Source organism: Lithobates pipiens, unplaced genomic scaffold (assembly GCF_037356315.1).
Source record: "Lithobates pipiens isolate NorthernLeopardFrog02 unplaced genomic scaffold, aLitPip1_a1.2 Scaffold_8, whole genome shotgun sequence".
Lineage (NCBI taxonomy): Eukaryota > Metazoa > Chordata > Amphibia > Anura > Ranidae > Lithobates > Lithobates pipiens.
Genome location: NW_027507903.1, coordinates 494,001,521 through 494,537,204, shown reverse-complemented (window position 1 = coordinate 494,537,204; position 535,684 = coordinate 494,001,521). Strand labels below are relative to the sequence as shown.

Genomic DNA, 535,684 nt, shown 5'->3' with positions numbered 1-535,684 from the left:
CTTCTTTAATGGGATAATAATGAAGCTGTTTTTCTGGTGATACTGATGTAGTTATGCCAAACGTATTTTAAAAGGCATTTGTTTTGTACGATCTGAAAATTGTGAATCAACGCTCATCAAACTTCTACTAACATGAAATTAGCACAAGGGGCCCAAAGGGTGGCGCTTGAGAAATGAACTTCCTCTTTATACTCTCATAGAACGTCACTACGTTCGTGTTTGTCAAACGACAATTTGCAGATGGTTAGTATGCTAGACAAAATTCTGCATGCACGCTTTTGACAAAAATCAGACGCTCAGTCGTCCAACAATCAAAATTGTGTGTACAAGGCCTAATTATAGGCTTATCTGTAGTAAAAAGTTAATCGTAAGGGTTTACAACCACTTTAAGGCTGCTTTCACACTGGGGCGGGAGCGGCGTCGGCGGTAAAGTGCCGCTATTTTTAGCGGCGCTCTACCGTCGTTTTAGCGGCGCTCTGCAGGCGCTAGCGGGGTGGTTTTAACCCCCGCTAGCGGCCGAAAATAGGTTAAACCCGCCCGCAAAGCGCCGCTGCAGCGGCGCTTTGCCGGCGGTATTGCCGCGGTGTCCCATTGATTTCAATGGGTAGGAGCGGTTTAGGTGCGGTGAATACACCGCTCCTTCACCGCTCCAAAGATGCGACTAGCAGGACTTTTTTCACCGTCCTGCCAGCGCATCGCTCCAGTGTGAAAGCCCTCCGGCTTTCACACTGGAGTGAAAGGGGCCGGTTTTTTTCAGGCGCTACACAGGCGCTATTTTTAGCGCTGTAACGCCTGAATACCGCCCCAGTGTGAAAGCAGCCTAATGATCTACACCTCTGTACAAATGTGTGGGGGGAAATTATTTCCAGTTAAACCCACAGCTGGGACACCCGTCTATGCCCAATTAAGAACTATTAGTCCTCTAGTCTATAAGCAGCATATATTAAAAGGAGGAAAAACTCCTCAAGAGACTCATCAATGAGGAACTGAAATCCCTGCATGGTAGTTAGAGCATATAAGGCAAGTCAGGTGGCCGTAGTCTGGATCAAAGCATCACACCCTCTGTGAGGATAATGTCACGCTAATTGTGACATTATCATCACAGAGGGTGTGATGTTTTGATCCAGACTACGGCCACCTGACTTGCATTATATGCTCTAACTAAGCTCAGCGAAGCTGGGGCCCCCTACAATCAGCACAAGAACAGAAAATTAAACAGTACAAACGTAGCACTAAAGAAACAAACTTGAGTTTTTATTTGTGCTGATTGTGGGGGGGGGGGGCAGCTTCGCTGAGCTCTCTAACTACCAAGCAAGGATTTCAGCTGGCATGACAGGAGTGTGCACTGATAATTAGTGTCCTGATTATCAGTGCAACCCAATCAGTGATGCCTATCAGTGCCCATCAGTGATACCTGTAAGTGCCCGTAAGTGTCTCCTCATCAATGCTGCCTATCAGTGTCGCCCAGGGGCGGACTGACAACTCATGGGGCCCCCGGGCAATAGGAAATTATGGGGCCCCGGGCAACAGGAGATTATGGGGCCCCCAGGCAATAGATTATGGGGCCACACAGTATACACACACACAGTATACACACACACAGACACACAATATACAGACACACAGAATACACATACACACACTGAAAAGGTACTGGAGAGGCGAGGCAGTCTTAGGATTTAAAAAAAAAAACTGATTTTTACATACTGTCCCTGGTTTTATTGAGGCTGGCAACCCTGATGGGGCCCCTTAGTGGCATGGGGCCCTCGGCAGTGCCCGAGTGCCCGAATGGTCAATCCACCCCTGGTGTTGCCTAGCAGTGCCCATAAGTGCTGCCTAGCAGTGCCCATCAGTGCTGCCTAACAGTGTCCATCAGTGCTGCCTAGCAGTGCCCATAAGTTCTGTCTATCAGTGCCACCTATCAGTGCTGCATATCAGTGCCCATCAGAGCTTCCTCATCAGTGCCTCCTCAGCAGTGTCCATCAGTGCCGCCTATCAGTGCAGCCCCATTAGCGCACATCATTAAAGGAGAAATGTATATGTGTTACACGAAGACCGCGCAATGCGGTGGCAATAGGAGTTGGTGTAGTTGATGGCGTTTACATCGCAATCCGACATGCAGAAGAAAGCCCTTCTCATGCATGTGCTTGCAAATGTGCAGTACAAGCGGTTGGAGTTTTTGACAGGTTGGAGATTATGACAGAACACGGCTTCTGATGACATTTCGGATGACAAAACGTGTAAGGACGAGCTACAGCATCATTGCATCACATGCGGTTTCAGTCCGTGGAACACATCGCGTCCCAGACTTCCTTGTTCACCCAGAAAATGCTGCAATCTATTTGTGTTCATGTATTCATGTCACATTGTGTGTGTGTGTGTATATATATATATATATATATATATATATATATATATATATATGTGTATATTTTTTTATACTGTGATATATTTAGCACACTTTTCACTAGCAGCGCCACATCCACTTCTCGCCTTTCTTTTTTCTAATTTAGACATCTATTTTGGTAAGAGTTTTTAGTGGAGGCAGCAGCTATAATTGATATATCATAGTCCATATCGCAGAACCAATTAATATTTCTCATACCTTACCAGAGCCACCTGCACTCCTGCACTGTGTCCCGCAAGCCCTTCAGGCCTCTGAAGATCCTCTCTATGCCGAGTCACCACAGAGAGCCTCCACAGCCACAGTACGGAGCAGACGAAGCTTCGGAAAATCTCCGAAGCTGAACGGCGCCAGCGCCGTGAGTGGAGGTGGTAGCCCTACCATCCAAGCGGACATAGGGTTGTGAATATTAGAGGACCCCTCGCGGACGAGCTTCGCTCGCCACGCTTCGGGCTCGGCCTCGCTGTGCTCGGCTCTTTTTTTATTCCTACTTTATGTCCACTTGGATAGTGGGGATAGAACCTGGACTCACGGCGCAGGCGCCGTTCATCCTCGGCAATTTTCGGAATCTGTGTTCCTGTGTACTGCGCATGTGCAGTACACAGCGGACACTATCCGATGGAGGACGTTATTTGACAAGACACCGGCAGCTACAAAAAAATGGCAGAAACTCCCAAACACTGCAGGCCGCTGTTAGAACTCTAGAGGCGGATCACCAACGCTTTCCAGAATATGAGGTGGTCGCAGCCACAACTCAAAGCAGCCCCATGGACCCCAATAGGCCAATTCGGCCCTGACTTAATTACCTGCCCCCTACCGAGAGGAAGCTCTGCTGACTTCCATCATCCAAGCCTATTCAAGAAAATATGATTTTTTTTATTTTCCCTGCATGTGATTGGGTATTCTTTGTAAAGTGAAGCTTCACCTCATTTATTAAGCTCTGGAGCAGCTGCACTTGCAGAGTTCACAGTCTATTTGCATTGGAAGGATGCTTTGGGGGTCTGTGACCCCTCAAAGCACCATGTCCCCATGTTGATGGGGACAAGGGCCTCATCCCCACAACCCTGGCCTGTGGTTGTGGGGGTCTGCGGGCGGGGGGCTTATCAGAATCTGGAAACCCCCTTTAACAAGGGGACCCCCAGATCCCGCCCCCCCTGTTTGAAATGGTAAGGGGGTACAAAAGTACCCCTACCATTTCACAAAGAAAGTGTAAAAATGGTTAAATAAGACAAACACACTTTTGAAAAATTCCTTTATTAAAAATAAAAAAAATAAAAAAAAAAGTTTCCAGCGGTGCTAATCCACTCTTGCTATCCAGCGACGGATGATCATCTCTCCGGTGTCCAGCGATGGCTGATCTGATCCAGCGACGGGGGATCTCTCAGTCCAGCGCTGTCCATACATGCATCCGTCTTCTGTCTCCACTGCGGAGACACTGCGGGGATCCCAGCGCTGACGTTTCTTATATTAGGAGGACGGGGCCACCCGTCACTTGTCCCCGCCCCCTCTGACGCTGGTGAGGGAAGCCATGGGGTTCCCCAGTGACGTATGGGTGATCCCACCCCCCTCTGATGTAACGCAGATTTCTGGGAGCAATAGTCTGCAGACGTTACGCAGAGGAGTTACGCAGAGGAGGAGCAATAATCGGCATGGAGATGCAGGGAAAAGACTGTAGATGTTATTCATGTACATCATTTCTTCAAGGCTCAACCAACGTTCTAATTGATAAATATGATGGTAAAGTAATTTGATCTATGGGCATCCCATATACCCCTTTCCCCAACCAAGTTATATCCCCCAATAAACAAAAACAAAACAAAGAAAATGACTGTATATTGTCTCTGAGGTGATATATGAAGGGCTGGCAGCGGGATGATTTGGTGGATTTTAGTAACTAGCAGCAACACAACGCTACAAAAACATTGCCAGAAGTTCAAAATCCTTCCCCTCTCTACTAATAAATGTGTTTTTTGTTTTTGGCTTCATTGGAACGACTTGCCTTTACTTTCTGGACTTTTGAGCAGTTTACAGACAGACTTTTCATTCTGTCCATTACTCTAGTTGTATAAACTCCAGCGAATGACTCCTAGCCTTAATGTGCATATAGAATTATTTTATGCACGCTTCTGTAAAGAGGTCATTAACCACTTGACCACCGGGCACCAGAGCTGGACTGAGACAAAAATTTGGCCCTGGACTTCATCCAGACCAGCCCACTTTAATTTTGCAAACAAGCACAAAAACAGTATATAAAACTATACGTAATTGTGCAAAAAAAACATAAGTAGCATAACATAAGGAGTCCTCACTAACCTCTTTTATTATTTCACGTATTCTTCTCTGTATTTTTTTCCATCTTTCTCACATCACTGCGTGAAGTTGAGGGCGAGCCGCGCAGCCATTACTTTGTCACTGAAACCGGCCCACTGAGCCATCGGCCCACCGGGAAACTCCCTGTAGTCCCAATAGCCAGTACATGCCTGCTGGGCACTTAAACACCCTTAATAACCAGACCAATTTTCAGCTTTCGGTGCTCTCACATTTTGAATGACAATTACAACACTGTACCCATATGAAATTTTTGGCCTTTTTTTTCACACAAATAAAGCTTTCTTTTGGTGGTATTTAATCACCGTTTTTAATTTTTTGCGCTACAAAAGAAAAAATACTGAAAACTCTGTAAAAAATGAATTTTTCTTTGTTTCTGTTATACAATTTTAGCAAATTTGTAATTTTTCTTGATAAATTTTGGCCAAAATTTATACTGCTGCATATCTTTGGTAAAAATAAGTACAAATTGGTGGATATTATTTGGTCTTTGTGAAAGTTATAGAGTCCACAAGCTGTGGTACCAATATCTGAAAATTGATCACACCTGAAGTACTAACAGCCTCTCATTTCTTGAGACCCTAACATGCCAGAAAAGTACAAATACCCCCCCCCCCCCCCCAAATTACCCCTTTTTGGAAAGAAGACATTCCAAGGTATTTAGTAGGAGGCATGGTGAGTTTTGTGAAGTTGTAACTTTTTCCCACAATTCTTTGCAAAATCAAGATTTTTTTTCCACAAAATTTTCATATTAGCAGGTTATTTCTCACACACAGCATATGCATACCACAAATTACACCCCAAAACACATTCTGCTATTATTCCCGAGTATGGCGATACCGCATGTGTGAGACTTTTACACAGCATGGCCACATACAGAGGCCCAACATGTTGGGAGCACCTGCAGGCGTTCTGGATCACCCAGGCCCATTCTGACATTTCTCTCCTACATGTAAAAATTATCATTTATTTGCTAGAAAATTACATAGAACCCCAAAACATTATATATGTTTTTTTAGCAAAGACTAGAGAATACAATGGCGGTAGTTGCAACTTTTTATCCCGCACGGTACTTGCGCAGCAATTTTTTGAACGCTTTTTTTTTTGAAAAAAAAAAAATTTTTTGTGCTTTACAAAAAACAAAACAGTAAATTTAGCCCAATGTTTTTGCCTAATGTGAAAGATGAAGTTATGCCGAGTAAATAGATACCTAACATGTCACCCTTCAAAATTGCACATGTGGAATGGCGCCAAACCTCGCTACTTAAAAATTCCCATAGGCGACACTTTACTGTTTTTTACATTACTGTTTTTTTACTGGTTATATGTTTTGAGTTACAGAGGAGGTCTAGGGACAAAATTATTGTTCTCGCCCTAACGTTCACAGTGATACCTCACATGTATGGTTTGAACACCGTTTTCATATGTGGCCGGGACCTACATATGCGTTCGCTTCTGCATGCGAGCACGCGGGGACATGGACGCTTTAAAAAAAAAAAATGATTGTTCATTTTACTTTATTTATTTTAGTTTGACACTTTTTTCCCAAAAATATTTTTTTTATCACTTTTATTCCTATATAGCATGACAGGTCCTCTTTACTGTGAGATATGGGGTCAATAGGACCCCACATCTCGCCTCTAGGCTGGAAAGCCTGAAATAAAAAAGAAAAGAAACGATCCTGGCTTTGATCGTAGCGGTGAGTCGGTAGAAGCACCAGAGGGCGGCGGGATGTCCCCTCTCGCCTCATGTAAGAATGATCAAGCAGCCATTATGATCATTCTTATGGTGTAGGGAATCGCCTGCTGAAAAAAATGATATCTGAATGGTGCCTCTAGCTGCAGGCATCATTCAGATATCCCCCTAAAAATTCAAGGACGTCATATGACAGCTGGCAGACGGGAAGTGGTTAAAACGCATTTTTTTTGTTTTATTTGTACATTTATACAATATTTCTAACACATAGCATGTACATACCAAAAAATACACCCCAAAATAGATTCTCCTACTCCTCTTGAGTACTGCGATACCACATGTGTGAGACTTCCACAGTCTGGCCACATACAGAGGCCGAGTACACCCGAGTATGGCCGAGTATGGCTGAGCATGGCTGGGTATGGCTGGGTATCACTGAGTATTGCAGAGTATGGCTGAGTATTGCAGGGTATTGCATGGCATCGTAGAGTATTGCAGGGTATCGCAGGGTATTGCAGAGTATCGCAGGGTATCGCAGAATATTGCAGGGTATGGCAGGGTATTGCAGAATATCGCAGGGTATTGCAGGGTATGGCAGAGTATTGCTGGGTATTGCAGAGTATTGCAAGGTATTGCAGGGTATTGCTGGGTATTGCAGACTATTTCTGGGTATTGCAGGATATTGCAGAGTATTGCAGGGTATTGCAGGGTATAACAGGGTATTTCTGGGTATTGCAGAGTATTGCAGGGCATTGCAGAGTATTTATGGGTATTGCAGAGTATTGCTGGGTATTGCAGAGTATTGCAGGATATTGCAGAGTATTGCTAGGTATTACAGGGTATTTCTGGGTATTGCAGAGTATTGCCGGGTATTGCAGAGTATTGCAGAGTATGGAGGAATGGCTGAGCATGGATGGATGGATCAGTGGTGACTGCACAGAGCAGCGATGTGGGACAGCAGAACTGTACTGGATCTGGGCAGTGTATGAGAGTGTCACAGCCACTCGGCTTAGTCAACTACAGTTAGCCCTCCAGACAGTTGGCGTTGACCGTGGTGATTAGGATGAGCCTAGACACACCTGGCCCATGCGCAAGCCCATGCACTCAGCAATTGTGGTACTCGCTTACTTGAAGCCACAGTCCAATCTGAATAATATTTCCAGGTTTCAGGCACTCTGAAACACGGACACATGATACAAAAAACTGTCTGGGTGAATCCCGGACAGATGGCAACCCTAGGTTGAGAACCACTGGTCTACACCATATACGAGGCAGCATGGAGGTGGGATTAAAGACTGCGCTGCCACACATTTGTACAGCTGATACCAGTATTTGTTATTTTGCAGATAATGCCATTTAAACATTTTTTAAAAAAAACTATTAATATTTTTATGTTGCATATTGTAGTTCAAAGTAAGAGATGCAGCCTGTTGACTTCAGTTGTCACCTTGACTCTCTCTCCTTATGCAAAAGGGTTGTTATCAAGTGACCCTTATTTGACCACCATGATTAGCCGGTGCGCATAAAATCTGTAGCCATGCTAATTGTTCCCCATCATAGTAACTGTCAGTGATTATAGATAGAGCTGTCTATTACACACCTCCAAACAATGTATATAGACAGGATATACAGATAATCGGTGCTATTGGTGCTTATTCATGCTTTAAAGTGGCTGCAAACCCCGCTTGTTACGCTTACACATAAGCCTAAAATAAGGCTTACCTGTTGGTAAAATGAATATACTCGCTGCGCATGCGCAACGCCGCCATATGCGTTCCAACACTGTTGTAAGACACCACTTTGCCACAGTGTCCCACGATTTGGCACTGCGTCGCTTTAACTCAGAATTACGCGGTCGTGCGACGTGGCTCCCAAACAAAATTGGCGTCCTTTTTGTCCCACAAATAGAGCTTTCTTTTGGTGGTATTTGATCACCTTTGTGGTTTTTATTTTTTGCGCTATAAACAAAAATAGAGCAACAATTTTGAAAAAAATGCAAATATTTAACTTTTTGCTATAATAAATATCCCCATTCTTCTACATATTTTTGGTAAAAAAAAAAAATCGCAATAAGCGTTTATTGATTGGTTTGCACAAAAGTTATAGCGTCTACAAAATAGGGGATAGTTTTATGGCATTTTTTTTTATATTTTTTTTTTACTATTAATGGTGGCGATCAGCGATTTTTATTGTGACTATGACATTATGGCGGACACGTCAGACAATTTTGACACATTTTTGGGACCATTGGCATTAATACAGTGATCAGTGCGATTAAAAATGCATTGATTACTGTAAAAATGTCACTGGCAGTGAAGGGGTTAAGTGTGACCTAATGTGTGTTTCTTACTGTAGGGGGAGCGTGGCTTGGCGTGTCTTCCTATAAACCCCTGGGTTAGATAACATTATGTGCCCTATTGTATGTTATTTATAAAAAGTATGTAGCTGTATTTCACTGTGCCGCTTGGCGCTCACTTGACTGCCCACCGCTTTCTTCCCTGATCCGACAACTACAGCGGGAGGGGCTGAGAATCCTCTGCTGATGTCAGCCGGGATGAGAGGAGGAGAGCAGTGGGCTGCCACGTGAGCGCCGAGTGCTGAGCTTTGAAATAAAGTATACAGCTACATATTTTTTCATAAAGAACATACACTGGAACACTTAATGTAATCTAACACAGGGGATTATAGTAACAAAACAGATCGGTATTGACACTAGCTGACAAGCGGGGGGGAGGACAGAGGTATGATTACGGTATCAGGGGCTCAGCAGCCATGATAAACTGTGCTCAGTTTACAAAGGGGAGGGCAGCACCAAGCAGGATCAGCCAGGTATTTTAGGTGATAGAAAGGGCCAAATTAGACAGCACAATACCTGTGCTGTTATTCATGCTTTAAAGCGGTTGAAAACCCCGCTTGGTCATTTTTACTTACAGGTAAGCTTAAAATTAGGCTTACCTGTAGGTAAAATGAATATCCCCTAAGCGTGCACCGTCTAAGAGATATTCACCCTGCATGCAGCCAGTGACATCACTGGAGCATGCGCTCTGAAGGTCTGGCATACCTTTGTGCCGGAACCGAGGGCTCCCGCACACATGTGCGAGAGTGACGTCATTGTGGCTCCAGCCAATCACATAGTGGCTCCAGCAAACCCAGAAGAAAGACAGAGGGAACATGTCAGCCATCTTAGTGGTGACATTACAGTGCTGGAAGGCTTTGTTCCAAGGTGAATATTTCATAATGTTCTAGTATGTATGCAATGCATACTACCACATTATGCCATTGCCTTGAAGGTTTTTTTTTTTTTTTTCAACATCCGTGGTTGCACCTACATCCAATCAAATGCAGGCACAGTTTGGGTATTTTGGCAACAGTTGTCAAAATACAATAGCAGCAGTGGGAAATTCCTCATCGATGCTTTTCAGCACCGATGGAGGAATCCACTTAAGAGAAAATAATCTATATGTGTACAGTCAACTTTATAGTACTATAGAGTACTATAACTTACGCTCCTTGCACAAGGGCACCTCCATGAAGCCTAAGGAATATATCTCCCATCCGTCTGTTTTTGGTGGACAGGATTGGATTGGATGGCGGTGGATGTCAGTGACATCCACCACTCCATAGAAGAGACTGGAGGGTCTGATCAGGTCCACCTAAAAAACTAACAGGCAGACCTGATTGGAAACCATGCGAAAGGGCCCAATGGCAATATTTTTTTAGTTATGGATAGAATGCAGTATGATTAGAACACCTGTCAGTTTGTATTGCTGTCTGTGCCCCTATTAAGGGGGCACATTATTAATGAAAGTGAACATTTTGGGTTGTCCCCAGAAAAGTAATAGATGGGCAATCTTCCAATGGGGACACTAGTTCTGGTGACACGAGGGTCCCCAGGAAAGTCCTTTAACTTGCAGGGATTTTCTCTCACTTCCCATTTGGCTATGGGACAGGATGTGGTGGGGAATAAATAGGACACAGATGGCGGAAAAAAATTCTGACAGGGCTTATAACTCTCTTGCTCTATCCAAAAAAAAAAAAAAAAGTTTTGCCTAAAGCTCTACTTTAACCGTTTGCCGACCAGCCACTGTCATTATACTGTGGCAGGTTGGCATGGCTGCGCTAAATGCCCTAGGTGTATGTCGGGCGCTTTAAGAGCTCTAGGGGGCACACGTGGCGCCGGAGCCGATGCACATGGTCACTAGCCGCGATGTCCGCCCGCGACCTGCGATCGCTCCTCAGAGAGCCAGAACAGGGATCGGTCAATGTAAACAGACAGATCCCCGTTCTGTCAGGGCAGTAGAGAGAAATCCACTGTTCTTAGTGATCAGGAACAGCTATCCCTCTATACTCCCTGTCAGTACACTCCCCCCCCCCCACAGTTAGAAACACCTTCCTAAGGAACACTTAACCCCTTGATCGCCCACTAGTGTTAACCCCTTCCCTGCCAGGGACATTTATACAGTAATCAGTGGCTATTTTTAGCTCTGATCGCTATATGAATGTCAGCGGTGCCAAAAAAGTGTCAAACGTGTCCTATCTGTCCGCTGCAATGTCATAGTTCCGCTAAAAATCACTGATCACCACCATTACTAGTAAAAAAAAAAAAGTTAATAATAAATAAAAATGCCATAAATATATCCCCATGTTTTGTAGACGCTATAACTTTTGCCTGAACCAATCAATATACGCTTAGTGAGATTTTCTTTTTTCTTTTTTTTTTTACCAAAAATATGTAGAAGAATACATATTGGCCTAAACTGATGAAGACATTTTTGTGGATATTTATTATAGCTAAAAGTAAAAAATATTGTTTTCTTTCAAAATTGTCGCTCTTTTTTTTGTTTATAGCACAAGGACATAAATTTTGTTTATGTACAACGTCACATGACCGCAGAATTGTCAGGGACGCAGTGCCGTATAGCAAAAAATGGCCTGGTCATTAAGGGGGTAAATCCTTCCGGGCCTTAAGTGGTTAAAGAGTAACTACACTTTTGTTGAGAAAAAAACATTCCCCTCTGGTTGATCTATGCACTTTACTGGGATTTTAACAAACTTTTTGCAGATTCCTACCTTTTGTTTTCTGAAGAGATCTTTTTGTGATTGATCTTTTTGTGATTGTCTGTGTCCATTTGGTAAGTGAATTTAATGGGAATGGGTTCATGATCATCAACCAGCTGCTGCACCTGCAGGGCTCTAATGAAGAAAATTACAGGGTCTGCATCCCGTTAGATGTGATTACCTATAGAGAGTAGGGATGAGCTTCGTGTTCGAGTCGAACATACGTTCGATTCGAACATCGGCTGTTCGCCCGTTCGGCGAATTCCGAACGTTATGGGCCGTTCGCGTCAAATTCGTGTGGCGCTCACGGCCCACAATGCACTGCGCCATTGCAGTGCATTGCTGGCTCATGATTGGCCAAGCATGCACTATGACCCCGCATGCTTGGCCAATCACAGCGCCGGCAGCGAGGAGAGCCATGATTGACCACAGACAGGATGCCTGTGGCCAATTATAGCTCAGGCTCTGTAGTACACGCCCCACACTACATAAGGCCGCCAGCGCGGCGGCCTTGTGTAGTGTGTTGGCGTCTGTAGGAGTTAGTGGGTGTTCTGTGTACCTTCAACACAGTATACACCGATCTTTATTGGCCGATTTTTCGTTCTTGCTCTTCTGTAGTGGTTGTTGTCTGCGTGCCCTGACCGCAGTATACACCGCTATATTCACCTACTGTATATAGCTAGCTATATTTCTTTTTTTTTAATAGAGCTTGCAGTCAGTTGTAGGAGATTGTGCGTGCTCTGAACCCAGTATACACCGCTATATCCACCTATATAGCTAACTATCTTGCTCTTTTTAGATAGAGCTTGCAGTCAGTGGTAGGAGATTGTGCATGCTGTCTGTGTGCTCTGAACCCAGTATACACCGCTATATCCACCTACATAGCTCTTCTCTAATTGAGCCATCTGCCATCTGCAGGAGTTAGTGGATGTTGTGTGTGCCTCCAGCACAATATACAAACAATTGCTGGTTTTCCCAAATCCCTTCAGGCCATTACCATGTCTGGAAGGCCAGCAAGGAGAGGCAGACAGGCGCGAGCCGATAAAAGAGGGCAAGCAGGCTCTGTGTCTAGAGACAACAGTGCTGGTCGTGGACGCGGTGCATCGTCATCATCAGCACGTGGCCATGGGACACACTTGTCCTTCTTTTCAGCAGCTGGACATGTTGAGCCGCAACATGCCAACGACTTGGTAGAGTGTATGACCAAGCCCTCTTCATCCTCCTCATCCTCTCTCACCCAGGTTCAGGGTACTAGCAAAGCAGCTGCCAACGCATCGTCTTCCCTCCTCTTAATGTCATCATCAGTGACTCCTTCCCTAGACCCACCACGTCCTCCTGAGGAGTCTCCTGAATTCTTTGAGCACAGTGTTGGGTACATGCTCCAGGAGGATGCCCAGTGTTTTGTAGGCTCTGATGATGATACTCAGCTAGAGGAAGGCAGTAGCGTGAATGCAGAAAGAGGGGACGCTCAAGAAGGACAACAATCTGGCAGTCATGTTCCACAAGCCGCAGCATACTGCCAGGTTTGCTCCAGCGATGAAGAGGGAGGGGATGATGAGGGCACTGACTTCACGTGGGTGCCTGGTAGGAGGGAGGAGGAGGAGGCACATGTCCAACGAGGCAGGATGCCCTCCGGGGGCCAGCTTAGGGGCAGCACACCCACTGAATCACACCGCAGAGCTCGCTGCCTCTGCGCGTTATTCTAAAAGTTCTTTGGTGTGGGCCTTTTTTGAGACGAGTGCATCAGATCGCACCGCTGCTATTTGCAACATATGTCTCAAGCGTATCTCGCGTGGCCAAAACATCAGCCGCTTGGGCACCACATGCTTGGCCAGACATATGTTGACCTGCCATGCAGCTCGTTGGCAAGCGTACCTCAAAGACCCACACCAAAGAACAAAGCGGACCTCTCCTTGCTCCTCATCAGCTGGGATCTCCAACTCCACTAGACCTTCAGTCCTCTCTGAAACCTGCTCTGAGAGGAATGAAGGTGTAGAATTAGGTGTGTCACAGCCAAGTGCTTACGGGCACTCTGCTAGCAGTACACCCACGTCCGATTATAGCAGGCAAATGTCCCTGCCCCAGCTGCTGGACTGGCAAAAGAAGTTCACTCCCAGCCATCCACATGCCCAGCGTTTGAATGCTAGCTTGGCTAAATTGCTAGCACTTCAACTGCTGCCTTTTCAGTTGGTAGACTCGGCCCCCTTCCGTGAGTTTGTACAATGTGCGGTTCCTCAGTGGCAGGTCCCCAAATGCCACTTTTTCTCACAGAAGGCGATTCCGGCTCTCTACCGGCATGTGGAAGGCAATGTCCTTGCCTCGCTGGACAGGGCGGTCAGCGGTAAGGTGCATATTACCACTGACTCATGGTCCAGCAGGCATGGACAGGGACGTTACCTGTCTTTCACGGCCCATTGGGTCACTCTTCTGGCAGCTGGGAAGGATGCAGGACAAGGTGCAGTAGTGTTGGAGGTTGTTCCGCCACCACGCCTCCAAAATGCTACTATTGGTTGTGACACACCTCTCTCCTCCACCCCCTCCTCTTCTTCTTCCTCCATGGCCTCTTCCAGTGCTCTGTCCTCAGAACCAGCGGTGCTCCATAGGCGTTCCAGGGGCTACGCAAGTACGCAGGCAAAATGATGCCATGCCGTGCTTGCGCTGGTTTGTTTGGGGGACAGGAGCCACACTGGGGCGGATGTTTTGTCAGCTCTGCAGGGGCAGGCCGAGAGGTGGTTGACGCCACGCCAGCTTAAGCCAGGAATGGTGGTTTGCGACAACGGCACCAACCTCCTCTCCACCCTCCGACAGGGACAACTGACCCATGTGCCCTGTGTGGCTCACGTCATTAAACTGGTGGTGCAGCGGTTCTTGGGCAGGTACCCGGGCTTACAGGATGTCCAGAAGCAGGCCAGGAAAGTCTGTGTGCATTTCCGCTGATCATTTAATGCCTGTGCTCGGCTGGCTGAGCTCCAAAAGGAGTTGAACCTGCCCAAGAACCGCCTTATATGTGACATGCCCACCAGGTGGAACTCAACGTTGACCATGCTGCAGTGGCTGCACACGCAGCAGAGGGCCATCAATGAGTACCTGTGTGACTACGGCACCAGGACAGGGTCAGGGGAGCTCGGTTTTTTCTCACCACGCTAGTTGGGCATGATCAGGGATGCATGCACTGTCCTGTCACCGTTTGAGGAGGCTACAAGGATGGTGAGCAGTGACAGTGCATGCATCAGTGACACTGTACCTCTTGTCCACCTCTTGGAGCATACGCTGCGTGGAATAATGGACAGGGCACTTGAGGCAGAACAGAGGCAGGAAGAGGAGGACTTCCTTGCCTCTCAAGGCCCCCTTTATCCAGACAGTGTTCCTGCTGTGCCACCCATCACACAGGAAGAGGATGAGGAGGAGGAGGATGATCGTGTCAGCATGGAGGTGGAGGCTGGCACTCAGCATCAGTGGCAGCAGCAGTCTTGTAGGGATGATTTACAGTCCCAAGAAACCCGTGGACTTGTACGTGGCTGGGAGGAGGCAGCTGCGGATCATGTTGTCCTTAGTGACCCAGAGGACTCCTGACCGAATGCCTCAGCTAACCTACGCTGCATGGCCTCCCTGATCCTGCAAAGCCTGCGGAAGGATCCTCGTATTTTTCGGATCAAGGAGAGGGACCATTACTGGCTGGCCACTCTCCTTGATCCACGGTACAAGGGTAAGGTTGCCGACCTTATCTTGCCGTCGCAGAGGGAGCAGAGGATGAGACATCTCCGGGAGGCCTTGCAGAAATGTCTGTGCAACGCGTTCCCAGAGACTGGGAGGTTCCAAACTCCTGGTCCTGGACAACGTGTTGCTGAGGCATCGGTCAGAAGGAGCGGTGGAGAAGGTGGCCGTCTGACCGATGCTTTCAGACAATTTTTTAGTCCGCAGCCCCAAGGTATGATCGGTTCCAGCAACCATCGCCAGCGCCTGATTTACATGGTGCAGGAATACCTAGGGGCAAGGTCAGACTTGGACACCTTTCCCACCGAAAATCCTCTGGCTTACTGGGTCTTGAGTATGGATCACTGGCCAGAGCTTGCACAGTATGCAATTGAGCTACTGGCCTGTCCTGCATCCAGCGTTCTTTCGGAACGCACCTTCAGTGCTGCTGGGGGCTTTGTTACCAATCACAGGGTGCGACTGTCCACCGAATCAGTTGATCGACTGACCTTCATCAAGATGAATCAGTCTTGGATCACCCACAGCTACCAAGCACCTGCAGCTGATGTAACCGAATAATTTTTTCTTTAAATATCACATCCCTTCAAGACTGCCTATGCTGATGCTGAGTGACTGTCCTGTTATGTTGATTGTCTATCCTCTTCCTCCTCCGCTGATAGGTTGGAAGAATATTTTTGGTTCTGGGTGATGCCACCAGCCCAATTTTTCTGCCCCTGTTTAACAGGGGCGTTTAATTACAATTTTTGATGCAATACTTTGCAGCAGGGCTTATTCATGCACTACAACTAGAGTATATGGGAGAGGTTGCAGTGTCGTGGCACCAGCACCAGTGCCTAAGGCCCAATTTTTCAGCCCCTGTTTAACAGGGGCATGTAATTACAATTCTTGATATAATATTTCACAGGAGGGCCAGGTTCCTGTGCCCACCCAGAGTAACTGTGAGGACTTATAGTGTTGTGGCACCAGCACCACAACCACCAAAGGTCAATTTTTCTACCACTGTTCAACAATGGCATGTAATTACAATTCTTGATATAATCATTCACAGCAGGGCGCTCCAGCGCCCACCAAGAGTCACTTTGAGGGCTTACAATGTTGTGGCATAACCAACACCTTGTTCCGCCATTTCTGCAGAGCATATAGGGCAGGCCCCTACTTTCAAACATCCAACTTACAAACATCTCCTACTTGCAAATGGAAGGAGAAAACAGCAAGTGAGATGAAAAAAGACGGATGGCAAAACAAATTATACAGGGGTGATAACCCTTCCCTATGTTTTCCAAAAAGCTTAAAAATAGATTTTTTGACTGGAGCTACACTTTAAAAATGTACCAGTTGAAAATTACAAACAGATTCAACTTAACACAACAAATCTACACAGTCCCTGTCTTATTTGCACCGCCTGTATACTGCTGTTCTGAGTATATAGGGCCTGGGGGCCACACATATTTCCTTTTTTTAATATGGGTACGAGGTTCCCCTTAATATCCGTACAAGACCCAAAGGGGCTGGTAATGGGCAGGGAGGGCTACCCATACCATTTTTCTCAATGATTTTCAACCATATTGCAGGAACCAGATATAACATTAAAACCGCAAGCAGTTTTAAATGACGTTATTTCCGTTAAATGTCATTTTGTGCAGGGACTGTTCTAAACACGGGAAACACATAGCACTTCACAGGCATACTATAGACAGACCCCAGGCATGATATTTAAAGGAATATTTCACTTTTTTTTCACTTTAATCGTCATTAAAATCAGTGCTCCCGCCAAAACGGCCATTTTTAAAAACATTTTAGGCATTGACCCATGTCCCCTGGAGCAGGAGCCAGGTCCCCAAACCCTTTTTAGGACAGTATCTTGCATATTAGCAGTTAAAATTAGCACTTTTAATTTCGAACGTTCGAGTCCCATAGACTTCAATGGGGTTCTAACATTCGTACGAATTTGGGGTCCGTTCGAAAGTTCTGGTGCGAACCGAACCAGGGGGTGTTCGGCTCATCCCTAATAGAGAGTAATAACATTCAATTACAATATGACTTGGGTCGCAATTGTGTACGCTATATTATTTTTTTTCATTTATTTGCTGTTTTTTCCCATGAAAGTTGAGTTACCCTTTTAACCTCATTATTGGACAGCAAAGCTTTCCATCGCATTATATGGTAAATGTGGAGGATGAAGAAGCTGGGGCCACAGCAAACCTTCAGAAAATTACACTTTTTAAAACTTAAGGGGCTTTTAATTTACTGATCATCAGTTTTGAATGTAACCTTATGTAATTTTCCTTTTTTTATGATAAGCTAAGTTTGAATTGCCAAGATTTGTCACGAGTTAATTTTCTGCAGTTTCGCCTCAGGCATATTTCAGTGAATAAATAACACAGTGTCATACAGTATTTATCATTTATGCCAAACCTGGCAAAGCCTAATATTAAAACTGGTGTTGCAACATACACAGACTCAGCATTGTGGAAAATTATACTGTTCAGTTTTGCTATTAGACATACAAAAATGTATTAGATGCAGTGCTAAATGTTTTTAGTGGTAAAGAGTTATACTGTATACTGTAGAAGTAACATACAGTGCCTTGCGAAAGTATTCGGCCCCCTTGAACTTTTCAACATTTCAGGCTTCAAACATAAAGATATAAAATTTTTATTTTTTGTGAAGAATAACCAACAAATGGGACACAATTGTGAAGTGAAACGAAATCTATTTTTTTAAACTTTTTTAACTAATAAAAAAATGAAAAGTGGGGCGTGCAAAATTATTCGGCCCCCTTGCGTTAATACTTTGTAGAGCCACCTTTTGCTGCGATTACAGCTGCAAGTCACTTGGGGTATCTCTCTATCAGTTTTGCACATCGAGAGACTGAAATTCTTGCCCATTCTTCCTTGCAAAACAGCTCAAGCTCAGTGAGGTTGGATGGAGAGCGTTTGTGAACAGCAGTTTTCAGCTCTTTCCACAGATTCTCAATTGGATTCAGGTCTGGACTTTGACTTGGCCATTCTAACACCTGGATATGTTTATTTGTGAACCATTCCTTTGTAGATTTTGCTGTATGTTTGGGATCATTGTCTTGTTGGAAGATAAATCTCCGTCCCAGTTTCAGGTCTTTTGCAGACTCCAACAGGTTTTCATCCAGAATGGTCCTGTATTTGGCTGCATCCATCTTCCCCTCAATTTTAACCATCTTCCCTGTCCCTGCTGAAGAAAAGCAGGCCCAAACCATGATGCTGCCACCACCATGTTTGACAGTGGGGATGGTGTGTTGAGGGTGATGAGCTGTGTTGCTTTTACGCCAAACATATCGTTTTTGCATTGTGGGCAAAAAGTTCGATTTTGGTTTCATCTGACCAGAGCACCTTCTTCCACATGCTTGGTGTGTCTCCCAGGTGGCTTGTGGCAAACTTTAGACGAGACTTTTTATGGATATCTTTGAGAAATGGCTTTCTTCTTGCCACTCTTCCATAAAGGCCAGATTTGTGCAGTGTACAACTGATTGTTGTCCTATGGACAGACTCTCCCACCTCAGCTGTAGTTCTCTGCAGTTCATTCAGAGTGATCATGGGCCTCTTGGCTGCATCTCTGATCAGTTTTCTCCTTGTCTGAGCTGAAAGTTTAGAGGGACGGCCAGGTCTTGGTAGATTTGCAGTGGTCTGATACTCCTTCCATTTCAAAATGATCGCTTGCACAGTGCTCCTTGGGATGTTTAAAGCTTGGGAAATCTTTTTATATCCAAATCCGGCTTTAAACTTCTCCACAACAGTATTACGGACCTGCCTGGTGTGTTCCTTGGTCTTCATGATGCTCTCTGCGCTTTCAACAGAACCCTGAGACTATCACAGAGCAGGTGCATTTATACAGAGACTTGATTACACACAGTCATTTAGGACAAAATTTAATCATTCAGAGATCCTCGCTGAACTTCTGGAGTGAGTTTGCTGCACTGAAAGTAAAGGGGCCGAATAATTTTGTACGCACCACTTTTCAGTTTTTTATTTGCTAAAAAAGTTTAAAATATCCAATAGATTTCGTTCCACTTCACAATTGTATCCCACTTGTTGGTGATTCTTCACAAAAATTTAAAATTTTATATCTTTATGTTTGAAGCCTGAAATGTGGCAAAAGGTTGAAAAGTTCAAGGGGGCCGAATACTTTCGCAAGGCACTGTATCAATGTTATAAAGTGATTTTAAATCTTCGATTGCTTTTTTAATAACACACTGATAGGGAAAAACCCATAACTTAAGGGCTTTTGGTAACGTTGACTGCTGAAGCCGAATTCAAGATGATGTGTTTTAATATACAAGCCTATGGTTTTAGCCATAGGCAGGGAGAACAACTTTGTATCAGTACGTGGTATACATTCAAATATATTGTTCTACCTAAAGCTGGGAGCCTGACTACATTTATACACTCTAAAAGGGGGTGGAGGTCTTGTGAGTCTTTTTAAAGGTCTAATCAAGTTGTAATTGTATTTATATTCACAAAGGCAGGGCTCGACAAACCCCAGGCGCCAGGTCGCCAATGTGACCAGAAATCGTGAACTGGCACCTAAGCTGCCACTAGCCGACTCACTATCGATGCCCCAGACATGCAGCAGCATTAACACTGACTGCCCCTCCTCCCTCCTCCACACTCTGCAGCACCGCGCTGTGTGTGAAACTGACACGCAATGGAGAGAGGAGGATCTGTCAGCCTGATGTCGGGGTAGACGGGACCCGGCCGGGGTGGGGGCGGGACCCAGCAAGCTCTCAAACACCAGCCAATGGGATCTGGGCGGGCCGCTACGTGTATGTGGCCCGCCCCTTTTCTTAAGCAGCCCAATCGTTGGCTGGTGTTTGATAGCTGCTGAGTCCCGCCCACCCCGGCCGGGTCCCGCCCACCCCGACATCAGGCTGAAATCTGACATATCCACCTCTCTGTTACTTGTCAGTTTCACCCCCCGGCAGGGTCCCGCCAGCTCCTCTGTTACATTTCAGTAACAGAGTGCTCCGTGTGAAACCTGCCAGTGCCAACCAGTGCCACCTCCAATCAATACTACCTGCAACCAACCAGTTCCACCTGCCAGCGCCAACCAGTGCCACCTGCCAGCGCCAACCAATACCACCTGCCACCACCAACCAGTGCCACCTGCCACCAACCAGTGCCACCTGCCACCACCAATCAGTGCCAGTGCCAACCAGTGGCACCTGCCAGTGCCACCACCATTCAGTGCCACCTGCCAGAGGCAACCAGTGCCATCTGCCACCGCCAATCAGTGCCACCTGCCACCACAAATCAGTGCCACCTGCTAGTGCCAACCAGTGCCACCGCCAATCAATACCACCTGCAACCATCACCCAGTGCCACCTGCCACCACCCAGTGCCAGTGCCAATCAGTGCCACCTACCAGTGCCACCTGTCAGTGCCACCTGCCAGTGCCGAGTGCCACCGCCAGTCAGTGCCACCTGACACCGCCAATCAGTGCCACCTACCAGTGCCACCTGCCACCACCTACCAATGCCACCACCAACCAGTGCCACCTGCCACCGCCAATCAGTGCCACCTGCCAACACCAACCAGTGCCACCGCCAATCAGTGCCATCTGCCAGTGACAACTAGTGCCATCGCCAACCAGGGCCACCTGCCATCACCAACCAGGGCCACCTGCCAGTGCCAATAGTGCCAATAGTGCCACTTGCCAGTTTCAAACCAGTGTCACCTGCCAGTTCCAAACCAGTGTCACCTGCCAATGCCAACTAGTGTCACCTGCCAATGCCACCTGGCAGTTCCACGTGCCTTCCAGTGGCAACCAGTGCCACCTGCCAGTGCCAGCCAGTTCCATCTGTTGCCAGCCTTACTCTTTCTGGTCAGCCCATACCCCTGATGTAACAGCGTTTCAATGGAGTTATTGACTGGGTGCTCCATTGTGAGTTAGGGATAGGGGGTGAAAATGAGTGGCCTTACCCCGGGAGCTGAAAAAAAAACTGGCTCCTAACTTTTTTAACTGGCTCCTAAATTCAAAGCAAATTTGTCAACTCCTGCACAAAGGGATGGTCACTTCGCACCTAGGTGTCACTTCCAGATTCTCTGGGAAAATGCCCATTCACAGCTGGAGGTGTGAATGGCATTTGGATACTATCAAGACAGTTATAAACACAGCCTGTGTATTTGAAACAAATACACTTGCTTAATCAGAATACATGTTTTTGATAATCATGACAAAATTGTTTATAAATAAATGGCGATTCCATTTACCCGCTCAATACCTTTACTTACCTGCTCTGTGCAATGGTTTTGCACAGAGAAGCCCTGATCCTCTTCTTTTGGGGTCCCCTACTGGTGTTCCAAGCTCCTCCTTTCATTGGGTGCCCCATGAAATGCCGCTTTCCATGGGGGCACCCGTGCTGGCTCGCTCCTGCGTCCCGCTGCTGCGTCCATTGACACAGTAGAAAGGTACATTGCTCAGCCGCAAAAGCTGATCACACACAAAGACATTTGTTTAAAAATTTTAATCCTAAGAACATTTGTTTGGTTTTCTAATGGTTAGTGGGGTCCAAGCGATGTTTCTTTTGGACCACAGTGATAAAAAAGTTTGAAGGAGCAAGATGGAATTTCTTTTTCCAATTAACAAATTTCTAACAGGCAATGTGGTTTTCATTCTGGAAAGTCTATTCATTCCAAAATCAAATATTAAAGGCAAACTTCTTTAAAAGTACTTTTGGACTGTTATGGATTGTTTAATACTTTGATTAAATGACTATTTCTATTATGTCAAGATATATGCTGAATCTCCTTACACAAAATGCTTCACCTAGAGACCCCCCTCCCATCGGAGAGAGTCCAGGAGTCCACAAGCCATCAGCAGAAAACCTGGATGAAACTGGCCAGGACCCCTTAGATAAGGGTCCTCAAATCTCTGCTTGACAGCACAGAATACACCTGAGATGATGCTTTGCAAACAATGAGTCATCTTCTACTATAAAGGAAGAATGCCCAGAACAATAAAGGAAGCTTTTTCACTGAACAGTGTGTGTCAGCGTACTCCTTCTAAACATGCATGCATGGACATTTGAATTAGACCAGGTGCAGATAACTCGGCCAGACATTTGTGTGGGATCCAAAACAGGACGACATTCATCAAATCATCAAATGTACTGGCAAATTTTTGACTTTTAGCTCAGTCATACGGAAAGGTGTGTTCCTTGGCTTCAATATTAGGCCGGGTTCACACCACAGCGATGCGGGAACGCCGCGAATCCGCGGCGTTTTCCCGCATCGCACACCTCCCGCCGGCAGTTCACACTGCCCTATGCGGACGGCTGGGAGTGTCAATGATATGTTAATGACACCCCCAGATCCGTCCGCATATCGCAGTGCGATCTGCAGACTCGCACAGGAATCGGATCGCATGGTGTGAACCCCCATGCGATCCGATTCTGTTGCGGACCAAAAAAAGGGTCCTGTGCGAGTTTGCTGCGGGAGCGATGCGAATTCAGCCATACTATCTGTATGGCTGAACTCGCATCGCTACGGAGATCGGATGTGATTTGCACTGCAGTGCGGGTGCGAATCACATCCGGATCTCCCCCCGCAGCAGTGTGAACCCAGCCTTAAGGAGCAGGTGCAGGGAGGAAGATCCTAAATACCCAAGGCGATGCGAAAAGTTAAAGACAGGTCTATGACATTCCAAGAGAGTATCAGTTTCTTTCTCATTTCTGGTCCTCATTTCCTCTCTTCTACCTTTGAACCAGTTCCTTAACCACTTCAACACCGGTGTATAGTCATATGACGCCTGCAGATGGGATCTCCCATCCTGGGCAGGCCTCATATGACGTCCTATCATTCCCGGCCGTTGAGGGGGCACGCAAGCACCCGCGGCATCGCTCGGGAGCCGGTGCGCATGCCCGGTGGCCGCGATGTCCGCCAGGATACCCGCAATTGCCCGGGAACACAGCAGGACCATGGATCTGTGTATGTAAACACACAGATCCATGTCCTGTCAGTGGAGAGGAGACTGATGGTGTGTTCTCAGTACAGAGAAACACTGATCGGTCTCCTCCCCTTGTGAGTCCCCTCCCCTCTCCTCACAGTTAGAATCACTCCCAGGGAACATAATTAACCCCTGCAGCGCCCCCCAGTGTTAACCCCTTCCCCACCAGTCACATTTACACAGTAATTAGTGCAATTTTATAGCACGATCCCTGTGTAAATGTGAATGGTCCCAAAAATGTGTCAAAAGTGTCCGATAAGTCCGCTATAATGTCACAGTCATGAAAACAAAATAGTAGATCGCCGTCATTACTAGTAAAAAAAAGCAATGAATGTATCCCGTATTTTGTAGATGCTATAGCTTTTGCACAAACCGATCAATATACGCTTATTGTGATTTTTTTTTTACCAAAAATATGTAGAAGAATACGAAAAAATTTTTTATTTTTTTTTAATTGGATATTTATTATAGCAAAAAGTAAAAAATATTGTGTTTTTTTCAAAATTGTCGCAGGGGTGATCAAATACCACCAAAATAAAGCTCTATTTGTGGGAAAAAAAGAATGTCAATTTTGTTTGGGTACAACGTCGCACGACCACGCAATTGTCAGTTAAATCGACGCAGTGCCAAATGGCAAAAAGTGCTCTGGTAAGGAAGGGGGTAAAATCCTCCGGGGCTGAAGCGGTTAATGATCCCCTGCTGAGTCAGGTCAGAATGGAAATGGATGGCACATATGTCACATAAGTGTCCCTTCTGATTCTGATTCACAACATGGAGGAAAAATAAATCTTTGTAATCCCTAGGTGCAGCTGGATGTAAACAGATGTGAGTCCATTTCTGTTTCTTTCTATTCAGGTCGGCAAAAAAGAATCTGGATGCAAATTTATTGCATTCCGATCAAGCAACCTGAACAGACCCAGATGTAAATAGATGTACGTTTGTTTACATTCAGCCAATCCTAGGTATACATTGCCATAAGTTTTTGATCTGAATCATGGCTCAAAAATTGCCATGCAGGTGGCCATAGTCTCCTCATATGAAACTTTAACCAATCTTATTTATAGGGGCTCCCTTAAAGGAGTTGTAAAGGCAGAAGTTTTTTTATTTTATCTTAATGCATTCTATGTATTGAGATAAAAAACCTTCTGTGTGTAGCAGCCTCCCCAGCACCCCCCAATTACCTACCTGACCTCCTTCTCTCTCCAGAAATGTCCACGATCCCCTCAACCATCCAGTACACTCCTCCTGATTGGCTGAGACAGAGCAACGGTGCTATTGGCTCCTGCGACATGGTAAGGGTTAGGTGGGGCAACTGGTGGCGAGTAACGCTTGTGACCTGGCAAGTAGCTCAGGACTTGAAATTTTGAGCCCTGCTCTATGGTATAATCCAAGACTACCCCATTTTCTCCATTCCTGTTGGTCTATGGTGGGCAAGACGAGGAACGATGTATTTATACCAACTGCATGATGTAGGGACTGTTAAGACCTTTTCACAGTTGTGCCAAGAGTTACAGATCTTTTCCCTTTGGCACTTTTTTATATTTGCAACTCAGACATGCTGTAGAGGTGCAATTTGGACTTTGTAATATTCAGTTTATTCATTCCAAAAAATTAGCAAAATCACTCTATTCCCAAATCTGTGAAAATGAAATGAAAACAATGCATTCTTAGTTGCCTCTAAAGTCTGGGCAAATATTCTCCTTTTTGTCTTAGTGCTCATGCACACGGACGTTTTACAAAACTGGCTGCAAAGCTAGCTCCGATGCCTGGAAAAAATCGGCGTTAAAAACCGCGTTTTGCATTGGCGTTTTTGCGAGTTTTTGTGCGTTTTTTAGCGTTAGTGTTAAGTAGCATTTTTAAAGAAACACATCTCTTGGCTATAGCACTCAGAAAACAAAGAAAATATGTTGCGCGTTTGTGCGCGTTTTTCCGAGATTCGTGTTTTTACAGCTCTAGCTCCGCGCCACGGAACGCACTGGTCCTGGGTTTTTTTTACAGCTTAAAAACGCCTATGCTATTTGCAGCTCAAAAACGCCTAGGTGGGCATGAAGCCATAGACTAACATGGACAAGCCTTTTTAAGCTGCAAAAAACGCTCAAAAAAGCGGCTGTAAAAACGTCCGTGTGCATGAGGCCTTACTCTTTCCAAACTTGAGCAGGCCCTCCTCCCTCCAGACCATACACGCCTTATCTCCACATATTACTCCATGCTCATGGAGAAACAATCCCATCCCCCACTGGCTCATTAAAATGCAATTACACTGGCTAATTGATATACCTGATCTCTCTACAGAAAACTGCCAGGAGTTGTTCAATTCCCAATCGGTGATCTCAGCTAAAGACAGGCTCATTCAATTACGATACTTACACAGGGTTTACTACAACCCACAATGTCTGTTCCAAATGCACAGGAGGGCTTCCCTACTTGTTATAAGTGTAAGATAGAAACAGGTAACTTCTTGCACATGGTTTGAAACTGTGACAAAATTAGGTCCTTTTAGTCACAAATTAAGGTATTTCATTCTGTCCTATGTTTGTAGCTAGAGGCATAACTAGAACCTTCATGGCCCCAGTGCAAAAAAACATAAAGGGCTGGCCGGGGCCCTTCCCTCCAAGCCCAGGAGCAGAACGCCCGGGCCCGGTCACAGGTGCAATGTGGTAGCTACGCCACTGGTGTCAGTAGTTATTTTTATTTTGTTATATATTTTATACCATTTTATTAAATTTTTTTTTTTTTTTTACAATTTCATTTTTTATAATTTTTTAGGAGCCCTTTTGGGGGCTTTGGTGAAATATTGGGGGTCCAAACAGACCTCTGATGTTTCACTTTTGGGACAGAAAAAGGAGATTGAAAACATAGCCCTCAAACTCCATCTCTGTACCGTCAGCTGCAAAGAATGAATGGACAGAAATAGGTCTGTACAAAGCTTCCCATTCATTCACAAATGGAAACATAGTTTACTACTATAGTTTACTATGCTTCAGTAATGAATGGACAGTCAGTGATCGGTACCAATCACTGACTGTCCATGCAGACAAGGAAGTGGACGGTAAATTACATATTTACCTGCCCCTTCCCCGCTCTCTATCCTGACACATCCTCTGCAGCAGCTGGCAAGAGAGGGGGGGTGGGAACCCGGCAGCACTGCAGGGGGATGAGGGGGGGGGGCAGGAAAGCACACAAGACCTAGATGGGAGGTGCAGCGGGGTAGGCATGTAGAGGAATCAATCTCCTCCCTTTGTACATTTTCTGTTTTGCAGATACACACTACAGGAAATTTGCTGCGCTGAAAAACTTATATAATATCAAATAAAGTGATTTAAACTGAGAAAAATTCTCCAAGTGGCTCAATAGCACAGCTGATAATAATACCACAGTGATAAATAAAACATGAAATCAATATTAGAGAACTAATAATGAAAATGTCCAATTAGTTCCAAAGTACCAATAATTGAATATTCCACAAGATGGTTCAATATGCAAATGCACTGATTCCTGTGTAAATGACACTGGCAGTGAAGGGGTTAAGCACTACATGGCAGTGTAGGGGTTAAGTGTGTCCTAGGGGTGTGTTGCTAACTGTGGGGGGTGTGGCTGTGTTTTACACATCCCTGATCTCTGCTCCAATAACAGGGAGCTGAGATCCGTGACACCGTTGCTAGGCAGAACGGGGAGATGCTTGTTTACTTTAGCATCTCCCTGTTCTTTCTCTCCGTGAGGTGATTGCGATTATCCCAGCGGAGATCGACCCGACTCAGGGAGCTTCCCGTGGGCAAGTGCGCCTCTTAAAGGGCAACGTACAGGTATGTGATTCTGCCTGTATGTGCGGTTAATAAGAGATTTATACATCTGGTAAGCGGCAGCATTTTCGCTGGTGGAGGACCTTTTCTGTCATACCCTGCCACTACTTCTTGGGTGATATAATGTTATGTCACTAATGAATAGAGCGCTAAGGACCCTTAATTTGAATACCGTTTGATATTTAACAATCTTGTGGAACATTCAATTGTTGGTACCTTGGAACTAATTGGACATTTTAATTGTTAGTTCTCTAATATTAATTTCATGTTTTATTTATCGCTGTGGTATTATTATCAGCTTTGCTATTGAGCCACTTGGAGAATTTTTCTCAGTTTAAATCACTTTATTTGATATTATATAAGTTTTTCAGCACAGCTAATTTTTTTCCAGTCTTGTATATTTTGTATGTTTCACATTTTTGGTTGCAGCAGGTTTACTTTTTGTTTTGTTTATTGACACGTTAAGAGTGATATTAGGACAGCGCAGTAATATACACTTTTTAAAGATAAACACTACAGTCCATTTAACATGGTTTCCTATGGTACACACTCACATCTATGCGTTTTTCAGCCGGTGCGTTTTTGGAAAGAGTTGCTGACTTTTTTCTGCAGCAGATTGCGTTTTGCGTGTAATAGACTTCAGCGGAGTCACACCAGAAACGCAAGTGTTGCATTTTTGATGCAATTTTTTAACCCCGCTTTAACCACTTAATAACCGCCCTATAGCCGAATGACGGCTTTAGGGCGGTTTCTTAACTGTGGGAGGCCGTCATATGACGTCCTCCCAGAATTCCGCTCTTGCGCGCCCCCTGGGGCGCCCACTCGAGAGCATCCGTGACCGCCGGGTCCACAGGACCCGGCGCATCACGGATCACGGTAAAAGGCCGCTCGTCGCGGCCGTTTACCACGTGATCGCTCCGTCAAATGACGGAGTGATCACTTGTAAACAAACCGGCGTCATGTTATGACGCCGGTTCCTCCCTCCCCCTCTCTGTACCGATCGGAACAGCGGAGGGGGAGGAGATCGGTGTCAGCAGCGATGTGGGCTGCATCTGCAGTGCCCACATCGCTGCTCACCGAAAATTAACCCCTCAATTCCCTGCAAATACTCTGCAATACCCTGCCATTACTCTGCAATACCCTGCATTACCCTGCATTACCCTGCATTACCCTGCATTACTCTGCAATACTCTGCAATACCCTGCCATTACTCTGCATTACCCTGCATTACCCTGCATTACCCTGCAATACCCTGCAATACTCTGCAATGCTCTGCAACACTCTGCAATGCTCTGCAACACCCACCAATACCCTGCAACACCCGCCAATACCGTGCAACACTCTGCAATGCTCTGCAACACCCTCCAATATCCTGCAATGCTCTGCAACGCTCTGCAACACCCGCCAATACCCTGCAACACTCTGCAATGCTCTGCAACACTCTACAATGCTCTGCAACACCCACCAATACCCTGCAACACTCTGCAATGCTCTGCAACACCCGCCAATACCGTGCAACACTCTGCAATGCTCTGCAACACCCTCCAATATCCTGCAATGCTCTGCAACGCAATACTCTGCAACGCCATACTCTGAGATACCCAGCCATACTCTGATATACCCAGCCATACCCAGCCATAGTCGGTGATACCCTGCAATACCCAGCCATAGACACCCCCCCCCCCTCCCGCCGCCCTCCGGTGCTTCTACCGACTCGCCAATACTATCAAATCCAGAATCTTTTTTTTTTTTTTTCAGACTTCCCAGCTTAGAGGTGAGATGCGGGGTCTTATTGACCCCACATCTCACTGTAAAGAGGACCTGTCATGCCATATTCCTATTACAAGGGTTACATTCCTTGTAATAGGAATAAAAGTGATCAAAAAATTTATTTTTGGGGAAAAAAATGTCAAACTAAAATAAATAAAGTAAAATGAACAATAAAATTTTTTATTTTTTTTTAAAGCGCCCCTGTCCCCATGTGCTCGCATGCAGAAGCGAACGCATACGTAAGTCCCGCCCACATATGAAAACGGTGTTCAAACCACACATGTGAGGTATCGCTGCGTACGTTGGAGCGAGAGCAATAATTCTAGCCCTAGACCTCCTCTGTAACTCAAAACATATAACCAGTAAAAAAAAAATTAAATCATCGCCTATGGGGATTTTTAAGTAGCGACGTTTGGCGCCATTCCACGAGCCTGTGCAATTCTGAAGAGTGACATTTTAGGTATCGATTTACTCGGTGTAACTTCATCTTTCACATTATGCAAAAATTGGGCTAACTTCACTGTGTTTTTTTTTTTTTTAAGCACAAAACTGTTTTTTTTCCAAAAAAAAACATTCAAAAAATTGCTGCGCAAATACCGTGCGAGATAAAAAGTTGCAATGACCACCATTGTATTCTCCAGGGTGTTTGCTAAAAAAACATATATAATGTTTTGGGATTCGATGTCATTTTCTAGCAAATAAATGATGATTTTTACATGTAGGAGAGAAATGTCAGAATTGTCCTGGGTGCTCCAGAACGCCTGATGGCGCTCCCTGCATGTTGGGCCTCTGTATGTGGCCGCACTGTGTAAAAGTCTCACACATGTGGTATCGCCGTACACGGGAGTAATAGCAGAATGTGTTTTGGGGTGTAATTTGTGGTATGCATATGCTGTGTGAGAAATAAACTGATAATATGACAATTTTGTGAAAAAAAAAAAAAAAGTAAAAGAAATCTTGATTTTGCAAAGAATTGTGGGAAAAAATGACAACTTCAAAAAACTCATCATGCCTCTTACTAAATACCTTGGAATGTCTTCTTTCCAAAAAGGGGTCATTTGGGGGGTATTTGTACTTTTCTGGCATGTTAGGGTCTCAAGAATTTAAATAGGCCGTCAGTACTTCAGGTGTGATCAATTTTCAGATATTGGCACCATAGCTTGTGGACTCTATAACTTTCACAAAGACCAAATAATATCCACCAATTTGTACTTATTTTTACCAAAGATATGTAGTGGTATAAATTTTGGCCAAAATTTATGAAGAAAAAATTACTAATCTGCTAAATTTTATAACAGAAATGAAGAAAAATTCATTTTTTACAGAATTTTCTGTATTTTTTCTTTTATAGCACAAAAAATAAAAAACCCAGCGGTGATTAAATACCACCAAAAGAAAGCTCCATTTGTGTGAAAAAAAGGACAAAAATTTCATATAGGTCCAGTGTTGCATGACTAATTGTCATTCAAAATGTGAGAGCACCGAAAGCTGAAAATTGGTCTGGTTATTAAAGCGGAGGTCCACCCTAAAATGGACCTCCGCTCATCTGATCCCTCCCCCCCTCCGGCGCCACAATCGGCACCTTTCAGGGGGGAGGGGGGTGCAGTTACCTGGATAATCCAGGTAACTGCACCCACTTCCGGGCTAGCTGTCTGCGGAACGAGCGTAGGTTACGCCCCCGTTCCGCAATGCCCCGCCCCCTTCAGCAAGTGCCCCGCTGCCTGCTGGGAAACACACAGCTCCCAGAGGCAGCGGGGACCGTCCGGATTGCGCCGCGCGGCTCGCGCATGCGCAGTAGGGAACCGGGAAATGAAGCCGAAAGGCTCCATTTCCTGATTCCCATACCCAAGATGGCGGCGGGACCCGGCAGCCGAGCGAGCGATCGGCTTCGGGTGCCGACATCGCGGGCGCGCTGGACAGGTAAGTGTCACTATTTAAAAGTCAGCAGCTGCAGTATTTGTAGCTGCTGGCTTTTAAAAAAAAAAAAAACGCGGAGTCCCGGTGGACTCCCGCTTTAAGGGTGTTTAAGTGCCCAGTGGTCAAGTGGTTAAAAACACTGTATATAGCTGGCTTCTGAGGAGCGGGCCGGGAAGCTGGCCACCATGTCCTTAACAACCGATGAGTCATCAGCTGTCAGCAGGGTTCCCCTCCAAAAAAAAAGAATTGATGGATAAAAAAAATCAGAAAAAAATGGCGTGCACCCCCCCCCCCCCCCCAAATGCATACCAGGCCCTTATCCGAGCATGCAGCCCGGCAGGTCAGAAAAGGCAGGAGACGAGTGTGCTAAACGACACCAGGCTGCTTTCCCTCAACATGAAGGGGTGCTTTGGGGCATATTGATGGAGACAAGGGCCTCTTCCCCACAACCCTGTGGGGGACTGCGGGCAGGGGGCTTATTGGAATCTGGAAGCCCCCTTTAAGAAAAAAGTAGTGTAGAGTTACAAAAAACAAGAGACGGTTTTTGACAAGCCCTTCATCAAAAATTAGGAATGTTTTCATTGTAGCTCCAATGTCAATAATTATGGGGTTGATTTACTAAAACTGTGCATAATCTGTTGCAGCTGTGCATGAGAACCAATCGGCTTCTAACTTTAGCTTTTTCAATTAAGCTTTGACAATAAAACCTGGAAGCTGATTGGTATGGGGTGTGGTCATGAGGTGACATCACCCTGATATCCAGGCCCTCTTGTGACACCATGGGCCCATCATGTCCAGGTTTGTGATGTCATAAGGGGGCCTGGGTCTCAGGGTGACATCAAAACTTTCAGCGGGGTGGTTGCAGCAGCGGAAGAGGAAGACATCAGCGGAAAATAAGTAATCGGTGGATGTAGCAGAGAACAAAAAGCAACCCTCCCAAAGGCACCCCCCCAATGTTAATGTGGCCTGCCAGTCTGCATGCAAGGATAAGGGTCTGTTATGAATTTGGGGGAGACCCCGTGCCATTTTGTTCTTGCTGACAGCTGATGACTCTTCAGTTGTTAAAGATGAGGTGGCTGGCTTCCGACCAGTTGCTTAGCAAACAGCTATTTACAGTGTTTTTAAAGTAAAACAAAAAAATGCACACACACAAGATGCATGCAAAAACGCGGGTTTAAAAACACAAAACGCACCACAAAACATGCTTGAAAAATGCATCAACTGCAACCGTATAGAGGTGAATCTAGATTGACTAACCACTAGTTGATTTTACCTGTTAGGGTTGTTTTTTTATAGCAGCTCAGCATACTTATGTAGCAAGGTCCCCTACTTCTGGTTGACTACAAGGCCCCAGTCCCAACCCTACACTGCTCTCCCTCTCCTGGAAAGGCCCTCAGGCAGCATAGCAGCTAAACATCCCCTGGATAGGCCTCAGGCTTCCGGCCTAGCAGCCTGGGGCAGCACATCACATGTCCACCCAGACAGCCATCCAGGTGGCACAGAACCCCGATCACCTGGCTCCACCCAAATAAATAGACTCTCCCAGCAGGCCAAGGGACCAAAGAACATCCCTGTCCATTGGCTGAGACACCCCATCCATTCATGTCCGAGCTTGCAAAGCCCCTGTCTTATCTAATGTCACTAGCAACAAGTCCAGATTGAGAGAGGAATCAATTTTCTCTCTTAAGAATTGGCCAGGGCAACTATCGCCTGGCAACTAAATTTGATAGCAACCCTGTCTAAACATCAGGGTGCTACATTTAAATCTGACACATCTGTTTTATTGTGAATTAAATGTGCATTATTTACAGCTCAAGGGAGCTTTGGCAGGGATAATGTCCCCAGCCGGGTTATACCTTTGCTGAAGAATTTATTTTGCAAAAGAATGAGGACATTAATCAGGATTGGAACTAACAGCACCTAATTAAAAATGTTGGTTAATAGAATCAAACCGAGTCAGCGCAGGAACAAGGACTTGAGCCAAGCAAGGTTTGTCGGCAAGAAAAAAAATCTGAACTTTGGCAGCCGTTCAGTGCAGGAGCTTATCATTACACACCCACAAAAAGATAAGATATGACTATGCATTTTAGGTAAAGCTCAGATAGCCAATAATAACGTTTACTGATTCTACATCACGCTTTATATTTCAAATTAGTATGGAGTGTATTTACCAAGAAGGAAATCATTGATCTGATGATAGTTCACCTCTTTAGAAGATTGGACACATTTGTAAAGCACATTTGCAGTCAAGATTTCCTCTTCTGATCACATGAAGTAGATTTATCTCTAACCGGATGAAATGTAGCTTGCTAAAGCACTGTGTATGAAAAAAAAAAAGCCTGTTTTTCCATAAAACACTGACACAGTGCTGCTGATCTCCCACAGCCACTTTCAGCCACTTCCTGTCTATATGCACCCACTCAAGCTTTAGCTGCATATTATTTCTCTGGATTGGTTTTATGATAGTGTCAATGGCGGACTGTGCCTGCGCAATGCGTATCACCATGGCTGCTTGTAGTCTCCAACAGTGGCACATGGGTGGCACAGTGGTGTAGTGGTTAGCACTGTCACCTAGCAGTAAGAAGGGTCGCTGGTTCGAATTCCAACCATGACACTACCTGCCTGGAGTTTGCATGTTCTCCCTGTGCCTGCATTGGTTTCCTCCGGGTACTCCGGTTTCCTCCCACAATCCAAAGACATGCAGGTAGGTTAATTGGCTTCTGTCCAAAATTGGCCCTAGTATATGAATGGGGACCTTGGATTGTGGGCTCATTGAGGGTAGGGACCAATGTGAGTGGGCAATGTACTGGGATAGAGACAATTGTAGACACTCAGGTTGAACTGGATGGACTGGTGTCTTTATTCAACCTTACTAAACTATGAAACTATGTGATAGGATGACAATGCAGAGATAGTTGTTACCCTATAACAGGAAGTGCTTGAACAAGGCCCTTCATGGCAGGATCACCAGTTATTATGTTATTGAACATGGCAGAATGAAAAAGATTAAAAACAACTTGTGAATTTTCAGAAACATGTTAAATGCTCTCAGGTGTGAATGGGGAGCAGGTGTGTTAAATTTGGTGTTATCGCTCTTACTCTCTCATACTGGTCACTGGAAGGTCAACATGGCACCTCATGGCAAAGAACTCTCTGAGGATCTTCAAAAAAGACTTGCTGCTCTACATAAAGATGGCCTAGGCTATAAGAAGATTGCCAAGACCCTGAAACTGAGCTGCAGCATGGTGGTCAAGACCATACAGCGTTTGAACAGGTCAGGTTGCACTCAGAACAGGCGTCGCCATGGTCGACCAAAAAAGTTGAGTGCACGTGCTCAGCGTCATATTCAGAGGTTGTCTTTGGGAATTAGACGTATGAGTGTTGCCAGCATTTCTACCGAGGTTGAAGGTGTGGGGGGGATCAGCCTGTCAGTGCTCAGACCATATACCACACACTGCATCAAACTGGTCTGCATGGCTGTCATCCCAAAAGAAGGCCTCTTCTAAAGATGATGCACAAGAAAGCCCCAAACAGTTTTGCTGAAGACAAGCAGACAAAGGTCATGGATTACTGGAAACATATCCTGTGGTCTGATGAGACCAAAATAAACATATTTAGTTCAGATGGTGTCAAGCGTGTGTGTCGGAAACCAGGAGGAGTACAAAGACAAGTGTGTCTTGCCTGCAGTCTAGCATGGTGGTGGAAGTGTCATGGTCCGGGGCTGCATGAGGGCTGCCAGCACTGGGAAGCTACAGTTCATTAAGGGAACCATGACTGCCAACATGTACTGTGACATACTGAATCAGAGCATGATCCCCTCCCTTCAGAGACTGGACCGCTGGACAATATTCCAACATGATAACGACCCCAAACACAAGTCCAAGACAACCACTGCCTTGCTAAAGAAGCTGAGGGTAAAGGTGATGGACTGGCCAAGCATGTCTCCAGACCTAAAGCTTGAGCATCTGTGGGGCATCCTCAAATGGAAGGTGGAAGGACTGCAAGGTCTCTAACTTCCACCAGCTCCATGGTGTCATCGTGGAGGAGTGGAAGAGGACTTCAGTGGCCACCTGTGACACTCCTGTGAACTCCATGCCCAAGAAGGTTAGGACAGTGTTGGAAAATAATGGTGGTCACCCAAAATATTGACACTTTGGGTACAATTTGGACATTTTAACTTAGTGGTGTACTCACTTTTGTTGCCAGCAGTTTAGACATTAATGGCTGTGTGTTGAGTTATTTTGAAGGGACAGCAAATTTACACAAGCTGTACACTCACTAATTTACATTGTAACAAAGTGTCATTTCTTCAGTGTTATCACATGAACAGATTGTGAGGGGTGTATTCACTTTTTTGAGATACCGTGTATATCTACATACATATCTATATATTTTTTTTTTACACAGAGCCAGTGTGTGAATTATAAAAGCTTGCAATCAGTTGAATGACTTTCCTAATCAATTGTTACATGGCATTTCAAGGATAGGCCCGCACTGAACTCTGCTCCCCGCCAACTGCCTGAAAGTGTATGTAAACCCTAAGGCCCACTTAGCTTTCCAGTCCCTAGAGAGAAGTTGCCAATGAAAGGATAGAAAACATAAGGAGGACACCTGCTTTGTATAAAGGTTAGGAGCACACCTTGCTGCCTAAAATGCTGGAAAATTTGAGTCACCAGTAATGCCACGTACACACGGTCGGACTTTCCGACAGCAAATGTGCGATCGGAGGTTGTTGTCGGAAATTCCGACCATGTGTAGGCTCCATCGGACAGTTTCAATCGGAATTTCCGTTGCACAAAATTTGAGATCTGGTTCTTAAATTTTCCGACAACAAAATCTGTTTGCGTAAATTCCGATCGTGTGTACACAATACCGACGTACAAAGTGCCACGCATGCTCAGAATAAATGACGAGACAGAAGCGCTCGGACTGGTAAAACTAGTGTTCATAATGGAGATAGCAAATTTTGAAATCTTTTAATGCAGCGCAGTCTCTTCTTCTTTATAATGCTTGAAGAATGAAGTTGTTTTGCTGCTCATATTCACACAGAGCTCTCACAAACTGATTTCTTTATTATTTCTCGTGATCTCATGAATAATATTATTTTTTCGTCAGATCTCCATAATAATGTTTTTTTTTTTTAATCAATATCTGCATTTTTTTTTCTAGTGCTCTCCATAATATTATTTCTCGTTTTGTGTGTCAAGTTACCACAACATCATTATTATCATGTATTTTTTAACCTCTAGAATGTTAACCTTGTATTTTTGAAATGTACCTGCCTACTCACAAACTGTCCTTTTTGAACTAAAACACATAGCCAAGTATTTGCGAAAAAGAAATAGCCATTTATTCTGGGTCATAACAAAATAAAGAGGAAGGCAACGCTGGAAAAACAGGTGAAGTTTGTGAAGCCTTTGTACCCCAGGGCACACAATTATTTTACAGTCAAAATTGGTGGCCTGAGGAGTCCATATAATAGTGAGCACAATCCGGTCTAGGATTACAAGAGATCAGGAACAGCAACAGATGACATATCTGTCCCCAGGCTGTGGTCATACAACAGCCTGCATCTTTTATCAGACCAGACTGAACCCAGGCCATCAATCTCTGGTCTTCCTTACACACTTCCTTCCAGGCTGTGGCTCTGATGTTGGAAGTGTGGCAGGAGGAGGAGGAGGAGGACCATGGTTGAACTCGCAAACTTGGTTTTGGTTTGTGAGTTCACCCCTCAACCCCTTATTTACGGCTTGCAAGATCACTTCCTCACATAAGAGGCGTTGGCCCTCCTCCATTTCCAGCATTTTGCATGCTGTCATGTAGGCATAGCCCTCTTGAACACTGGGGGGTTTCTGAGGGTCGCAGTAGCCTTCAGAAATATGCCAATTGCTGCCTCCTTCAGGTTATTGCTCTTCCTGGCACTTTTATGTGGAAGGCCGAGGGGAGGGACCTGGGATTCAGGCAGGCTACTGGGACTGGCCACCTCCTGGCTGCCATTTACCCCCCACCACCTCCTGGCTGAGACTTTGCTGTGTATGAAAAAGGGACATCATTTTAGTTTTTGGTTCATCAATCACACACAATTTTCAGCTCATGACTGTTGCAAATTGAATGTTAATAAACCCCAGCATTTTTCATTCTTGTACCAAACATTTGTGGCCACTACTGTCTATTGATATGTAAAATACTTTGAAATCAGAAATTCGTTATCAAAACTAACATATATTTAACATCATTAATTTGACAAACAGAAATATTTTGAAGAATGCTGTACCTGACTCCAGCTGGGCTCCGCCACATGTTGCTGCCTGGAAAGCCCAGGTGGGTCGTCGGAAGCCTCAGCTGAGGTGGAAGGAAACCTTGAAGGAAGATTGGAGAGTGCTGACCTGGGTTCAGTCTGGCCTGGGAGAAAAAGCAGTATGTCATAGTACCACAGCCTGGGGACATAAATGTCATCTGCTGCAGCTCCTGATCTCAGGGAATTCTGGACCTTCTTGTGCTCCCTATTATAAAAATTATTATATTATATTATACCCCCATCAAATCATTCTCTGCAGCTATTACCTTTTGTACCACCACCCCCTCCCTTTAGAATGTAAGCTCTATGAGCAGGTCCCTCCTGTACCTTTTGTATTGTACTGTAACTGTGTTGTTCCCCCTATACATTGTAAAGCGCTGCGTAAACTGTTGGCACTATATAAATCGTGAATAATAATAAGTGCTCCTCATGCCACCAATTAGGGCCTTTAATTAGGGGATGTCTGCCGTGGGAATCACCGGCTTCACAAATTCCAGCAATTGATCCAGCGTTGCCTTCCTCTTTGGTTTATTGTTATAAAAGGTTTACCTGCCACAGACAGGGCAGCTCCCTGTACATATCATTGGATATGGGGATAAAGTCCTCATAATTGAATAGATAAATTTTTGCTGCTAGACACAACACAAGACAAACCCTAATGTCAGGCGAAACTCTCCTAATCTTGACCCAATATAGGCCTCAATCTATAAGCAGTATAGGCCACTGATGCACCAACTTACAATTGTACCTTTGTTATAACAATTGTCGCTTCCGTTACTTTGTCCTCCACTAAGAGATCGTACGTACGACGCACGTGTGTTCCGCTTTATATACACTGCGCATGCGTGAAACTTCGCCCGCCCTGATGTTTTTTCTAGTCTATTCCCTGCCCCTTCTCTTTCGGTGCAGTGGGAGAGCACATGGTGGAGAGACAACAGGTGCAAAGACAAAGAACGGAGCCCCGAACCTCCCGATCCCAGAGGAGATTGATGGCCTTTATAGAGATGGTGGAGACGGTGGACATCTTGAAGAGGGCCGACTATGACGGGAAGCATGGACCATACCCAAACCCAAGTGTGAGAAAGGCCAAGGTCATGCCTAAAGTTGCGAAGAGTCTGCACAGGAATTTTGGGGTACAGCGATCCAAAGATCAACTGAGGAAACGATGGTCAGACCTCAAATTGAGGGAGCAGGATCAGTATAGAAGAATCAAGAGAGTGCTGTAAAAATGTAAGTATTTTCTTGTGTGTTCCTATTCTTCTTCTTAACGTTTATGCTGCTCCATGTGCTTTTCTTTACTGTTGTACATTTTAAAAAGGCAACTTTCATGTTCATGGGCACAGTAATCGGTCGTAGGAAACATTGTTTGTTCCACTTACAAGATATTTTAGGCAGATACAGGTTAACTACATTTTTTCATGCCTATTTGTATTAAAATATGTTTGTTGTCTAGATGGGCTTGTAACTAGAATGAAATGCAAACTTGATTCAGTATAAGGAGAGGACACTCAGCAGCTGTTTACACATCTGGACGCAGGAGCACTAGTGTGGGACACCAGAATCAAACTTTTTAGGGTGTTCCACACGGTACTCAGGTGCTCCAATCGATACTATAGGAGTGTGATACTTTTAACAAAAAAGGTATATATTCCAGCTTTAGAAAGTTTGGAATTGTACGACAGTTTGGAATTGTACGACACTTCTAAGCAATGTTTCATATTCCTATTTCTGCCCTCCGATATCTGTGTGCTGAGTATACCTATTTTTTATTCACATAGGGGAGAAAATACTTGGGACATCTGAGGACACCAGGGACCCCCCCCCCCCCGTCCCACCTCCTAATGAAGGGGAAATCCCCATACCAAAAGCAGAGGATGATGAGGGAGACGTTTATGAAGTGGGCAAAATTGTCACCACAACAGGTGAGTGTCTGAGACCACAGGTAAGATATCTGTTCCTGCATATTTCTAATACATAGTGTGTTTTTTTATTTTAGGTGATGAGGATGTTGTGAAAGTGCCCAGATCCTCATCAGGAAGAGAATGGGGTGCAATTGTGATTTAGAAAATATAAAGGAAAACATCAATGATGTTCAACAAAAAGTAAGAACATCATTGATGTTTTAAGCAGAATCTAAAACACACAAAAATTGGACATTTCTCTTTTATTTTTGAATTTAAAAAAAACTTTTAAAGTATTTTAAAAGCCAAATTTTGAAGATGCACACAGTGTGTCAACACGTGCTATCTGCCATCACGTGATATTGATGTATGCGTTTTGTGGGTGCAACCTCTTCCTTCCAACTCAGTTAGGTGAGAGGAAGGGGTTGCACCCCTAAAACACGTCCATTGATCCCCCATAATGGGTACTAGCACATGTTGACATTAGGCTTGTGATTAGGAGGAGGGAAATCCCCAGTTTGAATCCCAATTGTATGCATCTTCAAAATTTGGCTTTTACAGGGGTGAAATCACCCCATCTGATGAAGGCAATATCAACACAGTTTGGACATACTCATGTCTGATATTATATTCACTTTGTCAAAGTTGAACTTTGTAAGTTCCTGAGTTGTGTATGTTATGCTTTGAAACATGCCTGGAAAAAAAAATACACCAAAGATGTTTGTTCCAAAACCCTTTTCTAACGTACATGTGAATGTGCTTTGAGTAAAATGTTTTCTACTCAACAATGTGCGGCTTCTTCTTTCAATGCTCAATAGCAATTTTTGTAGTAAGTTGGCGTTTATAGTGACAATGGGGGTTATTTACTAAAGGCAAATCCACTTTGCATTACAAGTGCAGTTTCACGTGCACTTGGAGTGCAAAGTGGAATTTCCTTTAGTAAAAAACTCCCACAGTGCTTTATAATTTGCCACAATCACGCAATTTTCATTACTCCACAAAATTCATTCATGGTGCTGAAAATTATGAATATTTTTGACAGCAATGCATGAGTGCGCCCGTGGGTCCTGGGAACTCGATGTTCCCGGGTGGCCCGCAACTGCGATCAGGAGAGGAAGAACGGGGAGATGCCGATGTAAACACTGCGTTTCCCTGTTCTTCCTAGTGACAGGACAGTTATCTCTGCTCCCTATGATCGTGAGCAGAGATCACTGATGTGGCCCTCAAAGCCACGCCCCCTCACAGTTAGAACCACTCCCTAGGACACACTTAACCCCTTCAGCGCCCTCTAATGGTTAACCCCTTCCCTGCCAGTGTCATTTTCACGGTAATCAGTGCATTTTTATAGCACTGATCACTGTATAAATGACAATGGTCACAAAAATGTGTCAAAAGTTTCCGATGTGTCCGTAATAAAGTCGCAGTCAAATAAAAATCGCAGATCATTACTAGTAAAAAAAAAATATATAAAAATGCCATAAAACTACCCCCTATTTTGTCGAGGTTATAACTTTTGTGCAAACCAATCATTATCCGCTTATTGTGATTTTTTTTACCAAAAATTTGTAGAAGAATACATATCCGCCTAAGCTGAGAAATTGTTTTTTTTTTTTAATTGGGATATTTATTATAGCAAAAAGTAAAAGATATATTGTGTTTTTATTTTTCAAAATTGTCACTCTTCTTTTGTTTATAGCGCAAAAAAAAAAAATTGCAGAGATGATCAAATACCAAAAAAAAAAACAGTTTCTGGCATATCAATGGCCCCCCCCACCCGCAAAGTACTCAACATACTTCTGTCTTACTTCGCGGGCTCTTTGGGGGGGGGGGCAAGCCAGAACGGCCAGCTTCAAGCGTCGTCAGGGTTTCTTGTTGAAGTCCGGCCTCAGGCCCAACTGAGGCCACATAGTTCATTGAATTTCTCCTTAAAGAGTTGTGTAGAATGCAGCATGCAAAGATTAAATGGTTAGGTTTATATTCTGCCATGTTGATTGGCGTAAGGAATAGGCAGAACCGGCTGGCCTTTATCCCGAAAGCGTTCTCCACCACTCTTCTGGCTCTGGCCAGATGGTAGTTATAAACCCTCTGGTCCAGGGTGAGAGTCCTCATGACTTCAAAACGGTCGGCTGGTTAGAACGAACTAACAGAAAGCACTGAAAAACAGAAAGGCTGGAGTTGAAAATCCGATACGAGTGGAAAAGAATGCACTGAAAATCAAATATGTAATAGAAATATGAACCCACAAGCACAAACTGGGAAGGCACGCAGTGACGTCACCACGCTACTCGAGAGGAGGACGGGCTCCTGAATTTGCCAGTCGGCTTTGTTTTTATGCGATCTGATCTTATTTTATATCTAAGTGCAATACTTTATTTTTTTATTAAATATACAAACGTTATTACACTATGGGCAGTTTCTCTTTTCTTTGAGCCTGTGCATTACCATCTAAGTAAGGTACGATCCTGTGAAACATCAAGGTGGCTTCCCCTGTTATGGGGTTCCGTTCCTGTATGGTTTAAGGGTCCTCGGTATAAGCTAAAAGCCGCGGCTTGGTCATAGCCAAACGCTCCTTGCACTTTGCCATCTGGTAAGCGCATTCTTATCTCAGTGGTCGGGCACTTTTTTGTGTGGAGTCACCAAGGTGTCAATAGAAGATTAACCAGTGTGGACTTAGTTATACACATTTTTCTGCCAAGGACTTTTTTATATAGTTAAATTTTTTCTACCAGTGTTTATGTGATTATTTGGTGCAGCTTCATGTATGCTCTACAAACTGAAGAGCAGTAAGGATCGTAAAAGCAGGAGTCTGAAAAGCGCGAATCGTCTGTCAACAAACTTCTACTAACACGAGATTAGCGGAAGAAGCCCAAAAGGTGGCGCACTTGGTATTGAACTTCCTCTTTCTAGTGCCGTCGTATGTGTTTTATGTCACCGCGTTCTTGACGTTCGGAAATTCTGACAACTTTGTGTGACCATGTGTAGGCAAGACAAGTTTGAGTCAACATCCGTCGGAAAAAATCCCATGGATTTTGTTATCGGAATCTGCAATTGTGTGCGGCATTAGACAGCAATGTTTATCACCTTCAGCCTGCCAGCTCCATAAGCAGCACATAGAAGCAGATGAGTGTTTTCACTCCCTGCTGTGTCCTCTAAAATTATCCTTCCACTGGCACGTTCTTGCCAGAGACAGGATTGTAGTAACATGGCCCTAACAAAAATCTCAGCTCCACTTTATTCTTCTCCTTTATCTTGTAGCACTCCAATTGATTCCTCCTCCTTGAGTTGTATGGCTCTGATTAGATAACAGTCTTTGTTAGATAAGCAAGCACCACTTACAGGCTGGGAATTCACAGCCCCTTTAGAAAGTAGAACAATGTGTTGTGAACTGCATCCTGGAGTACCTCCACTCCCCTGTAGACACTGGTCGCAGCAATACCACAGCAGGAAATGCTAGCACACCTGGCTGCCTCTGCCCCAGCCCACCTGGCTGCTTCTTTTTACCAGTCTGCCCGAATGACACTCTGGAGATCTCCTAGGGCAAGGTAGCGAAGCTGTAAGCATGCTGCTATCTTCCAGAGAGACCTGCTACATGTGTCAGTCTCTCCCCTTATAAGTCCCTGCACCGTGCTATAGTACTCACACTGTTCTCTCAGGAAAGCCTCCTTCCAACTTCTCCTGTGGTAGAATCCTTCCAGGCCAGCACCTGAAACCCCGGCCCAGGGTAGAGCCAATCCCCGGCAGGGGTCCCTCGGGGGCCACCATCAGCCTCCTCAGCACTGCATCTCCATCTTCCAACCGACAGCCCCAATGGCTCACTTAGTCACTTAGTCCCCTGCCAGGCTGTCTGCATGAGTCATACTACCTTGAACTCTAATAACCAGGCCCAGACTAGCCATAGGACACATCGGGCATTTGCCTGGTGGGCCGCGGACCGCCAGGCCGCATATGTCATTATCTCCCCACTGTGCAGCTGCTGGGCCGGCCCTGCAACAAGCTCCGCGGCCGACTCCGCGGAGACGGCCGCATTGATTTCTGGCACAGTCCCTATCAAGGCAGCGGGCTGGGCTGCTCCTTATGCCAGTGCCGCTCACCATAGCCGTCTCCACAGCCACCTATGCAGCCGTCTGGCCAGCCTTTCACCTTAGGAGGAAATGAAGAGGTAGGGACAGGCCATGTGACCGAAGGGGGAGGAGTTGGAGGAGACCTCATCTGCCTAGTGTCGTAAAAGGACCTGCAACTACTAAAAAGGTAAGTGACACTATTGCCGGCCTGCATATATATGTATATTTTTTATACATCTTGGCTGATAATGTGTTTTTTTTGTTTTGTTTTTTTCATGCCTGCCAATGTGTTTTTTTTTTAATCATGCCTGCCAATGTGTTTGTGTTTTTTTTTTTTCTTGCCTGCCAATGTGTTGGTTTTTTTTTTTTCATGCCTGCCAATGTGTTTTTTTTTTTCATGCCTGCCAATGCGTTTTTTTTTTTTTAATGCCTGCCAATGTGTTTTTTTTTTTTTTTTTTTATCATGCTTGCCAATGTGTTTTTTGTATCTTGGCTGATAATGTATTTTTTTTAGGGCAGTGGATATTGTCAGTAGGTCAGTGGATATTGTCAGTAGGTCAGTGGATGTGTTCAATAGGGCAGTGGATGTGGTCAGTAGGGCAGTGGATGTGGTCAATAGGGCAGTGGACGTGGTCAGAAGGGCATTGGACATGGTCAGTAGGACAGTAGACGTGTTCAGTAGGGCAGTGGACGGGATCAGTCATTTTTATTTTTTGTTATTTAATTTTTTATTTTTTACCATTATATTTTATTTTACAATTTTATTTTTTATAGTTTTATTTATTTTTTTACAATTGGAGGGGGTGGCAGGGGAGGGCACTCAGGGCAGTATGATGGAAGGGGTGGCAGTATAATGGGGTGGAGGGCAGTATGATGGGTGGGGTGACAGTGAAGGGCAATATGATGGTGTGGAGGGCAGTATAATGGAAGGGGAGGCCATGAGGGCAGTATGATGGGAGGGGGTAGTGGAGGGCAGTATGATGGGAGGGGGATGTAGTGGAGGGCAGTATGATGGGAGAGGGTAGTGGAGGGCAGTATGATGGGGTAGTGGAGGGCAGTATGATGGGAGGGGATAGTGGAGGGCAGTATGATGGGAGGGGTGGTAGTGGAGGGTAGTATGATGGGAGCTGTGGGGGGTAATGGAGGGCAGTATGATGGGAGGGGTGTAGTGGAGAGCAGTATGCTGGGAAGGGGGATAGTGGAGGGCAGTATGAGGACTGTACAGCATGACTGGAGGGCAGGGCAGGACTTACCATTGGGCTTGACTGGGCTCCACCAAGATACATAGCCGAGTGTACCTGGCTCGGCTCCGCTCACAGTTCATGGGAGTGACTGTGAGCCGAGTACACTCGACTAATCTCGGCTCTGTTCGGGACTGCGAGAGGACCCGAGAGCCGCCGAGATACATAGGACTCTGTATCTCGGCAGCGCCATTTTTAAACTTCAAGACTGCAATGACAAGCCTGCAAATGACAAGACTGCAATGACACTGGGCAAGGCTGCATTGATGGGCATTTACATTTTTTTTCTTTAAACTTCCCTCCTAAAAGTTTTTTCCTTAAAATTCCATCCTAAACTTGGGGCGCGTGTTATACACCGATAAATATGGTAATGTATAGAAGGTAGGGCCCGAAAGTGACTCAAGTCCAGGGGCCCCCACCACCCTAAGTCCTGCCCTGCTGGAGGGGGGCAATGTATGGGAGGGAGCAGAGTGACCATGAGTGTCCTCAGGGCAGGTAGCATTTCTCCTACCTTTCTTCTAGCAGCAGGAACAGCCTTTAGGCAAGACCCAGAGAACCAGGGGCGGAGTCAAGGGTGGAGCTTAGGAGGAAGAAGTTAAATTCTCTTCTGGCTTGTTCGGAATGCTTGGGCTCTGCTCTTATCCTTGTCATGATGTCACTGGTTGCTAGACACCAGGCGCATCTAGCAACCAGTTGTTTGTGCAGTGACCCAGGCAGCACCTGGGGGTTAATAATAAAGTGCTGTGGGTCTCGGCCAGCAGTACACCAGGCAGTGAGGAACAGCGACGATGCCGTGGCATTTTTAGGGGGCATTAAATTGGCCCAGGAGGCAATTCTGAGATATTGTATTGTCCTGGAATGAAGGTGCCCGGGACGCGGAACAGACCTCCCCAGGGGGGATTTTCACAGGCAATCCAGGGCGGTTGAAAGGTATGATCATTAGGCCTTTAGAGGTCAGGGCCAGAGCTACATAAAAAAGTGAAGTTGTAAAGGTTTGTGTTTTTTTACCTCAATGCAGTCCCTTGAGGGAGTTAGCTATTGTGGGGAGGAGCCGAGAGAGCCGCCGTGGGGCCCCAGAACTGGAGGATCAGGGCCAATCTGTGCAGTGGAGGAAAGTATAACATGTTTGTTATTTAAAAAAAAAAAAAATTAACCTTTACAACACCTTTAAAGTATTCTGATTCTGAATCCTGGAGCCGTGTGCAAGTTACTTGCCTAATGGGGCGCACCAGCATGGGCATCCAGGACAACGGTCCCCCCTGCCCTCTGTGGTAGCCAGCGTGTCTCCCTGCCAACTGCCTGCAGAGTGTACACAGACAGGAGGAGGAACATTGAACTGGAAGAGCTACACTCATGATCTGAGGCATGTGTTTGGTGATGTATACAGAGAACAGGGACAAAGTAAATGGGAAGAGGGGCATTGGCAGGTAATAAGAATATACACCTAGAGGCGTGATGGGGGTGGTAATTGGATATGTGCTGGGAGGGGCATTGGGAGGGGAGAGAACTTCTGCTATTCTCTTAACCCCCCCCCACCAATCAAAGAGATGCCACCTGCCACAGAGGGGGCAATAGCAGTGTCTGGGACCCCTGGCAGCCTGTAAAAGATGCAAGTGCCCCAGATGCCCCTGTCAGACAAGTTACTGGAGCCAAGTGCTAGTAATTGTTCTGGAACTAGCCTGCAGCGCTCAGTCCATATTCACAGAACACCAGGATTTTGTTCAAATATTGAGAAGGTCCTGCCAAAACTGGTACAGTTATGAGATAGGAGATATGGATTTGTATTAGAAGGGGGAGAAGATTTTTGATTGGGAGGAAAGGAGTTTGTACTGGGAGAGGGTGTTGGGTGGGAGGATTTGTGATAGAACTGTGTAGAGGACTTGTGCTGGTGGGGGCATTTGAGGGAAGAGGGATTTGTGCTGGAGAAGATGGAGGGAAGGGGGGATTTGTGCTGGGATGGAGGAGTGTTGTGCTGAGAAGTGGGATTTAGGGGTTAAGAGAATTTGTGCAGGAGAGGAGTTAAGAGGATTTGTTCCAGGATGGAGGGGACAGGGGCGAGTGTACAGAGGTCACAATTGAGGCATATAAAGGAGGGGCGGTGGAGTGATAAATAAAGGAACCAAGCCCCTCCTTTTCTTCAAAATGGAGGGGATCGGTTATTCTACATGCTGCCCTCGCCCCCCCCCTTGCTGTCCCCGGGCCCCTGAGTACTCCCCTGGCCCTCGCTCTGTCAGGATGAAAAGAGGGTAAGTATGTAATGTGAAAAGTAGGTATGTGTAATTTACCACCCCCTTCCTTGTCTTAATGAATAGAGACAATGATCCGTACTGTTTACTATGCTTCAGTTTATGAATAGAGAAGAAGCTCTGTATAGAGCTATTCCTGTCCATTCATTCTCTGCAGCTGAGGCTGCAGAGAATGAGATTGAGGGCTCTGTCCTCAGTCTCCTTTTTCTGTCTCAAAAATGAAAAATTCTGAGGTCTGTTTAGACCCCTGATATGTCACCAAAGCCCTCCAATGGAGCTCCTAAAACATTGTAAGAAATAATAAAAACTAAAATTGGAAATAAATAGATATAACAAAATGGTAAAAATTTCTAAAAATAAAATATATATAAAAAAAACAGAAAACAGCTGACAGCAGTGGTGAAACTACCAGGGTTCCAAAGGTCACACTTGCGACAAGGCCTTGGTGTTCAGCTACCACGGGGGGCCCCCAGCAGAGGGTTTAGAAGGGCCCTTTATGGTTTCTTGCACTGGGGCCCGGAAGTTTTTAGTAACACCTCTGTCCCTGGAAAGGCAAAGATGTGCAACAAAGGGAGAGAAAAAGAGGAGAGAAACAGAAAGAGGAAAAAAAAGGTGTGTGGAAGACAAACAAAAAAATCATATTTATCAGGGACGTGCAGTCAGGGGAGGCAGGTGAGGCAGAGTTTCAAGGGTCGTACCTCGGCGAGGTATTATTTTTTTACTAGTAATGGCGATCTATGATTTTTAGTGGGTCTGCGACATTGCAGCAGACAGATCGGACACTTTTGACCCTTTTTTGTCACCATTGACACTTATACAGAGATAGAGCTAAAAATAGCTGCTGATTACTGTAGAAATGTCACTGGCAGGGAAGGGGTTAACACTAGGGGGCGATCAATAGGTTAAGTGTGTCCTAGGGAGTTGTTTCTAACTGTGGGGGCAGTGTAGTGACTGAGAGTTGAGAGACATTGCTGTTGCTGATCTCTAGAAACAGATATCTCTCCTCTTCCTGACAGAAGAGGGGATCTGTCTGTTTACATTGACATTGTGGGTGCCATGCACATGCCTCGGCTCCTACGTCTTGCAGCGGGGGCGTGCACATGCTTGCTGAGTCAATTTAAAGGACTGGCATACAGCTAGGTTGATTTGCCCAGGTGAGCCAACCTGCCACAGTATAACGATGGCAGCAGGTTGGCTAGTGGTAAAAAAACAATATATAATAATTATTTGTATATTACTTTCTTATGGTAATTAACCCCTTGCAACCCATGCTAATTCTGACACGTCTCTCCTACATGTAAAAGTAATAATTTTTTTATGGAAAATTACTCAGAACCCCCAAACATTATATATATTGTTTTAGCAGACACCCTAGGGAATAAAATGGTGGTTGTTGCAACTTTTTATATCACACTGTATTTGGGCAGCAATTTTTTTTATTTTGGAATGAAACTTTTCATGAAAATAACAAATATAAAAAAACACTAAAGTTAGCCAGATTTTTTTGTAATGTGAAAGATGTTACACTGAGTAAATAGATACCTAACATGTCACAATTTAAAATTGTGCACACTTGTGGAATGGCGCCAAACTTCAGTACTTAAAAATCTCCATAGATGACACTTTAAACAGTTTTGCAGGTTAAATGTTTAGAGTTACAGAGGAGGTATAGTGCTAGAATTATTGCTCTCACTCTAACGTTTGCGGCGTATGTAACCTGTGTGTATCTGGCTCTGATACTAGCCAGTGCCTCACCAGCCACTGACCTCACCGCATGTCCCTGATATTTATATAGGTGCATGTGATCTACCCACCTGATCCACAGGAATTAGAAAAGCCTGTCAACTTCCACTCAAAGCAACTATTTATAATTTTTGATCCAACTTACATTTTACATCTTTACCCGAAAAGACACAGTACATTGGTAATTATGTATTATGCCAATTGTATGCAAAGTTTTACAGCTCATTCAGTTTTTATTCACCTTAGGACCCTCGCTGGGATCTCCCGCAGCTAATTGCAAATGTCCCCATTCGCAAGTGTGCATTTTTTTTTTTTTAACCAATGTATTTTACAATTATATATAATGTATACCAAATGTATTTGATGAGAATGCTTTAGTTGTATGGGCAAGAAACTTGCTTTTCCAGTTTCCTGTAAAGCTGACATTGTATGCTCCATCAAAGCTATAGTCTCTCTCAAGGAAAACAATCTCTAACAGTGAAGGACAATTAAGGTCAAATAAGCCAGTTCTGCTGAGTAACTGTGACTGGCAAAGTCGAGATTACACCAACCAACAGGCTAAGGTCTTTGCTAGTTTCCATGGTGGTGGAAATGGTGTATCCAGGGGATGATCAGTGTGGTGAAAAATCTGAACATAAAGCAGATGTCTAAGGACTAAATAGTCACGTGAGATTCAGCCCATGTGTTGTGCTTAGCTTAGCGTGACACAGCTGCATAATTGCATCCAATGCATGTAATTTTTTTATTTTGTCCATAGTCACAATTTAAATAACATGGGCCACAGAGGGTGAGTTTGTCTGCATTGTACATAATTTTCAAAGATCTAACAAAAAAAGAGATTCGCCCTTGGGACTTTAAATGAGGTGGGCACCATTCGGCCAAAAGTCATCATGACAGTAATTGAAGTATAAAGCATATGTGTTTATTCAAGTACAAATCATGCATACATTAGTATCATCAGCAATGGGCAATTGTAGAATAACATACATATGAATTGAACAATAGGTAGATAAATGAGTAACAGACATGTAATACATAAGCATCTAATATACCCTAGGAGTAAAAAAATTTGATACTCGACGGGTTTCGCGAGACTCAGCTCTCTCTTCAGGGGTTGATGCGTGTATGGATATACCTAAGATGGAAGAATATAAATGGGCAGATGGTATAATATTGATAAAGTCGTTTCAGGGAGTGGGAGCCATGATGTAGGAACCCATACTCACCACACACAGCCCATAGCGTGGGCGGTAAAACACCGCTATTTCAGCCGCTAGCAGGGCGCTTTTACCCCCCGCTAGCGGCCGAGAAAGGGTTAAAACCGCCGGCAATACACCACAATATCTGCGTTTTGCCAGCGGTATTACAGCGCTGCCCCATTGATTTCAATGGGGAGCAGCGGTGGAGGAGCGGTAAACACACCGCTCCTTCTCCGCTCCAAAGAAGCTGCTGGCAGGACTTTTCCCTGACGTCCTGCCAGCGCACCGCTGTAGTGTAAAAGCCCTTGGGCTTTCACACTACAAACAATGGTGCAGCTTTTTTAGGGCCGATTGCAGGCGCTATTTCTAACGCTATAGCGCCTGCAAAATGCCCTGGTGTGAAAGGGGTCTAAATGAGGCCAAAACGGCAGGTGTGCTCTTCCCAGAGGCAACAGCAAGTGTCTTACTGGGGAGCTGAGGAGGCGGGGACAAATGGGACCCCAGTGGGGCAAACCAGAGGACAGGTCTGGTGAGTCTGGAAGGTGAGTCAACAGGTGTGTGTCCTCTGTGATGCAAAAACTGAAATGCACACCATGTCAGCCCTCCAATAAATACCCCCAAAAAATCCAGCAGGATTCCGCCCCCAACGCAATTAATGGATGGCTGACACATGAGCGCAGGAAGCGCCCAGCGTCATAGGGGGGCGTGCATCCAGATGGCCTAATGCTTCCAGCCGCAATGACATCGCAGACGCCACGCAGTCAGCACACATGAATGGCGTCGAGGTGTACATGTCCCCACCCATGCCAATGTTGGAACTTGCAACCTGAACATTAATTAACAAGTCAATTATATAAACCAGATAAAAAGTTTTATAACAACCAGAATTACAAGTATTTATAATACAGTAGAAGAGGAGGTCCCCTCTCCTGCTCATATTACTCTAACAATACAACTGTAGCCAGAAACAGAATTAACATGAGCTAATTATCTAAAACACTGTACTCCTTCATACAATTACAGGATTAATTAGCACAAACAACAATAGGTGAAATACTCTGTGTTAAGCCAGACTAGACTCATTTACATTATAGAAGACAACAGACAGGTGGCTGGAGTTGATGATATTAGCATCTAACAGTTTGTGTCCCAACAGTATGATTCAGTCACTGTTGCTAATATGGCATATACATATCCAGAGTCTGTGTGTCTTGGGGGGGGGGGGGGGGACATGAACCTGAATCCAAGGTAACACCACCTCTGGGGTCCCCATGCATACAGCTCACAAAGAGTACTGTTCTCTCAAATGCCAGGGACCATAATCTCAAGGGGCTGGCATTCAGTTCTCTCCAAAATCCTCTGTCCTGGGTGAGTCTGTCACATTTCTCCCCCATCAAAAGTTGACTAACAAGGTCCCAGACCTCCACCTGGTCTTGACATGCTTTAGTCGGGCAGAGTGAACTTACATAGTCAGTCCGGATGATCTCCAATCTTGGCTGCAAGGAATAGTTGACCTCAGTAGGTGTGAGGCAGAGGCCATTGTCCGGCTGTCAGCACTTCTGCTGGGTGGTTTTTACCATTCCATGGCTTGGCCTGTTACTGGGCAGAGGGGCCCATTGCCCCAGTTCCCTGAAGGTGAGAAGAAACTGTAGGTGCTAGGCAGAGGCCAGCATTGCTCTGCCCTGTTGCCAGCGATTCAGCTGGGAGTAGTAGCTTCACTACATCAGCTTGTCGCCAGAGAGAGGGGTAGACTGCCCCGGCTCCCTGGATCTCAACAGTTGTTGCCGGTGATGGGCATAGGTTGGTAGAACTTTTCCCTGTTGCCAGCACTTCTGCTGGGGTCTCCACATCCTCTGCTCCGGCTAACCGTTGGGGCAGGAGGCTGGAATCCTTCACTCCCAAACTGGGTAGCTGCCATTGGGGAGGTGAGATGGCTACTTCCTTTTCCGTTCCCTCATCTGGCTGCTGGGACGACATGTCTTTGGTACTGTCTCCCAGGTGCACAAATCTTTGCTGGGGGGGGAAAGACCACTTCCTCCACCCTGGCCAACTGTTGGGGAGGGACGACAAACACCTCCTCTCCCTTCTCCCCCTGTATCTGCTGCTGGGAAATGATTGTCACCTTCTCACCTGAGCCTCCGAAACTGCTACAGGTGTGGGGCAGAGGTCTTGGACCCACTGTCCGGTGACCTTGTAACTCCACAGATACTGCTGTTGGTGCTGGACAGAGCACAGTGAAATTTGGCTCTAATACCAGCTCTTCTGCTGGGGGTTTACCAGATTGTTCTTCCTCAGCAGAAAAGTCTATCAAATGTCGTCTCTGCAACTGGTGTGTGGGGATAGAGGTTCACCATTTCCTGTCCATGGAACCCAGAAGATGCTGTCAGTGCTGGGCAGAGGTTAGCAGAGCTCTGCCCTCTTCTCAGCACTTCAGCTTTGGGGATGGCAATCTCCAGATTTTCTACTGCCGATTCTCTGGCATGCTGCTGGATAGGCACTCTCCTCCATCCAAGATCATCCCATGCAGAAACAGGATCATCAAGGTCAGTCAGCACTTGCTGCATCCGCCAGAAGACCTCCACATCCATAGCTGCGGGAGCAGGTTGGCAAAGCACACTGTTGCTCTGCCACATTGCTGACTCTTCAGCCAGGATTTCAGTTGTCAACTGGTATTTCCTGATAGTCCCAGGCAAAGGGAGCCCAGCCCTGACACTGAGCAGAGTCTAGCAGCCATCTGTAGGCGATCTCCAGCTCCCATTCCTGAACGGCCAGAAACTCTATATCTTCCAGTGACCAGTGCACTTCTGAGATGTTCAATAGCTCTTCTCTGAATACTATATATATATATATATATATATATATATATATATATATAGTATATCATGGATACATGTAATGGCCGGGGTGACCACAGACCAGGTTTGGGCCTTTGGGTGTCTTTCGCCCAGGTTAAATATAAAAAAATAAGAAAAGGACACCAGTAACCCACCTCCCTCCCTGTAATAGTGAGTCTCGCGCAACGCATCGGGTACCGTAGAGGATCGTGTATCACATGTTTTTTACTCCTAGGGTACAATAAATGCCCATGTATTACATGTCTGTTACTCATTTATATACCTATTGTTCAATTCATATATATGTTATAATACAATTGGCCATTGCTGATGATACTAATGTATGCATGATTTTTACTTGAATAAACGCAGATACTTTATACTTCAATTATGGTTATGAGGCTTTTTGTCCAAATGGTGCCCATCTCATTTAAAATCCCAAGGGCGAATCTCTTTTTTGTTGCATAATACAGGGATGGATGTGGGTTACCTGTGACACCAGACCTTTTCTTATTTTAAAATTTTTAATCATAAATTGTGGGCATGGCCAGGAAGGAGTGGGGGGCTGGGGGGGAGTAAAGAATCAAAAATGCAAAATAAAATAAATGGAACACATCTGTAAAAGAGAAAAAGACATGTGAGGAAGAATACTGTAACTATAAATTTATGCTTTACTATTTAATTACTGATAAGATCCAAAAACAATTACTCTGTCTAATATATTCAGGAAGAGGCAACCCCATCTAGGCAGCTTTGGTAGGGCAGCCATCAGAAATTTGGGGGCCCCTTACACAGCTTTAGGCCTGGGCTCCCCCAGTCCAGACAACCAACATTCCCCAGGGCCCGCCCACTGGCCATCCTGCCGAGTCTTTCAGTGCATCCACTTTTATTTCAAAGAAAACCTTCTGTGTGTAGCAGCCTCCCCAGCAACCCCCTAATTACTTACCTGATGTCCACAAGTGTCTGGGACTCTCCTTCTGATTGGCTGAGAAACAGCCAATCAGCGAAGAGAGGGGGCGGGGCCGGGATGGGGCTCCATGTCTGAATGGACACATGGAGCTGTGACTTGGCTCGGATGCCCCCATAGCAAGCTGCTTCCTGTGGGGGCACTCGACTGGAGGGAGGGGCAAGGAGCAGCAAAGAGGCACCCAAGAAGAGGGTGGTCCGGGCTGCTCCATGCAAAGCCAATTGCATAGAGCAGGTGAGTATAGCATGATTGTTATTTAACCACTTAGCAACCGGCCCATAGCCGAATGACAGCTACAGGGCGGTTGCTTAACTCTGGGAGGGCGTACTATGATGTCCTCCCAGAATTCTTCTCTCACACGCCCCCTGGGGAGCGCACCCGAGAACTTCCATGACCTGGACCCGGCGCATCACAGATCATGGTGAATGGCCACTGATCGCGGGCGTTTACCACGTGATTGCTCCGTCAAATTACGGAGCGATCACATGTAAACAAACCGGCGTGATTTCCGGTTCCTCCGGATCGGTGGCAGCAGCGCTGTGGGCTACATGTGTAGTGCCCACAGCGCTGCTCTGTGACAGATCCATCCATCCATGCTCACCCATCCATACTCTGCATACTCTGCATAACCAGCCATACTCTGCATACCCAGCCATACTCTGCATACCCATCCACACCCAACCATACTCTGCATACCTAGCCATACTCTGCATACCTAGCCATACTCTGCATACCTAGCCATACTCTGCATATCCATTCATACTCTGCATATCCATTCATACTCTGCATATCCATTCATACTCTGCATACCCATTCATACTCTGCATACCCATTCATACTCTGCATACCCATCCATACTCTGCATACCCATCCATACTCAGCATACCCATCCATACTCTGCATACCCATCCATACTCTACATAACCATCCATACCCATCCATACTCTGCATACCCATCCATACTCTGCATACCCATCCATACTCAGCATACCCATCCATACTCTGCATACCCATCCATACTCTACATAACCATCCATACCCATCCATACTCTGCATACCCATCCATACTCTGCATACCCATCCATACTCAGCATACCCATCCATACTCTGCATACCCATCCATACTCTACATAACCATCCATACCCATTCATACTCTGCATACCCATCCATACTCTGCATACCCATCCATACTCAGCATAGCCATCCATACCCATCCATACTCTGCATACCCATCCATACTCTGCATACCCATCCATACTCTGCATACCCATCCATACTCTGCATACCCATCCATACCCATCCATACTCTGCATACCCATCCATACTCTGCATACCCATTCATACATATTCTGCATACCCATCCATCCATCCATGCTCACCCATCCATACTCAGCATACTCATCAATCCATCCTCAGCAATACTAATCCATTCATCCATCCATGCTCAGCCATCCCATACTCAGCCGGACCCAGCCGTACTCAGCCATACCCAGCCATACTCAATCGTACTCAGTTGTACCCAGCTGTACTCAGTCATACCCATCCATACCCAGCTGTACCCAACCGGACCCAGTCATACCCAGCCTTCCTCAGCCATACCCAGCCATACTCAATCATACCCAGCCATAGTCAGTCGTACCCAGCCATCCCATCTATACCCAGCCATACTCAGCCGTTCCCATCCGTACTCAGCCATACTCATTCATGCTCAGCCATCCCCATCCATGGCTCATCAAACCCCATTAATGCTCATCCATGCATCATCCATACGACTACATTGCCTCACAAAAGTGTAATTTATGCTCCAAGAACGCCTGATGGTGCTCCCTGCATGTTGGGCCTCTGTATGTGGACACGCTGTGTAAAAGTCTCACACATGTGGTATCGCCATACTCAGGAGGAATAGTAGAATGTGTTTTGAGGTGTAATTTGTGCTATGCATATGCTGTGTGTGAGCAATAACCTGCTAATATAACAATTTTGTGAAAAAAAAAAAGAAAATCTTGATTTTGCAAAGAATTGTGGGGAAAAAATTACAACTTCAAAAAACTCACCATGCCTCTTACTAAATACCTTGAAATGTCTACTTCATTTGGGGGGTATTTGTACATTCCTGGCTTGTTAGGGTCTCAAGAATTGAGATAGGCCGTCAGTACTTCAGGTGTGATCAATTTTCAGAGATTGGCACCATAGCTTGTGGACTCTATAACTTTCACAAAGACCAAATAATATACACTGATTTGGGTTATTTTTCCCAAAGATATGTAGTGGTATAAATTTTGGCCAAAATATATGAAGAAAAATGACAGAATTTTTTCTTTTTTTTCTTTTATAGCGAAAAAGAAAAACAGCGGTGATTAAATACCACCAAAAGAAAGCTCTATATGTGTGAAAAAAAGGACACACATTTCAAATAGGTACAGTGTTGCATGACTGAGCAATTGTCATTCAAAATGTGAGAGCACCGAAAGCTGAAAACTGGTCTGATTATTAAGGGGGTTTAAGTGCCCAGTGGTCAAGTGGTTAAAAAAAAAAAAAAGACTTTACTATCACGTTAACATTCTTACAACATATATGAAAATGAAAAGTGTATTCCAAGTCATCGGTGCTTTCAAGATTTAACAGTAAGGAATTATATTTTTGCCCAAAAATATGAAGCTTGCCGACACGACAAGGTAGACTCCCTTAACAGATATAAGAAAACAAAAAAACCCTCTAAAACAAAAAAAACACATATATTCAGCAAAGAGACATCCAAATCCTGTAAAGAGACAGACCAATCCCGCAGCTGTACACACCAGCCCCTCAAACACTTATTTCTGCAGAAATTGGATGAACTGGAGATATGGGGTATTGGAACCCCAAATTTCCCATATGATGGATACTTACCAGTCAAGTTGACTTTTGACCCCTCAGTGACCGAACCAACAGAAATGTTTGATACCTTAGCCATTGTATGCCCTTGCCCATCAGGAGCCAACAAGAGTTCTCTGATAATAGGAACAAACACCGACCTTGTCAGAAGGCTGCTCACTCCTCTTTTATTGAAGTCTGACACCCCAACCAATGGAATACACCCTATGCTGAGACAAGCATATCAGCTGCTAGTCGAAGAACAGAGAGCCCCACCTGAAGTAGTGGAGAAGATTTGGCAATTGGACAGAAGTGAGAAGATACTACAACCTGGAATCGTGGGTTGTCTACAAGCTTCAGTCAAGCTCAATATGAAACAACTGGCCCCTTTGTTGTCCTTGAAACTGACCACCAGGGAGAGGACACGGGGGTGGAGGTAATCCCAGAAGTCATATCAATTAGGGCTCTGCAACTGAGTCGTGGGAAGATCCCTGACAGCATCTGGAATGTTAAGGCCTCGCCGTTGAAACTGCGAGCCAGAATGCTGTTAGGACAAGTAATTCCAGCCACCCTAGTCTCACCATCTGATTTTGGGAAGGGAGAGAAGAAGGGTGGACTCTCCACAGAACAGTTTTACCTCCCAAAATACCACACTATCACCTGAGTGGAAAGAAAAGGTCAAAGCCCAGCTCCTGAGATGGCAGAATATGTTCTTCAAAGATGAGTTTGATGTGGGGTGTGCGAAAAGTGCCCAGCATGAGATTCGCCTTCAGAAAGACAAACCATTCAGGGAAAGAGTCAGATGGATCCCTTTGGGGGACCTAGAAGATTTATGCTGGCAGAATTGAAGAGATCAGGCATCATCAGGGAGTCTAGGAGCCCTTATGCCTCCCCCATAGTGGTGATGCAGAAGGAAAATGGGTCCCTGAGGCTGTGCATCGATTATTGGATGCTCAACAGGAGGGCCATCCTTGATCACCACTCCAAGGATAGAAGATGCCCTACAGAGCCTATCGGGGGCGAAGTGGTTCAGCCTGCTGGACATGAAAAGTGGGTACTATCAAATCCCCATGCATTCTGAAGACAGGGAAAAACAGCTTTTATCACCCCAGTAGGGTTCTTCAAGTTTGATAGGATGCCTTAAGGTCTGTCCTGTGCCCCAGCAATGTTTCAGAGACTGATGGAGAAGACAGTAGGGGACATTAACCTAATCAAAGTGTTCGTGTATCTGGACAATATCATTGTCATCTGCAAAACTCTCAAAGAACATGAAGAGCGTCTGGAGAAGGTTCTCAGGAGACTCCATGATAATGGATTGAAACTGTCCCTGGAAAAATTTCAGTTTTACCAGCCTTCAGTTAATTACTTTGACCATGTTGTCTCCACTAAAGGAATAGCTGCTGACCCCCAGAAAGTAGAATCTGTCACCTCTTGGCCAATGCATACCAATGTAACTGAGCTTAGGTCATTCCTGTGATTTTGCTCATACTACAGGAGATTCATTGAGGGATGTGCTATAATAGCCTGCCCCCTTAATGAGTTACTGAAGAACGAGGATGAGAATGATGACCCAGACCTAATGAAGCCAGTCAAACAACATGGAGGTCCCAGGAAGCCTCGGGAGTCAATCCAAGAAGAGTGGACTGACCCGTGTGAGCAAGCCTTTTGCCAGCTGAAGTGGAGTCTAACAACTGCTCCTGTTCTGGCCTATACCAATCTAGCCAAGCCATATTAGCTGCATGTTGATGCCAGTTGAGATGGGGTGGGTGGGGTACTGTATCAGGAACATGATGGACACCTGCGGCCTGTTGCTTATGTGAGCCAAAACCTTGCACTTGCTGAGAAAAACTATCCTACTCACAAGTTGGAATTCTTGGCTCTGAAGGGAGCAGTGGTGGACAAGTTGAAAGACTGCTTGTATGATGCAGACTTCATGGTTCATACTGACAACAACCCACTCACGTACATACTCACCACAGTAAAACTGGATGCCACTGGGCACAGTTGGTTGGCCGCCCTATCAGGGTTCCACTTCAGCCTAAAATACTGCCCAGGAATCGGGAACAGACATGCTGATGCCCTGTCAAGGAGACCCTATGACTTGGGAATTTCCTCTGAAGAGTGGGATAACGGCCTACCTACGTTTACAGATGGGGACTTAAGAAAGGACCAGATAGCAGATCCCCTTTGTAGTTCAACGCTGAAGGCCCTGGAAGGCCAATGCCCAAATCTACTCCTAACAGACTCTCCAACAGGAGCACGGATAGTACACAAGGAATGGGATCGACTGCAGTTACGTAATGGGGTGGTCTAACGAAGGGGCCCCTCAGATGATCCTGAAGATAAATGGCAGCTATTCTTGTGGAGAATGCATAGAGACTGTGCTGACTGCCTTGCATAACAATCATGACAAGACCGGTTCTATTGGCCCTGTATGTGGGCTGAAGTTGAGGGATATTGTCTCTCGTGCATATGGTGTATACAGAGGAAGACTTTACCCACAGAGATGCCCCAATGGCCATCTTTAAAGTCAAGGACCACTGGAATTGGTGTGTATTGATTTTCTGTGTTTGGAGGCTGACTTGAGTGGACAGGGAAATGTTCTGGTGATGACCGACCACGTCACCCAGTATGCCCAGGCATTCCCAACTAAGGACCAGCAAGCATCTACGGTGGCCAAAATTTTGGTAGAGAAGTTCTTTGTCCACTACGGCCTACCTCAGCATATTCATGCTGACTGGGGGGAGACTTTGAGAGTAGACTCATTGAAAGACCATTAGTCCTGTTAGGTGTTCAGAAGTCAAGGATCACCCCCTACCGCCATCAAGAAGATCCCCAGCCAGAATGCTTTAATCGCACCCTCCTGGAAATGCTTGGGATTCTAATGCCCCATACACATGGTCAGAAATTCTGCCAGCAAAAGTCAGATGTGAGCTTTTGGTCAGAAATTCCGACCGTGTGTATGCTCCATCTGACTTTTGCTGGCAGAATTCCAGCCAGCAAAAGATTGAGAACAGGTTCTCTATTTTTTGGTTGGAAAAAGTTTCTATTCGAAAATGCGTTAGTCTGTATGCAATTCGGACACGCAAAAAATCACGCATGCTCGGAAACAATTCGATGCATGCTCAGAAGCATTGAACTTAATTTTCTCGGCTCATCGTAGTGTTGTACGTCACCGCGTTCTTGACAGTCGAAAGTTCAGAGAACTTTTGTGTGACTGTGTGTATGCAAGGCAAGCTTGAGCAGAATTCCGTTGGAAAAAACATCCAAGTTTTTCTGACGGAATTTCTGATCGTGTGTATGGGGCATTATGGCTGAAAAGAAACAGCATTGGAGCAGGCACATTGCAGCTATTGTACATGCCTATAATAGCAGTGAAAACAATGCCACGGGCTATTCCCCATATAGGCTGGTGTTTGGTAGGGAAGAGTGACTGCTGGTGGACTTAGCATTTGGCACCTTTTTAGATCATACTTCGATGGTGTCACACAGAAGATATATGAACCATCTGAGGAAGAGTCTGAAGACAGCATATGAGAAAGCCCAGACTGCCTCAGACACCCAGGGCCAGCAATAAAAGCGAAACTTTGACCTAAAGGTGAAAGTACATGATTTGCAGCCTGGTGACAGAGTGTTACTGAGGAACTTGGGCATCCCTGGGAAACACAAACTGGCTGATTGGTGGAAGTCACAGCCCTACATCATCTGCAAGCAGTTGCCAGGACTGCCAGTATACCAGATTCACTCAGAAGGAAGCACAGGCCCACTAAAGACCTAGCACTGGAATCGTCTGCTACCTTTATCAGAAGCAGTTCGTATACCTCATCAACCAAATCAACAGCCTATTCAAACCATCACTCTGGAATCACCTCCAGTAACCAGGTCCCAATCCTTGCAACCAAAATGGATGCAGAAGACAATGAGGATGAAGAAATGGGCATGGATTGGCTGTGGTGGTCTACCCTGCTAGAGACTGCCACTCCCCTTTCTCCCAGAGAAGCAAATGTGGGAACTCAGGCATGAGGCTTTGGAGTTCATCCCACAGAGACAACCCTTGGCAAGCCAAGGAGACTTTCTGAGTTCCCCAACTGTAGAGGAAGCTCCTCAACCATCTGCAGCATCAGAGGAAGAGGCTACTATACCCAAACACCTGAGCCCAAAGAGCAGAGAGGAAAGTGAACAATTCACCCACCAAAAAGGCTGAGGTACAATACTTTAGGTGAAAGTTCCGAAGAAGCGATCCTCACATGTCAGAGAACACACAGCCTGATGGCCCTTCCCACTACAGATTTAGTGAAGGGTGAATCCAACTCACCCCCTGGCACATCTAGGTGGGCCATCCCAATATCGGTGGATGGGTGGGTAGAACAACCTTCCCTCTTATAACAAATGGTGGGAGGTTCCTCTGTCAGATTCATATGTGCATGCAAATTGTTTGTTTTCATTGTTTGTCTCCCGTTATATTTTGAAAGCATGTAACAGGTTGTGGACATTATATGTTGATAGACTCTGTCCTTCCTTTGGGGACCAAAAGTTCTTTGGTGGGGGGCGGGGGGGGGAGTATGTAGCAGGCATGTTGTAATGCAATTTCTCCTTTGGCCACAAGATGGAGACAGAGAGATGCTGACTTGTCCTTCCAGAAAACTCAGAGACACAAAGGGGAAAAAGGGGACTTTCAGGAAGTACTGAGGAGACTGAAGAGAGAGGGAAGTACTGAGGTAAAAGAGAGTAAGTGGTGACAGGAGACAGAGGAGAGGAGATTGCTTAAAAGAGAGGGAGATACCAAGGCTCAAAAAGTCCTTTGCTGAGATACAGTGACACTTAACAGCAGTGGCGGCTGGTGAAGTTTTAAGATGGGGGGGCGCTAGACCACGCCCACCCTTTTGACCCATCCCACTTCTCATAAGCCCCACCGATTATAGAATCCACCAACTCCGTCCCCTGTAGTACATCATGTACAAGGCTCTACATTATACACAGGGCTCTATACTTCATATACCAGGCTCTACATTATAGACAGGGCTCTGTACATCATATACCAGGCTCTACATTATACACCAGGTTCTAATGACACATCAATATGTCTGACAGCCCAGCCACACTCCTGGTTCACCAGAGAAAAAAACACAGGAAACACAAAAAAGGTGCTCGGGAAACAGCAATAGGCAGAGGTCACTGCAGACAATGAAGTACAAGAAAGCCTAATAAAATAAAACAAATACAGTCATCACATTTAGTGACTGCAATAATGCAATATCTTACATGTTTGCCTTTGGTGGTGGGATCAGAGGGATGGTGATGATCAGAGACAGAGGGATGGAGGTGGGGTGGGGAGTTGGATCAGTGGTGGGTGGGATGGTGGGTGGGATGGATCATGGACAGAGGTATGGGTGGGTGGGATGGATCAGGGACAGAGGGATGGGTGGATGGATCAGGGACAGAAGGATGGTGGGATGGATCAGGGACAGAGGGATGGGTGGGATGGATCAGGGACAGAGGGATGGATGGGTGGGATGGATCGGGGACAGAGGGATGGATGGGTGGGATGGATCAGGGACAGAAGGATGGTGGGATGGATCAGGGACAGGGAGATGTTGGGTGGGATGGATCAGGGACAGAGATATGGTTGGTGGGATGGATCAGGGACAGAGAGATGGTGGGTGGGATGGACCAGGGACAGAGAGATGGTAGGTGGGATGGATCAGGGACAGAAGGATGGTGGGATGGATCAGGGACAGAGAGATGGTGGGTGGGATGGATCAGGGACAGAGATATGGTTGGTGGGATGGATCAGGGACAGAGAGATGGTGGGTGGGATGGACCAGGGACAGAGAGATGGTAGGTGGGATGGATCAGGGACAGAAGGATGGTGGGATGGATCAGGGACAGAGAGATGGTAGGTGGGATGGATCAGGGACAGAAGGATGGTGGGTGGGTGGGATGGATCAGGGACAGAGAGATGGTGGGTGGGATGGATCAGGGACAGAAGGATGGTGGGTGGGTGGGATGGATCAGGGATCAGGGACAGAGAGCTGGTGGGTGGGATGAATCAGGGACAGAGGGATGGGTGGATGGATCAGGGACAGAAGGATGGTGGGATGGATCAGGGACAGAGGGATGGGTGGGTGGGATGGATCAGGGACAGAGGGATGGATGGGTGGGATGGATCGGGGACAGAGGGATGGATGGGTGGGATGGATCAGGGACAGAAGGATGGTGGGATGGATCAGGGACAGAGATATGGTTGGTGGGATGGACCAGGGACAGAGAGATGGTGGGTGGGATGGATCAGGGACAGAGAGATGGTGGGTGGGATGGATCAGGGACAGAGAGATGGTGGGTGGGATGGACCAGGGACAGAGAGATGGTAGGTGGGATGGATCAGGGACAGAAGGATGGTGGGATGGATCAGGGACAGAGAGATGGTAGGTGGGATGGATCAGGGACAGAAGGATGGTGGGTGGGTGGGATGGATCAGGGACAGAGAGATGGTGGGTGGGATGGGTTTAGGGACAGAAGGATGGTGGGTGGGTGGGATGGATCAGGGATCAGGGACAGAGAGCTGGTGGGTGGGATGAATCAGGGACAGAGAGATGGTGGGTGGGTGGGATGGATCAGGGACAGAGAGATGGTGGGTGGGATGAATCAGGGACAGAGGGATGGGTGGGTGGGGGGAGGCTTCATATGGGCTGTGTGTTTCACAAGAGCCTCCACTGACACTGCCAAACCGAGACACAGCAACACCAGTGGAGATAATAGAAGCACTGACGATCAGCACTTGATAAACACACAGCCCCTGTGAAACCTCCCCCTCCATCCATCCTGTAGAAATAAGGAGACCAGCCTTGTGTGATCGTCAGTGATTCTAATATCTCCACTGGTGTTGCTGTGCCTTGTTTGGCTGTCAGTGGAATCATTGAGCTCTGCCCCCCTCCTGTGGATTTCCAGCATCTACCTTGTTGTTGAGTTTCATAGCGGCAAGTGCAGGAGTTCACTCCTCCGCTCCTCTGCTCCTCCACTCGGCGCACTGGTCTGACACAGGGGAAAACCGGAAGTGACAGACTAACTAGTCTGTCACTCAAAGCACATAGCATAGTAAACCTATGGGCGCCGGGCGGATGCAGATCGGCACTTTTCATGGCGCCACAACACCGCAAATGAAGCGCCGCATCTGCAATCTTGTGATTGCGTTGACGTGGCGCTTCACATAGTGCACTGTGTCCAGCGCTGCACTGTGTCCGGCGCTCGTACACAGTGCACTTAAGGACTTTTTTTCAATTTTTTTTTTAAAGGGCCATTTCAAAAAAAATATTTTTTTTTCACATTTTTTTTGTGACTGCCTGGAGGGGGGGGGGGGGGGCGGCGCCCAGGCGCCCCCTATGGGCGAGCCGCCACTGCTTAACAGTGAGGAGAAGAGGAGTGTGTGAGGGGAAGGAACTGAGGTACCAGAGTGAGGAGAGAGACACACGCTGACACCAGGGACTGTGTGCCACAACAGAGCAGGAGGGATATCCTGAAGCCCGGAAAAAAAGTCTGTGAGGAGAATTAGGAGAGCGGTCTGAGGAGAGAGAGAGGGAGAGAGAGAGTGTGGTGAGGTGACAGGTGTGAAGAAAACCACTGAGACTGAGGAGACTGAGAGAGAGACTCTTGCAGCATCAGAGGGGGAGAAAGCCAAGCCAGAGACTACCAGGAGAGTGGTGCCTGGAGCTGGAGGAGAGAGGATGTCTGAGGGGAGTCAGGAGCAGAGACAGCCACATGGTCCACTACTATTTAGTCCAGGAACCCTACTCAGCAGCCCAGCACCACTGAAGCTCGGTGGAGACTACCCACGCCTTTCAGGGATCGAGATACACATTAGGTCAGCTGCTGCCTGTTCACCTTGCACGTTACGCTACCTGTCATCTTGATTGGCCATCAGCAAGAGATCCAGTGCCTTACAACATCGCCAGGAGCATCAGGAGCCTGAACCAGCACCTGGGACTATCATTGTGTCATCGCACAGAGGACTTGTGAGCAGGTGTAAACCCAACATCCTTCTTGACACCATACTGACACTGCATGCAGACACCATTTTACTTTTTTAGTGTCACAGGATGCTTTTTTGGAGATGCAATCTCTAGTAGTTTGCCCTTTTATATCTCTACCTAATGGAACATTCTAGAGGATTACTGCTCCATGCAAGCTTGTTTAAACCTACTCTTAAAAAAGGGCCCCACCGTTTGCTAGCAGAAAACACTAGTATTCTTCACCTCAGGACCTGCAACATTACAGAACTGTGCTTACTGTACTTGTTTAACCCATTTCTTTTCGTTGTGTGTTTGCCTCTCAAAAGGTGTTTGCGGCCCAGAAGGAGCTGAGAAGTTGACAAGTCTTCTCTCCTCCCTCTCAGCGCCTGTGTTAAGGGCATATAGATTGCTGCCTTTTCTATACTTACAGTTGCTAAGCATTGAAAGTTATCTTTTCTAATATATGAATTCTTTGCAGCAAGGTTTAAACGTGTTGTAACTTTTCTATATGCTTTAAACCGTGATAATATATTCAGCTTATTTATCACTATCAGTTGTGTATGTCTGTTTCTGATATCAATCCACAGCCAAGATATTGGCACTTTTTTCACTTGCATTCTTGAAAATGTTTGCAGAAATTGTATAACTAACCAGGTGTGCTAGAGGGGCTGAGGCTATTCTTGGAGTCTAGGCAGAGAACCCAAAAATCACCAAGCGGCTCCTTCGGAGGTGGTGCTATAGTAACATTAAGGTTAATATTATAAACATTATAAAAAGAAATCAGAATATTTATGACATGTCTACACAGTATAAAAATATAACCTAATTCATTGGTATACTCCAGTAAGGGCCGGTTCACACTGCGGGCGATGCGAGGCGACACGACTCGCCTCGCCTCAATCTGACAAGTCGCCCCCGTTCTGTACAATGGAACCGTTCTGAGAGGAGCGACTCGAGTCGCTCCGACTCAGAAAAAAGGTTCCTGTACTACTTTCGGGCGACCTCGGGGCGACTTGCATTGACTTCTATACAGAAGTCATCTGCAAGTTGCCGCTGAGGTCGCGGCAGGTCGCGGCGAGGCAAGTCGGTGTCGCCTCGCATCGCCTGCAGTGTGAACCGGCCCTAAGGCATAATCGGTAACATGTTGGTAACAGTCTTGGGATATAAGAAGGGGCATCTAATAGCTTGACGTGTTTCATGGCTTCTGCCACTCATCAGGAGCAGATGTAAGGTAGGTGTCTAACAAAAAATGTATGAAAAATGCTAGAAGTAAAAATTGTTAATAGTGTTTATCTATAGGAAGAGGAGCAAAATACAAAACAAAAATGGAAACAAATTGTACCTAATACTACTTACAAATACACTTGTGAATCTGGGCGCAAGTGTGGAGAGGTGGAAGCCGGCCGCAACGGTCATCAGCCAGGGGAGCTGAGGCGGTACACCCATGGCACAATGACAGAAGTCACCAGCAGGAGACGATCCCCCAGAATAGTCGCTCATTAGAGTTCAAAAGTAAAGGGAATCATATCAACATATAAAAAAAGTGTAAAATAAATATATATAGAAACGTAGGAATATGTGATATGATGGCTAATGTATTAAATAAAGTGTAGGGGTTCTGGGGCCAAACCGCAGTGATAATAATTGAATCAATCAATGACCCAATAGGGCAAAGACTATAGAAAAGAACACGGTGCGTCCCAACCAAAGAAAAAGAGGGGGGGAGAAGGAAAAGAGGGGTTGGGGAAGGGGAGGAGATGAAGGAAAGTAGGGTAGAAGACCAACGTCAGAACAAGATTGTGAAAATGAAGCCAATAAAGGAAAAGAAAGAAGGAGGGGGGGAGAGGGGAAACAGAAGCTGTGAAAATGTACCTAAAATTCCTATGTGGCCAGTGGAGATCCAGTGGCGATCCAAGGTGCATCAACCACAGGAAGTGTCTGAAATGGCTGGGAGAAGTACATATGCTCCAGTGTAATCATGGGTAACTTCCAACCACACGCTGGCAGCCAATAAGAGGAAAAGCGCCACCAGTTGAGCAGTGAATGCTATTTCATTTCATTACCTCACAGATGATGCTAAGATAACATCACAGAGCCAGCACACTAACGCCACTGGTGATGGCGCAGCATGCACGGCGCTGGAAGCGTGATGTGCCAACAGGGCGCCCACCCAAACTTCCACCCCACACGAGAGAGAGAGGGGGAAGACCCCCTGAGCGCATCGCAGCTCCCAGGACTGGGCATGAACAACCGAGCCTAACAGCCCAGCACACTGCAACTTTAAAGTCAAAAGCCATTTACACTCATCTATACCTATTTTAAATAATTGCCCAAAGTTGAAAAAGTAAAAAATAAAGATAAAAATATATATGACACCTAAATTAATGCCGACAATGGATAGTATCAACATTATAATAAAATAAACTTAAATGTGGGCGCATACTTCCAGGGCCGTCTTTAATATTGATTGGACCCTGGGCAGACATTTTCTTGGGCTCCCCTCTATGCAATTTCGCTCTCCACCTGCTCTGAGACATACAATAAATATCAGCTAGACTCAAAATCAGTTTACTGATACAGATCAGGTAGAGATTGAGATTAGTTGCCAGAGGTTACAGTGCATTATTACTGCACAATGACTGGCTGCTAGAGGTTACAGAACACATTATGGCTTACTGATTATTTGCTGGAGGTTACAGCACATGACTTCTGCTTGTTGATTGGTTACTGTAGATTACTGTACATCAACAATGCTGATTGATTGGTTGCTAAAAGTTACTAGACATTCTTACCACTCACTAATTGGTTGCAAGAGGTTTCTCCACATTATTACTGCTCACTGATTGGTTGCTAGAGGTTACTACATATCCTTACCGCTCAATGATTAGTTGCAAGAGGTTAGTGCACATCATTACTGCTCACTGATTGGTTTCTAAAGGTTATAGCTGCCAGAAACCATGAAATCAGACTGAGACAGAAGTACTGTTAAATCACACTTATTTAATAATAAAAGTAAAAAAACAAACGTAGTCAAAACATAGCCAAAGTTCAGTAACCGGAATGGATAGTCAGCCAAGCCAGAAGTCAGGGATCAATGTAGTGAAACAGCAAGCAGGATCTGGAGCCAGACGGGATGTCAGCAAAGCAAGTCTTTAAACAGGAATGCAGGACATAGTCTCTGTGATGTTGACCAAGGCGAAGGCAGAGATCCACTGGGCTGAAGGGCTTAAGAAGGCAGAACTGACGAGCAGGATATCATCAACAGCTGAGTAACTGTGGAGAGATAGGAGCTGGCAATTAACCGACAGCTGAACGCCAGCTCTGAGAAGGAAGGGCTGAGCCCAGCCCTGACAATAGCACATCATCTCCTCACTGCCTGCACACCATGGACTGGGGAAGTGAGGGGATCCATTAATAGACAGAAAACTCCTAGGGATCCTAGGATCAATAGCAATGCTGGGGGGGGGGGGTGACCAGAGGCAATGCTGGAGGGGTTAATGGGATCAGTGGCAGTACAGTGCACTGTGGAAAATTCTGAATCATTTAGAGCAAAGCTGGAAATCTTTGACAAGTATATAATGGGGGATTCTACACTGACCACCAATGTAATGGGAAATTTACAATGACCACCAATGTGACAGGCGATTTATATTGACCACCAATGTGAGGGGGGATTTGCATTGATCACCGTGTAATGGGGAATTTTAACTGAGACAATTAGCCTGCGTTCACATTTGTGTGTCGAGAATGCATGCAAAATTGCTTTCCTGACACCACAAAAATGTGCTGCCCTTTAGCAGATACACAGCAGTGCCATTAATTGTTAATGTCATGTTTGCTGCGCTTAGGATTGATCAAATTCATGTAAAACATGCAGAACACGTAAAAAAAAATTGCATAACACACAAAGGGTTAATAAAGTCCCATTAGGTGATGAAATAAAGTGCTCGTGCTTAAATTGAAATCTCCTGTGCAATGGTATTCAGATTGGGTGCCCCACATAGATTTAAACTTACGCTGTATGGTCTAATAGGCATGTGGGGCTACCCCTAGAGAGCCTGTTGAAATGACATCTCTTGCAAGAGTGCACCTCATAAATATAGATGGAAATTACAAAGGAAAACCTTCATTTCGCAATGCCGTAAAACCAGGTTTATTGAATACACAGATTAAAATTGTTCCACTCACATTTAAAAGTGCCCTATAGTTCTGGCACCCGGCATGTGTAGCAGGTGATTGTTAAGGGTAATTGGCCCTGATAAGGAAAGCCGCTGTTTGCTGCGTTCTGTTAGATTTCCAGGTAGTTTTGTATGGGCGAAAGAGATGCATTGACGTGATGTAACCTTCGATGTTTTGGCCTATCACAAAGCCATTATCAGGAAGTGGTCAATCCGCCATGGTTGTGGTGGGCATTTATACATACCTTACTACAAATGTGATTGGTTGGTTCAATGTAATCTCAGGGAGCGTACAATCTTTATTAAATAATGTATAGAGAACTGGGCTAACATTGATATCTACAAACAAAGATTTTATAAATATGTACTTCCATATGGAGAAAAAATTCAAAATAAAATTAAATAAAAGGTGAAAGTGAAGATAGGACGAGTGGGATATTGAAAAAATACTGAAAAAATACAAGGCCCTCTGCTGGTCATGGGCAGTAAATGAGCTCTTGCTCGACCACATTTAAAAAGGCCATCTAGTGGAGTGATATAATATTACATTAGACATGAAAGTGAAAAAATAAAGGTAGATAAAATTTATTTCATACAAAAAATATAGTAACATGATTGTATAACAGCATAGTAACATATTGGTTAATATTATAAACATTATAAAAAAAACAGAATCATTATGACGTGTCTCCACAGTATAAAAACATAACCTTAACCACTTTCAGACCGGACCAATTTGCTGGTCAAAGACCAGACCACTTTTTGCGATTCGGCACTGCGTCGCTTTAACTGACAATTGCGCAGTCGTGCGACGTGGCTCCCAAACAAAATTAACATCCTTTTTTTCCCACAAATAGAGCTTTCTTTTGGTGGTATTTGATCACCCCTGCGGTTTTTATTTTTTGCGCTATAAACAAAAATAGAGCGATAATTTTGAAAAAAACGCATTATTTTTTACTTTTTGTAATAATAAATATCCCCCAAAAATATATAAAAAAACATTTTTTTCCCTCAGTTTAGGCCCATACGTATTCTTCTACATATTTTTGGTAAAAAAAATCGCAATAAGCGATTATTGATTGGTTTGCGCAAAAGTTATAGCGTTTACAAAATAGGGATAGTTTTATAGCATTTTTATTAATAATTTTTTATTATTTTTTTTTTTACTAGTAATGGCGGCGATCTGCGATTTTTATTGTGACTGCGACATTGTGGGGGACCCATCGGACATTTTTGACACATTTTTGGGACCATTGTCATTTATACAGTAATCACTGCTATATAAATGCAGTGATTCCTGTGTAAATGAGACTGGCAGTGAAAGGGTTAACCAGTGGGTGGCAGTGTAGGGGTTAAGTGTTCCTAGGGGTGTGTTACTAACGGTGGAGGGGTTGGGCTTTCATTTAGTGTACACTGATCTCTGCTCCAATCACATGGAGCAGAGATCAGCGTCACTAGTTGCTAGGCAGAATGGAAAAATGTTGTTTATACAGCATTTCCTCCATTCGGCCGCTCCGTGAGACGATCGCGGGGATGCCCGCGGCGATCGAGTCCGCGGGTCCCGCGACCGGACTCACGGGGGTCCCAACCAGCGCGGGAGCGCGCCGCCGGCGGCGCGCTCCCGATGGCACGGCGGCAACGAATATTGGACGTACATGTACGCCAATATGCCTGCCCGTGCCATTCTGTCGACGTACATCGTCGTGCGCTGGTCGGGAAGTGGTTAATTTGTTGGTATACTCCAGTAATTGGTAACATGTTGGTAACAGTCTTGGGATATAAGAAGGGGTCAGCTAATAGCTTGACGTGTTTCGTGGCTGCTGCCACTCATCAGGAGCATATGTAAGATAGGTCTCTAAGAAAAATATTATAAAAAATGCTAGAAGTAAAAATTGTTAATAGGGTCTATCTATAGGAAGAGGAGGATACACTTGTGAATCTGGGCACAAGTGTGGAGAGCTGAAAGACGGCCACAAAGGTCATCAGCCCGGGCAACTGAGGCGCTACACCCATGATACAATGACAGGAGACACCAGCAGGAGACAACGATCCCCAGGAATAGTCCATGAGTGTTCAAAACTAACGTGAATCATATCAACATAGCAATCTATGAAATGTTGCTCAGCTGGTGGTGCTTTTCCTCTTATTGCCCGCCATAGTGTCGTTGGTGGTTACCCATGATTATACTGGAGCATATATACTTCTCCCAGCCATTTCAGATGCTTCCTGTGGTTGATGCCCCTTGGATATCTGGAGCTCCACTGACCACATCGGATTTTTAGGTACATTCTGACAGCTTCTTTGTTTTCCCTCTCCTTCCCTCCGTGTATCTTTTCCTTTATTGGCTTGGTCTCCTACCCTACTTTTCTTCATCTCCTCCACCCCCCCCTTCCCCCTCCATTCTGTCCTTTGTTTGGGGTGCACCATGTTCTTTTCTATCACCCTATATCTTTGCCCTTTCAATCATTTTCACTACGGTTTGGTCCCAGAACCCAAACACTTTCTTTCGTACATTAGCCATCATATCACGTATTCCTACGTTTCTATATATATTTATTGTACACTTTTTTTTTATAGATGGCTATGTTGATATGATTCACTTTACTTTTTAACACTCTTGAGGGACTATTCCCGGGGATAGTTGTCTCCTGTCGTTGTGTCATAAGTGTACCGCTTCAGCTCCCGGGGCTGATGACCTTTGCGGCCAGCTTCCAGCTCTCCACGCTTGTGCCCAGATTCACAAGTGTTTCTGTAAGTAGTAATAGGTACAATTTGTACATTTTCTTTTTGTTTTTTCCTCCTCTTCCTATAGATAGACCCAATTAACAATTTTTTACGTCTAGAATTTTTTTATAGTATTTTTCTTAGACAGCTACCTTACATCTGCTCCTGATGAGTGGCAGCAGGCACAAAATGCGTCAAGCTATTAGACACCCCCTTCTTATATCCCAAGACTGTTACCAACATGTTACCGATTATTATGCCTTACTGGATTATACCAATGAATTAAGGTTATGTTTTTATGCTATGGAGACACGTTCTAATGATTATGTTTTTTTTTAATGTTTATAATATGAACCAATATGTTACTACACTGTTATACAATCATAGTACTATATTTTCTGTATGAAATAAATTGTATCTACCAATTTTTTTTGTCATACATTATATTTCTATGTAACGTATATGGTTCTTATGTGCAATGTACCTGCCAGACAAATTATTTTCATGTTATCTCCCTGGCTGCATGCTTCCTACAAAGTCCCAATTTGTTTCCCCATTTTATTCAATAATTAAGTATGGAGGCACTCGGTCTACATTGCACCATGCCTCATATAAAGTCCTAACCCCTGTTCTCTCCCCACAGGCCTGTGTCGTACCCTGGAAAGGAAAACCCTTGGAGCTCCCAGGTTCTCTTGGTTTCAGAGGGAGGTGCAGAGTAGAACTGCTCTGGAGTGGGGTTTGGACTTCCCTTATGTGCTGAAAGATGGACATTTGCACGCACCTAAAGCCCCTCACAACAAAGATGCTTGGGACAGGTTCTTGGATATCTGGAGAAGATGGAGCCTGGGAAGAGCCATCTATCGGGACTGAGTAGTAATTGTGAAAGCTGGATGGCCCAGCAGAAGCTACTCTATTGCCAAGAGGGGTTCCAGCGGAGAAGTTGTCAGACTGTCAAATCCAGAGATGTACTGGTGAACAAAAAGGGCTGACACTGGATTCCAGCTTGAAGCAAGGCAGCTGACATGTTAGGGGAACTTTCCCCCTGTTGAAAGGAGTGGCCGGATTCTATCACCAGTGGCGGTCGGTGCTCAAAATTTTGTGGGGGGCGCAAACAAACTGAAAAGTTCTGAAAAAAAACTGCAATTGCATTTGCAGCCTCACTGTGCCCATCAAATGCAGCCACTGTGCCATCAAATGCAGCCACCATGCCCATCAATTGCAGCACCTGTGCCCATCAATTGCAGCCACTATGCCATCAAATGCAGCCACTGTGCCCATCAATCATTTGCAATTGCAGCCACTGTGCCATCAAATGCAGCCACTGTGCCCATCAATTGCAGCCACTGTGCCCATCACATGCAGCCACTGTGCTCATCACATGCAGCCACTGTGCTCATCACATGCAGCCACTGTGCCCATCACATGCAGCCACTGTGTCCATCAAATGCAGCCGTTGTGCCATTAAATGCTGCCACTGTGCGCATCAATTGCAGCCACTGTGCCTATCAAATGCTCCCACTGTGCCCATCAAATGCTGCCACTGTACCCATCAAATGCTGCCACTGTACCCATCAAATGCTGCCACTGTGTCCCATCAAATACCGCCACTGTGTCCCATCAAATACCGCCACTGTGCCCATCAAATACCACCACTGTACCCATCAAATACCACCACTGTACCCATCAAATGCCGCCACTGTGCCCATCAAATCTCGCCACTGTGCCCATCAAATCTCGCCCCTGTGCCCATCAAATGCCACCACTGTGCCCATCAAATGTTGACACTGTGACCCCCCAGCCTGCTCACCGTCTGCCTGCCACTTACCCTATCAAGGTGGGGAAGCTGGTGACGGCGGCGAGCTGTGTCCTCCATGCATCTCCTCTGCTCCTCTCCTCCTGATAGGCGTCCAATCACAGCGCCTGTTGTTTCAGCCAATCAGGTGATGGGTAACACACCTGGGTTCCTGATGGTGGAGATGTGGTTTAGTGCTATGTGCTTTTATGACACACCTGGGGGAACTGCGAGTGAAATGCTTTGTCCTTGTAGTTCACCTTTTTTGAAGCCTATTAAAGCCTATGGCTCGAATCAGGTGCTTCAAAAATACACCCCTGCAGCTGTAATTCAAGCACCTGGTGTCCAAAAAAGAGCCGGACGCCTGAATAGGGGATGGCGGCGACGGCCATGGATAGAATCATGTTTTGCATGAATCTATTATGCATATGGGGGGTGGCTGGAGAGAGGGGGCGGTGCCTTTGCGCCTTTAATGGATGCCGCTGTCTACCACCTACCCTTTCCAGATGTGGACCTGTTGTAGAAGACACAGTGGTAAGGTCAAGGGTGCTACTTTAAAAAGAATCACTATGTGGAGTGCTTCTCCTTTCAGATACTTTGAAAAAAAATGTAAATATGTTTATGATTGCTAGCTGCAGGGATCTGTAGTTCGGCTGTACATGCTTGCTGTGTATATATTTTGAAAACATTTGTACATTTTTAATACGCTAATTTATTTGTACATATCCCAAGTTTGTTCCCTTTCCCCCTTCCCCTTTTTCTTATGGGATGCCCTTGCGCAGAAGCCATTTTTTTCCAGTCGATGGGGACACAGCTGCTTTTAGAGGGAGATGGGTGTAGCACCCTCTAGTGCAGGGATACTGAATTCAAATTCAAGGAGGTTGGTAACATTTTCTTTCTGCAGAGGTCTGAATCTCATTTTTCTTTTATGACTCTATGAATTTCACATCACAGTCCCCTTTACATTAGTATTTTCAGTTCCTTTTTTCCCAACACAGCCCCCCTTACATCACAACCCCCTTTCACATCAGAGCCCCCCAACAATGACAGACCCCTCCCTCACATCACAGTCCCCCTTGTAATCTTAACCCCCCCCCCCCCACATCACAGCTCTCTCCCTCCTGACATCACAGCCCTCCTCCACACATCACAAACCCTTCATATAACAGTCACCCTCTCACATCACAACCCCCCATATCATAGGTTCCCCCCACATCAGAGTCCCCCATATAACAGCTCTCCCATATCACAGCCCCCCTCTCACATCACAGCATGCTATATCACAGCTCCCCTTTTCACATAACAGCCCCCCCCTTCTCACATCACAGCCACCCACATCACAGCTCCTCTTTCTTACAACATATCCCCCTCCCTCATATCACAGCCCCCTTGCAATAACAGACCCCTCCCTCACATCACAGGCCATCTTCCAGGCACAACCCCTCTACATCACAGCTCACCTCCTCCTGACATCACAGCCCTCCTCCTCACATCACAAACCCTTCATATCACAGCCCTCCTCTCACATTACAGCCCCCCTATATCATAGCTCCCTCCTCACATCACTGCCCCCATATCATAGCCCCCCTCTTACAGCTCCCTCGTAACATCACAGCCCCCCCATATCACATCACAGCCCCCGATATCACATCACAGCCCCTCATATCACATCACAGCCCCACATATCACAGCTCCCCCTTCTCGGATCACAGCCCCCCAGTATTACAGTCCCCCTTGCATTTCCCTGCTCTGCGCCCCCCACCCCAATGCACCTTGCCCCCATGTTGATGGGGACAAGGGCCTCTTCCCGACAACCCTTGCCTGGTGGTTGTCGGGGTCTGCCGGCGGAGGGCTTATCTGAATCTGGAAGCCCCCTTTAAGAAGGGATCCTGGCCTCCCCCCATGTGAATGAGTTTGGGGTACATTGTATCCCTACCCATTCACCTGGAAAAAAAAGTAATGTAGTGTTAAAAAATACAGTAGACAGTTTTTGACAAGTCTTTTATTAAAAATCTTCTTCATCTTCTTCTCCGCTTCTTCCTCCATCTTCTCCTGCATCTTCATCCTCCGGTGTTCTCCGGAGAGTGCAGAGAAGAGAGTGGAGAAGTCGTAAGAGACCCCCAGAGCTGCATAATAAAAGACTTGTCAAAAACGGTCTACTGTATTTTTTAACACTACACTATTTTTTTCCCCAGGTGAATGGGTAGGGGTACAATGTACCCCATACTCATTCACATAGGGGGGCCGGGATCTGGGGGCCCCCTTGTTAAAGGGGGCTTCCAGATTCCAATAAGCCCCCCGCCCGCAGACCCCGACAACCACCGGGCAAGGGTTGTCAGGAAGAGGCCCTTGTCCCCATCAACATGGGGGCAAGGTGCTTTGGGGTGGGGGCATAGATCCCCCCCTGCCCCAAAGCACCCACCCCCCCATGTTGAGGGCATGCGGCCTGGTATGGTTCAGGAGGAGGGGTGCTTGCTCGTCCCCTCCCTTTCCTGGCCTTCTGGGCTGCATGCTCGGATAAGGGTCTGGTGTGCATTTTGGGGGGACCCCCACACCATTTTTTTTTATATTTTGGCATGGGGTCCCCGTCCAAATCTATACTAGACTCAAGGGCAAATCACGGCAAAATCTCAGTAAAAACCTGTGTCCAAAAATACGGAAAGCACCGCAAAAAGTACTACAGAAACACTCAAAAGCAACATGCATAGATGTGAATCTAGCCTAAAATTTCTCCACAACTTTATCCCTGACCTTTCTGGTGTTTTCCTTGGCCTTCACGATGCTGTTTGTTCACTAAGGTTCTCTAAGGCCGCGTACACACGGGCGGACTGTTCGCCCAACCTTGTCCGCTGAACAGTGTTTGGGCGGACAGTCCGCTCGTGTGTGGGCTTTTAGCGGACAGTTTCAGCGGACAGTTGGACGGACAAAGTCTTTCGGAAATTCCGAAAAACTGTCCGCTGAAACTGTGTTTGAGCGAACAGTCCGCCCGTGTGTGGGCCTGTCCGCTGTACTTTCGAAATGAGCGGACTGTTCCCGCTCGGAAAGTCCGCCCATTTCGAGCGCGTGTACAGGTAGGCGGGGCCCGCGAAGGAGACGTCGCGGGCTCCGCCGCCTGGAATGGGCTTAAAGGGGAACCCCAACGCCGAAAAAAATCGGCGTGGGGGTTCCCCCAAAGTCCACACCAGACCCTTGTCCGAGCACGCTACCCGGCCGGCCAGGAAAGGGGGGCGAGCGAGCGCGCCCCCCCTCCTGAGCCGTACCAGGCCGCGTGCCCTCAACATGGGGGGGTGCCTTGGGGAAGGGGGGGCCGCGCGGCCCCCCCACCCCAAAGCACCTTGTCCCCATGTTGATGAGGACAAGGGCCTCTTCCCGACAACCCTGGCCGTTGGTTGTCGGGGTCTGCGGGCGGGGGGCTTATCGGAATCCGGGAGCCCCCTTTAAGAAGGGGGCCCCCGGATACCGGCCCCCCACCCTATGTGAATGAGTATGGGGTACAATGTACCCCTACCCATTCACCTGTGAAATAAAGTACAAAAAAAAAACACAACACAGGGGAAAAAATATTTTATTGCACAGCTCCGGGGGTCTTCCGTCTTCGGGGGTCTTCTCGCCGGACTCCTCCGCTATCTGTGTGTAGCTCTTTTACTAGCGGAGGAGTCCGGCTTTCTTCCTCCCCGCCGCCGGCCTCTTCTCCCGACTTCGGGGGTCTTGTCCCCCTCTTCGGTTCTTCTGCCGGGCCACCGCGCCTTCTTGTAGCTCTTTTGCAGGCGGTGGCCCGGTCTTCTGTCGCCGCTGCCTTCCGTTCTTCTGTCGCCGCCTTCGGTTCTTCTGCCGGGCCACCGCGCCTTCTTGTAGCTCTTTTACAGGCGGTGGCCCGGTCTTCTGTCGCCGCTGTCGCCGCCGACTTCCGTTCGTGTTCTTCTTCTTGTTCTTCTTGTTCTTCTCCAGGAGATGTTGACACGTCGCTCCCTCCGGCCGGAATGCCAGAGCCGCGCTGTGCGGTCACTTATATAGTGACAATGGGGCGGGGTCACATGGTATATGTCACATGGGTTGGTCACATGGTGACCCCGCCCCCTTACGATGTCATAGTCCCCATGTGACATCAACCCATGTGACCAACCCATGTGACATATACCATGTGACCCCGCCCCATTGTCACTATATAAGTGACCGCACAGCGCGGCTCTGGCATTCCGGCCGGAGGGAGCGACGTGTCAACATCTCCTGGAGAAGAACAAGAAGAACAAGAAGAAGAACACGAACGGAAGTCGGCGGCGACAGCGGCGACAGAAGACCGGGCCACCGCCTGTAAAAGAGCTACAAGAAGGCGCGGTGGCCCGGCAGAAGAACCGAAGGCGGCGACAGAAGAACGGAAGGCAGCGGCGACAGAAGACCGTGCCACCGCCTGCAAAAGAGCTACAAGAAGGCGCGGTGGCCCGGCAGAAGAACCGAAGAGGGGGACAAGACCCCCGAAGTCGGGAGAAGAGGCCGGCGGCGGGGAGGAAGAAAGCCGGACTCCTCCGCTAGTAAAAGAGCTACACACAGATAGCGGAGGAGTCCGGCGAGAAGACCCCCGAAGACGGAAGACCCCCGGAGCTGTGCAATAAAATATTTTTTCCCCTGTGTTGTGTTTTTTTTTTTGTACTTTATTTCACAGGTGAATGGGTAGGGGTACATTGTACCCCATACTCATTCACATAGGGTGGGGGGCCGGTATCCGGGGGCCCCCTTCTTAAAGGGGGCTCCCGGATTCCGATAAGCCCCCCGCCCGCAGACCCCGACAACCAACGGCCAGGGTTGTCGGGAAGAGGCCCTTGTCCTCATCAACATGGGGACAAGGTGCTTTGGGGTGGGGGGGCCGCGCGGCCCCCCCTTCCCCAAGGCACCCCCCCATGTTGAGGGCACGCGGCCTGGTACGGCTCAGGAGGGGGGGCGCGCTCGCTCGCCCCCCTTTCCTGGCCGGCCGGGTAGCGTGCTCGGACAAGGGTCTGGCGTGGACTTTGGGGGAACCCCCACGCCGATTTTTTTCGGCGTTGGGGTTCCCCTTTAAGCCCATTCCAGGCGGCGGAGCCCGCGACGTCTCCTTCGCGGGCCCCGCCTACCTGTACACGCGCTCGAAATGGGCGGATTTGCCTCCTCCTTACGTGGGCGAGTCCGTTCATTTTAAAAGTTGAGCCAACTGTTTGGCAAACAGTTCGCTGAAACAGTCCGCTCGTGTGTGGGCAAGTCCGCTCATGCAAATTTTGAGCGGACTGTTTGCCGAAACTGTTTGCCGAACAAGGTTGGGCGAACAGTCCGCGCGTGTGTACGCGGCCTAAGCCCTTGTACACACGGTCGGACATTCCGACGGAAAATGTCCGATTGGACCATGCTGTCGGATAATCCGACCATGTGTGGGCTCCATCGGACTGTTTCCATCAGAATATCCGACCAACAAAGTTTTAGAGCTGGGCTATAACATTTTCCGTCAACATGATCCGATCGGACTTTGTCCGATCGTTTGTAGAGAATTCCGATCGGACAAAGTGCCACGCATGCTCAGATCAAATTCCTAGACCAAAGCTATTGGCTACTAGCCTGAACGTAGTCTCGTTGTAATGGAATAAAGTCATTACGTTCCGTACGATCGGATTTTCCGACAACATTGTCCGACCGTGGGTATGCAACACCAGTTTCGGACAAAATGGATTTTGTCCGACGGATTTTGTTGTTTTGAATGTCCGACCATGTGTACAAGGGCTAACAAACTTCTGAGGGCTTCACAGAACAGCTGTATTTTTACTAAGATTAAATTACACACAGATGGACTCTATTTACTAATTATGTGACTTCTGAACACAATTGGTCCCACTAGATTTTAGGAGTATCAGAGTAAATGGGGCTGAATACAAATGCATGCCACACTTTTTAGATATTTATTTGTAAAAAAAAATGTTGAAAACCATTTATCATTTTTCTGCCACTGCACAATTATGTGGCACTTTGTGTTGGTCTATCACAAAAAAATCCCAATAAAATACATTTATGTTTTTGTTTGTATAATGACAAAAAGTGGAAAGGGATATGAATACGTTTTCAACGCACTATACAGCCCATTATTGTAGTTACACCTGACAATTCTGGTCTAGAATTCAAGAGCTAGATTTTAGCTTAGGGCTCAATAACCAGCATAGGCTGGAGCCCAGTTAAAATGCTCTAAATTCAAGTGCCGCACAACAGTTTCTGCTGATGAGACGCTGCATTCCAGGCTGGTTATACAACGGTTGGAGGAGCACACCATCACCACTGATTTCCAACACCAGGGTGGACACTGCAATCATCCTCAGGGGTCCCTGCAACTGAACTTTGCAACATTCTTCTGTAGGTATCTTTATTAATAGAAATAACCAAAACAGTGATGCTCTATTAGATCCCTTTCACACTGAGGCAGTTTTCTGGCATTTTAGCACTTGAAATTGAGTCTGTAAAGCGCCTGAAAACTGCCTCCCATTCATTGCAATGGGTGCTTTCACACCCAGGTGGTGCGCTTGCAGGAAGTTAGAAAAAGTCCTGCAAGCAGCATCTTTGAAGCGGTTTGGAATCGTTGTATACAGCGCTCCCAAAACGCCCCTGCCCATTGCAATGAATGGGTAGCGCTTCCAAAGCACCTGAAAATCGATTCGGAAGCGCTGCAACACAAGAGTTTTTAATCACTTTTTTGGGCTCATTTCAGCGCTGCTAAAACGAGCGGTGCTTTACTGCAAACGCACGGGCGGTCCCAGTGTGAAAGGGGTCTTATTGCTAAAAAAACATCAATAGTGAAACTTCTGAGTACCCAATCATATAATAAAACATAATTAATAATCCATAAGAGAAATTAGTGATGTAAAGTGTAAGTAAAGTTCATATATTATATCCAGTGACTGATTGAAGTGAATTCAGAAACATCAATAAATTAATAGTACAAAAAATCCAAAGTGCTTGTGCTCTCCTCCACCAGTCTCACAGGCTGCTCACTTCCCATCTGAGTTAAATCAGCGGTGTTCCCCTCTGGGGATAATAGAGAAAGCTAGCACACCTTCTTCCTCTAAGATACCTGCTCCCATGGGAGATGAACCCCGATCGTCTCGCCAAATAGGATGAGTATGCAAATGAAAAAAGGCAAAATCTAGTGCTCTCCGTTTAAAATATTTATTTGTATAAAAAAAGATAGGTATACAACTCACAAGAATGCCACTATAAGCTGTGCAAGCTGGAAACACACTCAGACACATTAAGTCTCGAGATGGCCGCGATGAGATGTCAATACGCAAGCTCTGCTCCTGTCGTTAGAGGGTTGACTCCTTGTACAGATGACTTCGTACCACAATGTGTTAAGTGACCTGAGCTGTGGACTATATGTGACGGCTACTTACATTGTACCCCTTAGTAACCTCAGACAAGGCAAAGTTTCAGAAATGACAATTGACAGTCCAAGATAAAATGCAAACATTCCCTAACATTCCTAGTCCCGAACTACAGGCTTGTGGCTGCTCCAGCATACCTGTTCTAGCAAATGTCCAATATTGGTTGAGTCCAGGGGTCAAGAACTGGGGAAAAAAGCATGGGAACTCCCACCCAAGATCCACTCCCCCACCAACAAAAAAAAAAAATGATACGCTCATATGCACAAATGCTTCAAAAGTGGTATTTTTCATTAAATTTTTCGTATTGTGTGTATGAAGCTTAACTGTTAGTACATAAAAAAAAAATTGTCTGAATAATCAGCATTCATTCAATTGTGCTTCCATGCAAATGTGAACATCATGTTCTGATCTTTATTGGGGAATTTTATTTTGTATATAGAGTGTTTATGAGGTGAGTTTACACTTTTCATTGAACAGAGTTTGGATAAGACAGGGATAAATGAAAAGGTCATAAATTAACTGCACATTATCTGGACAGAATGCTTGGGGAGATAGTGATGTGTTCCTGCTTAGGAGATGTATTTTAGCTTGGGGGGCTGCAAACTCTGCAGGGCTCCAACACTCACTCACTGCTATTCCGACCCTTCACATATTTCCACATAAACTTCCCTCCTGGTATTAAACTTTGCCAGGTATTGTGCTCAGCTTACCACCCCAAACTGATGTTCCTCCCTCAGCTCACCTCTCTCCCTGCATGTCCTGTGGGCAGAATAGCTGATATACCCATCAGCTAGACCTAGACCTGATCTACCCATCAGCTAAATGTAATTGACAGGTAGATCGAAGCGGAATCTGTCATGGGGCCCCCTACTGGCAATGCCTAAATGGTCAGGTGTGTGGCACTTACTATTGCGTGCTGTGTCGGCAGCTGCTGGTGTAGCACCTGCCACACAGCTCGCATACTTCAAAGTCTTGCAGGACACGGCTGCTAATGGGAACTGTGTTCCTGTTAAGGAAAAAGTACAGGAACTCCGTTCCCATGCGTTCCCGCATGACTTGAGTCCTGGTTGAGTCCACGTCTAGAATTTAGCGCCAGCTTAAGCAGGACACAAGCTGAATCTAGACTCAGGCAACAGCATCAGCAGAGCACCCATCTCTGAGTGTGTAAGTCCCTCCAGAAACCGGGCCCTCGTCCCTTTTGACACACACAGGATCAGATGGTTAGACCCAAGATAAACCTGCCAAGAAAAACCCAGGAGTGGAATTAACCCCTAACCTCCCACTGGGAGTTCCCACTACCCCACTACCTGCCTACATATGCAAAGCCCAGAGCAGCCTAAAGAAAAGACATGCTGCTGATTACAGGAGAGCCACAGAACTAAATGTGCTTATCCTCACTAGCATGGTGGGATCTAGGGGGTGCAGGGGTGGGCTGTGCCCTCCCAAATTTTAAGTTGTGTTGCGCCCCCCCAGGCAATCCCCTCCAGGGACATTGTACCTGGGCAGGAGGAAGCTGGCCATACATTTAGGGGTGGCTGGCTGTAGCTGTAAAGGCTGATATAAAAATATTTTTTTTCCCTCAGTTTAGGCCAATACGTATATTCTTCGACATATTTTTGGTAAAAAATTGCAATAAGCAATTATTGATTGGTTTGCGCAAAAGTTATAGCGTCTACAAAATAGGGGATAGTTTTATGGCATTTTTATAAAAAAAATTTTTATTAGTAATGGCGGCAATCAGCGATTTTTATCGAGACTGCAACATTTTATCGGACACATCAGACAATTTTGACATATTTTTGGGACCATTGGCATTAATACAGAGATCAATGCTATAAAATTGCATTGATTACTGTAAAAATGTCACTGGCAGTGAAGGGGTTAACCACTAGGTGGCAGTGTATGGGGTTAAGTGTTCCTAGGGGCATGTTTCTAACTGTATGAGGGCGTGGCTGTGTGTGACACCACACTGATCGTTGCTCCTGATGACAGGGAGCAGACGATCAGTGTGCTGTCATTAGGCAGAACGGGGAGATGCTGTTTACATACATCGGCATCTCCCTGTTCTTGAGCTCCGTGACACGATCGCGGGTATCCCCACAGCGATCAAGTCTGCGGGACCTGCGACCACGATCACGGAGCTCTCGGCATGTGCGCGCGCGTGCCGCCGCCGGCGAGCAATTCAAAATAACGCACGGGTACGTTACTTTGCCCAGTCGTGCCATTCTACCGATGTATATTTACAGGAGTCGGTCGGGAACCGGTTAATGTTAGGACTTTTTTTATGGCAACCAGAGATTCTACATACCGTAAATTATATAAAAGTATACATTCATTTGGTAGACCAGTAAAAAAATAATTGACGGTGGACAGGAGGCAATCGGTTAAAAAAAGAAGGAAAACCTTTGTAAGGCTCCAATTTGTTAAAAACAAACATGGATCATACCATATTATGGCACAACATTGTTAACAACAATGATACTCAATACCATATACTGTTATATAAAGCTATAATAACATCCAACACGTTTCTTCCTCAGGGATGTTTAACGCCACCCTGAAGTGTAAAAAGAACTGCCAGTAAATTACATACATCAAACTATTGAGCATTAAGGATAATTACCCATGTAAAAGATTGCCCCAGAAAAGACTTCCACCTCCTGGAAATCATAGAACACCACACCAAAATAATTTTTTTTTTTTTTTTAATTAAAAATACCAAAATATAGGAATACATTTGAAAAAATATAAAACAGCACTGGTGGCAAAAAAAAGGATAGGGAAAAGTAAGAATGAATAATAAATATATTGCAAATGGGTACTCCCAGGTTGGCACGGTCAATTTTGTTTGTAAGTACATGGGTAATCAGTAGTTTGATGTATGTAATTTCAATTTACTGGCAATTCTTTTTACATTTCAGGGTGGCTTTAAACATCCCTGAGGAAGATATGATGAAACATGTTGGATGTCCCTTTCCATACTCAACTGTTACAGTAGATGGTATTGGGTATCACCACCTTGTTAACAATGTTGTGCCATAATATTGTATGATCCATGTTTGTTTTTAACAAATTGGAGCCTCATGGAGATTTTCCTTCTTTTTTTAACCGCTTGCCTCCCGCCCAACGTCAAATTACGGAGGGACAGTACGGCTCTTTTTCTGGGTAAATGTCATAAGACGTTGCCCCAAAATGGGCACTCTCGAGCACCAGCTGGGGGTGCGCAGCCCAGTGATCGTGACCTTGCCGTGTTGCTAGGACATGGCGCAATCCCAATCTCTGCAAAGAGCCGATGATGCGGCTCTTTAACCATGGGATTGGCTGTGTCCGGGTGGCACAGAACACAGATAACCTGACCTCACATGAATATTTCAATCCCCAGCAGGCCAAGGGATTGAAGAAAACCCCTGCCCATTGGCCGGGACACCCACATACCCATAACCTGACCTTTGGTTGCCCTTCTCATATCTAATACCACCAAGTGCCCAGCCATGTAGTGGTAGAAGAGAAAAGTACAACAAGACCAAACTTAGAGAGAAATCAATGGATCGCTAACAATTTAACTATGGTAGCTACCCCTGCTAAGGAGTTTGGTGAGGAGCTCCCTGACTAAACCCCAGGGCGCTACACACACTATCATGCCAGACAGGTATATAACAGGAAACAGCCTCTATTAAGCAAAGACCAGGCCATTGCAAAAAAAAGCCTTTCTTGGATCCAGAGATCTTCGTCAACTACAGGCCAGTGTCAAACCTCCAGTCTAAAAGTAAGCAGATTCAGATTGCAATTGCTAACAGACTGGAAGCCTGGCTGTCAAATAACAGAATCTTTGATGAAAATGAATCTTGTTCTGCCTATTAAATTACTTATTAATGGTTACAGCCAAAGATGAATGCTTATCCTTCTTGATATTTGTGCAGCATTTGACACTGTGGACTATAACATTCTGGATCAATTAAAGTTGCTTGCTCTGTGTTCTAGAACCACACCTCCCAATTTTTTGAGATGAGAACAAGGGAAGCTTATTAGCAAAATTATGTAGGCATAAGACACACCCCTTGACATGCCCCCTTAAAGGAGAATTATTTGTATAAAATAAGATTAATTAAACCCACAAGTGCTTTTTGTTTTTTTATCATTACTATTCCTTTATAATTAGCTAATTTTGGGTATTGTTTGTATTTCATACTTTATATTTCTTTATTAAAAACTCTTATGCATGATTATTTAATATATTTGCCTTAGGCTTATAATGTAGAATTTAAAGGCTGTCTGTACTATGTCAATATTGTTTATGTGTTTATCATCGTCTTTTCTCTCTGATATCTATGGGCTCTGATATGCTGTATGATTTATGGGCTTGCCGCCTGGGCTATGGGCATTCGATTTTAATGCATGGCTGCCTGGTTTGAGCAACCAATTTTACATGTGCATTACCACTTTGTGGTCTCCCTTTCCCACCCTGTCATCCATTGCTCTCGTTTGAATGAATTACAAATTCCCTCCCCTCTTTTTCTTATGGTTTGGTGTCCCTGCATCTTGGCTTGCTGGGTTGCTTTCCTGTGGATGGCTTCCCCAGGCTTGGGGTGGGTCTGGATGGCTCTGGTGTGCACATGTTTTGGGTGGTCGCTCATTTTCTTATGCAGTATGTTATCATAGCCCTTTAATAAATTTTAATATAATTACAATATTTTCTTTCCCCTTTTTTGTAAAATCGTTTTTTCTCTTTAGTGGTAACATTTTATTTCCCCTGAGGAAGCCATTTTTATGGTGAAACATGTAGGGAAGAATTGATCGGACAGCACATTAAGGCCATTACCACTCTGGCCCAACATATTACAAATTGTGTGCTCCCTGGAGAAAGGAGAGAGTAAAATCACTCTGATATTATTTTAATTTATGTATTTGTAACATTTTGTGGTATCTGTTCATGAATTAATAAACTTTGTACAATGAACTTGTTTTTCAAATTAAATTGATTGTCAACTTTTTTTGAGGCACCGTGATAATCCCTTCCTCTTTCCAAATTATTGCTTTTGTTGTATCCTTTATACTGGTATAGCGGCGACACTTTGGACAAGGTGTCCGTTAAGTACAAATTTAGTTTTTGGCTCAGAACAGTAAAGTGGTTCTGAGGGTTAATTGTGTAGGTTTAACTTTGGCATCAGTTTAACTGGGCTGTGTTAGCCCTTGTACACACGGTCAGAGATTCCGACGGAATGTGTCCTATCGGACCGTTTTGTCGTGTGTGTGGTCTCCATCGGACTGTTTCCATCAGAATATCCGACGGACCAACTTTTCCAACTTGCCGGTAAAATTTTCCGACAAAATGCTCCGATCGGACATACTCCGATCATGTGTAGCCTACTCCGACGGACAAAGTGCCACGCATGCTCGGATCAAATTCCTAGACCAAAGCTATTGGCTACTAGCCTGAACGTAGTCCCGTCGTAACGAAATAACATCATCACGTTATATACAATCGGATTTTCCGACAACTTAGTCCGACCGTGTGTATGCAACAGTTTCGGACAAAATCCGTTGGACAAAATCCGTTGGACAAAATCCAACGCATTTGGTTGTCAGAATGTCCGACCGTGTGTACAAGGGCTTAGAGTTCTGCCTGGTCATGTGTACAGTGGGTGCACATGACAGGCTTAGAGCCAGGCCTGGTTGGATGCTTTAAGTATCGGCGTTTCCAGGAACCAATCAGTGGGTGCGTCTGGCCCCGCTAAGGCGTCTGGGGAAGGGTACTTAAGATGTTGAAGTCACGTGTTCTGGGTTCGTTCAGAGGCCAGAGCAGTCTGTTCCTGTAGCTGGACCAGGGTAGCCCTGCGAGGGGTCCCGGTCACGGGAGTGTAGGCCGCCCCACAACATGGTCAGTTTGGCTAGCCCCATTTGACCCGCATGGTCTGGGGCAGGGATCCATCTGTTCCCGAGTCTTGAAACCGGCTGGTCAGAGGCGCAGTAACTGAGTGAGGATTCAAAGCGTGTGTGCTTTCAACTTGGAGGGGCACCGCAGCTCGTGTAAGCGACCGGGGGAGGACTCTTCGGAGGAGGGCCAACAAGCTGGCATTCCAAGAAGTGCCTGGTTGCTTGGTTGTCAAGGACACTAGCTGTGACGGAACGTCCCCCACACTCCGTTTGAGTGTTTCCGTCAGTAATACCGCTTCCTAAGTCCTGGAACACGAGTCCAATGGATCTGGCTATAGGAACCAAGAACTAGACAACACCAGCCTTGGAGTACATCAGGAATTATTTATTGGACCGAATACAGCCTTTTTTATACACATTTTACACAAGGGGGTAGATAAGGTAGGGCTGCTCATGGATACTCCCCCCTCCCCTATAGCAACAACTTAAAAGATAATTACACAATTAACATGTTAATTAACCCAGCACCTAAGGCAGCCTAGGTGACCAGACAGTCTGTCTCTGGAGCTCAATGTAATCAGCTCTTTCAAGGATTGTGTATTGTTCAGAATTAACAACCTAAGAATAGTCTTTACATATATCCTGGGAGATACTGTGGATAAATATTACTTACATTTTAAGTAATCCAAGATATATTTTCTCACTCACCCTGTACCAGGATGGCACAGGGTGACTTAGACATAAGAGTTGTATGGGGAGCTGAAACATGGGTTTCCCAACCTTTCCAAGGGATTCTGGGTTCCATGTGCCCTCCCGTCACACTAGCAGATCCACGTTTTCCAGTAATGCCAAAGAGACAGAGAACGTTCCAGTAACTGAGAAAAGGTTCCTGTTCACTTTCGGTTGCAAACTTATTCAAGGTTAGAGACTTTGCAAGTTCCAGATTAAAGTGCTGACTGCCATAATCTCTGGCTAGAGATTTGTTCAGCTTTGAAGGGCCCAGCTGCGAGTGGCTACTCTCTGGGCTGCACTGGAGACTTTCTGATTACTAGCAGTTCAAGGTGCCTGAGCTTCTTCACCTTTGCCCTCTGTTCCCATATGAGACTGTGTTTGTTGGATGTTATCCCTGCAAATAAAAACCTTTCTAAAGGACTTTTATGATGTCAGCGTCCAAAGTTGTTGGGTACTAACCCTGGGAACCCCTAGACGTGGAAGAACAAGCCAAGCGGAGGTAACCGGTAAGCCCAAAAGTCAAGGGTGAGGGTGAGGGTTATGGCCGCTACACTGGATTTTGAATTTAGAATTTGTATGAATGGATTATCACTAGGAAACACTTTTTTAAAGATAAATAGTGAATTTTATGTACAACTTTGTACTGTAGATCAGATCAAAATGAGGGACAAAGGAGGAGGAACGAGAGACAGAGGGACTTTGTTCCAAATCAGGGACAGTCTCTCAAAATCAGGGACAGTTGGGAGCTACGTTAGAAAAGAAGTTGCCAAAGTGGTCTGTGGAGCACTGATAGTCTGCAAGAAAATTTTTGTGGTCTCCAGGGTTTCAGGCGTGCAAATCAACATTGTGGCAGATGTATACCACCCAATGTTGTTTCCAGTATTATCCTCAATGCATGCTGACAGCCAATCATGGATACCTGATGCCTCCTCTGTATTTCCGGCTCCTATGAACTCAGAGGGGTGTGCCGGGAGTAGTGCAGAGAGTGGGAGGTGAAGGAGTGGACTTCCAGTGGCATCACTGATCACAGACTGTGAGAGGGAGCACGGAGCTCAAGCACATGGCTGGATAAGGAGGTGAGATCCACTGCCAGAGCATTGTGTGTATAATGCCGCATACACACGACCGAATTGGCCGGCGGACTTAGTCCGCCGGACCGCATTACGCCGGACAATTCGATCGTGTGTGGGCTCCAGTGGACTTTTTCATCGTAAAGTCAGGTGGACTTAGAAAGTAGTTTTGCATAAAAATTTGTCTGCCGGACTTGGCTTTCAGTGGACAATACGTTCGTCGGTGTGCTAGTCCGGCGGACTAAGAATGACGCATGCTCAGAAGCAAGTACAAGAAGGAAGCTATTGGCTACTGGCTATTAAACTTCCTTTTTCTAGTCCCGTCGTACATGCTGTACGTCATTGCGTTAGAAATCGCTGGACTTTCGGAGTGTCCCTGTGTGGCCAAGTCCGTTCGTTAGAAAGTCCGGTGGATTGTTTGCTGGACTAAGTCTGCCAGACAATTCGATTTTGTGTACGCGGCATAAGGCAGCAGTGTGATCCAGGGGGAGGGGGCAGATAGCTAGAGCATTGTGTGTATAGGGCATGTAAAATTCATGTTAGTGGTCCACGGAATTAAAAATTGTGAGTTTAGTGGTCTGAAAGGTTGGCGGCCACTGGTCTAGAGCAGTCTTTCTCAACCTTTTTTCAGCACCTTTTAACATTCACACACAAACGACACCCAACAACCCGATCATAGTGCTGACTGAGAGGGGCAGGGGAGGGACAAACAATGATGCTGTGCTGGTGCCTGATATCTTCCCTATTAACCAATGACACCATCAGTTAGGATTCCAACGACTGTCCCGCACAGTTGTAATACTGCACAATGAAAACCTGTGGCTTTGTGTAACAAAAAATGCAGCCTTGATCCATCCATTTATTTCTACACAATTTTTTTGGCAATTTGGGGACATTTTTAGGCATTTTCTCATGATGCCACTGAATAATGCAGACAGCCCCCTGGTTGAAAAAGGCTGGTTTAGAAGTTACAGTGCTCAGCTGGTTCAAATCCTTCTCCTCAGGAAGAACACAAAGGGTCACAGCAGAATAAATTTATCTTTTTTACCTCTTAAAGTTTAGCTTATATTGGAAGTCCATGCAAAAACTAAAATCCCTGCATCTATAGGCTCCACTGATCTAACACTAACCTCTCTAACCCTGTAAAGAAAAAATGAGTATACATACCTTTTTGGAAGCCGATCTAACCTACTCCGACTGGATCCCATGCTGAGCTGTCATCTGTGGCTTCACTGCAGAGGTGGGTGCAGAGGAGACGGACAACAAGGAAAGCCTCATAGTAAGTCTATGGGTGACGCCACTTCCCTGTCATTTCACAGCCAGTGTTGGCCGTGTCCTCTGCAGAGCTTATGCCGCTGGAGATCAGGTCGGAGCGAGTCAGATTGGCTTCCAAAAAGGTATGCATACTCATTTTTTTCTTTACAGGGATAGAGAAGTTAATATTAGATCCATGGTGTCTATAGATGCAGGGATTTTAGATTTTGCATGGACTTCCACTTTAAAAGTTTTTGTTAGCTCTACTTCTCCTATGGATCACAGGAGTGCAGTTTGTTCTGTTGTCAGCTGATGTCACTCAGCTGGTTCAGGCTGGGGAAAGACCTCAACTTTACAATCGGGATGCACCCAGATTCCTTGACCGCAAGCTGGCTCAGCCTCTCAGCTGCACTGCTGGGAGACTTAGCCAGCTGCTCCCTCCCCAGCCCAGTGCTCCAGTGAGCGCTAGAGGGACAGAGCAGAGAGCTGGTGACTGACAGTTATGGCTCTCTGCACAGAGCAGAGAGGGAGAACTGAGAGATCAGCGGTGTTTGATTGCTCAGTTCTCAGTGCAGAGGCGGCGGGGGACAGATGCAACATCGGATCGATCCTGTATCCACCAAGGTGAGTATAAGGATTTTTTTCAAAATTACCCCATACTTCTCTTTTAACATTACAGGTTGCCATAGTGCTCCACTTTGTCATCAGTGTTATTTGCTGTCTACATGATCCAAGAAGGAAAGATCATCCAACATCACAATCTTAGCTACATTGATGTGCAGATGACACCCAGCTCTACCTGTCCTGCAAACCAGACATCAGTGACCCTGTGACGGTATTTTACAGGTGTGAATGAACTGTAACTTCGTTGAAACTAAAAACAGGCAAGACAAGACTGAAGGGCACAGGCAAACATCAAAAAGGCAGCAAAAATATCTAGCTGGTTCGAACCTTGAGACTACAACTTATGTGATCTTAAACCATGTGTGCTGCTTGGGCTTGATCCTGAACACTTATTTATTGATTAATAGGGATGGCCGAACTGTTCGCCCGGCGGTCGGTTCGCGGCGAATTTGGCATGTTTGCAATTCGCCCGATCGGCGGACTATTGCTGCTGTTCGCCCGGCGGACATATGTGTTTACAGTGTGAAAGAACTTTGACCCATGATGACACATCCATCATGGGGTACAGGACAGCCAATTGAGACATTTCAGCACATGGACAATTGGACATTCCCCCTATCTTATAAATAGACCTGATCTGGCAGCCATTTTACATTCTGTCTTATATCAGTTTAGGGACAGGATGCTGTGTGGAGCAGGAAGAGACTGTAGTGACACAAATCGCTAGCTATTAGGTCCACAAAAGTCCTTTTAAGGACTGGTATAGGTGTAGTACTGTATATAGGGTTCAGTGCACTGCTGTGCTGGTGATTGCAGCAGCCTGTCTTTTGTCAGTGTAGGGAGGGACAGGACGCTGTGTGCAGCAGGGACAGTCAGTTTAATCACTAGCTAGCTATTACTATTAGGTCCACAAAGGTCCTTTTAAGGACTGGTATAGGTGTACAGTATATAGGGTTCTGGTGCACTGCTGTGCTGGTGATTGCTGAGTGCACTGCTGACTGATTTTGCAGCTGTCTTTTGTCAGTGTAGGGACAGAACGCTGTGTGGAGCAGGGACAGTCAGTTTAATCAGTAGCTATTACTATTAGGTCCACAAAGGTCCTTTTAAGGACTGATATAGGTGTACAGTATATAGGGTTGTACACGTATAATATACTTTCTTCCAAATATAGAAAGAATATTACACTTGACTGCTGCCTGATTCTGCAGCTGTCTTTTATCAGTGTTGGGACTGAGGGGCAGTCTGCAAATCACTAGCTACTAGGTCCACAAAGGTTCTTGTAAGGACTGGTATAGGTGTACAATATATAGGGTGCTGGTGCAGGGCTGTGCTGCAGATTACTGCTGGTTTCTGCAGCAGTCTTTTATCAGCATAGGGACTGAGGTACAGTCTGCAAATCACTAGCTACTAGGTCCACAAAGGTCCTTGTAAGGACTGGTATAGGTGTACAATATATAGGGTGCTGGTGCACTGCTGCTGACTGCTGCCCTATTCTTCAGCAGTCTTTTATCAGTGTAGGGACTGAGGGCCAGTCTGCAAATCACTAGCTACTAGGTCCACAAAGGTCCTTGTAAGGACTGGTATAGGTGTACAATATATAGGGTGCTGGTGCAGGGCTGTGCTGCAGATTACTGCCCTCATCTGCAGCAGTCCTTTATCAGTGTAGTGACTGAGGGGCAGTCTGAAAATCACTAGCTACTAGGTCCACAAAGGCCCTTGTAAGGACTGGTATAGGTGTACAATATATAGGGTTGTGGTGCACTGCTGCTGACTGCTGCCCAATTCTGCAGCAGTCTTTTATCAGTGTAGGGACTGAGGGACAGTCTGCAAATCACTAGCTACTAGGTCCACAAAGGTCCTTGTAAGGACTGGTATAGGTGTACAATATATAGGGTGCAGGGCTGTGCTGCAGATTACTGCCCTATTCTGCAGCAGTCCTTTATCAGTGTAGTGACTGAGGGACAGTCTGAAAGTCACTAGCTACTAGGTCCACAAAGGTCCTTTTAAGGACTGGTATAGGTATACTATTTGGTGTGCAGTATATAAGTGTGTAATACACGTATAAAATACTTGTACATATAGAAAGCATAGTATAGTGCGTTTCCACTGTGCAGCATTGTGACTGCTGAGCGGTTCTGCAGCGATATTACAAAGAGTGACAAGCGCAATAAGAAAAAAAAGTATTATAACTGGTGTGATAGACCAGTGGCCCCCAAAAACGACAGATTAAAGCGGGGTATTATATACCTTCTTCCACATACATACTGCACTTCTCAAGAGACTTTTGTCACAGGGTCATTTAAAAAAATGACAGGTAGAGGAAGAGGCAGGCCCTTCCGCAGGGGTGGTAGGGGTAGGGCAGGAGCAACAGGCTTGAGCCAAAGTGACAAATTGCAGAAGGTGCGTGCGATTACATCAAAGGACGCACCAGACTTGGCTGAGTGGCTCACTCAGCCTTACTCTTCTGCACCCTCCTCATCCTCTCGATCTGCACCCTCTTCTTCACTCTCTGCTGTGTGCACCCCCAAAGCCACTACCACCAACACCACCACCACCACCATATACCTTTCCGCTTGAGTCACAGGAATTATTTTCCGATCCATATCAAGACATTTCCGATGTGCAGCCACTCTTGGCATTGGATCAGGAAGAGGAGGTAGCAACAACCTCCACTCAACAGTCTGACGACAGTACCCAGATCAGCCCAAGGAGGAGGTTGGTCCCCGCTGTTGCTGCCTACTCCGAGATCTCTAATTATAGCGGTGGGGAAGGTGATGTCGATGATGACGTGTCTAGTGATGTCACGTGGGTGCCCACAAGAGAGGAAGAGGAGGGGAGTTCAGAGGGATATATGGACCAGCAGATAGGGAGGAGAAGCAGGAAGAACTTAGATTGCACAGAAGGGACAAAGCAGACTGCGAATGTATCAGGAGCGAGGCATCAACCATGTACGGTCACATCTGGCGCTCCCAGGATGCCGGCACATGGCTCCGCAGTGTGGGCTTTTTTTAACGTGTCCGCTGCTGACAATAGTGTTGCTATCTGCAATCTTTGCAGTCAATCCATAAGTCGCGGTAAGCCCAACACTCACCTAGGGACGACCGCCTTAAGAAGGCACATGAGCTGCCATCACCGAGTCCAGTGAGAGCAACGGAACACACAAAGCCACACTCCAGGCTCTCACCGTCCAGCCTCGTCTTCTACTTCTCCTTCTCTCTCCTCACAATTGTCCTCCACTCCACCTTCCATCACGCCATCCTCAGGTTTTTCTGCAAAAAGGCAGGCTTCCGTGGGCCGAATGTTCGAGCGTAAAAAAATGATGACGCCGGATAACCCTCTTGCCCAACGGTTGACGGCTGGCTTGTCAGAACTGATAGCCCGCCAACTACTGCCATATAAACTGGTGGACTCGGAGGCCTTTAGAAAATTTGTGGCCATTGGAACACCACAATGGAAGGTCCCAGGAAGGAAGTATTTCTCACAGAAGGGCATCCCAAATCAATATGGCCATGTTCAGTGGCAAGTGAATGTATCTCTGGCACACAGTGTTGGTGCCAAGTAGGGATGAGCCGAACACCCCCCTACTTCCTCAGTTTATGCCGATATGTATTCTTCTACATATTTTTGGTAATAAAAATCACAAAAAGCGTATATTGATTGCTTTGCACTAGGGATGAGCCGAACACCCCCCGGTTCGGTTCGCACCAGAACTTTCGAACGGACCCCAAATTCGTATGAACTTTAGAACCCCATTGAAGTCTATGGGACTCGAACGTTCGAAATTAAAAGTGATAATTTTAACAGCTAATATGCAAGATACTGTCCTAAAAATGGTTTGGGGACCTGGCTCCTGCCCCAGGACACATGGGTCAATGCCTAAAATGTTTTTAAAAATGTCCGTTTTGGCGGGAGCACTGATTTTAATGACGATTAAAGTGAAAAAAAAAAAGTGAAATATTCCTTTAAATATTGTGCCTGGGGGGTGTCTGTAGTATGCCTGTGAAGTGCCACGTGTTTAGAACAGTCCCTGCACAAAATTACATTAAACGGAAATAACATCATTTAAAACTGCTTGCGGTTTTAATGTTATATCTGGTTCCTGCAATATGGTTGAAAATCATTGAGAAAAATGGCATGGGTAGCCCTCCCTGCCCATTACCAGCCCCTTTGGGTCTTGTACGCATATTAAGGGGAACCCCGTACCCATATTAAAAAAAGGAAATGTGTGTCGCCCCCAGGCCCTATATACTCAGAACAGCAGTATACAGGCGGTGCAAAAAAGACAGGGACTGTGTAGGTTTGTTGTGTTAAGTTGAATCTGTTTGTAATTTTCAACTGGTACATTTTTAAAGTGTAGCTCCAGTCAAAAAAACTATTTTTAAGCTTTTTGGAAAACATAGGGAAGGGTTATCACCCCTGTATAATTTGTTTTGTTGTACATCTTTTTTCATCTCACTTGCTGTTGTCTCCTTCCGTTTGCAAGTAGGAGATGTTTGCAAGTTGGATGTTTGAAAGTAGGGGCCTGCCCTATATGCTCTGCAGAAATGGCGGAACAAGGTGTTGGTTTTGCCACAACATTGTAAGCCCTCAAAGTGACTCTTGGTGGGCGCTGGAGCGCCTTGCTGTGAATGATTATATCAAGAATTGTAATTACATGCCATTGTTGAACAGTGGTAGAAAAATTGACCTTTGGTGGTTGTGGTGCTGGTGCCACAACACTATAAGTCCTCACAATTACTCTGGGTGGGCACAGGAACGGGCCCTCCTGTGAAATATTATATCAAAAATTGTAATTAAATGCCCCTGTTAAACAGGGGCAGAAAAATTGGGCCTTAGGCACTGGTGCTGGTGCCACGACACTGCAACCTCTCCCATATACTCTAGTTTTATTGCAGAAATTAGCCCCGCTGCAAAGCATTGCATCAAAAATTGTAATTAAACGCCCCTGTTAAACAGGGGCAGAAAAATTGGGCCTTAGGAACTGGTGCTGGTGCCACCACACTGCAACCTCTCCCATATACTCTAGTTTTATTGCAGAAATTAGCCCTGCTGCAAAGCATTGCATCAAAAATTGTAATTAAACGCCCCTGTTAAACAGGGGCAGAAAAATTGGGCCTTAGGCACTGGTGCTGGTGCCACCACACTGCAACCTCTCCCATATACTCTAGTTTTATTGCAGGAATTAGCCCTGCTGCAAAGCATTGCATCAAAAATTGTAATTGAACGCCCCTGTTAAACAGGGGCAGAAAAATTGGGCTGATGGCATCACCCAGAACCAGAAATGTTCTTCCAACATATCAGCGGAGGAGGAAGAGGATAGACAATCAACATAACAGGACAGTCACTCAGCATCAGCATAGGCAGTCTTGAAGGGATGTGATATTTAAAAAAAAATTATTCGGTTACATCAGCTTCAGGTGCTTGGTAGCTGTGGGTTATCCAAGACTGATTCATCTTGATGAAGGTCAGTCGATCAACTGATTCGGTGGACAGGCGCACCCTGTGATCGGTAACAAAGCCACCAGCAGCACTGAAGGTGCGTTCCGAAAGAACGCTGGATGCAGGACAGGCCAGTAGCTCAATTGCATACTGTGCAAGCTCTGGCCAGTGATCCATCCTCAAGACCCAGTAAGCCAGAGGATTTTCGGTGGGAAAGGTGTCCAAGTCTGACCTTGCCCCTAGGTATTCCTGCACCATGTAAATCAGACGCTGGCGATGGTTGCTGGAACCGATCATACCTTGGGGCTGCGGACTAAAAAATTGTCTGAAAGCATCAGTCAGACGGCCACCTTCTCCACCGCTCCTTCTGACCGATGCCTCAGCAACACGTTGTCCAGGACAAGGAGTTTGTAACCTCCCATTCTCTGGGAACGCGTTGCACAGACCTTTCTGCAAGGCCTCCCGGAGATGTCTCATCCTCTGCTCCCTCTGCGATGGCATGATAAGGTCGGCAACCTTACCCTTGTACCGTGGATCAAGGAAAGTGGCCAGCCAGTAATGGTCCCTCTCCTTGATCCGAAGAATACGAGGATCCTTCCGCAGGCTTTGCAGGATCAGGGAGGCCATGCAGCGTAGGTTAGCTGAGGCATTTGGTCCGGAGTCCTCTGGGTCACTAAGGACAACATGATCCGCAGCTACCTCCTCCCAGCCACGTACAAGTCCACGGGTTTCTTGGGCCTGTAAATCATCCCTACAAGACTGCTGCTGATGCTGAGTGCCAGCCTCCACCTCCATGCTGACACAATCATCCTCCTCCTCCTCCTCCTCATCCTCTTCCTGTGTGATGGGTGGCACAGCAGGAACACTGTCTGGATAAAGGGGGCCTTGAGAGGCAAGGAAGTCCTCCTCTTCCTGCCTCTGTTCTGCCTCAAGTGCCCTGTCCATTATTCCACGCAGCGTATGCTCCAAGAGGTGGACAAGAGGTACAGTGTCACTGATGCATGCACTGTCACTGCTCACCATCCTTGTGGCCTCCTCAAACTGTGACAGGACAGTGCATGCATCCCTGATCATGCCCCACTGGCGTGGTGAGAAAAAACCAAGCTCCCCTGACCCTGTCCTGGTGCCGTAGTCGCACAGGTACTCATTGATGGCCCTCTGCTGCGTGTGCAGCCGCTGCAGCATGGCCAACGTTGAGTTCCACCTGGTGGGCATGTCACATATAAGGCGGTTCTTGGGCAGGTTCAACTCCTTTTGGAGCTCAGCCAGCCGAGCACAGGCATTAAATGATCGGCGGAAATGCACACAGACTTTCCTGGCCTGCTTCAGGACATCCTGTAAGCCCGGGTACCTGCCCAAGAACCGCTGCACCACCAGGTTAAGGACGTGAGCTACACAGGGCACATGGGTCAGTTGTCCCTGTCGGAGGGCGGAGAGGAGGTTGGTGCCATTGTCGCAAACCACCATTCCTGGCTTAAGCTGGCGTGGCATCAACCACCTCTTGGCCTGCCCCTGCAGAGCTGACAAAACATCCGCCCCAGTGTGGCTCCTGTCCCCCAAACAAACCAGCGCAAGCACGACATGGCATCGTTTTGCCTGCGTACTTGCGTAGCCCCTGGAACGCCTACGGAGCACCGCTGGCTCTGAGGACAGAGCACTGGAAGAGGCCATGGAGGAAGAAGAAGAGGAGGGGGTGGAGGAGAGAGGTGTGTCACAACCAATAGTAGCATTTTGGAGGCGTGGTGGCGGAACAACCTCCAACACTACTGCACCTTGTCCTGCATCCTTCCCAGCTGCCAGAAGAGTGACCCAATGGGCCGTGAAAGACAGGTAACGTCCCTGTCCATGCCTGCTGGACCATGAGTCAGCAGTAATATGCACCTTACCGCTGACCGCCCTGTCCAGCGAGGCAAGGACATTGCCTTCCACATGCCGGTAGAGAGCCGGAATCGCCTTCCGTGAGAAAAAGTGGCGTTTGGGGACCTGCCACTGAGGAACCGCACATTGTACAAATTCATGGAAGGGGGCCGAGTCTACCAACTGAAAAGGCAGCAGTTGAAGTGCAAGCAATTTAGCCAAGCTAGCATTCAACCGCTGGGCATGTGGATGGCTGGGAGTGAACTTCTTTCACCGGTCCAGCAGCTAGGGCAGGGACATTTGCCTGCTATAATCGGACATGGGTGTACTGCTAGCAGAGTGCCCGGAAGCACTTGGCTGTGACACACCTAATTCTACACCTTCATTCCTCTGAGAGCAGGTTTCAGAGAGGACTGAAGGTCTAGTGGGGTTGGAGATGCCAGCTGATGAGGAGCAAGGAGAGGTCCGCTTTGTTCTTTGGTGTGGGTCTTTGAGGTACGCTTGCCAACGAGCTGCATGGCAGGTCAACATATGTCTGGCCAAGCATGTGGTGCCCAAGCGGCTGATGTTTTGGCCACGCGAGATACCCTTGAGACATATGTTGCAAATAGCAGCGGTGCGATCTGATGCACTCATCTCAAAAAAGGCCCACGCCAAAGAACTTTTAGAATAACGCGCAGAGGCAGCGCCCTACACAGGCGGAGCTCTGCGGTGTGATTCAGTCGGTGTGCTGCCCCTAAGCTGGCCCCCCGGAGGGCATCCTGCCTCGTTGGACATGTGCCTCCTCCTCTCTCCTACCAGGCACCCACGTGGAGTCAGTGCCCTCATCATCCCCTCCCTCTTCATCGCTGTAGCAAACCTGGCAGTATGCTGCAGCTTGTGGAACATGACTGCCAGATTGCTGTCCATCTTGAGCATCCCCTCTCTCTGCATTCACGCTACTGCCTTCCTCTAGCTGAGTGTCATCATCAGAGCCTACAAAACACTGGGCATCCTCCTGGAGCATGTACCCAACACTGTGCTCAAAGAGTTCAGGAGACTCCTCAGGAAGACGTGGTGGGTCTAGGGAAGGAGTCACTGATGATGACATTGAGGCGAGGGAAGACGATGCATTGGCAGCTGCTTTGCTAGTACCCTGAGACTGGGTGAGAGAGGATGAGGAGGATGAAGAGGGCTTGGTCATCCACTCTACCAAGTCGTTGGTATGTTGCGGTTCAACATGTCCAGCTGCCGAAAAGAAGGACAAGCGTGTCCCATGGCCACGTGCTGATGACGATGCACCGCGTCCACGACCAGCACTGTTGTCTCTAGACACAGAGCCTGCTTGCCCTCTTTTATCGGCTCGTGCCTGTCTGCCTCTCCTTGCTGGCCTTCCAGACATGGTAATGGCCTGAAGGGAGTTGGGTAAAACAGCAATTGGGTAGTGTATATTGTGCTGGAGGCACACAACACCCACTAACTTCTGCAGATGCTTTTATTATAGAACACCAGCAATAAAGGGTAGATAAAGGGGTATACTGTACTGGAGGCACACAACACCCACTAAGCCCTGCAGATGGCTCTATTAGAGAACAGCAATAAAGGGTAGATACAGGTGTATATTGTGATGGAGGCACACAACACCCACTAACTCCTGCAGATGCCTTTATTATAGAACACCAGCAATAAAGGGTAGATAAAGGGGTATACTGTACTGGAGGCACACAACACCCACTAAGCCCTGCAGATGGCTCTATTAGAGAACAGCAATAAAGGGTAAATACAGATGTATACTGTGCTGTGCTGGAGGCACACACAACTTCCAATAACTCTGCAGATGGCAGATGGCTCAAATAGAGAAGAGCTATATAGGTGGATATAGCGGTGTGTACTTGGTACAGAGCACGCAGACAGCACGCACAAGCTCCTAACACTGACTGCAAGCTCTATTATAAAAGATAGATATATCGCTAGCTATATAGGTGAGGTGAATGTAGCGGTGTATACTGCAGTCAGGGCACGCAGACAACAACCACTACAGAAGAGCAAGATCGAAAAATCGGCCGATAACGATCAGTGTATACTGTGTTGAAGGTACACAGAACACCCACTAACTGCTTTAGACGCCAGCACACTACACAAGGCCGCCGCGTTGGCGGCCTTATATAGTATGGGGCGTGTACTACACAGCCTGAGCTATGATTGGCCACAGGCATCCTGCCTGTGGCCAATCATGGCTCTCCTCGCTGCCGGTGCTGTGATTGGCCAAGCATGCGGGGTCACAGTGCATACTTGGCCAATCATGAGCCAGCAATGCACTGCGCCATTGCAGTGCATTGTGGGCCGTGAGCGCCACACGAATTTGGCGCCAACGGCCCATAATGTTCGGAATTCACCGAACAGGCGAACAGCCACGGATTGCATGCAGGCATGCCTCTTCTTCTCCTCCTCCTACTCCATCCTCCTCCCTCTCCTCCTCAGCTTACTCCTCCTTTTCCACTGCTAGCGTCTCTTCCGCTGTGCCGCCCAAGCTCCCCAGAACCTATTCGACATGCCAGGTGAGACGTTGCCATGCTGTGCTGCGCCTGTTGTGCCTGGAAGCACTCCTTTTAGCTTTGCGTTCACAGGCAGATCAGTGGCTAACACCGCTCAATTTGACAGTTGGAAAAGTGGTGTGACAATGGTGCCAATCTGCTTAGAGCATTGAAACAGGGCAAAATTACGCACGTGCCATGTATGGCACACGTCTTAAACTTGGTCACGCAGTGATTTGTTGTCAAATACCCTGGGGTCCAGGACATCTTGCGGCAGGCAAGGAAAATCTCGGCCCATTTCAGAAGATCTTACACGGCCATGGCTTGCCTTGCTGACATTCAGCAGAGACACAATCTGCCAGTCAGACGTCTTATTTGCGTTTGCCCGACGCGATGGTACTCAACCTTCTATATGCTTGATAGGCTGCTCCAGCAGAAACGTGCAGTTAACGTCTACCTGTACGAACTCTGTGGCAGAACAGGTTCTGGGGAGCGTTTTTTTTTTTCACCGCACCAGTGGCTGCTCATGCACGATGCATGTAGACTTCTGCGGCCATTTCATGAGATCACCAAACTGGTCAGTCGCAGCCATGGCGCCATCAGTGACATGGTACCTTATGCCTTCTTTATGGAGTGTGCATTGCGACGTGTCATTAATCAAGCCACGGAGGAGCAGGAGCGGGAAGATGAGGAAGTCGCAATGCTGGAAGAATTCCCAGGGGGGGCTACTCTATCTGAGACAAGTCAACAACAGGAGTCTGAAGAGGAGTCAGAGGAGGATGGTGCCGGGGCAGATGAGGAGGAGCAAGAAGAGTATGCTTTAAACCTTTCTGGGATCCCTGTTGTTGTGCGTGCATGGGGAGAGGAGAAAGAGGAGGACGACATTATCCTGGATGATGAGCAGGAGCCGGGCCACCACACCGCTTCCAGTTTAGTGCAAATGGGGGCCTTCATGCTCCAGTGTTTTAACAGGGACCCCCGTATAAAAAGCATATGGGTCAAGGACCAGTACTGGGTGGCTACATATTTAGACCCCCGGTACAAACACAAAATGGCGGAAATGTTACCACTGTCACAGAAGGCTGTAAGAATGGAGCACTTCCAGGCCTTGCTTCGAGAAATGCTGCATTCTGCTTTTGCGTGCACTGGCAGAGGAGGAATTCCCACTCCCAGAGAAAGAGTTGCGGGTACCAATCCAACAGCGCCTGCAAGAAGAGGGCGGTTTGAAGATGTGTTGGTGACTTCTGATATGAGGTCATTCTTTCAGCCGACCCATCGACAGGTCTCATGCGGATCCAGCATCAGGGAACGCCTAGCCCGACAGGTGTCTGACTACATTGGGTTAACGGCCGGTATGGACACTCTGAGGAGTGATAAACTACTGGGTGGGCAGGCTTGACCTCTGGCCAGAGCTTGCCCAATTTGCAATGGAACTGTTGGCTTGCCCCTCATCCAGTGTCAGGGGCGGGCTGGACCGGGGGGCAGGGTGGAAATTTCCCCCCAGGCCGCCTACCTTGACATTAAAAACGGCCGCGGCGGTGTTCTGTCATAAATTCCAAGTTATCAAATTATGAACCTTATGACAGAACAGCGGCCGCCGATTGGCTGTATGGCATCTTCTGCACTGCACTCTGGGAGTTGTAGTCTGGCCGCGCTCGAGTTCCTGGTGGTGGGAGGAACTCGGCAATGCAGCAAACTACAACTCCCACCTCCCAGGAGTCTCAGAGGCAGTCGTCAGGGCATATGACATGCCAGGGGAGAAGGTGCGTCACGTCACACGTGACCTGATCGGTTATGGACTGGGGCCGAGCTCTGGATTGAGGAGTAGCAGAGAACAGGTGACATATTCTTCACCCCACCTCGAAGAGACTGTGCAAGGCAAGGACCTGGCTGTGAGATAGACCCAGACACACCCCCAGCTGACCCCCCCCCCCCACATTCCATGGGCACTGATGATGGGCACTGCACTGTTGAGGCTGAATTGATGGGCACTTATCAGACTGCACTGATGATGGGCATTTAAATTGCACTGATGATGGGCACTTATCAAACTGCACTGATGATGGGCATTTAAACTGCACTGTTGATGGGCATTTAAACTGCACTGATGATGGGCACTTATCAAACTGCACTGATGATGGGCATTTAAATTGCACTGATGATGGGCACTTATCAAACTGCACTGATGATGGGCATTTAAACTGCACTGATGATGGGCACTGCACTGCTGATCCTGCTTTGATGGGCACTGATTCTGCCGCACTGATGCCTGGGCGCTGTCTGCACTGGTGAGGCTGCATTGATCAAGCTGCACTGATGATGGGCACTTCACTGGTGAGGCTGCATTGATCAGCACTGATCAGCCTGCACTGGTGCCTGGGCACTGTCTGCACTGATGAGGCGGCAATGATCAGGCTGCACTAATATGTACAGTCTGCAGCGGTGAGGCTACACTGATCAGGATGCACTGATGCCTGGTCACTGTCTGCACTGGTGAGGCTGCATTGATGGGCACTGATCAGGTTGCACTGATGCCTGGGCACTGTAAGCACTGGTGAGATAGCACTGATCAGGCTGTACTGACAGGCACAGTCCAGGCTGCACTGATGGGTACTAATCAAGCTGCACTGATGATGGGCACTGCACTGGTTAGGCTGCATTGATGGACACTGATCAAGCTGCACTAATGCCTGGGCACTGTCTGCACTGGTGAGTTAGCACTGATCAGGCTGCACTGATGCCTGGTCACTGTCTGCACTGGTGAGGTAGCACTGATGGGCACTGATCAGGCTGCACTGATGGGCACTGTCTTCACTGGTGAGGCTGCTTTGATTGGCACTGATTAGGCTGCACTGATGCCTGGGCACTGTCTGCACTGGTGAGACGGCACTGATCAGGCTTCACTGATGGGCACTGTCTGCACTGGTGAGATAGCACTGATCAGGCTGCACTGATGCCTGGTCACTGTCTGCACTGGTGAGGTAGCACTGATGGGCACTGATTGGGCTGCACTGATGGGCACTGTCTTCACTGGTGAGGCTGCATTGATTGGCACTGATCAGGCTGCACTGATGCCTGGGCACTGTCTGCACTGGTGAGACGGCACTGATCAGGCTTCACTGATGGGCACTGTCTGCACTGGTGAGATAGCACTGATCAGGCTGCACTGGTGAAACTGAATTGATGGGCACTGGTGATGGTGAGCTGATTCTGTGGTTTAACCACTTCAGCCCCTGAAGGATTTAGTAACTTCCCGACCAGGCCATTTTTTGCAATACAGCACTGCATCGCTTTAACTAACAATTGTGCGGTGGTGTGACACTGTACCCAAATAAAATGTATGCCTTTTTCCCCCACAAATAGAGCTTTCTTTTGTTGGTATTTGATCACCTCTGCGGTCTTTATTTTTTGTGCTATAAACAAAAAAAGAGCGACAATTTTGAAAAATAAATGTTTTTTTTATTACTTTTTGCTATAATAAATATCCCCAAAAAATAAATTTCTTCATCAGTTTTCTACTCACACTGACCGCCGTCCGGCCCCCCCTAATCCTGAAGGACAGTAAACTGGCCCTTTGTATGAAAAGTTTTGAGACTCCTGTTTAGGCCAATATGTATTCTACACGTTTTTGGTAAAAAAATAAATTGCAATACGCATATATTGATTTATTTTCGAAAAAACTTATAGCATCTACAAAATAGGGGATATATTTATGGCATTTTTTTTCTAGTAATGGCTGTGATCAGCGGTATTTAGTGGGCAGATCGGACACTTTTGACACTTTTTTTTGGGACCATTGACATTTATACAGTGATCAGTGCTAAAAATAGCCACTGACTACTGTATAAATATAACTAGACGGGAAAGGGTTAACACTAGGGGGCGATCAAGGGGTCAATTGTGTTCCCTGGGAGGTGTTTCTAACTGTGGGGGGTGTACTGATTGGGAGTAGAGAGAGATCGCTGTTCCTGATCACTAGGAACAGCAGATCTCTCTCTAACTCCCCTGTCAGAACGGGGATCTGTCTGTTTACATTGACTGGCTCTCTCAGGAGCAATCACGAGTTGCCGGCGGATATCGCAGCCACATGCATCAGCTCCGGCATTGCCACGTAGCAGGGGAGCCAATCTGCCGCCGTATAAACGACAGCGGCTGGTTGGCAAGGTGTCAATGGGCCACTTGACTGGACTTGCCCCCCAAGCCTAGGGCTGCCAGCCCTCCCCTGTCCAGTGTCCTGTCCGAAAGGACGTTCGGTGCAGCAGGGGGGATCATGACCGATAAGCGCACTCGCCTAGCTCACGACAGTGTTGACTACCTCACATTTATAAAAATGAATGAGGCATGGATTCAACACATGTGACCAGTAGACCATGTATATCTCTATAAACGATTTATTTAATTGAGCACACAGACCTTTTTTCTACATTTGGCTCACTTCCTTGTACAAAAAAAGTACACCGTACTATATGCCCGTACCCTCCTGTTTGAAGAGGTTGAGCGGTGTCATATTTTTGGGGCCCAGCAGCGAGTTGCTGGTATCAGTGCTGGTGTCAGTGCTCTCTATCTCGGTGCTGGTGTCAGTGCTCCCTATCAGGGTGCTGGTGTCAGTGCACTCTATCACGGTGCTGGTGTCAGTGCTCTCTATCACGGTGCTGGTGTCAGTGCTCTATATCACGGTGCTGGTGTCAGTGCACTCTATCACGGTGCTGGTGTCAGTGCACTCTATCACGGTGCTGGTGTCAGTGCACTCTATCACGGTGCTGGTGTCAGTGCTCTATATCACGGTGCTGGTGTCAGTGTACTCTATCACGGTGCTGGTGTTAGTGCACTCTAGCACGGTGCTGGTGTCAGTGCACTCTATCACGGTGCTGGTGTCAGTGCTCTATATCACGGTGCTGGTGTCAGTGCACTCTGTCACGGTGCTGGTGTCCGTGCTCTATATCACGGTGCTGGTGTCAGTGCTCTATATCACAGTGCTGGTGTCAGTGCACTCTATCATGATGCTGGTGTCAGTGCACTCTATCGCGGTGCTGGTGTCAGTGCACTCTATCGCGGTGCTGGTGTCAGTGCTCTATATCACGGTGCTGGTGTCAGTGCACTCTGTCATGGTGCTGGTGTCAGTGCTCTCGCGGTGCTGGTGTCAGTGCACTCTATCACGGTGCTGGTGTCAGTGCACTCTATCTCGGTGCTGGTGTCAGTGCACTCTATCACGGTGCTGGTGTCAGTGCTCTATATCACGGTGCTGGTGATCATCTCCTGCACCCTCTTCATAGCCTACCCTGACCTTTCCTCTTATCCATTGCCTTCATGCGTCCTGAATTGTCAAAATTTCACAGATAAAAAAATAATGCTTGTAGTTTTCGATCCCAGATTCACTTCATACATGTGTTATGTCAGTGGCCATGTGGTGGGACTATGTGTGCACAGCTAGTAAGTATTTTGTGGCTGGAAATATGACCTGTAGGTTTTTAAAGTTCGCCTGCCATTGAAGTCAATGGGGCCCGCCGCAAACTTTGCGGTTCGCAAACTTTTGGCCGCGTTCGCAGTTCGCGTTCGCAAAACGTCCCGTCGGAAGTTCGTCCATCTCTATTGATTAAGCAACAGGTATCAGCTGATTACAGGCCATTCTATTTTGGAATAGATGTTAAAATGTGAACAGATTGAAACAAGCTGCTACTGCTTCTCTTCGGTGCAGCCATCTACCAGCATTGGTTTGAAAGTGATCTGGATGGCTGTTTAGCCACCCAGTTCTTTTAAAGTGCTAGTGGTTGCTACCCTTCACCCCATTCTGCAACACAATCCTTTTTAGTGGTTCCTAGGCTTTCCCGCTTTTTTTCCCAATTAGGTGGTGACAGTGCCAGAGAGACTTTCTAGGATCCCATACTGCCATCTTGCAGAGACTCAACCTTTATTTACCATATAGGTGCAAGCTATTTAAAGAGGGATTCCACCTACAAAAACAATATTAAAAGCCAGCAGCTATAAATACTACAGCTGCTGACTTTTTTTTTTTTTTCAAATAACGTTTTATTCACTATCAGTGATAGCATGGGTACATAAACAGTACAGAAGTGCAATGAAAGGCAAACATTTATAGGGCTATTCAAGAGTAAATATAGATATGTGACAGGCAGCACCAAAGCACAGGCATGTGCAATAGAATCCAGTAGTTCGGGCGACAGAGTGTCAGGGGGCGGAGGACACCAAAAGTCAGCCGTCCACCCCATAACCCCCACGACCCAGTGCGAGCTGCCATGTGGTCCATGCAAGACACAAAATGCATAGCAGATGAGAACCGCTATAAAAACAGGAGAGGTGAGAAAGAAAAAGAGAGAAAGGAGAAAGAAAAGAAAGAGAAGAAAGTGCCAGAGATCCAGGTCGTCATACCTTAACCATTTCGCCCCTAGTCTTCCCGCAGCCGCCATCTGTCCCATACTCGGTCAAATTCCTCCATCCTGTCCCTCATTCTGGCCGTCATCTTCTCCATTAATTCCACATCCTTAATCATGGAGTAGAGGGCCTCCATAGATGGGGCCTGTCGACTCTTCCAGTTAAGGGCTATTAGACAACGGGCTGCGTTGAATATGCCGCAGGAGTTGCCGGGACGGCTTAGCCATCCGCGGTTGGGACAGGCTAAATAGAAAGAACTTGGGCGCAAACGGGACAGGCACCTCAAATACCCGGCCAAGGAGCTGTTGGATTGATGTCCAGAACGGGGCTATCAAAGGGCAAGTCCAGTATATATGGAATAAGGTACCCCTGTCCTGTAGACAGCGCCAGCATCGATGAGAGGCGGAGGGATAAATTTTGTGGAGCACAGCTGGGGTCTGGTACCAGTGGTAGAGAATTTTATAAAAGTTTTCCTTATAAAGGGTACACAGGGAGGATTTGGCCGCCTGCCTCCATATCCCCTGCCAAGCGTCCAGAGGAAGTTCCTCACCCAATTCTCTTTCCCATCGCAGCATATACTTGTGCTTGCCCTTTGCGTGAAAGTGGTGCGAGTTAAGGATGCGGTAGATGTCTGATATCATTCCTCTGCGGTTCCGTCCCTCGAGTATAATCAGTTCAAAGGGAGTGGGCGGGGAGAATTGGAGTCTCGGAGCTATTGCTTGCGCAAAATGTCTGATCTGTAGGTAACTGTAGAACGTCCGCTGGGGGAGGTCGTGTTTAGTCTGTAGCTCCGAGAAAGACAGCAGTTTTCTCGATCTGGGGTCCACTAGGTGTCCCAGATGAAATAAACCCCGGGACGCCCAGGGCCAAGACATCTGGTGGGTAAGGCCATCCGGGAGTTTAGGGTTACAGAGAAACGAGGTTAGCAAGGATGCCTCCGAGTGGAGCCTGTGTTCCCGGGAGATTTTTCTCCAGAGCTGATTAAGCTGAGCCATCGACCCCAGTAATCGGTTCGTATCAATCTGTGTTTCCGTGCCCCAGAGCAGGCTATTCGGGTGCATCGGAGCCAACCATAGCCTCTCTATCTCTGACCACTTGTTGTACGACCGCTGCGTGTACCATGAGACTATAGGCAGTCATAACGGAGGCAGGAACCCAATGTTTTTTATAGTTCCATAGGAACTTCAGCAAGTCCCTCTGGAGCAAACGGAGGTGCGCGTAAGGGATCGGGATCGGGAGCGTCTGGAACAAGTAAACGAGTTTGGGGAGAATTACCATTTTAATAGACGCGAGCCGCCCTAAGAGCGATATTTGGTGAGCCTTCCATTTATGGATAAGTGCCCTGATCTCCCCATAGAGGGGGGGGAAGTTGGCCTGGTAGAGGGTATGGAAGGACGGGGTAATGAGAACCCCCAAGTATTTAAGAGAGGATTTCTCCCATCTGTAGGGAAACACCGAACGTAAGTGAGTTTCCTCCGCCACTGGCATATTAATCGGGATATACATATCTGGTTTCGGGATGACAGAGATAAAGGAGGCCAGCATCCCAGTCGGGGCCGGGGTACGTGTGAGGAAGGAGTTGAACAGCTTGGTCATGTAGGGACTCAGAAGAGGTAGAAATGTCTTATAATACTCGTACGGGAATCCGTCAGGTCCCGGGGATTTGTGAGCCGGGAGTGCTTTCACAGTCTCTAGCAGTTCCTCATCTGTAATTTGGGCGTTAAGGTCGTGAAGGTCCGAGTCCTTCAGTCGGGGCAGTGTCATGTTTTCCAGGTACCTATTAATGTGGGCAGTCAATGCGGGGGATGGTGGATTGTGGGGTATATCCTGCTTGTTATAGAGATCAGTGTAAAAGGCCGCAAACGTGTCCGCGATGGCCTGCGGGTGAGACAAAAGGTCTCCTTTATTGGTTTTGATTTGGGAAGGCGTAGAAGCTTGTGTTTGATCAGCCAGTTTCCGAGCCAACAGGGTCTGCGCTTTATTCCCCTTATCATAATAGAGCTGTCGCAGACGGATAAGCGCCTTCTCCACTGATCCCAGAGCAAGATCCCTTAGAGTCATTCTCGTCTGTACAATTTCCTTAATCAGTGTCAGGGAAGGGGCTCCTTGGAGCCTAGCCTCGAGGGTCTTCAATCGTCCCTCAGCCAGCAGCCTGGCGGCCTGTGCGTCTCTCTTCAGTGCCGAAGAGAGGGCAAGGCAGCGGCCCCGTATGACGGCTTTGTGGGCAGCCCACAAGGTGGGGAGAGTAACGTCTGGAGTATCGTTTTCAGCGAAATACAGTTGGAGCGAAGACTCCAGCTCCGCTTTGGACGGGAGATGCTGCAATAGGTAGCTATTCAGTCGCCAGTTACAGGGCTTGCGAAGTGGGACCCCAATGTCTAGCGTCATGGTTATCGGGGCGTGGTCAGACCAGGAGATAGGCAGAATGTGTGCGGAGCGGACAGCCCTCAACGTGTTATTGTTTACAAAAAAGTGATCAATGCGCGAGTGAGTGCGGTGGGGGGCCAAGTAGAACGTATATTGGCGATCCTGGGGGTGCAGGGTTCGCCAAACGTCAAATAAAGCCCGTCTTCTGGTGATCTGGCGGAACAACTTAGAGTCCCTCAGGACTCTGGGCTGGGGCGCCTGCGGATTCCCCACATGGCGATCCTGTGGGACTGACGGAGCAAGGTTGAAGTCCCCCCCTATCACCAGAAGCTCGGAGGGTGTTCTAAAAAGGCAGGACAAGACGCTGGACAGGAAGCGGTGCTGGCGTGCGTTAGGGGCATAAAGGGCACAAAGGGTGAGGGCCTGCGTGTGCCAGGTACCTCGGAGTATGACATAGTGGCCCTGCGGATCTAGGTATGTCGATGTGCACGTAAAGGGGGAACCCTTCCGGACAAGTATAGCCACCCCCGCCCGCTTGCGTGTGCTGAAGGCCTGAAAAGCCTGGGGGAAATGTTTAGAGGCAAACTTAAAGGAATCACCCCGGTTAAAGTGAGTTTCCTGGACCATCACTATGTCCGCCCCGGATTGCCGAAATTCCCGAAGCGCAAGATGGCGTTTTTTGTTGGAGTTTAGACCATGGACATTGAGCGACAGTATCTTAGCCATAGTCGGGGGGATGGTCGGGGGTAGTCATACTTAACTGAAACCGATGGAGAGAAGCGTGTCCCGGGGAGAGAGGCGACCGTCGGGGAAGGACTGGCGACCAAGACGACCTCTTAGCGATATCCACCCAGAGGGCGGGGTAGAGAGAGGATCTAGAAAAGAGAGAAAAGAGAGAAACAGACAAAAAACATAACTAGCATTAACTGTAGCATACGCTAGGTCCGGATGCCCTATAGGGACACCGAGCCCAAACGGTTCCGGTAGGTCTCCTGGCCCAGGAAAAAAAAAAAAAAGCCGGGCAGGTAGACACCAACAGTTTATAGTCTCTGAAGGAACCAAGGGGTGGAATGAACCACGGGGGGGGGGTCAGTAACCTGGGAGTCGATCTGTCCTCGGACTCTGCCTAGGTCAGCCCTAGGTAAAAGACAGTTCCAAGTAGAAACCTTGTAAAGCTCAGGCCCTCGGGGGAGGGAAGGGGGAGCAAACCCCAGGTGGGGAAAAAAAAGTGAGAGAGAGCACTCCGGGGAGAGCAAAAAAGAAAAAAGGAGGAAACCGGGTCAAAAATAAACTGCAGGGAGTTCCCCCGGTGGGGGAATCCGTGTCATTTGTGCGTAGGCGGTCTGCGATCCGGATCCGGTCCTCTGTGTCTCTTGGCCGAGGGTACTTTCTGCCAGAGCACCGGCGGAGGTGGCGGGGAGGCTATCAAGTCCCAGGCGGGGAGTTTAGGGACAGGTATGCCCAGGGTGTCACAAAAGGAGTCGAGGTCCTCCGGGTAGCGAAGGGAGGCCGATTTCCCCTGATGTCTGGCCGTGAGGCAGAAGGGGAAACCCCATCGGTAGGGCATATTTCTGTCCTGTAGAGTGCGGAGGAGAGGCTGCAGCATCCGACGTTTTTGGAGGGTTATCCAGGAAAGGTCCGGATACACCTGGACCGGGGCGTTATCAAACATGAGGTTGCGAATAGAACGGGATTTAGTCATAATATCTTCTTTAAGGGGGAAGGAGTGTATCCTGCAAACAACGTCCCTTGGTTTGGAAGCAGGGCCTTTAGGACGGAGGGCCCGGTGTGCTCTGTCCATCTCAATATGTTTGGCCGGGTCCTCTCCCAGCATTTCGTTAAATAGCGCTTGCAGTGAAGCCTGTAGGTCCTCGGGTCCATCCGTCTCCGGGAGGCCCCGAACACGAATGTTGTTCCTCCGACCTCTATTATCAAGGTCCTCTACATGGCGCTGCATGTCCCGCAGAAGGAGGCGGTGATCCGAGTTCTCCAGTTGAGTGCGGTGTACAGCCAGTTTAGTCTCCTGAATCTCCTCCTCCGCCATCTCGACCCTTTCAGCTAGGTGTTTGAGGCCAGCATGCAGAGTCTGGATTTCAGCTCGGCAGGTGGCCTTCACATCCTCCACCAGTTGTTTAAAGTCATCCTTAGTTGGGATAGCGGTCAGGTATGCGTGCCAAGGGGGGTGACCATCCCCATGTTGCTCCGTGGGGGAGTGGGGATGCGAAGGACGTTGGGGGGAGCCTCCCTGCGGGGGTCCCGTGGCCTTGGAGGGGGGCCAAAAGGACTCGGGGTTCCCGTGGTCCGGCCAAGACGTGACATGGGGAGAGTGGGTCAAAGGGTCCGGAGAGGCCCCCTGGGATCGCGGGGAGCGAGGGTGGGCTACCTGGGCATAGGAGAGACGGCCGGCCTCCTGTCCTCTGGAAGTGCTGGGTTCCCGGGAGCGGGGCTGTCTCTGGGCCTTGGGGGGTGCAAGTGGTCTCCAGGCATCTTGGGCCCTCATATCAGATAGGGGTGGATCTGGTCCCTCCGCTCGGCTGGGGAGGCCCCGGGGATCCCCTGGAGTGCCTAACAAGATGGGGATAGGGGACCCTCCTATCGCCGGGTCCGAGGCCGTCCGCAGCAAGCGGGGAAATGCGTCCGAGCATTGCGTGGAGGGCAGATGGGGCCGCAGAGTGGTGGTCTGAGTCCCTGGAAAGATGGGAGGCGAGGCGGGGGGGGGGGGGACTGGTCACTCACCCCCCGTGCTGATCCGGCATGCAGATGCTCATGTTGGGATCTCCGGCCATCCCAGGATTCCGAGTGGCCAGTGAAGTGCAGCGGCTCCGTGTGCCTGCACTGGGCCTCCAGGCCTGCAGGCTCCATGCTGTCCATGCGGCCTAGGCCGGGTCGCGGCCCGCGCCCACCCGCGGCCTGGCCGCGTCCGGAATCATGCGGCTCACATGGGGGGCTTCCTAAATCCTCCACCTCCAGGAGGGGGTCCACGGCGGACGGGTGTGGGTACCCCGCTCGGCGGTCGCTCATCAGCTGCGGTGGCGGAGGGAGGTCCCGCGGCAACGCGGGCGGACTGTCCGGTGCCATCTTGCGGCCTTCGCCCGGCGGGAGCACGGGCGGCTGGAAATAAGTTTTAAGCGAGGAGGATGAGCCCGATGGTGGCTGAGATGATCCCCGGGCGGATGAGGACCTGGTGGCTCATGATCTCCCCATCGTGCGGTGCTTTAAACCCCCGAATCAGGCCGTTGTAGTGCTGGGCTGGAGGAGAGCTCTCACTCACAGCGTCCTTCCAGCTCGGCTGCCGGTCACGCCCCCCCACAGCTGCTGACTTTTAATAAATAGACACTGACCTGTCCCAGAATGTCGGCATCCGAGACCGTTCGATCGCTCGGGTCTCCGCTGCTGTCACCACCATTCTAGGTGAGGGAATCAGGAAGTGAAGCATTGCAGCTTCACTTCCCGGTTCCCTACTGCGCATGCGCGAGTCGCGCAGTGCACTAGGAATGGTCCGCGCTTTCTCTGGGACCTATGTGTGTCCCAGCAGACAGCGCGCCGGGACAGGAAAAGGCATAGACTCCCGTGGGGGTCTATGCCCAGAAGTGGGTGCAAATACCTGTCTTAGACAGGTATCTGCACCCCCTCCCCCCTGATAGGTACCAAATGTGACACCGGGGGGAGGGTTACGATGAGCGGAAGTTCCACTTTAGGGTGGAACCCCCTCTTTAAGTAGCCTGAAGCCAGACACATCCAAAGTGTTTAACAGTGCAACTCCTTCTACAATGGGTTATCTGAGAAAGAAGTACATCATTCTGCAACTGCTAGAGAATGCAGCAGCCAGGCTACTCACCCACCCAGGGTAGCCATCAGAGGGGCCCCTTACATAGCTTAAGGACTGGGCCCCCTGGCCTGACTTTACAGCTTACCAATACTTAGATGTGGTGGGTGCATTCTTTTTTTTAGGCTTTTTATTTTCTGTTTTCCCCTGGTGATCTGGTCAGTAACACACCTCCTGTATTAGAGTATCCCTCACTCTGGATGGAGGAGCAAAAGACACACCTTTGGACAGCAGTCTGAGGGGCAGGGAGGTGGGGGGTGTTAGATGTACTAGAAGATTTAGGTAAACTAAACAAATTGTAGCCATTCTCCAGCTCACACATTATAATCCGTAACAGCAAAAAATGTTTTTCCCTTTTGAGATAAAGGTGTTTTATGAATAAATGGAAACTGATCATTGTAAGCACGTCTGCCAGTGTTAAATGGTGTGTCTCCAAGACAGCTATGTCTATTGAAAAACAGCAGACTTACTAACAGGATCACTAGGTGAAAAAAGAAAGAAATCGAACTGCACTCCACAAACTCCACTGCATTTCATAATTGGTAAGCTGCACTATAATAAATGTTTGCTTTCGGGTTTAATACCACTTTGAGTGGATTAAGTTAATAAAGTAATTCTGTTATACATCACATCTATGGGTAGATGATGGGAGTTAAACAGACTGGGGTAAAGCTATTTCCAGTGCCGGCAGGGAGAGGGAGGGGGGTCAGGGAGAGAATATTATTTGCTGGCAGGGAGAGGGAGGGTGGTCAGGGAGAGAGCATTATTTGCTGGCAACCGTTCAAGAGTATACCCTTTATCGCAAGGATAGAGAGGGTAAAAAAGGGGGAGGGGTATGCCTATATATCAAGAATAATGTACAAGTGAATGTGAGAGATGACATCACTAAGGGAGCTAGGGAGGAGGTGGAATCCTTATGGGTAGAGCTCCAAAGGATGAAGCTAAGGGGAAAATAATACTGGTTGTATGCTATAGTCTCCCTAACCCGAGGAAGGAAGGGGAGACAGATCTCCTACCACAATTTGGATTAGCAGCAAGGATGGGAAGTGTTATCATAATGGGGGATTTTAACTATCCAGACATAGACTTGGCAGAGGGAACCACAAATTCATCTAAGGCTCACCAGTTCCTAAATGTCTTGCAGGACAATTTTATGGTCAGATGGTAGACACACCAACTAGAAATAAAGTGTTACTGGATCTACTGATTACCAACAATACAGACCTGATCACGGATGTGGAAATATGGGGCAATTTAGATAACAACGATCACAGGTCAATTGGGTTCGGTATAAATCACACAAATAGGAAACATAAGGGGAATACAAAAACACAGAATTTCAAAAGAGCTAACTTCCCTAAAATACGAGCCTTGCTAGAAGGCATAAATTTGAATACAATCTTAGGAACAAAGAACACGGAGGAGAGATGGGTTTGCTTTTAGAGCATATTAAATAAGGCCATTAGCCAATGCATCCCAATGGGTAATACATTTAAAAGAGCAAACAAAAGACCTGGATGGCTTAACTCCAATGTAAAAATGCATATAAAAGCAAAGGAGAAGGCCTTCAAAAAATTTGTGGGATCATCATCAGCATTCAGACTTTATAAAGAATGCAACAAGAAATGTAAGGGTGCAATAAAGACGGCTAAGATAGAACACAAAACACACATAGCGGAGGAGTGCAAAAAAAATCCCAAGAAATTCTTTAAGTATGTAAACAATAAAAAAGGAGGACAGACCATATTGGCCCCATAAAGAATGAAGAAGGACATCTGATTACAAAGGATGGGGAGATGGCGAAGGCATTGAATTTATTCTTCTCCTCAGTCTTCACGAGGGAATCGGGGGGGCTTCAGTAACCAAAACTGCAGTGTTTATCCTCATGATATATCACAGGAAGCACCTCCATGGTTAACAGAGGACAGAATTAAAATTAGACGTGGGAAACTAATAAATCACCGGGACCAGATGGCTCTCATCCAAGGGTAATTGCCAGACCATTGTTCCTAATTTTTACTGACAGTCTACTGACTGGCATGGTACCAGCTGATTGGAGAAAAGCCAATGAAGCACCAATATTTAAAAAGAATTACAGACCAGTTAGCCTAACATTAATAGTATGTAAACTCTTGTAGGGGATGATAAGGTACTATATACAAGATTTTAGTAATGAGAACGGTATCATTAGCAGTAATCAGCATGGATTGACGAAGAATGGTTCTTGCCAAACCAATCTATTAATCTTCTATGAGGAGGTGAGTTGCCATCTAGATAAAGGAAGGCCCGTGGACATGGTGTATCTGGATTTTGCAAAAGCATTTGACACAGTTCTTCATAAACGTTTACTGTACAAAATAAGGTCTGTTGGCATGGACCATAGGGTGAGTACATGGATTGAAAACTGGCTACAGAGGGCGAGTTCAGAGGGTGGTGATAAATGGGGAGTACTCTGAATGGTCAGGGGTGGGTAGTGGTGTCCCCCAGCGTTCTGTGCTGGGACCAATCCTATTCAATTTGTTCATAAACGACCTGGAGGATGGGGTAAACAGTTTAATCTCTGTATTTGCAGATGATACTAAGCTAAGCAGGGCAATAACTTCTCCGCAGGATGTGGAAACCTTGCAAAAAGATCTGACCAAATGAATGGGGTGGGCAACTACATGGCAAATGAGTTTCAATGTAGAAAAATGTAAAATAATGCATTTGGGTGGCAAAAATATGAATGCAATCTATAAACTGAGGGGAGAACCTCTGGGGGAATCTAAGATAGAAAAGGACCTGGGGGTCCTAGTAGATGATAAGCTCAGCAATGGCATGCAATGCCAAGCTGCTGCAAACAAAGCAAACAGAATATTGGCATGCATTAAAAAGGGGATCAACTCCAGAGATAAAACGATAATTCTCCCACTCTACAAGACTCTGGTCTGGTCGTACCATACAAAAGTAGACGTAACGTATAAAATGAACAATTTTGCTAGCAAAAAATTAAATAAAATGAACGAATGCTGTAGCACAAAGGGTGAGCGTAGTTACGCTCACCCTTTGTGCTACAGTTACGTCTACTTTTGTATGGCTCGGTGGAGTCATTTGTAGCGCTTAACATTATTCGGTTGAATAATAAACTCTACGTGTTTAAACTTTATTACACGATTGGGCGCACTTTTTTTATCTTTGTTTTTATGGTGATACGATATCCCGAGACTTCTGAAAGGACCGGAACGGACCTGGGAACTACGAAACACTCGAAGGTGTGGGCTGACTTTTGGCTTCCTACATCGAAAACTCTACGCGGCTGTGCAGATCGTCCTGTGAGAGGTCTCGAACAGATTCGGTGATTGTGGAACGTCTGAGGCCGCGTACACACGCGCGGACTGTTCGCCCAACTTTGTCCGTCCAACAGTTTCGGCAAACAGTCCGCTCAAACTTAGCATGGACGGACATGGCCACACACGACGGACGAACAGTTTGCTGAAACCGTGCGCGATGACGTGAACGGCACGTACGACGGGACGAAAAATACGACGTCCTATACACTGCATTATAGCTTTCGGCGTGAAAATCCTTTCTGAGCATGCGCGAGACTTAGTTGGCCGAACAAGCCTACACACGAGCGAACAGTCCGCTGAAACCTTGTTTCAGCGGACAGTTTTTCGGAATTTCCGTAAGACCTTGTTCGTCCAACTGTCCGCTGAAACTGTCCGCTGAAGCCCCACACACGAGCGGACTGTCCGCCCAAACACTGTTCAGCGGACAAGGTTGGGCGAACAGTCCGCGCGTGTGTACGCGGCCTGAGAGATTGGGTCGTTTTCCGGCTGTCCGTTTCGAATCGTTTGGGTATTCGTATTTGTGTATACTAATTGGTGATCTGGTAAGCCTCCATTTCTTACTGATTTGTAGCTGTGAAGGGTCCACGTGGTCAAGCACTTTTTTCTGAACAAACAGGATTAATTAAATTTTTTTGTTCACTTATATAGGACACTATTATACACTTTTGAGAGATTTTTTTCACATGTTTAAATGCACTGGATTTTTGAGTTTTAGATGATTGTTGTTTTTTTTATTTTTTTATTTTGATAACTAATTTTTTGAAAACACTTTGCACTATTGATTTTCAATATATTTGGATTCACTAACATGTAGTTTTTTACGAAAGTTTATTCATTTATACTTAGTTATATGAGAATTCACCTAGTGGTAAGCGCTGCACTTTTACTTCTTTCTATCTTGTTGTGCCCAGTATCCTGGTTATTGTGTTCAGCTGCTGTTTTTTAATTAAATTTTTTTTACTAAGCGCAGATCTTTTTTAATTTTTCTCGTACCTAGAGTATGCTGTCCAGCGTGAACGTAGTCCCGTCCTAACGAAGTAACGTCATCACGTTATGTACAATCGGATTTTCCGACAACTTAGTCCGACCGTGTGTATGCAACATCACTTCCGGACCTCTTCCGGAATTAATCCGTCGGAATTACTCCAACGGATTTGGTTGTCGGAATCTCCGACCGTGTGTACAAGGGCTTAAAGATTGTTGCCATTGGAGACAGCATTTCTACACATGCAGATGTGGCATCTTGCTGTAGGCCTTTCCCTGCATGGCAGTCCTCTTATTGAAGTCTCTGAGTCTGCCAAATAATCTTGCAACTACCTAAGGATGTCCTGGCCCTAACCCTCTCTCCCCCACAAAAGTTTGTCAAGAGAAATAAACTTTCTTTTGCATTCAAGAAGTGTCTGGCACCCAATAACTTTAACCATTCTACACCGACCATGCCTCACAACCCACTACATACAGAAGGATGTCAGCTATCCCTGGCCCTGAAGGTTCTCATTAGATCAAAGGAGGCCTGGGACCTTGCTACAGAAATATTATTAATATTATTTTTTTCTAATTCATGTGGTGTTTGGTTTTTAGGGTTGTATTTTCCAGGGAACAATCCAGTTTGGTCTGGATGAACAAGTTTTGTAATAACCTGGATTCAGAGAAAGAGATAGAACCGTTGATAAAAAATTAGAGTCTGATTGTCTGTCTATTCAATGACACTCACCTGTTTACCTTAAAGTGTATGTAAACCAGATTCATGAAATTTGGGCTGTGCACATATATCTGTAGTGTTTTCTTATCTTTTGCCAAAGCCCTAAGTCCCATGGCTTTCTCCTGCTCCGTTCTTCTGTTATCAGCATGATAACTTCTGACAAGTTCTCTGATACGTGATAAAACCAGCCTGAAATTTGTGTCAGGGTGGGTGCTATAAATAGATTAGCAGACACCTGGTTAATTGACAGCACAGCTCTGCCAGTCTCTGCCTACGAGAAGAGGAGGCGTGTGCCTTTCCGCCAATCAGCTGTCTCACAGTGTACGGCAACACTCCCCTCCTCCTGCTGGAACAGGAAGAGAAAATTCGAACAGAACGTGCACTTTCTAAACAATATATATCTGAAGACAGCAGATATCATGTAAAACTTATGTAAGGAGATTTGTTTCATCTCTGTGTATCATCTGAGGCTGTTCACTTCACTGGGTATATGTGAGGGTTTACATCCACTTTAATACCTTTGCTGTATCTTGATAGAAAGCACATTTGTGTTTGTGGATTATTGTAATTTTATGTTAGATGTCAATTTTCAATTGTGTTTTAAACAGCTTTGAACAATAAAAAATGTAGTTAAGCGGAAGCCTCCAAGATGGCTGCATAAGCCGGGAGCTCCACACTGCCTCGGCCAGCGAGCCACCCTAACGATCGTGACCAGTGGGATACCCGCAAACAGTGGGAACCGGTCGGGGAACCCTCCAGCAGCACCCACACCCACATTCCTCTTAATGCATGAGATCTCAAGCTATCCGAGCTGTTTGACAGAGGCCTTACTCACACAGCTAACAACATCACCAATGACATTTGCTCTGAAGTCCAAAACCTGGGCTCCAGGATGGAAGCGATCGAACACAAGCTTGACATCACAGTATCCAGGGCTAACCAAAATACTGACCATATACAGGTTATACAGGAGCAATTTGATACGGCTCTGGCCAGGATCGAGGATCTGGAAAATCGCTTGAGGAGGGATAATTTCGGAATTAGAGGCATACCATAGTCCATCACTGACATCCCCAAAGCAGTTCAGGAGCTCATTAAAACCCTCATCCCATCCATAGCACCACACAAACTGGAGCTGGTTAGAGCTTATAGATCATTGGGACCCCTTAGGAAAGACAGAGCCCCTTGAGACGTGGTGGTTAAGCCTCACTATTACGAGGTAAAAGAGGACAGTGAATATCTCATGCCAACAATCGCACATAGCCTTTCAAGGGAACAACATTCAGATTTTCTGAGACATTTCCCCTGTGACTATTCAATGACGCAGGACCCTTAAACCACTGCTAACGATCCAAAAGGAAACCAAGTACTGCTGTGCCTTCCCCTTTGCCTTGAAATTTTCCTATAAAGGTAAAACCCATTCCTTCACGAGTTTCCCAGAAGGTGAACGTGTGCTCCTGAACCTGAGATTCCTCACCCAGGACTAGGGATGGGCGAACGGTTCGGCCCGAGCATAAGTTTGGGCCGAACTTTGGTTGTTCGGGTGTTCTGCAGAACACCGAACAATATGCGGTGTTCAGGGCAAATTCAAAAGCTGTCTATGAGACATTAACATGAAAAATCAGAAGTGTTAATTTTAAAGGCTTATATGCAAGATATTGTCATAAAAAAAAGTAAAAAAAAAGGCCATTTTAATAATGCTTAAAGTGAAACAATGAAAGTGAAATATTCCTTTAAATTTCATACCTGGGTGGTGTCTATAATATGCCTGTAAAGTGACACATATTTCCTGTGTTTAGAACAGTCCCTGCACAAATGACATTTCTAAAGAAAAAAAGTAATTTAAAAGTACTCGCAAATTATTGTTTCACTTTATGCATTATTAAAATCACTGCTCCCAAAAAAACTGCAGTTTTTAAAACTTTTTTTTTGCATTGATACATGTCCCCTGGGGCAGAACCCAAGTCCCCAAACACGTTTTATGACAACAACTTGCATATAAGCCTTTAAAATTAGCTCTTTTGATTTTTCATGTTCGTGTCCCATAGACTTTAACGGTGTTCGTGTGTTCTGCAAAATTTTTTGCCTGTTCGGTATGTTCTGGTGCAAATTGAACCGGGGGGTGTTCGGCCCATCCCTACCCAGGACTCAGCAATGGACACCTCAAACCTCCAACCAGGGACTGCCAAACACCCCACACCTACGAGCCCAATCTCCCCAATGTTGAAATCTACCAAAAACAGGCGAGTGAAAGAAGCCATGCCCACTTTACAACAAAGGGAATATCCTTTCACCACCTTATAAAGCTCGGCTATGCCTAGCAAATTGTTACGGGGATCCCCTCCCAGAAATAGGTGGTCCCCGGGAACCTCATCTGAAATTCTATCCATTCATTACCCCACGTTATTTGTTTCTGTTTTCCTTTTGGAACCCCTATTGGATCCTAACACATCGAGGCCCATCCTGAGGGACATATAATATCCAGGCAATCAAGAGACATTCAAGCACTTTGACACCACCTAACAGGGATCTCCTTCCAAGAACACTTCAAAACTCTTCAAACAACAGCGGGAAGGATAACCCCCCCCCGAACGCTTCCCAAGTGGTATATGGGAAGGTATCCGACCAACTCAACCTAACGAGCTTCAATCCATATAACACTTTTGAAATGGAACCTCAATCTTCCGCAATCTTCCATTTGCTATGACTTGGATCACCTCGATATCCCCACACTCCCCCACAGCTATGATCCTATCCACCTACCCACCTACCCTTCCTCTATCCTCCCTCCTATCCCCCCCTCCCCTCTCCCCCTTTATTTTTCCCAAATATGGCCTAGTGGCCAAGTTACCTTTTTACCCGCTGGTTATGATCCGTGAATCAGTTCTTGTTAGTTTTTATTTTTTGCATTACTTGTTTCCTTTTCAGGGACGGCAATGGCTAAGGCAGCAGTCGTGCACCTCCACCCATCCTTCAAATATGGCCTCACCATGCCCAATTAGACGGCTTTGTCTGTTTATTGGACAGTGATGAGGAGAGGAACCTTTCCCCCTTCTCACACCATAGGCCTAATCCAGGCCACCTCTTTTTATTCTTGCTTCTTTCTTTCCTCTCTCTCACTAACCTCTTTTCTATTTTTTGCCAGTGCACGGGCTTCACCATACCTCTCAGTCGCTCCAGGTCCCAGGTCCTACATCCAGCTATGCCTAGATCCACATCAATGGGTAAGGGATGCCTATATCGACATTGTTTTTTGCTCCTTCTGCCATACCACATAGTACCACGCTCACCCCGTCCCTCCGATTAGTCTCTCATAACGTTCAGGGCCTTAACTCAGCTATCAAGTGAAAGAAAGTATTCCAAGCTTGCCGTCCTCAAAAAATGGAGGTGGTAATGCTACTTCCCAAGATGTCCCCTCCTTCCTCCATGCTCACTTTCCACAATTCTTTCTAGCGAACACTAAAGATAAGAGAAAGGGAGTAGCTATTCTATTGGCAAATAATTGTAAATTTAAAGTACAACTAGAATATAGAGACCCAGAGGGCAGATACATCCTAGTAAAGGGAGTGTTGGATGACCACCTCATCTCCTTGATCTCTTATTCTATGCTCCCAACAAAGGACAAGTACAATTTTTCCAGACGATGTTCAAAACCCTAGAGATGTTAGAAGGGACCATTATCTTCGGAGGAGACTCCAACACAGCATTTTATCAGTGCTGAGATAAGTCGAAACCCCCAGCCGCACAACTAACTCGCCCCACTAGAAACAGCTCCAACATTGTCAAATTAGTCTACCAACAGGGTCTTGCTGACATGTGGCGGGAACCCCACAAAACGTTACCACACACACTACTCAAGCCCCCACCAATTTTATTCCAGAATTGACGGTATTTTCTCCTTGAAACATATCCCCTCAGTCGGCAAAGCCCACATTAAGGACACAGCTCTATCTGATCACTCTATGGTCCTCCTCATTTTACAAGACGCCCCACTAGACCGCACATGACACATTGGAATCTCAATGAAACTATACTTTATGACCCCATTAAAGTCCTGGAACTTGAAAAAGCATCAAAAGAATATTTTCTCCTTAATGACAGGGATAAAATCTAGGCCGAGACCTTATGGGCTGCTCACAAAGCAAGGATCCGAGGTAAGCTAATACAGATAGCAACTCAGATTAAAAGGGAATAATTCTCGGACATAGATAAGCTAGAGAATGACTTTGCCATTTCATGCGAACGCCACAAACGAGACCCCTCGAAGGTCTCCATAGCCCAACTAGACAGAGCTCGCTTAGCCTTAAATCTGGCGTTTATGGTCAAGGCCGAGAATACCATCGGATGGAGTGGAGTAAAATTATATTAACATAAAGACAATATGGGCACGATGTTAGCCTCTAAACTATCCCCCAAATTTCACTCCCTCACGTTACCTAAAATTTGTTAACAGGACGGTTCCAAGACCCTAAACCCCAACGCATATAACAATCATTTCAGACATTTTACACCAAATTATACCAAGGAGAGAGCACAACAGGCGAGACAAGGATACACTTCTTTCTAGACTAATTGCCTATCCCTACTTTAAAGAATGACTACAAGGAAATAATGGACACCCCAATCTCAGCAGAAGAAGTCCTCAATGTGATTAAAAATCTGCAAGGGGATCAGCCCTCGGTCCCAACAGATTTTCCGTACTGTACTACAAAATGTTTGCAGAAACCTTAACCCCGCTCCTAGCTAAATTCTTTAACTTCAAACGGAATTGGGACCCAGTAGATGCCAACCTTAATGCTGCATTCATATCCGTAATCCCTAAACCAGATAGAGACACAGAAGTAGGAGAGAACTACAGGCCTATATCTTTGATGAACAATGATTTGAAAACCCTGACCAAAATTCTAGCAAACAGAGTAGGCTCCTTCATCAATCGCTATATACACAAGCCAAGTGGGGTTCATGCCGGGAAGACAGAGCCCATCTATAAAAGTGAGATGGGTGACTCACAGTGCCATTATCACCTGCATTTTGTATTGTGTTTTGTAGGATCTTCTGCTTAGTGTGATCCACTTTTAGAAAAAGGAGATCATGGAATATAAACATGATCTTCATAAATTTAATATTATATGCTAATTATGGAGACTGGTGAATGTGCAATCATCTCTAAAGCAGCCTCTAGATGAGTATTTTTTTTATTCAACCAGTGGGTTGAATGAAAAAAATTACTCTATTCCCCTATCCACACACTCATTGTGATTGGGAGAGTAATCTGCACTGATTCTTTGTATCCTGACAGCAGGGAGACTTCCCCGTTGTGTAAAAACACTGATCAGCGCTGTCAGCTATAGCCTGTGGTGGTGATCAAGTAGGGAAAACCCGACAGGATGGTTGTACAGAAGTTGATTGGTAGATTGACTTCTGTTCAACCAAAGTGCTCATACATGGATTAAAATTTGGTCGGTCCATGCTGAACTGGCTGAATTTCGATACATGTATCTTAAGTCCATCTTGGGCAAGTGTTTTGAAATTGAAATGGAGGTAGGTACAATTAAAGTAACATTGGAGGTGTAAAGGTGAGTGCTGGTGTTCAAGCATGTAAATTTACCTGGCTTACTGGCATGAAGGGACCCTTATTCCTTTCTTGCTTTCCACAACTATAGGGTCTGGGGTGCACTTTTTTTGTATGATAAATGGTTCAGCATATGTTTATGTGAATCAATTCTCATTATTTATTTAATAATAAAGTATTGTTCATTATGTATTGATATTATTGTAATAGTGTAAATACTTATGTCTTTTTATTTGACTTTCTCCAGATAAGCTGTCCACGCCTCCTGAGGAACCAGCTTACACAGTCTGTAAAACATGTAGAGTTCTACCCCTACCCCATAAGAAAAATCAGCATAGTCTAAAATTAGGCCATTACACGATATACAATATTTATTTTTAAGTGGTTGTAAACCCTTACAGACCACTTTGACCTACAGGTGAGCCTAGATTAAGGCTTACCTGCAGGTCCAACAAATATCTCCTAAACCTACACGGAGATGGATGCCCCATGGAAGAGGGGACAGCGGTGACATTGCTGGCTCCTGTGTCAGGTAAGTGACACATGATGGGCTACTATGCGATGCATAGTAGCCCATTATGCTTTATCTTCGCAGGGAAACAAAGAGGAAGTAAACCCATCAGGGTTTACTTCCTCTTTAAGGGGTTAACTGGTGGAATAATTCAGGGTGAAAGATGTGTGGACATAGATTTTTTTTAATCAGATTGTTACTAACATGGATGATCGTCAATTCTGTTTTAATCATTTTGAGATGGACATTTTATAGATAGACAACTCCTATCTTCATATTAATTAGTGGTTCCAAATTAATAATAACTACTGCAGTAGGGAACAAACACAAAAGATATGCTCAGAATCTTTCCAAATAACTGTTCTGCTTTATTATGACGCAATTGAAGGTTTTTATACACATGATTATGTAGGTATCACATCAATATTACAATTGTACGTTTATGTTAACAAGGGACGTAACATAGGCAGGCTAATTTCTTATCAGGATTTAAAAGAATGCAGACATGTATTTAAAACATTATTAACCACTTCAGCCCCGGACCAATAAACACCTTAAGGACCAGAGGTCTTTTTACAATTTCGCACTGCGCTGCTTTAACTGGTAATTGCGCAGTCATGCAATATTGCACCCAAACGAAATTTGCGTCCTTTTCTTCCCACAAATAGAGCTTTCTTTTGATGGTATTTGATTGCCTCTGCGATTTTTATTTTTTGCGATATAAATGGAAAAAGAGCGAAAATTTTGAAAAAAAATGATATTTTCTTCTTTTTGTTATAAGAAAAATCGAATAAACTAAATTTTAGTCATACATTGAGGGCAAAATTTATTCAGCCACATGTCTTTAGTAAAAAAAATGTCAATAAGCGTATATTTTTTGGTTTGCGCAAAAGTTATAGCGTCTACAAACTAGAGTACATTTTCTGGAATTTACACAGCTTTTAATTTATGACTGCCTATCTCATTTCTTGAGGTGCTAAAATGGCAGGGCAGTACAAACCCCCCCCAAATGACCCCATTTTGGAAAGTAGACACCCCAAGGAAACTGCTGATGGGTATGTTGAGCCCATTGAATATTTTTTTTTTGTCTTAAGGGATTGAATAATGACAAAAAAAAATTTTTTTTACAAAAAGTTGTCACTAAATGATATATTGCTCACACATGCCATAGTTATATGTGGAATTGCACCCCAAAATATATTCCGCTACTTCTCCCGAGTACGGGGATACCACATGTGTGGGACTTTTTGGGAGTCTAGTCGCGCACGGCACCCCGAAAACCAATCACCACCTTCAGGATTTCTAAGGGTGCAAATTTTTGATTTCACCCCTCACTACCTATCACAGTTTCGAATGCCATAAAATGCCAAAATAGCAGAAAACCCCCCAAAATGACCCCATTTTGGAAAGTAGACACCCCAAGCTATTTACTGAGAGGCATGTTGAGTCCATGGAATATTTTATATTTTGCCACAAGTTGCGGGAATATTACAAACTTTTTTTTTTTTTGCACAAAGTTGTCATTAAATGATATATTGCTCACACATGCTATGGGCATATGTGAAATGACACCCCAAAATACATTCTGCTGCTTCTCCTGAGTACAGGGATACCACATATGTGGGACTTTTTTGGAGCCTAGCCGCGTATGGGACCCCGAAATCCAAGCACCGCCTTCAGGATTTCTAAGGGCATTCATTTTTTTATTTCACTCCTCACTACCTATCACTACCTATCACAGTTTTGACGGCCATAAAATGCCAAGATGGCACAAAACCCCCCCAAATGACCCCATTTTGGAAAGTAGACACCCCAAGCTATTTGCCGAGGTCCATCTTGAGACTATTGAATATTTTTTTTTTGTCCCAAGGGATTGAATAATGACAAAAAATAAAAATTTTTTTTTTTTTACAAAAAGTTGTCACTAAATGATATATTGCTCACACATGCCATGGTTATATGTGGAATTGCACCCCAAAATATATTCAGCTACTTCTCCCGAGTATGGGGATACCACATGTGTGGGACTTTTTGGGAGTCTAGTCGCGTACGGCACCCCGAAAACCAATCACCACCTTCAGGATTTCTAAGGGTGCAAATTTTTGATTTCACCCCTCACTACCTATCACAGTTTCGAAGGCCATAAAATGCCAAAATAGCACAAAACCCCCCAAAATGACCCCATTTTGGAAAGTAGACACCCCAAGCTATTTACTGAGAGGCATGTTGAGTCCATGGAATATTTTATATTTTGCCACAAGTTGCGGGAATATTACAAACTTTTTTTTTTGCACAAAGTTGTCACTAAATGATATATTGCTCACACATGCTATGGGCATATGTGAAATGACACCCCAAAATACATTCTGCTGCTTCTCCTGAGTACAGGGATACCACATGTGTGGGACTTTTTGGGAGCCTAGCCGCGTACGGGACCCCGAAATCCAAGCACCGCCTTCAGGATTTCTAAGGGCATTAATTTTTTTATTTCACTCCTCACTACCTATCACAGTTTTGAAGGCCATAAAATGCCAAGATGGCACAAAACCCCCCCAAATTACCCCATTTTGGAAAGTAGACACCGCAAGCTATTTGCTGAGGGGCATGTTGAGACCATTGAATATTTTTTTTTTGTTCCAAGGGATTGAATAATGACAAAAAATAAAAATATTTATTTTTTTTACAAAAAGTTGTCACTAAATTATATATTGCTCACACATGCCATGGTTATATGTGGAATTGCACCCCAAAATACATTTTGCTGCTTCTCCTGAGTACGGGGATACCACATGTGTGGGACTTTTTGGGAGCCTAGCTGCGTACGGGGCCCCAAAAACCAATCGCCACCTTCTGGATTTCTAAGGGCGTCAATTTTTAGTTCACTTCTCACTACCTATTACAGTTTCGAAGGCCATAAAATGCCAAAATAGCACAAAACCCCCCCAAATTACCCCATTTTGGAAAGTAGACACCCCAAGCTATTTACTGAGAGTCATGTTGTCTGAACGAAAAAAAAGAGATTGATCGGTGGGTATGCCCACCATTAGAATACCTCCCTTCATCCACCCACTTCTAATGATGGACATACATGCACCATTTATATATGCCGAAGCATGGGGGCATCCTCCCGCAAAAAAGTTATGGCGCATACATACGTTCAAACTTTTCCATGGGCAAGCCCTTCGTCGGAATTTTGACCGTATGTACGCAGCATTAGGAGCAAAATCGCTCCTCCACCCCTTATGCCCCCATGCTTCGGCATATATGCTCTTTTTTAACTGTGGTGGTGAAATCACCTCCTACAGCACTGGAGTCACGGCTTTATGTATCGTGGGAGCAAACGCTGTTGCTGTCAAGATAAATAAATCCGCGCTGCAGCTGAATGGCGTACCTGCTAAGCAAATTATGGTTAACGTTAAAACAAAGTAACATCCCAGTATAACAGTAAAACTTTACCATACCATACCTGCAAAGCAATTGCCAAAAAAAACAGTAAAAAATAAAACATTTTTTAACACAACCTGTGCCTAAAATATATATATGCCGAAGCATGGGGGCATCCTCCCGCAAAAAAGTTATGCCGCGTACATACGTTCAAACTTTTCCATGGGCAAGCCCTCCGTCGGAATTTTGACCGTATGTACGCGGCATTAGGAGCAAAATCGCTCCTCCACCCCTTATGCCCCCATGCTTCGGCATATATGCTCTTTTTTAACTGTGGTGGTGAAATCACCTCCTACAGCACTGGAGTCGCGGCTTTATGTATCGTGGGAGCAAACGCTGTTGCTGTCAAGATAAATAAATCCACGCTGCAGCTGAATGGCGTACCTGAAAACATGAAAAATGGTTAACAATAACACAGTAAACAGTAAAGTATAAAAAATTAGAGAGAAGAGAGAGAGACAGAGAGAGAGAGAGAGAACAATAAAACGACAACTATTTTTGGTTTTTATATTTTATATTTTTTTTGGTTTTTGAACTGTAACAACTGTAACGGTTCGGGTCTCTCAAAATGCGATGGCATCTTGGGAGACTCTGTGTTAATGTGCCTAGCCTGTGAAATGATGTACCCTACGCTAATACTTCACTAGTGTGTGCTAGCGTTCAAAACACTCACCCTGACAAAGACCAGGATTGCCACGACAGCGTGGACAATAAGAACGGGTGTCACGCCTAAATCAGCGCTTGGTACAGACACAACATCTTTTTGGGGGGGTTCGTTGGGTAGGGGTACTCGGGAGGACATAAGAATAATGCCTCTCATGCAGCCGGCTTACTGCATTTGGTTGGGAATGGTGAGGTGCAGAACCCTCTGGATACAGAAGCTCTGTGACAACCTCTCTTTGGAAGAAAAGAAAGGTTAATGTCCCGCCTGAAGTTTTGTATAGCACAAAAGCATTCAGCAAAGCCAATTGAAATAAGTAAGCAGACACTTTTTTGTACCAGCGTCTGGCCTTACGGGAAGCTAGATACGGCGCCAACATCTGGTCATTGAGGTCCACCCCTCCCATATTTTTGTTATATTCGTGGACACAGAGGGGTTTCTCCACAATACCAGTCGCCGTAGAAATTTGGACCGTCGTGTCTGCATGAAGGGAGGTAAGAACGAAAACATTCTTATTATCCCTCCACTTCATAGCGAGCAAATTATTACACCGATAGCAGGCTCTCTCCCCCAGCCTAAGAAGGGAATCTACAAGCCGCTGGGGAAAGCCCCGGCGATTAGGTCGCACGGTGCCACATGCTCCAATCTGATGATCAAATAAATGACTAAACAGTGGCACGCTGGTGTAATAGTTGTCCACGTACAAGTGGTACCCCTTTCCGAATAAGGGTGACACCAATTTCCACACTATCTTGCCAGCGCTTCCTATGTAATCAGGGCAGTTCTCCGGCTCTACGTAACTATCTTTACCCTCATAAACCATAAAGCTCCATGCATAGCCTGTGGCCCTGTCACAGCACTTATAGAGCTTGGCCCCGTATCTGGTACGCTTGTTGGGAATGTACTGTTTGAATGACAAGCGACCAGTAAACTTAACCAGGGACTCATCAACGCAGACAACTTTTTGGGGAGTAAACAAGTCTGCAAAACGTTGGTTGAAGTGGTTTATGAGGGGCCGAATTTTGTAGAGCCGATCGTATTCAGGGTCTCCACGTGGACGACAAAGTTCATTGTCACTGAAGTGCATGAACCGCAAGATCTGCTCGTATCGTTTCCTGGACATGGAGTTAGAGAACACGGGCATGTGGTCAGCCGGATGCGTGGACCAATAAGCCCGCATCCTCATGAATTTATGTGTGCCCATGTTGAGGGAAAGGCCCAGAAAGGTCTTAAATTCGGAAACCGTAACTGGTTTCCAATCTCTGGCAAGAGACGGCAACTGGGGATTAGCGGCGATGTGTTGACCAGCATATAAATTGGTTTGGTCCACAATAGATCTATAGAGATCTTCCGTGAAATACAGAGAATAAAAATCGAGTGGCGTAAAATCATCTGTATCCACCTGAATACCGGGTTGGGCAGTGAATGGGGGAAGTATTGGTGCTGCAGAAGTGGTGGGCACCCAATCAGGATTGGCGAATTCTGCAGGAAGGGCACTATGTGAACGACGGGCCTGTCTTCGTCTTTTTGGTGGCAGCGGGACACTACTTGTGCTTGCCACCTCACCAGCTTAAACTGCACTTATGGGACTCACCACGTCACCACGTGATACTGCAGTGCTGGATGTACGTCCAGGGTGTACTAGGTCGCTGGCAGGGGCGGACTGACCATTGGGCTACTCGGGCACTGCCCGAGGGCCCCATGCCACTAGGGGGCCCCATCAGGGTTGCCAGCCTCAGTAAAACCCAAGATTATAGTTGCCCCACCTCTCCAGTACCTTCTCAGCCAATAGAAACATGTCTGTGTGTACTGTGTGTGTGATATTATACTGTGTGTGTGTTTGTGTATACTATGTGGCCCCATAATCTCTGATTTCCTGGGGGCCCCATAATCTCCTATTGCCCGGGGGCCCCATGAGTTGTCAGTCCGCCCCTGTTCGCTGGTGCTTGCCAGTTCACCAAAAGGATGAGCGGCGCTAGTACTGGCTCTATACTCCATACGAGGGACTTGCGGTTCCTGCACCTCAACAACATCAGAAGATCGGGGTCGGGTACGCCTGACGTTAGCAGGGACCTCTTCTTCGTCGTCAGAGCTATCTGACATGGAGGCGCTGTCCTCTACAGGTTCGTATTCTGAGCCTGAATCTGACAGATCAGTGTCTTCCTCTTCACTATCTGTCATGCTCAGAAACGTGTAGGCCTCTTCACTAGTGTACCTTCGCTTTGCCATTTTGGGCTCTAAATTTAGGGGTACAGTAGTGAGACTCACAGGTAAAAAAGCACCTAGCCTGTCAGCGACTGTATAAAACGCTACAAAAAAAACTGTTAGCGATCGCAGGGATCAGGCCTGACTCTGCGAACGCTGCAGTTATGTGTGTTGTGTTTTGTAAGTGACAGTGATCGATCGATACTGCACTTGGGTGGGCTGGGCTGGGCTGGGCAGAGGGGCAAAACGCAAGGTGCTAGCAGGTATCTGGATTGATCCTGCTAACAATGCGTTTTTTTAGAACCCTAAATTGCTGGGCACGCTAGTATAGATCTGATCAGATCAGATATTGATCTGTTCGGATACTATACCACTAAGGGAGGTGTATGCTTTGCGCGTGGGTGTTAGCGGTACTGGCACTAACCTAGCACTGCCTGGGGCGACGCAAACCCTTTCTGACCCTAAAACCAAATTTATATCACCCGCCGGGTGATCAGGGGGTTAAACCTTTATTAGGTAATAAATGGCGGGTGCCCTGATGCTATAAAAAGCGAACTACCTAACCAGCGTCACCCGTAACACTTATACGGTGATCACTGGTGAAAGGGTTAACTAAGGGCAATCAGGGGTTAAAACCTTTATTGGGTATTTATATGGGGGTACCTGAAGCTTTATAAAAACCTGACGGGGAACCTAAATAACTAAATAACTAACTGGCTAACCAGCGTCACCAGTGACACTTATGCAGCGATCGCTGGTGAAAGGGTTAACTCTAGGGGCAATCAAGGGGTTAAAACCTTTATTAGGTTATATATCGGGGTACCTAACGCTATAAAAACCTGGCATTGAACCTAAAAAATAAACTAGCTTTCTAGCGGGACCAGTGACACTATTGCAGCGATCAGAAAAACTATCGCTTAGTGACACTGGTAAAAGGGGGTGAAAGGGTTAACTGGGAGGGCAATCAAGGGGTTAAACCTTTATTGGGGGGTAGGGGGCTACCCTGGACCTAAAGGGGCCTAACACTAGCTGCCCTGACACTTTTTACAGTCACAACTGACACTAAATGTAGTGATCAATAAATAAATGAACACTGCATTAGTGACACTGTGACTAGGGGGGGGGGGGGCGGGGGGCCGATCGGGGGGGTGATCGGGGGGTGACTGGGGTGAAATGTGTGCCTATGTGTACACTTACTTGTGTGTCTTCACTCCGCGCTCTCCGGTCAAAAAGACCGCCACGAGGAGTGTGACATCACTTCCTCCTCCTGTGTTTACATTTTCACAGGGGAGGAAGTTCGTCACTGGCCAGGAGCGATCGAGAGGGGATGGCCAGAAACCAACGGCCATCCCCTCATCGCGGATCGCTCCGGCAGCGAAAGGGACCGCCGTATCCAGCGGGAGGGGGTCCGATCGGACCCCCCACCCGCTGGAAGGCAGGCACGTACATCTACGTGCTTGTGCCTGCCTGTGCCATTGTGATGACGTACAATGGCAATACGGCGGTCCTTAAGTGGTTAATGTACAGTATGGGCAGTGTGCAATACACACAAAATAGAATACAATTATATACAGAACTTACAAATTTCCTTAATACTCTCCTCTCATTTGATTAATATTTTAATCACTAACCATACCTGCTATCGCCTTTAACCTGGAACCTCATAAAATAGAAGAGGCACAAAAGACAAATATGACTTCAACATGGCTAAACTACTTTTCAAATCACAATATATATATATATATCCCTTACAATTATAGTAATTGAATCCAAAAGTACCCTAGACTAGTGATCACAAGTGGGAAACAAATCAAACACAGAGATTTTTTTAATTTAGTAATTTTTGCAGTGTCTGGTGTGGATCCAGGTGACTTTTCCTTCAAGTTTTGCACAATTGTACATGAAATAGATGCTGTATTGAGTCTCCAAACATTTCCTTAAATATAAATGTCTCTTAACAATCCACAAGTCATCTGGCTTTAGTTTTAGATCCTTCCAAACTTTTAGAATCTGGAATTGGGCAGAAAACACATAAATGGGTTTTTCAAAAACCTCAAAAGATCAGCAACATTCTCTGTGAGAGCCAAATGGAAGACTTCAGCTGCTGAGACGAAATATAAGCAAGTGAGTTACACACTCCCAAACCAAATCCCATAGGGAGAGAGTCCAACATCCCCTTAGGGGATTGATAAAATATAAGAAAACATTCAGGCAAAAGTTTTCTAGTTTCTTAGGCCGCGTACACATGGGCGGATTGTCTGCCCAACTTAGTCCGCTGAACCGTGTTTCAGCGGACAATCCGCTCGTGTGTGGGCTTCAGCGGACTTTTTCAGCGGACAGTCTGACGGACAGTCTGACGGACTTAGTCTTTCGGAATTTCCGTAATTTTGTCCGTCCAAACTTGGTTTCAGCGGACAATCCGCTCGTGAGTAGGCTAGTTCGACGGACTAAGTATGGCGCATGCTCAGAAAGGATTTACACGGCCGAAGGTTGCATTGCAGTGTATTGGACGTCGAATTTCTAGTCCCGTCGTACGTGGCGTACACGTCATCACGCAAGCTTTCGCCGGACTGTCTGTTCATCGTGAGTGGTCAAGTCCGTTCATTCGAAAGTTGGACGGACTGTCTGTCGGATTGTCTGACGAACTTAGTTGGGCAGACAATCCGCCCGTGTGTACGCGGCCTTACTCTAATTTTTCCGCTACATTGTAGACAGTAGAGGGCGTAAAAATAACAAAATAATAAACCTTAAAACTTCTAGTAAAGACTTTCCTATCAAAATGATCTCCTCTGTTACTCTCTGTAGATTCTGGCACTCTGTACTTACAAACTACTTCCGATGACACTTTTTATTGTGCCCTTTGCAGTAGCATTTGCCACTAGACATCCAGAAAACATGTCCATACAGACAAAATGCATACTCGTAAGATCCTGACTTGGGCATCTGGATATATCTTTTCGTAACCTCTGGAAGGGATGTTCAGCTTTTGGTAACACCTTTGGTAACAGGTAAAACAAGGAGTGGTATGTTATAAAAACAACTGTGGAGAACCCTGGCTCTATCCCATGCTCATTTACTAAGGTAGCCATAACTGCTTGTGACTGATGACATAGTCCATGTGTCAAGCTGGAGGGAAAAGAGTGTCTGGCAGACACAAATGATCACCTTTTCCAAAGTCCTGTTTCATAAGAAGTTGCCCCTGTGGACCACATGTTCTTCTCGTTCTGGAGTCCTTAAAGTTGAATTATTAATCCCAGCTATACTGAGCCAGAACTATAGTGGAATCTGTGAGTTGCATAGACCCAGCAAGTGTCCGGGGCTGTAATGCAGCATCCTTAGTCACATGGCCTGCTTCCATGTGTGAGTTTTAATGTTAATATGGCTACCTCAGCAAGAGCCTGGAAGGCTGAAAACAGCCGATCAAATTAACTTAGCATGCTTGATTGGCTTACCTGCTGAAATGAAAACAAACTTCTGGCCCTTCAAACGGAACCAAAAGCTCTCTATATCTCAACTACAGTATCTATATAAATATATACTCTTTTTTTTTTTGATAGCTCACGCTTGCTAAAACATGGAGCTCTGCTTCTTGAGCTGGGGAAAAAGGATCCAATGACTCTGAATACAGAGTATCCTTCTGGGTGATAAACTGCATCCTCAGTATAAAACCGGAAATAACTACAAAAAATTTAATATCTGGGTCTTCAGGGAGTATGTCCTGCACTGGGCTCACAGCAGCTTATTCCTACGTCATCAACACATGTCACATCCTTTGTCTCCAGCTGTCATGGTTATGCAATAGAGTTGGTCTGCTTACCTGTTTCCATGTGTTCATCTCTACAGACCAGCCGACCCTCACCTGACTGCTTTTGTAATCCATCCTCTGGCATGACTCCACCCTAGCTCCTATCAGAGAACTCTATATTAACCTGTGCACTGCAGGCCAACCCTGCTGATCAACCTTTGTGTGTTAGCTTCCTGTTACCTGCCGTGTGCTCTTCTGTTGTTTTCCGTTACCGACTTTGGCGTGTCCTTGACTATCCCTGTTTGCCTGTGATCCTGACCTTTTGGCGTGTCCCTGACTATTCCTGTCTGCTTGTGGCCCCGACCTTGGCTTTGTCCCTCACTATCCCTATCCTCCTGTTGGCTACTGTGGGTGTGAGCTGGGGGACCCTGGGGGTCACGACCTGGAGCCAGTTGCAGCCAAGTCCATCCTCACCACTAGAGGCGCTGGTGAACACCTGCTGGCTCTTAGACTCCGTGCCCCAGGGAATCTTACGCTCTAACCCCAGTGGGATCTGTCTCCCGTTTGCAGCAGTCAGCCGTAGGGTCCACAACCTTGCGGTGCACTCCTGATCCCTACGGTGTGCATCTGTCACCTCGCCTCAAGGTGACCTGACAGTTTGATCAGCCATGGACCCGGCTGATGTGCCACTTCCTACAGTCGATCCGTTGCAGGGCTTAGTTCGCAGACTTGAGACCCAAGAATCGCATCAAACCCAGGTGATGCGATTCCTTCCAGATCTGGCTTCCCGCTTCGAGCAGCTACAGGCTTCCTTGGGAACCCCGAACCTGCAGCCTCAAGTACACTCAGCAGCTGCACCTATCGCACCAGTCGCATCCACGCATGCATTATTACTGCCAGCTCTGTCCCGTTTCTCTGGGGACTCCAAGGCTTGCAGAGGGTTCCTTAGCCAGTGTACAATTCATTTTGAACTTATGGTCCCAAAACTTCCTGTCCGATCGGGCAAAAGTAGCATATATCATATTCCTCCTGTCCAGCGAGGCGCTAGCTTGGGCTGCCCCTCTGTGGGAACTGAATGATCCAGTGGTTTTTAGCCTGTCTGATTTCTTGAAACTTTTTCGGAATATCTTCGAGGAACTGGGTCTTGTCTCCTCAGCGGCTAGCGCTCTTTTACATCTCCGTCAAGAGTCCGTGTCTGTGGGACAGTATGCTCTTCAGTTTTGTATCCTCACAGCTGAATTGAGCTGGAATAATGAGGCCCCAGTTGCAACCTTTTTACATGGCCTCTCTGATAGAGTGAAGGATGAATTAGCAGGAAGATCCCTTCCTGCTGATCTGGACAGTGTCATCACCTTGTGTAACCAGATCGATATTCGCTTTCAGGAGAGGGCCCTGGAAAAAAGACGCCAGCACTCCCCGTTCTTTAGGCAGCCTGAGCCCCCAGTCCCTTCTCTTCGATCCGAGAAGCACCCCCTGCCTACTGAGGAACCTATGCAGTTGGGCTGGACTAAGTTATCTCCCGAAGAATGTGCTAGGCGCAGAACTCTGGGCCTATGACTCTATTGTGGGGCCAAAGGTCATTTCCGTGACACTTGTTCTCTTCGTCCGGAAAAACGCTCAGGGCTAATACATCTGGAAGGTGGAGTAATTAGACCCTGAAATATCACCTTCACCTTCTCGTCTTCTCCTTTCTGTGTTGCTTCATGTCGGTGCTTCCTCTCGTTCGGTCTCAGCACATCTGGATTCCGGAGCCGCTGCCAATTTCATGGATTGGGAAACTGCATCCTCCATGAGACTTACCCTTTTGCCCCTTACAGCGCCATTGGTGGTCTTGGCGATTGATGGCACAGTTCTCCCAGGGGGCCCTATCCGCTTCCAGACTCTTCCTGTTAAGATGTCAGTAGGGACACTCCACTAGGAGTGGATATCCTTCCTTGTCTTACCTAAGGCTTCATCTCCTATCATATTAGGTCTTCCTTGGTTATGGCTCCATTCTCCACACGTTGACTGGTCTGCTGGACAGATCCTGGCTTGGGGTTCCTCCTGTTCCTCTTCCTGCCTACTCAAGGGTACCCCAAAAGAGAAACTTCCTGTTACCACCATCCCAGTATCTTCTGCTCTTCCCGCTGTATATAGCGATCTCTGGGATGCGTCCTGCAATAGTCGGACTGATGCACTCTCTAGGTCATGTGGTACTCTGGATGAGGGGCCCACCTATGAACCTGAGTCGATCATTCACTCCAGTTGGCATAAACATTTACCTTTGCCTGTCCCTAATCTCCCTTGGACGCACAGCCAGGCTAACTTGTCTGCAAGTTCCACAGTTGCTATGCCCTGTAATGCGATTGAGATGGTCGCTACACCTGACAATACTATTAGTCGGCCTCTGCACCAGTTATGCCAGTCCAGCCCATGCCCAATGAGCTTCCTGCTTCTTGTTCAGGACCTTCTGTGACCTGGCCTCACCCTACTGCTACTTTGTCCGTTCAAACCCGTTTAAGAGGCTCAATCCATCCTTTGGATAAAATACCTCATTCGGCCAGGTGGGGTTTTCAATCTTTTTCTCAGGGTTCTCTGCATTCTGTTTGTGTTTCAGCTATCCAGCTTGACTCTTGTGACATGTCACCTTCTAACCAACCTGACCTCAGGGATCCACTGACCTCTGCCCAGTCTGGTGGTCCTGTTATGGATGCACAGCTCATCTTTAAGGGTCTGGGGGACCCTGCTCAGGCTCCTGATCTTCTCATGCCCTTACCCATTCCTAAAAAGCCTTTAGTCCTCTCGTCCTCTCGTCCTCTTCCTACCTCGGCTCCAGTCTCTGAGGATAATCTAAAATACGAGGTTAGTCAGGTTTTGGATTCCCGGCTCCGTAAAGGCATTCTTCAGTACCTTGTACATTGGAAAGGGTTTGGCCCTGAGGAGAGGTCTTGGATCACTGCATCTGAGGTATTTGCTCTTAGTCTGTTGAGGAGGTTCCATCTGGAGTTTGCCTTTAAGCCTGGACCCAGGCGGGGGAGTGGGAGGCCTCGTAAGAGGGAGGGTACTGTCATGGTTATGCAATAGAGTTGGTCTGCTTACCTGTTTCCATGTGTTCATCTCTAGAGACCAGCTGACCCTCACCTGACTGCTTTTGTAATCCATCCTCTGGCATGACTCAACCCTAGCTCCTATCAGAGAACTCTATATTAACCTGTGCACTGCAGGCCAACCCTGCTGATCAACCTTTGTGTGTTAGCTTCCTGTTACCTGCTGTGTGCTCTTCTGTTGTTTTCCGTTACCGACTTTGGGGTGTCCTTGACTATCCCTGTTTTCCTGTGATCCTGACCTTTTGGCGTGTCCCTGACTATTCCTGTCTGCTTGTGGCCCCGACCTTGGCTTTGTCCCTTACTATCCCTATCCTCCTGTTGGCTACTGTGGGTGTGAGCTGGGGGACCCTGGGGGTCGCGACCTGGAGCCAGTTGCAGCCAAGTCCATCCTCACCAGGCGCTGGTGAACACCTGCTGGCTCTTAGACTCCGCGCCCTAGGGAATCTTACGCTCTAACCCCAGTGGGATCTGTCTCCCATCTGCAGCATTCAGCCGTAGGGTCCACAACCTTCCGGTGCACTCCTGATCCCTACGGTGTGCATCTGTCACCTCGCCTCAAGGTGACCTGACACCAGCCTCCTCCAATAGAGGCAATATGGTGGTTGGATTCAAATGTACACATTTTTCATTATTAGATTTGTACATAAACAAACAAAACAAATTCATATTTTGAACCTTTCATTAGACGAACATTTAGTTAGCTGTATATTTGCTGCGCAGAATGTGGGACCATTAAAAATTAAATATTTGACCAAAATAATGTCTAACTTTGTCTAATTTGCATAAAAGCTACAGCTCTGATATATCGGGGTGAACCCTTCATTACTGGGTCCAGCTTGCATAAATATATTACAATGGCTTGTTTTCTATAACGCCATTTGTGTAAGAACTCCAGTTTCATGTTTCAAAAAGACAACTTTTTCCTGGCAATATTATAATAAATTATAACAATACCCTGCGGTCATGCAGAGATATCCATAAATCCAAAATATTCTTCTGCTTATACCACTGCCCTTACAAGGAAAAGGGACACATCATTTCACAATCCATACATTCTGCTTTGGATATTTTAATAAATCTATCCTAACAGGGCGTGTGGACTTGATGTGATAGGTCTGTTATTTTTAAATTTTATTTATTATTACTCTCACATCATGGACCGCACATCAAGTTATTATCAGACCTTTAGATTTCATTTTTGTAGAAAAATTTCTTATGTATCACATCCATCTTGGCTTTGTTAAATATTATGGCAGCTATATTCCAAATAACAACCTCATCTTAATCTTATTTTTTCTCAATAAGGGCTTATTGTATAAATGTAAAATTACAAAATTGTTATGTTAAACTAAACTAATCCCATCTTACAAATTTCACCAATAACCTAGATTTCATTTCCAGCCAAAGTTTGTCTAAGCCAGTTACAATATAGCTATATTATTAAATAAATTGTTAAACTCATATCAGAAATTAATACTCAAATGATAATCTTAATATCACACCCTAATACAAATATATATCCACAGATTCCTTTGGAGAATAAGGTATAGAGTATGTAGAGTGGTATACAACTCCTAGCCATGGGTGATTAAATACAATTTGTTGGCTGTGTGCTAAATGTTTTTCTTAATAAAACAAGGACACATTCTTTCTTTTAAAATGTTGCAGAAGAGCAGACTGCTTGACTTTATTTTGCAGGCCCCAAACAAGAGAAGTAACTTTAGAGGAGCCATTGTGTCATGTTTGTCAATAATACTGAACCAGTAGAGGAGCAGAACTGAATATAATTACACAGGTGTATTGGAACAAAAAAAACAATAATACAATGGTAGAGGTAACAGGCATGAATATAGAGGTAATTCAACCATACACAGTATGTAAACAAATAGAATGTGAACAAATTAACTTACCCAGCTCTAGGGATGAGCTGTCTGTTCATGTCGAACATGAGTTTGACTCGAACATCGGCTGTTCGATCATTCAACGAAAATCAAACATTGCGCCATCGCAGTGCATTGCTGGCTGATGATTGGCCAAGCATGCTCTATGACCCACATGCTTTGGCCAATCACAGCTCCGTCAGCAAAGAGAGCCATAATTGGCCAAAGGCAGGGTGCCTTTGGCAAATTATGGCTCAGGGGGTTAAGTCCACGCCCCACACTATATAAGTTCGCCTGCACATCGGCCTTGTGTAGTGTGTTCTTGGCGGAGAGAATGTGTCATTTCATTTACTTTGAGCAGGCAGTTTATTCAGTTAGCTACAGTGTATTTAGTATATATATATATATATGTATATATATGTATATATATATATATATATATATATATATGTATATATATGTATATATATATATATATATATATATATGTATATATATGTATATATATATATATATATATATATATGTATATATATATATATATATATATATGTATATATATATATATATATATATATATATATATATATATATATATATATATATACACATCCCGACTTTGTAAATATATTTGAATACGTGCAGTCAGGAATGGCCTGCAGTCATATCTAACTACACAGGATACAGTGTATAATTATATATATATATATATATATATATATATATATATATATATATATATATATATTATACACTGTATGCTGTGTAGCTAGATATGACTGCAGGCCATTCCTGACTGTACATATTCAAATATATTTACAAAGTCGGGATGTGCATATTTTATATATATATATATATATATATATATATATATATATATATATATCTATATCATATATATACATACATATATATATATATATATATATATATAATATATATATATTGTAATGTTCGTGGGGACCAGAAAGATCGCAGGACACAGGCTTTTCACACAACAAGGGGTTTATTAAACTTAAACAGCTTTACAGCAGCCCAAAAACAAAAGGAAAAGGTTTTTAGTCTCACCGACTTGCAAAGTCCAGAATAGCTGTCTCAATCAAACAGTACTTGATTTTTTATGGCAGGTAGCTTCCCCTGCCAGGAGGCTTCCAGGCAGGACACTGCTGTTGCTGCAACCCAAAAAACAAACCCCATCCACCATGTCCTCTACACTCCTCCACACCCATCTACCACTTCCTGTCTTGTTTTTAAACCCACTTCCTCTGACAGGTGGGTTAATCAATTTTATTCCCTTAAAGGGACCACAAACCAAACAGAGGGGAAACATAGCGTCCTTCCAGGACCCAGCCACGGCATCCTGTACATATCCCCCCCCCCCTGTGCCCCAACGCCAAGGAGGTGGAGGCAACAGTGGAGCTCAAGCAATGGACTCGGGAGAGGGCATCTGCATTTTGATGCAGTCTCCCGGGCCTATGCTCCACTACAAACTTAAATTCCTGGAGTGCCAGGAACCACCGAGTAACCCTGGCATTAGTCCCTTTTCCTTGTCTCAGCCATGTTAAAGGGGCATGATCAGAAATCAGCCTAAACTTCCTCCCCAAAAGGTAATATCTAAGGGATTCCAGGGCCCACTTAATGGCCAGACACTCTCGTTCAATTATGGCGTAGTTTTTCTCCGCTGGTGTTAACTTCCTGCTGAGGAAGACTATCGGGTGTTCCTCACCATGAATAACCTGTGACAACACCGCTCCCAATCCTACATCGGAAGCATCAGTCTGAACAACAAACTCTTTTGAAAAATTAGGTGCTACCAGGACAGGGTGTTGGCACAGTGCCGACTTGAGCTCCAAAAAAAGCCTTCTCAGCGTCTGCATTCCACTCCACCATGACCGATTTACGACCCTTAGTCAGATCGGTCAACGGAGCCGCCAACGTGGCAAAGTTGGGTATAAACCTCCTGTAGTATCCCACCATGCCCAGGAATGCACGTACCTGCTTTTTTGTGAGGGGGCGGGGCCAATTCTGTATAGCCTCTATCTTGTTGACCTGAGGACCTCAATTATGGGCAGAGGGACCAACGGGCTCTGGAAATGGGTCGCCGGAGCGGTCAACTAGTATCTCCTTACCTCTGCTTTCAAGCCTGGCCAGTAAAACCGGTTGGCGATCCGTGCCTCCGTCTTTTCAACTCCCAGGTGTCCCCCTAAAACATCATCATGGGCCAGGTCCAGGACCTTGCGTCTATACTGTTGGGGTACCAATAATTGTTCTACCACATTTTCTCTCACTTTAGTAACCCGATAAAGCAATTCATTACATATTGCAAAATGTGGCCACTGCTCATTCGCACCTGGCTCTTGGGGCTCCCCATTTATTACTACAACCTGTTCCCGTGCCCTGGCCAAAGTGGGGTCCTGCATCTGGGCAGTACCAAATGCCCCCTGGGGAACATCCAAATCTGGCAAGGCAGGCGTAGAGGCCACTTCCTCATCCTCTTCCCCCAGCATTACCTGAAGCGGGGAAGGTTCCCCCCTCAGTGTTCAGGTAGGTCTGTGAACCCCACATTTTGACATCCTTAACAGTATCAGCACTACTTTCATCACCATTAACCAAATCCTTGGCATTTTTATCAACTGGGTCCATATTACGAACATGCGGCATCTCAGGGTTATTACCCTCAACAACAGGAACAGAGGGACTAATTTCTCCCCAGTCTCTGGACCTTTCAGATAGTTCTCCTTGTCCCCACAGTTTTGCAAATAACGGACAGTCTCGTCCTATGATAACGTCATGTACCAAGTTCTTTACCACCCCCACCTCTTGAGTACCAGTGCCACATGCTGTGGAGATGGACACCGAGATAAGAGGGTACTCTCTAGTGTCCCCATGAATGCACACAACCCGTAAAATTTTGCTTACCGGACCGATCTTCCCAATTACTCTAGGGTGAACCAGGGTTACCATGCTTCCAGAGTCCAGCAAAGCCCGTGCAGGGTGGTGGTTCACTTGGACTTCACACTCAAATTTCCCCTCTCCAAGGTCAAGATGTGTTGTACAGGATTTATGGGCATAAAAAGACCCCCTTCGAAGAACCCCACATTCCATGGGCTCTTCCTGCAATGGGCAGTGGGCCCGGGTATGGCCCCAGGCATGACATCGCCAACATTGTACATCCCCTCCTCTCCGAACAGGAACAGGTCACTGAGGGGGTAACGGGTGTGACTCTTGGTCTTCCGGGGTGTTGGTCCCAGGGCTCCTGGGGACATCCTTTCGAAGGGCGGCAGTTGGTCGGAAAGGCCGTGGCAGACTGGGCCCTTGACGCTTGGTAGGGCCAAGCAGATCCTCCACCACTGTATATCGTTCCACCATCTCGACAAGGAGGTTCACCGTTTTGGGGTCTCCATGGCTGACCCACCGTTGAAGGTCGTCTGGCAGTGACCTTACGTATTGGTCCAGCATGACCCGCTCCACAATTTGGGGGCCAGACAACACTTCGGGCTGCAGCCATTTTTTTACTAGTTGCACCAGGTCATGCATTTGAGATCGCGGTGGCCGATCTGGACGATACTTCCATTGGTGCATTCATTGGGCCCGAACAGCCTTAGTCACCCCCAACCGAGCCAGTATTTCTGCCTTTAGTTTTTGATAATCTTTAGCGTCTTCTGGTGGTAGGTCGAAATAGGCTTTTTGAGGATCTCCGGTGAGGAAAGGCGCAATTAAGCCGGCCCACTGGTCCTGGGGCCACCCTTCTCTCTCTGCCGTCCTCTCAAATGTAGCCAGAAATGCCTCTACATCATCACTCAGGGACAATTTCTGCAGAAAATGGCTTGCCCTTATGTTCACCTGGTTGCCAGGGGCAACGACCACTTGTTCCAATGAGAAAGCTGCTGCACTGCTTCTTTTAAGGCAGCCATCTGAGCCTGCATAACCCCTTGTTGGGTCGCTTGCTGGGCTGCTAACTGGGCCACCAACAGGCGAGTATTTTCATGCTGCAGAGCCAGCGCCTCATTGTGGTGCGTTTTTTGTACCTCCAGCTGGGTTGCGAAGCGCTGATTAGCTTCCTCATGGCGAGTCTGCGCTTGCATACTAGCCAAGGACAGCTGTTTAATTAGCTCCTCCATTGTTTCAGCTTTCAACAGTTGTGCAGCTTTAACCCAGGACATAAATTCACTGTACTGTCCCTTTAATGTCAGTTTAAATCCAATGCAAAAAAATAAAAAAAAAATAGCAAGAAAAATGCCTGTTACTTTGTCCTGCCCGCATTCTCCACCACTTGTAAGGTTCGGGGGGACCAGCAAGATCGCAGGACACAGGCTTTTCACACAACAAGGGGTTTATTAAACTTAAACAGCTTTACAGCAGCCCAAAAACAAAAGGAAAAGGTTTTTAGTCTCACCGACTTGCAAAGTCCAGAATAGCTGTCTCAATCAAACAGTACTTGATTTTTTATGGCAGGTAGCTTCCCCTGCCAGGAGGCTTCCAGGCAGGACACTGCTGTCCACTTCTGTTGCTGCAACCCAAAAAACAAACACCATCCACCATGTCCTCTACACTCCTCCACACCCATCTACCACTTCCTGTCTTGTTTTTAAACCCACTTCCTCTGACAGGTGGGTTAATCAATTTTATTCCCTTAAAGGGACCACAAACCAAACAGAGGGGAAATATAGCGTCCTTCCAGGACCCAGCCACGGCGTCCTGTACAATATATATATATATATATATATATATATATATATATATATATATATATATATATATATATATATACACTGTATCCAGTTTAGCTAGATCTCACTGCAGACTGTTCCTCCTGGTGTACTGTTTCTAATATATTTCAGGCAGGCAGTTGATTCAGTTAGCTGCAGTGTATTTAGTATATATATATATATATATATATATATATATATATCTCTATATATATATATATATATATATCTATATATACACTGACCATTCCCCATTCCTCCTGGTGTACTGTTTCTAATATAATTCTGCCAGGAAGTTGATTCAGTTAGCTGCAGTGTATTATATATATATATATATATATATATATATATATATATATATATATATACACTGTATCCTGTGTAGCTATATCTGACTGCAGGCTGACTGCAGGCCATTCCTGACTGTACGTATTCAAATATACTTTCAGGCAGGCAGGCCAGGCAGGCTATGCAGTGCATAAAATATATATACTGTCTCCAACATATATATATATATATATCTATATCTATATATATATCTAGATATAGATATATATATATCCACTGCATTCTTGTCTAGCCAAGCCTATATTTGACTGCAGGCCATTGCTGGTTTACTTTTTCAAATACAATTTCAGGCAGGCAGGCAAGTGATTCAGTGATCTGCAGTGCATTAAATATATATACAGTCTCCAACATACATACATATATATATATATATATATATATATATATATATATATATATATATATATATATATATATATATATATCCACTGTATTCCAGTCTAGCCAAGCCTATATCTGACTGCAGGCCATTCCTGATGTATGTTTTCAAATACAATTTCAGGCAGGCAGGTGATTCAGTGATCTGCAGTGTATAAAGATATATATACAGTCTCCTACATATATATCCACTGCATTCTAGTCTAGTCAAGCCTATACCTGACCATAGGCCATTCCTGGTGTATGTTTTCAACAAAACTTTCAGGCAGGCGATTCAGTGATCTGCAGTGCATAAAGATATATATGCAGTCTCCTACACATATATCCACTGCATTCTAGTCTAGCAAAGCCTATACATGACTGCAAGCCATTCCTGGTGTAATTTTTCTAGTAAACATCAGGCGGTGTTTTGCTAATCCAATTTTACAGCATGTCTGGAAGGCCACCAAGGAAAGGCAGATGCTCGCAGGCCACTAAAAGAGGGCAAGCAGGCTCTGTGTCTACAGCCAACAGTGCTGGTCATGTATACGGTGCATACTCAGCACGTGGCCGTGGGGCGCGCTTGTCCTTTTTTTCGACAGCTGGCCCTGTTGAGCCACAACATGCAGAAGAGTTGGTCGAGTGAATCACAAAGCCGTCCTTATCCTCCTCATCCTCTGTCACTCAGACTAAGAGAAGTTCGGCTGCCAATACAGCTGCCAAAGCGGCGTATTCCATCGGCTAAATGGCATCAGTCACTCCTTCCTTAGCCCCACTATCATGTCCTGAGGAGTCCCCCGAACTGCTCAACCACAATGTCGGGTACATGCTGCAGGAGGATGCGCAGCGTTTTGAAGGCTCCGATGACGGTACCCAGGTTGAGGATAAAGGCAGTAACGTGAGACCAGAGAGAGGGGGTGCCCATGAAAAACAAGAAACTGGCAGCCATGTTCCCCTAGCTGCAGCATACTGCCAGGTTTGCTCCAGTGGCGAAGAGGGAGGGGATGATGAGGTCACTGACTTTACATGGGTGTCAGATAGAAGAGAGGAGGAGGAGGAGGCACATCTCCAACCAGGCAGGATGCCCTCCAGGGGCCAGCTTAAGGACAGCCAACCAACTGCATCACAAAGCAGAGCTCCGCATGTGCAGGGCACTGCTGACTCCATGCGTTTTATCAAAAGTTCTTTGAGTGTGGGCCTTTTTTGAGAGGTGTGCACCAGATTGCACCATTGCTGTTTGCAACATATGTCTGAAGCATATCAAGTGTGGCCAAAACAGCAGCTGCTTGACCAGACATATATCGAGCTCCCATGCAGTCCGTTGGTAACAATACTTAAAAGACCCACACCAAAGAACAAGGCGGACCTCTCCTTGCTCCTCATCAGCTGGGATCTGCAACCCCACTATACCTTCAGTTCTCTCAGAGACCTGCACTTAGAAGAATGAACGTGTAGAATTAGGTGTCCCAAGCACTTGCGGGCAATCTGCTAGCGGTACACCTAAATCCGTTGTAGCAGGAAAATTTCCCTACCCCAGTTGCTAAACCGTCAAAAGAAATTCAGTCTCAGCCATCCACATGCTCAGCAGCTGAATGCTAGTTTGGCTAAATTGTAGGCACTCCAACTGCTGCCTTTTCAGCTGTTAGACTCTGCCCCCTTTTGAGAATTTTTGGAATGTGCAGTACCTCAGTGGCAGGTTCCCAAACGCCATTTTTTTCTCAGAAGGCTTTTCCGGCTCTCTACCAGCATGTGTAAGGCAATGTCTTGGCATAGTTGGATAGGGCGGTCAGCGGTAAGGTGCATATTACTGCTGACTCATGGTCCAGCAGACATTGACAGGGACGTTACTCTTCTTTCTTTCACGGCACACTGGGTAACTCTTCTGGCAGCTGTGAAGGATGCAGGACAGGGTGCAGTAATCTTGGCGCTTGTTCCACCACCACACCTTCAAAATGCTGGTAGTGGTGATTCTGCCACACCTCTCTCTTCCACCTCCTCCTCTTCTTCTTCTTCTATGGCCTCTTCCTGTGCAGATTTGTCCTCAGAACCAGTGGTGATCCGTAGGCGTTTTAGGGGCTACGCAAGCACTCAGGCAAAAAGATGCCATGTGGTGCTTGAGTTGGCCTGCTTAGGGGACAGGAGCCACACTGGGGCAGAGATCCTGGCAGCTCTGCAGGGGCAGGTTCAGAGGTGGTTGACGTCATGCCAGCTTCAGCCAGGAATGTGGATTGCAACAATGGCACCAACCTCCTCTCCGCCCTCCGACAGGGACACTTGACCCATTTTCACTGTTTGGCTCACGTTCTTACCAGGCTTACAGGATCTCCTGAGGCAGGCCAGGAAAGTCTGTGGGCATTTCCGTTGGTCATATAATGCCAGTGCTCGGCCGGCTGACCTTCAAAAGTAATGCAACCTGCCCAAGAACTGCCTCACCTGTGACATGCCCACCATGCCCATGCATGCACTGTCCTGTCACTATTTGAAGAGGCCACGAGGATGGGGAACAGTGACAGTGAATGCATCAGTGATGCTGTCCCTCTTGTCTCCCTGTTGGAGCACACACTGCGTGGAATAATGGACAGGGCACTTTAGGCAGAACAGAGGGAGGAAGAGGAGGACTTCCTTACCTCTCAAGGCCCCCTTTATCCAGACAGTATTTCTGCAGGCCCGCCTATCACACAGGAAGAGGAGGAGGAAGAGGAGGAGGAGGAAGAGGAGGATGAGGATTGTGTCAGCATGGAGGTGGAGCTTACCACTCAGCATCAGCAGCAGTCTTCAAGGGATCGTTTTCAGTCCCCAGAAACCCTTGGACTTGTACGTGGCTGGGAGGAGGTGGCTGCAGATCATCTCGTCCTTAGTGACCCAAAGGACTCTGGACCGAATGCCTAAGCAAACCTATGCTGCATGGCTCCCTGGTTCTCCAAAGCCTCCGAAAGGACCCTCGGATTTGTGGTATCAAGGAAAGGGATCAGTACTGGCTGGCAACCCTTCTTGATCCATGTTACAAGGGTAAGGTTGCGGAACTTATCCAGCCTTCGCAGAATGATCAGAGGATGAAACATCTTCGGGAGGCCTTGCAGAAAGGTTTGTGCAATGCGTTTCCAGAGCCTGGGAGGTTACAATTTCCTGGTCCTCCTGGACAACATGTTGCTGAACCTTTGGTCAGTCACAGAAGGAGCGATGGAGAAGGTGGCCGTCTGACTGATGCGTTCAGACAATTTTTTAGTCCACAGCCCCAAGGTGTGATTGGTTCCAGCAACCATTGCCAGCGTCTGATTTACAGAATACAGGAATACCTTGGGGCAAGATCAGACTTGGAGTCCTTTCCAACCGAAAATCCACTGGGTTACTGGGTCTTGAGGATGGATCGCTGGCCAGAACTTGCACAGAATGCAATTGAGCTACTAGCCTGTCCTGCATCCAGCGTTCTATCTGAACGCACATTCAGTGCTACTGGAGGCTTTGTAACCGATCACAGAGTGCACCTGTCCACAGACTCGGTTGATCGGCTCACCTTCATAAAAATGAATCAGTCTTGGATCACCAGCTACCAAGCACCTAAAGCTGATGTAACTGATACATTTTTTTAATGAATGTGAGATCCCTTGATGACTACCTATGCTTATGCTGAGTGACTATACTGCTATGCTGAGTGACTATCCTATTCCTTCTCAATGTTCATGTTGATAGCCTCTAAGAACATTTTTGGTTCTGGGCACCACCACCAGTGCGTAAAGCCCAATTTTTCTGCCCCTGTTTAACAGGGCATGTCATTTCAATTGTTGCTATTATATTTTGCAGCAGGGCTCATTCCTGCGCTCAACTAGAGTATCTGTGAGGAGTTGGAGTGTTGTGGCACCACCATCGCTGCCTAAGGCCCAATTTTTCTGCCCCTGTTTAACAGGGGCACATAACTACAATTTTTGCTGTAATATTTCACAGCAGTGCACGTTCCTGTGCTCAACTAGAGTATCTGTGAGGAGTTGCAGTGTTGTGGCACCAGCACCAGTGCCTAAAGCCCAATTTTTCTGCCCCTGTGTAACAGGGGTGTATAATTACAATTTTTGCTGTAATAATTCACAGCAGGTCCCATTTCTGCACTTAGCAATGGTATCTGTGAGGCTTTACAGTGTTGTGTCACCACCACCGCCTAAGACCCAATTTTTCTGCCTCTGTTTAACAGGGAGCACGTAATTACAATTTTTGATCTAATATTTCACAGCAGGACCCGTTCCTGCACCCACCAAGAGTAACTGTGAGGGCTTACAGTGTTGTGGCAACACCACCACACCACCACCAAAGGGCCAGTTTTTCTGCCCCTGTTCAACAGGGGCATGTAATTACAATTCTTCATATAATATTTCACAGCAGGGCTTGTTCCAGCGCCCACCAAGAGTAACTGTGAGGGCTTGTTGTGGCACCACCACCACCACCAAAGGCCCAATTTTCCTGCCTCTGTTCAACATTACATCCGACTTACAAATTACTTCTACTTACAAATGGAGGGAGACAACAGGAAGTGAGAGGAAATCTACCCCTAGGAAAGGAAATTCTCTCCTGTAAGAGTTAATATGGGAAAAGGGTCTCCACTGATGCTTTATCACCAATCCTTGTTTCCCTAAAAACCCCAAATTTTCTAAAGCCAATTGTCATTGGGACAGAAAGTGGGATGAAATCTTCTGAACAGGGGCACAAACAACAAAACAAATGTTACAGGGGTAATGATAAACCTTTCCCTATGTTATCCAAAAAGCTTAAAAATAGATTTTTTGTCTGGAGCTACACTTAAAAAATTTACCTGTTCCAAACTACAAACAGATTCAACTTGAGAAAAAAACTACAGTCCCTATCTTGCTTGTAACCCGGGGACCACCTGTATACTGCTGTTCAGAGTATATAGGGCCTGGGGGCCCCACGTGTTTTCTTTTTTAAATTTGGGTGCGGGGTTCTCCTTAATATTCATACAAGACCCAAAGGGCCTGGTAATGGGCTGGGGGGTTACCCATGCCATTTTTCCTCAATAATTTTCATCCATATTGCCCGGACCCGACATTGCATTATAGCCACAAGCAGTTTTAAATTACTTTTATTCCTTTAGAAATGTCATTTTGTGCAGGGACTGTACTATAGACACCCCCCAGGTATGATATTTAAAGGAATATTTAACTTTTATTTTTTCACTTTTTTTTTTGAAAAGTTTTTTTTATTGCTTTTTTAACATAACAAATATACAGAAGACCCAATGGGCCACACACCACAGACAAACTATTTACATTTCTTCAGCATTGACTCTCTCCTCTTCCTTCTGGACTCGCACTCATTGAAAGGATTAAAAAAAAAGATACCGACAAAAAAAGAAACAGACAATGACACGTTCAAATATGAAAAAAAACAGTTACGTTCATGTTACATCTTACTGCAGGTGCATTCTATCAGGAGCCACTCAATCCGCCACCGTGGTTTCACGATTCATCCAACTGCCCCATACTTTGTCAAATTTCCCTGGCATGCCCCTGCTGATGTATGTAGCCTTGTATATTAACCACACCCTTCCACGTGGATACAGATGGAGGATTAGGCTTTTTACATGATAACACTATCATTTTCCTAGCGTAATAGATAAGGATCGTCAGTAACGTACGAGTTACTCTTTTGGGGGCTAGATTGTCTACCAGTCCCAAAAGGCACACTTCTATCGTGGGCTGTATATGAATGGTGGTTACTTCCGCTATACATTCCATGACCCCCTTCCAAAATACTTGGATGTTCGAGCAGTTCCAAAAGATATGCATGAAATCAGCAGTGAGGGAACTACACCACCAGCAAGCCGGAGACCGGGTAGGGAACATCTTAGCCAATCTGGCTGGAGTGAGATATATATGATGCAGGAATTTAAACTGAATGAGTTGGTCTCTTGCAGAAACCAATCTAGTAAAATTAATGTCCCATACATCATCCCAATCATCCCCATCCATCTGGGGGAACACCCCCCTACACCCTGCGAGAAGATCCCCTCCACGGACAGTTGTTTATATATTGTAGACAAGGCCTTCTCCAAAGTGTCCTCCCTCAGTAAAAACTCTAAATCACTCATTTTCAAGGTAATACCAACATCTCCAAATTGGGCAGTGTATGCATCTCAGAGCTGAAGATACCGGAACAAGTGAGTGTTGGGAAGACTAAACTTAGTTTTCAGGGCGTCAAACTGTAAAAGTTTCCCACCACCCACAATGTCTTTCAGCATTTTAATATCGAACTTAGTCTGGATAATTGGGTCAGGGTACTCACACAGGTGTGTTAATTTTGAGATTTTGAAAAAATTCCGTAAATAATTTCAGTAGGCTGGGTGGCAGGGTCTCCGAGTAGCGGTGAAACCACTCAATTGGCAGACCATCTGGTCCAGGAGCCTTACCACTAGGAAAGGACCCTATTGTGGATACTACCTCCTCTTCCCTGAACGTGGCATCCATAAAATTTCTAGATTCCGCTGGCAATTCGGACAACTGAAGGGTCTCCAATGTGTTCCTAAGGTCATCTATATCATAGGGATCTATAGAAGAGTATAGAGACCTATGAAAGGACACAAACTCTCGTACTATGTCCTCCCTATCTCTCAGGGGGTATCTGGATGGAGACAGTATACAGGGCACTACCATCGAAGACGTATCTCCTGCCGTCAGAAGAGCTAAGAGTTTGCCATTTTTATCTCCTTTTTTAAAACACGCACTGCACTCCCTTGCAGCTGACAAGTAGTCACGTTCTGATAATGGAGAGCTACATTCCTCCTTGCGAATTGCAATTGAGCCAACGTGTCAGGAGAAAGTGAATTTGCATGTGTCTTAGCGCATTCCTGTTCTTTGTTCTGGATTTGTTTTCCTACACTGTTAGCTCTGTTCTCAGGGCTTTTATGGCTGATATGTATACCCCCCAGTGGTGGCCTTGAAGGCCTCCCATTCGGAGTGCACCATTGCAGATCCTTCATTAATCTGCCAGTATGTATCGAGGTGCGGCTTCAGCATCTCTTCCACAGCAGGATCTCCTACCCATCTATGGGATAGACGCCAAACCCTCCTTGAACTCTGGGAGCCTAATTGTAAGGTAATTTGAAGTGGAGTGTGATCCGATACACCCCATGGAAGGTATGACGCCCCATCCACCAGAGGCAATAACGCTCCGTTGGCGAATGCCAGGTCTATTCTGGACGACGAAGCATGTACCGAGGACAGATATGAGTAGCATCTGTCCGTGGGATGCTTCCACCGCCAGATCTCCGTAAGACCCGCAGCTTCTGCCCAGTGCGACAATTCATGGTTTGGAGCCCTGCGTGGGTTGGACGTGTCCAGCGTATAATTGAGAACATTATTGAAATCTCCAGCCACCAATAACTGGAAAGGAGCGTGAGGTGCCAATTTCTCCAACACCTCATACAGGATATTCCCCATAAAAGGAGGAGGAATGTATACATTTACCAGGGCTAACCTGCGTGAACAAACTTCAATTACCACTATTAAATACCTTCCCCCAGGATCTGTAATCACCTTTTCTATGGAGCAGGGAAGGGAACAAAATAGACACACCCCTGAGCATCCAGGGACGTTTCATGGCCAGAATTTTGTTGCCTAATAGATGCGTTACCTGTAAAAACATTATGTGAGGATGTTGGGCCTGTAAAAATTTTAGCACCAGAGCTCTTTTGTATTTTGAATTCAAACCCCTGACATTCCAGGAGATGATTCTAATATTTAAGGACATGACTGCAATTTAGAAAATTGGCCACAGGATGGGGGACTAGGAGCACAAGTGAGGTCCAGAGTCACACCGAGCCATACAGCATGCCAAAGATTTACATTTATCCATCTGCAAACTTCACCCTGCGGTGGAGTCCGCTTTGGGGTGTCCTCCGGTCTACCAACCGTGCAGTACCGAGAGTGACACCACAAACAAATGACCATGCATAAGATGGAACAGATATACAAAAACAGAACATAAGATAAAGCAAGAATATAACATTTACTCATGACCACAACCATCATAACTATTCCCTGTCTTACCAGCTTAAAAAAGGGGGAAAACAGAAAAAAACCCACCCCCACACTAGCTAGCAGACTTGATTCTCAAAACAAAAAACAAAACAAAAATGAAATGTTGTCTTATAAAGTTATTCCATATGTCCCTTAGAAAGGAACAAAAAAGTCTACAGAGTGAGCGCAGACACTACTCGCCTTCTGTGAATACACTTTTCTTGAGAGAGCATCCGGCTACACGTATATTGCAGCCATAAAGCACCAAGTAGCTACATATATGCTGCAACGCCTTGAAGGTAATGTTTTTGTGCAGTAGAGGCAAGGTTTGTATAAACATGCACCCCCTGGCAAGGCACACTACCATTCAAACCTACTTAGGAGGGTAGCCTGTCATTGGAGTGTAGTCAGAGCATATGTGCCTACCAGCATGCAATCAGCCTTCACTGCACCGGATTTTGATATGCCAGCCAAAAAAAAAAAAGGGGGGGGAAGGGTGACAAAACAACCCAATCAGGATGTATCAAAAAATTAAATGATGATTTACTTCAATGCTAGGTATCCAGCCAATCTGAGACACCCGAAGGGACCTCAAAAAATTTCACGAAGTCCCTTACCCGGCCAGGCCCGGCTATGGTGCTCCCTCGTGGCCGGCAGCACAGGAAAGCACGGTGAATGGCAGGCCTCCCTAGGCCAGATGAGGCCGCGGCTGTGATAAGCGATCCCGGCAGCCCCGCGAACTACCAGACACCGTCGGGCACACAGTAGGGCAGCCCAGATACCGAAGGGAGGCTCCCACCACTCTATCCGGCTGGCAACAGCTCCCTCCAGCAGGATGGAGACAAGGAAGATGGCGGCAGCCTCGGATGTACAGGCTCAGTTTCTCTGCGATCGATCACAGCCTGATTATGCCCAATACCCACACGAGCTGCAGCAGGGCATGGGAAGGGACAGTCAGGAAGGTGAATTGGCTGTATTTAGGAGTTTATGCGCTCGGATGGCTAAGGATAACAATCAGGATTCCCGGAGCTCCTCTCTCACACTGCTGCTCACATCCGGGTTATTTTTTCACTTTAAGTATCATTGAAATCACTTTTCCCGAAAAAAGGACCGTTTCTAAAACTTTCTTTCGCATTGATACATGTCCCCTGGGGCAAGACCTGGGTCCCCAAACCCTTTATATTACAATAACCATAGACTTTAATGGTGTTCGAATGTTCGCGCAAATTTTTGGTCCGTTCGCATGTTCTGGATGTGAACTGGGGGTGTTTGGCTCATCCCTACTCTACACATTCCTAAGGAGAACTGTTGAGGCAAGTTCCCTTGGTAAATAGCAAGAGGTAAGGGGTCGGTTGCAATTTACAGTCCATACCTGGTTGACAGCAACAGAGCCACTGCACGTAGTAGAGTGTAGGAAATCCCAAAGCTTTTTGCATAAGAAGGAATAAAGGTGAGCTATTGTAAAGATGTTGGAAATTAAGTAAGTCTGTGAAAGACAGAGTGCAGTTGATCAGAACAGAAAGGTTTCTTGCATAATAGTGTTTGCTACAACCACAGGAGCCGCTTGGTAGTTTGGGATCTCTGTTCTTCTGGCTTGATTCTGAGAACAATTTCAGCTCCACTGACACACCAGGTTAAGCAAATAGATACTGAACTGCTACTGGGAACACACATATAGACATCCTGCAAACAACTAAGGTTCACTATCACTTTATATATATTCACTGTAGAGTGCACTCTATATGAATGGCAGTGATTAAACTTAAGACTTCCTATAGAGGTACTTCTTACTATGAACAATACGTTCTTGTGAAGCAGCTATCTGAATGAGGCTAGTGTTGGGGTCTAGCCTTTACCATGTTGCTCATGAGTACAGTCCCAATAAAGCCTGTGTGGAGTAAATAATGCTGCTAGATAGATAGCCAGTCCTTATGTGCTTAGACTCTGTGTTCAGTGGAAATGGCCGCAGAACTGGCTATATTGGCAATACTCATCATGGCAGCACCAGGCAAGCTTCCAGGCACGTTGGAGCGTGTAAATGCGAAACCTCATTGGTTGTGATAGATGTTGGCATTCTCTGCCCTATATAAACCTGCTACTGAGATCCCTGAGTTGCTGGATTATCCTCAGCTCTCCCATGTTCCCGGTGCTCCTGTATTCTGATCTTGGACTTCCCGCTACCAACCCGGGTTCCTTCACCTGCTTATACTGTTTGACCCCTGGCTTGTATCCTGACCTGCTTCTGCCTGCTCAAACCTGGCTTGGCTTACCGACTCTGCTTCTGCCTGTCTCACCGTTAACGACCGTGGCTTGGTCCAGTGTTACTGCCTGAATCCTGAACTTGCTACTGACTGATCTTGCTGTGTATGACCCCTGGCCTGGCTTCTGATTCTCCTTCTGGACCTGGCACTCCACAAGCACACCTGCCATACAGTGCACGCCGCTTGTTCCAGTCATAAAGTCTTCAAACCATGGCCACTGTCAAACCATGCTTCTTTGGGCACTGCATTCGCTGTTTCACCTTCAGGGTTGCGCTGCACTCAGCCCAAGGGGAGCCCTCTCAGCACCTTGGCCTGTAACCGGACTCATGGCACTCTACTAGCAGCAAAAGAATAATGGCAGCAGTGATCCAGCGATACAACATCAGGGGTCCCGCTGTTTAGATGTCAACTCATTTCTAGATCTGCCTTGAGAGACTCTGGTTTTCAGCACATGGGCGCTAGCTTATAGTAGGTTGATGTGTGAACAGGAGCAGTATTGTGCACATCTCAGTCTACTCGCAGTACAGGGAAAGTATTCAGCCTGTGAAAATACAGCTTTCACTGTTTATACCCAGCTCACATTGAGAATTGTAGTTCTATAGTCTATTAAGTGCCATAGTAAAGTTTGTATCCTGAACTTAATCTCTCATGATTCAGTGCTGCTAACCATCAAGTCTCTTGAGCTCCTTCTGTTTGTTGGCTCCCCCTGGTGGATAGAGGTGTGGTAGTGTTAACCCACTCAGCTGAATTCCATTGGGAGCATAGAGAGCATTTCAGCACAGTGTCTTAAACTGGCCTCTGTCTATAGCCAGACACCTAGCTACAAAAGGTCAAGAAGAAGACTTTGGTACAGTAGTACAAGATTTTATACTTAAGAGAAGTAAAGGATTTTTTTCTGTAGTTTAATACTTACCTAGGTGGATGCAGCATCAGTCTGATGTACATCTGTCCCCCGGTGCCTCTGTACTGAGAACCAAAAGATTGAACACTGCCGATCGCTCGGTTTTGAGAGCTTCGTGAGCAGACAGCTGTAGACTGTCAGTCACAGCTCTCTGCTCAGCTCCCTCCTCGCTCATTGGAACACTAGGCTGTGGAGGGGATGGGGGGTGGCCAGCTCAGTCTCTTAGCAGCTCGCTGAGAGGCTGAGCAGGGTGTCATGCACTTGGCGGATCCAGACCCCCTGGTTGGGATGACGCGGTGCGTGGACTGACATCTGTGACGTCAGCATAGAGTGGACTTCAGCCCGCTGTCTGCTGAAAACGGGTCACAGGAGTGAGAAGCAAACTGCACTCCTATGATCAATAGAAGTACAGCCTAATTAACTTTGGCTATACCTCTCCTTTAAAAGAGGGCCAGCAAGAACCAACGATTTGCCCCATTTGGGGCTGTCAGATTCAGCTTTTTTGCAACTGGTTTTGAAGTGGCTCAGGTTGTGAGGTACCATAAGGATATGGTAGCGTGTTGTAGTAATGTATTCTCGCTGAACAGGGGATGAGCATTAAACAGGTATCGTGGAGGCTTATGTCTCAGATAGTACAAATGACTAGTAGCTTCTCAGCATTTACAAATGTGTAGTGGTAACAGCAAGAATAGATCCACAAGTACTGGATCAAAGAAAACAGGTACTCACATAAGAAACAGCATGACAGACATTCAGGTGTTTTACCTGAGGTGCAGGTAGCATTGTTCTAACCAGTGGAATATCTCCTTGGAACAAGTAAAGAAGGTAGAATGGGCACTACTGGTCTCACACAGTCTAACTGGCTACAGCATCACACACTAAATATATAGGTCTCAGAAGAAGTGTTTTGCTTCACTAAATTTAGTTTACTGCTTTATAACTCAGTAGAGAATTTAGGGAACACGCAAAAGTGATGTTCTAAAAGGGGATGGTATTGATGTTATTGAGGTCTCTTGTGAGGCATAGTATCATGTCTCTGACTTTAAAGTTCAGTCATTTGGCGATAAAGGTCCTCAGTGGGCCCCTGGTGGAAGAGGCCTAGTCATTAAGTGATTTAGTCCCAGGTTCTTTATCCGGCTAGTGTTGGGGTCTAGCCTTTCCATGTTGCTCATGAGTACAGTCCCAATAAAGCCTGTGTGGAGTAAATAATGCTGCTAGATAGATAGCCAGTCCTTATGTGCTTAGATTCTGTGTTCAGTGGAAATGGCTGCAGAACTGGCTATATTGGCAATACTCATCGTGGCAGCACCAGGCAAGCTTCCAGGCACGTTGGAGCGTGTAAATGCGAAACCTCATTGGTAGTAATGGACGAACTTCCGACGGGACGTTTCGCGAACGCGGACCGCGGCCGATAGTTCGCGAAACCGAAAGTTCGCGGCGGGCCCCATTGGCTTCAATGGGAGGCGAACTTCGCAAACCTTTAGGTCAAATTTGCAGCCACAAAATAATAATTAGCTGGGCAAACATAGTCCCACCACATGGCCAATGACATAATACATGTATGAGGTGAATTTGGGATCGATAACTACAAGCATTCTTTTTTTATATGGGAAATTGTTCTGACAATTCAGGACTGTGGAGCGCATGGAGCAGACGGAAGGTCAGGGACCAGAGTAGGCAAAGAAGAGGGTGCAGGAGATGATCACCAGCAGCGTGACATACAGCAATGACACCTGCACCGTGATAGAGTCATCTGACAACAGCACCGTGATAGAGGGCACTGACATCAGCAGCGTGACATAAAGCATTAACACCAGCACCGTGACATACAGCATTGACAGCAACACCGTGATAGAGAGCACTGACATCAGAAGCGTGACATTAAGCACTGACATCAGCACCGTGATATACAGCACTGACAGCAGCACCGTGATAGAGGGCACTGACATCAGCAGCGTGACATAAAGCATTAACACCAGCACCGTGACATACAGCATTGACAGCAGCAGCGTGATAGAGAGCACTGACATCAGAAGCGTGACATTAAGCACTGACATCAGCACGTGATATACAGCACTGACAGCAGCACCGTGATAGAGAGCACTGACATCAGAAGCGTGACATTAAGCACTGACATCAGCACCGTGATATACAGCACTGACAGCAGCAGCGTGACATTAAGCACTCACACCAGCACCGTGATATACAGCACTGACAGCAGCACCGTAAGCAGCCCCAGGAGTAAGTCAGCACAGCACAGGGATGGTGTGATCCCCTCATAATAAGAACCCCCAGGAGGAAGTCAGCACAGCACAGGGATGGTGTGATCCCCTCATAATAAGCAGGCCCAGGAGAAACTCAGCACAGCACAGGGATGGTGTGATCCCCTCATAATAAGAACCCCCAGGAGGAAGTCAGCACAGCACAGGGATGGTGTGATCCCCTCATAATAAGCAGGCCCAGGAGAAACTCAGCAGAGCACAGGGATGGTGCGATCCCCTCATAATAAGAACCCCCAGGAGGAAGTCAGCACAGCACAGGGATGGTGTGATCCCCTCATAATAAGCAGACCAAGGAGAAACTCAGCACAGCACAGGGATGGTGTGATCCCCTCATAATAAGAACCCCCAGGAGGAATTCAGCACAGCACAGGGATGGTGTGATCCCCTCATAATAAGAACCCCCAGGAGGAAGTCAGCACAGCACAGGGATGGTGTGATCCCCTCATAATAAGCAGGCCCAGGAGAAACTCAGCACAGCACAGGGATGGTGTGATCCCCTCATAATAAGAACCCCCAGGAGGAAGTCAGCACAGCACAGGGATGGTGTGATCCCCTCATAATAAGCAGGCCCAGGAGAAACTAAGCACAGCACAGGGATGGTGTGATCCCTTCATAATAAGAACCCCAAGGAGGAAGTCAGCACAGCACAGGGATGGTGTGATCCCCTCATAATAAGCAGGCCCAGGAGAAACTCAGCACAGCACAGGGATGGTGTGATCCCCTCATAATAAGAACCCCCAGGAGGAAGTCAGCACAGCACAGGGATGGTGTGATCCCCTCATAATAAGCAGGCCCAGGAGAAACTCAGCACAGCACAGGGATGGTGTGATCCCCTCATAATAAGAACCCCCAGGAGGAAGTCAGCACAGCACAGGGATGGTGTGATCCCCTCATAATAAGCAGGCCCAGGAGAAACTCAGCAGAGCACAGGGATGGTGCGATCCCCTCATAATAAGAACCCCCAGGAGGAAGTCAGCACAGCACAGGGATGGTGTGATCCCCTCATAATAAGCAGGCCAAGGAGAAACTCAGCACAGCACAGGGATGGTGTGATCCCCTCATAATAAGAACCCCCAGGAGGAATTCAGCACAGCACAGGGATGGTGTGATCCCCTCATAATAAGAACCCCCAGGAGGAAGTCAGCACAGCACAGGGATGGTGTGATCCCCTCATAATAAGCAGGCCCAGGAGAAACTCAGCACAGCACAGGGATGGTGTGATCCCCTCATAATAAGAACCCCCAGGAGGAAGTCAGCACAGCACAGGGATGGTGTGATCCCCTCATAATAAGCAGGCCCAGGAGAAACTAAGCACAGCACAGGGATGGTGTGATCCCTTCATAATAAGAACCCCCAGGAGGAAGTCAGCACAGCACAGGGATGGTGTGATCCCCTCATAATAAGCAGGCCCAGGAGAAACTCAGCACAGCACAGGGATGGTGTGATCCCCTCATAATAAGAACCCCCAGGAGGAAGTCAGCACAGCACAGGGATGGTGTGATCCCCTCATAATAAGCAGGCCCAGGAGAAACTCAGCACAGCACAGGGATGGTGTGATCCCCTCATAATAAGAACCCCCAGGAGGAAGTCAGCACAGCACAGGGATGGTGTGATCCCCTCATAATAAGCAGGCCCAGGAGAAACTCAGCACAGCACAGGGATGGTGTGATCCCCTCATAATAAGAACCCCCAGGAGGAAGTCAGCACAGCACAGGGATGGTGTGATCCCCTCATAATAAGCAGGCCCAGGAGAAACTCAGCACAGCACAGGGATGGTGTGATCCCCTCATAATAAGCCGGCCCAGGAGAAACTCAGCACAGCACAGGGATGGTGTGATCCCCTCATAATAAGAACCCCCAGGAGGAAGTCAGCACAGCACAGGGATGGTGTGATCCCCTCATAATAAGCAGGCCCAGGAGAAACTCAGCACAGCACAGGGATGGTGTGATCCCCTCATAAGCAGCCCCAGTAGAAATATGACACCGCTCAACCTCTTCAAAGAGGAGGGTAGGGGCATATAGTACGGTGTGCTTTTTTGGGACAAGGAAGTGAGCCAAATGAAGAAAGAAGGTCTGTGTGCTTGATTAAAAAAATAGTTTATAGACATATACATGGTCTACTGGTCACATGTGTTGAATTCCTCCGAGATCCATGCCTCATTCATTTTTATAAATGTGAGGTAGTTAATACTGTCGTGAGCTAGGCGAGTACGCTTATCGGTCACGATCCCCCCTGCTGCGCTGAACGTCCTTTCGGACAGGACACTGGATGAGGGGCAAGCCAACAGTTCGATTGCAAATTGGGCAAGCTCTGGCCAGAGGTCAAGCCTGCCCACCCAGTAGTCCAGGGGTTCATCACTCCTCAGAGCGTCCACATCGGCCGTTAACCCAATGTAGTCGGACACCTGACGGTCTAGGCATTCCCTGATGCTGGATCCGGATGACACCTGTCGATGGGTCAGCTGAAAGAATGACCTCATATCCGAAGTCACCAACACATCTTCAAACCGGCCTCTTCTTGCAGGCGCTGTTGGATTGGTACCCGCAAATCCTTCTCTGGGAGTGGGAATTGCTCCTCTGCCAGCGCACGCAAAAGCAGAATGCAGCATTTCTCGAAGCAAGGCCTGGAAGTGCTGCATTCTGACAGCCCTCTGTGACGGCGGTAACATTCCTGCCATTTTGTGTTTGTACCGGGGGTCTAAGTACGTTGCCACCCAGTACTGGTCCTTGACCCTTATGCTTTTTATATGGGGGTTCCTATTAAAACACTGGAGCATGAAGGCCCCCATTTGCACTAAAGTGGAAGCGGTGTGGTGGCCTGGCTCCTGCTCATCATCCAGGATAATGTCGTCCTCTTCATTCTCCTCTCCCCATCCACGCACAACAGGGATCCCAGAAAGGTTTAAAGCATGCTCTTCTTGCTCCTCCTCATCCGCCCCGGCACCATCCTCCTCTGACTCCTCTTCAGACTCCTGATGTTGACTTGTCTCAGATAGAGTAGCCCCCCCTGGGAATTCATCCAGCATTGCGACTTCCTCATCTTCCCGCTCCTGCTCCTCCACAGCCTGATCAATGACACGACGCAATGCACGCTCCATAAAGAAGGCATAAGGTACCATGTCACTGATGGCGCCATGGCTGCGACTGACCAGTTTGGTGATCTCCTCAAATGGCCGCAGAAGTCTGCATGCGTCGCGCATGAGCAGCCACTGGCGCGGTGAAAAAAACCCCAGCTCCCCAGAACCGTTTCTGCCGCAGAGTTCATACAGGTAGACGTTAACTGCACGTTTCTGCTGGAGCAGCCTATCAAGCATATAGAAGGTTGAGTTCCATCGCGTCGGGCAATCGCAAATAAGACGTCTGACCGGCAGATTGTGTCGCCACTGAATGTCAGCAAGGCGAGCCATGGCCGTGTAAGATCTTCTGAAATGGGCCGAGATTTTCCTTGCCTGCCGCAAGATGTCCTGGACCCCAGGGTATTTGACAAGGAATCGCTGCACGACCAAGTTTAAGACGTGTGCCATGCATGGCACGTGCGTGATTTTGCCATGTTTCAATGCGCTAAGCAGATTGGCACCGTTGTCACACACCACTTTACCAACTGTCAAATTGAGCGGTGTTAGCCACTGATCTGCCTGTGAACGCAAAGCTGAAAGGAGTGCCGGCCAGTGTGGCTCTTGGCTTCCAGGCACAACAGACGCAGCACGGCATGGCAACGTCTCACCTGGCATGTAGAATAGGTTCTGGGGAGCTTGGGCGGTGCAGCGGAAGAGACGCTAGCAGCGGAAAAGGTGGAGGCAGCTGAGGAGGAGAGGGAGGAGGATGGAGTAGGAGGAGGAGGAGAAGAAGAGTCAGGCCTGCATGCAATCCGTGGCGGTAAAACCAAATCTACACGGATGCCACGGGTTACATGCTTGACGGCCATCAGAAGGTTCACCCAGTGGGCAGTAAAAGCGATATACCTTCCCTGCCCGTGTTTGCTAGACCACGTGTCTGTGGTCAGATGTATCTTGGCACCGACACTGTGTGCCAGAGATACATTCACTTGCCGCTGAACATGGCCATATAGCTCTGGGATGCCCTTCTCCGAGAAATACTTCCTTCCTGGGACCTTCCATTGTGGTGTTCCAATGGCCACAAATTTGCGAAAGGCCTCCGAGTCCACCAGTTTATATGGCAGTAGTTGGCGGGCTATCAGTTCTGACAAGCCAGCCGTCAACCGTTGGGCAAGAGGGTTATCCGGCGTCATCATTTTTTTACGCTCGAACATTAAGCCCACGGAAGCCTGCCTTTTTGCAGAAAAACGTGAGCTTGGCGTGATGGAAGGTGGAGTGGAGGACAATTGTGAGGAGAGAGGAGAAGGAGAAGTAGAAGACGAGGCTGGACGGTGAGAGCCTGCAGTGTGGCTTTGTGTGTTCCGTTGCTCCCACTGGGCTCGGTGATGGCTGATGGTGTGCCTTCTTAAGGCGGTTGTCCCTAGGTGAGTGTTGGGCTTACCGCGACTAATGCGTTGACTGCAAAGATTGCAGATGGCAACGCTATTGTCAGCAGCGGATACGTTAAAAAAAGCCCACACTGCGGAGCCATGTGCCGGTGCCCTGGGAGCGCCAGATGTGACCGTACATGGTCGATGACTCGCTCCTGATACATTTGCAGTCTGCTTTGTCCCTCCTGTGCAATGTAAGTTATTCCTGCTTCTCCTCCCTATCTGCTGGTCCATATCTCCCTCTGAACTCCCCTCCTCTTCCTCTCTTGTGGGCACCCACGTGACATCACTAGACACGTCATCATCAACGTCACCTTCCCCACCGCTATAAGTAGAGATCTCGGAGTAGGCAGCAACACCGGGGACCAACCTCCTCCTTGGGCTGATCTGGGTACTGTCGTCAGACTGCTGAGTAGCGGTTGTTGCTACCTCCTCTTCCTGATCCAATACCAAGAGTGGCTGCGCATCAGAAATGTCCTCTTGATATGGATCGGAAAATAATTCCTGTGACTCAAGCGGAAGGTATGTGGTGGTGGTGGTGTTGTTGTTGGTGGTAGTGTCTTTGGGGGTGCACATAGCAGAGTGAAGAAGAGGGTGCAGATCGAGAGCATGAGGAGGGTGCAGAAGAGTAAGGCTGAGTCAGCCACTCAACCAAGTCTGGTGCGTCCTTTAAAGTAATTGAACGCACCTTCTGCAACTTCCCACTTTGGCTCAAGGCTGGTGCTCCTGCCCTACCCCTACCACCCCTGCGGAAGGGCCTGCCTCTTCCCCTGCCTGTCATTTTTTAAATCACCCTGTGACAAAACTCTTAGTCCCTATACCGATGAAGGACTGCTGCAGTATAGGGCAGCGGTCAGCAGTAGTGCACCTCAACCCTATGTATTGTGGACCGATACCAGTCCTTATAGAATAGCAGACTGTACCTCACTCAACCCTATGTACTGTAGCACCCTAGACCAAGTTACCAGTCCTTATAAGAACTTTTGTGGACCAAGCAGGTTGTGTGTGACTGATTAGAAGACTTTACGTCAGTCCCTATACCAATGATGGACTGCTGCAGTATAGGGCAGCAGTCAGCAGTAGTGCACCTCAACCCTATGTATTGTGGACCGATAACAGTCCTTATAGAATAGCAGACTGTACCTCACTCAACCCTATGTACTGTAGCACCCTAGACCAAGTTACCAGTCCTTATAAGAACTTTTGTGGACCAAGCAGGTTGTGTGAGACTGATTAGAAGACTTTACGTCAGTCCCTATACCAATGAAGGACTGCTGCAGTATAGGGCAGCGGTCAGCAGTAGTGCACCTCAACCCTATGTATTGTGGACCGATAACAGTCCTTATAGAATAGCAGACTGTACCTCACTCAACCCTATGTACTGTAGCACCCTAGACCAAGTTACCAGTCCTTATAAGAACTTTTGTGGACCAAGCAGGTTGTGTGTTAGTGATTAGCCGACTGTACGTCAGTCCCTATACCAATGAAGGACTGCTGCAGTATAGGGCAGCGGTCAGCAGTGGTGCACCTGAACCCTATCTATTGTGGACCGATAGCGGTCCTTACAGAACAGCAGACTGTACCTCACTCAACCCTATGTACTGTAGCACCCTAGACCAAGTTAACAGTCCTTATAAGAACTTTTCTGGACCAAGCAGGTTGTGTGTTAGTGATTAGCAGACTGTACGTCAGTCCCTATACCAATGAAGGACTGCTGCAGTATAGGGCAGCGGTCAGCAGTGGTGCACCTCAACCCTATGTATTGTGGACCGATAGCGGTCCTTACAGAACAGCAGACTGTACCGCACTCAACCCTATGTACTGTAGCACCCTAGACCAAGTTACCAGTCCTTATAAGAACTTTTGTGGACCAAGCAGGTTGTGTGTTAGTGATTAGCAGACTGTACGTCAGTCCCTATACCAATGAAGGACTGCTGCAGTATAGGGCAGCGGTCAGCAGTGGTGCACCTCAACCCTATCTATTGTGGACCAATAGCGGTCCTTACAGAACAGCAGACTGTACTGCACTCAACCCTATGTACTGTAGCACCCTAGACCAAGTTACCAGTCCTTATAAGAACTTTTGTGGACCAAGCAGGTTGTGTGTTAGTGATTAGCAGACTGTACGTCAGTCCCTATACTGCTGAAGGACTGCTGCAGTATAGGTCAGCAGTGGTGCACCTCAACCCTATCTATTGTGGACCGATAGCGGTCCTTACAGAACAGCAGACTGTACCACACTCAACCCTATATACTGTAGCACCCTAGACCAAGTTACCAGTCCTTATAAGAACTTTTGTGGACCAAGCAGGTTGTGTGTGACTGATTAGAAGACTTTACGTCAGTCCCTATACCAATGAAGGACTGCTGCAGTATAGGGCAGCGGTCAGCAGTAGTGCACCTCAACCCTATGTATTGTGGACCGATAGCGGTCCTTACAGAACAGCAGACTGTACCGCACTCAACCCTATGTACTGTAGCACCCTAGACCAAGTTACCAGTCCTTATAAGAACTTTTGTGGACCAAGCAGGTTGTGTGTTAGTGATTAGCAGACTGTACGTCAGTCCCTATACTGCTGAAGGACTGCTGCAGTATAGGGCAGCGGTCAGCAGTGGTGCACCTCAACCCTATCTATTGTGGACCGATAGCGGTCCTTACAGAACAGCAGACTGTACCACACTCAACCCTATATACTGTAGCACCCTAGACCAAGTTACCAGTCCTTATAAGAACTTTTGTGGACCAAGCAGGTTGTGTGTGACTGATTAGAAGACTTTACGTCAGTCCCTATACCAATGAAGGACTGCTGCAGTATAGGGCAGCGGTCAGCAGTAGTGCACCTCAACCCTATGTATTGTGGACCGATAGCGGTCCTTACAGAACAGCAGACTGTACCGCACTCAACCCTATGTACTGTAGCACCCTAGACCAAGTTACCAGTCCTTATAAGAACTTTTGTGGACCAAGCAGGTTGTGTGTTAGTGATTAGCAGACTGTACGTCAGTCCCTATACTGCTGAAGGACTGCTGCAGTATAGGGCAGCGGTCAGCAGTGGTGCACCTCAACCCTATCTATTGTGGACCGATAGCGGTCCTTACAGAACAGCAGACTGTACCTCACTCAACCCTATGTACTGTAGCACCCTAGACCAAGTTACCAGTCCTTATAAGAACTTTTGTGGACCAAGCAGGTTGTGTGTTAGTGATTAGCAGACTGTACGTCAGTCCCTATACTGCTGAAGGACTGCTGCAGTATAGGGCAGCGGTCAGCAGTGGTGCACCTCAACCCTATCTATTGTGGACCGATAGCGGTCCTTACAGAACAGCAGACTGTACCTCACTCAACCCTATGTACTGTAGCACCCTAGACCAAGTTACCAGTCCTTATAAGAACTTTTGTGGACCAAGCAGGTTGTGTGTTAGTGATTAGCAGACTGTACGTCAGTCCCTATACCAATAAAGGACTGCTGCAGTATAGGGCAGCGGTCAGCAGTGGTGCACCTCAACCCTATGTATTGTGGACCGATAGCGGTCCTTACAGAACAGCAGACTGTACCGCACTCAACCCTATGTACTGTAGCACCCTAGACCAAGTTACCAGTCCTTATAAGAACTTTTGTGGACCAAGCAGGTTGTGTGTTAGTGATTAGCAGACTGTACGTCAGTCCCTATACCAATGAAGGACTGCTGCAGTATAGGGCAGCGGTCAGCAGTGGTGCACCTCAACCCTATGTATTGTGGACCGATAGCGGTCCTTACAGAACAGCAGACTGTACCGCACTCAACCCTATGTACTGTAGCACCCTAGACCAAGTTACCAGTCCTTATAAGAACTTTTGTGGACCAAGCAGGTTGTGTGTTAGTGATTAGCAGACTGTACGTCAGTCCCTATACCAATGAAGGACTGCTGCAGTATAGGGCAGCGGTCAGCAGTGGTGCACCTCAACCCTATCTATTGTGGACCAATAGCGGTCCTTACAGAACAGCAGACTGTACTGCACTCAACCCTATGTACTGTAGCACCCTAGACCAAGTTACCAGTCCTTATAAGAACTTTTGTGGACCAAGCAGGTTGTGTGTTAGTGATTAGCAGACTGTACGTCAGTCCCTATACTGCTGAAGGACTGCTGCAGTATAGGTCAGCAGTGGTGCACCTCAACCCTATCTATTGTGGACCGATAGCGGTCCTTACAGAACAGCAGACTGTACCACACTCAACCCTATATACTGTAGCACCCTAGACCAAGTTACCAGTCCTTATAAGAACTTTTGTGGACCAAGCAGGTTGTGTGTGACTGATTAGAAGACTTTACGTCAGTCCCTATACCAATGAAGGACTGCTGCAGTATAGGGCAGCGGTCAGCAGTAGTGCACCTCAACCCTATGTATTGTGGACCGATAGCGGTCCTTACAGAACAGCAGACTGTACCGCACTCAACCCTATGTACTGTAGCACCCTAGACCAAGTTACCAGTCCTTATAAGAACTTTTGTGGACCAAGCAGGTTGTGTGTTAGTGATTAGCAGACTGTACGTCAGTCCCTATACTGCTGAAGGACTGCTGCAGTATAGGGCAGCGGTCAGCAGTGGTGCACCTCAACCCTATCTATTGTGGACCGATAGCGGTCCTTACAGAACAGCAGACTGTACCTCACTCAACCCTATGTACTGTAGCACCCTAGACCAAGTTACCAGTCCTTATAAGAACTTTTGTGGACCAAGCAGGTTGTGTGTTAGTGATTAGCAGACTGTACGTCAGTCCCTATACTGCTGAAGGACTGCTGCAGTATAGGGCAGCGGTCAGCAGTGGTGCACCTCAACCCTATCTATTGTGGACCGATAGCGGTCCTTACAGAACAGCAGACTGTACCTCACTCAACCCTATGTACTGTAGCACCCTAGACCAAGTTACCAGTCCTTATAAGAACTTTTGTGGACCAAGCAGGTTGTGTGTTAGTGATTAGCAGACTGTACGTCAGTCCCTATACCAATAAAGGACTGCTGCAGTATAGGGCAGCGGTCAGCAGTGGTGCACCTCAACCCTATGTATTGTGGACCGATAGCGGTCCTTACAGAACAGCAGACTGTACCGCACTCAACCCTATGTACTGTAGCACCCTAGACCAAGTTACCAGTCCTTATAAGAACTTTTGTGGACCAAGCAGGTTGTGTGTTAGTGATTAGCAGACTGTACGTCAGTCCCTATACTGCTGAAGGACTGCTGCAGTATAGGGCAGCGGTCAGCAGTGGTGCACCTCAACCCTATCTATTGTGGACCGATAGCGGTCCTTACAGAACAGCAGACTGTACCTCACTCAACCCTATGTACTGTAGCACCCTAGACCAAGTTACCAGTCCTTATAAGAACTTTTGTGGACCAAGCAGGTTGTGTGTTAGTGATTAGCAGACTGTACGTCAGTCCCTATACTGCTGAAGGACTGCTGCAGTATAGGGCAGCGGTCAGCAGTGGTGCACCTCAACACTATCTATTGTGGACCGATAGCGGTCCTTACAGAACAGCAGACTGTACCTCACTCAACCCTATGTACTGTAGCACCCTAGACCAAGTTACCAGTCCTTATAAGAACTTTTGTGGACCAAGCAGGTTGTGTGTTAGTGATTAGCAGACTGTACGTCAGTCCCTATACTGCTGAAGGACTGCTGCAGTATAGGGCAGCGGTCAGCAGTGGTGCACCTCAACCCTATCTATTGTGGACCGATAGCGGTCCTTACAGAACAGCAGACTGTACCTCACTCAACCCTATGTACTGTAGCACCCTAGACCAAGTTACCTGCCTTATAAGAACTTTTGTGGACCAAGCAGGTTGTGTGTTAGTGATTAGCAGACTGTACGTCAGTCCCTATACTGCTGAAGGACTGCTGCAGTATAGGGCAGCGGTCAGCAGTGGTGCACCTCAACCCTATGTATTGTGGACCGATAGCGGTCCTTACAGAACAGCAGACTGTACCGCACTCAACCCTATGTACTGTAGCACCCTAGACCAAGTTACCAGTCCTTATAAGAACTTTTGTGGACCAAGCAGGTTGTGTGTTAGTGATTAGCAGACTGTACGTCAGTCCCTATACTGCTGAAGGACTGCTGCAGTATAGGGCAGCGGTCAGCAGTGGTGCACCTCAACACTATCTATTGTGGACCGATAGCGGTCCTTACAGAACAGCAGACTGTACCTCACTCAACCCTATGTACTGTAGCACCCTAGACCAAGTTACCAGTCCTTATAATAACTTTTGTAGACCAAGCAGGTTGTGTGTTAGTGATTAGCAGACTGTACGTCAGTCCCTATACTGCTGAAGGACTGCTGCAGTATAGGGCAGCGGTCAGCAGTGGTGCACCTCAACCCTATGTATTGTGGACCGATAGCGGTCCTTACAGAACAGCAGACTGTACCGCACTCAACCCTATGTACTGTAGCACCCTAGACCAAGTTACCAGTCCTTGTAAGAACTTTTGTGGACCAAGCAGGTTGTGTGTTAGTGATTAGCAGACTGTACGTCAGTCCCTATACTGCTGAAGGACTGCTGCAGTATAGGGCAGCGGTCAGCAGTGGTGCACCTCAACCCTATCTATTGTGGAACGATAGCGGTCCTTACAGAACAGCAGACTGTACCTCACTCAACCCTATGTACTGTAGCACCCTACACAGACCAAGTTACCAGTCCTGATAAAGAGCTTTGTGGAACAAGTGAGTTGTGAATGATTAGCAAACTGCAGCAGAAGGGCAGCAGTCAAGTATAATATTCTTTCTATATTTGGAAGAAAGAATATTATACGTGTACAGGCCTATTACCATACCACTGATACCAGTCCTGAAAAGAACCTTTGTGGAACTAATAGTAACAGCAACTCTTTAAACTGACCCTCACTGCCTGACACACTGCTTCCTTCCTGTCCCTATACAAACTGGCAAAAAAGAGGAGCCTGGAACAATTACTGGTTACTGGAGTAGCTCTTTTGTGGACCTGATAGTAACAGCTAATGATGATGATGATGATGATGACTAATCTGGCTGTCCCTAAAATAGCAGCAGACACAGCGCTCTGTCCCTTTCTCTAAACTGAAAAAAGACACTCAGGCTGCTGCAAGAATCAGTAGCACAGCAAACCTATATACACCTAACACCTATACCAGTCCTGAAAAGAACTTTTGTGTACCAAATAGCTAGCGATTTATCTCTCCCTACTCCACACAGCAACCTTTCCCTATAGTGACAGAAGAAAGAATGTAAAATGGCCGCCGGATCGGGTGTATTTATAGGTTAGGGGGAATGTCCAAGTGACCTTGTGCTGTAATGTCTCAATTGGCTGTCCTGTACCCCATGATGGATGTGTCATCAGGTCAAAGTTCCTTTACACAGTAAAAACACGGAAGTCCGCCGGGCAAACGACGCCAATAGTCCGCCGAACTGGCGGACCGCGAACAGCCGAATTCGCCGCGAAACGACCGCCGGGCGAACTGTTCGGCCATCACTACTCATTGGTTGTGATAGATGTTGGCATTCTCTGCGCTATATAAACCTGCTACTGAGATCCCTGAGTTGCTGGATTATCCTCAGCTCTCCCATGTTCCCGGTGCTCCTGTATTCTGATCTTGGACTTCCCGCTACCAACCCGGGTTCCTTCACCTGCTTATACTGTTTGACCCCCTGGCTTGTATCCTGACCTGCTTCTGCCTGCTCAAACCTGGCTTGACTTACCGACTCTGCTTCTGCCTGTCTAACCGTTAACGGCCGTGGCTTGGTCCAGTGTTACTGCCTGAATCCTGAACCTGCTACTGACTGATCTTGTGTGTATGACCCCTGGCCTGGCTTCTGATTCTCCTTCTGGACCTGGCACTCCACAAGCACACCTGCCATACAGTGCACGCCGCTTGTTCCAGTCATAAAGTCTTTAAACCATGGCCACTGTCAAACCATGCTTCTCTGGGCACTGCATTCCCTGTTTCACCTTCAGGGTTGCGCTGCACTCAGCTGCAAGGGGAGCCCTCTCAGCACCTTGGCCTGTAACCGGACTCATGGCACTCTACTAGCAGCAAAAGAATAATGGCAGCAGTGTCCTTTCACTGATCCAGCGATACAACATCAGGGGTCCCGCTGTTTAGATGTCAACTCATTTCTAGATCTGCCTTGAGAGACTCCGGTTTTCAGCACATGGGCGCTAGCTTATAGTAGGTTGATGTGTCAACAGGAGCAGTATTGTGCACATCTCAGTCTACTCGCAGTACAGGGAAAGTATTCAGCCTGTGAAAATACAGCTTTCACTGTTTATACCCAGCTCACATTGAGAATTGTAGTTCTATAGTCTATTAAGTGCCATAGTAAAGTTTGTATCCTGAACTTAATCTCTCATGATTCAGTGCTGCTAACCATCAAGTCTCTTGAGCTCCTTTTGTTTGTTGGCTCCCCCTGGTGGATAGAGGTGTGGTAGTGTTAACCCACTCAGCTGAAGTCCATTGGGAGCATAGAGAGCATTTCAGCACAGTGTCTTAAACTGGCCTCTGTCTATAGCCAGACACCTAGCTACAAAAGGTCAAGAAGAAGACTTTGGTACAGTAGTACAAGATTTTATACTTAAGAGAAGTAAAGGATTTTTTTCTGTAGTTTAATACTTACCTAGGTGGATGCAGCATCAGTCTGATGTACATCTGTCCCCCGGTGCCTCTGTACTGAGAACCAAAAGATTGAACACTGCCGATCGCTCGGTTTTGAGAGCTCAGTGAGCAGACAGCTGTAGACTGTCAGTCACAGCTCTCTGCTTAGCTCCCTCCTCGCTCATTGGAACACTAGGCTGTGGAGGGGATGGGGGGTGGCCAGCTCAGTCTCTTAGCAGCTCGCTGAGAGGCTGAGCAGGGTGTCATGCACTTGGCGGATCCAGACCCCCTGGTTGGGATGACGCGGTGCGTGGACTGACATCTGTGACGTCAGCATAGAGTGGACTTCAGCCCGCTGTCTGCTGAAAACGGGTCACAGGAGTGAGAAGCAAACTGCACTCCTATGATCAATAGAAGTACAGCCTAATTAACTTTGGCTATACCTCTCCTTTAAAAGAGGGCCAGCAAGAACCAACGATTTGCCCCATTTGGGGCTGTCAGATTCAGCTTTTTTGCAACTGGTTTTGAAGTGGCTCAGGTTGTGAGGTACCATAAGGATATGGTAGCGTGTTGTAGTAATGTATTCTCGCTGAACAGGGGATGAGCATTAAACAGGTATCGTGGAGGCTTATGTCTCAGATAGTACAAATGACTAGTAGCTTCTCAGCATTTACAAATGTGTAGTGGTAACAGCAAGAATAGATCCAGAAGTACTGGATCAAGGAAAACAGGTACTCACATAAGAAACAGCATGACAGACATTCAGGCGTTTCATCTGAGGTGCAGGTAGCATTGTTCTAACCAGTGGAATATCTCCTTGGAACAAGTAAAGAAGGTAGAATGGGCACTACTGGTCTCACACAGTCTAACTGGCTACAGCATCACATACTAAATATATAGGTCTCAGAAGAAGTGTTTTGCTTCACTAAATTTAGTTTACTGCTTTATAACTCAGTAGAGAATTTAGGGAACACACAAAAGTGATGTTCTAAAAGGGGATGGTATTGATGTTATTGAGGTCTCTTATGAGGCTTATGCCGCGTACACACGAGCGGATTGTATGGCGTACTTAGTCCGTCATACAATCCGACGGACAATCCGTCGTACTTTCCACTGAACGGACTTGACCACACACGGATGCACAAACAGTCCGTCGAAAGCTTGCGCGATGACGTGTACAGCACGTACGACGGGACTAGAAATAGGAAGTCCAAGACACAGCAAAGCACCCTTCCGCCGTGTAAATCCTTTCTGGGCATGCGCCATTCTCAGTCCGTCGAACTAGCATACTGACGACCGTATTGTCCGCTGAAACCAAAGTACGACGGACAGAATTTCGAAAAATCCGAAATACTTAGTACTCCGGACTGCATGCTGAAAAAGTCCGCTAAAGCCCACACACGAGCGGATTGTCCGCTGAAATGTGTTTCGACGGACTGAGTACGCCATACAGTCCGCTCGTGTGTACGCGGCATTAGTATCATGTCTCTGACTTTAAAGTTCAGTCATTTGGTGATAAAGGTCCTCAGTGGGCCCCTGGTGGAAGAGGCCTAGTCATTAAGTGATGAGCACGCTCCACTGCAAATGCAGATGAAAAGTTCTCTCTTCCAAAGTAGTCATTAGAAGAGTTTCAAGGATGAATGTGGGATCTAACCTTTCCCTATTCCCTGGGAGGCATACACGTCTAAGCTTGCTACTTTGCTGCAAGATAGTCTTGCCATCGCTAAATGGTTTGCAGGTTTTTACTGCTGTTATCTGCAAGTGGAAACAAATCCTCCACAGTGCTTGGCAACCTTTCAGCTTCCATGACCCTCCTACGTAATTTCTGCAAATCCTTACAAATAAGAGAAACATCCACCATTCCTTCTTCAAAATTGGGTGAGTGAGGTAGTTTCCAAGACTTCATTAGTCTGCAGTATTTTACTCTGAGTCAGGAGTGGCAGGAGTGGCAGGCTCTGCCCGGGCATTGTTGGAGGGCCATCATCCTTGTCTTGGTGCTGTAATTTGTTGAGCTTTTCACTCACCTCTGATGCTTGCTTTGATGGAGATGAGGGAGGATCTCCAGGCTCAGGCAAGTTTGTAGTAGCTTGAAAGGACATTTCACTGAGGTAAATCTCTGCAGGATGAAATACAGGATGTAAACAAAGTGGAGTTCACACAACCTACAGCCTACTGCATGCTGCGCTTGGCCACTTCCCTCCAAACAACTGTCATTTTTTTCAATAAAATACTTGTTAACTTTTTTTCAACTATTGCTGCATCTCATAAAGTACATAATGATCCTGCCCAAGAAATGTGTATAAATAACAAATATAAATCATATAGTAATAAGTGATTATAAAGGCAAAACGGAATATGTCACTGGTAATAGTCCTAAATGTTAGGGAGAATATGCACCTGTTCCCGCAAACAGGAGAGAATACTCGGGAACCAGTTTTAGTGCTTCTTTTGTGGTTATTTATTTTAAGAGACTCTTTACATCCAGATCTATGAGATGGTGCATATTCTCCCTAACATTTAGGACTATTACCAGTGACATATTCCGCTTTGCCTTTATAGTCACTTATTACTATACGATTTATATTTGTTATTTATACCCATTTCTTGCGCAGGATCATTATGTACTTTATTAGATTTAGTATTTTCTGAATACTAGTAGACCCTGCTGCATATCTTTAGCACTTTAGTTGCAGTTTGCACATGTATATTTATTTATATCACTTTATTGTCTGGAATATTTAATCCATTTTAGTGCACGTTTATATTGGTTTTAATTAATACCAGCACCTAGAATATTATTTTATTCATTTAATATATATGACACTATTTTGATATTTATTTTTTACGATTTATACGATTTATTGAACAGGTAGGACAACCCAATTGTATTTAGTAGCACAAAGGCTATTTTTTTATTATTGCTGCATCTCAGTGCTGCTGATCTCATGCAGCCTGTTTGTAGCCTTTTCCTGTGTACATGTAACCACAATGGTGGCTGCATGGCATTTCAGGGTGGGTTTCCTGATGGTGACAACATTTGAACATTTTTTAATTATAGTTTAAATATCTGTATAAATACAGTGCTCAGCATAAATGAGTACACCCTTTTTGAAAATAACCTTTTAATCGATATCTCAATGAACACAAGAACAATATCCAAAATTTTGACAAAACTGACCTTTATAGAATTTGTTTTGCTCCATTACATGAAAGTAAGGTTAATAATATAACTTAGATTACAAAAGCTTCAGTTTTACTCAAATTAGTTGATGCAAAAACGAATACACCCCACAATAAAAACTACTACAGCTAGTATTTTGTATGACCTCCATGATTTGTAAGGACAGTACCAAGTCTTCTAGGTATGGAATGAACAAGTTGGCGATATATTGCAACAGCTATCTTTTTACATTTTTAAAGAAAGACCTCTTTTAGAGCCTGAATGCTGGATGGAGAGAGATGCTCAAGTTGTCTCTTCAAAATTCCCCGTAGGTGTTCGATTGGGTTCAGATCAGGAGACATACTTGGCCACTGAATCACTTTCACCCTGTTCTTCTTCAGGATTGCAACCGTGGCCTTAGATGTGTGTTTTGGATCATTGTTATGTTGTAAAAGTGCACGAAGACCAAGGGCACGGAGTGATGGTAGCATCTTCTCTTTCAATATAGAGCAGTGCATCTGTGAAGTCATGATACCATCAATGAAATGCAGCTCTCCGACAACACTAGTACTCATGCAGCCCCATAGAAGGACATTGCCACCACCATGTTTCACTGTAGGCACCATGCATTTTCTTTGTACTTTTCACCTTCACAACACCATACAGTTTTGAAGCTATCAGTTCCAAAACCATTTATCTTGGTCTCATCACTCCAGAGTACAGAGTCCCAGTAGTCTTCTTCTTTTTCAGCATGGGCCCTGGCAAATTCAAGGCAGGCTTTTTATGCATGGGTTTTAGGAGAGACTTCCTTCATGGATGGCACCCATGCATGCCATTCCTCTGCAATGTAAGCCGTATTGTGTCACGGGAAGCAATCACCCCATTTTATGGCGATTTTGTTCAACCCATCTCATCAGAAGATTCCTGTCAAGGTGCTAACTTCTTTGGATGGCCTGGACGCCTCTCTGCAGTTCCATCTATGTTAAATCTTTGTATCACTTTTGGTAGAGTATTCTGATTGTTAAAGCTTTGCTGATCTTCTTGTAGCCTTCACCTTTCTTGTATAAAGAAATGATTTTATTTCTCAGGCCTTGTGACATTTCTCTTCCATGTGGTGCCATTTCTGCCAGCGATAACTAGGAAGGGGTATTTCTTGTAATGCCATTTTTATAATCAACTGTCTGCTGGACACCTGTTTAATGAATAATTAGACTAACCTGTAGTAGACTTTCATTGTGGTGTATTCAATGTTGTAACATGATCTTGAATGAATTTGTTAGGAAAAATACTTTTTTGTGTGTGCAAATTAACAAATCTTGGTTTCAGTTAGGGATGAGCCCGATGTTTGAGTCGATCGTAAGTTCAACTCGAACATCGGGTGTTCGCATGTTCGCCGAATAGCGAACAATTTGGGATGTTCGTGGCTAATTCGAAAGCCGCGGAACACCCTTTAAAAGTCTATGGGAGAAATCAAAAGTGCTAATTTTAAAGGCTTATATGCTGGTATTGTCAAAAAAGTGTTGAATGCAAGAAAAAGTTTTAAAAGTTTTAATATTCATACCAGACCCAAAAGGGCCTGGTATGGATTTTTGGGGGACCACATGCCGCTTTTTTCAATTACTTTTGTCTGTATTGCTGAGACCCGACAATTCATTATAGCCGCGAGTAGTTTTAAATTACTTTTTTTCCTTAAAAAATGTCATTTTGTGCAGCGACTGTTGTAAACACAGGAAAAATGCGCCACTTTCAGGTTATACTATAGACACCCCCAGGTACAAAATTTAAAGGAATATTTCACTTTTATTGTTTCACTTTAAGCATTCTTAAAATCACTGCTCCCGAAAAAAACGGTAGTTTTTAAAACTTTTTTTTGCATTGATACATGTCCCCTAGAGCAGGACCCGGGTTCTCAAACACTTTTTATGAAAATAACTTGCATATTAACCCTTAAAATCAGCACTTTTGATTTTTCATGTTCGTGTGCCATAGACTTTAACAGTGTTCGCGTGGTCAAACAAATTTTTTGCCTGTTCGCATGTTCTGCTGCGACCCGAACAGGGGGATCTTCAGCTCATCCCTAGTTTCAATCAATTGCGGGAGTTTGTGGGAGTATTTTGTAGTATAGTGTCCCATAGAAAATGTTGAATATGAAAGGAAAGTAAAGGTTTTCTGACAAATCTGCTGAGCAGTATATATACACACAAGTGTTCTAAGTTACCACTTTCCTTTATTAAGTGTAGCGCTACTCCTGTAGGAGCTGCAGGAATTTCTGTCCAGGTCTTCCCAACTTCAGAAGCGCAGCCAGGCACACAACAGGTTTGTTCACTCTTTCTCCAAGGAACAGTCTAGGGGTTGTTGTTTTTTGTTGTTTTTATTTTTGGAGAGCTTGGATAGGGATGAAGGAAGTAGTGGGATACTCCAAGAATAAGAACTATGTACACCTGAGGACTTAATCTTCATTTCAGCTTGAGCAGTGACGGCCCGTCCATACAGGGTGCAGGGGCACCGCCCCCCTAATCTACGTGCCCAGCCCCTGATATACATGCAGGACACAGGACACATGGATTCCAATGTGTTTTTCTTTTTAGAAGCAGGTGATTAGAGCCAAAGACTCTAATTGGTTTAAAAAAGGGAGGGCTTGGGGTGCCCTGAGCCCACCCAGTTTTGTGACAATAGCGAATTAATATTCGCTATTGTCTTCCTGATTCTCTTCCCGGCCAATCAGGAAGTGGGTCCTGAGGCCCGATTGGCTAAGAAGTGATCGTATTGGCCACCAGTCCGAGGGAAATAGGAGGGAAGCCATCAAAGAGGAAGCCACCGTGAAACCCGAGACGCAGAGGGGGAGGAGATGCAGCAAGGAGCCAAAGGTGCCCATGACCTAGATGGGGTAAGTGCGGGCCGAGAACGACCGGGGAAGTGGCATCAGCGAAATGTCTTGTTTGCACCCCCCAAAAAATATACAGCACCAGACTCCACCGAGCTTGAGGAGGAGTTGTAGTAAAGTCAGTACAGCAAAGTCCCTAATAGAGTATTTGGACAGAGCTCTTCAAGACACCAGCCGGTGCCCCTTTTAACAGACCCACAGTTGACTTTAACTAGGCACCAGAGGGGTAGCTAGAGCACAAGGTCCCCAAGATATTTTCAGCATCTGTACCCACAAGATCCAAGACCAGATGGATGCCTCCTTCCAATCAATGCCCTCCAGTGATATCAGACATAACTGTAGCAGACAGCTCCCCTCAGTCAGCTTCTAAGCATCCGGGTCTTTGCATTCTTCCCTCAGGTTGCCCACCTGAGGTCTCCTCATGGCAGCCTGTGCCTGAGAGGGCAGCGTGCCCCACTCAGGCTGGACTCCTTTATTCTGGGACAAGACCCAGTGGTCTGTGTGCTCGAAGAATAAATACAGTCACAAATCACTACCTACACAGTTGACTACATCCCTGCCCAGTACTTACTCCACCATACCTCCCTCCCCCAAGCTACCTATAGGAAGTCCCTTCCACTACATCTTCTCAACGCGGCTAAACAATGCATCCCATTGTGATGGAGAACATCCTCTACCCCATTAATATCAGACAGGATACAACGTACAGAGAAAATAGCGGAAATGGAGGAATTAATACACCAAGCTAAAGAGAACCCAACTCGATACCATAACATTTGGGCCTGTTGGCTTTATTTTCGGAATTCCCCTGAATATAAGGCATTACTCGTGGACCCATTGCCTCACCCTCCGATATAACCAGATAGCCTCCACCTGTAGGTGGTGGTTGTCTGACCTGGGTTGAAGTGTCCATCACCACTTGTCGAAGTGTCCATTATCACCTGTCCATCACCACCCTTCTTAATATTCCTCCCCTACTCCTTTTTCATTCACCCTAAATCTCTTTTTAACTTACCTATTCGATCCTTGACCTACTACTTAGCTTACATTCCCTTTACAAACTTGGGCATGCTCGATCTTACAATGGATTTGTAATCACCGTTCTTATTATATGCCTGATAAGTCCCCCCATGTTACCCACCTCATACTCATTTCCTATTTTTATAGTAAGCAACTGGGCTAGATTAGTTAGAGTTTGTTCTGTTCGTCGTTTTGGGATCAGAGGAAACCCTGTCTTACATTGCAGACCACCTCTATAAATGTCTCCCTGTGGGTGTCTACAATCCCCCCTAGGCACAGTGTGTTCCCATTAGGGGTGCCTGGGTGGTGGGCTGACCTAAAAGGATAATTTTTTTATAACTATAGGCTAGATCTTCTGATCCCTACACACGGCTGTTTTTGTATTCGTATAACTTTCTAGTTTTCTATTGAGTTACTTTTGCCCTATGCTTCAGTTAAAGTTCATTTGAAATCACACTTCTCCCTGAATACATAGTGATTCGCTCATAAGTTGATATACACTCAAGACTAGAGACATCTGACACAATCCTGGGTTTTGACCTAATATTGCATTTTTCACTAATCAAAGGTTTTGATGATGAACTGATGTTTTACGATATGAATGTAATCACATACTATGTTCTGTATTGCCTTATTACTTGTACCACCCTGTTTCGGATAATTCAATAAAAACATACGGAATAAAAAATAAATAAATAAATACAGTCTCCCAGCCCGTCTTTAGGGGCCAGTGTTGGTTGAAACATTTCATCTCTGGACTAGTGTGGGTTTGGTGTCTTAAGCTTAGCTGTGGACTAAAGTAGAATGGCAGGCAAACTGATGAATACACAGTAAATACAGTATATGTGAACTTGCACAACTGTCACACATCTGCACACCTAGCCAAGTAAAACCTTAATTCCTGGTTTGCAACATCCCGTGTCACCTGAAGAACAATTCAAAACTGTGTAGGATAACATTTATGTTATTTGGTATAGATGGCAGTACGGCAGTTTGGTGCTTTGGGCTGGAAGCCTGGAGTGAAATGTGTGTGTATAAGATATTGAAGATACTGTATGGTTGATGTACTTTCGCACTAGTGGCTTGCTGAACATCAAATCGATCAAAAGCATAAAAATTATACCCAAATTTTCAGTGGTCAGCTTTTCTGTCAAATAACAAGCCAGGACTAGTTTTTGCAAAAAATAATAATCTTTTGACATCTGTCAAAAAGTTGTAATGAATTGTAAAAACAATAAGATTAGATTGTAACCCCCTTTGCCAAGCAAAACAATGATGTTAACAAAAAATAGAAAGCTACCTGTGATGGATTGCATCATAGATGTAATTTTTAATTAGGCCTATATTTCCACTTTTAGGGCTTGTTTACTTGCAGTTGGGATGGAGGCAATAGGAACTGGTGGTTAAGTCACCTTTTAACCGTCTCCAACCAAAAGTGGTTGGAAACCTCTGAAATGAGAAATGAACAAAGCATATCCTTCTATAATAGGCATTTTCCTCAATCCAGAGCACTAATGCCGCGTACACACGATCGAATTGTATGACGTACTTAGTCCGTTGAAACGCATTTCAATGGACATTTCGATCGTGTGTGGGCTTCAGCGGACTTTTTCAGCGTGAAGTCCGGAGTACTAAGAAGGTCGGTTTGCACACCAATCTTCCCGTCGTACTTTGGTTTCAGCGGACAATACGTTCGTCAGTATGCTAGTCCGACGGACTAAGAATGGCGCATGCCCAGAAAGGATTTACAGGGCGGAAGCGCTCTGTCTTGTGAAACTAGTGTTCGTATTGAAGCTAGCATATTCGTCATGCTGCTAATTTTGTGATTTTTTAATATAGCACATTCTTTTCTTCTTCATAATGCGAGAAAAGTGAAGTTGCTTTGCTGCTTATATTCACAGAGAGTTATCACAAATGTCTTTATTCATCCTCATCCTATGATTAATATTCCAATTCGAGAATAAATAAATAAAAAAAAAAATATATATATATATATATATAGATATATACATAGATATATACATAGATAGATATAGAGATTTTTGGTTTATATATTTCTAGTTATGATTATTCTTTTTAGATATATATATATATAATATATATATATATATATATATATATATATATAATTTTATAATTTATCTATTACTATATATTTTTGGAACTACTATTGTTAGTTTAAATTTATTTATTTATTTTGCTTCTTTTTTTTTGGGGGGGGGGGGGGGGTTAAACTAGATAGATAGATACCCAAACCAGCATTTTAGCTTACACATGATTGAATGTTCAAAATCAGCAGAGCTTCCCCTCATTTCAAATGTTACCCTCAAATTTACAGCGACTGCACTTCCAAGTGCACTTGCAGTGCAATAAAAATTGCACTTGTAGTTAGCATTTTTATATTAACATGAACGTGCCTTTTGTAAATAACCCCCATAGTCTTTTGACATGTACCTGCCTACTCACAAATAAACTCTGTTTTTTTAATCCAAAAAAAGAAATATTACAATATTTTTGGAAAAAATAAATCTTTATTTTTAGTCTGTGCAAAACAAAATCAAGAGGGAGGCAACACTGGAGACACTTTTGAAGTTTGTGGAGCCTTTTGTCCCCCAGGCACACATCAAGTCAGTGGCCACCAAAATTCAGATCCTGTGTAAACATGAAAATAGGGAGCACAGCATGGTCCTAGAATCCCACAGACCAGGAACAGCAGCAGATGACATCTATGTCCCCAGACTGTGGTACTACAACAGCCTGCGTCTTCTGTCAGAGCAGACTGAAGCCAGGCAGCCACTTCCGACTTTTCCGTGTAGCCTTCCCTCCACGCTTCACTGGAGGCTGTGCCTCTGGTGGTGGACTTGTGGTAGGAGGAGGAGGAGGAGCAGTATGGTCTGTGTTGTAGAGTCTAGTGGTTGGTGTTAGCTCACCCTTCAAACCCCTCTGAATACTATCAAAGAAAATAGCCTCGCACAAGTTGCGCTGTCCCTTGTCCATTTCCAGCAACTTGCTGGCCAAATAGGTAGCGTAGGCCTCTTCAGGATTGGGGGGTTTGCTAAGCAATTAGCTCGCTTGACGTATTAGCGCCAATGACTCCTCCTCTGTCTGTGTCATCCTCCTGGGCCTTTTGCTGGCTATGCGGAGGGGAGGGACCTGACTTTCCGTCCGACTCCTGCTTGGCCCAGCTATCTCCTGCGTGTGGCTGGTCCCGGCCTCCTCCTCTATACCACTGGTCCCGGCCTCCTCCTGGGTGAGCTCATCCTGTGTAAAAAATAAATAAATAAAATATGTATATATTTTGACCTCATCAATCACTGACAATTTTACAGTTCTCACTTGCAAATACATTTGTCTTGAAATCCAAAAGGCTATCATTTTGACACCATCATTTTTCCATCAGTTCACCAAGATTTTAGCCACATTTGTGGAAACTACTGTATCCTTATATCTAATTTAATTTGTGATGAAATCCTAGATTTGGAAGCAATTCAAACATTGAACTTTACATCATTAATATTTGAGCAATCCAAACTTTCTAAAATAAAATATACCTGGCTCCAGCTGGGCGCATCAACTTCTTCCAGGAAGGAAGGGTCTGGATCTTCCTGGGGTGGCTCAGCTGAGGTGGAGGGAAGGGTAGACGGAAGAGTGGAAAGTGACTGCCTGGCTTCTGACGGGTCATCCAGAAAACGCAGCCTGTTGTAGTACCACAGCTTAGGTACATATATCTTATCTGCTGCTGCTCCTGATGTGCGGGACTCTATGATCTTGTTGCGCTCCCGCCTATACATGTTCCGCAGGACCTGAATTTTGGACCCCACAAACGTAATGTCTGCCTGGGGGAGTCGGGTTTTCACAAACTTCAAAAGTGTCCCCAGTGTTTTCTTCCGGGCAGGATGGTTTGAATATAGTAGGTGCTTGACCTCCCACAGGTTCCTGTGCATCTCAAAGAGCTCGATGAATTTTGAGAGGAATGCCTCCTCCCTAAAGGGGTCCGGACTGTACTTTTGCATTTTTAGGTCTGAAAAAAATAAATAAAAATGCAATACATAAATAAATAAATACTAATGTCAGACCAAACGCACACTATTTATATTGTGACAATGTAGGCGAGACACACACTACACCCACACTACACCCACCCACACTACCCCCACACACACACTACCCCCCCACACACCCACACTACCACACACACACACTACCCCCCCCCCCCCCACACACACACACACCCACACACCCACACACACACACACACACACACACACACAAAACACCAACCCCACTCAATCACCAACCCACATTAAAATCAACTAACCATCCACAATGTAAAATCCCACTATATACGTTCCTAACGCAGGCCTAAAACCCTAAAAATCAAAAAAACGTCACTATCTTACCGTCGTGTGTATCACTCGCTGCTTCCGTTCGGACAAACGTACGTCCTCGCGGTAACGCTTTATATACAGCGCATGCGTCAAGCTCCGCCTGCGTCGCCCACGTCGCCCACCCCTGACGTTCCTTGTGACCGTATTTCCCCGCCCCTTTTACCCTCGTTCCGCTGTGGGAGAGTAGCTAGATAAAGATGGCGGACGTATTTTCTGAGAGCAGCGTGGAGGAAAGCCCTGAACCCAATACTTCCAGAGCTAGGAAGAGGTTTAAGGCCACAAACATGTCTTTCGAAGAGATGGTGGAGATGGTGGACATCTTAAGAAAAGAAGATTACGATGGGAAAAATGGCCCCTATCCCAAACCCAATATCCTGAAGGACAGAATAATGAGTACAGTAGTGAGCACTTTGGAGAACACATTTGGTGTCCGAAGAGCTAAAGATCAACTCCGCAAACGCTGGTCGGATATAAAATCCAGGGAGCCTGATCAATACAGGAGAATAAAAAAGGCGCTCAAAAAAAGTGAGTACTTTGCGCTTATTTTGACGTTCGTACCTACCCGTTCGTAAAAGTTGGTAAATCTGGCGTATTTAAACGGTCGTCTGCTTGATCGTTCGTATGACTGTACGTAAATGGCGCGTATTAGTATATGGTAGGATGAGCATCGGAATACGGTCATTACTGCATTAAATGAATATTGTGTTGTGGGCGGCTTGATTAGAAACCCTTTAAAACACGATATAACACGATATATCTAGAATTGTCCCGAAGTCAGGGACGAGAAAAGGGAAAGTAAGATGCAACATTTGCGTTCTGCAAAAGAAAGGGGGGAAAAAAGCTTGCAACAGTCCGTCACAGCAGCGAAGTTAGAACAATATGCTCATAACCCGGTTCAGTCATCCCAGACACCTCCAAAAAAAGGACAGTCAAAGGGGCAGCAAGGTGTAATGACTGAAAGGAAAAGTATGGGACAGTCAAACATTAATATCAACACACAAGCTGGAGCAGTGGTAAAACCCTCAGTAAATAGAAATACGGAAGTGGGGGAACAGAATATAGAAATTACAGTAGGTGACTCCCCCCCGATAGAAAAGGAGCCAACTATAAAGGATGTGCTACTGGCGGTAAACGCATGCAACATTTCACTTAAAGAACTCTGTAATCAAATGAAGGGAGTGAAGGAAGATCTAATGGTGGTAAGGCAAGACTTACAGAAAGTGGTGGAAAGTACGACAGAACTTGAGATAAGGACTAGTAGATTAGAAGACGATACAACATTCCTAATCAAAGAAATAGAAAGCCTGAAGGAGCAGTTCAGTGGATATAGAACAAGAATGGACGAAATGGAAAATAGGCTCCGGAGGGACAATGTGCGAGTAGTGGGGCTTCCGGAAAAAAGCGAGGGTGTAAACCCTGCTGAATTTATGGAGCATCTTTTGTTTGAACTGTTTGGGAGGGATGCTTTTTCAACAACGTTCTCAATAGAGAGGGCGCATAGGGTACCCTTTAGAGCACCATTGGAGGGGGGCCGTCCCAGGCCATTATTGATGAAATTACTTAATTATAAAGATAAAGTGGTGTTATTACGGAAAGCAAGGGAAATGGGGAATGTACTGTATAAGGGTGTTAGAATCTCACTATATTCTGACTTTTCCCCAGAACTCCAGAGAAAAAGGGTAGAGTTCCTCCAGGTGAAACGCAGGTTACAGAAGCTCAGGGTGCCGTATGCTCTTCTTTATCCTGCAAAGCTACGGATTAATGCACTAGGGCATACTCAGGTTTTTTGTTCCCCAATGGAAGTGGAAAAATGGATAGAAGAAAATAAAGAAAAATTGTAGCCGTTGGGGTTCTTGGTATTGAGTGGGTCAGGAAGATAGAAAGAGCTGGGGGGATGAAGTATGTGTGTTTTTTTTTTTCTTTTGGTCTGTAAGGGAGGGGGGGCGGGAGGGAGGTAATACACGGTGAGTGTACTAGGTGTGGGTGGTGAATAGGTTGTGAGGGGAGTGGTATAAGGTCACTAATAGCCCCTAGGGTAACACCTAGAAAGGTGGGGGAGGGGTGGGAGGGAGGTAGAAAGGGGGGGGAGGGGGGGAAAATATGGGGGAGGTTGAAGGGGAAAAAAATATGTTTGCACTAATAAATGGGGTGCAGGAAATAACTCAAATTAAGAAAGGACACAAAATATGGGGTGGTAAAACTTGGGGTGGTAAAAAACAAGGAAAACCTACTGGTCAAAAGGGGGAAAATGGTAATAAACAATTATATAGTATAATTCACATCAAGAGACACATAATATATGAGATAATGGTGATGACTAATAAATTTGTTATTACACTAGGGAGTAATATTTGGGGAGTGCGGTATAAGTTAATAAAAGAAGGTAGGGGGGAGTTGGTGGGTACTGGGAGACAAATGGATCTCAATAGCGTCCTCAGTAGACTGGTTATTTTGCTCTCTTTCTTCCCTGCTCCAATTTTGTTTTTCTTTATTTGTTTATGGTTATGCAGGATGGAAAAATTAAGATAGGCTCCTGGAATTTGAGGGGCCTGGGGACGCAGGTGAAACAAAAAGCTGTGCTATCCTTGTTGGAAGGATATGGAGTAGAGCTGTTCTGCCTGCAGGAGACCCATTTAAATAGAGACACAATATACCGGTTGCAGAGTAGAAAATATCAATTTCAATACCACTCTGTTTATTCGACATATAGTAGAGGGGTGAGTGTCTTGGTAAAAACGGGGGTGAATTTTGTATGTAAACGGGTCAGCCTGGATGAAAAGGGCAGATACATTTTCTTACATTGCTTAATTGAAAATAGAGAATGTATGTTGGCAAATATCTATATCCCTCCACCATTTAAAATGGAAGTGCTTTTTAAATTACAGGAATTTTTAGTGGGGATAGATGGTGTTCCTATAATAACAGTAGGGGATTTCAACACGGTCTTGGATATTAAAATTGATAGATTCCCAGAAAAAATACTGGCGGAACCAGCTTGGCAGGGGAGGTTGGGTCAGTACCTGGAAGAAGTGGGACTACTGGATTTATGGAGAACTGGGAACCCGGGAGCCCGGCAGTATAGTTGTCATTCGGCCACGCATGCTACGTTATCCAGGATTGATATGATACTGGGGAATGACCTGGCCTTACAAATGGTGGAAAAGATTGAATATCAGCCCAGGGGGATTTCAGATCATTCCCCAGTAACAGCAGTTTTAAAAATGAGAGAACGAAAGGTACAGAGGTTGTGGAAAGTGAACCCGCTCTGGTTGGAACTGATAAAAAAAGAGACAGAAGAACGCCCTGAGAGAATTCAGTGGGAACTAAAAGAATTTCTAAAAAATAACCGGGGTACAGTAACATCAGGGATCCTGTGGGATACTCTGAAAGCTTTTGTGAGGGGTCTTCTGATCCAATCAATAGCAAAAATAAACAGAAAGTCTAGGGAACAGGAGGTACAAATAGGGAGAGTAGTGTTAGAGGCTGAAAGAGATTTTATTAGCGACCCCATTCAGGGCAAAGAAAAAATCTGGTTAGATAAACAAGAAGAACTTAGGCTAATAACCCTGAAGAAAGCAGAGATACAACATATGTTCCAACGGCAAGCCTCCTTTGCTGAAGGGGAAAGCGTGGGAAAAATGTTGGCACAACTGGTGAAGAATAACACGGGTCCCTCCTCAATTTCAGCGATTAGGATACCTGAGGGAGAGGTTACAACGGAAACTGGGAGTATATGCCAAGTATTTGAAGGATATTATAAAAAATTATATACTGCACAGAAAGTGGGGATGGATGAGCAAATGGAAACATTTTTAGGTCAACTAGAGGTACCATGTTTGAAACAAGAAGAAAGAGAAGAACTGGAAGCCCCAATAACTTTGAAAGAACTTCAGGAAGCAGTTGCGAGTATGCCAAATCAGAAATCGCCTGGGCCGGATGAACTACCGATTGAAGTCTATAAAAATTTTGGCGAGATACTGCTTCCTGAACTCCTGGAGATGTTAAGAGGAGCCTATGGGGAGGGTAAATTGCCACCATCAATGATGGAGGCGGTTATAATCCTGTTGTACAAAGAAGGAAAGGACGCCCTAGATGTTGCAGCGTATAGACCAATTTCTCTCCTGTGTACCGATACAAAGATACTGGCCAAGGTATTAGCGATTAGGCTTAATCGAGTTATAGCAAGATTAGTCCATATGGACCAAACAGGGTTTATAGCCAACAGGTCAACTAGTATAAATATCAGAAGAGCCTTTTGAATTTGCAGATCCCAATGGATAACGATACTCCGGGTGCAGTAGTGGCATTGGATGTAAGGAAAGCATTTGATAGCGTAGAATGGGGATATATATGGAAAGTCTTGGAGAAATTTGGCCTGGGTCCTTCCTTCATAGGCTGGATTAGGATGTTATACGATAAACCTAGTGCGAGACTAAAAATTAATAACGAGTTATCCGGGAAAATAGAGCTGGGGAGAGGGACGAGGCAGGGGTGCCCACTATCACCCCTGCTCTTTGCGTTGGCTATAGAGCCCTTGGCATGTGCAATTAGAGCAAACCGGGAGATAGTCGGTTTTGTAAGAAAAACTGGAGAGGAAAAAATCTCACTCTATGCAGACGATATCCTATTGTTTCTGGGGGATATGAGGTATTCATTACCAAGGGCAATGGGATTGGTGCAAGGGTTTGGAGGCTTCACAGGGCTGGAGATAAATTGGGAAAAATCGGAATGTCTTCCTCTGGACCCAATTGGTCAGCAAACGGCCCTGGGAACCCCCCAAATGCCAATAGTGGATAAGTTGAAATATCTGGGAGTAACCTTGACAAGGGATCCTAAGCAATATATAAGTTATAACTTAGTCCCATTATTGGTTAAGTTTAAACAAAAAATTGCTATATGGAAGCGAATGCCTCTCTCGGTGGCTGGCAGATGTAATTTGATAAAAATTATATGGATGCCCCAACTTTTATACATATTGCATAATGCCCCAATATGGATTAATAGAAGTTGGTTTAATAAAATCGAGATGTTGTTCAGGGAGTTAATATGGAAGGGAGGACAGGCCAGATTGAGATTGCGGATGCTCCAGCTACCGGGAGAGGAAGGAGGATTCGCAGTCCCTTATCCGGAGTGCTATTTTTGGGCGTCCCAATTACAACAGCTAGGGGGGATTGATGAGATGAACGGAGGAACCCCAAATGGAAGATTAGTATTAACAGGCTCCCCACATAGCACGCGGATTGAGACCTTGGAAGCGGACTCATTCCAGTGTAGATGCCCTACAGTAAAAATGATGTTAAAGCTATGGGATATAGTTTAAAAAAAAATGGGATATAGTGAAATAACAAAGTATACACCTCTCTGGAACAATAAGAAGCTACAGGAAATATGGCGGGTTGTAAAAATTGTAGAATGGGAAAAATGCGGTATTGTAAGGCTTAGCCATTTATATGGCGGCAGGGGTATTAAATCTTTCGATCAACTGCAAAAAGAATTTAAGATATCACAAAACTCATTCTATGCTTATATACAAGTGAGGCACGCTTTAAAGACCCAGTTTGGAAACGTATCACTAACATGGGAAGAACTGCCCTTGCTATACCCAGTAGCACAAGTAGGACCCACTAAAGGATTAATATCTAAATTCTATGCCCAGTTGGGTGAACAGATTAATTGTGAGAGGAAAGGGAGGGTCGAGAAGGAGAAATGGGAGCAAGACTTAGGTAATATAACACGAGCACAGTGGAAAAATATCCTAGCGGCATGCCCAAAGGTCTCGGTTTCTCCCCCCCATAGGATTTCCCACTTGATGGTAATTAATAGAGCATACTATACTCCCCAGAAATTATTTAGATTCGGTAAGAGAACAGATGACTGTTGCTCCAGGTGTGGGGGGTCAGGGAATTTAATGCATATGCTCTGGAAATGTCCTAAATTATTTAGATACTGGGAAGGAGTGGTAGAGACAATAAGTAGGGCCTTTGGGACGGTGATAGAATTAAATCCCATAGTGTGTATCTTAGAATATAGAAATGAGGAAGCAGAGAGAAAGGGAGTAACAACGGTAATTCTAAGATGCCTATTCCAAGCCAGAAGGATGATCGCTAGGAGATGGCAATCAAATCTAGCCCCCACAGTAGAGGATTGGATAAGTGCTGTAAACGAATACCTATGTAAGGAGAGAGCAGTATATGCAAAACGAAATAACTTAAAAGAGTTTAATAGAAATTGGCGAGAGTGGATAGAAGAGATGCATACCCCAGTCATACAAGTCTTTTTTGTAGAGTACATCTGTCCCCCCTCCTTTTCTCCTTTCCCCCCCCCCCTTTTTTTTTTTTGTTTTTTTTTGTCTCTCGCTTATATACACAATAACCCAATGCGGAATGTAAATATTTTTTGAATATATGGATGTTGTTTTGTCTGTTTTAAATCTTATACACACCGCATTTGGATGTAATTAATAATTAATGATCTGGCTGATCAACTTAAATTCGATCTGCCTCTCTGTAACAGTCTAATTTGCTTAAAAAGAATTATGTATATTTTGAGTTTACTGTAATTATTACTTCATCAATGCTTAGGTGTTTTTTTTTTTTTTTTTTTTTTTTTTTTTTATTATTCCTTGACCACAATGTGCGACCACGCGAGCGCGACCCCTAATTACCCCATTTGGGATATGGGGTTTGGCGCTCTACCATAGGGACTTGTGGGCTGTTCTCACAGTCCCTTTTGGTACTGTCTCCATTCGCTGCATCGGAACGATACCCCCTATTCCACCTCCGCAGATCGGGGAGGAACCTTTAAGGTGCTCCTCCCCTATCTGGTGCACGTCTGTACGTTATATTGGCCAGACGTAGGTGTTTCCTTTGGCCTCACGAACGTACACACGTGCTCTATGCGAGGACGTTGCACGTTCGTGTGTAACGTCGGTATCAACCGAACGCATCGTAGGAGACGTTGGTCGGGTAGATAAACGTCATTTCCGTCGATTGCGGATTGGCGTCACTACCGGGACGGATATATATAAAAGGACACACGTGGCTGGTGTCCATGAATGGCGGCCATCTTCTACACACAAGAAACAATATGAGATGGGTGAATGGGCCGATTAGTCTGCCTCTTTGATTCCCCCTTTACTTTCCTCCTTTACTCAGTGGGAATTTGATCCGTTTTTTGCAACTTGAGGTAATTGGTTTACACAACTTTATATATGCTTTTATTTGATATATTTTTTTCATCTCCTCTAAATCTATTATGGTGTAGGCACTATTAATAGCTTAGCTTTAGCATACACTGCACAATTCCTCCTTGCTGGCTCTCTTTCTCTCTTTGCTGTTTAAATAATTGATGTTTCACTTATATAGTGAGTTCATATATATATATTTTTTCTTATCCTTATGGATATATTTCTGTATATTCTTGGATATTATCTATATATTCTAAAAATCCCCACTTTTTTATGGTTCTTTTCCTTTTTTTTTTTTTTTTACCTTCTAATTATACAGCTCAGGAGATACCAAAGAGTATCCATCACGGATTTATCTGTGTTCACTTACGCCTCAAGAATTTTTACTAAACACACTGAAGATCTAATCTTTATGAGGTGAATACACCTTTATAGCGATTTCACTAAGTTCAAAAAATATATTTCTTTATTTAACTTTTGTTTATATACTTGCTCAACAATTGTTTTTCTTTTTTCTTCTTCTCCCCCTCTTCTCTCTTTCCTTTCTTGTTTCCCTCTGTGGAGAAAAGTTTTGTGTAATCAATCGTACCAATTTCCTCCTTTGGAAACGGTGATCTCCCTATTCAGGACACCCTTTTACGAAGGAATGTAAGTATCGAGTGGCTGATACTATATGGCATTAAATAGGAATGTTATACCCGCCCCCACATTGTGGTCTCAGGAAAAATCCCCCTCTCTTTCCCTCCCCCCCCTTTTTTTTTTTTTTTTTTTTTTACACCTTAGTATTTTGATGGGTGACCTAACGAAATTTGTTGGATATATGTATGTTATTTATACGAATGTTTATAGATGTATGTTTTTTCTTTCTAGTATTTTATACATATATCTGTTTTCCTTTTACTCATTTATATTCTCTCCTTAGAATTCAGAACATTATTATCAGCTCCTGAAGAAGTGTCATTGTAGACACGAAACATGTAGAGCACCAAAAATATATGTAACCGTTGACTGTATGATTGATATCCTTGATCCCTCATTTGTATAGATATATACTTTGTTTTTTTTTCTTTTCCTTTTTGGAAATTTGAAAAGGTTGTTATTATGTTTGATAGGATGTCAATTAGGTCTTAATTGTGCAATTTTAAGGAGGAAACTTTTTCCCTTTTTTTGTGTAAAAGGGAAATTGAAATTTTTCCTGTTTTTTTTTTAAATTGTCTTTTTTATTTTAAATAAATAGAAATAATTATTTTTCATACTGGTTGTGTTTACAACTTTCTTTATGCCTAAAAAGTCCAACTGAACCCACATTTTTTTTTGAGGTCTTTTTGTGTGAAGGTTCTTTCATTTCTTTTTTATTTTTTTCCCCTCATTTCCCCTTTTCCCTGTCAATATTTATATTCACAAAGTGATAATTAGGACGCTGCATTTTTTCTATCAGTGTATCCACAGACACCACCCTGTGATAGATACACAATTGTTCATTTTTCCAAAATCAATGATTGTAGGGTGGAAGCACCCCTCGTGTATATAAATATATACACAAAAAAGACCTCTAGGTGGAGTTTTTTTTTTCTAGATATGAAATAATTGTTTAGGATACTTGTCCTTTAAATTGTTCTTCTATATTAATATCGTTTGCAAGTAAACTATGTATTAGTAAGTAAATAAGCGAGAGACTACTTGGAGAGAATTCCAAGATAATAATATAATTTTTTTTTTTTTTTTTTTTTTTTTTTTCCTCCCCTACTATGGATTTCATAGGAACAGCATGGACAGGATATATGAATGAAATTCAAACCAATGTAAATGTAGATACAGAACCTGAGATTAATATTAATCAATACATGAACAAAATGAAAAGGCTTTTAAAAAAGAAATCTAACCTATACTGGCATGTTGATTTTTTGCAACAATATATAAGAGAAAACATTAGTCCAATTGGTCTTCGAACCCATGTATATCCAAGTTTCCAAAATCCCACGATGGAATTCAAAAAAACATGGGAAAAAATTCTTACACAGTGTAGTGTGGAACTCATGAAACTACTCATTGCACAATATCAAGCAGAGTTGAATAGTCTGGACCAAGATATACTAATGTTGCAATCAACAAATGAAGCAATAAAAAATCATGCTCAGTATACGAAACGATGGCAAGAATTGAAAGAATATATTACAAAAATTACTAAAGATATAATTTTTAAGAAACAAAACAAAATGTCAAAGGATAGGTTAGCATTTCTAGAAGGGTTTGCATATAAATGGCAGACCTCCCAACAAATGAGAGGCCCCAGGCCGAATTCCCGGTTTAGAAATGTTACTAATGATTTTGATTTTACAGAGGAAGATACTGAATCTGACTCATCCGCATCAACTACTCCATCACTACCTAATACGAAACGATCAACATCAACATACATCAACACCAACTCAGGACCACGTAAGCGGGGTCATGGTGGGGGACATCACACACCATATGCAAAACGGTCAATTAATGATGAGAATAAGCAGAGATTTCAAAATCACAATGTACCTCACAATGAAAGTCAGGAAGGGACGAAACCACATAATACCTATATGGGGGGATTGGCACAACAAGCAGTACAGATTATGAATAGTCAACCTACACCTCGAAGGACATCTCCATCTAGATCTGAAAAGGTTTCCCCTGGAACTAATAAACAAGCCATGACAAATGGACGAACACGTTTTCCTCCTTCGACACCATTACCAACTGGGTTTCCCTCTATAAATCCGTCTCTGATTGGTGGCCAAAATGGACAATATGCCCCTTTGGGCCCTATGTATACCTCTACAAACATGACCCAAACGGGCACTAAACAAACAACGTTAGACCCCCACCTAACACAGGCAGGATCTATGGCATCAAATTTTCACTTGGCCGAACCAATGATACAACCGACTTAAAGTTGGATATAATAAACCTAACCCCCTATCAGTTCTCAAATATTGAATTGGAGGTTCTGAGTTTGGGCCTGGGCTTTTGCCCCTCCACTAATCTTGACAAATATGAGCTTATAAAAGATATTTATTTATTTGCACGAAGCCTTACCTATAGATACATCTATGACTTGGAAGTCATTAGGAACAGACAGGAACGTGACCTTGCTGAAAGTATAAAACATTATTCAATGGCTGAGTTTAGAGCCCTTCGGGATTTAATTCTTCTACTGGAAGAGAATGAAGGAAAGGAAACTAATTTTAAAACTACGCAAGTAATTCCTGAAAAACAATCATGCTCAATGGTAAATGGAGGAAGGGGCCCCCTCAGGCCTAAATCTCAGAATTTCCCTGACTTAACTACAAATGCGTTCATTTGGACCTTTCTAATTAGTGTAATAAGCGACATCAAACAAATGCAAATCACACCACAGGGGTCCAATATAAACAACTCCCAAAAACGAGCTATAAAAAATCTGAAGAAACATCCTGATCTAGTCATTAAAGCATCAGACAAAGGAGGTAACATCGTCCTGTTGACGAAACTACAATATGAAAAAATGTGTTATGATATATTGACTAATGAGAATTGGTATAAAAAGATCCCACCTTCAAGTATAACTCGCTATAAAATCCAATTTCTAAACATCCTTAATGGAGGATATGAACAAGGCCTGATAGATCAGGATACGTATAAATATCTTAATAATGTACATCCACGAGAAGCAACTTTTTACGCTCTCCCAAAAGTACATAAAGGAGTCACACCCCCCCCCCCCCGGACGTCCCATCATCTCAGGGATTGGGTCCCTAACTGAAAACACCAGTAGACTCATAGATGCTACCTTAATGCCACACGTCATAAGTCTCTCCTCATACACTAGGGACACTCTTGATCTTCTGAAAAAATTGGAGGGTTTGGTGGTTCCTCCCGACGCCCTTCTCGTGACTCTTGATGTGGAAGCTCTATATTCTAGCATCCCTCACAAGAAGGGCGTCGAGACGATACGCACCTTCCTCCATGAGGAACCACACACCAATTGGAAATATAACGATTTTATCCTCACCCTTCTTGATTTTGTCTTGACGCATAATTGGTTTAGTTTCAATGGGTCCCACTACCTCCAGGTGCAGGGTGTCGCCATGGGTACGTGCTGTGCACCGTCCTATGCGAACCTGTACCTGGGGGGGTGGGAGCGGGAAATTTTCTCAAATGAATCTTTGTCAATATTTACCGATTGTGTGATGTCGTGGATGCGCTATATCGACGATATTTTTGTAATCTGGACGGGAACAACTAGGAGTCTGATAGACTTCATTAAATTCCTTAACATCAACACATACAATTTGAAATTTACCCTAAATATGGATCTTCAAAAAATAACGTTCCTAGACTTAACAATCTTTAAAGACAAAAACAACTGTCTAGCTACAAAATTATATCGCAAGGAAACTGCAGGAAATACTTTACTTCACGCAGCAAGTGCTCATCCCAGTTCATTGGTAAAAAATATTCCTTATGCACAATATGTCAGAATACGTAGAAATTGCACTCATGATAATGACTTTCACAAGGAAGCAGATCTCCTCCGTATACGCCTATTAGCTAGAGGGTATAGTAAATCTCAACTACGAAGGGCGTACAATCGTGCGTACAGAAAACCTAGGAACACTTTATTATACTCAAAGAAAGAATGTAACCCTGAAATACAAAGCAATACAAGATTAATAACACGATTTTCATCTCAACATGAAGAGGTCCGCAATATCCTTACAAACCATTGGCATATTTTACACCAAGATTCGGTAATCAAAAAATACATAGGGAAAAGACCCCAACTGACATTTAGACGCACTACCTCGCTGAGAGATCATTTGGTATCAAGCTTTTATTTACCTAAAGGACGAGATATCAATAATGGCAGGGGTCTGTACAAATGTGGGACCTGCGATTTCTGCCCCTGGGTCAAACAGGGTGCAGAAGTCGCACTTCCTAATGGTGAATTTGTCTATTTAAAATCCAGGGCAGACTGCAAAACACAAGGTGTCATTTATTTAATGACATGCACATGCGGAGCTTTTTATGTCGGAAAGACTATGAGATGTCTTTGGCAACGCATCAAGGACCATGTATATGTATCCTCCAATGGGAAAATGTTAACAACAGTGAGTAGACACATTGATCTATGTCATGCTTTTGATGCAACATGTGTCCTTTTTAGTATCTTAGAGATCATTCCAAAGGATCCACGTGGAGGAAATTGGGACAAACGCATTTCACAACGTGAAACGATTTGGATTGAGAAACTCAATGCTACCCAAGCCCCTGGCCTAAATGAGACTCAATCATACAAGTCTTTTTTGTAGAGTACATCTGTCCCCCCTCCTTTTCTCCTTTCCCCCCCCCCCCTTTTTTTTTTTTTGTCTCTCGCTTATATACACAATAACCCAATGCGGAATGTAAATATTTTTTGAATATATGGATGTTGTTTTGTCTGTTTTGAATCTTATACACACCGCATTTGGATGTAATTAATAATTAATGATCTGGCTGATCAACTTAAATTCGATCTGCCTCTCTGTAACAGTCTAATTTGCTTAAAAAGAATTATGTATATTTTGAGTTTACTGTAATTATTACTTCATCAATGCTTAGGTGTTTTTTTTTTTTTTTTTTTATTATTCCTTGACCACAATGTGCGACCACGCGAGCGCGACCCCTAATTACCCCATTTGGGATATGGGGTTTGGCGCTCTACCATAGGGACTTGTGGGCTGTTCTCACAGTCCCTTTTGGTACTGTCTCCATTCGCTGCATCGGAACGATACCCCCTATTCCACCTCCGCAGATCGGGGAGGAACCTTTAAGGTGCTCCTCCCCTATCTGGTGCACGTCTGTACGTTATATTGGCCAGACGTAGGTGTTTCCTTTGGCCTCACGAACGTACACACGTGCTCTATGCGAGGACGTTGCACGTTCGTGTGTAACGTCGGTATCAACCGAACGCATCGTAGGAGACGTTGGTCGGGTAGATAAACGTCATTTCCGTCGATTGCGGATTGGCGTCACTACCGGGATGGATATATATAAAAGGACACACGTGGCTGGTGTCCATGAATGGCGGCCATCTTCTACACACAAGAAACAATATGAGATGGGTGAATGGGCCGATTAGTCTGCCTCTTTGATTCCCCCTTTACTTTCCTCCTTTACTCAGTGGGAATTTGATCCGTTTTTTGCAACTTGAGGTAATTGGTTTACACAACTTTATATATGCTTTTATTTGATATATTTTTTTCATCTCCTCTAAATCTATTATGGTGTAGGCACTATTAATAGCTTAGCTTTAGCATACACTGCACAATTCCTCCTTGCTGGCCCTCTTTCTCTCTTTGCTGTTTAAATAATTGATGTTTCACTTATATAGTGAGTTCATATATATATATTTTTTCTTATCCTTATGGATATATTTCTGTATATTCTTGGATATTATCTATATATTCTAAAAATCCCCACTTTTTTATGGTTCTTTTCCTTTTTTTTTTTTTTTACCTTCTAATTATACAGCTCAGGAGATACCAAAGAGTATCCATCACGGATTTATCTGTGTTCACTTACGCCTCAAGAATTTTTACTAAACACACTGAAGATCTAATCTTTATGAGGTGAATACACCTTTATAGCGATTTCACTAAGTTCAAAAAATATATTTCTTTATTTAACTTTTGTTTATATACTTGCTCAACAATTGTTTTTCTTTTTTCTTCTTCTCCCCCTCTTCTCTCTTTCCTTTCTTGTTTCCCTCTGTGGAGAAAAGTTTTGTGTAATCAATCGTACCAATTTCCTCCTTTGGAAACGGTGATCTCCCTATTTAGGACACCCTTTTACGAAGGAATGTAAGTATCGAGTGGCTGATACTATATGGCATTAAATAGGAATGTTATACCCGCCCCCACATTGTGGTCTCAGGAAAAATCCCCCTCTCTTTCCCCCCCCCCCCCCTTTTTTTTTTTTTTTTTTTTTTTTTTTTTTTACACCTTAGTATTTTGATGGGTGACCTAACGAAATTTGTTGGATATATGTATGTTATTTATACGAATGTTTATAGATGTATGTTTTTTCTTTCTAGTATTTTATACATATATCTGTTTTCCTTTTACTCATTTATATTCTCTCCTTAGAATTCAGAACATTATTATCAGCTCCTGAAGAAGTGTCATTGTAGACACGAAACATGTAGAGCACCAAAAATATATGTAACCGTTGACTGTATGATTGATATCCTTGATCCCTCATTTGTATAGATATATACTTTGTTTTTTTTTCTTTTCCTTTTTGGAAATTTGAAAAGGTTGTTATTATGTTTGATAGGATGTCAATTAGGTCTTAATTGTGCAATTTTAAGGAGGAAACTTTTTCCCTTTTTTTGTGTAAAAGGGAAATTGAACTTTTTCCTGTTTTTTTTTTAAATTGTCTTTTTTATTTTAAATAAATAGAAATAATTATTTTTCATACTGGTTGTGTTTACAACTTTCTTTATGCCTAAAAAGTCCAACTGAACCCACATTTTTTTTTGAGGTCTTTTTGTGTGAAGGTTCTTTCATTTCTTTTTTATTTTTTTCCCCTCATTTCCCCTTTTCCCTGTCAATATTTATATTCACATACCCCAGTTTAAACCATGATAGGAAAAGGAAGAGGAGAGGGGGAGGGGGGACGGGTATTGGGAAGAAGCAGGGTAGAGTACATTAAAGGTATGGGAAGTATTATAACACATTTACGACACATTGTAGGATAAAAGCACAAATATATATATTGGCGGGGAGGGGAGGGGGGGGGTTGTGTCGATAGAAAGGGTGGGAGGGAGGGGGGGGGGGGGGTTATATCAATAGGAAAAATGTAGGAATTGCAAAAATAGTTGAGGAAGGATAATGGGGGTTATGGTATTGTCCAGATATTGTTTTTATTTTGTTAATTATATGTGATGTTTGGATGTATTTTCATGCCCCCCCCCCCTTCCTAGAATTTTAAAACTCAGACTCCTGAATGGAAGGAATATGTATTGAAATTTTGGCAACGTTACTTTAAAATGTGGTCTGTATACTGTAAAAATTTAATAAAGATTAATATTAAGAGTATATGGTATTGGTTTATGTTCTTTATTTGTTATTTATTTTATTGTTGTTAATGATACCTTGAATTGTGACATTCAATTTAGGATATCCTAACTGTTTCATCACTTTATTCAGTGTAATGTATTGTAGTTAAGATATAGATATATAAGTTCCACATCTCAACTGGGAATAATTTCGTGTAGTTTGGGACATCATAGAACATTTTTTGAGATCATCACACACAGGGACTCAAGGGGATGATTCTGGTGTGTCCATCTATGAAACTTGGCTAAATGATGTAAAGTATCACAGTTTGTTTAAAGGCTAGGTTCACACTGCTGCTATGTATGAGATCGGATGTGGTTCGCACCGCACTGCAGTGCAAATCACATGTGATCTCTGTGCGATGCGATTTCAGCCATACAGGTAGTATGGCAGAATTTGCATGGCATCCGGCACAAACTTGTACAGGACCCTTTTTTTAAGCCACAGCAGAATCGGATCGCATGGGTGTTCACACCATGCGATCTGATTCCTGTCTGAGTTTGCAGATCGCACTGCAATATGCGAACTGATCTGGGGGTGTCATTAAAGGTTTCACTGACACTCCCAACAGTTTTCATAGGGTTGTGTGAACTGCCTCCGGGAGGCATGCGATGTGGGAACCCACAGTAGATATTCAGCTTTCACGCATCACAGCAGTGTGAACCCAGCCTAAAAGGTAATTTAAATGATGTATTCAACTAGGATTTTGTAACAACTAGCTAATAATTGTACACCACTTCGAACCAATGTTTAATATTCAGATTTCTGGATTCAAATATCACTGTGCTTAAAAGTCTACCTTTTTTTGTTTGTTTCATTCTCATAGGGGAACAAAGACTCAGACATGAGTTGGAGCAGCCCAGGACCCCTCGACCTCACCAGCTTGATTGGGCAGTTAGCCCAAGCCCAGTGCCAGAGGACCCCAGCCCAGTGCCAGAGGACCCCAGCCCAGCGCCAGAGGACCCCAGCCCAGCGCCAGAGGTGAAGGGGCCAGAGGTGGAGGTAGAAGAAGAGGTGGTGGAGGTACTCACCCCACAAAGTGAGTGTCTGACAACGTAGCTTAAGGTAAACCATTAATGCCTGCATATGTTAACACTATTTTTTTATCTACGCCTTTTTTAGGTGATGATCTGGTTGTAGAAGGACAAGCCGCAGAGCCTGACAACTGAACAACTGACAGCGCCCAGAGACTGATTGGGCAGATCATGGCCTGGAATGGCGAGATAGATTCCATGCAGAACCAGATGGCGAGATAGATTCCACCAATGGCGAGATAGATTCCATGCGGAACCAGATCCGCAACATGCACAGGCAGTTGGACACCATTCAGCAGCAAATGAAGAACATGATCGATGTTTTGGGGAGAATCTAAGCCCCTTTTCCCTAAAATGCAAGATCATGTTCTTCATTTGCTTGCAAAAATCATTTAAGGTTTTTTCAAATTTTAATTCAGTTTTAGAGTCCAAATTTAGAAGATGCACACAGTGTGTCAACATGTGCTATGTGCCATCAGAGGATCTCAATGTACGCATTTTGTGTTTGCAACCCCTTCCTCATTCTAGTATGTGAGAGGAAGGGATTGCACCCACAAAACGCATCCATTGATCACTCATAATGGGAGATAGCACATGTTGACATTACCAATTTTTGGTGCACATCTTCTAAATTTGGCTTTTACCCTTGTTTTATGTAAATAGTTCAACTTTTAACATCCAACAAATATGAATGTGTGTATATATCTAGATATATATATATATATATATATATATATATATATATATATATATATATATATTGTTTACTACAAAAAATCTATATTGTTTACCAAAAAAAAAAAGATATATTGTTTACTACAAAAAATCTATATTGTGTACCAAAAAAAATAATATATATATTGTTTACTACAAAAAATCTATATTGTTTACCAAAAAAAAAAGGCACTTGTTTCAATGTGCACTATTACAACTTTTCTAAAAAGATATGTGTGTGTGTGTGTCTTCTTCTTTCAATACTCAATACCTTTTTGGGAAGTAATTTTGTGTTTTCTGTGACAAAGGACCTTATTTCCTATTGGCAAAAAAAAAAAACACTTTGCAATACAAATGCACTAGGACAGGAATATGCAATTAGTGGAAATCCAGCTGTTGCATAACTAAAAGTCCCATGAAGCATAGCAAGACTGACAGCTACAAGCATGAGACCCAGAGGCATGATGGACTTGTAGTTTTGCACCGGCTGCAGGTCCGCCAATTGCATATCCCTGAATTAGGAGAATGTAGGAGACAACCACCTTGAAAAGCAAACAAGAACCAAACTTAAAAATTTGAACAGACAATATATATTTGAACAAAAGGAAATCTTTATTGCTCAGCTGGCATTGGAATAGCCCCCCTACCATTAAAATAGGTGACATACTGGTCACGCACCTCACGTGCTGTTTGGGGGGCTAATCCAGGATGGGCAGGATCCAGCCCTGTGAGTTCAGGAATTAGTCTGGCCTCAGGCCCAATTGGCTGCATGTAATGGGTTCCTGAATGTTTTCTTAAAAAGTTGTGTAAAATGCAGCAGCAGAGAATGACATAGTTCAGTTTGTACTCTGCCAAGTTTATTGCTGTCAAAAACAGACAGAACCGGCTGGCCATAATACCAAAGGCATTCTCCACAACCCTTCTTGCTCTGGCCAGCCGGTAATTAAAAACCCTCCTCTCCGGGGTGAGGGTCCTTTGGGGGAAGGGCTTCATCAAATGGTCACTCAGACCGAACGATTCATCAGCGATAAAAACAAAAGGTAGACCCTCCACATTATCAGCATCTGGTGGCAAGTCCAGGCCACCAGTGATGAGACGGTGGCAGAACTCGGTCTGCTTAAACACTCCTCCTTCTGACATCCGGCCGTTCTTCCCCACATCCACATAGATAAAGTCATATTGTGCTGACACCACCGCCATTAACACCACACTATGGAACCCCTTATAATTCCAGTAGTAGGACCCCGAATGGGGTGGGGGCACAATCCGCACATGTTTCCCGTCGATCGCCCCTCCACAGTTGGGAAAGTCCCAATGGGCAGCGAACTAGGAAGCCACAGTCTGCCATTCCTGTGGCGTGGAAGGAAACTGGGGAGTCAAACACAGGTTAAAAAAAAAAATTAGTCATTAAATCAAAACAATTCATAACAAATAAAACTCAAAAACATTTTGGAACAGCAGTTAAACATAAATATTGAAAATGTTTTTCTGCAAAAAAAAAAAAAAAAAGAGACGGCCCAATTCCCAGATTACTCAGCCCTCTGATGGACCAGGGGACATAAGTTATGTGGGTGAGTGGGGTGGGGGCCTAATTAATGAGTATACAATCCCTGAAACCAATTCCAGTGGGGTTGGGGCCTAATTAATGAGTATACAATCCCTGAAACCAATTCCAGTGGGGTGGGGGCCTAATTAATGAGTATACAATCCCTGAAACCAATTCCAGTGGGGTGGATGCCTAATTAATGAGTATACAATCCCTGAAACCAATTCCAGTGGGGTGGGGGCCTAATTAATGAGTATACAATCCCTGAAACCAATTTGAGTGGGGTGGGGGCCTAATTAATGAGTATACAATCCCTGAAACCAATTCCAGTGGGGTGGGGGCCTAATTAATGAGTATACAATCCCTGAAACCAATTCCAGTGGGGTGGGGGCCTAATTAATGAGTATACAATCCCTGAAACCAATTCCAGTGGGGTGGGGGCCTAATTAATGAGTATACCATCCCTGAAACCAATTCCAGTGGGGTGGGGGCCTAATTAATGAGTATACAATCCCTGAAACCAATTCCAGTGGGGTGGGGGCCTAATTAATGAGTATACAATCCCTGAAACCAATTCCAAAAGGGTGGGGGGCAGTAAAACAGTACAATGGAGCTGACAATATGAATTAGAGAAAACAGTCTCGGCTGTGGGTGTATAGGGGCCCAGGATTGCATGCTGGGGACGTTAGTGAAAGCAAATATGCACGTGGGACACAAAAAGGTAAAAGAAATAAAAAAATGACACAAAAAAATAAATAAATAAATAAATAAAACAATTGCATGTATTCATATAAAGGGGACATTCACAGCATATTCCTGTCATGGATATTAAAAGTCATGATGAAATGAATACAAACATACAATGCATATAATGCAATATTAATATTATTACAAACTTACCTTCATATATTCCTTCTGCAGGACCTGAATAATGGCAGAACAGGTCTCTGGAATAATGATCCCCAGAGCCTGGGGGGAGATGCCTGTAGAGAACTTGAGGTCCTAAAGGCTTCTCCCTGTCGCCAGGTAGCGCAACGTGGCGATGAGCCTCTGCTCCGGAGTGATGGCTTGCCGCATGCAGGTATCCTGCCTGCTGATATAGGGGGTCAGCAAAGCCAGCAGACGGTGAAAAACGGGGTCCGTCATCCTGAGATAATTCCTGAAATCATCAGGATTATTCTCACGGATCTCACGGAGTAAAGGCATATGCGAGAATTGGTCGCGCTGGTGCAACCATTTCTTTGTCCATGAACTCCTCCTCGCCTTGTTCACAGACTGGGCTCGGGTCAAAGTATTAACCCCAACACCAAGCCCCCATATAGCACGAACTCGCGAACGAGTACGTCCACTCTCCATGGCTTTGAAACGGTCGGCTGGACAAACAAGTTTAACTGAACGCACTGAAGAACAGCCAGACCTATGAAGAACGATCTGAAACCCAGAAACGAGCGGACCAGAAGCGCCTAACAACAGGTACCAACTGATCCACGTGTACCGAAAGACAGATACAAACCTCACAGGCAGACTGCGCCGCAGAAAACGGACGAATTAAGCTGAAGTCTGAAAAGCGCGAATCGTCTCTAACCAAACTTCCACTAACGCAAAGTCAGCAGAAGGAGCCCAAAGGGTGCTTTGCTGTGTCTTGGACTTCCTATTTCTAGTCCCGTCGTACGTGCTGTACGTCATCGCGCAAGCTTTCGTCAGACTGTTTGTGTATCCGTGTGTGGCCAAGTCCGTTTGGTAGAAAGTCCGCCGGATTGTCCGCCGGATTGTATGACGGACTAAGTACGTCATACAATTCGATCGTGTGTACGCGGCATTAGAATGATTTCTTTGTGTTGTCCTTCCTCTGATATCTACATCACTTCTGACAGAGTATGCTGACTACAAGAAATTCAGGGGGGCAATGGTGGGGTAACTAAAAGTGCTTTTTACCCTAGGCAACAATAAGCAAGGGTATTTGTTTCATTTCCCCAGAGTTCAGCTTTAAATGTTTTTTGAAGTAGCACACAGAAAATGTCACCCTGATTTGAACTTAACCACACATCTGTAACATATCGGAGATGAAAATAATACAATTCTTGATTACTCTAAATCCTTCCTGTAAACACCTGCCTCAGTAAAATTCCAGGGAAGAACTGCAAATGGGGTCAGAACAATGGACCTCAGAGGAGGGGGGGGGGGGGGCGGGGGACGGGACTTTCCTTGAAGTTCAAGAATAAAATGAATCGGGGGCAATGACAGGGGAAGAGCGAAGCAAACAAGAGGTTCTGTGAAGAGCTGAAATCGAGTCCTGCTGTATTTCTGTTGGAGCACACCAAGACACGCTGATCGCACGATTTGTAAGTCCCACACAGCTTTTATAGGGAAAGCATAAATATCTCACTGACTGTTTCAATAATTTCTGAATCCATATTACTATTTGCAGCAGCTCAGATATCCCACCAGCAACATATATGTTAAGAATATCTGTGTGCAAAAGATGCAAATAAAATTAAATGACATTTAGCAACCCCGTAAAATTAGCTGCAAGTTGTCATTCTTAGACACTAAAAAGTTAATGTAACCATTCATCAAAATCTCATACTGTATGAGCCAGTGTTAATTTCAACAATGAAAATATTTTCGCCAACGTAATTTATACTGTTAAAGTTGACTAAATTATGGACTAAAACAATGACTAAAATACAACTAAAACTAATATGGCTTTTTAGTCAAAAGACTATGACTAAAACGAAATCAAAATTTAATGTATAAAATAACACTGAATTACCACAAAAAAAATCTAATCGGTAAGGAGCATCTATTAAGCTGCTGAAAGAAAAAAAATTAAGAAAAAAATTTTTTTTTTAAATTTTCTTCTTAGTATTTAATGTTGGTAATATATTCAGATAATATGTGCACTGGCATTACAGACAATAGTTACAGTTTTTTGTTTTTTGTTTTTTTTATAACTTAACCTCCTCGCGCCCGCCCTATAGCCGAATGACGGCCGTAGAGCAGGCGCGTTCGTCCGGGCGGTCGTCTCTGGACGGCCTGATGTTTACTTCCGCAATGCACGCCGCCGCGGGCGCGCATCGCAGAAGTTCTGTGTTCGCCGTGTCCCCCGGGGACAGGCAAACACAGATCGCTGTAAACGGCCAATCACCATGGCCGTTTACAGCGTGATCGGCGTGTCCAATGGGAGATGATCTCATATGTAAACATATGAGATCATCTCTCAGCGCCGCTCTCCTTCCTCGCACAGACAGTGCGAGAGGGGAGAGATGAACGGCTGCAGCGGCAGCCGTTCTGCCTGTGAAAAAATAAAATAAAAAATAAAAATAAAGTGCCATCCTCCCCTAGCAGTGCCATCCTCCCCTAGCAGTGCCATCTGCCCCCAGCAATGCCATCTGCCCCAGTGCCATCTGCCCCAGTGCCATCTGCCCCAGTGCCATCCGCCCCAGTGCCATCCGCCCCAGTGCCATCCACCCCAGTGCTACCTGCCCCCATTGCCATCCACCCCAGTGCTACCTGCCCCCAGTGCCATCCACCCCAGTGCTACCTGCCCCCAGTGCCATCCACCCCAGTGCTACCTGCCCCCAGTGCCATCCACCCCAGTGCCACCTGCCCCCAGTGCCACCTGCCGTCAGTGCCACGTGTCGTCAGTGGCACGTGTCGTCAGTGCCACGTGTCGTCAGTGCCACATAGTGCCATCTGTCATCAGTGCCACGTATCAGTGCCATTTGTCATCAGTGCCACCTGTCAGTGTCACGTGCCATCTGTTGTCAGTGTCGCGTGTCATCAATGCCACTTATCAGTGCCATCTGTCATCAGTGTCACGCGTCATCGGTGTCATGTATTAGTACCATCTGTCATCGGTGGCACATATTAGTGCCACGTATTAGTACCATCTGTCATCGGTGGCATATATTAGTGCCACGTGTCTTCAGTGCCACGTATTAGTGCCACGTGTCATCAGTGCCACGTATAAGTGCCACGCGTCATCAGTGCCACATATTAGTGCCATCTGTCATCAGTGCCACATATTAGTGCCATCTGTCATCAGTGCCACCTGTCATCAGTGCCACGTATAAGTGTCATCATTGCCACGTATCAGTGCCATCTGTCATCAGTGTCACGTGTCATTGTCCTGGTGCTTCAAAAGTGTAATAAATAGTCAACAAGTTAGATGTGTAATTTATGTTCCTAGAACACATGATGGCGCTACCTGCATGTTGGGCCTCTCTATGTGGCCAGGCTGTGAAAAAGTCACACACATGTGGTATTGTAATACTCAGGAGGAGTAGCAGAATTTTTTGGGGGGTGTCATTTGTGGTATACACATGCCACGTGAGAGAAATAACCTATTACAATGACAATTTTGTGGAGAAAAAAAAATGAAAAATCTTAATTTTGCAAAGAATTGTGGGAAAAAAATGACAACATCAAAAAGCTCACTATGCCTCTTACTAAATACCTTGGAATGTCTACTTTCCAAAAAGGGGTCATTTGGGGGGTATTTGTACTTTCCTGACTTGTTCGGGTCACAAGAAGCGAGATAGGCCACCAGTACATCAGGTGTGATCAATTTTGTGCGATTCGCACCACAGCTTGTAGACGCTCTAATTTTCACAAAGACCAAATAATATCCACTAATTTGGGTTATTTTTACCAAAGACATGTAGCAGTATAAATTGTGACCAAAATTTATGAAGAAAAATTAATAATTTGCATAATTCTGTCACAGAAACAAAGAAATATGCGTTTTTTTTCCAAATTTTCGGTCTTTTTTCATTTATAGCGCAAAAAATAAAAACCCCAGAGGTGATCAAATACCACCAAAAGAAAGCTCTATTTGTGGGAAAAAAAGGACAAAAAATTCATTTGGTTACAGTGTTGCATGACTGAGTAATTGTCATTCAAATTGTGAGAGCACCGAAAGCTGAAAATTGGTCTGGGCAGAATGGTGTTTAAGTGCCCAGTAAGCAAGTGGTTAAAGTTGCACATCTGTTTGTCAAAAATCAATATTTTTTTTTAAGTTTATGAAACATGATTTTATTTATAAAGATGTTGTATATCACAACGGATAAATCTGTGTCTATATTGCATGTTCAAACCTTAATACCATAAATAAAAACATGTTATTATATTTTTACTTCAGGAGTATATAAGTTTAGAAATTCTAGAGAAATGCTTAAATAATGGATTACAATTCAACTAAACCCTTTAGATTTTAGTCAACTATAATGTACTGGAGATTTTAGTTGTCTAAAACGAAAATGGCACTGGGATGAGCTTTAATATGTTCATGTAATTTAAAAAGCCATTTTTCATATTTTGATATCTGCAACTCCTTTAGTATATTCAAATATAAAATGTCCCTCTGCAGTGAGAATGTTAAAGCGTATGTTTTGTTTTGGATAGAATACAGAAACCCCTGCCAGTTAAATCTTTTGATGTCTGTGTTCCATTGGGGAAATATCTCTTCACATCCTTTCCAGAGACAGTAAAGGAAGTTAAAGCAGTTGTAAACCAAGGAGGTTAAAAAACAAAAAACAAAAAAAAAAAAAAGGAAGGAAACTGGGGAGTCAAACACAGGTAAAAAAAAAATAAAGAAAAAATTAGTCATTAAATCAAAACAATTCATAACAAATAAAACTCAAAAACATTTTGGAACAGCAGTTAACCACTTGCTTACAGGGCACTTAAACACCTTCCTGCCCAGACCAATTTTCAGCTTTCGGTGCTCTCACAATTTGAATGACAATTACTCAGTCATGCAACACTGTACCCAAATGAATTTTTTGTCCTTTTTTTCCCACAAATAGAGCTTTCTTTTGGTGGTATTTGATCACCTCTGGGGTTTTTATTTTTTGCGCTATAAATGAAAAAAGACCGAAAATTTTGAAAAAAAACGCATATTTCTTTGTTTCTGTGACAGAATTATGCAAATTATTAATTTTTCTTCATAAATTTTGGTCACAATTTATACTGCTACATGTCTTTGGTAAAAATAACCCAAATTAGTGGATATTATTTGGTCTTTGTGAAAGTTAGAGAGTCTACAAGCTGTGGTGCGAATCGCACAAAATTGATCACATCTGATGTACTGGTGGCCTATCTCGCTTCTTGTGACCCGAACAAGCCAGGAAAGTACAAATACCCCCCAAATGACCCCTTTTTGGAAAGTAGACATTCCAAGGTATTTAGTAAGAGGTATAGTGAGCTTTTTGATGTTGTAATTTTTTTCCCACAATTCTTTGCAAAATTAAGATTTTTCATTTTTTTTTTCTCCACAAAATTGTCATTGTAATAGGTTATTTCTCTCACGTGGCATGTGTATACCACAAATGACACCCCCCAAAAAATTCTGCTACTCCTCCTGAGTATTACAATACCACATGTGTGGGACTTTTTCACAGCCTGGCCACATAGAGAGGCCCAACATGCAGGTAGCGCCATCATGTGTTCTAGGAACATAAGTTACACATCTAACTTGTTGACTATTTATTACACTTTTGAAGCACCAGGACAATGACACGTGACACTGATGACAGATGGCACTGATACGTGGCAATGATGACAGGTGGCACTGATGACAGATGGCACTAATATGTGGCACTGATGACAGATGGCACTAATATGTGGCACTGATGACGCGTGGCACTTATATGTGGCACTGATGACACGTGGCACTAATACGTGGCACTGATGACACGTGGCACTGAAACGTGGCACCGATGACAGATGGCACTAATACGTGGCACTAATATGTGCCACCGATGACAGATGGCACTAATACATGGCACCGATGACGCGTGACATTGATGACAGATGGCACTGATAAGTGGCATTGATGACACGTGACACTGACAACAGATGGCACGTGACACTGACAGGTGGCACTGATGACAAATGGCACTGATACGTGGCACTGATGACAGATGGCACTATGTGGCACTGATGACACGTGGCACTGACGGCAGGTGGCACTGACGGCAGGTGGCACTGGGGGCAGGTGGCACTGGGGGCAGGTGGCACTGACGGCAGGTGGCACTGGGGTGGATGGCACTGGGGGCAGGTAGCACTGGGGTGGATGGCACTGGGGGCAGGTAGCACTGGGGTGGATGGCACTGGGGGCAGGTAGCACTGGGGTGGATGGCACTAGGGGCAGGTAGCACTGGGGTGGATGGCACTAGGGGCAGGTAGCACTGGGGTGGATGGCACTGGGGGCAGGTAGCACTGGGGTGGATGGCACTGGGGGCAGGTAGCACTGGGGTGGATGGCACTGGGGCAGATGGCACTGCTGGGGGCGGATGGCACTGCTGGGGGCGGATGGCACTGCTGGGGGCGGATGGCACTTTTTATTTCATTTTTTTAATTCATTTTTTTTCCACAATCAGAACGGCTGTCGCTGCAGCCGTTCATCTCTCCCCTCTCGCACTGTCTGTGTGAGGAAGGAGAGCGGCGCTGCGAGATGATCTCATATGTTTACATATGAGATCATCTCCCATTGGACACGCCGATCACGCTGTAAACGGCCGCTGTGATTGGCCGTTTACAGCGATCTGTGTTTGCCTGTCCCCGGGGGACACGGCGAACACAGAACTTCCGCGATGCGCGCCCGCGGCGGCGCGCATTGCGGAAGTAAACATCAGGCCGTCCAGGGACGACCGCCCGAACGAACGCGCCTGCTCTACGGACGTCATTCGGCTATAGGGCGGGCGCGAGGAGGTTAAACATAAATATTGAAAATGTTTTTCTGCAAAAAAAAAAAAGAGACGGCCCAATTCCCAGATAACTCAGCCCTCTGATGGACCAGGGGACATAAGTTATGTGGGTGAGTGGGGTGGGGGCCTAATTAATGAGTATACAATCCCTGAAACCAATTCCAGTGGGGTGGGGGCCTAATTAATGAGTATACAATCCCTGAAACCAATTCCAGTGGGGTGGGGGCCTAATTAATGAGTATACAATCCCTGAAACCAATTCCAGTGGGGTGGGGGCCTAATTAATGAGTATACAATCCCTGAAACCAATTTGAGTGGGGTGGGGGCCTAATTAATGAGTATACAATCCCTGAAACCAATTCCAGTGGGGTGGGGGCCTAATTAATGAGTATACAATCCCTGAAACCAATTCCAGTGAGGTGGGGGCCTAATTAATGAGTATACAATCCCTGAAACCAATTTGAGTAGGGTGGGGGCCTAATTAATGAGTATACTATCCCTGAAACCAATTCCAGTGGGGTGGGGGCCTAATTAATGAGTATACAATCCCTGAAACCAATTCCAGTGGGGTGGGGGCCTAATTAATGAGTATACAATCCCTGAAACCAATTTGAGTGGGGTGGGGGCCTAATTAATGAGTATACAATCCCTGAAACCAATTCCAGTGGGGTGGGGGCCTAATTAATGAGTATACAATCCCTGAAACCAATTCCAGTGGGGTGGGGGCCTAATTAATGAGTGTACAATCCCTGAAACCAATTCCAGTGGGGTGGGGGCCTAATTAATGAGTATACAATCCCTGAAACCAATTCCAAAAGGGTGGGGGGCAGTAAAACAGTACAATGGAGCTGACAATATGAATTAGAGAAAAACAGTCTCGGCTGTGGGTGTATAGGGGCCCAGGATTGCATGCTGGGGACGTTAGTGAAAGCAAATATGCACGTGGGACACAAAAAGGTAAAAGCAATAAAAAAATGACACAAAAAAATAAATAAATAAATCAATAAAACAATTGCATGTATTCATATAAAGGGGACATTCACAGCATATTCCTGTCATGGATATTAAAAGTCATGATGAAATTAATACAAACATACAATGCATATAATGCAATATTAAAAGAACAAACTTACCTTCATATATTCCTTCTGCAGGACCCGAATAATGGCAGAACAGGTCTCTGGAATAATGATCCCCAGAGCCTGGGGGGAGATGCCTGTAGAGAACTTGAGGTCCTAAAGGCTTCTCCCTGTCGCCAAGTAGCGCAACGTGGCGATGAGCCTCTGCTCCGGAGTGATGGCTTGCCGCATGCAGGTATCCTGCCTGCTGATATAAGGGGTCAGCAAAGCCAGCAGACGGTGAAAAACGGGGTCCGTCATCCTGAGATAATTCCTGAAATCATCAGGATTATTCTCACGGATCTCACGGAGTAAAGGCATATGCGAGAATTGGTCGCGCTGGCGCAACCAATTCTTTGTCCATGAACTCCTCCTCGCCCTGTTCACAGACTGGGCTCGGGTCAAAGTATTAACCCCAACACCAAGCCCCCATATAGCACGAACTCGCGAACGAGTACGTCCACTCTCCATGGCTTTGAAACGGTCGGCTGGACAAACAAGCTTAACTGAACGCACTGAAGAACAGCCAGACCTATGAAGAACGATCTGAAACCCAGAAACGAGCGGACCAGAAGCGCCTAACAACAGGTACCACTTGATCCACGCATACCGAAAGACAGATACAAACCTCACAGGCAGACTGCGCTGCAGAAAACGGACGAATTAAGCTGAAGTCTGAAAAGCACGAATCGTCTCTAACCAAACTTCCACTAACGCAAAGTCAGCAGAAGGAGCCCAAAGGGTGCTTTGCTGTGTCTTGGACTTCCTATTTCTAGTCCCATCGTACGTGCTGTACGTCATCGCGCAAGCTTTCGTCGGACTGTTTGTGTATCCGTGTGTGGCCAAGTCCGTTCGGTAGAAAGTCCGCCGGATTGTCCGCCGGATTGTATGACGGACTAAGTACGTCATACAATTCGATCGTGTGTACGCGGCATTAGAATGATTTCTTTCTGTTGTCCTTCCTCTGATATCTACATCACTTCTGACAGAGTATGCTGACTACAAGAAATTCAGGGGGGCAAGGGTGGGGTAACTAAAAGTGCTTTTTACCCTAGGCAACAATAAGCAAGGGTATTTGTTTCATTTCCCCAGAGTTCAGCTTTAAATGTTTTTTGAAGTAGCACACAGAAAATGTCACCCTGATTTAAACTTAACCACACATCTGTAACATATCGGAGATGAAAATAATACAATTCTTGATTACTCTAAATCCTTCCTGTAAACAGCTGCCTCAGTAAAATTCCAGGGAAGAACTGCAAATGGAGTCAGAACAATGGACCTCAGAGGAGGGGGGGGGAAGGCGGGGGACGGGACTTTCCTTCAAGTTCAAGAATAAAATGAATCGGGGGCAATGACAGGGGAAGAGCGAAGCAAACAAGAGGTTCTGTGAAGAGCTGAAATCGAGTCCTGCTGTATTTCTGTTGGAGCACACCAAGGAACGCCGATCGCACGATTTGTAAGTCCCACACAGCTTTTATAGGGAAAGCATAAATATCTCACTGACTGTTTCAATAATTTCTGAATCCATATTACTATTTGCAGCAGCTCAGATATCCCACCAGCAACATATATGTTAAGAATATCTGTGTGCAAAAGACGCAAATAAAATTAAATGACATTTAGCAACCCCGTAAAATTAGCTGCAAGTTGTCATTCTTAGACACTAAAAAGTTAATGTAACCATTCATCAAAATCTCATACTGTATGAGCCAGTGTTAATTTCAACAATGAAAATATTTTCGCCAACGTAATTTATACTGTTAAAGTTGACTAAATTATGGACTAAAACAATGACTAAAATACAACTAAAACTAATATGGCTTTTTAGTCAAAAGACTATGACTAAAACGAAATCAAAATTTAATGTATAAAATAACACTGAATTACCACAAAAAAAATCTAATCGGTAAGGAGCATCTATTAAGCTGCTGAAAGAAAAAAAATTAAGAAAAAAGTTTTTTTTTTTAATTTTCTTCTTAGTATTTAATGTTGGTAATATATTCAGATAATATGTGCACTGGCATTACAGACAATAGTTACAGTTTTTTGTTTTTTGTTTTTTTTATAACTTAACCTCCTCGCGCCCGCCCTATAGCCGAATGACGGCCGTAGAGCAGGCGCGTTCGTCCGGGCGGTCGTCTCTGGACGGCCTGATGTTTACTTCCGCAATGCACGCCGCCGCGGGCGCGCATCGCAGAAGTTCTGTGTTCGCCGTGTCCCCCGGGGACAGGCAAACACAGATCGCTGTAAACGGCCAATCACCATGGCCGTTTACAGCGTGATCGGCGTGTCCAATGGGAGATGATCTCATATGTAAACATATGAGATCATCTCTCAGCGCCGCTCTCCTTCCTCGCACAGACAGTGCGAGAGGGGAGAGATGAACGGCTGCAGCGGCAGCCGTTCTGCCTGTGAAAAAAAAAATAAAAAAATAAAAATAAAGTGCCATCCTCCCCTAGCAGTGCCATCCTCCCCTAGCAGTGCCATCTGCCCCCAGCAATGCCATCTGCCCCAGTGCCATCTGCCCCAGTGCCATCTGCCCCAGTGCCATCCGCCCCAGTGCCATCCACCCCAGTGCTACCTGCCCCCATTGCCATCCACCCCAGTGCTACCTGCCCCCAGTGCCATCCACCCCAGTGCTACCTGCCCCCAGTGCCATCCACCCCAGTGCTACCTGCCCCCAGTGCCATCCACCCCAGTGCCACCTGCCCCCAGTGCCACCTGCCGTCAGTGCCACGTGTCGTCAATGGCACGTGTCGTCAGTGCCACGTGTCGTCAGTGCCACATAGTGCCATCTGTCATCAGTGCCACGTATCAGTGCCATTTGTCATCAGTGCCACCTGTCAGTGTCACGTGCCATCTGTTGTCAGTGTCGCGTGTCATCAATGCCACTTATCAGTGCCATCTGTCATCAGTGTCACGCGTCATCGGTGTCATGTATTAGTACCATCTGTCATCGGTGGCACATATTAGTGCCACGTATTAGTACCATCTGTCATCGGTGGCATATATTAGTGCCACGTGTCTTCAGTGCCACGTATTAGTGCCACGTGTCATCAGTGCCACGTATAAGTGCCACGCGTCATCAGTGCCACATATTAGTGCCATCTGTCATCAGTGCCACATATTAGTGCCATCTGTCATCAGTGCCACCTGTCATCAGTGCCACGTATAAGTGTCATCATTGCCACGTATCAGTGCCATCTGTCATCAGTGTCACGTGTCATTGTCCTGGTGCTTCAAAAGTGTAATAAATAGTCAACAAGTTAGATGTGTAATTTATGTTCCTAGAACACATGATGGCGCTACCTGCATGTTGGGCCTCTCTATGTGGCCAGGCTGTGAAAAAGTCACACACATGTGGTATTGTAATACTCAGGAGGAGTAGCAGAATTTTTTGGGGGGTGTCATTTGTGGTATACACATGCCACGTGAGAGAAATAACCTATTACAATGACAATTTTGTGGAGAAAAAAAAAATGAAAAATCTTAATTTTGCAAAGAATTGTGGGAAAAAAATGACAACATCAAAAAGCTCACTATGCCTCTTACTAAATACCTTGGAATGTCTACTTTCCAAAAAGGGGTCATTTGGGGGGTATTTGTACTTTCCTGACTTGTTCGGGTCACAAGAAGCGAGATAGGCCACCAGTACATCAGGTGTGATCAATTTTGTGCGATTCGCACCACAGCTTGTAGACGCTCTAATTTTCACAAAGACCAAATAATATCCACTAATTTGGGTTATTTTTACCAAAGACATGTAGCAGTATAAATTGTGACCAAAATTTATGAAGAAAAATTAATAATTTGCATAATTCTGTCACAGAAACAAAGAAATATGCGTTTTTTTTCAAAATTTTCGGTCTTTTTTCATTTATAGCGCAAAAAATAAAAACCCCAGAGGTGATCAAATACCACCAAAAGAAAGCTCTATTTGTGGGAAAAAAAGGACAAAAAATTCATTTGGTTACAGTGTTGCATGACTGAGTAATTGTCATTCAAATTGTGAGAGCACCGAAAGCTGAAAATTGGTCTGGGCAGAATGGTGTTTAAGTGCCCAGTAAGCAAGTGGTTAAAGTTGCACATCTGTTTGTCAAAAATCAATATTTTTTTTTAAGTTTATGAAACATGATTTTATTTATAAAGATGTTGTATATCACAACGGATAAATCTGTGTCTATATTGCATGTTCAAACCTTAATACCATAAATAAAAACATGTTATTATATTTTTACTTCAGGAGTATATAAGTTTAGAAATTCTAGAGAAATGCTTAAATAATGGATTACAATTCAACTAAACCCTTTAGATTTTAGTCAACTATAATGTACTGGAGATTTTAGTTGTCTAAAACGAAAATGGCACTGGGATGATCTTTAATATGTTCATGTAATTTAAAAAGCCATTTTTCATATTTTGATATCTGCAACTCCTTTAGTATATTCAAATATAAAATGTCCCTCTGCAGTGAGAATGTTAAAGCGTATGTTTTGTTTTGGATAGAATACAGAAACCCCTGCCAGTTAAATCTTTTGATGTCTGTGTTCCATTGGGGAAATATCTCTTCACATCCTTTCCAGAGACAGTAAAGGAAGTTAAAGCAGTTGTAAACCAAGGAGGTTAAAAAACAAAAAACAAAAAAAAAAAAGGAAGGAAACTGGGGAGCCAAACACAGGTAAAAAAAAAATAAAGAAAAAATTAGTCATTAAATCAAAACAATTCATAACAAATAAAACTCAAAAACATTTTGGAACAGCAGTTAACCACTTGCTTACAGGGCACTTAAACACCTTCCTGCCCAGACCAATTTTCAGCTTTCGGTGCTCTCACAATTTGAATGACAATTACTCAGTCATGCAACACTGTACCCAAATGAATTTTTTGTCCTTTTTTTCCCACAAATAGAGCTTTCTTTTGGTGGTATTTGATCACCTCTGGGGTTTTTATTTTTTGCGCTATAAATGAAAAAAGACCGAAAATTTTGAAAAAAAACGCATATTTCTTTGTTTCTGTGACAGAATTATGCAAATTATTAATTTTTCTTCATAAATTTTGGTCACAATTTATACTGCTACATGTCTTTGGTAAAAATAACCCAAATTAGTGGATATTATTTGGTCTTTGTGAAAGTTAGAGAGTCTACAAGCTGTGGTGCGAATCGCACAAAATTGATCACATCTGATGTACTGGTGGCCTATCTCGCTTCTTGTGACCCGAACAAGCCAGGAAAGTACAAATACCCCCCAAATGACCCCTTTTTGGAAAGTAGACATTCCAAGGTATTTAGTAAGAGGTATAGTGAGCTTTTTGATGTTGTCATTTTTTTCCCACAATTCTTTGCAAAATTAAGATTTTTCATTTTTTTTTTTCTCCACAAAATTGTCATTGTAATAGGTTATTTCTCTCACGTGGCATGTGTATACCACAAATGACACCCCCCAAAAAATTCTGCTACTCCTCCTGAGTATTACAATACCACATGTGTGGGACTTTTTCACAGCCTGGCCACATAGAGAGGCCCAACATGCAGGTAGCGCCATCATGTGTTCTAGGAACATAAGTTACACATCTAACTTGTTGACTATTTATTACACTTTTGAAGCACCAGGACAATGACACGTGACACTGATGACAGATGGCACTGATACGTGGCAATGATGACAGGTGGCACTGATGACAGATGGCACTAATATGTGGCACTGATGACAGATGGCACTAATATGTGGCACTGATGACGCGTGGCACTTATACGTGGCACTGATGACACGTGGCACTAATACGTGGCACTGATGACACGTGGCACTGAAACGTGGCACCGATGACAGATGGCACTAATACGTGGCACTAATATGTGCCACCGATGACAGATGGCACTAATACATGGCACCGATGACGCGTGACACTGATGACAGATGGCACTGATAAGTGGCATTGATGACACGTGACACTGACAACAGATGGCACGTGACACTGACAGGTGGCACTGATGACAAATGGCACTGATACGTGGCACTGATGACAGATGGCACTATGTGGCACTGATGACACGTGGCACTGACGGCAGGTGGCACTGACGGCAGGTGGCACTGGGGGCAGGTGGCACTGGGGGCAGGTGGCACTGACGGCAGGTGGCACTGGGGTGGATGGCACTGGGGGCAGGTAGCACTGGGGTGGATGGCACTGGGGGCAGGTAGCACTGGGGTGGATGGCACTGGGGGCAGGTAGCACTGGGGTGGATGGCACTAGGGGCAGGTAGCACTGGGGTGGATGGCACTAGGGGCAGGTAGCACTGGGGTGGATGGCACTGGGGGCAGGTAGCACTGGGGTGGATGGCACTGGGGGCAGGTAGCACTGGGGTGGATGGCACTGGGGCAGATGGCACTGCTGGGGGCGGATGGCACTGCTGGGGGCGGATGGCACTGCTGGGGGCGGATGGCACTTTTTATTTCATTTTTTTAATTCATTTTTTTTCCACAATCAGAACGGCTGTCGCTGCAGCCGTTCATCTCTCCCCTCTCGCACTGTCTGTGCGAGGAAGGAGAGCGGCGCTGCGAGATGATCTCATATGTTTACATATGAGATCATCTCCCATTGGACACGCCGATCACGCTGTAAACGGCCGCTGTGATTGGCCGTTTACAGCGATCTGTGTTTGCCTGTCCCCGGGGGACACGGCGAACACAGAACTTCCGCGATGCGCGCCCGCGGCGGCGCGCATTGCGGAAGTAAACATCAGGCCGTCCAGGGACGACCGCCCGAACGAACGCGCCTGCTCTACGGACGTCATTCGGCTATAGGGCGGGCGCGAGGAGGTTAAACATAAATATTGAAAATGTTTTTCTGCAAAAAAAAAAAAGAGACGGCCCAATTCCCAGATAACTCAGCCCTCTGATGGACCAGGGGACATAAGTTATGTGGGTGAGTGGGGTGGGGGCCTAATTAATGAGTATACAATCCCTGAAACCAATTCCAGTGGGGTGGGGGCCTAATTAATGAGTATACAATCCCTGAAACCAATTCCAGTGGGGTGGGGGCCTAATTAATGAGTATACAATCCCTGAAACCAATTCCAGTGGGGTGGGGGCCTAATTAATGAGTATACAATCCCTGAAACCAATTTGAGTGGGGTGGGGGCCTAATTAATGAGTATACAATCCCTGAAACCAATTCCAGTGGGGTGGGGGCCTAATTAATGAGTATACAATCCCTGAAACCAATTCCAGTGAGGTGGGGGCCTAATTAATGAGTATACAATCCCTGAAACCAATTTGAGTAGGGTGGGGGCCTAATTAATGAGTATACTATCCCTGAAACCAATTCCAGTGGGGTGGGGGCCTAATTAATGAGTATACAATCCCTGAAACCAATTCCAGTGGGGTGGGGGCCTAATTAATGAGTATACAATCCCTGAAACCAATTTGAGTGGGGTGGGGGCCTAATTAATGAGTATACAATCCCTGAAACCAATTCCAGTGGGGTGGGGGCCTAATTAATGAGTATACAATCCCTGAAACCAATTCCAGTGGGGTGGGGGCCTAATTAATGAGTGTACAATCCCTGAAACCAATTCCAGTGGGGTGGGGGCCTAATTAATGAGTATACAATCCCTGAAACCAATTCCAAAAGGGTGGGGGGCAGTAAAACAGTACAATGGAGCTGACAATATGAATTAGAGAAAAACAGTCTCGGCTGTGGGTGTATAGGGGCCCAGGATTGCATGCTGGGGACGTTAGTGAAAGCAAATATGCACGTGGGACACAAAAAGGTAAAAGCAATAAAAAAATGACACAAAAAAATAAATAAATAAATCAATAAAACAATTGCATGTATTCATATAAAGGGGACATTCACAGCATATTCCTGTCATGGATATTAAAAGTCATGATGAAATTAATACAAACATACAATGCATATAATGCAATATTAAAAGAACAAACTTACCTTCATATATTCCTTCTGCAGGACCCGAATAATGGCAGAACAGGTCTCTGGAATAATGATCCCCAGAGCCTGGGGGGAGATGCCTGTAGAGAACTTGAGGTCCTAAAGGCTTCTCCCTGTCGCCAAGTAGCGCAACGTGGCGATGAGCCTCTGCTCCGGAGTGATGGCTTGCCGCATGCAGGTATCCTGCCTGCTGATATAAGGGGTCAGCAAAGCCAGCAGACGGTGAAAAACGGGGTCCGTCATCCTGAGATAATTCCTGAAATCATCAGGATTATTCTCACGGATCTCACGGAGCAAAGGCATATGCGAGAATTGGTCGCGCTGGCGCAACCAATTCTTTGTCCATGAACTCCTCCTCGCCCTGTTCACAGACTGGGCTCGGGTCAAAGTATTAACCCCAACACCAAGCCCCCATATAGCACGAACTCGCGAACGAGTACGTCCACTCTCCATGGCTTTGAAACGGTCGGCTGGACAAACAAGCTTAACTGAACGCACTGAAGAACAGCCAGACCTATGAAGAACGATCTGAAACCCAGAAACGAGCGGACCAGAAGCGCCTAACAACAGGTACCACTTGATCCACGCATACCGAAAGACAGATACAAACCTCACAGGCAGACTGCGCCGCAGAAAACGGACGAATTAAGCTGAAGTCTGAAAAGCACGAATCGTCTCTAACCAAACTTCCACTAACGCAAAGTCAGCAGAAGGAGCCCAAAGGGTGCTTTGCTGTGTCTTGGACTTCCTATTTCTAGTCCCATCGTACGTGCTGTACGTCATCGTGCAAGCTTTCGTCGGACTGTTTGTGTATCCGTGTGTGGCCAAGTCCGTTCGGTAGAAAGTCCGCCGGATTGTCCGCCGGATTGTATGACGGACTAAGTACGTCATACAATTCGATCGTGTGTACGCGGCATTAGAATGATTTCTTTCTGTTGTCCTTCCTCTGATATCTACATCACTTCTGACAGAGTATGCTGACTACAAGAAATTCAGGGGGGCAAGGGTGGGGTAACTAAAAGTGCTTTTTACCCTAGGCAACAATAAGCAAGGGTATTTGTTTCATTTCCCCAGAGTTCAGCTTTAAATGTTTTTTGAAGTAGCACACAGAAAATGTCACCCTGATTTAAACTTAACCACACATCTGTAACATATCGGAGATGAAAATAATACAATTCTTGATTACTCTAAATCCTTCCTGTAAACAGCTGCCTCAGTAAAATTCCAGGGAAGAACTGCAAATGGAGTCAGAACAATGGACCTCAGAGGAGGGGGGGGGAGGGCGGGGGACGGGACTTTCCTTCAAGTTCAAGAATAAAATGAATCGGGGGCAATGACAGGGGAAGAGCGAAGCAAACAAGAGGTTCTGTGAAGAGCTGAAATCGAGTCCTGCTGTATTTCTGTTGGAGCACACCAAGGAACGCCGATCGCACAATTTGTAAGTCCCACACAGCTTTTATAGGGAAAGCATAAATATCTCACTGACTGTTTCAATAATTTCTGAATCCATATTACTATTTGCAGCAGCTCAGATATCCCACCAGCAACATATATGTTAAGAATATCTGTGTGCAAAAGACGCAAATAAAATTAAATGACATTTAGCAACCCCGTAAAATTAGCTGCAAGTTGTCATTCTTAGACACTAAAAAGTTAATGTAACCATTCATCAAAATCTCATACTGTATGAGCCAGTGTTAATTTCAACAATGAAAATATTTTCGCCAACTTAATTTATACTGTTAAAGTTGACTAAATTATGGACTAAAACAATGACTAAAATACAACTAAAACTAATATGGCTTTTTAGTCAAAAGACTATGACTAAAACTAAATCAAAATTTAATGTATAAAATAACACTGAATTACCACAAAAAAAATCTAATCGGTAAGGAGCATCTATTAAGCTGCTGAAAGAAAAAAAATTAAGAAAAAAGTTTTTTTTTTTTAAATTTTCTTCTTAGTATTTAATGTTGGTAATATATTCAGATAATATGTGCACTGGCATTACAGACAATAGTTAGGGCCGGTTCACACAGCGAGGCGAGGCGAGGCGACACGGCTCGCCTCGCCTCGCCTCGCTCCCGCAAGTCGCCCCCATTCAGTACTATGGAACCGTTCTGAGAGGAGCGACTCGAGTCGCTCCGACTCAGAAAAAAGGTTCCTGTACTACTTCGGGGCGACTTCGGGGGCGACTTGCATTGACTTCTGTACAGAAGTCCTCTGTAAGTCGCCGCTGAGCTCCCCGCAGGTCGCGGCGAGGTAAGTCGGAGACGCCTCGCCGCGCCTCGCTGTGTGAACCGGCCCTTACAGTTTTTTGTTTTTTGTTTTTTTTATAACTTAAAGTTGCACATCTGTTTGTCAAAAATCAATATTTTTTTTTAAGTTTATGAAACATGATTTTATTTATAAAGATGTTGTATATCACAACGGATAAATCTGTGTCTATATTGCATGTTCAAACCTTAATACCATAAATAAAAACATGTTATTATATTTTTACTTCAGGAGTATATAAGTTTAGAAATTCTAGAGAAATGCTTAAATAATGGATTACAATTCAACTAAACCCTTTAGATTTTAGTCAACTATAATGTACTGGAGATTTTAGAAAATGGCACTGGGATGAGCTTTAATATGTTCATGTAATTTAAAAAGCCATTTTTCATATTTTGATATCTGCAACTCCTTTAGTATATTCAAATATAAAATGTCCCTCTGCAGTGAGAATGTTAAAGCGTATGTTTTGTTTTGGATAGAATACAGAAACCCCTGCCAGTTAAATCTTTTGATGTCTGTGTTCCATTGGGGAAATATCTCTTTACATCCTTTCCAGAGACAGTAAAGGAAGTTAAAGCAGTTAAAGCAGTTGTAAACCAAGGAGGTTAAAAAACAAAAAACAAAAAAAAATAAAACATTGCAAGGAAATGGCATAATGTGCTAGTATGCATTGCATACTAGCACATTATGAAAGACTCATCCTTGGAACTAAGCCCTCCAGAGCTGTAAAGTCACTGCTGGGACATGTTCCCCCCGTCTTTCTCAAGGTATGCTGGTCCATGATGTCACTGGCAGCATGCAGGGTGTAAGCTCCTTGAGGGTAGGGACTGATGTGAATGTACAATGTATATGTAAAGTGCTGCGTAAATTGATGGTGCTATATATGTAACTGAAATAATAAATAAATAAATAAATAAAATCACCTAAATGGTGCACGTTTAGAAGATATTCATTTTACTTACAGGTAATCCTTATAATAGGCTTAACTGTAGGTAAAAATTACCAAGCAGGGTTTACAAGCACTTTAACAAAAAATCTTTGAAAGTGAGGGGAGTTACCCTCTTAGACAGTTGTCTCCTTTGTTTTCTGTACGGGATGCAACAGGAAATTAGAGGAAATCCCCCAAAGTGAATGGGAATGTAATTATCCTCTAAGGCTGGCCATACATAGATCAGTTTTTCCAATCAGCGAGTGGGCTAATTGAAGAAAGCTGAACGAAATCCCACATCCAGACAAGCAAGGTGGATGAAGGAATCCTCTCTGCTGTTTTATTGTATTCTGACAGTGGGGACTCCCCTGCTGTCAGAATATACTGATCATCAGCTGTAGCACTGATCAAGAAAATGTTTCCATTTTAAGAGGCGTTGATCGTTAGATCGACTTCTTTGGAATGGGAATGGCCATAGATGGATCTCTGCTGAACCCACAGAATTTTGATTAATTTATGGCCAGCTTTAGACAGTTGTGACAGAAACAGGTATCCCCACTGGAAGGATTTCCTCCACCTCTTTTTCTGCAGACAACACTAAAATTTCCTTCCACTCTTTTTGACGACGGCCATCAGTCCAATCAGAGGGGTGATTTTCCAATGGGGATGCACTCTACGTTCTCTTATGTTATTAAAAACACTGCCAACAGTTTTTGTCATGCTTGAGTTTACTGCCATTTTAACTTTCCCCAGCCTATGCTGCTCTTGGGCATTGGGTTGAATACCTGTTTCTTCTGCCACATGCTGTTGTTCCTCCTGCTGGCTTGTATGTCCTTTGGCATGTGGCATGCGAGCAGGTATTCTATACACCCAGAAGTGTGGAATAATTACAGCAGATGAAGGGTAGCCAAGCCTTTAAGCTGGCCATACATTATAAACTTATCTTTTAGATTTACCGAAACCATATAATATGAGGTCAAACCTAAACATTTTTCATTTGTATGCAATCAGGCAGGCCATTTCATGACATAGTTGAAGGTAAATCTAAAGGAAATTGAATAAGAAAATTGTATAATGTATTACCAGCCTAACAGACACAGTTGACATGAAGGGAAAATAGTGGACTATTCCTTCAAAAGAGACACTGTTAAGATGGATGACCAAAAGCAGTAAAATACTAGTCGTAGAGGAAAAGCTTTGTTATTTTTATAAACCTCTTGGGTGGAAAATAAAAACGATAGAAAGCAAGTAGTAATCAGCTCAAATCATCTGAGACTGCAGAAGCGCAGTACAGTAGGATTAGTAGTTGGAAGAACAACACTGTCTCCTCTGTATGAAAGAGGCAATTGCGTTTATTTGTGTCATCATTGTTAAGGAGTTAAAGTCCATATTTTGCAGATGAATAAAGGAATCGGAGGCTGTTTCGGAGCTAACAGAGGCGCTGACATGTCTGTGAGTTCACACCTCTGCCTGAACGATGGGAACAGAATCCCAGTTATTGGATTTGGGACGTACGCCCCTACAATGGTAAGGGAGTCAATTTTTGCCTTTTCAATGTTCATTTTCCAATGAATTAGCCTTAGAAGGGTGCAGCATTTCATGACTGTGCAGGGCTCGATCATACCAGATGTGTTATTGTTAATTTTACCGCAGTTATTGGCAACATTAAATCTAAATGTAAGACAAAATTTAATTAAAATCCTTCATCCTCACAGCTGATTTAGGACCATTTATAAAATGTGATCTAATTTTCTCTAACAGGGAAAAAAAAACAAGTGCAATTGAATGCTTCCTGAAATCTTCAGTGTTATTTTTTACTATAAGGCCCCATGTACACTGCTGCTAAACAGAGCTCAGAGGCAGTTGGACACTTTTTTTAACTGCCCCTTAACTCATTCAATGTTATCTTATGTGTACATGTACACAGGTTCGTTTACTGTCGTTTTTAGGCAGTTGCGTTTATAGAGGCCTTTTTTTGAAGGCAAAAAAATGAGTTCAGACGCCGAAGTTTCCGACGTTTCAGACTCAAAGCGCGTCAAAACGTGGCAACCCATATTTAGCCGCCTTTCGTTTATAGGCATTTTTTGTTTTTGCCCATTTAGAATCGCTTCTAAAAGCAAATGCGGTAAAACGCCGCTAAATGCAGCATGCAAACACGGCAAAATGGACATTTTAAATGTGGGTTACTATTTGTCAAGTTAAATCGTTCAGGAGAGGTTCCCTCCATATGAAGTGGACAGGAACCCATGAAATGCGTAGAGTCTTAGGATGTCAAGATATTCCGTTTGTTATAATATGTGTCAATCATGTATCTTTTTATGTATAGTATATACCATCATGTAGCAGAACAATATGAATTTATTCTATCAAAGAAAATTTGAATTTCTTTTATGTCAGTTCTTTTTAACCGCTTCAGCCCCGGAAGTTTTTACCCCCTTTCTGACCAGAGCACTTTTTACAATTTGGCACTGCATCATTTTAACTGACATTTATGTGGTCGTGTAATGCTGTACCCGAAAAAAAATTTGCGTCATTTTTTCCCTACAAAATAGAGCTTTCTTTTAATGGTATTTTGATCACCTCTGCGTTTTTTATTTTTTGCACTATAAACAAAAAAAAAGCAACAATTTTGAAAAAAAAACGGGGGTTATTTACAAAAGGCAAATGCACTTTGCACTGTAAGTGCACTTGAAAGTGCAGTTGGAAGTGCAGTCGCTCTAAATCTAAGGGGTATATCTGAAATGAGTGGAAGCTCTACTGATTTTATCATTCAATCATGTGCAAAGTAAAATGCTGTTTCTTATTTTCCTTGCATGTCCCCCTCGGATCTACAGTGACTTTCCTTCCAAGTGCTCTTCCAGTGCACTTTCAAGTGCACTTGCAGTGCAAAGTGGATTTTCCTTTAGTAAATAACCCTCAATATCTTTTACTTTTTGCTATAATAAATATCCCACATTTTTTTTCAAAACAACTATATTTTTCCTCAGCTTAGGCCATTATGTATTTTTCTACATATTTTTAGTAGAAAAAAAAAAATTACAATAAGCGTATATTGATTGGTTTGCGCAAAAGTTATAGCGTCTACAAAATAAGGGATGGATTTATGGCATTTTTATTATCATTTTTATTATCATTTCTTTTTTTACTACTAATGGTAGCAATCTGTGATTTTTTTGGGACTGCGATATTGCGGCAGACAAATTGGACACTTGACACATTTTTGAGACCATTGACAATTATACAGCGATCAGTGCTATAAAAACGCACTGATTACTGTAAAAATTTCACTGGCAGGGAAGGAATTAACACTAGGAGACGATCATGGGGTTAACTGTGTTCCCTCTCAGTGTTCTAACTGTAGGGGGATGGGACTTGCTAGGGGAAGAGAAAGATCGGTGTTCATATTTTGTATGAACACACGATCACTCTCTTCTCCCCTCAGAGAACCGGGATCAGTGTGTTTAAACACCCAGATCCTGTTTCTCGCTGTGTCACAAGCGATCACCAGGCACTCGCTGCAGTGCCGGGGTGAGCTGCGGGTGCGCAAGCCCCTAGTGGCCACACGGCGAAGCAACGTAATCCCCCCCCCCCAGACCAATTTGCAACTTTTAGCGCTGTCACTCTTTGAATGAAAATTGCGCGGTCATACAACACGGTACCCAAATTATTTTTATCATTTTTTTCCCACAAATAGAGATTTCTTTTGGTGGTATTTGATCAGCTCTGGGTTTTTTATTTTTTGTTAAGAAAAATTAAAAATGACCGAATTTTTAAAAAAAAATACAAAACCGTTTTATACTTTGTTAATAAATTTTAAAAACAGGTGATTTTTCTCCTTCATTGATGTACACTGATGAGGTAGGTGACACTGATAGGCAGCACTGATAAGGCACTGATTGTCACCACTGGTGGGCATTGATAGGAGGCACTTGTGGGCACTGATAGGTAGTACTGATGGTTGTCAGCGCGAGAAGAAAAAAAAATTGATTACTGATCTTCTGTTTACATCATGTGATCAGCTGTATTTGTCTGGCAGCTGATCATGTGGTAAGGGGATCCCTTACCCAGATCTGTGATCACCCGAGTCTCATTGATTTGGGTGTTCACAGTGCGCGCCACACGCACCCTTCAGGGGGGCATGGCGAGCCTGCAAAGGGGAGGACATCAATAGACGTATTCCCATCATTCGGCTATAGCGTGGATCTGAGGCAGTTAAAGTCCCATGACCATTGCACTTTTTGTTTAGCAGCAAGGATATGACACCACTGTTCCCATAAGAGAAAGTGAGAATAAATGTGTCTAAAACAAAAGGCAGACATAAAAATCTGACAGAACTTTTAACTTCCGATAAATCCAAAATTCGATCAAGCATAGTGTGTCCCAACTTACTATTAACCACCTATTAAGACACCTCTTATGTCTGTTGGACAGATGGATGGTTAATAGGTTGGGACACACTAAACTCTGTGGCACCAGGCCTCTTGCTGTGACTTTTTATTCATCATGTTACTGGATATCCTCAGATGGTTATGTAAAGAGATTGCATACATTATAGATGCAATACTGTAGTGGATGAACTACTGGATTCGGAATCTTTTGAGAATTGTATCGGAGCACTGTGTGGCACCTGCTGTACTGGGTTGTCCCTCCCATGGGCCTGCAGGCGTATTGATCTGATAGCAAGCTACTTCTGTTTATTTTGTCTGATTTACATCCCAAATCATTCTGGGTGGTGTTTTTACGAACGTTATTAATAACTTTGTATTGCTCCTCGTGGGTCCTGAGTAAGCGCCTTGGCCACGAAATGCGCAGACCCCGTTCCAAGGGCATACATTGAAAGTGCAATGAACCACCATATTACAAGCTTTTATGATGTCTTTAAAATGCATTTTATTTGATTGTTAATACAATTTGTATTTTACATACTGTATGTTGGATATCAGTATATTTGATGGTTGCCATAAGCCATAAAGTCCACTTTGTTACTATGTTACTATGTTTTCCTACTATATTATTATCGGGAAGATACCCTGCTAGACCACATTCACATCTACCCCTATAACACCCCATCCTACTTGCTACGTTTATCCCCCTAGTTGATCAATGTACACAAGAAATTTGAAAAAAGCAAAAAAACACCAAAACGTTGTCGTCAATTTCTACCTGTTCATGCTAGGAAGAAAAAAGTGTACCTCACTAAAAAAAATAATTTTTATTGCATAGGATGCCTAAAATGTGTCAGTGCCAGAGCTCAGTGAGCCAATCACACAAGGCTGGGAATTTGTAAGTCATGATTCGCCATATCTCTTGCGTAATTCACTTATTGAACACAGAGCATTTCTATTCATAACATCTTTTAGTTTTAAGCTATACCTCAGGTATGAATTTATTCTCCCTCCCTGGTGGGAAATATCTTGTGCCCAAAAGGGGCATTAATGGACTGTTATATTGCCATCGCCTAGATTTTGTTATTTGGGCTACTTCATCAGGGTGGTCCCTCTACTGTAGCATGGGTACTTGGTACCCACACTATTTGACTTAAATGTCTTCCACAAAAATTTTCTTCTAGTGAGACCCATTTTTTCTGGGAGGCACCATGGACCCAGTCAATCGTCCTCTGTAACACTGCTGCCTCATGGTACCTTTCAAAATCTGGGAGATATAGTCCCCCCTTGGACCGAGGCCTTGTCAAAGACCCAAAAATACAGGCCTTCCTGTCCTTCCATATAAACTTTCCAACCAACATCCCGAGGGTACTAAAATAGGCTCTCGGGATATTTATTGGCAGAGTTTGAAATCCATACAATGCTTTTGGCAGTATCACCAAATCTTGCTTAATTTTATTTAATAAAGGTAAGTAATTATTATGAAATAAATCTTCTTCTGAAGTAGACAAGAGAATACCAAGATACTTTAGGCCTCTATACTTCCAGGCAAAGGGATACTAAAATTTAAAGCGGTTCTTCACCCTAAAGGGGAAGTTCCGCTAGTATTATCCCTCCCCCCTCCGGTGCCACAATCGGCACCTTTCAGGGGGGAGGGGGGTGCAGTTACCTGAATAATCCAGGTAACTGCACCCACTTCTGGCCAGACCGCCGCAGACCCCCGCATCGCTCCGCCCCCCCCGTTGTGTTCTGGGAAACACACAGTTCCCAGAGACACAGCGGGGGACCATAAGAGAAGCGCAGCGCGACTCGCGCATGCGCAGTAGGGAACCGGGCAGTGAAGCCCTCATGCTTCACTTCCCGATTCCCTGACAGAGGATGGCGGCGGTGGCTGCAGCGAGACGAGCGATCGCTCGTCATCTGCCGCCGACATCGCTGGAACCTGGGACAGGTAAGTGTGATTTTATTAAAAGTCAGCAGCTGCAATATTAGTAGCTGCTGGCTTTTAATATTTTTTTTTTAGGTGCAGCTCCTCTTTAAGAAGCCTGCTATCTACCATAGAAATAGAAACATTTACTATCTCTGTCTTCTGTTTATTAATCTTTAAACTAGAGATTTCTCCATACCTTTCAAATTCTGACATTATAATTGGGAGGGAATTGCCTGGATTGGACACATACAACATAACATCATCTGCAAACGCAGAAATCTTATGTTCCTGCCCAGCCAATTCCATCCCCTTGATCTCCTGGTTTGCCCAGATGGTCGCCAGAAAGTGTTCCAGGGAAAGAACAAAGAGCAATGGTGAAAGTGGGCAGCCCTGACGTGTGCTGTTGTACATATAAAGGAACCTGAAAGGGTCCCATTTACTCGTACCTGTGCCGTTGGTCCGGACTACAAAGCCTCTATCCATCTGTACATTCGTGGGCCTATGCCTGCGTGTCTCAATGTCGCAAGCATATACTCCCAATCCAGTCTATCAAAATCTTTTTCGCCATCTACTGATAAGAGTAACAATGGTTTATTTGCCCTCTTAGCTTCATGCATTAAAAGTAATGTTTTTATTACATTGTCTCTCGCCCTCCCTCCCAGAGACAAAGCCTGCCTGATCCTTTGCTATCCATTTTGGCAAAATGGGCTTAAATTTTTCGGCCAGTATTTTTGCATGAATTTTTATGTCTTCATTTATCAAAGATATCGGCCTATAACTGCCACATACTGTTGGATCCTTCCCTTCTTTGGCTATAAGGGTTATGTGGACACTCAATGCTTCTTTGTGTATCTCATGACCTTCCCCTATTGAGTTCATGTATGACATCAAATGTGGGGTAAGGATTCCTAGACATTTTTTATAGTATAAAGAGGTGAGCCCATCTGGGCCTGGGCTTTTTCCTACGTTAATATTTTTAATTACTTGTTCTATTTTATTTTTGGAGACCTCCATATCCAATTTATTTAGTCCTTCCTCTAATGCCCTGTACACATGGCCGGAAATTCCAACGGAAAAAGTCCGATCGGATTATGTTGTCGGAACATCCGATCGCGTGTGGACTCTATCGTACTTTTTCAGTCGGAATTTCCGACGGAAAAAGTTTGAGAGCAGGATCTAAAATTTTCCGACAACAAAATCCGATCTGACTTTTTCCGATCGTGTGTAGAGAATTCAGACACACAAAGTGCCATGTATGCTCAGAAAATATTTGGAGACGAAAGCTATTGGCTACTGGCCTCTAAGTAGTCCCGTCATACGTTTTGTATGTCACCTCGTTCCGAATGATCGAATTTTCCGACAACTTTGTACGACCGTGTGTATGCAAGACAAGTTTCGGCCAAAATCCGTTGGAAAAAATCTGATGGATTTTGTGGTCGGAATGTCCGACCGTGTGTATGGGGCATAAGAGTATTGGGAATTTTTTCCAAATATTGTTCTATTTTATTTCTTCTAAGTTGGATATCTTCAGGATGTTGTGTATTATTTACTTTATATAACATTTGATAGTATTCTTGAAATATCTTTGTAACATCTTTAGTGGAATGTTTTAATTCTCCTCTCTTATCCTTCATTTTTGCTATATATAGTTCAAACTGTTTCTAGGTTTTATTATCCCAGCTAATAATTTTCCAGGCTTTCCCCATTTCATAATATTTCTTACTTGTTTTTTTAAACACCCATTTGGTATCTTGTTCCACCAATTCTCTCAAAATTTCTAATTTTCCTGCCAATATAACCATAGTTTGATCTTCCAATGATCTTTTATGCAACTGTTCCAAAGTCTGTATCTCTCCTAGAAGCTACTGTTTCTGGACTTGCCATATTTTCTTTCTCTTGACCTTCTCTGCTATCAACCTTCCCCTCATAAAAGCCTTATGCCCTTTCCCCTCATAAAAGCAAGAGCAAGGATGGAGCGATATTTTCTATATCATTTTCTTTGAAAAACAAGTTAATTTCCCTCTCTAGGTCCTCCATTATCTTAGAGTTGTGCAAGAGATATTCATCTACTCTCCAAGACCACTGTCCAGCCGGGATGTCCTCGAGCTCAAGAACCATCTCGACCAGAGCGTGGTCTGAGAGAGTTATTGACTTGATTTCCATCTTCCGTTGCCCATATAGCAGTTGATGATCCAATAAAATATAGTCAATTCTAGAATACGATGAGTGTATCGAGGAGTAGTATGTAAAATCCTTATCCCTCGGATGTAAGATTCTCCATACCTCCACCAACTGCAGTTGATAAAATTTGTGTTTAATAGCCCTTAAGTATTTACCTTCTGACCTTAAAGATAGAGGCTGAGTATCTAGAGCTGAATCAAAGACAAAATTAAAATCTCCTGCCACTATTAACCACATGCCAACCGGGCCATAGCCGAAAGACGGCTACAGCGCGGTTGGCTTATTCTGGGAGGGCGTCCATGGACGCCCTCCCAGAATCTTGCTCCTGCGTGCCCCCTGTTGCATGCACCCAGGAATATCCGTGACGGATCACAGTAAATGGCCACTGACATCGGCTGTTTACCACGTGATCGCTTGTAAACAAACCGGCATCACGTCTGGTTCTGCTCTCCTCTCCCTGTACCTATTGGTACAGTGCGAGGGGAGAGGGGAGAGATCAGGTGCAGCAGCCCTGTGGGCTGGATGTGTAGTGCCCACAGCGCTTATCTGTGCCCATTTCAGCCATCCATCCATCCCATCCATGCTCAGAAATACTCATTCAACCTCCCATACATGCTCAGAAATACTCATCCATCCATCCCATCCATGCTCAGAAATACTCATCCATCCATCCCATCCATGCTCAGAAATACTCATCCTTGCTCAGAAATACTCATCCATCCATGCCATACTCATCCATTTTCATAAATACTCATCCATCCATTCTCAGCAATACCCATCCATCCATACATACTCAGCAATACTCATCCATCCATCCATACTCATCCATGCTCAGCAATACTCATCCATCCAGGCTCAGCAATACTCATCCATCCATCCATGCTCATCCATCCAGGCTCAGCAATACTCATCCATCCATCCATGCTCAGCCATCCATACTCAGCAATACTCATCCATCCATGCTCAGCAATACTCATCCATCCATCCCATACTCATCCATGCTCAGAAATACTAATCCATCCATCCATGCTCAGCAATACTCATCCATCCATACTTGACAATACTCATCCATCCATCCATGCTCAGCTATCCATGCTCAGCAATACTCATGCATCCATCCTATACTCATCCATGCTCAGCAATACTCATCCATCCATCCATTCATCCACACTCAGCAATACTCAACCATCCATCCTCAGCAATATTAATCCATCCATCCATCCATTCTCAGCCATCCATGCTCAGCAATACTCATTCATGCTCAGCAATACTCATCCATCCATCCATTCTCAGCCATCCATACTCAGCAATACTCATCCATCCACGACTTGCAGCGCGACTCACAGACGCGACCTGCACACGACTTCAGCAGCGACTTGCAAAACGACTACTGTATAGAAGTCAATGCAAGTCGCCTGAAGTCATCACAAAAATAGTACAGGAACCTTTTTCTAAGTCGGAGCAACTTGAGTTGCTCCTATTAGAACGGTTCCATAGTACAGAACAGAGTGCGACTTGTCAGGCGACTAAGTCGCCTGACAAGTCGCGGTAGTGTGAACGGGCACTTAGGGTCTCAAGAAATGAGCTAGGCCTTCAGTACATCAGGTGTGATCAATTTTCAGTGATTTGCACCATAGCTTGTGGACTCTATAATTTTTACACAGACCAAATAATAAACACTGATTTGGATAATTTTTTTCTAAAGATATGTAGCAGTATAAAATCTGGCCAAAATTTATGAAGAAAAACTCTTAATTTGCAAAATTTTATTACTGAAACAAAGAAAAATGTATTTTTTTTATTTATTTTTTTACAGAATGTTTGGTCTTTTTTCATTTATAGGGCAAAAACTAAAAAAAACAGAGGTGATTAAATACCACCAAAAGAAAGCTCTATTTGTGTGAAAAAAAGAATTAAAAAAATTCATACGGGTACTGTGTTACATGACTAAGTAATTGTAATTCAAAATGTGAGAGCACCGAAAACTGAAAAGTGGTCTGGTTAGGAAGGGGATTTAGTTGCCCAGTTGTCAAGTGGTTAATCTTCTCTCCCTAAAACCTACCAAATTATTCAGTACCTGTCAAGAAGGACGTCCCGGTAATCCGGCGGTATATGGAAGACCTGCCGGCAGAATCCCTATCCTAAGAGCTAACCGGCGCACACGGGTGCGTGTTAGCGTGAGCGGGCGCAAGCGAGTGTGCGATGGCGTGAACGGGCGCACGCAGGTGCGAAATGGCGCGAACGGGCGCACACGGGTGCGTGATGATGCAAATGGTCACACGCGGATGCACACGGGTGTGCACGGGTGAGCACAGACGCGCCGTGTGACTGTTTTTGGCACCCAGAGGGCTATTTAAGGGAATCTGTCACTGTGCCTCCTTGCTGTCCAGTCTACAGCGTTTCCTGTGACTCTGCTACCTGTTACCAGTTGACTTGATTCCTGTCTACCCGGTCTGTTCTTGACGACGTCTGTTTGCTGCCTGCCTCCGACCCCGGCCTGTCCGACTACCCTTCTGCCTCTTCCTTTGGATTGATCGCTGCCCGCCTGTTACCGACCCGGCCTGTACCTCGACTACCCTTCTGCCTCCGTTTGGTAACTGCTCTGCCCGCTAGTAGTGATGGCCGAACGGTTCGCCCGGCGGTCGTTTCGCGGCGAATTTCCGACTTTCGCCGTCCGCGGGTTCGAACGCCTTTTTCCGTCGTTCGCCCCGGCGGACTTACGTGTTTAATGTATACAAGAACTTTAACCTTTCGTGACACGTTTATCATGTGTTACAGGACAACCAATTGAGACATGACAGCTCATGGACACTTGGACATTCCCCCTAACCTATAAATACACCCGATCCGGTGGCCATTTTACATTCTTTCTTCTGTCACTGTAGGGAAAGGATCCTGTGTGGAGTAGGGACAGAGAAAACGCTAGCTATTTGGTACACAAAAGTTCTTTTCAGGACTGGTATAGGTGTTAGGTCAGCAGCCTGAGTTTCTTTTGTCAGTTTAGATAAAGGGACAGAGCGCTGTATGCTGCTATTTTAGGGACAGCTCAGCCAGATTAGTCTTTCTTCATCATCATCATCATCATCATCATTAGCTGTTACTATCAGGTCCACAAAAGAGCTGTTCCAGCTAATCGTTCCAGCCTACTCTTTTTTGCCAATTTGTATAGGGACAGGCAGGAAGCAGTGTGTCAGGCAGTGAGGATAATTTTAAAGACTTGCTGTTACTATTAGTTCCACAAAGGTTCTTTTCAGGACTGGTATCAGTGGTACGGTAATAGGCTTGTACACGTATAATATTCTTTCTTCCAAATATAGAAAGAATATTATACTTGACTGCTGCCCTTCTGCTGCAGTCTGCTAATCATTCACAACTCACTTGTTCCACAAAAGTTCTTATAAGGACTGGTAACTTGGTCTGTCTAGGGTGCTACGGTACATAGGCTTGGGTGCGGTACAGTCTGCTGTTCTGTAAGGACCGCTATCGGTCCACAATAGATAGGGTTGCCGTGCACTACTGCTGACCGCTGCCCTATACTGCAGCAGTCCTTCAGCGGTATAGGGACTGACGCACAGTCTGCTAAACACTAATACACAACCTGCTTGGTCCACAAAAGTTCTTATAAGGACTGGTAACTTGGTATAGGGTGCTACGGTACATAGGCCTGAGTGCGTTACAGTCTGCTGTTCTGTAAGGACCGCTATCGGTCCACAATACATAGGGTTGACGTGCACTACTGCTGACCGCTGCCCTATACTGCAGCAGTCCTTCAGCGGTATAGGGACTGACGCACAGTCTGCTAAACACTAACACACAACCTGCTTGGTCCACAAAAGTTCTTATAAGGACTGGTAACTTGGTATAGGGTGCTACGGTACATAGGCCTGAGTGCGTTACAGTCTGCTGTTCTGTAAGGACCGCTATCGGTCCACAATACATAGGGTTGCCGTGCACTACTGCTGACCGCTGCCCTATACTGCAGCAGTCCTTCATTGGTATAGGGACTGACGTACAGTCTGCTAATCACTAACACACAACCTGCTTGGTCCACAAAAGTTCTTATAAGGACTGGTAACTTGGTATAGGGTGCTACGGTACATAGGCCTGAGTGCGTTACAGTCTGCTGTTCTGTAAGGACCGCTATCGGTCCACAATACATAGGGTTGCCGTGCACTACTGCTGACCGCTGCCCTATACTGCAGCAGTCCTTCATTGGTATAGGGACTGACGTACAGTCTGCTAATCACTAACACACAACCTGCTTGGTCCACAAAAGTTCTTATAAGGACTGGTAACTTGGTATAGGGTGCTACGGTACATAGGCCTGAGTGCGTTACAGTCTGCTGTTCTGTAAGGACCGCTATCGGTCCACAATACATAGGGTTGCCGTGCACTACTGCTGACCGCTGCCCTATACTGCAGCAGTCCTTCAGCGGTATAGGGACTGACGCACAGTCTGCTAAACACTAACACACAACCTGCTTGGTCCACAAAAGTTCTTATAAGGACTGGTAACTTGGTATAGGGTGCTACGGTACATAGGCCTGAGTGCAGTACAGTCTGCTGTTCTGTAAGGACCGCTATCGGTCCACAATACATAGGGTTGCCGTGCACTACTGCTGACCGCTGCCCTATACTGCAGCAGTCCTTCATTGGTATAGGGACTGACGTACAGTCTGCTAATCACTAACACACAACCTGCTTGGTCCACAAAAGTTCTTATAAGGACTGGTAACTTGGTATAGGGTGCTACGGTACATAGGCCTGAGTGCGTTACAGTCTGCTGTTCTGTAAGGACCGCTATCGGTCCACAATACATAGGGTTGCCGTGCACTACTGCTGACCGCTGCCCTATACTGCAGCAGTCCTTCTTTGGTATAGGGACTGACGTACAGTCTGCTAATCACTAACACACAACCTGCTTGGTCCACAAAAGTTTTTATAAGGACTGGTAACTTGGTATAGGGTGCTACGGTACATAGGCCTGAGTGCAGTACAGTCTGCTGTTCTGTAAGGACCGCTATCGGTCCACAATACATAGGGTTGACGTGCACTACTGCTGACCGCTGCCCTATACTGCAGCAGTCCTTCATTGGTATAGGGACTGACGTACAGTCTGCTAATCACTAACACACAACCTGCTTGGTCCACAAAAGTTCTTATAAGGACTGGTAACTTGGTATAGGGTGCTACGGTACATAGGCCTGAGTGCGTTACAGTCTGCTGTTCTGTAAGGACCGCTATCGGTCCACAATACATAGGGTTGCCGTGCACTACTGCTGACCGCTGCCCTATACTGCAGCAGTCCTTCATTGGTATAGGGACTGACGTACAGTCTGCTAATCACTAACACACAACCTGCTTGGTCCACAAAAGTTCTTATAAGGACTGGTAACTTGGTATAGGGTGCTACGGTACATAGGCCTGAGTGCGTTACAGTCTGCTGTTCTGTAAGGACCGCTATCGGTCCACAATACATAGGGTTGCCGTGCACTACTGCTGACCGCTGCCCTATACTGCAGCAGTCCTTCAGCGGTATAGGGACTGACGCACAGTCTGCTAAACACTAACACACAACCTGCTTGGTCCACAAAAGTTCTTATAAGGACTGGTAACTTGGTATAGGGTGCTACGGTACATAGGCCTGAGTGCAGTACAGTCTGCTGTTCTGTAAGGACCGCTATCGGTCCACAATACATAGGGTTGACGTGCACTACTGCTGACCGCTGCCCTATACTGCAGCAGTCCTTCATTGGTATAGGGACTGACGTACAGTCTGCTAATCACTAACACACAACCTGCTTGGTCCACAAAAGTTCTTATAAGGACTGGTAACTTGGTATAGGGTGCTACGGTACATAGGCCTGAGTGCGTTACAGTCTGCTGTTCTGTAAGGACCGCTATCGGTCCACAATACATAGGGTTGCCGTGCACTACTGCTGACCGCTGCCCTATACTGCAGCAGTCCTTCATTGGTATAGGGACTGACGTACAGTCTGCTAATCACTAACACACAACCTGCTTGGTCCACAAAAGTTTTTATAAGGACTGGTAACTTGGTATAGGGTGCTACGGTACATAGGCCTGAGTGCAGTACAGTCTGCTGTTCTGTAAGGACCGCTATCGGTCCACAATACATAGGGTTGACGTGCACTACTGCTGACCGCTGCCCTATACTGCAGCAGTCCTTCATTGGTATAGGGACTGACGTACAGTCTGCTAATCACTAACACACAACCTGCTTGGTCCACAAAAGTTCTTATAAGGACTGGTAACTTGGTATAGGGTGCTACGGTACATAGGCCTGAGTGCGTTACAGTCTGCTGTTCTGTAAGGACCGCTATCGGTCCACAATACATAGGGTTGCCGTGCACTACTGCTGACCGCTGCCCTATACTGCAGCAGTCCTTCATTGGTATAGGGACTGACGTACAGTCTGCTAATCACTAACACACAACCTGCTTGGTCCACAAAAGTTTTTATAAGGACTGGTAACTTGGTATAGGGTGCTACGGTACATAGGCTTGAGTGCGGTACAGTCTGCTGTTCTGTAAGGACCGCTATCGGTCCACAATAGATAGGGTTGACGTGCACCACTGCTGACCGCTGCCCTATACTGCAGCAGTCCTTCAGCGGTATAGGGACTGACGTACAGTCTGCTAAACACTAATACACAACCTGCTTGGTCCACAAAAGTTCTTATAAGGACTGGTAACTTGGTATAGGGTGCTACGGTACATAGGCTTGAGTGCGGTACAGTCTGCTGTTCTGTAAGGACCGCTATAGGTCCACAATAGATAGGGTTGACGTGCACCACTGCTGACCGCTGCCCTATACTGCAGCAGTCCTTCAGCGGTATAGGGACTGACGTACAGTCTGCTAAACACTAATACACAACCTGCTTGGTCCACAAAAGTTCTTATAAGGACTGGTAACTTGGTATAGGGTGCTACGGTACATAGGCTTGAGTGCGGTACAGTCTGCTGTTCTGTAAGGACCGCTATAGGTCCACAATAGATAGGGTTGACGTGCACCACTGCTGACCGCTCACCTATACTGCAGCAGTCCTTCAGCGGTATAGGGACTAAGAGTTTTGTCACAGGGTCATTTAAAAAATGACATGCAGAGGAAGAGGCAGGCCCTTCCGCAGGGGTGGTAGGGGTAGGGCAGGAGCAACAGGCTTGAGCCAAAGTGGGAAGTTGCAGAAGGTGCGTTCAATTACTTTAAAGGATGCACCAGACTTGGTTGAGTGGCTCGCTCAGCCTTACTCTTCTGCACCCTCCTCATCCTCTCGATCTGCACCCTCTTCTTCACTCTCTGCTATGTGCACCCCCAAAGACACTACCACCAACAACACGACCACCACCACCACCACCACATACCTTCCGCTTGAGTCACTGGAATTATTTTCCGATCCATATCAAGAGGACATTTCTGATGCGCAGCCACTCTTGGTATTGGATCAGGAAGAGGAGGTAGCAACAAGCGCTACTCAGCAGTCTGACGCCAGTACCCAGATCAGCCCAAGGAGGAGGTTGGTCCCCGGTGTTGCTGCCTACTCTACTTATAGCGGTGGGGAAGGTGACGTTGATGATGACGTGTCTAGTGATGTCACGTGGGTGCCCACAAGAGAGGAAGAGGAGGGGAGTTCAGAGGGAGATATGGACCAGCAGATAGGGAGGAGAAGCAGCAATGACTTACATTGCACAGCAGGGACAAAGCAGACTGCAAATGTATCAGGAGCGAGTCATCGACCATGTACGGTCACATCTGGCGCTCCCAGGACACCGGCACATGGCTCCGCAGTGTGGGCTTTTTTTAACGTGTCCGCTGCTGACAATAGCGTTGCCATCTGCAATCTTTGCAGTCAACGCGTTAGTCGCGGTAAGCCCAATACTCACCTAGGGACGACCGCCTTAAGAAGGCACATGAGCAGCCATCACCGAGCCCAGTGGGAGCAACGGAACACACAAAGCCACACTGCAGGCTCTCACCGTCCAGCCTCGTCTTCTACTTCTCCTTCTCCTCTCTCCTCACAATTGTCCTCCACTCCACCTTCCATCACGCCAAGCTCACATTTTTCTGCAAAAAGGCAGGCTTCCGTGGGCCTAATGTTTGAGCGTAAAAAAATGATGACGCCGGATAACCCTCTTGCCCAACGGTTGGCGGCTGGCTTGTCAGAACTCATAGCCCGCCAACTACTGCCATATAAACTGGTGGACTCGGAGGCCTTTCGCAAATTTGTGGCCATTGGAACACCACAATGGAAGGTCCCAGGAAGGAAGTATTTCTCAGAGAAGGGCATCCCAGAGCTATATGGCCATGTTCAGCGGCAAGTGAATGTATCTCTGGCACACAGTGTCGGTGCCAAGATACATCTGACCACAGACACGTGGTCTAGCAAACACGGGCAGGGAAGGTATATCAGTTTTACTGCCCACTGGGTGAACCTTCTGACGGCCGTCAAGCATGTAACCCGTGGCACCCGTGTAGATTTGGTTTTACCGCCACGGATTGCATGCAGGCCTGACTCTTCTTCTCCTCCTCCTACTCCATCCTCCTCCCTCTCCTCCTCAGCTGCCTCCTCCTTTTCCGCTGCTAGCGTCTCTTCCACTGCACCGCCCAAGCTCCCCAGAACCTATTCCACATGCCAGGTGAGACGTTGCCATGCCGTGCTGCGTCTGTTGTGCCTGGAAGCAAAGAGCCACACTGGCCCGGCACTCCTTTCAGCTTTGCGTTCACAGGCAGATGAGTGGCTAACACCGCTCAATTTGACAGTTGGTAAAGTGGTGTGTGACAACGGTGCCAATCTGCTTAGCGCATTGAAACAGGGCAAAATCACGCACGTGCCGTGCATGGCACACGTCTTAAACTTGGTCGTGCAGCGATTCCTTGTCAAATACCCTGGGGTCCAGGACATCTTGCGGCAGGCAAGGAAAATCTCGGCCCATTTCAGAAGATCTTACACGGCCATGGCTCGCCTTGCTGACATTCAGCGGCGACACCATCTGCCGGTCAGACGTCTTATTTGCGATTGCCCGACGCGATGGAACTCAACCTTCTATATGCTTGATAGGCTGCTCCAGCAGAAACGTGCAGTTAACGTCTACCTGTATGAACTCTGCGAAAGAAACGGTTCTGGGGAGCTGGGTTTTTTTTCACCGCGCCAGTGGCTGCTCATGCGCGACACATGCAGACTTCTGCGGCCATTTGAGGAGATCACCAAACTGGTCAGTCGCAGCCATGGCGCCATCAGTGACATGGTACCTTATGCCTTCTTTCTGGAGCGTGCATTGCGTCGTGTCATTGATCAGGCTGTGGAGGAGCAGGAGCGGGAAGATGAGGAAGTCGCAATGCTGGATGAATTCCCAGGGGGGGCTACTCTATCTGAGACAAGTCAACAACAGGAGTCTGATGAGGAGTCAGAGGAGGATGGTGCCGGGGCGGATGAGCAGGAGCAAGAAGAGCATGCTTTAAACCTTTCTGGGATCCCTGTTGTGCGAGGATGGGGAGAGGAGAATGAAGAGGACGACATTATCCTGGATGATGAGCAGGAGCCAGGCCACCACACCGCTTCCACTTTAGTGCAAATGGGGGCCTTCATGCTCCAGTGTTTTAATAGGGACCCCCGTATAAAAAGCATGAGGGTCAAGGACCAGTACTGGGTGGCAACGTACTTAGACCCCCGGTACAAACACAAAATGGCGGAAATGTTACCGCCGTCGCAGAGGGCTGTCAGAATGCAGCACTTCCAGGCCTTGCTTCGAGAAATGCTGCATTCTGCTTTTGCGTGCGCTGGCAGAGGAGCAATTCCCACTCCCAGAGAAGGATTTGCGGGTACCAATCCAACAGCGCCTGCAAGAAGAGGCCGGTTTGAAGATGTGTTGGTGACTTCGGATATGAGGTCATTCTTTCAGCCGACCCATCGACAGGTGTCATCCGGATCCAGCATCAGGGAACGCCTAGACCGTCAGGTGTCCGACTACATTGGGTTAACGGCCGATGTGGACGCTCTGAGGAGTGATGAACCCCTAGACTACTGGGTGGGCAGGCTTGACCTCTGGCCAGAGCTTGCCCAATTTGCAATCGAACTGTTGGCTTGCCCCTCATCCAGTGTCCTGTCCGAAAGGACGTTCAGCGCAGCAGGGGGGATTGTGACCGATAAGCGTACTCGCCTAGCTCACCACAGTGTTAACTACCTCACATTTCTAAAAATGAATGAGGCATGGATCTCGGAGGAATTCAACACATGTGATCAGTAGACCATGTATATGTCTATAAACAATTTTTGGAATCAAGCACACAGACCTTCTTAATTCATTTGGCTCACTTCCCTGACCCAAAAAAGCACACCGTACTATATGCCCCTACCCTCCTCTTTGAAGAGGTTGAGCGGTGTCATATTTCTACTGGGGCTGCTTATTATGAGGGGTTCCCACCATCCCTGTGCTGTGCTGACTTCCTCCTGGGTGTTCTTATTATGAGGGGCTCCCACCATCCCTGTGCTGTGCTGACTTCCTCCTGGGGGTTCTTATTATGAGGGGATCACACCATCCCTGTGCTGTGCTGACTTCCTCCTGGGGCTGCTTACGGTGCTGCTGTCAGCGCTGTATGTCACGGAGCTGCTGTCAGCGCTGTATGTCACGGAGCTGCTGTCAGCGCTGTATGTCACGGAGCTGCTGTCAGCGCTGTATGTCACGGAGCTGCTGTCAGCGCTGTATGTCACGGAGCTGCTGTCAGCGCTGTATGTCACGGAGCTGCTGTCAGCGCTGTATGTCACGGTGCTGCTGTCAGCGCTGTATGTCACGGAGCTGCTGTCAGCGCTGTATGTCACGGAGCTGCTGTCAGTGCTGTATGTCACGGAGCTGCTGTCAGCGCTGTATGTCACGGAGCTGCTGTCAGCGCTGTATGTCACGGAGCTGCTGTCAGCGCTGTATGTCACGGTGCTGCTGTCAGCGCTGTATGTCACGGAGCTGCTGTCAGCGCTGTATGTCACGGAGCTGCTGTCAGTGCTGTATGTCACGGAGCTGCTGTCAGCGCTGTATGTCACGGAGCTGCTGTCAGCGCTGTATGTCACGGAGCTGCTGTCAGCGCTGTATGTCACGGTGCTGCTGTCAGCGCTGTATGTCACGGAGCTGCTGTCAGCGCTGTATGTCACGGAGCTGCTGTCAGCGCTGTATGTCACGGAGCTGCTGTCAGCGCTGTATGTCACGGAGCTGCTGTCAGCGCTGTATGTCACGGAGCTGCTGTCAGCGCTGTATGTCACGGTGCTGATGTCAGTGCTCTGTATTACGGTGCTGCTGTCAGTGCTCTGTATCTCCTGCACCCTCTTGTTTGCCTACCCTGGTCCCTGACCTTCCCTCTCCTCCATTGCCTTCATTAGCTCCATAGTCCTGAATTGTCAGAACAATTTCCCAAATAAAAAAAAAATGCTTGTAGTTATCGATCCCAAATTCACCTCATACATGTATTATGCTATTGTCCAGGTGGTGGGACTACGTGCTACCCCCTAATAATTACCCCGTGGCCGCAAATTCGACCTAAAGGTTTGCGAAATTCGCCTCCCATTGAAGTCAATGGAGCCCGCGGCGAACGGTCGTTTTCGCGAACGTTTGTGCCCGTTCGCGTTTCGCGTTCGCGAAACGTCCCGTCGGAAGTTCGTCCATCACTACCCGCTAGTATTAATCTGGCCTGTCTGACTCTGCCTGTGTTACTGTCTGACCTCCGAGCACCTTCCTGCAACCTGCTGATCCAGCCCTCCTGCTGTACTACAGGACACCTCCTCACTGTCAGCTGTTTCAGAGTTCCTGCCAAGCTCAGGCACCTCTATACTCCCACTGTTCCAGTGTTCCTGCCAGGTTCCTGTGCACCACCTCGCAGCCTGCAGATCCTGTGCTCCTGCTGCATTACAAAACTCCTCCCAGCTGTCTGCAGTGTTCCAGTCACCAGTTCCAGCTTGCTGTTCCTGCCTGCCCTTCTCCTGCTACTTGATTGTGACTGCTACCTCACAGCAGTCACACGGCCCACCTGCGCGCACCCGCGCACACCCGTGCGTATCCGCGTGCATCCGTTTGCATCATCGCGCACCCGCGTGCACCCGTTTGCGCACACCCGTGCGCCTGTTCACTCTAGCGCGCACCAGTGTGCGCCAGTTAGCTCTTAGGATAGGGATTCTACGGGCACATCTTCCATATACCGCCGGATTACCGGGACGTCCTTCTTGACAGTACCTTTTTCAGGAAGACAGTAGGGCATATATTAGGGCAGCATATATTCACCAGGGTATAGTCCACATTTAACAAGGACCCCTTGATGAACAGATAACGCCCCTCTGGATCCGCCTCCATTGCCTTTAGTGTAAAATCGTGTATTCTCAAACCCTATTGCTGTCCCCCTAGATCTTTTATTAGATGAATAACTATACATTCATGTAGGAAATATTTTAGATTTCAGACAAATTTTTGAGGACCATTTTAAATGGGTTTCTTGCAGAAATACTACATTAGCCGAAAATCCTTTCAACTCTTGTGATATTACCTTTTATTAGGGCTATTTAATCCTCTTACATTATATGTGATTATTTTCAAAAGGTGCCATATTATGATCAAAAACTCCATACACCTGTCAGGTCACCTTGAGGCGAGGTGACAGATGCACACTGTAGGGATCAGGAGTGCACCGCAAGGTTGTGGACCCTACGGCTGACTGCTGCGGACGGGAGACAGGTCCCACCAGGGTTAGAGCGTAAGATTCCCTGGGGCGCGGAGTCTAAGAGCCAGCAGGTGTTCACCAGAGCCTCGAGTGGTGAGGATGGACTTGGCTGCAACTGGCTCCAGGTCGCGACCCCCAGGGACCCCCAGCTCGCACCCACAGTAGGCAACTGGAGGATAGGGATGGTGAGGGACAAAGCCAAGGTCGGGGCCACAAGAAGACAGGAATAGTCAGGGACACGCCAAAAGGTCAGGATCACAGGCAAACAGGGATAGTCAAAGACGTGCCAAAGTCGGTAACGGAACAACATAAGAGCACACGGCAGGTAACAGGAAGCTAAACACACAAAGGACTACCTGCTTTTGCAGATGATGTATTATTATACATAGCAAATCCCAGAACATCGATCCCGCTGGTCCTGAAAGAATTAGATCACTATGGAAGACTATCAAACTTCAAAATAAACCTGACGAAGACAGAAATACTAAATTTGAACTTATCCGATGAAGAGCAGAGCACCCTTTCTCTAAGCCTACCCTTCAAGTGGTGTAAGGGAGAATTGAATTACTTAGGGATAAAATTAACGGCACAAAGGCATAGACTCTATGAGGCAAATTATATCCCCCTCTTAAACAAAATTAAAGGGCTAATGAAAGATATGAGGTATAAAGCAATATCTTGGATGGGTAGAATAAATGTAACAAAAATGTTCATATTGCCAATTATAAATTATACATCCCAAATGATACCTGTCCCGGTCCCAATGAGTTTCTTTAGGAAATTAAAATCCTTGGCCGTGGCATTTATATGGTCCCTGAAAAGACCGCGTATAGCATACAAAGTCTTAGTGAAGGAAAAAGAAAGGGGAGGAGTAGCATTACCAGAATTCAAAAAATATTATGAGGCAATAATACCGTATATACTCGAGTATAGGCCGACCCGAATATAAGCCGAGGCCCCCAATTTACCCCCAAAAAAACTGGCAAACTTATTGACTCGTGTATAAGCCGAGGGTGAGACATGCCTGTCCATCCCTGTGTGTGTGTCCGTCCATCCCTGTGTGTCCGTCCATCCCTGTGTGTCCGTCCATCCCTGTGTGTCCGTCCATCCCTGTGTGTCCGTCCATCCCTGTGTGTCCGTCCATCCCTGTGTGTCCGTCCATCCATCCCTGTGTGTGTGTGTGTCCATCCATCCATCCATCCCTGTGTGTGTGTGTCTCCATCCATCCATCCATCCATCCCTGTGTGTGTGTGTCTCCATCCATCCATCCATCCATCCCTGTGTGTGTCTCCATCCATGTGTGTGTGTGTGTGTGTGTGTGTGTGTGTGTGTGTGTGTGTGTGTGTGTGTGTGTGTGTGTGTGTGTCCAGCCTACCTTTGTCCCGAGCCTCCGTCCCGTGCCTTGCCTCCTTGCATCCGTCCCGTGTCGTGCCTTGCCTTGCCTTGCCCCCGTCCCGTCCCGTCCCGTGCCGTGCCGTCCCGTGCCCTCTTCGTCGGCGGCCATTGTAAAGTTCAAAAGCTGCGCCGCCGCCTTCGCCTGTGATAGGCGGAACACTGAATTTCCCAGCAGCCTGTGTTCCGCCTATCACAGACGTCGTATCATCCTCGTCCGTAGTACGAGGATGATACGATGTCCGTGATAGGCGGAACACAGGCTGCTGGGAAATTCAGTGTTCCGCCTATCACAGGCGAAGGCGGAGCCGGAGGCGCGGCTTTTGAATAGAATGGCCGCTGTCTGTCTGCTCGACACGCTGATCGAGCGGGCAGACAGCGATGACTCGAGTATAAGCCGAGGGGGGCACTTTCAGCCTCAAAAAAGAGGCTGAAAATCTCGGCTTATACTCGAGTATATACGGTAATATCCAGAGTAGCGGATTGGTTACACAATCAGAAAGAAAAGAGCTGGGTGGACCTAGAAATTATATTGAGTGGGACGGGCTTAACAAAAATTATATGGATACCACCTCATCGGCGGAACCTAGGAGTAGACACGAGCACCTTAACTAGATACACATTAAAAATATGGGATAAAATTAATAGGGTTCACAATTGGACTCACAACTCTCCATTAATATCACTTTTGGACACAAATTATTTTTTGCCAGGGAAGGAGGAGCGGTTATATTTTAGTAGATGGGCAAGCAAAGAGGAAATAGAATTAGGAGAGGTGATCAATGGGAATAGGGTATACACATATAGGGAACTCACACAAGAGTGGGGGCACAAACCGTTAGATAAATGGAGACATGCTAAACTATCACACTTTACCCAAAGTTTGCCACAGCTGTTACGGGGAATGGATAACTTAAGACCACTGGAGAATTTATTGAAGGATAGAAAATGCTTAGTCAAAAGAGTATCGAAAATATATAAAATATTAAGACGGGAAGCTGATTCAGAGTTACCGACATATTTGGGGAAATGGGAAGAGGAACTAGGACTACTTAGGAGTGAAGAGCACAGGATGAAAATACTTAAAATGACACACTTAATACCAAGAGAAGTCCGCATGATGGAAATGTCCTATAAATTAATTTCGAGATGGTATATGACTCCCCAAAGAATGCAGAGGTTTACAGGGGAAGAGCAGGCAATGTGTTGGAGGGAGTGTTCGGAACAGGGCTCCCTAAAACATATATGGTGGGACTGTCCTAAAATAACCCCTTTTTGGGACAAAATAGTAGAAATTATATGCTTGGTGACAAGAAAGAAGATCAAGAAAAGTCCTTGGACGTGCTTATTTCATGACACAGAGTTAGGAGTAACGCAATACAGAAGCACGATAGTCCCGCATCTATTGAATGCAGCTAAAGCGCTGATCCCATGCCATTGGAAATCTATACAGATCCCAAAAATAACGGAGTGGGTGAAGAGGGTCGAGCAAATCAGGGTAATGGAAGAGTCGTTACATAAATTACAAGATACAGAGGGGGAAGGTCATGGGGTTTGGCAACAATGGCAGACATTCTTGGAGAGGGGGGACTGTCATGCAATAATCGAGGGATAAGGGGACAGAGAGGGAGGTGACCGTGGGGGGGGGGGGAGTTGGGCATACCTCCCCCCTCCTTTTTTTTTTTTTTTGCCCCAGGGTAGAGGGAGGGGGGAGGGATAGGGAAATGTAATTTGATGGAAGAAAAAAGAGACCCTCATAAGCAACTTGATGTATTGTTTGTATAAATATGAAATCGAAAAATAAAGAATATATAAAAAAGAAAACACAGTGAAGCGGTAAAGGGTGTTCAAAAAGTACAGACTCTGAATTTAACACTGCATGGAGTGAAATAAGCAATATAGTGTAAAAGAACAGATAGTTAAAGTAAACAACAAACCTGAAAATAAAGATTGTTTTTCACTAAATAAAACATACATAAAACAGCAAAAAAAAAAAAAACACACAAAGGAATACACAATGGTTGATCAGCACTGTTGGCTTGCAGTGCACAGGTTAATATAAGGTTCCCTGATAGGGCCTGGGGTGGAGCCATGCTTAGAGGAGAGGTTATAAAAACCACCAGGTGGAAGTGGCTGGCCTCTTGGCCTGAACACATGAGGGGAGGTAAGCAAACAGGAAGATCACTGCATAACCATGACAACACCTTACACTGAGAACACAAAAAGAAGCATGAAACAAGGGGGTGGAACTTGCCATCCCTCGAGGGTTTTTAATATGTCCACCTTATTCCATGGACCTCATCCCCAATAAATTAGGAGTGGTTCCGGAGGAGCAAGTGGGCATAGCCACTCCATGTCGTTTCCCCCCAGGTGTTTCTCCCAAATACTTTCTGCTTACTCCACAAGCTTGAACTGACTTCTACTTCCCTTTTTAAATCTATACTTTATGCCACTCTTGGTGTTTCAATGTCTTCCAAGCTGGCGGCTTCTTCTCCTAATTCTGCAACTTTATATAAGGAATACCGAGTTTGTTAAAAAATTCTTTAATATCTTCTGGGAAGCGTAAAGTTTCTGAGATCCCTTTATTCTTAGCGATCAAACAAGCTGGCAACCCCCATCTATAACTCATGTTATTTTCTTGTAAGTGACTTAATAGGGGTTTTAATGCCCTTCTATGGGCTAACATTTCTGGGGATAAATCTGTGAGGCTTAATCCCCAGAAACGTTAGCCTGTAAAAGGGCATTAAAATTCTATTAAGTCACTTACAAGAAAAGAACATGAGTTATAGATGGGGGTTTCCAGCTTGTTTGATCGCTAAGAATCAAGGGGTTTCAGCAACTTTATATTCCATTGGTATGGTGTTTCTTGTACTTCGAGACACCTGTTCTTTCATATCGTAGTGATGAAATCTTGCTATAATATCCCTTGGGAGGATTCCCACCACTTTATTCATTTTCTGTATTTAGTGAATTCTTTCAAATCGGAGAGCATAGATGCTTCTCTTTTCAAAGCCACATTAAATACTTCCCGCAACACATCGTTTAATTCTGCATCTTTGACTCTGGGAGGCCTCTTTATCTTACATTTTTCTGTCTAATTCGGTTTTCTTGATCCTCTAATTTATATTGAATATTTCTATGCATCCCATCTCAGCTCTTTTTTGTAGTTCCATTATTGCCTCTTTGTGTTCTTCCAAATGTGTTTCTGTTTCTTTCACTCTCTGTAGCACATTCTGAATGTCTTTTCTTGTTGAATTTATTTCACGTTTGATCAAGAGTTTAAGATGGGACAGCATATCTGCCATATCTTGTTTTGTTGGAAGAGCTTGTAGATCTTCAGACTCTGTTGTCTGCTGTAGTTGTCCTTCTGGAGGTATCTGATCTGTTATGTTACTCTTAACTTGTAAGGAGTGAGCACTTTTACCCTTTTGTATTTCATCAATCACAGTCTTACTTCCCTCTACTTCCCCTTTTTATACTCCTTGTGTTTTTTGTTGATTCTACTGATGGTACCTTACCTTGCGGGCGTGCTCCCGAGTCCTGTATTTGCATCCATAGCCGCCGACTACAGGTCTCGGTACCGCCCCCGGCCCTTGCGTCATTAAAGTTGATTGACAGCAGTGCGAGCCAATGGCTGTGCTGCTATTAATCTATCCAATTAAGAGCCGAGAAGACCAAGTAAAGGAGGAGTGCATTTTCGATGCAGGACTTTCTAGGGCTCAGGTAAGTAAAACCGGGGGGGGGGGGGGCAGTGATCGTAAGATGTTTTTTCACCCTAATGCCACGTACACACGACCGGACTTTGATGGACAGACCTATAAATAAAAACTTGCTTCAAATCTTTCCAACGGACTCGAGTCCGGTCGAAAAAATCTGGTCGTCTGTGAGCTAGTCTGACGGACTAAAACCGACGCTAGGGCAGCTATTGGCTACTGAACTTATTCTACGTCATCACGTTAGAATCCGTCTGACATTTGGAGTGATTGTGTGTGGCCAAGTCCATTCGTTTGAAAGTCTGGTGGACCTCAGCTGCAAAGTCCGTCAGATTGTCCGCCGGACCAAGTCCGTCGAAAAGTCAGGTCGTGTGTACACGGCATAATGCATAGGATGCATTAATGTGAAAAAACATGAACCTTTACAACCCCTTTAACAGATACTCAGTAGAATATCCCAGAGAAAAAGGTAGCAAAACTGCTATTAGTTCAAAATCAGTCCCTTTTACACTGGTCTCCTCTCAATCTCTACTCCACAGGATCTATATACATGCTTTTACACAGTCACTGCCAGCTTACCTATTCTTAGATCCAGTCCCATTCAGTTTCTGCTAATGCAGCATAATCACTCATAAATGTTACTGTCTCTGCTGTCTCCACTGCACCTTTACACCCCCCTTTACCTCTCCTGTATATCTCCCTTCTCTTTTGCAGAAAACTTCCCACTCCAACCTTCGTCTGCTGTAGCTCCTCTCTTTGGGCTGAGTGTACTGGGTCTGCTGTGGGGCACAGTGTTGAGGCCAATCCTCCCCTTGTGTGCATGCTGCTCAGCGCTCAACTCTGCTCACCACTCACCGCTCCAAGGCTACAATCCTCTCTGAAGGGAGACAAACCGTTCCGACCCACTCCACCACCAGGTCAGGTGACAACCGCGGAACTGCAGCCGCCTCTCCAGACTCCAAACCTGGAGCTACCGATCCATATCACTCCGAGTGCCCCCCCTCTCTTTAGCAATCTTCAGGGGACCATAGAACAGCCACACAGTAGCAACAGGGAGAGGTGGGTAGTGGCGGAAAACAAACCCAGCCAATGCAGCCAGAGCAGCCCTTGTCCAGGTAAATGCAGCAAGCGCGTTCGGATCCATCCTCAACCAAAGCACCTGTCTAGTTATAGATCCAGCTGACAGGCAGAATTAGATGTCAGGTGATGCTTATGTGGGAGAGCCATCTCTCCTAACGATTCACTTGGGGAGACACATGGAGCTAACAGCTACACGCTGCAGCATGGCACCATGTGTTACTCCGCCCTTATTTGGGCCCAATTTGGACATTTTCGATTAGGGGTGTACTCCCTTTTGTTGCCAGCGGTTTAGACATTAATGACTGTGTGTTGAGTTATTATTATTATTATATTATAATAATTATATAATTATTATTGAGGGGAGAGCAAATTTACACTGTTATACAAGCTGTACACTCACTACTTTACATTGTAGCAAAGTGTAATATCTTCAGTGTTGTCACATGAAAAGATAATAAAATATTTACAAAAACGTGAGCGGTGTACTTACTTCTGTGAGATACTGTATATACACCTCTGTATGTATAAAATCTCCTCTTCTCCTGCACGTCCTTGCTTGCAGACTATTACTTCTCTCTACTCCTGCACATCATTTCCTTTCTCTTTCCAGACTAGCTAGCACTATAGGTCTGACACTGTCTCAGCAAGGCCCTAAGCAGTTGACTACCAGCCCCTATGGTATAGCAAAAATATAGAAAAGTGCCAGTGCTAGCTGTACCTGTGGCTACTGCTCCCAGTACCATCTTTTCAGGCACTCCCAGCCCTCCTAGCAGTGCCACCACAATCCTCCAGACCAGCTCTGCACCCATCCCAGACTGCTCTTAGTCCTGTCAGACATGCCTCCCAGTCCTCCTGACTGTGAGTACACTCACCAGCCCTCTTGGCTGCCTCTGTGGAACTCCTGGAGACTTGCTCAGCAGTGTTAAGCCTGCTGTCCTCTCTTGCTCCTTCTGTGCCTCCTGGCCAGGACACCTCCATGGATTGTAAGAGGGTCCCGTTCGCAACCGAGCCCACTCCCAAGGTCGCTCCCCAAGGGCAGCTCCCACCAAGGCCCTGACAGCCTAACACTCCAACTCCATCTTTCACTCAATCAACTCCTCCCCAGCTGGGCTGACCCTGGGTATTTAAGGAGGCATGCACCCTGCCATTCCAGATAGGGGCCCCTCAGAATACCCCAGGTGGCTCCACTTCCCCTCTCCACCGCTCTTTCCAAAAAGCTCTAGAAGGTTCTGGAAAGAAGTAGGAGGTCCTAATGAGGCCATCTGTGAGTCACCCAGCACTACCCTGAGCCACTTCCAGCCCAGATCAAAAATACATCCAGGCCTGGCTGCCAGCCAAGCGTGAAAATGTACCTACTCCAAAAAAAATTAACTATTTCCCTAGCACACTACATCAGTAACAACCCATGCAATCCATACATACAAAGAATGCAAAACAAATACATTTAGAAATTAAGTTATGTGTAATAAAATTGAATGACACAAGGAAAAGGTATTGAACACATGATGAAAGGGAGGTGAAAAACTGCATGGAAAGCCAAGACACCAGCTGAAATCTATTAGTAATTAGAAAGCAAACCTGCCCTTTGTCAGTGCAAATTGATATCTGCTTGTTCAGTCTCAACTGATGGCCTATAAAAAGGTGTATCATTACAAAAGGTGTCATACAAGAAACATCTCATGATGGGTAAAAGCAGAGAGCTCTCTCAAGACCTTTGTAACCTTATTGTTACAAAACATACTGATGTCATTCATTTCAGAAGGCTTTATAAACTTCTGAATGTTCCAGTGAGCGCTGTTGGGGCCATAATCCAAAATTGTGGAAAGAACATAATTTCACCATAAACCAGCCATGACCTGGCATTCCTTGCAAGATTTCTGACAGAGGAGTGTAAAAGAATTATCAGAAGGGTTGTCCAAGAGCCAAGGACCACTTGAGAAAAGCTTCAGAAAGACCTGGAATTAGCAGGTACAATTGTTTCAAAGAAAACAATAAATAATGGACTCAACCACCATGACCCGTATGCATGCACACCACACAAGACTCGATTGCTGAAGAAAAAGCACGTTGAAGCTCATTTAAAGTTTGCTGCACAACATTTAGACAAGTCTGTGAAAAACTGGGAGAATATAGCCTGGGCAGATGAGACCAAAATGAACTCTTTATATGCCATAATACACGTTTGGAGGTCAAATGGCACTGCACACCATCCCAAACACATCCCCATACCAACAGTGAAGTTTGGAGGTGGGAACATCATGGTGTGGGCTGTTTTTCAGCATAGGGTACTGGCAAACTTCATATCATTAAAAGAATGGATGAATGGAAAAATTGACCAAGACATTCTTGGTAAAAATCTTCTGCCATCTACTGGGATGATGAAGATAAAACAAGGGTGGACATTTCCGCAAGACATTGATCTCAAACACAAAGCTAAGGAAACTGGTTTTAAAGAAATAAAGTAAAGCTGCTAGAATGGCCAAGCCAATCATCTGACTTGTATCCAATAGAAAATCTTTGGAAAGAACTAAAGATCAAAGTTCATAGAAGAGGCCCATGGAACCTTCAAGATTTGAAGACTGTTTGTGTGGAAGAATGGGCCAAAATCACAAATGAGCAATGCATGTGTAAAAAGTGAATGTAGAGAAGTAGTAAAATGTAATGTAGTGTAAATACAACTCTACATACTCACTCACAGGGGCGTTTCTTAATGATTAGCAAAGTCTTTGTGTAATATGTGAATCAGTAAAGTATGTCTTCTTTCAAGGCATTTCAAACGTACTTTCAGGAGTAGAAATTGATGAATCCTTCGTTCGTCTAATAGTTCGTTTATTTTTCAGAAAGACAAGCAAAGACAAGATTGACATCTGGTAACATATGGCATGGTGATGGCTTCAGAAGGAGGATAGGGTCATCTGATCTACATTCTCCAACGTGTAGAATCCTTTCTCTTCCCATCGAATCCTACCTTTCCTATAACCCTAGACCATTCTTATACTGTTAACTTACAAGATGTTATGTCAGCAAATCCTAATAACTCCCACATTTGCATATATACCCAATATGGTTCAGTCTATAGATAAGTAGCATAACTCGACCCATTGTCCTGACTAGTAACTCAAAAATAGATGCCTACTCAGCAAATCCCCTCCTATCTAAACTCTGTGTTGTTCTGTGACCTTCAGAAACCATCATTTACCACTGAACATATAACTTACATATATTTTCAGAAACCCTTATTACTTAAAATATTAATTACCGCAAAAACTTCTAACATATTCCCCCTCAATGCACGATATTCAACAAATAATAAGTGCATTCATCTTAAATAATAAATGTCTCTGATTCTCTTTTTTCCAATACAAACAATACAATAAACATTAATACAATACTCATTAATACATTTTAGTGAGTCAGAATTGTACATAAACATTTTCAAAAATTCTGAGATGTTTCTATGAAAATTTTTTAAATATTTCATTCCATTGAGAAAGTATAAACTATTATATTTAATTTTAATTAATTCTCCATCTAAATCATGTAATATTAAATATTTTCTTCTTTCAACTTTATAAATATATTTAACTTCTTGTGAAACTCTTATAACTTTAACCATATCATATAAATATTTTATGGATAATCTATGATCTTACTTTAAAAATGATCTTCTTTTCAAATATATTGTTCCATTATATGACACATTCCCTATGTGTATTCTTATCTGTGAAACCACTGACCTACTGACCTTTAGTCATAAACTCTGGTCATAAAGAACAACTGGTACCAAAATGACATTCACACAACTTAAATATTAGCTAAATCACTCACACTTCATTTATGGACCTTTCATACACATTTTGAATCAATTGCTCCAGATGTACCATAGCTAATCACTGGATCAGATAAACCAGTAGTCATTTTCCGACTAAAAATACTTGTCATAATTTTTTTCATCTTTTTTTTTTTTTTTTTTTTTCATCCTTAATCAATTTATAAAATTGTTTCATTCTAATCCTAATACAGATTTGAAACAAAATACATAAAAACTTTCCCATTATTCGATTGTCATATTTTATATATTCTATCTATCATTCTATTTATTTTTCTTTTTTATTTATCCATCTATCCATGACCAACAAGCAACTTTTCTATTTTTTTTTTTTTATATATTCCAAAATCATTTAATTCAACAATAACTTTGTTTAGACACATTGAAATCCTTTTCTTCATATACTCTAATTATACCTTTTTGTCTTTCCTATTATCTTATTACTATCATCATTATTCAGATAATTCATAAAAAAATTCTTATGAGAATCACATCCTAACTCCCCCTCACATAATGATCAACCGATCAATATGTCGCTTTTGATGCAAGTTCACCAAAAATTGATAGTCCTTGATAACATAATCAAAAAATAATAATTTTTGAAAAAACAAAAAAAAATAGTAACAAATAGAAATTTAGTTGTGCTTGTTGCATTGTCATGGAAAAATGTCAAAAAACTAAATAAAAAAAATAAAATAAAATCGTTTTCTTTACATTTAGAAACGAAAGATATATCTATAAAAGAAAATGAAAACAAGTATCAAATTCTTTTAAAAATAATGTTTTCCTAAATAATTTTCATTAATCAATTTAAACCATTTTAAACTGATAATCCTTTTTGTGTTTACCCATTTTATTCTTATTTTTACCAATTATTTTTATTTTTATCAATTATTTTTATTTTTTTACCAATACTTTTGAATCAAAAAACTATAATCCCAATGTACCTTAAAAATAACAAAATAATCTTCCCAATTTATATCCCAGTTGACATCTCTGTTGACATCCTTGGTACCTTCAGATCTAGAATTATTAACCATAACTTTAGCTATTGGAATAAATTACTAAACCTACTCATTAGAAGTAGAAATCTCATTCAAGACATCATTTCTATTTAAATTAGCATAAGCCTAGCCATGTTTTGTGAACAAACTTCTGAAATACCTATACCTGTTGTTTGCAAAATTTGCAACCACACTACTTTCTATACAACAGATAATATAAAAAACTAAGTATGCTAATCTCAAAAGAATGTCATTAACTCAAAAAGTTAACAAACCCTATGTTTAGAAAATAATAACGTTTTTAAACTATAGCAGGTAAATAAGTTACCCAATATTTACCTTTATCATCTTAACCAATACTATTCATACGTTCTACAATACCTGAGTACTTAAGATGATAAGAAACAAAAACTTTACTAAACCTAAAATAGCATACATGTCCTTCACTACCTGTCCTATAAAATTTTAAATCATTAACTGATTCCATGGTTTGAAAACCAACCCCAATGGAATATGACATAAGTTCACAACAACTTCGTTTTTATAAAAATATAATTTTTTCTAGAATTATCTCAATTAATTTATCAAAAAGAAACATTAACTAAAAAAACAATATCCTAGTAATCCTCCTGTAGCAAGTGATAAATCTAATATAAATCAATCTATATAGATTTGCCAAATCCCTCAATACTTTGTAGTATCAGGTTAGGCCTCTTTCACTTTAGATAATTCTATAAACAAATAAAACAATTTTCAGAAGTTTGATGACAAAGTGTTCTAAAATGAGTAGTTCAGAATTTTTTCATAAGCTTAAACAAAAAATCAATCAATCAGGTACCTGGATATGCAAAAATAAATATTTTCATTTAAAAATAACTCTATCCATTATTATTGTAATCCAATTATTTTTACAATAAATGTTATCTCCTTTATCAGTCTGTACTGATTCTAACTAAGACAAATAGTCCCCCTCTTTATCCTGTGACTAATATTAAATCTTCTAAAAGAATAATCTTGCCAGATTACTGTTTTTTTTCTCTACACTGACAATTTATTTTAATTTTGTAAAAGAACATTAATTTAGGTTGGGCTTTCCAAAATATTATATTTCTGAAAGAAATTTGATCATGTTGACATTTCTTTACAGAACCCAGCATTTTCCTCATACAGTATGATTGAATGAACCACACCTGCTCTGTCACTGACTGCTCACATGACAGTCTTAAATTCAGCTTTCAATGCGTCCACTAAAAGTTGAAAAAGTGACTTCTCATGATTAATTTACACAACTGTGGCTCTATCCCTCACACTACAACTCATCTTTTTATCATTCAATTGCCATTAGACAAAGTTGTGTGTATTGACACCTCCTGTTTTCCTTGAAATAACATAAGTGCCGGTTCACACTACCGCGACTTGTCAGGCGACTTAGCCGCCTGACAAGTCGCGCTCCGTTCTGTACTACGGAACCGTTCTAATAGGAGCGACTCAAGTCGCTCCGACTTAGAAAAAGGTTCCTGTAGTATTTTCGGGGCGACTTCAGGCGACTTGCATTGACTTCTATACAGAAGTCATTTTGCAAGTCGCCGCTGAAATCGTGTGCAGGTCGCGTCTGTGAGACGCGCTGCAAGTCACGTCGCCCCTGTGTGAACGGGGGCTTAGTGTAACATAAGATGTTTTTCAAAACAAATGGTGCTAAACCCACAATGTCTCAGATCTGTAGCATTGGACAATGCACCCCTAACACATTTATTTATAAATACCAATGAAATCTCATCATCCACATACACTTAAATGTAAAATGACTGAGAGAGATTTCTATATTTACCAAAAATACTAAATTCATAAGGGCTTTCTTCAGATCTTCAAATGTTTGAATATAAGTTATCTTTTGTTATTAAAAATATATTTGCCCTACAGTAAGCCTATATAATTCATTAAAATTTACTCAGACAGATACTTTGTCTGCAAAAATCTCAACGAACTCTCAAAAAAGTTATTAAGGCCTAAAAAATCTTATTTTTCAAAACGATTACTTTTAGTAAGTGATGATACCTTTTAAATATATATTTTCCTCATCAATGAACCCTCTTCCAAGTATCTGGAAAATTTAACACAAACATATATTGTGCTTTGATCCATTAAAGTGAAAAATGTCATGGCATGACTGACCAGTCTGTAACTTGATCTGCATCTCTCTGTTGGTAATACACACCTCACATGTCACATACTCTTCAGAGAATGATCTGTTACTGACAGTCTTAGCTACCATGCTTTGTACACCCTACACTGTACAATTCGGTAACAATCTTGTTTCTCGTTTTTAAAATGTTTAACTTTTTTAACACTTTTTAAACATATTTTGTTTGTACATCTACGAAAAATCATGTACACTGTGTTATATGACTTTCCTGATTATAATAAAAAAATTGTTTAGAAGACAATCTCGTGAAACTCACAGATTGGGTCCTGCCCATGACCTGCGATTGGCCATTTCCCCGAAAAAACTCCTCCCACAACAAAAGTCCTTACTTTTACCAGAAATACTAATTTACAAGAACTTTTAACAATAGTTATTTTTTACAATTTTTTAGATTGAACAAAAACGTTCATATTTTAATATTTTCTCTGGGTCACCTTAAGTAAATTAGAACAATTTACTACTTTTAATGTAATAACCAAATCCAAGTTTGGATTTTTTGTAAAAATTGTTCAATCCTTTACTTATTATTTCCTACAACCAAATCTTTAGAATTTTTGTAAAAAACACTAAACATCATGTTTTTTCCATTATCTCAATTTCATACAGTTCTTTCCACATTTTAACCAATATTTTTTCTCTGAAAACTTTGTTCAGGGCTTAATACATAAAGATATACATGCAGCATTAAACTTAATTTTCTTCTTAATGAACTTCTTTACACTCTGGCATAAATTAATTAATTACCTTACTACTGCATGTATTCCTATACTTCATACATATGAAATATATCAATTTCCCGATCGTACTGAGACTTACTTCTGAGCCTAGATGTTAACCATTGCCATATTACCCTTTTATATAAACAAACACACTCACCCCTTGTTAGTATGATAGTCCTGTGTGTACTTAAAATAAAACAAGAGATGAATAATGTCCCTTTAACTTTGTTGTTCGTTGCTTTATCTTCATTTTTTCTTCTTTTGTAGCTCTTTGCCTTGTTTCTTGAATTCTTGAATTGTATGCTGTAGTGTCTTGCCTTGTTTCTTAAATTATGTGCTGTAGTGTATCGCCTGTTGATCTATTCTTTGCCTTTGTGCTTGGACCTTCCATCTTCAAACATCAAAATCCGACTTCCATATTAGCTCACCCAAAGTGTACATTTGCCTCTGTACCTACAATGGTGACTTTTTCAAATAACGTGAAGTTTTTGTTCCTATTTCAACACTTTTTTCTTCTTGGGTAACAACCCAATATTTTCTTATGTGAGACTCTCTCACCTTCTTAGGAACAAACCTTGGCAGATATCTTCATGTACGTAACTAAATTACGTCTTCACAAAGTCCTGGATTTTCCAAAAATAACTTGAAGTATACCGTCCAACTGGCCTTGTCAATCAACTTCGTAGGCTGTATCTTTTTTTTTTATTTTTTTCATCTGTGTACAGAGAGGTGAGAAAACAAAGAGAAAAAAACTCACCCTTCACTGTTTTTCTTCTGGACCGTTTGTACGCATCTGACGCAAACGCCTCCTTCTAGGTTCTTTGATCATTTGTTGCCAAAAACTTGACAAATCTCTCATTTCCCCCCTTTGGCAAGGAAAACAATTGATCATTTCGGCTGGCTTGACAATGTAAAAAGTGAATGTAGAGAAGTAGTAAAATGTAATGTAGTGTAAATACAACTCTACATACTCACTCACAGGGGCGTTTCTTAATGATTAGCAAAGTCTTTGTGTAATATGTGAATCAGTAAAGTATGTCTTCTTTCAAGGCATTTCAAACGTACTTTCAGGAGTAGAAATTGATGAATCCTTCGTTCGTCCAATAGTTCGTTTATTTTTCAGAAAGACAAGCAAAGACAAGATTGACATCTGGTAACATATGGCATGGTGATGGCTTCAGAAGGAGGATAGGGTCATCTGATCTACATTCTCCAACGTGTAGAATCCTTTCTCTTCCCATCGAATCCTACCTTTCCTATAACCCTAGACCATTCTTATACTGTTAACTTACAAGATGTTATGTCAGCAAATCCTAATAACTCCCACATTTGCATATATACCCAATATGGTTCAGTCTATAGATAAGTAGCATAACTTGACCCATTGTCCTGACTAGTAACTCAAAAATAGATGCCTACTCAGCAAATCCCCTCCTATCTAAACTCTGTGTTGTTCTGTGACCTTCAGAAACCATCATTTACCACTGAACATATAACTTACATATATTTTCAGAAACCCTTATTACTTAAAATATTAATTACCGCAAAAACTTCTAACATATTCCCCCTCAATGCACGATATTCAACAAATAATAAGTGCATTCATCTTAAATAATACACAGGAGGCGTCTTGTACAAAGTGTTAATTTTCATTTAGTGTGAAGTATTTAGTATTTCATTTAGTGAGTTTAATACTTTTTCCCTGTATCATTCCATTTTATTACACATAACTTCATTTGTCATTTCTAAACTTGTTTGTTATGATTTCTTTGTATGTATGGGTTGCATGGTTTGTTACTGACATGTGGTGAAAATTTCATGTTAATAGCACCTATTTACCTAGAAAAATGGTGACGTGTTCAATGTATATTTTATACGCTGTGTATATAACCCAACAGAATAAAGGCTATAATTAAAGCAAACGATGGTTTAACAAATTATTGACACTAGGGGGTGATCCTTTTTCCAATTTTGAATTTTGAATTATTTTTTTATGTTGATGTTACATCTTTCACTTGGATGTTATAAGTTGTTGTGCCTGCAGGGATAGTTTCTGTATGGTTGTTAGTCACGTCCCCCATATTCCCCATTAACTCATTAAGTGCCAACTACTGGGTCACATGTGAGGCCTACCCCGTGTGCGTTCTCCTGGGCTACATTAGGCACTTGGTTACAGGGTCACTTTACAAACACACACAGGGTACGTCTAAGGGTGCAATGGGGAAACATTCAACCTTAAGGAGGACCTCTACACTTTGAGATGCACTCAAGTGTTCAGCTAACTCTTGGTTCCCTGTGACAATGTACACCTTCCTTCACCATAACTCGTATTCTGGAGGGACATGCTGAGCCAATTCACTTGTCCAGCATCTTCCACTTTTATTCTCCAGTAGCAAAAAAAAACTGTTTTAAACATGTAAACGCCAAATCTGAATAAGAGGCTTGGTCCTTAAGTGCACTGATCTGAATGGGTATCATTGAAAACAATGGATTGGGACTTGTCATTTTCAACCACAATGAAAAGTTGCAATGTAAATGGAGCCCTAATTGAATATAGAATTCCCCTTCATACCAAAAAAGTTGAGTTTAAGAAAGCTTCAGCACCTATATCATATATTGTATTGTCAAAAAAACTATTGTTTGCATTGCTGTTACAATGCTGATGTTCTAAAATAAAAATGTGTGCTGTGATCATAGCTCTATTAAATACAATCATGCATAAATTATGCTGTTGTTTAACTCACAACTATCTTAAGTACGAAGGAGAATTCTATACCTGCTGCATCCAGGGCTGATTGATCACTTGCATGCGATCACTGCATGAGAGATTACATGAGAGTGGCTTCAGTTAACTGCGAGAGTATGTAGCCTCCCATTGCTTTCCCAATGCCATCCAGTCAGAGGCAGGGTGCATTCACAGGCGTGAATGCATTCAAGGTTCTTATTAAAGGGTTTGAAAGGCAGAAGCCTTTTTTTTATCTTAATGCAGTCAATGCATTAAGATAAAAAGCCTCCTGTGTGCAGCAGCCCCCCCCCCCCATACTTACCTGAGATCCATCTAGATCCAGTGATGTTGCATGGGAGACTCAGCTGTCAGGGAATCCCCTCCTCATTGGTTGAGACAGCAGTGTGACACCGTTGGCATCTGCTGCTATCAAAGTCAGTGAGCCAATGAGGAGAAAAAGGCAGGGCAGGGCCGGGCCGCGGCTCTGTGTCTCAATGGACAAAGGGAGCTGTGGCTTGGCTCGGTGCCCCCATAGCAAGCTGCTTGCTGTGGGGGCACTCAACAGGAGGGGGGGCCCATGAGCAGAGAAGGGGGACCCGGGCTGCTCTGTGCAAAACCATAGCACAGAACAGGTAAGTATAACATGTTTGTAATTTTTAACAAAAAAAGCCCAAGACTTTAGTGTCACTTTAACAACTTGCCGACCAGCTTCCATCATTATACTGCAGCAGGTCAGCACGATCCCACGAACCGCCATAGCTATACGTCGATCGGTGCGTCCGCTACACAGTGGGGGTGCTAATCGCAGGCACAAGAGGCAGAACAGGGACGTTTGTGTGTAAACACACACATCTCAGTTCTGTGAGGAGAGGAGAGAGAGATCGTGAGTTCCTACAAGCTGGGAACCATGATCTCTCATCTCCTATAGTCAGTCCCATCCCTCACAGTTAGAACACACACATAGGGAACACAGTTAACCCATTGATCGGCTCCTGGTGTTAACCCCTTCCCTGCCAGTGACATTTATACAGTAATCAGTGCATTTTTATAGCAATGAATGTTGTATAATTATCAATCGACTCAAAAATGTGTCAAAAGTGTCCGACCTAATGCCGCAAGTCTCGATAAAAATCACAGATTTCCGCCATTACTAGTAAAAAAAATATATATATATATATATATATATATATATATATATATATATAATAAAAATGCCAGAAATCTATCCCCTATTTTGTAGACGCTATAACTTTTGTGCAAAGCAATCAATATACGCTTTTTGTGATTTTTATTACCAAAAATATGTAGAAGAATACATATCGGCATAAACGGAGGAAAAAAAATTGGGGCTATTTATTACAGAAAAAAGTACAAAATATTGTGGTTTTTTTTTTCTTCCAAAATTGTCGCTCTTTTTTTGTTTATAGCGCAAAAAATAAAAACCTCAGAGATGAACAAATACCTCCAAAAGAAAGCTCTATTTGTGGGAAAAAATAGGACATCAATTTTGTTTGGGTACAGTATTGCACGACCACGCAATTGTCAGTTAAAGCGACGCAATTCCGTATTGCAAAAAATAACCTGGACATTGAGCAGCCAAATCTTTCGGGGCTGAAGTGGTAAAGAGTAGGTGCTGCCCTGCAACTGTGAGACAAGCATTCCTATTCACAATCCCCCTTCAGCAGGAAAATAAGGGAATTTCAGAGGTGGCAGTATCTGTCTGAATGTGTGACAGCTGCATTCACTATATCTCCTCTCCCACAGTACACAGGACATGGAAATGCAATTATTTTAGTTGAGTTTTTGTTTTCTCATCAGCAGTGTATATAGCAGACTTGTGACTTCTGTCTGGCTAAAGGTTATAGGAGGAATTTTCATTCTCCTTACTGTCCTTTGAGGCTGCATGACTCCTGACCTTTTGTCTGGACAGTTCTGCGCTGATTGAGCAGCCAATTCTTTTGGGACTGAAGTGGTTAAGGGATGTAGGTAGGGTTGCCACCTGTCCAGGATTCACCCGGACAGTTCGGGTTTTGAATCCTGTGTCCGGGTTTTAGACCACCTGAAAGCCGGACACATTATTCAGACCAAACTATGGCTTCCTAGCAGGGTTGCTGACTGCAGTTGTCTAAGCTGAGGGTGTCTATTACACTCTCTTTCACACTGCCCAAAGCCAGCACTAGCAATCCACGCCCCCCACACTGACAGGAGAGAGGAAAGGGCTCGATCTGCTTCTCTTCCTCCCACCCCTACCCCTCTGTGTCTAACCACATTCAAATCCCTGGCTCTGTGCCTCAGAAAAGGAAAGTGGGGGTGGGAAATCTGAAGTCCAGCAATCGCAGATACATCAGGATGAGAGGTGCTGACTGCCAAGGGGTGAGTGAGCTCACCATCCATCCCTGTCTATGACGGAAGTCTTCTTCCCCTTTCTCTCTCCTGCCTCTGAGTGAGTACACTAAGGTGAATCAGAGTTCTCAGAGCACCCCTTACATCAGAGTTCTCATTTACACCAGAGGCCACAGTGTTCCCCCATACATCAGAGTCCACTCCTTACATCAGTGCTCTCAGTGTACCCCCTTAAATAAGGGCTCCTAGAGCATCCCTTATGTAAGAGTCCCCAAAGTTCTCCCTTACATCAGAGTCTGTTGGGTCCCCCCTTAGAGTGTAACGGAACTCTGCTAGTTCAGATATAAAGAGGGAACTCTGCAGATTCCATTGTAAAAGGGGACTATTGTGATTAACTTTATATGATTGGAAATGTTATTTAATCGCAAAATATATGTATAGTTTATACTGTAAAAAAAAATGCTGTGCACCGCTAAAGTGTTCGGGTTTGACTTGAAGAAAAGGTGGCAACCCTAGATGTAGGTACAGTGCTTTAGCTCTTTGATGCATGTTCCCATATCCCTAAAAATCCCCTTATCAAAGATCCAGGTGGCAACAAAAAATCTGACAGAGGTGCTGGCCCTCCACAAGATCTAGCTACAGATCTACTTTACCACAAGTCATCCACAAATGTATTTACTGCATGCAGAAGTTAAGGCAAATACTATGATGTGGTAAATCATGTGTCAGTATTGACGTGTTTAAAGTGATTGTAAAGATTTAATTTCTCTTTTCATTAAAATAATAAACGTGTTATACATACCTCCTCTCTGTAGTGGTTTTGCAAAGAGCAGCCTGCAGCCTCCACACTGACTCATCCTGGCCCCTCCGTCCTGTCGGTGCCCCCACAGCAAGAAGCTTGCTATGGGGGCACCCCGAGCCGAGCCGCTGCTTTTGTGTGTTCATTCAAGGCTCTTGTGGACATTGCTGGATTGAGAGAGGCTCAGGTAAGTATTAGGGGGGCTGCTGCACTCAAATGGTTTAATGGGCAAGCCGAATGTACCCAGTTGATCGATCGATCAACATGGGTACAACCAGCCTGCCGGATTCTCTTGTGATTATCGGTAGCGGCTGCTATAGGCAAAAAGCAGGCAGTGCTTGAGCAGGGGGCGTGTTTTCAAGTGGCAGTCTGTAATTGGGAGGCAGTGGGAGCCAGAGGCATGCTATAATTGGTCAGGTGGTTTGGTGGCTGCATAAAACTTCCCAGTACAAGCATGCTGTGTTTCTGTACAGTGTTCTGTACCTCTGAATGGCCAGCCAAAGGATGCAAACTGATCATGGAAGCGCATAACAGCTACTGGAAGGAAGAAAGGAAGAATTACATGAAAATGGTAGAGAAAGCGATTTAAAAAAATACACAGATCTGTACCCACATATATTTATTATAATATGATATTTAGGGAAACAGTTACTTTAACCACTTGACCACTGGGCACTTAAACACCCTTAATAACCAGACCAATTTTCAGCTTTCGGTGCTCTCACATTTTGAATGACAATTACTCAGTCAACACTGTACCCGTATGAAATTTTTGTCCTTTTTTTCCACACAAATAGAGCTTTCTTTTGGTGGTATTCAATCACTCAGTTTTTTATTTTTTGTGCTATAAAAGAAAAAAGACCGAAAATTCTGTAAAAAAATGAATTTTTCTTTGTTTCTGTTATAAAATTTAGCACATTAGTAATTTTTCTTCATAAATTTTGGCCAAAATGTATACTACTACATATCGTTGGTAAAATTAAGTACAAATTGGTGGATATTATTTGGTCGGTGTGAAAGTTATAGAGTCCACAAGCTATGGTGCCAATATCTGAAAATTGATCACACCTGAAGTACAGATGGCCTATCTTATTTCTTGAGACCCCAACATGCCAAAAAAGTAAAAATACCCCCCAAATTACCCCTTTTTGGAAAGAAGACATTCCAAGGTATTCAGTAAGAGGCATGATGAGTTTTTTGAAGTTGTCATCTTTTCCCCACAATTCTTTGCAAAATCAAGATTTTTTTTCTTCACAAAATTGTTATATTATCAGGATATTTCTCACACACAGCATATGCATACCACAAATTACACCCCAAAACACATTCTGCTATTACTCCCGAGTATGGCAATACCACATGTGTGAGACTTTTACACAGCATGGCCACATACAGAGGCCCAACATGCAGGGAGCACCATCAGGCGTTCTGGAGCACCCAGGCCAATTCTGACATTTCTTTCCTACATGTAAAAATCATCATTTATTTGCTAGAAAATTACTTAGAACTCCAAAATATTAAATATTTTTTTTTAGTAAAGACCCAGAATACAATGGTGGTCGTTGCAACTTTTTATCTCTCACGGTATTTGTGCAGCAATTTTTCAAGCGCGTTTTTTGGGGGGGAAAAAAAAGTTTTCTGCTTTAAAAAAACCAAATACCTAACATGTCACCCTTCAAACTTGCACACGCTCGTGGAATGGCACCAAACTTTGCTACTTAAAAATCCCCATAGGCGACACTTGAAAATTTTTTACTGGTTACATGTTTTGAGTTACAGAGGGGGTCTAGGGCCAAAATGATTTCTCTCGCTCTAATGTTTGCAGCGATACCTCACATGTGTGGTTTGAACACCGTTTTCATATGTGGGCAGGACTTACATATGCGTTCACTTCTGCATGCGAGCACATGGGGACAGGGGCACTTTAATTTATTTTTTTTTTTATTGTTCATTTTACTTTATTTATTTTAGTTTGACATTTTTTCCCCCAAAAATACATTTTTTGATCACTTTTATTCCTATTACAAGGAATGTAAACATCCCTTGTAATAGGAATATGGCATGACAGGTCCTCTTTACAGTGTGATATAGGGTCAATAAGACCCCGTATCTCACCTCTAGGCTGGGAAGCTTGGAATAAAAAACAAAACAAAAAAACCTGATTCTAACTTTGATCGTATTGGCGAGTCGGTAGAAGCACCGGAGGGCGGCGGGAGGGGGGGAGAGGTCCCCTCTCGCCTCCTGTAAGAACGATCAAGCAGCAGAACAGCCGCTATGATTGTTCTTATGGTGTAGGGAATCGCTGGCTGAAAAAGCTGATATCTGAATGATGTCTGTAGCTGCAGGCATCATTCAGATATCCCTGCACAAAATCAAGGATGTCATATGATGGGCGGCGGGCGGGAAGTGGTTAAAATGCATTTTTTTTTAACACAAAGTTGTCCATTTATACAATATTTCTAACACATAGCATGTACATACAAAAAATGACACCCCAAAATAGATTCTCCTACTCCTCCTGAGTACGGCGATACCACATGTGTGAGACTTCCACAGCCTGGCTACATACAGAGGCTGAGTACAGCCAAGCATGGCCGAGCATGGCTGGGTATCACCGAGTATTGCAGGGTATCACCGAGTATGGCTGGGTATTGCAGGGTATCACTGAGTATGGCTGGGTATTGCAGGGTATCACCGAGTATGGCTGGGTATTGCAGGGTATCAGAGTATGGCTAAGCATGGTCGAGTATGGCTGGGTATTGCAGGGTATCACAGAGTATGGCTGGGTATTGCAGAGTATCACCGGGTATGCCTGGGTATTGCAGAGTAGCACCGACTATGGCTGGGTATTGCAGAGTATCACCGACTATGGATGGGTATTGCAGGGTATCACCGAGTATGGCTGGGTATTGCAGGGTATCACCGAGTATGGCTGGGTATTGCAGGGTATCACCGAGTATGGCTGGGTATTGCAGGGTATCAGAGAATGGCTGAGCATGGTGGAGTATGGCTGGGTATTGCAGGGTATCACAGAGTGTGGCTGGGTATTGCAGAGTATCACCGGGTATGGCTGGGTATTGCAGAGTATCACCGACTATGGCTGGGTATTGCAGAGTATCACCGACTATGGATGGGTATTGCAGGGTATCACCAACTATGGCTGGGTATTGCAGGGTATCATCGAATATGGCTGGGTATTGCAGGGTATGGCTGGGTATTGCAGGGTATCACCGAGTATGGCTGGGTATTGCAGGGTATCCCCGAGTATGGCTGGGTATCACCGAGTATGGCTGGGTATGGCAATTTATGGCAGAGTATTGGCAGGGTATTGCAGGCTATTGCAGATTATTGCTGGGTATTGCAGATTATTGCTGGGTATTGCAGAGTATTGGCAGGGCATTGCAGAGTATTGGCAGGGCATCGCAGAGTATTAGCAGGGCATTGCCCGGTATTGCAGACTATTGGCAGGGCATTGCAGAGTATTGGCAGGGCATTGCTGGGCATTGCAGAGTATTGGCAGGGCATTGCTAGGCATTGCAGAGTATTGGCAGGGCATTGCAGAGTATTGGCAGGGCATTGCTGGGTATTGCAGAGTATTGGCAGGGCATTGCAGAGTATTGCAGAATATTGGCAGGGCATTGCTGGGTATTGCAGAGTATTGGCAGGGCATTGCTGGGTATTGCAGAGTATTGGCAGGGCATTGCAGAGTATTGCAGAGTATTGGCAGGGCATTGCTGGGTATTGCAGCGTAATGGCAGGGCATTGCGGGGTTAATTGTCGGTGAGCAACGCTGTGGGCACTACAGATCCAGCCCACAGCGCTGCCGACACCGATCTCTCCCCTCTCAATGTACCGATCGGTACAGAGAGGGGAGAGAGGAACCGGCGTCATAACATGACACCGGTTTGTTTACAAGTGATCGCTCCGTCATTTGACGGAGCGATCGCGTGGTAAACGACCGCGACAGGACCCGGCGGTCACGGATGCTCTCGAGTGCACGCCCCAGGGGGCGCACAAGAGCGGAATTCTGGGAGGACGTCATATGACAGCCTCCCTGGGTTAAGCAACCGCCCTGCAGCCGTCATTCGGCTATGGGCCGGTTGTTAAGTGGTTAACTAGTGAAACACCATAGACTCTACTGTATAATAAGGTTTACATATAGGTACAGTAAATATCTCCTAAACTTGCATGACGTCACTAGCGCATTCGCTCTGAAGGAACTTCATGCCCGTGCCGTTCCTTCAGACTCCTGTGCTCTCATGGGAGTGACATCATCAATGTGCGGACAATCAGATGGCCAGAGGACGTGAACCCAGAAGGAAGACCGGGTGAAGATGGAAGCCCTGTCAGCACATCACTGGAGGGCTTTGTTTCAAGGTAAGTTTCACATAATGTGCTAGTATGTGATGCATACTAGCACATTATAACTTTACCTTGCAGGTTACAAAAAAAGCATGGTGGTTTATTGCTGCTTAAGTCAGTCTGTAAAAAGACATGCCAATGTTGAGAATAATGTTGGAAAATAAACTTAATTGATGAATTATTGGTTTGTGAATGGAGCCTACTGTTTCAATGAATGAATGCATTAAACATTTTAATATTCTATGATTTAGTAGAGACATTTTTAAATATAAATCACAATGGCTTTTCTCAGTACCCCAGGCGTACGGTGGAAGAGGCCACAGATCTGGCCATCAAAGTCGGATACCGCCATATCGATGGGGCATACCTGCATGAAAATGAGGCTGAAGTTGGTCGGGCCATCCGGAAGAATATAGCAGATAAAACCATAAGTAGAGAAGACTTGTTCTACACTGGGAAGGTAAGTACTTTATAGGGGAAAGTTGTAGCAGGAGTGTGTACAAGGTTCTGAAGTGAGAAAGAGGGACACCCTTTTATTAAAAAAAATTTAGGCTAACGATAAGTCTGCCTCACATCACTTTATGTACAATTATAGACAGCTATCAGCAAAGAAAAATACACATCACTTAAAGTGTACACTATGTAAACCCTAAGGCCCCTTTCACACATGCGGACGATATGTCTGTATTTCATCCATCTGTTTGCGGATGAAATACGGGCATACATGCATCCCTATGGGATAGCGGGTGTCTGCGGATGAACATCCGCAGACACACGCTGTTGTCCGCCTCCGCTACTGTCCGATTCTGCAGATGGAGGAAAATCCTATTTTTCTATCCGACTGCAGAGCGGATCAGATGAACACGGACAGACAGTCCGTGCTCATCTGATCCCCCATAGAGGAGAGCGGAGAGCGGAGAGCTGACAGGGCGGTCCCTGCACAGTGTGCGGAGACCGCCCTGTCCGCCACCGGCTCAGCGGGGACAACGGAGCGATCCCCGCTGAGCGAGCGGATCATCACGGGGCAGATCATTACTGATCCGCCCCGTGTGAAAGGGGCCTAACACTGAACTTCTCTCCTTTGCTCTCCACTGGTCTGTCAAATAAACGAATAAGGCCTCTTTCACATGGACGATCCGTTCAGGTCCACCTGTCACTTTTTTAGGCTGACATCCGACCCACTCTGATCTGAAAAAGTGTGACGGGGGAAAAACCTACTTTTCCATCCGTCTGCGGATCGGATCGGGTGACGTCAGACTCTGCGGTCTGTCGTCATCCAATGTCCCATAGGGGAGAGCGGTGCTCTGACAGGTCCGTCTCTGCACACTGTCATCTTCCTGCTCAGCGGGGATCGACGGGGCGATCCCCACTGAGCAAGGGGATATCCACGGGGCGGATCGTCACTGATCCGTCCCGTGTGAAAGAGGCTTTAAGCATTTTGTTGTCTCAAGTGCCTTGTGCTGTAGTTGGTAATAGCATTCAAAGAGTTAACAAGAACATATTGCAACAAAACATGTCCCACTAGCTTTAAAAAAAAAAAAAAGAAACAAGCATTTTCTGCTTCTGCAGTCTAAGCACTGGATGTGTGATCTTCATAACTGTTGAGGCGAGGTAGCTTAATTTACAGTCTCAGTAGCTTGGCAGACAGAGACTCAATCAGAATGACATGGACAGAATTGCAGGTTCATTGAAAGCTTTAAACCAAATACTTGTGAGGGTCATAACAGATAAACATCAGATAGGTAAAAAAAAAAAAAATCATAGTGTGTATAGTTTCAGCTAGGGTTGCCACCTGTCCGGTTTTGACTCGGACAGTTTAGGTTTTGAATTCTGTGTCCGGGTTTCCCTCTGCCTGAGACCCGAACACCAGGCTTACATGGGGTGTGGTTTTATAGAGTCTGAGATGACACACACATAGTGCAGAATGTAGTAATGTTAAATAGAGAATGTACAGTGGGGAGTGTATGGCAGTGGGTACTATGTGCAGGAGAGGAGTGCGGAGTGTACGTAGGTGGGTATAATGCGTATGTGAGGAGTGTGGAGTGTACAGCGGTGAGTAGACTGTGCAGGATGGTGTCAGTAGTTCTTTATTTATTTATTTTTTACAATTTTTATTTTTTATTTTTTTTACAATTTTTTTTTTTCACAATGCTTGGGAGTGGGGGTAGTGTACAGTGTCAGTAGAGCAGTGTGTCTGTAGTTTTTTGTCATTATTATTTTCTCTATTATTTTTTACAATGTTATTTTCTTTAAATAATTTTTTCATAGTGCTTCTGGGGAAGGGGTGAGGAGTATGTGGTGGTGATGGTGTCAGTAGGGCAGTGAATGGTGTCATTAGTTTTTCTTTTTACATTTTGTTTTTTTAATTAAATGTTTTTTAAATGCTTTTTGGGGGGAGGGGGTTGGGGCAGTGGACAGTGTTTGTAGGGCAGGGGGGGTGGTGTCAGTAGTTTTTTATTTTATATATTTTTTTATAATTTCATTATAGATGTAAGATATCAGGGGTCTAAAAAGAACCCCTTTGAGACAAAGAAAGAGGCTGAGGGCAGATATTCCCCAGTCCCTTTCTCAGCATTGAAGACGAATGGACAGAAGACGGCGGCTCCTGTCCATTCATAAACTGAGCATAATAACACACAGGTTACTCTGCTCAGTTTTCACAGGACACAGGAGCGATCTCGCTCACTCTGTCCAATTCAGAAAAGGCAGGGAACCGTAAATGACCCTTCCTCCGCTCGCCATCCTGACAGATCCCCACAGCTGGCGGGAGAGGAGAGGAGGGAAGCCGGCTGCGGGGGGCGGGGGAGGAGGGCAGGAAGCTGGAGAAGAAGGAGAGGTGAAGGACACGGAGGGGAGCTGTAAAAAAGAACCAGGGGAGAAGAACAGGGGGATAGAAGGACACGGAGGGGGGCTGGAGGAGGAGGATACAGGGAACAGTCAGGGATGATCGGCGCAGCAGGAGGGACAGCGGATGTCAGCTATACAGGGAGATCGGTGTTCACAGCTGTCCCTCCTGCTGCAACGATCATCCCCGACTGTGAACCAGGGGACCATCAAGGATCAGCCCCACACCTCGCAGGAGACTTGAGATGTCTGAGAACAGGTAGCAACCCTAGTTTCAGCAATATACAGTACATGTGATGAATGGAGGCTAAGCATGAAAAAGGAGGGAGGGACTAACTACGTAGAGCAGGGGTGTCCAACATACTCCCTGCAAGTCACATGCAGCCCCAGAATTTATAGTGTGGCTTGGGCCCATCTGGACAGAACCCAAGGATGTCCTGCAAGCACAGCATCCACAACAGCCGACACAGACAAGCCGGTCCCATGTATATATGTATGGGGATGTCGTGCAAACATAACAGCCATGTCAGTCTACATTGACAAGCCAGGCAAACGCATATCTGGAGGGATGCCGGGGCTACCATGTTTGCAATAAAACTGTCAGCAAGGAATGCAGTGGCAACAGGTAAGCAAATGCTGCATGGTCGGATTTTGGGTGGGTGTTGGGGAGGGCTAGTGATTAGGGCCAGTGCGAATTGTAGCAGCAGTTCTTCCTGTAGCTCTCAGTGGGTAGATGCAGTGGCTGGCTCCATTCATCATAATGACAGTTTTCCAGTGGCCGCAAGTAATTATTGACTGTGCAGAGAGCAGCGAATAGGTGCTGCTGCCAGCGACCTGTCATTATAGTGAATGGGCCCAGCAATCCCTCCTACCCACTGAAAGCCACAGGAGGAACTTCTCATCAGCTATCCTTATTGTTAGTGTATTTTATGTGTGGCCCAAGGCAATTTCTTCTCTTCCAGTGTGGCCCAAGGAGATCAAAAGTTTGGACAGCCCTGACGTAGAGCATTCTCCAGCTATGGAGGGAGGAAAGGACAAAATTATGTAACCTCTTGGCCCCAAGAATATGCAAATATGCATATTCCCCCAGTAACAACAGACCCCACCACAGCAACAATAGATCCCCCACCAGGGGCGGACTGACCCATCGGTCACTCGGTCACGGACCGAGGGCCCGTGCCGCTAGGGGGCCCGTGAGAGCCTCTGCATCTGCAATACATGCTAACATGCAGCATCTAGCAGGGATCAGGACGCGTCTGTTCCTTCTCTCCCGTCCACCCCAGGTGCTTGTACATGACATCACCTGGGACTGGCGAGAAGAGAGGAGGGGCCGGTGGGGAGCAGCGAGCTATGAGAGGTATTCAAGCATCGGGTGACCACGAGGCGCTGTTTTTTTTTTTGCTGGAATCTGAAGGTACCATGACCGCCATCGCGGGGGCGGGAGCGGGCGGCAGGCAGTACAGGTGGTGTAGGGGGCCCGGGCCACAACATGACTGCAGGAGGCCGTGACATTCTCCTGGTCCTCCAGACCTCCACCTACCCTTAGTGTCCTCCAGACCTCCACCTGCCCACAGTGTCCTCCAGACCTCCACCTTCCCACAGTGTCCTCCAGACCTCCACCTGCCCACAGTGTCCTCCAGACTTCCACCTGCCCACAGTGTCCTCCAGACCTCCACCTGCCCACAGTGTCCTCCAGACCTCCACCTGCCCACAGTGTCCTCCAGACCTCCACCTGCCCACAGTGTCCTCCAGACATCCACCTGCCCACAGTGTCCTCCAGACCTCCACCTGCCCACAGTGTCCTCCAGACCTCCACCTGCCCACAGTGTCCTCCAGACCTCCACCTGCCCACAGTGTCCTCCAGACCTCCACCTGCCCACAGTGTCCCCCAGACCTCCACCTAGGCACAGTGTCCCCCAGACCTCCACCTAGGCACAGTGTCCCCCAGACCTCCACCTAGGCACAGTGTCCCCCAGACCTCCACCTACCCACAGTGTCCCCCAGACCTCCACCTACCCACAGTGTCCCCCAGACCTCCACCTACCCACAGTGTCCCCCAGACCTCCACCTACCCACGGTGTCCCCCAGACCTCCACCTACCCACGGTGTCCCCCTGTGTGCTCCACCCACCTGCAGTGTCCCCCTGTGTGCTCCACCCACCCACGGTGTCCCCCCCCCCAGTGTTCTCTACACCGTGCCCCTCCAGTGTCCTCCACCCACACCGTGCCCCCCCGTGTCCTCCACTCACCCATGGTGTCCCCGTGTCCTCCACTCACCCATGGTTTCCCCGTGTCCACCCACCCACAGTGTCCCCCGGTTTTGTCCACCCCCCCCCCCCCACAGTGTCCGCCTGTGCTTTCTACCCCCATGGTGTGCCCTGCTGTGCGCCTCATGCCCTGCGATGTGCTTGTGCCTTACTGTGTGCCCCAATGATTTATGTAGGTGGGGCTTTGTGTAGGGTAGGTGTGGCTTGCATATGGGTGGGGACACAGGGGGCCCATTGCTCTACTATTGCCCGGGGGCCCCATGAGTTGTCAGTCCGCCCCTGTCCCCCACACAACAGACCCCCCCAGCAACAATGGACCCCCCAAAACAAAATATCACCCCAGCAACAATAGACCCTCAGCAGCAACAAATCTCCCAGCAGCCATCATTAATAGACTCCCCAGCAGTCAGCAACAATAGACTTCTCCCTCAACAGTAGATCCCTCTCAGCAACAATTGACCCCCCCAGCCAACAACAATAGACCTACCCAGCAACAATAGACCCCCACAAAAAATAAATCCCCACCAGTGACAATAGATCCCTCAACAGCCAGCATTAATAGACTCCAGCACTCCTTGCCATAAAATAAATTCTGTGTGCTGGAGGTGCAGGAACTGTGTTCCCGCTGAAAAAAAGCCCTGGTAATCACAGTACAAGGTACTGTATTTGCATGTCATTTCAGCCCTGAGTGCTGTTATATCTTAAAGTATTTTTCTTTTTCATTTGGCTCCCAAAAATTCTAATGCTAGGGGTTGATCAAAAGCATTGCTACCAATTTCAACATCACTTGTGATGGTCAGGCCTTTTCTGACCCCTCTAGCTTGATGAAAGTACACAAATATTGATTTTTAAAAAAATATTTTTTTTATAGCTCTGGAGCACGTTCCACAGGCCTGATTTGGTTCGGCAAGGTTTGGAGAGATCACTAAGAGCTCTTCAATTGGATTATCTGGATCTCTTCCTCATTCACTATCCTGTAGAATTTCAGGTAAGCAGATTTCTTGGGATGTGACAGTGTTAGTTTAAAGCAGAACTCCAGCCACCCCTTCAATCTTCCACAGTTGTAAGGCTTCTCTCCTGTACTAAAATTGCTTACTCTGATTTCACTGCACAATGTGAGCTTCTCACAATGTGTATTAGAAGCTGCAGCAAGTCAGATGGAGCCCCATTTCCTGGTTGGGAGACCTTCAGCGTCATCTGGCCCTGTCCTCCCCAGCTTGACTGTCTATTCTGACTCAGATTGTTGTGAATTGACTTATCCTTTGTGAGACCTCAATGCCTGGCCTGTATAAGATATAATCACTGAGGACAATCCTTAGCAGATAGCTTGAACTCACCAAATACCGATTCCATCCACAAAAGTGCTTTTATTCTGAACACCAAGTTACAGCAGATGACAGGATACAAACAGATGAATAGGATGTGATATTTATGCGGGCAAAAGATAATATTGTCTGTAGCTTACTATGCACAATACATGTGTCCTGCTACATGTGGCCTGTTAGCTGCATCAATGACACAGGGAGTGCAATCACAGGAATTAGGGTGGAGCATTACATACAAAAGAAGTGTGTCATAACATAAAGGAAAAAGAACATAAGAAAACAAGTGCATTACCACAAAAGGTCATTAGATGGCAGCATGTGAACTAAATATAAACGTCCATAGAAAATGGTTAGGGAACAATCAATATAAAAATTCTATGCCCTGTTGGGGTGGAACATTCCCCACCTGGCATGGTAAATGTCACTATATGCATCAGAACGGTAGTTATGCAACTGAAAATAACAAATTGCAATTTGCTGGATGTCTTAAAGACCTGAAAGACATAAAAAGAACATGCATATAATACAATAACAGGCTTCAAGTTATGTCAACTAAAATTCAAGATACTTTCTTCTTAAAGTCACAGGTAGGATCCAGCAGCGTAGACAAACTAGTTCATTCTCCAAAGGTCAAGAGCAGAATAAATTACGTGATAAGTCTGATGAGAGTCTTTACAGTCCCTTGTCTTGAAACCTTCACCTCACCTTATGTACCTTACCGTCATCACTAGGAACACTCTTTACAGTTAGTCCCATGGGCCATTAAATTCTTTCGGCTTGCTGGTCCTTAAGCAGAACGAGATCTCCGACGTATGTTAGGGTAAAGCCGTTGCCATTTCCTGTGTCCTTGGAGGTAGGAGGCGGCTGTGAATTGTCTGAGGCTGGGCCCAGACGCATAGCTGTAACATGTCTGTCGTTACTGCATTCTGTGCACTTGATGACTTTACAGTCTTTAGCAAACATGTCCATAACAAGCACAGCACCTGTAGCATATAATATAAGTTTCTGAAGAATCTCCCTGTGCTCTTGTAACATCTTTGCCCTAAGCCCACAACATTTCCTTAGGGGGGTGAGGTTTCTTGTGAATAGAGCACTGACAATTAAGCCCTGTACACACTATCAGATTGTCTGCTGAGTTTTTCCTTCAGATTTACCAAAACCATTTAGTAGAAGGGCCTGCCTGATTGCATACACATTGAAACTCCTAAGGTTTGACCTCATATTATATGGTTTTGGTAAATCTGACAATCTGATATTGTGTACGGGGCTTTAGAGTCTTTATCTCTGTCACCCGAATTGCTCTGGTGAGCAGGAGAGGATACGGGTGGTAAGATGTCTGTCCTTTTAACAGATATTGATCTAGTCAAGTCTCTATGTTTAGCTGCTATGTTATCATACCTTGATGAAGATGATGAAGCAGGTAAGTTGGGTTCACTAAAGCTGGGATAATTTCTCACCCAGGCTTGATCACTGATGAACCTTCAAAAATAAGTTTAGACACCACGAGCAGTTAGTGATGGCCGAACAGTTTGCCCGGCGGTCGTTTCGCGCGAATTTCGGCTGTTCGCGGTCTGCCAGTTCGGCGGACTATTGGCGTCGTTCGCCCGGCGGACTTCCGTGTTTTTACTGTGTAAAGGAACTTTGACCTGATGACACATCCATCATGGGGTACAGGACAGCCAATTGAGACATTACAGCACAAGGTCACTTGGACATTCCCCCTAACCTATAAATACACCCGATCCGGCGGCCATTTTACATTCTTTCTTCTGTCACTATAGGGAAAGGTTGCTGTGTGGAGTAGGGAGAGATAAATCGCTAGCTATTTGGTACACAAAAGTTCTTTTCAGGACTGGTATAGGTGTTAGGTGTATATAGGTTTGCTGTGCTACTGATTCTTGCAGCAGCCTGAGTGTCTTTTGTCAGTTTAGAGAAAGGGACAGAGCGCTGTGTGCTGCTATTTTAGGGACAGCCAGATTAGTCATCATCATCATCATCATCATTAGCTGTTACTATCAGGTCCACAAAAGAGCTATTCCAGTAACCACTAATCGTTCCAGTCTCCTCTTTTTTGCCACTTTTGTATAGGGACAGGAAGGAAGCAGTGTGTCAGGCAGTGAGGGTCAGTTTAAAGAGTTGCTGTTACTATTAGTTTCACAAAGGTTCTTTTCAGGACTGGTATCGGTGGTATGGTAATAGGCTTGTACACGTATAATATTCTTTCTTCCAAATATAGAAAGAATATTATACTTGACTGCTGCCCTTCTGCTGCAGTCTGCTAATCATTCACAACTCACTTGTTCCACAAAGCTCTTTATCAGGACTGGTAACTTGGTCTGTGTAGGGTGCTACAGTACATAGGGTTGAGTGAGGTACAGTCTGCTGTTCTGTAAGGACCGCTATCGGTCCACAATAGATAGGGTTGAGGTGCACCACTGCTGACCGCTGCCCTATACTGCAGCAGTCCTTCATTGGTATAGGGACTGACGTACAGTCTGCTAATCACTAACACACAACCTGCTTGGTCCACAAAAGTTCTTATAAGAACTGGTAACTTGGTCTAGGGTGCTACAGTACATAGGGTTGAGTGCGGTACAGTCTGCTGTTCTGTAAGGACCGCTATCGGTCCACAATAGATAGGGTTGAGGTGCACCACTGCTCACCGCTGCCCTATACTGCAGCAGTCCTTCATTGGTATAGGGACTGACGTACAGTCTGCTAATCACTAACACACAACCTGCTTGGTCCACAAAAGTTCTTATAAGGACTGGTAACTTGGTCTAGGGTGCTACAGTACATAGGGTTGAGTGAGGTACAGTCTGCTATTCTATAAGGACTGTTATCGGTCCACAATAGATAGGGTTGAGGTGCACCAATGCTGACCGCTGCCCTATACTGCAGCAGTCCTTCATTGGTATAGGGACTGACTTACAGTCTGCTAATCACAAACACACAACCTGCTTGGTCCACAAAAGTTCTTATAAGGACTGGTAACTTGGTCTAGGGTGCTACAGTACATAGGGTTGAGTGAGGTACAGTCTGCTATTCTATAAGGACTGTTATCGGTCCACAATACATAGGGTTGAGGTGCACTACTGCTGACTGCTGCCCTATACTGCAGCAGTCCTTCATTGGTATAGGGACTGACGTACAGTCTGCTAATCACTAACACACAACCTGCTTGGTCCACAAAAGTTCTTATAAGGACTGGTAACTTGGTCTAGGGTTCTACAGTACATAGGGTTGAGTGAGGTACAGTCTGCTATTCTATAAGGACTGTTATCGGTCCACAATAGATAGGGTTGAGGTGCACCACTGCTGACCGCTGCCCTATACTGCAGCAGTCCTTCATTGGTATAGGGACTGACGTACAGTCTGCTAATCACTAACACACAACCTGCATGGTCCACAAAAGTTCTTATAAGGACTGGTAACTTGGTCTAGGGTTCTACAGTACATAGGGTTGAGTGAGGTACAGTCTGCTATTCTATAAGGACTGTTATCGGTCCACAATAGATAGGGTTGAGGTGCACCACTGCTGACCGCTGCCCTATACTGCAGCAGTCCTTCATTGGTATAGGGACTGACGTACAGTCTGCTAATCACAAACACACAACCTGCTTGGTCCACAAAAGTTCTTATAAGGACTGGTAACTTGGTCTAGGGTTCTACAGTACATAGGGTTGAGTGAGGTACAGTCTGCTATTCTATAAGGACTGTTATCGGTCCACAATACATAGGGTTGAGGTGCACCACTGCTGACCGCTGCCCTATACTGCAGCAGTCCTTCATTGGTATAGGGACTGACGTACAGTCTGCTAATCACAAACACACAACCTGCTTGGTCCACAAAAGTTCTTATAAGGACTGGTAACTTGGTCTAGGGTTCTACAGTACATAGGGTTGAGTGAGGTACAGTCTGCTATTCTATAAGGACTGTTATCGGTCCACAATAGATAGGGTTGAGGTGCACCACTGCTGACCGCTGCCCTATACTGCAGCAGTCCTTCATTGGTATAGGGACTGACGTACAGTCTGCTAATCACAAACACACAACCTGCTTGGTCCACAAAAGTTCTTATAAGGACTGGTAACTTGGTCTAGGGTTCTACAGTACATAGGGTTGAGTGAGGTACAGTCTGCTATTCTATAAGGACTGTTATCGGTCCACAATAGATAGGGTTGAGGTGCACCACTGCTGACCGCTGCCCTATACTGCAGCAGTCCTTCATTGGTATAGGGACTGACGTACAGTCTGCTAATCACAAACACACAACCTGCTTGGTCCACAAAAGTTCTTATAAGGACTGGTAACTTGGTCTAGGGTGCTACAGTACATAGGGTTGAGTGAGGTACAGTCTGCTATTCTATAAGGACTGTTATCGGTCCACAATACATAGGGTTGAGGTGCACCACTGCTGACCGCTGCCCTATACTGCAGCAGTCCTTCATTGGTATAGGGACTGACGTACAGTCTGCTTATCACAAACACACAACCTGCTTGGTCCACAAAAGTTCTTATAAGGACTGGTAACTTGGTCTAGGGTTCTACAGTACATAGGGTTGAGTGAGGTACAGTCTGCTATTCTATAAGGACTGTTATCGGTCCACAATACATAGGGTTGAGGTGCACTACTGCTGACTGCTGCCCTATACTGCAGCAGTCCTTCATTGGTATAGGGACTGACGTACAGTCTGCTAATCACTAACACACAACCTGCTTGGTCCACAAAAGTTCTTATAAGGACTGGTAACTTGGTCTAGGATTCTACAGTACATAGGGTTGAGTGAGGTACAGTCTGCTATTCCATAAGGACTGTTATCGGTCCACAATAGATAGGGTTGAGGTGCACCACTGCTGACCGCTGCCCTATACTGCAACAGTCCTTCATTGGTATAGGGACTGACGTACAGTCTGCTAATCACAAACACACAACCTGCTTGGTCCACAAAAGTTCTTATAAGGACTGGTAACTTGGTCTAGGGTGCTACAGTACATAGGGTTGAGTGAGGTACAGTCTGCTATTCTATAAGGACTGTTATCGGTCCACAATACATAGGGTTGAGGTGCACTACTGCTGACAGCTGCCCTATACTGCAGCAGTCCTTCATTGGTATAGGGACTGACGTACAGTCTGCTAATCACTAACACACAACCTGCTTGGTCCACAAAAGTTCTTATAAGGACTGGTAACTTGGTCTAGGGTGCTACAGTACATAGGGTTGAGTGAGGTACAGTCTGCTATTCTATAAGGACTGTTATCGGTCCACAATACATAGGGTTGAGGTGCACCACTGCTGACCGCTGCCCTATACTGCAGCAGTCCTTCATTGGTATAGGGACTGACGTACAGTCTGCTAATCACAAACACACAACCTGCTTGGTCCACAAAAGTTCTTATGAGGACTGGTAACTTGGTCTAGGGTGCTACAGTACATAGGGTTGAGTGAGGTACAGTCTGCTTTTCTATAAGGACTGTTATCGGTCCACAATACATAGGGTTGAGGTGCACTACTGCTGACTGCTGCCCTATACTGCAGCAGTCCTTCATTGGTATAGGGACTGACGTACAGTCTGCTAATCACTAACACACAACCTGCTTGGTCCACAAAAGTTCCTATAAGGACTGGTAACTTGGTCTAGGGTTCTACAGTACATAGGGTTGAGTGAGGTACAGTCTGCTATTCTATAAGGACTGTTATCGGTCCACAATACATAGGGTTGAGGTGCACTACTGCTGACCGCTGCCCTATACTGCAGCAGTCCTTCATTGGTATAGGGACTGACGTACAGTCTGCTAATCACTAACACACAACCTGCTTGGTCCACAAAAGTTCTTATAAGGACTGGTAACTTGGTCTAGGGTGCTACAGTACATAGGGTTGAGTGAGGTACAGTCTGCTATTCTATAAGGACTGTTATCGGTCCACAATACATAGGGTTGAGGTGCACTACTGCTGACTGCTGCCCTATACTGCAGCAGTCCTTCATTGGTATAGGGACTGACGTACAGTCTGCTAATCACAAACACACAACCTGCTTGGTCCACAAAAGTTCTTATAAGGACTGGTAACTTGGTCTAGGGTTCTACAGTACATAGGGTTGAGTGAGGTACAGTCTGCTATTCTATAAGGACTGTTATCGGTCCACAATACATAGGGTTGAGGTGCACTACTGCTGACCGCTGCCCTATACTGCAGCAGTCCTTCATCGGTATAGGGACTAAGAGTTTTGTCACAGGGTGATTTAAAAAATGACAGGCAGAGGAAGAGGCAGGCCCTTCCGCAGGGGTGGTAGGGGTAGGGCAGGAGCACCAGCCTTGAGCCAAAGTGGGAAGTTGCAGAAGGTGCGTTCAATTACTTTAAAGGACGCACCAGACTTGGTTGAGTGGCTGACTCAGCCTTACTCTTCTGCACCCTCCTCATCCTCTCGATCTGCACCCTCTTCTTCACTCTCTGCTATGTGCACCCCCAAAGACACTACCACCAACAACACCACCACCACCACCACCACATACCTTCCGCTTGAGTCACAGGAATTATTTTCCGATCCATATCAAGAGGACATTTCTGATGCGCAGCCACTCTTGGTATTGGATCAGGAAGAGGAGGTAGCAACAACCGCTACTCAGCAGTCTGACGACAGTACCCAGATCAGCCCAAGGAGGAGGTTGGTCCCCGGTGTTGCTGCCTACTCCGAGATCTCTACTTATAGCGGTGGGGAAGGTGACATTGATGATGACGTGTCTAGTGATGTCATGTGGGTGCCCACAAGAGAGGAAGAGGAGGGGAGTTCAGAGGGAGATATGGACCAGCAGATAGGGAGGAGAAGCAGGACTAACTTACATTGCACAGGAGGGACAAAGCAGACTGCAAATGTATCAGGAGTGAGTCATCGACCATGTACGGTCACATCTGGCGCTCCCAGGACACCGGCACATGGCTTCGCAGTGTGGGCTTTTTTTAACGTGTCCGCTGCTGACAAAAGCGTTGCCATCTGCAATCTTTGCAGTCAACGCATTAGTCGCGGTAAGCCCAACACTCACCTAGGGACAACCGCCTTAAGAAGGCACATGAGCAGCCATCACCGAGCCGAGTGGGAGCAACGAAACACACAAAGCCACACTGCAGGCTCTCACCATCCAGCCTCGTCTTCTACTTCTCCTTCTCCTCTCTCCTCACAATTGTCCTCCACTCCACCTTCCATCACGCCAAGCTCACGTTTTTCTGCAAAAAGGCAGGCTTCCGTGGGCTTAATGTTCAAGCGTAAAAAAATGATGACGCCGGATAACCCTCTTGCCCAACGGTTGACGGCTGGCTTGTCAGAACTGATAGCCCACCAACTACTGCCATATAAACTGGTGGACTCGGAGGCCTTTCGCAAATTTGTGGCCATTGGAACACCACAATGGAAGGTCCCAGGAAGGAAGTATTTCTCGGAGAAGGGCATCCCAGAGCTATATGGCCATGTTCAGCGGCAAGTGAATGTATCTCTGGCACACAGTGTCGGTGCCAAGATACATCTGACCACAGACACGTGGTCTAGCAAACACGGCAGGGAAGGTATATCACTTTTACTGCCCACTGGGTGAACCTTCTGACGGCCGTCAAGCATGTAACCCGTGGCACCCGTGTAGATTTGGTTTTACCGCCACGGATTGCATACAGGCCTGACTGTTCTTCTCCTCCTCCTCCTACTCCATCCTCCTCCTCAGCTGCCTCCTCCTTTTCCGCTGCTAGCGTCTCTTCCGCTGCACCGCCCAAGCTCCCCAGAACCTATTCCACATGCCAGGTGAGACGTTGCCATGCCGTGCTGCGTCTGTTGTGCCTGGAAGCCAAGAGCCACACTGGCCCGGCACTCCTTTCAGCTTTGCGTTCACAGGCAGATCAGTGGCTAACACCGCTCAATTTGACAGTTGGTAAAGTGGTGTGTGGCAACGGTGCCAATCTGCTTAGTGCATTGAAACAGGGCAAAATCACGCACGTGCCATGCATGGCACGCGTCTTAAACTTGGTCGTGCAGTGATTCCTTGTCAAATACCCTGGGGTCCAGGACATCTTGCGGCAGGCAAGGAAAATCTCGGCCCATTTCAGAAGATCTTACACGGCCATGGCTCGCCTTGCTGACATTCAGCGGCGACACAATCTGCCGGTCAGACGTCTTATTTGCGATTGCCCGACGCGATGGAACTCAACCTTCTATATGCTTGATAGGCTGCTCCAGCAGAAACGTGCAGTTAACGTCTACCTGTATGAACTCTGCGGCAGAAACGGTTCTGGGGAGCTGTTTTTTTTTTCACCGCGCCAGTGGCTGCTCATGCGCGACGCATGCAGACTTCTGCGGCTATTTGAGGAGATCACCAAACTGGTCAGTCGCAGCCATGGCGCCATCAGTGACATGGTACCTTATGCCTTCTTTATGGAGCGTGCATTGCGTCGTGTCATTGATCAGGCTGTGGAGGAGCAGGAGCGGGAAGATGAGGAAGTCGCAATGCTGGATGAATTCCCAGGGGGGGCTACTCTATCTGAGACAAGTCAACAACAGGAGTCTGAAGAGGAGTCAGAGGAGGATGGTGCCGGGGCGGATGAGGAGGAGCAAGAAGAGCATGCTTTAAACCTTTCTGGGATCCCTATTGTGCGTGGATGGGGAGAGGAGAATGAAGAGGACGACATTATCCTGGATGATGAGCAGGAGCCAGGCCACCACACCGCTTCCACTTTAGTGCAAATGGGGGCCTTCATGCTCCAGTGTTTTAATAGGGACCCCGTATAAAAAGGATAAGGGTCAAGGACCAGTACTGGGTGGCAACGTACTTAGACCCCCGGTACAAACACAAAATGGCAGAAATGTTACCGCCGTCACAGAGGGCTGTCAGAATGCAGCACTTCCAGGCCTTGCTTCGAGAAATGCTGCATTCTGCTTTTGCGTGCGCTGGCAGAGGAGCAATTCCCACTCCCAGAGAAGGATTTGCGGGTACCAATCCAACAGCGCCTGCAAGAAGAGGCCGGTTTGAAGATGTGTTGGTGACTTCGGATATGAGGTCATTCTTTCAGCTGACCCATCGACAGGTGTCATCCGGATCCAGCATCAGGGAACGCCTAGACCGTCAGGTGTCCGACTACATTGGGTTAACGGCCGATGTGGACGCTCTGAGGAGTGATGAACCCCTGGACTACTGGATGGGCAGGCTTGACCTCTGGCCAGAGCTTGCCCAATTTGCAATCGAACTGTTGGCTTGCCCCTCATCCAGTGTCCTGTCCGAAAGGACGTTCAGCGCAGCAGGGGGGATCGTGACCGATAAGCGTACTCGCCTAGCTCACGACAGTGTTAACTACCTCACATTTATAAAAATGAATGAGGCATGGATCTCGGAGGAATTCAACACATGTGACCAGTAGACCATGTATATGTCTATAAACTATTTTTTTAATCAAGCACACAGACCTTCTTTCTTCATTTGGCTCACTTCCTTGTCCCAAAAAAGCACACCGTACTATATGCCCCTACCCTCCTCTTTGAAGAGGTTGAGCGGTGTCATATTTCTACTGGGGCTGCTTATGAGGGGATCACACCATCCCTGTGCTGTGCTGAGTTTCTCCTGGGCCTGCTTATTATGAGGGGATCACACAATCCCTGTGCTGTGCTGACTTCCTCCTGGGGGTTCTTATTATGAGGGGATCACACCATCCCTGTGCTGTGCTGACTTCCTCCTGGGGGTTCTTATTATGAGGGGATCACACCATCCCTGTGCTGTGCTGAGTTTCTCCTGGGCCTGCTTATTATGAGGGGATCACACCATCCCTGTGCTGTGCTTAGTTTCTCCTGGGCCTGCTTATTATGAGGGGATCACACCATCCCTGTGCTGTGCTGACTTCCTCCTGGGGGTTCTTATTATGAGGGGATCACACCATCCCTGTGCTGTGCTGACTTCCTCCTGGGGGTTCTTATTATGAGGGGATCACACCATCCCTGTGCTGTGCTGACTTCCTCCTGGGTGTTCTTATTATGAGGGGATCACACCATCCCTGTGCTGTGCTGAGTTTCTCCTGGGCCTGCTTATTATGAGGGGATCACACCATCCCTGTGCTGTGCTGACTTCCTCCTGGGGGTTCTTATTATGAGGGGATCGCACCATCCCTGTGCTGTGCTGACTTACTCCTGGGGCTGCTTACGGTGCTGCTGTCAGTGCTGTATATCACGGTGCTGGTGTGAGTGCTTAATGTCACGCTGCTGCTGTCAGTGCTGTATATCACGGTGCTGATGTCAGTGCTTAATGTCACGCTTCTGATGTCAGTGCTCTCTATCACAGTGCTGCTGTCAGTGCTGTATATCACGGTGCTGATGTCAGTGCTTAATGTCACGCTTCTGATGTCAGTGCTCTCTATCACGCTGCTGCTGTCAGTGCTGTATATCACGGTGCTGATGTCAGTGCTCTCTATCACGCTGCTGCTGTCAATGCTGTATGTCACGGTGCTGGTGTTAATGCTTTATGTCACGCTGCTGATGTCAGTGCCCTCTATCACGGTGCTGCTGTCAGTGCTGTATATCACGGTGCTGATGTCAGTGCTTAATGTCACGCTTCTGATGTCAGTGCTCTCTATCACGGTGTTGCTGTCAATGCTGTATGTCACGGTGCTGGTGTTAATGCTTTATGTCACGCTGCTGATGTCAGTGCCCTCTATCACGGTGCTGTTGTCAGATGACTCTATCACGGTGCAGGTGTCATTGCTGTATGTCACGCTGCTGGTGATCATCTCCTGCACCCTCTTCTTTGCCTACTCTGGTCCCTGACCTTCCGTCTGCTCCATTGCCTTCATGCGCTCCACAGTCCTGAATTGTCAGAACAATTTCCCATATAAAAAAATAATGCTTGTAGTTATCGATCCCAAATTCACCTCATACATGTATTATGTCATTGGCCATGTGGTGGGACTATGTTTGCCCAGCTAATAATTATTTTGTGGCTGCAAATTTGACCTAAAGGTTTGCGAAGTTCGCCTCCCATTGAAGTCAATGGGGCCCGCCGCGAACTTTCAGTTTCGCGAACTATCGGCCGCGTTCGCGAAACGTCCCGTCGGAAGTTCGTCCATCACTACGAGCAGTGTCCAGGAAGCTTAGTCCAGAATGCACATATTTTTAGACCTTACTTAGGGGAATTGATTAACGTGCATTTAGATTTCCACTACCCTAGGGAACCACACATACATAGACTCCTATTATAAGAATTATTGATTATACAAATATTTACTTAAGGGGGTTCTTATTCTCCCCAAGGAGTCTTGGTATGTGTTTGTGTTTGTGAGTCGCCTTCGTCCGTGTATATGTTTTATGTTTGTCTATTGTCTTTATGTGTCCTTTAAATATTGGTTGTAGGTTTTTGGGAAAAAAACTGTTTTGATTAATCACATAGGTGGTTTAATGTTAGTATTTTGTAAAACATATTAGGATTACTCTCAAGTGAAGTTATTGTACTGAATGAATTTATGCCATAATGGTATTTTTTTTATATCTAAATAAAAAACTTCTTACTTTTTAAAGAAAATTCTCAATTATATTTATCCACTATAGCCATAAGTAACAATCTAGCCCCCTCCTTTTTTTCTTTGGTAATGGTCCTCTCTTGTGTCCCCCCAAAGGGGTAATTTTTTCATTTGGCATAAGACTTGTGCTGGCTGTGTCAGCGGAAGTCACCTTGTTGTCAGCATGAGGCGATGCGGTTTGCTGCATAGATGCACTTGTGTTGTAGACTTGAAGAGGCTCAGGCATTTGGAGCTGAGAGGTCTCTGTGCTGAGAGTCAGAACAGTGTTGTTAATAAGACGTACAGGAGAGAACTCTGTATCATTGCAAACATTATGCTTTAGTACATAGTCACTGCCACGTTCAACTGGGTCTTGCAGTTCCGCTGGGACAGACCAGTCCTAGTTAGCACTTTCTCCCATCGCTTATTTGAGGACTCTTAAGCCGCGTACACACGGGCGGACTGTCTGGCCAACTAAGTCCGTCAGACAATCCGACAGACAGTCCGTCCTACTTTTGAATGAACGGACTTGACCACACACGATGAACAGACAGTCCGTTGAAAGCTTGCGCGATGACGTGTACAGCACGTACGACGGGACTAGAAATAGGACGTCCAATACTCAGCAATGCAACCTTCCGCCGTGTAAATCCTTTCTGAGCATGCGCCATACTTAGTCCGTCCAACTAGCCTACTCATGAGCGGACTGTCCGCTGAAACCAAAGTTGGACGGACTGTATTACGGAAATTCCGAAAGACTTAAGTCCGCCAGACTGTCCGCTGAAAAAGTCAGCTGAAGCCCACACATTTCAGCGGACTAAGTTGGACAGACAGTCCGCCCGTGTGTACGCGGCTTTAGCCTTGCTAGGGCAGCTGCTTCCTCCCTTTCCATTTGCAGAATCTTTAATTGGGATTCTGCCTTTGCCTTTTGTGTTTCTATTTCTGCTTCCTTTCTGGTAAAGGAGCTTTGCACTTTTTTTGATTCCACATCAGTGTGGGCCTCTATTATCTTATCGCTTAATGTTGAACTTCTGGCGTGAGAGGATCTAGAAGAACGTGCAGTTTGCTTGGTTGATGTGGATCTGTCAGATCTGGTCTTCTGCAGTTGAGCAATGTGGAGATCTGCCTTATGCTTTTGTACTAAGAGATCTTTGGTTTAGTGCATCAGTCCTGGCCAGTTCTGCTGAAGAGTCCTTTATATTACAGTCCTGCAGGAAAGCTGTGTATTTTGCAAACAGCCGCTGGTAGCGTTCATACGCAGCAGATAAGCGATCTATAGCGTCTTTGTTCAGGTGGTTGATCATTAAAGTGTGACGAAACTGACATGCAGTATGAAGTTCTGTCCTATAAAGCCGCGTACACACGTAGCCGTCTGTCCAACGTACTTAGTCTGGCGGACATCCCGCCAGACTGTCCGTCGGACTTTCCGAACGGGCTACTTGCCCACACACGGCACTTTTTCAGCGGACTAATACGGCATACTAAGTCCGCTGTACTATCCGCCCTACTTTTGAAATGAACGGACTCGCCCACACACGCGGAGGAAAGTCCGTTCATTTCGAGCGCGTCTCTAGGTAGGCGGGGCCCACGAAGGGGACGTCGCTGGCCCCGCCGCCTGGTATGGACTTAAAGGGGAACCCCAACGCCGAAAAAAATCGGCGTGGGGGTCCCCCCCAGGTCCACATCAGACCCTTGTCCGAGCACGCTACCCGGCCGGCCAGGAAAGGGGGGGACGAGCGAGCGGCCCCCCCCTCCTGAGCCGTACCAGGCCGCGTGCCCTCAACATGGGGGGTGCCTTGGGGAAGGGGCGGCCGCGCGGCCCCCCCACCCCAAAGCACCTTGTCCCCATGTTGATGAGGACAAGGGCCTCTTCCCGACAACCCTGGCCGTTGGTTGTCGGGGTCTGCGGGCGGGGGGCTTATCGGAATCCGGGAGCCCCCTTTAATAAGGGGGCCCCGGATACCGGCCCCCCACCCTATGTGAATGAGTATGGGGTACAATGTACCCCTACCCATTCACCTGTAAAATAAAAGTACAAAAAAAACACAACACACAAGATAAAATAATTTATTGCACAGCTCCGGGGGTCTTCGGGGGGGGTCTTCTCGCCGGACTCCTCCGCTATCTTCTTGTAGCTCGTTTGCTAGCGGAGGAGCCCGGCTTTCTTCCTCGCCGCCGGCCTCTTCTTCCGACTTCGGGGGTCTTGTCCCCCTCTTCGGTTCTTCTGCCGGGCCACCGCGCCTTCTTCTAGGTCTTTTACAGGCGGTGGCCCGGTCTTCTGTCGCTGCCGCCGACTTCGCCTTCCGTTCTTCTCTTCTTCTTCTTCTTCAGATGTTGCCTCGCCGAGTCCTGCGCTCACAATGACGGGGACCGGGCACGCGGCGACTTATATAGGGACAAGGGGCGGGGTCTTCGGTTGATGTCACATGGGTTCATGTCACATGGGTTGATGTCACATGGCGACAGTCCCAGCATCCTCCGGGACTGTGACATCGTAAGGGGCGGGGTCACCATGTGACATGAACCCATGTGACATCAACCGAAGACCCCGAACCTTGTCCCTATATAAGTCGCTGCGTGCCCGGTCCCCGTCATTGTGAGCACAGGACTCGGCGAGGCAACATCTGACGAAGAAGAAGAAGAGAAGAATGGAAGGCGAAGGCGGCGGCGGCGGCGACAGAAGACTGGGAAGAAGAAGGCGCGGTGGCCCGGCAGAAGAACCGAAGAGGGGGACAAGAACCCCGAAGTCGGAAGAAGAGGCCGGCGGCGAGGAAGAAAGCCGGGCTCCTCCGCTAGCAAAAGAGCTACAAGAAGATAGCGGAGGAGTCCGGCGAGAAGACCCCCGAAGACGGAAGACCCCCGGAGCTGTGCAATAAATTATTTTATCTTGTGTGTTGTGTTTTTTTTGTACTTTTATTTTACAGGTGAATGGGTAGGGGTACATTGTACCCCATACTCATTCACATAGGGTGGGGGGCCAGTATTCCGGGGCCCCCTTATTAAAGGGGGCTCCCGGATTCCGATAAGTCCCCCGCCCGCAGACCCCAACAACCAATGGCCAGGGTTGTCGGGAAGAGGCCCTTGTCCTCATCAACATGGGGACAAGGTGCTTTGGGGTGGGGGGGCCGCGCGGCCCCCCCCTTCCCCAAGGCACCCCCCATGTTGAGGGCACGCGGCCTGGTACGGCTCAGGAGGGGGGGCGCTCGCTCGTCCCCCCCTTTCCTGGCCGGCCGGGTAGCGTGCTCGGACAAGGGTCTGATGTGGACCTGGGAGGGACCCCCACGCCGATTTTTTTCAGCGTTGGGGTTCCCCTTTAAGTCCATACCAGGCGGCGAGGCCAGTGACATCTCCTTCGTGGGCCCCGCCTACCTGGAGACCCGCTCGAAATGAGCGGACTTTTCTCCGGGCGGGAAAAGTCTGCTCATTTTAAAAGTACGGCGGACTGGCATACACATGGCCGGATTGTCCGCCGAAATGCGAGTCCGGCGGGAAGATTGGAGTGTAAAACTACTTTCTAAGTCCGCCGTACTTTCGGGTCAAAAAAGTATGCCGGAGGCTACACACGGGGGGATTGTTTGGCGGACTTCAGTTTGCCGGACTTTTCCACCCGCTTGTTTGATCGTGTGTACGCGGCATAAGTCTGACAGATTGCTGGAGAACTCATAACTAGTGGTTTCATAGTTTTCTCTGAGTTTCTGTGTCGGTTTTATTGTACGTTTGGGTCTTACACTCTGTTCGGCAATATCTGCAGAATCTGCTCCCTGTACATCTGCAGGTTCAGAGGCATGATGAATCTGCGTTGGTTTAGCCACAAAAGGGTGCTCAGAGTGTTGTCTAGACATTTTTCACGTTTTGCAAGAAATGGTACTGTCTCTTAAAGAAGACAAACAACAGCGTAGACAGGTGGGGTAACGTGTTTCAATGTAGAAAAACAGTGTTTAACATTCACATGAGGTGCAGTAAACTTGTTTGACCATGTGCTTCACAAGATGGCGGATGGCACTGAGCTTGATTGCAGATCAGGCGCACACATATACACAGCAGGCAGTGGGAATTCTATACATCTTTTGACTATTCTGAATCCGATTGTTGTGAAGCGACTTATCCCTTATAAGACCTCTATGCCTGGCCTGTATAAGATATATTCACTGAGGACAATCCTCATCAGATAGCTTGAACTCACGAAATACCGACTTCATCCACAAAGGTGCTTTTATTCTGAACATCAGATGACAGGCTACAAACAGATGAATAGGTTGTGGTATTTATGCGGTTAAAAGATGATATTGTCTGTAGCTTACTATCCAGAATACATGTGTCCTGTTAGCTGCATCCATGACACAGGAAGTACAATCACAGGAAGAAGGGTAGAGCATTACATACAAAGGAAGTGTGCCATAACATAAAGGAAAAAGAACATAAGAAAACAAGTGCATTACTACAAACGGTCACTGGATGGCAGCATGTGAACTAAATATAAACGTCCATAGAAAATGGTTGGGAAACAATCTATATAAATTCTATGCCCCGTTGGGGTGGCACACTGTCCCTGGTCCGTCTCTTACATTCATTTGTTTTTTCAATCATGGAGGTTTAGCATCACATGTGGTTGTTACCTAGGGTAGACTGCAAGCAAATACAGCCTGACTAGGAAATCTCAATCTAGAATGACATCCACCCATGAAGGCATTTTGATTTTTTGTATAACTCCTCCCAAGAGCCAGACCACTGCTTGCAGGGCTGAAGGCTCCAGAAAATGATAGTGAGGCAGGGTGCTGTTTTCAGGAAGCTATCAACAATACCCTGCCAGCCCCTCCTACCAGCCACAATCTGCCTGCATTGCATAGACAAGCACAGTGATGACATCAATGGTTCTAAAAAGTAAAAGTTTTTTAGTATTGATCACTGTAATAATGTCACTGGTCCCCAAAAAGTGTCACTTGGGGTCAGATTTGTCCGCTGTATTCTCTCCATTACTAGTAAAAACAATAAAAATGGTAGCCCCTCAAAGCACCTTGTCCCCATGTTGATGAGGACAAGGGCCTCATCCCCACAACCCTGGCCGGTGGTTGTGGGGGTCTGCGGGTGGGGGGCTTATCGGAATCTGGAAGCCCCCTTTCACAAGGGGAAGTTAAAACAATAAAAATGGTAGCCCCTCAAAGCACCTTGTCCCCATGTTGATGAGGACAAGGGCCTCATCCCCACAACCCTGGCCAGTGGTTGTGGGGGTCTGCGGGCGGGGGGCTTATCAGAATCTGGAAGCCCCCTTTAACAAGGGGACCCCCAGATCCCGGCCTCCCCCCCTGTGTGAAATGGTAAGGGGGTACAAAAGTACCCCTACCATTTCACCAAAATAGTGACAAAAGGGTTAAAAATGACAGGAGATGGTCTTTGACAAGTCCTTTATTAAAGTCTACCTTCTTCTGGTCTTCTTCCTTCTTCCTTTCTTCATCCTTCGGTTTCTTCCTCCATCTTCTTCTTCGTCCGATCCTCTTCTTCCTCCAATCCGCTTCTTCTTGCTCCGGTGTTCTCGTCCGGCATCTTTTCTTGGTTCTCGGGCTGCTCCGCGCAATGTGAGGCTCCCACTGTGTGATGCTTCTCTTCTTCTGACAGTTCTTTTATAATGGAGGGCAGGGCCACCTGGTGACCCCGCCCCCTCTGATACATGGAACCGTGCGTCAGAGGGGGCGGAGTCACCGGGTGGCCCCACCCTCTGTTATGTAGCACTACCTCCGAAGGAGCTGCTTGTTAGATTTGGGCTTACCGTTACCTTCTGTTCCACTCGCTTCATGTCTAGGGGTGCCCCATGGTAGATGGCCCAGTAACTCGAGAGACTGACAACAGATCCACTTGAATGGATTTTATTTGCAAATGTAGACAATGAACAGTCTCTTAAATTGGGATCAGAGGGTTGGAAAGGAAGTTCAGGTACTCTTAATGTCAAAGTCAAAATGTTGAAGAACTTGCTTACTTTGACTGCATCCAGTGAATAGCCATTCGCAACTGGATGTTCCCTCAAGTTGGACAGTCCTTCTCTCACAAGGCCTAGCAGCCAACAAGGTGCTTACTCAGGAACAAGTCTCTGCCACAGACGTTGTTGTAGAACATACAAGTTAATGTATCTGCCACAGACGTTGTAGAACACATAGGGAAACTAAACTTGAAGAACACTCGTAGGATACCTGGATCTTTCAGCCAGCTTGGCGATATCCACAAGACCGGATTCTCTTGGGTACTTCAGCCCTTCTAGGCTCTTACTAAGAAACCAACCCGTACGTGGTCTTCTTCTGAAGAGTCCTCCCCTGGAATGCTTGAAGTCACTGGGTCTCTCCAAAACCGGAGACGGCACCCAACCACCTCAGAATCCTTTCATCTCCTTGCTTCGGGCTAGCCAGCCCCAAGACATCAAGATGGGTGGATCCGCACCCCAGGCCATAGCCTTCCTGGGGGCTGGTCAGGAGGACCAGGACCATGAAGTCAGTACATCATTCTGGACCAGATCCCCGAACCACGTGACGTCCGCATCTTAAATACACTCTCCCAGAAAGCACAGCAAGAGCGCCACTCCCACTGGGCGGGCTCCGAGAGAGAGTAACTTAAGCACCTAACCAGACCATAGTTCCATGCCTGCCAAAAGAGACAGTGCCCCTCGTGGCCAGGCTGAACATCTCACAGTCCAGTCAGATATTTAACCACTTGCTTACTGGGCACTTAAACCCCCCTCAGTCCCAGACCAATTTTCAGCTTTCAGTGCTCTCACATTTTGAATGACAATTACTCAGTCATGCAACACTGTAACCAAATGATTTTTTTGTCCTTTTCTTCATACCAATAGAGCTTTCTTTTGGTGGTATTTGATCACCTCTCGGTTTTTTATTTTCTGCGCTATAAATGAAAAAAGACCGAAAATTTTGAAAAAAAATGAATTTTTCTTCGTTTCTGTGACAAAATTTAGCAAATTAGCAATTTTTCTTCATAAATTTTGGCCACAATTTATACTACTACACATCTTTGGTAAAAATAACCCAAATTTTTGCATATTATATGATCTGTGTGAAATTTATAGAGTCTACAAGCTATGGTGCAAATCATAAAGATTTGCAAAAAAAGATCACATCTGATGTACTAAGGCCTATCTCCATTCTTGAGACCCTAACAAGCCAGGAAAGTACAAATGCCCCCCAAATGACCCCTTTTTGGAAAGTAGACATTCCAATGTATTTAGTAAGAGGCATGGTTAGTTATTTTAAGTTGTCATTTTTTCCCATAATTCTTTGCAAAATGACGATTTTTTTTTTTTTATTTTTTTTTCACAAAATTTTCATTGTAATAGCTTATTTCTCCCACACGGAATGTGCATACCACAAATAACACCCCAAAATACATTCTTCTACTCCTCCTGAGTATAACGATACCAAATGTGTGAGACTTTTACACAGCCTGACCACATACAGAGGCCCAATATTGAAATAGCACCATCAGGCATTCTAGGAGCATAAATTACACATTTCATTTCTCAACCACCTATTACAGTTTTGAAGGCCCTGGAACACCAGGGCAATGGAAACGTCCAGAAAATGACCCCATTTTGGAAAGCTAACACCCCAACGTATAATCTATGAGGCATAATGAGTCTTTTCAATGGTTCATTTTTTTCCAGAAGTTTTCGGAAAATGTGGAAAAAAATGAAAACGCATTTTTTTTTACACAAAGTTGTCGGTTTATAAGATATTTCCAACGCATAGCATTTACATAGCAAAAATAACACCCCAAAATACGTTCTACTACTCCTCCTGAGTATAACGATACCAAATGTGTGAGACTTTTACACAGCCTGACCACATACAGAGGCCTAATTTTGAAGTAGCACCTTCAGGCATTCTAAGAGCATAAATTACACATTTCATTTCTCAATCACCTATTACAGTTTTGAAGGCCCTGGAACACCAGGGCAATGGAAACGTCCAGAAAATGACCCCATTTTGGAAAGCTAACACCCCAACGTATAATCTATGAGGCATAATGAGTCTTTTCAATGGTTCATTTTTTTCCAGAAGTTTTCGGAAAATGTGGAAAAAAATGAAAACGCATTTTTTTTTACACAAAGTTGTCCGTTTATAAGATATTTCCAACGCATAGCATTTACATAGCAAAAATAACACCCCAAAATACGTTCTACTACTCCTCCTGAGTATAACGATACCAAATGTGTGAGACTTTTACACAGCCTGACCACATACAGAGGCCTAATTTTGAAGTAGCACCTTCAGGCATTCTAGGAGCATAAATTACACATTTCATTTCTCAACCACCTATTACAGTTTTGAAGGCCCTGGAACACCAGGGCAATGGAAACGTCCAGAAAATGACCCCATTTTGGAAAGCTAACACCCCAACGTATAATCTATGAGGCATAATGAGTCTTTTCAATGGTTCATTTTTTTCCAGAAGTTTTCGGAAAATGTGGAAAAAAATGAAAACGCATTTTTTTTTACACAAAGTTGTCCGTTTATAAGATATTTCCAACGCATAGCATTTACATAGCAAAAATAACACCCCAAAATACGTTCTACTACTCCTCCTGAGTATAACGATACCAAATGTGTGAGACTTTTACACAGCCTGACCACATACAGAGGCCTAATTTTGAAGTAGCACCTTCAGGCATTCTAGGAGCATAAATTACACATTTCATTTCTCAACCACCTATTACAGTTTTGAAGGCCCTGGAACACCAGGGCAATGGAAACGTCCAGAAAATGACCCCATTTTGGAAAGCTAACACCCCAACGTATAATCTATGAGGCATAATGAGTCTTTTCAATGGTTCATTTTTTTCCAGAAGTTTTCGGAAAATGTGGAAAAAAATGAAAACGCATTTTTTTTTACACAAAGTTGTCCGTTTATAAGATATTTCCAACGCATAGCATTTACATAGCAAAAATAACACCCCAAAATACGTTCTACTACTCCTCCTGAGTATAACGATACCACATGTGTGAGACTTTTACACAGCCTGACCAAATACAGAGGCGCAACATGCAAGAAACACCGTCGGCGTTCCAGGGACACATAGCCTGCACATACCAAGAATTACACCCCCAAATACATTATGCTGAGCAAAGGGTAAAGAAAAGATTACCTGTGGTTTTAGAAGCGCAGTTGTCCACAGGAGGATATCACTGGTCCAGGCAGCAGGCAGGGACTTGGTCAGCAACAGCGAACACAGTTTTTCAGGCAGCAGGCAGGGATACTGTCCATATTACAGTCCAGGGTTAGTGCAGAGATGTCAGCAGTGCCAAAAATATTGGTCCTGGTAGTAGGCAGGTCCTTGTGGTGTGGTCAGTGCGGCATGATGGCAGTAAGTCCTACAGGCAGCAGACAAAAGTAGAGCCTCGTTCAGGACAGAATGGGGATAGGGGTAGAGGCTTCTCCCTCCCAAATCTCTTTGAAGCCTCCGAGTCTCCAGACCCTAATCTAGGAATAAGAAAACAAAGAAAATTGTTTTCTTCTTCCAGAAAAACTATACTGGAGCCCCTCACATATGTGAGACCCCGTGTTGAATCCCACTAGTCCAGTTGCAGAATACAAGATCAGTCCAAGAGGCAGGCAAATATCGTGGTCAAACAGTCCAAGGTCAGTTCCAGATCAGGCAGAGATATATACAGAATCGTTAGACAGAAGCATGGTCGAATAACAGTCCAGGGTCAGTTCCAGATGAGGCAGAGGTATGTACAGAATCGTTAGGCAGAAGCGTGGTCGAATAACAGTCCAGGGTCAGTTCCAGATCAGGCAGCGGTATGTACAGAATCGGCAGGCATAAGAGTGGTCAAATAACAAGCCAGGGTCCGTTACAGAGCAGGCAGTGGCATAAGGGGTGTGAAGGTGTATGAAGGCAGGAACTGAGGATTATGTTTACCATACTTCACTAAAAATTTATTGAAGTATGGTAACGCCGAAAACAGTCGCCTATACAGAGGCCTGGTTGGGAAGGACATTGTGCACAATAATAAGATGTGTCTTTTCTGACTCCTGCTTTGGTACACACCTTACATCTTTTTTGGCGTCTTTTGCCTGCTGGTGTGGGGGGAATTTTATCCGGAAAGTGGCGCTCGGAGAGTCGACTTACAACGTCTGATCGGATATTTTCTGGTGGGCCGTTTGGGAAAATAAGGGCTGTGAAAACTTCCTCCTGGTAGCCAAAGAAACGTTTGGGGTTTTGGGTGGCGTTGCTGTAAATTACATATGAATTGTAAATGGCCAATTGAAAAAAATAAATTACTACTTTTTTGTACCAATGATATGTCCGTCTTGAGACCAGATATGGTTCCATCATTTGGTCGTTGAAGTCGACTCCTCCCATGAACAAATTATACTCTGAAATACATTTGGGTTTCTTTACGGGGCCATTCCTTCTGGGGATTTCTACGAAGGTATCGTTGTGGATAGAAGATAACATGTACACATCTCTTCTGTCCCTCCACTTCACTGCCAGAACCTCCTTGTTTCTTAGACTTGCGGTTTCTCCTTTCCGCAGCTTCTTGTTCACCAGACTTTGAGGAAAGCCCTTCCGGTTCTTTTTTACAGTGCCACATGCTGGCGTCTTCTTCCGGTGAAGGTTGTGGAACAGGGGCAGAGATGTGTAGAAGTTGTCTACATAGAGGTGGTAGCCTTTATCCAGTAGGGGGTATATGAGGTCCCAAACAATTTTTCCGCTGGATCCCAAATAATCCGGACAATTAGGGGGCTGTAGCTGGGTGTCCTTCCCTTCGTACACCTTGAAGGAATATGTGTACCCTGTGGCTCGGTCACATAATTTGTAGACCTTCACCCCATAGCGGGCCCTTTTGCTGGGCATAAATTGCTTCATCCTAAGCCTGCCACTAAATTTAATAAGGGACTCATCCACGCATATGTGTTGGTCCGGGGTAAACAATTTGGGGAATATTTCAGAAAAATAATTTAGTATTGGTCGAATTTTGTAAAGGCGGTCAAAATTTGGATCATTTCGTGGAAGGCATTGGGAATTGTCACTGAAATGTAAGAACCTCAGGATCATCTGATACCTGCTTCTGGGCATTACCGCGGAGAAGAGCGGTGAGTGGTGGAGGGGGTGGGTTGACCAGTAGGTACGTAATTGTTTTTTTTTGTTGAGTCCCATATTAAATGTGAGGCCTAAAAAAAGCTTGAACTCCTCCACCGTTAGGTCTCTCCATTCGTAGGGACGGGCATAATAGGAGGTTGGATTTTGAAAAATACATTGTTGTGCATACAGGTTGCACTGGGCCACAATTGACGCCAACATGTCCTCCGTAAAAATTAAATTAAAAAAATCGATGGGGCTAAAATTCTCCGTGTCCACCTGGACTCCTGGCTGGGCGGTGAAAGGGGGAACATTGGCCTCTCCTGAATTAGGAGGAAGCCACAAGGGGTTCTGAAGGGCATAGGGAAGGCCAGCATGGCTCCTAACCCTTTGGGGCTGAGATGACACCCCACTGGTACTTGGCCTTTCTTGCTGGGGCACTGCGGTGCTGGTGGACGGCATTGCGGTGCTGGTGGACGGCACTGTGGTGCTGGTGGACGGCACTGCGGTGCTGGTGGACGGCACTGCCTCACTAGAACGCCTTCGCTTGATGGGCCGGATATCTTCCTCCTCGGATTCATCAGTCAGTGTTTCACTGCTCAGGACTGGCTCATAAGTTACGTCGGCTTTAGAATCCGAAAAGGAATCGGAAGAGGAGAGCTCCCCGTTGCTCTCGTCGGCCGCGGAAATAATTTGGTACGCCTCCTCAGCGGAAAAGACGCGTTTAGCCATTGTAGCACTGATGGGCACTGATGAGGTGGCACAGATGGGCGTTTTTGAGGTGGCACAGATGGGCGCTTTTGAGGTGGCACAAATGGACACTGATGGGTCGGCACAGATGTGCACTGATTTATTGCACAGATGTGCAGATTTGTTGCACGGATGTGCACTGATGAGGCGGCAGATGGACACTGCTGAGGCGGCAGATGGGCACTGCTGAGGCGGCACAGATGGGCACTGCTGAGGCGGCACAGATGGGCACTGCTGAGGCGGCACAGATGGGCACTGCTGAGGCGGCAGATGGGCACTGATGGGTCGGCACAGATGTGCACTGATTTATTGCACGGATGTGCACTGATTTATTGCACGGATGTGCACTGCTGAGGTGGCAGATGGGCACTGCTGAGGCGGCAGATGGGCACTGCTGAGGCGGCAGAGATGGGCACTGCTGAGTCGGCACAGATGGGCACTGCTGAGTCGGCAGATGGGCACTGATAGGTCGGCACAGATGTGCACTGATTTATTGCACGGATGTGCACTGATAAGGCAGCAGATGGACACAGATGGGCACTGCTTAGGCGGCACAGATGGGCACTGCTTAGGCGGCACAGATGGGCACTGCTGAGGCGGCACAGATGGGCACTGCTTAGGCGGCACAGATGGGCACTGCTGAGGCACAGATGGGCACCGATTGGTACAGATGGGCACCGATTGGCACTGGCTGGCACTGGCTGGCACTGGCGGGCACTGGCGGGCACTGGCGGGGCACTGGCGGTGCACAGATGGAGCACTGGCGGTGCACAGGTGGGCACAGGTGGGCACAGGCGGGCACAGGTGGGCACAGGTGGGCACAGGCGGGCACAGGTGGGCACAGGTGGGCACAGGTGGGCACTGGCAGGGTAGATCTGGGCACTGGCAGGGCACTGGCAGGGTAGATCTGGGCACTGGCAGGGCACTGGCAGGGTAGATCTGGGCACAGGTGGGGTTTTTATCCGTTTACTGACACTTTTACACTCACAAGACACATTCGGTCTCCTCACACGCTATCGCTGTGTGAGGAGACACGTTTGGCAATGAGTGATGATCTCATTTGTTTACATTTGAGATCATCACCCATTGGAGGAGGCGATCGCGCTGTAAACGGCCGCTGTGATTGGCCGTTTACAGCGATCTGTGATTGGCTGTGTCCAGCGGACACGGCCAACACAGATTTTCCCCGATGCGCGCTCCCGGGAGCGCGCGGGGAACTCTTAAAGGGGACGACGTCAATAGACGTAGTCCTGAAAATTGAGATCCGCGCTATACACGTCATTTTACTATAGCGCGGATCTCAAGTGGTTAAACAATTGTACCCAAACCAAACTGCAGTTTAGGTATAACCTTAACTTTGAAAAACGCATAGCGTGTGCTCTTCAGGAGCCACCGCTACACCAAAGATTGTGGGAATGTATAGCAGGCCATCAACAAAGCGGGGTACCTGATGTAGGTGACAGGTTCTCCAGTAGCAAGGGGGTCGGTGTTCTGGCTTCCTTTGTACCGCTTAGTTCTCCCGCAGATCCCATATACCTAACCGCAAGGTACAGGAGAAGTAGAAGCAGTTATTAAGTGTTGGCATGAGGTCTGCACATTTCTCCACTGAGAGTGATTTGGCAGAAATACACTGAACTGGTGAAGAGGGCATAGGCTCAGCAGTGTCCCTCCTAATTGCAACATAGTCGTACATTGAGCAAAGGTGTGTAGTAACATTGGAACACTAGATTTTACAGTGGTACACCGTATGTTACACAACTGCCCACAGTGTACAGCTCATCTGTAATTTGGGGTTCCACTAGGGTTGCCACCTCATCCTTTTAAAACTGAACACATATTAAACAGGTTCTGTGGCTGATTGAGGTGGTAATTAAACTCACTTGGTGCCTTAAATAAGTGCCTATAATAATTTTATCTGCATTAAATTATCATCTTGGGCTTAAAGGTATGAGGTGGCAACCCTAGGTTCCAGCTTAATGTTGACTTTCATGCAAGCATGGCCCGCCTGGTCCCGGGAATTGAGGAGTGTGTACATGAGAAGAGAGGTACCCCTGCCTGCAGGGTGAAGAGGCTCCGCCCACATACTATACTATCATTTTTTTTTTTTTTAAGGCGGGTGACACTCTGCTTCCAGTGAATGAAGATGGGCATTATTTGTACAGCAACACAGACATTCGAGAAACTTGGAAGGTGAGAATTATATGATTAAAGCAAACCTGCATCTACATCAGAACATAAACAAATAATGGCACATGTGTGGCCAAGACATAACCGTGGCTGTATTTATTTTAAGCCACCTGTAAGCCATGTCTGGGGTAAAGCCTCAAAATTCAAGACTAGGGATGAGCTCAGGCGTGTTCGCATGGAACACATGCAGAGCCCGCCAGGAAGTGGGCGCAGCACCGCGCTAATCACAGGCAGTGAGACATTGCCCAATCTCTGCAGCCGCACATCGAGGCAATGTCTCACTGCCTGTGATTAGCGCAGTGCTGCGCCCACTTCCTGGCGGGCTCTGCACGTGTTCCATGCGAACACGCCTGAGCTCATCCCTATTCAAGACAGTGGTCTTTTTTTCCTCATTTTATTTCTGTCTTCTGTCTATATTTAGACATTTGTGGTTAATTTAGGAAGGGAATGGGGGGAGCGGGGTGGTGCAGACTGCTGGGGATCACCATACAAGCTATTATGATTTCCTACAAATAATTTTCAGGCTATGGAGCGGTGTAAAGATGCTGGTCTGGTCAAATCTATTGGAGTGTCCAACTTCAATCACTGGCAGCTGGACCGGATCCTCAAAAAGCCAGGATTGAAACACAGGCCTGTCTGCAATCAGGTAATACAAGTCTTAGAATCAGAATTAAAGTAGATGTCGATGTTTAGTTTGATTGAACACTGTGTATTATGAACAGTTGCCATTTTGTTTACAGAAAATAGTGAAGATCAGTGCTGCTGATCTCCTACAGGCTTTTTCAGTCGTTTCCTGTCTGCATGCACTTGAACATCATTGTTCTGGACTAGAGATGACCCGGGGCAAACCCCTCTGTACTCAAGATCTGAATTTGCACACTTTATTTTCACTCCAGTGAACTGCAGGCCTGAGATCTTCCTGCTACCATTCCTGTCAACGTGTGATCCCATTGGCTTCTAGATGAGCAGTATATGGGGCAGCTGTGCAAATAATTTGTGTAAAAGTGTATATAAGTAGATCTTTCACATTTTCATACTATACATTTAAAAAAAATGTTATATCTTAAATGGTTGTTAAACTGTGTGATAGTCTCTCCTATCGCTTGGGGTCTCCATCAATGTAATTGTGTTTCTGGGTCTATACACCTGCCTGCTGCTGGTTATGAGGGGTTCCCACCATCTCTGTACTGAGTTCCTGGATATGCACTTCTATTGTGCCTATTATGAGAGGATCCCCCCTTTCCTTCACTGAGGTCTCAGGTCTGCACAGCTACTGTGTCCATTGATAATGGTTCCCAACATTCCTGCAGAACACCCAAAATTCTCAGGACAAAAACAGGTCAGGTAAATATCACTCTTGCCTGTCATGCTACCCCGGTAGGAGCCGCTTGAGTATTACCCAGAGAGTCCTTACTTGTTCACTGGCAGCCAGGCACAAGGTATTTTCTGCAGCCAGGCACACACACACACACACACACACACACTTAGGCTCGAGGTAGTCAAAGACCAGTCTAGGGGTGTTATTTTGTAGTTTTATTCTGGAGGAACTTGGATAGGGTAGGAGATTTGTAGTAGGATACTCCAGAACAAAACTATGCACAGACTGAAGACTCTAGCTAATCTAGAATTGATCAGTAGGTGAAGTTCCTTGCTGGGAGCAGATGGCAGACTCAAGCCTCGTACATACGGTACGATTGTTGGACAACCAAGCATCTGATATTTGTCAAAAGGGCGTGTGGCAGGATCTTGTCTTGCATACTAATGTTACACAAATTGTAGTGCCACAAACACGAACGTAGTGTCGTAGTACGAGGAATTTCAGCTCTTGAGCGTCACCCTTTGGGCCCCTTCTGCTAATCTTGCATTTGGATTCGGAGCATGCGTGTTTATACTTTCGACTTTTGTGTGACAGATTTGTGTACTGACCACCCGAAAATCTGACAGTAAGAATTTCGGACAACAGTCTGTCAACAGACAATCCCCTTCTGATTTTCGAACCGTGTGTACAAGGCTGTCTCCTGGGTAGCAATGCAGAAATAAGGACCATGAGCAAAGTTTCTGGTAATGAAGGACAGGTAGACAAAGCTCTTCGGATCACTAGCCAGTGATCCCTTTAGTTGGACCCTTAGCTGACTGTATCAGCACAAGGGGGTAGCCAAATAGAACAGGCCCCAAGATCTTTGGTTTGTACTCACTGGAGTCAAACAAATCCTCTCAAGAATAGTGATGGACGAACTTCCGACGGGACGTTTCGTGAACGCGGACGATAGTTCGCGAACCTGAACGTTCGCGGCGGGCCCCATTGACTTCAATGGGAGGCGAACTTCGCAAACCTACAGGTCAAATTTGCAGCCACAAAATAATTAATAGCTGTGCAAACATAGTCCCACCACATGGCCAATGACATAACACATGTATGAGGTGAATCTGGGATCGACAACTACAAGCATTCTTTTTTTATATGGGAAATTGTTGTGACAATTCAGGACTGTGGAGCGCATGAAGGCAATAGAGGAGAGGGAAGGTCAGGGACCAGGGTAGGCAAAGAAGAGGGTGCAGGAGATGATCACCAGCAGCGTGACATACAGCAATGACACCTGCACCGTGATATACAGCACTGACAGCAGCACCGTGATAGAGAGCACCGACATCAGCAGCGTGACATACAGCAATGACACCTGCACCGTGATAGAGTCATCTGACAACAGCACCGTGATAGAGAGCACTGACATCAGCAGCGTGACATAAAGCACTAACACCAGCACCGTGATATACAGCACTGACAGCAGCACTGTGATAGAGAGCACTGACATCAGCACCGTGATATACATCACTGACACCTGCACCGTAAGCAGCCCCAGGAGGAAGTCAGCATAGCACAGGGATGGTGGGAGCCCCTCATAATGAGCATAGCACAGGGATCGTGGGAGCCCCTCATAATGAGCATAGCACAGGGATGGTGGGAGCCCCTCATAACGAGCATAGCACAGGGATGGTGGGAGCCCCTCATAATAAGCAGCCCCAGGAGGAAGTCAGCACAGCACAGGGATGGTGGGAGCCCCTCATAATAAGCAGCCCCAGGAGGAAGTCAGCACAGCACAGGGATGGTGGGAGGCTGGGAGCCCCTCATAATAAGCAGCCCCAGGAGGAAGTCAGCACAGCACAGGGATGGTGGGAGCCCCTCATAATGAGCATAGCACAGGGATGGTGGGAGCCCCTCATAATATGCACAGCAGAGGTACAGCCCCAGGAGGAAGTCAGCACAGCACAGGGATGGTGGGAGCCCCTCATAATAAGCAGCCCCAGGAGGAAGTCAGCACAGCACAGGGATGGTGGGAGGCTGGGAGCCCCTCATAATAAGCAGCCCCAAGAGGAAGTCAGCACAGCACAGGGATGGTGGGAGCCCCTTATAATGAGCATAGCACAGGGATGGTGGCAGCCCCTCATAATAAGCAGCCCCAGTAGAAATATGACACCGCTCAACCTCTTCAAAGAGGAGGGTATGGGCATATAGTACGGTGTGCTTTTTTTGGACAAGGAAGTGAGCCAACTGAAGAAAGAAGGTCTGTGTGCTCGATTCAAAAAATTGTTTATAGACATATACATGGTCTACTGGTCACATGTGTTGAATTCCTCTGAGATCCATGCCTCATTCATTTTTAGAAATGTGAGGTAGTTAACACTGTCGTGAGCTAGGCGAGTGCGCTTATTGGTCACGATCCCCCCTGCTGCACTGAACGTCCTTTCGGACAGGACACTGGATGAGGGGCAAGCCAACAGTTCGATTGCAAATTGGGCAAGCTCTGGCCAGAGGTCAAGCCTGCCCACCCAGTAGTCCAGGGGTTCATCACTCCTCAGAGCATCCACATCGGCCGTTAACCCGATGTAGTCGGACACCTGACGGTCTAGGCGTTCCCTGATGCTGGATCCGGATAACACCTGTCGATGGGTCGGCTGAAAGAATGACCTCATATCCGAAGTCACCAACACATCTTCAAACCGGCCTCTTCTTGCAGGCGCTGTTGGATTGGTACCCGCAACTCCTTCTCTGGGAGTCGGAAATTGCTCCTCTGCCAGCGCACGCAAAAGCAGAATGCAGCATTTCTCGAAGCAAGGTCTGGAAGTGTTACATTCTGCCAGCCCTCTGTGACAGCGGTAACATTTCCGCCATTTTGTGTTTGTACCGGGGGTCTAAGTACGTTGCCACCCAGTACTGGTCCTTGACCCTTATGCTTTTTATACGGGGGTCCCTATTAAAACACTGGAGCATGAAGGCCCCCATTTGCACTAAACTGGAAGCGGTGTGGTAGCCTGGCTCCTGCTCATCATCCAGGATAATGTCATCCTCTTCATTCTCCTCTCCCCATCCACGCACAACAACAGGGGTCCCAGAAAGGTTTAAAGCATGCTCTTCTTGCTCCTCCTCATCCGCCCCGGCACCATCCTCCTCTGACTCCTCTTCAGACTCCTGTTGTTCACTTGTCTCAGATAGAGTAGCCCCCCCTGGGAATTCATCCAGCATTGCGACTTCCTCATCTTCCCGCTCCTGCTCCTCCACAGCTTGATCAATGACACGACGCAATGCACGCTCCATAAAGAAGGCATAAGGTACCATGTCACTGATGGCGCCATGGCTGCGACTGACCAGTTTGGTGATCTCCTCAAATGGCCGCAGAAGTCTGCATGCGTCACGCATGAGCAGCCACTGGCGCGGTGAAAAAACCCCCAGCTCCCCAGAACCTGTTCTGCCACAGCGTTCATACAGGTAGACGTTAACTGCATGTTTCTGCTGGAGCAGCCTATCAAGCATATAGAAGGTTGAGTTCCATCGCGTGGGGCAATCGCAAATAAGACGTCTGACCGGCAGATTGTGTCGCCGCTGAATGTCAGCAAGGCGAGCCATGGCCGTGTAAGATCTTCTGAAATGGGCCGAGATTTTCCTTGCCTGCCGCAAGATGTCCTGGACCCCAGGGTATTTGACAACGAAGCACTGCACGACCAAGTTTAAGACGTGTGCCATGCATGGCACGTGCGTGATTTTGCCCTGTTTCAATGCGCTAAGCAGATTGGCACCGTTGTCACACACCACTTTACCAACTGTCAAATTGAGCGGTGTTAGCCACTGAATAGGCCTGTGAACGCAAAGCTGAAAGGAGTGCCGGGCTAGTGTGGCTCTTGGCTTCCAGGCAGCACAGACGCAGCACGGCATGGCAACGTCTCACCTGGCATGTCGAATAGGTTCTGGGGAGCTTGGGCGGCGCAGCGGAAGAGACGCTAGCAGCGGAAAAGGAGGAGTCAGCCGAGGAGGAGAGGGAGGAGGATGGAGTAGGAGGAGGAGGAGAAGAAGAGTCAGGCCTGCATGCAATCCGTGGCGGTAAAACCAAATCTACACGGGTGCCACGGGTTACATGCTTGACGGCCGTCAGAAGGTTCACCCAGTGGGCAGTAAAAGTGATATACCTTCCCTGCCCGTGTTTGCTAGACCACGTGTCTGTGGTCAGATGTATCTTGGCACTGACACTGTGTGCCAGAGATACATTCACTTGCCGCTGAACATGGCCATATAGCTCTGGGATGCCCTTCTCTGAGAAATACTTCCTTCCTGGGACCTTCCATTGTGGTGTTCCAATGGCCACAAATTTGCGAAAGGCCTCCGAGTCCACCAGTTTATATGGCAGTAGTTGGCGGGCTATGAGTTCTGACAAGCCAGCCGTCAACCGTTGGGCAAGAGGGTTATCCGGCTTCATCATTTTTTTACGCTCGAACATTAGGCCCACGGAAGCCTGCCTTTTTGCAGAAAAACGTGAGCTTGGCATGATGGAAGGTGGAGTGGAGGACAATTGTGAGGAGAGAGGAGAAGGAGAAGTAGAAGACGAGGCTGGACGGTGAGAGCCTGGAGTGTGGCTTTGTGTGTTCCGTTGCTCCCACTCGGCTCGGTGATGGCTGCTCATGTGCCTTCTTAAGGTCCCTAGGTGAGTGTTGGGCTTACCACGACTAATGCGTTGACTGCAAAGATTGCAGATGGCAACGCTATTGTCAGCAGCGGACACGTTAAAAAAAGCCCAGACTGTGGAGCCATGTGCCGGTGTCCTGGGAGCGCCAGATGTGACCGTACATGGTTGATGACTCGCTCCTGATACATTTGCAGTCTGCTTTGTCCCTCCTGTGCAATGTAAGTTATTCCTGCTTCTCCTCCCTATCTGCTGGTCCATATCTCCCTCTGAACTCCCCTCCTCTTCCTCTCTTGTGGGCACCCACGTGACATCACTAGACACGTCATCATCAACGTCACCTTCCCCACCGCTATAAGTAGAGATCTCGGAGTAGGCAGCAACACCGGGGACCAACCTCCTCCTTGGGCTGATCTGGGTACTGTCGTCAGACTGCTGAGTAGCGGTTGTTGCTACCTCCTCTTCCTGATCCAATACCAAGAATGGCTGCGCATCAGAAATGTCTTGATATGGATCGGAAAATAATTCCTGTGACTCAAGCGGAAGGTATGTGGTGGTGGTGTTGTTGGTGGTAGTGTCTTTGGGGGTGCACATAGCAGAGAGTCAAGAAGAGGGTGCAGATCGAGAGGATGAGGAGGGTGCAGAAGAGTAAGGTTGAGCGAGCCACTCAACCAAGTCTGATGCGTCCTTTAAAGTAATTGAACGCACCTTCTGCAACTTCCCACTTTGGCTCAAGCCTGTTGCTCCTGCCCTACCCCTACCACCCCTGCGGAAGGGCCTGCCTCTTCCTCTGCCTGTCATTTTTGAAATGACCCTGTGACAAAACTCTCAGTCCCTATACCGATGAAGGACTGCTGCAGTATAGGACAGTGGTCAGCAGTAGTGCACCTCAACCCTATGTATTGTGGACCTATACCAGTCCTTATAGAATGGCAGACTGTACCTCACTCAACCCTATGTACTGTAGAACCCTAGACAGACCAAGTTACCAGTCCTTATAAGGACCTTTGTGGAACAAGTAGGTTGTGAGTGATTAGCAGACTGTACGTCAGTCCCTATACCGATGAAGGACTGCTGCAGTATAGAACCCTAGACAGACCAAGTTAACAAGTAGGTTGTGAGTGATTAGCAGACTGTACGTCAGTCCCTATACCGATGAAGGACTGCTGCAGTATAGGGCAGCGGTCAGCAGTAGTGCACCTCAACCCTATGTATTGTGGACCTATACCAGTCCTTATAGAATGGCAGACTGTACCTCACTCAACCCTATGTACTGTAGAACCCTAGACAGACCAAGTTACCAGTCCTTATAAGGACCTTTGTGGAACAAGTAGGTTGTGAGTGATTAGCAGACTGTACGTCAGTCCCTATACCGATGAAGGACTGCTGCAGTATAGAGCCCTAGACAGACCAAGTTAACAAGTAGGTTGTGAGTGATTAGCAGACTGTATGTCAGTCCCTATACCGATGAAGGACTGCTGCAGTATAGGGCAACGGTCAGCAGTAGTGCACCTCAACCCTATGTATTGTGGTCCTATACCAGTCCTTATAGAATGGCAGACTGTACCTCTCTCAACCCTATGTACTGTAGAACCCTAGACAGACCAAGTTACCAGTCCTTATAAGGACCTTTGTGGAACAAGTAGGTTGTGAGTGATTAGCAGACTGTACGTCAGTCCCTATACCGATGAAGGACTGCTGCAGTATAGAGCCCTAGACAGACCAAGTTAACAAGTAGGTTGTGAGTGATTAGCAGACTGTATGTCAGTCCCTATACCGATGAAGGACTGCTGCAGTATAGGGCAACGGTCAGCAGTAGTGCACCTCAACCCTATGTATTGTGGTCCTATACCAGTCCTTATAGAATGGCAGACTGTACCTCTCTCAACCCTATGTACTGTAGAACCCTAGACAGACCAAGTTACCAGTCCTTATAAGGACCTTTGTGGAACAAGTAGGTTGTGAGTGATTAGCAGACTGTACGTCAGTCCCTATACCGATGAAGGACTGCTGCAGTATAGGGCAGCGGTCAGCAGTAGTGCACCTTAACCCTATGTATTGTGGACCTATACCAGTCCTTATAGAATGGCAGACTGTACCTCACTCAACCCTATGTACTGTAGAACCCTACACCAGGTTATTACCAGTCCTTATAAAGGACCTTTGTGGAACAAGTAGGTTTGAATGATTAGCAGACTGCAGCAGAAGGGCAGCAGAAGGGCAGCAGTCAAGTATATTATTCTTTCTATATTTGGAAGAAAGAATGTTATACGTGTACAGGCCTATTACCATACCAGTCCTGAAAAGAACCTTTGTGGAACTAATAGTAACAGCTACTGATTAAACTGACCCTCACTGCCTCACACACTGCTTCCTGCTTGTCCCTATATAAACTGACAAAACAGAGGCTACTGGAACAATAACTGGAATAGCACTTTTGTGGACCTGATAGTAACAGCTAATGACTAAACTGACTGTCCCTACAGCAGACACACCCTCCTGTCCCTTTCTCTAAACTGACAAAAGACACTCAGGCTGCTGCAACAATCAGTAGCACAGCAAACCTATATACACCTAACACCTATACCAGTCCTGAAAAGAACTTTTGTGTACCAAATAGCTAGCGATTTGGGTCACTGCAATCTCTCCCTGCTCCACACAGCAACCTCTCCCTATAGTGACAGAAGAAAGAATGTAAAATGGCCGCCGAATCGGGTGTATTTATAAGTTAGGGGGAATGTCCAAGTGTCCATGTGCTGTAATGTCTCAATTGGCTGTCCTGTACCCCATGATGGATGTGTCATCATAGGTCAAAGTTCTTTTACACAGTAAAAGCATGGAAGTCCGCTGGGCGAACGGCGGCAATAGTCCGCCGATCGGGCAGACCGCGAACAGACGAAATTCGCCGCGAAACGACCGCCGGGCGAACCGTTCGGCCATCACTACTCAAGAATGGCTCCCCTTCAGTCAGCTCTTCTGAAGCACCAGGGTCCCTCCTTTACTTTAGCTTCAGGCCCTCAGGTCGCCCACCTGAGGCCTCATGGCAGCAAGCCTGCCTCACCCCTGGCTGGTGCACTTCACCATTCGAGAAGGACCCAGAGATCACATGTTCCCTGAACATATAAGACAATCCCAGCATGCTCAGGGCTCATGTCCCCTGTAATTGGCTAAGACTGCTACATACTTGTGCTGCCTGGTTGCCTTACTCTCACCCATGCTCCAGAAAGCTCTACTAGTTTCTAGAAGGTGGGTAGAGTCCAAGAAAACTCAACAGCACCAGAACACATGAGAAGACCTAACTAATAAATTGCATCTTTCTGTTAAGCAGACCTGCTGAAGATAGGTTTGCCTCTAGCCCCCCTGTTAAGAGAAATTTACACTAACCTAACTATTTACATTCTAGTACCTATACTAGGAGGGTGCTACATGGAGTATAGAAATATCACTTGTGGGTGGACTGATCCTATAAACACCACCTGTTTCTGGCTCTTAGAATGTTGAAAAATATTACAAATGATTTGCAAGAGATATGAACCAGCAAGCCCAGGTTTTGTCTCCCTGATTATACTGTACATAAAATCATATTTAATGGTTTTCTTGTATGTGCAGGTAGAGTGCCATTTGTACCTGAACCAAGAGAAACTGCTGAGATACTGCAAGGAGAATGGCATTGTGCTGGTTGCATACAGTGCCCTGGGCTCCAGCCGGGATGCGACATGGAGGTAAATACAAAGGTTTCTGTAGGTAGTTAAAGAAGAACCCTGTTATGCACTATTTTGTTTTGTACCTAAAATGTATTTACACACTGTACAGTGGGAATAGAAAGAGTTTACTTCTAAATCTGAAATCCAATACAAGAGGCATGTGTATTACTATTACTTGAATATTGGTGTGCTTTGTGAAACCTTCTGTTTGTCCAGAAACTTCTGGTAATAAATAGCTTTTGTACTGAAAAAAGTATAAATAAATAATGCAAAAAAAGACTACCAGTGACTACCCGTGTGTTGTGAGTACGGATGAGCCGAACACCCCCCTGTTCGGTTCGCACCAGAACCTGCGAACAGACCTAAACTTCGTGTGAACTTTAGAACCCTATTAAAGTCTATGGGACTCGAACGTTCACAATCTAAAGTGCTCATTTTAAAGGGTAATATGCAGGTTACTGTCCTAAAAAGTGTTTGGGGACCCGGGTCCTGCCCCAGGGGACATGGATCAATGCAAAAAAAGTTTTAAAAACTGCAGTTTTTTCAGGAGCAGTGATTTTAATAATGATTAAAGTGAAACAATAAAAGTGTAATATTCCTTTAAATTTCGTAGCTGGGGGGTATCTATAGTATGCCTGTGAAGGGGCGCATATTTCTGGTGCTTAGAACTGTCCCTGCACAAAGTGTCATTTGTGCAGGAAAAAAAGTCTTTTAAAATCACTTGCGGCTATTGTTGGGTCCCGTAATACAGAGAACACTCAATGAGTGTTCTCTGCATTAGCCGACAATTCATTCATTCATTATTAAAAAAAAAAAAAAAAAAAAAAAAAAGCGTGGGGGTTCCCCTAAATTCAATTACCAGGCCCTTCAGGTCTGACATGGATATTAAGGGAAACCCAGTGTCAAATTAAAAAAAAAATTTAAGTGGGGGTCCCCCTAAATATCCATAACCAGACCCTTCAGGTCTGATATGGATATTAAGGGGAACCCCGCATCAAATTAAAAAAAAATTGACGTGGGGGTCCCCCTAAAAATCCATATCAGACCCTTTAACCGAGCACGCAACCTGGCAGGCCGCAGGAAAAGAGGGGGGGACGAGAGAGCGGCCCCCCCTCCCTCCTGAACCGTACCAGGCCACATACCCTCAACATTGGGAGGATGCTTTGGGGGTCTGTGACCCCTCAAAGCACCTTGTCCCCATGTTGATGAGGACAAGGGCCTCATCCTCACAACCCTGGCCGTTGGTTTTGAGGGTCTGCGGGCGGGGGGCTTATCAGAATCTGGAAGCCCCCTTTAACAAGGGGACCCCCAGATCCCGGGCCCCCCCCCCTGTTTGAAATGGTAAGGGGGTACAAAAGTACCCCTACGATTTCACAAAGAAAGTGTCAAAATGGTTAAATAAGACAAACACACTTTTGAAAAATTCCTTTATTAAAAATAAAAAAAATAAAAAAAAGATTCCAGCGGTGCTAATCCACTCTTGCTATCCAGCGACGGGTCTCCGGGGTCCAGCGATGGATGATCATATCCAGCGACGGGGGATCTCTCAGTCCAGCGCTGTCCATACATCCTTCTTCTGTCTCCACTCCGGAGACACTGCAGAGATCCCAGCGCTGACGTTTCTTATATTAGGAGGGCGGGGCCACCTGTCACCTGACCCCGCCCCTCTGACGCTGGAGAGGGAAGCCAGGGGTTCCCCAGTGACGTGTGGGTGACCCCGCCCCCTCTGATGTAACGCAGGTTTCCATTACATCAGAGGGGGCGGGGTCACCCACACGTCACTGGGGAACCCCTGGCTTCCCTCTCCAGCGTCAGAGGGGCGGGGTCAGGTGACGGGTGGCCCCGCCCTCCTAATATAAGAAACGTCAGCGCTGGGATCTCTGCAGTGTCTCCGGAGTGGAGACAGAAGAAGGATGTATGGACAGCGCTGGACTGAGAGATCCCCCGTCGCTGGATATGATCATCCATCGCTGGACCCCGGAGACCCGTCGCTGGATAGCAAGAGTGGATTAGCACCGCTGGAATCTTTTTCTTATTTTTAATAAAGGAATTTTTCAAAAGTGTGTTTGTCTTATTTAACCATTTTGACACTTTCTTTGTGAAATGGTAGGGGTACTTTTGTACCCCCTTACCATTTCAAACAGGGGGGGGCCGGGATCTGGGGGTCCCCTTGTTAAAGGGGGCTTCCAGATTCTGATAAGCCCCCCGTCCGCAGACCCTCACAACCAACGGCCAGGGTTGTGAGGATGAGGCCCTTGTCCTCATCAACATGGGGACAAGGTGCTTTGAGGGGTCACAGACCCCCAAAGCATCCTCCCAATGTTGAGGGTATGTGGCCTGGTACGGTTCAGGAGGAAGGGCGGGCCGCTCTCTCGCCCCCCCCCGCTTTTCCTGCGGCCTGCCAGGTTGCGTGCTCGGATAAAGGGTCTGATATGGATTTTTAGGGGGACCCCCACGTCAATTTTTTTTTACATTTGATGCGGGGTTCCCCTTAATATCCATATCAGACCTGAAGGGCCTGGTAATTGAATTTAGGGGAACCCCCACGCTTTTTTTTTTTATCAATGAATGAATGAATTGTCGGCTAATGCAGAGAACACTCATTGAGTGTTCTCTGTATTACGGGACCCGACAATAGCCGCAAGTGATTTTAAAAGACTTTTTTTCCTGCACAAATGACACTTTGTGCAGGGACAGTTCTAAGCACCAGAAACATGCGCCCCTTCACAGGCATACTATAGATACCCCCCAGCTACGAAATTTAAAGGAATATTACACTTTTATTGTTTCACTTTAGTCATTATTAAAATCACTGCTCCTGAAAAAACTGCCGTTTTTAAAACTTTTTTTTGCATTGATCCATGTCCCCTGGGGCAGGACCCGGGTCCCCAAACACTTTTTAGGACAGTAACCTGCATATTACCCTTTAAAATTAGCACTTTAGATTTCTCCCATAGACTTGTATAGGGTGTTCCGGCTTTTCGAATTTGCTGCGAACAGCCCAAATTATTCACTGTTCGCTGAACAGGCGAACAAGCAATGTTCGAGTAGAACATGAGTTCGACTCGAACTCGAAGCTCATCCCTAGTTGTGAGTACCCGAGTGCTGTACCTGTGTATGTGTATGTGAGTACCCAAGTGCTGTGAGTACCCAAGTGCTGTGAGTACCCATGTGCTGTGAGAACCATGTGCTGTTGAGTAGTAGTGTTAGGAAGCCAGTTGTTAGTTAATTAGACAGAGCATAATTCCCAATCCTCATTAAATTAGGGGGTCGGTGACCGGTGGGTATGGAGATGCAACTTGGTGTACATCTTGCGGCATGTATGCGTTCCTTGATCATTGGATCGAGGGTGAATACTGCTGTAAGCACGTTGTTTCCCTTTAAGCCCAGGCTCTGAATCTAGGGAAGCAACTGTCAACACTGAGAAAACTCCATATTTAAGGAGAGTTGGGATCATACCCGGCAGGGGCCAGCAGGGGCCAGCACAGAGGCAGGTGGAGACAAAGAGGTGCAAGCATCAGAGCAGAGTAGATGGGTGACAATCAGGAAGGGTAGAGGGGAAAGAGTCAGGAAGACCGATCCTGGGCTGGAACATCCCAATAAGTATGCCCGATGCGTGATATTGCAGAAACCAATCAGGGACCAGCATTGCTGGAGCAAAGTGATGCCCCTAGCTGCCAGTGGAATAACTCCTCCAGTGAGGCCGGGGGTAAAGCCAAGGGAAACGAAAGACAGATTCTGGTGATAGGGGACTGAATTCTCAGAAGGACAGAGAGGGCAATCTGTCACAAAGACCTGAAGCACCGAACTGTGTGTTGTCTACTGGGCTATTGGATTTGGCACATCACGGATCTGGTGGACAGATTACTGGGGGGGGGGCTAGGGAAGGCCCAGCTGTCATGGTGCACATTGGCACCAATGACAAAGTCAGAGTAAGATGGAGTTTCCTAAAAAAAAAAAAAGATTTTTAGGGACTTAGGACTTAAATTGAAGATTAGAACCTCCAAGGTAGTATTCTGAGAAATACTACTGGTACCTTGAGCCACATCAGAGAGGCAGTGGGAGATTAGGGGAAAAACAAGTGGCTGAGGAGCTGGCTTAGAAATGAGGGGTTCGGGTTCCGGAAGAACTAGGCCAACTTCTCAGTCGGTTACCAGCAGGGTCGGACTGCACCTAAATGGGGAAGGTGCAGATCGGCTAGGAGAGAAGCTGGCCGACAAGTTAGAGGGGCTTTTAAACTAGGCAACACGGCGAGGGTTCAGATGTAGCGATAGTCAGCGTGGAACAAATTTCAGAGGGTAGTATTGGCACATTAGTGGTAGGTTGACTAAAGCACCTAAACCCGAGGTAAGTATAGTAACAAGTCCTAGTTACAACCTCCGAACAACCAATAAGGAGATAGTATGTGTCCAGACAAAACTACGTGGCTTGTTCAGTAATGCCAAGATTCTGGCAGGCAAGATGGGAGAACTAGAGCTGCTATTGTACGCAGAAGATTTAGATTTTGTGGGAATTTCAGAGACTTGGTTCAACAGCTCTCATGAGTGCACAGCGGTCCTATCTCCCGACAAAGGAAGACATTGAAGAGGCTACAAGGTCCCCCTCTAACCCTTGAATCATTTGGGATAGGTCGCCCTAATTTTACACACTTGGAGATTTTATAGGAACTGGCTATTTGAATTCAAGAGAATATGGTGCAATATCACCCCCTTTCTTTTTGCTGTCTCACACTACAAAATATCTGAAGCCCTCATGCTAATCACAGGCTCCTATACATATGAAAGTGTGGTGTCGAAGTGAAAATCGTTTTATCTGCCTAGACAAATATTCTCTTATTGCTTTCCTTCTCCTTTCTGCATATTTCTCTTGGGGTGCCCCCATGAAGAAATAAAATTGCTAAAGCTCCTGAGGAAGCGTTGACCAAAATGCGAAACATGTAGAGCGCCAAAGTACATCTGAGATCAGTTCTGTAATTGATATCTTGTCTAGTGTAATCCTTCATTATTTTGAATATTAATGTACAATTTGTCATCTTTTTGGTATATATAATAGAAATGGATATGGATATTGTCTAGAATGTAATAACACAGACAGGATATAAAGCAGCACTTGTTATGTTTTTACTCTTTTTTATTTTTTTATTTTATATAAAACATTTTTTTCTAAATAAATATTTTTGAATATATCTTTTTTCTTATATATTTTTTTCTTTGGTATATTTAATTATATAAATTTGCCAAAAAAGTCCAATATAACCAACACTTTTTTGAGGGTTTTTTGTGTGTAGGTTTCCTCCCCCTCCCCCCATCCTTTTTTTCCCCTTCATTCTTAATTTTAGCTCTCATGATTGGCTGGCAACCATTCAAGGGTATTCCCTATATCGCAGAGATAGGGAGGCTAAAAAAGGGGGAGGGGTATGCCTGTACATCAAAAATTATATACAAGTGAATATGAGGGATGACATCACTAATGGAGCAAGGGAGGAATTGGAGTGCTTATGGATAGAGCTACAGAGGGAGGAAACCAAGGGGAAAGTAATACATGGAGTATGCTATAGGCCCCCTAACCAGAGGGAGGAGGGGGAGGCGGACCTCCTATCACAGATTGGAATGGCAGCAAGGATGGGAAGTATCATTATAATGGGGATTTTAATTATCCAGACATAGACTGGGTGGAAGGAACTGCACATTCGTCTAAGGCTCGCCATTTCCTAAATGTCTTGCAGGACAATTTCATGGCACAGATGATAACTGCACCAACAAGAAACAAAGCATTACTAGACCTACTGATTATTAGCAATACAGATCTGATCACAGATGTGGAAATAAGGGGCAATTTAGGAAACAGCGATCACGGGTCAATTTGTTTCAGTATAAGTCACACAAACAGGAAACGTAAGGGGAATACAAAGGCACTGAATTTCAAAAGAGCCAACTTCCCTGAACTGCACTTTTTGCTAGAAGATATTAAATGGGATAAAATCCTGGGAACAAAGAACACAGAGGAAAAATGTGAGTGCTATAAGAGCATATTAAATAAGGGTATTAGCCAGTGTGTCACGTATCAGGTATGTCCAGAGCTGTGTGGACAGCAACAGAGGAACAAACGCAGATAAGGTGAAAATATATAATTTATTAAGATAAGTGAATAAATACAACCACCTCCAATATATCGTATTTATCGGCGTATAACACACACGTTTTTCCCCTTAAAAGCAGGGGAAAATTGTGAGTGCGTGTTATACGCCGATCCCTTGCCGATGGTGAGGCTTTCGGCCGCTCTCAGTGGCTCACACAGTCCCGCGTGAGCTGCTGAAAGCTGCTGAGAACGGCCGAGAGCTGCTAAAAGCCGCCGAGAGTGGCCGAAAGCCTCCAAGATACACAGGACATCTGCCGCTGTATCTCAGCTGCGCCATTTTTAAAGTCTGCAAATGACACTGGGGCAAGGCTGCAATGACAAGACTGCAGCTGCACACTAACAAGGCTGCAGATGGATACTGACAAGGCTGCAGATGGATACTGACAAGGCTGCAATGACACTGACAAGGCTGCAGATGGACACTGATAAGGCTGCATTGATGGGCTTTTAAATGTAAGTTTTTTTCCCTTAAACTTCCCTCCTAAACTTGGGGTGCGTGTTATACGCCGATAAATACGGTACTACAATGTGCAACCAAACAACCACCAACAGAAACCCACAAATAATAATAGACAAATATATACAAGTAAAGGGGAATACCAGACTCATAAACAGGGCCAGGCCAAGGTCAACAACGGGGGGTCAGCAGCTGGGGAACAGAGACAAACAGGACAAGGAGAGGATGGATGGATCACAAGAGGGAAGGGTCAGGTACAAGGCTCAGGGTCCAGGGTTCAGGTAACAGACAGGAACAGGATCAGGATCAGATGCAGAGCTTCACAGGTTCAGGGTCAGGGCGCAAGGAAGATACCAAGGCAAGGCATCAGTGTGTCTGCTGGGTACTTATACACACCTCCTGCAATTACTCATGTGATGCCTAATTGCAGGAGATGATGTCGGCCCCACACTGCCAGGAACCACCCACTGTTGGACGCCAGTGCTGCGGCCCAAGGATCATATAATACTACTAACAGGGGAAGGCTCCCCAGGCAGTTCCAGACTGCCAGGAGACACCTGCTGGTGGACCACAGTACTGCATGCCAAATGTCAGACAGTATCATCAGCGATTGGAACCTTTCCTGACAGTACCCCCTTTCAAAGGAGCAGCGACACTCTAACTAGCCGCTGCTGAGAAAAGTCCATGATATAAAGCCGGACAACAGATGGAGGTATATCAAGCCGGGCAGCGGGCACAAGGCAGACAGCAGGCACATCAAGGCAGATAGCGGACTCCGGGTCATCGAGCTGGGAAGCAGGCTCCGGGTCATCAAGCTGGGCAGCAGGCTCCAGGTCATCAGGCTGGGCAGCAGGCTCCGGGTCATCAGGCTGGGCAGCAGGCTCCTGGTCATCGGGCTGGGAAGCAGGCTCCAGGTCATCGGGCTGGGCAGAAGGATCTGGGTCATCGGGCTGGGCAGCAGGCTCCGGGTCCTCGGGCTGGACAGCAGGCTCCGGGTCATTGAGCTGTGCAGTAGGCACGGGCAGTTCCAGCTGGGCAACAGGCACAGGTACATCAAGATGGGCAGCAGACAGTGGCACATCAGGCTGGGCAGCAGACAGTTGCACATCGGGCTGGGCAGCAGACAGTGGCACATCAGGCTGGGCAGCAGATAGGGACACATCAGGCTGGGCAGCAGACAGAGGCTTGTCAGGCTCGGCAGCAGACAGGAACACATCAGGCTCAGCAGCAGACAGGAACACATCAGGCTGGGCAGCAAACAGAGGCTCATCAGGCTGGGCAGCAGACATGGGCTCATCAGCCTGGGCAGCAGACAGGGGCTCATCAGGCTGGGCAGCAGACAGGAGCTCATCAGGCTGGGCAACAGACAGAGGCTCATCAGTAGGGATGAGCTTCGAGTTCGAGTCAAACTCATGTTCGACTCGAACATTGCCTGTTCTCCCATTTGCCTGAACAATTTAGAGTGTTCGCGGCAAATTCGAAAAGCCGTGGAGCACCTTGTAAAAGTCTATGGGAGAAATCTAAAGTGCTAATTTTAGAGGCTTATATGCAAGTTATTTTCATAAAAAGTGTTTGGGGACCCAGGTCTGCCCCAGGGGACACGTATTAATGCAAAAAAAAGTTTTAAAAACTACAGTGTTTTCGGGAGCAGTGATTTTAAGCTTAAAGTGAAACAATAAAAGTGTAATATTCCTTTAAATTTCGTACCTGGGGGGTGTGTATAGTATGCCTGTAAAGGGGCGCATGTTTCCCGTGCTTAGAACTGTCCCTGCAAAAAGTGTTTTTTCAAATTTCTAATTAAGTTCTAATTTCTTCAGGAAAAAAGTCATTTAAAAACACTCGCGGCTATAATGAATTGTCGGCTCCCGTAATACAGAGAACAGTCATTGAAAGTCATTGATAAAAAAATGCCTGGGGTTCCCCCCAAATTCAATTACCAGGCCCTTCAGGTCTGGTATGGATATTAAGGGGAACCCCATGTCAAATTTGAAAAAAATGACGTGGGGTTCCCCCCAAATATCCATACCAGTCGATTTTAAGGGGAACGCCACGCCAAATAAAAAAAAATGGCGTGGAGTTCCCCCCAAAAATCCATACCAGACCCTTTATCTGAGCATGCAACCTGGCAGGCCGCAGTAAAAGAGGGGGGACGAGAGAGCGCCCCCCCTCCTGAACCATACCAGGCCACATACCCTCAACATTGGGAGGATGCCCTCCCACAGGCATTCAGCGGCTGCAGGAGGAAATGGAGAAAACAGTTCCTGTATGCCGGTGTTTCACAATCTTTTTCCAGTCAGGGCACCCTTGAAATATACCCCTAGGTGAATGGGGCAGCACTGCAACCACCCTGCAACTGTGTGCATTGCATGCAGTTGCAGCATAGTGATGATGCATTTAAGGGGTTAAAACAGGTGGTCAGTAAGCAACATATTGCCTCTCTACCGGCTGTCAAATGCCTCTGAAAAGCGATCTGAGCATGGATCGCTTTTCGGAGGAACATCATTTTACATAAAATGTGCATACATACATGCAAACACACACACACACATATATTACACACACATAATACGCACACATATACTATATATATATACACACACACACACACAAATTTTTAGGGGGGCGCAAGCAAACTGAAAAATTCTGAAAAAAAAACATCAATTACAGCCACTGTGCCCATCAATTGCAGCCACTGTACCATCAAATGCCACCACTGTGCCATCAAATGTCACCACTGAGCCCAAACTCTGCCGCTGTGCCTATCAAATGCTGCCAGTGTACCCATCAAATGCTGCCAGTGTGCCATCAAATGCTGCCACTGTGTCATCAAATGCTGCCAGTGTGCCCATCAAGCTCTGCCACTGTGCCCATCAAATGCTGCCACTGTGCCCATCACATGCTGCCACTGTGCACATCAAGTGCCACCACTGTGCCCATCAAATTCTGCCACTGTGCACATCAAATGCTGCCATTGTGCCCATTAAATGCTGTCACTGTGAATCCCCACCACCCACTAGCCGTCGGCCCGGCACTTATCCTGTCTTGGTGGGGCAGCGGGTGACGGTCACGAGTGGGGTCCTCCATGTGTCTCCTGCCATCCTCATCTACCGTCCTCTCCTCCTGATAGGTGTCCATTAGCTTGCGCCTATCGTTTCAGCCAATCAGGTGAAGGGTAATAGACCCGCACACCTGATTGGTGTTGAGGCGGTTCAGTGTTAGGAAAGTGAATATTAATTCACTTTTCTAACACACCTGGGTGGACTGTCAAGCATGGCGCTCGCAGTTCACCTACTTTGAAGCCTATTAGAGCCTATGGCTCTAATCGGGTGCTTCAAAAACACCCCCCCCCCGCTGCTGTAATTCAGGTGCCCCAAAAGGGACCGAACACCTAAATATGGGGGTGGCAGCGGTGGCCATGGATATATTCATGCTATGCTATGCATGAATCTATCCATTGGTCATAGAGGGGGTGGCTGGAGAAAAGAGGGCGGCACCTGTGTGCCCTTTTGGATGCACCGCCACTGATAAACACATGTACATTCACATACATACTTATGCATACATGCACACTCATATACATGCACACACACATGCATACATACATACATATATGAATGCACAGACACATACATGCTCACCACAATTCCAGATTAAATGAGCCTTGAGTAATCCCACCAGAGCTCTACTCCTTTATGCCTCTTTCTCATCAGAATCCATAGACAAGTGCAGCCAGATCCAACACATGAGGAAAGAAAAAAGATTTCTCCACATAGTCTAGTTCCGCTTTAACACTTTTTATTGGAGTTCCACAATTAAAAACAACTCTTCAAGGGTTGCTACAGTCCTTGGTTAAATTAGGCCAATCAACTGGATGTCATACGTTAATTGTTTATAAGCAGGGCTCAAGTCCTGCGGGAACGCATGGGAACGGAGTTCCTGTACTTTTTCCACAACAGGAACTCAGTTCCCGTTAGCTGCCGTGTCCTGCAAGACTTTGAAGTATGCGAGCTGTGTGGCAGGTGCTACGCCAGCAGCTGCCGACACAGCTCGCAATAGTAAGTCCCGGACACCTGACCATTCAGGCATTGCCAGTAGGGGGCCCCATGACAGCTTTCGCTTCGATCTACCTGTCAATCACAGCTAGCTGATGGGTAGATCAGGTCCCTGCTGCTAAGAGTTTGTATTTAGTCAGACCTCTCGTGATGCGCTCTTCCCCGCCGGCCCCCTCCTGATTTTCTGTCTCCTCATCCCTCCCCCAGTCTCCTGCATACTTGTTCTGTGTGTCCCGCTGAATCCCCCCCTCCTCTATCTTCAGTGCCATATGATGAGAGAACCCAGAGGAGGAGCACAGCTATTCTGCTCACAGGACGTGCAGGGAGAGAGGTGAGCTGAGGGAGGAACATCAGTTTGGGGTGGTAAGCTGAGCACAATACCTGGCAAAGTTTAATGCCTGGAGGGAAGTTTATGTGGAAATATGTGAAGGGTTGGAATAGCAGCATGTGTGTGTTGGAGCCCTGCAGAGTTTGCAGCCCCCCAAGCTAACATACATCTCCTAAGCAGGAACACATCACTATCTCCCCAAGCATTCTGTCCAGATAATGTGCAGTTAATTTATGAACTTTCCGTTAAACCCTGTGTTATCCAAACTCTGTTCAATGAAAAGTGTAAACTCACCACATAAACACTCTATATACAAAATAAAATTCACAAATAAAGATCAGAACATGATGTTCACATTTGCATGGAAGCACAATTGAATGAATGCTGATTATTCAGAGAATTACCATATTTATGTTTATTGAGGACAGTTTTTTTTATGTACTAACAGTTAAGCTTCATACCCACAATACGAAAATTGGATGAAAAATACCACTTTTGAAGCGTTCGTGCATATGAGCGTATCATTTTTTTTTTTTGGTGGGCGAGTGGATCTTGGTTCCCACACTTTTTTCCCCAGGACTTGACCCCTGTTTATAAGCCTAATGCTGAGGAGATACAAGGTCAGCTCTAAGAGACGCTGCGCAGCGCAAATCCCATCACCTGATACCTCTTCCAGTTTTGCCCGTTATCTCAACTTAGACCTCTGGAATGCAAGGAACGTGCATATCACTTCCGATCATTGCTAGATCATGCCCTGAAGCGTTTCATCATCACGACTTTCTCAAAGGGTGTGGCCTAGCGACGCAAAATCCCACCTTATATCCAATTTGTTAACGATTTGCTGCTACTTCGTGTGCACGAATAATCAACACAGAGAACAACCCGGCCTAATAGAATGTCAACCACAAGACATCCAGTTAATGGCGGTTACAATTAAAAGATATTCTAATAGCAGCATACGAAAATAAAATATATATTAATTAAACAGGTTTAAAGTGCATTTATAATCAATGTTACATGACAATTTTTTATAAAATCCCAAATAATTGTTTCTTATAGAAAAAAAATCCTTATATAAAAAAATATATATATGCTATACCTAAAGATTCATCTAATAAAATCCACTTCTCATTCTTACTACCTTTTATTACCCATCGAACATTACCCAATATCCAATTTATATAGATAGCACGATTAATTAAATCTAAAAAAAAAAAAAAAAATGTATAAAATGTAAAACTAACAAATTATTACTGTATATGGGTGTATATATATATATATATATATATATATATATATATATATATATATATATATATATATATATATACACAGAAGGCATAGTCTAATTTAGAGCTAATTTAAATATAATATCATTATATAACTCAAACTTACATAGTAAGCACCAATTACAGTCTTATCTTTCTAAGGGTTTCCATAATTCCTAATGTTATCCATAATCGCTAATGAAGCAGTTTATATCCAATTCTATGTTTAACCCTTTTAGGGGCTAGGGTGTCCAACAAAAAAATCCATTGCGTTTCACGCTTTGACAGTAAAAAGTATTTTTTTAATAAAAAATGTAATCCTGTAAGCGCAACAGGTAATGGGGCAGTGAGTCTTTAGGCAGTAGATCGCGGCTTAAAAAAACGCTCGCTTTTTAACCCCCCTAATAATGCGACTCAACATTTAGAAGTGTTTAAGACTTTTGTATTGCGTGATTTAGAAAAATTAAAACCCTAAAAGAATATAAATCCAAGATATATAAAAGAAGGGATTGAATCTTTAGAGAAAAGAAGACATTGTGATCAGACCTGCTAACAAAGGAGGTGGTGTGGTTGTGTTGTCCAAAGATTACTATAACAACCAAATGCTTAAGATGTTGTCCGATAGTAACACATACAACAAATTGGATAAAGATCCTACTCAGCAATATAAGATGGAGCTGGAATCTATGATAGAATGTGGGTATCAATCGCATGTACTGTCAGTAAAAGAAAAGAGATTCCTAATCCCCAGTAGTTGCCATATACCAACTATATATACACTCCCAAAAATTCATAAAGACCAGATAAACCCCCCACCTAGACCCATAGTGAATGGGATTGGGTCGATGACAGCAAGGTTAGGCCAATATTTAAATACACTTCTTCAAAAAAGTGTTTTAGACACTAGAGCATACCTTAAAGACACTAAAAGTCTATTGCTATTACTGCAAGAAGTCAATCTGGCAGGAAAAGAAGAAGTTTATTTGGTGACATCCGATGTGGCCTCCCTTTACACAGTGATCCCACATGATGATGCCTTATTGGCTCTCAATTGGGCGCTGAGTAAAAGGGAGGATTTACCATATGGGCAGAAGGTATTTCTAAAAAATGCCCTGGACTTATGCCTTTCTCACAATTATTTATGGTTTAACAGCTGTTTCTTTACCCAAAAGAAGGGAGTGGCTATGGGCGCTAGGTTTGCGCTGAGCATAGCCAACCTCTTCATGGGGGAATGGGAAGATAAGGCAGTTTTTCACCAGAAAAGGGCTGAATTATTGTTGTACAGATGTTATATAGACGATCTGCTTTTGATTTGGGCAGGATCAAAAACGTCGCTTGATGGGTTTTTGTCAGATCTGAATAAAAATAATAACAATATTAAACTTACAAACCAATATAGTCTGAAAGAGATTGACTTTCTAGATGTCACCATCTTTCGAGTTGACGATGTCTTGCAAACAAAGTGTAAACCGTGTCGTGAAGTGTTATGTCAGGTAAGAGGGATGCAGACGTTTTTGTCTACATCTAACAATAATGAATTTACTATCAAAGAATTAAAAACACAAAGCAGGTTATTTATGTTTTAAAATGCCCATGTGGGCTAATGTATGTGGGCAGAACTAAAAGAATGTTACGCATTAGAATAGCGGAACGTATACATAATATAATGATCGGATACAAGGATCATAATGTGTCCTTGCATTTTAAGTTGTTCCATAAGCAGGATCCCACAGGATTGGTTTTTTGGGGTACTGATCATATTAAGCCCTCTTGGAGGGGCTTGAATTTGGTACGCGAACTGTCAAAGCGTGAAACGCAATGAATTTTTTTGTTGGACACCCTAGCCCCTAAAGGGTTAAACATAGAATTGGATATAAACTGCTTCATTAGCGATTATTGATAACATTAGGAATTATGGAAACCCTTAGAAAGATAAGACTAATTGGTGCTTACTATGTAAGTTTGAGTTCTATAATGATATTATATTTAAATTAGCTCTAAATTAGACTATGCCTTCTGTGTATATATATATATATATATATATATATATATATATATATATATATATATATATATATGGGTACGGCTATTAATGTACACCCATATACAGTAATAATTTGTTAATTTTCAATTTTATTAATTTTTTTTTGATTGGATATTGGGTAATGTTCGATGGGTAATAAAAGGTAGTAAGAATGAGAAGTGGATTTTATTAGATGAATTTTTAGGTATAGCATATATATATATATTTTTGTTTATACAAGGAATTTTTTTATATAAGAAAAAATTGTTTGGGATTTTATTAAAAATTGTCATGTAACATTGATTATTAGTTATGCACCGAAATTTCGGCCGCCGAAACATATCGGCCGAAAATGCCCTTTTCGGCAATTTGCCGAAAGAGAACAACGGCCGATAATGGAGCCGAAAATGGGGCGTGGCCTGGGTGGGGGCGGGGCTCCGCCCCGCCCCTGGTGACGCCCATCATGGGGGGTGCATAGCGCAGGAGAGCCGCCTCCGCCGCCTGTTTGATCACAGCGCCGGGAACATCACAGCTTTCATTTCAATAGCTGTGTGTTCCCGGCCGCGCGCCGTCACACATAGCCCCTCCCCCTTGTCCGGACACTTAGATAGACAGATCATCCGCAGGATTGGACGGATGATCTGTCTATCAAAGTGCCCGAACAAGGGGGAGGGGCTGTGTGTGACGGCGCGTGGCCGGGAACACACAGCTATTGAAATGAAAGCTGTGATGTTCCCGGCGCTGTGATAAAACAGGCGACGGAGGCGGCTCTCTTCCCTGCACAGGCTGGCTGCAATGGGACACACTGGCTGCAAAGGGGGACACACTAGCTGCAAAGGGGGACACACTGGCTGCAAAGGGGGACACACTGGCTGCAAAGGGGGACACACTGGCTGCAAAATGGGACACACTGGCTGCAAAATGGCACACTGGCTGCAATGGGGCACAGGCACACTGGCTGCAATGGGGGACACTGGCCTGCACCACGTTCTCTGACCATCTTCTGTACCATGTCCCCAGTCTGACCATCTCCTGTACCGTGTCCCCAGTCTCTGACCATCCCCTGTACCGTGTCCCCAGTCTCTGACCATCTCCTGTACCGTGTCTTCAGTCTCTGACCATCTCCTGTACCGTGTCCCCAGTCTCTGACCACCTCCTGTACCATGCATGCAGTCTCTGACCACCTCCTGTACCATGCATGCAGTCTCTGACCACCTCCTGAACCATGTCCCCAGTCTCTGACCACCTCCTGTACCATGTCCCCAGTCTCTGACCACCTCCTGTACCGTGTCCCCAGTCTCTGACCACCTCCTGTACCGTGTCCCCAGTCTCTGACCACCTCCTGTACCGTGTCCCCAGTCTCTGACCACCTCCTGTACCGTGTCCCCAGTCTCTGACCACCTCCTGTACCGTGTCCCCAGTCTCTGACCACCTCCTGTACCGTGTCCCCAGTCTCTGACCACCTCCTGTACCGTGTCCCCAGTCTCTGATCACCTCCTGTACCGTGTCCCCAGTCTCTGACCATCTCCTGTACCGTGTCCCCAGTCTCTGACCACCTCCTGTAACATGCATGCAGTCTCTGACCACCTCCTGTACCGTGTCCCCAGTCTCTGACCACCTCCTGTACCGTGTCCCCAGTCTCTCACCACCTCCTGTACCGTGTCCCCAGTCTCTGACCACCTCCTGTACCGTGTCCCCAGTCTCTGACCACCTCCTGTACCGTGTCCCCAGTCTCTGACCACCTCCTGTACCGTGTCCCCAGTCTCTGATCACCTCCTGTACCGTGTCCCCAGTCTCTGACCATCTCCTGTACCGTGTCCCCAGTCTCTGACCACCTCCTGTAACATGCATGCAGTCTCTGACTACCTCCTGTACCATGCATGCAGTCTCTGACCACCTCCTGAACCATGCATGCAGTCTCTGACCACCTCCTGAACCATGTCCCCAGTCTCTGACCACCTCCTGTACCATGTCCCCAGTCTCTGACCACCTCCTGTACCATGTCCCCAGTCTCTGACCACCTCCTGTACCATGCATGCAGTCTCTGACCACCTCCTGTACCATGCATGCAGTCTCTGACCACCTCCTGAACCATGCATGCAGTCTCTGACCACCTCCTGAACCATGTCACCAGTCTCTGACCACCTCCTGTACCATGTCCCAAGTCTCTGATCACCTCCTGTACCATGTCCCCAGTCTCTGACCACCTCCTTTACCATGTCCCCAGTCTCTGACCACCTCCTGTACCATGTCCCCAGTCTCTGACCACCTCCTGTACCATGTCCCCAGTCTCTGACCACCTCCTGTACCATGTCCCCAGTCTCTGACCACCTCCTGTACCATGTCCCCAGTCTCTGACCACCTCCTGTACCATGTCCCCAGTCTCTGACCACCTCCTGTACCATGTCCCCAGTCTCTGACCACCTCCTGTACCATGTCCCCAGTCTCTGACCACCTCCTGTACCATGTCCCCAGTCTCTGACCACCTCCTGTACCGTGTCCCCAGTCTCTGACCATCTCCTGTACCGTGTCCCCAGTCTCTGACCACCTCCTGTACCATGCATGCAGTCTCTGACCACCTCCTGTACCATGCATGCAGTCTCTGACCACCTCCTGAACCGTGTCCCCAGTCTCTGACCACCTCCTGTACCGTGTCCCCAGTCTCTGACCACCTCCTGTACCGTGTCCCCAGTCTCTGACCACCTCCTGTACCGTGTCCCCAGTCTCTGACCACCTCCTGTACCGTGTCCCCAGTCTCTGACCACCTCCTGTACCGTGTCCCCAGTCTCTGACCACCTCCTGTACCGTGTCCCCAGTCTCTGACCATCTCCTGTACCGTGTCCCCAGTCTCTGACCACCTCCTGTACCATGCATGCAGTCTCTGACCACCTCCTGTACCATGCATGCAGTCTCTGACCACCTCCTGAACCGTGTCCCCAGTCTCTGACCACCTCCTGTACCGTGTCCCCAGTCTCTGACCACCTCCTGTACCGTGTCCCCAGTCTCTGACCACCTCCTGTACCGTGTCCCCAGTCTCTGACCACCTCCTGTACCGAGTCCCCAGTCTCTGACCACCTCCTGTACCGTGTCCCCAGGGTCTGACCACCTCCTGTACCGTGTCCCCAGTCTCTGACCATCTCCTGTACCGTGTCCCCAGTCTCTGACCACCTCCTGTACCGTGTCCCCAGTCTCTGACCACCTCCTGTACCGTGTCCCCAGTCTCTGACCACCTCCTGTACCGTGTCCCCAGTCTCTGACCACCTCCTGTACCGTGTCCACAGTCTCTGACCATCTCCTGTACCGTGTCCCCAGTCTCTGACCACCTCCTGTACCATGCATGCAGTCTCTGACCACCTCCTGTACCATGCATGCAGTCTCTGACCACCTCCTGAACCATGCATGCAGTCTCTGACCACCTCCTGAACCATGTCCCCAGTCTCTGACCACCTCCTGTACCATGTCCCCAGTCTCTGATCACCTCCTGTACCATGTCCCCAGTCTCTGACCACCTCCTGTACCATGTCCCCAGTCTCTGACCACCTCCTGTACCATGCATGCAGTCTCTGACCACCTCCTGTACCATGCATGCAGTCTCTGACCACCTCCTGAACCATGCATGCAGTCTCTGAACACCTCCTGAACCATGTCCCCAGTCTCTGACCACCTCCTGTACCATGTCCCCAGTCTCTGATCACCTCCTGTACCATGTCCCCAGTCTCTGACCACCTCCTTTACCATGTCCCCAGTCTCTGACCACCTCCTGTACCATGTCCCCAGTCTCTGACCACCTCCTGTACCATGTCCCCAGTCTCTGACCACCTCCTGTACCATGTCCCCAGTCTCTGACCACCTCCTGTACCATGTCCCCAGTCTCTAACCACCTCCTGTACCATGTCCCCAGTCTCTGACCACCTCCTGTACCATGTCCCCAGTCTCTGACCACCTCCTGTACCGTGTCCCCAGTCTCTGACCACCTCCTGTACCGTGTCCCCAGTCTCTGACCACCTCCTGTACCGTGTCCCCAGTCTCTGACCACCTCCTGTACCGCGTCCCCAGTCTCTGACCACCTCCTGTACCGCGTCCCCAGTCTCTGACCATCTCCTGTACCGTGTCCCCAGTCTCTGACCACCTCCTGAACCATGTCCCCAGTCTCTGACCACCTCCTGTACCATGTCCCCAGTCTCTGACCACCTCCTGTACCATGTCCCCAGTCTCTGACCACCTCCTTTACCATGTCCCCAGTCTCTGACCACCTCCTGTACCATGTCCCCAGTCTCTGACCACCTCCTGTACCATGTCCCCAGTCTCTGACCACCTCCTGTACCATGTCCCCAGTCTCTGACCACCTCCTGTACCATGTCCCCAGTCTCTGACCACCTCCTGTACCATGTCCCCAGTCTCTGACCACCTCCTGTACCATGTCCCCAGTCTCTGACCACCTCCTGTACCATGTCCCCAGTCTCTGACCACCTCCTGTACCATTTCCCCAGTCTCTGACCACCTCCTGTACCATGTCCCCAGTCTCTGACCACCTCCTGTACCATGTCCCCAGTCTCTGACCACCTCCTGTACCATGTCCCCAGTCTCTGACCACCTCCTGTACCATGTCCCCAGTCTCTGACCACCTCCTGTATAAAAATATTTTTTAAAAACAGTCATTTTCGGTATCGGTGCTGTTTCGGTTTCGGTTTTCGGCCTAGTGTATTTTTCATTTTCGGTATCGGTTTCAGCACCAAAAAACCCATTCGGTGCATCCCTAAATGCACTTTAAACCTGTTTAATTAATATATATTTTATTTCCGTATGCTGCTATTAGAATATCTTTTAATTGTAACCGCCATTAACTGGATGACTTGCGTGAGACATTCTATTAGGCCGGGTTGTTCTCTGTGTTGATTATTCGTGCGCACAAAGTAGCGGCATGATGGAAAGCAGAGAGTTAATTCCGATCGTTAACAAATCGGATATAAGGTGGGATTTTGCGTCGCTAGGCCACGCCCTTTGAAAAAGTTGTGATAACGAAACACATCAGGGCATGATCTAGCAATGATCGGAAGTGATATGCATGTTTCTTGCTTTCCAGTGGTCTGAGTTGAGATAACCGGCAAAACCAGAAGCGGTATCAGGTGACGGGATTTGCGCTGTGCAGCGTCTCTTAGAGCTGACCTTGTATCTCCTCAGCATTAGGGTTATAAACAATTAACATATGATTGGCCTAACTGAACTAAGGACTGTAGCAACCTTTGAAGAGAACAAGTAGTTTTTAATTGTGGAACTCCAATAAAAAAAGTGTTAAAGCGGAACTAGACTATGTGGAGAAATCTTTTTTCTTTCCTCATGTGTTGGATCTGGCTGCACTTGTCTATGGATTCTGATGAGAAAGAGGCATAAAGGAGTAGAGCTCTGGTGGGATTACTCAAGGCTCATTTAATCTGGAATTGTGGTGAGTTTGAATCCCAGAGGGGTGTGTGAGCCACGGGTGGAGTAATCTGGTGGAAAGGTGCACATTCGACAGACAACTATTGATATTCGACATGTGCGATTCGTTTCGTATGAATCTCAAATTTGTACGAATTTCCCTAAATTCGTACGTTCGGGAGGATCCGAAATACGAATTGCCATGCATCCGAATTTTGTACGAAATACGAACTTTTGTTTACGAATCCCCAGGAGGAAGTCAGCACAGCACAGGGATGGTGGGAGCCCCTCATCTAACAAAAATTCATATTTCGGATAGGAAATTCTTCAACGGAATTTCGTATTTCGGATAAAAACCCAATTTCCATCAGCATCGACTGTCATATTGAGGTATATTTTTTCCTTTAAATTCATCGTAACGAATGTTCGTACAAGTTAACGAACCTAACGACAATTCATATTTCGTACGAATTGAAATTGAATTTTGGACACGAAATACGAATTAATTTTAATACGAACCGTAACGGAACAGAACAAAATTAATTTATTGACGGCGCCCATGTCTAATTAATATCACCATCTGTGTCTGGACTCTCCTTTCTCTCTTAAAACACCATCTGATGTCGTTATTAAGGGATGATTATTTTGGTTGTTTTATAATTTGAAAAAATATTTTTTTCAGTCCGGTCATTTTAATTTGACAGGAGCGCCGCTAATGATAAAAGCTATTGGATGATTTTTATATCAGCACTTTGCATTTGTCATAGAGAGAATATTGTAGATAGCTACAGCTGGAGAGGGGCTGTTCCGGAACACATGTACCTTCATCTTATATTTTGTGACATCTTTGTTAAAGTCATTGTTTTCATACCACAGGAACCTCAGGTAGTCTCTGTGATCTTTGCAGACAAGGAAACAGTAGAACATTTGTTGTACATCTGCTGTTACTGCAACGCATTCTTTTCGGAACCTGATGAGGACTCCAAGGAGTGTATTATTCAGGTCAGGTCCACTGAGGAGGACATCGTTTAGGGAAAGGCCTTCATACTTTGCACTGGAGTTAAATACTACTCGTATCTGTCCTGGTTTCTGAGGATGATACACTCCAAATATTGGTAAGTACGAACATTCTTGTTTTTCTTCCAATGGTGGTGCTTTTTCAGCTTGACCACTGTTGAAGATCTTCTGTATGAAATCATGGAAGTGTTCCTTCATATCTGTCTTTCTGTCTGGCGTGCGTCGCAATGAGGTAATGTCGGGGTGAACGGAAAGGTAGAGGAGCTACCCAGCTGTTTGACTCATCTATAAAGACTTCTCTGTCCATGATCTCAAGGAAGAGGCTATCTTCAACAGATGGTGCTGGTTTGTCATCATCTCGCATTCTTTCAAACATCTTGCATCCTAGCTCATCTGTATCTTCAGATGAGGTGATAGCCTCCATGTAACGCTGAACTTTCTGCTGTTGTATTGGGTTGACTAGTCTCTCTTTAATCTGTATCCTGTTGGTACAGGTGCTAAGACATGATGTGCAGCCATTTTGCAACATTGTGAGCTCCATCCAGACATACATCACCAATGATGACCCATCCAAGGTCAAGATGTTGTGCAAATGGTGCATTGTGTGGCTCACTGTATTGCTCTCTGACCTTGTGCACTCGCAGTATGCCTCTTCCAAGTAGAAGGATAATTGCAACACCTGGGTCCAGTACTGGAATCTTGTCTGATATTTGCATCAGATGAGGGTAGTGACGTGCAATTTCAGGTGTGGGTATCTCTGAACTATCATCTGGTATCATATCACATTGTATGAGAGTGGGCAGAGTCAGCTGCATTTTCCCATCTAATGATTCAATGATGTAGTTGTTTGCTCTCCTCCCTGATGTCTCCACAACTCCTGAACATGTCTTCAAAGTATACAGAGTTGGACTTCCTCCACCGAAGAGGTCAAAGAACTCTGTTTTTGCCAAAGATCTGTTACTTTGTTCATCTAGGACCGCATACATTCTGATTGCCCTCTCTCTGAGGCCTGCTGGATACACCTCGACTAAACATATCTTGGAGCATGATCTAGAGCTAAATGTGTTTGTGCAGATCTTAGTGCACTTTGAGGTTATTGCTGGTAATGCACTCACTTTTTGCTCCCCACCATGATCTTCTTGGGTTACCAGATTCTCTGTTTTCCATGGTGCTGGTCCTGGGTGTAAAGCAGACAGATGGTTGTCACTATTGCATTCTTTGCACCTAATTGTTTTCACACAGTCTTTAGCAAGATTTTGAGTTGAACCACAGCATCTGAAACAAATGCGCTTGTCCTTAATATAAGATTTGCGCTCCTCTATTGTCTTGCTTCTGAAACTGTGACATTTTCTCAGTGGATGAGGCTTGTTATGTAGTGGACACTGCTTATCTGGGTCCTCAATTTGCATTCCTGAGCTTTTATCCTGGTTGGCCTCAAACTCAACCGGTACTTCTGTCTTCCGTACAGACACTGTTGCTCTGCGTTGTTTATTGTGCACTGAAGGTTGTTTCTCTGTCTTTACAGAACTGGAGCCTCCCATGTTCAAACAGGCGAAGCTTGGGTCATTGCGTATTTTAGCTTGATTCACAATGAATTTGGCGAGGAAGGAGAAAGGTGGAAATGCCACCTGATGATCTTCCTTGTATTTTGATGCTTACGTGATCCATCTTTCTTGTAAGCTGTAAGGAAGCTTCTCGATTACCGGTTTGACTCCATGTGCTCTATCCAAATATGAGAGGCCTGGCAGGTATCCACCAGCCTTTGCCGCCTCCAGCTCTAAAAGTATGTCACCAATAGGAATGAGCTTCGAGTTTGAGTCAAACTCATGTTCGACTCGAACATTGCCTGTTCGCCTATTCAGCGAACAGTGAACAATTTGGGCTGTTCGTGGCAAATTCGAAAAGCCGGAACACCCTGTACAAGTCTATGGGAGAAATCTAAAGTGCTAATTTTAAAGGCTAATAATGCAAGTTACTGTCCTAAAAAGTGTTTGGGGACCTGGGTCCTGCCCCAGGGGACATGGATCAATGCAAAAAAAAGTTTTAAAAACAGCCGTTTTTTCAGGAGCAGTGATTTTAATAATGATTAAAGTGAAACAATAAAAGTGTAATATTCCTTTAAATTTCATACCTGGGGGTGTCTATAGTATGCCTGTGAAGGGGCGCATGTTTCCAGTGCTTATAATTGTCCCTGCACAAAGTGTAATTTCTGCAGGAAAAAAAGTCTTTTAAAATCACACGCGGCTATAATGAATTGCCGGCTCCCGTAATACAGAGAACACTCAATGAGTGTTCTCTGTATTACGGGAGCCGACAATTCATTCATTGATAAAAAAATTAAAAAAAAGCGTGGGGTTCCCCTAAATTCAATTACCAGGCCCTTCAGGTCTGGTATGGATATTAAGGGGAACCCCGCTTCAAATAAAAAAAAAATTGGCGTGGGGTTCCCCCTAAAAATCCATACCAGACCCTTTATCCGAACACGCAACCTGGCAGGCCGCAGGAAAAAAGGGGGGACGAGAGAGCGTCCCCCCCAACCATACCAGGCCACATGCCCTCAACATTGGGAGGATGCTTTGGGGGTCTGTGACCCCTCAAAGCACTATGTCCCCATGTTGATGGGGACAAGGGCCTCATCCCCACAACCCTGGCCGGTGGTTGTAGGGGTCTGCGGGCGGGGAGCTTATCAGAATCTGGAAGCCCCCTTTAACAAGGGGACCCCCAGATCCTGGCCCCCCTGTTTGAAATGGTAAGGGAGTACAAAAGTACCCCTACCATTTCACAAAGAAAGTGTAAAAAATGGTTAAATAACACACTTTAGAAAATGTATTTATTTATTTATTTATTTTTAATAAAGGAAGATTCCAGCGGTGGTAATCCACTCTTGCTATCCAGCGACGGATGGTCATCTCTCCGGGGTCCAGCGATGGCTGATCTGATCCAGCGATGGGTGATTTTCAGTCCAGCGCAGTCCATCCATGCATCCATCTTCTGTCTCCACTGAGGAGACACTGCGGGGAACCCAGCACCTGACATTTCTTATATTAGGAGGGCGGGGCCACCCGTCACCTGACCCCGCCCCCTCTGACGCTAATGAGGGACCCCGCCCCCTCTGATGTAACGGAAACCTGCGTTACATCAGAGGGGGGCGGGGTCACCCACAGACCCCCAAAGCATCCTCCCAATGTTGAGGGCATGTGGCCTGGTACGGTTCAGGAGGGGGGGCACTCTCTCGCCCCCCCTCTTTTCCTGCGGCGTGCCAGGTTGCGTGCTCGGATAAAGGGTCTGGTATGGATATTTAGGGGGAACCCCACGTCAATTTTTTTTAATTTAACGCGGGGTTCCCCTTAATATCCATACCAGACCCGAAGGGCCTGGTAATTGAATTTAGGGGATCCCCATCCTTTTTTTTTTATCAATGAATGAATTGTCGGCTCCCGTAATGTGTTCTCTGTATTACGGGAGCCGACAATTCATTATAGCCGCAAGTGATTTTAAAATACGTTTTTTCCTGCAGAAATGACACTTTGTGCAGGGACAGTTCTAAGCACGGGAAACATGCACCCCTTCACAGGCATACCATAGACACCCCCCAGGTACGAAATTTAAAGGAATATTAGGCCGCGTACACACGCGCGGACTGTTCGCCCAACTTTGTCCGTCAAACAGTTTCGGCAAACAGTCCGCTCAAAATTAGCATGGACGGACATGGCCACACACGACGGACGAACAGTTTGCTGAAACCGTGCGCGATGACGTGAACGGCACGTACGACGGGACGAAAAATATGACGTCCTATACACTGCATTATAACTTTCGGCGTGTAAATCCTTTCTGAGCATGCGCGGAAACTTAGTTTGACGAACAAGCCTACACACGAGCGGACTGTTCGCTGAAACAAGGTTTCAGCGGACAGTTTTTCGGAAATTCCGTAAAACCTGGTTCGTCAAACTGTCCGCTGAAACTGTCCGCTGAAAGCCCACACACGAGCGGACTGTCCGCCCAAACACTGTTCAGCGGACAAAGTTGGGCGAACAGTCCGCGCGTGTGTACGCGGCCTTACACTTTTATTGTTTCACTTTAATCATTATTAAAATCACTGCTCCTGAAAAAACTGCAATTTTTAAAACTTTTTTTTGCATTGATCCATGTCCCCTGGGGCAGGACCCAGGTCCCCAAACACTTTTTAGGACGGTAACTTGCATATTAGCCTTTAAAATTAGCACTTTAGATTTTGAACGTTCGAGTCCCATAGACTTTAATAGGGTTCTAAAGTTCACACGAAGTTTAGGTCTGTTCGCAGGTTCTGGTGCGAACCGAACAGGGGGTGTTCGGATCATCCTTAGGCCGCGTACACACGGGCGGATTGTCTGCCCAACTAAGTTCGTCAGACAATCCGACAGACAGTCCGTCCAACTTTTAAAAGAACGGACTTGACCACACACGACGAACAGACAGTCCGCTGAAGTGAGTTCTGTAAGCGGGTGAGTTCTGCCCTCACAATGTTTTCAAAGTACAAGGCTTGGCAGACAGCTAACAGCTTCCCAATAAAGACTCAGGAGGAAGGGCTCATAGTTGTAATCTTTACTCAGAATAAGTTTTTTATAAAACTGCAAAACACAAATTATAAAAATATGCATTAGCATTTAACATTACATCACAAATGCAAATAGTAACAGGCATGCTACAATACTGTTAAGGCACTAGCTAGCAAAAATGTGGCCTAGCTGAGTGAACTTCCTGACAGAAACATCCCACCAACACACATATACAATGTAGTTGCATTAGTAGAACATATATTAACTAACTGAAAATGAATGACTGCATACTTACAGACTTATGCTTCCGATGCCAGTATTAAGAAGTAGTGGAGGTCTTTAGTATGCTTCCTTCACTGTAGAAAGATTATCTAATGTGACTGCTGGGCAGGAAGTGTGCGGAATATACTACAGTTCCTGTTAGTAATGGATGCCAATTTAGAGCAACAGTACGATCAGTAAATATATACCTTATACTGATCAGAACAACTTGATTAATATTAAAAGGTGGAGAAAAGTCATCCCGGCCTTTGGGAATACTGGGCAGGGCCAGCTCTGTACATATGTGAATTAAAGGCTGCACATCCCCAAACAGCAAACAACCCTGATCCACCAGAGAGTGATCTAAATGCATGATTTCAAACAACGGGTCACTCGTCCACTCCTTAAGTGTCTGGCCGAGATATTCACCACTCTCAGATGCCAGCAGAGCATAGTAACTAATAAAATCCAAATTCATTTCACCTGAAGTAAACAGAACCGAGATGGCTCCTCCATGTAGCCACTTCTGGTCAGGAATGGCCTTGGTATACTGTCACGTATCAGGTGTGACCAGAGCTGTGTGGACAGCAGCAGAGCAACAAAGGTAAATAAGGTGAAAACATATAATTTTTTAAGATAAGTGATGAATACAACCACCTACAATATACTACAATGTGCAACCAAACAACCACCAAACAGAAACCCACAAATAATAACAGACAAATATATACAAGTAAAGGGGAATACCAGGGCCAGGCCAGGGTCGACAACGGGGGGTCAGCAGCTGGGGAAGGGAGACAAACAGGACAAGGAGAGGATGGATGGATCACAGGAGGGATGGGTCAGGTACAAGGCTCAGGGTCCAGGGTTCAAGGTTCAGGTAACAGACAGGAACAGGATCAGGTTCAGGTTCAGATTCAGATTCAGGTTCAGAGCTTCAAAAGTTCAGGGTCAGGGCACAAGGAAGATACCAAGGCAAGGCATCAGCGTGTCTTCCGGGTACATACAGGGCCGGCGCTACCACTAGGCGGACTAGGCAACCGCCTGGAGCGCACTGCCGCCTAGGGCGCCCGGCCGGGGGTATACCGGGATGATGCCCGCACCTGCAGGCATCATCCCGGTACCTTTTTGTTCAGCGGGCGATTGGCTATCCAGCCATAACAACCGATGCGGCTAAAAGCCGCTCGGCTGTTATGCCGGAGGAGCGGGAGGGGACGTCCCCCCCTCCCGCCGCCTCACGCCGCTGTCACCGGTGCTCCCGCTCGATCGGGAGCACCGATTCCTATTGCGGCGCCTCCGGCCGCTGGGGAGGAACTGGAACGAAGCCGTAATCGGCTTCGTTCCAGTCTCCTCCTAGTAAACACGGAAGCGACGTCATGACGTCACTTCCTGTTTACTCGGCTGCCAATGGCGCCGGATTTAAAAAAATATCCGGTATTCAGAATCGCCGTTTTCGGCGATCTGAATACATTGAAGTGTAAAGGAGGGGTGGGGGGTCTTTTAGACCCCCGATCCCTCCATAAAGAGTACCTGTCACCACCTATTACTGTCACAAGGGATGTTTACATTCCTTGTGACAGCAATAAAAGTGATCAATTTTTTTTTTTTTAATTTAAACAATTTAGTCAATTTAAAATAAATAAAAAAATTTTTTTTTTTTTAAAGCGCCCGCCGTCCCCGCGAGCTCGCAAAGCAAAGAAAACGCATACGGAAGTCACGCCCGCGTATGTAAACGGTGTTCAAATCACACATGTGAGGTATCGCCGCGATCGTCAGAGCGAGAGCAATAATTCTAGCACTAGACCTCCTCTGTAACGCTAACCTGGTAACCGTAAAAAATGTTTAAAGCGTCGCCTATTGAGATTTTTAGGTACCGTACTTTGTCGTCAATCCACAAGTGCGTGCAATTATAAAGTGTGACATGTTTGGTATCTATTTACTCGGCGTAACATTATCTTTCACGTTATGCAAAAAAAATGGGATAATTTTACAGTTTTTTTTTTTTTTAAATTCATGAAAGCGTCCCTTTTCCTAAAAAGTTGCATTTAAAACACCGCTGCGCAAATACCGTGTGACATAAAATATTGCAACAATCGCCGTTTTATTCGCTGGTGAGGCGGAATTGTTGAGCGCTGGTGAAGCGGTATTCTGGGGGTGGAGTCAGGGGCGGGGCCAATGGGGGGGCGGCAAAATGAGGTTTCGCCTAGGGTGCCAAAAATCCTTGCACCAGCCCTGGGTACATATACACACCTCCTGCAATTACTCAGGTGATGCCTAATTGCAGGAGATGATGTCGGCCCCACACTGCCAGGAACCACCCGTTGGTGGACGCCAGTACTGCAGCCCAAGGATCATATAATACTACTAACAGGGGAAGGCTCCCCAGGCAGTTCCAGACTGCCAGGAGACACCTGCTGGTGGATCACAGTACTGCACACCAAATGACAGACAGTATCATCAGTGGGTGGAACCTTTCCTGACACAGTGCATTCCAATGGGAAATAAATTTAAAAGAGCTAATAAAAGTCCTGGGTGGCTTAACTCCAACGTAAAAATTCATATAAAAGTAAAGGAGAAGGACTTCAAAAAATACCAGGCTGAGGGGTCATCAGCATTCCAACTTTACAAAGTATGCAATAAGAAATGTAAGGGTCCAATCGGGGCTGCTAAGATAGAACACGAAAGGCACATAATGGAGGAGAGTAAAAAAAATCCCAAGAAATTCTTTAAGTATATAAATAGCAAGAAAGAGAAGTCAGATCATATTGGCCCCATAAAGAATAATGAAGGGAATATGGTTACAAAGGATGGAGAGATGGCGAAGGTTTCGAATGTATTCTTCTCCTCAGTTTTCACGAGGGAAACGGGGGGGGCTTCAATAAACAAGTCTGCAATGTTTATCCTCATGACACATCTCAGGAAGCACCCTCGTGGCTAACAGAGTTACAGAATTAGGAATAGACCTGAAAAACATAACATTAATAAGTCACCAGAACCAGATGGCTTGCACCCAAGGGTCCTTAAGGAACTCAGTCAAGTAATTTAGGAACAGGCTACTGACTGGTATGGTACCAGCTGATTGGAGAAAAGCCAATGTAGCACCAATATTTAAAAAAGGATCAAGATATATCCCTGGGAACTACAGACCAGTTAGCCTAATGTCAATAGTATGCAAACTCTTGGAGGGGATGATAAGGGATCATATACAAGATTTTAGTAATGAAAACTATATCATTAGCAGTAATCAGCATGGATTCATGAAGAATCATTCTTTCCAAACCAATCAATTAACCTTATATGAGGAGGAGAGCTGCCATCTACATAAAGGAAGGCCCGTAGACGTGGTGTATCTGGATTTTGCAAAGGCATTCAAAACAGTTCCCCATAAACATTTACTTTATAAACTAAAGTCTGTAAGCATGGACTAAAGGGTGAGCACATAGATTGAAAACTGGCTACAGGGGGGAATTTAGAGGTTGATGATAAATGGGGAGTACTCGGGATGGTCCGGTGTAGAAAGTAGGATTCTGTCCTGGGACCAATACTATTTAATTTATTCATAAACATTCTGAAGGATGGGTAAACAGCTCAATCTCAGTATTTGCGGACGATACTAAGATAAGCAGGGCAATAATTTCTCTGGAGGATGTGGAAACCTTGCAAGAAGATCTGAACAAATTAATGGGGTGGGCAACTACATGGCAAATGAGGTTTAATGTAGAAAAATGTAAAATATGAATGCAAGCTAGTCACTAGGGGGAGAACCTCTGGGTTGAATCTAGGATGGAAAAAGGGGTCTTAGTAGATGACAGGCTCAGTAATGGCATGCAATGCCAAGCTGCTGCAAGCAAAGCCAACAGAATATTGGCATGCATTAAAAGGGGGATTAAGCAAGCACTGAACTTATGCTCTCTGGAGAAGAGACTCTTGAGAGATGATATGATTTCACTGTACAAATACCATACTGGTGACCCCACATTAGGGATAAAACTTTACCACACAAGGGAACATAAAAAAAGACACACTGGCATTCACAAAAATTATAAGAAAAGTGGTTTCACCTTTAAATTACGTAGAGACTTGGTAAGAGCGGTAAGGATGTGATAATGAAAAAAAACCTTTTAGATAGGAACCTAAACGACCACAACATACAGGGATATACAATGTAATATTGACATAAAAACACACACACAGGTTGGACTTGATGGACTTGCGTCTTTTTCAACTTCGCCTACTATGTAACCAGTCCCCCTGCACAAGGAGAGAGAGCAGCAGTGACTGGTCTTTTTTTTTGCATTCTTTATACATTTTTTAGTACAAAAGCCAAGAAAAACCGGGACAACAAAATAAGTTATTAGAAAATGGATTGCTCAAATAGAACAAAAGGCTCCATATAACACAATTGAAGCCTAACAAGGTAACAACTGCAAAAACGGGGCTATATAAGCCTCATATGAGAGTGACTGGTCTGGTCTCTGCCCCCTCCTGTAGTTTTCTGCAGGCAACCTGTAGTAGATAGGGCCTGCTGGGTCCCTCCCAAGTCCGCTCTCTGTAGAGATAACGTACAGCACTACAATGATGTCACTGCTACTTTTACATGATAATATCTGGCTTTGTAAAGAAATTTTGTGAAATGTTGCCCTCAGTGGCTATTAAGTATTATATTTAATGAAAGGTGCGCTTGCTCAAGTTACCCTTGCAACCTCTGAAATCTTGTGAGGCTTCAAACACCCAGTTAACTGATTGGATATATGATCATTATTTACTTCATTATGATTCAATTATCAGATGTCTTATTAATTTGGCATTTTCTCAATGCGGGAGAAAACGGATTGGTTGAAGCCACGCATTTTGAGCACAGCATAACACGGGGAATGTCACATTCATCTTCCAACATACAGCAAAGTCTGTTCAAATTAAATGAAAACACTCCAAGTTTTGTTGTCTGTGTGGTTGATCTTTGACCGGCACTTCTGTCCGTCAGACAGATTGGAGAATAACAATGCTATGTGGGTCAATGGTGCAACATTCTAATTCTATCACTGTCTGATGTAATTGGTGGTGAGCCTATTTCATTATGAATTAGATCTGACTGTTTTCTTCCATGCAGGATTGGTGAAGGTTGCCCTGTACTTCTTGAGGACCCAGTCCTAAATGATATAGCGAGTAAGATCAAACGGACCCCGGCCCAGGTGGCACTTCGATATCTCCTGCAGAGAGGGATTGTCGTTCTTGCAAAAAGCTTCACTAAAGATAGAATCCAAGAGAACATGCGGGTACAAACTGTTTCAAAACCTTTTCTAACATTTTGCATAACTTAGGGAATGGTTAAAGCTGTAGTTTAATCTGCTTTGATCTTGCCTTCCCTGGTCCACCCTCCCATCAGCATGCTAATGACATTTTTTAATTAAATCTTTCTGTTTTCATGTCATACCTTATTTTAAACCAAGTGTTGTTTCAGTCTCCCGCTGCTGTCAGTCAAACTCTGTCAGCCAATGAGGAGGAAGAGAGAGGTGGGGCCAGGTCACAGATCCGTGTCTGAATTGACACAGGGAGCTGAAGCTTGGCTCGGGTGCCCCCATAGCAAGCTGCTTGTTGTGGGGGCACTCAACAGGAGGGAGGGGCCAGGAGCACCAAGGAGGGACCTGAAAAGAGGAGGATCCGGGCCACTCTGTGCAAAACCATTGCATGGAGCAGGTAAGTATAACATGTTTGTTATTTTTAACCAAACAAAAATGAGACTTTACAATCTCTTTAAGTTTAGGCTTTACATATACTTTAAAGTGTTTGTGATGTGATGTGAAAAAATTGATTCAGTTCCCTTAAAGCATAAATAACAGCACACTGCTTGTGCTGTGTAATTTGGTCCCCTGTATCATATAAAATATCTGGCTGATCCTACCTGGCTATGCCCTCCGCCTGTAAACTGACCACCTTATATCATGGCTGCTGAGCCCTGACACTGTGGTCAGTTTACGTGCCTCCATCATTTGCAGCTCTCCTATGCCCTCCTCTGTCCTACCCCCCCCCCCCCCCACCTGTAAGCTAGTGACAGTGTCCGCCCCTTCCACTCCTGTTGCTATTAGAACTTTATAATAAATTAGAACTTTATAATAATCATACCATCCCTTCTGTTAGATAACAGTATGTGTCTTGGTGTATGTGTGTGTGCTTTATAAAAAAAATTCAGATTTCTACCTTATTTAATAGCCCCCCACTCAACAATCACGTGACCACCCGCCTCTCTCCTCCCGGCTGACATCAGTGAGAGTTCTCAGCCCCTCCCGCTGTAGTTGTCAGCCCGAGAGAAGAGAGAGGCGGGCAGTCACGTGAACGCCGAGCAGCGCTATAAAATAAAGTAGAAATCTGCATATTTTTTATAAAGCACAGACACCGGGACACATAATGTTATTTAACAGAGGCGATGGGATTATTAGGATACAATGGCTTTACAACTACTTTAAGGAACCAAATCTCAGACTCATATTTAATTATTTAAAAGGGACCTGTCAAGTTTGCAGATGCCTGTCCTATGTAAGTCTGTCTTCCAGCATTAGAAGCCACCATTGTCTGGCTCGTGGAAGTGATGCTGTTTTCCGCAAAGTCTCATCACTGTGCATAGTGCTGCAGAAGTGTGCTCTTCCCCAGGACTGACAGTTTCTGGGCAGTGCCTGTCTGCAGCACTGGAGAGGAGCTGTGATAGACAACAGATTGTAAAGGTGACCTTTTGAGAAATAGATTGCCAGAAATGGCAGCCTATATTCTTAGCCAGTTGTGGCTATAGGGCATGCTATAGCCACAACTGACTACATAGTCCTAGAAAAAAAGTGCACAGTGTGTATGTACTACTCCATGTCCTTCTGCCGCTGCCTCTTTTGTCAAACGACACTGTAGGAGCTGCTGCTATAGAAATAAAGACCATCTTAAACTCTGTTTATGAATATTGCTCAGATGTGGAATAGAGAGATACAAAGTAACATTGTTACATTTGTATATACTCTGCTTTATAAATTCGGAGATCAAAAGGATGAGCTTCAATCTGGGTATGATGTCAATTAAAGCAATCAGAGAATGTTCACATCTATTCAGTCCTAATTCATTCTTAGGGGTTGATTTACTAAAGGCAAATCCACTCTGCACTACAAGTGCACTGGCAAGTGCAGTTGCTGTAAATCTGAGGGGAAGAGCTGAAATGAGGGGAAGCTCTGCTGATTTTATCATCCAATCATGTGCAAGCTAAAATGCAGTTTTTTTATTTTCCTCACATGTCCCCCTCAGATCTACAGCGACTTTACTTCCAAGTGCACTTGCAGTTCAAAGTGGATTTGCCTTTAGAAAATAACCCCCTTAGTGTCCCTATGTAACAGCTTCTGTATCCTTAAAGTGATACTAAAGTCTTGTTTTTTATTTTTTTTGTTAAAAATAACAAGCATGTTATACTTACCTCTTCTGTGAAATGATTTTGCACAGAGCAGCCTGGATCCTCCTCTTCTCGTGTCCCTTGCCAGCGCCTCTGGCCCCTCCCTCCTGTGGAGTGCCCCCACAGCAAGCAGCTTGTTATGGGGGCACCCGAGTCGAGCCGCAGCTCCCTGTGTCCGTTCAGACATGGAGCTTCGGCTAGCCCTGCCCCCTCTCTTTGCATTGGCTAACTGACTTTTATTGATAGCATCTGGAGCCAATGGCGCTTTGCTGCCGTCTCAGCCAATCAGGAGGGAGAGTCCAAAAGTCTCTCGTGCAACATCGCTGGATAGAGATGGGGCTCAAGTAAATATGAGGGGGGTTGCTGCACGCAGAAGGTTTTTTATCTTAATGCATAGAATGCATTAAGGTAACAAACCTTCTGCCTTTACAAACAATTTAAGTATTTTTTTCTTAAATCTTTGGTTAGTTAATCTCTAAAAAAAATAGCATTCATTTAATTTTTAAACACAATTTAATCATAAAGTACAGTATCATTATAAACTAGAACAATTATAGTATAAAATGTATTGTTTTTATTTACAGTAATAATATTTTTCTAAACACTGATCAAATTAGAAGAAAAAGTTTGTAGGTCCAAATTGGACATACAATTTTTTTTTCTAATTTGATCAGTGTCCAACCACACTGGGCAGTGGATGGTGTCAGTAGTTTTTTTTACTTTTAATAATTGTTTTTTTTTTATTTTAATTTGTTTTTAATTTTTTTCACAATGCTTTTTTTTGAATTTTTTTTACACTTTTAAATTTTTTGCAATTTTGTTACAATATTTTATTTTTTGGGGGGGGGCTTTGGTGAGATGTCAGGGGTCTAAATAGACCCCTGACATCTCCCCTTTGAGACAGACAAAGGTACTGAGGACACATTCCTCAGTCCCTTTCTCAGCAGTATCGATGAATGAACAGGAGAGAGAGGATCCTGTCCATTCATAAACTGAGCAGAGTAAACACAGTTTATTCTGCTCAGTAATCCCAGGAGCGATCTCACTCACTGTGTCCTATTACTAGTTCCCCCCACAGCTGGCGGGAGAGGAGGGGAGCCGGTTGCGGGGGACGAGGGGGGGGCAGAGAAGGACATGGAGGGGAAAAGGGGAGGAGTACACAGAGAAGCTGGTGATGATCGGTGTGCAGCAGGAGGGACTGCAGTGGCACTGTTCATTCCCGGGAGATCAGGAGGCGCTTGCGGGTGTGTGCGGGAGCCACCGCAGAAATGCGGGACTCTCCTGCACCTTCCGGGAGACTTGAGATGTCTTCCTTTTTTGGCACCAATGGGTATTTTTTTTACACTTCTAGCACAGATATATCAAATGGCTTTCAGCTGTGTGTTTAACAGACCCAAAAGAAATAAAAAATGGAAGTTCATTGTCAGGATTTACATACATTTCAGTATGAACTTTGTGTTTACGAGAATCGGCTGAACCACCCTTATTTAGTAAGAAAGAGCAAAGTAAAAGACCACACAATATATAACAATGTATATAAATTCTTTTCATCTGCAGGTATTTGACTTCGAACTGGGGGAGGAGGACATGACTTCTCTTTATGCCCGAAATAAAAATATGCGTTATGATAGGAGGCCTATGTGAGTATAACACCACTATGTGGTGAGAAACAGTCAACCCATATATTTTAGAGGTTCATAAATCCTACTCCTACTTGTTTTGATGGCCAAATGTAATGTGGGAGGAGGATTCTTCTGTTTAGAGCTACCATAGGGGGTGATAATGAGAGCCCCTATCTGGTCGAAGTACACAGAGTTTTTCAACTGGAATCTTTCACTTCTGTCTGCTGGCTGAATTATTTGACACATAGAGGGGATCATACTGTGTCTCACATAGGCGTGAGCAGGGGGTGTGCCAGTTGTGCTTGCGGTGCCGATTTCTCCTACTGCCTGGTCTTAGCCCTTGTACACACGGTCGGACATTCTGACAACCAAATCCGTTGGATTTTGTCCGATGGATTTTGTCCGATGGATTGTGTCTGAAACTGTTGCATACACGCGGTCGGACCAAGTTGTCGGAAAATCCGATCGTTCAGAACGTGATGACCTTATTTCGTTACGACGGGACTACGTTCACGCTAGTAGCCAATAGCTTTGATGTAGGAATTTGATCTGAGCATGCGTGGCACTTTGTCCGATCAAAATTCTCTACACACGATCGGAGTATGTCCAATCGGACCAGTTTGTCGGAAAATATTTCCAACAAGTTGGAAAATTGGGTCCGACGGATATTCAGACGGAAACAGTCCGATGCATACCACACACAGTCGGATTATCCGACAAAACGGTCCGATAGGACACATTCCGTCGGAATCTCCGATCGTGTGTACAAGGGCTTACTCTTGTGTTGCTGGCTTCCCTCCTCTCCCCCCAACTGTTGGTAGGAGAGCAGGTGAAGGAGCTAGTCAATTTGTCATTTACTGACACCTTGCTTTTCTAAATTAACACAGTGAACACACTCACTCACTGTGTTCATTCATAGCTGAAGCATAGTAAAGTGTTTTACTTATTAAGTAAGTAAGTTTTTAGTATGCATTAAATTGCAAATGAACAGAAAGCCGCTCAGTGCAGTGCACGTCCCATTCATTCACTGTCCAGTGCAGCTGAGGCTGCAGAAAAAGGCATGTGTGTTTGAGCTTTGGGTTGCACATCCTAATGCAATAGGCTGTGCACACCTGTGGTGTCTCAGATGTCTCCCCGCTTCATGTTCTTAAGGAAAGACATTTGGACAGCATATGAGCTTAGTGGTTAGTGCTTCTGCATTGCAGCATTGGGCTCCTCTGAATCCCAGCCAGAAGTTTGAATGTTCTCCATGTGCTTGGGGGGTTTCCTATGTCTACTATGGCTTCCTTCAACACTCCTGGTGGTAGGTTAATTGGCTCCTGTCTAAATTGGCCCTAGTATGTGTGTATGCATGTGAGATAGGGACCTGATAATCTTTGAGAGCAGAGACGAGTGTCAATGTACAGTATGTGCTTAAATTATTAGTACTGTATAAATGCCTGCAATAAAATAAGTAAAAAAAGAAAAGATTTGTTGCGCTATATAGCAAAAGAACAAGAGGGCAGCAGCTAACACAATATTGCCGGACACAATACAAAGTATTAAAAGGTTTCAGTGTAGCGCTTAAAACAACTATAATATACAGAGTTCATAAATGTTGTTATATGGTATAATCTTCAAATGAAGAAAAAGTTCATCTGGGTCAGTCCAAAGAAGTGGGAAAAAGAGACCATCACCAGCACCCAACAACACTGACTCTTACCATCAGTGCATATTATTCATGCACATAGGGTATATTCCTGGACAATCAAACACCCCTCCTTATTCTGACTCAGAAGTCCAATCCACAATATATTGTCAAAAAGCACATGTATAGATCTTAGCTCCACCACACTCCAACAAATATATTCCCAAGTGATAATTTAATGGCCATATGCAGGGATGAAAAAAATAATCTCATTGCGCAAATACCATAAAAATCCAAGAAATTTTATTCCATGTAGGTAAGTAAGTAACCAGCACTTCATACCACCAAAGCAGAAGCCACTCCCGAACTCCTCAGCATGTCACTAGTCCCTCATACACCCAATGTTTCGTCACCATTGTGCATCTTCATCCGCTGTCCGGTGCATCCCAGCATCCAGATGGTGTTGGAAAGCTGAACAGGACGTTGAATCCAAACAGGAAGTGCAGGGGATCCAAGCTGCCAGGCATGGAGCGAAGGACAGGAAACTAGGTTACGTGCTTGGAGCACACAGCTCCTTCTATTGGCCTTGAGAGTTCCACCCAAAAGTGGAGGCTCCGCTTATCAGCCTCCTCCTGTGCCACATTTGGCACAGGTACCCATCCCTACTCCACAGCGAGATCACTCGGAAGTTCAGCCCCCCTCCTTCTCCCCCCACCGCTGGGACATTCAGACAGCGCAGTGTGCTTTGCGCATGCGCAGTAGGGAACATCGGCTGGGGTGCCGACATTGCTGGATTCCAGGACAGGTAAGTGTCCTAATATTAAAAGACAGCAGCTACTGTATTTGTGGAACTCCACTTTAAGAAAATCGGAGAACAATGTAACAGATATCAGTCAGCAGAGGCAGACAGAACAGAAAGTTATCATATGATTTCCGGCAGATTCAATGAATATTTTTTTGACCTTATCAGACAAAGGTAACGAAATGCTTCCATGGTATATTATTCATATTAAAATATTCACAGTTAGGGTTTGCATATAATTTATACTGAATTGTAATAGGAAATAACAAAAACAAGAAAAAAAACTTTTGTTAACAATAATGATTGTGTTTTGTTCTTTAGGTGGGAGGACCATCCGAAATACCCTTTTCATGATGAATATTAAAATAAATCCTGGGTGGACTGCTAAACCCACTGGATGCTTTTATGTAACCATGTAGAGAACTAATCAATATTGTAACCATTCCCTGCTTTATATGACCAGTTTTAAAAATGAAGTATAACTAAAAGGCAATTTTTTTGTTTTTGTTTTGGATAGAGTGCAGAGGGATTAAACACCTGTCAGTTTTTATTGCTGTCTGTGCCCCTGTTAGGGAGATTCACTTTCTCTATTTATCCTATTTATTATCATCGAAAGTAAAAGTGAAAGAAAATCACTCATTGTCGGTTGACAGCCCAGTAATAGAGGGGAAATCTACCAATGGTGAACCTGCTTTGGAGAGATTTTCTCTCACTTCCTAGTTTGGCTATGGGACAGGAAGTGACTGGAAATCTCCCCTATGGGACACATATAGACAGGGCCACTGATAGGGGGTGGTCATTGTTCCTCTTGTAGGGGGCCTGGACAGCAATGGGAATTGGTGGGGCGGGGACAATTACAAGGACTGTGCACTAATTGTCTCTCCTTCCAGCAGCTGAAAGCTTGTTTTTCACCCTCTCATTGGTATTCAGCTGCTGGAGCGAGAGACACACAGCGCATAGCTCCTGTAATTGTCCCCCCGCCCCAATGCACCGATCCTCCTCTATGTCCTGCCCACATTTAATTACCCCCTATGTGCCCCCCTGTGTGCCTGCACCCCCCAGTGCTACAGGCTTTGCTCTCCTGCCGGGCACTGTAGTTACACATGGGGATGTGTCAGCTGTCAGAACTGAGAGCAGGGGAAGGGGCCGGTAAATTTAATTTACCATCCCCTTCCTTTTCTGTATGGACACAGTGAGTGATCGGTACAGATTGCTCCTGTGTCCAGTGATAACTGAGCATAGTAAACTGTTTACTATTAGTAAACAGTTTACTATGCTTCATTTTATGAATGAACAGGAGCCTCTGTCTCCTGTTCATTTATTGTCATTTCTGAGGCTGCAGAGAAAGGTATTGAAGAATCTGTCTTCAATTAATTTCTCTGTCAAAAGTGAGATGGCAGGGGTCTGTTTAGATGGCCCCTGATATCTCACCAAAGCCCCCCCCCCCAACAGCGTTGAAAACAATTAAAAAAATAATTGAAAAATGTTAAAAATATATAATTTTAAAAAATTAAAAGAAAATAGTTAAAAAATGAAGGGCTTATTCACACATGTTCTCTGGCCCATGCAGTATGCATGAGAGATTTGTTGCTGTCTGTTACTCTATGGGGATGTAGCGACTGCATAAAGTCAGCTGCCTGCACACAATTTGATACGTGTGCAGGTGTGGGTGAGTGGTCCTGAATATACATGACCAGTGTAGATCAGATGTTCCAAACCTTCTTATGTCTGCCCGATCATAGTACTCAACCTACCCTTTAACATTATTTCCAATTAATGAGACCACACCTGAAAATGGAGTACAAATGGCCATAGCGGCCTTCTTTATTAACAAAAACACTTATTAAAATTAACATTATTTTCATATCAACATCTGAAACAAGATCATTTTCAGCCTCTTGGTATTTTGACGGCACCCAGAAATCCAATGCTATTCCACTTCTGCACTGCTGGCCATTTACCATAATAGGCCTCCAGCTGTGAACATCAGCTCGGAGACAACCGCCACTACCCACAGTGCAACCATTACCATATTCCAGTTAACATATGTAACTGGAATACACCATAGGGGCACATACCACCGATGAGCCCACCACACTTCCATCTCTAAAGTCTTTTCTTACACCGTCAAAAGAACAACCACCGCCACCCGATCAGCTGCCCTACCATGACCCCCACACATCTTGCACCTGCAACGAAGGAAAAACAGACAAACAACACAGGGAGGGTGGATGGGAAACTGCCTGCCTTGTCACCTGTCCCTCCACTGATGCCTTGGAAACCTCACCTCCCACTTACATCAACTACCCCTACCCATCCTGCCCCTCCCCATCCTGTTGATCCTGGCCAATACAAGCTCTCCCCTTTTCTCCAATTACGCTTCCTTTACCCCATAGTTGCTAATCAACTTATCAACTTGTCATGCCTGCCCTTCACTATCTTCTTCATTTTATTCCCCTTGCTCCGGGCCTTACTCTCTTAGTGTTTGAAACCATACACGGTGGTGGAATTATTAGGATTGCAGCAGTCGCACTTGCGACTGGGCCCTGCAGTTCCGCCACTTCAGGGGGGCTCTCTCCTCTGCGACTGCCAGGAGTCCCCATGAGGTAAAGGCATCCCTGGGCTGCAGGCACCATGCCACAGAATTCTGAGGTGGAATCGATTGCTTGACCTAAGTAAGTGACAAATTGCCAGTGCAATCGATCCCAACCTCCACCACCTCTGCCTCTTACTGATCCCGTCCCCCCACCACCACCGCTGTCCCCCCTCAACACCACCACTGCCACACCCCTCAACACCACCACTGCCACACCCCTCAACACCACCACTGCCACCCCCCCAACACTACCACTGCCACCCCCCCAACACTACCACTACGACCCCCCTCCACACCACCGCTGCCAACCCCCTCAACACCACCACCCCCCTCCACACCACTACTACCGCCCCCTCAACACCACCGCAGCCACCCCCCCAACACCACCGCTGCCACCCCCCCTCAACACTACCACTGCCACCCCCTCTCATCACTGCCGCTGCCACCCCCTCAACATCACCGCTACCACCACCGCTGCCACCCCCCTCAACACTACCGCTACCACACCCCCTCAACACCACCACTGCCACACCCCCTCAACACCCACGCTGCCACTGATGGGGGGGCCCTTCATGATTTCTTGGGGCCCTGAAGTTTCTAGTTACACATCTGCGTACAGCTGCACCCACACACCTGTCAAATTAGGACCTGTGGCTGTGTTCTTACAGCTGCTGCGTCCTCATAGTGTAACATAGGCTGTCTGCACAAAGCAACAGCTTTAGCTTTTGGATTTAGCACAAATTATGTAAGTTATGTTATGTTTGTATCCACTAATAATGATTGTAGTGTATTTTTTTGGTGAAAATATGGTTTTAAAATCTCTAACAGCAGCCCTGCACATGACAAAAAAAACTGGCGGGGTTATAATCCTCCCTTACACCAAAACAAAAAGGTTTTGCCTTTAGTTAGATTTTAATGATAATAGCAAACACCCAATTTTTACTAATGCTAAGGCTCTGTATTTCTCTCAGTACGTAATTTAAAGCAGATGTAAAACCAATCACTAAAACCTAATATAATCTTGAAAGCATTTAAAAAATAAATTGGCAACTTTTATTAAAGCGGGACTGTACTGGGGAAAAAAATATTAAAAGCCAGCAGCTATAAATACTACAGCTGCTGACTTTTAATAAATGGACACTCACCTGTCCTGGGGTCCAGCGATGCCAGCAGCCGAGGCCGATCGATCGCTCAGCTCTCGGCTGCTGCCGCCACCATTCTAGGTGAGGGAATCAGGAAGTGAAGCGAATCGGCTTCACTTCCCGGTTCCCTACTGCGCATGCACGAGTCGCGCAGCGCAATAGGAATTGTCAGTGCTGTCTCTGGGACCCGTGTGTCCCAGCAGACAGCGCGGCAGGACAGGAAGAGGCATAGACTTCCACGGGAGTCTATGCCCGGAAGTGGGTGTAAATACCTGTCTTTGACAGGTATCTCCACCCCCCTCCCCCCTGAAAGGTGCCAATTGTGACACCGGAGGGGGGGGGGGGCTCCGATCAGCGGAAGTTCCACTTTAGGGTGGAACCCCGCTTTAAATGAATACCTTGTGATCCTGTCATAAAGGTCCTTGTTCAGGCACTTCCTGTTATGGGATGACAACTGTATGCTAATTATGGTCCTGCATTGTCATCCTGTCAGATGCTCCCCTGGTAGAGATGTATACACAAGAAGCTAGTACTTGCGCTATCACCAGAAGTCTGCTGAACTGAGTCCACAGTTCAAAAAGGTATAGTCATAGAAGGATTAAAACATTGATCACTGCTGCCTTGCTGTGCTCTATACCAGTGGGTACCAGAAACTGTAGACAGAAACACAAAGAGAGAGCACACAGGCTGTCTGCTGGTGGAGAGACTATGAGCAGTCGTGCAATATACAGACATTGTCCACTGTTGTCCCCATTATGAAGCCAGTCCAGAGTCATGGCGTACAGCTAACGCTGGTGTATGTAGCCAGGAAATAGCTAAATAGGTTGGAGGTGATCAGCAGCACTGAGATGGGGGGAAAAGGAAGAAATAAAGTGGAAACCATACAAAAATTTGGGAAAACAATAAACTTGCTGGACATGAAGGACTAGTTCCGATGGATAGATCATGTGGCAGAAATGAGGAATTAATACACAAAACAACACTAACACTGTACAATAAAACATGGGCAGGGTGAATGTTTTCAAACCAACTGATAGATATAAACAAATTATGAGCTCAATGTGAACCTCAGCTCCTCCAATGTGAATGGCAAACTTAGGCCTGAAGTCCTTCACCCACCTAACAAATGTGAATATTTATACACACCCACTGGGCATGTAAGCATATTACTTACTCAGACCAGCCTTAAAGAACCTTTCTGTGGCCTCTCTCCCCTTTGCACATAATTAACCTTCCCCCTATAGCCTCCAGGTGCTGCTGCAGCTAAAGTAGCAGGCTGTACAGTGCCTTGCGAAAGTATTCGGCGCCCTTGAACTTTTCAACCTTTTGCCACATTTCAGGCTTCAAACATAAAGAGATAAAATTTTTATTTTTTGTGAAGAATCACCAACAAGTGGCACACAATTGTGAAGTGGAACGAAATCTATTGGATATTTTAAACTTTTTTAGCAAATAAAAAACTGAAAAGTGGTGCGTGCAAAAGTATCAAAATTATTCGGCCCCTTTACTTTCAGTGCAGCAAACTCACTCCAGAAGTTCAGCGAGGATCTCGGAATGATCCAATTTTGTCCTAAATGACTGATGGTGATAAATAGAATCCACCTGTGTGTAATCAAGTCTCTGTATAGATGCACCTGCTCTGTGATAGTCTCAGGGTTCTGTTGAAAGTGCAAGGAGCATCATGAAGACCAAGGAACACACCAGGCAGGTCTGTAATACTGTTGTGGAGAAATTTAAAGTCGGATTTGGATACAAAAAGATTTCCCAAGCTTTAAACATCCCAAGGAGCACTGTGCAAGCAATCATTTTGAAATAGAAGAAGTATCAGACCACTGCAAATCTACCAAGACCTGGCCGTCCCTCTAAACTTTCAGCTCAGACAAGGAGAAGACTGATCAGAGATGCAGCCAAGAGGCCCATGATCACTCTGGATGAACTGCAGAGAATTACAGCTGAGGTGGGAGAGTCTGTCCATAGGACAACAATCAGTCGTACACTGCACAAATCTGGCCTTTATGGAAGAGTGGCAAGAAGAAGGCCATTTCTCAAAGATATCCATAAAAAGTCTCATCTAAAGTTTGCCACAAGCCACCTGGGAGACACACCAAACATGTGGAAGAAGGTGCTCTGGTCAGATGAAACCAAAATCAAACTTTTTGCCCACAATGCAAAACGATATGTTTGGCGTAAAAGCAACACAGCTCATCACCCTCAACACACCATCCCCACTGTCAAACATGGTGGTGGCAGCATCATGGTTTGGGCCTGCTTTTCTTCAGCAGGGACAGGGAAGATGGTTAAAATTGAGGGGAAGATGGATGCAGCCAAATACAGGACCATTCTGGATGAAAACCTGTTGGAGTCTGCAAAAGACCTGAAACTGGGACGGAGATTTATCTTCCAACAAGACAATGATCCCAAACATACAGCAAAATCTACAGGTGTTAGAATGGCCAAGTCAAAGACCAGACCTGAATCCAATCGAGAATCTGTAGAAAGAACTGCTGTTCACAAACGCTCTCCATCCAACCTCACTGAGCTCGAGCTGTTTTGCAAGGAAGAATGGGCAAGAATTTCAGTCTCTCGATGTGCAAAACTGATAGAGACATACCCCAAGCGACTTGCAGCTGTAATCGCAGCAAAAGGTGGCTCTACAAAGTATTAACGCAAGGGGGCCGAATAATTTTGCATGCCCCACTTTTCATTTTTTTATTAGTTAAAAAAGTTTAAAAAATCCAATAGATTTCGTTCCACTTAACAATTGTGTCCCACTTGTTGGTGATTCTTCACAAAAAATAAAAATGTTATATCTTTATGTTTGAAGCCTGAAATGTGGCAAAAGGTTGAAAAGTTCAAGGGGGCCGAATACTTTCACAAGGCACTGTATATGCCTGCACCTGATCTGTCTATGTTTATGTTTGCGGTCTATGTTTGCTGAGCTGGGACCGGAGCTGGAAGGACCCATTGCTGTGAGTGTCTCCAGCAAGGCAGGGACCAGCAAGGACCAGAGGTGAAAGATTGAGCCTTGTGAGGACCAGTTCATGAGGACTGAGTCACCGGGTACCAGGTACCTGAGAACAGCAGACCACCAAGTGATCTGGACCAGATTCCTGTGCACCAAGAGTAGTGAGCTAAATCATCTGTGCTTATTTCAACACTGGCACAGCTAACACAATAGAGACTGCTCCCTACTGGGCATCAGCCACCCAATGCATACTTATAAAGGGACAGCTTTACATGTATCACCTTACAGAAAGGCCCCCACGATAGACAGCTAATACTGACAGTTAGGCGCCCAGAGCTTTATAGACACCTCCAGGGATACCCCTTTTTCAGGAACGCATTCACCCACCCACTTATGGGGCTATATGTGTAATGTGTGCGCAAGGACCCTTATTTCTGGGTTAGGTAATGCCAATACTCCTAAACCTGTTTGCATCTGTTATAATTTAGTTTTTGCATTATGACAGCTCAGTTGATTGACATCTTATAGCTAAGTGTTTACTTTATCCAGTAAAACCTGTTTAAATCTGTTCAATTGCCTATTTTTTGATTTTTGCATTGTTTAACTGCATTGCCGTAATAGTGTCTTTCAGTCTACCATGCAGTTGCTTGTGGCCTATTGTCTGTGCATTATCATAGAGTGGTAGGATACTAGGTGTGTCAGCAGGGACTGAGCAGCTTAAAGAGTCATTGCAGAACACAGAACCCATCATACCTAGCAGCTAAGCGCTACACCCCTACCACCCATTGCCCCCTACACACCTAAATACCTACCCTTTCTTGTACTGTTAACTCTCAAAATACTCCAGACAAAAACATCCACTCATCAGCACTCAAGTTCTGTTTAACCATTCCCAGATCCACTCCCCAACTGCCTTAAAGTGGATGTAAACCCTTTACAACCACTTTTTGCTACAGGTAAGCCTATAATAATGTAGCACTGCCCCCCGAAGGAGCTGATGGTTTGATTTGGGCCTGCACTCTGCTAATAAACCCCACTAACTTGCCTCAGTCCCCTTGACACAGCTGTGGTGCAATACAATACAGTACAATATAATATAACACAATATACCTGTATTGTCCTCTCAGGATAGACTGGCTCCACCTGCTGGGAGAAAACAATACTCCACACAACGGGGTACTTAACCAAAGTATATTTTACTGTATATATTGGTAAACAAGTGATTACAGCAATTGTTCTGTCACCCCAACATAGAATGACAGGACAATGAATTTTGAAAAAACAGTTATAAACTATATATATATATATATATATATATATATATATATATATATATATATAGAGAGAGAGAGAGATATATATATATATAGGACCTCCCCCTACTTTTATAGCTATAGGTGAGATCTCACTTAAAGTACTCAGTCTTTAGTATTCATGTCCTCGCTAGCAATGATAATTCCTTATAATTTGTAATCCAAGGGTTAAAGTAATTAAAGTTGAGTTAAGGATGATCCTAGTGTTGCTTCCGTTATTATAATACAATACTTCAGATGCGATAGTAAGTAGGCCTTATGCCTGCCTAGTGTCAGTTGCTATATTCCTCCTCTGTGGCACTATGGATCCCAGCAAGGCCTGTATATAAGTCTGACTAAGTGAAAGTTTAGAAAACTGTGGGCCACAACCCACTCACCAACTGGATCGGAAGCTCAGTATGGTAACTTTGGTCCGGTGTTTTCAGCTTGCTTCTACGTCAGCCAGCTCTGTCACTCCGTTCCATTCCGATAGGTGGACCTGGTCTTCTGATGCTCAAACGAGTGTCTCTGGATATTCCCAATCTGATCACTGTGTCTCTGGCACCTCAGGTCACTCACACAATCGAGCAGAGTTGCGCACCGCAAGGGCAATAGGCTGCTTCCTCCAGGAGGCCTCCTCACAAGTCCTCACAGGCAGGCCATGCGTTCCCAAGAGACCTAAGATGGCCGCTTGGGGTCCTTTTATGTCCTACCCAGCATGCAGTGCAAGAGAGGGTGTCCATGGGTAGGTCACCTGGCATCCTGGGTAAAAAGGTCAACTCTCCAGTGTAAATAACAGTCACTTCCTGTACCAAGTTCAATGCTTTGATAAAGCAAAAATCATTTAAGTCCACTATCAGTGTTTGGCCGCTAGATGGCACCAAATACTAAGCCATAGAAATGTCCATAGACTTCCATTATAAATGCTAGTACACATTAGTAGGATACCAGCACTACACACTCCCCCTACTTTGTCTCTTTGGTCCCCAAAGATGTTCAAAATCTTGACCCTATCCTGTATTCTTGTCTCTATATGGTTACACAATACAGACAGAGGAGCTTCCCACCAGTTCACTGATGGGGAGCTGTCCTGTGTACTCACAACTGACACTATAGTGTCTGGTACAGATGTGTCAAGGGGTGAGTTGGGGTTGTCCCTCACTGAATCAGAAGTAGAGGGACCAGGCATTTCAGAGTTTCTTTTTCTGGTATGTTGGGTTGCTTCAGAGCATTCACCCAATGTATCATAAGTCAGTCTCTTTGTACCAAGTTCAATGCTTTGATAAAGCAAAAAATCATTAAAGTCCACTATCAGTGTTTTGGCCGCTAGATGGCCCTAAGCAATAGAAATGTCCATAGACTTCCATTATAAATGCTAATACACATTAGTAGACAAGGATACCAGCTCTACAATAAGTCTTGAAAAATATAAAATGCAGCGTTATAAGAAGAAAAATGAATGTATGAAAATCCTAGGAGTCATCTCATGAGATGAGTGCTGAATTAGTGACTACCAGCAGTATACAAGTGCACAGCAAATATACAAATACTTCTAAAGGAAGTTCCTGGAGCAATACCCTAGGGATATGGAATGCACAGGTGTCTACTGATTAGTGTGAACCAGTAAAATAGAAGTCTGCAACAAAGTGTATCAATATAAAACAAATACTGCTCTGATGTGACCAAATAAGACAATCTCTGCACACAAACCAGCCCAAAAAACGATCTTTGAAGATCAATATGTGACAAATACTGCTACAATATAGCAACGTAAAAAAAAGGTCTTTGTGAAAAGAAAAAAAACAGGGACAGTCTGTGAAAAACGAATCACTGTAGCTGTGGAAGCTCCTCCGTCAGATGTTATATGATCCTATTACAAGGAAAATAAGGGTGACGCTTCTTCAGTGATGATAAATTAAACCATGTGGGTGTGACAACAAATAGATTGAATATCATTACCACAGATGGTGGACACACACCTTATAGCGGTGGGTCAAACGAGCCTTTGAGTCATCCACTCAAGTGGATCTTAACTGGGAAATTATGGTGTGATCATATACCTTGGCCAGGGCCAGATTAAGAACATCATGGGCCTGGTGCTGAGGATTTTGGTGGGGCTTTTTATAAACAATAAATAAATAAAAATGCAAACTATTCTTTGTTATAACAAATTAAATTAAAGAGAGAGAGGGAGGATGAGAGAGAGAGAAAGAGAGAGAGAGAGAGAGAGAGAGAGAAAGGGGATGAAAGAGGTGTGAGGGGTAAAGGAGGGAGGATGAGAGAGAAAGGGGGGGGTGAGAGAAAGAGGATGCACATGAGCATGTGTGGGAATGACATCCACGCAGCCTGGCCAAGGCAAGTGACCGAAGGCACACAACCCAGAAGGACCCACCGGATTGATCACAGCACAGCACTGGAGGGCTCAGTCTGACAATTTAAGTGTGCCCTAATGTGCTAATATGCTGTGTATGCTTGTACATTATGGCATAATCTACCCCAGGGCCTCTAAAAAGTAGTAATGTTAGAAAAGTTTACTACCACTTTAATATCACAGGAGCCTCTCATGGGGCCTCCTAATGACCCTGTGGCCCTTGGGCAGTGCCTAAGTACATAGTTGTCAACATTTCAAAAATATTTTCAGGGACGCTTTTTTTACAAGTGCTATATTTAGAGTAGCTGACATCCCCTTTGTTCCTCTATACATCACAATAGTAATTACAAAATTAAATAAGTACTAATAATGGGGCAGAACAAATATGAGGACTGTGAGATTTCCTTTAGTTGAACTAACAAAAGTGTGCCCATTCTGGAGCGGGTAACATTGAGGATATTCAGTATAATTTTTGTTTGTAAGAGGCATAGGGGAGGAGTATAGATGGTATAAAAGTGAGAAGTATGTGCAGGTGAAGGAGAGGAATGTGGAGGGTCTAATTGTAGGCACTATGTACATGAGAGGAGTGCAGGGGTTATGTCAGAAGGCACTATGTACAGGAGAGGAGTGTGAAGGGTATGACAGTGGGCAGTATGCACAGCAGAGGAGTGTAGAGGGTATGACATTGGGCACTATGTATAAGAGAAGAGTGTGGAGGGTATGACAGTGAGCAATATGTACAGGAGTGTGGAGGGTATGACAGTGGGCACTATGTACAGGAGAGAAGTGTGGAGAGTAGGACAGTAAGCAGTAGTTACAGGAGAGGAGTGTGGAGGGAGGGTATGACGGTGGGCACTATGTATAGGAGAGGAGTATGGAGGGTATGACAGTGAGCAGTATGTACAGCAGAGTAGTGTGGAGGGTATGACAGTGGGCACTATGTATAGGAGAGAAGTGTGGAGGGTATGACAGTGGGCACTGTGTATAGGAGAGGAGAATGGAGGGTATGACAGTGAGCAGTATGTACAGCAGAGTAGTGTGGAGGGTATGACAGTGGGCACTATGTATAGGAGAGAAGTGTGGAGGGTATGACAGTGGGCACTATGTATAGGAGAGATGTGTTGGAGGTATGACAGTGGGCACTATGTATAGGAGAGGAGTATGGAGGGTATGACAGTGAGTAGTATGTACAGGAGAGGAGTGTGGAGGGTATGACAGTGGGCACTATGTATAGGAGAGAAGTGTTGGAGGTATGATAGTGGGCACTATGTGTAGGAGAGGAGTGTGGAGGGTATGACAGTGAGTGTATGTACAGGAGAGGAGTGTGGAGGGTATGACAGTGGGCACTATGTATAGGAGAGAAGTGTTGGAGGTATGATAGTGGGAACTATGTATAGGAGAGGAGTGTGGAGGGTACGACAGTGGGCACTATGTACAGGAGAGAAGTGTATGACAGCGGGCACTATGTACAGGAGAGGAGTGTGTAGGATATGATAGCGGGCGTTATGTATAGTGATGGCCGAACGGTTTGCCCGGCGGTCGTTCCGCGGCGAATTTCGGCTGTTCGTGGTCCGCAAGTTCGGCGGACTATTGGCGCCACTCGCCCGGTGGACTTCCGTGTTTACTGTGTAAAAGAACTTTGACCTACGATGACACATCCATCATGGGGTACAGGACAGCCAATTGAGACATTACAGCACATGGACACTTGGACATTCCCCCTAACTTATAAATACACCCGATCCGGCGGCCATTTTACATTCTTTCTTCTGTCACTATAGGGAGAGGTTGCTGTGTGGAGCAGGGAGAGATTACAGTGACCCAAATCGCTAGCTATTTGGTACACAAAAGTTATTTTTAGGACTGGTATAGGTGTTAGGTGTAGTTCAGGATAGGCAGTGCTGTGCTAGTGATTGTTGCAGCAGCCTGAGTGTCTTTTGTCAGTTTAGAGAAAGGGACAGGACGCTGTGTGCTGTAGGGACAGCCAGTTTAGTCATTAGCTGTTACTATCAGGTCCACAAAAGTGCTATTTCAATTATTGTTCCAGCAGCCTCTGTTTTGCCAGTTTATATAGGGACAGGCAGGAAGCAGTGTGTGAGGCAGTGAGGGTCAGTTTAATCAGTAGCTGTTACTATTAGTTCCACAAAGGTTCTTTTCAGGACTGGTATCAGTGGTGTGGTAATAGGCTTGTACACGTATAATATTCTTTCTTCCAAATATAGCAAGAATATTATACTTGACGGCTGCCCTTCTGCTGCAGTCTGCTAATCATTTATTCACAACCCACTTGTTCCACAAAGCTCCTTATAAGGACTGGTAACTTGGTCTGTCTAGGGTGCTACAGTACATAGGGTTGAGTGAGGTACAGTCTGCCATTCTATAAGGACTGGTATAGGTCCACAGTACATAGGGTTGAGGTGCACTACTGCTGACTGCTGCCCTATACTGCAGCAGTCCTTCATCGGTATAGGGACTGACGTACAGTCTGCTAATCACTCACACACAACCTACTTGGTCCACAAAAGTCCTTATAAGGACTAGTAAGGTATAGGGTACTACAGTACATAGGGTTGAGTGAGGTACAGTCTGCTACTCTATAAGGACTGGTATCGGTCCACAATACATAGGGTTGAGGTGCACTACTGCTGACCGCTGCCCTATACTGCAGCAGTCCTTCATCGGTATAGGGACTGATGTACAGTCTGCTAATTACTCACACACAACCTACTTGGTCCACAAAAGTCCTTATAAGGACTGGTAAGGTATAGGGTACTACAGTACATAGGGTTGAGTGAGGTACAGTCTGCTACTCTATAAGGTTTGGTATCGGTCCACAATACATAGGGTTGAGGTGCACTACTGCTGACCGCTGCCCTATACTGCAGCAGTCCTTCATCGGTATAGGGACTGACGTACAGTCTGCTAATCACTCACACACAACCTACTTGGTCCACAAAAGTCCTTATAAGGACTGGTAAGGTATAGGGTACTACAGTACATAAGGTTGAGTGAGGTACAGTCTGCTACTCTATAAGGACTGGTATCGGTCCACAATACATAGGGTTGAGGTGCACTACTGCTGACCATTGCCCTATACTGCAGCAGTCCTTCATCGGTATAGGGACTGACGTACAGTCTGCTAATCACTCACACACAACCTACTTGGTCCACAAAAGTCCTTATAAGGACTGGTAAGTTATAGGGTACTACAGTACATAGGGTTGAGTGAGGTACAGTCTGCTACTCTATAAGGACTGGTATCGGTACACAATACATAGGGTTGAGGTGCACTACTGCTGACCACTGCCCTATACTGCAGCAGTCCTTCATCGGTATAGGGACTGACGTACAGTCTGCTAATCACTCACACACAACCTACTTGGTCCACAAAAGTCCTTATAAGGACTGGTAAGGTATAGGGTACTACAGTACATAAGGTTGAGTGAGGTACAGTCTGCTACTCTATAAGGACTGGTATCGGTCCACAATACATAGGGTTGAGGTGCACTACTGCTGACCGCTGCCCTATACTGCAGCAGTCCTTCATCGGTATAGGGACTGACGTACAGTCTGCTAATCACTCACACACAACCTACTTGGTCCACAAAAGTCCTTATAAGGACTGGTAAGTTATAGGGTACTACAGTACATAGGGTTGAGTGAGGTACAGTCTGCTACTCTATAAGGACTGGTATCGGTACACAATACATAGGGTTGAGGTGCACTACTGCTGACCACTGCCCTATACTGCAGCAGTCCTTCATCGGTATAGGGACTGACGTACAGTCTGCTAATCACTCACACACAACCTACTTGGTCCACAAAAGTCCTTATAAGGACTGGTAAGGTATAGGGTACTACAGTACATAGGGTTGAGTGAGGTATAGTCTGCTACTCTATAAGGACTGGTATCGGTCCACAATACATAGGGTTGAGGTGCACTACTGCTGACCGCTGCCCTATACTGCAGCAGTCCTTCATCGGTATAGGGACTGACGTACAGTCTGCTAATCACTCACACTCAACCTACTTGGTCCACAAAAGTCCTTATAAGGACTGGTAAGGTATAGGGTACTACAGTACATAGGGTTGAGTGAGGTACAGTCTGCTACTCTATAAGGACTGGTATAGGTCCACAATACATAGGGTTGAGGTGCACTACTGCTGACCGCTGCCCTATACAGCAGCAGTCCTTCATCGGTATAGGGACTGAGAGTTTTGTCACAGGGTCATTTAAAAAATGACAGGCAGAGGAAGAGGCAGGCCCTTACGCAGGGGTGGTAGAGGTAGGGCAGGAGCAACAGGCTTGAGCCAAAGTGGGAAGTTGCAGAAGGTGCGTTCAATTACTTTAAAGGACGCACCAGACTTGGTTGAGTGGCTCGCTCAGCCTTACTCTTCTGCACCCTCCTCATCCTCTCGATCTGCACCCTCTTCTTCACTCTCTGCTATGTGCACCCCCAAAGACACTACCACCAACAACACCACCACCACCACATACCTTCCGCTTGAGTCACAGGAATTATTTTCTGATCCATATCAAGAGGACATTTCTGATGCGCAGCCACTCTTGGTATTGGATCAGGAAGAGGAGGTAGCAAAAACCGCTACTCAGCAGTCTGACGACAGTACCCAGATCAGCCCAAGGAGGAGGTTGGTCCCCGGTGTTGCTGCCTACTCCGAGATCTCTACTTATAGCGGTGGGGAAGGTGACATGGATGATGACATGTCTAGTGATGTCACGTGGGTGCCCACAAGAGAGGAAAAGGAGGGGAGTTCAGAGGGAGATATGGACTAGCAGATAGGGAGGAGAAGCAGGAATAACTTACATTGCACAGGAGGGACAAAGCAGACTGCAAATGTATCAGGAGCGAGTCATCGACCATGTACAGTCACATCTGGCACTCCCAGGACACCGGCACATGGCTTCGCAGTGTGGGCTTTTTTTTTCTAACGTGTCCACTGCTGACAATAGCGTTGCCATCTGCAATCTGCAGCAGTCAACGCATTAGTCGCGGTAAGCCCAACACTCACCTAGGGACGACCACCTTAAGAAGGCACATGAGCAGCCATCACCGAGCCAAGTGGGAGCAATGGAACACACAAAGCCACACTGCAGGCTCTCACCGTCCAGCCTCATCTTCTACTTCTCCTTCTCCTCTCTCCTCACAATTGTCCTCCACTCCACCTTCCATCACGCCAAGCTCAGGTTTTTCTTAAAAAAGGCAGGCTTCCGTGGGCCTAATGTTCGAGCGTAAAAAAATGATGACGCCGGATAACCCTTTTGCCCAACGGTTGACGGCTGGCTTGTCAGAACTCATAGCCCGCCAACTACTGCCATATAAACTGGTGGACTCGGAGGCCTTTTGCAAATTTGTGGCCATTGGGACACCACAATGGAAGGTCCCAGGAAGGAAGTATTTCTCAGAGAAGGGCATCCCAGAGCTATATGGCCATGTTCAGCGGCAAGGGAATGTATCTCTGGCACACAGTGTCGGTGCCAAGATACATCTGACCACAGACACGTGGTCTAGCAAACACGGGCAGGGAAGGTATATCATTATTACTTTTACTGCCCACTGGGTGAACCTTCTGACGGCCGTCAAGCATGTAACCCGTGGCACCCGTGTGGATTTGGTTTTACCGCCACGGATTGCATGCAGGGCTGACTCTTCTTCTCCTCCTCCTCCTACTCCATCCTTCTCCCTCTTCTCCTTGGCTGACTCCTCCTTTTCCGCTGCTAGCATCTCTTCCGCTGCACCACCCAAGCTCCCCAGAACCTATTCGGCATGCCAGGTGAGACGTTGCCATGCCGTGCTGCGTCTGTTGTGCCTGGAAGCCAAGAGCCACACTGACCGGCACTCCTTTTAGCTTTGCATTCACAGGCAGATCAGTGGCTAACACCGCTCAATTTGACAGTTGGTAAAGTGGTGTGTGACAACGGCGCCAATCTGCTCATTGAAACAGGGCAAAATCACGCACGTGCCATGCATGGCACACGTCTTAAATTGGTCGTGCAGCGATTCCTTGTCAAATACCCTGGGGTCCAGGACATCTTACGGCAGGCAAGGAAAATCTTGGCCCATTTCAGAAGATCTCAACTCAACCTTCTATATGCTTGATAGGCTGCTCCAGCAGAAACGTGCAGTTAACGTCTACCTGTATGAACTCTGCGGCAGAACCGGTTCTGGGGAGCTGTTTTTTTTTTCACCGCGCCAGTGGCTGCTCATGCGCAACGCATGCAGACTTCTGCACCCATTTGAGGAGATCACCAAACTGGTCAGTCGCAGCCATGGCACCATCAGTGACATGGTACCTTATGCCTTCTTTATGGAGCGTGCATTGCGTCGTGTCATTGATCAAGCTGTGGAGGAGCAGGAGCGGGGAGATAAGGAAGTCGCAATGCTGGATGAATTCCCAGGGGGGGCTACTCTATCTGAGACAAGTCAACAACAGGAGTCTGAAGAGGAGTCAGAGGAGGATGGTGCCGGGGCGGATGAGGAGGAGCAAGAAGAACATGCTTTAAACCTTTCTGGGATCCCTGTTGTGTGTGGATGGGGAGAGGAGAATGAAGAGGACGACATTATCCTGGATGATGAGCAGGAGCCAGGCCACCACACCGCTTCCACTTTAGTGCAAATGGGGGCCTTCATGCTCCAGTGTTTTAATAGGGACCCCCGTATAAAAAGCATAAGGGTCAAGGACCAGTACTGGGTGGCAACGTACTTAGACCCCCGGTACAAACACAAAATGGTGGAAATGTTACCGCCATCACAGAAGGCTGGCAGAATGCAGCACTTCCAGGCCTTGCTTCGAGAAATGCTGCATTCTGCTTTTGCTTGTGCTAGCAGAGGAGCAATTCCCACTCCCAGAGAAGGAATTGCGGGTACCAATCCAACAGCGCCTGCAAGAAGAGGCTGGTTTGAAGATGTGTTGGTGACTTCAGATATGAGGTCATTCTTTCAGCCGACCCATTGACAGGTGTCATCCGGATCCAGCATCAGGGAACGCCTAGACCGTCAGGTGTCCGACTACATCGGGTTAACGGCCGATGTGGACGCTCTGAGGAGTGATGAACCCCTGGACTACTGGGTGGGCAGGCTTGACCTCTGGCCAGAGCTTGCCCAATTTGCAATCGAACTGTTGGCTTGCCCCTCATCCAGTGTCCTGTCCGAAAGGACATTCAGCGCAGCAGGGGGGATCGTGACCGATAAGCGTACTCGCCTAGCTCACGACAGTGTTAACTACCTCACATTTCTAAAAATGAATGAGGCATGGATCTCGGAGGAATTCAACACATGTGACCAGTAGACCATGTATATGTCTATAAACAATTTTTTTAATCGAGCACAGAGACCTTCTTTCTTCATTTCGCTCACTTCCTTGTCCAAGAAAAGCACACCGTATTATATGCCCGTAACCTCCTCTTTGAAGAGGTTGAGCGGTGTCATATTTCTACTGGGGCTGCTTATTATGAGGGGCTCCTACCATCCCTGTGCTGTGCTGACATCCTCCTGGGGCTGTACCTCTGCTGTGCATATTATGAGGGGCTCCCACCATCCCTGTGCTGTGCTGACTTCCTCTTGGGGCTGTGCCTCTGCTGTGCATATTTTGAGGTGCTCCCACCATCCCTGTGCTATGCTCATTATGAGGGGCTCCCACCATCCCTGTGCTGTGCTGACTTACTCCTGGGGCTGCTTATTATGAGGGGCTCCCACCATCCCTGTGCTATGCTGACATCCTCCTGGGGCTGCTTATTATGAGGGTCTCCCACCATCCCTGTGCTATGCTCATTATGAGGGGCTCCCACCATCCCTGTGCTGTGCTGACTCACTCCTGGGGCTGCTTATTATGAGGGGCTCCCACCATCCCTGTGCTATGCTGACATCCTCCTGGGGCTGCTTATTATGAGGGGCTCCCACCATCCCTGTGCTATGCTGACATCCTCCTGGGGCTGCTTATTATGAGGGGCTCCCACCATCCCTGTGCTATGCTCATTATGAGGGGCTCCCACCATCCCTGTGCTATGCTCATTATGAGGGGCTCCCACCATCCCTGTGCTATGCTGACTTCCTCCTGGGGCTGCTTACTGTGCAGGTGTCAGTGCTGTATATCACGGTGCTGATGTCAGTGCTCTCTGTCACGGTGCTGCTGTCAGTGCTGTATATCACGGTGCTGGTGTGAGTGCTTTATGTCACGCTGCTGATGTCAGTGCTCTCTATCATGGTGCTGCTGTCAGTGCTGTATATCACGGTGCTGGTGTGAGTGCTTTATGTCACGCTGCTGATGTCAGTGCTCTCTATCACGGTGCTGTTGTCAGATGACTCTATCACGGTGCAGGTGTCATTGCTGAATGTCACACTGCTGATGTCAGTGTTCTCTATCACGGTGCTGTTGTCAGATGACTCTATCACGGTGCAGGTGTCATTTCTGTATGTCACGCTGCTGGTGATCATCTCCTGCACCCTCTTCTCTTCCTACCCTGGTCCCTGACCTTCCCTCTCCTCCATTGCCTTCATGCGCTCCACAGTCTTGAATTGTCACAACAATTTCCCATATAAAAAAAGAATGCTTGTAGTTGTCGATCCCAGATTCACCTCATACATGTGTTATGTCATTGGCCATGTGGTGGGACTATGTTTGCACAGCTATTAATTATTTTGTGGCTGCAAATTTGACCTGTAGGTTTGCGAAGTTCGCCTCCCATTGAAGTCAATGGGGCCTGCCGCGAACGTTCCGGTTCGTGAACTATCGGCCGTGTTCGCGAAACGTCCCTTCGGAAGTTCGTCCATCACTACCGAGAACCATATAAAAGAGTGTGAAAAATGTGAGCCTTCATCCGTGTCACTGAAACAGAGAAAAAAGAAGTTTCATAACAAGCAAGATTTGGCCAAGCTACTACATCACTACATAGCTGACCATGCAGGAGATCACATTTGTGAATCAGGTCGACCGTTAAACTCTATGCTGAGCAAAAACAAAGAAATCTTCTTTTGTTAAAGCATATCTAAACCCCAAAACAAAAACTGTATATACTATAGCACAGTGGCGGCCCGTGCATTAAGGGTGCATGGGTGCCGCACCCTCTCTCCTGCCCCCCCCTCTATCACCAGTAGATAGATTTATGCTTTGCATGAATCTATCTACGGCCGATGCTGCCACCCCCTATTCAGGCACCCGGCCCCTTTTTGGGCACAGGGAGCCTGAATTACTGCGACGGGGGGTGTAATTGAAGCACCTGATTAGAGCCATAGACTCTAATAGGCTTCAAAAAAAGTGACCTGAGAGCGCCATGCTGGATGCAGAAGAGGGTTCACATTACCGCTCAGAATGTTTTCCATCAAAGAATGTCTAATAAGGCATAGGAAAACAGCTGCTTGCTTTATTTATGATTATAAACACTTTTGCAGTTAACGTTTACCTTTCTGCAAAAATTCGGACATTATCTAAAGCGGGCTATAGACGGTGCGTTTTTCTTTCCTGCAACCACGGATTGCACGAAAGAAAATCACACAATTTCCCCATCAAAACAGTCCATATTGATGGGGGAATCCTTTCCGTGGAGCTACTGCATTCTCCTGGTTGGGGAGGAGGAGTCACCCTGGCTGGGAGAACATATGGGCTAATTTACAAAATCTTTGCGCCTTGAGTTACGGCGCACGCCGGCGCGCAACGGCCATTTTCATATTCACAAAGCATTTGCGCCTGTAACACAGTGCAATTCCCCCTTTACTATTAGTATGCCGGCGCACGGGTGGCGGCCATCTGTGCGCCGCTATAGACCTGGCGCACAGCATCTTCAACTCAGAATGAAAAGAAGCTGGAAGTGCGAATATTATGGGGGTGATGTGAGGAAGTATAGATATGACTGTCCAAGTAACAAATATGCCCAAAATAGAACGGAAAAGTATCTTTCTCTGAGCAAGCCTGCTGCGCCTGCAAATACACTCGGAACTGCGCTAGGTCAATTTATGCACTGCGCATTTGCAAGTGGCATTTGCGCCCATGCAAGTGCTCTGGTTCACTGCGCAAAATCTTAGTAAATGTGAAGCCGCGTAGATTCATTTGCATAAGTTGAACAGGCGCACCTCTCAAGTTGACTTTTTTTCTTTTGAGCTGGTTCACTTCTATGGGTTTTTTTTAAGGCTATTTGCACACAGGTCATGTTAGCATTAAGAAAAAAAAAAATTAAGAGAAAAAAAATGTGTGGGGGTCCCCCGAAATTCCATACCAGGCCCATCAGGTCTGGTATGGATATTAAGGGGAACCCTGCGCCCCCCAAAAAAAATGACGTGGGGGTCCCCCTCAAAATCCATACTAGGCCCTTCAGGTCTGGCGCGGATTTTAAGGGGAACCCCGCACCAAACAAAATGGCGTGGGGGTCCCCCTCAAAATCCATACCAGACCCTTATCCCAGCCCGCAACCTGATGGGCCGCAGGAAAAGTGGGGGGACGAGAGAGCGCCCCCCCAAACCGTACCAGGCCACATGTCCTTAACATTGGGAGGATGCTTTGGGGTCCCCCCAAAAGCACCTTGTCCCCATGTTGATGAGGACAAGGGCCTCATCCCCACAACCCTGGGCGGTCGTTGTGGGGGTCTGCGGGTGGGGGGCTTATTGGAATCTGGAATCCCCCTTTAACAAGGGGACCCCCAGATCCTGACCTCCCCTCCGTGTGAAATGGTAAGGGGGTACTTTTGTACCCTTACCATTTCACCAAAAAAGTGGCAAAAGTGTTAAAAATGACAGTTTTTGACAATTCCTTTATCAAAGTCTTCTTTCATCTTCTTTCTTCTGGTCTGTGCATTAGAGGGGGCGGGGGTCACCGGGTGACCCCGCCCTCTGTTATATAAGACCTGTCAGAAGAAGAGAAGCGTCACACAGCGGGAGCCTCCCACTGCGCGGAGCGGCCTGAGAACGAAGAAGAAACGCAGTGGAAGAAGATGCCGTATGAGAACACCGGAGCAAGAAGAAGAGGATTGGAGGAAGAAGAAGATGGAGGAAGAAGAAGATGGAGGAAAAAAACGAAGGATGAAGAAAGGAAGAAGGAAGATGACCAGAAGAAAGAAGCTGAAAGAAGGCTTTAATAAAGGAATTGTCAAAAACTGTCTCTTGTAATTTTTAACACTTTTGTCACTTTTTTGGTGAAATGGTAGGGGAACTTTTGTACCCCCTTACCATTTCACACAGGGGGGGGGAGGCTGGGATCTGGGGGTCCCCTTGTTAAAGGGGGCTTACAGATTCCGATAAGCCCCCCGCCTGCAGACTCCCACAACCACCGGTCAGGGTTGTGGGAATGAGGCCCTTGTCCTCATCAACATGGGGACAAGGTGCTTGGGGGGGACCCCAAAGCATCCTCCCAATGTTGAGGGCATGTGGCCTGGTATGGTTCTCTCGTCCCCTTCTCTTTGCCTGCGGCCTGCCAGGTTGCATGCTTAGATAAGGGTCTGGTATGGATTTTGAGGACCCCCATACCATTTTTTTTTTCCCCTTAATATCCATACCAGACCTGAAGGGCATGGTATGCTCTTGGAGGGGAACCCATGCCGTTTTTTTTTTAAATTAAAGTCGTCTGGCCTGGGGGTGACTTAAAGTCGTGTTGTAAGTCGCCCCAAGTCGCGCTGTGATTCACACTCAAGTCCTGTCCAAGTTGCCTCCCAAAGTCTCGCTGGAAGTCGTGTTGCCCCTGTGTGAATGGACGGTTAATGATACGGTGTGCGCTATTATCAATTGCATCGGCATATTATGTGTTGCTCTTATGCGTGCGTCGGTTCATACGCACACTTGATCATTTATCTAGCGCACAAATGGAGGTATGAACCGGTGCAGCGCATTCATCTTAATAAATTAGCCCCACAGTGATTATCGCTAGCGGCTATAGCCGCTGGCAATAATCGCATGAAAAATCCGACAGGCTGATTAACTTGGGTGCAATCAGCCTGCCCATACATGGTTTGAATCTTAGCCGGTCCCTGGCCTATGGCTGGCTTTACATTGCAGCAAGTGCAAATGATGAAAATCAGTCTTCATATACACATACCTCCCAAATTTTTGAGATGGGAACGAGGGATACCTATTAGCAAACGTAGGTAGGCTTAGGACACACCCCCTGCCACACCACCTTAAAGGAGAACTATACCAAAAAAATGATTTGTTAAAACCCACAAGTTCCTATTTTTACCAATATTATTCCTTTATGGCTTTTGAAATTTACAAATGCAGCAATTTAGAAATCGGATGAAAGGTTTACCACTGGAAAACACTGTTTGAAAGATAAAAAGTGCATTTTATATACATCTATATAGATCAGACCCAAATGAGGGACAAATGAGGAGGAAAGAGGGTCAGGGGGACATTGTTCTAAATCAGGGACAGCCCCTCAAAATCAGGGTCAGTTAAAATAAGGTGACCCGATTTTTCTAATTAAATCCGGGGATTTTTTTTTACCGGTAATGGCGCCAATCAGTGACTCTCTGCCCATTGCCGCCGCCGCCGCCTGCCTCACAGCGTGTCAAGTCTTATTCTCCAGGCCCCAGCTACTACTGGGTGGGGAGTGGAGGAGGATCACTCCGCCAGGGAAGGCAAGGAGATAAGCAGGCAGGCGGCTGGCCGGGACTTGAGCCAAGGCAGAAGAACATGTGAGTGGAGCTGAATGGACATGTGCCGGAAACCAAAGAAATAGTCCATCCGCACCGACCAGCACATGATCATCAGAAAGGGGCACAGATAATGGAAAAAAATACACCCCCCTAAGCTAGTAGGAGTGGCGGAGCGGAGGTGTGTAATTCTGATCTTTTGTTTTTTATTCTGCACTGACTGTGTTTTAAATTGCCCCAGTCCCTGTTCAAATCCAATCCGGGGACAAAACCAGGGACAGACTTGGTCTGGGGACAGTGTCCTCAATCCGGGGACTGTCCGCGGAAACCGGGGATGTCTGGTCACCCTAAGTTAAGAGCTATGTATATGGGAATGGCAGACATAAGTTGAAGGCATGCAGCAGGATTCGATTAATGGTTCGTGGGGGTTAAATCGGCGCTTTCAACAGTAGTGACAAGACATTTAGAAGTAGCAGGACAGAAAATTTCCAAACTAAATTCTAAATGGGAATCTGATTTTCATTTGGGAAAAATCATATTGTCAGGGAGCTCACCATGTGAATGTCCGTCCCCGTGTAGCAGCGGTTCACCTTCGTTCTAGGCGCCATGCGCGGTGTCCCCGTCAGAGGGGTACGAGTTCCGGAACGAACGGACGCACGCCAATCCGAACACGTGGACGCACGCCAATCCAAACACGTGGACGCACCTGCGCAAGCCGAACGTATGTACGTACTCACGCACGCACGGCCACTTCCACCAATCCTGGCATATCTCTCCCTATATAAACAAGATCCTGGCCTGATACCAGTGCTGGATCGTCTTCAGCTATTCCTGAGACACCTGATCGTTGTTGGTTCCTGTGACCTTGTTCCTGATCACCTGGCACTTTCGCCTATTCCTATTACTGACCTCGGCTTGGACTTACTACTTCGGCTTGCTTCCTGATTTTGTACCTCACTGCCAGCACGTTACCAGACCCTTGCTCGTCCTTGACTACGCACCTGCCTTTCGTTCCTGTACCTCGTTGCCAGCCAGTTGCCGACCTTGCTTGTTCCAGATGTGCAGTGTTTCCTTTTTTCCTGCTTGGCTTCCGCTGTATTCCTCCAGTGATCGACCTACACCTCTTCCTCCGTGAGGACCCAGCATCTTCTGGCCTTCAACTTCAATCTGCAAGCACCTGCACCCTTTCACTGTCTTCACGCTCCCTGTTCCCTCCTCCAGGGGTGTGGAGACCGGAACCGTGCAAGAGGCCACCCTCAACAGTCTGACTCCACTGCAAGGTACGTGACAGGGGGGCCTCACCTCTGGAAGCCTTGTGCCAACAGATCTCCGCCCTTACCCAGGCAGTCCAGGGCCTGCAAGATAGTTATCATCAACTTGAGCAGAGAGTGGAGTCATTAACACCAAGCACCGCTGCTTCCCAAGGGGCCACAGCATCCCGGTCTTCCGGTCCAGCAACTTTAGCATCTGCTCCTGCAGCAGTGGTGCCACCCCCCGAGCCTCGAGTTCCCACTCCAGAGAGGTTTTCCGGAGATCGCAGCAAATTTCGTGCCTTCAGAAATGCGTGCCAATTATATTTTCTGCTACAGCCTCGTACTTTCTCCTGGGAGAGCACAAAGGTGGGATTCATCGTTTCCTTACTTCTGGGGGAACCCCAAACTTGGGCTCACCACTTATTAGAACAGGCCAGCCCTCTGCTTGATACTATGGACTCTTTCTTGAATGAGATGGCTAAGTTGTATGATGACCCTCAGCGTGCCACAACTGCTGAGGCCAGTCTCTATGCTCTCCAGCAGGGTCGCAGACCCGTAGAGGATTACGTAACGGACTTCAGGCGGTGGAGTTCTGATACTCAGTGGAATGACACCGCCCTACGTTACCAGTTCTGCATTGGACTTTCTGAGCCTCTAAAAGATGAGTTGGCCCGTATCGGAGTTCCCAGTTCTTTGGAGGACTTAATACAAGTATCAATTCAAATCGATCGTCGCCTCAGGGAACGGAGATCTGAGAGAATCGGCCAGATCCATCCCACATGGATGTTATCTAAGGTCCCGAATCATCCTCCCATTTCTACACCTGCTACTACTTCTGAAGCTCCAGAGCCAATGCAAATAGGCTTGCTTCGTTCACCGTTATCTCCGGAAGAAAAGCAACGCCGACACCAGAACAATCTCTGTCTCTATTGTGGAGAAGCTGGTAATTATGCAAATACGTGTCCAAACAAGATCCGTAAGTTCAAAACCTCATCTCTTGAACCCAATACATTGCCTTTGACAAAATCGATTCACATCGCTGTTCCCCTTTCCTTACAGCTTCCAGCTCCAGGTTCAAGCTATAGTTGATTCTGGCGCCTGTAGCTGCGTCATTGATCATGCTCTCGTTCTTCAACACATTATTCCATTGATACCCAAGCAACGTCAACTCTCCATACGGTTAGCGGATGGATCAAACATCAGATCTGGCCCCATTACCCATGAGATTCAACCGTTATCCGCCAACATACTACCCGATCATCAAGAACTACTCCGCCTTGATGTCATTTCTTCACCACTATTTCCAATCATTTTGGGAATGCCCTGGTTACAAGCCCATAATCCCCAAATAAACTGGGTGACTGGTGAGGTGGTTTTTCAGTGCGCTTACTGCCTTCAGAATTGCCTCAAGATCTCACACCATCTGGTCCCAGTCATTGCCTGCTCAGGCCTTACATCTGAGACCCAGAGACTGGTCCCAGCCACATATCATAGTTTCCTAGACATTTTTGACAAACGAAAGGCCGACACTCTTCCTCCTCATCGGGTTTACGATTGCCCAATTGAATTATTGCCAGGAGCCGAAATTCCTTTTGGAAGGATATTTCCCTTATCGGAACCTGAACTTCTGGTCCTCAAAGAATATATCGATGAGAATCTCAAGAAAGGATTTATCCGACATTCCTCTTCTCCAGCTGGTGCCGGAATATTCTTTGTCGAAAAGAAAGATCATTCGCTCCACCCGTGTGTCGATTACAGGGATTTGAATAAGGTGACGATTAAAAATTGCTATCCCCATCCATTGATCCCAGAATTATTCCAGAGACTTCGGTCGGCGAGAATATTTACAAAGCTGGATTTACGAGGGGCCTATAATTTGATCAGAATCCGTGAAGGGGACGAATGGAAAGCGGCTTTTCGGGCACGCTTTGGCCATTTTGAGTATCTGGTCATGCCATTTGGACTCTGCAACGCACCAGCTACTTTTCAGCATTTTATTAATGATATTTTCAGGGACTTTTTGGATTTGTTCGTAATTGTTTATTTGGATGATATCTTGGTATTTTCAAACTCTCTAGAAGTACATCGTGACCATGTAAAACAGGTTCTTCTCAGACTAAGGCAAAATGGACTCTATGCTAAAGCCGAGAAATGTGAGTTCAAACGTCAGACCATTCACTTTCTCGGCCTGGTGATATCAACCGAGGGAGTGGAAATGGATCCTCAGAAGGTTTCAGCCATTTTGTCCTGGCCACCTCCAACTGACAAAAAAGGGATGCAACGTTTCATTGGGTTCTCTAATTTCTATAGAAAGTTTATCAAGAATTTCTCCAGTGTTATAGCACCTATCACACAACTCACCAGCAAACAAAGTCAGTTTCAATGGACTGTTGCAGCTCAAGCTGTGTTTGATAAATTAAAAGGACTATTCACATCTGCCCCAATACTTAAACATCCTGACCCTGCTCTGCCTTACACTCTGGAAGTGGATGCCTCAGAGAAGGCTGTAGGAGCGATTCTGTCCCAACGCCAAGGGCCTAAGTCATTAATGCACCCTGTATCTTTCTTTTCCAAAAAACTAGGTGCGTCGGAAAGGAACTATGATGTGGGGGATCGGGAACTTCTGGCAATAAAATCGGCCTTAGAAGAATGGCGGTACCTCCTGGAAGGGGCAACACACCCAATATTGATCTTCACAGATCATAAAAATTTGGAATACCTCGGAACGGCCAAACGTCTCAGGCCCTGGCAAGCGAGATGGGCTCTTTTCGTCTCCCACTTTAGTTTCCATATAACTTATAGACCAGGATCCAAAAACAGTAAACCTGATGCGTTATCCCGTATGTTCACAGAAACTGAAGTCTCATCCCCTCCGGACACTATTCTGCAAGCTGAAAATTTTTTACTAACCCAATCTAGTTTTCTATCACAGGTTCGTCAGTCATCCCAGAGGAGCATCAGTCTCTCCAGCTACTAACCTCCAAGAGAAGGATGGTCTCTTCTGGCAAGGAGACAAACTCTTCATGCCTCAAAATCTCCGCACTTCTGTTCTACGGGTTTGCCATGACTATCCCCTGGCAGGTCACTTTGGGGGTCACAAGACTATGAATTTAGTTCAAAGACACTTCTGTTGGCCAAATCTTGAAAAGGACTGTAGGAACTATGTCAACTCTTGTCCAACCTGCCTCAGGAATAAAAATAGCAAAAATAAAGCATGGGGATTGTTGAGACCATTACCCATCCCTGAAAGACCATGGGATAAAATTGCAATGGATTTTATTGTTGAGCTCCCTCCATCTGAAGTGTTCTCTTCTATCTTTGTGGTGGTGGATCGTTTTTCTAAAATGGCACACTTCATTCCCATGAAGGGAACTCCATCTGCAACTGAGACAGCCAGAATATTCATTAAAGAAGTTGTTAGGCTCCATGGAATTCCGAGTGATATTGTCTCTGACCATGGAGTTCAGTTCATGTCAAAATTCTGGAAGTCATTGTGTGAAGCTCTAGGTATCAAACTAAATTTTTCCTCAGCCTATCATCCCCAAATGAACGGGCAGACAGAATGTACTAATCAGACGTTGGAGCAGTACTTACGTTGTTTCACTTCCTTTTCCCAGGAGGATTGGGCCTCATTATTACCCTTGGCAGAATTTGCATTTAATAATTCTACTCACTCTGCCACAAACCAGTCACCATTCTTTTCTACTTATGGTTTTCATCCTTCTTTTCTGCCAACTTTTATACCGGATTCTCCTGTACCAGCTGTCCAGGATAGGCTAAATTTCCTTGTTACCAACAACCAAGTACTTAAAGAAACCATTTCCAAAGCATAGGAAGACAATAAAAGATTTTTTGACAAGAAAAGAAGGGAGGAATTGGACTTAAAGGTCAGTGATCGTGCATGGCTTTCAACCGCATACCTGAAACTGGCATGTCCCTCTAAAAAATTGGGACCCAGATATTTGGGACCTTTTCCAATTAAAAAGAAAATCAATCCAGTGGCCTATGAACTTGTACTTCCCGGCTCATTCAAGATCCATCCTGTATTCCATGCTTCTTTACTTAAGCCTGATGTACCCAATTCCTTTCCAGATCGGGAGATAGGCCCTCCAGAAGCTGTGTTGGTAGATGGAGAGGAGGAGTTCGAGATCGAAGCCATTTTGGATTACAGGAAACGTCAAGGACAAAACCAATACTTGATCAAATGTAAAGGCTTTGGTCCTGAAGAGAATTCCTGGGAACCCGAAGAGAACCTTCATGCCCAGAGGCTCATACGGGCCTTTCATCGCTCTCAAAGTTTGGTTCAAAGAGGCACCCGGAGGCTGCCTTTAAGGGGGGGGGCACTGTCAGGGAACTCACCATGTGAATGTCCGTCCCCGTGTAGCAGCGGTTCACCTTCGTTCTAGGCGCCATGCGTGGTGTCCCCATCAGAGGCGTACGAGTTCCGGAACGAACGAACGCACGCCAATCCGAACATGTGGACGCACGCCAATCCGAACACGTGGACGCACCCGCGCAAACCGAACGTATATACGTACTCATGCACGCACGGCCACTTCCACCAATCATGGCACATCTATCCCTATATAAACGGGATCCTGGCCTGATACCAGTGCTGGATCGTCTTCAGCTATTCCTGAGACACCTGATCGTTGTTGGTTCCTGTGACCTTGTTCCTGATCACCTGGCACGTTCGCCTATTCCTTTGGATAATCCTTGTTACTATTTCCTGGACTATTACTGACCTCGGCTTGGACTTACTACTTCGGCTTGCTTCCTGATTTTGTACCTCACTGCCAGCACGTTACCAGACCCTTGCTCGTCCTTGACTATGCACCTGCCTTTCGTTCCTGTACCTCGTTGCCAGCCAGTTGCCGACCTTGCTTGTTCCAGACGTGCAGTGTTTCCTTTTTGCCTGCTTGGCTTCCGCTGTATTCCTCCGGTGATCGACCTACACCTCTTCCTCCGTGAGGACCCAGCATCTTCAGGCCTTCAACTTCAATCTGCAGGCATCTGCACCCTTTCGCTGTCTTCACGCTCCCTGTTCCCACCTCCAGGGGTGTGGAGACCGGAACCGTGCAAGAGGCCACCCTCAACAGTCTGACTCCGCTGCAAGGTACGTGACACATATTGTGTTGCCCATGTTCTAGATGTAACACCCTATAGTTAGTCTGCTAAAGAGAGAGAGGGATAGTTTTTTTACTCTGTGCAGTGTAAGTAAATTGACAGGCTTGGCTGGAAAAAAAAAAGCTGCAAGGACTGATTCTTGTCTCCAGTGTGTGGTGGAAAATTCTGTGTGCCTGGCTATGCAGGGTGGGAGGGTGATTCGGCTTGGGTGCCCCCATAGCAAGCTGCTTTCTGTGAGGGCACTCAACAGGAGGGATGGGCCAGAAGCACAGAAGAGGAACCTGGGAAGAGAAGGATCTGGGGTGCTCTGTGCAAATCCACTGCACAGACCAGGTAAGTATAGACATGTTTGTTATTCTTATAGAAAAAAAAAGGCTTTACAATCACTTTAAATTCAGCAGAACCTGCCTGTTGTCTCCACTTCTGATGTATGGGGGCTGTTATGGGGATTCTGTTATAAGGTGGACTCCGATGGAGACCCAGATCTAAGGAGCACTCTGATGTAAGGGGAGACTCTGAACAGGCTTTTTCTGCGGCCCACACATATTTGTAAAATACACAGTGTGGCCCTTGTACTGAAAAGTTTGGTGACACAAAAGAATCCTCTTTAATATGCCTGGAATTCCATTCAAGTAGAAGGTCTGGGTGGAATTTTAAGGGCTTTTGAACAAAATGAGTTGACTCAATGATGCACTGATAAAAATGATTCTGTTGGCTTGTCATTTTAACATAAAATCTTTATAATTTTCAAAAATAAAAATAAATGTTAATTCATTTACTTTGATATTTTAAGTACCTTACTTAATTTTCATTCGTTCTTAAAACACACTGTTTACATTTACAAAAATAATGTATAATATTGAGTAATCTAGACAAAACAATTAAGGCATGTGCATTTCCATATTCTAATTGAGTTACATTTACTTAAAAAAAATATCTTTTCATTTAACTGAATTTGCGGGACGCATATTTTTGCTAAACGTGCAACCACACGAGTTTTGATGCTGTATATTTTAAAGAGTTTGACATCTTTTGGTACTTTGGAAGCCTGCACAAGGCAGTTCCCAAAGGTTTGAGGCCCATCAGGACAAAAGTGCTCCACCAGTGACAAGAATCACTACAAAGCCATGCAATGCCATTGAAAGGTTATGCCCTGTACACATGGTTGGACATTCTGACCACAAAATCCGTCAGATTTTTTCAGACGGATTTTGGCTTGTGTTGCATACACATGGTCACACAAAGTTATTGGAAAATCCGATCGTTCTGAACAAGGTGACGTCAAACATGTACGTCGGGACTATAAACGGGCCAATAGCTTTCGTAGTATTCGTTTATTCTGAGCATGCATGGCATTTTGTCCATCGGAATTGTCTACACACGATCGGAATTTATGCGATCGGATTTTGTTGTCGGAAAATTTCAGATCCTGCTCTCAGACTTTGTGCGTCGGAAAATCCGAAGGAAAAAGTTCAATGGAGGCCATCGAAACAAAGATAGCATTTGTTTGCACTGCAGCTGTGCTGCAAAAATGTGCTGGTTTGGTTTCAGAGATATACCATATTATAGCTGATGAAACCTCTCCCACTTTGCACCACATATTATTACATTTTAAAAACAATAACACAATTTGTTTGTGCTGCATATGAGCTGATTTGTAGCACAAAAAAAACAACTTCGTTCGGTTTTCAAGATATTAGACAATCAATGTTAGATTATGTAACCTAAAGCCATATTTATGCTGCATTGGCAGGAAAAACAAGCACATTGGTATAGTGTATTTTTTTTTCATATAGCTATCTCATTTTATATCAGAAAGAATGATTATGGGACTCATTTATGCTTTTAGTCTGAGCTACCCAGAAAACCTAAAATATACCTTTGAAGTTTTTCAGAAGATCTTTTTAGAGCTAGATGTTTGGAATCTATCTTCAAAAGTTCACACTTTAACCGATTGCCAACCATCCGACCACTCAATGTCAGCTGGCGACCCACGATCGCGGTATACAGAGGCAGGACGGGGATCTGTATACTGTATATCTGTAAACAAGACGATTCCCCATTCTGCCAGATGACATGTCAGGGATCTTCTGTTCCCAGTGATCGGGAGCAGTGATCTCTGTCAGGTCCCAGTGAGCCCATCATGCCTACAGTTAGAACACACCCAGGGAATACACTTAAACCCTTGATCGCTCCCTAGTGTTAACCCCTTCCCAGCCAGTGTCATTTATACATTGATCGGTGCATTTTTATAGCATTGATCAATGTAATAATGTCACTGGTCCCCAAAAAGTGTAATTTGCGGTCAGATTTGTCCGCCACAATGTCTCAATCCCGCTAAAAATTGCAGATCGCAGCCATTACCAGTAAAACAATAAAAAAAAAAAAAGAAAAGTCCTTAAATCAATCCCATAGATTGTAGACGTGATAACTTTTGTCCAAATGAATCAATATACGCCTATTGCCATTTTCTTTTTTTTACCACGAATATGTAGAAGAATATATCAGACTAAACTGATGAATGCATTTTTTTATATATATTTTTTGGGGATATGTATTATAGCAGAAAGTAAAAAAAAAAAAGTGTTTTTGTTTTTGTTTTTTTTAATTGTCTGTCTTTTTTGTTTATAGCACAAAAAGTAAAAAGGTGCAGAGGTGATCAAATACCACCAAAGGAAAGCTCTATTTGTTGGAAAAAAAAGCACGTGAATTTTGTTTGGGCGCAATTGTCACTTAAAGCAACGCAGTGCCGTATTGCAAAAAAAGGCCTGGTCATTAAGGGGGTAAATCCTTCTGGGGCTGAAGTGGTTAAAGTGCAAATTACTTACTTTTAGCTGAGAAAGGGGCATTTTTTTCTTTTCTTTTTTTAAATGTTTACATTTACATTTGATGCTGCTTTAATAATATTACATTTGTAAGACTTTATACATAATAAATGTTAATTTGTTTTGAAAGGCTGTTTCATGAGAATATTCATTAAAAAAAAAAACATATTATTGTATTATTTTTATATGAAAACCTTCAAACATATATCAAACACATTTGGAAAATAAGTTTTGCCAACGTAATTTTTTTTTAGTAAGTTACAAGTTAAAATCACTTACAAATAAGACACTACGTAACAGAGCAGCATAGTGGTGTAGTGGTTAGCACTTTTGCCAGCAAAAGAGTCCCTGGTTTGAAACCCGACCATGACACTACCTGCGTGTAACTTAGGGATCTTAGATTGTAATCTCCTTGAGGGCAGGGACTGATATGAATGTACAATGTAAATGTAAAGTGCTCCATAAATTGACAGTGCTATATAAGTAATTGAAATAAGTTAATCTATGTGTTCCTAACTTAAACTTTTATAGAAACTGGAAAAATTGAGTTGGCTTTACTTGAACCTATGGTCTATAAACTGGGAAAACTGAGTTGGCTTTTCTTGAACCTATGGTCTATAAACTGGAAAAATTTAGTTGGCTTTACTTAAAACTATAGTTCCAGACAAGTTAAGATATGTATTCCTAACTTAAAACACTATGGTCTATAAACTGAAAAAAACGTAGTTGGCTTTACTTAAAATAACAAAGTTGAAAAGATGAAAAGTCTAATCAGTAAGACAAAAATAAATTTAGTTGACATTTTTTTGAGTAGACCCAGCATAATATTTTTTACAGTGTGGCAAGATCGAATTATGTTAGGGGCTATTTTTCACTATTTCCATACAAATGTTTGAACGTTTGACTTCTACTGGTCTTTGGCCAACTTAAAGCGGGAGTCCGCCGTAATCTACGCCCCTTTCCGCAGAGAGCTATCCCGGAAGTGGGTGCAGATACCTGTACTGTACAGGTATCTGCACCCCCTCCCCCCTCCCCCCTGAAAGGTGCCAATTGTGGCGCCGGAGGACCTCCGCTTTAAGATAATGTGCAGCAGAAGGAACCAATGGATAAAGTTTGACATCAATGGTATGGTAATAGCCAAAAGTGATCAAAAAGGAAAATAAGGCAGGGATGTGATGCTGAGCTGGCAGAATTGCAGCCTCCAAAAAGTTTTGCAATCTTTCCTTTGCTGCATTGCATTTGTATAATACAACTGGGCCAGTGGAACCTAATGCCATGTACACACGATCGGAATTCTCGTGGGAAAAAGCTCTGATGGTTTTTCAGACGGAATTCCGAAGGAATTCGGCTCAAGCTGTCTTGCCTACACACGGTCACACCAAATTCTGATAGATTATAACGAGGTGACGTACAAGACGTACGACGGGACTAGAAAAAGGAAGTTCAATAGCCAGTAGCCAATAGCTTCTGTCTCGTAGTTCAATCTGAGCATGCTTGATTTTTGGAATTGCATACACACGATCAGAATTTCCGATAGAAAGTTTTTCCGTTGGGAAAATTGAGAACATGCTATCAATTTTTGGCTGGCAGAAATTCAGACAGCTAAATCCCGATGGAGCATACACACGGTCGCATTTTTTGAACAGCTCTCATTGGTCTTTTTCTGGCTGGAATTACGATCATGTGTACATGGCATTAGAGATTGTGCATCACTATAATAATGTTATATTAGCTAGAACAGTTCCTGCATATGTGTTTCTTTAGTTATGTAGCTGTCTCCTTGGAATTGTTATTTATTGCAGTTTTAAAAAAGGTACAAAAGGGCAATTTGGGTGAAGGTAAGCTTCATGCGATGGGATGTAATCTGATAAGAAAAACACATTATTTGGTTTCTGTAATAAATTATCATTTAATATGTTTCCAGCTGTATGTGAGTATTTATATACATAATCCAATTCAGATACATTACTAAGCAAAAAGTGAGAAGCTATTGTCGGGTGACCAGACATGCCTGGTTTCCAGGGACAGTCCCCATTTTTGGGGGGCTGTCCTTGGGGAAAAATGTCCCCAATTTTGTCCCAGGTTAATAACATTTCTGTGATTTGTTTGAAAAGGTAGGGGAAGAGTGTGTCTGCTCCCAGCTGTGTCCAGGGTTATTGATGATGTCATGCTACGATATTACGTGGTCTTCCCAGTCACTCCTCTCTCAAATTCAGATTTTGTTGCAGGAGGTAAGGATGTGGATGATTTTCTGCCTTGCCCTTGTGATGGTGGCCAACAGTTCACACCTGGGCTTGCACTCTTGACCCAGAGCAAAATAGGTTCAAGTGTAATTAAACCTTTAAGGCTCTCCCACTTTTAGCACAATGTGGTCAAACCCAACTTTCGGTTTGCAATGCTTCGCATGCTGCTATTATCCCCACCCCCTGTTTCACCCCAAATAAAAATGGGCATGGTCTTTAGGGTGTCCCTAGATTAATTTTAAAAATATGGTCACCCTAACTTATTGGTAATAGCTGATTGCAAAATGAGTCTTGGAGATGTAAGTGACATGTGTCTTCTTTTAGGTGGCCAGCTATGATAATGGTATAGAGATGGAGTACAGGGCAATAAGGTGGTGAAGCTAGCCATATACATTGGTTTACAGTACAGTAAAATCACTAATGCTTGTGCCAACTACATAACAGTTTTACAGAATGGAACACTATGAACTTAGCAGATACATTTGGTTAATCCAAGGAAACAAAAGCTGTTGGCTGAGTTAATCAAATTCTGGCCAATCTACCCTTCCATGGATGTAAATATTTAGGAAAAGCAGTGATTTTTGTTGCTGGCCTAGGTTTATTGTTAAGGGTTACACTTCACAACTTCGTTAAGCATTAATAGGGGTAGGATAGCTGTTATTATTGTTATTATTATACAGGATTTATATAGCGCCAACAGTTTACGCAGCGCTTTACAATATAAAAGGGAGACAATATAGTTATAATACAGTAAAATACAAGAGGATTAAGAGGGCCCTGCTCAGAAGAGCTTACAATCTAATAGGGTGGGGCAGGTGGTACAAAAGGTTGTAACTGTGAGGAATGAGCTGATGGAAGTGGTAGAAGATTAGTCAGCGACGTCATAGGCTTTCCTGAAGAGGTGAGTTTTCAGGGATTGCCTGAAGGTAGCAAGAGTAGGGAATACAAAAAACAAAACACTGCGTTACTACAATTAAACTAGCAGCTGATAGTGATGGACGAACTTCCGACGGGACGTTTCGCGAACGCGAACCGCGAACGCGGCCGATAGTTCGCGAACCGGAAAGTTTGCGGCAGGCCCCGTTGACTTCAATGGGAGGCGAACTTCGCAAACCTATAGGTCAAATTTGCAGCCACAAAATAATTATTAGCTGGGCAAACATAGTCCCACCACATGGCCAATGACATAACACATGTATGAGGTGAATTTGGGATCGACAGCTACAAGCATTCTTTTTTTATATGGGAAATTGTTGTGACAATTCAGGACTGTGGAGCGCATGAAGGCAATGGAGGAGACGGAAGGTCAGGGACCAGGGTAGGCAAAGAAGAGGGTGCAGGAGATGATCACCAGCAGCATGACATACAGCAATGACACCTGCACCGTGATAGAGTCATCTGACAGCAGCACCGTGATAGAGAGCACTGACATCAGCAGCGTGACATAAATCACTCACACCAGCACCGTGATATACAGCACTGACAGCAGCACCGTGATAGAGAGCACTGACATCAGCAGCGTGACATAAAACACTCACACCAGCACGGTGATATACAGCACTGACAGCAGCACCGTGATAGAGAGCACTGACATCAGAAGCGTGACATACAGCACTGACATCAGCACCGTGATATACAGCACTGACAGCAGCACCGTGATAGAGAGCACTGACATCAGAAGCGTGACATACAGCACTGACATCAGCACCGTGATATACAGCACTGACAGCAGCACAGTAAGCAGCCCCAGGAGGAAGTCAGCACAGCACAGGGATGGTGTGATCCCCTCATAATAAGAACCCCCAGGATGAAGTCAGCACAGCACAGGGATGGTGTGATCCCCTCATAATAAGAACCCCCAGGAGGAAGTCAGCACAGCACAGCGATGGTGTGATCCCCTCATAATAAGCAGGCCCAGGAGAAAATCAGCACAGCACAGGGATGGTGTGATCCCCTCATAATAAGAACCCCCAGGAGGAAGTCAGCACAGCACAGGGATGGTGTGATCCCCTCATAATAAGAACCCCCAGGAGGAAGTCAGCACAGGGATGGTGTGATCCCCTCATAATAAGCAGGCCCAGGAGAAAATCAGCACAGCACAGGGATGGTGTGATCCCCTCATAATAAGAACCCCCAGGAGGAAGTCAGCACAGCACAGGGATGGTGTGATCCCCTCATAATAAGAACCCCCCAGGAGGAAGTCAGCACAGCACAGGGATGGTGTGATCCCCTCATAATAAGCAGGCCCAGGAGAAAATCAGCACAGCACAGGGATGGTGTGATCCCCTCATAATAAGCAGGCCCAGGAGAAAATCAGCACAGCACAGGGATGGTGTGATCCCCTCATAATAACAACCCCCAGGAAGAAGTCAGCACAGCACAGGGATGGTGTGATCCCCTCATAATAAGCAGGCCCAGGAGAAAATCAGCACAGCACAGGGATGGTGTGATCCCCTCATAATAAGCAGGCCCAGGAGAAAATCAGCACAGCCAGGGATGGTGTGATCCCCTCATAATAAGCAGGCCCAGGAGAAAATCAGCACAGCACAGGGATGGTGTGATCCCCTCATAATAAGCAGGCCCAGGAGAAAATCAGCACAGCCAGGGATGGTGTGATCCCCTCATAATAAGCAGGCCCAGGAGAAAATCAGCACAGCACAGGGATGGTGTGATCCCCTCATAATAAAAACCCCCAGGAGGAAGTCAGCACAGCACAGGGATGGTGTGATCCCCTCATAATAAGCAGGCCCAGGAGAAAATCAGCACAGCACAGGGATGGTGTGATCCACTCATAATAAGAACCCCCAGGAGGAAGTCAGCACAGCACAGGGATGGTGTGATCACCTCATAATAAGAACCCCCCAGGAGGAAGTCAGCACAGCACAGGGATGGTGTGATCCCCTCATAATAAGCAGGCCCAGGAGAAAATCAGCACAGCACAGGGATGGTGTGATCCCCTCATAATAAGAACCCCCAGGATGAAGTCAGCACAGCACAGGGATGGTGTGATCCCCTCATAATAAGAACCCCCAGGAGGAAGTCAGCACAGCACAGGGATGGTGTGATCCCCTCATAAGCAGCCCCAGTAGAAATATGACACCGCTCAACCTCTTCAAAGAGGAGGGTAGGGGCATATAGTACGGTGTGCTTTTTTGGGACAAGGAAGTGAGCCAAATTAAGAAAGAAGGTCTGTGTGCTTGATTAAAAAAATTGTTTATAGACATATACATGGTCTACTGCTCACATGTGTTGAATTCCTCCGAGATCCATGCCTCATTCATTTTTAGAAATGTGAGGTAGTTAACACTGTCGTGAGCTAGGCGAGTACGCTTATCGGTCACGATCCCCCCTGCTGCGCTGAACGTCCTTTCGGACAGGACACTGGATGAGGGGCAAGCCAACAGTTCCATTGCAAATTGGGCAAGCTCTGGCCAGAGGTCAAGCCTGCCCACCCAGTAGTCCAGGGGTTCATCACTCCTCAGAGCGTCCACATCGGCCGTTAACCCAATGTAGTCGGACACCTGATGGTCTAGGCGTTCCCTGATGCTGGATCCGGATGACACCTGTCGATGGGTCGGCTGAAAGAATGACCTCATATCCGAAGTCACCAACACATCTTTAAACCAGCCTCTTCTTGCAGGCGCTGTTGGATTGGTACCCGCAACTCCTTCTCTGGGAGTGGGAATTGCTCCTCTGCCAGCGCACGCAAAAGCAGAATGCAGCATTTCTCGAAGCAAGGCCTGGAAGTGCTGTATTCTGACAGCCCTCTGCGACCGCGGTAACATTTCCGCCATTTTGTGTTTGTACCGGGGGTCTAAGTACGTTGCCACCCAGTACTGGTCCTTGACCCTTATGCTTTTTATACGGGGGTCCCTATTAAAACACTGGAGCATGAAGGCCCCCATTTGCACTAAAGTGGAAGCGGTGTGGTGGCCTGGCTCCTGCTCATCATCCAGGATAATGTCGTCCTCTTCATTCTCCTCTCCCCATCCACGCACAACAGGGATCCCAGAAAGGTTTAAAGCATGCTCTTCTTGCTCCTCCTCATCCGCCCCGGCACCATCCTCCTCTGACTCCTCTTCAGACTCCTGTTGTTGACTTGTCTCAGATAGAGTAGCCCCCCCTGGGAATTCATCCAGCATTGCGACTTCCTCATCTTCCCGCTCCTGCTCCTCCACAGCTTGATCAATGACACGACGCAATGCACGCTCCATAAAGAAGGCATAAGGTACCATGTCACTGATGGCGCCATGGCTGCGACTGACCAGTTTGGTGATCTCCTCAAATGGCCGCAGAAGTCTGCATGCGTCGCACATGAGCAGCCACTGGCGCGGTGAAAAAAAACCCAGCTCCCCAGAACCATTTCTTCCGCAGAGTTCATACAGGTAGACGTTAACTGCACGTTTCTGCTGGAGCAGCCTATCAAGCATATAGAAGGTTGAGTTCCATCTCGTCGGGCAATCGCAAATAAGACGTCTGACCGGCAGATTGTGTCGCCGCTGAATGTCAGCAAGGCGAGCCATGGCCGTGTAAGATCTTCTGAAATGGGCCGAGATTTTCCTTGCCTGCCGCAAGATGTCCTGGACCCCAGGGTATTTGACAACGAATCGCTGCAGGACCAAGTTTAAGACAAGTGCCATGCATGGCACGTGCGTGATTTTGCCCTGTTTCAATGCGCTAAGCAGATTGGCACCGTTGTCACACACCACTTTACCAACTGTCAAATTGAGCGGTGTTAGCCACTGATCTGCCTGTGAACGCAAAGCTGAAAGGAGTGCCGGGCCAGTGTGGCTCTTGGCTTCCAGGCACAACAGACGCAGCACGGCATGGCAACGTCTCACCTGGCATGTGGAATAGGTTCTGGGGAGCTTGGGCGGTGCAGCGGAAGAGACGCTAGCAGAGGAAAAGGAGGAGGCAGCTGAGGAGGAGAGGGAGGAGGATGGAGTAGGAGGAGGAGGAGAAGAAGAGTCAGGCCTGCATGCAATCCGTGGCGGTAAAACCAAATCTACACGGGTTCCACGGGTTACATGCTTGACGACCGTCAGAAGGTTCACCCAGTGGGCAGTAAAAGTGATATACCTTCCCTGCCCGTGTTTGCTAGACCACGTGTCTGTGGTCAGATGTATCTTGGCACCGACACTGTGTGCCAGAGATACAATCACTTGCCGCTGAATATGGCCATATAGCTCTGGGATGCCCTTCTCTGGGAAATACTTCCTTCCTGGGACCTTCCATTGTGGTGTTCCAATGGCCACAAATTTGCGAAAGGCCTCCGAGTCCACCTGTCACAACCGTCCTGGCGTCCCGGTCGCACACGGGAGATTTATCCGCAGAAGCCTGTTGTCGAGAACCCGTCGTTCCCCTTTGGCGTTTGTTAGCGCGAACGGACGCACGCGGGTGCGCGTCGGCACGAACGAGCGCACGCGTGTGCGCGGGGTCACGAACGGGCGCACGGCCACTCGCGAGTGCACGTTGACTCGTCGTGCGACCGTTTTGGCGCCCTAAAGCCTTCTTAAGGACTCTGCTCCGTTCCCTTCTTGCTGTCCAGTCTACAGCGTGTTCGCAAGATTCTGCTACCTGCTATCTGTTATCTGTTGCCTAGATTCCTGTGACCCAGCTTGTTCTTGACCACGATTCGTTGCTGCCTGCCTTTGACTACCTGCCTGTCTGACCACGTCTCTGCCTCGTTCCTTGTACTGTGTTGACCGTCTGCTGCCGACCCGGCCTGTACCCGACTCTGCTGTTCCTGCCTATCCGTTCGGATCTCCTGTGCCTGCTGTCTCCGCTGACCATCGTCTGCTTGCCAGTCCATCCACTTGTGTCTGCTGCCACCTGTCGTTGGTCATCAGCCTTATCTACCTGCTGCCTGTGTTGCTGCTGACTATCCGGACCTGCCTCTACCTGCCAGGCACTTGTGCCCTCTGAACTTTTGAATCCCTGTTACCACCTCCAGGGGTTCTTGAGCCAGGGGATACGGGGGGCCGCTCCCTGCATTACGGGCTCGCCTACTAGGTACGTGACAGTACTGAACAGCCATGTCCGAGCCTGCGCAGGGAGCCTCCCCTATGAACGAGCTCTGCCGCCACCTTGCTGGTCTTACCCAGCCGGTAAAGAGTCTATAGGAAGGTTATGGCAGATTGGAAGAACAAGTCCAGGCTCTATCTGCTACCTCGCCAGCTGCCCCTGGGGCCCATGCCCTGCCATCAGTAGTGATGATGCCGCCCGAACCCAGGGTCCCTACTCCAGAACGATTTGCGGGCGACCGGAATAAGTTCAGAGCCTTCCGCAACTCCTGTGAGCTCTATTTTGCCTTGCAACCAAGGACCTTCTCCCTCGAGGCAACCAAGGTGGGGTTCGTCATTTCCCTACTGACGAACGAACCACAGGCTTGGGCACACCGTCTACTGGAACGAAAGGATCCATCTTTGGACACTCTAAACACCTTCTTCCTGGCGATGTCTAGACTTTATGAGGACCCCCAACTTGCTGCGACCGCAGAGGCAGCCTTACACGCCCTGCAACAAGGTCGCAGGCCTGTGGAAGATTACGTGTCGGAATTCCGACGCTGGAGCTCTGACACGGACTGGAACAATGCAGCCCTGCGATACCAATTCCGCATGGGTCTGTCTGAGCCTCTGAAGGACGAACTGGCACGTGTAGGCATCCCTGAGACTTTGGAAGCTCTGATAGACATTTCGGTCCAGATTGACAGACGTCTGAGAGAGCGTCGCCAAGAGCGTTCCACCACAGCTACCCGTCCCGTCTGGATGTTGCCACGTGTGCCTAGCTCCACCCATTCAGCTCCTTCTGCTCCTGCCACAGTCACACTGGATCTTCCGGAACCTATGCAGCTGGGGCTACTCCGTCCATCCCTGACTTCAGAGGAACGTCAATGTCGCCGGGCTGGTAACCTCTGTCTGTATTGCGGGGAACCAGGACACTTTGTTCGCACTTGCCCAGCTAAGATGCATAAGTGCCTCTTCATCCCATCTGTTCCCTCATCTGTGCTGTCTAATAACACCTCTCACCTGGCTGTCCCTGTTCTTTTGCAGCTTCCAGGAAGGACTATCCAAACCCACGCAGTTATTGACTCCGGGGCGTGTAGTGGCTTTGTGGACTCGTCCTTCGCCCTGAAGAACAAGATTCCCCTTCGACCTAGAGAGAAGGGGCTTTCAGTGTTCCTGGCCGACGCTTCTACCTTGGAATCTGGACCAGTGATCCAGGAGACTACCCCCTTATTTGCTACCATTGCCGGGACTCACCAGGAATTCTTATGTCTAGATGTCATTAAGTCTCCATTGTTTCCCATCATTCTAGGCATGCCTTGGTTGAGAGCACACAACCCACGCATTGACTGGGCCACTGGAAAGATTGAGTTCCCTTCGGTCTATTGCCTCCAGCATTGTTGCCCAGCTGTTAACAGGGACTCTTCTGCCCTCCTCTGTTTGGAAACAGACGCTGAAACCAGGCAAGCCGTTCCCAAGGACTATCATGATTTCCTGGATGTATTCAGTAAAAAGAGGGCCGAAACTTTACCACCCCATAGGCCATACGACTGCTGAACTACTTCCCGGGGTAGAAATCCCTTTCGGAAGGATCTTCCCTCTATCCGAGTCTGAACTGAGTACCCTGAGATCCTACTTGGATGACAACCTTGAGAAGGGATTCATCCGACCTTCTACCTCCCCGGCTGGCGCAGGGATTTTCTTTGTTGAAAAGAAGGACCACTCCCTACGCCCATGTGTGGACTATCGGGCATTGAACAAGATTACCATTAAGAATCGTTACCCCCTGCCATTGGTACCCGAACTTTTTCAGAGACTAGGTTCTGCTAAGATATTCTCCAAGCTGGACCTTCGGGGTGCCTACAACCTCGTCCGCATTCGGAGGGGTGACGAGTGGAAGACTACCTTCCATACCCGCTTTGGGCACTTTGAATATCTTGTGATGCCGTTCGGGTTGTGTAATGCCCCAGCCACATTTCAACACTTTGTCAACGATATCTTTAAGGACTACCTTGACCTATTTGTAATTATTTATCTTGATGACATCCTGATTTTTTCCCCCACTTTAGCCGACCACCGAGAACCCGTCAAGAAGGTCCTGACTCGTCTCCGTCTTCACGGCTTGTATGCTAAACCCGGAAAATGTGTCTTCGAACGGCAGAGCATCCAGTTTCTCGGTCTGGTCATTTCCGTAAGAGGGATTGAGATGGATCCCCAGAAGGTCTCTGCAATCCAGGACTGGCCTGCCCCTTCCGATAAAAAGGGGGTTCAGCGGTTTGTGGGGTTCGCTAATTTTTACCAGAAATTTATTAAGGGATTCTCTTCTATCATTTCCCCCATCACCGGATTGACCAAACAGGGTCAGAAGTTCCGATGGACCCCTGAGGCGCAAGAGGCCTTCAAGATCCTGAAGGATTTGTTTGTATCGGCTTCCGTCCTTAAGCATCCCGATTCCACTCTACCATACATCCTTGAAGTGGATGCTTCGGAAATAGCAGTTGGGGCAATACTTTCCCAGAGGCAGGGGCCCAAGTCTTTGCTTCACCCGGTCGCCTTCTTCTCCCGCAAACTGTCTGAGGCGGAGAAGAACTACGACGTCGGTGATCGCGAGTTACTGGCAATAAAGGCAGCACTCGAGGAGTGGCGCTATCTTCTTGAAGGTGCCACCCACCCGATACTGGTTTATACAGACCATAAGAACTTGGAGTACCTTAAGACAGCAAAGAGATTGAAACCACGTCAGGCCAGGTGGGCACTCTTCTTCTCCAGGTTTTCATTCCATATTACCTACCGTCCCAGATCCAAGAATGCCAAGCCTGACGCCCTGTCTCACATGTACAGTCAACCGGAAAGTTTGCCGTCCACGCATACCATCCTCTCTACGGGGAATTTTCTTCTGCTCCAGGGGGACTTAGTGTCTCAAGTTAAGCAGGCCTCCATAGGCACAACACCACCGTCCGGCATTCCGTTGTCATCCCGTAATGACCTTCTGTGGCATGAGGACAAGATCTTTGTTCCCCAGGAAGTACGGACTCTGGTTCTGGCCTCCTGTCACGACCATCCGTTGGCCGGCCATTTTGGGGTATTCAAGACTTTGGAGCTACTCCGACGTACATTCTGGTGGCCACGAATGAAAGATGACTGCAAGAAATATGTGGAGGCTTGTGCCACCTGTATCCGGAGTAAGGGCAGCAAGTCAAGAGCCTGGGGTCTGCTGAAGCCACTGCCTGTCCCTGATAGACCATGGAGGATGATCTCCATGGATTTCATCGTTGAGCTACCCCCTTCGGAGAATTATTCAACAATTTTTGTCATAGTAGATAGGCTCACCAAGATGGCCCACTTCCTGCCTATGAAAGGCACCCCCTCAGCCACAGAGACAGCCAAGACCTTCATTAAGGAGATTGTGAGACTCCATGGCATTCCCGCCAACATCACATCTGATAGAGGGGTGCAGTTCACCTCAAGGTTCTGGAGAGCACTCTGCGGAGCTCTGAAAATTGAACTTTGCCTGTCCTCAGCATACCATCCGCAGACCAACGGCCAGACCGAAAGGACGAACCAGACGCTAGAGCAGTACCTACGCTGTTTCTCGTCCTTCTCCCAAGACGACTGGGCCTCGCTTCTACCCTTGGCTGAGTTCGCCTACAATAATACAGTCCACTCTGCACCAAGCAATCCCCATTCTTTGCGAACTTTGGCTTCCACCCACTATTTCTGTCTGGCAAGCTCCCCGAGTGTTCCGGCGGGTACCAGCGGTACAGGAGAACCTTAACTTCTTTGAAGTAAATAACAAGCTTCTGCAAGAAACCCTGACCAAGTCACAGGAGTACAACAAAGAAGTGTTCGACAGAAAGAGAAGGGGGGAACTGGATCTCAAGGTTGGGGATCAGGTCTGGTTGTCCACCTTGAATCTTAAACTGTCTTGCCCCTCCAAGAAGTTGGGCCCGAAATTTGTGGGTCCCTTTCCGATCATGAGGAAATTGAATAATGTGGCATTCGAGCTAAAGCTCCCTGAATCTTTCCGGATCCACCCAGTTTTCCACGCATTCCTACTCAAGCCTGCAGTCCCGGATCCTTTTGCTGACAGAATTACCAGTCCTCCAGAACCCGTGATGGTCGATGGGGAAATTGAATTTGAGATTGAATCCATACTGGACTGCAGGAAGAGACGGAACCAGATTCAATTCTTAGTTAAGTGGAAGGGGTACGGACCTGAGGAGAACTCCTGGGAACCAGAATCCAACATTCACGCAAAGAGACTAATCCGTGCCTTTAAGAACTCCCACCCGAGTAAGATGGCACAATTGGGCATCCGGAGGCTGCCCCTTGGGGGGGGCAATGTCACAACCGTCCTGGCGTCCCGGTCGCACACGGGAGATTTATCCGCAGAAGCCTGTTGTCGAGAACCCGTCGTTCCCCTTTGGCGCATGTTAGCGCGAACGGACGCACGCGGGTGCACGTCGGCACGAACGAGCGCACGCGTGTGCGCGGGGTCACGAACGAGCGCACGGCCACTCACGGGTGCACGTTGACTCGTCGTGCGACCGTTTTGGCGCCCTAAAGCCTTCTTAAGGACTCTGCTCCGTTCCCTTCTTGCTGTCCAGTCTACAGCAGATTCTGCTACCTGCTATCTGTTATCTGTTGCCTAGATTCCTGTGACCCGGCTTGTTCTTGACCACGATTCGTTGCTGCCTGCCTTTGACTACCTGCCTGTCTGACCACGTCTCTGCCTCGTCCCTTGTACTGTGTTGACCGTCTGCTGCCGACCCGGCCTGTACCCGACTCTGCTGTTCCTGCCTATCCATTCGGATCTCCTGTGCCTGCTGTCTCCGCTGACCATCGTCTGCTTGCCAGTCCATCCACTTGTGTCTGCTGCCACCTGTCGTTGGTCATCAGCCTTATCTACCTGCTGCCTGTGTTGCTGCTGACTATCCGGACCTGCCTCTACCTGCCAGGCACTTGTGCCCTCTGAACTTTTGAATCCCTGTTACCACCTCCAGGGGTTCTTGAGCCAGGGGATACGAGGGGCCGCTCCCTGCATTTCGGGCTCGCCTACTAGGTACGTGACACCACCAGTTTATATGGCAGTAGTTGGCGGGCTATGAGTTCTGACAAGCCAGACGTCAATCGTTGGGCAAGAGGGTTATCCGGCGTCATCATTTTTTTACACTCGAACATAAGGCCCACGGAAGCCTGCCTTTTTGCAGAAAAATGTGAGCTTGGCATGATGGAAGGTGGAGTGGAGGACAATTGTGAGGAGAGAGGAGAAGGAGAAGTAGAAGACGAGGCTGGACGGTGAGAGCCTGCAGTGTGGCTTTGTGTGTTCCGTTGCTCCCACTCGGCTCGGTGATGGCTGCCCATGTGCCTTCTTAAGGCGGTCGTCCCTAGGTGAGTGTTGGGCTTACCGCGACTAATGCGTTGACTGCAAAGATTGCAGATGGCAACGCTATTGTCAGCAGCGGACACGTTAAAAAAAGCCCACACTGCGGAGCCATGTGCCGGTGTCCTGGGAGCGCCAGATGTGACCGTACATGGTCGATGACTCGCTCCTGATACATTTGCAGTCTGCTTTGTCCCTCCTGTGCAATGTAAGTTATTCCTGCTTCTCCTCCCTATCTGCTGGTCCATATCTCCCTCTGAACTCCCCTCCTCTTCCTCTCTTGTGGGCACCCACGTGACATCACTAGACACGTCATCATCAACGTCACCTTCCCCACCGCTATAAGTAGAGATCTCGGAGTAGGCAGCAACACCGGGGACCAACCTCCTCCTTGGGCTGATCTGGGTACTGTCGTCAGACTGCTGAGTAGCGGTTGTTGCTACCTCCTCTTCCTGATCCAATACCAAGAGTGGCTGCGCATCAGAAATGTCCTCTTGATATGGATCGGAAAATAATTCCTGTGACTCAAGCGGAAGGTATGTGGTGGTGGTGTTGTTGGTGGTAGTGTCTTTGGGGGTGCACATAGCAGAGAGTGAAGAAGAGGGTGCAGATCGAGAGGATGAGGAGGGTGCAGAAGAGTAAGGCTGAGTGAGCCACTCAACCAAGTCTGGTGCGTCTGTTAGAAAAGTTTTAAATGTTTATTGTGTGACTATTAGAAAAACAATAGTCCTGAGACTGATTTGTTAAAAAGCTAACTTCTGAGCACATTATTGTATTAACTCATTGTATTGTTTTGTCCTAATTTACTCCATAGTGAGTAGGATGATAGATTTAACTAAATATGATAGTCTAAGAATGTACAGGAAACATGGATAGCTAATAAAGGTACTAGTTCGTACCATGACAACGTTATTTATGTTCCCTCAGCCAATAGAAGCATAGAGATGTTATTCTTGTGGGGTATGTGAGGGCGGAACACTTTCTTTTGTTGGGACTTTTTTCCTGCAGCTTGTCCTGTAAGCATGTCTCCCTGTTGTGGGCCACATCAGAAATAAATTGTTTGCTTCTCAAGAACACCCGGAGTTTTTACTGATCACAAGGGAAATTCCTAACATTTTTGGTCTTTCGAGCCGGAAGCAACACGCTGGTTTTCAGATCAGACGGCCCGACAAAACTTCGGTGAGTATTGGACTTTGAAGCTCACCGAACGCTTACAAGTCCCCCCAATCAATGTTATTTGGTGAAAAAGGGGCGGGGCCACAGATCTGAATTCCACTGTCTGTTTCCGAACCTTGTGTGATCCAGTCCAGGTGTTTGAGAGGTAAGATAATTTAAATTATTCTTAATTCTTTCTAAGAGTCTTTTCTTCTTTCTCTTTGCTTCTGGTTTAATGTGTTGTAATTGCCGACATTGGTATTGATCGTATAATATCTAGATGATCCAGTGCTCGTAGACAGAGACACTTGGGGACGTTGTCTAAGGTAAAAAATTACGTCGCCCGCTGTCCGGACAGATAACAAAAAGATTTGAGGTATACCGAATGTCAGAGGTTGAATGCCTGACTATTTAAGCGCTGTTTAGTTAAGTGATCTACAAAGATCACAAGGCTAACTTTCTTCTGTGTGTGTTTACTTTATCTTTGTTCATGTTTAACCCTTTTTGATTCTCTCGATAGTGTGTTTTGTTCGTTTACATGTTTTTTGTGCTGGTATTTCTCAGAAGATAAGAAGCCTAGGCACTGCACCCTCTCCCCCTCCCCCTCCCCTCATGTAAGGATTTCTCCTGCTCCTGCAAGAAGTTGTAAATGTTAACCCTTGATTAGCTATGATCATACAGAAGGGTTATATTGTAAATATTGAAACTTAGCATAAAAGAAAAAGAAGGTAGATTGCACTTTGGAGTAAATAGAATGTTGTAGAATTATCAGGTGGCTTGATGAATGTGAAAAGAAAAGAAAAAAAAAAGGCTGAGGATGTTTTCATTGCTATGAAGGTCAAGAAGCTGTTTCTCAGAAACAAGAAAATGCAGATTGCCTGACAGAGGTTAATTTGTGCATCTGTGAAAATATTAGGACTTTTGGTGGGAAAGAGTCTGAATAATAGTTTTAAAGTAAATATTTATATTGGATTGGAGTTATTTTTAGAATTCATAGACTTTCAACTGTGAAGTGTTAATGATGCAATGCTGTTTATATTTGGGTACATTTATAAAGTCAAAAGGCTAAAGATCAAAAAAGGTATGGGTTGGAAATGGCGGAGTATTGGCTTCAGCATGCTAGAATTAGGGTAGAAGGAAGAACAAAGGAAAAAATGCCAAGCCCAATTGTCCCTAGTGGACAAAGAGGATGATCTCATCTGCTATACCCAGAGACCACCTCCCTATAATGGTCCTCCCCCTCAGGTGCAAGTAACTGCCCAGAGTAACACCTTCCCTGTGACATCCACCCCTGTCAAAGGAACCGCCTCTGAACAAAACCCCAACTCCACTTCCTCAATCTCTCCAGACAGTAGTTCAGTCCTGGAGATGAACAGATCGATCCTTGAAACATTAACTGACGCCATAACTCATGCACTGGGTGCCCCAGCAGGAGCCAAGAGACTAAGTAAACCTCCTATTAGGTATGGTGTGGAGGATGGTGAGGAATACCCCTTGATAGAGGTCCCAAATCCAAGGGGAGGACAGAATGATGCACTGGGCCAGCCATATCCCTTGACTATGACTGTTTTTTTTCGACCATGGACTGACAGTGATATACAAAAGGCTACAGAACACATAAAACATCCAAAATTAGGTCCAGCTGAATTCATTGAAAACATAGAGGGATTACGGAACAGTTATAAATTGAATGGGGTGGAAGTAGAGAGAGCCCTGAGGAGAGTATTAGGATCAGATTGGGCTTCGGTGAAGGGGGATTGGGACCCCTGCGCCCCAGCAAATGCACATGGACGGGGGGATCCATTGCCTCCAGAAAGCCCAGACTTAGGAAACAGGTTGACTGCCCTACTGAACAGATGCCAGCTTAGATGGGTACAACGGACTGATTGGCAAAAAATAAATATGACAGTACAAGAAGATAAAGAAAGTGTCAGTGACTACCTAAATAAATTACGAGAGATTTTTAGAGTGTTCTCCGGGCTCCCCGAAGCTGAGGATGTGAATAGTGCATATCAGCAACAGCTAAAGATTGTTTTTTTAAATGGATTGAAACAGGATCATAAGGATTACATTGTTAAAAACATGGTTACTTACCGAACTGCATCAGTTTTAGATGTTTTACAATATGCTAAGCATTCTGAGAAGTATTTAAAAGCAAAAAAGAATGTGAAAGTAAAGGTTTTTGTGCAAGGTGATGAAGGAGAGGAGGATGCAGAAGAGTACACTGCTGAGGCAAAACCAGAGGGGTCTCATAGAGGAAGAGGTACAGGTGGTTTTAGAGGAAGGATTACTCTACAGAATTAGACAGTGCAACGAGAGTACTTCTACCCTGTGTACAAGCACTGGTAGCATCAGCGGTGTAGTGGTTAGCACTCTCGCCTAGCAGTGAAGGGGGTCACTGGTTCGAATCCCAATCATGGCGCTGCCTGCCTGGAGTTTGCATGTACTCCCTGTGCCTGCGTGGATTTCCTCCGGGTGCACTGGTTTCCTCCCACACTCCGGGGACATGCAGGTGGGTTGATTGGCTTCTGTCCCGGTTTGGCCTTGGTATATGAATGGGGACGTTGGATCCTTGGGGGTGGAGAATGATGTGGGTGTACAGGGGTAGAGGCTAGACACTCACTCAGGCAGAACCGGATGGACTGGTGTCTTTATTCAACTTTACTAACTGAAAAGGTACCACATGCAGTGTTTGTTATCCTGTTACAGCAAAAGATATAACATTTGAGCCCAGCACGACATCTTTCCTGCATGACAATACCCTTGACAAAACCTCACTTAACAATACAGAGGTGTACTACATTAAAACCATCCACACTACTACCACTTCCTACTGACGGGTATAAACATGACTGCACTGCTGCCATCACTGAAAAGGTACTGCCACGAAGTGATCTGAAAGATGTACCATTATCTAACCCTGACATGATACTTTTTGTTGATGGTTCTAGTAAGAAAAATCCAGATGGCACAAATGCAACAGGATATGCAGTAGTGACACAGATTTTGGAAGCGGGGCCACTACCAAAACATTATTCAGCACAAGTTGCAGAACTTGTAGAACTGACAAGAGCATGTATACTGTCAGAAGGAAAATCTGTAACCATATACACTGACAGTCAATATGCCTTTTCAACAGTGCATGTTTTTGCACAACAATGGAAAAACAGGGGGATGGTCACCTCCAGTGGTAAACCAATTTCACATACGGACTTCATTTTAGAACTCCTAGATGCAATACAGTTACCAAAAAAGCTTGCAATCTGTAAATGTCAAGCACACACAAAATATACGGACCCCATCTCAAAGGGAAATAAAAGGGCAGATGAAGCTGCACATAAAATAATGACGAGAAATCATAGTGATAGATCATACAGTCCTTACTGATATGCAGCAAAATGCCCCCCCCCGGGGAAAAACAATATTGGAAAACAAAGGGTTGCACAATAATTGATGATATTTACACATCACCTGAAGGGAAACCGGTATTACCAAAATCTTTATTTAGGTATGCAGCAGTATTGACACATGGAGTAACTCATGTGTCAAACAGGGGGGTGACTGAGATGTTAAATAAAGTATGTACAGCCTATGGATTCACAAATTACTAAAAAAAAAACTTTTTGCTCTCAATGTCTTATATGTGCAAGACACAATGCTCAGGGAGGTATAAGACCACAGAAAGGGAAGTTCCCTACACCACAATATCCATTCCAACACATTTGCATGGATTTTATTGAATTAGACAAATGTGAAAGGAAGAAATATTGTTTGGTACCCAGGCACCCTGACCAAATGGGTGGAGATATTCCCGACAGGAAGTGCAGATGCACAGACTGTAGCCAAAGCATTACTAAGAGATATTATTCCTAGATTTGGAATCCCTGAAAGGATTTACAGTGATAATGGACCCCATTTTGTAATTAAAAAATATACAACATTTGATAGAAGTGATGAGAATTAAATGGAGATACCATTGTGCCTATCATCCCCAATCAGCTGGATTGGTAGAAAGACATAATGGCATTCTAAAAAGCAAACTGAGAAAAGCTATGGAAGAAATAGGTAAAAATAATTGGATGTATTGCCTACTAGTAGCTGTGACCAGTATGTATATCACACCCCCAAAAGAAGATGAAAAAGGTGCATGTGGGAGATTGGGTCTCAATAAAAGTAATAAGAAAAAAGCAGTGGTACTCCCCAAGGTGGGATGGTCCTTTCAAAGTCCTTTTAACTACCCCTACTGTGATAAGGATTGCAGAGAGGTCTACCTGGATTCACCAGTCCCATTGTAAGAAGGTTTTACAGGCAGAGTAGGGCCAGTTGGCTACAAGAGGTCCAGAAAATCCGGCTACAAAGGGAGGTCTCACACAAGGTGGGACTTGTCTCAAACCGGTGAAGTCTCCCTCCCCTTCCAACTCCCCTATCCTATCCGCTGGAACTCTGTAGCTGGTTAGGATGAAAGGGACAGTAATTATCCTTGGGTTACTGGTGACTCTAGGAGAGGCATCCATAAGAGGGGGTAGGTGCTATGGAAGAGTAGAGGAACCTTGGATTGGGAAAGAACAGGAAAAGCATTAAATCTAAAACTTTATAGAGGGAATAACTAGCACTATACTGGTAGACTTCTGTCAGATTGCAGATTGTGGGGATACAACTGGGGCTAGAGGACTTCTATGGGCAGATAAATATATCTGCTGGCTCTGGAATAAGGCAGGATGTCAAGCATGGGATCAGGCCCTGTGGACTACAGCACATCAAGATTGGGGGTATAATCAACCAGGGGCTAAAAAGAGTGGTATAAAGGAGAGACTCATAATCACAAAAGCGGCCAACTCCCCCTGCACAAATAGTAAGAACTGTAACCAACTATTAATAACATTAAAGGAGCCGAGGAAAGAAGATCAGCGGTTGTATTCCATGGGAGCATGGGTGTCAGGAACTGACCCCTCAGGAACATTTTTCCTTGAGGTATTACCACCTAATAAAATTAAACAACAGGAAAAAGTAGACTCAGAAGGGAAAGAAGAAGGCCATACTAAAATAGAAGTTCTGAGTAAAACTATAAGATTCACTAACCTAACAATAGAAGATGCCATAGCTTTGGAGACAGGCTACCAAGGGAAAAAAATGAGCGGTTAGAATGGTTGAGGTACACGGTTAGAACTCTGAAAAAGGAAAACTGTTTAGTTTGTGCCGGAGCCAGACCACATTTAGCAACAGTTCCTTTTCCTCTAGATCACAATACAGATCCAGAAGGTTTAAAATATATGTTGCAATTGTATAATAAGAGCTATAAACCTGAAACAAATTCTACTTGTCACACATTGAGTTTGTTGTTTCCCCCAGTACAGAGACCTCAGATACCTCCAGCAGTTACCGCTTATCCGGGCAACTTTACTTGTTTTGCACTCCCAGGGACCCGTAGCGCGGTGGATCTTGGGTCACTGCCTGATGACTACTGTGTGGAGAGGATTAACACGGACAACGGTGACTGGGTTGAACATGACATTCAGAGAGCTGATGTCTGGTGGATGTGTGGGGATAAGAAACTGCGAGCTAGACTACCAGCCAATGCCCAAGGGGATTGCGCTATGGTCCAGCTGGCTATGCCCCTGAGAATCCTGTCAGAATACCCGTGGACTAAGAGTCACCGACAGTATCGTAGGGACACCTCTCCCTTGGGGTCATTTGACTCTCAGATCTACATAGATGAGATTGGGGTTCCTCGCGGGGTGCCGGACGAGTTTAAAGCCAGGAATCAGGTGACAGCTGGGTTTGAGTCTCTTCTCTGGTGGGTGACTATAAATAAAAATGTTGACTGGATTAATTATATATATTATAACCAACAACGATTTGTAAACTATACTAGGGATGCTGTGAAGGGCCTAGCAGAACAGTTGGCCCCCACATCTCTAATGGCCTGGCAGAACCGAATGGCTTTAGATATGGTCTTAGCTGAAAGAGGAGGGGTATGCAAAATGTTTGGTAGCATGTGTTGTACATTTATCCCCAACAATACAGCTCCTGGAGGGACCGTGACCAGAGCCTTGGAAGGACTGACTGCGCTATCGAATGAATTGGCGGAAAACTCAGGTATTAATGATCCATTCACAACTTGGCTTGAAGGATGGTTCGGTAAATGGACTGGATTTATCACATCATGTTTGATCTCAATCGCTGTGGCTTTGGCCGTTTTGGTCACTTGCGGATGCTGCTGCATTCCCTGTATTCGAGGACTTTCACAAAAACTCATTGAAACTGCAGTCTCAAGAACAATGTATCAAACCCTCTCTACCTCTGAGGATACCTATGTGGACATTGAAGCTCAACTTAATGACATACAGTCCAAAAGTGTATAACACAGGGACTATCATCGAAATGTGTTGAGATAAAATAGTCACACAAAGTGGAGGGAATGTTAGAAAAGTTTTAAATGTTTATTGTGTGACTATTAGAAAAACAATAGTCCTGAGACTGATTTGTTAAAAAGCTAACTTCTGAGCACATTATTGTATTAACTCATTGTATTGTTTTGTCCTAATTAACTCCATAGTGAGTAGGATGATAGATTTAACTAAATATGATAGCCAAAGAATGTACAGGAAACATGGATAGCTAATAAAGGTACTAGTTCGTACCATGACAATGTTATTTATGTTCCCTCAGCCAATAGAAGCATAGAGATGTTATTCTTGTGGGGTATGTGAGGGCGGAACACTTTCTTTTGTTGGGACTTTTTTCCTGCAGCTTGTCCTGTAAGCATGTCTCCCTGTTGTGGGCCACATCAGAAATAAATTGTTTGCTTCTCAAGAACACCCGGAGTTTTTACTGATCACAAGGGAAATTCCTAACAGCGTCCTTTAAAGTAATTGAACGCACCTTCTGCAACTTCCCACTTTGGCTCAAGGCTGTTACTCCTGCCCTACCCCTACCACCCCTGTGGAAGGGCCTGCCTCTTCCTCTGCCTGTCATTTTTTAAATGACCCTTTGACAAAACTCTTAGTCCCTATACCGATGAAGGACTGCTGCAGTATAGGGCAGCGGTCAGCAGTGGTGCACCTCAACCCTATCTATTGTGGACCGATACCGGTCCTTACAGAACAGCAGATTGTACCTCACTCAACCCTATGTACTGTAGCACCCTTCACCAAGTTACCAGTCCTTAAAAGGACCTTTGTGGACCAAGTAGGTTGTGTGTGACTGATTAGCAGACTGTACGTCAGTCCCTATACTGCTGAAGGACTGCTGCAGTATAGGGCAGCGGTCAGCAGTGGTGCACCTCAACCCTATCTATTGTGGACCGATACTGGTCCTTACAGAACAGCAGACTGTACCTCACTCAACCCTATGTACTGTAGCACCCTTCACCAAGTTACCAGTCCTTATAAGGACCTTTGTGGACCAAGTAGGTTGTGTGTGACTGATTAGCAGACTGTACGTCAGTCCCTATACTGCTGAAGGATTGCTGCAGTATAGGGCAACGGTCAGCAGTGGTGCACCTCAACCCTATCTATTGTGGACCGATACCGGTCCTTACAGAACAGCAGACTGTACCTCACTCAACCCTATGTACTGTAACACCCTTCACCAAGTTACCAGTCCTTATAAGGACCTTTGTGGACCAAGTAGGTTGTGTGTGACTGATTAGCAGACTGTACGTCAGTCCCTATACTGCTGAAGGACTGCTGCAGTATAGGGCAGCGGTCAGCAGTGGTGCACCTCAACCCTATCTATTGTGGACCGATACCAGTCCTTACAGAACGGCAGACTGTACCTCACTCAACCCTATGTACTGTAGCACCCTACACAGACCAAGTTACCAGTCCTGATTAAGAGCTTTGTGGAACAAGTGAGTTGTGAATGATTAGCAGACTGCAGCAGAAGGGTAGCAGTCAAGTATAATATTCTTTCTATATATGGAAGAAAGTATATTATACGTGTACAAGCCTATTTCCATACCACTGATACCAGTCCTGAAAAGAACCTTTGTGGAACTAATAGTAACATCAACTGTTTAAACTGACCCTCACTGCCTGACACACTGCTTCCTTCCTGTCCCTATACAAACTGGCAAAACAGAGGAGGCTGGAACAATTACTGGTTACTCGAATAGCACTTTTGTGGACCTGATAGTAACAGCTAATGATGATGATGATGACTAATCTGGCTGTCCCTAAAATAGCAGCACACAGCGCTCTGTCCCTTTATCTAAACTGACAAAAGACACTCAGGCTGCTGCAACAATCAGTAGCACAGCAAACCTATATACACCTAACAACTATACCAGTCCTGAAAATAACTTTTGTGTACCAAATAGCTAGTGGTTTATCTCTCCCTGCTCCAAACAGCAACCTTTCCCTGACAGAAGAAAGAATGTAAAATGGCCGCCGGATCGGGTGTATTTATAAGTTAGGGGGAATGTCCAAGTGTCCATGTGCTGTCATGTCTCAATTGGCTGTCCTGTACCCCATGATGGATGTGTCATCAGGTCAAAGTTCCTTTACACAGTAAAAACACGGAAGTCCGCCGGGCGAACGGCGCCAATAGTCCGCCGAACTGGCGGACTGCAAACAGCCGAAATTCGCCACGAAACGACCGCCGGGTGAACTGTTCGGCCATCCCTAACCAAGAGTCACTTTGAGCGCTTACAATGTTGTGGCAAAACCAACACCTTGTTCCGCCATTTCTGCAGAGCATATAGGGCAGGCCCCTACTTTCAAACATCCAACTTACAAACATCTCCTACTTGCAAACGGAAGGAGACAACAGCAAGTGAGATGAAAAAAGATGGACGACAAAACAAATTATAGAGGGGTGATAACCCTTCCCTAGGTTTTCCAAAAAGCATAAAAATAGTTTTTTTTGACTGGAGCTACACTTTAAAAATGTACCAGTTGAAAATTACAAACAGATTCTACTTAACACAACAAACCTACACAGTCCCTGTCTTGTTTGCTCTGCCTGTATACTGCTGTTCTGAGTATATAGGGCCTGGGGTCCACACGTATTTCCTTTCTTTAATATGGGTACTGGGTTGCCCTTAATATGCGTACAAGACCCAAAGGGGCTGGTAATGGGCAGGGAGGGGCTACCCATGCCATTTTTCTCAATGATTTTCAACCATATTGCAGTAACCAGATATAACATTAAAACCGCAAGCAGTTTTAAATGACGTTATTTCCGTTAAATGTAATTTTGTGCAGGGACTGTTCTAAACACGGGGAACACGTGGTACTTCACAGGCATACTACAGACACCCCCCCAGGCACGATATTTAAAGGAATATTTCACTTTTTTTCACTTTAATCGTCATTAAAATCAGTGCTCCCGCCAAAACGGACATTTTAAAAAACATTTTAGCCATTGACCCATGTCCCCTGGGGCAAGAGCCAGGTCCCCAAACCCTTTTTAGGACAGCATCTTGCATATTAGCCGTTAAAATTAGCACTTTTATTTTCGAACATTCGAGTCCCATAGACTTCAATGGGGTTCTAAAGTTCGTACGAATTTGGGGTCCTTTCGAAAGTTCTGGTGCGAACCGAACCAGGGGGTGTTCGGCTCATCCCTAGATGGGACTAGAAAATGGAAGTTCCATAGCCAGTAGTCGTTGGCTTACGTCTCGTACTTGCTTCAGAGCATGCGTTGTTTTTGGTACGTCGGAACAGCATGCAGATGAGCGGTTATCCCAATAGGATTTGGTTCTGTCGGAAAAATATAGAACATGTTCTCTTTCTAGGTCCGTCAGAATTTTCAACATAAAAAGTCCGATAGGGCATAACCATGCTCAGAATATACAATGAAAAGCTTCCATCTGACTTTTTCTCTGTTGAAAATTCCGCTCATGTGTACTGGGCATAAGAGGGATATCCCAAACGGAGTCCAGCTGAAAAGAAAAAATAGAAGAAAAGGAGTGAAAATAGTGTAGTGAAAATGCATAGCTAATAAGTATATAACTGACTTAGCCCTTGTACACACGATCGGAGATTCCGACGGAATGTGTCAGATCAGAGCGTTTTGTCGGATATTCCGACTGTGTGTGGTATGCATCGTTTCTGTCGGACCAAATTTTCCAACTTGCCGGAAATATTTTCCGACAAAATGCTCCGATCTAACATACTCCGGTTATGTGTAGCCTACTCCGGCGGACAAGGTGCCACGCATGCTCACAATCAAATTCGGACACGGAAGTGCTCGCTCAGTTAAAACTACCGCTCGTAATCAATATAGCACATTTGTCATGCTGCAATGTTAAAAATTCTTTCATGAAGCGCATTCTCTTGTTCTTTACAATGCTGCAAGAAGGAACTTCGTTTGATGCTCATAGTCACACACACTTCTCCTGAACGTATTTCCGGTCTCTTTTTTTACTCATTTCAGCAATACAATTTTCGAATTCGTCACATCTACACGATTTTATTTTTTGTTTCTTCTTCTTTGGGTGAATTTTTTAAAATTTCATAATCATCTTCTTTTTTGACAGTTTGCTCATCTTTCCATTTTTTAGGGTGTGTTTTGTGTGTAAACTTACCACAACAACATTATTATTTTTTTTATATTTTTTTTCTTTTTTAATCTACAGGAGGTTGTTTAGTGTTGTTGCCCCTTGTTATTCATTTCACTTTGTATTTTTGAAATGTACCTGCCTGCTCACAAATAAACTGTCCTTTTGGAAGGAAAACACATACGCAAGTATTTCTTCTAACAACAAAAAAAACCTTTTATTTAGGTGTCAGTAACAGATAAAGAGGGAGGCAGCAATGGACAAACTGGGGAGATTAGCGAAGCCTTTGGCCCCCAGGGCACACATCAACTATTTAAACGCAAAACTTTGTATCCTGAGGAGTACATATCTGAGGGAGAGAAGTCTGGTCCTGAAGTCCAAGAAACCCGTAACAGCAGCAGATGACATCTATGTTCCCAGGCTGTGGTACTACAACAGGCTGCATCTTCTTTCAGACCAGACTGAACCCAGGTCATCACTCTCTGGTCTTTCTTCCAGGCTGTGGCTGTGGTGCTGGAGGTGTTGCAGAAGGAGGAGGAGGAGGAGGGGCATGAGCCAAATCACAAAAGTGTGTTGTTTGTGTCATTTGGCCCAACAGACCCTTGTTGAGGGTGTGTATAATGAGCTCCTCACACAAGAGCTGTTGCCCCTCCTCCATTTTCTCAAGCTTGCACGCAGCCAAGGCGGCAAAGGCCTCTTGATAGGTGGGTTTGGCTTGGAGGGCCGCTGATGCCTCCCCAATCGGCCTCAGGGCAGACTCCTCAACATTCCCCCCACATTCCACAGCCACCTCCTGGCTGCCACTTTCCACAACCACCTCCTGGCTGCTGCATTCCAATCCCTCCTCCTGCCTGAGGTCTTCCTGTGTATGAAAAAGGGACATAGTTTTAGTTTTTGGTTCATCAATCACACACAATTTTCACATCAAGACTGTTGCAAATTGTTAACCACTAGAAAAGACTATCATTCTGTGCCCAGCATTTTTCTTTCTTGTCCCCAATGTTTTGGCCACTATTGACTACTGATATGTGAAAAACTTTCGAAAATCAGCAATTAGTGAGCACAAATCAAGTTGACATCATTCATTTATACAAAGTTAAAGGTAAATTGGTAATAATAAAAGGGGGTCCTGCGCAAATCGTGCCACTCATATAATATAATAGAAAAACTAATAATAAGTGCAAAAATTACATTAAGTAAAAGAAAAAAATAGTCCATATAAAAGCACAAATAAAAATAAGAAAAATAAATGGAGGAAGGACCAATGATATGGTGTCCACTAATCCAGGCTCCCAGAACTCTCACCTTCAAACGAAGTAAACAAGCTGATCAGAAAAGCCCCAGGAATCTCTCATTTCATTCATTAATTTTAAGGTTGAATATAATTTTTATTGTTACAGACCATGTAACAGTATAAAACAATAATAGTTGAGGGGGGAGGTGGGTACAGAATAAAGAAGGTTGGGAAAAAGGGAAGGGTAGGGAAAGAAGTTCGTACAAAACAGCTTACAGGCATCTAAAGATTCCAAATATCAAATTACATAGCAATATCCCCCAAATAAGTGGGGGTAAATCATAGACCACTCACTGCATTCGTAGCTATACAAAAATCCTGCGTGGAAGGCCTATGCAGGCAGGAGGTTCGTGAATCTAAAACTAAGCCACACATCATTAAGGAAGCGAGGTGAGGAAGAATGATGGAGCCAAGGGTACCATAGGGACATATAGGAATCCCATTTATCAGTTCGTTTGGCGTGCAGTTCCTCCATGAGCATAATGTCGTTCATGGCATCAGTCCATCTTGTAATCGGGGTATTACATTCGTTTTCCAGAACTGCGAAATGACGTGACGAGCTGCGGACAGAAAGAATCTAAACAGACTTTTTTTCCGGTGTGAGCTCAAGGAACCTGGGAGTATGGAAATTAAAGCTATGTGTGGTGTTGGTAACACAGAGACATCATACAGATCATTATGAATTTTAAATACCTTATCCCAAAAGGGGCGAATCCGATCACATTCCCACCACATGTGAATATACGTGCCCGCTCCTCCGTGGCAACGCCAACACCCATCCGAGACCTCTGGAAACATTTTACTCATCGTGACTGGATCCCTATACCATCTCGTCAACAGCTTGTAATTTTTTTCTTGTGTGAAACCAGATATGGAGGATTTGTGAGTGAGCACGAATGATGTGTTCCAGTGTGCAGTGGATATTTCGGTGCCCAGGTCCCTGGACCATTTCTGCGTATAATTTGGCAGTGTGCTATGAGAATGTAGCTGAACGTCTTTGTAAATCCCAGACAGCGAATGTTTAGGTGTTTGAGAGAGACTACACATGTCCTCAAAAGTCGTAAGGGGTCTATGTATCAGGCCGGAGAGATGGAGTGACTTGCAGTATCTCTCTATAGATAGCCTGGAGAGCCAGTCCATCTGAGTCAACGGATGAGGGTCTGTGGGTGACCAGAACAACCCCGTGGAAGCCTGTATATATTGCTTGGCGGTAGGCCACTGGTCTCTAGAGTAAGAGCGGCAAAGTCTCCCTGTGTGTAGTGTCGGGATCGCCGAGTTATCGAATAGGGGCGACATGGGGCTCAGATCCGTAGAAAGGTGGAGGGTCGTCTGTTTGCGATACCATAGGGTGAGCGCTGCTAGAGTCAAAGGGGACAGTCCGGGCATGGAGCGAAATGTCGCGTGATAGCCCCAGAGGAGGGCTCTGAGATCGACCCGAGCCATGGCCTGTTCAATGGTCATGGATAGTTTAATCAAGGGGCGTGGGAACCATTCTAGGAGTCGTGAGGAGATGGCAGAGATGTGGTACAACTGAAAGTCCGGTAGACCCAAACCCCCCTTGTCTTTGGGGGCACATAAAATCCTATGTCTCAGTCTAGGGGGGTGATTCTGCCAAACGAACCTAACCGCTGCGGAGCGAAGTGTGCGGAAAAAAGCCTGAGGAAGAATTATGGGCAACGTCTGAAACAAGTACAGCAGCTTGGGCAGAATGTCCATTTTTAGTACATTCATGCGTCCCCACCAAGAAAGTTTGAGGTTATGCCAAAATTCCAGCAAGTGACGGATTTTTTCAACATAGGACTGTAGTTCAGGGCATAGACGTCTGCAAAGTTCCTAGGTATCTCAGTCCCCAAATACTTAACTGATTGCGATTGCCACTTAAATGGGAACCTCTGTTTCAGTAGAGACACTGTACGTGGCTTCAGAGTTATATTCAGGGCCTCCATTTTAGTCATGTTTAATTTAAAGTTGCTATGCGCCCCGAAGCGGTCAAGCTCGTGTGGCAAAGCCGGGATACTAGTTAAAGGTTGGGTAATGTAGAGAAGCAGGTCATCTGCGTATAAAGAAAGTTTGCTAGGCTCCGTGGAAGCCAGAATCCCATGAATGGCGGGGTTGGCCCGAATCGATTGCGCCAGATGCTCGATCGTGAGTGCAAACAACAGGGGCGACAATGGTCACCCCTGTCGGGTGCCGTTGCTAATTGGAAATGATTCAGAGGAGTCTCCATTCGCCGCCACCCATGCAAAAGGATTGGAGTATAAGGACATCACCTTAGACAGCAGCCTCGGCCCCATCCCTATTTGTAGAAGTGTCGCTTGCAGAAAGGACCAGCTCACGCGGTCGAATGCTTTCTCAGCGTCGCACGCCAGCAGGCACATCGGGACGTTATTTTGTTGAGTGTACGAGATTAAATGCAGCATCTTAGTGGTATTGTCACGAGCCTCTCTATGTGGGATGAACCCAACTTGGTCACTATGTACTAAGGTTGGTAAAAGAGGGGTAAACGGGTGGCTAGGATCTTGGCAAAAAATTTAAGATCGATATTAAGGAGTGAGATAGGTCTGTAGCTACTACAGTGAGAATGATCTTTTCCGGGCTTGGGCAGTACCACTATTTGGGCTTGGAGGATATGAGAAGATAGCGGGTGAGTGTCATCTATTCCCTCGAACGCGCGAGACATAATAGGGGCCAGCTGTTGCGCAAACTTTTTGTAAAACTGTGGAGTGTAACCGTCCGGACCCGGACTTTTCCCATTTTTTAGTCCCTTAATAGCTGTCAGGAATTCCGTGGTGGTCAGGGGCAATTCTAAATCGTCAGACTCCGTGGATGTCATGGTAGGAAGTTCCGTGTCCTGTATATAATCCCGAAGGTCCATAGCGGTCGCAGCGGCTTGCGCGTTCCTGTAAACATGGGGGCGGAGATTGTAGAGGGATGAATAGTAATCCCTGAATTCAGATACAATTTCCGAGTTTTTATGCCGTTTTTGGCCCGCTTTGGTGATTATAAATGGGATGTTTTGTCTTTGCTGTCTGGGGTGCAACACCCTGGCCAAGTGTTTCCCGCACTTATTCGCCTGAGAGTAATAGACATAGCGACCTTTATTGCGTGCTGTCAGTGCTCTGTCAGAAAAAATGCGCAGTAGGTCTCGGCGCGTGTTGGATAGTTCCACAAGTGTAGCCGGGTCAAGGGAAGTTTTATGTGTGGATTCAAGAGTGTGGAGTCGTTGAAACAGGCGTTTAATGTCCTCCGTACGAGCTCTTTTTAACCGGGCTCCATGCTGGATAAAGATCCCCCTAAGAACACATTTAAGAGTCTCCCATTGATTCATGGCAGAGGTCTCATCATGCGCATGGTTGTGCACAAAGTCGGTGATGGCTGCCGACACCTCCGCCGCACAGACGCTGTCATGCAACAGGTTGTCATTCAGTCTCCACGTAGTCCTAGGAGTTTGGCTCGGGGTGCGCCCCAAAGTGACATGTACTGGGGAGTGGTCAGACCACAACTTCAGGCCTATGTCACCCCGTGGGTCCAGGTCCAGTAGTGGTTGGGACAGGAATATGTAGTCTATCCTACTGTACGAGTTATGGGCCGAGGAGTAATATGTGTAGTCTCTCTCATGAGGGTGGAAGAGGCGCCATGTGTCTATCAGAGATAGATCAGCTAGGATTGCTCTCATTTTAGATAGGGAGGAGTGAGAAATGTGTGACTTACCGGTAGAGGAATCCAGTCTGGGCACTAGTGGAGCATTAAGATCACCTCCCAGTATCACATTGGGTGAGCCAAAGGATTTCAGGCGGGCCGCCATGGAGGAGAGGAAGTGGAGCTGATCCTGGTTCGGAAGATAAACATTAACAACAGTTATAATCAGTCGTTGAATAGCAATTTTCAAAAACAGATACCTCCCTTTAGGGTCACTGTCAACTTCTAATACCTCAGGAGAAAAAGAGCGATGGAAGGCTATCGACACACCCTTGGTCTTAGCCGAGGGGTTGGTGCTATGAAACCACTTGGTGTAGTATGCATCTTGAAAAGCGGGGATAGAGTCAGAGCAGAAATGCGTTTCCTGTAGTAACAGTATAAGGGTCTTGGCCTTATGGAAGTGATGCAATATCTGCCTACGTTTCTCTGGCGTATTAAAACCCCTGCAATTAAGCGAGGAAACTTTAAGTTCTACGGCGGTCGCCATAGTGAGGAGGGGCATAGGGAAAATGAAGTGCAGTGGTGGTCTGAGAGCCCGCAGAGCTGTAGTGAGTAGAAAAATGGGGGGTAGGGTGGAGGGGGGAAGAGAGGGAGGGTGTGAACGAAAGGGAAGAGGGTGGGTGCCACTCCATGGCAAATCAACGTACTAAGGAGCTGGTCGTGTTCAAAGATAGCACACCCGGGAACCAGCACCCACTGCTACAAAGAGTTGCGACCGAGCGGCACCCTGCTATGTCCATTTTGGTAGGAAGGACGTCCTCTGAAAAGTCAACTGAGAGTGTAAATACAGAGTCAATAAAGACTCTGCTAGTCCTAAGGGGGGGAATTGCGGAACTGTAACATAATATCCCGCCCCCGTCTAGGCGTTAACACTTAAAAATGAGATAAGCATAAACTGATAACCACAAAAGAGAAAAAAAAAGAAAAAGAAAGTGCATCAGATTAAGAAAAGAGCATTGTAAGGCAGTATTAAAGTATGTAAGGTCGAACGGAGATCTGATAACATTCGGAGGCAGGGAGGCGCAAACTTAAGATGAACAGCTAGAACCACCAAGTGGCGTAAACTCAGAAAGCCTCCCTGCCCCCAAGATGCCATGCAACATATTCAGCATACATTTGTAACCTTCAAAATGTCCCAAAAATTTGTGGACCGAGGAAAGTCAGCAGCTAAAGTTCCCCGCCGGCCGGCGGAATGCAGGGGATGTTCATCCATTTGGAGATTTAGAGGTGCGGGAACGGGAACGCTTCTTCTTGGTAACCTTTGTCCAGCCAGAAGACAGGGGAAGACCAGGGGTGGCTGAGGGAAGTGGCCAGTCAGGGATCCGGATTTGTGGAAGCTCAAAAGTTCCAAGGAATGCGGGCAAGTCCCCCAATGTGCGGAAGGTCGCAGAGTTGCCATTCAGGGTGGCAGAAAGCTGGAAAGGGAACCCCCAACGGTACTTTATTTGTTTGGCTTGCAAAGCATCGGTAACCGGCTTCAGGGCCTTCCTCATCAAAAGGGTTTGTCTGGACAGATCCGTCAGCAATAAAAGTGGTGTCTCATTAAACAGGATGGCCTCCTGATGCCTGGCAGCTTGCATAATGTCCGACTTGACCCTAAAGTGGTGCACCCGGCAAATAACATCCCTAGGGTAAGCCAAGTTCTGGTTACGGGGGCCTAGAGATCTATGTATGCGATCAATTTCAATTGGGGAGTCCGCAGGTTTGTTAAGCAATTGGTTAAACACTTTAGTAGCTGCCGCAAGCAAGTCCTAAAATAGTTGCTGGATTTGGTTGGTGTGTTCCTGCAAAATAATGTCCTGCTCAGACAACCGGGAGATCGTTTCCTCTACCGAATGCTCAATATCTTCCAGTCTGTGCCCAATGTCTTTGCGGAGGTCATTCATCTTCCTATCATAAGACTTTTCCAGCCTATTAATGTAGGATTCAATGTCCTGCTTAGTGGGGAGGGCTTTAAGGTAGGCCTCCATATCCCATCCATCCCGCCGTGCGGGGCCCTGTTGAGACGGGCTCCTGGATGGAGAGGGGCTGCCTGGAGGGGGGTCCCCTTCAAGGTCGGGAGAGCGGGGAGAGCGGGATCGGTCGCCCGAGGGTCGTACCTGAGACGCGGCCCGCACAACATGTGCGGCCGCGGAGCGTGTCGCCGCCATCTTGGGAGTGGAGGCCGCTCTGTGTCCGGCGTCCCGTGCAGGGAAATAGCTCCCGATATCACCCTGCTTCGAGGTCCCGGAGGAGCGGGGGTGTTGCTGGGTCCCCTCCTGCTCATGTGGAGCTGTGTAACGGCTTCGGTCCGTGCTGCTGCCGGCGGGAAGAGAGACGGGAGCGGGAGCTGGGCGCTTACACATCCGTCCTCGCCATGCGCTAGGCCACGCCCCCTCATTCATTAATTTTAGCCATCAGGGAAATCCAGAGGAGGGATGTAGTAATAAAATTCCGCCACTAGAGGGCCAGTCCCAGCATATATGCTTTATTCTGTGGATCCTCACATCAATGCCGAAATGTATGGCTCAAAATAAGAGGGAAGGGGGAAGGAGAAAGAGAAAGGAGACTCCAATGGTGTAGTAATTTAAAATAGGGCAGATAAATTTATTAAAAAACGTTAAAGACCCTCACATTTCAACAGAGTAAAAAAGCACAGTAAGGAAGATGGTGTAGTGGCGACTTCCGCCAGTCTTACCCTACTTCCGGTACGTCCTACGGCCACTCGCTATGCGTTACGTCATACCACGTGACTTCTTCATGGGGATCAAGACTGGCGGAAGTCGCCACTACACCATCTTCTTTACTGTGACCCGGGGGCACGCATCGCGGTGATTGTTGTTGCGGGGTGTCAGTCTGACACCCGGCAACTACGATCTCGGTAAAGAGTCTCCGACTGAGACTCTTTACCACATGATCAGCCGTGTCCAATCACGGCTGATCACAGTGTAAATGGGAAGAGCCGGTGATCGGCTTTCCCTCACTCGCGTCTGTCAGACGCGAGTAGAGGAGAGCCGATCGGCTGCTCCTCTGACAGGGGGGTCTGTGCTGATCGATTATCAGCACAGCCCCCCCGAGGATGCCCACACTGGACCACCAGGGACGCCACCAGACCACCAGGGAAAAGGTAATCCTCCCTAGACCACCAGGGATGCCAGTCAGCACAATGGGTGCCAATCAGTGCCCATAATGGATGCCAATCAGTGCCCACAATGGGCATCACTGATTGGCATGCATTATTGTTTGGCACTGATTAGCATCCATTACTATAGTATAACACCAATGCCGCCTATGAGTGCCCACCTGTGCCGCCTATGAGTGCCCACCTGTGCCGCCTATGAGTGCCCACCTATGCCGCCTATGAGTGCCCACCTGTGCCGCCTATCAGTGCCCACCTGTGCCGCCTATCCATGCCCATCCATGCCCATCTGTGCCGCCTATCCATGCCTACCTGTGCCGCCTATCCATGCCCATCTGTGCCGCCCATCTGTGCCGCCCATCCGTGCCGCCCATCCATGCCAGCTATCAGTGCCAATTTGTGCCACCTATCAGTGTCCGTCTGTGTCGCCCATCCGTGTCGCCCATCCGTGTCGCCCATCAGTGCCGCCCATCAGTGCCGCCTATCAGTGCCACTTCATTGGTGCCACATTGGTGCCCATCAGTGCCGCCTTATCAGTGCCCATCAGTGTAGCCCCATCAGTGCCCATCAGTGAAGGAGAAAACTTACTTATTTACAAAGTTTTGAAACTGAAACAAAAAAAAGTTTTGTTTTTTTTTCAAAATTTTCGGTATTTTTTTATTTGTAGCGCAAAAAATAAAAACCGTAGAGGTGATTAAATACCACCAAAAGAAAGCTCTATTTGTGGGAAAAAAATGATAAAAATTTCATTTGGGTACAGTGTAGCATGACCGCGCAATTGTCATTCAAAGTGCGACATCGCTGAAAGCTCAAAATTGGTCTGGGCAGGAAGGTGTTTAGGTGCCCTGTATTGAAGTGGTTAAATTACTACACCATTGGAGTCTCCTTTCTCTTTCTCCTTCCCCCTTCCCTCTTATTTTGAGCCATACATTTCGAGGATCCACAGAATAAAACAGGGGATGGGACTGGCCCTCTAGTGGCGGAATTTTATTACTACATCCCTCCTCTGGATTTCCCTGATGGCTAAAATTAATGAATGAAATGAGAGATTCCTGGGGCTTTTCTGATCAGCTTGTTTACTTCGTTTGAAGGTGAGAGTTCTGGGAGCCTGGATTAGTGGACACCATATCATTGGTCCTTCCTCCATTTATTTTTCTTATTTTTATTTGTGCTTTTATATGGACTATTTTTTCTTTTACTTAATGTAATTTTTGCACCTATTATTACTTTGAGTTTTTCTATTATATTATATGAGTGGCACGATTTGCGCAGGACCCCCTTTTATTATTATTAATTTGATAGTTTGTGCTCACTATTTTGTCCTGCTGCATTTTTTTGCACTATTTAGCACTTGCACTTTTTATCACTCAGAGGTCTTTATTTGATCTTTTTATCTATTTTCTTCTTTTATTACTAGTAGTTTTTGACATTGTTTCACTTTAGTCACATTTATCACTTAGCGGTGCGAGGGCTGACTTTTTTCAAATGTAAATTGGTGTTGCGCTCTCAGGAGCCTTTGAAAAAAAGGAACCCCAAGGGGCTTCTTCCTTCAAAAGGAGTGTAATCTAATAGTGTATAGTCACCCCAAACACATAAACATAAAATATAGGAAACCTCTATACACAATATAAGGATATACAGGTTAATATATCACCTAATAAAGTGTTTATATACATTAGATTGTGTATACAAATAACGATTAAAGTGCCAAGTGCAACTTATAATTCCGTGATATAACTAAAGTGCTACGTGCAAAAAAAAACACATACAAATATTTTAAAGCACACAAAATAAGCAAGCAAAGTCCTGAGTGCATCCAGTAAACAAAAGAACTAAAATATGCGTATCATTTAGCTAAGTAAACACAGTTCAGTGACAATATCACATATGCATGTAAAGTGATTCTGTGCTTCTAACGTGCATCAATACAAATGAATCTTCCTCCACATAGGTGATTCCACACGTAAGTGTACACACTGGGTAATTACCTCCCCTCTATATAAGGTATAGCCTATATGCAGTCTCCTTGCAAGTGTATCAGGTGGAAGAGGGGGAGGAGGGGGGCCTCAGGGAATCACTCTCAGATCTCTATCCATAAAACTCCATCCAGGAACTCCAATATAGCTCAAAAAGCTTGTATAATTTGTATACACAATCTAATGTATATAAACCCTTTAGGTGATATATTAACCTGTATATCCTTATATTGTGTATAGAGGTTTCCTATATTTTATGTTTGTGTTTGGGGTGACTATACACTATTAGATTACACTCCTTTTGTAGGAAGCAGCCCCCTGGGGTTCCTTTTTTTCAAAGGCTCCTGGAAGCGCAACACCAATTTACCTTTAACTTTGTCTAAATACATGAGTTGGTGTCTCGTGAAAGTGTTTGCGGCATCCAGTGAATAAGTACAGGCCACTTTTATCTCATATTAAGCGCGGGAGCCCATTTAATATCTACTGATCATTTATACTCCCAAAATAAGTCCAACAATAATATACCTGGCTCAAGCTGGGCTCCCCCAGTTCTTCCTGAGTGGAAGGCCCAGGTTTGGCGTTGGAAGACTCAGCGGGTGTGGAATGTAGCATAGGATGTGTGGAAGAAAGAGTAGAGAGTGATTCTATGACCTCAGCCTGGTCTGTCAGAAACTGCATCCTGTTATAATACCACAGCCTGGGGACATAAACGTCATCTGCTGAAGCACCAGATTGCATGGACTTCAGCACCTTGGTCCTCTCCTTCAGATATGTACTCCTCAGGCCACCGATTTTTCTTTTTTAAATAGTTGACGTCTGCCCTGGGGACCACCGGCTTCACAAACTCAACCAGTTTGTTCATTGCTGCCTGTCTCTCTTTTGTCTGTTACTGTACTGAGGGTGTGTTGGTTGCCACAGACAGGGCATCTCTCTGTATTTATCGATGAACAGAAGGAGGAAGCTATGATCATTGAACCCGTCCATAATGTCTGCAAGACACAACACAAGACAAACCCTAATGTCAGGCTAAACTCCACTAATGCAGGCCTCAATCTAGAAGCAGTATAGCCTAGTTATGTACCAAGTTAAAAATGTTACCTTCGTTTGCACGTTCGTCGCCTCAGCTTCTCCCTCTGTTCACAGATCATACGGACGACACATGCGTGTTGCGTTTTATATATAGTGCGCATGCGTGAAACTCTGTACGCCCCTCACGTTCTTTCTAGACTATTCCCCGTCCCTTGCGCAGTGGGGAGAGCACATGGAGGAGAGAACGCAGGTGCGCAATCATAGTTCCACTAACGAGGAGGAGGGTGAGGAAAGCCCAGAACCTGAAACGTCCCGATCCAGGAAGAGAAGATTTAAGGCCTCAAATATGTCTTTTGGAGAGATGTTGGAGATGGACATATTGAACAGGACCAACTATGATGGGAAGTATGGACCTTACCCAAACCCAAATATCAGAAAGGCCAAGATCATGAATAAAGTTGTGAAGAGTCTTCATAAGAATTTTGGGGTACGCCGATCCATGGATCAACTGAGAAAACGCTGGTCAGACCTGAAACTGAGGGAGCATGAGCAGTACATAAGGATCAAGCGTGTTCTTCAAAAAAGTAAGTAGTTGTCGTGTGTTCATATGATTATTCTTGCTTGCATACTGCTCCATGTGCTTTGATTTCATGTTGTGCATTTTAAAATGGGCACTTTCAAGTTCATGGTTTCATTTGTTCGTAAGAAACATCGTTCTGCAGGTAAGTATTCCAGCTTAACAAAGTGTCCACAATAATGTTCTCACCTTGGAACTCTGCCAAAAAACACAATTGTACAACACTTCCAAGCAATGTTTCATATTCCTATTTCTGCCCTCTGTGTGCTAATTATTCTTTTTTTACATTCTCATAGGGGAGAGAAGACTCGGCAAGTATGAGGACACCAGGGACCATACCCCTCCCAAAGAAGGCCAAATTCCAAAACCAGAAGCGGAGGAGGAGGAAGGAGAGATCATTGAAGTTGGACAAATTGGCACCACAACAGGTGAGTGTCGGAGAACACAGCTTCCGGTAAGCTCATCAATGTATGTCACCATATTTGGAATACATGGTGTGTTTTTTTGCTTTGTTTTGTAGGTGATGTGGAAGAAGAATCCCATTTTACCTGTAAAAGTGCCCAGATCCTGATTGGGGAGATAATGGGGTGCAATCCGGATTTAGAAAATATACAGCAAAACATCAATGATGTTAAAAATAAAATGAAGAACATCAATGATGTTTTGGGGAGAGTGTGAAACAGCCCAAACTAGCTAGGGTTTTTTTTTTTTTTTTTGGGGGGATTTTAAACCACAACTTTTGTAATTTTTTTTTTTTTTTGTGCATCTTCCAAATTTGGATTTTCCAGGGGTGACACCCCATGTGATGAAGAAATATCAGCCCAGTTTGTACATACTCATGTCTGATATTGTCTTCACTTTTCAAAGTTGAACTTTGTAAGTTCCTGTGTTCTGTATGTTACGTTTTGATACATGCCTGTTTACACAAAAACACAAAGTGTTAAAAAAAAATCCTGAAAGACTGTTTTTGATACACACAATTTTGTTGTAAAACCCTTTTCTAAACGCACATGTGAATGTGCTTGGATTAAAAAGTTAAATTATCAACAATGTGTGGCTTACTTTTTCATTGTGCAAAAGATGTATTTGGAGTAAAATTGTTGTTTTCGTTGAGAATGGGTGTTATTTACTAAAGGTAACTCCACTTTGCACTCCAAGTGCAGTTTCAGGTGTACTTTTGCAGTGCACTTGTAGTGCATAGTGGAAGTGCCTTTAGTAAAAAAAACACCCACAGTGATGTGGTAATTTTGACAATCATGCCATTTTCCTGCCATGGTGCTGAAAATGAGCAAGATTTTGGTCATTAATGCACTACATACATTATTTATTGAAGAAGAGACTGTCCCCTCATCTCGTTCAGAACTTTGTTTTGCACTGTTGGTGAAAAAGGCACAGCATGAAAAAACATAAATTTACCTAGGAGACACCTAAAGCCAAGCAGTAAATGAAAACAAATATTGGAGTTTCAAAGAAAAATGTATTACTAAAATGCCGCTCAGACATTGTCTGGCATATCAATGGCCCCCCTACCCACAAAGTATTCCATATATTGGTTTCTAACCTCACGGGCGCTTTGGGGGGGCAAGCCATGAAGAGCAGCTTAAAGGCCCATGAGGTTCTCATTTTCAATCAAGTCTGCTTCTTGGACAACTGAGACCGCATAGTTAGCAGAATGTCTTTTTAGGAAATTGTGAAGAACACAGCACGCCAGCACAATGTGATTTAGTTTGTATTCCGCCATGTGGATATGCGTTAAAAAAAGGCGGAACCGGCTGGCCAGTATACCAAAAGTGTTCTCCACCACTCTTCGGGCTCTGGACAGGCGGAAATTAAAAATCCTCTGGTCCAGGGTGAGGGTCCTCATCGGGAAAGGCCGCATCAGTTGGTTTGCCAGGGCAAATGCCTCATCCGCGACAAAGACGAACGGGAGTCCTTCCTGATTCTCTTCTAGGGGTGGCAAGCCCAGACTGCCACTCTGGAGACGCCAGTAGAACTCCGTCCGTGCAAACACTCCACCATCCGACATCCGTCCATTTTGCCCCACTTCCACATACAAAAAGTCATAGGTCGCAGACACCACCGCCAACATCACAATACTATTAAACCCCTTGTAGTTAAAATAGTACAACCCCGAGTTGGGTGGTGGGACGATGCAGACATGTTTCCCATCAATTGCACCTCCACAATTGGGAAAGTCCCAATGACTGGCAAAGTGGGAGGCCACAGTCTGCCATTCCTGTGGCGTTGAAAGACACTGTGGAGTGAAACAAGACCAAAAATTAGTAATTTTGCAAATCAACATTGCAAGCAGATTAGACACCAACATTTTTGGCCAAGATCAGTATAACATTTTGGGAACTGAGTATTTAAAGCCTAAAGTATAAGGTCCACTTATCAGAGTCATCACCCCCCCCCCATCTGATGGGCCCTTGCTAAAAAATGAGGGGGGGGTGTTTTGGACAGGTAACCCTCTCCCCTTGATTGAGAACTGAATGCCTAAATAATGTGTGATACTTTGAGAAGCCCCTCCTTAGTTACACTATTGGCAGCCCACCGGACAGGGAATAAGTGTCATAATAACAAAAATAAAACAAAATTGAAGCACATTTTGACATTCTGCTATTAGATATCAAGATAATAGGGAAAAAAAAATGGTAGCATTTGAAAGTATTGAGGCAGGCCCTTGCACTACATGCTTTGGTGAATTCATCCATAAATGTGAGCATCAAAAAGGTAGATATAGTGTGTATTGGGTTTGGTAAAGTCAGCAGATAGAGGATTGCTATCAGCTGAGCTAGCAGTTGGGGGGGAGGGGGGTTCCTAATGAGTTTGGCACAACCAAAAAAAAGTCACTCTGCATGAATTGAAGCACACACATGACATTTGTAGACATTTTAGGGGGTGTTTAGGGGAAAGCAATACTATGGAACTGACAAAAGACATTGGAAAGTGACTAGACTTTAGTTTTATGGGCCAAGAAGAGCATGGTGGGGAAGTTAGTGAGGCAAATATGCATGAGGACAAAGGGGCAGAGTATATGAATTGGAGCATATTGCAATGATGGTAATTAGGGAATGAGGAAAGAAATGCAAGACATTAGCAATCATGAAATACATAGAATGTGATGTTAAAGGATAAAACTTACCTTCATATAGTCCTTCTGCAGGACCTGAATGATGGCAGAACAGGTCTCTGGAATAATGATCCCCAGAGCCACGTCACCGCGCTCTTGGCAACCGGAAAATCCGACAACTTGCTCCGACCGTGTGTATGCAACATCACTTCGGGGACCTCGTCCGGAATTAATCCAGCGGAATAACTCAGACGGATCTGGTTGTCGGAGATTCCGATTGTGTGTACAAGGGCTTAGTGTTTTTAAAAGGCATCTGACAGTCAAATCAGGGCTTCCACATCTTATCAAAAAGTCAAACCATATCGCCTGAAGACGTTCATTGAACATAATCCATGACCATTTATTTTTCACCTGTTCAAGGAGAATTGTAGGTGACTTCCAGGATCTGGCTATGCAGAATTTTTATAGCAGTTTCTTTGTAAGGGACCTAATGCATTCATAGCGATTAGTAATCTTCCCAAAGGTGCAAACCACAGTTCCTTTCCCACTTTGACATAGTTTTATAATCTACTGTCAAATGATCCACAAGTAGAATTAAAGGTCAGAAATGAGGCCATTACCACGTGGCATTTTATGGCAAATAGTTTCATATAAGGTGGGAGGAGAGGCTCTCTTTATGGAATGGAGAGGCTCTCGTTATGGAATGGAGAGTAGAAATTATTTTTCTTTCTTTTAGATATTCATATTCTTTCGCTTTTAGATATTCATATCTCATTCTCTTTCTCATTTATATATTCATATTCTCATTCTCATTTATATATTCTCATGATCCTTATTCTCATTCTCATGATTAGGGTTGCCACCTTTTCTTCAAGCCAAACCCGAACACTTTTCTGGCAAGCTGCATTTTTCTTTCTAGTTATCACTATATAGACAATAGAATTGTAAAAGACCTTGTATACCTTTTAGGTGTCTTAAAAAGTAGTAACAGTGTGCTGTGTACGCCATGGTGAACGGAGGGTGTAGCCACATTGCATTAACCATGGAAGGGGCCTAAATTAAACCCACCCTACCTACAACAACCCTTATGATCCACTGCACCCTTCCACTGACATTTCAAAGTAGCCCATCCAACCTATAACCCAAACTTTTAAAACCACACCAAAGTGGCCCATTCTGTCTCAACACTACTACCAATCAGTCCATCATATCTAAAGGCACCCCAAAGTGCACCCCAGTGGGATGGGCAGTGAGGGGGACAGTGGGGTGGACAGGGGGGCAGTGGGATGGACAGGGGGACAGTGGTGCTCAGTGATGGACTGTATGAACCTCTCTCCTGCTGTCCCATTCTGGCTGCTCCTTATGCTGGGCTCCTGCAAGAGCGCTGCATTGACAGGGGCGAGGGGGTCAGGGCGGCCGCTGCTTTGCTCTGCATGCATACTGAGGGAGCCGGAATTAGGGGGCGGAGCGAAGGTGGACCGAGCATCGGCAAGCGTCATTGGTTGCTAGGACAATGGTTATAGCTGCCAATGACTTCAAAGTAGATAATGTGGGAAGGAGGGGGGCGGGAGAGAAGAAAGTTGGACACAGAGGCGCCCGGGTTTCCAGGGAACAGAAACCCGGGCACAAGTTGCCAGACCCGTACTGTCCGGGTCAATCCCGTACGGGTGGCAACCCTACTCATGATCCTTCTCATTCTCATGATCCTTATCATTCTCATTCTCAGGATCCTTATCATTCATATTCTCATGATCCTTATCATGATCCTTATTCTCATTCTCATTCTCCCTCCGGAGGGGGAACCCATGCCTTTTTTTTTTTTTTGGCGTGGAGTTCTCCCATAGGATTCATACCAAATACAGTGCCTGGTATTGGCGGGAATCCAATTCGGATCCCCACACCAGTGTGAACCTGGCCAGCGATGCTTGTCGCTTATTGGGGCTCGCAGGGTGTCAAGCTCACCGATAAAAGTGGCGAGATTGACACCATATCGCAGTCACCTACTGTACAAAAAAAAATCCTCAATAAACATAAATACAGTAATTCTCTGAATAATCAGCATTCATTCAATTGTGCTTCCATGCATATGTGAACATCATGTTCTCATCTTTATTGGGGAATTTTATTTTGTGTATAGAGTGTTTATTTGGTGAGTTTACACTTTTCATTGAACAGAGTTTGGATAACACAGGGTTAAATGGAAAAGTCATAAATTAATTGCACATTATCTGAACAGAATGCTTGGGGAGATAGTAATGTGTTCCTGCTTAGGAGTTGTATGTTAGCTTGGGGGGGGGGGGGGGCTGCAAACTCTGCAGGGCTCCAACACACACTCGCTGCTATTCCAACCCTTCACACATTTCCACATAAACTTCCCTCCTGGCATTAAACTTTGCCAGGTATTGTGCTCAGCTTACCACCCCAAACTGATGTTCCGCCCTCAGCTCACCTCTCTCCCTGCATGTCCTGTGAGCAGAATAGCTGTGCTCCTCCTCTGGGTTCTCTCATCATATGGCAATGAAGATAGAGGAGGGGGGGATTCAGCGGGACACACGGAGCAAGTATGCAGGAGACTGGGGGGGATGAGGAGACGGAAAATCAGGAAGGGCCGACAGGGAGGAGCGCATCACGAGAGGTCTGACTAAATACAATCTCTTAGCAGCAGGGACCTGATCTACCCGTCAGCTAGCTGTGATTGACAGGTAGATCGAAGCGGAAGCTGTCATGGGGCCCCCTACTGGCAATGCCTGAATGGACAGGTGTGCTGCACTTACTATTGTGAGCTGTGTCGGTGGCTGCTGGTGTAGCACCTGTCACACAGCTCGCATACTTGAAAGTCTCGCAGGACATGGCTGCTAATGAGAACTGAGTTCCTGTCGTGGAAAAAGTACAGGAACTCCGCTCCCATGCATTCCTGCAGGACTTGAGCCCTGTGTAGACACATCTTTTTTAGATGAATGGAGGGCCATACACACATGCATACTACATGCGTGGGGATATGCTTTGATTTTATTGCATCCCCCATTTTTATTAGTGTGTTGCTGCCATGTGAATTTCCTGTCTGACTGGCTACGTATATTATGGTCAGGCCAATTAATTCATCCTGGATCTCTGTCACAGGTGGGATTTGCCCCCCACTCGATCGCCGCTCAATCCATCTTTCTGGGGGGTTATCTTGATTTTGACTTCCCAGTCTGGTTCCTGCGGATGTGGAGTGTCTTTGAGCTACCCGAGGAGAGAAAAGGTTTTTAAAGGATCTCTATGTAGGAAGTACTGGTGAAATACACACGATTGGGTAACTATACCACATGTTTGCACTGTACAGCATCTATTTTTTCTGTTACTGTGTGCATATAATTTTGACATGTGTACCCATACTATATCTTTTTTAGCAGACTAAACCTCTGAAGAAGACCCTTGCATTCTGGGTTGAAACGCGTCAGTTTCATTTTACAAAAATTGTCAACATTTATCTTACTAATGTTGCTATGAAAAATTCTGCAAGTGTACTTTCGGTTTAGTTTTTATTTCCTACTGGAGCTCATGTTGTTTTAACGATCATGTCATGTTTTTTATACCATAAATAAATAAATTACTCTCTTCATTTAAAGCGGTTCTCCACCCTAAAGGGGAAGCAGACCCCCGCAGACACCCCGCCCCCCCCCCCCCCCCCGTGGTGTTCTGGGAAACACACAGTCCCAGGACACAGCGGGGACAAGAAGAGACGCGCAGCGCGACTCGCGCATGCGCACTAGGGAACCGGGCAGTGAAGCCGCAACGCTTCACTTCCCAAATTCCCTGACAGAGGATGGCGGCGGGGGCAGCAGAGAGACGAGCGATCGCTTGTCATCTGCCGCCGACATCGCTGGACCCTGGGACAGGTAAGTGTGATTTTATTAAAAGTCAGCAGCTGCAATATTAGTAGCTGCTGGCTTTTAATATTTTTTTTTTTAGGTGCAGAACCGCTTTAACATTGGATCAATTATTCTACTTTACTGCCTAAAAACCCCACTTTATGGAAATGTTTGCTTTTTTTTTGCTTGGCCAATCATGAGCCAGCAATGCACTGCAATGGCACAGTGCATTGTGGGCTGTGAGCGCCACACGAATTTGGCGCGAATGGCCCACAGAGTTCTGGCTTCACCGAACGGGCGAACAGCCATTAATCGAGCCGAACATGTGTTCGACTCAAACACCAAGCTCATCCCTAATTCTCAATATTATTCTTTGAACGTTCGAGTCACAAATTTCACACGAAGTTTAGGTCTGTTCGCAGGTTCTGGTGCAAACCGAACCGGGGGGTGTTCGGCTCATCCTAAAGTGTACCAGAGAGATAAAGATAATTATCTATAATACTGAATAAAAGGAAAATATATGTTTATTAAAATATGATAATGTTCATTGTTGTAACTATGTTTTAAAGTATTTGTCAAAATCTGTACTATATATGAACGGTTATGAACACGTGACTATAAAAATGTAATATATGTACTGTTATGTAAAAGGGAAACTACTTCAAGCCATAAAGATGAGTGGTCATATTGGATACTGTTTGTGTAATTCTTTGCAGTCCCCGCAGAGCTGATCAAATTACTTCATCACATCTACAATCATTGGCTCTCTTAATTTATATTTTGAGACTGGTAACACATGCTTCGGCCAATCATCATATAGCAATAGACTGCAAACTCACAGTGCATTATGGGGCATTCTGGGATGCTCTAATTTGCCACGAATGCCCCATAATATTCATTCTTTGGCAAAACTGGCAAACACCCAATGTTCGAGTCGACTATCAAGCTTATCCCTTTTCCAGAACATCCCACAGTTTTTTACAAAGCAGAAAAGGGCAATCAAATCGGCAGCCTCTGAAAACCAGAACAGACAAAAGCAATCAACAATGCTTCACTGGCTACAGAGGAGCCAAAACAAATGACACCTAACAACCTAGCATGTTGGGTGCTACACCTAAACCAGGGGATTTGGTTTAAAAAAAAAAGACTGTTCCTTTAAATGAAACACAGTTGGGATGGACGACCAAAAGCAGTAAAATACTGGGGGGAATGGGGGAATAGATTTGGGTAATAATAAAAAAGGCAAAAATTATGAAAAATTCTGCTTATACTCCTGTACATTGAGGCCCCTTGGGTGAAAAAGAAAAGCACTAGAAAGCACTTGCTTTCAGCTCAAATTATCTGAGGCTGCAGAAGCAAAAAGTGGCTCAGCACAGTAATGCCCCGTACACACGACCAGACTTTTCAACATCAAAAGTCCGACGGAATGATTCCGGCAGACTATTCGCAAATGTGTGGGCTGCAGCGGACTTTTGATTTGCAAAAGTCTGACAGACTTTAGAAAATGGAACATGTTTCAAATTTTTCCAACAGAACTCTGCCGGACCCAGTTCCTACTGAGAAATCCGCTCGTGTGTTTGCTATTCTGACGGACTAAAACCGACGCTAGGGCAGCTATTGGCTACTGGCTATGAACTTCCTTATTCTAGTCCAGTCGTACGTCATCACGTTCAAATACGTCGGACTTTGGTGTGATTGTGTGTGGCCAAGTCCGTTCATTCGGAAAGTCTGTCAGAACTCTGTCAGAACTCTGTCAGAACTCTGTCAGAACTCCGTCGAAAGTCTGTCGGACTTAGTCCCTCAAAGTCTGGTCATGTGTACGCGGCATAAGGTCTTCTCTCTGAAAGCACAACTCTGTCTGCTCTGTATGAAAGAGGCGGTTGTATTTGTCATCCTAAATCTGGGATCAAATTTCATGTTTGCAGAGCAGTAAAGGAATCTGAGGCTGTTTGGAAGCTAACAGAGGCGCTGACATGTCTGTGAGTTCACACACCAGCCTGAACGATGGGAACAGAATCCCAGTTATTGGATTTGGGACGTACGCCCCTGAAACGGTAAGGGAGACAATTTTGGGCTTTTTGAAGGTTCATCATACAATAAATAAGCCTTCAACAAGGGTGTAGCATGTAATGTCTGTGCAGGGATCAGTAATACCAGATGTTGCTGCAATTATTGAAAATGCTGATTCCTCCGAGCCCCAAACTTACCACCCAAAACAAATTCTCCTGCTATCGACAATCGCATATGTGTATATTACTTGTTATTTGCACCCAAAGTAGGGCCCAGAAACATTACACTTTTTTTGTTGTGTTTTTTTTTTTTTTTATCCTACCTAAAACACACTGTCACTTAAGCCTTGTACACACGATCAGACTTTCCAACAGGAATTGTGTGATGACAGGCTGCTGGCAGAAAATCCGACCGTTGGTACAATCCATCGGACAATTGTTGGCCTACTATCCATCAACAAATGTTGGATGGCAGGTTTGCTGACGGATTTTCAAAGCATGTGTACGCAAGTCCGTCGGACAAAAGTCCAAAGTGCAAACACACATGCTCGGAATCGAGGACGAGCCAGAAGCGGTCAGTCTTGTAAACTAGCATTCGTAATGGAGAATTAACATTCGTGACGTGGTAAATTATGACATTTCTAAATACAGCACACATTCTCTTCTTCTTTAATGGGATAATAATGAAGCTGCTTTGCTAGTGATACTGATGGAGTTATGGAAAACATATTTTAAAAGGCTATTTTCTAGTGATAGCAAGAATATTATTATTATGCTTAGGCAAGTTGCCACAACACCATGATCCCATAGTTTTTAAGATCAAAGACACAACTATGTTGTGTCCCTTGTCAATTTTACATTGTATTTTCTTTTGGATGTAACTGCCTACTACCAAAATGTCATTTGAAGTAAAACACATAGCCAAGTCTTATTCTCCACATTTTTTTTTACTGTGCATTAAAAAAAGAAAACAAATAAACTTACACCTGCAATCTGCCAATAGAACTTAACCAAAAAGTGCATTCTATGCATCCAAAGATATAGAAAATATATCGAATCATTATTCAACCAAAAAATAAAATGAAAGCCTCATGCATGTGTCCTATATAGAGGGTCAACAATTCCAATAGTTTGTGAAAGCAGGTTGTCCATCATGCGGAGATAATTCCAAAAATTATTATTATTATTATTATACAGGATTTATATATCACCAACAGTTTATGCAGCGCTTTACAATATAAAAATGAGAATACAGTTATAACATTAAAATACAAGAGGGCCCTGCTCAGAAGAGCTTACAATCTAATAGGATGGGACAGGTGGTACAAAAGGTTGTAACTGTCAGCAATGAGCTGATGGAAGTGGTAAAAGATTAGTTGGAGATGTAATACGCTTTGCTGAAGAGATGAGTTTTCAGGGATCGCCTGAAGCTAGCAAGAGTAGGGGATAGCCAGACAGGCAGAGGTAGTGAGTTCCAGAGGATGGGAGTGGCTCTGGAGAAATCCTGGAGATGAGCATGAGAGGAGATGAGAGAGCTTGAGAGTAGGAGGTCTTGAGAAGTACGGAGAGGATTTGGGTGATATTTGGATCATCCAGATTTTTCTCCTGGAGCTCCTACAGCAAAGGCATATGACATAATTGATTTCGATTAACCACCTAAGGACCGAGCCTCTTTCTAAGTTGGAAAAAGTTTTTTTTTTGCTAGAAAATTACATAGAACCCTAAAACAGTATATATATTTTTTCTAACACCCTAAACAATAAAATGGCAGTCGTTGCAATACTTCTTTCTGTCACACCGTTTTTGCGCAGCGGTCTTACAAGCAGAGTTTTTTGGGAATTTTTTTTTTTTTTATAATTAAAAAATAAGACAACAGTAAAGTTAGCCCAATTTTTTTAAATTGTGGAAGATAATGTTAAGTAAATTAATACCCAACATGTCACACTTCAAAATGCGCCCGCTTGTGGAATGGCAGCAAACTTTTACACTTAAAAATCTCCATAGCCAATGTTTAAAAAATTCTACAGGTTGCATGTTTTGAGTTACAGAGGTCTAGGGCTAGAATTATTGCGCTACCTCATGTGTGGTTTGACCACCATTTTCATATGCAGGCGCTACTCACGTTTGTGCTCGCTTCTGTGTGCAAGCTCATGGGACGGGTTGCGTTTAAAAAAAATGCTTTTCTCTTATCTATTTTAAAAAAATTGTGTCACTTTTATTTATATTACAAGGAATGTAAACATCCCTTGTAATAGAAAAAAAGCATGACAGGACCACTTAAATATGAGCTCTAGGGTCAAAAAGACCTCAGATCTCATATTTACACTAAACTGCAATAAAAAAATAAAAATAAAATTTTTCATTTAAAAGAAAAAATGGCCCTTTAAGAGCGATGGGCAGAAGTGACGTTTTGACCACCGCGGAGACTAGGTTCCACTGCGGAGACCAGGTTTATCTTGAAGCAGACCGCCCACTGAAGAAGAGGATAACGGGGCTATTGCAGCTAGCTGCTGCCATAACAACAATATTCCTCTTCAAAATACCAACATATAACTACAGTGGACGGTCTGGAAGCAGTTAATAAAGCAACCAATTTTTGGTCCAAGAAATCCTCCTCCTCCTGTTCCTGGACTTGGGTCAAAGCAATAACTCCAAGGCCAATAATAAATAACATGTTATCTCCTCCGATTAGGCAACATGTCTGGTTGACGAACAGCCGTTCAGAAACGAACTGAAAAGCACCAAATGAAAAGCGCAAATCAACACACCCCAAACTTCTAACGCAAAATTAGCAGAAGCAGCCCAAGGGGTGGCGTCTGACAATTGATTTTCCTCTTTATCGGCTCATAGTACGTCACTATGTTTGTGTTTGTTGGCAGGCAATTGTGTGCAGTTTGTATGCAAGACACATTTTTGGCCAACGCCCTTTGGACAAAAATCCGAGGCTTTGTCTGTGAAAAATCCGATCATGTGTACGAGGCTTAACTGACATGAATTTTTTTTTTTTTTTTTAATCTACATAAAATACACCAACCCTGACTTTTAACCCTGACTTTGACTCTGGGCATGATATTTGACCCTAACCTTAACCCTACAAATGGTCCACAAATCCTACCTAGCAGACTATGCCAATTTATACATTTTGAAATCACTAATTGAATGACATTATTAGGATTTCTGACTACAGAACACTGAAACCTTTTAATTGTTAATTGGCATTGCAATGTCAAGAAGGCTGTTAACAGATTTTACTATAAGAAATTAAATAATCACACTGAAACTCAGAGAGCTGTTTATCATAAATATTTTGCGAGTATTCCAGTTTCTGTCAAGCTCCAGGCATGGGGCAATCTGATTTATTAAGAGGTACTTGGCAGGGAATAACCTTTAGGTTTGGTTCAGACAGTGGGGGGCGGACCGCCCCGGGTGCCACACATTGGTGGGGGTGTAAGGCCAGCGCCCTCCGCAACTGAAGAGGAGACAGCGCCGTGGGTTCGCAGCCCACACAGAGAGAGCCCGAGGCACTGGCAGTGGGTGGCATTGCAGGGGGGAGGTGCAAGCAGCACCCAAATGGAGTGACACCTGTCGGCTTAGTGATCTGGGACCCGGCGCAACAATCCCCTTCTCTCTGTGGTCAAGTCGCACCGTTCTGATCAGTCTCGGCAGAGGCTGTCACTCACAGCCGAGCAGAGTGAAGCCGCCTCCCCCTCCTCCTGCATGCACAGCACTCTGTAGACAAAAAGGAGGAGGGGGAGGTGGCTTCACTCTGCTCGGCTATGAGTGACAGCCGCTGCTGAGACTGATCAGAACGGCGCGACGTGAGTCACGTGACCACAGAGAGAAGGGGATTGTTGCGTCGGGTCCCGGATCACTGAGCCGTCAGGTGTCACTCCACTCGGGTGCTACTCGCACTTCCCCCCTGCAATGTCACTGCCTTGGGCTCTTCATGTGTGTTCAGGTACATTATGGGTCTGGGGGGGGGGCTGTATTGTTAGGGGGTTCTTTACTGTAGGGGGGGTCTGTGCACTGTGGGGGGGGGTCTGCACTGTAGGAGGGGTCCTGCACTGTTAGGCGGATCTTTTCTATAGGGGGGTCTGCACTATAGGGGGAGGGGTCTGTACAGTAGAGGAAGATTTGGCACTGTAGGGGAGTCCTGCACGGTAGGGGGTCTGCACTATAGGAGGTCTGCACTATAGGAGGGGTCCTGCACTGTAGGGGGGGTCCTGCACTGTAGGGGGGTCTGTACTATAGGGGGTCTGCACTATAGGGGGAGGGGTCTGTACAGTATGGGAAGATTTGGCAGTGTAGGGGGGTATGCACTGTAGGGAGGGTCTGTACTGTAGAGGAGGATTCTGCACTGTAGGGGGGTCTGTACTGTAGGGGAGGGGCCTGCACTGTAGGGGGGTCTGTACTGTAGGGGAGGATTCTGTACTGTAGGGGGGGGGTTTGCACTGTAGGGGGGGAGAGGTCTGTACTGTAGAGGGGTCTGTACTGTAGGGGAGGATTCTGTACTGTAGGGGGGGTCTGCGCTGTAGGGTGGAGGGGTCTGTACTGTAGGGGGGTCTGTACTGTAGGGGGTTCTACACTGTAGATGGGGGGCCTGTACAGTAGGGAGGGTGTCTGCACTGTAGGGGGTCTGTGTAACATGCAGGGGGTCCAGAGCTGTGAGGGGCTGTGTAATGTAAAGGGGTGCAGAGGTGCAGGGTGCTGTGTAATGTAAAGGGGTCCAGAGGTACAAGGGCTGTGTGATGTAAAGGGGTCCAGAGGTTCAGGGTGCTGTCTAATGTAAAGGGGTCCAGAGGTGCAGGGAGCTGTGTAATGTAAAGGGGTCCAGAGGTACAAGGGCTGTGTAATGTAAAGGGGTCCAGAGGTGCAGGGTGCTGTGTAATGTAAAGAGGTCCTTAGGTGCAAGGTCCTGTGTAATGTAAAGGGGTCCAGAGGTGCAGGGTGCTGTGTAATGTAAAGGGGTCTAGAGGTGCCGGGTGATGTGTAATGTAAAGGGGTCCAGAGGTACAGGGTGATGTGTAATTTAAAGGGGTCCAGAGGTGCAGATGTGGAGAGGGGGTACACAGTAGTGACAAAAAGATATTGAAGGATGCAGAGGTATCCAGGGGGCACAGTGGGGTGTTTTTACATTTTAAGGTGGGGGGTGCCAGATATAGGATCCGCCCCAGGTTCCAAATGCTCTAGGTACGCCCCTGGGTTCAGACTAGTGCTGGCCATGCGTCCCACTTTTGCTCGGGCAAGGCAGCCTTTCATTTAAATGCATTGCTGTGCCATGTGAAACGCACAAAAAAGGTGCATGCGCCTTTTCTAAATGTGGCCACAGGGAAATCGCATGGTCTTTTGGACCATGCGGTTTCCCTGCGATTCCCACATCCGCAATCGCGCACGTCCTGCAAAAGCAGTGCGATTTGACTGCCGGTGGGTGTGGGAATCAATACGATTCCCGCATCCACAACCAGAGTGTGCAGCCACACTTGTGTGAACCAAGCCTAAGTGCAAGTCTAATATGAATACATTTAGGCCTGGTATACACAGATTGCCTGGGTTATTTAACTGTAGCACCCTCTACCAATAGGTAGGTGCTAGTAAGGTTTATTTTTACTAAGTTATCCAGCATGGGCCTAAGCGGCATGCTAGGCCTGTCTGTTTTGATCTGGGGGGCTGAGAGTGGTCAGAGTAGCTGTGGGCGTTATCACCCGCACTTCAGTTCTGAGGCACCTCCCCTGTTTCTGAGAGGAATGATCTAGAAAAGGGGCTGGGCCTGGAACTGGAGTGGCAGGCAGCTTGTGTGTGAGCCCTGACCAATCCCCAACTGAGATTGTCAGGGGGTGGGCATTATATATATAATGCTGAGGTGATTTGGCTGGGTGAAGTGAGGAATGGCATGTTAGTCGCAGGAGGCCATCCCCATCTGCAGGGGAGGCCCGGGGAGAGCTGCAAAGGAACATTGCCTCTACACAGTCATTGGCAATATCTCTGCCACCACACAGGGAACTCCTAGAGCAGAGGGGCAGGTGAAACTGGGGGTACGCATGGTCCAGTCAAAGTTTTTCATCAAGGACTCAGGGCTGTCGGAAGTTTGGTGAGTGTTACCACAGTGGGACTGGAGGTGCCAAGGGCTGGAGTGCCAAGGAGTCTTTGAAGGGAACTCTGCTAGTACACGGTCACTAGTGGAGTCTTCATCAGTACACACGGTGGATGATGGGGAGTCCTGGATCAGAAAAGAAACTGTGGGAATCTGTGTCAGGTCGTTGCTGCCTGCAGGCACATGATTTGCAAGTTGGGCTGGCTGGGAACAGTAGTCCATATTTCCTAGAATAATAAAAACAGTGTAGCGCTTCAATAATAATAAATGTAATCAACATAAATTATAAAAATAATAATGATAAAACAGAAATCGCACAGAACTAAATGCCTAGAAATAAAAGTCCAACATAAGGCACTCATTCCACTATGTTGATGGCATAGGAGTGACCAAACCGTCACAGAGAAGGAAAATGGTGTACTGGACGAATGTGTTCATGCGGGTAAACTTGATTGTAAACATCAGTGAAAAGTAGATAAATACTTCTTACCGGAACAGTTGGACTCACACAGTCATATGACGGTTGAGTCTAGAAGGCTTGAGGTCACAATCTGGGACCAAGGAGTGTAAGGAGAGAGGTCAGTTGAGCTGGTGGAGGAGCTCCAGGCGGTTGTAGGCTCAATGGTGGATCCTTTCAGATGGAACATCAAAGGTCAAAGTAATCAAGCTCAGACGCAGCCCGTTGTACCAATACTCCAACCTCCCCCGAATGGGGAGGGGGGTGTTTGTGAAGTTTTAAACCAAAGCAATGGAGAAAAAGAAAAAGAAAAAAAGGCTCCACATGGTGCGGGTCAAACGATATAAAAACGTTGGTTTATTGAAGTCAAAAGGTAATGAATGACTTGGTGATCACATAAAAAAACAAAATGAACTTAAAAGCAATGTGGGGTACCAACAGCTCGCCCGACGCGTTTCGACATATGTGTCTTCAACTGGGGCATGTTGGAACCCACCACATTGCTGACAAATATATAGAGAATGAGAGAGAGGTTCCGCCTAACAGGAGGCGGGAAATCCAATCTCAGACAGCCTCTTAAAGCTACAGTGTACAATTTAGTCAAATCAGAGTATACTAATTCAGACACTATAAGCAAATACAAATAACATCTCAGAATATCATTCATGCAGACTGTTAGATAGATATTGATGACAATAAAATCTAGAAAATAAGTAAAAAGTAAGCCACCATGCTCGCGCGTGGATAGCACTAAATAGATTACATTGTTCATAGCCTAATCAGATATATAGATGCAGGATGATTCAATTCACTTATGAAGCATATGCAGAGAACACATCAAGCACTAATACATAAAGATCAGACCTGCGTTGTTAGTTATACATAAATTACATTAAACCTTTACCAGAAACTGCCAGTTTACATTTGCATTATTCACAGCCTCATCAGACTTATAAATATTCCAAGGCCACTTTCGGGTTCCAGGCACCTCAAAATATATATTTTTTAGGTTAATATGTGCGTGATTTGTATGCATTGCATCTGACCCACGCGACTATTCCTTATTTTTTTACTTCACATAACCTTTGGTTATTAGTGGTAAAATCTCCTGAGTAAGATGTATATTCTGATTGTGGAGCGATATTTGTCTTTTCTTTTTGTTTTTGTATTTGTGTCCTTTTATTTGCGGTATTCTTTTGACCTTAAATGCGATGACGCTTCTGTGGTTGCCACGGTTACGTCGGGCTTTATTATTGGATGTGACGTGATATTGTCACATCTTTTATATTCCCCGTGATTACCTTGTTGCATCTACCCTTGATCCATCACTGCGCATGACATGACGTAATTACGTCACTAGTCATGGCGCATGTGTAGAGTGATACACTCTCGGATTGGCCCTTCTGCTGCCGGCCACGCCCAGTGGCGTGTGACGCTCTCCATGTGCGAAATTGGCGCCAGGTTTAAATGCCTCCCCCTCCCCTATACTTTCGTGGAGAGATATAGAGCGTGACGTTTACGTTTACACGCCCCCTTTTACACTTTTGCAAGACTACGTAACATGTGACGTTTGTACACACACGCCCCATTTCGTCGTCATGCACCTATAAGCGCTCACGATGCTTGTTATGATCCGCAGCGTGGAACGCACAACAAGGAGTAATTGGCGCCAAGCTTTGAATGACACCCCCTCCTTACATTCTTGCTTAATGATATGCAAATATACACGCCTCCACTCCATAGACTTGAGCCTTTCTCAACCACTCCCACATTTAGCCACATGACACACACATTGAGTGATTGGTTTAGTCTTTCCTGTGTCATTATACGTCATGACACTTCAGATTATTTGATCTGAACTTTACAAAACTGATCATCACGTATGAATTATCACCATGGTCACTCATGCACATCTCCAGGTTACACATTGCTGGTACAACAAGTAAGAGACATCTAAATTACATAATGATAGATCTCTATTAGACATTATCACTGAGAATTTTACAGCTCCATTTATGATATAATATAAACAAATTAGTTCGTTCTTGGGATAGCATAATGCAGCTTATGTATAATTGACAGTGCATGTCTGATTTTTTGTACTAGAACTGGATGTGTTCTCTGTATGCGCTCTGTATGTGCATTGGGGCTGTCTGCAATTTATAAGTCTGATGAGGCTGTGAATAATGCAAATGTAAACTGGCAGTTTCTGGTAAAGGTTTAATGTAATTTATGTATAACTAACAACGCAGGTCTGATCTTTATGTATTAGTGCTTGATGTGTTCTCTGCATATGCTTTATAACTGAATTGAATCATCCTGCATCTATATATCTGATTAGGCTATGAACAATGTAATCTATTTAGTGCTATCCACGCGCGAGCATGGTGGCTTACTTTTTACTTATTTTCTAGATTTTATTGTCATCAATATCTATCTAACAGTCTGCATGAATGATATTCTGAGATGTTATTTGTATTTGCTTATAGTGTCTGAATTAGTATACTCTGATTTGACTAAATTGTACACTGTAGCTTTAAGAGGCTGTCTGAGATTGGATTTCCCGCCTCCTGTTAGGCGGAACCTCTCTCTCATTCTCTATATATTTGTCAGCAATGTGGTGGGTTCCAACATGCCCCAGTTGAAGACACATATGTCGAAACGCGTCGGGCGAGCTGTTGGTACCCCACATTGCTTTTAAGTTCATTTTGTTTTTTTATGTGATCACCAAGTCATTCATTACCTTTTGACTTCAATAAACCAACGTTTTTATATCGTTTGACCCGCACCATGTGGAGCCTTTTTTTCTTTTTCTTTTTCTCCATTGCTTTGGTTTAAAACTTCACAAACACCCCCCTCCCCATTCGGGGGAGGTTGGAGTATTGGTACAACGGGCTGCGTCTGAGCTTGATTACTTTGACCTTTGATGTTCCATCTGAAAGGATCCACCATTGAGCCTACAACCGCCTGGAGCTCCTCCACCAGCTCAACTGACCTCTCTCCTTACACTCCTTGGTCCCAGATTGTGACCTCAAGCCTTCTAGACTCAACCGTCATATGACTGTGTGAGTCCAACTGTTCCGGTAAGAAGTATTTATCTACTTTTCACTGATGTTTACAATCAAGTTTACCCGCATGAACACATTCGTCCAGTACACCATTTTCCTTCTCTGTGACGGTTTGGTCACTCCTATGCCATCAACATAGTGGAATGAGTGCCTTATGTTGGACTTTTATTTCTAGGCATTTAGTTCTGTGCGATTTCTGTTTTATCATTATTATTTTTATAATTTATGTTGATTACATTTATTATTATTGAAGCGCTACACTGTTTTTATTATTTTACCTGTTGAACTTTGTTTGTTTTTGGTGTTGGCTGCTGTTGTGGCCGTTGTGGCCATCTTTTCACAAACTATAGCGCAGTGTTTTCCCTCTTTATACATATTTCCTAGAAGATATGCTTTTACATACCTCCCAACTTTTTGGGATGGGAACAAGGGAATTATATCGGCATAGGACACACCCCCTGCCGAACCCTCCTTAGGGAAGGAGAATTATACAAAAATAGTTTTAGTTAAATCCACAAGTGCTTTTTTTAACAGCTTCTGTTCCTTTAAACAGGCCTATGAAATGTACAAATGCAACAATTTAGAAACTGGATGAAAGGTTTAGCATTGCAAAACACTTTTTGATAGATAAATAGTGCATTTTATATACAAGTATATGCATCAGACCAGGGGCGTAACTATAGTGGGTGCAGCAGTCTCGACTGCAACTGGGCCCTGTGCTGCAGGGGGCCCATGCAGCCCCCTCTACATATGGCCGGCAGCAGCATAGGCAGCTAGGGCTACCAATGCACCATGCGGGTGGCTGGAGGTGGAGGGTGACTAGCAGAGCTCCATGCTCAACTATCGCACTGGCTGCTCTTTAGTTGTGCATTCCCCGCATGACCTGTGTCCTCGGCTGGCTCCTCAGAGTACCCCTCTCCTGCTCCATGTATTGCCGCTCAGTCTGATGTCTGTTCTCCCCAGCCAGAGTCCCGCCCCCCCCCCCCGAGTCCAGCCCACACTGCACTGCATACTTCTCCCGGGTAAACAAACTTTAAGCACACAGATGCAGTGCAGCCCTATGAGAGCCCCCCGGAGGACACTGCAGGCTTGTCTGCCAGCCCCCCTCCTCCCCGTCATACACAGATGACGAAAGGTCTTTCTGGGAGATATGCTGATCACCTGTCCAGCACACTGGATGGAGCCCAGGCCAACATGGATGAGTGCGCGGCCTGCAGCTTGGTCATGGTGAGTGAGAGGATCCCATCCCCCACACACCATTACTTACCCCCTCCATCTCCCCCTGGGGACAGGGGCCCCTTCTCACGTGGGGACAGGGACCCCCATCTCCCCTGGGGACAGGGACCGCTTCTCACCTGTCGGCAGTAACTTCATCTGCCCTGGAGAAAAGGACCTCATCTCTTCTGGGGATGGGGACCCCATCCTGCCTAGGGACAGTCCCCCAATGGGGCACCTAAAAAAATAAAAAATAAAAAACTACTGATGCCAGTGGTGGAACTACAGGGCTCACAAAGGTCATACCTGTGACCACGCCCCAGAAGTTCCACCGCCGGACTCGGAGGGAAGGGCCCTGGCTGGGGTTCAGGGGGGCCCTTCATGGTTTCTTGCATCGGGGCCCTGAAGGTTCTAGTTACGCCACTGCATCAGACCAAAATGAGGGACAAATGAGGAGGAATGAGGGACAGAGGGGCATTGTTCCAAATCAGGGGCAGTCCTTTAAAATTGTGGACAGTTGGGTGCTATGGCTTTTAACCCACTGAGTTTCACTCCTCGGATAAATATGTCCTGTTAATGCCGGCTTGTATGGATATTTACACGGCCACCATGAGCAGAAACATCCTGACAGTACTCCCCAACGCGCTGGAATGACTACATTGAGGCTTCTCTCCCCTCCGTTACATGGGATTAGTACATCGCCTGATTATTACTGCTATAATGTGAGTGTTTTTAATCACGGATTTTATTAAAGAAAGTGTATGCAGTCTCTTGTTCTCTTTTATCGGAAACAAGTTATGGGCAGGAGGTGAAAGAGATCTAAGAACATTGCTTTTACACGGTCATTAGTTATGTCTCCGCCACCACATGGTCAGATGGCAGGGAACTCTTAGATGGAATAGTCTGTAGGGGTTGAGCCGCAAGAGGAGCAACAGTCTGCATGGAGATGCAGGAGGAGATTCATATCTAATGAACTGTGCACATTCTAGCTTCTGGCTCTAATTTTACCAAAGTGTGCGAAATCTTTAAATATAACAGCAAAGACTTATCCTATGGGCATCCCATGTTCCCAATCCCTATCCAAGTTGTACCCCCCCCCCCCAATAAAAAACTAAAAAAACAAGGCTCGCAAAAGACTGTTCGTTGTCTCTGGAAGTGATGTATGACGTCTGGCAGTAGGGTGATTTGGCAGATTGTTAGCTGCAACACCATGGCTACATAACCTAAAATGGCCCTTTTAAACTTGCAGTCCTAAAAACTCTGACATGATAAAGCTATGTAAAAGAAAAGAATGGTCAAAGCTTTCTTGGCCATGCTTCTCTTCTGGGCCAGAGGGGCGCACTTACTTTTGCTCTCCTGTGACCCAGAATCAGCTGGCAGCAGGCTAAAGACACTCCAGGCTCTAGAAGGATCCCCACAATCTTGGGACTATTGGACATAGCAGATTATGAATCCCGGTACCTGGCCGCTTTTGGAAGTCAGGGGGTCATGTGATCGATATGCGATCACATGTGAACAGTGTCATCAAAGCTGTTATGACCAAATTTCATTTACAACTGTGAATTCAATAGGGATGCTGTGATTGGCCCACAGCTATCACATGGTAAATGGAAACTCTACATACTCACTCACAGGGGCGTTTCTTAATGAATAGCAAAGTCTTTGTGTTATATGTGAATCAGTAACCCTTCTCCAAAGGGTGTGTGTAGCGGAGATATGTCATTTTCATCCAAGGCATTTCAAACGTACTTTCAGGAGTAGAAATTGAAGAATCCTTCGTCCGTTCAATAGTTGGTTTATTGTTCAGAAAGACAAGATTGACATCTGGTAACATATGGCATGGTGATGGCCTCAGAAGGAGGAAAGGGTCTTCTGATCTACATTCTCCAAAGTGTAGAATCCTTTCTCTTCCCACCGATCCTGCCTTTCCTATAACCCTAGTCCATTCTTATACTGTTTCAAGATGTTATGTCAGCATATCCTAATAACACCCACATTTGCATATATACCCAATATGGTTCAGTCTATAGATAAGTAGCATAACTCCACCCATTGTTCTGACATAGTAACTCAAAAATAGATACCTACTCAGCAAATCCCCTCCTCCCTATATGATCTGCTGTTGTGTGACCTTCAGAAACCATCACTTACCACCGAACATATAACTTACATATATTTTCAGAAACCCTTATCATTTAAAATATTAATTACCTCAACAACAATTCCCCCTCAATGCACTATATTCAACAAATAATAAGTGCATTCATCTTAAATAATAAATGTCTCTGATTTTCATTTTTTTTTTTTTTTTTTTTTCAATACAAACAATACAATAAACATTAATACAATACACATTAATACATTTTAGTGAGTCAGATATTGTACATAAACATTTTCAAAAATTCTGAGATGTTTCTATGAAAAATATTTAACTATTTCATTCCATTATATGACACACTCTCTATGTGTATTCTTATCTGTGAAACCACTGACCTACTGACCTTTAGTCATAAACATTGGACATGGAGAACAACTGGTACCAAAATGACATTCACACAACTTAAATATTACCTAAATCACTCACACTTTATTTATGGCGCCCTTTCATACACATTTTGAATCAATTGCTCCAGATGTACCATAGCTAATCACTGGATCAGATAAAAAAGAAGTCATTTTCCGACTAAAAATACTTGTCATAATTTTTCATCTTTTTTTCATTTCTTCCTTAATCAATTTATAAAATTGTTTCATTCTAACCCTAATACAGATTTGAAACAAAATAAATAAAAACTTTCCCATTAGTTGATTGTCATATTTTATATATTCTATCATTCTATTTATTTTTCGATTTATTTATCCATCTATCCATGACCAGCAAGCAACTTTTTCTATTTTTTTTTTTTTTATAAACATTCCAAAATTATTTAAATTCAACAATAACTTTGTTTAGACACATTGAAATCCTTTTCTTCATATGCTCTAATTATACCTTTTTGTCTTTTTCATTATCTTATTACTATCCTCATTATTCAGATAATTCGTAAAAAAAATTCTTATGAAAAGCACATCCTAACTCCCCCTCACATAATGATCAACCGATCAATATGTCGCTTTTGATGCAAGTTCACCAAAAAATGATAGTCCTAGATAACATAATCAAAAAATAATAATTTTTGAAAAAACAAGAAATAGTAACAAATAGAAATTTAGTTGTGCTTGATTGCATTGTGAATGAATGAATGAATGAAATACTTATATAGCGCACAATGCGAACTGAATCGCCTCTATCCTCCATTGTCATGGAAGAATTTAAAAAAAAACGAAATAAAAAAATAGTTTTCCTTAAATTTAGAAACAAAAGACATATCTATAAAAGAAAATGAGAACAAGTATCAAATTCTTTTAAAAATTATGTTTTCCTAAATAATTTTCATTAATCAATTTAAACCATTTTAAACTGATAATCCTTTCTGTGTTTAGCCATTTTATTCTTATTTTTACCAATTATTTTTATTTTTACCAATACTTTTGAAACAAAAAACTATAATCCCAATGTACCCTAAAAATAACAAAATAATCTTCCCAATTTATATCCCAGTTGACATCTCTGTTGACATCCTTGGTACCTTCAGATCTAGAATAATTAACCATAACTTTAGCTACTGGAATAAATTACTAAACATACTCATTAAAAGTAGAAATCTCATTCAAGACATCATTTCTATTTAAATTAGCATAGGCCTAGCCATGTTTTGTGAACAAACTTCTGAAATACCTATTCCTGTTGTTTGCAAAATTTGCAACCACACTACTTTCTATACAACAGATAATATAAAAAAACTAAGTATGCTAATCTCAAAAGACTCATTAACTCAAAAAGTTAACAAACCCTATGTTTAGAAAATAATAAAGTTTTATAGCAGGTAAATAAATCACCCAATATTTACCTTTATCATCTTAACCAATACTATTCATACGTTCTACAATACCTGAGTACTTAAGATGATAAGAAACAAAAACTTTACTAAACCTAAAATAGCATACATGTCTTTCACTACCTGTCCTATAAAATTTTAAATCATTAACTGATTCCATGGTTTGAAAACCAACCCCAATGGAATATGACATAAGTTCACAACAACTTAGCTTTTCTAAAAAATATTATTTTTTCTAGAATTATCTCAATTAATTTATCAAAAAGAAACATTAACTAAAAAAAACAATATCCTTGTAATCCTCCTGTAGCAAGTGAAAAAAACTAATATAATCAATCTATATAGACTTGCCAAATCCCTAAATACTTTGTAGTATCAGGTTAGGCCTCTTTCACTTTAGATAATTCTATAAACAAATAAAACAATTTTCAGAAGTTTGATGACAAAGTGTTCTAAAATGAGTAGTTCAGAATTTTTTCATAAGCTAAAACAAAAATCAATCAATCAGTCAGGTACCTGGATATGCAAAAATAAATATTTTCATTTAAAAATAACTCTATCCATTATTATTGTAATCCACTTATTTTTACAATAAATGTTATCTCCTTTATCAGTCTGTACTGATTCTAACTAATACAACATGTCATAGTCCCCCTCTTTATCTTGTGACTAATATTAAATCTTCTAAAAGAATAATCTTGCCAGATTACTGTTTTTTCTACACTGACAAATCATTTTAATTTTGAAAAAGAACATTCATTTAGGTTGGGCTTTCCTAAATATTCTGTTTCTGAAAGAAATTTGATCATGTTGACATTTCTTTTCAGAACCCAGCATTCCCCTCATACAGTATGATTGAATGAACCACACCTGCTCTGTCACTGACTTTTAACCACTTGCTTACTGGGCACTTAAACCCCCCTCAGCCCCAGACCAATTTTCAGCTTTCAGCGCTGATGCACTTTGAATGACAATTGCGCGGGCATACAACACTGTACCCAAATGAAATTTTTATCATTTTTTTCCCACAAATAGAGCTTTCTTTTGGTGGTATTTAGTTACAGCTCGGAGTTTTATTTTTTGCTAAACAAACAAAAAAAGATGCAAAAAAATCAAAAAAAAAATCATGTTTTAATAGTTTGTTCTAAAATTTTGCAAACGGGTCATTTTTCTCCTTCATTGAAGTGCGCTGATTGGGCGGCACTGATAGGCTGCATTGGTGGGCACTGATGGGCTGCATTGGTGGGCACTGATAGGCTGCATTGGTGGGCACTGATAGGCTGCACTGGTGGGCACTGATAGGCATAGTTAAGGCGGCACTAATAGGCACAGATAAGGCGGCACCGATGGGCACAGATAAGGCGGCACAGATAAGATGGGCACAGATAAGATGGCACGGATGGGTGGCACGGATGGGTGGCACGGATGGGTACCACTGATAGATGGGACCACTGATAGATGGGACTGATGGGCACTGATAGGTGGCACTGATAGGTGGCTCTGATAGGTGGCACTGCTGGGCACTGATGGGCGGCACTGCTGGGCACTGATGGGCGGCACTGCTGGGCACTGATGGGCGGCACTAGGGTGCAGCACCTTTGAGGCAGATTGTGGGCACTGTGGGTGGCACTGTGGGTGGCACTGCTGGGTGGCACTGTGGGTGGCACTGCTGGGTGGCACTGTGGGCACTGCTGGGTGGCACTGACGGGGGGCACTAACTTTTATTAAATTGGCACTGCAGGGGGCAGGTGGGCACTGGCAGGGGGCAGGTGAGCGCTTACATTACTGGCCGTGATCGGGACTGATGTCCCGATCACGGCCGCCGGTCATCTGCTTTTTTTTTTTCTCCTCGCGCTGTCAGCGCGAGGAGGAATAATAGCCGATTACCGGCTCCGTTCTATCACATGATCAGCTGTCATTGGCTGACAGCTGATCACGTGATAAGGGGTCGGGATCGACCCCTGGCACGGATCGGTGATCAGGCGAGTCTCATGGACTCGCCGATCACAGAGCGCGCCGCGCACGCCCCTCAGGGGGCGCGCAGGCCGCTCGTACACGGGACGACGTCAATAGACGTTGTCCCGGAAAAGTAGGTCCGCGCTAATGCCGTCATTTGGCAATAGCATGGATCCCAAGTGGTTAAACCAACACATGACAGTCTTAAATTCAGCTTTCAATGCGTCCACTAAAAGTTGAAAAAGTGACATTCTCATGATTAATTTACACAACTGTGGCTCTATCCCTCACACTACAACTGATCTTTTTAACATCCAATTGCCATTAGACAAAGCTGTGTGTATTGACACCTCCTGTTTTCCTTGAAATAACACCTTTAGTGTAACATAAGATGTTTTTCAAAACAAATAATGCTAAACCCACAATGTCTCAGATCTGTAGCATTGGACAATGCACCCCTAACACATTTATTTATAAATACCAATGCAATTGTCTCATCATCCACATACAACTTAAGGCTGGGTTCACACCGCTGCGATGCGGGAACGCCGCGAATCCGCTGCGTTTTCCCGCATCGCACGACTCCCGCCGGCAGTTCACACTGCCCTATGCGAATGGCTGGGAGTGTCAATGATATTTTAATGACACCCCCAGATCCGTCCGCATATCGCAGTGCGATCTGCCGACTCGCACAGGAATCGGATCGCATGGTGTGAACCCCCATGCGATCCGATTCTGTTGCGGACCAAAAAAAGGGTCCCGTGCGAGTTTGCTGCGGGAGCGATGCATCGCTACGGAGATCGGATGTGATTTGCGGTGCGAATCACATCCGGATCTCCCCCCGCAGCAGTGTGAACCCAGCCTAAATTTAAAATGACTGAGAGATATTTCTATATTTACCAAAAATACAAAATTTATAAGGGCTTTCTTCAGATCTTCAAATGTTTGTATATAAGTTATCTTTTGTTATTAAAAATATATTTGCCCTACAGTAAGCCTATATAATTCATTAAAATTTACTCAGACAGATACTTTGTCTGCAAAAATCTCAATGAACTCTCGAAAAAAGTTATTAAGGCCTAAAAAATCTTATTTTTCAAAACAATTACTTTTAGTAAGTAATGATACCTTTTAAATATATATTTTCCTCATCAGTGAACCCTCTTCTAAGTATCTGTAAAATTTAACACAAAAATGTATTGTGCTGTGATCCATTAAAGTGAAAAATGTCATGGCATGACTGACCAGTCTGTAACTTGATCTGCATCTCTCTGTTGGTAATACACTCCTCACATGTCACATACTCTTCAGAGAATGATCTGTTACTGACAGTCTTGGCTACCATGCTTTGTACACCCTACACTGTACAATTCGGTAACAATCTTGTTTCTCGTTTTTTAAAATGTTTAACCTTTTTAACACTTTTTAAACATATTTTGTTTGTACATCTACGAAAAATCATGTACACCATATTATATGACTTTCCTGATTATAATAATGACAAAAAATAGTTTAGAAGACAATCTCGTTAAACTCACAGATTGGATCCTTCCCATGACCTGTGATTGGCCATTTCATAGAGAAAACTTCTCCCGCAAACCAAAGTCCTTACTTTTACCAGAAATACTCATTTACAAAAACTTTTAACAATAGTTTTTTTTTTTTTTTTTTTTTTTTAGATTGAACAAAAACTTTCATATTTTAATATTTTCTCTGGGTAACCTTAAGTAAATTAGAACAATTTACTACTTTTAATTTAATAACTAAATCCAAGTTTGTAAAAATTGCTCAATCCTTAACTTATTATATCCTTCAACCAAATCTTTAGAATTTTTTTTTTTAAAAACACTAAACATCATGTTTTTTCCATTATCTCAATTTCATACAGTTCTTTCCACAATCTTAATCAATAATTTTTCTCTGAAAACTTTGTTCAGGGCTTAATACATAAAGATATACATGCAGCATTAAACTTAATTTTCTTCTTAATGAACTTCTTTACACTCTGGCATAAATTAATTAATTACCTTACTACTGCATGTATTCCTATACTCCATACATATGAAATATATACATTTCCCGATCGTACTGAGACTTACTTCTGAGCCTAGAGATGTTAACTAGGGATGAGCCGAAAACCCCCCGGTTCGGTTCGCACCAGAACTTGCGAACGGCCCCCACGTTCATTACGAACGTTAGAACCCCATTGAAGTCTATAGGACTCGAACGTTCGAAATGGAAAGTGCTAATTTTAATGGCTAATATGCAAGATACTGTCCTAAAAAGGGTTTGGGGACCTGACTCCTGCCTCAGGGGACATGGGTCAATGCAGAAAAAAGTTTTAAAAACGGCCGTTTTGGCGGGAGCACTGATTTTAATGACGATTAACCACTTGCCAACCGCCGCACGACGATATACGTCGGCAGAATGGCACGGGCAGGCATATGGGCGTATATATAAGTCCCTGCCTGCCCGCGGGTGGGGGGCCCGATCGGGCCCCCCCCCGGTGCCTGCGGCGGTCGGCATTCCTTCGAGAGCGATCCGGGATGAGGGGGCGGCCATTCATTCATGGCCACCCCCTCGCGATCGCTCTCGACGAATGGAAATCCCCCGTGACATCACTTCCTCTCCTGTAATGTAAACACAGGAGAGGAAGTGATGTATTCTCTCCTCCGTGTCGGTATTTTTCGTTCCGACACGGAGGAGAGCGGATCGGTGAGTTGCACCAACACTCTACACACACAGTAGAACATGCCAGGCACACTCACACCCCCCCTTTACCCCCCGATCACCCCCCCAATTACCCCTGCCCCCCAGTCACAGTGACACCAATGTCATTTTTTTTTTTTTGCATTGGTGTCATTTGTGACTGTAATAACTGTTAGGGCAGTTAGAGTTAGCCCCCTTTAGTTCTAATGTACCCCCCTAACCCCCCCAATAAAGGTTTAACCCCGTGATCACCCCCCGTCGCCAGTGTCACTAAGGCTGGGTTCACATTGCAGCGGTTTATGAGAACGAATGTGATTCGCACCGCACTGCAGTGCAAATCACATCCGATCTCTGTGCGATTCGAGTTCAGCCATTCGCCGCACCCGCCACACCCACCGCAAATTCGCACGGGACCCTTTTTTTGGCCCGCAGCAGAATCGGATCGCATGGGTGTTCACACCATGCGATCCGAGTTTGCAGATCGCACTGCGATATGCGAACTGATCTGGGGGTGTCAGTAACATTTCACTGACACTCCCAGCAGTTCGCATAGGGCAGTGTGAACTGCCGCCGGGAGGCATGCGATGCGGGAACCCGCCGCGGATTCGCGGCGTTTCCGCATCGCTCCAGTGTGAACCCAGCCTAATAAGCGATCATTTTTCTGATCGCCGTATTAGTGTCACAGGTGACGCTAGTTAGGCAGGTAGGTATTTAGGTTCGCCGCAGCTTTTTATAGCGCCAGGGACCCCCATATACTACCGCATAAAGCCCCCTGATTGCCCCCTAGTTAACCCTTTCACCAGTGATCACCATATAACTGTTACAGGTGACGCTGGTTGGTTAGTTATTTTTTTATAGTTTCAGGGCACCCGCCATTTATTACCTAGTCTCACTAGTGTACCCCTAAATTTAGGGGTGTCTACTTTCCAAAATGGGGTCATTTGGGGGGGGGGTTTGTGCCATCTTGGCATTTTATGGCCTTCAAAACTGTAACGCCCTTAGAAAGCCTGAAGGCGGTGCTTGGTTTTCGGGGCCCCGTACGCGGCTAGGCTCCCAAAAAGTCCCACATATGTGGTATCCCCGTACTCAGGAGAAGCAGCAGAATTTATTTTGGGGTGTCATTTCACATATGCCCATGGCATGCGTGAGCAATATATCATTTAGTGACAACTTTGTGAAAAAAAAAAAAAAAAGTTTGTAATTTTCCCGCAACTTGTGGCAAAATATAAAATATTCCATGGACTCAACATGCCTCTCAGCAAATAGCTTGGGGTGTCTACTTTCTAAAATGGGGTCATTTGTGGGGGTTTTGTGCCATCTTGGCATTTTATGGCCTTCAAAACTGTAATAGGTAGTGAGGAGTGAACTCAAAAATTTACGCCCTTAGAAAGCCTGAAGGCGGTGCTTGGTTTTCGGGGCCCCGTACGCGGCTAGGCTCCCAAAAAGTCCCACATATGTGGTATCCCTGTACTCAGGAGAAGCAGCAGAATTTATTTTGGGGTGTCATTTCACATATGCCCATGGCATGTGTGAGCAATATATCATTTAGTGACAACTTTGTGAAAAAAAAAAAAAAAAAAAAAAAGTTTGTAATTTTCCCGCAACTTGTGGCAAAATATAAAATATTCCATGAACTCAACATGCCTCTCAGCAAATAGCTTGGGGTGTCTACTTTCTAAAATGGGGTCATTTGTGGGGGTTTTGTGCCATCTTGGCATTTTATGGCCTTCAAAACTGTAATAGGTAGTGAGAAGTGAACTCAAAAATTTACGCCCTTAGAAAGCCTGAAGGCGGTGCTTGGTTTTCGGGGCCCCGTACGCGGCTAGGCTCCCAAAAAGTCCCACATATGTGGTATCCCCGTACTCAGGAGAAGCAGCAGAATTTATTTTGGGGTGTCATTTCACATACGCCCATAGCATGTGTGAGCAATATATCATTTAGTGACAACTTTGTGTAAAAAAAAAAAAAAATTTTTTTTTTGTCATTATTCAATCGCTTGAGGCAAAAAAATAAAATATTCAATGGGCTCAACATGCCTCTTATCAATTTCCTTAGGGGGTCTACTTTCCAAAATGGGGTCATTTGGGGGGGTTTTGTACTGCCCTGCCATTTTAGCACCTCAAGAAATGAGATAGGCAGTCGTAAACTAAAAGCTGCGTAAATTCCAGAAAACGTAACTTAGTTTGTAGATGTGACAACTTTTGCGCAAACCAATAAATATACAATTATTGACTTTTTTTTTACCAAAGACATGTGGCTGAATACATTTTGGCCTAAATGTATGACTAAAATTGAGTTTATTGGATTTTTCTAATAACAAAAAGTAGAAAATATCATTTTTTTTCAAAATTTGCGGTCTTTTTACGTTTATATCGCAAAAAATAAAAATCGCAGAGGCAATCAAATACCATCAAAAGAAAGCTCTATTTGTGGGAAGAAAAGGACGCAAATTTTGTTTGGGTACAACATTGCATGACCGCGCAATTACCAGTTAAAGCAGCGCAGTGCCAAAGTGTAAAAAGACCTCTGGTCATTTACCAGCAAAATGGTCCGGTCTGAAAGTGGTTAAAGTGAAAAAAAAAGTGAAATATTCCTTTAAATATGGTGCCTGGGGGGTGTCTGTAGTATGCCTGTGAAGTGCCACGTGTTTCCCGTGTTTAGAACAGTCCCGGCACCAAATGACATTAAACGGAAATAACACCATTTAAGACTGCTTGCGGTTTTAATGTTATATCTGGTTCCTGCAATATGGTTGAAAATCATTGAGAAAAATGGCATGGGTAGCCCTCCCTGCCCATTACCAGCCTATTTGGGTCTTGTACGCATATTAAGGGGAACCCTGTACCCATATTAAAAAAAGGAAATGCGTGTGGCCCCCAGGCCCTATATACTCAGAACAGCAGTATACAGGCGGTGCAAACAAGACAGGGACTGTGTAGGTTTGTTCTGTTAAGTTGAATCTGTTTGTAATTTTCAACTGGTACATTTTTAAAGTGTAGCTCCAGTCAAAAAAACTATTTTTAAGCTTTTTGGAAAACATAGGGAAGGGTTATCACCCCTGTATAATTTGTTTTGTCGTCCGTCTTTTTTCATCTCACTTGCTGCTGTCTCCTTGCGTTTGCAAGTAGGAGATGTTTGTAAGTTGGATGTTTGAAAGTAGGGGCCTGCCCTATATTATAGCGGTATGTACTGGGTACAGAGCACGCAGACAGCACGCACTATCTCCTAACACTACTGACTGCAAGCTCTATTATTAACCACTTGACCACTGGGCACTTAAACACCCTTAATAACCAGACCAATTTTCAGCTTTTGGTGCTCTCACATTTTGAATGACAATTACTCATGCAACACTGGACCTATATGAAATGTTTGTCCTTTTTTTCACACAAATAGAGCTTCCTTTTGGTGGTATTTAATCACCTCTCAGTTTTTTATTTTTTGTGCTATAAAAGAAAAAAGACCGGAAATTCTGCGAAAAAAATGAATTTTTCTTTGTTTCTGTTATAAAATTTAGCAGATTAGTAATTTTTTCTTCATAATTTTTTTTTTACTGGTTACATGTTTTGAGTTGCAGAGGAGGTCTAGGACTAGAATTATTGCTCTCGCTCTAACGTTCTCGGCGATACCTCACATGTGTGGTTTGAACACCGTTTTCATATGTGGGCGGGGCTTACGCATGCGTTCGCTTCTGCATGCGAGCACATGGGGACATGGGCGCTTTAAATTTTTTTTTTTTTTATTGTTCATTTTACTTTATTTATTTTAGTTTGACATTTTTTTCCCCAAAAATATATTTTTGATCACTTTTATTCCTATTACAAGGAATGTAAACATCCCTTGTAATAGGAATATGGGGTGACAAGTCCTCTTTACAGTGAAATCTGGGGGTCAATATGACCCCACATCTCACCTCTAGGCTGGGAAGCCTGAAATAAAAAATAAAAAAAAGATTCTGGCTTTGATCGTACTGGCGAGTTGGTAGAAGCACCGGAGGGCGGTGAGGGTGGGGGGCGTCTATGGCTGGGTATTTCAGGGTATCACCGAGTATGGCTGGGTATCTCCGAGTATGGCTGGGTATGGCAATTTATGGCAGGGTATTGCAGAGTATTGGCGGGGTACTACAGAGTAATAGCAGGGTACTGCAGAATATTGGGGAGTACTACAGAGTAATGGCAGGGTACTGCAGAGTATTGGGGGGTACTCCAGAGTAATGGCAGGGTACTGCAGAGTAATGGCAGGGTACTGCACTGCAGAGTAATGGCGGGGTACTGCAGAGTAATGGCGGGTACTGCAGAGTATTGGGGGGTACTGCAGAGTAATGGCAGGGTACTGCAGAGTAATGGGGGTTACTGCAGAGTAATGGGGGGTACTGCAGAGTAAAGGCAGGGTACTGCAGAGTAATGGCAGGGTACTGCAGAGTAATGGCAGGGTACTGCACTGCAGAGTAATGGCGGGGTACTGCAGAGTAATGGCAGGGTACTGCACTGCAGAGTAATGGCGGGGTACTGCAGAGTAATGGCGGGTACTGCAGAGTATTGGGGGGTACTGCAGAGTAATGGCAGGGTACTGCAGAGTAATGGGGGTTACTGCAGAGTAATGGGGGGTACTGCAGAGTAATGGCAGGGTACTGCAGAGTAATGGGGGGTACTGCAGAGTAATGGGGGGCACTGCAGAGTAATGGCAGGGTACTGCAGAGTAATGGCAGGGTACTGCAGAGTAATGGGGGGTACTGCAGAGTAATGGCAGGGTACTGCACTGCAGAGTATGCACTGGTATTGCAGAGTATTGGCAGGGAATTGAGGGGTTAAATTCGGTGAGCAGCGATGTGGGCACTGCAGATGCAGCCCACATCGCTGCTGACACCGATCTCTTTCCCCTCCGCTGTACCGATCGGTACAGAGAGGGGAGGGAGGAACCGGCGTCATGTTATGTCATGTCATGTTATGTCATGTCATGTCATTTGACGGAGCGTTCACGTGGTAAACGGCCGCGACGAGCGGCCGTTTACCGTGATCCGTGATGCGCCGGGTCCACAGGGGGCGCGCGAGAGCAGAATTCTGGGAGGCCGTTAATTAACGGCCTCTCAGAGTTAAACAACCGCCCTGAAGCCGTTAATCGGCAATGGGCGGTTGTTAAGTGGTTAAAGATAGATCACTAGCTAGCTATATAGGTGAGGTGAATATAGTGTAGTATAGTATAGTGTATAGTGTACTGCGGTCAGGGCACAGACAATAACCACTACACAACAGCAAGATAGGAAATCAGCCAAAAACGATCGGTGTGTACTGTGTTGAAGGTACACAGAACACCCACTGCTTCAGATGCCAACACACTACACGAGGCCGCCTCAAAGGCGGCCTTATATAGTGTGGGGCGTGCACTACACAGCCTGAGCTATGATTGGCCACAGGCAGGATGCCTGTGGCCAATCATGGCTCTCCTCGCTGCTGGCGCTGCGATTGGCCAAGCATGCGGGGTCACAGTGCATGCTTGGCCAATCATGAGCCAGCAATGCACTGCGCCATTGCAGTGCATTGTGGGCCGTGCGCGCCATACGAATTTTGACGCAAACGGACCAAGAGTTCGGATTTCGCCGAACGGACGAACAGCCAATGTTCGAGTCGAACGTACGTTCGACTCGAACACGAAGCTCATCCCTAATGTTAACCATTGCCATATTACCCTTTTATATAAACAAACACACTCACCCCTTGTTAGTATGATAGTCCTGTGTGTACTTAAAATAAAACAAGAGATGAATAATGTCCCTTTAACTTTGTTGTCCGTTGCTTTATCTTTTTTTTCTTCTTTAGTGGTAGCTCTTTGCCTTGTTTCTTGAATTCTGTGCTGTAGTGTGCTGTAGTGTCTTGCCTGTTGATCTATTCTTTGCCTTTGTGCTTGGACCTTCCATCTTCAAACATCAAAATCCGACTTCCATATTAGCTCACCCAAAGTGTACATTCGCTTCTGTACCTACAATGGTGACTTTATCAAATAACGTGAAGTTTTTGTTCCTATTTCAACACTTTTTTCTTCTTGGGTAACAACCCAATATTTTCTTATGTGAGACTCTCTCACCTTCTTAGGAACTAACCTTGGCAGATATCTTCACGTACGTAACTAAATTACGTCTTCACAAAGTCCTGGATTTTCCAAATATAACTTGAAGTATACCGTCCAACTGGCCTTGTCAATCAACTTCGTAGGCTGTATCTTTTTTTTTTTTTTTTATTCTGTGTACAGAGAGGTGAGAAAAGAAAGAGAAAAAACTCACCCTTCACTTTTTTTTTTCTGGACCATTGCCGCATCTGACGCAAACGCCTCCTTCTAGGTTCTTTGATCATTTGTTGCCAAAACTTGACAAATCTCATGTCCCCCCTTTGGCAAGGAGTAGGGAAAACAATTGATCATTTCGGGTGGCTTGACAATCTTAAAAGTGAGGTGTAGAGAGTAGAAAAATGCAAATGTAGTGCAATGGAAACTCTGCATACTCACTCACAGGGGCGTTTCTTAATGAATAGCAAAGTCTTTGTGTTATATGTGAATCAGTAACCCTTCTCCAAAGGGTGTGTGTAGCGGAGATATGTAATTTTCATCCAAGGCATTTCAAACGTACTTTCAGGAGTAGAAATTGAAGAATCCTTCGTCCGTTCAATAGTTGGTTTATTGTTCAGAAAGACAAGATTGACATCTGGTAACATATGGCATGGTGATGGCCTCAGAAGGAGGAAAGGGTCTGCTGATCTACATTCTCCAAAGTGTAGAATCCTTTCTCTTCCCACCGATCCTGCCTTTCCTATAACCCTAGTCCATTCTTATACTGTTTCAAGATGTTATGTCAGCATATCCTAATAACACCCACATTTGCATATATACCCAATATGGTTCAGTCTATAGATAAGTAGCATAACTCCACCCATTGTTCTGACATAGTAACTCAAAAATAGATACCTACTCAGCAAATCCCCTCCTCCCTATATGATCTGCTGTTGTGTGACCTTCAGAAACCATCACTTACCACCGAACATATAACTTACATATATTTTCAGAAACCCTTATCATTTAAAATATTAATTACCTCAACAACTTCTAACACACACACAGCTGTTCCTTCTGTAGCCTCCCTTGTGCCTCTGTTGGCAGGAAGAAGAAAGCCAATCAAAAGCACAGTTACAGCAGTCAATCGGGGAGACTGACTGTACTGAACTACAGGAAGCAGCTGAAATGGATTCTGGGACATGCAGTTCCCTCACAAAACGACCCCATAGACTAGTGTGACAGACCTAGCCAGGACCAAGGCTTTTGATGGGGACAGAATGCAAGCCTCTTGCCCCCCCCCCAAGACACACAGACTCTGGATATGTATATGCCATGGTAGCAATAGACTGAATCACACTATTGGGACACAGACTCTTAGATGCTAATATCATCCACTCCAGCCACCTGTCTGTTGTATTGTATAATGTAAGTGAGTCTAGTCTGGCTTGAAACAGATTCTAAAGAGTATTTCACCTATTGTTGTGGTGTTTGCGCTAATTAACCCTGTAATTGAATAAAGGAGTCCAGTGTTGATTGGTTAACTGGAGCGGAGAATGTGGAGTCCCCAGCAGAAGTGCTGGCAACAGGGCAGAGTGCTATCAAACTCTGCCCAGCACCGGCAGAAACCGTGGAGTTCCAGGGAGCTGGGGCAGTCGGCTCATCTCTCCAGCCACAGATTACAGAATGTATGGACTTAATGGACTGTTCATCAGAGGATGTTCTAGATTGTGCATCACCTGCTCAAGTACTTGCAGCAGGACAGGTGATGGGTCCTCTCTCCCAGTGGATTTCAGAGATGCAGGGAGGAGAAGCAGCCATTTCCCTCCCCAACAAGGGTTTGTGCACATGGGAGACAATACCAGTGAAAAGGAGTTCCAACCTCAGAAGGTGCCCCAGAATGATGACACCAACCCAGCTGAAGCGCTGGCAACCGGGCAGAGTGCTACCAACCTTTGCCCAGCACTGGTATTGGCTGCAGAGTTCCAGGGAGCCGGGGCGGTCGGCCTCACCCCCAACAGTCAGCTGGAGTGGATGATGTGGGGTCCTCAGCTGAAGTGCTCACAGGGCAGAATGCTACTGGCCCCTACACACAACTGCAGCTTGAGCTGATATCGGTGGATAGAACTTCAGTCTCCACTTGTCCCAGATCCCCAACAGCTTGATGGAGTGAGCCCAGTCACCCTGTCTTCTCTCCAGCGGCTGAAAAGACTCCAGGGGAAAGGGCCAGTCCAGGCCTCTCCCCAGCTCCAGATATGTTCTCTGAGAGAGGCAGAGGTTGGCTGGGTGAGGAATACTCTGTTTGGAACAATTTGTTTGGGGTACTGTTTGAAACCAGCATTGGAGGACTGGAACCACTGACTAACTTTGGAGTCAACCCGTCTGGGGTCTCCTCTTGTGTTAGTCTCCTGCTGAAAGGGGATAAATGTGACAGACCTAGCCGGGACCAAGGTTTTGAAGGGGACTGAATGCGAGCCTCTTGCCCCCCCCCCCCCCCAAGACACACAGACTCTGGATATGTATGTGCCATGGTAGCAATAGACTGAATCAAATAAGAGAAAAAAAATTACTGCGCTCCTAATCTAAAAGATTAAAAAACAAAAACCCAGTTACAGCTGCAGCTACCAGGATGTGATACACATCCAAAATAGAATGCATATAAAGACCAAAATTAGCTGCGCTACCTACCCCCACTGAGGCTATTACTGTTTGAGCAAGGAAATGAAAATTAATCAGATAATTCCAATAGATTAAGTGAAATCAGCTAGAACAATTCATATACAATCAAAATTAAGCGATAAATGCTCAAAAATTAAATATGATTAAATTAATATATTGATTAATAACAGTTGATTATAGTCAAAAAGTGAATAAATAATTATAAATGAATAAATAAATTCATTAATTATTAACTATAAGTAAACTAATTAAAATTAATTATAATCCATAAATAAATGTAAATAAATGCAGTGATAATTATAATTAAAAAAGATAAAAACCTAGTTGCAAATTAATAAAAAATTATCTCCATAAAAAAGGTGAACCACAACCAATGAGAAAAGGTCCAAACAAAAAGTCTTCATAATGGAAGAGATATCAGATGTGCTGATTTACCTTCTGAATTGGCGTTCGCATGCTGGCTGGCATTTCATGCTTTTTTACTGCTATGTTTGTGAGTATATTTTGTTTATTTAAATAAAAATATCCTGCCTGGTTTACGCTATGGGAGGCTTTCTTTGTGTTTTCCGAGTTACCATCTAAACCATTGCCTGCTTATGTGGAAATCTCCATGGTCCATTCGAAAGTGTTTCCGCAATAGGAGTGAGGATTGGTGCAGTTCGGGTGACAAATTCAATGAGCGTTTACATAACGCTTTCTGGTATGCGTGCATTCCCACTATTGACTAACGGGTTTCTGTATTGGTGAAGGTGGATCGCACAGCTGACTGGCACCCTCTTAGAGATATCTCTTCCATTATAAAGACTTTTTGTTTGGACTTTTTCTCATTGGTTGTGGTTCACTGGTTCAACTTTTTTATGGATGTAATTTTTTATTAATTTGTCACTGGGTTTTTATCTTATTTAATTATAATTAATCACTGTATTTATTTATAATTATTTATTGATTATAGTTAATTTAAATCATTTTTCTTATAGTCAATTTATTTATTCATTTATAATTATTCACTTTTTGAATATAATCAACTGTTATCACTATATTTAATCATATTTAATTGTTGAGCATTTATCACTTAATTTTAATTGTACATGAATTGTTCTAGCTGATTTCACTTAATCTATTGGAATTATCTGATTAATTTTAATTTCCTTGCACAAATAGTAATAGCCTAAGTGGGGGTAGGTAGCGCAGCTAATTTTGGTCTTTAATAGACTGAATCACACTGTTGGGACACAAACTTAGACGCTAATATCATCAACTCCAGCCATCTGTCTGTTGTCTTGTATAATGTAAATGAGTCTAGTCTGGCTTGACACAGATTCTAAAGAGTATTTCACTTATTTTGTTGTTTGTGCTAATTAACCGTGCAATTCAATGAAGGAGCCCAGTGTTGATTAGATAATTAGCTCATGCTAATTAGGTTAGGTTTTTGTCATCCTGCTGTATATATTTGTGAGATCTCAAAGGGCTATTCCTGATGTACGCCAAGACTGGTGTTGTCTAGTTCTTGGGTGTTCCTATAGCCATATCCATTGGACTCGTGTTCCAGGACTTAGTAAGCGGTATACTGACGGAAAAACACTCAAGCGGAGTGTGGGGGATAGGTTCCATCACAAGTAGTATACAGAGAGAAACTACAAAGTTCTGGAGGCTCTGCACAAAAAGGAGCTGAGGACTCTGTAACAATATCACGCCCGGGACAGGAAATGTTGTTGTAACTAGTTGCCATGTTTGGAACGCAGCCATGACAGCTTGGCTAACCTTGTAACATTACAGAAGAATCTGAACTCCCTCCTTCCTCCTCCCTTGTCTTAGGAATCCAAAGCTTTTAAAAATTCAAAAGGAAAGAAAGGTTATCTCAGCAGAGGAAGCAGAACCAGGCTAGGTCAGTAAACAAGGCTCATGTTGCCTGGCAGGATATTCAGGCCTGTCCTAAAACTGTCACCCTCTCCATTCAGAGAACCAACAGATACCTGTCGTAAATACCTCAAACCACATAGAGTGCAGACAGATTAGTATAGTTCTGAAACTTAAGCATGTTTCATAACTTCCAAAGTAATAATAGCACAGCCATACTATGGACATATTTAGTTTCCTCAGATAATTTGTAACATTTCAAGTCCAGACACCCCTACGTCAGGTCATATTGGAAACCACTGGGACCCCTTACTCCTCCTAGGTAACCCTGAAATGGGAAACCTGTCTTGTGTGTACTTGTTTTGAAGCAAATATCACGCTGATCACTAAAATGGATATCTGCAGTCTATAAACAGTAGGGAGGCAGAGATATGAATATGTATCACAAAGTGTACCTGGGACAGGGTCATGAGTGTAGACACCTCCCAACAACCAACCCCTAAACAAGATGACAAGACGATTGGTCACTGGTCGCTGTCAACACCCCCTTTGATTTGACAGAAAAGAGGAGAGGCCAAGGCAATGGTCAGTTCTCCTTTTACCACCCAAGCAGGAACATCTGCCAAGTTTGAGAACCGATTACCTTTGCTCATCGATCAAACTCTGATCAACCCTCGGACATTAATTGCAAGTATTCTTCCTTCCCAATTCTACCTTATTTCTTTGTGGCTGTATATTGTCTTTATTTTTTGAAACATCCTTTTTCTGTAAATGTTTTATTCGCACCAACTTTGACCTTTTCATAATAAACCCTTATGTTGAAAAGTGTTAACCTTGTCTTTAAAGCTCTTGATGCAAGCTATAAACGAACCTGTCTCTTAAAAGGGCGCTAATGTTGTAGAGTAAGGCTACTGAGCAGACCTGTCTGTGGTGGCAGTGTGTGTTGCAGGCGCTTATTCTAAAATTATAATTGGTATTGCCAAAATTACGAGTCCCCCCGGCTCTGTCTTTTAAAAGGGGTGTGGTGGCAGTTAAAGGGTTAATTGTCTAATTAGCCCAGTGACAATCGCTCTCAGGCTGCCCGCACCTAGATTGTGGTCCTGCAAGCTGGAAAATCTTTGTACTGGGCGCAGCTGAGTGTGGCATTGTTATGTAAGTGACAGCATGGTGTGAGGTTGGCCGGTCCTTCATCCCCAGTTAGCGAGGAGGGCAGGGATCTGATACCCGCGTTCGTCACAGACTCCATTTTGTGTCCTGTGGGAAAGTCTGTCACGATGAGGCAGTGAGAGAGATCAGACCTGCTAGGAGAGATGCTGTCTCTCAGATGATCTCCTTGCATAATTCATGCCCCCACTGCCAGTCGAGACATCCAGCCTAAAAAGGGGAATTTGCGCGTCTGGACCGGCCTCTGGACATTTGACATTTGTTTCATTCAAACTTATTAAGGACATCAAGTTAGACTTCCTGCCAATGAGGATGACCTTCCCTGACATGTTGGTCATTTGGTCGGACATTGTAGCCAGGAAGACCTGGTGAATGGCAAGATCAGTAGGCAGACTAAATAAAGCCTGCATAAAAGTTTACAAAATGGTGGGCTGTTTTGTCGTTGGTAATGGGGGCTTGGTGATCCGCCATATGGAATTGGAGAGGGATGGAAAATACAAAGACCGTACTCTATGCTAAAGGTGTATAAAACATAAACCGCATTGTGTTATGGCGACCTGAAAATGAGGTAGTTGAAACTTCAAAATCCCAATAAAGTGCTCGTGCTCAAACTCAAATGACTTAAACCATTGAAGAGTAAAGATGCCAAGTCCCAAATAAAGTGCACATGCTCAAAGATAGATGCAGGATTCCATACTTGATATGTGCTCAGACAAGGTGCCCCCACATAGATGTAAGCTCATCCCTCAGAATGGACCAACTATCACTAGTATGGTCAAACACACCTGTCGGGCAGCTCCTGTGGATCTTCTTTAGATTGGCAGTGCCTGGGATAAGTGTTCCTCATGTAGATATGACAAACCTCATTTCACAATAACATTTAAAATTTTATTACAAATGTAAAAACTAGTAATCAACTCGCATGTAAGGGTGCCTAAAGCCTGACACCTGGTGTGAATAGCAGGTTAGTTATCCAGGAAATCTGCCCATAGGCAATTGTAGTTTGATTTCCAGGAACAAACGTTGGAGCGGTGTGGTGATGACGCGAATCAACCGATGCGTTTCAGCATATTAAATGAGCCCTCATCAGGAAGTTGTGATTTGTTATGACAATATTTATACTTATTTTTCATTATTTAATTTTTCATTTGGCGCTTTGGTTATTTAATTTTAGAGGGATGTTGGGCTTTATCTCCGAAGGGATGGTGTTCACCTGTTGGAGGTGGGTATTGATCTCTGTTCCCTAGGGCTGCAGGATGGGATTCAGCTTGAGAGTGTGGAGGGCCTCCCAAGAGTAAAGGGTCACACTAGCAGTAGTGGTCTTTGATGGTGGCAAGTAACCTATGAGATGGAAGTGTGAGGGACCCATCAGTGGTATGTGCCTACGGTGTATTCAGTTAACACGGGTTAACTGGAAGATGGTAATGGTGGCACTGCGGTAATAGGTTTGTCTCCGAGCTGGTGTGACATGGTTGGAGGCCTAATTCAGAAAAGCCCGCAGTGTGGAAATGCCGTCAAAGACCACCGGGGGGAGCAACTGATATTCTGGAATTTTTGTTATGGTTAAAATGTTTATATATTTTTGAATATTTGTGAAATAAAATGGCTGCTATGGCCAGTTATGCTCCAGCTCAAGTGTGGTCTCATTAATCGTAGGTAATAAGTAGACATGGCCGCCGTCCAAAAATTTGTTTTGTTTCGTTCCGTACGAAAAAAAAATCGTAATTCGTGTATGAAATTCAATTTGGATTCTTACGAAATACGAATTTTCCTTCGATTCATAAACTTTTCGTTAAATAACGAAAGTTCGTTATGATGAATTTATTATCATGAGGGGCTCCTACCTTCCCTGTGCTGTGCTCACTACCTCTGATTGGTGAACAAAACACCAGTCAGGTTTCTGTTAATTTGGATCCGAAATTCGTTAACTTTAGATGTGGGTAAAGCCTTTGATAGTTTAGAATGGGGATACATATGGCGAACACTGGGTGCATTTGGTTTTGACCCTTCGTTTATTACCTGGGTACAGACTTTATACAATGGTCCTAGTGCGCGAGTAAGGGTAAATGACGAGTACTCAGATAAGTTTCTACTGGAGTGGGGAACAAGGCAGGGGTGGCCACTGTCGCCCCTGATTTTTGCTCTCGCTATGGAACCATTAGCCGTTGCAATAAGATCAAATATAAATATGGTAGGCTTCCAGAGAAGGACGGGGGAGGAGAAAATTGCATTGTATGCAGATGATGTCCTCCTCTTTCTGGGGGACACAGAGCAGTCCCTTAGGCAGGGGATAAACATCTTGGCTGACTTTGGTAGTTTTACGGGATTGGTCATAAACTGGGAAAAGTCAGCCTTATGCCGGTGGATCCCCTAGGGAATCGAGGCTTGTTGGTAATCCCGCAGATAGAGGTGGTTGAACAAATAAAATATTTAGGGATACTTATTAAAAGAGATCCCAATAAATATATTAGTGATAATATACTTCCACTAATAGCTCAATTCAAAACTAAAATTGAAATATGGAAGAGGCTCCCTCTATCAGTTGCGGGAAGATGTAATTTGATCAAAATGTTGTGGATGCCCCAGACGCTGTATTTGCTGCATAATTCTCCAATATGGATTGACAAAAAATGGTTTAAGAAAATCAAAGAACTATTTAGAGAACTTATATGGAGAGGCGGAGTGTCAGGGATTAGCCTCCAGACCTTACAACTACCAACTAGGATGGCAGTGCCTCATCCACTGAGTTATTTTTTAGCAGCTCAATTACAGCATCTGGGGACAAGTGGTGGAAATAAATGATGCATTGATGATAGCAGAAGCCCCTCATAAGACAATAGTGGAAGCACTGGAGGAAAACTCATTTATACATAGAATACCCACGATAAAATTGGTTCTAAAAGTCTGGAAGGCGGTAAAGGCTATAAAAGGGTTAGGAGGTTTGATTAAATATACCCCACTATGGAACAATCTGAACTTACCGGAACTGGAATTGATAGGTAGATATAGACCCTGGGAGATAAGGGGGATTGATAAACTGGCCCAACTATATGAAGGAAATATATTGAAAACCTTTAATGTACTGAGTACAGAGTTTGACATACCAAAGCATTCATTTTTATAAATATCTGCAAATCCGACATGCTTTGGATAAACAATTTAATAAACAAGGGCCAGTTTGGAACAATTCCCCTTTTTATGGTAGACTAAACTCCCAAGAAAAGATAGGTGGATTTAGAGCAGAAATCTATCCATATATATGTGAAGGGAACATAGAAAGTCCAGAAAAACGGAAATGGGAGGAGGAATTTGGGATATTCTTGGAAGAGCAATGGAGGAAGATACTGGAGGGAGGACATGTTATCTCAATCTCGCCTGCGCAGAAGGTTTCGCACCTGATGTTGCTGCATAGATCATATTATACTCCAAAGCGATTGTTTGGCTTTGGGAAGAGAGCGCATGATAGGTGCCCAAGGTGTCAGGACACTGGGGACTTGGCCCACGTGTTCTGTAGGTTCCCCAGGCTGTTCCGCTACTGGTCAGAGATTATTCACATTCTGAAAGAAACGTTTAGAGTGGTAGTATGGGGAGACCCCAGACTATGTGTGCTGGGCCTGGCTGAGGGAATAGGAGGTTCATCCTATACAACTAAAGGTGTATGTTTCAGGCAAGAAAGCTTATAGCACAGAGGTGGTAGGCAGAGAAACCCCCTCGGTAGTGGACTGGGTGAAGTTAATAACAGAAACAGTATGGAAGGAAAGGGTAGTATATATAAAGAGAGGAAATCTGAAAGAATTTGAAAAAATGTGGAAGCCATGGATGGATAGGATGGGATACCCAATGTAGGAACCCAGGAGGTGGATATAGGGAGAAAGGGGGGAGGGGGAGTGGGGGGAGGGTAAGAAAAGCAGAGAGGAAGGGTATTCTATTTTTAAATTCTTTTTTTTTTGATTAAGTGAGGGGAGGAGGGGAAGAGGGGGAGCGGAAGGAAAGTAACGAGGGGAAGTAGGATTATTGTTAAATTTATGAGTTTTTTTTTTTTTATATTGCTATGTAATTTTATATAAAGACTGTAATTATGAATAAAATGAATAAAATGAAATGAATTTTGAAATGAATAAAATGAATAAAGATTATTTAAGATAAAGATACCTTCCCTGTGCTGTGCTTACTACCTCTGATTGGTGAACAAAACACCAGTCAGGTTTCTGTTAATTTGGATCCGAAATTCGTTAACGAAATTTTGTATTTTGTATGAAATTTGTAAGCATAGAAATTCCCATAGGGTTCCCACCATCCCTGTGCTGAGTTCCCAAGTCTGTACACCTCATAATGGACACACAGCAGGGGTTCCCACCATGCCTGTGCTGAGTTCCTGGGTCTGAGTGTACACCCACTGTGCATATTATGAGGGGTTCCCACCATCCCTGTGCTGTGCTGACTTCCTGGATTTTGAAACTTTAGTTACGTTGACTTTACGTTAAAATAACGAAAGTTCGTTATGATGAATTTATCATTATGAGGGGCTCCCACCATCCCTGTGCTGTGCTGCCTTCCTCTGATTGGTGAACAAAACACCAGTCATGTTTCTGTTAATTTGGATCCAAAATTCGTTAACGAAATTTCGTATTTTGTATGAAATTCGTAGGCATAGAAATTCCTATAGGGTTTGCACCATCCCTGTGCTGCGTTCCCAGGTCTGTACACCTGCTGTGTGACCATTATGAGGGGTTCCCACCATCCCTGTGCCGAGTTCCTGGGTCTGAGTGTACACCCGCTGTGCCCATTATGCGGGGTTCCCACCATCCCTGTGCTTGGCTTGACTTCCTCTGATTGGTGATCAAAACACCAGTCATGTTTCTGTTAATTTGGATCCGAAATTCGTTAACGAAATTTCGTATGAAATTCTTGAGCATAGAAATTCCCATAGGGTTCCCACCATCCCTGTGCTTACTTCCTGGGGTTTTAACTTTTAGGTTCATTAACTTTTCGTAACAATTAAGAATTTTCGTTATGATGAATTTATTATTATGAGGGGTTCCCACCATTCCTGTGCTGTGCTGACTTCCTGGTTTTTTGACTTTTAGGTTTGTTAACTTTTCGTTAATTATGAATTTTCGTTATGAATTTGGATCCGAAATTCGTAAACAAAATTTCGTAATTCGTTCGGAATTCGTATGCATAAAAATTCGTATTTAGAATTCGTACGAATTTTCAGAAATGTTCGTTTCATAAGAAACTAATCGCACATGTCTGATAAGTGGTGCAGGTTTTGGAGTATGATAATAGTGGCAGTCATATGAAGGTTGGACATCTTATCTACACTGGTCATGAGGAGGAAAGAGGGAGTTTAAAAGTTAAAATTTTAAAAATGTTTTCTGGTTTAAAGGTTCTTGTTAAGGGATGTAGGTACATGCTCTGTGATGGATGTTTCCATACCTCTAGAATGTTACCCCTAAAAATCTCCTTATCAAGGATCCAGATGGCATCAAAAAATCTGACAGATGTGCTGGCCCTTCCATAAGATCTAGCTACAGGTCTATTTTATCCCAACAAAAATGAAAGGAGGGCACACCGACCTTGTGCATTACCAATGGTAATCTTTATTAAAAGCTATAACAGCAAAATTTAAACTCACAAACGAGCGTTGTTCTGAGGAGGGCAGCTAGACTGCAGGCACTGTTTGATTTAAAGGGTTGGTCGCGACACTTAATCATGGACTAAGCACCCAAGTGCAGGAGATTATTGTTTTGTCTATTTTACCCTAAGGCATCTACATTTCAATATTTTTTTAAAGGAGATAAAAAGTATTATATGTATTTAAAAAAAAAAAAAAAACAATGTACAATGCTTCAGGTACATTTATTCTGATTCCAATTGTTGTAATACTGACTTCCTGAAACCTCTATACCTTGACCAGTGTAGCCCAGATAAGACCCACTCTGCTGTTACAGACCCTTTTACTCCCAACCTTTTTTACCCCCTTATTAAGAGACCACACCATTCTTTTTGTGGAGTAAAAATGGCCACAACAGCCTTTATTAAACCAACCAAAATAAAACTCCAAAATTAACTTTAATATAATAACCTATTTTCCACACATATGGAAAAACAACATATAAAAAAACATGTTTTACTCAATTTTGTTGGTCAGTGACGGAGCTAACTCCTTTTACCGTATACATGTATGTATACACACCAGGGGGCACTGCGGGACCTTTTCCACAACCTTACCGGCCTCCAGCTGTACAGCTCGGAGACCACCACCTTTCCTGCAGTGCAACAACACCATTATCATCAAAACTTTTGATGTACACACCGGAGGGGCAATCTACCGATGAGCCCCCCACCCACTTTACCACCTCTTTTACTGCTACCGTCACTGACCAACAAATAAATACCGCCAACCCACCAGCTGTCGTGACGACCCACCGTGTTCAAACCTGAAATGACAAGAAAAACCATTAACACATCCAAAGCTAAACCATAACCAACTAGGGAGGGTGGGTGGGAAAAACTGAATGTAGAACTGTCACTGTGGACAATCTTCATCAAATAGCTGAACCCATCAAACAATTGACATCCATAAATATCTTAACCGCATGTAGAAGGTTAAGCAAACAATATGATGTGCTAGATCACATGTCAGTTTTGAAGAGTTTAAAATGGTCAAAATGAATATTTTCTTTCAAAGCAAAGGGGGAGAAATTATAGAAAATTACATGCAGGTAAAAAAGTGACCACATGGTGGCAGAATACCATAAATACTTAAAGGAGAAGTCCAGCCAAAGCTTGTTGTGCTGTACTTCTACAGATAATTGTGGCCTGTTTTCAGCAGAGAGCGGGCTGAAGTCAGCTCTCTGCTGACGCCACAGATGTTAGTCCAAGCACCGCTTCATCCTGACAAAGTCTGGCACATGAGCTCTGAAGGAACAGCCACCCGAGCCTTTCCTTCAGAGCCCTGGGCCATATACTGCAGCTCACGGGGGCATACACGGGAGTGATGATGTCGCAGCTCCGGCCACTCAGACAGCCAGATGGAAGCGCCTGAAGCTCTAACATCTCAGCGCTGGAAGGGCTTTGTTTTAAGTTAAGTTTAACAAAATGTGCTAGTATGCAATGCATACTAGCACATTATGACATTGCTTTGCAGGGTACAGAAAAAAAATGTCCAGCAGTTTACTACCACTTTAAATGTTGCCCACGCAGCCTGTGTCCCTATCACATAGCTAATGGTTGGATAAAATTCTAAAATGTATGACATTTGTAATAGGGAATGTAACAGAGAGGATAACTTATGCAATTAGCTGTTTCACTCAATACATCCCGTCTCTAACTCCAACTTTGTACTAACCCTTTGGATACGAGTTCCTGGCATGTCACCTTTTGCAGGCTCAGTTGGCCTGAGGGTGAAGTTGGCTTCAACAACTGCTTGTAAGCAGGTGCTCATAGGGTGTCTTTGTATGTATTTTAAGCCCTGCTTGCACTGCAAAATTTCTGCATTTAATGTCAGTTCTGTGATTGCACTAAGCAGTTAGGCTGCCTATGTGTGAAAGGGTTAAGTCAGGTTCTGCATTCTCCTGGGCTTTCTCAGCCCTGCCCTTCTCTCTGTGATATTAATAAAAAGGTGGAGGGCTCTGGCCTTCATGGGAAGTAGAGGAGAGGCACAGAAATAAGCTGTAACCATAAGCAACTATTGTGAGCACCTTTGTGGAGATCCCCTGGAACCAGGACTCTTCCACACTATGGATTCTTATCTTGGAACTTAAGCATTCGGCAGCCTATGTTTAGTTAGGGAAAGATTGCTATTGCCCTGTTGGACTGTATTGTTGAGAATGTTCAGCAAAGTTCCATTAACTGTTTCACGTGGTGGAGACTCTAGGGACCTAGCAGTGGGTATAGAAAAAGTTAACCAATTTAAAGCGGAGGTCCACCCTAAAGTGGACCTTCCGATCATTGGAACCCTCCCCCCCCCTCCGGCGCCACAATTGTCACCTTTCAGGGGGAGGGGGTGCAGGTACCTGTACAGTACAGGTATCTGCACCCACTTCCGGGATAGCTCTCTGCGGAAAGGGGCGTAGATTACGCCCCTTTCCGAAGTCCCCCGCTGCCTGCAGGGAAACACACAGATCCCAGAGGCAGCGGGGACCGTCCTTATTGCGCAGCGCGACTCGCGCATTCGCAGTAGGGAACCGGGAAATGAAGGCGAAAGGCTCCACTTCCTGATTCCCATACCCAAGATGGTGGCGGCAGCACCCGAGAGACGATCAGGAGATCGGCTTCGGGTGCCGACATCGCGGGCGCGCTGGACAGGTAAGTGTCACTATTTTAAAAGTCAGCAGCTGCAGTATTTGTAGCTGCTGGCTTTTAAAAAAATAAAATAAAAATGCGGAGTCCCGGCGGACTCCCGCTTTAAGTCGTGCATGCAGGAGGTTTGTGTGGTGTCATGGTGGAACCTGTATGCTATCATTGGAAGTGAGATGATAGGAGAGCTGGATTGGTGGAATAGGACATTGCTCTGTGGTGTCTTCTTGAAAATATAATATTCCAAGCACAGGTGTACGTATCATGAGACAGTGTGGCACGAGCAGTGAAGCCTCAGTGTATGATAAAAATTCACTGGGTGTATGGCTCACTTATGATCCGGGGTGCCATCTTAACGTTAAATACACATGAACGTGGTCCCACCTGGTTTCTGGTAATAGTGAGTGCACATCCCAAAGGGAGAGAGGCCCCTCTGTGCATGGGCAAGTAGGCCCTGCCCACACACTTGCATTCCTTCTTCCACTACCCATTTCCTACCTCACCTTTTATTCTACTCCATATCTCTTATATACCCACCATTCCCCTCCCCACTGTTTTTTCCTCCTCATTCTTGTAAGGCCTGTTTACCTTTCTTTGTATAGTCACTCCCACTTCTCTTTAAATGGAAAATAGTGTGCAATCTTAACCCTGTTTTTCAGAATAACTGATTGAGTACCTTCCACTAATCCTTGTTATTAGTCATTGACACTCTGCATGGACTGTAATTTTAAGCTGGAAACACTGCCCTACGATATTTGACAGCCTGATCACTGTTTTATTTTACTTGTACTTTGATAACTCTATATCCTGGACTTTGAAATGTTTTTTGGTGTTTGTTCAAATGCATGGTTTCTTGTTGACCATCATTTATCTATTCATCTATCTCCCAACTGTCCCTGATTTCAAGGGACTGTCCCTGATTTGGAACAAAGTCCCTCTGCCCCTCTTTCCTCCTCATTTGTTCCAGATTTATATAGTTGTAAATAAAATCCACTATTTATCTTTCAAATAGTGTTTCCCAGTGCTAAACCTTTCATCCAGTTTCTAAATTGCTGCATTTGTAAATTATAAAAAACAGTATAAAGAGAGCCCGGAGCAAAAGGAAAGAAAATACTAAGCGCAGGGCGGGCATGACAGAGTCAATAGGGGGTTAAGAGACAGGCTTTGGTCACGAGGGGATGGGAGCAGAACTGAGAGGGCGGAGAATTAGGCAGCTAGAGGGGGGAGTGACTTCATCCACAAGCTCAGTCTGGTCACGAGGAGCGAGCTTGAAGGGTGGCTGGGGTGGAGGCTCTGTTTGCCAGGCTAAAAGCAGAGGCGGCGTCCAGGGGACCTGGATGGCTGGAGGAGAGACTGTCACCGGCGCTGGGAGGAGGTACTCGAGCGGTTCCAGGCCGCCGGCTCGCTTCTCCCCTGACCCCCCATCTCCCCCTCTTCCAGATGCTACGGGGCGGCAGGGTAGGGCCTGCTCGAGGCCGCCGGCGAAGCGCGTGGCGGTGCCCGCGGGTGGGGGGGCTCACATCCACGGAGGACTGTCGGGAGGCCTGGGGGGACGGCAGTGGCAATTCTGCGGCGGTGGCTGGGCCCAGCAGGGGGACTGGAACGAGGATGGAGGCCCTGGCTTCTGGCCTTGAGTCGGGGGGGCGGAGCCTGGATATGGTGGCCAGGGAAGACTGGCTGCTGGGACTGTGGCTGAAGGGTTTGGGCACAGGGATGGATGGATGGGGGCGGTGGGAAGGTGCCCTGGCTTGGACAGACGGCAGGCGGCTGACGGAGCACTACAGGACAGTGATGGCGGGCGGGCTGCGGCTGACAATGTGCTGGACAGAGCAGGACTTCAGGCGACAGCTGGCGGTGGCAGCGGGCTGGCACGGTCTGGGCCAAGAAAGGCTTTGCGGAAGTCCAAGGGCAGATCCGGCGCGCTGCAGAGGAAGGTGGCGAACCGCGGATCCCCGGCAGCCAGTGACGTGTCCACTGGTGGGCCTTCGACGAGTGAGGACGAGATGGTGGCCGATCGCTTGGAAGGTGAGCTGTCAGTCGGACGACGATGGGCAGCAGGGACAGACGGCGGCTGTCGTGACGGGACCTTCGGCTGGTGGGACCCCCTCCAGGCATCATGGTAAGACTGCATTGCTTTTTTCACAGGATTGTATGTTGGGGGTGGGGGACAGGGGGGTGGTGGGGGTGGGACAAGGGGCAGTGGGGCGGTCGGCCGTGACCGTGCCTTCCCCTCCGGTGTCGCTGGCCAGAGACGGAGCCGGGGCGGATTCAAGGTTCCAGGGGTTTCTAGCTAGCTTGAAAGACCTGGTAAGCAAGTTTGAGCCTGGTGGGGGGGGGGGGGGTTGCGGCTCCGGCATCTGCATGGGTGGCTCCGGGGGGGCAGGGGGGAGGGGGCGGGGGTGCCGGAGGCTGTGAGTGCGCCGGAGCCGGTGCCGGTACCCGCCAAGGAAGTGGTGGGGGGGTCAGAAAAAGAAGTTGCGACAAAGTCTTCAGGGGAGGCCGCCGCGGAAGTAGCAAAGAAGCAGGATTTGGTTATGCTGGCGGATGCGGCTAAGTGTGAGGTTTATGTGTGCTTCGAGGGGCCCCTCGGAGCTCATTTAAAACCATAGGTGCGCGAAAAAATCTGGAAAGGGGAATACGTGGAGATTTTTACGCTCCTGCCGTTAGAGAAGTTTAACTTGGACAGGGTTAGGCCGGAGGACAGCAAAAAAGAAGATGAGGAGAAGAGGCGCTACAGGCTCATTCCCAGGACGTTTACGAACTGGTTGCAGGCCTTCGCGATCATGGCAAGTGTGATTGGGGAGAAGAATCCGGAACACTGCTCGGCATTATTTTGCTACCTGGACGCCGTGGGAGAGGCATATCGAGTCTACGGGGGAACGGCGTGGCTGCGGTATGATGAGCAATTCCGACAGCGTAGGGCGATCCGCCCGTCCTTGCGGTGGGACCACAAGGACATCAGTCTTTGGATGCGTCTGATGACTTCGGCGAGACCGGCGAGTCCGATTTTTCCAGGAGGGGCCGGTGGGTCCACCAGCCCCGGACTATCGGTCGCAAGAAAAAAGGGGATGTGTTGGCAGTTTAATGAGGGAGCCTGCAAGTTTGGGGGGTCGTGCAAGTACAAGCAGAAATGTTTTGGCTGTGGCGGCGGACACCCCCTGTCCCGCTGTTTTAAGCAGGGAAAAGGTCGGTCAGGAGATGCGGTTGGAAAGGGGGAAAACGCCGGTGAGAGTGGAAAAGATGCAGCCTTTCCTAGATAGGTATCCCGATAGGGAGGCGGCCCAGTTGCTGGCCCGGGGGTTTTCGGAGGGTTTTCGTATTCCATCTAGACTGGTCACCGCTCCCCCAGTCACTCGCAATTTGCGATTGGCTCTGCAGCATGCGGATGTGGTTACAGAGAAACTGCGCAAAGGGGTGGCGTTGGGCCGCATGGGAGGTCCCTTCCCGGCGGCGCCAATTCCGGACTTGGTGATATCGCCTTTTGGGGGTGGTGCCAAAGAAGGAACCCAACAAGTTTCGGTTATTACATCATTTGTTCCCAAAAGGGGGTTCGGTGAATGATGCGATTGACCCGGAAGTTTGTGCAGTCTCGTACACGCCTTTTGATGCTGCCGTGTTTTGGGTACGCAAGTACGGACAGGGAGCACGGATGGCGAAGGCGGACGTCGAGTCAGCGTTCCGTTTGCTCCCGGTTCATCCGGACAGCTTCCGCCTGTTAGGTTGTCACTGGCAGGAGGAGTACTACGTGGATCGTTGCTTGCCCATGGGGTGCTCTGTATTCTGTGCATTGTTCGAGCAGTTTAGGTTCCTTGAATGGGTGGTGCGAGACGTCGAGGGAGTGAATTCGATCATACACTACTTGGGCGACTTTTTCTGCATGGGCCCGCCTGCCTCGGAGGTTTGCGCGATCCTTTTGGCTACGTTGGAGCACGTGGCTGAGAAGTTTGGCGTCCCGTTGGCACCGGAGAAGACCGAAGGGCCGGCGACAGTGTTGAGTTTTTTGGGCATCATGCTAGATTCGGACAGGATGGAATTTCGACTGCCGGAGGACAAGTTGATGGCGCTGAAGGCGGAAGTTCGCGGGATCATAGGATTATGTTCAACTCAGGCCTTTGCAATCGTTGCTGGGCAAGCTGAATTTTGCGTGTCACATTTTGTCAATGGGAAGGGTGTTTTGCCGGCGGCTGTCGGCTAGTACTGCGGGGGTGAAGTCGCCTAAGCACTACGTGCGCTTGGGTAAGATTCACAGGGAGGACCTGGAGTGCTGGCACACGTTCCTGGCTAATTTCAACGGCAGGGCGCTGTGGATGTCGGGTCCGGTTAGCAATTTTGATCTGGAATTGTACACGGACGCGGCGGGAGCGGCAGGCTTTGGAGCCTTCTTCCAGGGTAAGTGGAGCGCTGGGCCGTGGCCGGACTCTTGGAAGGAGGCGGGTTTTGTGAAGAACCTGGTATTGCTGGAGCTGTTCCCGGTGGTGCTGGCGGTGGAGTTATGGGGGGACGCGTTTCGAAGCTTGAAGGTTCGGTTCCATGGCGACAATTTGGGGGTGGTTCAGGTGATTGAAAAGGTGACGGCGACGTCACCCACAGTGGTCAGGTTACTCAGGCACCTCGTTTTGCGGTGCCTGCAGTTGAACGTGTTCATTTATTCTGTTCATCTCCCGGAAGTAGAGAACGTCATTGCTGATGCGTTGTCTTGCTTTCAGTGGGACCGATTCCGGGAGTTGGCACCGGGGGCGGAGCAATGCGGGGTCCCTTGTCGTGAGTGGCTATGGACGATTGCCTTGGACGACTCTCAGGTTGGATCAGAAAGTCGGTGAGCGAAGCTACGTGGTCAGCATACCATAGGGTGTGGGGAGAATGGTTGGCCTTAGTTCGGGAGGTGGAGGAAGGGCAGGAGGCACGAGATCGGCGGCTGCTGGTTTTGTATTTTGTTTTGAGACAGATGGAAGGCGGGGTGTCGGTGTCAGGGCTGGACAAGAAGTTGGCTGGTCTGGCATTCTGGTTTAAGTTTCAGGGCTGGCCAGATCTGACCAAGGAGTTCTGGGTAAAGCAGGCGGTGAGGGGTTACAGGCGCGCTAAGCCGGGCAGGGACACGAGACGCCCGGTGTCATTCGATCTGCTGGGCAGGTTGTTGACACAAGTGGGGGTCACCTGCTCATCGGCCTACGAGGTAGTTTTGTTTCGAGCAGCGTTCACCTTGGCATTTTTTGGGGCGTTCAGGATTAGTGAGTTGGTGAGCCCTTCTAAGCAACAGACAGGGGGGTTAGGGGTGGTAGATTTGGTTTGCGGGGCGGACAGACTGTCAATATGGTTACGGCGGTCAAAAACGGATCAGCGGGGCAGGGGCCGGAAGGTGCAAGTTTTTGCATTGCAAGGTTCTCTCCTGTGCCCAGTGGAGCTGGTAAGGGGGTTTCTGGCGTTGCGCCGGAGGTGGGGGGTTCGTTGTTGGTGCATCAGGATGGGTCATCACTTTCTAAGTTTCAATTTGTGGCGGTGTTTAAGAAGTGTTTGGCAGCATTGGGGTTGGGTAATCAGCAATTTTCATCCCATTCATTTCGGATAGGCGGCTGTTAAAAGGGTTTGGATGAGGCGGCTGTTAAAAGGATTGGGAGGTGGGAGTCGCAGAGGTTTCGATCATATGTTCGCCCTCATCTGCTGTTTGTTTAAAAGTTGTTGGTTGGGGGGGGGGGGGGGGCATAACGGTACAGTAAGTGTTTTGGTGTTGTGTGCTATGGACTGTTATGGGGTTGTTTTGTTCTTTTCTTACAGGTGGAACACAGGGCCTGGTATGGATTGTAGGCCATTCCTACGTGTATTGGGGGGCTAGTAGAGGAGATGTTCGACTCGAGGGGAGGCAGCTCGGCTTTTCCAGACAGGATGCCTGTATCAGGTGGTTTGGGGTGCCGGGCATGCTGTGGGGGAGGACGGTTGCGGAAGTGCATAAGTTTGCACGTCTGAGTAGGCCTCCTGACGTGTTGGTTTTACATGTTGGGGGTAATGATTTAGGCCTTAAGGCCATGTTAGACCTGGTACGGGATATAAAATTTCACAGCCGATCACTAAAATGTAAACAAACCGCGGTAACGGGATGTTACCGGGTTCTCCTCCTCACACACCGATCGTGTGTGAGGAGGAGATTGCGGTAACATCTCGTTACCGCATACAGTGTACACCAAACATACTGATTGCCCCCCCCAATAAAGAGGACCTGTCACCACCCCTCATAGTACCTGTCCATCAGAGTACCTGTCACAGTCCATCAGAGTATTTGAGTACCTGTCGCAGCCCATCAGAGTACCCGAGTACCTGTCCCAGCCCATCAGAGTACCCGAGTACCTGTCCCAGCCCATCAGAGTACCCGAGTACCTGTCCCAGCCCATCAGAGTACCCGAGTACCTGTCACAGCCCATCAGAGTACCCGATGTTAGGTGTGACCTCAACAAGTCACCTATTTGTCAGGTTATGTTACCGTTTCCCAATTGTTAGTTAGAGTTCTTATCCGAGCAAAGAGACACAGAAGTATTCAGTATTTCTGCTCAGAAGTCCGTCGTTAACTCTAACTGTCTCTGACTGACTGTGGCTCTGAGGCTTCTTTATTACATCTTTTATAGACAGAAAAGGGCAAACATCAGCAAATGTAAAAAAAACAACATTTTCAAAGTAAAGACAATTCTCCGGGTGTTATCAGCTGATAAGACAATCTTCTGGGCGTAGACTGCTTTTTAGGGCTGATGCGGCCTCTTCTTGATGAGTACGTGACTAAAGATGACTAGTCCTTATTTTAAAGAGAAGGATAGAAAAATATATGTATTTAGTATGACATACGGTCAGCCATTTTGTTTCATCATACCTCAATCCTTACATTTCCCCCTTTGACATCACCCCTCCCTCTTGCCCTGGGTCCACCTGAACAAGTTCTAGTCAGCCTATATCCAGAGTACTCTCCCTGACCGCGAGTTGTCAGAGGGGTATACACCCATCCCCCTGGACAGTACCAACATCTAAAATGATAATGGTGTAGATACAGCACAAGATACTCAGGATTCTGACACACTTTCATTTCATGACATAACATCTGATGAACACGATTGTTTTCAACTTATGGAACAAGAAACCACGGGGTTCCCACATGTCACAGACATACCCATTACAAATGCAGAACACACACTGTACATAGATGGTAGTAGATTTGCCGATGACAAAGGTAAATATCACACAGGTTATGCTGTGGTAACGGACACACAGGTAATTGAGGCAAAGTCACTACCAGCACACATGTCGGCACAAGAAGCGGAACTAACCGCTCTAGAGAAAGCCCTAGAACACTTGGAGGGACAAGAAGGGAACATTTACACTGATTCCGCATACGCCTACGGTGTTGCACATGATTATGGCCACATATGGAAAGCTAGAGGTTACCTTACAGCAGCAGGCACACCTGTTAAACATGGTGAAGGAATCAAAAGAGTCCTGAACAATCTTCAAAAGGTTATAAGAGTAGCCATCATGAAGATAGCGGCACACACGAGCGCAAAAACAACTGAGGCAAAAGGAAACGCATTTGCAGATTTAACTGCAAAGAAGGCAGCTCTAGGGGAAGTAAGCCCTGAGACCTTAGCCACGGTACAGGTGAGTATGCCCGAAACCACATGGCAGCAGCTAATCGAACTACAGGAACAAGCAGGGGCTATTGAGAAGGACCGTTGGGTTAAGGAGGGAGCTGCACCAGGCCTTGACAATGTATGGAGAGAAAGAGACAAAATTTGTCTACCCGCTTCTCTATACCCAGCAATGGCAGCGGCTGTTCACTTACCCACTCATGTCAGCTCCAATTCTATGTATAGGATTGTAAGCCAAGGATGGCTAGCCCCTGGATTCAGTAGTACTGCAAGGAACTACTGTGCTGCATGCCAAATCTGTCTGATTAATAACCCAGGACAGAGAGTGAAAACCCCACGTAAACATCAGGTTCGGGCCCAATATCCCTTTCAGAGACTGCAGATTGACTACATACAAATGCCTAAGAGCGGCCCCTTTGAATTTGTTCTCGTGTGCATCTGCCTATTTTCAGGCTGGTCCGAAAGTTATCCTGTGAAATCAGCTACGGCAAAAGCCACCGCCAAGAAACTGATTACTGAGCTGATACCTGACATGAGTGGGTAAGTGAACAGCCGCTGCCATTGCTGGGTATAGAGAAGCGGGTAGACAAATTTTGTCTCTTTCTCTCCATACATTGTCAAGGCCTGGTGCAGCTCCCTCCTTAACCCAACGGTCCTTCTCAATAGCCCCTGCTTGTTCCTGTAGTTCGATTAGCTGCTGCCATGTGGTTTCGGGCATACTCACCTGTACCGTGGCTAAGGTCTCAGGGCTTACTTCCCCTAGAGCTGCCTTCTTTGCAGTTAAATCTGCAAATGCGTTTCCTTTTGCCTCAGTTGTTTTTGCGCTCGTGTGTGCCGCTATCTTCATGATGGCTACTCTTATAACCTTTTGAAGATTGTTCAGGACTCTTTTGATTCCTTCACCATGTTTAACAGGTGTGCCTGCTGCTGTAAGGTAACCTCTAGCTTTCCATATGTGGCCATAATCATGTGCAACACCGTAGGCGTATGCGGAATCAGTGTAAATGTTCCCTTCTTGTCCCTCCAAGTGTTCTAGGGCTTTCTCTAGAGCGGTTAGTTCCGCTTCTTGTGCCGACATGTGTGCTGGTAGTGACTTTGCCTCAATTACCTGTGTGTCCGTTACCACAGCATAACCTGTGTGATATTTACCTTTGTCATCGGCAAATCTACTACCATCTATGTACAGTGTGTGTTCTGCATTTGTAATGGGTATGTCTGTGACATGTGGGAACCCCGTGGTTTCTTGTTCCATAAGTTGAAAACAATCGTGTTCATCAGATGTTATGTCATGAAATGAAAGTGTGTCAGAATCCTGAGTATCTTGTGCTGTATCTACACCATTATCATCATTACTCCCCCCTGTCAAATCTGTCTGAAATGGTAAAAGCTGTGCTAAGTTAAAAGAAGTGCATCGCTGAAAGGTAACATTGGGGGGTAGGAGCAAAGTGCATTGTAGACGCAGCTGCCTTGCCATTGATATGTGTTTTGGCTGGACCTGTGACAAGATGGCGTGTATGTCATGTGTGGTATGTACCACTACAGGATTGTCTAAGACAATTTCTGAGGATTTGTCAATGATAATTGACACTGCTGCAACTGCTCGTACACAGGACGGTGATCCTCTAGAGACAGGATCGAGAGCCGCCGAGAAGTATGCTACCGGCCTTTGTTTGATGTGTTGTTGTGTCAACACCCCTGTTGCGTGTCCCGTGATTTCAGCAATGTACAAATGAAATGTTTTGGTATAATCAGGGATCCCTATCGCAGGTGCCGAAATTAGTAACCTTTTTAAGGTGCTAAAAGATTCATGACCTGCTTCTGTGAGTACATAGGGTACTATTTTCAAGCAATCATATAATGGCTGCATCAGAGAACTGGCATGTGGTATCCATTGTCTACAATATGATACCATTCCCAGAAACATACGAAGTTGCTTAAAGTTGCGTGGGATATTCATTTGTCTTATGGCCTGGACTCGGTCTTCAGTGAGGTGTCGAGTACCCTGGGATATACAGTGGCCCAAAAAGACAACCTTTTTCTGACATACCTGTAACTTAGTTCTATTCACCTTGCACCCTTTTTCAGCCAGGAATTGTAACAATGATAGAGTGGCTTTTAAACAAGTATCGTTATCCGGACAACATAACAATAGGTCATCTACATATTGCAACAATACACAAGTGTCAGGCGGTTGCCATTCTCCCTATTTTTACCTTTTAAGGTTTAGTCAGTCAGTGGGGCATCGGACAAAAGACCGTCATAACCACTTATGGGTATGGTGTCACGGGATGTCATGTGTGGAGGGACTACTGAATCAGACAACAGACTGCGTGACGCTCCTGTGTCAACCAAACAAGGAATATGTTTACCTTCCACCTTCATCAACATGTGGAGCATTTTGTTCTCTGATTCAGCTAGGACTGGGGCAAGTCATGCGGTCGGATCGTCCCTATCATTGGTACGCCTCTGTCTGTAGTCCCTCGTGTCTCTGTCCGTGTTTCCTTCCTGTTCGTCTTTTATCCTTTTCCTACAGTCTCTTTTTATATGTCCCACCTTGTTGCAGTAATAACAGGTAAGAGGTTTACGGGAGGAATTCCCTCCTTCATTGACCCGGGCAACAGTGTTAACTCCCGGTGTCCTTCTGGGTTTAGTTTCTGCTAAATCAGCCTCTATGCCTTGTGCTTTCTGCAACAATGTTCCTCTGTCCCGTATGGCTCTCCATTCGGGAGTACATGCCTTCAGTTTGTCACCTACTTGGGGTACTAGTCCTTCCATAAACTGTCGATTGAAAGCCCTAATGGTGACGGGTAAGGCTAAATCTAGACCTTCGTCAGCCATCATGCTTTCCATGTTGAGGTAAAATTCTGTAACAGTCTGACCTGGGGCCTGTTTTATGGGCGCTGTCGAACCCCTTTCCTGCTGTTTCCCTTGGCAAAATTCTCGTAACTGAGCAATAAACAGGGGTCTAGAGTCTATATGACGGGGGTGTATTCCTGGCGGATCTGCCGCTGGATCCCCTTGTGGTCTATGTGGAGCAATTTCATTCATAAATTGATTAAACATCGTCAGTGTCATTTTATGTCTACATATATCTTCCCCATCTTGCCAAGTTGCTTCATGTGTGTCTAGTAATTGTGTCACGAATCTACAGAATGCGGCAGGTTTTGCTACGGGATCAGGAGCATTCTGTATTAATGCCATAAGAGTGTCAGCCGACCAAGGTGTCCATGTCCTCAGAACGACTTGTCGGGTCACTGTAGGTGGCTGTCCTGCTTGACCCGCATTTGGCCTGTGCCCAGTCTGGGTTCTGGATACCGCATACTCGGCATACCCATCCTCTTCCTCTTAAGGAAGGATAAAGTTTTGGTCTTTCATTACCTGGTGTGGTAGTGTTATAAGGAGGTGGAGTACCTTCCGTATTAACCCTATCGCCGGGAGCAGAAGGAAGACTTTTGTGTCGGACCTTCATATCCCATCCACCCTTTTCCTGACAATACTTCCATCTCTCCTCTTCAGCCCTGTTGGAAACCTTAATTAAACATCGTATTTGTGATACCCATCTGTTCTGCAATATCTCTCCCTGTCTGTCTCTCTGTATTTCTTCCCAACCTTCTACACTTAATCCATTTTCTCCATCCATCCCCAATTTCTTGAGAATCCTATTTGTGCCCTGTGCCTTATCCTTCCCATACAACATTGTAATTATGTCTTTAACAGCATAACATTTCTGAGATTCCTCCTGGGGTTTACCATGTGTCTGGCCCATTTTGACAGTCCTGCCTAGGTGGCGTTTGGATCACTTACTAAGTGTCTCGTTGCCTTCTCCTCCTAGGGTGCCAAAATACTAAAAACCTCTCCTAGATGAGATTTCTGAAATCGAATTACCTTATATGCTAGCCAACTGACAAATATTATGACCAGACTGACGGCTACAACATATACAAGCATTCCCTTTTGGTGGCCAAACACATATGACTAGGTCTCCGGGCTTGTGGAGACCTTATTTCCGTCCCATTACCATGGAATCTCTCAGCATTCGTTTCTTATTCCTGCTTTATTGAGGCAGTCAGGACTTATACTTTCAACCCGTTTTTAGGCTCATGAATCAAAAAGCGTATATCAAACTTAAGTGTCGGACCCCCAAAGTACTCTTACGAGTTAAGGGCGCATTCCGTTACCCATTGGGATGATATATGTTTCAATTCACACCATACAAACAGGGCTTATCTCATTCACAACAGACAGATGACAAGTAGACAGACAAGAAACAACGGTAACATAAGCCAAAATATTAAGTTCAAGACCCACTTACTACAGAGGTTGGTGTTTACCTGAAGAACAATTCAGACAGATCAGGTGGGCACAAATCTAAGAAGCACAGAGTTTATAAGAAAATAAAGCTTTTCTTACCTGCGCAGGATTTGTCTGTGGTTCTTTGATGTGCCCGACCATTTCGTTCCGTCCTTATGTTCGTTCGCCTCTTGTAGTTTCTTCAGCGAGTCCGTGTTCGCGGCGCCAGAAATGTTAGGTGTGACCTCAACAAGTCACCTATTTGTCAGGTTATGTTACCGTTTCCCAATTGTTAGTTAGAGTTCTTATCCGAGCAAAGAGACACAGAAGTATTCAGTATTTCTGCTCAGAAGTCCGTCGTTAACTCTAACTGTCTCTGACTGACTGTGGCTCTGAGGCTTCTTTATTACATCTTTTATAGACAGAAAAGGGCAAACATCAGCAAATGTAAAAAAAACAACATTTTCAAAGTAAAGACAATTCTCCGGGTGTTATCAGCTGATAAGACAATCTTCTGGGCGTAGACTGCTTTTTAGGGCTGATGCGGCCTCTTCTTGATGAGTACGTGACTAAAGATGACTAGTCCTTATTTTAAAGAGAAGGATAGAAAAATATATGTATTTAGTATGACATACGGTCAGCCATTTTGTTTCATCATACCTCAATCCTTACACCGAGTACCTGTCCCAGCCCATCAGAGTACCCGAGTACCTGTCCCAGCCCATCTGAGTACCCGAGTACCTGTCCCAGCCCATCAGAGTACCCGAGTACCTGTCCCAGCCCATCAGAGTACCCGAGTACCTGTCACAGTTCATCTGAGTACCCGAGTACCTGTCCCAGCCCATCAGAGTACCCGAGTACCTGTCACGGCACATCAGAGTACCCGAGTACCTGTCACGGCACATCAGAGTACCCGAGTACCTGTCACGGCACATCAGAGTACCCGAGTACCTGTCACGGCACATCAGAGTACCCGAGTACCTGTCACGGCACATCAGGGTACCCGAGTACCTGTCACGGCCCATCAGGGTACCCGAGTACCTGTCACGGCCCATCAGGGTACCTGAGTACCTGTCACAGTCCATTAGAGTACCAAGTACCTGTCACAGTCCATTAGAGTACCGAGTACCTGTCACAGTCCATTAGAGTACTGAGTACCTGTCACAGCCCATCTGAGTACCCGAGTACCTGTTCCAGTCCATCTGTGTACCAGAGTACCTGTCACAGTCCATCTGAGTACCCGAGTACCTGTCACAGTTCATCTGAGTACCCGAGTACCTGTCACAGTCCATATGAGTACCTGTCACCGCCCTTCAGAGTACCCAAATACCAGTCACCAAACCATCAGAGTACCTGTCACCAGGCCATCAGAGTACCTGAGTACTTGTCACCAGGCCATCAGAGTACCCGAGTACCTGTCACCAGGCCATCAGAGTACCCTAGTACCTGTCACCAGGCCATCAGAGTACCCGAGTACCTGTCACCAGGCCATCAGAGTACCCTAGTACCTGTCACCAGGCCATCAGAGTACCCGAGTACCTGTCACCAGGCCATCAGAGTACCCGAGTACCTGTCACCAGGCCATCAGAGTATCCGAGTACTTATCTCCAGGCCATCAGAGTACCCGAGTACCTGTCACCAGGCCATCAGAGTACTCGAGTACCTGTCACCAGGCCATCAGAGTACTCGAGTACCTGTCACCAGGCCATCAGAGTACCCGAGTACCTGTCACCAGGCCATCAGAGTACCCGAGTACCTGTCACCAGGCCATCAGAGTACCCGAGTACCTGTCACCAGGCCATCAGAGTACCCAAGTACCTGTCACCAGGCCATCAGAGTACCCGAGTACCTGTCACCAGGCCATCAGAGTACCCGAGTACCTGTCACCAGGCCATCAGAGTACCCGAGTACCTATCTCCAGCCCATCAGAGTACCCAAGTACCTATTTGCAGCCCATGTCTCATAGAATATACGTTGGGGTGTTTACTTTCCAAAATGGGGTCATTTTGTGGGTAATTTCACTGTCCTGGTGGTCCAGGACCTTCAAAAGTGTGATGGGTAGGAATGAAATGAGAGGTGTCATTTATGCTCCTAGAACGCCTGAACGTACTACTTCAATGTTCGGCCTCTCTATGTGGCCAGGCTGTGTAAAAGTCCTACACATGTGGTATCGCCATACTCGGGAGGAGTAGCAGAATGTATTTTGGGGTGTAATTTTTGCTATATACATGTTATGTGTTAGAAATATCTTATAAATTGACAATTTTGTGTAAAAAAAAAATGCGTTTTAATTTTTTTCCACATATTCCAAAAACTTCTGGAAAAAAATGAACCATTCAAAAGACTCATTATGCCTCACAGATTATACGTTGGGGTGTTTGCTTTCCAAAATGGGGTAATTTTATGGGAAATTCCATTGTGCTGGTACTCCAGGGCCTTCAAAAGTGTAATAGGTGGTTGAGAAATGAGATGCGTTATTTTTGCTCATAGAACGTCTGAAGGTACTACATCAATGTTAGTGCTCTGTATGTGGCCAGGCTGTGTAAAAGTCTCACGCATGTGGTATCGCCGTACTCGGGAAGAGTAGCAGAATGTATTTTGGGGTGTAATTTGTTGTATGCATATGCTGTGTGTGAGAAATAACCTGATAATATGACAATTTAGTAAAAAAAAAATAAAAAAAAAATAAACAATCTTCATTTTGCAAAGAATTGTGGGAAAAAATTACAACTTAAAAAAACTCACCATGCTACTTACTTAATACCTTGGGATGTCTACTTTGTAAAAAGGGGTCATTTGGGGGATATTTGTACTTTCCTGACTAGTTAGAGTCTCAAGAAATTAGGTACACCTGATGTACTGAAGGCCTGATCAGAAGTGATCAATTTTCAGTGATTGGCACCATAGATTGTAGACTCTATAACTTTCACAAAGACCAAATAATATATACTAATGTGGGTTATTTTTACCAAAGATATGTAGCAGTATAAATTTTGGCCAAAATTTATGAAGAAAAATTACTAATTAGCAAAAATTTATGACAGAAACGAAGAAAAAGGCATTTTTTTCACAAAATTTACGTTTTATTTTATTTATAGCACAAAAAATAAAAAACCCACTAGTGATTAAATACCACTAAAAGAAAGCTCTATTTGTGTGGAAAAAAGGACGCAAGTTTCATATGGATACAGTGTTGGATGACTGAGTAATTGTCATTCAAAATGTGAGAGCGCTGAAAGCTGAAAATTGGTCTGGTCAGGAAGGGGGCGTAACTGCACTATATTGAGGTGGTTAAATGGCCAGCCAAAGGATGCAAACTGACCACTCAAGCATAGACCAGCATCTCTAAGGAAGAAAGGTGACTGAAAGGACCAACCAGTTAACCAGATGGCAAAAGTACAGGAAAATGTTAGAGACTGTGGTTTTCAAAAATACACATATTGTTTGTGAACAAATATAGGGTAACGTACACTTTACTAGTGAAACAACAAAACATTTTAGCTGCTTAATTTGGTCTAAGCATCTACACGTCAGTGACCTATGGTCAAGAAAAGGTTAGTTGAAATGTACCTCTACATTAATTAAAAACTAAATAAGGCAGTAGTAAATTGACATAACAAATGATGTTGAGAATAATGTTGAAAATTAAGACTGGAGCCAACTGTGTCAATGAATATATGTATTTTTATATATATAAATCACTTTGGCTTTTTTCAGTACCCCAAAAGCAAAGCAGAAGAGGCCACAGAACTGGCCATCAAAGTCGGGTACCGCCATATTGATGGGGCATATATGTACAGCAATGAGGCTGAGGTTGGTCGGGCCATCCACAAGAAGATTTCAGATGGAACCATAAGGAGAGAAGACTTGTTCCTTACTGGGAAGGTAGGTTCTTTTTAGGGGGAGGTTGTAGCAGGAGCTAGTGGTGTAACTAGAACCTTCAAGGCCCCCGGTGCAAGAAACTATGAAGGGCCCCCCTGACCCCCAACTAAGGCCCTTCCCTCCACGCCTGGTGACAGAACGCCAGAGCCCGGTTGCAAATGCAACCTTTGTGACTCTGGTAGCTCCGCCACTGGTGTCAGTATTTTTTTATTTTTTTTTATTTACTATCTTTTTATTTTTTTTAAATATTTGTCTGTCTACAAGCGCTCACCCTACAATGACAAAAAGATGACTATGCATTGTTACTGTACCGTATTTATCGGCGTATAACATGCACAGGTATATAACACGCACATTCATTTTAAGGCCCCTTTCACATGGGCGGATAGAATGGTGCTTTTAGCTGCGGATTTTCTAGTTTTCCACCGCAGCCAAAGGCACACAATGCTTTCCTATGGCCCTGTTCACACACATCGTTTAACTGCGATTTCGTTACGTGCGGTTCGGTGCGAATAGAAAAAATAGAATTGTATGCGTCCAGGTGCGATGTAGCGCAGCTATAAGCACATAACCGCAGGTAATCGCAGTCTTTTGTGTCAATTGCGGCCAGCAGCGTGAAAGAAGAAAAAAAACACCCGGAAGCACATCCTAATCAGCAGGAGTACCTGGGAAATGACACAGGAAGTTGAGAGGGATGAAAGGGGAGAAGACAGCATGGCGGCAAGAGATATCTCGCACGAGGCCATCATCGCACTGGTGCATGCCCGACCAGAGTTATGGGACTCAGAATGCCCAGGATATGCAGACCGAGTACTGAAGAGAGCAAAGTGGGAGGAAGTCTACAAATATGTCACACCAAACTGGGACGAGATGTCTGCAACTGAACAGGATAACTGAGGTGAGTGCAAGGTTTGTTGTGTCTGTGCAGCAGGGTACACATGCATCCTAGTAAAGATTTTACCCCCTAATGACCAGGCCATTTTATAGCAATACAGCACTTTGTCACTGACAATGCTGCAAATTCCACAAAATTAGACATGCTATCTGCCAATAGAACTTAACCAAAAAGTGCATTCTATGTTTTTTATATATTGCAGGAAAGGAGGTTTATATACGTTGGAGGTCCCTGCGCGACCGTTACAAAAAAGAAGTCAACGAAGAGAAGGCTGCGGAGAGAAGCGGAGCACCCTCAACTCGTCGCAGGCCTAACCCCTATGCAGAGGCTTTGTCATTTTTGAGGCGCACCACTGAGATGCGCACATAAGTATATCCATTTATTTTACTTAGCGATTTGTGACCAGTAAAGGCATATTCATGTTTTTTTTTAAACGTGTAATCTTTATTGTTACCTAGAACTGTGTCAAGTGTCCCTGTGAGAGCAAGCGCAAGGCGCGAAAGTTCGTCGCCATCACCATCAGGAGACGCTGACACCAGTCAAGAAACCACAGAGACAGTGTCATCCCAAGAATATCATCCATCCACTCAAGAACCTGCGGTATGTATTTTAAAAATGTCACAATTTCTGTCCACAAAAAAACGTATTACTTACATTTTGAAAAGGCAGCTGGTGTTGGCATAAATGTTGGAGAAACAACAACAGCTTATTTTTGGGCAAGGTGTGACTTGTTCTTCTGGCTTTGGAGGTCTTCAGTGAGATCAGGTTTTTGCAGCAAAACAAGTACCTGTGTGTGATCTATTCTAAACAGGTGCTGCAATATTTGTACAAGCCATCATATGCTGTTCACTAAAGTGTGACCTCAGTATCAGATGCATAATCTATATATTATAACTATTGCAGGCAAATCCAGATAGGAGAGTCCGGTCTACTTCCACCACCCGTCGAACACGTACTCAACAAGAGACACCTTTTGAGGAATATTTCAACCGTATCATTGAAGAAATGAGAAAACAATCACAAAACCAGGCCAAAGATGATGAATTCCTCAACATCTCAGACCCAGATGTTATGTTCTTGAGAATGTTGCTTTGTGTAATCAGGGAGATTCCTGCAGATAAGCGCACTGAGGTCAGGGGTGATATACATGCCTATTTAACATATATTGTGTCCGCTTGCAAAGAGCAACGCCCATATCCTAAATTTCAGCCATGGGCTATGGGTTTTAATTCACCTAGTGGCTCTTTCAGTAGACCAATGCCCAGTCAGCAGTGCCATGACACAACATCTGCCATTAACCCTTATGCAGGACCCCCACCACTGTATACACCTTACCCGTCTAATCCTGGTTACAAAAGGATGCATGTGCAGCCACACCCAGTGTCTTCACCCTCATCTTCCCATTCAGGATCACCCGTAGATGTTGGCAGTGAACCAAGCCATTCTTCCCTGCGTAACCCTAATTATCCAATATATGAAAACTTATAGTATTCCTATGGCAGTGATATGACAGTTGTATTTTTCTTGTTGTGTAATGTTACTTAATGTTTTACCTACACTACTTAATGTTTTACCTACACGAACTAATGTTTACAACCAACCCCAGATTCCTCCATGTACACTGAACTGTACGCACAGAAGAATCTCCCACTGTCCCAAGCTTATACATGTTGCTACTTGGCCCCACTTGCTCTCACAATACCTGAACTTTCTGATTGGGTGCTAGCATTGTTTAGGTTGAGAGACTTGGCCCAGTGGGAGATTACCCCATCTACACAGTGGAGTGTACATGGAGACATCTTTTGCACTTTCTCCATCTAGCCAAATATTTCAGAACTGTTTACCGCACTCAGTGCCCATCTTTGGCCCCTTTCACACGGGGCGGATCAGTAATGATCTGCCCCGTGATGATCCGCTCGCTCAGCGGGGATTGCTCCGTTGTCCCCGCTGAGCCGGCTGCGGACAGGGCGGTCTCCGCACACTGTGCAGGGACCGCCCTGTCAGCTCTCCGCTCTCCTCTATGGTGATCGGACGAGCACGGACCGTCTGTCCGTGTCCATCCGATCCGCTTTGCAGACGGATAGAATAGGATTTTCCTCCGTCTGCAGAATCGGACTGTTGCGGAGGCGGACGATATCGGGTGCCACCGCAATTGTCCGATTCTGTAGACGGAGGGAAATCCAATTTTTCTAGCCGTCTGCAGAGCGGTTTGGATGAACATGGACAGATGGTCCGTGCTCTTCCGATCCCCATAGAAGAGCACAGAGAGCTCACAGGGCGGTCTCTGCACAGTGTGCCGGGACAGCCCTGTCTGCCACCGGCTCAGTGGGGACAATGGACAATGGAACAATCCCTGCCGACCGAGCGGATCATCACGGGACGGATCATTACTGATCTACCCTGTTTGAAAGGGGCCTTAAAGCACTTCAGGAATACTGTAACCTTTTTTTTTTTTTTTTTTAGGGGGGTAGTGGGGGATATTTTGTGGACTCGTTATCTGTTGCACTTGAAATTCAATACTTGAAACTAAAAGGAGATTTTATATATATATATTCCAAAGGAATTAAAAAACATTTTTCTATACTTGCAAGCATTCAATGTTTTTGTAAGGTTTTTCTATTTTTTATACACCCTGTGCATTGCAAAAAATAGAAATAAAAACAATTTAAATTGTTGAAAATTGTTGACTACTTTATTTAAGGCAAACGTGAAAACTGACACAAAAACTTGAAAACTGTGATGAAAAAACTTTGACATGTAAGGTCCATGCAACACCGGTTAAAAATTTACACATAGTCCAATTGCCATGGCAGCTGTCCATCTTCACTCAAAAAGTAATCAGTGAAATGTTCACGGACTTGTAGGGCCTGATTACTTGGACGAGTGCCAGTAACATGACCTATGGGTTCCTCAGAAACAGGGGTTTCGGTGGCCACGATCTCCATACCCCTCAAAAAATTGTGGAGAACACAACATGCTAGAACCACATTGACGGCATGATCAAAACACGCCATTTGGCAGTGCAAATGCCAAATGCACACTCAACCATTCTTCTAGCTCTGCTGAGTCGATAGTTAAAAATTCGCCTCCTGGCAGTGAGACCATGCCTGGTATAGGGCCTTAGCAGGTGAGTAGATAAGGCAAATGCCTCATCTCCCAGCACTACAAATGGAAGATCTGGTCCAGTAGTACCAGGGAGAGGCCTTGACTGTGGCACCTGAAATTCGCCATATTGAAACCGCCGCCGCCCCATTACGGAATTTCTGAAAATTCTAGAATCTCCAGAACTCCCATACGCTCCAACATCCACAGCGATGAACTTCATATTTGCTGAGTCCCAGAAGCACAATGGAAAAGTATTTCTTATAGTTGAAAAAGCGGGAACCGGATTTTGGAGGCTTGATGAGCCGGATGTGTTTCCCATCTAATGCCCCAATGCAGTTTGGGAAGTTGGTCTTCTCCCAAAATTCCTCCGCTATTTCCTCCCACAGACTGGATGTTGGCTCCGGCATGACTGATGTTCTCAGTTCTTCCCAGATAATATGACAGGTATCGTGCACAATGGTGGATACGGTGGAAATTCCCATCAGAAATTGATGATGGAGGGAGGTGAAACTGGCACCAGTGGCAAGGTATCTGCAATACAAAATTGATAACAATTCAGAAAATATAAAATATAGTAAAATAAAAAAAAATAAAAAAAAAAATCAATATACATATGGAGTTCTACATGGTAACAAATAAACATCAGCATCTATATAAGCTGATGACTTTTAACACATTGCAGCCCAAAGATAAAACATCCCTCGGCTCTGGTAGTAGGTGCTGGCATCCAAACAGGAAGCCTGGTGGTGGGTTGGTCTAGTACAAAATATTATTTGGTGGTACCTTGCTTGTTAATGCAAAATTCTGCCTTTGTGTTCAGAGCTCACCTACATAATGAGAAACGACTGAAATTTGATGACGTTTCCTATTTGCAAAAAATAAAACTGACTGTGCAAGGCACGATAGATAGTTTTTAAGGATAAAAAATAATGGTAATGGTAGTAATGTGCGAAAAATCGCTGTTGTGATATAGATTAGGTCATAGATTCATCTATATATATATATATATATATATATATATATATATATATATACATACATACATACATACATACACACATACACACTATTGCCAATATTGCCTAAGCCTGCATGTACATGAATTTAAGCATTTGTTCAACATATGGAAAACCTACCTTAAAGTAAGTAACAGCCGTTCTTCTGGACTAATGCTTCTTCGCATATTGGTCGTGGTTCTGGTCAGGTGTCCTCTAACAAGTACCAACAGCTCATCGAAGCACGCCACCGACATCCTTGTGTAATTATAGAACTTGTCCCCACGAGTCCTCAGCTCACCGAACATGAGGGCAAAGTAGCCGATCGATAGGCGCTGAGACGTTAAGGGATGGACCCAGTAACGACGAGGACGTCGCCTACTCTGGATCGCTCTTCTTGTCTTCATCCTCATCATTAGCAAAATGAGCATTGCAAGCAAACTACCCATATTTGCATTCATTTTTTCAAAAAACTCTGGCACAAAACTGAGCACTCCTCTCCCTGCAAAACTCCAACACACACTCAGCCAGAGAACAAAGAAACAGGTTTAAATACAGAGGACCGCAATGCATCATGGGAACATTCCAGGGAACAAAAACATAAATAAATAAAAGGGTTGCTATGGGAATAAAAACTGCAGTTAAACGCAACCGCATAAAAACGCACGTAAACGCAGGTAAGCGCACTGTGCAAACGCAGCTGATCGCTGTGCCTGGAGCCTTGAATTTTGTAGAAAAAAATAAACATGATAACTTGCGGCAGAACAGCCGCCCGTGTGAAAGGGGCCTAAGGGGGAAGTTTCAGGAAAAAAACTTACATTTTTGTATTGGCGTATAACACGCACACGCTATTTGCACCCAATTTTCATGGTGAAAAAGTGAGTGTTATACGCCAATAAATACAGTAATTTAAACTGCAGAAAAGTACAATTGTAATCACAATAGAAGACTGCTAGTGGAAATGTTGTATATCTGAGTAGCATGGTTTAGTCCTGAGTCATCCTACTGCACATGGAGTCGGCTCTTTGTGGCCGGTGAGATGCCTTGAATTCTCCGACATGTTTTTTTATGTAATGCACTGTCTTATATTGCAACTCTCTACACGTCACGCCTGTAACACTAATCGTGACCAATGTATGTGTTTTTGTTTTTGTTTTTGTCTGTCTTGTTTTGCTTTTGGTTACTTGTTCACTGTCTGAAATTCCAATAAACAGATTTGCAAAAAAAAAAAAAAAAAAATTGCAGATCACAATAGAAGACTGGAATTCATAAAGCCTGGCACAGACAGATTTTGGGAAAGTGTTTGGCATGCATTCTAAAAATGGCACAGCATGAGCCAAATTCATGTATCTGTCTAGAACTTGTACTTGAATTGGTATTTTATTTTGAATTATGTGCAAAAATGGAGCAAAAAAAATAAAGCAAAAATGGCACAGTAACTTTATTGGATTTCCCCCAATGTTTTGCATGAGATTTCAGCACTGGCTGAAAAACAAATCACCCCACAATTCCCTCATCATGTCCCTCAGTTATCTTGGTGCTGCTAAATCTCAAAACAAAAATATGAACTTCAGACAGTCTGACCTCTCTAGCGTGTTGGAAATCTCCAACTAATGTTTTTTTTTTCTTCTTTTTTTTAAAGCTCTGGTGCACTTTCCACAGGCCTAACTTGGTTCAGAAAGGTCTGCAGAGATCCCTGGAAGCTCTTAATATGAAATACTTGGATCTCTTTCTCATCCACGTGCCTGTAGAATTTCAGGTAATTTCAGGTAAGCAGATTTCCTGGGATGGGGCATTGTTGAACTCTAGCCTTCCCTTCAGTCTTGCACAGTTGCACAACCTCCTCTCCTGTAGTGAAATTACTGCTGAGTATCGCTGTACAAGCAGATATTCTAATTTCCTGCAAATATTTTTCAGGCTATGGAGCAGTGTAAAGATGCTGGCCTGGTCAAATCTATTGGAGTTTCCAACTTCAATCGTCGGCAGCTGGAGCTGATCCTCAAAAAGCGAGGATTAAAATACAAGCCCGTCTGCAATCAGGTAATGCATTCTCAATTCTGTATTAAGATTAAGATCACAGTTAAAGTAAACCTGGAAAGTCAAATACAAACAAAATGCTAAATCTAATAAAGAACAGGGGCACAAATCATTTGCGCATAGTATGTCAGGTCGAAGAACAGCCTATCATCTGTAATCCTACCCCCTCTCTTGATTAAAAAAAAAGACACCATGAAAAAATAGTGGTGCCATTCCCCCTCTCCTTTGATTGGCAGAGCCAAGTTTACTTTCACATTCCTCTCTCCTCTCCTTCAGAGATACAGCTACTAAGCTCACTGAGTCAGTGGAGCATACATTGAGAGACATCAGAGTATACTTAGAGAGACTCTGTGATTAGGTGGGAGGGGAATAGTGTGATGTTAGGTCTCCACCCCCCAAGCTTTGGTGCTATGCCACTCCCACAGTTTGGCAGATTTCTGAGGGCTACAACTGTATGAGGATGCATTTTTGAGTGGTACACACAATGTGAGTGTGTACCGTATGTGTGTGTGTGTGTGTGTGTGTGTGTGTGTGTACAATCTGAACAAAAGTAAACTAAACTGAAGTAGTAATTTAGACGTAACGCATAGGGTGGAGCACTGTACACTTAGTGTCTTCACAGTCAGTTGGTAATTTGTGTTGTCTTAGTGGCTGGCTTTGTACGACATACAGTATGTGGAGCTGTCAGCCAGATCAGTCTGTGTGGTGAGCCCCAGCTTCTGCCCACTCTGAGATGTTATATTCTTGTCATTCTGTTTAAATTGTGAGTGCGGTTTTTAATGCTTTTTAAATATTTTTTGTGGACTCAGTGAGCACTGTTTATTTATTTTTATGGCTGCGGATTTAATACTTTCTACCTGGTCATTAGAGATTGGAGCCGTCAATATAACTGATCCCTACCTGTTTTGACCTTTTTATGGTTTTAAGGACTAACACGGGAGGTGAGATTTGAGCCAGCCGTTGATGGATTGAAATTCAGCTGGTTTAGCATCGGTCCATCTATGGATAGACTAGTTGTATAGAAGTTGATCTCTTGATCGACTTCTGTACAACCAGACTGTTGGAAGATTTTGATTCGATCAGGGCTGCTGGCTATAGCTGTCAGTACTGATGAGTGTAGATCACTTGTATATCTTTGAAAGTTGTGAAGATAGACTTATTCTTGAACTTTTATTGATGTAATAATTGATGTAATAATTGTTCTTTATAATTTTATGTATTTGGCACTGAGTTTTACATTATTGTACTGAGCTAAGATATTTCTTAGCTCGGTACAATAATTTTTTGTTCCATTTAAAAGTCTTTTACACTTTTGAGTACGTGCCAAGAAATTATTTATTTGTTATCCTCTGAAATATGAACTTGCACTCTTTTTACTCCAATGAGCTGCATTCTCGTCCACAACTCATGTAAACAAAGAGGCCGGCTGTGGGATGGGAGTAAAAAAGTGTGAGTTCGGAGTTGGAGTAAAGATGAGTTTAGAGGATGCCCAAGCTCATCTTTATTCTTGACTGGCTCTCTAATGGTGATAACGGTTGACCATTTTTGCACAATATGTTGAGGCACAGATGCTTATAGTCTTCACAATGGGTACATGTGCCAGGGTGACATTACAGGAGCACAGCTGGGAGTCAGTTGTCACCCTGTAAAAGCAAATGTTTGAACTACCATGGCAGGATCACAAGGGGTTATTTAAAAGAAAACCTGAAGAAAAAACAACTTATGCAATTTCATCAATATGGTAAAGTTTACAGTATTTAAGATTTGTGTGACCGAGTTTACATCTACTGACTTTTTATACTTAATAGGGATTTGGATAGTGAGATCTTCCTGGCACCATTCCTGTCCACTTCTTTGCATATCATTTGTGTAAAGGTGTATATGGATATATATGTATATATATATATATATATATATATATATATATATATATATATTATTTTCCCCACAAATAGAGCTTTCTTTTGGTGGTATTTGATCACCTCTGCGGTTTTTATTTTTTGCGCTATAAACAAAAAGACTGACAATTTTGAAGAAATTTTTTTTTTACTTTTTGCTATAGTAAATATCCCCCAAAAATATATATTAAAAAAACAATTTCTTCCTTTGTTTAGGCCGATAGGTAATCTTCTACATATTTTTTGGTAAAAAAACTCACAAGTCTATATTGATTGGCTTGCGCAACAATTATAGCACCTACAAAATAGGGGATAGATTTATGGCATTTTTATTATTATTTTTCTTTAGTTATGGCGGTGATCTGTGATTTTTATTGGGACTTGCGACATTGGGATCATTGACATTTATACAGCAATCAGTGCTAAAAATAGCCACTGTTTACTCTATAAATGTCACTGGTAGGGAAGAGGTTAAACACTAGGGGGCGATCAAGGGGTTAAATGTGTTCCCTCAGCGTGTTCTAACTGTAGGGAGGATGGGCTATCACTGACATGACAGATCACTGTTCCCAATGTTTAAATAACCAGTTCCCCATTCTGCATCTCCTCACCGTGATCGCGGGCCACCGGTGGACATCGAGTTCGCGGGACCCACAAGCACTCTCCCACGGAGAGTACAAACATGGGCCAGCTAGCCCAGGATTACGAAAGGAATGCATGGGAATGCTCTTTTGTGCACCCGTGCCATTCTGCTGATGTACATTGGTGTGTGGTGGTGGGGAAGCTGTTAAAGTGGTTCTAAAGCCAAGACTATTTTTTACCTTAATTCATTCCCTGCATTAAGGTAGAGAAAATTGAGTAACTGAAAAACTGTATGTTAGTGCAAATAAAAAAAGTATCACGGACAGTGATAGGATGTAGATAGTCTAGGGCAGTGATGGCGAACCTTGGCACCCCAGATGTTTTGGAACTACATTTCCCATGATACTCCACTACACAGTGCAGGAACATCATGGGAAACGTAGTTCCAAAACATCTGGGGTGCCAAGGTTGGCCATCTCTGGTCTAGGGGTTAGGTTAACCCTCGATACCTCTGTATAAGGTTACTTCCAATCCCCACAGGCCTGAAGATTTAAACCTTTGAGACACAAAAGACAATGACAATGTCTCTCCGAGCAAAATCTAAATCTTCTTTGGTGTGAATATTTAAAGGGGGCTTCCAGAAGGTACCGCCCTTTGAACGTGCCATACAGATTATCCAATCAAATACAGAGACAGTTTATGACAAAAGTGAAACTAATCATTTACTAGGAAATCACGTGCTTTACAAGAAGTGTGAGGTAACTTATGAGAAACTAACAAGAAAGGCAATCAAAATGGAAACTGATTATAATAAAATAGATGCAGTTAAGCTAAATATCCGCTCAATCCCCTCTTAGATCATATAAGATGATCTCTACATTCTATGTTGTGTTTAAAAAAACTTCTTTGGGATTGGGGCATAGATGGGATGTACTTTGCTACATATTCAACATTTTTCATACCCTGATTTTTGAGCATAAGGATACTTAAATTTTAGCAAAAGCATCTTATCAGTAAAACTATCTCCAATCTCTCTCATGGTTCTAGCTTGTGTCATTGTAATGTTCTTGTGTGTGTGTGTGTGTGTGTGTGTTCCCACAGATACTTTTAATTGCACCCAAATCCTACAGATACAGTTTGTGATGATCCAGGTGGGTAGGAAGACTGCCAGAGAGATCAGGAGGCAAAATGCTTTGCCAGAAGTCTGTGGTGAAATAAGCAAGGTCATCTTCTTTGGCCGGATCTGCTTTCCCAGGAACTTCTCTTTTGTCTGCTTGGACTTCTGCATGAGGGCCTCCTGTATCTAAGATCTCCTTCCTGCTCTTGGGGCTTAGGGCAACCTTTTTCACTCGGTTGGCATGGATCCAGGACTGGCAATTTTCCACTAGGATGGCTGTTCTGGTCACTGCAACCACTGTGGTAGGAGGTCCAAAGGGATACTTTTGCTTCTTACTTCTGTTCAGCTGTTGGACCACCACTGTGTCTCCCACCTTGAAGGGGTGAGTAGCTCCCTGTGAAGAAAAAGGAGAGGTGCGAGCAACATTTCTCTCAACTGTATTTGTTTCAACCAGTTTCCTTGCATATTCTTCCAGTATTAAGTCTAAAGCTCCCTTTTCTACCATTAAAGGTGCTCTGGCCCATGGGGTAGGGAAAGATCAACCCATCAAGACTTTAAAAGATGAATACCCTGTTGTCTTGGAAGGGGTCATTCTTATTTCTGCCAGGAGTGCTGGGAGAACCTTTTTCCAGTTGGCAAAGGTTCCTTCTGTGGCCTTTCTTATTTTGTCTTTTATTGTTTAGTTCATTCTTTCTACTATCCCTGAGCTTTGAGGGTGGTAGGGAATGTGAAATTTCCATTCTATCTTGAGAGTTTTTACCAAGTCCTGGCAGACCCTTGATGCAAATGTTGGTCCATTGTCTGAGTTTATTTGAAGTGGGCACCCCCATCGAGGAATGATTTCCTGAATGAGGATCCTCACCACTGTTTGTGCATCTTCTTTTGTGGTTACAAAAAGTTCAACCCATTTTTAGAACATACAGTGGTGTGAAAAAGTGTTTGCCCCCTTCCTCATTTCCTGTTCCTTTGCATGTTTGTCACACTTAAGTGTTTCGGAACATCAAACCAATTTAAACAATACTCAAGGACAACACAAGTAAACACAAAATGCAATTTGTAAATGAAGGTGTTTATTATTAAAGGTGAAAAAAAATCCAAACCATCATGGCCCTGTGTGAAAAAGTGATTGCCCCCCTTGTTAAAAAATACTATAACTGTTGTTGTCCACACCTGAGTTCAATTTCTCTAGCCACACCCAGGCCTGATTATTGCCACACCTGTTCACAATCAAGGCATCACTTAAATAGGAGCTGCTTGACACAGTAAGGTCCACCAGAAGATCCTTAAAAGCTACACATCATGCCGAGACCCAAAGAAATTCAGGAACAATTGAGAAAGAAAGTAATTGAGATCTATCAGTCTGGAAAGGGTTATGAAGCCATTTCCAAAGCTTTGGCAATCCAGCGAACCACAGTGAGAGCCATTATCCACAAATGGCGAAGACATGGAACAGTGGTGAACCTTCCCAGGAGTGGCCGGCCGCCCAAAATTACCCCAAGAGCGCAGCGACGACTCATCCAAGAGGTCACATAAGACCCCACAACAACGTCCAAGGAACTGCAGGCCTCACTTGCCTCAGTTAAGGTCAGCGTTCATGCCTCCACCATTAGGAAAAGACTGGGCAAAAATGGCCTGCATGGCAGAGTTCCAAGGAGAAAACCACTGCTGAGCAAAAAGAACATCAAAGCTCGTCTCAATTTCTCCACAACACATCTTGATGATCCCCAAGACTTTTGGGACAACATTCTGTGGACCGATGAGACAAAAGTGGAACTCTTTGGAAGGTGTGTGTCCAAGTATATCTGGCGTAGAAGGAACACTGCATTTCATAAAAAGAACATTATACCAACAGTAAAATATGGTGGTGGTAGTGTGATGGTCTGGGGCTGTTTTGCTGCTTCAGGACCTGGAAGACTTGCCGTGATAAAAGGAACTATGAATTCTGCTGTCTACCAAGAGATCCTGAAGGAGAATGTCCGACCATCTGTTCGTGTACTCAAGCTGAAACGAACTTGGGTTCTGCAGCAGGACAATGATCCTAAACACACCAGCAAGTCCACCACCGAATGGCTGAAGAAAAACAAAATGAAGACTTTGGAGTGGCCTAGCCAAAGTCCTGACCTGAATCCTATTGAGATGTTGTGGTATGACCTTAAAAAGGCCATTCATGCTCGAAAACCCTCTAATGTAACTGAATTAGGACAATTCTGCAAAGATGAGTGGGCCAAAATTCCTCCAGGACGCTGTAAAAGCCTCATTGCACGTTATCGCAAACGCTTGGTTGCAGTTGTTGCTGCTAAGGGTGGCCCAACCAGTTATTAGATTTAGGGGGCAATCACTTTTTCACACAGGGCCATGATGGTTTGGATTTTTTTTCACCTTTAATAATAAACACCTTCATTTACAAATTGCATTTTGTGTTTACTTGTGTTGTCCTTGAGTATTGTTTAAATTGGTTTGATGTTCCGAAACACTTAAGTGTGACAAACATGCAAAGGAACAGGAAATGAGGAAGGGGGCAAACACTTTTTCACACCACTGTATCTACAATTACCAAAAGAGATTCCTGTCTTTTGCCTAGTTTGGGCAATCTGAAAATGTGTAAAGGGAGTTGTTGGATATATCAGGTGTTCATGTTTGGCCTTGTGTGGGTTGTTCTTGATACACGTGATGCATCTTGATACATAATCTTTAACTCTCCAAAAAAGTTCAGTAAAATAAAAATCTTTCTCCAGTAGTTCACAAGTGGCCTTCCAGCCTCTGTGACCTACTCTATGATACTGAGCAATAAAAAGTTATGCACTAGCAACCGGAATACATGGCTTATATATACTTTAGGTAGGTAGTGTGAGTTTAATTATTCACATTTTCAGCTCTACGTGTCACCAATTATTTTATCGTTTAAAAAGAAATAATATTTTGTGCACCTATTTGATAGAATTTTTATATAAGTTACAGCTCAGGTTAGAGGTTGGTAGGGATCGTAGTGCCGTGGTGATACACTATTTGAAGGGAATGTGATTGGTGTATCTATTTTTTATAAAGATTTGTGTTGGCAGTGGGTATTTCAGTAAGGGGATGGCTTTGTAATGTGAGGAGGGGGAATTTATGTGTAGTAAGGGCCCCGACCACTAGAGGCCTAATGGTGACCTCCAGAGTTAGGGAGAGCTGACATCCTTCTTTGTAAAGTGGGTTACCAGGCATGGTGGGTATGATACAAGAAGAAATGCTGAGTGCCAGTCGCTTTTTTGAATGTGATTTATTGTCTCTTAACAGAACTGTGGGAGAGAGGGTTAGGGCCAGGACACCCTTGAGTAGATGCAATGTTAATTGGCAGACTCTGAGACTTCTATAAGTATATAGCTATACAATGGAAGGCTTTCAGCCGGATAACACTTCTGTATAGGTAGGACCGCTGTGTCCTATGGCAATTAATCTTGCAACAGTCAATAAAAGGTAGTTGTACGTGACTCTTGGTAACACAGAACAGTCCGTTTCTCATCTCAATAGTATCTCACTGTAGAGCTTCACTCAATGTGAGAAACCATAAATCAGCCTGAGACAGAAGTACAGTTAAATCACACTTGTTTAATAATAAAAAGGTAAACAGAGTAAACGTAGTAAAAACATAGGCAGAGTTCAAGAGGAAGTAAACCCTGGTAGGTTTTACTTCCTCTTTATTTCCCCGCAAAGGAAAAGCATGATCGAATACTATGCATCACATAGCACATTATGTGTCACTCACTTGAAACCGAAGCCTGCAATGTCACAGTTGTCCCCACTAGCAGGAAGCGTCCATCTTCACCCCTCTTCCTTTCCGGGGCCATGAACTCTGGCTCTGTGACTGCGCACAGGAGCCGCTAGTCACGGCATGACCCTTATGACCCCTATTAGAAACTATATGCTTTTCCCTTTCTAAAGTACGCATGCGCCGTAGTTATCGCCGCTCAGGTCTTTCGGAAATATCTCCTAAACCGTGGAGGTTTAGGAGATATTTCAAGCACCTACAGGTAAGCCTTAATATAGGCTTACCTGTAGGTAAAGGTGGTTGTACAGGGTGTAAAACCACTTTCAGGAACTGGAACGGATAGTCAGACAAGCCAAAATGGCAGGAAGCCAGAGATGAGTGTAGTAGAACAGCAAGCAGGATCTGTAGTCAGAAGGGACGGCCTGCAACACAGGTTGTACCAGAGCAGCCACAGTGGGAGATTCCAGGTGAGCCGTGCGACTCAGGGGCATTTGTAATGCCATGGCAAACTGATCCATGCGGTGATCCTGCTCATCCAATCTGGAAAAGAATATTACCAACAAGTGGATTGACTTCATCTTCTAAATTTATGGCCTTCGCCTATTGTCAGAAATCATGAATCAGACTGAGACAGAAGTGCAGTTAAATCAAACTTGTTTAATAATAATAAAAAGGTAAACAGAATAAACGTAGTCAAAACATAGCCAGATTTCAGGAACTGGAACGGATAGTCAGACAAGCCAAAACGTCAGGGAGCCAGTGATGAGCGTAGTAGAACAGCAAGCAGCATCTGGAGCCAGGAGGAATGTCAACCAAGCAAGTCTTTAACAGGAACACAGGAGAGAGTCTCTAGAGCTGTGCCCAAGGTGAAGGCAGAGATCATCTTGGCTGGACGGCTTAAGTAGGCAGGACTGACGAGTAGGATATCTTCAATAGGTAAGTCACTGTGGTGAAAAAGGAACTGACAATTAATGGACAGCTGAGCGGCCAGCTTTGATAAGGAAGGGCTGAGCCCAGCCCTGACACTCACCGAGCTCCCAGTCTCTCACTAGACTGCCAGATCCCAGTCGTCACTTGATCCCATGAGCTCTTCCACAGCTATCTCACTGTATACTCAAGCGTCAGCCCCGCTATCCTGCTGGGTCCCTGGCTTGGGACTTGCTGAAGTTTTCCCACTTCTTCACCGTCCCCGGTTGGTGTGGAGACTACTCTCTACTTGCACAAGCTTACTCACTGTAGTCTCCGGTAGTAAGATGGATGGTCCCTTAGTGGCAACAGCTTCCCTTCTACCTGTGACCACAACTGGTTCCCCCCAGCTGAACCTTCTCAAGTTGGTTGTTCTCCAATCCTGCAGTCCCAACCCTATGCTGCTTCTTGTGCTCCTGGATAGGCTTCAGGCAGCCTAGCAGCCAGGCGTCCCTGTGATAGGCCTTAGGCTTTTGGCCTAGCAGCTCGGGGAAACACACGTTCACCCAGACTGCCGTCCAGGTGGCACAGGACCCCGGTCATCTGACTACACCCAAACAAATAGGTTCCTCCAGCAGGCCAAGGGACTAAAGCAACCCCTGGCAATTGTCTGAGACATCCCATCCACTCATATTCTGACCTTGTGAAGCCCCTGTCATTCTAATGTCACCAGACACAGTGCCACCTAGTGACAGAAGAGAAAAAGTGAAGCGATTCCAGAATTAGAGGGGAATCAATTCATCTTCTATCAATTGGCCAGGAAAATTACCACCTGGCAATCTAAATTTATTAGCAACCCTGCCTAAACAGAAGGGTGCTACATATGCTTAGGAGATAAGCATGCAGATTAATGCTCCATTTTTCGGGGGGAGGGGGGGATTTTTGCTTATACATATTGTAGGGGGTGCACTTTGGCATGTTAGCCTTGGGCTCCAGATGACCTTGTCCCGACACTGGCCAAGAGAGCTGGTGGGTGACCCAAGAAGAATAGGTTTTGGGGGCTGCTCTGTGCAATACCATTGTTATATGTTTATTATTATAATTAAAAAAAAAAGATCCCTTCCAACCGCTTTAAATGTTCCTAATACTTGAACCTCAGTATTTGATACTGGAGAGTTAAACCATTTGATATTCCTCTGGGACTCTATCAATGAAATTCCTGTGCTAAGTTCACGGGTCTGTATATCTGCTTTGCCCATTGTGAGGGATTCCCACACCCCCTGTACCATTTATGAGGTGTTCCCACTGTCTCTGTACTGAGTTCCTAGGTGTGCACTCCTATTGTGGCCATTGTGAGTGGTTCACCCAATCCTTAGCTGAGGTCCCAGGTCTACACACTTACTGTATTCATTAACCACTTCAAAACCAAGCCTATTTCTGGCACTTGTTCCCTACAAGTTAAAATCAGTATTTTTTGCTACAAAATCACTTAGAACCCCCAAATATTATATATAATTTTTTTTAGCAAAAACCCTAGAGAATAACAGGGTGGTCTTTGCAATATTTTATGTCACATGGTAAATACCCCTTGTGACAGTAATAGGCAGTGACAGGTACACTTTATGGAGGGATCTAAAAGAACCCAAACCCCTCCTCTGCACTTCAAAGTATTCAAATGGTCAAAATCTGCGTATTTGAATACCTTCATTTTTTTTAAATCTACGCCGATAACATGGCGTTGCTTCAGGGATAATACATCGAAGACCCAATCAAAGCCGTTTCTGGACGTGCCGACTGGTCGTTCGGGTCAGCACCAAAAATTGCAGTAAAAAACTCACCAAGATCCACTCTAAAAGAAAGTTCAGAAGCTTTTTTGGGGTGATTGCTGTGTGTAGGGCAGCCCATTCAGGTGGATGGGCTGCCCTATGTGTGATGTGTGAAAATGCTCCAATACGCCTCCCCCACCCCTCGCTAAAACCCCCCCCCCAAAAAAAGCATGTGGGAATGGAGTTCCCGCTATGCAGATTTGTGAATGGGCTTGACAGCAGAGTGTTTCTGTCCACTCCTTTCTATGTACTTGTATAAAGTTGGCCATTTGCTATGCAATTTGTGTGTTTAGTGAGAAGGGTGATCACTGATTGCAATTCATTTAAAAAAAAGTGCACCTGGGAATGGGAGGGTGGATGATGCAGGGTGTGTGCTAATGAGGTCAGTGGATCAACTCATACCTGTGTCAGGACCTCTAGTCTGATCAGGAAGACAGACATTACAAATGGAAATATCTGGATACATGGATGAGCACAAGAAAAGTAAGTGAATGTAGATTTAATGGAAAGCTTTGATATTTTTGCAAACAAAGAACTTGAATGCTATATTGGTGCATAGGGAAGCTGGAATTTAGATATAACAAAAAAGTGTACAAACTTACCCTTTAATGTATTTCTTGTCTGTGCAGGTAGAATGCCATGTGTACCTGAACCAAGAGAAACTGCTGAAATTCTGCAATGAGAATGACATTGTGCTGGTTGCGTATAGTGTCCTGGGCTCCAGCCGGGATGTAACATTTGGGTAAATACAAAAGTTTGTGTAAGATGGTAAAGAAGAACCCTGTTATGTACTATTTGAATCTCAGCTGTACTTAGGCTGCTTTCACACTAGGGCGGTATTCAGGCGTTACAGCGCTAAAAATAGCGCCTGTGTAACGCCTGAAAAATACCGGCCCCTTTAACTCCAGTGTGAAAGCCGGAGGGCTTTCACACTGGAGCGATGCGCTGGCAGGACGGTGAAAAAAGTCCTGCTAGCCGCATCTTTGCAGCGGTGAAGGAGCGGTGTATTCACCGCTCCTATACCGCTCCTACCCATTGAAATCAATGGGACACCGCGGCAATACCGCCGGCAAAGCGCCGCTGCAGCGGCGCTTTGCGGGCGGGTTTAACCCCCTTTCGGCCGCTAGCGGGGGTTAAAACCACCCCGCTAGCGCCCGCACACCGCCGCTAAAACGACGGTAAAGAGCCGCTAAAAATAGCGGCGCTTTACCGCCGACGCTGCTCCTGCCCCAGTGTGAAAGCAGCCTTAGTCTCACATATACAGTCTGAATAGAAAGAGTTTGCTTCTTAACCGGTTCCCGACCAGCTCACATACTTTTACTGTGGCACAATAGCACTGCTGTGTGAAACCCTGTATGGGTTTCCCTTTAAGAACCACCAGAGGGCGCACGCAGCCGGCCGCTGCACGGCAGGGGACCCGATGCGATTGGCTGGCGGTCGCGATCGCCGCCGGCCATGCGTGATCGCATGCACGGGGATTTGTGTGTGTAAACACACAAATGACTGTTCTGTCAGGGGAGAGGAGACTTATCGTTTGTTCCTACTAAGTAGGATCAACAATATGTCTCTTCCCCCAGTCAGTCCTATCCCCATACGGTTAGAACACACTGAGGGAACACAGGTTTAACCCCTTGATCACCCCCCTAGTGTTAGCCCCTTCCCTACCAGTTACATTTACACAGTAATCGGTGCATATTTATAGCACTGATCATTGTATAAATGTCAATGGTCCCAAAAATGTGTCAAAAGTGTCTGATCTGTCCGTCGCAATGTCATAGTACCACTAAAAATCATAGATCACTGGCATTACTAGTAAAACATTTTTTATAAAAATGCCATAAATCTTTCCCATAGTTTGTAGATGCTTTTGCGCAAACCAATCAATATATGCTTATTGCGATTTTTTTTTTTTTTTTTTTTTTACCAAAAATATGTAGAAGAATATATATTGGCCTAAACTGATGAAGAAATTTTTAATTATTTTTTTTAAATTGGGGGATATTTATTATAGCAAAAAGTAAAAAATAATGTTTTTTTTTTCAAAATTGTCACACTTTTTTTGTTTATACAGTAGCTCAAAAAATAAAATCCGCAGAGGTGAGCAAACGCCACCAAAAGAAAGCTCTATTTGTGGGAAAAAAGGATGCAAATTTGGTTTGGGTACAGAGTTGCACGACTGCACAATTGTCAGTTAAAATGACGCAGTGCCAAATTGTAAAAAGTGCTCTGGTCAGGAAGGGGGTAAAACCTTCCGGGGCTGAAGTGGTTAAATAAAAAAATATCCAGGCTCACCAAATATTAGCTAAATACAAGAGCCATGTGCATTTGTCCTTGAAACTTGATGTGCTTTGTGTATTTCTTTCCCTCTGTGTTAGGAGCTTCCTGTAATAAAGAACGGTCGCTGCTCTCTCTCCTTGTGCAGGTTGACTGGTCTTGTCCCCCCCCCACTTTTCTCCTGTAGTTTTCTGCTAACTGACTACTCATATGACCATTATTTACTTCGTTATTATCGAATCATCTGTTGTCTTATCAGTTTGTCAATGTTTTTGTCCATGCTGCAGAAAACAGCATGGTTTTTAGAACACAGCACAACACATAACTAAAGTCTTATGCTGCGTACCCACGATAAGAGTTTACGTCAGAAAAAACTTGGATGGTTTTTTCAGATGGAATTTCGCTCAAGCTTGGCTTGCATACACACGGTCACATAAAAGTTCTCTGAACTTTCAACCGTCAAGAACGCAGTGACGTACAACACTACGACAAGCCGAGAAAATTAAGTTCAATGCATCCGAGTATGTGTCAACTTGTTTCAGAGCATGTGTAGGAATTTCCGATCAGAACTTTTTCTGTTGGGAAAATAGAGAACCTGCTCTCAATTTTTTCCTGGCGGAAATTCCTCTAGCAAAAGTCCGATGGGGCATACACACGGTTGGAATTTCCGACCAGAAGCTCTTATCAGAATTTTGCTGGCGGGATTTCCGATAGTGTGTAAGGGGCTTATTGTAAAGGACACTAACCATATATGACTCTGTGCATATATGTGACAGCTACCCTTTTAAGGGTGAATCACACTAAAATATATAGGTCATAAATTAAAGTAAGGCGCTATTCTCATGTGCAAAATTTTGTGTAATCTGTACCATGTATTCTATAGTTGTATTAAACACCTCATTCAAACCTTGTTCAAAATCTCAATATCAGTAGTAACATGTAACCATTACAATCAAAAATTAAAATCATGTATATAACAGAAAAACAATGCACCACAAACGCTAAAATAAATATGTATAACATCTAAAAGAATACAGTTCAAAATAAAGTCCAATGTGACATTCAATCTTTAGAACCCATCCACTATACTGTGTGTGAGAAAATTTTCAAAGGATGTATATTGCTCCTCCCCAATAAACCAGTGCTCCACCATGTGTGACAATGTAGATGCACTCAGCAGAACCACAAGGTCTCAAGGACTAATAAAGCCTTTTGTTACACCAATATGATCAGATGTAGTGGTCAGATGTTCTTCCAACAACATCAAAACACCTCTCCAGTGGTATTATTCTCCCATCAAACGGTTAACACCAAATGCCAAAAGATGAATAAATGACAGAATGATCGTGCAATACCGTTTAATAAAATAAATTCCTAAAAGTATCTCTACATAAAATGCGCTTACATTAAAAATCTCCCAGACTGGCACCAGCTCGATCAGCCTGTACAATCTCTACTGGCATTCAAAGATCCCGCTACGGGGAACCGTTTTCCCCTCCCATTATCTACTGGAGCCCAGCATGCATTCCACCAAGTCATCTCCCTAAATTAATATTGGCCCACCAATAGAAAAATGTCAGCGGGTATTTAGGTCTCCAGGAAAATGGCAGCAACCAGACTTCCTGATGATGATTCAGTGAAATGCATAGAGATTGGGTTGCTGTCTGTTGCTGAGGATAACCAGTGAGGTCACATCCGGTCTTGGTGGAACGCAGGCCGTGCTCCAGTAGGTGACAGTGGGGCGAACGGTTCCCTGTAGTGGGATCTTTGAATGCCAGCGGAGATTTACAGGGTGATAGAGTCGGTGCCAGTCTGGGCACTTTTTAATGTAAGCGAATTATATGTAGAGATACTTTTAGGAATTTATTTTATTAAACGGTATTGCATGCTCATCCGGCTATTTATTCATTTCTTGGCACTTGATGGGGGAATAATACCATTTGAGAAATGCTTGGAAGTTGTTTGAAGAAAATCTGACCACTACATCTGATCATATTGGTTCTACAAAAGGCTTTATTGGTCCCTGAGACCTTGTGGCTCTGGTGAGTGAATCTACATTATCACACATGGTGGAGCACTGGTTTGATGGGGAGAAGAGCAATATACAGATACTCCTTGTTTAAAGAGTTACCTGTTTAACAACCGATCTGACTTACTACCAGCTCTCCTGACCCAATTATTGTATTGTACGTGTAGCGGCCATAACCCTTTGCAGGGCAGCCTTGACTTTTTGGCTTACCGGTTACCTCCGCTTGGCTTGTTCTTCCACGTCTAGGGTTGATACCCAACAACTTGACACCAATAAAGTCCTTTTTTAAAGGTTTTATTTTGCAGGAGTAACATCCAACAACAGTCTCGTAAGGGAACAGAGGACAAGGGTGAAGAACTTTTAACTGCAGACATAAACTCTCTAGTACCACCCAGAGAGTAACCACTCGCAGCTGGGTGCTTCAAGGCTGAACGAATCTCTAGCCAGAGATTATGGCAGTCAGCACTTTGATTCAGAACTTGTAAAATCTCTGACCTTGAACAAGTTGTAACTGAAAGTGAACAGGAACCTTTTCCTCAGTACCCGGAACGTTCTCTGTCTCCTTGATAGTAATGGAAAAAGCGGGGATTCGTCAATGTCCTTCCCAACTCAGTAACCAGGCACTTCTCAGGATGCAAGCTTGTTGGCCCTCCTCCAAAGAGTCCTCCCCGTCACCTTCACGAGCTGTGGTGCCCCTCCAAGCCGAGCGCACACCCAGACACCTTTAATCCTCCCTCAGTTACTGCGTCTCGCACCAGCTGGTTCTGAGACTCGGGAACAGACGATCCCTACCCCAGACCAGGCGGGTCTATTGGGGGTAACCAACTGAAGCATGTTGCGGAGCATCGAATGCTTCGTGACCGGGACTCCTCGCGGGGCTACCCCGGTCCAGGAAACAGACCGCTAAGGCCTCACGATCGAACCACCTGTAACATGTGACCTCAACATCTTAAGTACCCCTCCCCAGACTCCTCAGCGGGGCCCGGCAAACACACTGATTGGCTCAGAGGAAGCTGATACCCAAATGTCCAACCAGGCCTGGTTGTGGCCTGTCATGTGCACCTCACTATACATATGACTAGGCAGAACTCTAACACAGCCCAGCCAAACTGATGTCAAAGTCAACCTACACAATTAACCTTTAGAACCCCATTACCGTTCTGAGGCAAAAACTAAATTTACAATCGAATGACACTTTGTCCAAAATGTCATCCGCTATGTACAGTACAGAATTTATGTTTCTATTTTTGTGTTTTGTACTTATGCTAAATAAAACAAAGTTTTTGAGTTGGACTTCTGTGTGTAGATCTTTTTTTCAGAATACAGTACAGTAGTTAAAAATGCTTAAAATATTGATTACTTGTGGCTCCTCTAACGTCCAATTCATTTAACAACCTGTTTGCTGGAACAGAACCTGGTCTTAAAAGTGAGGACAGCCTGTAAATTCTTTCAAGATTTTCTCATACACAGTGTAGCATGGCCCCTAAGGGACTGCTTGTATTTACCTGCTGATCTGCGTTGCCATGACCTGATGAACATTCCAACCCACTTACACTCTCGGTTCAGACATCTTTGTACCACCTTAAAGTATTAAGTCAGACAACTCTGTGCGTTTTATATTCTGATAATGTTTACTAGAACAGTTCAAAGAAGATATTGTCACAAAGAGGAGGTAATAGATCTGTTGAGTTTTGGGCAACAGCTCTTTATAGCTCCTCCCCAGCAATCTCTCTGATAGTAGCAAAGATCTCTGGGATATGTAGTCCAAGGGCATAGACATGCCAAAACCATTATCAGTCTGAGGAACTACTCATCCCACAATCCCTTTAGTTTGGCTCACAAACTTGACTTCAGTTGATAACACTGGGCACTAGAGGGTCATGCAAAGCGTAGAAACACCGGAGGATCACTGTTTTGCAATAAGTATACACATTTATTCTTTTGCATTGTTTGCAGTACACTTTGCAAAGTGCAGTTTTATATGATTTTGTTTTTCTGTTCTATACGTGAATTTGATTTTTGATTGTAACGGTCACATGTTGCTACTAATATTGAGATTGTGATCAAGGTTTGAATGAGAGGTTTAATCAGTGGCGCCGGCAGGGGGTGCTGACAGTGGCTGAAGCCCCAAGTGGGTCCCCAAAAAGCTCCAGGTCTCGGGTGGGCACTGTTCTATTATTAGCCCTGCGTGCTGCTGTAGAGCGGGGACTGATCTGATCCCGAGCACGCCCGAGTGTAATAGCAGGTCCCCCCTTCTGGTGCCTGCAGCGCTAATTGACGTCCCACTGGTCCAACGCCAGGACCACGGGACGTGTGACGTCCATAACAGGTGCTGCAGGCTCCAGAAAGCGGGACTTACAATGCGGCCGCCGCGCCACTGTCAGAAGATACCGACCCCACTCAGCGCTCAGACGGCTCTCCTCTCCTCATCATGGCTCTCTCTCTCTCTGGCTGCCTGGACTCTGGAGTCTACTCTACTGTGTGATGGGTGCACCACTGAGCTGCAGGAGGACACCTGAAGTCTGGTCAGGTAGGTCAGTGTATGTCAGGTAGGTCAGGGCAGTGTAGGTCAGTGTATGTCAGGTAGGTCAGTGTCAAGTAGGTCAGCATGCGTCAGGTAGGTACTACCCACCCCCCCCCCCCCCCCCCCCCCCGTTGCTGGGCACAGTCTTCGGGCTGAATCCCCTGGTGTTTCTGCCACCTAGCAACTCCCCTGGGTTTTACAAATATAAATTTATACACAAATACAACATAACTGACAGAATTCCTTCTAAATCTAAAAGATAAAGCTGGGTTAATAAATAAAAATATAGATGAGATGAAAAAAGCTGTGGGATTAGAGAGACAGAGGAAGAGAAACAAAGTTAGGCTCCATTCACACTGGGCTTAAAAAAAACTCCAATTCACCTAGCAGAAAAAAACACTCATATAGAACATTTTTTGTACAAAGTTTAGACGAGTTTAGGAGAGTTTTAGTTTTTTTTTTTCTGCCAGAAAGCTCCAATCAGAGACGCAAACCAAAAGGTTTTTTTTCTGCCTCTAAGGCCCCTTTCACGCTTGTGCAACTTGTCCTGCGACTTGGTACTGCAAATGCGCATGACAAGTCGTTCCCCATGTTTTCCAATGAGTACCATTCATATCTGTGCGACTTCAAGTCTCAGCAACTTCAAAGTAGTCCCTGCACTACTTTGGTCCAACTTTCATGCAATTTTAGGTCATAAACTTCATGTTTACACAGGCGTTGCTGCTTAAAATCGCAGCAAAGTCGTGCGACTTTCAGTTCACACAAGTGTGAAAGGAGCCTAAAGCCGCGTACACTCGTGGCGGACTGTCTGGCCAACTTAGTCCGTCAGACAATCCGACGGACAGTCCGTCATACTTTCGAATGAACGGAATTGCCCACACACGGCACTTTTTGAGCGGACTAATACGGCGGACTAAGTCCGCCATACTATCCGCCCTACTTTTGAAATGAACGGACTCGCCCACACACGCGGAGGAAAGTCCGCTCATTTCGAGCGCGTCTCCAGGTAGGCGGGGCCCGCGAAGGAGACGTCGCTGACCCCGCCGCCTGGTATGGACTTAAAGGGGAACCCCAACGCCGAAAAAAATCGGCGTGGGGCCCCCCCCAAGTCCAAAACAGACCCTTGTCCGAGCACGCTACCCGGCCGGCCAGGAAAGGCCCCCCACCCTATGTGAATGAGTATGGGGTACAATGTACCCCTACCCATTCACCTGTGAAAAAAAGTACAAAAAAAACACAACACAGGGTTAAAATATTTTATTGCACAGCTCCGGGGGTCTTCCGTCTTCGGGGGTCTTCTCGCCGGACTTCTCCGCTATCTTCTTGTAGCTCTTTTGCTAGCGGAGGAGTCCGGCTTTCTTCCTCGCCGCCGGCCTCTTCTCCCGACTTCGGGGGTCTTGTCCCCCTCTTCGGTTCTTCTGCCGGGCCACCGCGCCTTCTTATAGCTCTTTTACAGGCGGTGGCCCGGTCTTCTGTCGCCGCCGTCGCCGCCGCCTTCCATTCTTCTTCTTCTTCTTCTTCTTCTCCAGGAGATGTTGACACGATGCTCTCTCTGGCCGGAATGCCAGGGACGCGCTCCGCTGCCACTTATATAGGGACAATGGGGCGGTGTCACATGGCTTTATGTCACATGGGTTGGTCACATGGTGACCCCGCCCCCTTACGATGTCATAGTCCCCATGTGACATCAACCCATGTGACCAACCCATGTGACATAAAGCCATGTGACACCGCCCCTTGTCCCTATATAAGTGGCAGCGGAGCGTGTCCCTGGCATTCCGGCCGGAGAGAGCGTCGTGTCAACATCTCCTGGAGAAGAAGAAGAAGAACGGAAGGCGGCAGCGATGGCGGCGACAGAAGACCGGGCCACCGCCTGTAAAAGAGCTATAAGAAGGCGCGGTGGCCCGGCAGAAGAACCGAAGAGGGGGACAAGACCCCCGAAGTCGGGAGAAGAGGCCGGCGGCGAGGAAGAAAGCCGGACTCCTCTGCTAGCAAAAGAGCTACAAGAAGATAGCGGAGGAGTCCGGCGAGAAGACCCCCGAAGACGGAAGACCCCCGGAGCTGTGCAATAAAATATTTTAACCCTGTGTTGTGTTTTTTTTGTACTTTTTTTCACAGGTGAATGGGTAGGGGTACATTGTACCCCATACTCATTCACATAGGGTGGGGGGCCGGTATCCGGGGGCCCCCTTATTAAAGGGGGCTCCCGGATTCCGATAAGCCCCCCCGCCCGCAGACCCCGACAACCAACGGCCAGGGTTGTCGGGAAGAGGCCCTTGTCCTCATCAACATGGGGACAAGGTGCTTTGGGGTGGGGGGGCCGCGCGGCCCCCCCTTCCCCAAGGCACCCCCCCATGTTGAGGGCACGCGGCCTGGTACGGCTCAGGAGGGGGGGCGCTCGCTCGCCCCCCTTTCCTGGCCGGCCGGGTAGCGTGCTCGGACAAGGGTCTGTTATGGACTTGGGGGGGACCCCCACGCCGATTTTTTTTCGGCGTTGGGGTTCCCCTTTAAGTCCATACCAGGCGGCGGGGCCAGCGACGTCTCCGTCGCGGGCCCCGCCTACCTGGATACCCGCTCGAAATGAGCGGACTTTTCTCCGGGCGGGAAAAGTCTGCTCATTTCAAAAGTACCGCGGACTGGCACACACACGGGCGGATTGTCCGCCGAAATGCGAGTCCAGCGGACAGTATTTCCAACATTCCGAAATACTTAGTCCGCCAGACTGCACGCTGAAAAAGTCAGCTGAAGCCCACACACGAGCGGACTGTCCGCTGAAATGTGTTTCGGCGGACTAAGTAGGCCAGACAGTCCGCCCGTGTGTACGCGGCTTAAGGCTGCATTCACACCTGAGCATATCGTTTTCGGGTAGAAAATCTCTCAATTTTTGGTGCGATTTTTACTGCGATTTTCTGCTTCGATTTTGTACAGGTCAAAAGGTCACCAATGTAAAAAGCAGAAAACGCTTGTAATCTGCCTTAAAAAGAAACTCATGTACTTTTTTGAGTTTCTGGCATTTTGCTTCAGGCGACAAAACGCTCAGATATGAATAGGGGCCATTTAAAGGAGTGGGATTTTATGTCTTAAAGCGGAAGTCCGCCGGGAGTCCGCATTTTTTCTTTTTTTTTCCAGCGCGCCCGCGATGTCGGCACCCGAAGCCGATCTCTCGATCGTCTCCCGGGTGCTGCCGCCGCCATCTTGGGTATGGGAATCAGGAAGTGGAGCCTTTCGGCTTCATTTCCCGGTTCCCTACTGCGCATGCGCGAGTCGCGCTGCGCAATAAGGATGGACCCGCTGCCTCTGGGATCTGTGTGTTTCCCAGCAGGCAGCGGAGGACTTTCGGAAAGGGACGTAATCTACGCCCCTTTCCGCAGAGAGCTAACTCCTGTAGTAGCAGTGAATTTTAAGCCAGTGTGCAGGGAGCCTAAGGGCTCTTTCACACCTGATTGTCCGTTTTAATGGACTCTTCTTGCTCAGCAGGGATCGAGGTCCGTCTCCGCTCACTTTGCAGGGATGGACCTGTCAGAGCCCCGCTCTCCTCTATGGGGGGATCGGATGAAAACGAATCCGAATAAACTGACGGTCTTTCCGACGGAGTTCTGCTGAAATGGACTTGCCTACACATGATCACACCAAAGTTTGTTTAGAACACAATGATGTACAACGGGACTAGAAAAGGGAAGTTCAATAGCTAGTAGCCAATAGCTGCCCTTGCATCGTTTTAGGTCCATCTCAGCTCACTGTGCAGGGATGGACCTGTCAGAGCCCCGTTGTCCTCTTTGGGGGATCGGATGAAAACGGACCGCCTGTTTTGCAGCACGTGGAGGTCCCCCCCCCCCAAGGTCCATACCAGGCCCTTGGGTCTAGTATGGATTTGGAGGGGACTACATTTCTTTTTAAAAATGGCGTGGGGTCCCTCCCAAAATCCATGCCAGACCCTGCAGGTCAGGAAAGGGAGGGGACAAGCGAGCCCCCCCCCCCCGAACCATAACAGACTGCATGCCCTCAACATGGAGGGGTGGGTGCATGTTGATGGGGACAAGGGCCTCTTCCCGACAACCCTGGCCGTGGGCTTATCAGAATCTGGAAGTCCTACCCATTCACCAAAAAATTGTGTCATGTGAAAAAATACAGTAGATAGTTTTTGACAAGTCTTTTATTAAAAATGTCTTTCATCTACTGGAGGAAAAGAGACACAATTATCATCTGTCACTAATCGCCCTCTTATGTGCTCGGGCCCTGCTGGTAGTGATTTTATTATTTGGCATGAGCTTTGTCTGTTTTCTTCCATACAGGGTTGCTGTAGGTTGCCCTGTACTCCTTGAGGACCCAGTCCTGAATGGTATAGCACAGAGGATCGGACGGACTCCGGCTCAGGTGGCGCTTCGATATCTCCTGCAGAGAGGGATTGTCGTTCTTGCAAAAAGCTACACTGAACACAGAATCAAAGAGAACCTACAGGTACAAACTCTGACACAACTTTTTTTTTTTTAATTTTGGATAAAATACGGAATGGATAAAGCTGATGTTTAAAGATGAAGTAAACCCTGATGGGTTTTACTTCCTCTTCCCCTGCAAAGTAAAAGCATAATTGGTTAGTAGGGATGAGCCGAACACCCCCCGGTTCGGTTCGCACCAGAACTTTCGAACGGACCCCAAATTCGTACGAACTTTAGAACCCCATTGAAGTCTATGGGACTCGAACGTTCGAAATTAAAAGTGCTGATTTTAACGGCTAATATGCAAGATACTGTCCTAAAAAGGGTTTGGAGACCTGGCTCCTGCCCCAGGGGACATGGGTCAATGCCTAAAATGTTTTTAAAAATGGCCGTTTTGGCGGAAGCACTGATTTTAATGACGATTAAAGTGAAAAAAAAAGTGAAATATTCCTTTAAATATGGTGCCTGGGGGGTGTCTGTAGTATGCCTGTGAAGTGCCACGTGTTTCCCGTGTTTAGAACAGTCCCTGCACAAAATGACATAAAACGGAAATAACATCATTGAAAACTGCTTGCGGTTTTAATGTTATATCTGGTTCCTGCAATATGGTTGAAAATCATTGAGAAAAATGGCATGGGTAGCCCTCCCTGCCCATTACCAGCCCCTTTGGGTCTTGTACGCATATTAAGGGAAACCCCGTACCCATATTAAAAAAAGGAAATGCGTGTGGCCCCCAGGCCCTATATACTCAGAACAGCAGTATACAGGCGGTGCAAACAAGACAGGGACTGTGTAGGTTTGTTGTGTTAAGTTGAATCTGTTTGTAATTTTCAACTGGTACATTTTTAAAGTGTAGCTCCAGTCAAAAAAACTATTTTTAAGCTTTTTGGAAAACATAGGGAAGGGTTATCACCCCTGTATAATTTGTTTTGTCGTCCATCTTTTTTCATCTCACTTGCTGTTGTCTCCTTGCGTTTGCAAGTAGGAGATGTTTGTAAGTTCGATGTTTGAAAGTAGGGGCCTGCCCTATATGCTCTGCAGAAATGGCGGAACAAGGTGTTGGTTTGTAAGCCCTCAAAGTGACTCTTGGTGGGCGCTGGAGCGCCCTGCTGTGAACGATTATATCAAGAATTGTAATTACATGCCATTGTTGAACAGTGGTAGAAAAATTGACCTTTAGTGGTTGTGGTGCTGGTGCCACAACACTAAGTCCTCACCGTTACTCTGGGTGGGCACAGGAAGGGGCCCTCCTGTGAAATATTATATCAAGAATTGTAATTACATTTCCCTGTTAAACAGGGGCAGAAAAATTGGGCTTTAGGCACTGGTGCTGGTGCCACGACACTGCAACCTCTCCCATATACTCTCGTTTTATTGCAGGAATTAGCCCTGCTGCAAAGCATTGCATCAAAAATTGTAATTAAACGCCCCTGTTAAACAGGGGCAGAAAAATTGGGCTTTAGGCACTGGTGCTGGTGCCACGACACTGCAACCTCTCCCATATACTCTAGTTTTATTGCAGGAATTAGCCCTGCTGCAAAGCATTGCATCAAAAATTGTAATTAAACGCCCCTGTTAAACAGGGGCAGAAAAATTGGGCTGATGGCATCACCCAGAACCAGAAATGTTCTTCCAACATATCAGCAGAGGAGGAAGAGGATAGATAATCAACATAACAGGACAGTCACACTCAGCATCAGCATAGGCAGTCTTGAAGGGATGTGATATTTCAAAAAAAATTATTCAGTTACATCAGCTTCAGGTGCTTGGTAGCTGTGGGTGATCCAAGACTGATTCATCTTGATGAAGGTCAGTCGATCAACTGATTCGGTGGACAGGCGCACCCTGTGATCGGTAACAAAGCCACCAGCAGCACTGAAGGTGCGTTCCGAAAGAACGCTGGATGCAGGACAGGCCAGTAGCTCAATTGCATACTGTGCAAGCTCTGGCCAGTGATCCATCCTCAAGACCCAGTAAGCCAAAGGATTTTCGGTGGGAAAGGTGTCCAAGTCTGACCTTGCCCCTAGGTATTCCTGCACCATGTAAATCAGACGCTGGCGATGGTTGCTGGAACCGATCATACCTTGGGGCTGCGGACTAAAAAATTGTCTGAAAGCATCAGTCAGACGGCCACCTTCTCCACCGCTCCTTCTGACCGATGCCTCAGCAACACGTTGTCCAGGACCAGGAGTTTGTAACCTCCCAGTCTCTGGGAACGCGTTGCACAGACCTTTCTGCAAGGCCTCCCGGAGATGTCTCATCCTCTGCTCCCTCTGCTATGGCAAGATAAGGTCGGCAACCTTACCCTTGTACCGTGGATCAAGGAGAGTGGCCAGCCAGTAATGGTCCCTCTCCTTGAGCCGAAGAATACGAGGATCCTTCCGCAGGCTTTGCAGGATCAGGGAGGCCATGCAGCGTAGGTTAGCTGAGGCATTCGGTCCGGAGTCCTCATGGTCACTAAGGACAACATGATCCGCAGCTACCTCCTCCCAGCCACGTACAAGTCCACGTGTTTCTTGGGACTGTAAATCATCCCTACAAGACTGCTGCTGCTGATGCTGAGTGCCAGCCTCCACCTCCATGCTGACACAATCATCCTCCTCCTCCTCTTCCTCCTCCTCATCCTCTTCCTGTGTGATGGGTGGCACAGCAGGAACACTGTCTGGATAAAGGGGGCCTTGAGAGGCAAGGAAGTCCTCCTCTTCCTGCCTCTGTTCTGCCTCAAGTGCCCTGTCCATTATTCCACGCAGCGTATACTTCAAGAGGTGGACAAGAGGTACAGTGTCACTGATGCATGCACTGTCACTGCTCACCATCCTTGTGGCCTGCTCAAACGGTGACAGGACAGTGCATGCATCCCTGATCATGCCCCACTGGCGTGGGGAGAAAAAACCGAGCTCCCCTGACCCTGTCCTGGTGCCGTAGTCGCACAGGTACTCATTGATGGCCCTCTGCTGTGTGTGCAGCCGCTGCAGCATGGCCAACGTTGAGTTCCACCTGGTGGGCATGTCACATATAAGGCGGTTCTTGGGCAGGTTCAACTCCTTTTGGAGCTCAGCCAGCCGAGCACAGGCATTAAATGATCGGCGGAAATGCACACAGACTTTCCTGGCCTGCTTCAGGACATCCTGTAAGCCGGGGTACCTGCCCAAGAACCGCTGCACCACCAGGTTAAGGACGTGAGCTACACAGGGCACATGGGTCAGTTGTCCCTGTCGGAGGGCAGAGAGGAGGTTGGTGCCATTGTCACAAACCACCATTCCTGGCTTAAGCTGGCGTGGCGTCAACCACCTCTCGGCCTGCCCCTGCAGAGCTGACAAAATATCCGCCCCAGTGTGGCTCCTGTCCCCCAAACAAACCAGCGCAAGCACGGCATGGCATTGTTTTGCCTGCGTACTTGCGTAGCCCCTGGAACGCCTACGGAGCACCGCTGGTTCTGAGGACAGAGCACTGGAAGAGGCCATGGAGGAAGAAGAGGAGGGGGTGGAGGAGAGAGGTGTGTCACAACCAATAGTAGCATTTTAGAGGCGTGGTGGCGGAACAACCTCCAACACTACTGCACCTTGTCCTGCATCCTTCCCAGCTGCCAGAAGAGTGACCCAATGGGCCGTGAAAGACAGGTAACGTCCCTGTCCATGCCTGCTGGACCATGAGTCAGCGGTAATATGCACCTTACCGCTGACTGCCCTGTCCAGCGAGGCACGGACATTGCCTTCCACATGCCGGTAGAGAGCCGGAATCGCCTTCCGTGAGAAAAAGTGGCGTTTGGGGACCTGCCACTGAGGAACCGCACATTGTACAAACTCACGGAAGGGGGCCGAGTCTACCAACTGAAAAGGCAGCAGTTGAAGTGCTAGCAATTTAGCCAAGCTAGCATTCAACCGCTGGGCATGTGGATGGCTGGGAGTGAACTTCTTTCGCCGGTCCAGCAGCTGGGGTAGGGACATTTGCCTGCTATAATCAGACGTGGGTGTACTGCTAGCAGAGTGCCCGGAAGCACTTGGCGGTGACACACCTAATTCTACACCTTCATTCCTCTCAGAGCAGGTTTCAGAGAGGACTGAAGGTCTAGTGGGGTTGGAGATGCCAGCTGATGAGGAGCAAGGAGAGGTCCGCTTTGTTCTTTGGTGTGGGTCTTTGAGTTACGCTTGCCAACGAGCTTTATGGCAGGTCAACATATGTCTGGTCAAGCATATGGTGCCCAAGCGGCTGATGCTTTGGCCACGCGAGATACGCTTGACACATATGTTGCAAATAGCAGCGATCTGATGCACTCATCTTAAAAAAGGCCCACACAAAAAAACTTTTAGAATAACGCGCAGAGGCAGCGCCCTGCACAGGCGGAGCTCTGCGGTGTGATTCAGTCGGTGTGCTTGCCCCTAAGCTGGCCCCCGGAGGGCATCCTGCCTCGTTGGACATGTGCCTCCTCCTCCTCCTCTTCCTCTCTCCTACCAGGCACCCACGTGGAGTCAGTGCCCTCATCATCCCCTCCCTCTTCATCGCTGTAGCAAACCTGGCAGTATGCTGCAGCTTGTGGAACATGACTGCCAGATTGCTGTCCTTCTTGAGCATCCCCTCTCTCTGCACTCACGCTACTGCCTTCCTCTAGCTGAGTGTCATCATCAGAGCCTACAAAACACTGGGCATCCTCCTGGAGCATGTACCCAACACTGTGCTCAAAGAGTTCAGGAGACTCCTCGGGAGGACGTGGTGGGTCTAGGGAAGGAGTCACTGATGATGACATTGAGAGGAGGGAAGACGATGCGTTGGCAGCTGCTTTGCTAGTACCCTGAGACTGGGTGAGAGAGGATGAGGAGGATGAAGAGGGCTTGGTCATCCACTCTACCAAGTCGTTGGCATGTTGCGGTTCAGCATGTCCAGCTGCCGAAAAGGACAAGCGTGTCCCATGGCCACGTGCTGATGATAATGCACCGCGTCCACGACCAGCACTGTTGTCTCTAGACACAGAGCCTGCTTGCCCTCTTTTATCGGCTCGCGCCTGTCTGCCTCTCCTTGCTGGCCTTCCAGACATGGTAATGGCCTGAAGGGAGTTGGGTAAAACAGCAGTTGGGTAGTGTATATTGTGCTGGAGGCACACAACACCCACTAACTCCTGCAGATGCCTTTATTATAGAACACCAGAGATAAAGGCAGTGGCGGCCCGTCCATAGGGGGCGCCCGGGCGCCGCCCCCCCCCCCCTTCTGTGTGGTCACAAAAAAAAAAAAAAAAAAAAAATAAAAATGTAAAAAAAAAAAAAATAAAGTTTTAAAACTGCCCCTTTAAAAAAAATAAAAAGTTCTTTCAGGAAGTGCACTGTGCTCGAGCGCCGGTCACAGTGCACTATGGGAACGGCCACGCCAATGCAATCATGAGATTGCAGGCGTGGCGCTTCATTTGCGGGCGTTTAGCCCGCCTCAGGGCGCTTTCTGAAGCGCTGAGTAGTTTCCGCCCGGCGCTGTAGTATTGTTACTACGGCCGGGCGGGCAGTTTGATTGACATCTGAGTTGACTCAGATGTCACTTCCTGTCTTCTCTCTCCCATTTCACCTGAGAGAGGAAACAGGAAGTAAGAGGAGTAGAGCGGTGTGCAGGAGAGGAGCGGAGAACACTGCTGTGTAAGAAGAGGGGCTGCAGCAGTCTGGGGCTGGAGATGGCTGCTGGTCAGGATGGAGCCACAATCTGGACATTTGCTGGTTTTTCTGCTACTTGTCTCGGCTATAGGATTCTCTCCATCTGGAGCTGCACAGAAAGGTAGGACCGCTCTCTATCATCAGGTGTCTGTGGGGTGACTGTGTTCCTATGGTGGGAACACATTGGGGGTCATGGATATTGGGTGTCTATGATAGACTGCACCTGCAAAGCAATGCTTGGACTTGTAGTTCCCCATCTGATCTCAAGCCCTTGGTGTAGGTTATGTTTAGGAAGTTTTAATTTCCTGTAGAACTACAGAAACCAGCCAGCTCCCCTGGGATGCCGAGTCCATCACATAAGCCGGAGAACCATGCCTTGAAGGTTTCTGTCTCTGCTTCGGGTCAGGCATGGCATTGTAGGTTCAGGTACAAACTCCTGTGTCAAGGCTGTTCTATGTCCCCAGCCCATAAAACACGCATGTCTAATAAGGATTAATGTCATTTATCAATGACGAGCCCGGTGTATAATGTCCAGCCTGTTATGTGATGTGCAGAGCCCGGTGTATAATGTCCAGCCTGTTATGTGATGTGCAGAGCCCGGTGTATAATGTCCAGCCTGTTATGTGATGTGCAGAGCCCGGTGTATAATGTCCAGCCTGTTATGTGATGTGCAGAGCCCGGTGTATAATGTCCAGCCTGTTATGTGATGTGCAGAGCCCGGTGTATAATGTCCAGCCTGTTATGTGATGTGCAGAGCCCGGTGTATATAATGTGCAGCCTGGTATATGATGTGCAGAGCCCGGTGTATATAATGTGCAGCCTGGTATATGATATGGATTCTATAAGGGGTGTGGCTTATGAGAAGTGGGAAGGGGCCAACCGTGGAGGGGCGGGGTCTTGCGCCCCCCCATCCTAAAACTTCACCAGCCGCCACTGGATAAAGGGGTATACTGTAATGGAGTCACACAACACCCACTAAGCCCTGCAGATGGCTCTATTAGAGAACAGCAATAAAGGGTAGATACAGGTGTATATTGTGCTGGAGGCACAAAAAACCCACTAACTCCTGCAGATGCCTTTATTATAGAACACCAGAGATAAAGGGGTATATACAGATGTATACTGTGCTGTGCTGGAGGCACACACAACTTTCAATAACTCCTGCAGATGGCAAGTGGGCTCAAATAGAGAAGAGCTATGTAGGTGGATATAGCGGTGTGTACTGGGTACAGAGCACGCAGACAGCACACACAAGCTCCTAACACTACTGACTGCAAGCTCTATTATAAAAGATAGATCACTAGCTATATAGGTGAGGTGAATATAGCGGTGTATACTGCGGTCAGGGCAAGCAGACAACAACCACTACAGAAGAGCAAGATCGAAAATCGGCCGATAACGATCGGTGTGTACTATGTTGAAGGTACACAGAACACTCACTAACTGCTTCAGACGCCAACACACTACACAAGGCCGCCGCGCTGGCGGCCTTATATAGTGTGGGGCGTGTACTACACAGCCTGAGCTATGATTGGCCACAGGCATCCTGCCTGTGGCCAATCATGGCTCTCCTCGCTGCTGGCGCTGTGATTGGCCAAGCATGCGGGGTCACAGTGCATGCTTGGCCAATCATGAGCCAGCAATGCACTGCGATGACGCAGTGCATTGTGGGCCGTGAGCGGCACACGAATTTGGCGCGAACGGCCAATAACGTTCGGAATTCGCCGAACGGGCGAACAGCCGATACGTTCGACTCGAACACGAAGCTCATCCCTATTGGTTAGTATGAATCGCATACTAGCCCATTATGTGGCACTTACCTGCAAACGAAGCCCAATGTGTCCCTGCTGGTTGCCGCATCCATCTTCTGCCCTCTTCCTTCCAGGCCTGTGGAACGTCTCTCTGACTGGTCAGAGCCCCGCAACGTCAATCCCACGCATTAGCACATACAAGTGAAGAAACGGCATGGCGGTCCGTCTCCTCAAAGCACTTGCGCTGATTACACCATCAGCGCTGTGTAGAGGAAACATCTCCTAAACAGCACACGTTTAAGAGATATTTCCACTACCTATAGGTAAGCCTTATTATAGGTAAAACTTACTAATGTGGGTTTACAACCACTTTAATCTGCTTATATTTTGCCTTCCCTGGTACTTCCCATCTCCTAAACGATGTTAATGACATTTTTAACCACTTACACACTGCGGACTTAAACCCCCTTCCTAACCAGACCAATTTTCAGGTTTTAGCACTCTCACACTTTAAATGGCAATTACTCAGTCATGGAACACTGTACCCATATGAAATTTTACATATCTTTTGGTAAATATAACCCAAATCTGTGTATATTATTTGGTCTGTGTGAAAGTTATATAGTCTACAAGCTATGGTGTCAATCACAAAAAATGAATCTCACCTGATGTACTGGCGACCTATAGCCATTCTAAAGGCCCTGAAATGTCAGGAAAGTACAAATACCCCCCAAATGACCCATTTTTGCAATGTAGACATTCCAATGTATTTAGTATGAGGCATGCTGAGTTTTTTCATGTTGTATTTTTTTCCCTCAATTCTTTGCAAAATTAAGATTTTTTTTTTCACAAAATTGTCATAGTAAGGGTTTTTTTCTCTCACATGGCATATGCGTACCACAAATTACATCCCAAAATATATTCTGCTACTCCTGAGTATGGCGATATCACATGTGTGAGACTTTTCACAGCTTGGCCACATACAGTGGCCAACATGCAGGGAGCACCATCAAGCGTTCTAGGGACATAAATTACACATGGCGAGGCACAGTAGACCACTGATGGAGCACAGATGTGGCACTGATATAGCACAAATGGGGCACTGCTGGGCACTGATATGGCACAGATTGGGGCACTGAAATGGCATGGATTGGGACACTGTTGGGCCCTGATATGGCACTGCTGCGCACTGATCTGGCATGGGGGCACTGGCACTATAAAAAGTAACTACCTTAAGCAGCCTCACACTGCAGTTTCTCCCTCCTCTGCTCACACGATCGGTGTGAGCAGCAGAAAGAACCCAACATGACGCCGGTTTGTTTACATTGATCGCTCTGCCATTGGATGAAGCAATCACTTGGTGAAGGGCCGCTGTCATTGGCCCTGTACCTCGATCCATGACCCGCCGTGCCCCGTGAACCCTATGCTCACGGAAGCCCCCAATACTTGTCCCAGGGGGCATGCAGGAGCATGATTCTGGGAGGACATCACAGTACGCCCTCCCAGAGTTATCGAGCAACACTGTAGCTGTCATTCGACTATGGCAGGGTTGTTAACTGGTTAACCACTTACCCACTGGGCACTTAAACCCCCTTCCTAACCAGACCAATTTTCAGCTTTCGGTGCTCTCACATTTTGAATTTTGAATGCAACATTGTACCCATATAAAAGTTATTTTTTTCACACAAATAGTGCTTTATTTTGGTGGTATTTAATCGCTACTGGGTTTGTTATTTTTTGCACTATAAATGAAAAAAGACCAATTCTATAAAAAATAAAAATAAAAAAAATAATAATTTTTCTTTGTTTAAAATTTAGCAGATTTAGTCAATTTTCTTCATAAATTTTGGCCACAATTTATACTGCTTATATCTTTGGTAACATTAACTTAAATCCATGTATATTATTTGGTCTTATTTGTGAAAGTTATAGAGTCTACAATCTGACGTCAGTCATTGAAAATTGATCACACCTGATGCACTGATGGCCTAATTTCTTGAGACCCTAACAAGCCAAGAAAGTAAAAATACCTCCTAAATTGCTCCTTTTTGCAAAGTAGACATTCCAAAGTATTTCGTAACAGGGATAGTGAGTTTTTTTTAAGTTGTAATTTTTTTCCACAATTGTTTGCAAAATTAAGGCCGCGTACACACGGGCGGATTGTATGGCCTACTTAGTCCGTCATACAATCCGACGGACAGTCCGTCATACTTTCGAATGAACGGACTTGACCACACACGGATGCACAAACAGTCCGTCGAAAGCTTGCGCAATGACGTATACAGCACGTACGACGGGACTAGAAATAGGAAGTCCAATACACAGCAATGCACCCTTCGGCCGTGTAAATCCTTTCTGAGCATGCGCCATTCTTAGTCCGTCGAACTAGCCTACTCACGAGCGGATTGTCCGCTGAAACCAAAGTATGACGGACAATATTACGGAAATTCCGAAATACTTAGTACGCCAGACTGCACGCTGAAAAAGTCCGCTGAAGCCCACACACGAGCGGACTGTCCGCTGAAATGTGTTTCGGCGGACTAAGTACGCATACAGTCCGCCCGTGTGTACGCGGCTTTAGATTGATTTTTTTTTTTCCACACAATTGTCACATACAGCATATGCCTACCACAAATTACACCTCAAAACGCATTCTATTATTCCTCCTGAGTATGGTGATACCACATGTGTGAGACTTTTACACAGCCTGGCCACATACAGAGCACCAACATGCAGGGAGCACAATCAGGTGTTCTAGGGACATAAATTACACATATCATTTCTTGACTACCTCTTGCACTTTTGAAGGCACCGGAGCACCAGGACAATGAAAATCCATCATGTCTCAACCTTTGGGAATCATGCTTGTAGCAGTGAGCCTTGCAATGCTGCAAGGGACTTGTTGTTCCACAATAGTTGGAGGGCAACAGGTTAAAGAGGGAGTCCGCCGGGAGTCCGCGTTTTTTTTTTTTTTAAAAGCCAGAAACTACTGTAGCTGCTGACTTTTAAAATAGTGACACTTACCTGTCCAGCGTGCCCGCGATGTCGGCACCCGAAGCCGATCTCTCGATCATCTCTCGGGTGCTGCCGCCGCCATCTTGGGTATGGGAATCAGGAAGTGGAGCCTTTCGGCTTCATTTCCCGGTTCCCTACTGCGCATGTGCGAGTCACGCTGCGCAATAAGGATGGACCCGCTGCTTCTGGGATCTGTGTGTTTCCCAGCAGGCAGCGGGGGACTTTCGGAAAGGGGCGTAATCTACGCCCCTTTCCGCAGAGAGCCATCCCGGAAGTGGGTGCAGATACCTGTACTGTACAGGTACCTGCACCCCCCTCCCCCCTGAAAGGTGCCAATTGTGGTGTCGGAGGGGGGGAGGATTCCAATGAGCGGAAGGTCCACTTTAGGGTGGACCTCCGCTTTAAGCACCTGTTTTTTGTTTTTAATCCGCAGTGATGCTAAAAAAGAAAACAAAAAACATTAAGTGTACAAAAAAAAAAAACATGCATGTGAATACACACTAAAAAGTGTGTGTGCATTTAAGTGTGTGTGCATTTAAGGGTGTGCTTTTATCCACCCTCAAAGGGGTAGGACCTCTCCCAGAACCCCTGGAGTTCAAGGTTCCAGGAACAAGGGTCCGATTAGGTCCACCTAGCCAGAAGGCCTGGAGGGCCCATTTCCTCATGGCCAGCTGAAGGCAACCTCTGAGCACTAGATCAAGGGGCTCTTCAGAAGAGAGACCTTCCAGGTTCAGGTGAGAGAGGAACCTAAGGGCCACACATCCACCCCTAGACTTCAGTGCAAGCCAGAGGACTCACACCCTCCATCTAGTGAAGAAAAACACACACGAAAGTGAAAAATTACAAATGTGAGGGGAAGATAAATTACATAAATAAGTGGCCGTGCAATGTGCACTGGCTAGGCCCTGAGGCTTGGTAGCTAAACTTAGCCAGAAGGTCAGGGGGCACAGACACTGTTGAATCTCTGCCTTCCCAGCCAATGGCCAACAAAATTGATCCATTCAAACCAGTAGGAACTGGGCCCATCTAGTTTTCCTGGTGAAATTACTCCTGTGCCCCAACTATCTGCGTTCCAGCCAGAATTAGCCTTCAGAGCCCCCATCATACCAGCAAGTTACTATACAGCCAGCTATTCCTGCCATAAGGCCATAATGATGGCCAAGCACCCCTACTGGACACTGACAAGAACAGATACTACACTTGATTTTAGCTAAAAGGTCAAGAAGTAATGGGTTAGCTGATACTGGATGTCCTTGGGCCAGGACATGAGGCGGATCTATCTGACTTGATGCAGCTTCTAATGCACGTTGTGAGAAGCTCACAGTGTGCAGTCAAATCAAAGCAAGCAATTTCAGTTTAGGAGAGGAGCCAGTGCAGAGGCACAGCCCGAGATCCCTTCTTAAAGGGGGTTTCCAGATTCCAATAAGCCCCAACCCACAGACCCGGCAACCACCGGCCAAGGTTTTCGGGAAGAGGCCATTGTCTCCATCAACATGGGGGCACGGTTCTTTGGGGTGGGGGGGCGCAGAACCCCCTGCCCCAAAGCACCCACCCCCCCATGTTGAGAGCAGGTGGACTGGTAATGGGGCGCTCACTCGTCCCCTCCCTTTCCTGACCTGCCGGACTGCATGCTCGGATAAGTGACTCATTGGTGGTAAAGGACGTGGCGGCCGGCTTCCCGACCTCCTCCTTAGCAACGAGCTATACGTGTTTAATGAGGGGAAAAAGAGCGTTTAAAGCGGAGTTCCGCCGAAAAGAAAAAAGTAAAGTCAGCAGCTACAAAAAGTGTAGCTGCTGACTTTTAATAATCAGACACTTACCTGTCCCACAGTCCAGCGATGCGGGCATACGAAGCCCCGCTCCTCTCCCCCTACTTTCCTTAGCGCCGGCATTCTCACTTTGGCCACCCGGGTGTGGCTTCACAGCCGGCACGTACTTTGCATGCACGAGCCATGCTGCATGCTGTGAATGGCCGAGAAATCTTCTGGGACCTGTGACGTGTCCCAGAAGATTGCAGGGGGAGGAGAGGTGAACTTCTTTGCACTGCCGAAGAGCCCCGGCAGGAAGTAGGAGCTGAATCCCTCTAAAAAGAGGGTATCCACTCCCTCCCAAAAAAAAAATTACATTCCAAATGTGGCATGTCAGAGGATCACCATCACTTAAAGTGAAAGTTCCATTTTTGGGTGGAACTCCACGTTAAAAAAACGGATCGGATGTAAGCGGATCGTCCGCTAATATAATTTTTTTGTCCATTCCACTTTTTTTAGCGGAAGAAAAATAGGGGTTTCTCTTGTATTAAAAAAAACGGAGGAAATCCTGGGCAGCTGAGACATTCCTATATCATCGTTGGATAGAGATGAGCTCAGGTAAGTATTAGGGGGGCTGCTTTACGCAGAAGGTTTTTTTATCTTAATGCATAGAATGTACTATGTACCATACCATACATTCTATGTATTAAGCTAAAAAAACGACTTTTACAATTGCTCTAATGTTGAAAGAGAGAGGCTAGTTCCGATTTAAGAGAAATTTCCCCAGTGGGACACAGATGGCAAAAAACCTGACAGGGGAGGTGATAGTCTAATCTACAAATGCCTACATTTATACAGTAACAAAAATTAGAAGATAGGATGTAAAAATAATCTTCAGTTAATCACTTGCTGACCAGCCGCTGCAGTTTTACTGCGGCAGAATGGCATGGCTGGGCGAAACGACATTATGTTATGTCGCTTTGCCCTGTGGCCACTAGGGGCACGCACGCGCTCCCCCTGCTCGTTCCCTGGGGCCGATGCGAGTGCCCGGCAGGCGCAATGACTGCCGGGTTCCCGCGATCGCTCGTGACATACCGAGAACCGGGATCTGCATGTGTAAACACACAAATTCCGGTTCTCTGAGGGGAGAAGAGACTGATCATGTGTTCATACAAAGTATGAACAGCGATCGGTCATCTCCCCTAGATAGTGCCATCCCCCCCTTCAGTTAGAACACAGAGAGGGAACACAGTTAACCCCTTGATCGCCCCCTAGTTTTAACCCCTTCCTTACCAGGGACATTTTTACAGTAATCAGTGCATTTTTAATCACACTGATCGCTGTATAAAAGCCAATGGTCCCAAAAATGTGACAAAAGTGTCCAATGTATCCGCCATAATGTCGCAGTCCCGATAGAAATCGCAGATCGCTGCCATTACTAGCAAAAAATAATAATAAAAATGCTATAAATCTATCCCCTATTTTGTAGACGCTATAACTTTTCCACAAACCAATCAATTATTGCGATTTTTATTACCAAAAATATGTAGAAGAATACATATTGGCCTAATCTGAGAAAAAAAGTAAAAATATTGTGTTTTCAAAATTGTCGCTCTTTTTTTGTTTATAGCGCAAAAAATAACCACCGCAGAGATGATTAAATACTACTAGCTCATTATGAAATACCTTAGAATGAGGCGTCGGCAGGTAATCTCGGTCCACGCTGAAGGAGCGGACATTTTCCCTCGGAGTTGTCTCCCGGGTATCGTGGCTCCGGCGCTGTGAGTGGCCGGAGCCGCAATGTCATCACTCCCGTGCATGTGCGTGGCAGACTTCTTTCCGGCAATGTCTGGCATCTGCCGGACCTTTCAGCCAGGAAACTCAGAGCACATGCGCCGCTGAAGTCAGTGGCTGCATGCAAGGGGAATATCTCCTAAACCGTAAAGGCTTAGGAGATATTCTTTTTACCTATAGGTAAGCCTTATTATAGTCTTACCTGTAAGTCAAAGTGAAAAAGAAGGGTATACAAGCACTTTAAAATAAAGGAGCTCCTTGTGCAGGAAGGATGTTCCAGGCCTGGAATCATGATGTACCGAATCTCTGAGGATTGGAGCGAGAACCTCCAACAGTCCAATTGAAATTCCTTCACAGAGTATATTACACGCTCTTAGTATAGATCATCTATCATACTAATGATGATGTCTGTCCTAAATAGCATTAGGAGGTAGGAAATGTTATCCATATAATTTGGTCCTATCCACTTATACAAGACTTTTAGAAAGCAGTGGTTGCTGATATTAATGTGATTAGTGGAGTCACTACGGCTGATGCTCTGATTCTTTTGCTGGGTGTAATTGATAACTTACCTGCTAACACTCATACAAAATAATTCCTTTTCTATGCTGCCTATTATGCAAGGAAAATTATTCTGTCTAAATGGAAGATGCCAGACCCTCCTATGGTCTTCTCCAGGAAGGCTATAATTAATACCTCCCTACCCCTATATAATTTGACCTATATAGGGCGCAACTGCCCCACAAAATTCAATAAAATCTGGTTGGTTTGGGTTGAAGCTAGGAATCTTATGTTTTGTCACCTTAGAGCTTACCCTTCCTCTCTTTCCCCTCCCTCCCTGTTCTACCTTTCTGTCTAAGTACCTGCATCCCCTCCCCTTCACATTTCCATTCCTTTCCCCCTGCCCCAAATGATTGGGAGGTGGGCATGTACATGTTGAACAGTGATCCTGAAATGTAAACTTCTGATGAAATATGTTATGTGGATCCTCTGGATTATATAGATAACACAGACAAGACTGCAAATGACTGACAAGGCTAAATGCAAGGCTGCAAATGACACTGACAAGGCTGCATTGATGGGCATTTAAATGTAAGTTTTTTTCCTTAAACTTCCCTCCTAAAGATTTTTTTCTTTTAAATTCCCTCCTAAACTTGGGGTGCGTGTTATACGCCGATAAATACGGTATATATTTTTTGTGACTCTTAGAGGTGGATTTACTAAAGGCAAATAGACTGCACTTTGTAAAGTGCAGTTGCTCCAGAGCTTAGTAAATGAGGTAAAGCTTCACTTTGCAAAGAACATATAATCACGTGCAAGAAAAATGAAAGGAAAACAGCATTTTTGCTTGCCTGTTTTTGGATGATGGAAGTCAACAGAGCTTCTGCTCATTTACTAAGCTCTGGGGCAACTGCTCTTGCAATGTGCAAATGTACTTTACAAAGTGCACAGTCTATTTGACTTTAGTAAATCAACCCCTTACTATTTGTTTTGATTTGTGATTCACATGTACATTGATGTAATATTTCAAAAAACATTCATCTTTAAAAAAACAATATTATTCAAAATATTAACTCACTGAGAAAAATAATAATGTCATAATTTCTGCAGCACTTTACATATACATTGTACATTCACATCAGTCCCTGCCCTCAAGGAGCTTACAATCTAAGGTCCCTAACACACATTCATATCATATATTACATCTTGCAAGTTGTTAGGTATGGTGGGTGAAAAAGTTTTTTATTTTTTTTCAGCTGGTGATCACTGCACTGTATGTATAGAGAAGAAGTTTTGTCACCCTAGGGCAGGACTATAGAACACCTCCTCCTCTCTGCATCTCGATAGCATAGGAGATATGCATTCTGTAGTCATCAGAGATAGCTGGAATCTGTGCTAACAGAGACAGAGTATAGGAAGTTATCGGCTCACAACATTTCTGGCAGCAACTGGAATTTTTTATTTACACTTCTAGCACAGATATATCAAAATGCTTTCAGCAGTATATTTAACAAATAAAAGCGTAACAAAAAAAATATAACAATATATAACAATTATTTTCATCTGCAGGTATTTGACTTCCAACTGGGGGAGGAGGACATGAAATCTCTTTACGCCCTGAATAAAAATATGCGTTATGGTAAAATGCCTATGTGAGTATAACACTGCTGATGGTATTTTCATGTTTTATGTTGTAAGAACCAGTCAGCCTACATATTTTAGAGGTTCATAAAGCCTCCTCTGGATTTGACAGCCAATTGTGATGGCGAATGAGGATTCAGCTGCTTAGAGCTACCCAATAGTGATAATGAGAGCCTCTATCTGGCTGAATCACACAAGTGTTTTTCAACTCAAATCTTCCACTTCTGTCTTCTGGCTGAGTTGTGTGACATGTAGGGGTTGATTTACTAAAGGCAAATAGACTGTGCATGTAGCTGCCCCAGAGCTTAGTACATGAGAAAAGGCTCTGCTGACTTCTATTACCCAATCATGTGCAAGCAAAATGCTGTTTTTTTTTTCCTTGCATGCGATTTGATATTTTTTGCAAAGTGAAACTTTACCTCATTTACTAAGCTCTAGAGCAACTTCACTTGCAGAGTGCACAGTCTATTTCCCTTTAGTAAATCAACCCCATAGAGGGGCCATACTGTCTCAGATGTCTCCCCAATTCATGTTAGAGAAATGTATTTGGACAGCACATGGGCTTAGTGGTTAGCTGTTCTGCATTGCACTGGGTTCCTCTGTTCCAGCCAGCATGCTATCTCCATGGAGTTTGCATGTTCTCCATGTGATCGTGGGGGTTTCCTCTGTCTACTAAGGCTTCCTGCAACACTCTGAAGACACACTGGTAGGTTAACCACTTGACCTCCGGAAGATTTACCTCCATTCATGACCAGGCCATTTTTGCAATACGGCACTGCATTATTTTAACTGACAATTGCGCGGTCACGCAATTCTGTACCCAAATAAAATTTATATAATTTTTTTTCACACAAATAGTTTTTCTTTTGGTGGTACTTGATCACCTCTGTGTGTTTTTTTTTTTTTTTTATTGCTCTATAAACAAAAAAGGCAGACAATATTGAAAAAATGTATTTCTTCTAGCGGACATTCTCGCACTAACTGACACTTTGCATATGTTTAGCACTGATCACTATATTAGTGTCACTGGTTTCCACAAAGGCTGGGAAGGGGTTAAACATCTAGGGCAATCAAAGGGCTAACTGTATGCCTAACCAGTGTTTATGTGTACTGGGTGAGGTGCCTTTGCTAGGGGAAGTGATGGATTTTATTCCCTGCTTTGCAGGGACACACAATCCATCCATTCCCCCCGTCAGAACAGAGATCTGCCTTGCTTACATAGGTAGAACTCAGTTCTGTGTCTCTGCCTGAAGAGCAGCGGTTACCTGTGGACATCCAATGCCTGATGCCCACAGATTGGCTTCTGCTGTGTGCAATCACAGCAGAAGCGGGCCGGCAGCATGCATGAGTGCTCCCCACCCGGAAGTGCAGGATCACGTGTGTGTATATGTATATATATGTGTGTGTGTATGTGTATATGTATATATATATAATCTATCTCTCTCTCTCTATCTATCTGTGTGATCTGGAGCAGAGCTGCCGCCCTATAGCAGTTTTACTGACTGCAAGTGGTTAATTGGCTTCTGTCTAAAGTGGCCCTAGTATGTGTATGTATGCATGTGAGATGGGGAAATTTGTAAGCTTTAAGGGCAGGGATAGGTGCCAATGCAAAGTATGTAAAGCGTTGCTTTCATTGTTGGTGCGTGTATAAATGCCTGCAATGAATACGTCTGTTTGCAGTCACCCTTATGCCGTGTACACACGATCGCACATTATGACAACAAAATCAGTGATGATCCGTCTTGCGGTGCGACTTGTGTGCTGAGGATCTTGAAGGGGAACTCACCCCCCCCCCCCCCCCGGCAAAAAGAAAAAAATGAGGTTCCCCCCAAGAGATATCAGACCCTTCAGTCTGGTATGGATTTTAAGGGGAACCCCCATGCCAAAACAAATGGCGTGGGGTCCCCTCCAAAATCCATACCCGATCCTTATCGGAGCACACAGCCTGGCAGGTCAGGAAAGGGGGAATGAGTGAGCACCCCCCACCCCAAAGCACCTTATCCACGTTTTGATGAGGACAACGGCCTCTTCACGACCACCGTGGCCTGTGGTTGTCGGGGTCTGCCGACAGGGGCTTATCAGAATCTGGAAGCCCCCTTTAACAAGGGAGCCCCCAGATTCCGTCCCCACCTTATGTGAATGAGTATGGGGTACAATGTACTCCTACCCATTCACCCAAAAAAGTGTCAAAAATAAACACAGTACACAGGTTTTTAAAGTATTTTATTAAGGCAGCTCAGGCGTCTCTTCCGATTTCTTCTCTTCTCTCTGGCTCTTCTCCCTCTGCCGGTTCCTCTCCCTCTCCAAGTCTTCTTTTCTCTACACTGTCTTCTCCCTCCTCTCCTGTGTGTCCTCTCTCTGCTGTCTTCTGGCTCTTCTTGCTCTTTTGCTGGGACTTCTCCCTCTTCTTCTTCAGATGTTGACTCGACACCATCTCCTGGTGTAATGCTTTGTCTGTTGTGTCCCATGACTTATATTGGCATGGGGCGGGGCCACCCACTTATGCCATATGGGGCACCCACCCCCATTGTGACGTCACCCCCCCCCATCATGCCCTGGGTGGTGACATCACAAGGGGCAGGCTTCCGGATGGCATCAGCAGGTGGGGCCGACCCATGCCAATATAACTCCAGGCACACTGCGGACCCAGTATTACACCGGGAGATCGCGTTGAGTCAACATCGGAAGAAGAACAGAGGGAGAATACAGCAAAGAGAAGACTCAGCAAAGGAGGAAGAAGAGCCAGAGAGGGGAGAAGAAATCAAATGAGACGCCGGAGCTGCGTTAATGTCTAACCGAAATCGATTTTCTCTCCTGAGCATTGTGATTGATTTCCCAAAGTGATGAAATCATTGTTGAGCCATCAAAAACTCCAAGAGTTGGCAATAGTCATGCTTGGTCTATGGGTAGCTTTGCAATGGGTAATTTAGCAGTCGCAATATTAGCAATGAGTTAGAGTCTTAGACATAATAAACCCAGTGCTCCAAGGAAAATGTGCTAACCACTAAGCGACTGTAGGTTTTCAAAACGGTGTTTATGATATATGGTGTGTGTGTGTGTGTGTGTGTGTATATATGTACCGTATATACTCGAGTATAAGCCGAGATTTTCAGCCTCTTTTTTGAGGCTGAAAGTGCCCCCCTCGGCTTATACTCGAGTCATCGCTGTCTGCCTGCTCGATCAGCGTGTCGAGCAGACAGACAGCGGCCATTCTATAATTCAAAAGCCGCGCCTCCGGCTCCGCCTTCGCCTGTGATAGGCGGAACACTGAATTTCCCAGCAGCCTGTGTTCCGCCTATCACGGACATCGTCTCATCCTCGTACTACGGACGAGGATGAAAGGATGTCCGTGATAGGCGGAACACAGACTGCTGGGAAATTGTGTTCCGCCTATCACAGACAGGGAGGCGCGGCATTTGAACAGGGGAATGGGCGCCGACGAAGAGCGGTGATCCTGGGACGGGACCGGACGGAGGCTCGGCTCGGGACGGGACGGGACCGGACGGAGTCTCGGGACGGGACGGGACCGGACGGAGTCTCGGGACGGGACGGGACCGGACGGAGGCTCGGGACGGGACGGGACCGGACGGAGGCTCGGCTCGGGACGGGACCGGACAGAGGCTCGGGACCGGACGGAGGCTCGGGACACAGGTAGGCTGGACACACAAGGCCACACACACACACACACACACACACACACACACACACACACACACACACACACACACACACAGGGATGGATGGATGGATGGACACACACAGGGATGGATGGATGGATGGACACACACACACACAGGGATGGATGGATGGATGGACACACACACAGGGATGGATGGATGGATGGACACACACACACACAGGGATGGATGGACACACACACACACAGGGATGGATGGATGGATGGACACACACACAGGGATGGACAGGCATATCTCACCCTCGGCTTATACACGAGTCAATAGGTTTCCCAGTTTTTTGGGGGTAAATTGGGGAGCCTCGGCTTATACTCGGGTCGGCCTATACTCGAGTATATACGGTATATATTATATTACAGTTGTGCTCATAAGTTTACATACCCTGGCAGAATTTATGATTTCTTGGCCATTTTTCAGAGAAGATGAATGATAACACAAACATTTTTTGCACTCATGGTTAATTTTTGGCTGAAGCCATTTATTATCAATCAAATTTGTTTACTCTTTTTAAATCCTCATGACAACAGAAACTACCCAAATGACCATGATCAAAAGTTTACATAGCCTGGTGATTTTGGCCTGATAACATGCACACAAGTTGACACAAAGGGATTTTAATAGCTATTAAAGGTAACCATCCTCACCTGTGATCTGTTTGCTTGTAATTAGTGTGTGTATAAAAGGTCAATGAGTTTCTGGACTCCTGACAGACCCTTGCCTCTTTCATCCAGTGCTGCACTGACGTTTCTGGATTCTCAGTCATAGGGAAGCAAAAGAATTGTCAAAGGATCTGCGGGAAAATTTAGTTGAACTGTATAAAACAGGAAATAGGTTATAAAAAAAAAAAACTGAAATGCAAGTAAAATTGTTGTGCTAAATCAAGAAAAAACGTAAATGGCAGCTCACACTATATTGCTGGAAACAATTTACACAATATAAAGAAAAAAATGTGGCGCACATAAAAATTCATTAACGTGTATTCATGAAAGTCCAGAAAAGTAAAAAAGGAGTTCAACAAATCAACAGCTGATCTCCCTCCACCTCATCCAGCAGATATGAAGACAGTAGGGGTCCCATCACCATCACCCAACACGACTGACCCTTACCATCAGTGCAACGATAATGCACACGTGATGACACCTCTCTGCTCTACAAATCCTCCCAAACAATACTCCGGAGCAAGATCTTTTCCAATCATGAAACAGGTATAAGGATCCTTATGCAGCTCAGCAGTCATATAAGCAAAAAGAAATAACATCGCTTATTGCGTAGATAAATTAAAAAACATTCTCCAGTTTATTGTTGAAAAATAGCCTCCATGTTTCTTCTATAAAAATAGAAGGCACCGTATAGGAAGTTCAACCTACTTATTACTTTATTGTTACTGCAAGGCTAACGTGAAACGTGGACAGACCACAAAACAGCGACATCTTGTGGTGGCACAATGAACACGTATACAAAAACATTAATCAATAACGTATTCTAAATACATGAAAAAAATATATGAAGTAACTAACAGTATAATCAGCAATAAAAAATACCTGAAACCAAAAACAAGAAATAAACAAAAAATAATAAAAATCTGGAGAAAAAAAAAATATTATATTTATATATATAATATATATATATATATATATATATATATATATATATATATATATATATATATATATATATATATATATATATATATATATATATATATATATAAACAATGAATACAAATTAATAAATAAACATAGGCTATACCCATTGACAACATACCATCCCACATGAAAAGAGACCAATTCAACTATTGTTAATGAAAGCATTCAGGTCCCACTCAATATTCAAAAATAATATATAGTAATAATATATATATATATATATATATAAAAAAAAACAGAATATAAAAAGATATCCAAGGAATTGAGAATGCCAATCAGCAGTGATCATACTGTAATCAAGAAATGGAAAATGAGAGGTTCTGTTGAAGCCAAACCACGGTCAGGTAGACTAACTAAAATTTCAGCTACAACTGCCAGGAAAATTGTTCGGGATGCAAAGAAAAACCCACAAATAACTTCAGATAAAATACAGGACTCTCTGAAAACATGTGGTGTGGCTGTTTCAAGATGCACAATAAGGAGGCACTTGAAGAAAGATGGGCTGCATGGTCGAGTCGACAGAAGAAAGCCATTATTACGCAAATGCCACAAAGTACCCTGCTTACAATGCGCCAAACAACACAGAGACAAGCATTAAACCTTCTGGCACAAAGTCATTGGGAGTGATGAGACCAAAATTTAGCTTTTTGGCCACAACCATAAACTCTACATTTGGAGAGGAGTCAACATGGCCTATGATGAAAGGTACAGAGGTGAATTGCTGATGTTTTGGGGATGTGTGAGCTACAAAGGCACAGGGAATTTGGTCAAAATTTATGGCAGGATAAATGCAGTATTTTATCAAAAATACTGGAGGAACATTTGTAGTCATCAGCTAGGAAGTTGCACATGGGTCGTACTTTCCAACATGACAATGATCCAAAACACAAGGCCTAGTTGACCTGTCATTGGCTACAGCAGAATAAAGTGAAGGTTCTGGAGTGGCCATACCAATCTCCTGACCCCAATATCATTGAGCCACTCTTGGGGAGATCTCAAACGTGCAGTTCATGCAAGACAGCCCAAGAATTTCCAGGAACTGGAGGCTTTTTGCTAAGAGGAATTGGCAGCTTTACCATCTGAGAAGATAAAGAGCATCATCCACAAATACCACAAAAGACTTCAAGCTGTCATTGATGTTAAAGGGGGCAATACACGGTATTAAGAACTGGGGCATGTAATCTTTTGATCAGGGTCATCTGGGTAGTTTATTTTGCCGTTATGATTTAAAAAGAGTAAACACAGTTGATTGATAAATGGCTTCAGCCAAACGCTTACCATGAGTGAAAAAAGTTTTTACCATTCATATTCTCTGAAAAATGGCCAAGAAATCATAAATTCTGCCAGGATATGTAAATTTATGAGCACAACTGTATATATATATATATAGGGTGTAATTTACTAGGATGAATGTGCTGCGCCGGTTCATACCTCAATTTGTGTGCCAGATAAATTATTATTGAGCGTGTGAACCGGCGCACGCATAAGCGCAACAGATAATATGCCGGCGCACGCGATAATAATATACCATTGATAATAGCGCACGCTGTATCATTAACAGTCCATTCACACAGGGGCAACGCGACTTCCAGGGCAACTTTGGGAGGCAACTTGGACATGACTTGAGTATGAATCACAGCGTGACTTGGGGAGACATACAACACAACTTTAAGCCACCCCTAAGCTAGGCGACTTTAATTTTAAAGAAAAAACTGGCATGGGTTCCCCTCCAAGAGCATACCAGGCCCTTCAGATCTGGTATGGATTTTAAGGGGAACCCCACGCCAAAAAAAATAAATGGCGGGGGGTCCCCCTCAAAATCCAAACCAGACCCTTATCTGAGCATGCACCCTGGCGGGCCGCAGGAAAAGAAGGGGGAGCGAGAGCGCCCCCTCCCTCCTGAACCGTACCAGGCCACATGCCCTCAACATTGGGAGGACAAGGGCCTCATCCCCACAACCCTGGCCGGTGGTTGTGGGGGTCTGCGGGCAGGGGGCTGCTTGGAATCTGGAAGCCCCCTTTAACAAGGGGACCCCCAGATCCCGGCCTTCCCACCTGTGTGAAATGGTAAGGAGGTACAAAAGTACCCCTACCATTTCACCAAAAAAGTGTCAAGTGTTAAAAATGACAGGAGACAGTTTTTGACAATTCCTTTATTAAAGTCTTCTTTCCATCTTCTTCAGGTCTTCTTCCTTCCTTCCTTCCTTCCTTCCTTCATCCTTCAGTTTCTTCCTCCATCTTCTTCCTCCGATCCTCTGCTTTTTGCTCCGGTGTTCTCGTCCGGCATCTTCCTCCATGGCGTCTCTTCTTCCTCGCTTCATTCTCGGGTCGCTCCGCACAATGGGAGGCTTCTGCTGTGTGATGCTTCTTCACCGGAGGATCAGAGGAAGAAGAAGTTGAGGAAGAAACCTAATGATGAAGGAAGGAAGAAGACCTGAGTTTACTTCCTCTTTCACTCCCTGCAAAGGCAAAGCATAATGGACTACTATGCATCGCATAGTAGTCCATTATGTGTCACTTACTTATGTGTCACTCACCTGACACAGGAGCCAGCGAAGTCACCCCTGTCCCCTGTAGTCCGGCGCATCTATCTTCTCTGTGGATCTCGCTGCTCCGCCGCTGTCATTCGGCGAAGCCGCGATGACGTCACTCCCGTGCATGCGCACGGGAGCCGCCACGTGCGGCATCTTCGTCGTTGGCGGTGCCGCGCTCAGTGCGCCTGCGCGCCGCTGTCTACAGCGCGGTGCCTGTCTTTCGGCAAATATCTCCTAAACCATGTAGGTTCAGGAGATATTTCTTGGACCTACAGGTAAGCCTTAATCTAGGCTTACATGTAGGTCAAAGTGTTTACAACCACTTTAATAAAGGAATTGTCAAAAACTGGCTCCTGTAATTTTTGACACCTTTTTGGTGAAGTGGTAAAAGTACCCCCTTACCATTTCACACAGGGGAGGAGGCCGGGATCCGGGGGTCCCCTACAGCCTGCCAGGTTGCGTGCTCAGATAAGGGTCTGGTTTGGATTTTGAGGGGGACCCCCACCATTTTTTTTTTGGCACGGGGCTCCCCTTAAAATCTAGACCTGAAGGGCCTGGTATGGAATTTCGGGGGATCCCCACGCATTTTTTTTTCTTAATTTTTTTTTTCCTAATGCTAACATGACCTGTGTGCAAATAGCCTTAAAAAAAAAAAAGTCGAGTTGATAGGTGCGCCTGTTCAACTTATGCAAATGCATTTACGTTGCTTAACATTTACTAAGATTTTGCCAGCGTAGTGAACCAAAGCATTTGAATGCGCAAATGCCACTTGCGCATGCATAGTGCATAAATTGACCTTGTGCAGTTCTAAGTGTATGTGCAGGCACAGCAAGCATTTTCAGAGAGTTACTTTTCCATTCTGTTTTGGGCATGTTTGTTACTTGTAAATTTTATAACTATACTTCCTCACATCACCCCCATAATATTGGCACTTGCAGCTTCTTTCAATTCTGAATTGAAGATGCCGTGCACCATGTTTATAGCGGCGCACCGATCGCCGCCTCCCCTGCGCCGGCAATATCATAGTAAATAGGGAATTGCATTGTGTTACAGGCACAAATGTTTTGTGAATACAAAAACGGCCGGTACACAGTTACATAGTTAGGTTGAAGAAAGACACCAGTCCATCCAGTTCAACCTGAGTGTGTGTCTACAATTGTCCCTATCCCTGTACATTGCACACTCACATCAGTCCCTACCCTCAAGAAGCCCACAATCCAAGGTCCCATTCATATACTAGGGCCAATTTTGGACAGAAGCCAATTAACCTACCTGCATGTCATTGGAGTGTGGGAGGAAACCGGAGTACCTGGAGGAAAACCACGCAGGCACAGGGAGAACATGCAAACTCCAGGCAGGTAGTGTCATCATTGGGATTTGAACCAGCAACCCTTTTTACTGCGAGGTGATTGTGCCACCCACTACACCACTGTGCGCATTGGCATGCGCTGCAACTCATGGCGCAAACCGCTCATAAATCAGCCCCATAGTGATGTTTATGATATATACGGTCAGTGCCCTATCTAACCTTTCCTGAAAATGCTAGCTGCCTGGCTGACATGTCCATCCTCTGGCTTTAATACTTTTTAATTTTTTGACCTGAAATATGAACCGTAGACATTATGATTTCACTCTGACTTGCCCTGGATGAATGACTCAAATGTTGGTGTAAAAATAGCCAGGCAAATAGCATTTTCAGGAGACAATAAGAAATGACAGCTGTTTTGTTGTTTTTATTGTATCTAAACCTGAATAAAAAAACTGGAAAATATTGCAGCTTAAAAGTATTTTGTGTTCCCCCCTCCCCCTCTTTATTTTCATCTTGTGATCTTGGCAGTAACACCTCCTGTCTCAGGGTGACACCTCTCACTTACTGTACGTTTTTCTATGGATGAGCTGCATTGTCACCCTAGAACAGGACTGCAGAACACCTTCCCCTCTATAATATAGGGGTGGGGTATTCTGTTTGTCCTCAGGGAGAACTGAGAACAATGTAACTGATAAATTCCAGTGCTCTCTATCTCTGCTGACTGTTAACAGGTCATACGATTTCTTGCATGCTCAAAAGGTATTTTATACTATTTATTAAACAGATATAACAAAATGTTTTCAAGGAATTTTTAACAAACCAAAATATTCACGGTTTTCATTAATTCATTATATACTTATTTAATAGAAAATAATGAGGAAAAAAAACGAGTTAACAGTATGATTGTTTTGTTCTTGTAGGTGGGAGGACCATCCAAAATATCCTTTTCATGATGAATATTAACATAAATCCTGGATGGAATGCTACACGCGCCGTATGCTTTGATGTAACCATATGGAGAACAAAGCAGATATTTGTAACCATTCCCTGTTTTTTATGATTTTTGGAAATGAAGAATAACTAGCACTAAACCTTTGTAATGCCAATTGTAATCTGACAGAAACATATTGTATGTAGATGGGTACGCTGGATAGTTTTTTGCATGGAAAAGTTTCTCTAACATGAATTGCCACTTCTACTAATACTGATCAGGGTATATGTCATATATGTATATATGTATATGTCAGCAACTAAACATTGTATCCGGTGCATCTGTCCCACAACACAAAAGCTGAGTGTACAAGAGCTACTGATCTTCATAGTTTTTCTAGATTAGTGATCCGAAGGCCCGATTCACACATATGCGATGCAGGAACCAGCGCAATTCCAGTGCAGGTTTGGATATCAGCTGTTCACACTGTGATCTGAGAAATAATCTGGGTGTGTCATTAACTTCACATTGACACCCACAGCGTTTTGTAGATGTCAGTGTGAACTGTCAAATGGCGCAGGAATCGAATCACATGAGTTTGAACACCCATTCGATCCGTTTCCAGCGCTGACTAAAAAAAGGGTTCTGCACCATTTCGGTGCGAATGCAATGCGATTTGAGCAGACAGTTTGTATGGCTGAATTTGCGTCACACAAACATCGCATGTGATCAGCACAGCAATGCGAACAAGTGTAAATCCAGCCAGAAGGTACTAAAACAGGAGGACTGCTATAATAGCTAGACATATACACATCCACTAGGAGGTCAAGAATAGCAGGCTCCATGTTTCACTCAGCACATAATTTAAAGTAAATGTAAACCCAGTCACTAAAACCTCATATAATCTTCAACTTATTAAAAACAATAAAATCAGCTTTTAATAAAATACCTGATCCTTGTTGAGACACTTCCTGTTATAGGGTGACAAATGTTGTCACAACATGCTCCCCTGGCGGAGAGACTATGAGCAACCATGCTGACACACATTGTGCAGACATGGTCCACTGTTGTCACCAACATGAAGTCAGTCCAGTGTAATGTGGCATGCGGCCAATGCTGGTGCATGTAGTCAGGAAATGCCAAAAAGAAGTTGTAGGAGATCAGCTGCACTGAGATGTGGAAAAAGAAGAAAAAAGGTGAAAATCATACAAAGAATTGTCTAACATGCCAGACATGAAAGACGGACAGATCATGGGGCAAAAATAAGGAAATGACACACATCAGCAATGATAACATGGCACTGTTCAATAAAACATGGACAAGGTAGTTCTTCAAACAAATTATGAGCTCCACGTCAACCTCAGCTCCTCCTGCAGGAGTAGAAAATTTAGGCCTGAAGCTCTTCACCCATCTTACAAATGCCAATGTTTTATACTTATCTACTGGACCAAAAAGCATATTACCCCCGCACCCTAAAGAAGCTCCCGTTGAGACCTCCCTGGATATCCTACTTCCTCCTACCCTTGTCTCCTTGTCTGTCCCCCATTCCCCACACACCTAAATTGCTACCCTTTTTTCCACCACTAACTCCTAAATTACCCCACACAGAAAAGTCCAATTCATCATGTTCCCTTTTCAATATCGCATCCTTTCACAACTTGAGCACCCATACACTACCACAAGGGAGTTACTTATATGGAGCTTCTTATCAATAGCCATATATGTTTGTTATCCTCAGGCATGCAAGACAAGCAATTGTATACAGCTACCTATGTTATCCTGAAGCTGGCCATACATGGATCGAAAATCAGCTGATTCAGCAGGGACTGGATGAATATCGATTCATCTCTGGTCATTCCCACTCAACAGACAATGATCCATTGATCGCCTTCTCCCAAATGGGACTATTAGAAAACTTGAATTTGATTGCTCTCTGCCACCAGTCCACTGCAGCACTGGTAAGAGTATGACAAGAGGCAAATAGAGAAATCCCCCCCACCTGTGCTATTGTATTCTGACAGCCGGGAGGATACCTCCATCCATCTGGCTGATCGGGGAAAAAAAAGATCTGTGTACTGCCAGCCTTAGGAACATTTTTTCTCTTATATAATGTTGCAATCTTCATCTGTACTGTTTTTTTCTTTGTATCCTCACATTTAAAACCAATAAAAACTATTTGAAACAAACAAAAAAAAAAACTGGACATGACATTTTGTAAAAAAATAAAAAAAAAAGCCAATGGTTTATAATACACATTGCTTTAGCAAACAAGTTGCCATGAGAGAGGTGTACATATGTGTTATGACTGTTCTAATGAGATTAACGGCAAATTCACATGCGATCCATTGTGGTATATCAATGCATGTGTGTTAACGAGAATGAGAGGAACTGCAATGCACCACTATAGAGCAGGTGTATAAATGTCCATTCGCAATAAAAACTGCATGTGAATTGCACAGGATTATGGTGCATATGCCTGTGTGATTCACATACAGTTCTGTGCAGTGCAATTTCAGACCATTTACAGTATCTTACAAAAGTGAATACACCCCTCACATTTTGTAAATATTTTATTATATCTTTTCATGTGACAACACTGAATAAATGACACTTTGCCACAATGTAAAGTAGTGAGTGTACAGCTTGTATAACAGTGTAAATTTCCTGTCCCCTAAAAATAGCTCAGCACACAGCCATTAATGTCCAAACTGCTGGCAACAAAAGTTCACCCCTAAGTGAAAAATGTCCAAATTGGGCCCAAAGTGTCAATATTTTGTGTGGTCACCAGTATTTTCCAGCACTGCCTTAACCCTATTGGGCATGGAGTTCACCAGAGCTTTACATGTTTCCAGTGGAGTCCTCTTCCACTCCTCCATGACAAAATCACAGATCTGGTGGGTGTTAGAGACCTTGCGCTCCTCCACCTTCCCTTTGAGGATGCCCCACAGATGCTGAATAGGTTTTAGGTCTGGAGACATGCTTGGCTAGTCCATCGCCTTTACCCTCAGCTTCTTTAGCAAGGCAATGGTCGGTAGTGTTTGGGGTTCTTATGTTGAAATATTGTCCTGCGGCCCAGTCTCCGAAGGGAGGGGATCATGCTCTGCTTCAGTATGTCACAGTACATGTTGGCATTCATATTTCCCTCAATGAACTGTAGCTCCCCAGTGTCGGCAGCACTCTTGCAGCCCCAGACCATGACACTCCCACCACCATGCTTGACTGTATGCAAGACACACTTGTCTTTGTACTCTTCAGCTGGTTGCTGCCACACACACTTGACACCATCTGAACCAAATACGTTTATCTTGGTCTCATCAGACCACAGGACATGGTACCAGAAATCCATGTCCTTAGTCTGCTTGTCTTAAGCAAATTGTCTGCAGGCTTTCTTGTGCATCATCTTTAGAAGAGGCTTCCTTCAGGGATGACAGTCATGTAGACCAATTTAATGCAGTGTGTGACGTATGGTCTGAGCACTGACAGTCTGACCCCCCCCCCCCCCCCCCCCTTCAACCTCTGCAGCAATGCTGGCAGCACTCATACGTCTATTTCCCAAAGACAATCTCTGGATATGACACTGAGCACGTGCCCTCAACACCTTTGGT

The 535,684-nt window shown here is 45.4% G+C and overlaps 3 protein-coding genes and 2 long non-coding RNA genes across 9 annotated transcripts; 2 read left to right on the top strand and 3 right to left on the bottom strand.

Moving 5' to 3' along the window:
• The first annotated feature begins 202,450 nt into the window (after window positions 1–202,450).
• Window positions 202,451–349,268, top strand: LOC143960483 (estradiol 17 beta-dehydrogenase 5-like). 5 transcript variants are annotated; one of them, XM_077469129.1, is made up of 10 exons: window positions 202,451–202,539; window positions 221,581–221,709; window positions 265,851–266,018; window positions 271,540–271,656; window positions 297,459–297,536; window positions 298,057–298,179; window positions 307,094–307,206; window positions 337,799–337,964; window positions 341,666–341,748; window positions 344,481–349,268. In XM_077469129.1, the coding sequence occupies exons 2-10, from the start codon at window positions 221,581–221,583 to the stop codon at window positions 344,521–344,523; spliced, it is 1,020 nt and encodes a 339-aa protein (XP_077325255.1). In that variant the 5' UTR covers window positions 202,451–202,539; the 3' UTR covers window positions 344,524–349,268. The 5 variants fall into 5 exon arrangements, with proteins under 5 accessions (XP_077325255.1, XP_077325256.1, XP_077325254.1 ...); XM_077469130.1 differs by lacking the exon at window positions 202,451–202,539 and adding an exon at window positions 210,391–210,483; XM_077469128.1 differs by lacking the exon at window positions 202,451–202,539 and adding an exon at window positions 218,245–218,412.
• LOC143960487 (uncharacterized) lies at window positions 255,483–448,457 on the bottom strand. The gene is made up of 2 exons (XR_013270332.1): window positions 447,705–448,457; window positions 255,483–255,834 (listed from the first exon to the last, which is right to left on the bottom strand). It is a non-coding gene; the product is annotated as an uncharacterized LOC143960487 (long non-coding RNA).
• LOC143960486 (estradiol 17 beta-dehydrogenase 5-like) lies at window positions 422,137–521,979 on the top strand. Its single transcript, XM_077469134.1, has 7 exons — window positions 422,137–422,286; window positions 477,348–477,515; window positions 484,150–484,328; window positions 484,412–484,547; window positions 495,251–495,363; window positions 505,741–505,906; window positions 521,893–521,979. Exons 1-7 carry the CDS (start codon window positions 422,206–422,208, stop codon window positions 521,977–521,979), a joined length of 930 nt encoding a protein of 309 aa, XP_077325260.1. The 5' UTR covers window positions 422,137–422,205.
• Window positions 468,244–474,292, bottom strand: LOC143960481 (uncharacterized). The gene is made up of 2 exons (XR_013270329.1): window positions 473,751–474,292; window positions 468,244–468,496 (listed from the first exon to the last, which is right to left on the bottom strand). It is a non-coding gene; the product is annotated as an uncharacterized LOC143960481 (long non-coding RNA).
• Window positions 481,452–482,772, bottom strand: LOC143960484 (uncharacterized). The gene is made up of 2 exons (XM_077469133.1): window positions 482,649–482,772; window positions 481,452–482,043 (listed from the first exon to the last, which is right to left on the bottom strand). The coding sequence occupies exons 1-2, from the start codon at window positions 482,762–482,764 to the stop codon at window positions 481,680–481,682; spliced, it is 480 nt and encodes a 159-aa protein (XP_077325259.1). The 5' UTR covers window positions 482,765–482,772; the 3' UTR covers window positions 481,452–481,679.
• Window positions 521,980–535,684: the final 13,705 nt, after the last annotated feature.

Excerpts from the sequence above, each read along its gene's own strand:
- LOC143960483 (XM_077469129.1), top strand. The coding sequence starts at position 221,581 with ATGAATAAAGGAATCGGAGGCTGTTTCGGAGCTAACAGAGGCGCTGAC. Across the intron at positions 307,207-337,798 it reads AGCCGGGATGCGACATGGAG|GATTGGTGAAGGTTGCCCTG; the intron begins GTAAATACAAAG and ends TCTTCCATGCAG. Across the intron at positions 341,749-344,480 it reads CGTTATGATAGGAGGCCTAT|GTGGGAGGACCATCCGAAAT; the intron begins GTGAGTATAACA and ends TTTGTTCTTTAG.
- LOC143960486 (XM_077469134.1), top strand. The coding sequence starts at position 422,206 with ATGTCTGTGAGTTCACACACCAGCCTGAACGATGGGAACAGAATCCCA. Across the intron at positions 477,516-484,149 it reads ACTTGTTCCTTACTGGGAAG|CTCTGGTGCACTTTCCACAG; the intron begins GTAGGTTCTTTT and ends TTTTTTTTAAAG. Across the intron at positions 495,364-505,740 it reads AGCCGGGATGTAACATTTGG|GGTTGCTGTAGGTTGCCCTG; the intron begins GTAAATACAAAA and ends TCTTCCATACAG.
- LOC143960484 (XM_077469133.1), bottom strand. The coding sequence starts at position 482,764 with ATGTCGGTGGCGTGCTTCGATGAGCTGTTGGTACTTGTTAGAGGACAC. Across the intron at positions 482,044-482,648 it reads CGGCTGTTACTTACTTTAAG|ATACCTTGCCACTGGTGCCA; the intron begins GTAGGTTTTCCA and ends TTTGTATTGCAG.